General features: G+C 38.7%; 2 protein-coding genes across 2 annotated transcripts; one reads left to right on the top strand and one right to left on the bottom strand.

The window, feature by feature from the left end:
• Window positions 1–189,941: 189,941 nt before the first annotated feature.
• PIEZO2 (piezo type mechanosensitive ion channel component 2) lies at window positions 189,942–475,378 on the top strand. Its single transcript, XM_054285125.1, has 55 exons — window positions 189,942–190,005; window positions 239,773–239,868; window positions 292,346–292,471; window positions 324,592–324,634; window positions 345,859–346,021; window positions 359,034–359,244; window positions 361,881–362,094; window positions 377,799–377,967; window positions 383,120–383,251; window positions 384,335–384,373; window positions 385,705–385,843; window positions 386,179–386,315; window positions 388,344–388,580; window positions 392,403–392,526; window positions 394,108–394,355; window positions 395,014–395,162; window positions 395,912–396,085; window positions 399,352–399,393; window positions 404,783–404,815; window positions 405,161–405,402; window positions 408,322–408,482; window positions 409,421–409,597; window positions 409,774–409,899; window positions 411,178–411,378; window positions 412,424–412,628; window positions 412,769–412,870; window positions 413,329–413,494; window positions 422,865–423,108; window positions 424,299–424,395; window positions 426,153–426,312; window positions 428,089–428,178; window positions 430,135–430,256; window positions 431,081–431,152; window positions 435,177–435,280; window positions 437,278–437,376; window positions 439,623–439,731; window positions 441,381–441,449; window positions 444,681–444,847; window positions 446,487–446,662; window positions 455,128–455,517; window positions 456,847–457,105; window positions 457,623–457,805; window positions 458,227–458,479; window positions 459,213–459,345; window positions 459,762–459,909; window positions 460,018–460,232; window positions 461,965–462,123; window positions 463,420–463,567; window positions 466,044–466,232; window positions 466,659–466,751; window positions 467,879–468,051; window positions 469,423–469,539; window positions 471,481–471,560; window positions 472,859–473,027; window positions 473,949–475,378. Exons 1-55 carry the CDS (start codon window positions 189,942–189,944, stop codon window positions 474,199–474,201), a joined length of 8,391 nt encoding a protein of 2,796 aa, XP_054141100.1. The 3' UTR covers window positions 474,202–475,378.
• Window positions 475,379–500,073: 24,695 nt separating this feature from the next.
• On the bottom strand, window positions 500,074–512,681 carry NAPG (NSF attachment protein gamma). The gene is made up of 12 exons (XM_054285142.1): window positions 512,532–512,681; window positions 510,306–510,373; window positions 509,089–509,173; window positions 508,486–508,503; window positions 507,913–507,943; window positions 507,330–507,439; window positions 507,126–507,192; window positions 506,394–506,464; window positions 505,449–505,527; window positions 504,861–504,940; window positions 504,001–504,130; window positions 500,074–503,042 (listed from the first exon to the last, which is right to left on the bottom strand). Exons 1-12 carry the CDS (start codon window positions 512,585–512,587, stop codon window positions 502,893–502,895), a joined length of 945 nt encoding a protein of 314 aa, XP_054141117.1. The 5' UTR covers window positions 512,588–512,681; the 3' UTR covers window positions 500,074–502,892.
• Between the last annotated feature and the right edge of the window lie 22,234 nt (window positions 512,682–534,915).

Here is a 534,915-nt window from a genome sequence, read left to right as displayed (position 1 = left end):
GAGATCTTTTGCTTTCTTTCTCCATCATTTTGGGAGCCTGGTGATGCTTGTAGAAAGAAAGAAGCTGATACTGTTTCTGTGAGGTTCCAGATCTGTAAGGGAAACTCAATAGCATTGGAAAACTGTGTTTCCCTTCTCTTTTATGAAAGACAGACCTAGTCTTTTTCCAGTTGTTTTATAATATAGTTTCTCTGGGCTTCATTGAATTATCCATTTTCTTCATTCTGCGAAGAGTTGGGCCTTTGATGAAACAGAAATATATGCAAGTTCTCAGCACAGGGAACTGAGTACTGCTTGTTGGATTTTGGATACTAAATGAAGGAAGGTACTATCAGAGTCTTTGTCTCCAAACACAGGGCCAAAGGAAGAGGAAGAAAAATAGCACAGGGAAAGTAAAGGTGTTCTGGAAGGTTGTGTGGGTACACTGATTTGGGAGGCTGGAATAGATGTGAAGGCTTTGAAAGCCATAAAATTAGTGTAGATCTCAAGACTAAAGTTACATTCCTTACCAGAAACATGCAGTGCTTTCATACCTATGGATTGTTTCCATAGTGAGAATTAGGAGAGAGCTCAAAATCAGAACTTTAAATAAAATCCTGTGGGGTTATTTTCCCTTTGTATTGGCTGTTGTCAAGGTTGTTGGATATCATTTCCTGATTGTCAAAGCCAGAATCTTCCATGGCACTATATCATGTGAGTTTTTTTTTTGTTGGGAAAAAAACCCCAATCAAACAAACAAGGCAACAAACAAACAAACTCTCTAAAACTGCATCTCCCTAACTGACAGAGGCAACTTTCTATACTGTTAGTGGTGCATTCTTCTTCTAAATGATGCCAGTTTTGAGAGAGGCCTGTGTAGAATGAAGGACATAGAATTATACATGTGCATTTCTCTACAGTGGGGTGGTGACTATAGCTAGCCCAGTGCCAATCAATGCAAGCTGTGAATGGCAAGGAAAGTAATTTCTTTGGTGGTATGTTCCTACTTGAAATGCCTAGATAGACTGTACTCTTAACTGGAGATTATCCTTTGTCAGAGGCAATGAGTCCCTTTGCTTCTAAACTACCAAGCTGTCCTTATCTCTCGTTTCTTTTGATGCATAAAAAAAAATACATTATGGAGTGAAAGTGCCATCTGTGAGATAATTTTCAAAAACATGTGCAGAATGGCCCTTCATGTTCACACTTTTCTCTCATTTTGATCACATATTTTTTGCAGCGTGTTGCACAACACAAATACACAGCCTTTTCCAGAAATATGCCCATGCATACTATGTAAATGTAATATCATAATGCACTTTTCAGTCTTGCTAGTTAGAATTTAGTCTGTTTAGATGGATTAATGGGCTGCTTAATTTCTCAGCAAGTATCTCTTCTTGACAAGTGCATTTACAAGGTAAGTCTTGGGATAACAGCAGATTCTGCATAGGATGTTTTTTCTGAAGCATTATTGAGATATAAGTAAAGAGAAAGAGTTTCTTTGAATCTATCACGATATCTCTAAATAAGAGGGAAGAGGTCAGTTTTTCTAGAGCCTACTGTTGCTCTGAAATGACTGCTTGTTGTCAGAAATCTGATATATATTAATCCTATTCATATGTCTGTGTAAAGTAGCATTGTTGTACCGTGTCCTTTCAGCCTGTTTGTATGAAATGCAGGGAGTCCACAACAAAGTGTGAATATTTTTCAAGTTCAAGACTAAAAGCACCATGGCACTTGAGGACTTAATATTATTTCATACTGGTTAAATCCAGTACAAAAAATTAAGTTCCTGTTTGCTAAATGTCACTCCTGAACAAGGCCAAGTGAATTTTACCATCTTGAGAGCAGGAGCTGAATCTATGGGTTAGATTAAATGTAATACGGAGGGAGCTGAACCTGAATGACTGATGAAGGTTGATCTGGACCACAAAATCAAGAGGGGGCATTTGGTGCTGGCTTTCCTTTTATGAAGGCTAGCTAATGGTGTAGAAGGGACATGGGAAGCAGGGTCCAATAGCCAGGCAGATCCAGCCAGTGGCAGCTGAATTTGAAGGACAAGAGAAAGCTAACAGTGACAGGTGGAGGTGCAAGCATTGCTGGTCTTTTCTGTCAAACTCACTTATTGAAAACCTTCTGAACCACACCATTTACTTTGTATTGAAAAGTCTCCTCAGGGAAAGGGAGGTCTCTACTAAGCTTTGGGGGTCATTTTGTATTGGTGACATAAAAAACCACTGTATGATACCTCTGGAGGCACCTCATGTGGGCAGCAGAATGAGGAGTACAGATAAACATCCCAAGTACAGAGAAAGCTTCTGAGAGAACCTTGCTAGAGAAGACAAAAGCCATCACCCATGTCTCATTAGACACAATATGTTATTTTTAGGATGCAGCCTCTGATAAATAAAACTCTACCACCGAGCTCTACTGAGGCAGAGTACACAGGACAGTTTTTTCTTCTGTTCTTGTGGATTAAATTATTGTGGGGCACAAGGCTGCCACAGAGAGCTATAGAATGTATGTCTGTGCTCCTGTGCCACCAAGGTGGCTACTTGGCCTCTGATCACTGCCCAAGAACAAATCTTTTCTCTGGATGTTCATTGTGCAGCTGTGCCATGGGTGTGAGTGACCAGAGCCTCTGAGGTGCCAAATTCTGCTGCAATGATTAGAAACCTCTGCTTTGCAGCAGTGTCAGATTACAAACCTCTGCTCTGGAGAGGTGTTACAACAGTGATGGGATTGCTTTTGCCCTTCCTGTACTCAAATAAGACATAGGAAACATGCTCTGTATTCTCTGGGCTGTCTTTGATCAGCTTCGGAGAAAATTATTATAGCTTGTAATTTATGCAAAGCTTCTGGAGAAGATTCCAATAAAGAGTAGAAAACCTGCTAAAACAAATGTCATTTTGAATACAGCATATTTGTGATAAAAATATGCATATGGCACCTGGGGACACCATGAGAAATTTGGGCCCAATTCTCAATTTATCCTGTTTGGTGTACCACAAAAGGAAAATAGGGATAGTGCTATTTTGCTCTTTTTTCTTGGTTGCAGCAACTTAGCTCAGCTATTTACACATTGTCAGGGCACAGTACCATAACACTGTTTTTGTTATGGTGTGCAAGAAGCAACCATTAACCTGGGATTTAATTTCTTCAAATTCAAAGAAATCTGCAAGGACAAGGCACACCAACATATACTACAAAACGAACCAGAGTTGGATAGCTGCAAGTTTTCAAACCTTGTACATGCTGAAAGCTGGTGTCAGAAAACGTGTTTATTTTTATTTCAGAGAGGAAATTAAAAAAAAAAAAAGGCTCCCTGTTATGCTTTGGCACTTTGCCTGTCTCAGCTTTGATGGAGCGGCAAGCACCCTGCAGTCTTCCTGGAGCAGCAGCAGGGTTCCAAAGTCGGGGGTACAATCCTACATGGAAAAAAACTGCTGGAATTCTGCTGGGGATTGTTTTAGTCTTGCTCTCTTGCCTCTCTGTTCCACCCAGAATGGGAGGTTTGAGTCAGAGAGGCCAAAAAGTCTGGTTTGGGATGTGCTGTTTGGCCATCCCCCATGGCTGGCTGTGAGTGCTGTTCAGGACATTTCTCTATCCCAGCTTTCTTCCAGCTTGGATTATGTCATCTTTGTGGAATTGTCAACTTACTGGTGCAGGTCTGTCCACTTCAGCTATTGAGGTGCACTACTTAGTGCTGTCACAGGGCAAAACTAAGGGATTGTATTGTAACATAATATGCCATATCACAGCATCTTATCTTGGTAATCACTCTGCCACTGCAGTGAAAGAACAGGGTTAAGTGTGTACGTCATTACCCCTGTTGCTTCTTAATTGACTGAAAGAATCAATTTCCATTTTTCACATGGGTTTATTTTTTACAACTCATTGATTACATCATGCTCAGCATTTTGATCTGCTTCTGTTTTAAAATGGTGTCTTTTACTTGGTGCTTTGTAGCTCCAGTGATATGGTTATTTACAAGGAACATAGCTGATACTCTGACCTAACCCCAGGCCTAAGAATAGAATGTGCAAATTTACAAAACACTGGCCTTTGTTAACTTAGTGCTCTGTGCTGTGCTCAGGTAGGAAACATTCATCTCCATATATTGGTGTTCTCTCGCTCTCTGATAAGGTATGCTAAAAAATAGCAATCATGCTGGGACAGGCTATGTGAATGAGAATCAGCAGAACCTACTGGATACACGTGCAAAATTTGGAACCCACATTTAAAATTAGGTGAGTATTTAATGTGTTTCAGTTATGGAATACCCAGTTTAGCTTGAATTTCATGCTCGTGTAAATGTCTGGTTTGTGATGGCAGTCTTCTGTATGAACTAATTGCAAGATTTTCAGGGTTTATTGGTGATGTCCAAGTGATTTTAAAATTGCCTTTGAGATCCAACATCTGCCTTTAGAGGCTTCAATAATGTTATGGGGGGTCTAAACAGCAAAAGAGGAGAAGCTAAACAGGAACAATATTGGTAGAGTGGACTGGCAGCTGTTATTATTAAAGAACAAATGGGGAGAACTAATTATTTAGGTATACTTGTCTAGTCATATGGCTCAGGCAACAGGATTAAACCATACTCCCAAAAGTTATTGTATACTTATTCACTGGATCAACTTTATCCATCCAAATTGTCAATATTAATATGCTGTGAATGTTACATGTCTTTGACGAAGACCAAATATAGACAAGAAAAAGAAAATATCAGTACATTTGCAGCAAAAGCAAATTCAACCCTTCCTTTCCCTTTGTGGATTTAGGAAAAATATTTGCTATTGAACTCTAGGTGAGTTGCTAGTTTTTTTTATTTACAAAAGTGACTGCAAGTCAATTTTATCTTTGTACTCCTAGGAGAATGCCCCAGTTTTAAAATGTGTTATAAAGATTCAGATTTCTCCCAGGTATTATAATATAAAATTCTCCGTCTGGGTTTGGGCGGTGCAAAACATTTTGATCCTAGTTTTCCTCCTTATGCAGATGAAAATACACCAGTAATTACACCAGCTGAAAATATCTGAGGTGGAGAAGGTTTAAAACAATTATGACCAGATCTGGAGAAGCCTACTGTTGCTAGCTAAATTAAATCCACACAAGCAGGATGATCAAGTCTTATTAAAAACAAGTCAATAACATTGGGTTGATGACTCCATCAACTTCTTAGAAGAAAGCAAATGGCTTGCTATGGTTCATTGAATTTTCCCTCTATTAATTTGCCTTTGCAGTCTAGTTAATCTAGAGGAACCTTGGGCTTTTTGTGTTTTATTTCTAGTGTTAAAAGAAAAATAATTCCTTTTTCAGGAAGTTTATGGACAGATTTCCTGGCTTCTGTAAGAAGAAAGTAGAGAAAAGTGGTCAGGAAAGTTGACATTTAATAGCTACCATTATTAAGAATAGCTTCAGCTACTTTTTCTTATTATTTTGAAATATTTATTGACTTTTTCCAGTGGAGTGACACTTGATATTTGAGAGCTTGAGCCCAGTCAAATTTCTTAATTTCTTGAACTGAAAGAGCCACAGAATCAAGATTTTTTCTTTTAAGTGTTAGCATAGTTTTAGCTATTATTGTCCAGTATTAAAATATTGTTTCTAGAATATTGAGGCTTTTCTTTTTCAACTGTGAAATCTCAAAAAGTTTTATGAGTACTTTTCTTTTCACTTTCATATAAAATCTTTGTGAATTTCCACTGTTGGAAATTGGATACTGTTGGATACTGTTTCTTCAGTATCTTTACAATGACCATTTAATAGTGGACCTTAGAGATATATAGAAATGTGTAGGTGGAGAAAACTTTTTCTGTATAGGTAATCTCTGAAGACAGAGAATATATGTGATCTGGAAAGGGAATAGATGTTTATGAGAAGGAAATTTTGTTCTAAAATTTCTAAATGGAAAATTCAAAGAAGGCCAAAAAAATTTACTAAAATGAACTTCACCTTAGTGTGTGGGTAAGCCAAACCCTTTCCAAACTTCAGAATCAGAAAGTTACATGTCTTGGCTCCTTTATAGCACAAGGGGGCAATGCTGGCCTTAGAAAGAGAATTTTTGTCTTGCCTCCAGTCTAAATGCCATACCTGAGCTAGAAGTAACTATGATTTCATATAGAGCTGAGAACTGCTTTTTCACAGAGCTGTCTCACAGGATGGGTTACTTTCCATCAATTTACTTAATTAAAGATGTGAGATTATCAGGTGCTGTCTAATGGATTTTTGATCCTGCTTCCAGCCCAAGGAATGTCATAACTTTCACATCATATAGCTTGTATAAAATTCACAATTATATCAGGCTATATATGTAAGCTATAGCTTTTATAAAATTCACATTTATATCAGAAATATGAAGTCATCTAGGAAGAGATTTTTGAGATTTGTAGTAGTTATTAGGTCACAGTTTCTATGCCTTATAATTTCCAATTCACTCCAGGATTCGATGAGATATAAACATTTCCACTATGAAATGCTGCATTCCTTCTAAGAAACAGACAAAAAAACCCAAACAATCTTTATTTATTCCTTTTCTTTCACACTGTTATGCAGGTAAGGCAAACATTTGGATAAAGTCACTACCACTATTTAACAAAACCCCCCTTTTTTTGACTCTATTAAAAAACTGCCATGTCTGTTCTCAAGAAACATTTTGTTTCATCAAACTAAAATAATGCTACCAAGGTGGTAGAAAATAGCTGAGAAAATAAAATATAAATATAGATAATAAGCAAGTAGTAACAATAAAGGAATAACAATGAAAAAATAGCGTTTGTTATACTTGTTTTGTACTACAGAAATAACAAAAATAGGCAGGGCTAGCCAAAATTTCTTGAGATTAATAGAAATATTTTTCCTTATTGCTTTATGTGTGTTGAACTAAGGATACTATGCTGAAGAGCGGTACATCATTAAAACAAAGCTTTATTGGTTGAGAAAGTAATTTCATGGTGTAAGTATAATTTTTAAAATGGAAGTAGGTCTCTTACTGAATTTTTAGTCCGACAATATCCTGAATAATGTGTAAAAAATGTAGTGCTACGAAAACAAGGAGTCCTGTAGATGAATAGTTAATGAAATTATTTTCTCCATCAAAAGTATTATATCCTCCATACATAATGAAAAATACTTCTTTATTTATGGATTTGTGGATTAATTTGACATATTTATAGCTACTTTCGGAAAACAGAAAGAGATGGACTATTACTGCTCTATCACTGGGAATATTCAGTACTGTTTTCAAATAAAACTAATTGTTTTTCTTAAAGTTGCTTTGATTGAAAAAGCCTCATTGATTGACATTTTCTGATTTCAAGCCCTCAGTACTCCCTCAGCCAGTTTTACAGCTGCCTGCTCTGTGCTTCTGACTCACACAGAGCAAAGAAAAGGAAGGGGAAGGAGAAGCAATTGAGCCTTCCTCTAGCTCTTGGCCCTAGCTGAACATAAAAGCTGCTAGAATTTTGTTGTCTAAAAAGAGGAAATGATTCAAAAATTCAGGAAGGCAGTGCAGGAGTGTGAGGAAAGCAAACAGAGCTAATTCCAGGAGAAGCCCCCAGTGGTGTGAAGAGAAGGTGAAGGAGGTTGACACTTTATCTGCAGAGGAAAGGAAGCTCGGGGAGGAGGGAACACAGAGGGGTCAGCCTTAGGAAGGGCTCGTAGGGTAACGAGAAAAAAAAAAAAAAGAGAGAAGCAGAATAATGGGAAGTAGAAAACTGAGCTTATTTGATTGAATTTTTTATTGTTAAGCTGCGATATTGCCAGTGGGATCTGGATATGCTTTCAGTGGGGTGTCCTGTTGAGATCCTCATGTGGTATAATATTGTGAGGAAAGGGAATGAACCATTTGTGATTTTTGTCATTTACAGTGAGCAGCAAACAAAAACATTAGCCTGATAGGTTTCGAAGCTTCTGTTTTATGATATTGCTGTAAAAAACCCCGGAATATACCAATATTCAGACAAATCACCGTCTGATGATGGCATGATGCTAGGAGGGTGATCCGTGTGGGTTTGGGGGGCAGATTTCTTCCCTTGGAGCCCACCCAGCTCTGCAGTGAGCAGCATGCTGCCGTGGGAGGTGCTGTGTGTGTGTCAGGAGATGTGTTAAAACCAAGATCTCACAGCTTCAGCAGAATTCCATGGCTCTTTTCATGGCACTGGGTGTTAACTCTGTAAGCTGGCCAAATGTGTATTTGAATAATTATACCCTGCCTTCTGCAGAATATGCTCCAGGTAGTTTGAATTGGAAAATATTTTCCTGTTTTGTTTGATTGACTGGGGGGGTTTCTAAAAGAGCCTTGTAAAAATTGGTTATAAAAAATCTGTTCTAACTCAGTTCTACCCCTGTTTCATTGATAGGTAAATGACCAGCCTCAGCTTTCTTTTAAACCATTATTTGAAGTACTTTTGATGAAATGGTGTTAAAGTCTCATTTTTCTTGTCCTCCTCAAATGTGTAATATTGGAAATCCCCAAGCTATCGTTCAGGGGCTGTATAGAATTGGTCAAAATCAAAATTAGAAAATGCAGTTTCTAATTTTACATAATATTAAAGAAAGCTGGGAATAAGTGAATAAATGTTATAGAACTACTGTATCAAAGTACATAATGGAATCCAGGAGAACTTCCCTTGAGCAGAGACTTCAGGACTCAATCTCTTTTAGTTGCTTTCAACAGCACTGTCAACATGCCTTACAGTTTTCATACAAAAAATACACCTTTGTCCTTTGGAGCTAAGACAATTTCATTTCAACATGACTGCTATTATGTCTCAGGATATGCCTGAAATAAGTTACAGTAATTTTTGGAAACAAAATGCCTCCTACACCATAAGCCTCTCAGGATTTTCTAGATTTAGAACAATTTCCAAATTGTGTCCACATGTTCTTTGAATGGAGATAACATCTAAGAAAGATGCGTGTAGTAGAGTATGCTGAAGCCTGCAGTGTCTTTTAGTGTTTTTAGGACTGAGGACAAGGTTTATAACTAACTAACCTGCAGACTATCTGCACTGCTTATCTGTTGGTGTATCTCTCAGCAAACTGGTGCACTTTGGGGTAAAGCCTCCAGCACACCTGCAGTTTGCTCAAGCCAGATTATTTCCAGTCTGGTTGGGCTGTGGCTTTCCATGCCTGGTGAGCTGTTTTCTTGCATGCCTTTGTGCTGGTGTCTGACAGCAGCAGAAAACAGATGCCAGGCAGACAAAAACCCAGCAGCATTTCTTGAAAGGATGTGGTGTTGTCTTCAGGAAAGGAAAATAAACACCCAGCGAGCGCATCGATCCAGGCTGGCTGCAGGGCCAATAAGAACTTGGAAGCAGGGCTTTGGGAAAGATGTTTTTTTAGGTTGCTTCCCTGCAGCTACCAGATCAAGTACAGCATAGATGTAGACTGGGAAGTTATAATGCAGCTTTCACAAGAAATAGGATTTTTGCCCACATTTTGAAGTTTTTTCTCACTGTACCATAGAAGCCTCTTGAGAAGTAATGCAATGAATCCTGTTTTCTATTTTGCCTTGTTGTTCTTTTAAATATTGAAAAATGTGCAGCTCATTGATACAGTGATGGTTTGACTTTCAGATAAATAAAGAGTTACTGTGAACTCAGGTATTGTCAAGTCTGGCTTTTCACATGTAACAGCTCCTGGAAATTTAGTCATAGTTGCTTTTGCAATCTTCTCAAAAAAATGACCAGATCACTTTTCGGTCCCTTAAACTTGAACTTGTAGAAGATGAGGGAGCCTCAGAAAGTCTAAAAAATTGCTCTATGTTTCCCTTTAAAAATGTAATTTTAGCCATTGTATGGTCACACCTGTGACCATATCTGCTAATGAACTCCTGAACTACCTTTGGACATGAACATGTTCTCTACTAAAAGGCTTGGCTGCCTCAGCTGAAAGTAAGTAGTAAAATAGTAAAGCTGAAATGTTACTTAAAAAAAAATATTTTTGCATGGGACAAAATTACATAATGGCCTTAATGCTTAACAAAGAACAAAAGATTCAATTAGAAAGAATTTTATTGAATTATTTGAAGTCTAAATAATTCTCATCATTTTTCAGAAATGTGATCAATAGAAATATTTTCTACATTAAGGCCATTCTTTTGCATATTTTAATACAGGAATTCTCTTCAGCAGGAAGATTTCAAAGTGATACTCAGGTCTGCTCTCCTTAACTCTCAGGGACTGTTCTTTCATTATGTGCCACTGCACAAATGGCAACTGATCTGACGCTTCAGTTGCTCCTCAGGACAGTCTCCCTAACCACAGGGAGTGTATAAAAGTCATAACTTTCTGGTAGTGGTTGTGCTGTAGTGAAAAGAAATAGAGAGAGATGCTATAATAGAGAGAAAAATATGCTAACAGTTACGGAAGGTGAGATATTTAAGGAAGGTGTGTAAATGATTTAGCCAAGGAATATTTTGGAGTACAGCAGCCCCAGTTTTGGGGGTAGCAGTCCTCCCTGAGGAGGAGGAGGAGGGTGGCTTGGTCTCCTCACTGCCACCTCTGGGCAGCACCCGAGGCTCTGTTCCCCAGGAGCCACATGGGGCAGGACAGGCAGCATTGGCTTCTCTGCTCTCATTTCAGCCTGCAGAGGTGCCAGGGTGCAACTGCTGTTTGCAATTTAATTCCTAACCACAGGTACCTTGTGCTTATGAACTCGTCTTCAAAATCTTGTGAGCCTTCTTGTATTTTCCCCATGCTGTAACTTCACCTGTGTGACACACTTTGAAATGGCAGGTTTTTATGAAAAACAAAGGCCCTTCATTTGAGGAGTGTTAATGAGGCCTTAACTCTTTTTTTGCCCTCTGTCAGTACATTATACTATCCTCAGGAGAAGGTGTGTTATCACCTAAAGCTTCCCCCCCTTTCCCAGCACACTGAAAACATTTGCCAAGCATAATTTTGTGGCTATCAGCATCACAAGCATGGGTTAAATGGCTAAGAAATAAGCTTTCTGTGATTTCTTTTTAGCTCATTGTGTGTGCACAGCACAGGTGGCCTGCAGCTGTGGTAAATCTGATCCTGCAGTGACACGTAGCTCATGCTCAGGCAGCGGGAGCACAGCAGGTCCAGGGCTTCCAAGAGAGTACGTGGTGTGCAGCCTGAGATTTTCCTGAACAAATTGCATTTCTGGGGCCTGTGCACTATAACCCCAGGCATGCCAGAGTGTGGTAACAGGCAGGACTTACTGGGCTTGGCTACTGAGCCTGTGAAATGTAAGGAAACCCTAAGAACCCGCTGGACAGAATTTACAAGGTTCCATCCAGGAAAATAATACAAGACAAAGAATCCCCTGGACGCTACACTGGGGGATCATCATGGATCTCTTTGTACTTTCTGTTCCATGCTATTCTGCAATTAGCTGCACCTAAGATTTGATATGCTGATTGAAACAAATGTGTCCTAGTTACCTGTTCAGGAATCAGAAAACTAAAAGAAAGCAAACTTCCTTGTTATGTCTTGTGCTTTTGGAATGAGCTTTGCTCTGACTGTCAAAGGTGTAGGATGTGAGATGGAATAGAATCCAAGCTTACTTAGAAAATGGCTGAAATATTACCTTTATGCTTATATATGCGTCAATGAGGATGTAGTACAACCTTGAAAATGGCAATGGAAAACAGAGGGAGAGGACATGTAGAAAATCTTTTTGTTTTTGATGGATTCATACCTCTAGAGCTTGACTTTTTGGTTGTTCTAAATCCCTGCAAAGCCCATTAGTTTGCATATACTTAGTTCTAAGTTTCTTCCCAGCAGCTGAGTGAACAAAAAGGTCCTTTGCTTCAAATTCCATTTTAGGATGTATTTTTTTTTCCAACAGTACTGCTTATCAATGTCAATACTTCCTTCCTGCATTTACCTTGAAATAAGCTTTGAATTGACTCAGAATTTGAAAAGTACCAAAGAAAGTCCTTTGTTTACTACCAAGGCTTTTGTGAATCAGTGTGGTGGTGGTCTTTTCTGCAGCGACTCCAAAGGATGTCCCACAAGCAGACTTTGAACTTGACTCCCTCTTTCTTTGCCACTAATTGATATTTCACCTGTAAAAGGTCCAGGTTGTGATGATTTATGTGACACTCCTATAGCAGTTGTACCAGGGGCCATTGACAGAACCAAGGCTCTCTGGTGGAGTGCACAGACAAAAGGTAGGTGTGTCCTCAGGCATTTATGTGCACTGAAATAATCTCAAGGCGTTCCTGAAGAAGCATGGTAACCCTTTGTTTCAGCAAATTCACTCACAGTCTTGGAGCAGATGATTAACTTAATGTGGCTCTGTTGTGTGAGCACTTCTCCTCTCCCTGTACCCTGTGGGACAGTGCTGTGCAGCACTGTGTCACAATAGTCTCAAACACATCAGGGTCACTGGTCCTCTTTGAGCTTATTGTCTTTAAACCCGTGGCTGCCACCGGAGCAGTGGTAGCTGGCAGTGCTGGAGCAGGGAGAGCCGGGTGCAATCTGCCAGCACAAAGCAGCAGGATGACAAACCGGCTCAGCAAATGCTTGCATGTCAAAAGCCAATATGCTCTCTACACAAACCCATTAAGCTGCTTAGGAAATACTGTCAAACTAAATAGTTTCTGGGTTTGTTTTAACCCTGATTGCTTTAACACTGCCCATGGAATCTTTTGCAGTCTACTGGGGTTGTCTCAAACTAGTTGAAGAGGAAGTTTTAACCACATTGCTTTAATTTCTTTTACTTTGACTTTTTAGGCTAACATTTGCAAATGTGCTTTTGGAATCTTCACACATACACTTGGGAGATCATTTTTCCTAGGAAAATCTTTTGGGGGCAAATGAATTTTCCATGTGAGGATTCTAGTCCCTAGAATCATCCCAAGAAATAAGAACTGTCAAGCTAAAGAGACTGTACATTTAAAATATTTTTCTCACTTAAAAGGTGAACAAGTGACAGCACCTTGCATGTTGAAGATGTTGTGTTGTGTTTGCATGTTGAAGATGTTGTGCTGTGTTTTTTCTGAATTCTTCAAAATTAAATGAGCTGAGCCATTTCTGGTACAGAAAGGTTTGTCTCAAGCTTCTTAAAAGTCAGTGATAAAAATTTGCTATAAAAGTTATGATGAAGTCTTTGCTCCAGTGAAAAAGACATCGAGTCTGGAAATACAGCAAGAAAAACAAATTTGTGAGACTTGTAGAAACCAGCCTTCAGTCACTTGTTCAGATCTTTCTCTTGCACCCTGTCATAGAGGCAGCATAATGTACTTCCAAGTTCAATATAGCCTTAGTGGGTAAAATGACAAAAATATGTGTCCTTTTCCTGCTGTAAAAGCAGATACCTTGACAAAGACAGAAACAGATTCTATACAAGGAATTACTTTTTTCTCTCTTTATCTTCCAAAATTTTGTTGTGGTGCCCTGTAACTTGCTAGACAGTTCTTCCATTTCAGTCCGTAGATCCTTACAGTTGTTGCTGTGTATCCAATATACATTTCTATGCTCTAGACTATCTATTTACCCAGACTCTTTTCAGAGAAGAGAAAGGAATAATAATTTTGAGGAGCAAAGTTATCTCACACAAACACTCAAATTGACCAGATACATCTTATTGCTGGATTTTTTATTTCTCTTCATTAGTGATGAAAATAGACAACTAGCTGATAAGGAAACTTCTACTACAGAGGTTTAAAATTAGGTACAATACAGTCTTATTCTATGAATTTCCACAGGGTTATAGGAATTAATATGCTAACACTGATCTTTCCTGGTAAACATCTAAACATCAAGGTAGGGACAAAACCCCCATAATTTAGATATAAGTTTTGGTGGTGGCTCTAACAGAATTTGTGTTTTGCTTTTCCTCATTTCTCCTGCTGGAAGATTTAATTTTGATGAAAAGAATCTACTAGTCTCTATTTTTATGGATTGTTTATTATCTATTTTCTCTAAGACAAACTTGTTCTTTACATGATCTTCTTTACACGATCTCTCTTTAACATCTATGTTCTCTATTTAACATCCTTCAAACCACCTTTGTCATTTTGCACTTGCTGCCAGCCTTCATTTTTCTGGCCTAAGCAAACCAGGCTCTTTTTGTAGGTGTTATTCTGGTGTACCACAATCCCTGATTTCCACAACATATGGAAATGCCTTTCTATATTCCAAAAGCTATCCTGAGGCTGGATACTTAGTGGATCCAATGAGCACTTATCTTCTTTTACTGTGTTTGTTCCTGGTTATGAGATATTATTTCATAACATAAGTGTTTGCCATTGTTTACTAAATTTTATTGGATTTCTCTAGCTTAATACTCAAATCTGTATTTTAATGTAATTTTGCAGTCCTGCACTATGTTTGCACTAAAGGTTAGCTTTCTAATGAGTGCATTTAACTAGCTTTTAAAATTTTTTTTTGGCCAGAGTGATTACTGCAAATATGAAATAACCAGGTCCAGAAGGCTGTTCATAATGTCCTCACATTTTAATAGTTTTTACTTTCAGCACAGTTCATTACTCTTTTCCCTTTAATTAGCTTCAAATGCATTCCAAGAGCTATTAACTCTTCCATTTTCTATTGTTTTTAGCTCTCCATACAGACTGAATTTTGTCTGTCTTATGAAGTGCAGTTATCTCACTAGTTTTACAGTTGCAGATCACTCTATTTCTCTTTTTTCCATATTTTTATTGCACTTCTTTTCTGCCTACATATTATGTCCCACTAGCAGGTGTTCTGTTGAAATTATACCAGCTTTCCTTTCTTTTTCAGTACATTTACTTGAATATTTTAGCTCTTTCTAGAGTTAAGAGCATGATAGCTTGCAACATTGTTGTAAGATAACCAAACTGCAAAAATGGCAAATAGAGAGAGAGAAGGAAAAGATTACTTGAGAGACTGCCTGTTGTACAGGGTCAATGAATCAGCCACTTAAGAAACACCATTTGTATGAAACTGAGCTTTTGTTAGTGTGTTTGTATTTCAACTTTTTTCAATTATTTGTCAAAGAGCTCTCTGAGGCAGGTTCATATAATGAATATAAAAATGGATTTTTTTAATGCTCTGTATCTTTTTAATTTACTGTTTAGTTAAAGCTGTTCTTCATTCCTCATGCAGGCTGTGCCATTATCTAATGTGTAAAAATGTCTTTTTTACAATTGATGCAAGCACCTGGTGTGCCTTTAAAGTGGTGTCAGGCTTATGAATGCAGCTTTACAACACGAGGTTGTATTTATGAATAAGCCAAATTATTATCTACAGAATTTTAATGTAGGACAATTGTATTTATATGGTATAAAAATATGTATCACTGTAGCCTGGCTTCTGCTTTCAATTCTCAAAAATGAAATTGCACCAAATGTTGGAACGAGTTAGAATTTTTCTTTTTGCCTTCAGTCACTTTCTCCAATGAGTTGGATAAGTACTCTGTAACTGGACTCTTTTGGCTTCTTTTACTATTGAACTAAAGCCAGATCTATGAATTAGTTCAGCTTTTACCTCTTTTAAAATGGATGAAATCCCTATGAAAGTCCCTTAGCATAGAATTATTTCATAAATAGCAGATTTAGAGGCAATATAAATACAATTATTTGGATGATTACATCTCTTCTTGGTAAAAGAAAAGAAAATATTTTAAAGTGAATCACTGCCTGCCCTTTACAGTTCTCTGTGTAGAGAACATTGTTAATAGTCAATGACACTTGGAAAGACAGCAGAGTTGGATAAAAATCATAGCAATAAAATATAAAAGCTCTTTGAGTAGGCTTGTCATTCATCAGTTAAAACCAATTAGAAAAAGAAGAAACTACCTGCCAGTAATAATGCTTGACCTAATCATTAATGTGGTAGTCTTTGATTGACCTGACCCGTGCAATAAGATCATTCATGAAAATCACATATGTACTTAAAATATAATGGAATGAAGGAGACTGGAAGGGAATAAATGCTCAAATTGCTCTCAAGGACTGGCGCCCTCTCAATTAAAGCTTTTTGGAAGATGCACTAAACCAAAGGATATTGTGCTTATAACTCCTCCATTAACTTGTGTGCATATGGAAATACGAACAGAGGAATGAAGCAGTTCTACTGAAATCACTTTGAGACTTTGTGACATTTAGATAAAATTTGCTTGTGGTGTTACAACATTCATTCTGCTCTGGAGTGCTCTATCACCTATAATTTGTTCACTCGATATTTTGTTTTTAATGGAGGGGAACTAACTATGAAAACTTCCATGAAAACAAATTCACTGCAAGGGGACTTGCTATTGTGTTTGCTGGATGCCCCATGGCAGGAAGAAATTATGAATCTGACTCCATATTCTCAGAAGGCTAATTTATTATTTTATGATACTATATTATATTAAAGAATACTAAAGACTATACTAAACTATATTAAAGAATACAGAAAGGATACTTACAGAAGGCTAAAAAGATAATAATGAAAACTTGTGACTCTTTCCAGAGCCTCGACACAACTTGACCCTGATTGGCCATTGAGTGAAAACAATTCACATGAAACCAATGGAACAATCACCTGTTCGTAAACAATCTCCAAACACATCCCAAAGGAGCAAAACACAGGAGAAACAAATCAGATAAATATTGTTTTCCTTTTTCTCTGAGGCTTCTCAGCTTTCCAGGAGCAAAATCCTGAGTGAAGGGATTTTCCCAGAAAATATGAGTGCCACAACTTGCCAGTCAGGCTGTAATTGATTGTATACTAGTTCTGTAGTCATCACAGGCCTCTTGCTGAGCTGCTGTGATGAATTTTAGCTAACATTGTTTTAACTGCTATAAATTCATACTGAGTATTAGATTTTTATTTTGATATCACTGTTTAAATCAGGGTTAGTCATTCAAAAAACAATAAATGTGTATTTCAAGAAATGTGCTTTGCTTCAAGATAGCATTGGAAGTTATTTAAAACCCATTAGCCAAAGCCAAAATGGCTTACTCTAAAACTTCCAATAAGCATGTATCTGATAAAAAAACAGATGTAGAACCGATCCCTGTTCCCCTCTACTTAAAAATCTGCCTAAACAATAGGTTAAGCAAATGATGTTATGCTGCTGAAAATGTTAGCTGCAAGGTACTGCTTAACCATTGATTCACTCCCCAGGACAATGTTTTCAAAATCTTAATGAAAGATATATTTAATACAAATTTAAATTTCTGTCTAGACCAATGATAAGAATGTGCATGACCTAAACCAGAAGGGAAAGTCAATCCACAGTTCTTGGTCTAGTAAAGGGGATTCAGTCTTGCAGTGCTGGAATATCGGGCATGGAAGGCGTTAGATGTGCCTCATGAAGTTCTTCTTTCCAATGTGCACTGCCTTCTGCTGCCCTGGATATGGATTTCCTAGTCTGTGCACAGTCTTCCAGTGCTTGGACTACTGAGACAGGTTAATAAGTTGATATTTCAACCCTTTCCTTAGTAACCCCTTGGTTACTTTCCCCCTGAAACTGCAAGGCTCTTCTTTCCATTTCAATTGCTTTGTCCAAGGCAAATGCACAGGTTAATGGGTTGAGATGCCAGAGTTGCCTTGGAGAGGCTTTCATACCTTTGGGCAGCTTCTTGTCAAGAGCATTGCTCCCAGTTTTTCTCCATCCTGATTTCTAATTCTTCTTACTCACACTTCACTGAATAAATGGTTCTCCTCACAGACTGCCATAATCCTTTTAACATCCTGGTAATTTGCACTCAGTAAATCTAATTGTATCTGTATTTCTCTGCTATGTTCTTCTTTAGTCATATTCTATAAAACTTTCTACTTGATTTTGTTTTCAAATGTTAAAAAAATTCTTTCCTTCATATTTTAAAAATTCTTGTATTTCTGGGGTTTTAAATTTTTAATTTTTTTTATATTAAAGAGCCATTTAGTTCTGAAAATTATTTTCCAGAGTTAGAAAGAGAGCATTACAGAGAGAGGCAAAGATTAAATGTGTAGATCACAAGAATCCTTTATACAGAGAAGACTGAACTACTTTTCTCTTACCTTATTTCATTACAAATTCATGTCTAATTTACTGGTTTGTTGATTCCCCTAGAACTGCTTTGTAGATTTTTTAAATTTCTTTTTTTATTTATTACCTTTGTTTCAGGTAAGGTTATTTTCCCCTGATAATGTTACATTTTCTTCTGATTATATTGCATACATCTATTTGCATGTTTCCGTGTTAAAATTTTTCTTTGCTTGTTCTACCCTGTGCAAAATTTATATAGACTCCACTGTTCTCGTGCACTTTAAGGAAATACACCAAAAAGTTCTAACTAAAAGTTAATGCTAACTGCTTTAAAAACATATTAGAAGACAGAAAGACCTCTGATTCTGTTTAAAATGTGGCAGAGATGATTAGGATCTCAAACAGGAACCCAGTCTCCATTTGGAGGGTCATCAAAATGAGAGCCTGGTGACTGGCCAACCTAAACACGAAGGCGGATTTCATAAGACAAAAGCAGCACAAACAATTACTAATAGGAAATTTAAAAAATAATAAAAAGGAAGCTTAAGGCATTCTTCCATTGATTTTCATTTATACAGGATTAAGTTCTGTAATTATTGTGTCTCATTTCATCTCCTTTCCTTGCAGTCAGTGTTTTTGTGAGTTGGGAATCACTCAGAGGGTGCCATACTGGTGTTTCATAGGGTGTTTCCCTCACTGGCCCCATCTTGTGCTGTCCTAGATGAAATCACTCATGTTTTTTGCAGGAACAGCAAGTTTTCACTTCTCCTCAGAAGAGAGGCAATATTTTATAAAATAGTTGATCCATACAGGACAAAGATGCTTTTTTTTTTAATAATGTCATTTTAAGCTTCACTTATTCCTGCTGCAGTGAGAGGGCTCATTTTACAAGTACACTGGCTTTGAGAAATTGTGTAATTTGGATTTCATTAATTCTAAATATATATTTTTAACCTTTTGAAGAGGTTCAAGTTTGGGATTTAGAGTGAATTGTGCCTAAATTGGATGATATAACTTTAATAAAGGGAAATACAGCCAAGCTACATGACAGTGTCATTAACGCATCCATGACGTCCCTGAGAACTGAAAAAGAACCCTCAGGAGACTTCAGAAGTTAGGAACAGAGCTAACTTATTTAAAAGATCTGTGTCTGTATAACTATGCTTTTTTAACTATAGTCTTGAGTTCTGGACTGTGTCAAAAGAGTTTTTTATTCTTGTAAGTCTAAAAATAACACCAAGTATGAGTGAAAAGTTGGGTTTCTTTAAAACCTTTTATTTAGTCATCAAGAAATGTGTCTGATTCCCTTCTCTCCCTCTTCCAAGCTTTGAGCAATGAAGAAAGTTATTAACTCTTGGGCTTGCAAGATTTACATGGGGTAAGGGATGTTTTTTATGGTGCTGGGATCAATTTCACCTGCAAAAGATGTAAATGTTGGAAATGTTTGGCTTAAAGCCTATTTAGGAGGATAACTCCTACTATTTTATCTGGATGAGGGGCTGTTCTAGAGATCCTGCAAGACTCTTTATCAGGGAGTGCAGGGATCTGTCGAGGGGTAGGAGTTTTAAACTGAAAGGGGGCAGATTTAGCATGGCTGTTAGGAGGGGATTCTTTACTGTGAGGGTAGTGAGGCACTGGAAGAGGTTGCCCATGTGGATGCCCCATCCCTGGAAGTGTTCAAGGCCAGGTTGGATGGAGCTCTGAGCAACCTGGTCTAGTGGAAGGTGTCCCTGCCCACAGCAGAGTGGCTAGGATTACATTGTCTTTAGGGTCCCTTCCAACTCAAACCATTCCATGGTTCTGTGATTCTGTGACTCTATAAACTCACAGGATAACCCTCACATTCCCATTCAAACCCAATTTTCTGTAATTCTTAAATTTTATTATTGACTGGATCTTTTATCGAAAAATATTTGATAAAAATTGCCAGTTGTCCTTTACTCAGCTTATTTTATAAAATAGCTCTGCAGTTCCATCTAAGACTTGCTTAAAGATAACTCCAGACATTCCTCTTTCCTGTAACTAAATCTCTGGGTTTCAGAATGCATCTCTAAAAAGTCTTTAAACATGAATGGCTATAAGATAAATCATTGCCTCATCTTTCTTCCTGTGGATATTAATCTCTTCCCAAAAGATGTGATGTAAGTTAAACATTCATGGATAAAAGTTCCCCCATCAATTTTAGATTGATTTAAATATTCTTACAATGCAAAATTATTATGAAATAAACTTTTATAGTCCTGCACTTCTGTATTTCAACATTTGAAAGGAGGCATCAGCCATTTTAGTAATTTCTAGAATAAAAGTTATTAGGAAAGGCTCAGTACTGAATATGTTCTGAAATGTAAGAAAGCTGATCTAGAGTCTTTATGAATTAGGTTATTTTAAAAGGACAGCTTGAGAAAAAAATATGGGTTTTGAAATAAAAGTGTTTCCTTTGGAAAGGTGACAGAGATCGCTTATAACTTGGTGAATGCCCTGAAATCTTTGTGAATGGTAATATCCAAATGCCATAATGGGCCAGGTTCTATGCAATAATAGACCATATATGTTCATTTTATGCTACAGGCTTGGTTCACTGCTTTGAAAAAACTGAAGGTTGTCTTAAATCTCTCTCTTCTGGACAAAATAGACTGTAAAAACCATGCTGTGCTCTGTAAAGCTCTATAAAATCCATATATACTTATATATTTAATGTGTATATACTTTTAATATACTTTGGATAGTATTTTACCAGTGCATAATGTCACAGACATTATTTAGACAACCATGCTCCTTAATGATCTCTAAGAAATTTTGTAGACTCATAGAATGGTTTGGGTTGGAAGGGGCCCCAAAGATCATCTAGATCCAACCCCCTGCCATGGGCATCAACACCTTCCACAGGGACACCTCCCCTAGAGCAGGTTGGTCAAAGCCTCATCCAGCCTGGAATTGAACATTTCCAGGGACAGAGCATCCACAGCTTCTCTGGGCAAACTGTTCCTAAGCTTCAACACCCTCACAGTGAAAAAATTCTTTGGAATCTCTAATGTAAACCTGCCCTCTTTCAGTTTGAATCCATCCCCTCTTCTTTTGTCTCTACATGCCCTTGTAAGAATTCCCTCCATCTTTCTTGGAGGCTCCCTTCAGGTCCTGGAGGATTGCAATTAGGTCACCCTGAGGCCTTTTCTTCTCCAGGCTGAACACCCCCAGTTCTCTCAGCCTTTTCTCACAGGAGAGGTGCTCCAGCACTCTGATGATTTTGGTGGCCTCCTCTCCAACAGGTCAATGTCCTTTTAGTGCTGGGGACCCCAGAGCTGGGTGCAGCACTCCAGCTGGGATCCCACCAGAGCAACGTGGAGGGACAGAATCCCCTCCCTCAGCTGCTGCTGCTGATTATTTGGGTGCATCCCAGGACGCATTTGGCTTTCAGGGCTGCAAGTTCCCGTGGCTGGCTGATGTCCAGCATCATCCTCTCACCCACCAGCACCCTCAAGTCCTTCTCCCTCTCAGCAGGGCTGCTCTCGATCTGTTCATCCCCCAGCCTGTGTTGATACTGGAGGTTCCCCAGCCCAGGTAAAGCAGCTTGCACTGGGTCTTGTTGAACCTCATGAGATTCCCTTGGGCCAACTTCAGGAGGTTGTCCAGGTCCCTCTGCCCTTCAGGTGTGTCAACTGCACTGCTCAGCTTGGTGTCATCTGCAAACCTGCTGAGAGTGCCCTTGATCCCTTCCTCTGTCTTCCTTCCAAGGGGGATTAGCCAGTTGCCTGGAACTCTCCCTGTTGCTACTTAGCATCTGCTGTGAGGTTTGTAGCTCATGGGTCCTCCCAGAGCACCTTTGGGAAAACAGTGGGGCAAGAGGGTTTGCCAGTGTTAATGTCAAACATTTTCTTATTGAGCTCAAGAGAATAGAATTAATCTATGAACTTTCTGAGACCTTGATTTATTAGAGCCAGCACTGAAGATGTTTGTTATTTCTTAGTATTTCTTTACATTCATCTTCTAATGAAGGTTCTGTCAGCTATCAGAAAGTTTATTGTTTATTAACTATACTCATCACATTGGGAAACAAACCAAAAGATCTCTTTTTACTTCATGGCATAGTGGAGCACATTTTTCTATCATGCAATTCAAATATGAAGAAGTACCTCATAATAATTTACACTCATATTCTAAATGTGAAATCAATGTCTCTACTGTCTTTGGAGAGCAATGGAGCAAATGAAAACAGCGTCTCTACCATGAATCCTAATGTACTACCAGAAGTAAAATAGGTTCACAATTTGAATATTTTCACCAGCAATGACAGGGTCTCCTAAACAAATCTCAATCAATGTCTGCCAGGCAGCCTGGAGGCAAATACAGTGGTGCTGCTCACTCTCTACCTGTTCTAGCTACAAGGTGGCAATTCATTTCCCAAGTATATAATCTAGCACCACATTAAGTAGTCAAGAAATAGAGACAAAGATTGAACCAAACCCAATCTGTAGAAAGACTTCTGTTTTTAACATGTTCTGGGATGACTCAGGAAGAAGAATAAAAATCATTGCTTATTTGGTAAGGAGTGTATTACAAGAGATTCTCATCTAATTATTGCTTGATTTGGATTATTCTGTTTTTCTATATTTTGAGGTCTTGTGACTTCAAAATAAGTTTGGCATGTTCATGTATTTCTAAAACATATTTTATATACATATACCAGACTTTAGTGGGGAGATTACAGAGGACCTCAGAACAGAACTACCTAAAAACTGGCTTCTGCATATATTTCTTGGCTTAAAATAGGAAGTTAAGTATCTTTCATAATATGGAATCAGATTAAAAGAGTAGTAGTTTTCATAAACTCTCTCAGAAAAAGAAAAAGGTATGTTTTAAAGGCTAACCAAAGAAAACCTCCCTAACTGTAAATCTGCCTATTTTCCTGCTGATAGTATATTTTTCAAATATTTAAATATTAATGTCCTTTGGCAAGTGCATTAGGACTCAAGTGATAAATCTAAAACATACAGTTGCTTGTCTCAAACATTAAAGTTAGCCTGATGGTCTCCTGAGAATTGGGGATTGACCATGTATACATTATTCATCCAAGATGGTTACATGTCATTAAGTCCAGACTCGTTTTTATTTCACTTCCTCATATGCTGCAGGCAGCAAGACTAGGTATATATTGACATTTGCAAAGTATATTGCAGATCAATATGATACACTTTAAGGTAATTGTCCCTACAGAAGGTGCTCACAAACTTGTGAGAAAAAGCTGCCTTTTATGAAGAGGTTAGTTTTAGCATTTTGCCTGCACATATACTCTGAATTCTGCCCTTTCTGTGGTAAAATAAGTGACCCTCTTTTCACAGCTGTCTATTTTGAAAGAAGTGATTAAACAATGTTTCTTTATTCCTCTTGTGCATGGCAGCCCCTTTGGGCTTTCTGAAATCAGATTGCACTTCTTAGGTACAGCTCATCAGTTTGCTACTCCATCAATCTGTTGCATATTTCACCTCATGCAGCAAGTCATGGTGCTAGCATTTTATTTATAAAAGAAATATGTGACTTAGATCTGCTTTCAGAAAAGTAAGTAGGGGACTGAGGGGAGGAGGATTGCGTTGAAATTCCCACAACAGAAAATACATAACATCTCTTTTTTATTTCTCACAGTACTCTAAACATTCATTTTTGTTTCAATAAAGAATGCCTTTGTTTATAGGACAAGCAATGTCAAGAAAAATCCCCAAGAAAATGTACAGATATTATTATTTATGAATTGTAATATAAGTTCTACTGGAAGCCTCTGTAAAAATCTGGAACCATGAATACAGATTAACAGTCTCTGTTCCACAGAATTAAAAATCCAATGAAACAAAACAGATGGTGGATGTGGAGAATTGGAGGAGTGAGAGATGAAGGCATTTTTGTAATGCAACCTTCCAGTTGATTAATAATGGTGAGAATGGAGCTAAAAAGTCCAGTCCTGCCACTTCAAAGCAGCAGAACCCACCAAATCCTGCTGCTGGTACCTCTTGGAATCTTGATTCATTCAGTTCAAATGCCTGAATCCTACAGGCACCTTTTTTGTTTCTGATTAAAAGCACTTCAAGAGAAAGGCCATCGGTATTAATCATTTCTACAGAAAAAGTTTTGCCTCTCCCTACTGGGCAGTTCACCCATGCAGCAAAAGTTCCTCTATCTGTAACACATCTCCTAAGAACCACATGAGGGCAGAAGTGCAGGGGTTAGTGAAGAAATTATTTTAGAAAAAGTTATTAGAAAAAAACCCCAAACCCATTTATATATTTTTTCCAGTCGTAACTCATGCTGTGTTACTGGACAGCCACAGCTGAAAACTGTGTAGTAATTATATTGTTAGGGAAAGCTTCACAATTTTTGGCCATTTTAATTCAGAAAGAAATAACTTTAACAGGGCTTTTAGAATAGATCTGTGAAGGATCTATTCCTATGTCTTGTCTAGGAAGTCAGTTCATCCAGTCATCAAAGGGAAATGATGAATAAATAAGATTTCATAATTATAGGAAGATTAGGTGGGACACTCATGAACACTGATAAATGTGTAGGGAACAGAATTCAATGACCATCTGAGATTTCTAGGTTCTTCTGGTGACATGGAATTGGGCTCATGCATTACACTGTGGACCATTTTCCAGGGTAAAATGTTCATTGGCCTTGAACCCATAAACTGTGACCAATTTTCTAAGCCTCTACCATCCATTATGTCATGGGGCTCCTATCATGTGAATAATATTCTAGTTAAATATAATATAAATCATTTTTTAAAGTCCCTGGACACCAATTTACATGACATGTTGTAAAAGCTCCAAAAGAGCCTCTTTCTGAATCGTTACAGTCAATTGGAGTCTGAACTGGTCTAGCAGGGAGCTGAGAATCTGAGAATTAAACTGCTCCCAATTAGGCTGTAAAAAGTATTTTATAAATGAGAAACACACTAGTGATTTGAAGCCAATTTAGAAACAGAGCACTACTGTTTCATATACAGGGCTGAGATGGGAGGGTAAAGGGCAATTTCAAGAATACCAATTTTATATTTCATATACTTCTATGTTCAAATAAACACTTATGTTATTTAAAATCCACTATAATGATTGTATTTGAATTGGGTAAGAACATGACAACCCACTTTAGCCACAAACATCTAAATACACTCAGTACCTGGCTTATTTCTGAGAAAGTACATGCAGACTTTGCCTTTCTCAGGGCCACCCTCTCATTTCCAGTCTTGCTAACAACTCCCTGAACTCTAAACACATGTGGAAGATGCCTGAATTATTTCAGTAAGCATTGTGCCTTCCTGAGTATTTGTTCTCAGGGCTTATTGCTCACCTGTCAATCAAAAGCCAAAGCCAACAAAATTGGTTAGGAAAGTGCTCAGATCCCCAGGCTCAAAGGTCTTTGGGACAGCTAGAAGGTCTCTGAGCTCAGAGATGTACCCTGCTTAAGAGAGGTAGTGCTGAAGGCCAGGAGAAGTCTCCAGTGACGCAGATGTTCCTCTGGCTCAGAGCTGATGACTCCATGACAGCAAACAGGGCATGAAAAAGGCAGAGCTTAACTAAACTAAGGCTGTGGCCTTCAGTCTGCCCTTCACTTAGCAGCAGGGGTGCATTTTCTGTGCTCCTGAATGGATCTCACTGCATTGTTTTATCCTGAAAAAAACCCATTTTGTGTGCCTCTGGAGGGCTTTGTAACATGATCCAAAGGTTTGTCTTCTTTTGAAAACTTCTTTTCCCATCAAGCCCTGTCTTCACGAATCTTTTATTTGATAGATCCAGGAACCTGCTGACAAACATGTTTTGTAATTGGTCTCCTATTACTTAACACTACAGAGAAAGGGCCTTATTCAGAAAAATAAACAAAAAACAGCACAGCAAAAATGCACAAATTGTCCATCTCCATCAAAAAATAGCATCAAAAGAACTGCAATTTCCTCCACTACATATTAAAAAGCATAGATATTGGAAAACTTTCCTTCTGTCTTCTACTCCATTTTGTACTCTGTATTATCACTTAAATACTCATAACCTCATTCCACCAGCAGGTAGGCACATTACCAACTTATTTATGATGCTGTGCAGGTTGAACTGTTTCTTCTGCCCCTATGATACATTGAATTTCTCTGTGTTCCAGACCAAACTTATTTGGAATGACTGCCTCTTCAGCGGCTGCACCAAAAGGCATTAACTTGACCCTTTTCTTTGACTGAAGAAGGTTTGTATTTCGTGTTTGTATTTCCACAGTGCTTCAGGAGGACAAGAAGGTGTTGGCTCTGACAGCCTCAGCCCTGTACTGTAGTCCTTGTCCATGTGAACTCTCACAGGTACAATGGCCTGTGCTGCCAGTCTCGGGATGCTCTCAAACTGAGTCAGGAGGTCACTGAGGAAACAGGCATCCACTGGAACTGAAGGGCACATGAGGATGCTTCATTTGCCTTCATTGTGCATTTGGACAGTTTTATGACCCAGAGCAGAGAATCACACTGAGAAGTTCAGTTAACAAAATGGTCAATTAAATGTGGCTACAGCAGAAGAGTGTTAGAAATGATGAGCATTGGCATAGTAGCCTTGGCCCCTGTGATTTGGAAATTGCTGACCTCCATAACTGTGACAAAAGACTAATTTTCAGCATCACAGAGATGTGTTCCCTGAGTACACACTCTCTGTTCTTTAATGCTTGATGTGGTTTAACATCAGCTATGAACAAGTACTTCTCAAATCGCTGGAATGTAAAATGAAACAATCATTATTATCTGCTTTCAACATCTATAATTTCTTTTTCATTTATTAATGATAGTGAACAAAGATCATAAAACCACACCACCAGAAAACACAGATGTCTGTGGATCTGTGTTAAAAATATTCATATTCTTATCTGGAAAAAAATTCAGCTTTACATGTTGGTGAATGACATAATAGAATTTAATGGTTATCCATTTCAATACTTTTAAATATAGAGGCTATTTTAAATTTTTAAATTATTAAAGATTTATATACACAAAAGTTTTAATCAGGTGTCTGTGTCTGATTTCTTTCACTTTTGAAAACTGGGGGTGAAAAATATCTTTACGCAGCAGAGATTATTACAATTTATTAAAATATTCAAATATTATATTAATATTTTGTTTTCCCTATTGAGCTTGGGAATACGGATAAGTAGAATAGAAAGTAAAAATACCAAGCCTGAATTTTCATTGAAAAAAACAAGACGTTCTGAGTTTTGGAGTTGTGTAAAACAGAATTTCCCAAAAGGTTTATACTTTTTTGTTTTACAGTATAGTAGATATTGTGACTTGGCTGTAATGATTTAAGTGATTTAGATCATGAAGACAAATGCTTTGATGCCACTGAGAGAGGTGCATTAGTAATACCTCTTTATAACTCTGTTGGTTCAGTCTCTGGACTATTGACATCTTCTTGGCAAGAGCAGGGCTAATGCAATATATTACAAAAAACCCAAACCTTTTCCTGACTCGTCTGCATCAAAGGCAAGCTGAAAGCAGCACCTGCTCAGAGCAAAGGAAAAATGAGGACATGACATGACCTTGACGTCATTTTTCAAGTCTTCTTCTGGAAGCAGCCACTTTATGAAGGTTTGTCTAGAAGTTCTGTGTTCAAAACAGGCTCTGTGTGACAGGAAAGACCATGGAGACATTTATCCATTAGTGTGGCTGTCTACCTTAACAGCAACACCTTTTTCCTGGAGTCCAGCTAGGGCTGAATTAAGTGAACAGGAGAGACCACTCCACTCTCACCCTCTTAACTCAGCCATGACCTACAGAGGACAACAGCCTCATTTTTGTGCAGAGCCTTTCACAATCACAGCACAAACTGCAGCCAGTTCTGAAGGTTTACATCAAATACTTCTGAACATGTTTCACTTTCAGAGAATGTAAAAACCAGTTTGGGGTGTGATAGTCACTTGTGAAATATGGTGGCTCTTTAGGGACTTACACATGAAATGTTCAACTTGTAACAGAACCACTCAAAATAAATATAAATGTGTTTCAGCTGAGAGAAAAATAAACTCTCTTTGTAACGGGAGACACCACTGAATGTGAATCCATATTAATTCTGAAGTGGAAGGGTTAACCAAAATACATTCTCTTTCTTTTGTTTGTTGACCAGAGAATTCCAAAAATGAAAGTCTTACTTATGTGTCAGGGTGCACTACCTGGGATATTCTTGGATGTAAAATATTTACTCATGAACTTGGTTAAAAGTGATTGTCAGTCTGTATGAGCTTCCATTTAGAGAAAGATTCTGCTTCTGCTCAGTTTGTCTCTGGGTTACAGCCATGCAGTCATACACACCCCAAGAAGGAGGACTCAGATGTTTCTGTCAAAGAAAAAGATGAGGCAGAAGCTTCTGACCCTGCTGATTTCACTGGATTTTTTTCAACCTGTTCCAAGATTTGTCCCAGAAAGTGTGCAGGAAATTCTTCAGGGCATCTTTTTATATAGGCCTTACTACTATAGATTATGATCCATAACAGTATGTGTCACTTGGAGTAGAGGGAATTTGTGGAATATTATTCCTGTAGTTTTCTTCTACTAAGTTAACTGGAAGTAATAAAGCAGATGTAAAGTCCTTGTGGTAAAATATATTAGTGGAAATACTTAAAAATTTATTTATTAAAACAAAAATAAGAATATTAGAAACTTTTGCCATGTCTTTGTAATCGGATGTTATTGTTTCCATGTTAGATGTTGAATAGTTCCTTTCCTTTTGACCTTAAAATAAAAACACACTTTAAATAAAAGTGGTTTTAAATGGGCATATATTAGAAAGACATGTATTAAGTCTCATTTATTGATCCATTTCCTTCAAACCAGTTGTTCATCCGTGCAGCCAGTGGGTGTATGACAGCAGGAGACAGGGATGAGGGTCAGATAAATCCATTTAACACCTCTCGAGTTCTCCCTCCGGCGGGGCCCGCGCAGCGCCAGCAGAGGGAGCGAGTGCCCTGCCCCGGAGCTGCCGGGACACCGGCTGGGAATGGGAGAGGAGGGAGGGAGCGACTGAGAGCCCAGGGCCAGGGAAATGCCTCGGGCACGACGGGGGCAGCCTCAGCTCGTCGCCCGCTGTCCGTGAGGGGAGGGCGGTCCCCGCTGCCCGCTGCCCGCTGCCCGCTGCTCGTGAGGGGAGGGCGGTCAGCACCGCCGTGGGCCTGCAGGGAGCGCGTCCTCAGGGAAGAGCTGCTGCTCGTGGGGTTTGTATCCAGAGACCCTCTGTAAGGGGGGAGAGGCTTTTGACCCTGGAGCTTTAGGGGTAGATGAGGATAGGAAAAACCGGCTCGAACTGATCCCACTTCTAGGACTTTCTCCCGCTGGAGGCAGTGCCCAGCGGGTGGGTGATCCTGCTGGAAGGACACTGTGACCCGCAGCACTGAAGGAGAGCTGTCCTGCTGAGACAGCCAAAGCTAACACTGAGGGGAAAAGCGTTTCCTACTCGAGAGTCCTGCAGTTTCTCAGTTATTGCTCACCTTTTTTGGTTGTTTCACGAACGAGAAAGAACCAAGAGAAGCGATGTCCGAGCCGGGAGGCGCCTGGGCCCTCCAGGGGGGATCTTGGCCCTTCGGGAGCCGCGCTCGGCGGGACAGCGGCACCTGCCCCAGGGGGAGCACAGACCTGCTCCCTGGCCCTGAAGGAAACTAATACAGGCATCACTTTGCTATTGTCCCTATTTTTAAAGTATTTTGGACCCCCCCCCTTTTTTTTTTTTTTTTTTTTTTTTTTTTTTTTGAGTTGGAGCAGTTTTTCTGCTTTCCAAGCACTTCGCTGTCTCGAGCCACCCTGCCACCCTTCAGCTCTAATTTCTCTACAAAATAAATATCCAAGTTCACTCTTGCTGAGTTTAACGTTGATAAAGCCAGGAATAGATCAAGCTGGAAGTCTGAGGGTGAGGCAGGGATAAAACCACGAGCTAGGGAACAAACTCCAAGCTAGGCAATGGCTTTTGTGTGCCACGTTCTCAAACCCTGTCCTCTCTGACAGCAGAGCCAATATTCCTTCCCAGCCTTTAGCACATTCCATTTATTCACACATTTTTGCAGAGGAGTTGCTTCATCTCTGGTCTGTAGAAAGAGTTTTTCTCTATTCACTCTTTGACACCTCAGGACTATTTTTTTTTATTTTGGTGAAAGCTTCTGGAGTTTAGTAATCTAATGTTGGAATGTGTTTATAGAAATATAGATTTTCTGTAAGAATTGCATTTGAAGCAAAAGGATTAAAACAAATATAGCTACAGTAGTCCTTTGAAATACTGATAAATCAGTAAGAAATGTGGCTCTAATGAAATATTGTTAATTTGTGAATCTAAACCCCATACAAGTGCAAATCCTTTATATGGAATGCCTGGAAAGGACAAATTTTAATCCAGGCAGAAAATCAACTATTTAAGATCTTTGATTTTGGTGGAGTGATTAAAATGTTTCTTAAAGAAAACAATGGAAGAGCTCTGGGAAGTGTTTGAAGATGGTTGCAGCTGATATTTTATCAGATGAGAAATCCTGCTGCTTAGTTTACTCAATAAATACATGGAAGGAAGGGGTTTTCCTTGTCACTACAAGGAAAGGTCAGAAGAATGAAGGAACTGTGTACTGCAGATTCAGAGATGGCTAGTATTTCCTTTTTAACAAATGAAACAATTAATTTCATGATTGAAGTTTCTACATTAAACAAATATTGAATCCAACATAGACTTGATCATGGTCTCTTGAATAGCCACAAAAATAGAAACATTACAACTATACTGTTTCAAAATTCCATCCTGATTATCAAAATGCTGTTGCATACATTCTGTGAGCATTTTTAGGCATTTTTATGTGAATATTGTAAATTTCTTTCTTGGGGGGCACTTAGAAGATCCCACAAAAAACAAATGAGGTCAAGATCTGTGTGTAAATGGGTGAATAATGATTTCTCCAGAATTCAAAGGCTTTAAAAATAGCTGTAAACATAGATTTAATTATTACAGTAATCTTTTCTCCCTAATGTTGCATTTGCCTCACTTTTAGTCCATATCTACCAACACTTGCTGTTAATTTTGTTACCATACCTTGTTTGTATTTCTTTGATTGTGACTTTATTTTATTAATGGACCCTTTGTGATGCTCAGAACTTGCAAAGTGATGAGATTCTCTATACTGACACATACAGACCTCACTATATGCTTTTCACTAAATCATTCATAATCTCATGCATCTGGAAAATATTTACTGGTTGAAGAATTGTGGGCTAACACTACATGGACAACTGCCAAAAATGTTCCACCTTGCGTGTGGAAATTATGATGATGATGGTGGTGATACACTTCTTTTTTCAAAGATGTTTTAGGTATATGGGTGCAATTTTACTGCCCATTAAATAAGAAAACAAACAAAAAAATGACATATTGGCTGCTTATTCAGAAGTCTCTAAAGAAATAATTAGATTCACCACAGAGGTTTTACTTAGCTGAAGTCAGTCAGACCTCTCCCACGGTCCAGTCTTGGGTGACTGTGTGGCTGTGCACATGCAGCAAAGGTACTAAAAATGCATGAATCTGCTTCAGCTTGTCATCACACCACTGGGGTTATGCCCATTGGGGATTGCATTTGACAAAGTGAAGTACCAGTGCAGATGTGTAGACTGAGTAGACGTGTGATGTGTAGCTGTATGAATTTTCAATTCTTTTGCATCCTGGCTAAATGTGTACCCTAACATGAAACCACTCATCTGTACGTAGGTTTTTTAACACCTGTTGAAAGGTGGTAAGTTCATGCAGCTGTCTAGTTATGCTCCATTCACATTTACCTCAGGATGTAATCTCCTAACACATGCTCTTCCTTCTTATAATTCAACTTGTCTGTTACTTTGGGGTAATGTCTCCAATTGTTTTAAGACATAATTCAGTTATTTTTAACATTTTCCAGTGTTTTTCCTTCCTTCCTTCAGGTCACTCAATGCTTTTGTCTTATTTTGTTAGTGCTCTGCCAGCTCTCCCCTCCTATCATTTACAGCCTCAGTTTCCAAGTGTGCTTTTTTAAAAAGCCATTGAAGCAGTGGAAACCAAAAAACAGCCATCACTTTGTGAAAAGAAAGGGATATTATAAATATTTCTAGAAATCTGTTACTTTTCTGTTAAAGTATGCTTCAAAATGCACATGAAATGACATATTCCAGTATTACATACCAGGAATCCTGGTGGATTATTTTTTAAATTTTGGTGGGGATTTGTATATTGAGAGAAAATGCTTTGTCCACAAGGCATATGATTTCTTACTGATAAACTTGGAAAAAAATAACAGAAAGACTGAGAATGGAAGAGTGATCCATGTGATTTGAATCCCTGAATTTAGAGAAGTCAGACATCTGGAAATATGGAGCTTGGGCTTATGAACAGAAAGAAATGAAAGAATGTGGAAGTGGTGGTAAGAGTGGGACCAAAAATTGAGCTTGTGGTGAATCAGAAGTTCCTCGAGCACTGCAATGGAGAAAGCATTAATGTAATCTTTAGATGCATAGGCAGGTGGGTAATGCAGCATTTGGCATTTAGCACAGCATAACTGGCATTCTAGCTCTGGTTTTGATATCCACTTTCAAAGGAAGGCTATTAGTAGCTATAGGATTTATTAAAGAATTGGAAAACATGCTTTCTAACAGCAAGTTTAAGATGAGTCTCCTTATCAAGTTGTTCCTTCTCACTGAAAGAAAAAATGTTTAAAGAAGATATGTTCATAAAGGGAAGATTTTGGAAGGCATATGAGAAATAGAAATTTAACAATTTTCTCTTCTGGCTAGCAGGCAAAACTGCAACAGGATCCAGCAGTGGGAAAAAGGAAGCAGTCTAATTCTAACTAGAAATAAATATTATACACCTTCAGAAGAGTTAAAAACACTTGAAGTGGCCCAGACTTCGTTTGGTTGTACAAAATGAAATTTTACAGTTAGTACACCAGCACCATGTTCACCAGTACCACTATTTTTACAGGGTTTCCCCAGAGTTTGGAGGGGTGCTGGGGCATGCCCAGAATACTCTTTCGAAGCTCACTGCACTGCCCCTTGGTGGCTGCAGTTGGTCCTTTGGAGCAGCCTGTGCTTGGCAATCTTCCCTTGTTCCAACTTCATTTATACCAGTGAAGCTGACAGCTTCTCAGAGGTGGCCATTCTGAGATGACAGCTTGATAAAATTATGAAGAAAGACCTGCCTCCTGTTTTAAAATGAACATGTGCTCCATCTCTGCTTATTTGGATTTCATTTACTGGCTTTGTAATTTCTCATGCTTTTTGAAAAGTAAAAATACTTTACAGAAAAAAAAAATAGATTAATTTAGGAAAGGAAATAATCTCAAAGACATTTTCCATGTAATTCAGAACATTTTCTAAAATTTAATACTTGCTTTGAATGAAACAAGGACTTTCTACTAGCTCCTCAACAGTTATTTGGCACAGAGGTATGGCTCAGGAGACAGCTCATATATGTGTTACAATTGAGGGCAATAGCTTTTGGGAGTCTCAAGAGGCAGAAACAGTGGACAATTAAACAAGTGGAAATAGAACTCAGAAAAAAACCAAATAGAAATTGAAGAAATGTATAATGAAAAAGTTTTCCTTCCTGATTTCCTATTAAAAAAAATAAATTACCCTGCAGTCTGAAGTGCATGGGCATGACTTCACTCAGTATTCAAATGGCTATAGATGATAGCCCACATTTTACTAATTTTGCACAATTAAATGACAAAACCCACTAAGTTATGACAAAACTGTTGAAAACAGTGGCAGTGTCACAGAAGCAAGGTGAAAAATGTGGGTTCTAAAAAGTTTCAGGACTATGGATACAGGAATTCTTCCCAAAGCCTTCATTGGGGCATATAAGGACTTAGAGCATTCATCATTTTGTTGCAGGTTCTCAGCATTAGAGGAATCAGTACAGTGCTCTATGCAGCAAGAAATACTAAGGCTTTTTTTTTTTTTTTGTGAAATAAAACACCATCTTAAACATTTCAAAATGTTGACAGCCAACTGCAGAATGTAAAAATGTGTTACAATTCACTGTGAAATACTCTTATCATATCTTTAAGGAAGTACAGTAACAAAGCATGCAAAAAAGGCCTTTCTTATAAATATGTGGTGGTATTTCTTGCAGTTAATACATTTGAACATTCACTGGGGATATTCAGAATATTGAGGGTGCTTCCTTAGGAAACATCTTGTGCTAACTACAACTTGAAGCAGCTCTCTAGAGCAGATGGGCCAGTGGTGTACAATGATGTCTTTGTTCTCAGTGAGTAAATTTAGGCAGATGAAACAGAGTGAACACAGGGTGAGGTCAGGAAGCAGCACGTCCCAGAAAAGCGCCCACTTGCTGGACAGAAAGTTGCTGTTGCAAGACATGAATCAAAGAGAAATGAAAACATAGAGGAGAAGTTTTGTGCTAATGTATGTGTGAACAAAATGATTCCCATGCTGTTCTCATGGATCCCCATCATCTGCTTCTCAGGGAATGATGCAACTTTCTGTCGCTGGCTCTCTCCCCACCACATTATCTGTGATGGTGTTCACAGGGGTCCCAGGATGAGGGAAGAGATGGGAACGTTGACTCCATGTCTCAGAAAGCTTGATTTATTATTTTATGATATATATAATATTAAAACTATACTAAAAGAATAGAAGAAAGGATTTCATCAGAAGGCTAGCTAAGAACAGAAAAGGAATGATAACAAAGGCTTGTGACTGACTGAGACAGTCCGGACAGCTGGACTGTGATTGGCCATTAATTAGAAACAACCACATGAGACCAATCACAGATGCACCTGTTGCATTCCACAGCAGCAGATAATCACTGTTTACATTTTGTTCCTGAGGCCTCTCAGCTTCTCAGGAGAAAAAATCCTAAGGAAAGGATTTTTCATAAAACATGTCTGTGACAATTATCTAGTCCCATCTGTGACCACAAGTGCAGCTACATTTCCACCTGTTTGTGGAAAAGTTTTAGGCCCACCTCTGTGCTGTACCCTGCCATTGTCCATCAGTGGATTTCTCCACCATCCCCACTGGCAGTTTGGCTGTCAGTCTGAGATCAGTGTGACTAAATGGGGCTCTGCTTTAGAGAGCCCTAGGGCAGCTTGGACACATCTAATACACTCCTAGGGCCCTTTCCATCGTGGTTATGGGCACAGTTTCATCTCCAGGCTTTTCCTGTGGGACTGTGCAGCATTCTTACTCATTTTTGGTGTTGTAGCCCTAGGCAGGTCTTAAACTTTATGTTAACTTGGGCATGCCATCAGTCTGGGCCAACTTAAAGCTTATGGGGAGATGCAGAGAGGGCTCTTAAATTAGAGGCTCTAGGAGGGAGCATTTCAGCTTGTTATTAATACCCCTTAGTAGGAAACCCCTCTAGCTACTGTCTTCTCTCAGAGCATATACAAAATTGGCTGTAAAGCTGTTCAATTTGCTTTTTATAAAAATGTACGTAATTTTGGAAGAGTTTTGAAAGGTGTTGCAGGTTAAAAAGTTGTTGATTGAACTGCTGTAATGAGGGTTCAAAACACAAAGGGATTGTTTTCAGGTAGTGATGAGTGAAAAATCAAGATCTGAGCTTACAGCTATTACAGACCTTTATTATATTAATGTGCTGATCAAGCATCAGAGAGAAGAGCTTCTCCAGGAGAGAAGAGGCCTCTGTATTTAAGTGCATGGTCCACCCCAAGCATGTGTCCAGTGCATCTAAGATTTCCACTTTCAAAAGGCCAGTTGCTATTGCTTTATGTTATTTTTCTGAAAAAAATGCCACATTGTATATTCCTCAGTCAGCTTACTTCAACACTCGGATCTCAAAATCCTTTCAGGGTTTAATGTCTACTCTGTTCTCCTTGGTCTTTTCTTTCCTGGTCTCTAATCCATAGGTTCTCCTGTGGCATGCTTTTTTCCTGGTGTTTTTGGCAAACAAAAAGGACAGGTGTCTTTTTTATTCTTTTGTAGCTTTTGTGCCTCTGTACTAAATTGCCTTTGATTTAAGAAGCAAGGGAAAACTTTACTAGAAATAATATTTTTTGTTTGTGGTGTTTTGCAGTAATATAGATGTAGGTTCTATGAAAAACTTAACTTATTTTTTGCTTACAATATGCATTCTGTTTCTTACAAAAAGAGATTTAGGGAAAATTTTTCATACTTCTGTTTTTATAACCAGTGACCACACAGGCAAATTGTCTCATTCCAAATAATACACTAAGCATTTTGTGAAAAAAATACTGCAGTAACCAATGAAGAACTTGATTTTTTAGCTTTTTAATTGTTCATTCCACAGCTTAGCCCCAACTTGAGTTGCAAATTTAGCAACTGTCTTCTTTAATAATTCTGTTGCTGGTTAGTGATAATAATAATAATAATAATAATAATAATAATAATAATAGTCATCATCATCATCATCATCATCTGGTTGCATTTTCTCAGAATATTATGAAATTTATTTATCTCAGAAATTACAAATTTATGCTATGGTTTTACTGAAGATCTACGAGGAAGATTATCCTATAGCTTCCTCCGTTGGGCGTTTTTTTGGCTATAAAATATAAAATTATACATATTTATGGGTAAAAACAAAGCACACTCAGTGACATTTAAGGTGGGATTCAGTAATATTTTACTCTACATGTATAGTATCGAGACTATCTTCGTGATTTCCAAGGTGCACTGGAAGAAGCTGTCTTAATTTAAGTCACTATTAAAATATCTACTTCAAGTCAAGATATTATGTCTAGAAGTACCCATCTTTTGAGATGCCCACTTCTAAGCAGATTAATCTTACTGCATGTCTGACATTTTCAACGGCAAAAAAAAATTTGTGAGATGACTACATTCCTAAGTTTTGGGGGATGTTTTTTCATTACATTCAATTTGTGAAGAGGAACAATTTCTTTGCTATGTGCTGTCGTGGGTTGACCATGGCTGGATGTTCCTCCCTGCCACCAAAGCTGCTCTGCATTTCTCTCCTCATCTGGACAGGAGAGATTAAATATGAGAAAGGCTCATGGATTGACATAAGGATGGGGAAAGATCACTCCGCAACTACTTTCACATGCAAATCAGACAAATTATTTGGGGAAATTAATGAATTTAATTTATTAAAAGTCAAATTAGAGTAGGGTAATGGAAAATAAAACTATTGATGAATCTTGAGAATTTCCTGGGTAGGTGCCTCCACTATGTTTCCAACATCAGGTCTTTCTTCAACCATTGTTCACAAAAGTCCTGCAGATAATGTTCTGTTCTCACACTGAAATGTCATAAATATTTAAAGGAAAATTTTAATGCCATTGTGTGATGCTGTTCTTTGTTGGTGACAAGAAACTTTCAGCTTGTGTTTAGTCAATTTTTAGAATTCCCAGGTTCCAGGTGCTCTGTGAAACTCATTTTGCAGCAGTTGTTCCAAGTATTGCATTGCTAAAGACATTGTGTGTTGCAGTTTCCTATACAGTCATTCTATATTTTTAACTTAATATTTTCTCTTGTTATTTTTATGCATATTATTGGATTACCTGAGAAATAATGCACATTCCAATGGTAGTCCCAGAATCTCATGGCCTAAGTTTGAAGCCATAAAAATTGCTGTCTTGGTGATTCCATTAGGCACAGCAGCCATTAAGGGATGAAGGCTCATTATGCCAAAATTTATTTAAATGAAAATAATTGCTAGTGATAATAAAAAAGCATCTCCTGTCAGCAACTTTGTTCACCAGCCATGTTCCCTTCTTCACACAATAAAATGGAGTGGATCAGAGCACTTGATCTTTAATAATGCTGAGCTAGATGGAGCTACCATTACAGTGGTCAATGAGGTGGGAAATACTCAGTAACAAAATACTGTTATCACCTCTTTTGATCCATTATATTGCATACCTTCATTAGCTCATGTTGGCATTTTTAGCTGCCACGGTCTTATTGTTAGAGGTATGGGAATAGTGCTATGGATTGATGATCTTGCATTTTAGAAGGCTCTTTATTGCTATCAAAACAAGAAACGACTTATAGAGCTTTAGAAGGTACTTTATTGCTATCAAAATAAGAAACAGCTTAAACTTGAAGTATGGCAGTAGGAGGAAAGCTTAAAATCTGAGGTTGATTACCAATCCTACATATTCACCAATAATCTGCTGCTAAATTAGCTGTTACTATCAAGTCCTTTTCTGATTATGCTTTTAACTTGTGGGGTTTCCTCCATTCTCAGGTTGGCAGCTGACTTTTGCATGATTTCTGGAAGGCAGCTGTGAGTCTCTGCCTGTGCTGTGTCTGGCTAACCTGAGGATATTTCTTAGACTAAGAAAATTTACCACGATAGTCATAGATCTTGGGTTAAATCATTACTAAATTCAGGCTTCTTCCCTACGTACATAAAATGCAATTTAGTAACCATTTGGGATCTCAGAACCACTGCTTCTACCTAGACTGTATATTGCATATTGAAACATTGGAAAATGCCCAGCTGCACCTCTTTTACGTATATTTATCTACATTTTATGTTCTTGCTGTGCAACTTAACTCCTAGAGTTAACATTTGCATATGTAGTTCTCAGCTCCCAGTTTCATCAGATCCTAACAGTGCCAGAACTCTAGGCTGTGATTAACAGCATTAATAAGGGGTGACACCAGGGGTCTTTGAACAAGATGTAAGACTTTCAAATAGAGCTTAGATATTCCAAGGGCACGCTCAGCTAAACATGATTTTACATTATATTCAAAGCTAAAGCAAAGGAAATTGTCTACTAAAAATAACTCCAGGGTTAATATTGCAGCTGTATTAATGCTGTGCTGCCTGACCAAACCTGACCTACTATTTAAAAAAATTCCCTATGACTATTTTTATTATTCTTTTGTAGGCAAGAATAGGAAAAAAGAAATATATTCAGTGAAGTGGGAATTAATACATCGTATCTTTTCTTGCTTTATTTAGCAATAAATAAATAAAACATCTAGTTTTATTAGATGTTATATGTATTATTGAAAAAACTCAAGGGGTCACCTGAAGTGGAATTTTCTGTTCCTTAATATCCTGCTGCAGGGTCCCAGGGCTCTGGCAGGAAAAGGCTTGTCACAGAAGAGACACATTCATTAGAACTGCATATTTTATTGTCCCAAAGGAGCTAAAGGCTTTTCCCTTATAGCAAGATCCCTTCATCCCTTCATTGTTCCCATCCCGGTGCTGTTCAATGTCTAACAACACCGACAGTGGGACTGGGAGCACCCTCAGCAGGGTTGACACCAAGGGAGTGATGCAGTGAATTCACTGGAGGGAAGGGAGCCCACCCACTGGAACCCTGGTGGGAGGGAAAGGGGGTCCCATGGGGATCTCATGAGGGTCAGCAAGGCCAAGTGCAAGGTCCTGCACATGGGTCAGGGCAATCTGCAATATCAGTGCAGACAGGGGAATAAAGGGAGTGACTGCAGCCCTGTGGAGGAGGGCTTGGGGATTGTGGGGGGATAGAATCTAAGAAAATCAAGATAGTGCAGAAAGCAATCTCACCCCTGAGGAGTTGCAGCTGTACTAATCACTAAAGATTAGGAACAGGCCTGTCCTTAACAAGCCACAGCTGTGTCCAGTAAGGATGAGTGCTATAAAAGAGTGGCCTAGCTGCTTAAGAAGAGAATTGGTGTTTGTTGGTTGTGCTGTGAGGAAGAAGGAATCAGTGCTGCAAGGTGTTGCCTATGAGAAATCACTGAGAAGGTATGGGAGCTTTGCAATAAGATGAAAACAGGGGATGCTGGTGAATGATAAATTGAGCATGCGCTGTTAGTATGCACTTGTAGCCCAGAAACCCATCTGTGCCCTGGGCTGCATCCAAAGTAGCATGGCCAGCAGGACAAGGGAGGTGATGCTTTCTGTGTGGTAGGTTGTATAGCAGAGAAGTTCTTTTCCTTGAGTCTTGCTGCCAGTCTTGTGAGTATGAGACCCCTGAACTCAAATCCACATTGCACATGTTTCTTTTTAAAAACTTCTCTACAATTAAAAATAATGTTGATTTACAATTAGTAACTTTACTGCTCTCATGTAGCTTGAATTCCCATTCTCCATTTTAAAAAGTCAATTAAGCTGTCATTTACCACTTCTCAGACAAGATGGCATCAGTTCAATTTTTTCAGGTCTGGGGAATATGCAATAGCTGTAATTGCTGGCTGCAAGTGTTTACATCAGTTGAAGAGCTATTAGCCTCCTTGAATTGCTGGTAGCAACTTTGTTTCCCCATTGCAGACAATAAATACAGTCTGTTCTCACCCCACAGCAGTCTGTGACTCACTTTGAACTTTTTCATGGGCCATTAGGGGCTGTGTTTGTGAAACACAGAGGTTGATAGGAGTGAAAATGTTATTAAGGAAGAAAAAAAGAAAGGGTTGCAGAAGTTTGGTATGCAACTTTCCTTGCGTTCATGCAAGGAAAGTTGCATACCAAACTTCTGCAACCCTTGTCTCATTTTCACTAGCTAGAATTAGGACAGTCCAAGTAAAAGCTTTAAAATCTCCTCCCTTGGTGTGACTAGAGGACCCAGGACCACGTGTGATGTATCAGAAATTCTTTTCTCTCAGCTCTCGTGCTAACTCCACCAGTGATCATATTTGAGTGAAATGCTGTTGTGAATACACTGCTGCTTCTTTCTTTTTTTCTTTCTATTTCTCTTTTTTGTTCCTTTTTTTCCCCCCCTAGCTGTCTGGACTGAAACACTTTGCAAATTGTGAAGTAATTCCATAATGATAGGGTAGCCAGTGCTGACAGAACAATGCAGGAGTAAGTTCTGGTCCCACCAACATATGTTTGACTTGTGCAAATATACTGGAGGAGGGAGGGTGAAATCAAACTGGCTTTACTGTTTTATTCAGCTGCTGCCTGTCACTATGCTGTCCTCTGCAACACCTCCGCACCTTGCTAAGTGCCACCTTTGCTTCCCAGACCCTGACATGCTTTTGTTCAGACTCTATAGGTGACACTTTTATCTGCAGTAGGGCACAAAATAAATTTTTTTTCATTCATGCTCCATTTATTCTAAGAACTAGTAATGTACTGTGATTATTTCTTGCTCTTTGATGCTGGTTTGGGGGTAATGGGAATATATTGTGATGTTTTTTAACAGATTTCATGAATAGGTTCTAATTCACAGTTTCTTTTTGAATTATCTTTACTTTTCTGGGACCTATTTAGAAGTAATGGACATAAATGTAAAAAACCAATATCCATATTCTTCTGTATCTTATTCTGTCAGAGGCAGAAACAAATCTCTGCTCCTTAGCTCAAACATTTGATAATAATACAAGACATAAAAATGGCTTGATCTCTTACTGCTTTCCTGTCTCTGTCTAGCTTTCCATCTGGAAAAATATTTAATAATTTTCAAAGCAGTTGAAAGTCTCCCTTGATTCCCTTCTACAGGTGAGATGAACTTGTCAGACTGAAGTATCCTGGTGCTGCTATCAAAAAAAAATTCATCTGATGCAGCCAAGTGCCAAAGTCTTTTCCCTACACATGGGGAGAAGCTTTTGTATTTTTCTTGTGAGTGTATAAGGGATTACTGGCCCAGGTTTGAGAACCTGGCAGGGAGAATTTCTATATTCTGGATAAATGTCAGAATAGAAGCAAATCTCTATACAACATACTGTAGAATCCTAGTTACTGCTGCTGGCTTCTATTGAAGCTCATTTTATTGCACCATGACCTAGAAATATTCCAACAATAATCTAGTGCCTCCGTCCTGCTCCACATGTGCGCCCCGGAACTCAAAGGAAACCACTTTGCTTTGTATGACAGTAGACCATTTCCCATGCAAAGGCTTTTATCCAATGGCCCAAGATTCTGTGTGGGAAAAATATCCAGTGCAAATGACTTTAGAAATGGACATTTATATTCATGTTGAACATTCATTTATATTCCTGTTGAACATTTATGCATTGGATTTGCTGTATTGTGACTTAGCAGAAGAAATACACTTAAACTTCGGAGGAAAATCCCATGATATATCATTCAAAGTCTCCATCCTGGCCTAGAATCATGGAGTCAGGGAATGTCCTGAGCTGGAAGGGATCCACAAGGAGCACAGAGGCCGACTTCTGGGTCTATTGTGTTCTTGAATCAACTTACATGGACTTGCTTTGTGAATCAACACACAAAGTGTCTCCCACTATGATGTGGTGTTTAAATGTGTGGCATTTATAATGGTCTTGAAAATATGATCCAAGGATGGAAATGGGTCTCAAGACAATCAGTAACTCCCTGGTAGTCAAGTATTGCACACTGAGAGTGCTCTTAAGAGCTAGGAGGTAACAAGAGAAAAAATGCAGCAATGAAACCAGAAAATGTAACTGAGAGTAGGACAAGGCACCTGGTGCAGCTTGGCAAAATGGCATCTTCAAGCATCAGGCAGCACGTGGACAAGTGGATGGAAGTGTCCAGAAGCTGAAACACATTATGGAGAGACAAGACTTCAAAGGATGTGGGGAATTTTTCTCCCTGGAGGAGTGGGCTGCCTACTCTGGCTGGCTGCTCGTAGGATCCTCAGGCTCCTTCTGTCTGCCTGCCTACACCATGAACCCTGACTCTTTGAGGTCACTTTTGACCTGCCAGGTGATTATTTGGGGCTGTGTGCAGCAGCACTTGTGTTTTTTTCTACAGATTCTGTGATGGTCTAACTCCTCAATAGAGCATTGCTGCATTTGCTGGTGAGGCCTCACTTGGAGTATTGTATCCAGTTCTGGGCCCCTCACTTTAGGAGGGACGTTGAGTTGCTTGAGCGTGTCCAGAGGAGGGCAACGAGGCTGGTAAGGGACTTGGAGCACAAGCCATATGAAGAACGATTGAGGGAGCTGGGGTTGTTTAGCCTGGAGAAAAGGAGACTAAGGGGCGACCTCATCACTCTCTACAACTTCCTGAAGGGTGGCTGTGGTGAGTTGGAGGTCGGTCTCTTTCTCCGGGCAACAACAGATAGAACAAGAGGACACAGTCTCAAGCTGTGTCAAGGGAGATGCAAGTTAGAATTAAGAAGGAAGTATTTTACAGAAAGAGTGGTCAGATACTGGAATCATCTACCCAGTGAGGTGGTGGAGTCATCATCCCTCGAGGAGTTCAAAAAAAGACTGGATGTGGCACTTGCTGCCATGATCTAGTTGAATAGTTAGAACACGGGTTGGACTTGATGATCTTATAGGTCTCTTCCAGCCTTGAATTTCTGTGATTCTGTGATTTAAACTTAATTTTCTGAGTTGCTGTTAACCATGATTTGGGTCCACACAAGGGAAATAGCAGTAGTGGCAGTATGTGTATTGTGCTGCTCAAAGCACTACAGTTACTGTATGTTTTCTTCTTTTGTTTTAATCAACTCCAGAAGCTGTCTTTGCCGCTATGAAAGGGACTCTTAAGAGCTTGGTTCTAACTTGTTTATGCCACCAGCTCTATGCCTGAATGCTGATATGGTTGAGAGTCTGGAAAAGATCAGCCCTGAAAAGAAAGACAATATGACTAAACATATTTGCACAAACCTTCTCAATTTTCAGTAGGGATGCTAGAGCTGTGAAACATCATTTCTCATTTTTCAGTTGATTTTTTGCGTGTGTGTTTTGTCGTACTTATGTCACCACCCAGCAGGATCTAATTAAAACCAGTGCTCACACATGAAAAGTATCTCCGATTGCCCTAAAAGGAATTCTGTGCTCTGAGACACCAGACAGTTTTGCAACCACAGTTTTTAATGCAAAACAAGATTTGTAAATAAGTCATTTGAATAAATGAGCCAAAACATTCGAGTTTCAGAAATTAATTTCATAAGAAAGTGTTTTAAAATAAAATTTTAAAAATATATTCTTCTGAAACTTTCATAAGAGTGAAAACAGTTTGGATGGCTACAAGGCAAATTATTAAGATTAATATCTGACTACTTCAGTAGCTGTGAACAGTGGGCATTTTTCCAGGTAGACAATCTAGCAGATTTGGCATGTCTTTAATAAAAGGAAGTCATGAATAAATCTGAATAGCAGTTGTGGTAGAAATCTAAAGAGCAGGAAGGATAACTTTATTAATAGCTTCGGTTCACAGTTTAAAAACTTTGTCAATTGGACAAAGGATTTGCTTTCCAATAATGTCCTATGCACTAACAGTGACCATCTCTGTTCATATTTAAGAAAAAAATCCAGCAGGAAATTCAAATTTATAGAGCATCTTTTTGCCAGATTCTATTATTTCATTAGAAACAAAGACTTTACCTCCTCATGGCTCTGGTCTGGATAAAATTTGGATCAGACAGATGAGTAATCCTCATTTGTAGCAGTCTTGGTGTTATGATTATAAAAGCACATCCAGGTGCCCCACCATTCAAGATTAGGCAAAACAAACAAACAAAAAAAAATATCTACTTGTTCTATAATAGGTCAGTTCAAAATGGATTCTATTGTTCCAGTCATGCTGGAAAACCTTTATACAGGTGATAACACTACATAGAAATTTGGTTTAACTTACGGACTTAGTTTCTTGGCTGCTAATCAAAGGCATATGTATATAATGAAGATTACTTTTTGTTTTATGAAGCTGACATGACATTTGTGCCATATACAATATGCTTTGTACCAAATTGTTTTGAATTGCTATCAACCATTCCCATGCTATGTGGCTTGTTGGCAGAGAGCTTAAGCAATGTGGTAAAACAATCATGTTCAATACCTAGGTACCAAAACTGGAGAAGTGCAGTCCAAATTTCTTATGTTCAAGTATGGAAAAAGTGTGTGGCATTGTATATTCGGGTGTCTTCTAGCAAGATTGTGGTTTGGCTTTACTTTCTCCTATGGCTGGCTCAGCCTTCTGATTTTAAGATTGTATTTAAAAATAGTTTTTACTATATTTTAATTAGGTTGGTTAAAGATGTTTTTACTTTGTGCTCGAACTTTTAGGTGGGCTTTTTTTTCTAATAGCTTTACATTTGAGTTTCTCAGTATTTATTTTAGCTTGCGTACTGTCAAGAATGTTGGTTTCCAACAGCCAGGCCAAGTTTCCAAAAGTGTTTGATAGTTTCATGTGACACAATTTTTGGGTGACTTATCTGAGATATTTTGTTCTCAGAAGCATTTAGGACCCTTAGCTGCTCTTGAAACCAAGTATTAAGGAAATGTGTTAGACCCAAGTTTGTCAGCTCCCTCTGGATGTCAGAGGGGTTCCTTTAATTTGTTGCTGAACAGTAACCTACTCCAGATCCTGTTCCTTGACTGTGTTACAATGATTCCAAGATCCTGATAATACTTGACTACTTGTGAAGCTCCCAAAGATTCAGTTTTATGTCAACAGATCATCTCAGCAAATATAGAAGACTCCTTGTTTGATTTGCTTCTCATTCTTTAATTTTTCCTTTCATGTGTGCACATACTCCCACCTCTGTGCATATCTAGTAAAGATCAGTAGACACTAAACTATTAACTGTTACTTAGATTATGGAACAGACACTCACTTTTAAAATTCATTGCCAGCAAAAGTAAGGAATGTGCCAACACTGGGGACTTTTAAATCTAAATTTAGGAGCTACTTATTTCATTCACCATTTTTAAAATATTTGTTTTGGGTCTAGCCTGTGGCTTGGCAATTGCATGTGGCATGCTTCAGTGTAAGGAAATCGAATCTCAGAAAGACTAAAATTTACTGGATCCACAAAATTCAGTTTGAGAGCTGAACTTGGGTTCTAATTTAGGATCCCCATCTTGCTCCTTTCTTGGATTGTGGAGAGCTCATACAGACCTGAGGTCTGGGGGCCCTGGAGAAGCCCTGGAGAGCAGCTTCTCTCAGGGAAGCCATCCTTCTCCCCTGAAGCAAGAAATGCATTTCCAGAGTGTGTTAATCCTCACCTGTGGTCAGTTTTCTTGACAGCACATTGAATGTGCTTTTGAATTTTCTTTTAGGTAACTTGGACTGAATGTGAAAAAGAAAGGTGAGGGAGAAGAAAGGTGGAAAACTGCCTCCTGGATAACTCAGAAACAACCAAACCTTCCTGCAGGAACCAACCCACCTTCTCTATTGTGAGCAGCTGCTGTATTAGGACCAGTGATGTGTAAAAGGGACACTGTAAGTTTAAATACAAAGGCTATTTTCATAAGTTATTAGAGGACACCCTACAATGATCACAAAATGATGAGATATTTAATAGATAGTTTTGAGCACAGTAAAACAGCAACACTAAACCCATTTCTTCATATATACTTAATGCCACAAATAGTGATATGTATGAAATTAAACTTTAACATGCAACATGCAATGTATCTTAATTAATACTACTCCTAAGTATTGAAATTTTATTACAATTCTGACTGACATAAGTTCTGTTCTTCTGCTACTCACTTTCCTTTTAATCTTTTTCTCTCCTAAACTGTTGGAAGCCAGTTCAACATATTGGGTTATATGCCCTTCATGAGGCTTTGCTGAGCAGTTGGAATAAGGTGGTGTTATGGCTCTTTGAATCAGTCCTATCAGTCCCTCCCATATTGAGCTGCATGGTGAAGATATGTCAGTGATCACGGGTGGGTAGGACAATGGTGTCCATCTGTCCTGACGGAAGCTGAAATAGCCCGGGAAAGAGAAGCGATTTACAGAGTTTCAAAATGATGTAATGTTTTTGATATTTTGTACAATGTACAATGTGTAATTTGGTACAATGCTATTGTAATGTTCAGCCCATATTCTGTGATCACCAGCATTCACATCAGAGTGTGTCACTGGCTAGGAAGGAAGCACATGCTTGTTTTCATTAGGCTTTGAAATGGTTTATTCCCAGGGTGCTGTCAGGTTCTCATACAATGAAAAAGTAGTAGTCAGCTCTCCTGGGACACACTGATCTCTTAGGTGAAAACAGGCCATCTGCAAGGGGAACATCTGAACAAGGAGCAGGTGCTGTTTAGCTGATGCAGCAGGATTTTGCTGGTCAATAGAGGCCTTGACACACTTCCCTCCTGGGCTGCTGGGTTACGGCCTTGCTGCCGGATGCCACCAGATAATGTCACTCTTGGCTCCAGCTGGAGATAAGAGTAAGGCTTGTCTGACAAAGCCCATGAGGAACTGGTGCATGAGGGGCAGGGGAAGACCTGACCAACCAGGCTATGTTAAAAGCAGTCCTAAAGAAATCCAACCCAAACCAAAAACCTTCAGCAGGGAAAGCATGATTATCACTTTCTTAAATTTATGGTCTGTGAATCTATAGTATGGAATTAATTGCTTGATATTTTTCACCAAGGACATTTTCATGTACTCCTGGAATTATTATTTTTTTTAAAAAACCCACTCTTTAATAGCTGTGGTTTTCTAAAGAGAGTCATATTGAAAATTGAATTGACAGGTCTTGATTCTCTTCCTGAAGTCATCACCCATGTTCTAGAGGGAATTTCTACAGTTTGGCTAAACATTAGACATTAAATATTTAATACAGAAGAGAAGCAATTCAGAAATACTTGGAAACAGTCTTGTACCTTACAGCAATTATGATGTCCCTGAGCTACCCTTAAACAAAGAGCTTTGTTCTTTTAAAGCAATTACCAGAAATTTTTAAAGAAACCAAACCAAGAGAAAAAGACAATGCAGCACAAGAGCAAACCTAATGCCAGTAAAATTAGAAAGGGCACACTTTTCACCAGAATGTTTCTGGTTTAAGCAGTATATGAGTAACTGGTTATCTTACGTGTAAGATACATTACAAAAAGAATGGCAAGTTTTGAAGCAGTTTTCTTGAAGTTCTAAAAAATATTTTTCCTCTCACATACAAAATAACAAATGAAAAACAAAACTACATGTGAGCATAATTTGTTTGCTCTGATATAGAAGACATGTGTTTTTGTTTTGTAAATACACCTAAGGTGAAATCACTGACAGATTTTGATGCTCCAGAAAAGGAGTGTGTCAGTGGAGAGAAACAAAGGGAGAGATTAAATAGTTAAAGCTAAGTGGTCATTAAAACTGTTGTCTGAATTGCCATCAAAAGAGGTTTTTCATTTCGTGGAAAGAGAGCTGAAGAAGAGGTCTGGAAGTCAAGTACAGTTAAAACTCTACTTGAATTTGCAGATGTAAATATTTGCAAGATCAAGGCCTTAATGGTTTCTGTATTAAACAGATTGGTCGTTTTGCTTATGTTACACATCTGATCATTGAAGTTCCAATAGGAAATTAAAATTATTCCATTTGACTTGTTTTTAGATTCAGATATATACATATATACATTTATACAAGCCTTAATATTTCTGAAATTATATTCTAGCAGCAATTCATATTCATCCAAAATGATGTGCTATTGGGGACCAAAAAGATCAAATCTACTTTTCTCAGGGATGGGTAGGTTATTATTCAGGTTTACTAAATAGTCTTCTTCAGTCTGTTTCCATGATATAAAAGTTACCTGGTTTTGATTGTTTTGGTTCAGGCTTGTCTATGTAAATCAAGTGAAGTTAATTACGTAGAAACATTAATCAAGGAACATTACAGTGTTGACAGTACACTTCTGAATGCCCACCTCACATGCCAACATTATCACCATATTATTATAATTTCCTCATGTTTTCTAACCTGCTTAGCACTCCCTTTCATATATTTCCACATGAGGTAGATATCCATATATACAACTATACAATTAAAGTTAGATGTCAGGCATGCTGATAAGGAGTGTGCAGAATTATATAAAGAATAGAAGAAGAAAAAAATACAGTCAGCAGTGAGTAAAAGCCAGCCATAAAACAGTGAGACCACACAATTAATTGAAGGGGAAACCTATCTTCTCCTTCACCATTATAATCCCTTGGTCTGGATTTTTGAGAATGGCCCAGTGGATGAAACAGGAACTGATTTTCCTTCTTTGAGTGCAGGGAAGAAAATTTGACTAGAGCAGTGACCTTTACCTACAGCATAGACCCAACTACTTTCTGGGGATTTAGCAAAGGGAAACTGTATTGATTATGACATTTACAGACAGAATTCTCTGTAAGACATTTTGCACTGCTAGTTTACCTCTAAGTAGCTACCAAAGTATGATCTGCTTAAAACTGTTTCTATGAGAACAGCAATGTTATTATTGAGCACACTGTCCTGCATAAGGACCAAGGGCTCATTTTATCATTGCAAAATAAGCTGAAGATGGATAGAACTTCAAAAATAAGAGGCATTTCTGAGCTCCCTCTTTAGAGGAGCCCTCTGAAATATTACACTATTCATGCTCCAGAAAGTGTGGTAGCTTTATTGGAAAAGCTGAGCTGCAGCAGAATTGCTCTTGCACTATATAAATGTGGGACTCCACAAGTTGTGTTTGAAACCAAAAGGGAGACAGCCGACCCAAATTAAGAACTTAGCAGCAACTCAAGAGTTTTCCAAAAAGCATTTCAGAGATGTTCACAGAGAACTTTTCCCAGAAATGCTGGCTTATATATCACTGCTATGAAGGAGCAATAGTAACTTCCAACAGCATGTTGCTGGCACAACTTTAATATATTCTGATTTTGTTATGATACCTACAGTACATTACATCTTCATTTTGAAAACCCATTATGCCCACTAGAATGGAGAGTCAGGGCAAGTGAAGAATAAGGTATTAGTGATTTTCCATTATACCTTACGTATACTTTGAAACAAAGCTTGAAAATTTTCTCAATTTCTTACAATATAAATGAGAACATTTTTTACTTTAAAATTGCCAAAAAAAATGGGGGAGAGCAAGTGCTCTCATCAGTATCCAAACGTGGAGTGTCCACATTGTCCACATTTGCAATATATCTCAGTGCTCATGGCAAGAAATGTGGTACCAAGGCAATGACCTATCAAAGCCACATTTAAGTTTCTCAGGATTTCCTTGTTCCCCACTCTGTCCCTCAAGAGGAGGAGGTTATGGGTGGGAGAGAAGTTAGGAGGAGACACAGCTGGGACAGCTGATCCAAGCTGAGAGCTTATTTCATGCTAACACCACACTCAGTAATAAAAATTCAGGGCTTTGAGGGAAGTAGCCATTGATTTGGGGCTTGCTGAGCATTTGCTTCTGGGAGATGATGAGTGCCTTTGCATTTGTTTTCCCCTCCTTTTACCTTTCCTTCACTTGTTGAACTATCTTTATCTTATCCCATTAGTTTCTTTGCATCTGCTATTGCTTTTGGCCAGCTGGATGACCAAACTATTGCCTGAAAAGCAGGAGGAGTCTTACTGGAGCCAGCGGTAGCTCTCACTTTTTTGTCATTATGTAAAGGATGAAATTTGTCAGGAGCATCACTGAACTGTCAGTTGCTGAGGTGAATAAGACCTTCCAGGTGGCTGGCTGGGTAGGCTATATGTCTTCCTTTCAGAAATGAGTTTTAACATATAGTTTCTCTCCTGCCTTGATAGATCTCTCTTGTAAATTCAGGCTAATTCAACTGTACTCAAGACACATTCCATTTCCACAGTCTCTGGAAATATCTTTGCAACTGGAATATCAGCACAGATTCTCAGCATGGATTACTGCATGCCTATCATGATGTTTCTAGTGGTCTCGCTTCCCCACAGGCCAGAAGCAGGTGCAGCACAGTGCTTTGTTTTGATGCCTGTAAAATGCCAGCATATGTCAGGCAATGCCCAGCTCTGTACTTGTGTACTTGCTTCACATCCTGTTTGCAGAAGATAATCAGCTGGGGAAGGCAATGTTATACAAATGACTATAAAAATCATGTGCAATGTGCTAGGATTCTGTTCTGCTGGCTTATTTTCTAATCAAAGCAAATTAAATCTAAATTTTCTGATGTTGATTTACTGGACATGACATGACAATTTGGTTAGTATTTTATGGTTAAATTCTTAGCATTACATTTGATTTTTTTATGACTTTAACATCACATTGAATCACAGTTCTGTCATTTTTTTTTCACCATTGAGCCTGGGGCTTCTGGTCCTGTTCTACTGCTAACTGCAGAGGCAAACCTCATTACACCACTGTTTTTCAATAAAACATATTTTTAACAGAGTCATTAAAAAAGCTACTTTTATGGAAAAAGCCATCAAACCGTTTATATGTTGTAAAGAAACAGAAGTATTACATGGTGTCTGCATGTTCCATATGTAACTATCTGGCTCTTCAAAAGAAAACACACAGGCACCAAAGTTTTTATGTTCACATTACTGTGTCTTGTGAATACTAGAAATAATATGTTTTCTAATAACCTTTTTGCTATCACATTTCAACCCAGCCATGGTGAGCTCTGATACTTTCACTGTATCTTAAAATCAGACAAACCCCCTATGTAAATTGCATTTTGTCACCAGGTCCTGATTCTGGAAACTACATTAACTTCTATTCTGCTCCATGCCTCTCATTAGACAACTTAGCCTTTATCTGTTAGTCATAGGCTTTTTGTAGATTATTTTACCAATAAAAGAGTTTTCCAGATACTCTGTAACAGCCTTGTTTCTGGCTTTAAGAACATAATCCTTGAAAAAATTGCTCTGCTATGGAACTGAATGAATGGATTTTGTATGGAAAGAAGAACAAATGCCTTAAAAAACTGAATAATTTGTTGTCCAATGTTAGAAGAATTCTGGAAGCATAACTATTATTTTATGTTTGAAAAGTGCAAAAATAATTCAGCTTGCCAGCAGAGTGTGCAGGATGTCCAAGTCCTTCATTCACCCCTGGATACAATATGTAACAGCAGGAAAATTACAACCTCCAAACCGGAAGTGAACTTGGGTTTGAGCTTCAAATTCTAATTTGCCAGTTTTCAGCGTGCCTTTGGATAGAAAGCTATGTGCTGACTGACAGAACCTCATGCTCTGTGAGAAACAGGGGCTGATGTGCAGCTATGCCTCTTGCCATCACACCCTGCTGCTTCCAGTCATGACCGGCCCTGATCCACACATCCAACACTACCTTGTTACCAGCTAGAGAAGTATTTCCTGTAGCGCTTTCTCTTTGCACACTTTCCAGATTTTCAATCCTGTCCTGAAACAAATCTTATCATTTTAAATATCCTTCAGTGAGATTTTCTTTCCATGCACGTGTGAAGGTTATCAGGCAATGAAATGCTTTGCTTTCTTCTGTGTGATATTCAGGAATGGCCAATCGGTGTTTGGCTAAGAACTGTTCTAACTAGCTCATGTTCCACCAGTAAGTCTGAAACTTTTGCTCTTCAAATTTAATGTTCCACAATTTAACACAAAATAAAAGTTGTGTTTTATTAACATAGTCTTTATGAGGTCTGCCTCTGAAATGGCTGCCTTCTGTGGGAAAAGCTGAGTTGCTCAACATGTTGTCTCCATCCTTTCAGCTGCATGACTGAAATTGATTTTTCTACTCATGTAGAGAAACAAGATGATATTCTGGCAACATTCAGTTTCTTCTTGTGCCTCACTCTGTACTTTGTGGCAAAGGCCTGTTTATGCATTCTGAGTAGTTTGAAAACTTAAATATAAATACTTTTACTAAAAATAGAGATAATGATAGTCAAATATCAAATGCAAGGAAAATGGGAAGATAATTATAGTGAATGTCTGCTTGTAATAAAACATATGCCAACAATGTAAACCTCTCCTGAATTCATACAAAAAATTGCTACTATTATTTTAACATTAGCATTTGAGTCCTCTAATTTTTAGCAAAATTAATGTTCACTTGTTCTTTGAAAGAACTTTCATTAACACCCTTTATAACCATTCATTATTTAGCATTTGGAACCAAACTAACCTTTGCAAATGTGCTTGTTACTGTGCTAAAATATAGAACTCAAACAGGTAAAATTTCAAGAACTTGGCAATGAGGACAATGGTGGGAGTTAGAATGGAAAAATTAGCTCTCCTTGAAACTAGTGGTAAAACAAGAAATGCCAATGAAGACAATTGAGTTAACAATGGGACACAGAGTTTGGAAGGACATTCATTCCCTATCTGACTGAGACAGTATATATGGTTGTGTAAGTACACACTGGTGAGGAGAACTTGGACGTCTGTTCACCCTGTCGTATTTTATATCAGCTAATATTATGTTGGGACATGTCTTAGTCTCAGTTTAATGAAATAATTGTGCCTCATGAGCATACCATCCATTTCATGCTTCACAGCTTTGGAGAATCTGAAGGATTCAGCATTGTTCACTGATCACGGGATGGAAGCATTTTCTGGGACAGCAGAAATTTTACATACGTATTTAATATAATCCTTAGCTATCTGTTTTCAAGGCTGAAGAGACCTAATCTTATTTTGCTTAAAACTTGTCCAAATCATACATTCTTCACCAAACTTTCTATTTCTACTATCCATTATGTGCTTCTATATAGCAACTTTGACTGGTATTCAAGACATGGCTACGCTAGTCATAATACTAATTTTAAACCCATCATCTTTATTTAGAAACACTTCTTTCATGTGCAGCACATTGCATTTATCAACACTGCATTCCACTTGCCTTTTTATTTCCCAACCACTCAGTACAACTCTGCAACTCCTTGCAGCCAGTTTTTAACTATCCTGAACCAGTTTGCAGCAATCAACAGGAAACCATCACTTTTCTATTCATCTTCTTGTTCAGGGCATTCAGCAGAACTGAGCCCTCAATATAGGAAAATGCATTTGGTAATTGAACACCAAACTATTTTTGGTCAAGAGCATTTATTGTTGAATCTACAACTTATTGGAAGTCAGCCGTTTTTGGAATACAGAGATACAGTAAGCATCACAGGATATGCTCAGATCCTTTCCCTTCCTGGATCTTTTGGACTATGGGAGAAGAACTGTAACGGGGTATGTCTGCTGATCGGGAAATGCACTGAGATTTCTCTTACAGACTTAGATTCTAATTTCATTTCTAATTGGAATGGCTCCCAGTACTCTCCAAGGCCTGCCAAAATGACTACAAGGTAAGTCTTTAAAATAATAAACCAAATTAGGGATTTAATAGTGTAAGATGTTAACTTTGAAATGACAGCCATGATTTCTCCTTAGAGGCATTGCATGGGATATTGTCTGCATCACTGTGAGAAGGAAATTGCTAAGGTAACTCACTGCATTCCTGGAAGCATTAATGAATACTTAACCAATTTTGCCTTCAAATTTTGGACAAAAGCAATCCTTGATGCAGTCCCTCAACCAGATAATAATGATGTGTGTTTGTGGCTGGAATAGACTGAATATGTGTCATATCTGAGGAAGGCCACAGAGATTTTGGTTCTTAGTGGGATTTTTTTCTTTCTGCAGCATTCTGATTCCAGGCAAGTGTGGGATTTATTCTCTGGTAGGCAAGTCTCTTCCATCCCTAAGGGATAATTTGCATGCCAAGCTAACCAAGTCTGGTTGTGCATTCAAGCCAATTTGCATAATCATGAATGCTGTAGGTAAATGTCTTCCTACACTGAATCTGCTCCACAGAAAGTGAGGATCAGCGACACCTCAAAGACCAGATCTCCCAAATTCCCAGTTCTCAGCCATGTTATGGCATCAAATTGAACAAAAAGACAAGGAACTAAAGGTTTTGTATCTGACACAGTGCTGAATTTGCAATAGAGAAGGATGTTTAAATTAGTGTTCTTGTTGGTTATGTGTGCTAACAGCAGCACTGGCCCCTTTTCCATGTTAGGGTTTGCCTTGTGGAGTGATTGTAAAGCAACCAGCTGGGCTGCTCTTGAATGAAGCTGGACTGGAAGGTGTGGGTGTGATTCAGGAGTGAATATAACATGTTCCTGTGATCAGAGATTAAGTTGTTTAGAGCCAGTCTGATGTAAAATGCCTGCAATACATAAGGAGCAGATCCTGGCTCTGCAGCAGCTATTTCACCTCCCATATCTGCTTCTCTTACACTGTACTACTTGTTTATACAGACATCCTTCTGCTGCTCAAAGGCATAAAGGAGCTATTATGAAACTGGTCTATTGCACTAGTCCCTTTCTGGGTTTTGGACTAATTTTGTAGAGAACAGAGAGAAGTTAGGTCTGACTTTAACACAAAATAATCAATCTGCTTTCTCAACAAAAGAGACTACTTCTAGGTACTTACTACAGATGTGCACTAAACCTCCTCTTTCGAGTAGACAAGCACACTGTACTTATGATTCAAAATGTCAGTAAGTGTGAAATATAATGGAAGGTTAGTGAAAATCACACCTCTGTTCAGTAACACTCTGCATTGTCTCTCTTTCCTCCCTTTTCATTCCCTTTTGTATTATTTACTTTCTGAAATACATACAAAATGTATTTTCCAGTTTAGCTTTGAAGGAATGTGTGATATGAGTTTGGTAGTTGGCTCAGCCATGTGTTTCCTCTGTGGTTTGGTCCTTCATCAGTGAAACGAGAATATTCCTGTATAAAGGTGTCATGAAGATAAATTCTGTTAATTTATTGTGAAGCTCTAATTTGTAGAACCTCTGGTTAAATTGTTCCACTCATTTTCTGCCTCTCTAGATTTGCTTTTTCAATCAATTTCTCCTCTGTGAATATTAAATAGATGCCTTTTCTGTTTCTCATAGTGCAGCTTACCCCCAGTTCAAATAACGTAAAACATTGTTTATCTTGCTTATTCATTTGTCATATGGCCTTGTCTATCTTGTACTATTCCCATCCACGTGGACATTGTTCTAGTAAGTTTCTGTTGTTTCTGCTGTCTGCTTGAGTTTCTTTTGAGAAATGACATATCTGACACATCTGACGCATTGTCCTTGACTGATCAATGAGTTTGAGGACTAGAGATCATTATATAATGTGTTAAGAATTGGATTTTCAAGCTGAGGTCCTGTCTACATCCAAGACTTTTTTTTTTCCCTGAAGCTTCATGGCCTTTAAATTACACAGGTACAGACTTTTCCTGGTCCCACTTTTTACTGGGCTCATTGATCTGCTTAGAGTCTACTTTGCCGAGAGCTGAATCAGCAAAACTGGGAGTGCAGCAAACTGAATATATCTGGAGCTAGTTTTGCCACCAGAGAAATCACAAAGTGCTATTGTGTCTCCTGTCAGTTTGGCAGCTTTAAATCTGCATTCAGACTATTTTAGGGCTGACACCAATATGTTTGCTACCTTGCCTCCCTTCAAGGGTATGAAAGAAACTGCAGATTCTCTTTGTGGAAAACAAAAAGAAGAGAACACTAAAAGCCCTTTCTGTAGGAAGATTCTGTGCAACCAATAAGAAAGTAACAAGAGAAGGACAAGGTGGAGAGACAAGCAATCCCAAACAGAAAACGTAGTACTCTTACTGGAGTACCTTCCCTGATGTACCAGGACATTGTGTCAAAAGAGGGCTGGGGAGACTAAGGATGGAATAGAAACAACTTCTCTCTCATATGAGGAGCAGAAATAAAACCAGTACTTCCTGTATTTAATATTTAAGATCCCTCTCAATGTTTACTAGGTGACTTAATTTTACTTTTCACACCTATTTTTAAACACCTATTAAGTCCCACTTAGTCCCTTGGCATTAACAAGGTATGTTGCAAATAAGCAAGGCTAATAAGATGCAAAATTAATCCTTGTGTTTGTGCCTCATATTCTCATGTCTCAAGTTAAATGCTCCTAGGAAGAAATTTATTTTTTATTCTCTAGAAAAAAGAAATTTTTAAAAGAAAAATTAGAAACATTTAAAGAAAAAATGTCTTTCTTTAAAAAAAAATCTTAAATGGAAAAGTAAAAGACATTTACTTCATTGAAGATGAAGTATTTAATGTATTTGGAGCCATATATATATACAGAGTTCTAAAGCTATACTTATTTCATAGCTTTTTGGAACACTTTATGGTTGTGTATCTGCCTTTTATGGTAGATATTTTATGACTTCAGTTGTCCTGTAGAATAAGTTATGCAAGTATTTATGCAGCAGCTTCCCTTGATGTGCAGAGAGAGTACAACAGTGAATCACTCAACAGTGTATGCTTCAGCAATCCAAAGGCTCAACGCCATAAATCAGAGGGGATCTGATAGTTGACCCAGATTTTTAAAAATAAAGATTATACTGTACTTGTGGTTTTTTTAGTGACTTCTGTCTCTCAAATATTATGTTTCTGAGAGCAGAGCTCTACTCCTGGGATTGCCCTGTTGCGTACTGGGATTCCCATATTTGTTCCAACATCCTGAAAACTGAAAGCTTCATTTTCCAGATGTTCCTTCTGTCAGCCTGAGAGATCTTGCAGGGCATTGGTGACTTCTGTAAGTGACTCAGTTCTCCAAGGGGTGTCCACATTCTGGGCTGATAAAGTCAAGAACATACAGCAGAGAATGACAAGAGGGAGTCTTGCAATGAATGTCCCCCTCCTCACTGCTTTTGTCTTTTTTTATATGTCACTGGTAAAATTTGCCTTGTTTCTGTGTTTCTTTGTGCCTTGTTTATATCCTAGTTGCCTCAATAACTACTGTTCTCCTAAATTTATATTTTCTTTGTCAACCTTCTGGTTAGCCAGCCTGAACCTCTTATGTGAGCTCTCAGACCAACCCTCTGTCTAACTTCTTGTATTTTTGGAAGACATTCTATAAGGCTTTGGAGCAAAGAAGCAACCCTGTATGAAACCTCTTACTCTAGGCTGGGATGAACCAGTCCAGAAGCTCTTAGCTTAGAGGCAGGCTGCACATTAAAGGAAGAACTCAAGACCTACTTAATTCCTAAAATAAAAAGGAGTGGCAAAGAAGGGAGAAAAGCTTCTCCCAACTGCTTGTGTGCCTCATTTCCTGAAGAAATGTGGGCTCAGAAGTAAAGGTATGGGGGAGTTCTGATGACTTCTTCCAGTGGCCCTGGCTTCAAATTTGGTCATCATCCATCTCAGATGTTAATGAGTGTGACAGGCAGTTTGTGGGAGAAGAAAGGGGTGGATTTTGAAATAGGCTGTTGCAAAGCTGCCTCCAGATCTAACCAGCCTTGGATCACATTCCAGAAGAGATCTCAAGAGCTGGAAACACTCAACACATGTTAAGCCTTTGGCAGAGGTTTTCAGAAAACTGATTTCCTTGCCTGCTGCTGAGAAGCTAGACTGTATATTCTGATAAATATCACAAAACGTGAGCACCTGCAAACAGAGCAGGGTGTATGGTGTGTTATCCTTCATCTTCTAAAGGGAAACAAAGACTTATGGAAGAAAAAGCATTATTTTATCAATATTTTCTCACTACACAGCCATCATTTCCATTTGTGTGACCATACAGACAACTCTTGCACTTGTGTACCTCTCTCTTCCATATTTTAAGAGGTTCAGAAAATACTTGGGGGCTACTGGGACTGTGGAAAATCACAGTCTGAGGTAAAAATCTCTAAATGGGTTGGAATTGAAATAATGAGATGATAATTCTTCATTTGTGATGTCCTGCTACACAAAGCACATAACTTCTGTTGCATAAATTAACTAGGAAAGAACACCAATGGCATCATACCAAAAAGGATTACGTTGAAAACATATTTATGTTCTGTAACCTGATATGCAAACATAACAAAATGATAATTGCAAATTACTATTCAAAAACCTAATTAAGTTATCTTTTTCTTTGTTTCTTTTCTTTTGTTTTGTTTTGCCGTTGGTAGTGTTTTATTTTATTTCTATTAATCATGCTGTGAGAACAATAAGCTTTACTTCCAGAGGACTAGTAGACAGGGTCTCTGAAATGGAATATCCTTTGTGTAGTAGAATTGAAGTTTGTTACAACTCTCATGTAATTCTACTGATTGAGAACATGGCTATGGTAAGAGAACTCAGCTATAATAATTGATTTTGTATATTTTAAATTGGCTTGTGCTTTTCTAGTATTAAATCAGAAATGTCAAACAGATTTTTTAACTATATGAAGGCATAAAAATATTGTTCGGCTAGCCAGGAAGAAATTATATTCTCAGAGGATGCTTGCTTTCTATATAGGACAAATTTTTATATAACCTATCCTCTAGAGTGTGAAATATGACCAGTTTTCCTAAAGAGAAAGGTAGACATAAAAGAATGGAATAAAGAAAATAATATTGTGCATTGATTACTTGTGCTTACTTCTGTTTCCAGCCATGCTCAGACTGTAAAAGTCATAAACAGATGCTTGAAAAATCCCACTGTTACATATGAAAACAAAACAAAACAAAGAGCTCCTTCCCTTACAGTGTTTTCAAATACAGTTTAAAAGCAATAGGGCTTTTCTATATAGACATTATGAGCTTTGTTTTCAAAGCTGAGTCCCAAAAGAATTGTGAACCTCTCACAGTAGCTTACCTTCCATAAAGCTTTAAATGCTTTTTTTCCTCAGGCATATACTTTCTACTGGCAACTGCTTGTGGTTGAGCAGAGGCACAGTCGAGCATCTGTGAAGCGGTTTGGTTTTTCTTAGCCAAGCTTTTAAAGACATAAAGAATTAACTCTGTTCCACTGCTCATACATCTACTTTCTGGAAGAACCATGCCTCTGAAATGTCTACTGTTATCTCCTTCATCCCATTGTTTCGTAAGAGAAAGATGACTTCTATCAGTCTTAGTAAAGGATACCCCAAGTCCACAGAGATTCTGTGCCAAAACAATGTTACATGAAGCAGTAAAATGGGTGTAATCCCTACAGCAAAGATCAACATCCACATACAAAGATTAGGACAGTTTAAAAGGTTTTGTTTGTAAATAATACATTTAGTCATCAATATTTTCCTCTTTAGACACTGGATAATTTTCAATGTGCATCTTGTTTTTTTTTTTTTTTTTTTCTCATTGCTTTGCATTCCTAGTTTCTCCTGTGATGGACTAGTATATCAGGAGGACCAAAGAGACTTTACTTTACTTGTCCTTCTGCTGGGAAAATTTAGTGATGCACACATGCAAATAGTTTTATGCTTGAGACAAAGGACTTTGTTAAAGTCCTTTGTCTCAAGCTTTTTGTTTCCAGACCCTTTTGTCTTTGGAATAAGACCAAGCCTCATCCATTAATTTTTTTCTTAAAACCTGCTGGTTTTGGACAACAAAGGTAATGGCTCCTTCTGCTACAATTTCATGTGATTAACTGAGCTCCCTCATTATTCCCTGCACAGTATGTGTAGGCATTATTCTTGACTGCCACCTAAAAACCATGTACTGTTGCTGACATTCAACTCTGTTTTGTATACTCACATTATTTCCTATTGGATCAAATGGCACACACAGAAGTTGATGATTCCATTATGGATATCTGCTGTAAGCAAAATCTTTTTTTAGAATTGTAGCTGAGAGGATTTATCTTCTCTTTACTCACCAGTCACTCAGTTTCACATGTACATAAATTAGTAAGAAAATGTGTGTTAAAGCAGAAATCAAGAAATTTTGTCTGTGCTCAAGGAAGCATAACAAAAATATATATCTTTCTAGAGACAGCTAATTTTCTACAATGTTAAAGCCAAGGCTATACAGCAGGGTAGCCTTTCAGGTAAGACATGCTGCATCAATAAAATATCTAATGCAGAATAAACAATGCAGAAAGAAAGGAGCACATTTAATCATTCCTGATTGTGGATGACACAACAAATTCCATGTAGATAATTAGAGATTATTTGTTTATTTGTAATCATGTGGGTTACTGTGGAGAGATAACATTTAAAGTATATTTTCATAGCTAATTATTCTGTGCTTCTTTTTCAATATACTTGAACTCCTACTGGCATATGAATTTCTAGTATCATTATTTTTGTGGAGAGGGCTCAAGAAGTAGAATATAAAATTTATAGTAAAATTTGTTTAAAATTTGTGGTTTACAGATCAAAGAGCTTTGATAAACAGCTGAAGGTTCTTGCTGTTGTTTACTGAGGTTTAAATTCTGCAGCATAGCATTCATATTCCTATATCCTCAAAAACTTCCACAAAGGCCAATCATCCATAGAGCTATATCAAAATCATTGCTTTGAAACCAGTGTTGCTTTTGCACCATGGCTGTTAGATTAGGTATCTTCCCTCCTCCCTAGTTTCCATCAATTTCCCCTCTTGCAATTCTTGTGGGTGTTTTATTTACAAGGTGATATTATTTTTTGTTAACAGTTTCTGGTTTGGATACCTGAATAGGACTTTATTTCAAGTCTTATGGGGAAAATTAAAGAAATAAAATATTGTCTTCAGTTTTAAGGTATTAACTCATGAAAATTTTGCTTGGGAATATAGAATATGTTCAAAAGAAATTCTGGCACTTCCTGGATTGAACAGAAACACAATAGTTTATAAAAAAGGTTTCAAAACAGAACATGTTAACTTCTAAATGTTTCTGCAAATACTTAATCATCAATTTTCTTGGTCAAGTAGTCCCTGCATTCAATCTACACTTGTAAACAAAGCCACTCCAGCAAATTTGCCTTTTTAAGCACATGGAAAAATCAAGAAACAAAAAACCCTTTGCTCCTCATTTACCTTTACACAATTGTTGTCCTTTACCAGGAGCTTCCTTCAATTTCTGAAGTAAGTAACTCGTGGTGTGAAAGGCTATCGTCAAAGTGGTCTCTAATTTTAATGAAAGAAGAGTGGTTTGTAGAAGGAGGATTTAAAAAAAAAACCATTAAACACTTACAAGTCACCAGCTCTTCCACTATATGGCATCCATGTTTGTCTTTGGCGAATGTCACTGTCATTCCCACTAAACTTTTATTTGACATCTGTCAATGTGTCTGAAAACACCTGCCATCTTATCTGAATAGTCTGTTTTTCTCTTTTTCCCTAGGTTGGCTTAAATTTGAAAGGATACACTGTCCTAGGCTGGAAACTTGTAATGTTTTGTGTGTTCATTATTCTTAGGTGGGTAATTTTCTCCTAAATTCATTCAAATGTTTCTTGAGTTATCTTTTCTAAAATAATTGTCCTCCAAAATTACTCTTTAAGATCAGTTATGATATGAGCAGTACATCTTCAAGGTACTAGGACTGAAGAAGGCAAACCAAGCTCTAACTCCCTCTCCAAGCTGGATGCTGAGTTACAGCCCTCCAAGGAGCTTGCACACATTGTTATCACTCCCCATCCCAGATTTTTCAATATTGCACAGTGAAGGATTTTACATCACTTTTGCAGAGTGTCAGAGATGAGACAAAAGACATTAAGAAATCTTACATAGCAGGCTGCTGGACTGATGAGACTAGCTTGAGCTTTGTCATCCCAGATTTGTTTTGCACAGTTCATGGCCATACTTTATACTCTATTGATAAAACACGTTTGTTTGTTCATCATCATGCACTTAAATATTGAAACATTATTGAATGCTTTCAGGTCTGCCCTCAGTGGCCAGTCAAACTGAAAGTCTGATAGCGTAATGATTCAAAACATTAGTATAAGCCTCTTAATGCAGTTTAAAATGCCCGTGGTAAAACAGAGAGAAAGGAATTATACATTTAAATCCTGCTGGGCCCCTTTAGGGTGTAGGGCTGGGCTTTGCACGCCCGCTGGCAGCGGCAGCCATGGCAGCTCTGCACTTGGGGTCCTTCAGGGCGTCCCTCGCCCAGAGCCATCACCCACAGCTGACACTGGAGGTTTTTCAGCTCTTTTCCTCCTTTCTCATTTTCTGATTGCGCCATCAGGCGTGCACATGCAGGGTGTGGTGTGTAAAGCACCCACGGGCCTGTTCAGAGAGCCGTGAGGAGAGAGCAGCAAACGGAGCAGTGAGATAAATGAGAAGGGGGAGCTCGGTCCCTCCCGGCTGCAGAGGAGTCTCTGCTCCGGTGCCGGGAGCAGCTCCTCCCCCTCCTCCGCCTTCGGGGGCTGTTTCTGGCACCTTCCTCGCCCCGTTTTATCTCTCCCAGGCAGGGTTCTGCCCCGAGTTTAGGTGTGTTTGCCAGCGGTCTCCATCTGGGCTGTGGGGCTCGGCCGTGTCCTGCGAGTGTCCATTGGAGCCAGCTGTGGGGGCTGTGGGGCAGCCCTGGCTCCCCTCACAGAGGCGCCTGGGCACCTGTGCCCAGCACAAAAAAAGGACAATAAACTGGTGAACGAAGAGCCCATCACTGTGAACTGTAAGTTTGATCTGTTTCAGCTAACAGACCCTTGAGTCTTTCAGTGCTTTGTATTGTTCAGCACTGAGGTTAAAACCCCCCTGAAATCAAAGGACGTAGTTATGTGCAGGGGGATACAGTATGGACAAATGAAGGTGGTACAGAATATAATGTTATCCCCTAAAGAGTTGCAACTGAGCTAAATACTGAAGGTTAGGAGCAGGCCTGATGTTACCAGGCCACACCTGTAGCCAATAAGAAGTGTTATAAAGGAGTGGATTGGTGGGAACTGGAGTCAGCTGGCTTCTGTGAGCACAAGGAAGAGTCAGTGCCTAGAGGAGCTGCCTACAGAAAACGTTAAGGAGATAGGAAACTCCGGCAATATGGAACCCTTGCAATGTACTGACAATAGAACTCTTGCACTATAATGATAACAGTTATGGCCCTAAAAGCTCCATGGTAAATGTGCTTTGCAGTGATAAGGACCCTTTCAAGCACTGCAAGATCTCCCCTTCCCCTCTGTAGAGAAATGATTACTGTCTTTTTATAGCCGTGAATCCCATACACCCAAATCCAGGATCTTGCATAGAACTATTTGTTTCTCTTTGTCTCAAGTGAGGGCTGAACCACACATGGGATAATACCATGTTGTCTGCAGAAATACAGGGCTGGGTTTGTTTGTTTCTTTGTTTTATTTTGGTTTTGTTTTGGCTTTTTTTCACCCCTCAACATTGATACCTGACTACTTAGCAGATCCTATTTAGCTTGCTCCTCCAGCAGCTCTGGAGCAAGCACAGCAAATGGATAGCATATCCAGGCAATCTACAATGCTAAGCTTAGAAAGAGTTAGGAAAAGACAAAATCCTATTTCTATAACTATGCCCAAAGTACTCACATAGTGTGCTCATTGGTGCAGAACTGATTGCAAGACATGTGAAATGCACTTAACAGTGGCAGACACTGTTTTATCATTCCTGTATTTTTAAGTTATCATTCCTGATGCTGTAATATTTAGGGATGGGTGAGTCTGTTAAGACCACATAAACATCTAACCTAAACATTTGAGGTTTGAAATAGTTTGGTTAGCTTCCCAGCTCCATTCCCAGTTTTCATATGCTCCAGCACTTCCCTGTTGGGACAAATCCAGAAAGGGAAATATCAAAATACCATGAGAGGCTGTTCTCTGAAATTTGGTGGCTCCATGCCAGTGACCTGTTAACCCAGCAGCCAGATGAGCCATGGTCATAGGTAATGCTTCAGTACAATCCACAATGCACACCTTGTTCCATGGCTCTGCCTGATGTTTCTAGTATGTAACTGCTGGAGCTTAGAGATGAGGCTTAGAAAATATTCCTGAAATTGCAAATAGCAAAATGTGTATACTTCAAATCTAGGCATGATATTGATTATTATAGAAAAATCCAAAGTTTAAAATTAGAGAGAATGAAGGTTTTTACTCAGACTGCAAATATATCCATGTCAGAGAAAAACACTTGATGCACCAAGGCAAGTAGTATTTTTCAAAACAAAACTCTTTTTATTAAAGATGCCTGAGGGAAAATTGAAGCATTTTCTTGACTATTTAGGGGGCCTGGACCACTGATAGAACAAAACAAAAGATGACTTAAGAGACTGTTTTCCAATAATTCCCAATTAACCCCCCCATAAATTAGCATTGAAAAAAAGAGAATTCTCAGAATAATTTCTTATTTTATGGGTTAAAAAGCAGAACATGCCTGAAGTATCTTGCTTAGTCCTGGATTTAGAATGATTTAGTAAGATTAAACACTACTCCTAACTGAATACTTTATTATCAAACATCTGTCTCTTTGTATCTCTATCTCTGTATAAATATTAAATGAAAATTTGGAGAACATCAACTGCTCAAGAAAATTTTATAAAATTTTAAAGAACAAGTGATGAACTTCTCACAGTTTTGGTGCTTTTGAGACATTAGTTAGTGGTTTGTTTATGCTTTTGGTTTCCTTCTTTCTTTTCTGTTTGGTGGAAGTACTTTTGCACTGTGCTAGTAGAGGGTTGTATCAGTGAACTCCTGCTTTAGGACAGATGTGATCTAAAACAAAATGAATCCCTTTCTTTAGGACTTTGAAAGTTTTTAGGCTTTTGCTCCGCAGAAAATCTCTTGATCTCCTGGTGGAGTTGTGTCTTTTAACCCTGATTTTGTGTGTGATATTGCTGTTAATCAACTAGGTTGACTGTAACAAATATTCTGTGTAATATCTACAAGGCAGAGCCACCACTTGCAGCTTCCTAAGACAAAGGTGAAGGTGAGAACCTGTAGCATCTAATACCACTCTCATTAACTAAGAGCAAGACATGTTCCCAGTGCATTTAAGACAGGTGACTCACACTTGTCACTTGTGTGGGGTCCTTGTCTATAGACTTGTTCATTTACTTAGAAATTTGCTTTCATTTGTTCTAAAATATATATTTTGCTTTGTTAGAGAAGATACATGTTTGTAAAAAACACGCCTTGTGTGTGGACGAAAGGTTTGGGCTGGTCGTCAGTTCTGTAATTAAATTTAATCTGTTGCTACTCTGTAGCAGTGCAGGATGCTGAATTCTCACACCTCAGTTCTCCAGGGAACAAAGCAGGAACTGGGAGCGTGCCTTCAAGTGGAGTCATGAGTGGGAGAGGGAGAATGGAGAAGATGAGCAATGCACTGCAAACAAGCACCCTTGACTTCCATATACCTCAGAGTGTTTTTAAAAGTCTGAGGCTTAAAAACTGAAAAGCATTCTTTTGTTTCCATTGAGAATTCAAAGCAGAACAAAGAAATCCTGATGCTATTTTTAATATGGTCCAAGGCTGATATTTGCTAACCACACATGTCTAAAATTAGACATCTGAATGCATGAATAAGTAACAGATTTAAACTGAAGTGGGAAGTACTCATCACTTGCAAGAGTCAGTCCTTTTAGAAAGAACATAGATGGAAGATGTTGATACTCAGCATGTAGAAAAAATGTAATTCAGAACAGGTCTAACTTAGGTCCAAATTTCATCCTTGTTTTTTATCCCGTCTTCAGAAATCTTCTGTCCTAGAGGTGGACATGGCTATGATTACTTTCTGCTTATTTTAAATGAATCTACTTTCATAACTGAGAACTCATTATGCCTGGACACTTTGTTTATGCTTTCTAATCCTTCTGAAAATAAATATGCAGCTGGAGGTGAAAGCCAAAATGCAAACTGTCTTAATACTTGTTTATATTTTCTTTTCCTTTTATCTGTTCTTTCTACCTCCCTCTTCTTTACTGAGGTTTACAAATACTTATATGAATTTATCTGTCAAGGGTTATGCTTGTTCCTGCATGACAGGAACTCATTAGATCTGAACATATTTGATCTAAAGTCACTGCTCAGTTAATGAAAAAGCTTGTTGTTTGCTGTGAAAAAGAAATAAATATTGAGGCTGTGGTTATAGGATTTTCACTGCTTTCTGGGGGTACATATTGGGAACAGATGTGAATGGGCAGGCAGCCAGGTCTTGCCATCCGAGACACGGGCACATTTTGGTATAAACTCTTTTAAATGTCAAATCATTCTGGCAGTAAACCAGGTTGACTCATGCTACAAAATGACTTTTTAGAAGGACACTTCTCCATTACAAAACTATGCTGTTGTTGTGGGTTAATCCTGACAGGCAGCTAAGCACCACACAGCCACCTTCTCACTCCCCCCATCCCTGCAGGAGGGTGAGGGAAGAGGAAAGGAAGGACAAAAGCAGGAAGACTCATGGGTCAGGATAAAAATTGTTGTGTAAGAAAAGGAGAAGAGGAAGAAAAGAGAAAGAAAAGAAAACAGGTGATACAAATGTAATCATGTATCAACTCCTGTGTTTGGACTGTTTCCCAGTCAGTTCCCCAATGAGGTATGGCTCACCTACCAAAATTGCACTCCTCTCTATTTTATTGCTGAGCGTGATGTCATCAGTTGGGGTCGGCTGTCCTGGCTGTGTCCCCTCCCAGCCTCTTGGGCAGCCCCAGCCTGCTTGCAGGTGTGGTGGAGGTGTGAGAAACAGAGAAAGCCAAAACACTGGTTTGGATCACAAATTCAAAACACAGCACCATATTAGTAACTATGAAGAAATTACCTCCATCCCAGCAAGGCTCAGGATGGTTGTTTTGCACATTTCTGCAAACTATAAATGTTTCTTTTGCTATTTACTTGAGAAATGGCATATAGGGCCATTTCAGGCCTCAGGACTTTTAGTGTTATTTCTAACTTGCCTGATTCTAACTGGTGTTTTCACTTTTCTACCCTGGGGTAAAATTCTGGGAAGATTATAAATTTCTTGTTGATTTTCTGATACTTTTTTTTTGTGTTTTTCAGAAAAGTTGTCTAATGCTACTGAAATGAAATGATTCAACATATCATACTATCTAACATACATTGCTTCATTAATGAGGGTTCTGAGATGTCTCAGGCATCCAGTGGAGTGCAACCAAGGCTTAAAAATGGGTTCCCATAGTGGATTTGTCATTAGTCAAGACACCTGTGTACTAGTGGTTTAGGTGCCACAGGAAAGGTACATGACAGATAAAAAAAAAAGGTTCCCTGGTGTTTTCTATTAATATTCATAAAAATTGATTAACTAATTCATTACAGTTGATATGAGAGAATGTTGAAAAAATATTTTGCTGAATATTTTGATTATTAATTTCCAAAATGAATAATCAAAGTATTGGAAATGATACATTCACGGCCCACCCTCTAACTTTTTGTTGAAAAATCAGTTAAATATTCCACTTCTTTTGTTAAAAAACAGTATGTGATATCCCAAAATTCAATGTGGAAATACATTCTAAGACTGTTTTGGATTGATGAGTTCCTGTTTTTTGTAGTTCTATATGAATGTAGTATTCATTGATATATAATATTTCTTTCTGAAATTCTGGTAATAAAATTCACTTCACAAAAAACCCCAAAAAACAAAAAAAATTACTCTAAACAAATAAGGACATCTCTCAATCCCTGCTCTTTTGCTTTAAACATGATCTTGTTCTTGTTTTAAATGTTGCAAACATATTTTGGTTATGATACATAAAAACGTGTCAGAATTACCGCTTAATTTTGATATTGTTGTCTTTACCATTTAGTTTGTAGTACTCCACATTTTAACATATGTTCAATTCATTTTTGTGAGCACTTTCATTATCATTCTAAGTTGCTTTAACTGTTCTCTTTCATCAGCTAAATAGGTAGAACAGGAATTGTTTTGATGATTATGTGCATGATGTCAGCCCCTCTACAATTGCACTCAAAGTGTAAGGAAAATGAGTCCCAAGATCTTTAAGTTTGTTTAATTTCGAGTACTTTTAAGTAATACTTTGAATAATTTGATTTCCAATTAATCATTAAGCTAATGCCAGTTTTTCTGGCAGCTCATAAGCCTCCTCAAGCACATTTTCTGGAGTTTTGTCTGACCTAATTTTTCTCATCTGAAGGGAAGAAACTGACTTTTCACCTTATTTGTCCCCATTCAACCACTTTTTTATTTAAAAAAAAAAAAAAAAGCATTCTCATTGTTCGTTTGGGTCTGCTTAATAATTACCCAACTGTTTTCTTGATATTACATTGCTTTTTTTCTTAAATAAGTGATGAAAAGGGAAGTATTTTCAGTATGGTATTTGTTTTTGCCCATCAAAGTCACTGTGCATAGTTCATGATGTAATTGTCTGCCAGGCTTTAAGTTTTTATGTTTTTTTAGCCCTAAGATGTTTTTTCCTTCTACTGCCACTCTTCCTTGGGCATTTAAAGAGAGAGATGTCTCCCTCTCTTTTTCCTCACATTTGCATGGAACTCAGCCCATCTGCCCTCAGTTGCAGTGGGGTTTCTTGCCCCAAAGTGCTGTAGAAGTGCTGAGGTTATTGGCAGTCAGGCAATGAGAAGGTGCCTTTAGCCAAGCATGACATTATAAACATTCAGATTCTCCTTGTGTAGTGCTGTGAACAAGCACTAACACGTACCAAACTTGTTTAAATCAGTTTAGCAACTGGACAAACTTCACAGTTGGCAGATCAGCAGTGTTTGCTTCAGTGCTACGGTGCCAGGGTGCTTGCACAGCTGGGCCCCTCCTCTCTCACATTGCATGGAGCCTCCCATCTAAGCTCAAGAACCTCAAGACACTTCCTTCAGTGTGGTTCTCTTGGCACCAGGGATTCTTGGGAGTGGATATCTCCAGCTAGAAGTTCATCTAGAGCCCTCTGACTTTGCCCTTTGCTGGTTGTATTCTTTACTTTGCCTTTTTCATGGCAGTCTGCAGCCTTGATGCCAGCCAAACTTGTACTTCAGATAAAAAGTTGCCTTAAATGTGCTGCCTGCCATTGGGATTTGCTGGAAATGACAAAAATAATGCCAGGGCCTACTTCATTACCTAATCCACAGCTCCTATTTGCATGCAAATTTATATAGAAGAGCACAAATGCCACAGTAGGCATTTTGCCTTAAAATTAGGGAAGAAAGAGGCATAATCTTACTAGCTGCTTGAGTAGAAACACTTTATTTTAAAATAGGATTCATTAGTTAATAAAAATGAAATGCCATTGTGATGTAGGGTAGTACAGGCTTGTGGCTCAAACAAAACCTTGATGACTAACTGAGGAGATTTTACATGTCATACAGTGAAGTGATAGTTTGCTCTGTGTGTTGATAACAGTCTGATGATGCTGCCAGGCAGTACAAGTATATTAGAATATTTCTTTTTGTCATAGAAATTAAATAGGAAACAAAATGAGTGATGAAGTTTGGCAGTAGAAACACAGCATTTGTAGCAGAGCAAGGCCTTCATCCCAAGGACCAGAGGCAATGGACACACTGTGAAGAAGAAGAGGTTCCTTCCCTCTGAACCTCAGCAAATACTTTTTTTAATGTGAGGGTGACTGAGTGCTGGCACAGGTGGCCAGGGAGGTTGTGGAGTCTTTCAGACTCTAATCTTGGAGATATTAAAAAGCCATGTGGACGTGGCCCTGCTTGAGCAAGAGGGTTGGACAAGGTGACCTCCAGAGGTGCCATCCAACCCCAGCATTCCGTGGTCCTGTGTTAAAGGAATAAATAGAGTTTAGCAGCAGCACAGTCTGCTGCATGTGTAAGGTTCATACAGAGTTGGTGAGGTATTCTGATACATTGTTTTTTTTGAAAAACATAATTTTGTCTGATCAATAAAGGATTATTCAGTCACATAGAGCAAATGCTAATTTACTTCTCTAAAAGAGATGATACCCACACTGGTTTCACATATCTATTTCTGAGAATATTTTCTTGTTTGGAAGCCTTTTTGTGTATCTCAGTGGAGAGTAACTATATAATGGTTGAAAATAAGAAATGCTCTAGAGACTAAAATTTAGCACAGAAGGGCATGGAGATTCAGGTTGTTATGTTGCAGATTAGATGTAACACTGGGATTTGGATCCCTCTTGTCATAGTAACATAGACTTACTTTTACTGCTAACATTGTAGTACCTTGCAGCCCAGGACCCTCCACTTCTCTGGTGCTTGTTGCAGATTATTATCAGAGTGTCACAGGTTAAGGATATTTCATGTCTGAATTTGTATTTTTTGCTGGTGTAGTTTTTTTCTACCTTGAAACAGACATTGCAGGCACTGGCCAGGATATTGTAGAGAAATACTGAAAGAGTAAGCACAGCCTTATGAAGTCATTGATGTTGTCTGGCTTCTGTGCTTCCACGAATTGTTTTGTGCACAGATGGCTGAGTGCAAAAGATCACTTATCCTTTGTGGAAGGGGACAGTATGGATGACAAGCAGCAGACTTTCTTTGTAGTTGTTGGAGTATGAGCATTCATAGTTCTATTAATGAAAATTATCTTTTTCAGTTCTGTATGAATAGGGCATTAAAATGTACCTGGTGTGGATTTGGGGGCACAGATGAGACAGTTTGGAAAACAATCAGTAGGCTGCTAGAATTCAATAAAAAATAGGTTCAATGGGGACTAGGAAATGCTGTTTATAAATAGGAAAAAGAGAAAGCTTCCTATTCTTACAAGAGTGAACCCAGTATGGAGTCAGCCTGAGGGTTGTCTAAGGAGAGAAGCCCAATCTGGATGCTTTAAGTGAACCTTTGGAGGAGTTTCTCTTTTCCAGTGGCTTACAGGTGAAATCCAGAAAAAGCAGTGCCCTGTGCCACTACATTGGCTGTTGTAGTGTTAACACCCAGCACCCAAATGTTTTCTGTATTCAGTGTTTATATTTTCTGTAGGATGTGTCCTTAGTGTATTTGTCCCACTCTGTCAGTAAAGACCTGGACTTTGGACCAAAATATAATATTGTGTCATATTTCAGTCATTAGGAAAACTATTTTAGTATTTATCACATTTTCTAAGTCCCTTGTCTTATTCTGTGTGCTAGATGTTGTAGAGAAAATTAACTCTACACCAGTCAAAACCAGCACATAATATAGAGGGTGTTTAATTAACACAGTTTCAGTTTTGAATATTCATGTCCTTTTAATTCATCTTGTAGAAATGCTAAATCAGGATTCAATTATGCCTCACTTGGACAGCCAATAGTCCTGCCAGGGTATTTTGAGTCTGTATGTGGGGGAAATGGGCATAGGTGGATTAGTAGAGTAGACTATTAGGATTAGTATAAATTTAGACTATTTCAAATAATCTCATTGCTGACTTGTCAGTAATCTTTTAATTTGTACAATAGTGCTTTCTAACACAATCTAATCACTAAATTCCCTCTCGCTTTACTTTACTGACTCCTCCAGGGTGTGCAGGTTGCTTATGCCTGACTTCATTATCACCAACTCTTTGAACTCTTGTCAGCAATCCAGTCATGTGCTAGTAGAGGATCTGGAGTTTCAGTTGCAGCAAGCATAAGGTATTTTCATTTTTTAGGTGCTTGCAAATCCCATTACAGCTCAATGTGTACAGTGGATTCCCTTCAGTCTGTCTCTGGATGAAAAAATGCTCGAACTTGTGAGACCACCTAGAACAGAAACTGGCTGTTTCAGCTGCTCATCACCTGCAGTGTAAACACACACAGTGTGGCAGATTCCTTCATAAAATGTAAGAGTTATCAGGCTCTGTCCAGACACCAGCCAGACTAGACCAAAGTTTCAAGCAATTCTTCTTTTATCGTTCTTTAGGGTGAAGTATTTCAGCAGATTTGTGCCCCAAGCCAAAAAAGATTTTGTAGGGCAGTCCCACCTGCTATTCACTGGGAAAACTTATTTTTAAACTGTTTCCATGAAGTATGCCTGGTATGGGATTAGACTTTACAAGCTGAATGAGGGTTCTGCTGGATACATATGCAGCACAGTGCCTCAGTGTGTGTGCCGGAAAAGGTTCAATGCTGGGCTCTCTCCCTCCACACCTCATTTTTAAACTGTTAACTATAAGCTCTCATGGTAGCAATGCTGCATCTGTACCTCAGGGGCCACTTTCAGTCAATAAAGATAGATGGTTTTTATTTTTTAAAATTGATTTATTTTAAAAATCAATTGCAATACAGCATGTGATCATTTACAGAGGACAGGCTTTCTAAATTATGAACCGAATCAGAAAACTACTGTGAAATGCACTTACATTTTTATTCTTTGAAAAATACTTATATACAGGTTTCAGTGTGATTTGCACAAAGGTTTCACCAATGGTTTCAGAAAAATAAATGCCTCTAGTATCTAGTTGTTTGAAATCTTCACAGTAAGTTGATGGACTAAAAACCCAAAATGTCTAAAGTGATCTTCAGTTTTTGCCTCTGATAACAGTATTTTCACTATTTTTTCCTGCTGCAGTCCTTTTCTATTTGTTAAAAAAATAATCTTTTACTAATATAAGTAACTCATTTTGCACATTAGTAGAGAATCTTCCCTGTATTTCTGTTTATTTTACACTCTTTTGTGGCTTTGATTTTCAGGTTGTGCTCCATGACACTATTTACTATGTATATTGCCTTTGTACATTTCATATTGAGAATATAATCTGCTAAACAAACAATTATGTGAAATAATCTATAGAACTGTAATCTAAATTGTCTAGGTTTCTTGTTTGCACTTTACAGAACACAGCAGTTTGCATTGGCAGTACTAATTCTATAGTCTGTGTCTTAAATAGTGCAGTAACGCTGATGGTATCTAAAAAGCAGGCTGGGCAGTGAATGGTGTGGTTTACGTTTTCAAGCTTATTGCTTTGTGCTCTTAATACCTTTTGCATTTTTATTAATGAGAGCTGCTGCTTAATGCTGTGAGGCTCTGAAATCCATCCTAATGTAATTTGACTTAGAGAAGAAATTTTTTTTTTTGTTTAAAAATCAGCAGACATTTTCAGTCCAGTGCCTTCCTGTGTGTGTATCACTGTCAGCTTTTTTGGCATTTCTTCAATACTGTGGCTGCAAGCAGACATTGCCTGTTTGCAAAAATATGAATTTCTTCTGGAGTTGCTCTTTTTTTAGTATAGGTTGAAGTTATGTAAGGTCTAAGACTTCACAGTTGTACCACTTTGCTGAAAGAATGGTATTATTCAAGTGCTGAACCTGTACCTTATATTCTTACAGTCTGAAAGCCTCCTCTCAATTCCAGGCAAAACATGGATGTGGTATCACAGCCATTCAGACTTGGGTGGCCCTTAGGATTTCACGTTGTATTGTTTGGGCAACTGCTGAAAGTACTGGGGCATATTCCAGAGGGCTCTGTGGCATAAAATCCTAAGTGTTACAAAAATGTAATGGAAAATTGTAATGTAATAAGGTGCTCATATGTATATCTGGAGTTCTGTATGTACACATCTGGAACTCTGCTCTCTGGAATAAACACAGCTGCATTTATTTGAATGTGTGAAACAGATTTATATACACAGGAGAATAAATCTTGTGTTGCACACTCAAATACACTAGAGTACTTTCATTGGCTGTGTATCACTGTTGTGAAGTTTATATTTTTCTTTTTTTGGAAATTATGTAAGAATTACTTTAATATTTGTCCTCTGATTTCAAGTTCAGAGTTTATTAAATCAAAATCCAGGTAATTTAGTTAAATTCCTATCCAAGCAGTTGTTCTAGGCCACAGAGAATAGCATTGTCTTTATAAAATCCCAGAAACTATCTTCACTTACTCTTAGATTTCACTACTGCCACGCATGTGAGGGAAAATACTGCGGTGGCAAAGTTCTACTTGAGATCTAACCTTAAAAAACCAAAACTTTAACAATTCAGTGTGATATAAATTTTAATCTGTTATGATCAGAGCAGAGTTGCAGATGTTACATCTGCCTCTGTGCCCCTCTTACTCATCTTACAACAGTATTACAACAAATTTACTGTTGTTTTGGAAGAACAGTGCAGAGCAGGGGTTAGTTGTGTATTAGGAGTGAGTATTAGATCATGTGGGTGAGTTTTATCTGCACTTCCTTCTGCTCAGAGCTCTTTGTTCTGAGGTCAGGCAGGAAGGCCAAGGATGAGTGCCCCTCTTTCCTGCCAGACAGAAACATGGAGACAGGATGAGTGTCCCCACAGGGACAGAGTGCAGATGGGGGTCTGCTGCCACTGCATAGGAAGCAGCTGGTGACAATAGTTCTCTCAAGAACTACTTAACAAAAAGAAGCAGTACTCGTTAAACCTCTTCAGGATTTCACACATTAAGAGGGAATACAGAGAAAAGACACCAGAGAACCCAGTCTACACATTTATTTTCTAGGTGACAGCCTGAATCACGTTTCCTAAATGTGGCTGTGGAACCATGATGAAAGAAAAATAAATCAACTTTATCCTTTAAATAGATTAAAACTTCCTAAGCATAACCCAGTGCTATGTCCTGCCTGAAAACAGACACATGTATTAGAAGCCAATGTGTTGTGTAGTGGATATAAGGGAAGTATGCTTTTTTCCCAAAACCTCTTCCTTTCCTCTCTTGGAAAATGAATGTAACAGCCCATATGCAAGAAGGTGACTTTCTGCTCCACTGATGCTGTTTTCTCACAGCACTGGGACAGCAGAATGATGATGAGTGATTGGGACAGAATTGATATTTCGAGGCACTGACATAAATGGTTTGCTCAAAGGTAGCCTGTTTAATCTGAGGGAAGGGAGAGAACTGGGCAAAAAATACTTTGGTATCAAGTCTTCACTTTATTAAAAATATGTGTATTGGATTGGTACCTTGACACTCTTACTTTCTCACATTAAAAGAAATATGTGTATCTGTATGGCGTGAATATGAGAAGAGATAAAAAGGTCTGAAGAACTGAAAATTCTGAAGTAAGAAGAGAGACCATTCACAGAAATGTGTAAGGTGGAGCTTTTGGCTTGAAAGAACATAATGTTTTCTCTTGGACAGGATGTTCTTCCATAAAGCTTGTATTAGCTCTCTGGGACGTATTGGAAGCACTCAGGTGCCCTATGTGCCATTAGGTCTGAGTTAAGAGGGAGGAGATTCTGCAGCAGAGCATACATAGCAGTGAGTGATGTGTTTAGTGGACCATGACTAATAGGGGGGGAAAAAAAGGAATATATACCAAATCCATATTTGTTGCAATCATTGGATGACTAAACTGGTATTCCACTGTCCTCAGAGAAGGAAATTCCTCCATCCCTTAGGGACTGTCTGTAATTTATCCAGCCTCATTTTTTTTTTTTTGGTCCCCCAAACTTCTTTATGAGACTGGAATATGAACATTTCCTTGCTGCATTTGTCAGAGGAAAGCACTTTACCTTTTCAGACTTTTCTTTTAGAGAAATAGTTTGCAAGCTGTTCAGATAATGATCCCTATTTTTTTAGGCTAAGCCCAATTACAGATCAACTTACAAGTGTCTCTAACAAAATTCTGGGAGACTTTTCTACAGTTCATTTACCCATTATTGTCATGCTAAGGTAGAGACTTCCTTGAGAAGATCGTGATTGATTCTACTGCCTTTGAACTATCGTCTGTGTAGCTGTGATTTTAATTCTGAAGCTACTCAGTAATTAAAATCACATCTGCCAATCCACTTTTCCCTCTAGTTTTGGTACATATTATTATGGTATTTGAGAATATCTAAGTATAGATTTTGAGCAGAATGTCTAATATAAACCAGGTGAAAATATGTTTGTATTAAAATCTCTAGAAACCATTGTTGACTAGATCTGGAATTAATTATTAAGTACAATATTCTTTTTTTTAAAATCAGTGTTGTCCCTATCAGGGTCACATCAAGTATTAAAAATTGTTATGTATATGTTGGCTTAGAAACAAAGTTTACTTTTTTTCTCTACTTGCATTTGTCTTGGGCTTCCTACTTAAAGGAGAACTGGCAAAAAAGTAGTTGTCTGGAAAGCTGCCATCTAAGATTACCTTATTTTGCCCTGTTTCTGTTAATTGCAGTTGCGTCCTCAAAATACACTCTGGTGGTGTTAATAGCAAGAAAGAAAGCTATTAACTGTCCTTGTACTGGTCTCATTTATGTTGCAGTTATAAATTATGCCAATAGAGGCAAACTGCTTGCATTTAGAGTTGCATTTTACCTTGTACATACAGCAGAAAGAAAAAAAATAGTCTCTCTCCTCCCATTAGCAATTGGCTAACATATTTTTTGCTTTGGTTGGGTTCTTCTGTGTCCCACAATGTGCAAAAGAATAGCTTTTTCCTGCTCATTGGGTAAGATCTATGACTGATTTAAATCTGAGACATATACATTTAATTCCTGAATATCTAGCGCATTGTGTGATACTCAGGGAAAAATATTCTTGGAGGATTTAGGGCAACATTAGCTGGAAATACAGGAAATGTTTCAGAAAGATCACTCTTGTCAGCTTTTAAATAGCATAGAATGGTTTGGGTTGAAAGAAACCTTAAAGGCCATTGAGTTCCAAACTTCCCCTGCCATGGGCTGGGACACCTTCTACTAAACCAAGTTGCTCAGGGCCCCATACAACCTGGTCTTAAAACACTTGCTGGGATGGGGCATTGACAACTTCCCTGGGCAGCCTGTTCTCGTGCTTCACCACTCTCACAGGGAAGAATTTCTTCCTTGCATCTGATCTAAATTGACCCTTTTTGAGTTTAGAGCCATTACCCTTGCTTTCATCATTACCTGCCTGTGCAAAAGTTCTTTCTCTGCCTTTCTTGTAGGCTCCCTTTAGGCAATGGAAGGCTGCTTTATAGCAATCTCCCTGGAGTCTTCTCTTCTCCAGGATGAACACCCAGGTCTCTCAATGTGTTTGCATAGCAGAGGTGCTCCAGCCCTCTTATCAGCTTGGTGGCCTCCTCTGCACCTGCTCTAACAGGTACATGGCTGTGTTCTGCTGGGGACCCCAGAGCTGGATACAGCACTGCAGATGGGGTCACCCCAGAGCAGAGTAGAGGGGCAGAGTCCCATCCCTTTCCCTGCTGGCCACACTGGTTTGGATGCAGCCCAGGACACCTTTGGCTTTCTGAGCTGTGAGCACTCACTGCCAAGTCGTATTCAGTTTTTCATCCACCAGTACCTCCAAGCCTTTTTCCTCAGGGCTGTTCCCAACCCCTTCACATCTCAGCCTGAATCCATGTTTGGAATTGCCCTGACCCAGGTGCAGAATCTTGTACTCCATTCTGTTGACCTTCTTGATGTTCCCATGGGCCTCAGGCTTGTCTTAGGATCACCTGGATGACATCCCTTGCCAGTGCACCACTTCCCTGCACCACTCCTCTTGGTGCTGTCTTGCAAACTGGCCAAGGATGCGCTCAGTCCCTCTGTCCATGTTCCTGTCAATGATGTTAAATATGGACAGAGGGACTGTTTTTGTTACTGGTCCCAGTATGGACTCTTGAAGGATGCCACTTGTCCATTGGAATGGTGAATCATTGACTGCTCCTCTTTGAATGCAACCAATGCTTGTGGAAAAGCCACTTCAAATGGAGACATCTTGTATCCTTTCCTTGTATTGCTTGAACATGCAGGGTTCATCAGTATTTATCATTCTGTGATTCTCAAAGTGGTAAGAGAAAATGAGTTTCAGAATTATGGACAGACAGATGTAGTATAATTGTTGAGGTGATGTTCTCTTTTTTGTGTTCAGTAAGAGCAAGTGGAGATCTAACATGCTTGGCTCTTCTGCAGGCTGGAAAGGTTGAAAGGTCAGACCACTCTTTTCCCAGTGCTTTTTCAGTGATTTCAGCTGAGGAAGCAGGGGAATGTGCAGTGCTGTGAGTCCCAGGGTGTAAAGTACCTTGGCACTGGCTGAAGGCTGGATAGGTTGGCTGTGTGTATGGAAGCACACACTTAGCAACTCCTCAGGGGAGAGTGGAAAGCACCCCAGTCCCTCAGACAGCTTCACACAAGTGTGTGCAGTGTCCCCATAAGCTCTTTTTACAACTCCATATGGCAAATGAATACCACAGATTATAGTACCTGGGAGCCATCAAAGCATTTTAACTAGGCCCTCTTTTTGTAATAGACTAAATGGTTTCCTGATAAATTGCTTTGTCTGCTGGTAGCATCACATACCAGTGTATCTCTAAAATGTTATTTCCTAAATGCCAGAAGTAGCTTAATACAAGATTATTGTATATCATAAAGCTAACTCTGGCATTTGATCACACTTCACATTTAGTAGTAAAACATGATGGAAGACATGGAAAAAGCAATCTGTTGAATTTTTGTATTTACTTTGACAGACTTTTTTTGGTGTGAGAAGCTTTATAGGAAGGTCAAGGCAATGCTCTTTGCATATAAACAGTGAGTGGCTGATCCTCATGCACTCTGAGTACCTTTTTAGTTCTCCACAGTATTTAAGGGCAGCATGTCCTTTAGGTGCCTTAAAAGTAGAAATTAAAAAATTTGCATTTGACTTCTGTTACTGAACTTATATTGACAAACAGGGCAAATAATAGGATTTCATTTTACCGATGAATTAGGTGAAGTTAAAAATGTTTTGATTTGAATAATTTGCAACATACCTTGATTTTTGCTTGTATTAGAAAACAGAATTTGTTAGAATGGATGTCTTTAATGTCTAAATTGACATGGTAAATGTTTATTTTTCTGTTAATTATTAAACATCAAAAAACTGATTCTTTTTCATCAAAATAGGTTATAATCTTTTTCAGATCTCTTTGAGTTCTAGGGATACCAGGCAGTGGGAAATTCAGAGTGCTTCAGTCATGAACATGGCTCCAGATAAGTGGGAGAAAGGGAAGGAAGAAGGAGGAGAAAGGTTGCTGTGTCAGCTAAAAAAGCTCTGCACTTTAACTGACTTATCCAAAGGCATTCTAGAAATCAGCAGCAGATCTAGCAATAGAATGCAATTATATTGCTTCCCAGTCTCAGTACTGCCCTTTGCCCTTTCTTACTCCACTCACAGTAAAGCTTTCACTTGGAAATAAGTTAATGTTTGTGTTCAAACAGTGGATTAATTTTTCTTTCACAAATTATTCCTGTTCCATTTGGTACTTAATGTAAGCTATTTGGGTCCCATTTATTCATATCGTAATTGTTCATAGTGCGGTGTGATTTTGAATAGGACTAAAATAAACTATATTTTATCAGTGTATACGTTTTTGTAGCACAGTTTGGGAGACAAGCAGGCAACAATTACTCTGCCTTGGCCTGGCCTCTATTTAAAGAAAGAAAAATACCATCATTTTCTATCCCATTTCTTTTCCCTTTTTCTATCCCACTGAACTTGTTTCACTTATTAATGTTTGCAATATGCAGATATTTTGTGCATATAAAAGGAAAAGCTGTTATGCATTGACTAATGCCACAAAAAGACATTGAGAACAAAAGCTTAACAGGAATCTGTGAATCCACCAAGAAAAGGAACAATTAATGGAAGTTGGTAAACTCAATTAGCCAGTATAGTTGAATTTGGCTTAAAGCATCTAATTCAACATACTCACCTGCTGGAAGAGCTCATTTGAACTAGAAGCATGATCAGAAAAAACATGTGTAGGTCAGCAACCTAGCTGCAATAGGATTAAATATTAAATCCAGGATTTCTTTTTAGTCTCTCTCTTCTCATTTTGTAGATCTGATTTTTTTATTTTTAAGAAAGTCATGTCCACAAAAAGCTTGAGTTGATTATTTTTCTGACTCCGTGAAGAAGGCTCCTGTGGAGAAATCCTTGGTCATGGAACATTGAGTGAGAAATATCTTGGAAGAGAAGTTCAGATGTCACACTGTGAAACAATGCTTAGCATGGTAGTGTTTTAGACTGTGCGGTTTGGGCTCAGCATCTGATGAACAATTCTTGCTATAAAATGGAAAGTGCTAAATGAGTTGTGCTCAGGGCCCTGGGTTGAAGCTGGCAGCAGTACTTGCTCATGGCAACCTTCTGTTGGCCTGCTCTTAACCAAGGAGCTGCTCCACTGGAGCAGCTGTTCTGGACATGCTTTGTGTGGCATCTCCAGCTCCTGTGGACTAACAGTGTCTCTAACTATAGTGATAGGTTAAGGGTGTAAGCCAGGCTGCAGCTCACAGCACAGTCAGAAAGAAATTTGGTTTGGAGGAAAGTCTTACACTATTGTGTCCTGTGGAGTTGATTACTTCCTCTCAAATGTCTGGTCCTGGTCATAGCTGCAGGGCAGTACTGGAGCAGGCCATGGATATGATCCAGTTTAGTAGTTCTAGTCCTACTGAGAATAGGCTGATGCACTAGGAGCAACCTACTGTAATGTAGGTTTTATATTATTCCCAATTTCATAACACTATTCTTTGTACTTGAAACACTGATTTTTTTAGCACTATTCAAGCAAAGCCCAACTAAAATGCAGAGGGGCTCAACAGCATTATGAACAGAGGTTGCTGTACATTAGGGAGTTCTGTCAGATTCTTAAATTCTAAACCTGTATTGATTAACTTTATGGCATGTACTTGTGCTCTGAGCTCTTGAAAACTAACTCTCCAGAAAGGAAGTTCTTTGTAGTGATAGGAATTCTTCAATCCTTCAGCATAATCAAGACTGAATCTACAGTAATACTTCTCTTACTTCTCAAAGCAGATTTTTCTTTTCAAGTGATGCAACCTTCTCTTGATGTCTGTGCAGCCACCTCTCTTCTACTAATGACCTGTTTACCTGTTCCTGGGGCTGCCTTCACACTGGTTCTCATCTAACCTCACTAACCTCTATTCTGACTCCAAGTGTTTTTCAGGCTTAGCTGTTACATCAAAATCCAGAAATTATCATTGAAGTCTTGCGCAAATTGCAAAGTGGGGATTAAAAACTATATCCCATATCTGAAAAGGTGTTTAGAGTATATAGAGTGTCTGTCCCCCTTAGAAGCTGTAAATTCATGTGTACACTTGTTGGTTGGACCTACAGGCCTCCAAATCTGTTCTGCAGGGGCTTGGGAAGTTTAGGAGCATTGAGGTGAAAGAGAGACAGTGCAGGTTTCTTTCTGGATCTCATTAAGAAAGTCTCAACAACAAAAAAAGCCGTAATAACTCCTTTAATGACATAGAAGAACACGAATATAAATAACAAATAAATCTTGCATCCTTGCAGATACTGGGTGCTCCACATCTATGCAACATCAGCTGGAGTCCAGATGCCTTTTCCCCTGGTGCATTGCACAGAGCAGACCCAACCCTGGCTGTGAAGAGATCCTCTCTCTTTTGGTCCTTCAAGGTAAAATGTAATTTCTTTAAAAGAAAACAGCTGTATTCCCGAGGGAGGCTATCATGAGAAGTTCTTGCCACACTTTCAGATAAGGCAAGACCTCCCAGGCAGGATAATTGTTGATACCAAGTGGGAGCTACCTGCAGGCTCCTCTGTTACTGTCAGCTGAGTGAGTTTCTCCTGCCGCCAAGGAATCTGAGCAGCACTGCACAGACCCACACACATCAGGTTAACTGTTCTGTGGGTTGCTGACTCCACAGAACGTAGGCAGTTTCTCAGTCAGCACCAAAATAAAGACCTAGACTGAGAATCAAAAAAAGGAAATGTTACGTCGTGGGTTCCAGGGTTTTTTTTGATGGTCCAGTTGCTCAGTAGTAAACCCATGAATTCTCTGTGACAGCTCACAACTTTTCAGTGCCAGCTTGTGAGTTGAAAGTGGCAGGGGAGAGGACTGATACCCAGTCCTTGACAGACCTGCAACTACAACTGACTTTCCTGTCCCTGGGCTGCAGTGTTATCTGCAGGATTTATGATTATCCTGTCCTTCTGTCTTCTGATAATTGCAGGAGTATTTGTGTCTGCTGCTGCCCTTTTGGTTTCCCCTGTATTTCATTTCTTGATGCTTCATGAGACTCTAGGAGATTCTAACTCTTATCTCAATGTGAAAATTTCTGTAGACAACAATCTAAAATGGCAGGGAGAAAGATGGCTCAAAGTGCGAGTTCTCACTGTGTACCTGTAGGAGTAACCATGGAAGAGTAACACTACTTGTAAATGAATGCAGAACATGAAGTTATATCCTCTGAGAGAAACCTTTGAGACTGCTTATTCCTTAATTTATGAAAGTACAGCATGGCAGAAAGGGCTCCACTTTATTTGTATATGAAGAAAAGGGGATCTGAGACCGTTTTAGATAAGGTGAGGTCACTTATTTTCAGTAACTCAAATAAGTAGAGGAGTATCAAAGTACCATGCTGCCTGGCAAAGATTGCACATTCTTATATTATTGAGGAGATGGTTGCGACTCCATCTTGTCAGCCTTAGTTGAAAATGCCTTTAAAGAGCAAATATGTCTGTGTTTAATGTGGTTTTCCATTGTTAGACTTGACATACAAACAATGAAATGAGAGGGTTGTTAAATATAACTCCGTGCTTGGAATACCATGCTTATGCAAGAAACCACACCAAACTGAGGGAAACAAGGAGAAAAAAAAAAAAATCACAAGTATTAGTGGGAAACAAGTGTGCTTTGGGGTTGCCAGGCAAAGCATACAGGGGTAATAAAACAAAAGGGATTTTGGAAAAGGAAAAAAGGCAGAGTTGCAACTCAGAATCTATTCTCTTGTTTCCCTCACCTCTCATTTTAGGAGTAGAACAATGTAACATTCACATCTGAAATGCTTCACAGATGTTCTGCTGGTGAAATGGGATGGGCATGTGTCAAGAGTAAAATCCATGTTGTATTTATGCTCTGATTGCTGTTTGTTTTAAAGGCTTTCTGTGGGCTTTAAGAAAGCAACAAGGCTCACCTCCAATTTAAGCTATTTCAAAAATTTTGTATAAGCACAATGATGTCTAATTAGGAATGGAAGTGCCCTAAATGTGCTTGTTTTTCTACAGCACAGAAAACCCACCACAAGCACTTACCTAGCTGTTGGGGACTTTAGGAAGATCACTTTCCATCTCTTCTCTCTGCTGTGTACTTAGAAATTGTAATTTTCCCTTTTTATACAAGTGTGGTTTTGTCATCCTAATTTCACCTCTGCAACGAAGGTCCTTCTAAGCAGGTACAGCCCTGTGCTGTGGGAATAGTGCTTGTAGAACAGCTCTCAGTGAGTCTTTTCCCAGCTGTTCCCAAAGCTGTGGAGCTGTACAAGGCTTAGTGATGCACTGGGGGAAGGTTACCTAACCCCAGCTCTTCTGGATTTTATCCATGAGACAAGTGGTAACAATTTGCTGTACAGGTCTGTGTTTCAGGCTTCCATTTTGAAAAGAAGTTGAACCAAGGTGTTCTTGCAATACAGAGTCCTGACACATTTGTGAATGGGCACAGAAGTCCCCTTCAGTGAAGTGTCACAGGCTACATGCAAGTCGTCATGCAGCTTTAACTGTGCATGAGAAAGATGCAAGGCCGTTTATCTTGTTTCCCCCTACATAAAAAGCTGTTATTCTTACCTCATTAGTATTATCTTGACAATGAATAGTTGTACCATTCTGGCTTTTAAGGTGCTTTCCTCAAATTCCTCTTGTTATGTGTGCATAGAGGAACATGTCTACTGAGAAGTTTCTGAGAAGAAATTCACCAGCTGCAAAGCATTATACTGTTAACTGCTTTTAACTATTTATTTAGCAGCATTTAATTGGTAAAAAACAACTTCTCTGATTGCACTTAACAATAATGAAACACTTACTGGATTCCCTCTAATAACATTTTAAATAGGGAAGAAACCACTGCCCACACATATTCTAATCAGAAGCTTCCATCGAACTCAATTAAATCACATAAATGAGAGTCCTATTGTTCTTATCCTACTCAGCCTCCCATTTCTTAAGTACCAGAAGAGCTCAGTTTTGAACAATCTTTTGCAAGTTAATAAATCCAGGCTGTGATGAATAGAGTTGAGAGAAGTGTCAGAGATTTTTAGAGACACTGTCCTGGCAGTAAATTATTTTCCTTAGTGGCTGCATAAGATGATGTGTGGTGAATTCGTTTGTCTGCAGTCAATGAATGGTACCAAAACCCAGTTGTTCCATTCCATTTGTTTTACATTATGCCATGACTTCTGAGGAGGAGGGATGTTGTACCCCTTCTTTCCCCTGAAACAGATGGGGTATGGAGAAATTTGTGAAGGAAACAGCCATTGCACGTGGGTAGTGGGTCTCCATTTTATTTAGTTCTGTTCTGTGCTTCTGTAATGTTGTGAGAGAAATAATGAGGAATTTGTTTCCTTTGAGTGCTATGCATTAGAGAAAAGGTGAAATGACATGAGGTTTTAATGGTTTTTGAAAAGCAGCTGCCATGTGGAGAAGAATAAAAGGGTTAGAAACACTTCAAGGGTAGGAAGCTCTATTCCAGAGCTTCACTTTTGTGCCCTTGCAGACCTGGAATACCTTGTATTACAGAAAAAGGGGTACAGCTTGTTTCGTGAATCAGGTGTTCTGGTTAAGACCTGTACTTTCTAGCAAAATTTAGAGATTTTTCCCTCTGCAACCTTTCATCTGAGCTGAATGGGAGACATGGCCATGCACTAACGATATTAGGGAGAGAAATTTTGCCACTGGCTTTCCTATTTTTCCTTTTGCATGAGTTCTCCTGCTTTCTACTCATGACTTTATCTTTCTGAGCCAAGTAATAAACTGCACAGCTCTCTGTTACTAAACAAATGTGGAAAGCAGACCTCATGATGCAAGGTGTATAAAGAACACAGAGTTGACAGCTGTGCACACAACTTTAGTGCTTCATTACCACACCAGAAAAGGTACCTAGAAATAATGGAATATTAATTTTCTTCTAGCTTTGTCCTGGTAAAGAAGAATTATTGGGGATAGAAGAAAAACATCTAGTTCAACATTATTGCTGCAGTTTGAGTAGGTTGCTGGAAGTCTTCTCCTGTTTGGTTTTGATTATATTGAAGAATGGAGACTCCACAACCTCTCTAGGTAACCTGTTTCAGTCATCAACCACCTTTGCAGTAATAAAGGTTCTGCTGTATTTAAGCTTAATTACATGGATTTGCATTTTTGCCCATTGCCTCATGCCCTGTTACTGGAGCAGAGCCTGGCTCTGTCTTCTTTATTGTCTCACATCAGATATTTGTATGTATTGATGAGATTACCCCTGAGTCTTACCCCTTACCCCTGCTCTCCACGCTAAACAATCCTGGCTCTCTTCTTGTGTGTCAGATCCTCCCTGTCCTTTAACCACCTCCACAACACTTTTCTGGACTGACTCCCATCTCTGTCCAGGGAGCCCAGAACTGGACCCAGCCCTCCAGATGCAGGCTCACCAAGGGCTGAGTAGTCTCTAAATCCATGATGACTTGTCTCAATTTTCTTCTTGTTCATAGCATATTTCGAAATAGTTTATAGGATTACTTGCTCCATCACCTTTCTGGGCACTGAGGTGTGGCTGGCAGTTTATAGCTCCTCCCATCCTGCTGCTTGCCTTTCTTGAAGAGAACAGTGATGATTGCTTTCTGCCAGTCCTCAGGAACATTCCCCGAGATGCCATGACCTTTCAAAGATAATTGAGAATGACTTTGATAAATGGGTGGAAGTAGGAACACAAATCTAGCTGCTGTGGTTGTGAGCTGCCTATCTATCTACTTACCTCGAATTTAAATCAGCCATTTCAAACCTAACCACTTAGATTTTGGAAGAAATACAACTTTTATACTCACTTTTCAAGGTATGTTATTAATTTATGTCAAACCTTGAAGTGGTAGAGTTTGATTCTGCCTCTAAGATTGAATTCTTGCTGGTACTGATCAGTATTGCCTTCAGTGGCATTATGAAAATAAGAATATGTTGGATGGGACAGCTGTTTATTTGATTATAATTATTCACTGTAGAAGTTTCAGATTCTCTGGCAACGAGCAAAACCAACCATCTATTTCTCTCTGTGCAGTTGTATAAACACAGAATATGTTCATCCTCTGTGAAAAGAGTGATGTAATGAAAACCCCATCTGTGGTATTAATGCTTAGCAGCTGAGATCTTTTTGTGCATAAATAAAAGTTCATGTGCCCATCCACAATATCTGATATTTTTGATACCTGGTTCTTTCAACCAACTGCACCATGGGAATCCATTTAGGAAACACAGTTGTAGCCCAGTCAACAACACATTATGTTTGTAACTTTAAAAGGCTGATTTTCCCCCCTAAAAATGCCACCTTGCCCTGCCTAGGCAGGTATAGAACTAAACAAGAGTATAGGAGAGTTCTCTTTCTTCTCATACAAGATTTTAAGCCCATGATACGTATTTGCAAACTTATACATTGCATCTGGGAGTGTTAAGCATCTTCAGATAACACTTCTTGTGATTAAAATACCTTAGAACCAAACCTGAAGACCTCTGATTTGATAGGAAGCCAAAATATTTAAAATTAGTAGCACTTCAGCAGCTTTTTGTTTAAACTTTATTGTGTCTCATTTCCTAAGTTGTGGACTTTATCTAGAAATGCTTTATTCATTACAAAGCATGGCAGGTTGAACATGAATCAGCAGTGCCCTGGCAGCCAGGAGGGCCAGCCCTGTCCTGGGGGGCATCAGGCACAGCATTGCCAGCTGGGCAAGGGAGGGGATTGTCCCCCTCAGGTCTGCACTGGGGCAGCCTCACCTCAAGTGTTGTGTGCAGGTTTGGGCACTGCAGTGTAAGAAAGATAGCAAACTCTCAGGGAGTGTCCATAGGAGGGCCACAGGGATGGTGAAGGGCCTTGAGGAGAAGCCCATGAGGAGTGGCTGAGGTCACTTGGCCTGTTCAGCCTGGAGGAGATTGAGGGGACATTGCACTGTACAGCTTCCTCATGAGGGGAAGAGGAGGGGCAAACACTGGTCTCTGCTCTGTGGTGACCGGTGATAGGACCTGAGGGAATGGCCTGAAGTTGTGTCAGGGGAGGTTTAGGTTATACACCAGGTTCTTCACCCAGAGGGTGGTTGGGCACTGGAAGAGGCTCCCAGGGAAGTGGTCACAGCACCAAGCTTGATAGAATTCAAGAAATGTTTGGACAACCATGTCTCAGCTTCAGACCTCATGCTTTAGATGTCTGTGTTTTACAAAATTGCTTCTCTAGAATCAGAGTCATAGGATATCCAGAGTTGGAAGAGACTCACAACTCCCAGCTCTGCACAGGGCAACCCCAGGATCACACCATGTCCCTGTGAGAATTGCCCAGATGCTTCTTGAATTCTCTCTTGACTACCATTTAAATCTGAACATGCTGCACAATTTTCACTTACTTTGGCCAAAATACCTTTTTTCCTTGTACTTTTGTATGAAGAACAGCTATGGGGTGCATTTCTGTGTCTTAGATTTAACATAAACAATATTAGCATAATTTTACTGATTTCAGTTATCTCATATTCCTTAGAGTTAACTTTTGGATACTCCTGTGATTTTATTCAAATTTCCATTAAAAATGAGCAAAGAAAGATTTATTGGAATTTCTGATATCATCCAGCCTGAGACTCTTCAGAAAGTTCATCAAGTTATTTTCTGAGCCCAAACAGTGATATGAATATCTTAAAAATGGTTGAGACTGAAAACTCTAAATTCCTGTAGATGAGATTTTTCTCCCACAAGGGTTTTCTCTATCAGGCTGTGAAACTGCTCTAATTTCTGTTTTAAAGAAGCTGTAGTTTCAAATGTTTGAATTACCTTTTATCATAAACAAATATTCACAAAAAATTTCTATCAAGTGCAGCTTGTGTGCATAGTGGTCAGGCTGGGCAAGCTCTGCTGATAATCTACTTATTATCAAATGAAATAAATCTCCTGACATCTCATGTGCTAGTAATGTGCATTCAAGAACTGCTGAAATAAAGCAGTGAAGCATGGGGTGTACAAAAGTGAAGTTTAAGCCAAAGCAATAATGGATGATCTGGTTTTGCCTAATCTTCTGGGCTTGCTACTCCAAAGAATGGATGAATTTGAGGATAACAGGAAAGTAGGTATGTTACAGGGATGAAAACTATGAGGGGTAAGCTGCAAGAAAAAAAAAAGTACCTGTTTGAGTACAGTGGATATGAAGGTGCTGAAGTAATGATCCAGGTGGTGTGGGTTTGATGATCTGGGATGGAGTGTGTTGGGTAGGCAGACTGCCCCTTGCAGCCTGCAGTGAGGCAAGCCAGGGTGAGTGTTGCCACTGCACATCTCCCTTTGTTTTCAGACTGGTTAAAAAGCTGGTGAGTTGTAGAAAGGGGCTGGATTTTCATGTTTGGTATTCATATGCTTCTTGCTGAATACAAGTGAGTCAATTGGCCCTACTTGATCAGAGGGGGATGGACAAGACAACCCTAGAGGTACCTTCCAATCCAAACCATTTTGTGATTCTGAGAACAATAGATTTCGCAAGGTCAAAAAAAAAGATGTTACAATAAGAACTCTGCTGTGTATGAGTCTGCTGAAGAATTGCAGCCTTACCTGTAAATCTGAAATTTCATTTTCAGATGCTATGTGGAATGACTGTCTGTGGTGTCTCAAGAATCATATTCTGGGATGTCTCTGGGATGAGACCACAGTTAATCCCCACCAGCTAGTGGCAAGATGGTACCTTTTTTTCACAGTCAAAATAGATGTGATCTAGGCAGGAACTGATGGCATACAAGATAGCAACACTGTGCAGAAAGTACTGAGTGGTTAATGTGCTGTTGATAAACTATGTAGCCTAATGCCCAGGGCATCAGATTACATTATTAATGCTGCGCTGAAAGGAATATCTAAGGGCTTTTGTGGTTTATGAAGTAAACTGTTTTCACATGGTAGTAAATACAGGATGGTGATGCAGGCAAATAGTAATCATGAAATGGCAATAAAGAAGCTTTGAAAATGCCAATGCATTTTTAAATACAATTAGAAGTGAAATTCAGCTGAAATTTACTCATTTTGAGAGGCCTATGTTTTCTTTTTCATACAAAGTAAAGCTTTGATCAGAACTGTGCCTGGCTATGAGATAAGGAGACTATTGCCCCAGCTGATCAGTCCCCTGTGGCTTTCTGTATTGGAAGAACCAACCCTTTTAGAGTGATGTCACCTGCAGAAATGCATAGGTAGATTGCAGCTGTTAGTCTCTGCCCACATGGGACAAAGGGCATACTTTTCCCCAGGAAATGAGAGCTACCACTTATTCCTTTTGCCTACTAATCAAAACCCTTTTAAGCAAAAAAAAAGGAGGATAAAACACAGACATGAACATTTTCTGTCCTGTTTCTGTGGTCTAGGTAAGAATTTGATAATAGTCCAAATATTTTCTCTGAGAAGGATTTAATGATAGAAGCTCATCTACTTTGATTGTCTCTGCATTCTGAGCATTGTCTGAGCATTTCTGAGCACTGTCTGAATCTTCTGTTGGAAGATTCAGAGGAAAACTATTTTTACTGGTTCTGTAAAACTCCTTTTCTAGAAATAAAAAGGAATTATCTTTATAGTAGAGAGAGCTATTCTTTTATCCTTAAACTCTGGTGCTGGGGTTTCTGTGTATGAAGCCAAAGGATTTTTGGAACAAATTCAGACTTGCTCCTTTGAGTGTCTTTGGTGTCATTCACACAGATTTTTCCTTCTAAAGCATCAGAACTGTCTTGATTTGTGAAGGAACCATTTTAAAGATGACTGTGTCTTTATCACTCTGTTAATTTTTATTTTTTTGATCAAAGATAACAAACAATAAGTAAAATGAATTCCTTGACTTCACTTGGACTTGAAACTCAAAACTCCCCAAACGTGTCTGGAAAGAAAAGTATCATCAGTTTACGTACCTTGGAGGCCATTCCTGAAAGATACTTTTATTTGTAAGGGAAAGAACTTTATACTCTAGTGCTCTGGAAAAAATTCATATTTTGCTACTTAATGTTTAACCTCCCAGTGTTCTAAGATGTCTAAAAAGTTTGAAATGCATTTCAAGAAGGAATCTTGGAAAGTATTTTAAATATGCTAATTATTCAGCAGCTAGATTAATAGTAGAATTTTCAAGGAAAATTTCTTTCTAAGGTGCTATTCTTTTACATGTGCTTTATTCTTTTACTCGTGGACCCTTTATGCTACATACTTTCTCTACTTAGTAACAGCAATCTCTTATTTTCCTGCCTTATTTTTTTTCCCCAATGTTGACTCAAGATACCAATCTTTCTTACGACAGAAAGGATAGCCACTTCCTAGGTCTTGTTTTACTTGAAAGTATTCCAGAACAAGCTGTTAGAATGATATTCCTGTGGATACAAAAAAGGCAGCAGCTCACTGGCCTAGAGGGTTTACGTTTTCCCTGCCCCTCCATACAGCGCAACTCCTCCTTTGTATCAATCTGCCAACTTTCTTTGTGCACCTGTAAACTTGTTCAAAAGATCTCAGATCTTAGTGCCGGGAGCCCGACCATGAACCATTTTGTATCTCTCTTTGTATCATGTGGTAGAACAGGAAGAGAACTAGACTTCTGCTCTAGGTACTGAGAGGAAGTGACTGAACCTGTGCAAGAGGTGTTGCTGCTACCTGGTTCTGTCACAGAGATTTGAGCTGATGGGGACAGGACCTTGAATCCACTTAACTTGCCTTTCTGCGCCAGTATATGCTTTCAGACAAGGCACAGGTCTGCCAGACATCAGACTCTTGTCTGGCACATTACTCATGAAAGGAAAGATACAAAATCCAGGTAGAGATTACTGTGGAGCAGTCCTGCTGGAAAACACAAGAAACTGTAATAAAATCCAGTAGGTGCATTTAGTAAGGCAGTTTCAAACAATGGCCAAGCACTTCTATTTCTGTTGTGTTGGTCTATATGCCTCTTTAGAATCTTAGTTTCTTAACAATGCCAGATGCTTAATGTATGCTTGTTAAAACTAGAAAATCCACTGTGCAGCTGTACCAAGTACCCTGCTCATTCCTGTTCTTTCTGTTTGGCTGGCTGCTTTCCTCAAGGTAAAGGAAGCCATCAGTATTAAATGCAATGAATGGCATCACTGCTTGGTTTCTATAACTGCTTTTACAGCAGACAAGAAACCAAGAGAGGAAAAGTACTCTGGCACATGGTTTGATCAGCATATTGAGCTCTTATACTCTGTGCTTAATTCTGGCAGTTTGCCTTGAGATGGTGAATAAAACTCTCTGCATATTAAAAGGTAATATTAAGCAATAATTTTGTTTAATAAGGAAGAATCCTATGAAAGAAAAAGGTAAGGCAAGATGTTCACTACCTCTTGTCTGTTTCCCTTTATTTGCCTTCTCACTTTCCTATTGGGTGTGGTCAGACAGTGAGGGTAAAGAACAGCTGTTTCTTCCAGGGAACAGCTGGGTGACATTTCTTACTGAGCAAGTACTCCAAGCCTCATGATCCTTGGGCATGCTGTTGTAACAGCAAAACAGTAGATTTTTATGCATTTGGCAACTTTGTTCCATTGAAAGAATTGTGATTTTTTTTAGGCTAAAAGAATATAAGAGATCTTCCCTGATCCTGGTAATTGTATCCAGAGCAGAGTGGCCCCATGTGGTAACTCTTACACCAGGTACACCTTTCAGCAGTGGACTCATCTATGATAAAGGAAATATTTCCAGGTTTTCATTATGGTTCAAAATATCTCATATTTCCTGACAAGGGGCAGGAGAGGGAGTTGGGAGAAAGAAGACAAAAGGGAAAAGATGTCAAATAACAATTTCTTGTGAGATTAAACTTGTTCTCTCTTTAATTTATCAGCTCTCATTGACTGCTTAATTTTGTGATTAATCAAAAGAACAAACTTTTATTAGAGCATTTTGTCAGCATGTTCAGAAAACATAATGAGAGATACAATAAGTGCTCCTGGAAAAGGCAGGGAGCTATCAGGAGAATATTTACATTTAGGGATAGTGATTTTAACTGACATGGAATGTAACAAATTGTGAACCTTTAGACAGTTTCTGTGCCAGCTGTCCTCTTTTCCCCCCTCTCTTGTATGATTGGCTGATGGTGCTATAAAATGCCTGCTTTGGAAGAAGAAGAGCCTCCCAAGGTTTTCTCAATGCCTCCTTTGTGAACACAGTGACTTGGGTATGTCACTGTCATGTACTAAGTATATATGTGTACTCACCTTGTTTGACCTCCTCAGTTTCCTGTGTTTTAAATCCATCCTGTTGTGTTGGATCTCATTCCAAACCAACAATGACTAATAAATGTTTATACAAATACTGTTAATTTAATTCTTGGCAGAATACTTTGTTTTCTTATAGCCAGCATTTAAGGTGTGAGAACATCACCTCATCAGTTTTGGAGATTTTCAGATGCATGATTTTCCTGGGACTGGTATGTCTATAAATCTTCTTTCTTTCTTATATCCAGCTAATTGGATTGGAAGTACCCTGGCAAGAATTGTTTTTTTCAGAGAAGACAAAATTCTCGACATCTCCTTTGCTAGAGAACTTTTTCACTTCCTCAAAAAGAATTTGTGCAAAGTGGGAGCTATGCTTCAAGAAGCAGGAAGCAGGTATTTTTATTTCTAGTAGGACACCCATTATCCCTTTCCAACCCACAGGGTAGTTTTCAGCTAGTTTAGTTAGGTCTTGGATAAACTTCTCTCTTTTATCTGTCATCTGGAAAAATGCAGAGCATGCTAAATCTCATGCAATGACAGAAGTGCCTCCACCATCCTTAATGAACACTGTGGATGTGGGAGCAAAATGTTTTTCCATTGCCATCAAGCATTCCTGTCATTTTTCTTTACACATACTATTCAGGAACTATTGATTATGTTTGCTATTCAGGAAATTTCCACAGCTGTTAAATGGGCCTTAACCAGAAATGCCCTGTAGGATTTGTGCTTGGTGCAAGAGAAGGATTAGGGGCTGGATACATCAGTTATGTCATTTAAATGTAATTCAGATTTCAGAGATGAATTCCCTATACAGTTCACAGAGAGATTAAGTCTGAAAAAGAAAAAAGGAATTCTGAACTCCTTTACTGTATACCTTAGGCAGACAGTCTGAACAGCACTTCTAATGCAGTTTAGTATCTAAATGTTGCCTGCTCCTAGAAGATCTTGAAGATTGTTCTAGTGTACAAAACTGGCTAGCTGTCAATTAGTGGAAGCTGTGGTAGTGAACTTCTGAATTGTAATGGCCACTTTTTTTTCATCACACTAAAATCCTTGATGTTTGTCTTCAGGTTCTGTTGTTCAGAGTGAGCTTGCAGTGGTTTTTAGAAAAATGACTCTGTCATCACTCCATTCCATGCAGGTCATGCCAGATCTGCATTACAATTGTGTCCAAGCTGAAACCAGAAGTAGTGTTCAACTGAATAAAGTTGCTCTGAAAAAAAGTTTTGTGGGTTTTGCTTAGTCTTCTGCTATCTCTCTTTTGATGTCCCTCAACTCATCTGCCATCAGCTGGACTCATGGCTCCTAAGACCTATAGAACTGATGATGATAATGAATTTTAACATCCAATAGTATCTTCCACATGTTGCTTTACTGCTATCTAAAACCTGGAGTGCATTTTTGAAGCAGATGGTTAATGGGATACGGGAAGATTTGAGTGAGAGTATTGTTTCCTTTATCCCTTTTTAAAGTCCTAGAATCCAATTAGACATTGTGTGGCTGCAAAATAATTACAGAGTGAATGCTGTTAACTGGAATACTTCACATCATGCAATTTCTCTCCCCCCAAATGCTGTGCAGCTGTTCTAAAAGAGCACTGAGCTGTGTGGGAACATGGAGATTAGCTTGTGCCAAAATACAGTCAGACACAGCTGTAGTAGAGAAAGATGGGCTTAGAACTAAGATGCTTATAGACTTACCTTTTGCTGCTAGATTATATTCTGCTGTGCTTTCATTAATGAGATATTTCAACACATAAATAGCTGTTGAGGACTCTAGTCTAAGTTAATTGCAAATTAATTCATTAACTCCTACACATTTTGGGAAAAAAAACTCTCAAAATTGAACATGAAGAAACAAAACCCCTAAGTTTGAAGCTTAATACAATACTGCACATATATAGCAGCAGCTCCTGGGAAGCACAATGGAGCCAAAATATGGCCAGTGCTGTAAATGTTGAAACAGTCTCTTTGTCTTAAGGCACATAAACTGCAGACAGAACTTGGTATGTTTGTCCTGGCTTTTGGTCCAGGCAGTTGTTTGCAAACCATGCCTCTGCAGTCAGAGCAGATGTGGCAGTAAAGCTGTAATCCAGCAAATCTTGCTCTATTCTTCTTTCCACTCTTTGTAACAGAAAGGTAGAGGATTTGGCCCAGGAAGAAGTACTTCAGAGCTTAGACCATATGCTGAGAGAGGAAACACTGAAGGTGTTGAATGGACAGCGTTGGACTTTTGTTATTCTCGCTGCCTATTGTATTCTGTTTGAATCCTATTGTATTCCTTTTAAAGAAATTGGATTGGATGTACCACGGCAAGAATTTTTTTTTTCAGGAAAGAGAAAATTCTCAAGACTCCACAATGGGAGAGAAGTCTAGAGACTGCCCCTGGGAGGGGCAGAAAGTATTGGACAGCCACATCTTCAATGTCATAAAATTTCTTAATGGCAAAAGGAAACTGAGTGGAGGTTGTTGCAACCAGGATAATCACTGGTTCTAAGCCTGGAGAGAAGATAGGACTAAAAAGATAAAATTAAAGGGGAAAAGTAGTGTTTCAGTATTTTTTAGGTCTTGGTGTTTCTCATCCATGCCCTCCCCTCTCCTAATTATTTAGTTGTTTTTTACATTTAAAAGTCTATTATTTTTGGGGGGAAAGTTGCTGAGAGAGATCAAGGCAAAGCTAGCCCCCTGTTCTGGCTGCCTTGTAAACCCATCACAGATGTTTGGCAGGAACAGAGGCATTATACTTTCTGAGGATACTGTTTTTCATGCCAGGAATCAACTTCAAGCTGTTTTGCTTACATGAGATGTTTTTATTTCATAACCTTTTTCATCTTGTGCTGTTGTGAGTTGTTTGTTTTTGACATGTATAAAACCCAATGGTAGCTGCAATATTCTTAACCCTGCCTGGGATGATACCTAAATCCAATGTGAGGACATCTGGTGAACTTCAGGGTTCAGCTGGAATTTCATACAAAATGCTGATGAATGTTGCTGAGCTTTTGATGCCCCTGAAATAATGATGATAAGTTCTTCACACAGAGAATCATGTTGTGATTCAGATTCAGTTTCAAGTAAATAAACAAAAAATGGTTAAAATATATTTATACAGCAGAAACTATGTTAGATTTTTCTTGGTCTTGTATTTTGGTCTCTTTGCAGTAGCCTTGGTTAGGTTGTTTTAGGTCGAGAATCTTTTCAAACAATTATCTCATCTGAGTGGTGATTGCAAAGAATTTTAGTAGTCGTCCCAGATAAGCAAGAAGTACGTGAACGAAATGGGTACATTCATCTGAAAACACTTGAGTTTCACAGTCTGGTTTTTTAATGTGGTTTTTCTGGTACTTTCTGCTGTGGAGTATCCTCCGTGGGAAATATTTCTATACTCTCTGGAAAACATATTCCAGCTTCCTCTTTAAACCAGAGAACTATGTATGTGAAACCAGATCCTTATTACTTTTATTATTTTTTTATTTTTATTCAATTATGGTAATAATGCCTTCTGGGCGATATGTGCTATGTGAACTAGACATTTCCTGATACGGACTGAACATTACACTTGTATATGTCAAACGTGAAGTAACGTTATTCTGTGGTGTCCTATTTCTTCTGAAAAATAAATAACAGACAGAAAAGAATTCTAGTAAGTGAATCTGAATTGGCAAGTAATTCAAATCCATACAATTTGCTATTACTTTTTTCCTTTCCTCTCCTTTCCTTGTGAAAAGTCCTCAAGGATCTCTGTGAGAAAAGGCTGATTTGTAGAGCTATGCTGAAGGCTGCCTAAACTTACAGCAACCATAAGATTAGCATCACGGTCTGAAGGAGTTCACTTATTATGCTTCCCACTTGTGTCTCAATGATTAATATAATAATTCAATAATTTTGATATTGAATAATTTTGTCTCTGCATGACTATTGAATAATTATATGAATTATATCCAATGAAGGGGAATGACATACAGGTCACTCAATTTCCCTTTGTGTGTGCCCTTAGGAAACATTTATTTAAAGGGCTTGCACAGAAACTGATTTTCTGTAGAAAATTGCCATTAGATTTTTTTCCCTCAAAATGCCTGTAAACATCAAGAATGGAGCACGGCAAATTGGAAGAATGTGTTTTCTTTCCTCTCCACACAGACATTCTATAAGCAAAGTTCTTACCTGTTGGTGTGCCATCTGTGGACAATATTCTTGCTACATTCTGCTGAGATACAGTACTTGTAAATCTTTCATTTTAATTTATAGCTGATCTAATCCATCAGTTTGTTTTTAAGGATAATAAGTTATCAAGTGGACTGGAAATTTGATAATATCACTTTATTGTCTTCTTGTTTACCTATAATATGAAAATTGTATCATGTTCAAAGGTATAAACATATACACATTGAGAAAAGACAACTTTGAGCAGTCTGGCTTCATTTCAAGATGTTTGCAGCTGAATACATACTCTGTATGCATTGAGTATATATGAATACATTCATACTGTTCTCTTTCCCAATTATTTGTTTATTTGCAATGAATTGTCTTATTTTCAGAACTCTCCATAAAGAGGAGGACTGGGGTGTTGGTGCTGAATGGGAATGGTCCCTTTGCTTTCATTCATAAAATTCAATACCCCTACTGCAGTTTTAAGAAAAAAAAAATTCTTCCATTTTCTTTCCACTGTTCATTGTGTGACTGGGAAATCAGTGTTCCATAGGATAAGGATTTCTTAAAACTCTTCTTCTACAGAGGAAATAATGAGAGCTGTTGCCAGCTGTAGCATTATTAGCATGGTAGTGTGGTTGTTGCTTCCTACTGGGAAATCTCCCCTTTGGTTTCTGATGGATTCTGTTGGTGATCTGTAAAATCTCCCTTGCAGGCATGGTGTGAGACCTCCACAAGGTTTTTTGGAAGGTGAATAGAGGTCCATCAGGGTCTGAACCTGTTTGGAATGCTGCTTACAAATATGATGTAATAATGTCTTTTGTTTTTTACTTTGCAAGCCTGCTTAGCGGAGTTTCCTAATCCCACTTCTGCATTGGAGTATCCTATTTTTCCGCATTGATGAAACTAAATATTGTACCTTTATGGCCCTCAATCCTCATTTTGTATCATCCTGTTTACAGAAAGAAAGACCAAACCATGAACAAGAATATTGCATTTTCTCTTACAGACAAAAGCCATTTGAAGAGAACTCAGGAAAAATCTCCTGCATTTTGCTACTTACTCTTCTGTCATTCTCCATCCCTTCTTTCTTCCTGTGTCTTCTTGTACTCTGAAGATTCTGGTGGGGTGCATAATGATATTGCCTCTGGCAAATTATTTTACCCAACCTCAATGAAATGTTACAGCAACGTGCTTTAAATCTCTCAGTGCCTAGAGTGAACACGTTTGCCGATTTCTGCATGGTTATTGAAAAGGAAAATCTTTATGGGAATGATTGGTAGGGTCATTTTCCCAGGGATAACCCATAAGATTTTGAGATCCATCTACATATTATATAATTTTTTTTAGGACTGGCCACCAAACCAGAAAATGAAACTTGTGGAGAAGTTTTCAGGAACATTTTCAAACTATGAGAGAGACATTTGAATGCAAGTAGGCTGTTTGCAGGTCAAATTTCAAGTTCTTTATTCCTTTGAAAATGCTGCAATTATAACTGGAGGGATTGTTTGTACATGCATATTTGTAAACTTCATTCAAAGAGACTTGTAATGATAAAATTAAAAAGTTGATCAGAAGCAGAATTACATAGGTCCAAAGCTCATTACCAGGAGTTTTACTAAAACCAGCTGTGTGTAATATTGATATGAGACAGAACAGAATGGCTTGTTCATAGCAGGCAAAGTTTCACTGCTTAATAACGACTACTTTGGATTCAGTCCAGTGAATAGTTTAACTTTATAAATAATGCAATCTTACAACAATTTCCTTTCTCAAGATTTGGTCTCCTTGATGATTTGAAACCTGTCCTGCCCCATGGTATTATTACACTGCTTTAAATGACTGTGAATTGCTGACTTCTGGTAGCTATGTGGACATTTTTCTCCTATCTCTTTCAAACTGACCCTTCAGTTAAAAGTAAATTATCAAAAAAGAAAAGATAAAGAGGATTATATTGTCTCTGCATGAATCATTCTACTGGAGACAACCACAAAATGAGACTTCTTTTCAACTCTAGTGTCACTTTATTAATTTCTTTTGGGGACTACTTATTTATCTTTGGAGACTTATTTAATTTCAGTATCTTTCAATGCCAGGGGAATAGGCATTTCTATTTCATACAGTCAAGAGAGTGGAGAAGGTGTGGAGGTGACTGGCTGCACATCTACACTAGTTGAAGAAAGACAGGTTCTGGATGTGCATCTTCAAGTCAGGTATTGCCCATAAGAATGTCTCCCTACCTGTGAAGTTTTGGACATTCTGCTGTAAAAAGTGGAAGTCTTTTTGTCTGGTCATACTTGGCCTTCTCTGTCCAAAACTCTTCTCAGAGCATATGATTGCAAATCAGGAATCATAACCCTGCAATTCCTTAGGGTTTTAGAAAAGGGATGATCCTGCATTTTGGGTTTGAATCTGTGTGGTTTGTGTAGTATTAATTCAAATGTTTCTATGTGTGAAGGATGAAAGGTGAATTAATGCAGAGGAGAGCTGAAGTTTCACCAGGGGATGAGTAATCTCTGAGTGTGCATGCTTTTGTGTATGTTTGACTTTTGGTTTTGTTACTTTTATTTACTTACAGATGGCTAAAAAGGGATCAGGTGTCAGCTTCCTCTGACTCCTATACTCCTACAAGATCCATAAAAATAGATCTTGACTCATGTTTTCCATGTGTTTTGAATTCCTTCCGCATAATTTCTATTCACTTGTATAAATAAGGCTGCTAACAAATATTAAATTTCCAGGAGTAGTGAAAGGATAGAATAGAAATTTAATGACTGTGGCAGAATGCACCATCTGTCATTCACTGAACCTGGAGACAAGGTTTTGAAGACTTGAGGCAATAGAACTGCATTTCAAAAGTACTGGAAAGCTACTTGCTGTAGCAACCTCCATGTGGAATCAGTGGTGAGGTTTGGGACCTGCACTCTTCAGGAGGACAGGCAGTGGGCAGTGGATTTATCCTGTATCACTGCCAGCTGTGCGGAAATACAGTGGCAGTAGTGGCTGCGTCAGGTCTGCCAGCTTTCCTGATTTTATTGCAGGGCTTGCTGCTGCTTCCCTTTCTCCGTTTCAGCAAATGTAGTCCTATGAGTGCACAAGGATTTTGGCCTTTATATGGTAAGAAAGAACTTCTAAACCCCAGGTTAGGGAGGTAAACCATGGGAAAGCATGAGGAGGTGAGACTACAAATCACTGGTGTGAGATACTCAGAGTTAGAGAAGAATTTTTTTTTCTGTTAGTCACTAATTTTGGAAGCATCCTTAGGATTTACTCACTTGTGTAAAGCCAATTTTAAAATTACATTTTACCTTTGGATTCAGCCTATATTAATATATTCTTGTAACACAGATTTTATCATCTACCTTAAAAATTTAAATTAAAAGTCCCTAATCTGCTTCACTCTCTAGATAACACATCAGAAAATTAAAGCTTTGAGACTTTTTTCTCTCCCAACTATCCTAATTAAAATTACTCACCAAATACACTGTCTATCTTCTATCATACTCTGTCTTGCTGCTGAGATAGAATCAATTTTAATTACAGATGAACTCTTTGTATTTTATCCTGTCTGTAGAATCCACAATAGAGATGACAGGAAATAAGAATTTAACTGAAATAACAAAGTTAAACCAAGTAGTTTTACTGTTTGTTTGAGTCACAACAGTAGAAAGTGTGAGGGAAAAAACCCTCACAAATAATCATGGAAGAACACTTGATGCTTTTTATAACTTCATTGTTCTCTATGATTTACATTCTTCAGATGCTGAATTCAGAAAATATAAATTCTGAAGATTTTTATCTTGAATACCAACACAGTTTCACTGGCTTTTTAGAGTAAATCTTTCCTTTTAAAGACACATAGATATCCTCTTCACATCAAAGAAACAATCTCACATATAATTGGAATGATTTAATGCTTGTGATCCATTTACTGAAAAATGCACCATTTTTCTACAGGCAGTGCCTCTTTTTTTTGTACCATCTTTCCCATCTCAATCCATCCCCATCTGTCTCATCCCACCCTATCCCTAAATGAAACATGCTGGAATTTCAAAATCCGACAAAACATTCTAAAGCTGAAATCCAGCACATTAAATTTGCCAGTTCTGATAAGTACTGTATAAAATTTTTTGAAAATGCTCCTTAAATAATCTTTTACAAATTAATTCCATGAGCAATTTGTTTGCAGCTTCTAATCATTGTTTTTCCTGTGTTAACATTTATCTCATCTATTATTTCTCAGATGTGCACATGTGATTCTTGTAATGATTTATTCATTTGCAGAAAACTACAGAAGTATATAATCATTTTGTCCCAGACATTCCTAAAACAATTGTCGTAGGCATATCCTGAACACCCCGTATACAAAAACACACTCAGTCTGAAAGTGATTACTAGAGATGATTGCAAGCAATACAAAAGTTGTTTTCATATATCTTCATCTCTTATTTCTGTCTCTCTGAGACAGAGAATTACACCAGTAATTTTTTGAAGAGTGCAACAGGCTGATGGCACTTTTGGGAAAACCATCCCTGTGGTTTACTGTCAGGTGGATGCCCACCAGCTCTTGGTGTTGCAGAGCACAGAGAAATACAGTCTATGGAACAAGTACTACTAGAACATACTTTTAATCATATTTTCTACATTATCTAATACATTTCTTCTGTACCTCACAATAGATTCATAGATACTGGAAGAAGGTGGCAGGTAGAAAGCTGTGTGTCTGATTCTTAGAGTAGTGAATAGTTCAGGATAGAAATGTGCTGCAGAAAGTGTAGGTTAGTCATGATTTTAAGCTGATTCTTAGACAGGTATTGGTGTAGTTTATGATGAAAAATATGACCACCAGTAGATGTGAATTGCTTCTGTTGTTAATTCACACTATAGAAACACTATCCACAGAATCCACCTTTCTCTGAACCTCACAAGCAGACATTTTTTTGCTTGAAAACAGTCAAAACCAGTGTTGGAGATCTCACAAATCAAGTTCAAATCTATTCATGTGGATACTTCCAATTTCTTCTTGTATTTCTTCTTGTAGTGGGATCAGAAACTCTAAAGAGGTTCCTTCTGAAACATGTGTGGGTCAGCAAAACGCATGGAAATTCATTTTTTCCTGTTAACATTTGAAAGCTTGCTTGAAAGCCCATACAGTATTATTTACTGATGTATTCCAGGTACAGTTCTACTCTAAAATATAAATAAATTGACTGGCTTTCAAGCAGACAGATGTTACATATAATGAGCACAGCGGATTAAAGAAATCACACCTTCAAGTTCTTTTGTATAAGCACGAGGACAAGAAATGTATTCTTGTTATCATAATAAAGTGAAGTATCATTTATACTCACAGGAGTCTAGGCATTTGCTATTTAGGAAAGAAATGCTGAGCATCAGAATGTATCTTACCTTAACAGGCTTGCCCCACAATTTTTAAAATGGCACTTCCTCCAAGTAAGTATTACAGTCTTTACAAAGGCAACCCAAAGCCATATTGAAGTCTCATTGAGAGTGATATCGATCTAGGAGACATCCATTAATCAAATTCAACCTTTTCCATACTTTCTGTTGGAGTCATGAAAATGAATGGTTGGATTTTCCATAAAACCATGGAAGTACTCTTTGATTTTACGTTGGGGGGCTTGTATGCATTGTGCTGCAATGTCTTTTACAATCCAACACGTTATATCTCTTCCAGTATGAGTCTCAGTCACTCAATGAAAAGAATCTCAATTCTGTCAATTCAGATATGAGGTGCTTTCACACTATGGACAAGTGTAGATGAAATCTAAAAGCAGTTACAACAGTACTTATCAAAATAATTCCTACAAATTTATAGAGGTCTATTTTTAATTAGCCAGACATTTGCTCTTTCAGAGGTGATTAGTAAATGGTTAAAAAGAGAGATATGTTCAAGTTTGACCCAAAATTACAATTAATAAATAATGTAAACTTCTTGAGACTAAAAAATATTTGGCTAATGGAACAGAAGGTGTTTACAAATATTTGATGAGATTCATTTGAAATTTACAGGTCACTTTTTCACTTTTTCAGTATGAAGAGTTTGAATTCTACAAATAAGAAAGTGACAGTGGTGAAAGAAATTGCTGCTCGCTTCAGAAAATTGGCAGCTCTTACCCTTGTTATTTTAATGAAACTTCAGGAAGATAAAATCAACTTCACTTTATTAAAAAAAATTGTTTCACTTCCCTCCTTATTATGAGCTGCATCTATATAATTCAGACATGAAATAAGAATATTAAGTTATTCCTTAAAGGGCTGAGAAGACTTTGTAATATATTCTGACATAGGAATTATTTTAATAATATTCCAGTGTTTTCTTTTTCCTTCTTGCCCCTTGTTGCAGTAAATGTCTGGGTGTGTTTGCAAGGCACAAGGGCTGTTACCTGAATTTTAGCCCTTGCACAGTGTTGATAAGGGGGGATAACAACATCCACACCCAGGTGTGAGTCTTGGGTTGTACTGTGCTTAGGCAAAGCAAAACCATTTCTGAGCTGGGTCTGATGGAAGTGAAAGTTTGCTGCAGTTTACCCACCTGGATTAGTGTATTGCAAACCAGGAATGGCCAGAACTCATCCATCTCATAAGAAGAAAAAAATCGTATGAATACTGATATTTTCTTCAGGCTCCCACACCTCAGCAGTAGATACAATCTTTCACAGATGAAGGAATTGCCTGGGAAATTATCTTAAAGACCATTGAAACAAATAATTCTGGCTGTGTGTCCAGACACCCACAGACAAGTTCAGAAACAACTCAGGAAAATTGTGCCTTTGGAGGGGCTCTGCTGGACTGTGCTAATCTACTTGTAGGGATCCCAGAATGTGGTTAGCAGTTTGTTCAAAGGCAGAACCAGAGGAGGGTTTAGGGACATTGTAACAGAGGGTATAGGCACAGAGTTACTGCCTATACCATTAAAAGATGTGTGGTATCACAGGGGATGCTGCAGAAAAAGCTGTTTTCTTTAAACTTATCTCCTTGCAAATTAAAGTGAAATATGTCCAGAAAAATCATTATTAAAGTATTGAACTCCTGCCCTACAAGCTCTTTCACAGTAGCATAGTTTTGTAACTTGCTTACATTTTATTTTTCTCAGAAACTGATGGGAGACATGACAACCTGCATTAAAACTAAATAGCAACTCAAAAAACTAAAATGACTATTCAAGCTAATATAGAAATCCAGCAGTAATTCAGAAGATGTATAAAAGTGTTTTTGATAAATAGTTTGAATTAGATTACAAGTGACTGGAGAAAGTATTTTAAGGTTTTCCATCTATATTTGGGTGACTAAGGCCGGTGAGAGTCACCTATCAGCACTGTAGATATAGCTTTGGGATTTTAATGTGATTTTTCTGTGTTAACAGGGCAGTAGGGAAGACTTGGGTCTGCACTGATGCATAGCTGACAGGAAAGATATTTCTCCTGATGTTATCCAGGGTTGATCTAGTCTTAAAAGTTGTTATCATGTGAAGACTGGAATCATGCACCGAATGCTATGAGACTCTAATGCATCATATACTTCATCTCTTACTGCAGTGCTTTCAGCACCACTTAAGATTGCACTTAGAAACCAGACTGAATAGACTCCATAAAAATTAACTATTCCCATCAATGAATGTCCTCTTCCCAATATTTTTGAAGGCAGAGTTTTCTTCCTTTCAGTTGCCTTTTCCCAAGCAATAACTATCATCCTAATTGGCTGTAATTTATAACCTTATTATTAGGAAATCCATGGAATGAAAGCTGAGAGAGAACCACAAGATCTGCTGAATCTGAGTCCCACATGTAATGCTGGGTAAATGCTTGCACACATCTGCAGAGCTTTGCTTACACACTTTCCCTCCCTGATGTAGATATGAAGGATTTGGCTTTAAAAGAGCTAAGTTTGCGAGTAGTAGGTGCACCAGAGAAGAATTCAAAATGCCTACTTCTTGTCACCACAATAATACTTATGATGACGAAAATGCCCTTCAGATGAATTAGTTCTGCCTCCAACAAAAAGAAAACTTCATAAGAGCTGCCAAAATGCAACTCCCTTTCACGAAGAATGTTTCAAGGAGCTTTCCAGCAATATTAAGGAGTTTGAAGATAAGACTGTCACTGGAGAAGAGACAGCTACATAATTATTAAGAAGAAGGAATTGCCAGTCACTGCTGCTCCAAGAGCACTTGAATTATTCTGAAAGAAGCTAGTAAGAAAGGGTGCGGAAGATCTTTTAAAATATCAGAAAATGAGAGAATATATGTTAAGATGGTATGAGGACAAAGGAATCATGGAGGCAGATATAGGAAATGATTTCGTCAAAAGAATAACATTTTTAGTATTTCATGTGAAAAGTTCACAGCTACTGTATGGATTCTGCAGGTTGACAGTGGGCATTTGCATGTGTATGCATATAGAAAAATGATAAAATTTAGTCAAATGTGACACTTCACATTCACATACCAAAAAGTATTGTAGCCAAGAGCATTCTTGATTTCAAGGACAAGAGCTTAGTTAGACATGAACTGGAGTAGCCTGACTGTCTTCCAAGGAGATCCATGGTTGTGTACCCCTGATAATCAGTTGCACACATCATGGGGTCAAAAGTGGCCATCTGCATTTCTTTCTTCTGCTTCATATCTTGTTTACACTATTTAGAGCACTGATTTTTTTTTTTACTTTCTCTTTTATGCATTTCCACTTCATTATTGGCTTTCCTTTCCCATACCTAGCTGATATTTAAGCTATTAGCACAATATTTGAAACATAATTATAAGCCATTAACTTCCTATGATGAATGTGTATATATGAGAATGCTTTATCTTATTAGATAAAAGAATTATCAGGTACTGCACAAATTTCCCTTCAACCAGTTGATTGCACCTAGAGTGTTCCGAACTTCTGGCCCTGTCATGTTCCATCAGCAGGCAGCTCTTGGTTTGTTCAAACCATCATGCTGTTTCTGGAGGAGTTTGAAATCAGGAAGGCAGCCTGCAGAATTATTTGGAATTTACAATAAAGATCCATAATAATGATTCTTTTTAAAACACTGGTGCAGTTATAAGCCAGCGGTATAGTTGTTGATCTTGTCTGTCTTTCAGGCTGTTGTTGGCCACTGTGATTTTACAAGATTTTACAAGATGTGGGTGTAAGATTTTGCCTCTGGGCCAAAAGTAAGAGTCTGCATAACAAACTTGTATCCTTGAGCCTTACTGTAACTATGGAGACTGGGAAAGGAAAGAGCTATCTACAAGAACTTGTGAGCAGGAGAAGGGTCACGGCTGGAGAAAAAGGCCAAACAACTCTGCACTCAATAAACTGAAGCAGGAAACCGCAGCATGACTCATTTCTTATGCGTAATGTATCATCAGAGCTCTCCCGTTACAGTTCACTGGTGGAAATGAAGTTCATCTTTCTCTGGCTTTCAGGAAACTGCTGAGAGAAAACTCCTTTAGGCAAGCCACAACTCCAGTGCTGGGTGTTTTGCAAGCAGAAGAGCAGTGCTGATACCTGACTGCTGTTAGATCCAAACTGATACTTGGCATTATCTTACCCCTGACCGAAGTTTCAGGTTCTCTTCAAAACACCTTTGCTTGGTGAGAACTTTGGGATCCTCATATCCATAGCCTCAGTGTGGAAGACTAGTATTGGAACAACTCCTTTCTTATTCTCCACATAGTAATGTGAACAGCAAGCAAAAAAGCTCTCATAATGAAAATAAGCTAAAACAATGAAGTTTTTTACTGGGCTTTTTTGGACAACAATTGAACCAGACCTTGAAAGCAAACCAGCTTAGATTCCGTTCCGATTCTGATTTAATTACTGTTTTTGTGGGACTGTGATATGGGGACTCTTACTGAACTTCACAACAAAAATAATTGATTCTGTTCTCAAGTTTCCTGCAGGATTTTAGATTGGGGATAAAAGCACCGAGGATGTATTGAGAATGCCCAGTGATTTGGGGAGGTAAAACAGGGAGTAGAGACACACAGACATGGGTAGTGCTGACCTAGAGCCATCTTGCTTTTTGTTTTGAAACAAAATGTCCATGGAAGACTCCTGTCCTGAAATATTAAACCGTAGACCTACAGGCTGTATTTTAAAACTGTTTTTGTTTTCATAAAAAGCTACATTAATAATATCTTGGCATGGTACTCAGCACCATCAATTGTGTAAAATTCTGTTGCCTGTTGTTCTTTTCTAGCATTAATAATACATCCTAAGACGGGAGTGAGAACAGAGTCTTGCAATGCTAGCTGATAAGATAGCTGAAAATGCTTCTTTCATTCCAACTAAGATGATAAAAATAAGGAGGAATCTTTCAGACTGTAGGTGACAGATTCAAAGCTGAACTCGGAGCATCTAACTCTGCTCAAAGTTGTGGAACTTCACTGATTTGGAGGAAACAAAAGTGGAACTGAGATTTAAAAAAAAGGGAAAAAACTCCACCGTCGAGACAGTTATACTCCCCAGGCCCTAAGTTTAGCCTTGAAAATATCAGCATGATTTTCTCTATGCTTTAAGGATCAGTCAGTGTACTGTAAATTAATCCTGTGCAATTGAAAAAACCAAATTTTTTAGTCTACTTTTTTCTCCTGAGCTTCTGAAGGCTTTATCCTTCAAATGTCCTGAAAATATTGCCTTTATTCTGATCTGAAAGTTAAAAAAACAATGTTCCTAGAAATCCTATTGTTCTTCCAGGCATGTTTTTTTGAGAATAGTGCCTATAAAAGCAATGGTGATGTGCCCTTTCTTAGGTGGTGGGTCAAGAACTCCAAATTTGAGCACATGAACAAGATCATCGATTTCATGCTCTCCAAATCAATCATCTTGGAAATCTGTTTTTCATTCAAATTTATGTTGTTCAGGTGTAGCATTAGACTTTTGTCCTGTCTTTCTGCAGTGAAAATACATGTGGTTTTTGCTAATGAAGAAATTTGTTGCTTGCTTACTTTTATTCTGCTTGTCTCTTGCAGAGGGCAGTTCAGGTAGACCTGGGAGGACTGGAATGCTATTTTTAATGTTGTTGTAACAGAGAGGAGGCAGCTGACAATCTCAAATGAAGTTCTGTAGCTGTCTCTCTCCTGTCCCTTTATAGCTAGGGAGGCCAGCAAGCTACTTTGAAAGTAAATAAAGATATGTTGTTTCAACTCTTCAACCTGAAGAATAATTTGGCACAAGAAAAACATCTGGACTGGTCATGAGCAAAAGAATGCAAAAAACTTGGAAAGGGCTTCCAGTCACAGAAACACTGAGGTTCTGAAACAGCCTTCCTATCCAGCCAGTTAGATTTGCTGGGGGCTTCTTTGCATTATCTTGTTTTCAGATTATAGTTTGATAATTCTGAATGGGATTGTAGAGTGGGGTTGCGAGTTTCTGCAGACAAACAGGATTATTTACTTTGATACCTAACATACTTGGGATACTTTTATTCCTAACATATTTGGGAATCAGATTTCAAAAGAGAGGAGAACAGATTCCTTCTCTGATTCTGTTTTGTTTCTTTAGTCCAGAAAATTTCTTGTTGAAATGCTAATAGACATAAATTATATTTTCTTAGTAACCAAATACTTTTCATGAACATTTTGACACTAACAACTAATACTACGGAACCAAATATAATTTATTAAATACAGATTTGAAAAGGATTTTTGCAAAGTAGTTTGCTGCTATGCTTAGAAAATATTTTGGTTACATATTGCTGTCAAATAGATCTGCTTATATGGTAGAGGTTAAGCAGTTATTGAAACTTCTTGCAAAGTATACGGTAAAATAAAGAACTCCTTCTTCTGGGAAAGAAAAATAGTTAGGAAGAGTGAGACTGTGGGGTCACGAGCACTGTGAGTCAGTCTAAATGCAGGTTCCCACCCAAAGGGGCCTTCCTGTTCTGCCTGGGACTATTTTCCTACCCACCTTCTCCCTAGTGTTTGAGCTCCTAATATTTTTTAGGTTGAATTGGGAATTTAAAGAAAAACATGATATTGTATTGTAAGACAAGAAAAATCTTTGGAAAGATAGCAAGACCCTGGGACAGAGAGCACTTTTTTGTTTTCGGATGGATTATTAAGTGCCAATATTAGCTGTAAACTGAATGTGGTGGTAGCTGTGTGGTCTGTGGGTGCCACATGCAGCTCCAGCACTGCATAGGGAGACAGTGTGGTGGGAAGTATTCTTCCATGTCACACAACAAGGGGAGCACTGGCTGCAGTCACACTCCTATTTCCCTTTGATTTCCCAGCTGTACTTGGTCCTTTTGGGCAGAATGAACACTACTGACTGACAAATTGGCATGCTGTACCCTTTACACTCTAAATAGTGTTGTGTTCAGTTACAAAATGGACAGAATTCCCTTTTTCCTTCTTCATCTGCTGTGCCCTAATCCTACTGATTTGATTTTTCCAGGCAGGGAGAAAAAAGATGACATTAGAAAAGAGACCAGAATAGGGTCTTGTGTCATTTTCCAAGGTGACAGCTAGATCATCATATTATGAAATAAAATAGAGTGCTCTGCAACTCTAATCAAAGCTTCCATCCTGGTCTCTTCAGGCTGCCTTGTTTTTGGGACTTATCTGGTTTCTGGTGGCTGCTCTAACTGCTCTTCTTCTTGAGGCAGTTAGTTCCCTTAGTTCTTTCATTTTATTTCCTCTCAACTTTAAATGATCTTTTCTACTTTTCTTAAAAGCTAAACTCTAAGCCACTCATACCTGGTCTTTGAATTTATCTAGATGATTTCCTCAATAAATAAAAAAAAGCTCCTAGGGATCTAAGAAACATGTTTCTCAATGCCCATGACCATTCTTTGGATATTTATCATTGCCTCTACAGATTCTTACAGGCTTGAAAGATGAACACCTAAATTAATATTCTCACTGGTTATTAAATTCCACTCTCTATTTTTTTCTGATACTGCAGTCAGACTCTATTAAAGGCATTCTTAAAATGTTAGTCTCTTTTCCACTGTTACCTACATTCTGCTGCTTTTTAAAAAATGCTTTTGGTAGCCTTCAGACTCTTTGTGCTACACTAGAAGATGTTTTACGAAGGGATCATTTTCTGTGAGAAGTTCAAAATGCTCCATTCTTATATGCAATGTCTTGAGTGGTGGATGAATTTTCTGAGTCATGACATATTTATTCCACTGCTCTTCTAGGAGATTTGATACTTGACAAACCCATGCCTTTGGGCAGTTTGTTATAGATTAGATGATTGATTACACAGTAAGAAGTCAACAATGGAGCAAGGTCAGCAGGGAACCATCAAGGCAGTTATGGGATGGAGTACATGGCATTTAAGGAGAGGTGGAGAGTGTTGGTTTGTTGTGTGTGGAAAAGACTAAGAGAAGATCTTATGGCTCTCCTCAACATCAATTAAGTGGATGCTGAGAAAATGCAACTATGGTTCTAGTAGGCCACAATGACAGGACAAGGTACAACAGGTGAAAGTTTCAACTCAGGAATTTTGTAGTAGGTGTTAGGAAATAATTTTTTCACTCTGACTGTAGTCAGACGCAGAAAAATACTGCCTGAAGAGGCTGTGAAATCTCCATACTTCAAGATTATAAAAATTCAACTAAACAGGGGCCTGAGCAACCTGACATATCTTCAAAGGTGGATCTGATTCTGAAATAGCCTGTTTTGAATGGAGGATTGGACTGGATGAGCTCCAGATGTCCTTTCCTGTACAGTTCTCTGTTCCTATGATTACACATACTGTTATACATAGCCGACTACACACCAATAGATCACCTCTTCTATATCAATATTTTAATATGATATTTTAAAGTTTTAGAGAATTCTGGTTCAACAGAATCCAACAGGCAAGTGATTTACATGTCCTGCTGAAGATGGCCCTAAACCATTAAAGCTATTTAGCATTTTACTTTCTTCTTTCTTGTGCTTTCTCACTAGGGAAGCCTGAAAGCATTATTTTTATAGAAGTTGCAAAAGAAAAAAGAAAGCTATATAAATACTGAAAAATGTAATCAGTAGTTTCTAGTTGTTAGAAGATTTTATAGGAGACTTACTTTCAACTATTAGGTAGTTTCTCAGTCTACAGCTATTGTAGATCTTCAGCTTGCTAAGATAGTTCTGGAAGTATGGCTGGATGTGAGCTGGATTTTTTTATGCCATTATTTTCTAGCATGTTCCATGCTGATGATCTAGTAAGTTCCCTACCTGATGTTTCCCCAGCTTTTGTAAAATAAAAAAATTTAGAATTTTTGTCAGTAAAAATTTCATGTCTTTCAGTTTGTTGTGCTCAAAATCTTGCTTATGGGAAAAGACCAATCACACCTCATACACAGTAAAGCAAAAAAAATAGTCTTGAATTTATTGTTAGTCTTGGTAAAACCTAAAGAGTTGAATCCTTTAGATTTTTCTGGTCCTTTATTAGTGCATATCTAATTGTTACAAAAAAGAAGGAATAATAATGCAGTTTAAATTTGTATATTCAAACTTCATGGTTTTGCAGCTTCCTTCCAGTTCTTTAGCCCTCCCCTAGCTTAAAAGAAAAAACTTAAAAATCAATCTCTATTGATAGAATTCTTTAGCTGGCTTCAAAACATCCAGATTTGGTTTTGACACATACAATTTAAATAGAGGAGAGACGGGTGTCATCTACCAGATACTATATGTTCATTTTGTTTATAACATACCGCTCCAAAAATATTCCCCCTAAATCAAGACCCTGGTTTCCAGCTGATATTGTGAAGCTCCAGTGTGGCATGGGCAAACCTGGAAACCAGTATCTGTGGAAACACCTAAACTTTATAATTGGTGAGTTTATTAATGGGATGAGTGAACCATTTTGAGTCCAAGGGAAAAGGTAGATGACTCTCTAAAAGTGGGGTTTTTTAGTGGACTTCATAGTTAAGAGATTTCTCATGAAGCTAGACTGGGAAAGTGATAAAAATGATAAAGAATGACCCTGTGAGGAGAGAAAGTGGATTGTAGAAACAGCCACTGGTAAACCCTACAGAGATTTATGCAGGCACCCTCTTCCATTGCAGACTTGTTTTGCAAGGGTGTAATGTGAATCTGTATTTTGTTTTTTAATTGTACAAAGGCTCTAAAGTATCCAGTCCAAATAAGCAAATATTTAGGAGACTGAAGTTGAAATTTATTCTGGTCAAGTTTACAGAAATGAATGACCATGCAAGCCAATGCAGCTAAATAAAAGAAGCTTTCTCATGGGGAAGGAGCATTCAGAAGGGATAAATATTATTAAATTCAAAACATGAAAACCTAGATTCATAGACATAAAAGCAGGACTGAATATTTTGATAAAACCAGACAAATATTTCTTCACAGTAAGCTTCTTTATTCAGCAATTAGAGCCTCTTCTTCCACTTCCTAAATGAGAGAGTATTTCTTAATAGCATATTCTTATCTTGTATGAGTATGCATAATTAACTGTTAAATAATGGAATTTAAGAACGCTGTTTTCTTCCATGATTTACATTATGCTACAAAGGATTGTTATTGACTTAGAAATGTTAGTTTCAAGCTTTCAATTGATGATTTTATGATTTCATCTTATGTTTTCTAAGATAGACTCAATCCATTTGTTTGATTCAGCCTCATCAATTGTTTCTTTATTTTTTTCCTCTGGACTTTTATAAACCCATGTTATTTCATTCTTTCTGTAATTATGCTTGTTGAATACCTCCTTGATATGTTTTTCAGAGATTGTGTTATGTTTTACTTCTCAGTGAATTAGCAAGGGAACTAAGTTCATTAAAGTCTATCCAGAGCCTTTCATCTAGGACCAGCTAGTTGTTGATTTGAAATCACGTGTCCAGCATTTGCTCTTGTTTATGTTTGTTCAGCCTTGCTGAAGTTGATATGGTTGTGCCAGTATAATTAAGAAGCACATTGCCCAGGAAACATTTGCCCAAGGAACATTTCTTAAAACAGTGACCTTACTTGTAAAAGCAGCTTCTTGATGTTATCATGAATAAGTGACCTGTGGAGCTAAGTTCAATGTCAAAAATGGTTGAAGATAAACTGGTAACCCAGAGGAGTCTTGTATGGGAGTGGGTGTCCAGTATCTCTGGAGGATGGGACAATGGCTATTTTCAGTCTTGGATATAAATGGACACATGTGGGCTCCCAGCATACTTACTAATCAACAATGGAATGCTGCAGGAGTCTGTAATCTGGTGTGGCATCAGGAACCTTCTGACTTGATACTGTGCCATGGAAGTAATGTATGCTTAAAACTCACTGTTTTTCCCATTGCAGAGCTGGAATCTGTACAGCAGGGGTCAGGAAAATGATGCCCTTCATTATAGTAGGGACATAATGCCCAATGGCATCGTGCGCCGTGTTCTGGTTGGTTGACTGTTTCATGAGTCCTCACAGTTTTTATCTTGTGATCTTGAAATTACACAGCTCCTGGAAAAGAGAAGGGGCTCTCTTTCACTTCAAGGCAGGCATTCATGCCAATGAATGGTATTCATCTTGCCTGACATGCAGAAAGCAAATTGGTTTATAATTTGGCTCTGACTTAAGCTTTTAGCATTCAACAAAGTTCCCTTTTACAGAGGCTGGGGTTACCTTCTTGCACTCAACCCTGCCCTACTGTAGAGTTGGAATAGGCAATCTTTCTGCTGTTAATGTGGGTTTATAATGCTGCATTCAAATCTATGACAAATGCATCTTTAATTGAATATGCTGTTGCTCTTAATGGATTTACTACTGCTTAGAGCAGATCTGAATTTGGCTTCTCTGTAAGGAAGGACATTTCAAGCCCATGGATGCTGTTATTTCTACTTTTATTGTGCCATGTGTCAGTGACTTTTCCCCCTGTTTCACTGCAAGACCTGAAACTGATTTTTCACTTGTGGAAAACCAGCCTTACAGTTGTTGCTTCTTCAAATGATGCTCTTTCCCCTGAATAAAAAAAAAAAAAAATTAAAAATATAATTAAATGAGAATTCTCTTAATTTATCAAATTTTTCACATTGACTCTTTCAAGGTACTTACCTTGGTAACTACTAAAGTCTTTGATCGGAACTCAGTTCCTAATTTGCCAAGGAAAACCCTGGAGACACATTCTACTCTGTCCAAAGACGTTACTGAGTACTGTTCAAATATTAGGAATGGTTTAAAGTGTGCTTGCCAAGGCTACTTCTTGAGAATTGTGTTTAATAAGTTTTAATTTGTTTTAATTGTTCCATCCGATATAGACCCCCCCAGAATACATATGTTTTATTCCTACGTGCTTTGTAAAAACACCAAACCTGTTGAAAATTTTCAGGGAGAAGCTACAGTTCACACAAAATTTCATAAAGAAGGGGAATTAGGTAAGGGAAATAAACTGGAGGCTTTGAAAAGTGATGCATTCAATGAGAGATTGCTACAGCAACCCAGAAACAAAGCTGGAAAGGAAAATTATTGTTGAACTGATATGTCACATGATGTTGGAAAAAGCTATAGCATATATTGCTATCCCCTCCTTGACAGTACCTTTGCAAGGGTTAAATAGAGGAGTACTTGGCAGTACAATCAATCATTGGTCCCTCTGTTATTGCACGTAAGCTTCTTTAAGCTGTTCATGTTTGCTGATCAGAAGGTGGGTTTCATCTTGTTGACGCAGGAAGTGCCATTTCCAAATATACCTGTGCTCACTCCTGAAAGTCCTTGGTTCCCATTAACCAAAAAAGGAACTCCAGATGCAAGAATTTGCTAACAAAGCCTAAAATCTTGCAAAAAACATGCTGGAGCAAATTTTTGAAGGTTTGTGTAATATTTCATGTCTAGTAGCTTTTGTAGTTCAGCTTAGAAAGGGGATGGATGTGTAGGATTTCCCATGATCCTTTCAGTATTGTGCTTTTTTATTAATTAGAAAGAAAAAGAAAAGTCCTCTTGGATATCAAAAGGCTACTTAATAAATTGTCTGAGCTATAGTCACTGTAGCTGGGAGTTTTGCTTCTAGTGAACAACCCTATTGTTTGTGATTCCAAAAGCTTAGTGCAATTAAGCGTTTTGCAAAATGTCTCTTCCTTTTACATGTTCTTTATTTTTTTAATGACTTTTCCCCTTTCATTTAAACTGGAATGGCTCTGTTTATGAGTTGAGAGAAAGCTTTAATGGCAGCATAATGACAGCCCCCGGCGTGTTAGCAATAGTGGGCACTCCCTTCTCCCCTTAAATAGGAGCCATTTTATAAATGGAAACCCTTTTGCCTACTGCTTGAGCAGTGCCTCTGAAAGCATTTACTTCTAAGACATTTATATGGATCAAGTGTTCCTGAAATCATTGAAAATTTGTTCCTTTAAATGTTCTGATGATTTTTCTTTTGAAGTGGCATTTTCTCTTGTTCAGCTGGGAATAACATGGTATTTTAGTTCAAGAGAACAACATGCTTTTTGTTTTGCGCCATCAAGCGCATTTGAAAGAAATTCAATAAATTCTTCCAGTTTCTGATGTCAGGCTTTTTGATGAATGAATTTCTAAGAAATTTACGTAGTGAAAATGTGAAAGGGAAAACAAAAACTGTAGCGCCGCATAAGATGTGACAATACAAGCTGTACGAACACCAGAAGTTAAGGAAAATATCTGTTCATAAAAATGTTTTGTCATGAATCTTTTGAGGCGAAGATTTCATGGTGAAGTGACTGGACTGCAGTTTAAATTCTTAGTCGATTTCAGAGTTCTTGGAGGCCTGAACAGTGAACATGTGTTTTGTGTTAAATATTCACAGAAATATGTGCTCCAATAAAATGAAATTTTAAGCCACCTAGTGAAAAAATGAAAATCTGAATGAGGAAATTAGGAAAATAAAGTTAAATGGTTTGAATGCACGATATCAACTACTTTCAGCCACAAGAATTTTAATCACTGTAAAAACATAGAAAAGTTCTTAGCTGGAAAGCATGTGACAGAAGGCTTACTGACCTACGTTACCTGAGGTAGTCCCGTGATTTAAATTGCCATGTACAATAACAGGAACCTAGGAATTTTAAATCGATGGTTTTTATCCCAATGACTTTTGCCATCAGTTTGAAGCAGAAATAGTAGTTAATTTTTGTATTTCAGATACCTGCTTGTCTTTTATTGCTGTGGAATGGCTTAGTTAGGTATGGTCCTTGCATCTCCAACACTAAAATGCACCAGTACTTGAAATTTGAAAAAAATATTACATTTGACTGCTCTGTTCCTAACATTTTTCTTAGTGATTTTTATGTATACTTTATTGGGAGGATACAAAATTTTATTATATTTTTATGTATACTGTATTGGGAGGATACAAAATTTTTATGCCTATGAGACGAGAAGCGTTGTTGACAACAGGTGTAAATTACATTATGTTCTTGACCTTTAATCAGGAACTTAATTCTAGAGAAGCATAACAACTATCTTTTTTCCTTGAAAAAGCAAATAATTTACTTTTTAAAAATGAATCCTTTAATTTGCAGAATTTAATAATCCGCGTTTATTGTTTGGTCTTGCCTTTAATTTGTATAGTATGCTTTCTTCTTGGTCCTTTTCTCCAGAAGGCTTCATGGGAGAAAAAACCTTATTTCAGAAGGTTTCAAATTGTGGCTAATGTGCCACATGTGGCTCTGTCCACTGTTCATGTGTCTCTTTGTCCTGACCACAAGCAACCAAATTTCAGGGTTCATGACTTTCATAAGTCAGATCACATTATAAATTATGTCCTTATTTCTTGGATATTGAGGAAATTAAAGGTGAGTTTATATCTTGTATAATACTATTGTCTTTTATTGATATATGTGGGAATTTAGGTAGATGAGAACAATCTTCTGCATGGAAAGTGTACTAGGAGCAAAAAACTTCAATGTCTTTTTCAGCTTGGAAATGGTAGCAATAGTTCTTTTGTTCCTACAGCCCTGTTTAGTTACAAGTAACAAAAGTTCCGATGCTTCAGTCCAAAATATTATGTAAAATATCTTCCTATAGGCATGAATGGACAAACATTTTAACTATGGGATTCTGTATTTACCTAGATTTACACCGATTTGGGATTTTTTGATCTACAAGGAAACAAATTATTAATGAAAGTCTCTGAACTTCATAGGATCCTTGCAGCGTATTTGGAAAGTGAAAAATCTTGCCACTCACTGGGGAAAAAATATTCCTTTGTACAGTTCCATGATGGAGTTGTTTTAGTAATGGAAAATCATAACCTCCTCTGAACTCTGAATTGTTACTATGGAACAGAGGGATATAATTAAAATAAAAGTAATGCCTTTGACTAATTAAAACCTTATTCTCTAACTGGTTTAGATTACTTTAATTTTTTCTTCAAGTACTTTATTTTAAATTGAATTCTATAGAATATGGAAAATCAGTCTTCCTCTCTCACTGAACCTTTATTTTGCGTGATTTGAATGCTGTCACTGATTGAAGGAATTGGAAGCCAGCTAGTAGTTTAAAATCTAAGCATTCCAGTAAACCCCCTATTTTATCATGACAATTCTTTTTCCCATGACCATTCCAAATGAAATTCCATTCTTACATTCTTCTGAACAGGGTTTTTTAGGTGTTTAAAAAATGTGCATTCACTAAGGAATCTCTCATAAAATCTCTGTGGTATTTTCAGCATTTCTGATTCCTCTGCCACAACCCTTTCCAATTTGAATTTCATGTGTACACAAAATAAGCAAGGATCTCAGCTTATGAAAGATGCAGTAATAGAAAAACACTGTTGATATAAGAAGAAATGTTTCTTTAACAAATATCTACAAACTACAGAATGTAGTGCTTATAACTATCATTGATGGAAAAGTGGCCAATTCATCTTAGATAGCTTGACAAACAGCCACCATCAGATTTGCTTCTGTCAATATCTGTGACTTCTGCATAACAATTACTACAGTTGAAGATGAGAGAATGCATATTTTAAATATAATGCCTGTGTTTCCAAAGCGTGGGCAGAGTAGCCATTCTCTAGTAATTTTGGTACAGTGCTACATTTTGGAAATATGACTTGTATCATGAGTGTATTTTTTGTTCTTTCATCTTTACGCCCATTGTCACCAGAAGAATTAGTACATGAACATTTTAGAATGCTGTTACCAAAAGACTGGTAGATGATAAAACAGAGGTAAAAAGGCCTGATAAAGAAAATATACTCCTTAGAGGTCAGTGGGGAGATCCATGAGTCACCTGTAGCGTTAGAGAAAAGTAGACAAGGAAATCCAAGACTCAGCTGCCTGTGATATCTGTAAGAATTAAGGAAACAATAGCTTAGTTTTCCCTCACATTTCTAATATGAAGCTATTGCTGTCTGTCCTGTGAGCTGTGGTGGTGCTGGTACTGTTTGGCTGGTAAATAGAAAGGCTGAGCCACTCTTATATGGTTCTCTTCTCTTTTTGTGCAAGCTGTGACTTTTTTGGTTTTTATGGTTATTGCCAAACTGTTCAGATTAAGTTTCTTCAAACTTGTGTACTTATATGTATTTGGCATCTCTCATGCACTCTTCCTCCAAAACCTGGGGAGAATTGCAGTTGCTTTTAATTAAGAATTATTGAATACAGGGATTAAATTTTTTTCTGAAAAATGGATTTGCATATAAATCTAACAATAAGGAAATAAAAATTTGTTGACTCTTATTCCAAGTTGTCCCTCCCACATTCATCATGGGGCAATATTACTGTTGACATTAAAGGTCTAACTGTCAAACTGGTTCTGCATTATTTGTTAGTGTAGTACTTCTGGCTATTTATTAATGTCACAGTTGGTGACATCACTCTGGGTGGTTTTTTCCTCTCTATTTTTTTCAGCAGGTGTGGAAATGCAAATGAATTTATTTTTGATAATGAACAAAAATTCTCTTTACAAAAAGGGAGAAATGTCTTGTGGAGTAAATTACCGTAAGACATCCTCATGACATTGGAGGCACTGAGTACTCAAATAAATTATTTGTGGTCTTTTTCTACTTCTTTTATGTACTTCTTACATGCTTGGTAGAAGAATACATATAGACCTGAGTGTTGTTTACCTACTCAAGTCTGAAAGAGAAGCAGAATTCAAGCAATAACACAGATGCAGAACATTTCAATCAGGAGTTTTCTTTGTATTCTGAGATGAGATTACAAAAATTTTAACTGAAAAGATATTTTAATACTTTTAGTCTTAGCTTGGTTAGCTTTAGTCTTAGCTTAGCTTGTATTTACTAATTCTGTTTTGAATGACTTCACAAAGTTATTAAATAATGTTGATCAGTTAGGAGAAGTACTCAGTTGGTGACAAACTATGGTGAATGTTGAAGACATTAAAGCATATGTACTTTCCCAGTCTTCTTTCTTGAATGCTGTTAAATGAACGCTCAATTAAAAGTTACATAGTAAGTCTCAATTCCCTCTTTAAAAATTAGGAAAATGTCTTCCTCCAGAATTGTCAAAGGTCTGACACAGCACTCTGTACTGCCAGAGGAAATCTAAAAAAACCCCCAAGTTTATTTGAGAAGAATACTACTTAAGTATTGATTTTATAGTCCTTATTAAAAGTACACATAGGAATATAGGATGGCAGAATAATTATTTTAGAATCTTTTACCATACAGGGACTTAAAAGAGTAGGTGTCCACTAAATTGCTTTAAATACCAGAAAGTTATTAAAGTGCATTATGCAAAGCTTTATAACCTAGAAAACGGTTTGAATTTAAACGTAGTTTAAATATTGTCATTATGTGATTTCAAGTTATGGAATTATTCTCTACCACATTAGAATGTATAGTATATTCAGCTAAAATAGCATAATCCATTGTAATGTACTATCCATCATCCATGGTGAAATGTTTCTGCAAGAATGAAACAATTTAAGCAAATAATCCTTTGATTTCTCAATGAATACTATATTTCTGGATTTGTCTGTTTTGATTTTTGCCTTCTCAATATAAAGACTTCATATCTTTTGTGCTAGCCAAAAATGCCATCACCAACAAACAAACAATCCCATCAGATGAAGAGTTGTCTTTTCCAGAGCATTTGGCTCAGCTGATGAGGAGTGAATAGATCCAGTTTATAAGTCACAAAATAAAAACTGTTTTCTGAAAACTGTTACTTTTGTGGCAAATGCTGACTCCTAATAATATTGATAAGAATAGGGAAATCCATCAGGGCCATGCATGGCTCTGAGTTTGGTGTCACTTGGTCTGTTCAACCTGGGGAAGACTGAGGGAAGTCATTGCAGTTAACAACTTCCTCGTGAGGGGAAGAGGAGGGGCAGGCACTGATCTCTGCTCTGTGGTGACCAGTGACAGGACCAGAAAGAATGGCACAAAGCTGAGTCAGGGAGGTTTACACTGAATATTAGAAAAAGGTTCTTCACACAGTGGGTGGTTGTGTGTTGGAACAGGCTCTCCAGGGAAGTGGTCACAGCACCAGCCTGACAGAGTTCAGGAAGTGTTTGGACGATGCTCTCAGGCCCATGGTATGACTCTTGGCGATAGGCCTATGCAGGACAGGGAGCTGGACTCAATGAACTTTGTGAATACCTTCCAACTCAGCATATTCTCTGATTTTGTGACCCAGAAGCTCTATATAATGGAAGAATTTCCTCGTTATGGACTTAAAATCATAATCTCATTGGTATCAGTAGATAGATGACCTAAATGCATCTTATTCTCATTCCACAGGAAGAGTGGGAATAATAGCCACCTATTTGCTCTATTTTGGAGCAATTTATGACAGAGTAGCACCTTAACTGGTGCCTGATGCCAGTGGACAATCCTGTTAGAAAAACAGGAAATCAGCTGTTTGTATGGAGTGCAAAGAACAGACTTTACAATAAGAAACAGTGAGCGCCATGAATACCCTTTAAAATCTGTCTCTTTATGACCTATTGTAGGTAAACTTCCTGTGGCAGATATGGATTATCTCTTTCTGTATATAGGGAATAGCAGGAATACCTAGTAAAGGGTAAATACAACTTTTCAGTAAAAGTCCATTTCATGAGGATTTTTACATGTGGGCTTTCCACCAAATCTGTAGGAGTACTAATCTGAATATAGTGTCACACATACCTTAGCTATGGGAAAGCTTTAATTCATCCATAGAATGCCAAGTGGATTGCTGAAATATAGACAAGCCACAAACTGACATTTGTGCTCCTATTTTCCCACGGCAGCTTTCTTGTAAGAGCAAGATGATAGTCTGGAACATGTAAAACAGGAAAAAGGACCAAAAAATATTTTGAGTATATGAAAGAATGAATAAAAGGTGACTAATGAAATGGACTCAGGTAGTACAATATAATTAAGGAGCTTGTTACAAGAATTACGAGAGTAACACCTGTAAACTATTGACACAGTAATAAAGAGAAGACTGTTTTCCCAGTGCAAACTATTATTTCTTAAACCTCTTTTTCTGAATATTTTTCAGCTTGGCAAACATTTGAAAAGAAGTTGAAGTTTCCATTTTCTTGCTTTTACCCTGATTTTCAGGTTTAAATTATCATGGTAATTCTAAGCCATTTTGGAGGAGTGTGCATGAGTGGAGATTCTGCAGTAATTGGTGAACTTCGCTTACTACATTACTACATGTTTCTTTTTAAATTTAAAATTATTTACAGCAGTGCTTCCCTTTGACCCTGGACTTGATGCACTTTACAAAGTGTGATATCATTGATACTTACAGTTAAAACACAAGAATAGGGAGGACAAGTAATTAACAGCATGTTGAAACTGGAATCTTGGGAGGTATCAGGGTTGCTGTGGCTGTGTTTGGACACTCAACCTTTCTGAGTCTGCACAAACCCTATTGTTTATTGCTGGAAGGAGAAGAGCTTTTTGTCAGTATGCACACACTTCAGGATAGTCACAACTGCTTAATTCAGTTTTGATACGTGATCTCTGGATTGGACACATGTTCTTTAGGCTATTTATTAATTAGGCAGTCTTTTGCAGCATGCTGTGCACCCTGCTTTAGCCAGCTGAGCTACTGGCCTTTTTTACAAGGCAGCTTGTTACCTAGTACATGTTAGCCAGTGTTCTCTGTTGCACTTGCCTAAACCACACTGAATGGGAGATCTCAAATTATATGTTTAAATGCTGGGGTTCCTTCAGATCTCTGTGTGCTTTCTTGGTTGCTAGGACAATGTTGAGCTAACATCCGTATCAGTTGACAATGGATGGGTCAGCCAACTGTGAAACCTATAAAACTGGGTCAGGAATAGTTCTGCCCAGCCCAGCAAGAGTGAGGCCTGAGCCAAAGGAAATAACCTTTTCCCTTGGCTATTCATTTTCTTATAAATGCTGAGCTTATTGTACCAGATTCATGAAAGGTGAAATCAAAGCATGTATGAGCAAATATAATGATTATTAAAACAGGAAAATACTATTGATATTGGAACAGCCTTTGGTGCTTTTAGGGTAGAGTTGAACCCATCCTGAATTTATCTGGCAGTGTGTGAAAGCAGATCCACTTACTTGTAGAATCCAGCTCTAGATTCAATAATAAGAACATTTTTTGAGAAATACAATGGAAAATATTACAGCTATTTTGAAACTACATCAGTTCACATATGTTCTGAAATATTAACTTGGCATGTTCCCTGCTGATTGCTTTGTAAAACATTTTCCTCTTCTTATGACTGTCTCTACATTGGTTCATAAGGGCATTTCTGCTATTGAAATGCATTTTGTAATTTTGTATGCAAGCTCAGCAGGGCAGAACCTGATGTTGGCCTGTTTGTGCAGCATGCACCACAATGAGTCGCTGTTCTTGTTTTGTTCACAGGGACAGTGAAATAAAAAATTACTAATAAAAATGGGAGTGAGGTTGTAAATATGACTGAAGATGAATTCTTAGAGGATGGGTTTTTTGGTTCAAAAGAAATGGCCAGCACATGAAGAAGAGTGGTTTGGGTTGAACTGAGTGTCTGTAGTAGTACTGTTCACTAATGAATGGTGTAGATTTCCGTAACATGAAAAGTACTTTAAGTCCTTTTGAAAATTTTTTTTCCAATGCTGTTCTAATTCTGAATAAAAAGAGTACTCCTGCTTTGTGTTCATTTGTTGGGGAAGGATCTATCTTCGGCCCTGCTAATCAAGGTACTTTAAAAAACTTTATTCTTAGATATCAAGGTTCTTAAGAATTGTGTGTAAATACTTGGTTTGAGTTGACTTCATACAGTTTCCCATTTCATTATTGGGAAAGATGCCAGAGTAGAATTGCTTATAATCTTTTCTTTGCAAATTTAAATTTTTTACCTTGCAAACGTTAATAACTTCCAACATTAATTGTGTGGATATTGCCATAAAAACCATAGGCAACTATTCTCATTATTAAAAGTTTACAGGACTAGAGTTTCTCCACTTCTCTCCTGAGTTTCAGTCATGGTCCTCTTACAAATTCTATTGCAACACTTTTGGAAGTGTACAATTAATGCTGACTGAAAAAAAAATTACTCTTTAAAAGATTATTCTTCAGGAATTGTTGTATTCATTGAGCTGTCCTGACTGCCTGCACAGAAATACCTTTGTTTATTATATGTATTATTAAGTTTGTATTTTTGCTTGTATTTCACACTGTTAAAATTACCTACTTGGAATATGTGCAGTGTATTGGTTGTTAAATGCATAAGGGGTTTTTATGGCGTGTCTGTTGCAATGTGTTGGCTTGCTGATCTTTCTGCTGTTTCAATGAAGAATGATAATGGAACTTGTGAGCTGAATGATTGTTTTGGATTAAAGAAATATTCTGATTTTGTAATATGCTCTAAAGTTGCTTATGGGTGGAGGTCCAATTGTTTTATGGATTTGGGAACATAAAAGATCTGAAAATCTCCATTTGAAGATTTACATGTAAGAACTTCTTGCCTTCCCTCTCTCTTCAAAATGTAAGACAATAGACATCAATTTTTATATAAATACTGGATTTTATATAGAGAGAATGCTTTTATGTAGGGAATTTTCTACATTCTGGAAGGGAAAAAGTGGCACTGAAAAAAAAGCCAGATGTCCTTACTACAGCATGTGAATATACACATCAGGAGCTAGTCCCAGCTCTGCCGAGTTAACAAGACTCAAACACAGCAGAAAATAGATCTCAAACCCTTTTGATTGAATGTGAATCCAGTACACTTATAATTGCCAATAGGATGCCCTTTACATGAGAGGGTAACTTTTCTTTCTGAAGTTGTATATTTTCTGGTTCATTTGATTTTGGGGAAAAATTATTCTGCAGTCTGCCGTCATCTATCACTCATACCCCACAATTCCTTGCTTCATTTCACTTAGTCCACAAACCTTTCTTTAAGCTACATTTTCAGTATAAATCAGAGACTAACCCATTCTACAGCAAATTCTGAGGGCTTTTTTCACAAAATCTGGCAGAAAGAATACCTTGCAGCTTCTATAGCTGTGTCTAAGTAGAATGAGCTGTCACAGGTGGCTGCCTCAGGCAGTGATTACAGAACCACACACAGAATCACAAGGTTGGAAGAGACCTTCAAGATCATTGAGTCCAACCCATGCCCTAACACCTCAACTAAACCATGGCACCGAATGTCACATCCAATCTTTTTCTAAACACATCCAGGTATGGTGACTCCACCACCTCCCTGAGCAGACAATTCCACTACTTTTTCAGTCTTTCTGTAAAAAAAATTTTCCTGATATCCAGCCTGTATTTCCCTTGACACAGCTTGAGACTGTGTCCTCTGGTTCTGTCAGTTGCTGCCTGGAGAAAGAGACCAACCCCCACCTGGCTACATCCATCTTTCAGGGAGTTGTAGACAGTGATGAGGTCACCTCTGAGTCTCCTTTGCTCCAGGCTAAACACCCCCAGCTCCCTCAGTCGTTCCTCACAGGGTTTGTGTTCCCAGCCCCTCACCAGCCTCGTCGCTCTTCTCTGGATGCACTCAAGCATCGCAACGTCCTTCCCAAACTGAGGGCCCAGAACTGGGCACAGCACTCAAGGTGCAGCCTCACCGGTGCTGAGCATAGGGGAAGGATGAAAGGATGACCTCCCTGCTCCTGCTGGCCACACTATTCCTGATACAGGCCCCTTTCTGCCTGGGCACTGTCCAACTACGCTGTCCCCAATCTATAATGTTGCATTTTTGTGGCCAAAGTCCAGGACTTACTAAACTTCATCTTATTGGACTCTGCCCATCCATCCAGCCATTCCAGGTCCCTCTGCAGAGCCTTCCTGCCTTCCAACAGATCAACACATGCTCCCAGCTTAGTGTAATCTGCAAATTTACTAACAAAGGACTCAATACCCTCATCCATGTTGTCAATAAAAATATTGAACAGAACAGGCCCTAGCACAGACCCCTGAGGGACACCACTGGTGACTGGCCACCAGCTGGATGCAGCACCGTTCACCACCACTCTCTGGGCCCAGCCATCCATCCAGTTCTTAACCCAGTAAAGCGTGCTCCTGTCCAAGCTGTGGGCTGCCAGCTTTTCCAGGAGCATGCTGTGGGAGACAGTTTCAAAGGCCTTGCTGAAGTCCAAATAAAAACATCCACAGCCTTTCCTGCATCCACCAGGCAGGTCACCTGGCCAGAAAAGGAGATCAGGTTGGTCAAACATGACGTACCCCTTCTAGAACCATGCTGACTGGATCTGATACTCTGCTTGTCCTGTAGGTGCTGGCTGATGACACTCACTATAAACTGCTCCATTACCTTACTGGGTATGGAGGTCAGGCTAACTGGTCTATAATTACCAGGGCTCCTTCCCACCCTTTTTGGGAATGGGTATCACATTGGCCAGCTTCCAGTCATCTGGAACCTCACCAGTGAGGCAGGACTGTTGGTAAATGATGGAGAGAAGCTTCTCAAGCTCTTTGCCAGCTCCCTCATCAGCCTAGGATGGATCCCATCTGGTCCCATAGATTTGTGAACATCCAAGCGGCTCAACAGTTCTCTGACTACCTCCTCCTGGATAACAGGGGGACCATTCTGCTCCCTGGCACCATCTACCAACCCAGGAGGACAGCTGTCCTGAGGAAAAGCCATCTTCCCACTAAGGACTGAGGCAAAGAAGGCTTTAAGCACTTCTGTCTTCTCTTCATCTGCAGTTACTGAGTTCCCTCCCGCATCAGTAGAGAGCAAAGGTTCGTCTTACTCTTCCTTTTGCCATTATTATATTTGTAGAAACATTTTTATTATCCTTTACAAAAGTTGCCAAATTAGGTTCGAACTGAGCTTTGGCCTCCCTAATTTTTTCCTGCGTACCCTGGCAACCCCCTTAAATACTTCCTGAGAGACCTGACCCTTCAAAAGAGGGCTCCACTTGCACGATTGAGAATGGAGCATTGTGCAGACTTTCAGAGCTTGTAGCCAAGTACCACAAGTAGTTTTGTGGATCTGGCTGTGTCCCCAAACCAGGTGGTTACATTTCTCCAAGGGCAGGGTACACTGCTGGGCCTTTTAACAGGCCCCTGTGCCAGAGAGCTCCAGTCACTGAGAAGAGCAGGATGCAGTTGTTTACTTTCAGTTGTTCTTGGTACATCATTTGCTTAATTTTGCATCCAGAATATCTTTTTAAGTTTTGGCACTAGTAAATGTGAAATAGGGCTTTTATTGTTGAAGAAACATCATTTGTTTTGCTGTGAACAGTAAAGGACAAAAAACTTTTTAATTCTTTTTTCTCATTTCAGCATGTTTCTTAAAGCTCCTCTTACTTCCTACTGTGAGTTACTTATCTGATGTTGCTTGGTGAATGCTGGTTCCCAAGTCAATAAATGTGGTTTTGGAGGCATTTCCTCTCTGAAATAAGTGTATGCTTGTCTTGAAAAGAATGAATTATTCACACCATCGAGTAAGCAACAGTAAATCTTCATATGAACACCTCCAAAAATTGATATGTTTAAATAAACTGCCATTATAAATAACCTTTTACCCAAAGGTGGAATTATTTTACATCTGAATGACTGTAGGAACCTAAATATCATAAATAATATGAATAACCTTTCCTCTTTGGTCTCATGGGAACTTCTTCTCTTTCTCCAAAATAATAGAAGGTTTATAAAATGCTGATAGCAGTAGACTAATTAGGGTAGGATCTGTCTCTGTTTTGTAATCCACTTCATTTACTGTGCCTGGGCCAAACCTGCTCTGAGAACTTTTATGTGTCAGCAAACAATAGTGCAGCCTTTTCTTCTTTTGGAAAAAAAAAAAAAAAAAAAAAGCATTATTTCTAGGTCCAAGTAGTAGGTTGAATGTGCTGTCATGCACTTTGTTATTCAGGAAGCTTCATTTTCCCATGGTGCTCTCAACCACACATATTGTGGAAATGTCACAAAGAACACGTGTATTTTTAATACAGCTTTCTAACTTTCTAGTTCACATTTCTGGGGATAGAATATACCTGGCAAAGCTTCATTAAAGGGTTTGTCTAAAGCCATGACACCCTTTCAGAAGCAAGAATAAGGCTACAATATCAGAAGTTACATATTTATATATTTGTAATGTACATTTCACTTCAAAATTACTATAGTCCAATGAGACCCAGAAAGCAGTGTTGACTGAGCTGAAGTTGTGGCATAAAGGAGGAAATAATAGTCAGGATGTGAGAACACTGTAAAAGAGTTTTGATTGGTGCAGATACAAAACTGTAGTAAATCTTTTGATATCTATAGAGTTTGTGAAGAATAAGGAATGCACCACTGAGAAAATATCTTGGCATGGGAGTTGTTACTTTAATTGCAGAAAATGAATGAAGAACTTTCCCCTTTAGAGGGAAAGGAATCAGACTGGCATTTAATTGAAGGTATTGAAGGAACTTTCAGCCAGGAGCACAAGACAGAGATATGTGTTTTTCATTAGTCCCTAGTGCCTTCAGTTGCTCTTGTATACTAAGAAAGAAAATTTATGGTGGAAATTAACACACTGTGTTATCCTGTTTCTGTGAGTGCTTGTGTTTCATGCATATAAACCTATTTCTTGCCCAGCTGATATGTCAGGACAGTGGAGAGATATGGGCCTGATGGATGGTCAACAGCTCAATGTCTGGATGGAGATCAGTGATGAGTGCTCTCCCACACCAGTCCATATTGAGAAGAGGAAGGAGAAGAGAGAAGAGAGAGAAGAGAGAGAAGAGAGAAGAGAGAAGAGAGAAGAGAGAAGAGAGAAGATTAGGGGGATCTTCTCCTCTTCCCTGTGACAGTAGATGCAGTGAGGTGAGATGATATGCGTTCATGGAAAATGACTTGTCTATGGCTCATCTGCAGCAAAAGAGGATGGAGTTGGCTTTCTGGATATGAAACTCCACCAATATTAGACTGTGATGAAGGATATCTGTGGTGGTGTTTGCAGGGGTTCCAGGACAAGGGAAGAGATGAGAATCTTGACTCCATGTTTCAGAAGGCTGATTTATTATTTTATGATATATATTATATGAAAAGAAAATGATATATTAAAACTACACTAAAGAAAGAGAAAGGAGACATCAGAAAGCTTGCAAGGAAAAGAATGGATTGATAATAAAATCTTGTGACTTCTCACAGCCTCCACACAGGTGGCTGTCATTGGTCATCAAGTAAAATCAACTCACATGGACCAATCAAAGATGCACATGTTGCATTCCACAGCAGCAGATAATTATTGTTTACATTTCATTTCTGAGGCCTCTCAGCTTCTCAGGAGAAAAATCCTGTCAAAAGTATTTTTCATAAAATATGTCCATGACAGATATCACTCTTTACCGTCCTGCATCATCAGACTTCACAGGCTCGGAGCTGTTAAGTGCTACAAGGACTTTAAGTTACAGTATCTATAAGAATTTGCTGCAATATATTGAGTTGATTTGGAAACTGTCATCTTTATTAAGTCCACACACACAATTACTAGATGATTCAGAAGAGTGTAAAATGCATAAGAAAACATAGCTTGAAGTTTAGACTGAAGCCTGGAAAGAAAAAAAGCTGTGGATATAGCAATGTTCTGCTGTTACAAGTGCTGCTTAATCTGACATTGATGACTATTTTATTTAAATCTTTTTTTCACACAGGTTCGGCTAGTTATAGTGCATTTTTCTTAGCAGAATTGCAAAGAATTCACTTACACATTGTATTCCTACCTTGCTACTCTTTGTGCAATATTCCATCTAGCAGCTTCTTCCCTTCTGCAGCAAGCCAGATTATTTTGCTGAATCAGAATAAAAAGTTTATAGAAGCCTGTCATAAACAGTGTGCCAATACTTGAAAAAATGCAGTGTTCAGAGTCTAGTATCTGGAGAGCTCCTTTTTTGCATAGCTGGCTTCTAGACCTTTAAAAAGCTATGGTGGGTATATCAAATAATATTTAAGATGTAAAGCAGCCAGTAACACCATACACTTGGAGTTATATCAACATTTAAAAAGCCATCTTTTAAAACATAAGGAAAGGAATTGACTTCTGGCGCTCGCATGATTCAATGCTGCTAACATTTCAACTTTCTTCTGCTTTTGAGTTCCCCTGGCTTTAATTCTCTTTAAAATAAGGTTCCCAGATTTGGCACTGCCTGGTTTTGGTTGCATCTGAGAAGCCTTACACACAGATTGTCAAATAGGCAATAATATGTAATAATTTGAATGAACTGCTGTTTGAATGTACACTGAAAGAATAATAAAGTACTGGAATGCTCTTCCCAGGGAGGTGGTAGAATCACTATCTCTGGATGTATTTAAAAAAAGAGCAGACATGGCACTTGGTGCTATAGTCTAGTTAAGGTGTTAGGGCATAGGTTGGACTTGATGACCTTAGAGGTCTCTTCCAACCGCATTATTCTGTGATTCTCAGCTAACACATGACTCTTGAATACATTTGGAATACAGATTCTTGTCTGTATTTTGTTGATCTCATCACAGGTTTTGAAGCCACTAAAGAGGAAGTCAGGTAAATCTGAGCTTTCCATTTTTCTACAGTCCTGAACTTGACTGCGGTTTTCTTACAGACTTAAAACTTCTTACAAACTGAAAAACTGAAAAAGAAAAAGGGTTGTCTTGAACTTTAGATCCATGTTGTACCCACATTGGCAAGTGGGTGAAAACAGAGATCCATGTTGTTTTGTCTTCTTAAAAAGGATTTATGCTGCGACACAGCCCTAAGTATTCCCCTCTCAGAAGAGAATCAAAAGCTCTAACAAGGCTCAGAAAATTTGCAATCCTACTTCATGGGATGCACTGTCTAATTGCTCTAGAATATCTCCAGGTCCAAGGAATGCAGACAGCAACTTCTCACAGATGATACATAAAGGAAATCAAAGATGCTTGGATTAACTTTCTCTCCTCCCCGTTCTGTTTCCACAGCATAATGGTGGATCATTCCTCTGAAAACACCACACCCATGCCCTCATCACCCCCCAGATTTCAACCTCAAGTGCAGTAAGTGGAATCAAGGTCAAGAATAACATTTCATCTGTGTATATAGAGAGGTGCACACATAAGACAGTATATGTGTCTGTGCATGGCAGCTGGGTTTCTTTTTGTAAAAGCTGCCTGTTGGCTTCCTTTACCAATTGAAAACAATGGCATTTAGGCTTGTTAAGAGTCCACAAGTGTCTTCTAGTCTCAAGTAGGATTAACTTTCCTAGTGTCTGGCTTCTCTAGGACATCTAGAGAAGGTGTTCTATATGAAATCTAAAGTTCAAGTCCATATTTTAGTTCAGTTAAGGAATGAAAGAGACAGAGTCATTGAAAGAAAATGTAATGTTATGAGAGAATGGGCATTAAAAGTGGTTTAAAGAGAGATAAATTAATCAGACAGATTTTAGAGATAAATTTAGTGGTTAGTTATGCTCTTTTTGAATAAGACTGGCTTGAATTTGTGCTTCAAAAGTGATGTTTCTTAAAACCGGAAGGCCTAATTTTAACCAAGTATTGAACGCTTAGCACTCCCGTTTTCTGCCTGCCTCCATTCATATGCTGAACTAGCTACTCTACAACATAGCCCAGTTTCACTCTTGAGTCTCAGTTTATAGTTCAGTGTTTCCAGTGGGTTTTTTTCTGCTGGTCTGTATGCAAGCTTTTGACTTGGTCCTCATCTTCTTTAAATAGTAACAAACGAATGTGATGCATTTCAAGGTCATTTAGTTGAATCTTATAGATGTAATATGGATTTTTGTCAAAAATTAGATAGATACAGGGGAATGACAAAAGTGATAGAGGAGTTTAGTCTCTGAACTCTTGCATACTGAAGTTGTGATCTGCAGTCCAGAAAGTTAGTATGAATGCTCCGCTTGAGCTTTAGAAGTTTCATCAGGAGTTTAAGCAAGTCACCTATAAATAGATAGCAAAAGAAATGAAAGACATAAGCAGATTTCCCTGCCTTTTATATACAGGTTATGAAAAACTCATTTTGAATTTTTATCCAAGGACATTTAGGCTAGACATGTCTGTCAGTCATTGCAGCCTAAAAGATTAATTTAACACTGATGGCTTACAATCTGTTTTCCTCCCTCCATTTTTGAGAGATTTGATATTCCATTGACTGGCTTTTAGTAACCACTATAAGCCAATTAATCTCTTTATCTCCATTACTATAAATGGGTCTTTTCTACTAGACAAGCTTTTCTATCACATTAATACGTTCTCATTTTCTTTTGAAAGATACTCCCAAGCAGTCAGTTCTTAAATTGCTTAGGTACAGTGGATTTTTGCAACTGAGTAATTTTGGTTTTCTTTGAGAAATCCATAGCATACAAAAATAATGTTTCTTTAACAATGCAGCTGTACATGAATTACTGCTGTTCATTGTTTTACAGTATAATACAATATTTGTGCTGAAACAATGATGAAGACTGAAGTGTTAAACTCACAGAATGACAGACAGAAAAATGAGGACTAAAGTACTGATTTGTGTTTAAGAATAATTAGAACAAATTCATGTCTAGAGGCTTGAAAAGAATGTTGAATTTGGGAATATGCTATAACTGAATCTTTGATCAAAACTGGAAGCAAACATCTTATGAATTTCTACATGAGATAATTATATCCACAGTGCTGCTCACAATGTGTATAATTCTGTTCCTGTAATTGTATTTTATCTTTTGCAAGAAGGGAATGTTGTCTTACATAATTTGTAACTATTTCTATTATACTTGGACTTAACAGCCTTTACATTTTTGTTTGTTTGGTTTGGTTTTTGGAGTAGTCCGATGAATTACAGTGAATCAAATGCACACATCTAATTAACATTGCAGTATTTATATAATTTTACATATGGACATGCTTTCAAGAAACTTGAGTCAAGACCAGTAATGTTAATGCCTATTATTATGAGGTTCCAGTATTTGCACTGTAAGTTTGTGTTTGTTACTCCTACCTACTTCACAAAAGGTTCTGTAAACTCAAATAACAACGTCATGATTCATCTGATAGTATTTTGCTGCTGAGAATGTGCTATGATGCCTTTAGAAATGGTTTTGCTTTCTGGACATCTAGCAATATAATGGGAAGTTAACATTGTCCAGAAAACACTAGGATAGCTTTCCTTAAATAAAGTTATTGGAAGGCAGAATTAGCCAGCTGTGTTAAAAACATGGGTTGGGAAATAAACATGAATGTGTCTGTTGAGACAGCATAAGCCCAAGATGCCAAGTTCTGCTCTGAAATAACATTGGATTTAGCAGAAATTTACTGTTATAAACTTATCTCCCTTTTAAAATGACACAGGATCTGCCTGCATTCAGGACACACGCTCAAAGCAAAGTCTCTCTTTTATCTAGAGGCCACATGGGTTGAGAAAGTTCATTAAAATTATTCTGGCTGGCTTTCAAAATATACATTCATGTTTTATAGCTGGCATCACCTCCACAATCTTTAGTTGCTCTAGTGATTACTCAGTGGATTTTCTCTATTTCAAAAAGTTTGGAAATGTAGTTCTGATCCCATTCCTGTCAATGGTAATATTCTGCAAATGTAATTCTTTCTACTCAGGGAGAAAACAGGAAAAACTTGTCAGTATTTGTGGTTTATTTCCAGCTCCTACACTAAGATGGGCTGGAGCCACAGGTCCTCCTGTTCCTTTCCTCAAAACAAACTCTCCTCTATTGAGTTACTCAGCTGGTAGCTCTGGCAATTTCCCAGCCAGGCTGAATTCACACAGTGGAGAAAGAAAGTGTGTGATGGGGGAATTTGCACACAGAGACTTTTGTTCTGCACAGCAAGCTGTCTCAGGCACAGAGGCTGGATCTAGGTGTAGTCTTTTCACTGACCAAAGCACGCCCTTCCTCTGCCAGCTCCATTTACTAATGGCTTCCTCACCGGGTCTTTCACAAAATAGGCAATGCAAAAAAGGAGCAAATCCCATTGCTTCCACTGTCCTGCTGAGGGGAAGAGAAAGAGGAAATTTCTGTGCTCGGGTCCCTTGATAAATACAGGTTTTCAAGGCTGCAGAAATGCCCACTAGTAAACAAGTGTAGCCTCTGGCTATTTGACCACTCCAGAAATCCAGACATTAACTTATGGGAAATTATTGAATGAGGAATTTTAACTTGAAGAATGGCAACATTTCCCAGAGAAGCTTTCACATCCCCATTATGTGATGTTCACAGAGGAAATTCTTTCCTCATTCCATATGTTATCTGTAAAAATCCTGTATAGATATGCAAGAATGCATGAGTTTTCATGTGAAGTTTTTGCTCTGGCAAAACACTGTATTTGCAAAGTGGTAAATTTACATGCTTCATAGGAACATGTAGAGATAATGTAAGTATATATTTGCATTTAATATGCCCATGAATTTTTTGTTAACTGGAAATAAGTTCTCTTATTCAACTTAAATATTGCTGAATATGGCATTGAGGCTAAAGAAGTCAATAGAAGTATTTTCATGGACTAAAATAGGCTTTGAATTAGGCCTTGTGTTTTTATAATTAGATTTTTTCATAGAAAACTCTTTAATTGGTACAGTGTGTTCCTTTCATTGAGCGAGGAAAATTGAAATTTTATTTAGTAGCAGTTATTTAAATATCACAAGACATGATGTGTAATTCAAAAAGGAAGTGGGGAATATGGTATAACAGACAAACAATTATAAATGCAATGAATGACAAACTGAATAGGTAACTTTACTTTGGTATAAACAGAAAGAGATGTTCTTCATCCAGGGATGAGAAGTAGTGTAACTATCTTGGTGTTAATATATATCTAGGAGCTAAGGGGTAAGACTTTTTTTTTTAATTTTTAAAAATTATTTCTATATGCTTATAGGGGCCAAGGATGCAGTGGAAGTAATTCTCCCTAGGGTGAAAAAATTATCATCTACCAAGTAGTAGCAATCCAAACATTCAGAAACAGTGGCTGTAGTTAAAAAAATCATGTCAGAAAAACTCAATTTTATCTGTGTCTCCTCTAACACAACAAACCATTTTGAAGGTGGTATAAATTAATGAGTTTCTAAGAATTAATTGGCTTGCATTTCTTTAAGAGATCTTCTTATATATTGAGCCTTTATGGTACATGCTTACAAGCCTTTCTCTGTACACCTACATGCTAGAGTCTTAAGGAAATAAATAGCTTAAGATTCATATATCTATGTAACTATTGCCATAGAAATTGGGATTGAAAAAAAAAAAAATTGTGTGACTTGCAATAAAGTCATTTACATGTAAAGGAGATTTCCCAGTGCTCCCTAAAGATAGACAAAATCTGGAGTTGTCCTGTGGAAAATTTGTTATATAGCTGCCAATAATTCATTTTAGTTCAGAGGTTGTATTTCTCATTAGATTTGTTTGGATATCATAACAAGGCCATGGTTAAGTGGAGCTGAATTTATAGCTGAGTTGTGTAAACAAGATTCTATAAAATGATTTGTGAAATACTTTGGAAATCAAAGCCTAGAACTTAAGGTGGACTTGGGCAATGTGTCTGAGGCATTTAAAGGTTTCTTGCCCTACCTAGGTACTTAGGCCAGATGTACCAGCCCATCAGTGATGAGCACTGTTTCATTGAAACACAAGGGAAACAGGTATCAGCTATAACTTAGCTGACAATTTTGTTCCTGAATGGAAGAAACCTTGCTGACCCTGTGTTGTTACACTCATCCTGTTGCAGAGTTCTCTGAAGTTCCTAACACTGAAACACATTCTACTAAAGGGGATGCTGCTCTCCATGGATGATTAGGCTAATTCAGGATGGTAATTAATGTGTTTCTTAGAGAAAAGCATGATGTGAGCTGAGAACTAAAAAATTCTGTATTTTCCTGACAGGAGCTTCTCCTTTCAGTTAACTGCATGCCCAAGACCTTTGATAAGATTGTGCTACCAACTTCTTTGTGAATCTGCATGCCATAAGAGATGCTGTAATGGTGGGTAATAAGTACATCAAGCTGAGTCTGATATCATGTAGAGATAGGGTCACCCTTGGTTGCTACAGTTAGGTGATTACCCATCTGTTCACTGATTTGAAGAGGACTGAGGTTTTGTTATTGCTTCCTGTAGGAAAGAGAGAACCCAAGATCTGCAGCTGCCTAGGGCTGTTGAACAAATAGCTAAAAGTTTGTTCTGTGACTAATTACTAGAACCTGATCACCCTGCTCTAGATTCTAGAGCCAGTCAGCTCTGCTGGGACTTCTGGTATAAAAATACATGACGTTAATAAAATATGGCTCCTCTTACACAGCAGTTCACAACACACTGTGTGAAATGTACTAAATAAGAGCTGCTCATGCTGAATTTGTTTATGAAAGATTCCCACTGGGAAACGGCTTTCTGTGAATCTTCTTCCTGTGAGCTCTAGTTGCTGTGTGAAAATCCTGTGCATGGGAATATGAAGACTGTCGTCTGAACACAGGGGAGGAGGCAGTAAAGCTGAAGGAGTAAACTTGGTACTTATGGGTAAGAGGGAATATGTCTAGAGAAGTAATGGACAGAAAAGCTAGCAGCAAAGCCAAGCCATTTTTTGTTAGATACGAGTGAAGCCACCAAAAGAATAGGTTCTCATAAGCACACACTTTGAAGTAGTAGAATTAAAAGAATGATCAGGTTGTATGGCACTTCAATGTTGATGAGTTTCTCCCGTTTCGGTTTAAATTCACTGATAATCCTAATACTTTTGGTCTTGTTTAAAATGTAGAACAAGTGTGCAATACTAAACCCCCCTCTCCATCCTGTTTTAAAAAGGACCCAAGGGCAGTCACAGTGGAAAAGCAACAAGGCCTGGCAAAAGGCCCAGGCACTGCCTCCACATTGCTTAGCAGGTAGACTGGCTGGTATCTCTAAACTAGCCTGGCCAAAGTTGTCTGATATCAACTCAGGCATAGGCAACACTTTTAAATGCAATGCAAAAAAATTGTCTTTGAGACTGTAAAGTAGAAGAAAGAGAAATTAACAGCCAGACTGGCAAAGGGATAAATAAGATGCACCATATATTCTTGACATTACACAATAAACTAGAAAGTATGTTATAGTTACTGGCACAGACACTGAGCTATTCCATCCCGTGTGGGAAAAACTGCTTTAATCCATACAACTTCAACACTGTTATACCACCTCCCAACTGAGTGCTCTGACTGTGGGCCATAAAATAAAATTGCTCTCTGTTGCCGCCTCTATCTCCTCCAGATTAATACCTAAACATATATAAAACCCAGAGAAGGCCCAAAGGGGAACTACAGGAGAAGGTGCTCAATTCTGGCTGCTTTTTCTGTCAGGGAGGTGGGAGATGTCTGGTGGTATCCATACTCAAACTGGAGCAGAATAAGGCTGCATCAACAGCAATCAACAGCATTTGAGTACCTGCTTTGCCAGCTGCTCTACTGTGGGGCTGTGAATGCTGCTAAGGAAAGAGTTTCTGTGCCTGTGAAACTGTTTCAACAGAAGTGTAACTGGACCACAGCCAACTCCACAAAATATCTTCTCATGTTATGAAAAACAAATAAAAAGAGTCTCAGGCAACCCTTGTTGTACAACACCTAAAAGCCTGCTGGAAGGTGCTTGAAAAGTCAAAACTGAAACCCTTACTTTAGAGAAACTCAGGAACTGAACATTGAAAATGCATCCAGGCAGGAGGATGGGAGATCTGTAAAGTGAACAGATACAAATTTCTAACATTTCAGTCCACTCAGCAGAGTTCAGTGAGATAAAACTCCTATTAAGCAGAGAAAGCAAATTGTGGGAGTATTGGATATGAGAACTGGCATTAGAAATGCAGTGACTTGACTGGCAGATTTCCAACATCTCCCCACACCCCAGGCAAAGCCTCACAAGCAGTGCAATATCTGAGTCTAAATTTTAACTGAAACACTTGAGCTGCCTCTGATTTGGACATGACATTGTGAGCATCTGCAGTTAAACTGTGTGGCCTTTCCTATGCAACTCAAGCAGAAGCTCACCAGTGTAACCATTCATTATGCAAATAGAGCTGACCTTAATAAGTAGGTTGATGAGTGAGGAAGCAGGCAGGCTTTAATGACTTTTGAATTAGATTAGTAACCAACCATTAAACAAAAACTACCTGCCAAATATTTCAGAAGTGAAATAGTTGTCTGTACCAGTTTAATCCAGGAAAAGGATTTCTGATATACCTCGGAGAAAATTATGTTCTGTCTTTAGTATGTAACTTTTTTTGTTTGTGACATTCCTGAAATACCAGCAACTGTAATTACTGAGCTTGAAAGAATAATTTGTGGTTGTTTGGAAGACCTGCAATATAACCTGTAATGTCTAATATAAACTTAAAAGCTGCCTCTGAGCTATGTTTTCATGTCTTGTCTTCCAAATAAGTATTTTTTTTATTCCACTTTTTTATTGTAGACAAATGACCATACTCATCTACTTTAATGCCATGTGCCAGTTGTAATACAGGCTGCTGTCAAAGGTGATGCATCATATGAAGGTGTACCTGTGCAGAGCACTGCACCACTATACAGAAAACATATCGTGGTGAGAAGAGTGGTCCTAGACATTGGATACATTTTAAGGAATATCTCTTGAATGAATGTGAGAATTTTGCTCACTACAAAATTCAAAATTCTTTTATGATATAATTAAGAATGTTTAAGGACTATGTGCTGACTTTACCTGATGCTTTTCTATGGTATATGCTTATGATAAAAAAATATTACTTCATCTTATTTCCTGATCTTAATCCAAAACCTGTGTAGCCATCCAGTGTGTCATTTGATATCCTACTTCCCAAAAATGCTTCCACTTTTCACTTGGATTGATTTTAACTGTGTGCTTCTGTAGGACTTCCATCAGCATCTTATTCCATTAACTTAAATGGGTTTCTCTGAATTACCAATATGATGAACTCCTTCAATTTAACCTGCCACGACTTTGAGTGGCCAAGTATCTTGTGTATATAGTTGCGTTTAAGGTTCCGTCCTTACATGGTTTTCTTTTTCTAAATGGTGTATTCCAGGTCACACTGAGCTAAGCTCCTTCCTATTTATTTTTAGCTTGACCTGAAATCAACTGTTTGTGGCATGTTTCTGCATCAAGAGAACTAAGACTTGTCATGCCCAAGCAAACCTACAGCTCTTCTAGCCCAGTGTCCTGCCTCTGACAAGGACCACTACATCAGTGCTTAAGGTCTGGGGACTTCCTGAACTGGCGGTTGCACCTAGTGTGTTAATAGCCCCTGATGGACCTTATAGTTCTGGCAGTTACAGTGTCCTGTGGCAATGGATTCCACACCATAAATTTACATTATTTTGGGAAGTACTTTGCGGCTTCCATTTGCTTAAAATTTGACACCCAATGGTTCCACTAAATGTTCTCTTCTTGTGCAAAATACTCACCACTGTTCACTCTCCTGATGTTTTTTATGGTGCTGCCATTGTTTTTGTTTCCACTACATTTTAAGCACCTTGTGTTTTAAATGCTTTCTCACTGTGACTGGATTTGGTGTCAGAATTAAGGATATACTTTTTTTGCACAATAGGACACCAAAAATTAAAATTTTTATAATATTTATATTATAGGATAAAACTCCTCTGTATTTAATGGACTGAAACTTCACAGTCTATTGGTGGTTTGTTCTCCACAAATGACATGGATCTCCCTATTTAAATAATGATTATGACTTAGTAAGTTTATATATTCTTCAAAAGAAGTCAGTTTCATCTGCAGAAGTGTTTTTATTATCCATTCTTTTTATGGTACATTTTTCTTGTTCATTCTCTCAGAACACCAGCTGTAATATTTCAGCTTCCCTTCATTTCCTATGGATTCAATGGCCATTATAAAAAAACATGTAAGACACTGCTCCTGTTCGGTTCAAGCCCTTTAGACTGATAAAATAATATTAGAGGGGTAGACATCAGTTGGTATATGTCTTGTTTTTAACAATTTGGTAAATACATTTTAGTGGATTGCATGCTACACTGCATTTCTGTCACTGCAATTTTTCTGTCACAACTGAGAGCAGGCAATTTGGTAGCACTGGTTCAACTTCATTGATACTGCAGCTCTTGATGACTTTGAGACTAGTTTCAAATGTAAATAATATTTAAGAAATATTTATGATCTGTAGAGAAGAAGCAGCAGGATTAATATCAAAATATCAAAGCCAGCATCACCACATAACTCTAACTACCTAAAACCCCTCTTAGGATTTCATTTCCAAGTTCATAATTTAATTCCCTCATATGTCTCTGACATTCAGAAACTCTAAAAAATTACAGCAATGCTTTTCTACACAACAAAAAATCACCACTTTTTTATTATTCAGGATACACATCTAGAGACTCAGAATGCTGATTCCCTTTTGTAATAAATTTTAATATTTTTTTCCACTAGGTCTCAGAATAGGGTTAAGTTTTTTTTTATAATGATGGAACGTAACATCTACTAACACCAATACCTTCCTCAAAACTTCTTGAATTTGATAGCAATAGTTTGTTTCATATAAAGTGTCTGGAATAGTTTAAATTTTTTGAAAAAATGGAATACTTCTTGCATTCAGGGACTCTGGGAAGACAGTATTTTTAATATTTCTATTTCCATATTTACTCTTTCTTTTTAATTAGCCATAATGACTTGCTAATATCTCTTGCAAAAGTAGTAATTTACACATATTTTAATGCTGAAAATTGCCAACCATGTGAAAGATGAGAAGCTGGCATAAGGCACAGAGAAAATGTAGGCAAAATTACAGATTTCAAGCTGTGGGATTGTGAAAGGACTATTTTTTGAACAAGCAAAAGGTTTTTTAAATATGAGTAGTAGCTTTAAACTCTATAGATAAGCACAAATACAAAAATTTTGATAAACACATGATTAAAAAAGTATCCTAAACAGAGTGTTTCTCATTAAATGGATTTTCCTTCCTTTTTGTGTCATGTATGTGTTTAAGATGTAGGTGAGGTCTGCTTGGCAAATGTTTAAACAGAAACACATACACAGTCTGTTTTCCCCATTTCTCCAGTGCTCTCTTTTTTCTTTTGTTACCCATTTTTCTTTAATGACCTCTGACAGCTAACACAGACCAATTGTTTGTCTCATGCTCTAAATACAGATGTTATGGTACTAGAGGAAATCTCCTGTGTACATACCTATTTATTTGGCAGAAAAATTAAAAGAAAACATTGTTGATGATGGCAGCTTTCCTTTCAGGAATTCAAACAACAGCTAATCACTTGATCACCTGAAATAAACTCAGGCATACCCATGTCTGCTACATTGTTTATTTAGTGTGGAAATATTTTCTCTACTGTCTAGCCACGCACTGGCTGTGCAGCACAATCATTTTCCTGTTACGACAATTAATATTCAGGAAAAATATAAAGTATTCATATATCACATTGTATTAAATTTTTACTGTTACAGTAAGCAAAAATGTGAAAAAAAATCATTGCCCTTCAGAAGACAAACTGCTGGTTTCAGGCTGGTTGGAGATGCCAGAAACTCTAAAGAACTAAATGATGCTTTCTGGTCGTTTTAGCAGAAAGGTAAAAAAATGCTGTGTGAAGAGAGCTTTAACTTTCAAGCTTTATAGATGGTCCCTTCATAGTTGTTTTGAGTCATGTTGGCAAGGTGGCTTCAGAAAGCTTTTACTCCCTTTCTCACTCAATAGCTATTTCATCCTGTGGCACGAGCCCAGACTTTGAAGTGCTAGAAGCTAGTCAAAGAGTAGATTTTCTGCTTACAAGAACAATTTCCAGAGAGACCTGAATAAAAATACTCTGCTTCAAACTAACTCTGAACAGAGGGAGTGTTCTAGTCCAAAGTTTGCTTTCTGATTTTGCCTAGAGTTCTCCCAAGGTATTACCTTAACTATGCCCCTTATCCCAACAATATATGCTCCAGAATAGTACTTTTGTATGTAAAAAAGGGATTTTTTTAACTAACTGAATTTAATAATGGAAATATATATGTGTGTGAGATTGCTGCAGTGCAAAGATGATTAAAAACTCAGTGTTTTTTTGATACTTGAATATGTATTTGATTTTATAACATTGTTTCAGTTTATGGACTTGATGATATCTATTATTTAGTACAGTTAGGTATCAGGTATGTATTTACGAAATCCAATTAAAAAAGAAAGAATCTCAAACACAGAACAAGATGAAGCTGATGAAGACCATCTTCTGAAATGCTTATTGTCATGTCTGGGTATTAAAATCACTTCACATTTGGGGATCTTTTTAGCTTTGCAGAGATAATTGAGCATCATCCTGGTTGGAATCTCTTCCACATGTAATGTGGATATGAACAAATTTTATTTTATGAGCAAATGGAGACAATTTTGTTTGTTTTGGAATGTGAAAGACAAAAAGGGGTGATGAGCAAGGTGTATGTAAATGTAATGTGAAGCATCTGGGGCATGACTTTGCACTGCTCCAAGTATTAAAAAATCCTAGAAACTGGAGAAAAAAAAATTACTATTGCTGATCAGTTTTGCCCACTGTTTTCTTGATTCTGTTGTGGGAAGTACAAATACTCCTGCAGAGAATCTCCTTTGCTTTTGCTTTCTTGGAGCCTTAATCAATAAGCCAAAGGGCTGCATATACAAGGGGTGGTTGCAGCTATGCTCACTCTTCCTGGGTTTCTGCTCATTGCACACTGTGATGGTCTTTCTGCCTTGGAGTGCCAGGCTAATGAAGTTGTTTCACAGCTGAATTAGCCCAAAGGCATGAGGAAGGAATTAAAACATTGAGAACTAGAAATGCCAGCTCTTGGTACAGAGCACCACTACTACCATTGCATGATCAACAGTGCTTGCCACTGAACACATGAGGAATTCACTGAATTTGGCACAGGGCTCAATGAGCCACCTATAACTCTGGGCAATGTGGAAATCACATATAACTTCCACTGCCATTTTATTGGCATTAGACACAAACACACAGTCAAAAATTGATGTTTTGAAATTCGCTGTATAGGTTTTGAACAGTACTGTGGGGAGTATTTCAATAATTTTCTGGTTTTGTTTCATCAGGATATGTGCTCTGTTATTGGCTTTGCTTTCTGCCTCCTTCCCTTTTCCAGGGGTCAGTGCTTTAAAGGGACACAGTGGATACTTAAAACCGGAGGGGCAGAAGTAGGACAGATTTATTAATATTCTAAAAATACAGAGCTTTATTTATGAAGTGTGTGAAGTATTTTAAAAGACAGTCTCAACACTTTAATTTTTATTGCCACTTGTCTCCAGTTTCTGCAAAAAAATTTTGACACTATACAAAGGTGCCTTTGTGGCCTGATGCTGGCCAAACCTAAACTTCAGATTCTAGCTGTTAAATCCAGTTATACAAGACCTGTGTAAATTTTCATTTTATCCATTACAACTGATTTTGCACAAATGAGCATTTCAGATGAATAAAAAGGAAGGCCCAGAGAAAGCCTAACTATTAAAAAAAATTCTACTACACATTTCAAAAGAGTAAGTGTGTTACTTAGTGTCACTGGCTGTACTCCATCTTGTGTAATTAGATTTTGCCTACATGAAATTCCCCCTGTAGTTCTAACAGGATATATTTATTTTTTACTTCCTGCAGGAAAGCCCATGCTAATTTATATTAGCTGAGTTCTGGTGTAGAAATGGCAAAATTTCATGCTAGATAACAGTGTTCTATTCATAAAAACCATTTGAGCATGTCAAATGTTTCTTGCAGACTTTTGGGATTCCCTAAATGAAGGAAATTCCATCTGTCCTGCTTTAAATTCTGAGCCATGATACTATAACCATGACCACTGAGCTATGGACTCCACCTGATTGCTGTGTGACATGTATAAAATTCGAAAACTAACCGATTGTATCTAATACTTTTGAATTCAGTGTGAAGGTGTGATGGGTGCATGGCCTTCCTTGATCAGATTTGCATCCCATTTTGGCTGGTGTAATATTGCTGCCAGTACTTGCTTGTAGGTCAAGCTCTTTCCTCATCTCATTAGCTACCAGCTGATGATGTCCAGAAGTCTTGAAGGCTTGTGTCATTAATTGATTTCTCCTTTTCTTTTGACTAGGATGGTTTTGTGGCTATTTAAGCATGCATCTGCTCGGTGGTGTTAATCTCTGATTTACTTTGAATTAATTGAGGACAATATTAATCCAATTCAACAAAAAGAATTTGCATGGTGCTTTACATTGCCACACTGGTAAATTCTTTAGACACAAAGGCAAAGGCAGTAGAGTGGACTTTTTGAATTAGTTTTAAGGAGCAAATACTTCAGGATTGTGTCTTTCTTTTATGTCTCAGTCACCTGTGGTTGTATACCTGCCTAGTGGCATGCTCTGTTCTAATCTTCTGGTCTCATATAGAAGCAGTGGCCTAGTAGGTTTTAGTTTTGTTTATTTTTGAAATATATTATGGAAGTATATATTCTTTCTTCTTTCTTCTGGAGCCAGGTAATATTCTTCAAGATTATGTAGAGTGCAGTGCACAGACAAATGTATTGCCACAGCAGCTGGAGAAATTTTATCCCCTGCTGCAGTCTTTCAATGTGGTTTCCTCATCAATCCAAACTATGAGCATGTGGCACTGTACTAAGCAAATCCATGAAGAAATTTCACCCAATGCTTATTGCAAAAAAAACCCTCCACCACTTAAAAGCTCAAACATTTGCCCACACCTGCCCCATTTTGCAAAGTAAAACTTTCCAAAGAATTACTATACTGTCCTCAGCACTTTGCATTTTTTCCCTAATAATCTTATTTTTTATTTTAAAAATGTCTGTTTTGGAGTAAGAGCTCTCTCTGCAGAGACTTAATGTACTTTTATCCTGTAGGCTTTGCTCAGGGCACCCTGAGGTGTTCTCTGCCTACTGTTCTGCCTCAGCTGGCTGAAATCAGAAGAGTGTTAGCTTTGGTAATGAATAACCAGGAATTTATTCAGAGATGAAAATAAATAGAGGGTGCAACCATGTCTCTAAAAAATAAAGGTTGCATCTATTCAAAAGAGGAGATCTGTTTAAGGAATATGTATATTCCCAAATCAGCTCCCATATTTTTAGGAAAAATATTAATGAGGGCTGTGTAACATCACTTCCATTGTGGTAAATAGTGGCAAGAGAAAGATAAGATGTAGGACTGGAGCTTGTGACAACCAATTATTTCTTTAGATGTTTTCAAATGCATGAATAAGGGCTATGAATTTACCTACAGATACTTTCAAAACTTATTCAGAACTTTTATCTTTAATCCATCTGATTTTGGTCAACTACTTATTAGATATGCACTATCTTTATCCGTGCTTGGATAATAGAAATTGTACATATTAAAATCTGCCCAAACTCAACATAAGGTTGTTTGCTTTATTCCACTTAAGGTTGTTCTATCTTTTTCTTCCAGCATGGTAATGATGAGGAATTCTGTCTTTCACTGCAGGTTTAGTATCAGGATGTTTGCACTACTAGAAATGCTGCCAGTGGATTCTTTTAGGGGCATCTTCCATAATTTTGCTTAATAGAGCCATCATAGGCTCAGCAGGAATGTGATATAGTTTGAGTATTTCTCCAGAACACAGTTATTTTTATATGGTGTCCCCTACTCACCTAGGAAAAGTTCATGCTTTTATAAAGAAGGAAAAGCTAAATGGCAACTTGGACCACTACACTTTATGTTATTAATGTGCACAGCATAATTCACCTCTGAAAATGAAATTCTGACACAGACTTCCATGGGACCTTGAACAATTTACTTAAATTTTATTTGCCTCAGTTTCTAAATTTCAAAGGTAGACATCTACAAACAATGTATAACTTATTTAAAATGTGTTTTAAAAAATGGACTGGGGAAAATTTCAGGAAACGAAATTATTGTAATGTCTCTCCAAGCAGTCATTACTTGTACGAAGCAAGCACTGTAATACTAGACATTTCATGCCTGAATTCTAAAGAGATTTAACCAGTCCCAGGTTTTTCTGTCAGAATTTCTTGCATGGAGACTGGCTTTTAAAGTCCCTTGGTTCCAGTACCTTCCAAGAATTTCCTACAAGTAGCTGTTCACGTATTTTCATGCAGACTTTTTAAATTTCCACTTTGGGTATAGGGATGGGGGAATGTGTTAATTTTAAAAATTACTAAATCAAAAACTATCACCTTTGTTGGCAGTGGGAAAGTCTGGGGTGGTTTATTTGCATCCCAAAGATAGAAATAATCAAGACAAAATTGGATTAAAAAATAAGTAGGGCTGAGAGTATGGGGAATACCTTCACTAGTATTGGACTCTGCATTAGAGAAAAATTTTCTGATTTTCTTTGCTTGGATTGCAAAACATTCCCAGAGTACTTGACCAGACTCTGTTTAAAATAAAGTATCAAATGTGCCCTGCTCTGGGAGCAGAAACTGTGTGCTCCACCTGCTGAGGGCTCAGTCTGTGAGGCTGGAGCCGACAGTTTTTTCAGTAACACTCCTGGAGTTAGTGAAGGATGAAAATCATTTCCTCAGCACCAGCTGCTTGAGGCCACTGACCTGTTGCCATCAGGCCTCCCCCACTGGATGGGTTCTAGCGATCCTCCAGTATGGCCCAGGACCTCACTTAAGGCCCCCAGGGCCACCAGCTCTTGCCCCAGGAGTGCCCCAACCCTGTCTTGTCTCTTGTTGTCAATAACATGTTGTTAATATAATGTTTTTAATTCATTAAGGATGCCTTCTTCTGATTAAACTGAATCTCAGTTGTTGCTGGTATGCTCTTTTAGCTCAGTTCATTGAGCTGAAGTACTGTGAGGCTTGTGTGTGCCCAAAATTCCCTAATATTTGCTGTCTGAGTTGTGCATGATGACCATTATCAAGTATGTGAGGTTTGCACCTGAGGCTTGGGATGGGGCCAATGGCCTCATCCTGCCTGACAAGTTAGAGGAGAAGCTTTGTTGTATGGTGCAGTGATTTATAAGGTGAAAGAGGAAAGAAATGGGGTTCCATTGAAGCTAAATAATGTACACGTGGCAACTTTCATTTTGTCATGCTGCTTTTGTCAGAGGAATGTGCTGACCTTTATGACCCCTGCTTGTGTAGTGCTGGTTATGTATACTCTAGGTACCCTTTAAAAATCATTACCTGATTATTATTTTTATTAAACACTGGAGCTGCTGTGACACAGCAGCCTGGACAGCCTGCCCTGCTGGCACATGTATAACATGACATGAAGAGGGCATGAAATATCTGTAGGAATTATACACTCAGGAATGAGCACCTGGCATTTCTGTCCTTTGAGTCTTTCCATGCAGTTTTGGTTTCCTTACAGAAAGTGTGAGTTTTGAGAAACTGTCAGGGCAAAATAGTCTGATCTGCATTCCTCTGAAGAGGAAAGCATGGACTCACCCTGTCTCATCTCTGGCCATGACTTCTGGAGTGTTACTGCCCAGATTTTGGGGCAGGCAGGACAGAGGGAAATGGAAGGGATGAGACAGGGTGAGGGCAGTGCAGTCTGTAGCAGTGCTTCCATTTCTCATATATGATGAGTTTTCCTCAGAACAGCACAAACCCTCCTCTCTCTCTGGATAAGCTCAGACAGCTCCTGTAACATCTACTAAGATAAAATTATTTGTAGAGAGGTATTTGGAAACTCTCATCTGATGACACATGGCTCTCCCTATATGAGTGCTGCTTTTTCACCAGCTTTGTTTGGATGTTGTCACAGAAATGTGTGAATATTTTGGATCAGCAACACAGGGTGCTTTCTACACATTATGGGTGATTGTTTGTATACAGAATAACATGGGTGTAAAGACAAAAGACATAAGAAATGGATTGTTAGAAGTGGATTGCAGGGTGTGGCAGGGTGGTTACACACTGTGTTGTCCTTGAACCTTCACCATGGTACAAGACAACTCAGTGTGTTGGCTCCCTGACTGAATCACACACGGAGGACAAGCCCCTCATGTTCAATCACTGTGTTCAGAGGCTTGTTCTTCTTCTGTAAAGACTGAATCTTTTCATCTTTGCTTCTTCCCTAAAATTACTAAATTTTTAAATTTTCTGAATTATGGATAATATTTAAAGCCTCTAAATTTAAGTTTAAAGTAGCATTTTTTTCTATGATCTTAGACTGTAGATGCCCACAGAGTATTCATCTACTCATTTCACTGGGTATTGATTGATTTGATATAATAACCAATCTACTGCATTGTCAGTCATCCAAGGATTTGTTGCTAGAAGCAGGTGGAATATTTCTTAAGGATCATGACTAAATTTAGAGAAAAGCAAACTTCACTGCTTCAGGGATTTGCCTAGTATTGTGTTTGTATGAAATAGAATAAAGGCCCTTAAAAGTTTTATTTATTTCTCAGAAAAGATTTCAATGGTATACCTTCTAACTACAATTTCTGTTTGATTTCTTATTGAGATTCTATATATGCTTCTTTTTTTTAATTTCACCTTTTAATCTAAATTTCTGACAAGAACTGAATCATTCTGAAATAGACTTGTGTTATAATGATCCACTTTAACAATGAAAGTGGAGTTTCTGATTGTTGTGCTAGTTGGCAATACCTTTTCCGGCAATTTTTCCTCTAATCCATCATAATCAGCTGACCAATTTATAATATATTTGAAAGAATTGTCACATTTTTAAATATACAATTTATGATGATTTCCAAGATATTTCAGAGGGAAGAAAAGTTGATGCAGGCAGAACTTGAATTTGAACGGTCAGGTTTAGATGTGAACTTTCACAAAAATGGAAAATATTTAGTGAAGTAAATTTACTAGAAAGTAAAATAGTTCATTGCTAGGCAGGATTTGGCCTGCCCAGCAAGAAAGGAGATCACCTGAAAGGCTACCTTTTCTCATCTCATGTTCTGACAGTATCTCTACTAAGTTCAACTTTAGGACACCCTAGTCAGTTAAAAAAAAAATGAAGTATTTTGGACAAAAGGATAAAAAGGGAAGCTCATGGAGTGCTAGGTATATACAGACCTGTGAAAAAGAAAGAAGCAGGAGTTTGTGCTAAGCTTGCTTACTGTTGTTTGTCTGGTTTGCTGCAGCACTTCAGCTGCCTCATTCCAGCAGTTTGGCTGGAAGCCTGCTCTGAGAAAAGCCTTGTCATCAAGCCAGCAGTAAGAGGGTGGTGCTGTACTGCACCTCTCCAGCAAAACATGCGTGAGTTTCTCCTCAGACTGTGCAGAGTACTTCCATGTGCATGAATGGATCAAGCAATGCAATGATTTTAGCTGCTTGCTCTCAGCTGCTATCTGTGTTTGAATTCTTGTGGATTAATTCCTTTGGAACAGCATTGGCTAACAACCTTTGGCAGGAACATAAAAAGATTGGTGCACATCTGGCTGTCTTTCATGCTGTTAGTACTCTTCACTCAAAAAGTCAGAATAATATTCACCTACAGGAACAAATATTTACTTTTTTCAAAGAGAACTACTTATTTCTTTTGGTCTATAATATAAAGGCATATTCCTCTTATTTCTAAGTTATTTTCAGAAATGGCATTTAATCTTTGGGTCACAGCAAGGCAATGCCATGTAGCAGGCATGACATCAAAGCTCTTGTGCCTGATAGTGCCAGGATAGTGTCTTCAAAGCAAAATCACTTTTTCCAGTAGTGGTGCTGGGGGAAATTCTTGAAAGCTCAGAAGAAATGCAACTCCTGAGTGAGCACTAGCATTCTTGATTGAAATAAGACTGGATGGGGTTGTCCAGCACTGGAATGGGCTTCCCAGGGAAATGATGGAGTCACCATATCTGGAGGCACTTAAAATGCATGTATATGTGGTGCCTAGGGACATTTCAGTGATTGAGTTGGCAGTGTTGGATTTATGGTTGGACTTTCTGATCTTAAAGGTATTTCCCAACTTTATTGATTCTATGATTCTATGAATGGGTTAATTTGGATTAATACCTCAAAATGCATTCCAGAGACAGCTTTTTGGAATAAACTTGAGAAAAAAAAGGAAATAATATGATAAAAAATAAAATTTCACTAGAAGGAAGACTGCAATTTATGTTAGTGAGTACAAGATCATAGAAAATAGTTCAGTTGTGGGTGAGACACACAGTGTCTGTTTATAGAAGCTGTGTAGTAGCATAACACTGTCTTTTCCATTTCACCAGTAGCAAGCGGACCTAGTGAAGAAAAGGCCTCATGTGGTTAAGAAGCCTGGATAAAAAGCCCTCCCTAGCTTTTGTTGTTAGCACAAGCATATTTTAAGATAGATGTATGGAAGTTTATATTGCAGTCAACTTGTTCTGCGCTTTTAAAATATCTGTATGCTTTATAATGATGAATGACACAACATTAGAACGTGCTTAAGCACAAAATGAGGTGTTTATCTATGCATCTGTTTGGAATATGAGATTATTTTGAAAAGTCAGCATTTTTCTATAGAAACACATCCTTTTTGTTGAAACATTCATTAGGTAGGATTAGCATGGAGTATTTTCACGGATAGCAAGATGCCTTGCTCCGAAGACATTCTCCCCCAGGAACAGACAGGGCACTGTCTTGTATTCCTGACCTGAAACAGATGCTTTGGACTCTCGTATCACAGGACAGTATGTTCTCCACAAGGCTTTTAGGAGGCAGATGTCTCTCAGACTTTTTTTTTCTTTTTAAAAAAAGTTATTTATATTTATTAGAACAGAGACTTGACAGAATAAGAGTCAGGCTGAGAGGTACCTCTGGAGATCATTGTTACAATCCCCTGGTTCAAATTAGGGTCAGCTGTAGCAGGTTGCTCCAGGCTGCGCCAGTTGGGTTTTGGATATCTCCAAGGATGGAGACTCCACAACCTCCCAGCATAGAGAGGGAGGCATCAATCATCTTCACATATAAGTGGAATTTTTTGTACTTCTATCTGTGCCCATTGCCTTTTGTTCTGTCACTGGGCTCCACTGAGAAGAGTCAAACTCCATCTTCTTTATCCCCTCCATCAATGTGTTTTGGATATTTATAAATCCCCCTGAGTCTTTCCTTCTCCAAGAAGAGTCCTTGCTCTTTCAGCCTCTCCTCCTATGACAGGCTCCAAACCCTTAATCACCTTTGTGGCCTTTGCTGGACTTGCTCTGGAATACCCACATTGTTCATGTGCTGGGGAGCCCAGAACTCGACCCTGCACTCCAGCTGTGTCTCACCAGAGCTGAGGAAAGGGAAGGTTCACCTCACTGGACCTCCTGGCAGCTGTTGGTTTCCTTAGCTCCAAGGGAACATTGCTGGCTCATGGCCCCTGCTGTTCTCTGGGACACCCAGGTCCTTTCTGCAGAGCTGCTTTCCAGCCAGTAACTCCCAGCCTGTACTGGTGCATCCAGTGATTATTCCAGGGTGCAGGACTTCCCATCTGCCTTTGTTGAACTTCATGAGGCAAACTTCTTGTTTGTCTCTTTCTCCAGCCTGTCGAGGTCTCTTCTCAATGGCAGCTCCGCCACTCCTGCCTGCTTCTCTCTGCTGTGCCACACTGTTTGTTTCCCTGGAGCAGGCAGCCAAGCTCTCTTCTGAAAGCAGCTCCAGCTGGAGAGGCCATGAGACTTGCCCTGGTGTGGGTAAGGTCTAGACTGTTTTAACCTAGACTAGATTTTTTTTTGTTCCACAAAGTGTTTTATAATGTGTTTGATTATCTAAAAATGTTCTGGAGAGTTATTGTTAGCACAAGGAGTACTTCAATTAACATCAAATTCAAGAGCCCTAAATAGGTAGACAGAAAACTTTTGCTGTCTGGAGAGGTAAATGAAGAAGCAAAGGGGTCATCATGGCAACAGTCATAAAACAGAAAGGTAATTTTGACAGCAGCATTTTGAATGGATTTAGGGAAATGAGCTTAGTACTGGGAAACAAAGCTAACAGCTGGAAGACAGAACATGTGGGACATGAGATGGGCAGTGACTGGGTAAATCTCACCATGGAGAACAGACTGTCTTTGCAGTTATTTCAAAGGGAAACCAGAAAAAGCTGAAAACAGACCAGATGTGAGAGATATTGGAGCAAGTGAAACCCAGAAATCATCTCAGAAAAATCCCAGGTGTTTTTTTACTTGTCTGCCAAATATTTTATTTATAATATATAATATTTATATATATTTTATATTTTATTTTTATAGAAAAATATTTGCATTAATACTGTAAAAAAGGAAAAAAAGTGATTTTAAGATTTTCATTGGAATTGGCCTTATAACCTCAACATCAATAGTTAGGGGAAGGTTTTTAAGAGTTTTAAATTGGGCTTTTTTATTTTTTTTTAACTTTCAAACTCTTAATGTTGATATTTTACACTGAAGTTTTTGAATACAATTATATTGGGTCATAACTTACACAAAAAGATAAGGATGAGGCTGCTACTTCCAAAGAATGACTAAGTCATAACAGTTCCACCAGAGGTGTACAAGTGAAATGGATTTTGAAATTAAAATACACTACTAAATTAATAGCTCAGATCTTAACTGCTCCCAATCATTGTCATTCCATGACAGTCAATATATTTATGTGTTATTCTTGTGGAGAATTTTTCCTGTGTTTGAGTTGCTAAAATTTAATGTAGGGCCAAAATCTTCTTTTAGGCTCACTGGGGCTTACCGACATGCATCCTCCTGTCCAGTTTTGCCAGGTTCTGCCCGAGTCCTGAGGGAATGCCTGCTGGGAACCAGCTGGTATACAAAGACACAGCTGCGGGTGCTCTTACACAGGCTGTAATTTATTAGCTGGGTGGCTGTTGCTTAGGAAGGCTTGGACAAGTTTTCTTCTTTCTCTCCTTTCCCTTCACACACTCTCCTGGATGTGCATCCCCTAGGAGCACAGTTAATGAATATCAGAAGGTCTCTGTATAAAATAGACACATACATAACTCCAAATGTAGTTATATTATTGTATGTAACACACAAGGAAACTTAAGATGATTCCCAAGTTTTGTAAAACAAGTCATGATGTGTGGAAAAAAGAAACCAAACATCCTTTGAAGTGTACAGTTTTTTTCCAGATTGTGTAGATTATTGTTCATAGCTTGCTCTGGCATCAGCTTTTGAAAGAGTCATGAAGGAGAAAAGGGAATTTCTTATCCTTTCCTCTGTGTGATGACAAGAAAAATTTCATCTATAAGTCTCACAATGTCCTTATTCACGTAAAATTTCTGCTGGATTCAATTTGCTGTTGCTATTGAATTTTATGAGAAATTTTTCCTGAGCCAAAAAATTCTAGGATTAGACAGTGGTGAGATTAGGGTTGTATTTTGAAGGCAAGAGAGAAGTCATGGTATAACTAACTGTCTAGATTTATGTTACTAACAGATAATTTAGTTTACAAAATATGTTCATGTTAGAAAAACATTACTGATGCAATCCATTGTGAATTAGACTTTTCCAAATTCCTGAGTAAGCAAATAAACAGTGTAAGTGCAAAAATCAGCTAATATATTTTGTGCATTGATTTTGACAATTACAGACCTGTTTTAAATATTTATAATCCTTCATGTATTAATAAATGATCTGTGGTGTATTTTAAAAATAAAATGAAATCTCAGTATTATGTCAGCTCACCACAGACTCCTGTTTTAAATCTTTGCTGAAATGTAGAGAAAGACATTGAGTGTTTATACAGATTATACAGTACAGCCACTGTATTCCACAGTATTAATTTGCCCACTTTCAGTCTGAATTGATTTTTTTACTAAGTCTGGAGTATCTGGAGGTGCCACAGCCATTCTCTTGCCTGCATATTAAATGCACAACTTCATTTCCTCTTGAATTGGCAACACAAGAAGGTTTTTCTTCTCTAGGGTTTGACCCTTCAGAGAGATATTTCATTTAAGAGTGCTTTTGGCATAATTCTAATTGCTGGGGAGCAGTAAGGTCAGATTGTTCCACAGGGAAGGATGAGCTCATAGAAAAGGACAACCCAGATGCAGAGGATCTCACCAAGAAGGGGCAATCCCCTAGCACTGGTGACTGTGGTTAGTCCTGTGGACAGTCAGCAGACATGAGGAGATGAAGACCCTGGGATGCAGTCAATCCAGGAAGTGCAATAATTAGTGTTTTGTAGCAGAGCTGACACGCAGGTAAACCTTTCCCATAACACTCCACTGCCATGTAGGCCAAGTGCTTTTTGGAAGTCAGTGCAAGAGGTGCATTTGTCCTGCTATATTTGTGTGCAGCCCAAGCTCTGCTGCCCACATATCTGCTGTTGTCATTCTGCAATTCACATTACTGCATCCCTTGCAAGTCCCCAGCCTTGACTCCAGACAGACAAATGTCCAATTAATCTAACTGGTAGATGTTCTAAAAGTTAGATCCTATACCTGTCATTAGAGTAAGTTCAGCTTCTCTGGTCTTTCAAAGGAATCCTTTCTTCCCTTTTCCAGCTTAAATACATTTTGTTTCAACACTGCCTCTGTTATTATAAGACAAAGATTCTTAGAAATGTTTTTCACACTCTTAATTGATTACTGGGAGGCAGATGTTCATTTTTGAAGCATAATGTACGCTCAGAGTTAATGGAATATCAAAATGCTGTACACTTAGTATTAGATTTGCCCTTCAAATGAGTAACTTTATCTTAATAGTTCACACAGATTGATTTCACAGGTTGCATGTGTAGCTAGTGTAGGTATGCAATATCCATTGATGGCTGATTTAAAAAATCAATTTCATATTGCTCCACCTGTTCCAGCAATTCTGATATAAATGAATGGCTAAGGGATCTTGAGCTCCTCTGTAGATTTTGTGTTCTTTTTATCAGGGAAATGTTGTTTTCTTATTTTTCAGTTGTTATGATCTATTTTTCCAGCCCTCTATGAACTCTTAATGCTTCCATATTTTGAAATCTTTTGTTTATAAACAATTTTGTTTTCAATGGCCTAGAGGACTCATGTTTACCCAACATGGTATGGATTTTTAGTCTCCATGGTCAAACTCTAAAAGCATTCAGTGCTTTTAGCTAATTCACTTATTCAGTAGTGAACTAAATTATGAGATATGACCTTGCATGTTTCACATTGTAAAGGGCAGAGAATGCTTTTCCTCTGGTCATGGAACCTGTATCCACTGAACATAGTGCCAAGTTCTCAAGGTCTTAAATCAGAATGCAAGCACAAGGATCTTTTCTTTCTATGTTATCTCACGTGCTAACACATGCTTAAAAGCTCAGTCGGTTTTCCTTAATTAAATGAGTTTAGGAGCTTATTAAACCACCTAACTTTGTCATTATGTTTCTGTTCTTATGGTCATTGGGATGCCACAGAGGAAAACCTATGCTTTCCAGATGGATAAAACTAACAATGCTGCAATAAGAACATGTTTTCTTTTCTTTTTCTGTATTACAGAAAACTAGTGAGGATGAAAAGTCAAGACAATCTATTTTACAGAAAAAAAATCATGTCTCTGGGGAAGACTATATGAAAGTAGCATATGGAGTTAAAGAGCTTTAAGAAATATGAAGTTCCACTTTGTGACAGCATATTTCTTTGCCCCTTGTTTTTTTAATGTTGGTTTTGTTTGTTTGTTTTCCAAATACGTAATAGGAAAGGGAGTTTGTCCTATCTTTTGTGAAAATATATTCACTACAATCTAGAGGAGGGTGAAGATATTTATAATTACCTTTTTTGATACCTAATTGATCTGAATGTCTGTAAAAACATTGCCTTAATCCTTTCGAAACAGGGAGCAGTTGAACTCCTCCCTTTCCTTTCCTTCTGCCCTCCTGATTGCCTTTCCCACCCCTAGAATAGATACCTTGCATAAGGTACAACCTGTCTTAGTGGGAACTGACAAAAATTGATTATTACAAGTTGATGGAAAGACTGTTTCATTATGATTGCAAAGAGTTTTTATTGCGATCCTGTTAATTGTTTATCCTTTCCCAACACAAGATGTTTTCTTGAGGAGTTTTTCCCAGATACATTGTCCTAGGATCCCGTAAAATATGTCTTAATGTAAATGGTCTCATGAAATATATGACTAGTAAACATTTCACTGAAAAATTCAATTTTCACAAGCTATAAAGGTTTAGTATGATAATTTGGATGTTTCCTCTCATCAGTGTAATTTTAAATCAAACTGGCCTAAGCTGAAACATTTTAGTTCCTTGATATAACTAAATTTTTGTTTTGAAGTATTTCAACATTATCTATCCAGAGACAAAACAAAATAAAAATCTTTTGGAAAAATTGCCTGTAATCTTGGTACTGAAGCAGAGGGAATTTTCCCTTTCTTTCATCATCTTCCAAGCTGAATTCCAGGCAAGCTTCTGCAGTCTCATTATCTCTGTCGCAAACTCATAGAAATTATTGTAAAAGAAAATGCATTGCATGAAGACAGTTTCTTGAAGGGGAGAGATAGACAACATGAAGCAAATGTGACCCTTGCTCAGTAGGATTCAGACTAAGTATGGGTGAGTATCTGGCTTACAGAAGGTAACACAGGCTGCCAAAGGTAGGCAGGGAATCATAAAATCGTTGAATGTTTTCAGCTGGAAGGGACTTTTAAAGGTCATCTAGTCCAGCCCCTCTGCCATGGCCAAGGACACTTTCCACTAGACCAGGTTTGTCAGAGCCCCCTCCAACCTGACCTTGAACACTTCCAGGGATAGGGCACCCACAGCTTCTCTGTTCCAGTGCTTCACTACCATAATCATAAAAACTTTGTTCCTTGCATCTCCTCTGAACTGACCTTCCTTAATGGTTTTAAACAACCACTGCCCCCTGTCCTGTTGCAACAGACCCAGTTCAAGATTTTTCCTCATCTTTTTTATAAGCCCCCTTCAAATACTGGAAGGCTGCAATTAAATTCTCCCTGGAGCCTTTTCTTCTCTGGGCTGAACAATCCCAAAACTTTCAATCCTCTTCACTGGAGAGATGCTCCCTCCCTCTGACTGCTTCTGTGGTGCTCCTTTGGAGTCATTACAACAGATCCAAGTCTTTCCTGTTCTGGGGGTCCCTGAGCAGGACACAGCGCTCCAAGTGGGGCTCCCCAGAGTGGAGGGGCACAATTAGTTCCCTTGACCTTCAGGCATAACAAGCAAAGAGAGGGTTTATGTGCCTCTTAAAGGTGATGCAGAGCAGACTTGTGCTGAACACAGGGGCTGCTGGTCATTAAGCGTCTCCCTGGAGGTCAGACATCAGACTCAGGACTGCTCATTAGCTACTGCCACTTCCTTGGGATGCCAAACCCTGAAGAGCTGTGGCAACTTCTTGCAAAGAGGCCTCTTGACTGAGGAATTCAGCTGCTGTCTTCAGATAGTCAGCTCTCAAAGCCACAGCTAAAAATTGCCTTCCTGAGGTCTGATTAAAATCCTGAGATAAATCTATCACCACTGCTATGAAGTCAACAGTGGGTTTTTATTTATTTATTGACTTTAGTAAGTATGGTTGGTGTCTGTAATGTTTCTTGCAAAATCAGAAGCTACAACAAACTCTGCAGAATAGGATTTGGGTTGTGATTGAGGCCTTCAATTTTAAATGCCCTCCTGAATGTACCCATGTGTGGTCTTTGGTGTCTAGCCTGCCCTAACCAAAGGAAGGTATAGTCTTACAGTGTGGAAGCCTGGAAACAGAGATTTAGCATGTCCTACACCTGGTGGCTGGCTAAGTCAGTCACCCTTGAGCTCAGGGAATTTTAAATTTCACCGTTTCTTGTAAAGTTCACTGTTTCTAACTTGCAGCCTTACTCTGTTAAACTCCTCAGATATTAACAGCATCTGTAACCCCTCCCTACACAGAAGATCAGTACAACACAAAATTAACAATACAGTCTATGAGTTGTATTTAGCATGATTTTTCTGAAAGTGTAATAGCATAAGAGATGTGATTGTTCTACTACAAGAGAGCCTTACATTAAATTAGAAATTGCTGTACAGTTTGATGCAGGAAATGCTATTTTCTAAGAATGATATTGTACTGCCAGAAAGTTGCATGAAAGCCTCTTTTTTCCCTGCAGAATTGGTCCTTTGGATCTACTAGACAATAAAAAGTGAATAAACTGAATTCTAATACACACATGTGAATTTATTGAAAATGTAAATAGATAAACCACATTCTGAAAATCAAATAATGTTAAAACAAGTCTGCTTTTTTTGTAATGCTCATCAACTTTTTCTTTTTTTCCCTAGTTTTATGCATATAAATGTCTTTAGGATATCACACTCAATGTTATAAAATTATGAATTGTTTCTTTCAGTCAGCCATTGCTACATCTTGTTACCAAGGTGGGTTGATATTAATGAATACGACACTACAACTAAGTGAGATACACAAAGTTTTGTGCATTTATGCTTTTACTTTTGAAGCAATAAAATGATGTCACCTTCATTGGATCACTTAAATGTAATTGTGTATGATTTTGACACATGACTCAATCAACCACAACTGAGGCAAACATTTTTTGCACAAAACCTTCATCTAGATAAAATTTATTTGCACACTTAAAAAATCTGCAGCTCCTGTGGCATATTAGTTGCTTGCCACGACATGAGGTTTATTTCCTAACTACTAGGGGAAAACAAACCCTCTCCTACCTGATTTAAACTAATTACTCAGAGAGTAATTAATTACTACCTTTTCCCACCCATTCATTTTCACTCCATGATGTGCATTTATATTAACATGGCCTTTGAGATGGTAAAATGAAACAGAGAATATATTTTACTTACTGGGGAAAAAAAAAAAAGACTGGAAAAGGTTTTTGCTGTTTCTGCTAAAATTACTCCAAAGTAAATGATGCTAGGTTTTGATCACTGTAAATAAATGCATATTTTTTTCATTGATACTTGGAAGCTTTCCTGATGAAGAATAGTTTTTGAAGAAAGAATAATCTTTTTGAAAGAAGTTAACTTCTAAATTAATGTTAGCCTTGGGCAATGATTAAAGAAATTAGCAGTACTCCTAAAACTCCATCATTTCCTTTGAGACAAATTAGAAATATTTTAAAATTTATTTTCAGCTAATAATCATGCAGAGAACAGTAAAGTAAAACAGAAATTGCTTTCCATGTGAATTCTTTGGTGGTACTTCTGTCTGAAAAGCATTCCAAGCTCTTGCAGTACAGTTCAAAGAACATTCTGGTGTTTGAGAAAGTCAGAAAACATCAGGATGACATCACTTAACGTAGAGAATTTTGTTATGGTTTTACTAAAACTTCTTTTGGAAAGCTTCAAAATTTCAAAAGGAAGTTTTATTAATCAAAATATGTCTGAGTTCCTTTTAGTTTACTTTTCTTTCTATAGAGACAAACCAATATGGAGCAGGGACTTGCATAAAGAAATTTTCTATTTGAAAACATAGTTGTTTATGATACTCTGTAAATGCTGACATGATCTCTTACACTTACATGAACCCATTGGAATGGATATTAATTTTTCCTTAAAAATACTCATGCATACCCTTGGGATGCGCTCAGGAACTTCTAGGATTTTGGTTTCCTTTGCCAGGCCCAGAGTCTATGACTTTAACTATAACATGTTGCATTTGCTAGCAGACACTGAGATGCCAAAATTCGCTTTCATTTTTAGTCACTATTTGAGGCTGACCTGTAATTTTCAATTAAGAGCTAATTTCAATTAAATTTGCTTTTCACTTTACAGAAACATCAAATATCACTTAGCTTGACTACACTTTAATTCCATTATGTCACATTTCCAATTTTTATATTAGCTCCTCTGTATGGATGTAGACAATAAAATATTAAAAAAAAACCCTATACTCCAGAGTGCAGTTACATTTAATATCTTTGTATTTGCAGTAAAATATGCAAAATTTAGGAAATTCAAATCACTGGTTAAACTGTACTGAGTTTACAAAATTTCAAAGACTGTCTGGGAGATAACTATGTAATTTACTTGGAATAAAATGTTCAGCAAGAAGGCTTCATTTTGTGGGTGCACAAAAGCACAAGGGCATTATTTTGGAAAGAGTAAGGAAGTAGGTAATATGTTCTTCTGAAAAAGCTTGCATATATGCTTGAAAAGTTGGAAAATAATGAAATATTCAGTAGAGAACATTCATCATCCAGCATATCTCAAGACACTAGATCTGAAATGATGCCATACAGATAGTGAAATGCAATGACACTTAGATTCCAGAGGGCAGGATTGCAGTGCTCCTTAGGCCCAAGGACAACTCTTCACTATGCTTTTGATCACAGCTTTACAGTCACACTGGCAGACCATTTACATCTGACAGTGAGAAAGAGAAGATTTAGTACATGGAATGTCAGTAGTTGAGTGAAGCACCACCGCTAGCTTAAACATTCATGATAAATGCTTAAAGTTTCATGACTTTTAAAACAGACTGACATAAAATGTCTCTGTCTTTAAAAAAAAATTTCATAATGAAGGTCTTAATAAACTGCTGTCACAATTGCATCTTCCTGCAGGCTGGCTTAGACTGAGTCACAGTGTTATGTCATGTTGTAGCTATGTATTCTCATGTTCACTTTAGTATGAGGTCATAATTTAATCATAAAATTGAATAGCCCATTAGTAAATACCAGCAGGGAAGTTTCATGTTATAAATCATGAATAAATAAATTTTCTACATTTTGTCAACTTGTCTTTCTTAGAAGTTAGTCAAAAGCACTTACTGAGATTTGAGTCACAGAATCATAGAATGGTTTGGTCTGGAAAGGACCTGAAAGATCATCTAGTTTCAACCCTCCTGTCCCGGGCAGGGACATCACTTGCAAGATTAAGTTGCTCGATGCCCCATCCAGCTTGGCCTTGAACACTTCCAGGTGTGAAGGAAGCAGATTCATTACTGAAACCACTGTAATTAAAAAACCAAGATATATATTCCTGGCAGTTTCCCCAAAACATTATTTTTGAGCTAGATGAGATATTAGAAACAGTTTATAAGTAAAGTATTTGATGAATATTACTGTTACAGAGTAACAGAATCACCAAAATGCCCACAGATACTTCGGTAACCCAGGCCTTTTTTAAAAATGTTTTTATCAGGAAGTGGGTCATGTCTGGGACACATGCTGCAATAATATATATAGTGCAGAGAGAATAATTCATAATATTGCTAATTGGATTTTAAAATGCCTTTTTTGCCTTTAATCCAAAAATCCCCTTAACTCAATGTCTTAAGGCTTTGCTCTGACATGTTGCAAAAGTGGGCCAGGACCCAAATGTTGGATCCAAACATGTGGAAATTTTGGATTCAGAACTACTGCATAGTTAGGAATAGGCCCTTCTTTCCCTCATAAACGGAAGTGAAACAGCTGTGAAGAAACCCTGAACTTTGATGAATAAGATAGAGATGTCTGTGATTTAATTGAATTGGACCTTGTATCAGGCCTGTATTTAAATTCTAGTATTGATCCAAAATGAATACACATCCAAACTTAACCATTTTTTAACTCTTGAATTAATGCCACTGTAAAATGTTTATTGGCTTTTTCATTTGAAATTTAATAACTTGGCATTCAATGAAACTTAGCAGTATCACAGATACTTGATAGTGATGTCTAAATAAAGATGTAAAGGAAAAGTAGCACTGAATCTTCATTTTGGAAGTTGAGGTCTTTCAAGTTCTTTCTGCTTTGATGTTATTTTGATGTAATTATCAGTATTTATGATTGTTACCATATAGCAGTTAGTGAAACAGCTAGTAGTGCATGTGGTTTCATGAATATTTCCTTGGCATAGGACTATTAGTGTATATATTTTCATCTTATGTGAAGGATTTGTGATGTGACTGCAAAAAATTCTGCTAGTTTCAGTAAGAATTTTATGCACTCTATGCATAGCATAAAGCTCTCTTGTTCCAGTAATTAAAGCTTATTTATCTGTCTTGTTTTATTATTTGAAGTTTTGGCATTCAGGACTTTTACCACAATTCTTTGGGTTCTGTAAATTTTTTTAAAAGGTTTTAAGTTGGCAGAAAACACTATATTTCCAAAATAATTTTCAGTGTAAAATGAGGCAAATGGTCTATGTATTGCAGCTAGACCAGAGATAAACTAAGGAAGCTGGAGCTTGAAATGGAGATCTCTTTTAAGGTTTAAGTTTGAAGCAGAGAGAGATATGAATTCTCATGAAATGTGACTATCATATAACTGTTTATGAGTACAGCATTGTTTGGCTTAGATTATAACAGCAAAAAGAAACATATTTGTCTTTAATGTAAAGAATTCTCTCTAGAAGTCTAGGCTTGTAAATATTTGTTCTTTTATTGAGAAAGAAAAACAATTTTGAAAAAAAATCTGGAAAATATAAGAGAGTTGTCTCTGTAATTTTTCTTTTTGATTTTTGCATACTATATAAATGGCAGATTCAAGTGAGTGAGATTACCTTTCTGCCTTGCTGTTCTGTTTCAGATGCCAGCATTCAATCAAGACATGAAATTTATTTTCTGAGTCAGAGACCTGTGAAATTTGCATCAAATTCTTCAAAAGTGTTATTCTGGGTAAATATTCACGAAACACACCTGAAGAAACTATCATCACTCCTTCAGGAGTTTCACCATTAAGAGAAGGTAGATATCTGAAGTGTGCTCTTGGTCATACCATCTCTACATATTCCATGGAGTCCATTCCATTAAACTCTACTCTTCTCACTTTTAAATACATTGATTCTTTTTAAAAATAATGCAAATCATGAGGAAGGGAACTCCTCTTTTCCCGGAGATAGTTCTGTTTGTTGGAGAACCCTCAACGAATGTAAAAAAAGAAAAAAATGTCAGATCATTATTTTTTATGAAGTATGCAAGACCACATGTATTTCTTAATGAATACTTGTGAAAATGCAATTTAAATGGTACTCTAATTTTTGCCCTTCTAACCAATTTATAATGAAATCTATTTACAATTTATGAAGTGAATACAACATTCTCAAAGCGTAGTTTCCAGTCTGACATTTATCAAAAAAAAGCTTGAAGGAGTTGGGCTGGGTTTTTTACCCTTGTTTAAATTGCAAAAGTAATGGAGCCATGTCAGAGATGTAAGAAAAGTTCTGTGGTCATTTTATCCATTAAAATAAGTGCTTGCAAGTGGTGGCTGACATTCCAGCCCCAAGCTCACAGCCTGTACAGGAGCAGTGGTAAAGACACTGAGTCTGTGTACAGTCTGTCAGGTAACAGCACATCTGCAAAGGCTTTAGAGCATGAGCTTTTAACATCAGCAGTAATTTAAGAGAAATTTGTCCACAAAAGAGAGAAGAAAACTGATCTTCAATATCTTTCTGCACTTTGATGAAAATTCAGCCTTTTTTTAGAGTCTGGGATTTCTAATGAAGACAACATGACTTTCCTAGTTAGATAGAAATGAAAACAGCATAGATAGACTCAGTCTTTCACTAATAGAAAATATTGCAAAGCAGACTTAAAAAGTGAATGAAAAAAATTAGTGTAGTCCTTGGGGAAAACTTTGATCCACAGTTATGAGAAAATGAAAAATGCTTTTGTTTTTGTATGCTATCCCTTGGTTTGTGTTGGAGGTTCTTACACACAGGACAGGACTGTTGGGATAAGTTCTTTGAGCCTTTTTGTGGCATCAGTCTCATTACATGGTTGAGACAATTGAAAGATGGCAACAGCTCATGTCTTGCCAGTGGCAGCCAAAGATTTCTTTGTTACAGAGCAATTAAAAAACTTTCTATCTAATAACATATTGCTAAAGCTTATAGATAATTGTTATAGCCAATCACTAAAAGCATATGTACACCTCCTTCAAACAATGCTTGCTTGTATGTTTTCTATTAACAATACACAATATTCTATTATTAAGCTTAAAACATTCTACTATCTTGCTAGATATATTTTACTGCAGTCTTGAGGTCTATCTTGGCCAAGCCTAAAACTCAAACTATTGTTTCGTTCCCTTGTTTGCTGTACTACTGTAGCTTTTCTACTTTCAGAATTTGCAGCTCTAAGTTCTTTGCTTTTTCTGTTTCTGAGGCCTGCTTTCACAGCTTTCTGAAAGTCTTCTTACCTTTACTATGTCTCCCACAATTCCCCCTCTCAGTACAAATACAGACAAACTTTCTTAGTTATTTATTAACTAATTTGTGTTACATAGTTCTACTATAATGTGCTTTTTTATCTAGTAAAACAGTGTTATAAGTTTTTTACACAAAAGTACACTAGTAAAATTTAAAGTTTCTCACTATTAAATGTATTTTTTGTTTATTTAAGGAGCATGTGATTCCATTAAGTGATGGAATGTTCCTTAAACTTTATTATAACACCAGTATCATTACATAGTTGAGACAACTGCAAAAATAACAACTCACATCTTACCAACAACAGCCAAAGATTTCTTTGTTACAGAACATTTAAAAAACTGTCTAGCTAATAATATATTCTAAAACTTTTCAATAATTATTCTAACCAATCACTAAAACACACATCAATAATTATTCTAACCAATCACTAAAACACAAATACATTTACTTGAAACAATGTTTACTTATATAGTTTCTATTACATTACACAATACTCTATTATTAAACTTAAAACTTTCTACTATCTTACTAAGTATATTTTTCTACAGCCTTAAGGTCTATCTTAGCCAAACCAAAAACTCAAATTATTATTTAATGTCCTTGTGTACTGTACTATTATAACTTTTCTACTTCCAAACTTTACAACTCTAAATTCTCTACTCTTTCTATTTCTAAAACCTACTGTCACAGCTTTCTAAATGTCTTCTTACCTTTACTATGTTTCCCACATTGGTTACCTGCACCATTTGGCTCTGCTAGCTGGTCTCAAAGCTGCTAATAGACAGGAATTGCTTTCTCTTTAGTCACTGCTAGGCCATAGCTGGCAAAAGAGAACTGAACTGCAGTCACCTCAACACTGACCCATTGTTCAAATTATAATGCTTAACTATTGCCAGCCCACGTTAGAAAACTCTGTATGCTTTTTCTTAGCAGCACTGCATATGTTGTGTTATCTGAGGAATACAAATCACAGAATTTAGATGGGGTGTATTAACAGGCCATTCCCAAATCAGTGAAGAGCTGTTTCACATGCAATTTCAAATGAGTCTTTAATTTGGTCTTTAATGTTTTGGCAAATGTTACATACCTGGCAATCACAGGTCATCATTTGTGGAATCAAAATGCCTCTGTATTTCTCCCTGCAGTACCATCTCTAGCTTCTTACTTCCTGGGGTTTAGTTTTGCTGAATGACTTTTTCTCATTACAGCATCATATTTTTGGGGATACATGATGTAATGAGGGGCACCTGCTTGTTGAAATCCATAATTTAATAATAAAGTGATAATTTTACCTAGTCTTTAGGCAACAGAGCTTCTTACACACTAGCACGTTTTACATAACACATTGCCACAGAACTGGGCATGTGTCTGGTCTTCTCAAGGCACATGCTGGACTGGATGTGCTATGGTGTACTGGCACATGTAGGAAAGAAGGGAGCTGAGATTTTCTTTGCAAAACATCTATCTGCTACCATTTGGTGATCATTCATATGCTGTTAGTGTCAGAGTAACCCACACATGTGAAATTAGACTTCATCTCGTTAGATGAAGATAGTGTTTATGGAATGTACCAAGATACAGTAGGAATAGATGATGAAAAAAGTCATTAAGTCATTGGAATGAGTTCAGCAAAGGGCCACCAGGATGGCTGGGCTGGAGCATTTGATGTAGGAAATGCTGCTGAGAGAACTATTTTTTCTGTCTGAGAAAGGGAAGGCCAAGAGAGGATATTATTGCTGCCTTCAGTTACCTAATGTCTGGTTGTAAGGAAGTTGAGACCATATTCTGTTTGGAAGTGCACACCAAAAGGACAAGAGGCAATGGACAAAACAGAAATTCCAAATGGATGTTAGGATTTTTTTTTTTAATAATGAGAGTCTTCAAACACTGAAGCAAACTGCACTGAGATTGTGTAATTTCCATCCTTGGAGACTCTAAGAACTGGAAAAGCTGGTCTAACTTTGAGAATAGCCTTGTTTTGGACTGGGGGCTGGATCAGAGGTCCTACCCCACTTAAATTTTCTGTGATTCAATGAAAATCAATGTATGGGTTTAAGTAAGATTGAAAGCTGATTTTCCCTAACATTATTTTCTTGTTTTCCTTGCTGTGCTTGCAACAGAATAGACAAAATGAAGGTCATTCATTATACTTCCAATGCAAATTTTCAGTACTATGGGCTGGTATCCAAACTAAAAGGAAAAAATTATTCAGCAATGAGTCTGAACCTTTGGCAACTGCTCTATAATACATTTGTTGGCTGTTTGTTTTTCTGTAGACGTAGATTATTTTGCCTGAGCCAAAGATCATAGAAATTAATGTGTAAATATGTGTTTTAACCTGTTTGCCAATAAAAGAGACAAAGTAAAATGAAATCAATGCATCAGGGAGAGATTCATTGATGTGAGTGGCTTCACCTTCAAAACAGCCAGAAATATCAGAAATAGCCTTAATGTACTTTAATAGAGTGAAAAGGATTTAAATTGTGGGCTGTTTCTCTCTATTAGACCTGATTTTTCTGTGGCTGTTTTTCAGATATTTTACTCCAGAATTTTTCTTGTAAACAGAAAATAAATGGTCATGGAAAGTGACACACAGAATGGTACAGTCTACTTTCCTGAATGCTTTTACTAGTTTTCATCTACTTCCCTTTTCTGCTTCTGTGAGTAGAATCCGAATAGCAGGAAAATGTTGTTTTCCCAGGAAAATGCTTGATGTTGATGAAGAAAAATACCATCAGCTTCACCATCTGAATTCCTATTAATGGTATCTCTGCATGTTGTAAGTTATTTCAAGTGCTCAGGAGAATTGAGCCTGTCAGATACAGATGTGCGTGGAAGCAGTTTAGTGAGATGATTGTGGAGAGATATTAACAGCTGCAGAGTTTAGAAGTGCAAACAGATTTGGAACAGTGCACAAGACACCTGGTTCTTCCTGAAGTTAGTGGGTCAAGGTCTCTCCTGTTTTGCATTGATATCTGTTGTCCAACTGTTTGGAACAGAGGCGATCTGTTTGCATTAATCCTTACTAGATTTTTGAAAGAACAACAGATCATCACCTCCCTGTGCATGCAATTACTGAATACCACACATGAAGAAACTGGGCAATTAGTCAGTGTGAGATTGTTTTTCTCAGTGTAAAATACAATTGAATGGTTTCTAGTACTATGTAGTAAATATAGGATTTTGGAACTTCCACTATGTAAGTCTTTATGGATATGTGAGGATTCACAATGGTAGGAAAGATACAAGGGAAATTCACCCCTTTATTCAGACACATACTAATGTTAACTGAGCCACAGAGGGAGGGAATTTGATCTTGGAGCACAGCTGCAGCTGCGGAAGTGCATCCCTAGAGCATGGCAGTAAATGTTCTGTGCTCACAGGTCAGCTGGGGATGTGACAGTAGTATCCTAGAAGGAATTGAACCTTCTGAGGTGAGAACAGTGGAAGAAAGTCCTGCCTGCCACTGCCATGTGCATTTCAGTAGGATGGAGGATCCATCTCCTTTTCCTTTGTCTCTTGATGACTCAAACAAAAATAACAAAGGCTCCTGAGGTCTCTGTGTAATTTTCTTCCTCTCGTTTGGGGAGGGGCTGATCAGTGCAGAGATATGGCTGACAGTCTTTCTTCTGCTTCTCTGTGGTGGAATAATGCCTCAGGATTTGGATTTGGATGAAGGTTATGTCAAAGGTGCTCAGGAAAGAGTGGCTTTTGCTTGGACACTGTCAAAACACAGACCTTTCATGACCATGATAATTTTTTATGCAGCATAAACTGGGTCTATAGCCCTCAGAAAAATCCCTGGAAATACTTCCAGGCCTGGATGGAAAAGCTCAAGATTAAAGGGCCCCTCACATCTGTTCTCTGTCACCAGCCTTAATTTAACCCATGACAGTAATGAATGAAAGTCCACATGCTGTTTGGCCTGTGAAAGTCTCTGTAGTCATTTGTGTACATCACAAACAGCGTTAATTGGCAGCTGTGTCAACAGCCTCTGTGAAGGAATTGGGAGTTCATCAGGCACATGGGCAGAGCTGGTCTTTCCCTGGTAAAAAAATACCCCTTTCATATGAGGCACTTAAGAGAGAGTAGCATGGGGAAACAGCATGGGGAAACTTGCCAAGAGCCAGCCTGGTTTCTGGCCATGGCAGTAGTTGCATTGCTGAGGGCTGCTCTCGTTCAGCAGCAGTCATGCAGCTCCCCTGCCTCCAGAGCACCCATGGAGACAAGGGCTGTGCTCCCTCAGCAGACACTTGCAGAGCTGAGCTCTGCTTTCACCTATCTCCAGGCAAAAGCAGAACTACCTGCCTGAAAGTGAAAGGGAAAAAAACCTTTAAAACTGTTACTGTAAGGCATTTTCTCTTTCCCTGTCCTCGTTTCTGCTGGTTTTTAATTGTTGCACACTTATTTTGTAAAAGCAACCATGGTCCTTGAAAAAGCTCTCATGTGACACACTTGAACTAATTTCATTGGACAGTTCTGTAATTTAAGTTTATTTCTGTGAGGCATCCACCCATGGGCTTTTCATTAAGTGTTTGCGGGAAAAAAAGCACTGGTGAGAGATATTGCTTTATCTCTTTGTTTCTTTCCCCTTTCTAGATCCTTTACTTCACAATTGCATTGTTTTCAGTCATTCAACAAAAAAGTACCTACATTCCTTCTATGGTATCTAGAGAGCCCTTTACAGCACTGTACCTTACCAAAGAATGTGTTTATTGAAAGTTTTGGTGCACTGAAGCTGATTATGTCGGCCTTGTTTCCCATTCCCCCTCACTAATGACTATGTAACTTATTCTAGAAAATCACTCTGAGTGATACTCCTAAAAGATTTAATTCTTATGAAAATTTTGTCAGAATTTTGATTGGTGATTCTGCCTGTATTTGTGAATCACCACATTCCTAACTTTTTTGTCGAATTCCAAAATTATAGATTTTGCTAATTGAAAAGGAAGACACTGGCTGTACTGAAGACACAATACACAATTGATAGTACTAGAGCAGGAGGGTTCTGCATAAACTGAGGAATTTTTCCAACTCATTCCACTGAATTTCTATGAATTCTCAAGAAAATAGCTTTCATTTTATGCCTGCATTCTGGCCCATACATTTCCATCTTGGTTCAACTCCATCTGGAAACTAAGCCATACAGAGATGCTCACTCACTCTCCCCTGGTGGGATGGGGGAGAGAATCATAAGGGTCAAAGGGAGAAAACACATGGGTTGAGATCAAAAGACGTTAACAGGTGATGATCCATATCAGATCCAGTCCTGATCCTGTGAATTGGACTAGATGATCTCCACAAGTTCCTTTTGATTCTCAGATCTATGGACAGTAAGAAAGCTGCCATTGTGAGAAATAAAAATCCAGAAATTATTTGTCCCACCTACAAAGCATCTTTTAGAATAGTTCAAGTGTGTCTCTGTTGCCTCATAAAAAAATTACTTCATTGCAAAGTCATACAAGCAGGAGAGAAAACTATCAAACCACTGTTTTAGTGTGGGATCACTTTAGCAGTCTGATTTGCTGTAGATTGTACCTAAATTATATTTCAATAAAAGGATAGTTTGATTCATCTACCACATGAATGATTCCTTTAATCTTCTCCATTAAATACAAATGAAAAAACAAAACTCTGACATTGTGTAGTTCTCTGTCTGCTGGAATTTTCTTTGGTAAGTGGAAAATTCCACTGTAAAAATCAGACAAATTAGGTATTACCATTTTCGTTATGCTCGTGTGTTATTTTGATTTATATTCCCTTTAAGCAAACACTAATCTTGAGACTGACAGTTCTAGGAACACCAGTTGGACAGGATAGCACTGGTCACCATGTCTCAGCAACTGATCCAAAATCTGAGTTCCTGGAGGAAAACAGTAACTCTTTAATAAGAATTTACTGTTATCTGCTAGGAACAAAGTATCTTGGTTTCCTGGCATCTCACAAGGGAACAAGGGAAGAAGCTAGGTCTAAAGAAGTCCAAAGGTTACACAGTGGCCACAGAAATTAGTTCATAGCTTTTTATTTCTTCTCCCAACTAAAATTCCAGCCAAGAACTTTGAAAGTGATATGTGTGTCTTAATTTCCCAAAGTTCAGTTTCTTGTATCTTGAAGAAATTTGATTTTAGAAATGGAATCACCCATTTGCTAACAATGAAAATCCTTATGCCTAAATAGTGATGACCCAAATTAGGACATTTAGAGACACTAGTCATTTCAGAAAATCCTGAGAATATTGTTCTCTAATAACATTTTTCCCATGACCTAGTAAGGAAATTGTGCAGTTACTATCTCCTTATCTATTTTATTTTTAGTAAAGTCAATGCTCAGAGGAGATAATGTATAGGACTAATTATATGGGAACTATACGTTGGCATTTTATTATTTTATTTCATACTGGAACTGTAATGCCTTCCTATGATTATTAATGCAGACATGCTCTTTATGAAGAACCCAAAATGAAAAAACAGGGCTTAAACTTTCTTTCATGTCTCATGCCAAAGCTTGTGAAATCACAAAATATGGGGATACCATTATTTTGATTGCTTTAGAAACATAGTGGCTTGCATTTCTTTAATTTTCAGCAGAACTTAAACTTCTAAAGTATGTGATGTTTGTGGTCTTTGACATTGTGTCATTAGTCAGAGTCTGTGGACACTTGTGGTTATTTTCATGAAGTCCATTTGTTAGCCAGTATGAAGCACAGTACAGTTGGGTTATGTCAGCTAAATAAAAAAGCGCAAAATTTTATTCAAGTATTTTTTAATAAAAAACTGTCAGACTATTCCCTCTCCAGAGTTCATTCATGCAAAGAAAACAGCTAATATTTTAGACCCATACCTAATATGGAAAAAATAATAATTTCTAAATCTGGAGTAAGACAAATGTGAATACAATCCTTTGGGGCTTTGTTCCTGTTTCCTGCATAAAAGCTGTAATTTCTGTAGTATTCTTCCACCTCTTATTGCTTGTGTCTAGACATAAATTGACCATAAAACCATATTAATATTGTATATTGCCTTGGTTAAGAGTTTTTGTTTGGCATCAGGAAAGAACTTTGAACATTTTAATGGTACTTTCTGTAGCACAGTAGTCGTGAATGAGTTTATTTTAATGTAGGAGTAAATTGGTTACTGAAGGTATTTTTATTATGCATCTCCTTGTAATTTCTGCCAAATAAACAAAATATTCTTCAGATAATTGGCCTATTAGTCTGTCAATTTCTAACTATTTTTTTTCTATGCTGAATTAAAGGGCCCATAAATCCTAAATTCTTTATTAGCTTGCTGACTTGGCAGAGTTTGATGGTAAGTAAACTGGCATAGCATTAAAGCTCCGTATTGAAGGAAGACAATATATCTTTTTGTATCGACTTCTGCATGATTCAATTTTCACTAAGTATCACCATGACCTTTGTAACAGCACTGTGAACTTTAAAAGCCAGTTTTTGCATATGATGGTTAACTGGCGCTTGTATAAATTGGTTCCATGAATGATGGCCTAGCCTGTCTAGATTTGATAAATCTGCAGCTGATAGTCCAATAATGAATTTAAAAGGTCTTCAAAAATGCTGAAAGCAATAATTAAACATTTTCAGAAGGGGTAATTAATGGGATTAATTAGAGGTAGATGATTTTTCAGTTTGCTTTGCAAATTATTTCAGATTTTTAAAAATTATTGATGTTTTTTCTCTCTACATAAAAAACCTCTTTGAGCCTTGAAGTATAGCTTTAAAGATTTAAAATCTTGTAACTAAATCATAAGATACTTGTAACTAAACATAAGATATCTCTTTCTATCACCATAAATACTGCTTTTAACGCTAACATTTAACTCCTCTCTGTGGAATCTCAGTGCTCATCTTCTGCTTTTTCCTCATGTAGACAATACAGATACATCAGAATTCTGCAATGCCAAGGGGACTTTAGGACTGCAGACACTGAATGTTCAGGGCTGGTATTTGCACAAAAAGGTAAATCAGTATTGATTAGACCTGAATTTGTGGTCTAGATATTTAAAGATACAAGATGAAAATCTCTTTCCTGTAATGTTCATATGTCCTTGGGAACTATTGTGCAGTATAGACAAAAAATGGTATCATCATGAATGTACTAATTAGATGATGGCTCACAATCATGTACAGATCATTTCCACTTCAATTTCACTCTTAAATAGACAGTTTCAGCTATTTTTTTAAATCTCTCTTTTTAATTTTTTTTTTAATGCAGGATGTTTTGGTTTAGTTTTCATTTTACTTAAGTTATTACTAAGAAAAATGACTCAAATGTGTTGGAGCAGAAAACCTATAAATGGGATCCAAACTTCATGAGAGAGTGCTTCCCTCTCACATGCATTGTAAATCCAAACATACATGCAAAATACATGGAGATCTTATTTCTGGATATGTTAGGAAGAGGTTAAAGTGGTTGTGTAAGCAAAATAAATTTCCATCTGTACTCTTGTAAGTTCTCATTGTAAGTCTCACATAGTTTGTCAAGGTTTACCTCATGAAACAATTGCAGTGCCTGAGGTTTAGTGGTGATGTACAAAGTTTTCTTTACTACTGTGCTCATGATATGTACAGAGCATTTCTTAAATTTTCATTGAATTCAGAACAAATCTCTCTCCCTCAGAAGTAAACTTCTGAAATGTGATTTTCTTTTTGTTCTGCTACCCTCTTATTCCCCATGAATATACAGGATTAAAACCAGCTCTGTCTGTGAAATAATAAGGGTCTCTACAGTAGGACTGTGTGATTTATGCCAGGCAATTAAAATCAATTTCTAACCTACATGAAGCACTAAAAACTGAATTGCTCAACACACTGGGCTGTTGAGCACTGTGTGGTAGATTTTATTATACCACAAGTGCTTTACTATACTGTAAAAAGGAGAAGGTAATTGCTATATGCAACTAATATATTCAATTAGGTAAGGATAATGTTTAATAGAGCTTTTTGTTGGTTTCAGTTGCAACTTGTGAGTTCAAAAGAGAAGCTGGAGTCGGGGAATTTCAGGATGCAAAGTGCTCTAAGTATGATATAAGCTTCAACAACATGGCACCAAAGCTATCTTGCAAGGATGTGGTTAGTGTGTGCTTCTGCACTGGCTGAGTGGGATGGCAGGGCTTAATTCATATTGATTCACTCTGATAACTGGGATAACTGGGGTTTGTTACAATGTGTTCAAAAAGTGCATATTTTCCCCAGCATGCAGCTCTTAGACACAATCACATCAGGCTGTCTGCACCCTGAGAGTAGATCCAGGAAAGTTTCTAATTTTTAAGATAAGACATGAGAACAGCCAAATATGATCACAAATTGTTACAGCAACTGCATCATGCAGACCTTAAGTTATTTTGTTATACCCCTGTGCAGCTTTGTGAAGGCAGATTTCCCTACTTAGCAACTATTTGCACAGAGTCATGCAGTGCTGTAGGATCCCTGGATGGATGTACCCTGGGTGTTTCCATGCACATTAAGAAGACAGATTCCCCAAGGTAAGCATCTGCTGAATCTTTGCCTAGAGGTACTGCTGAGAACCAGGCACTGGAGTTCCCAGATCTGTTTTTGAGATTTATTCAGTACTGGCTAAAAACTGCACAGAACAACCCCAAGGAGAGATGAATGTCCTTTTTTTGTCTCTTTCTATTTCTTTCTGTTTTATCTCCTTTTTAGACACCAGTCTTGACAGGCCAGTCAGACTCTCCAGCTTCTTCCTTAATCCAGCATCTCTAAGGTGCAAGAACATATTTCATGTTAAATCTCACCACTGCAAAGAGCTAGCATTTTTTTGGGGAGCTGCCAGTCAAGGGTATTGCCTGGCAGCTTACACTCATTCAGTTTGGTACTTTAGGATTTCTTCCTCCTCTCACCATTCTCATTTCTGGCTTTCACCGTAATGCCTGAGGGTTTAACACTATTGTATTTGATAATAATGAAGAAAATAAATTAAGAGCGTATACATATACTCACAGAAAAGTAGTGCATGCAATAAACCCATTTATCTCTAGGCCACATGTTCCAGCGGTCACCGATAGGATGCTTATATAGTAACATGTGCAATTTATAGCATTTCCTCTGGAAAGATCCAGTTAAAATAAGACATGAGGCCAGCTTCCTTTCCTTTTTTTTTTTCCCTAAAAATTTACTGTTATTTGGGTTTTATTGTTCACTTGAGGATATAAAATAATTGCAAAAAGGAACAGCAACAGTTCCAAGTTGCTTTGCGGGTAGAAGTTTTTTACATGATAATGCAGCTTATGACAGCTAAGTCCCCAGTATGCCTGATTTACTTTTAAAATCAGCTTTCAGGTGATGGTTCAGCACGAAGGAGTTGATATTTAATTGAGTTGATATTTAATATTCCTCAAGTTAGGATCTTTTTGTGACCATGGAAATTCATGTGTGTCAGTGCAGCACGGTGTTAGTCTGTTTTATCACCCTGCCTATTGACAATCTAAAGGCGTCCTGGTGATGCTGATGGGGAGCAGTGCCTCTGTTCTAAAATTAGACTCAAGTAGCAGAAGGTCTCTTGCAGCCTTCTTACCCTGGAAATGCCAGACTCTGAGTTGGATGTCCCTCAGACGGCCTGACAGAGAAGGCATTTCATTCCTGAGCAGGCAGACTGTGCAGGCAAAGCGCTCAGTGGCGGGGGAGAAGCAAGCACTGAGCATGAGCTGCTCCCTGCCTCCCACAACGTTCTCCTTTTCTAGCCAGTTCATTTCCAAGATATTTTTATTCGATGCCATTCTCCTCCTCCACCAAAAGACTGGGTCTCAAGCCAAAATTCAGAGAGTACTCTACAGTCTGCTCCAATAGGCACAAGAATAACCTAGCTGATAATTTTCTCAATGACAACAGTGCCCATGATGGTAATGGCAAATACCTAATGCCTGGAGAAGTCATGGAGGCTTAAAGAAGAAGGGTGCAGTTTTCATCTTGAAAAGATTTCTTATGTGCCACTCTGTGAGATGTTTCAGGCTTGTCTCTGAACCAGGATGACTGCAGTTACCCATGTGATATTTGAGGCAATATCTAGGAATTAGTTATGTTTTGTTGGCAACTGTGGCCCTGCTTCTTGCTGCTACATCTGTGTTGGTTTCTGCTCTGTTATTGTCCATTCCAGAAAGCCCCCTTGCAGGTGAGTCCATAGCTGCTGTATAACAGCTCTTCTGGTAAAGGATGCCCTGAGTGCTCAGGCTCCCCATCACTCCTGTCTGGTCCCCTCCCACCACTTAACCAAGTCCTATGGGAGCACAGAAGACATTGTGATTAAGGATGGTAACACAAGCAGCAGTACAATAAAGGCCTCTACATCATGTCAGGGAAAACATTTCTGCTGTACATTTTGTTAAATCTCTGTCTAATTATGAATAAAGTGTCCTGATCTCACCAATCTTTTCCCTTGTCCAATGCAGGCTTTTGAACATCAGGGGAAACAGACTGTGATTGTCTGTCTCTTAGCTCCTTTCTGCAAGGGCTTTGAAAGGTGCAGCAGGGCTGAGGCTCAGGCTGAGAGGAGAGACCCACACCCCCACAGGGGTGGCACCATGCTTAGCTCCAGGCTGGAGTGGGACAGCAAGAGGGTCATGTAGCAACCACTTGCTCATAACAACAGGCAGAAATAGGATTCAAACTCATGGTGAGACAACTCCTCCAGGCATCTCTGGGCAGGGCAGTCTCAAAGCAGTCTCACAAGCTGTTAGTAAAAAACATTGCAGTCCCTAGACCTGCTTCTGTCTTCCCTCTCAGAGGTTTTGGGGAGCAGGGGCAGGCACGTAGAAGAAGGGGAGACTGTAGAGGGTGGCACTTTCAACCTCCATTTCTTCCTGCTTTTAGCCAACAGCAGCATTTGTTTGGATACAGGAAGGAAGGTAGGAGCAGGATCTGTCTAAGAGTGGGACTTTGAAAGTAAGCTCCTGGAGCAGGGAAGTGTCCTTGGCTCTGTACCTGAACTACCTCTTCTGGAGAAAGGGAGGGAGGGAAGGAGGGAGGAAGGGGCCATGAAATAGTCTGAATCTGAATGCAGTCATAATATAGTTGCCCTGCTCACTGCTGGCAGCAGTAAGCTCTCATTTCATACGGTGAATTAAAAAATCTCTGGAGAGGTTATCACTTTCTCAGACTATTACTATATTACTATATGTGTGTATACATACAGGAGAAATAGATGTTTCAATAGAATACAAATATTCTTAGAGTTTTAAAAGAAGATTGCAAATTCTTTTTGAAAGGAAAAAAATCTATTCTTGCTGAAAAGCATGTTACATTTCTCATTGTCCAAGACTTTGTTAGCACACAAAACATTATTCTTCTCTCAGTGTCCAGGTTGTCTGTGTGAGTTGATGACAGTAAACTGCTGGCTATCTCCATTTGGCAATTGTCTTTGCTACTTGCTCTGTTTTCATGGGAAAGGGTTCAGAATAGTGTATTTTCAAGTGCAGTAGCCCAGGATTTTCTTTGTATATGCCTGAAGAGGGAATCCACAGTCCTGGGTCTCCATGGGTGAGGGTGGAAGAGCTAGGGATGAGTGTCTGGCAGAACAGGGGCAATTAGTGTCAGGGAGTGGTAAGCAGAGTAAGTTGTGGTATGAATGAAAATATGCTTGCATGTAGATTTAGAAATGAGCTACTATTTGATCTTCCTTGTATCAGAACCACCATGCTTACAAGTAAGGAATCGTTTTCTTATTTAGCACAAAAATTATCTTTGTACTCCTTTATGTCAGTTGACTCCATGCCCTGTGTTTAAGATGTCTCAAGGCTAGAATAGTTTTCCTACAGGAGCACAGGTTTCAGCACCAATTCAAAAAGCCAAAGTAATGCTAATCTGGAAGCTAATATACCCAACTGTATTTTTCCTCTGTTGTCAGAGTTTGGTCTATGGAGTACCAACTCTTTAAATGTAGTTACATTTAAAATCCCCTTGGAAAGTAAGAAGTATATTCTTATATATCTGTGAAAGTCATCTGACAAGAAACCCAAAGCCCATTTGGTTCTCTGATGTGAAAACTGCATTATTTTGCACAGCTGGAAGGTAGTGGTAAGTATCTTTCCTTTTGGACCATTTCTCAGGTCTATAGAAGCATTAGTTTTTCTACACAAAGGGAAAAACTGATGTTGTCATAAAATGAGTTTTGCAACAACTGTTTTTGGGTTTCTGCAGGGAAAGGGTTGTGCTTTTTTCTATTGGTACATTCAGATACAAACTGAAAAAGGCTAAGTGTAAGGGAAGGGGGTTAAAAACAAATCTGAAGTAAAAAAAATTAATAGATTGGGTGAGTGTGGAAAAATTCTGACAGACTATGTAATTAAAAAGGTTTATTTACCTCCTTCTCTGTGACCAGAAGTATAGAAAGCCCAAAGGGAGGAGAAGCGGAATGAAAAACAATATTCTGTTAATAACCCAGCTGGTATAGACAAAGGAAGTGTCTGTGAGAGAGAGCAGAGGGGAAGTGGGAGAACACTGCCTGCTGTCTCCACATTTCCTAGTAAAAACCTAGCAGAATATTATGCCTATATTCCTTCTAACTCCACATTCTGGGGAGATGCTGTCAGCACCTCGCATTACCCAATGCACTTTGGGTCTCAGCCCCAGTAGGTCACCAGTCACAGTATGCTTTCGGTAGACATTTTGTCTCCTGGGAAAGGCACTGAACTTGAGCCTTTCATTCCTTTCTTTTCATGTCTTTGAGCCATAACCTGTTCCCTGAAGTCATTGTTGTCATGGGATTTCCGTTTAGTGACCACAAACTGCATTGCCAATTGCACGTGTTGCCACTAAGCAATTCTTACTGTTTTCTGCAGCCAGTGGAGAGTATGTTGCTCACAAGGACTGTGAGTGGGACAAATAATTTTGCTTTTGCAGCCTAGAAGATTTGAAAATGCTGAGGCAGCGTTCCTAGTGTCAGAAGCACATTTGTGATTGATTTATTTTGAGGATTAACTGTGCAGCATACTGACATAAGTTCCTTCAAGAAAAGCTAGATCTAGATCTAAATTCTGATACTGTGTGACTGCCTTCTGTTTACAACTGGACAGAGATTTATCCAGAAGATTTGAGGTAGAAGTGGAACTCTAGTAATGACTAGTAATAACTAAGAATGACCTAGTAATAGGAATCTATTATGTCATGCCAAGGTCTTCAGCCTCCTCCTTATATTACTTTTCATGGTAAATGCATGTGGTTGAACACCACCCATCTATATGAACCTAAGGGTGATCAGGATGTGGGGTGGCTATTAGGAGATCTAAAGAAAAGCAGCAAACTGAAAGACAGCATGGTTTCCCACATCATGTTGATTTAAACAAACATGGCTGTTGCACAGAGTTGCCCAGTGCTTTTGAAGGAGAAAATGCAGACATGGGCATCCCCTTCCTTTAATGTTCATTTTACAATCTTCTTTAAGTGGGTACTGAAGTTTGATGGCATTTTCAGCATTCATTCAAATAGATTGAAATGACTCTGAGCCACTACACTGTAAAATCTCCAGTTTGCAAAGGCATGGGGCAGTCCTGCTGAAAGCCATAAAAAAGCCCAGAGAACAAAGAACAGCTACAATAAATAATAATGTTCTGAAAATAAATTACCAGAAAGACTGAGAGCCTGCCACCCTAAACATTATTTTACAGGAAATGACAGTTCCTTGAAAATATTGAGCATAATTCTCTAAGGGAGAGAGAAAAACAACAAACCCTTTTCAATTTTAGAATTGCCAATGATGTCAAGGCTAAACCATTTCTGTCTTGTGATCTTGACTAGATGGTCTCTGAATACAAGTGCATCAAGACAAGAATATAAATGTAACTCTTCCTGTAACACTGGATCCAGCAGCTCTGGTCTGAGCATGGCCTTTACAGTGTGACTATTGATAATGTGCCATGGTTTAACCCCAGCTGGCAATGAAGTACCATCCTGATGCTCACTTATTCTCCCTTGGTGGGATGCATGAGAGAATTGGAAGGGTAAAAGTAAGAAAACCCACGCTTTGGGATAAAGACAGTTTAAAGGTAAAGCAAAAACTGTGCACACAAGCAAAGGAAAACAAGGAATTTATTCAGCACTATGGGCAGGCAGGTGTCCAGCCATCTCCAGGACAGGAGGTTCCATCACTCTTGACGATAACTTAGGGGGACAAACACCTCTTCCTTCTTCTTCCCTCAGCTCTACAGACTGAGCATGATGCCATATGGTGTGGAATGTCCCTGTGGCCTGTTGGGGTCAGTTGTCCTGGCTGTGTCCTCTCCCAGCTTCTCTCACACCCTCAGCCTTCTCACTGGTGGGGTGGTGTGCGAGGTAGTAAAGACTTTGACTCTATGCTGGCACTGTTCAGCAATAACTAAAACATCCCTGAATGACCAGCACTGTTTTCCTCACAAATCCAAAACATGGCCTCATACCAGCTATTATGAAGAAAATTAACCCAGACAAAGTCAGCACACCAAATTAGCAGCTTTTTAGCCTTATTCCTGCAACTCATCCAGGAGAGAGACAGTTGTATTGAACTCCTTGCTTAGGATTTGAACTTTGTTATAAAGACACTGCCCCTTCAAACGTGCTACCTGCATGTCTTAATGGCTGGCACGTGCATTTTGGGTTGGAGATCTGTGACTGGGTGCAGGAGACAATTAGGAAGGAGAGAAGGAGGAAAACTGGTGTAAACTCTGTCCTCTCCTTTTGAATAGGCTGTGTGACTGCAGAGGTCATGGATGGTGTGTATCCCTCCTAGCTATGAGATTTCTCCAAGGTGACACATATTTCACACAGACATTCAGAAGGAATATAACTATTTCTGCCCCTTTGTTCATTAGACAATGATTTGCTTCTAAAAATTGGTTCTGAGCCTTGAGGATGCTGCTTGTGCCTTTCTTATACTCAGGTAACAGTCAATGATGGCACCTAAAAGCTCTGAATTAACTTAAAAACTTATGTATTACTAAATACTCCAGCCTGTAAGCAGGGAAAGTATAAAACAATCATGGTTCATGGGGACTTGACTTCCTATTTTTAGACTACTTCACACATATATTTTTGAGTAAGAGAACTGTTGTTTCCACCACAGTAGTGGTTTAATAACTGTAAAAACCACTTTATTGCTGTCTTTGTACAAGCTTTTCTTTCAAGAAAGAATATTCAAAACAAAGCAAAGACAGGAGAGAATAAGGGAAAACATTCCTCTAATGAGAAACTGAAGGTCATTCCTCATATCTAGTCTATTTTCATCTGCAAAGACATGCATCATGTTTAATAAAATATTTGAGCCCAGCCAAAGAGTTCCTATCCTCCTCCATTGGTTTTAGTTCTGAGCTCTGTTTGCAAATAGGCAGAGGTCACTTTAATATGGGTTTGGGAAATAGTGAAATAAATACAGCCTAGAAGACAACCACTGCAAAATTTTTATTATTATTTATTACACTATGGGAATTTTACAAATAGATAGGAGACGTGGCAGAAGGGGAAAGATTTTCTCCTTCCCTGGTATTGTTGTAAACACAAGGGACCAGAGGAATCAAGGGAAGGGCAAAAAGGAGATCACCCTGTCATGTCCCTAGAATGAGAAAACTCAACTCTGCCTCCAACTTCCATGCCATTTGAAGCACCTCATTCTTGATCTATGCTCAGAGTGTTTGAGTCAGGTATTTCACTGTACATCCAGTCTTGTCTTAGATACCATACCTGGTTACCTGTGCTTTGACAAGGGGGGATTGTGACAGTGGTAGTCTAGGTTACTCTTTTGTGTCCCTTAACTACAAAGCAAACATGTTTTTATCACCTTGGATAAGGTGATAAAATATAAAGTTCAGCATTATGCTCAACTATGTTTCTCTGTATCAAAATAAAATACATCATATAATGACAGTAGAAAAAATTAATTTTTAAAATACATATTAAAAATATATTTTCTCCCCCTGACTTTTGTATTTTGTCTTTCTAGTCCTTGTTTTACAGTAAATGGGACTTTTATTTTTTAAATTGCTTTTGCCACTCTTCTGGAGGAAACTTGTACAGAAAAGACACAATGAGGCAACTGGTATTTAAAATGTCACTGTGCTTTTCATAATTGTTCAGGATTTTCCTGAACACGCAGAAGAAGTGAGAAGAGTGCAAGTCACATGATGAGGTTCAATAGTAGGATGTAATTTTAAGAAAGTCCCTGCAAAATTTTGCAAAGAAATATAGTCAACTTCATGGTTGCCCAGGTGAAATACACACTTGGATAATGTTATGCCACTTGATTTTTCATTATAAGCCAGCTTGCTCAAGATTCAAGAATTCCCTTAAATGTCCAAACTAAACTGTGTTTGTAGCTGTGGGCTGATCAAAACCTGTTGCCCTCTATGGTTTAATTTTTATCATACAATCAGAATGGCCTGGATTGGAAGGGTCCTTAAAGATGGTCTAGTCCCAATCTCCCCTACAACAAGCAGGGATAGCACTCGCTAGAACAGGTTTCTCAGGGCTGTATCCAACCTGGCCTTGATGACATCCACAACTTCTCTGAGCAACCTGTTCCACTGCCAATCACCCTCTGAGCAAAGCATTAATCTAATCTAAACCTACCCTCCTTTAATTTAAAGCCATTGTCCCTTGTCCTATCACCTATTTGCCTGTATAAAAAAATCCCTCTCCCTCCTTTTTGACAGGCCCCCTTTAGGTACTGGAAGGTCATAATAAAATCCTTCCAGAGCCTTTTCTTCTCCAGGCTGAACAACTCCAGTTCTTCCAGCTGGCCTGCATAGGAGGGGTGCTCCATCCTTCTGGTCCTCTTCATGTCCCTCCCCTGGATCTGTAACAAATCCATGCCATTCATGTGCTGGGGACCCTAGAGCTGGACACAACAGTTGAGGTGGGGTCTCACCAGAGGGGAGTACAGGCAGAATCATCTCCCTCAACCCTCTGCCCATGCTGCTTTTGAAGCAGCCCAGGAGTACACTCTGGGCTGTGAGTGCACATCACTGGGTGATGTCCAGCTTTCCATCCACAAGAATCCCCAAGTCCTTCTTGTCAGGGCTGCTCTCAATGAGTTCCTCTCCCAGTCTGTGATCATGTCTGGGATTTCCCTGATGCAGGACCTTGCACTTGGACTTGTTCAACTTTATGAGATTCTTGTGGGCCCATTTCACAAGCTTGGTCCCCCTGGATGTCATCCTGTCCTTCTGTTGTGCCAACTGCACCACTTTGCTTGGTGCCATCTGCAAACCTGCTGAGGGTGCACTTGATCCCACTGTCTGTGTCAAGGAAGATATTGAAGAGCATCAGTCCCAGGACAGAGCCCTGAGAGACACCACTTGTCACCTACCTCCACTGGGCATAGAGCCATTGACCATATCTCTCTTCCTGTGTCCATCCAGCCAATCCCTTACCCTGCTATTTCTCTTTCCAGCTGAGCTGAGTTGACCAAGGAGAGGTAAAGATGCAAAAGGCTTGTTTTCTCAGGTATCTTAGGTTGTAGACTCATTACCTCATGGTAAAGAATGCCACTGTGCACAGCAGCAAGGCAGCTCTGGCATCCTGCTGCCTTTTTGTCCTTACTGCCCATAAGGGCCTGTAACAGGCAGGTAAACCAGGAATGGACCCACTACCAACCCTCTAGTCTTGCTAAGGAGTTAGTGGAGGGAGAGATGAGTACCTTCAGAAAAAAATCCAGCACTCTCAAAACAGGAGCTCTGGATTGCCCTCTAAATGTGCCTGCAGCTCTCAACTTTATTGGAAGAGTGGGCTCCCAAGCTGAGTGGTGAAAATATGCATGCATGTAAAACATATCACAGACCTAATCTTTACATGTGCCCACTTCAGCTATCAAACGAGTCACCATGAGAGCAGAAGTCTGTGCAGCAGCAGAATCACTTGAGAAAGTGTAGTGGTGCAGATCCTTTGACCTTCCTACTGGTACTATGTGTGTGCTTGAGGGCTAGGAGCCGCCTACTTGAACCTTGCAGGAGTAGAACAGGTGCAACAACTTGTGCTTGCTTTGCCTGTTTTGTGCCACTTGCACAAGTGGATGCCTCATGGATCTGTCACACACAAATTACCTGAATCCCAGTACACCTCTCTGTAGAATAAAAAAAAAAAAGCAAAACCAAGAAATTGGTTTATGAATCCCACAATGTCAGATGGCTGCACATCAGCAGTTGAATCTGATCCTGTGGAGCTCCTTTTGCTTCTTTGGAGATTGACTTGACCCTGTTGTGAATTATAAACCTACTCAGAAATTTAATCCACTTGCCATATTAAAAGAGGCATTTTCTTTTTTTTTTTTTTTCTGGGTAGATTCAACACTGTGTTCAGTTACTATTGTCTTATTTTTCATATGGATTTTAGTAATTATAAGTGCAGAAATACAATTAGAAAAGAAAAATACAAAATTAATGGGAAAACATAATGGAACTACCAGGGTAGGTATAACTCAATAAGTAGCTGAGAGGATCTATTCCCAGAATGAATTCCAAAACTTTTTTTTATACTCTCTCTATAATGTAAATGGAAAATGTTATATCTCTGGATAACAATCTAAAAGACTCAGAAGCAGTGAAAGGAACCTCACTATCTACCAAAATGTAGATCTGCATCTATAATTAATTCTGTCTGGTGTTTTTGGTTTTAGGGTTTTTTTTCTGTTTGGTTGTTTTTGTTTATTTAATTTAATTTATTTAATGAAACAGATTTGGCAATGCTTATGTGGGATCTGAAATATTTTCCACGTTCACATGCCTGCATTGATTTAACGTTCAAATCTCAGTTTGTACCCCAGACCATAGGAAAATGCACGATCACACAATCACAGAATCATTTAAGTTGGAAAAGATCTTTGAATCATTGAGTCCAATGACTAAGCCAGCACTGCCAAGTCCTTAAGTGCCACATCTACACATTACTGAAATACCTCGAGGGATGGTGACTCCGTCACTTCCCTGGGTAGCTCGTTCCAGTGCTTGAAAACCCTTTCAGTGAAGAAATTTGTCCTAATATGCAATCCAAACCTCCCCTGGCATAACTTGAAGTGGTTCCCTCTCATCTTAGAGAGAAAATTATATTTAGATTATTTGAAGGGTTTTTAATTAATATTTTTTGGTCTATAATGCAATGCTGAATCAAACTGGTATCTGAATGAAGAGTTAAAATTGAGGGGTTTTTTAACAAAGGCATTAATTAGGATTCCATCCTATAACTCCAGTCATGTGCTCTGTAACTTTTGTATGCTTTTTCCAGTGGTGTTCTTCCTCTTAAGAATGAAGGCAGTGTTTTTCTAAGTCAAACTTGTCTCCTCTTGTGCCATGAAACCGAAGTGTTACAAGCAGTGGTATTCCAGGTTTTCTCACACTGGTCAATGTGCCTGTCCTTTGCCAGCTTTGACTCCATGGCTTAGAGGAGAGTTTACAGTCCATACCTGTTGTCCAGGTCACCAACGATGTGTGTAGGGTGTCTGATCCTTGGTGTCACATGATGTTTGAGATTTCAGCATGAAGCTGTCTCTTTAGTTCAGCAGTAATTATTTGGAGCTGCTGAATTTTCACTACTAAAGAAATGTCTGTCTGACTGCAGAAACAGTCCCTGTAAATGAATTTACAGGGACTTTTTTTTTTTTTAGCTGTCAGGCAGCATGCATGACTTTCCTGTTTCACCTCAAAGTGGACCAAATTTCTAGAATTATTATCTAATTATAGCACTGGTCATTGGAATGGAAAATTATTGTTGCTTGGTTTCCCGTTGTTTGTTGCTCTGGGGATAGATGTCTCTGTCCAAACCAGTTAGTTTTCAAAATTATTTTTAAATGTATACTGCTGTATGGAGCAACCCTGCCAGGTAATTCTCTTTTGCCTGGAGCCATTCATCAGCTGACTTCCTCTCCTACTTCTCAATTCCCTGTTTCCTACCCAAGACAGGGATGAAACACACGTGTGTGTGAACATAAAATGATTTCCTTCCCTTCTCTTCCTCATTTTGTCCATATCCTTCAAGCCAAGTTTGTCCTTTAGTTGCTAAGAGCTTCTCTCAATGAGTTTATCCTGGAGAGACAGGAAAAATGAGAAAAGGGGAGAGGTGAAGGGCTGTGTGTCTGCTCTCCCATCAGGTGACTGAGCTAAGGCATGCCAGCAGCTCTCTTAGCAGAGCCCTGCTGGAGCCACTTCCCTTTCCAACCTGAAATTCCCATTTGCTTCCTTACATTGCAGATCTGCCTGAGGCTGCCTAAGGTGTGGTAACAACACACACAGATTTTAAAAGGATTTTTTCAGTGTCTGTTTAAAGGGAAGCAAAAGGACAGGTTGAGCTTCTCCAGCCCTTGCAGAAGAGCAGATGTTGCAATGGTAGGCTCTGCAGAAAGGCAGGGAGGGATGAGGTGGCAGATGTGGGGAAACTGAAAAGAGACATTGGACTGAAAGCATTTCATTGTCTCACTAGAAGGGAGTGCTCCCTGCCCACGAATCCCACGTGAACGAAGAAGAGTGTTTTTAGGGCATGCCTGCCCACTGCCCAGCTTTCAGGAATGATGCATTTCAGTCACAGTCAGCCTAAACTGGATCTGAGCTCAGGACTTGCAGGAGTTAGTGGTTTCCTTGATTGCGTAGGCTCAGCTGGAGGAAGGAGTTCTGGCTGAAACACAGGTGTGTGAAGTGATGTCTGCTCTTACACTTGGGTAATAAATCTATTATTTTACTCTTATACTGCTCCACAGAGAATTCTGGTTTTGGTCCAGCCTGCTTTGGGATCTGCTGAGCCTCATTTCTCTTTGCTCTGCACTGATGCCGCCAGCAGAAGTGTAAATTGCGACGGTGCTTCTGTGATGCAAAGGCCCAGCTCTCTGCCAGCTACTAATGATATCTCCACCACAGCAAAGCATCGCTGACAGCCATTTCCAAAGGAGTCCAGATGAATGTTTCATGGTTTAATTCCAGCTAGCTCAGATCTCTTGCACAGCTTTGTGTTTACAGCAATCTGAGCAGGAGTGTCTTGGAACCACTTAATTTCATCACGCACTTTATAGTCATGTTGTAATTATCCATAGTCAAACCAATGATATTGATACAGAGCATGACCAGGAATAATTGTATTTCATGGCATTGTTCCATCTTGTCTAAAAATTTCTTTAAAATATGCCTGAAATGTAAAAGTATTAAACAGATAATCTTAATGGTTAATTCTTTTTCAGTGACGAGTAGGAAATTTATTACTTGTGGTTTTTTTCAGACTGAAAAATACTCTTGACAAGCTCTGCTCTTTTACTAGACAGTTTTAATTATGTGACATGCCTGTTTGTTATTTGACAGTCTGCTCATGTTTGGGCTCTGAACACGCAGGGGAAAATTCATGGTTCATTGTTTATTGAACAACCAGACTTTGCACAATCTTTTGAAAAAGTCTTCCAATGTATAATATGATTACATGCAGGCAGGTAACCTATGTATGCTGAATTAGAATTATTTTAATTTTTTTTATTTGATCACTACTGAGGTGTGGTGCTTAAAAATCCCTGGCATAATATGTCTCAGCAATCACAAAAATCTGATAATCTAATCAGAAAAATATTAAAATTACGAATAAGCCTGAACTGTTGAAGCTATCCTATGCTTCTTATTCTACCAAGAAAAGAAACTTGCAAGCAAACAAAGCAGTGTCTCACCTGCTGGTGATTACTTGATTTGGAAGGAGCAAATACAATTCATGTATAATTGCTAAAATTTACTCCTGATATGAGTTAATTCACAGGTATGTCATGTCACAGCTCTATGTGAAGATCTCACAAGCTTCCACCTTGACTAGCCTCTCCTGTTAATGGATATGGAAGAGCTTTCCCATGTTATTTATGCAGCCACAAAATAATGCTGGAGGAGCTTGGGGATGGTTTTGGTTTCCATCCATTCAGTGAGCGACTCTGTTTTGTTAGTCCTCTGCACTGACCGCTAGACAATGCCATTTCCCTTAACAGTCATAATGAATGTTGCTCCTAATGATTAACTTCTCATCTATGTGGAAGTGTTCAGTAGTCAAGAACAGATTTCCTTTATAATTGCATAGACAGTAAATGATGCTTTGAGACATCGTTTGGATTCTGCCAGGGTTGATGTCGTACAAAACGTGATGAAACTGGAACTGCTGGAGTACATGACAGTTCTCTCTTGTTGAGTTTTACATTATTCTCAGGTAAAGATGATAACATCTTGATACTTCCTAATTGATCACATTGTAAAACCCATCAAAACAAGACCAGCAATCAACAAGAGTTTCTATAAATAGGTATTTACTGAGCAAGATGAAAGTTCTAGACAGACTCTGTGACATGAATCTGTTAGTTGTGAACACTAAGACAGGCTGGGAGGCAAAAAAAATCAGACCTTTGGTAATGCATTTGATTTTAGAGAGCTTCTGCACACACCCTGTGCCCAGTTCTAATTAATCTGAAATGAGTGGTGAAATTGTGGATTAATGAATGGAAGATAAATCAAGCATGGAGGAAATTTGGATGCTTCTTAGAAACTTTCCTGCTCTGCTGGGGCAGCTGAATATTTCTAAGAATGCCTACTCAGCATACATTTGTGTGGAATGAATTTCCTTATTGTAAAGCAAGACAAGCTCATAATTTAGGAAGATAAAATAGTCACTGACTTCTGCTGGTACTGGGGAGTTAAACTCACTCTGAACCAAAAATCAGCTTGAACTCTTTTTTTTTTTAAACTTTTCTTGAACCAGAACTGAACTTGAATATTATTTTGAAGTTTAACTGAGCTTCATGCTAGAAGAGAACAATAATAGTTTCAGTCAGAGGTGAATGTGAACTAAACTTAAAAACTGAATTGCTTGACTCCTGGTGAGCCACTGCAGGCTGTTACCCCAGCTGCTGACAGGACTGAGCAGGAGGAGAATAGGTACGAGGAGCAGGATGTTTTCATGTATTCTTAGGGAGCATGGATCAAGAGACATAACACACTAGCTAATCATCACTGCAAATGTTAAAGCCATTTCCTTCCCCACAGGTCCCCAAAGCGGGACACTCATATTGTAAGAATAACAAATATAAACCAGCACTGTACAGCAGTGACTGCCCTGAAAGGGCTTCAGTAACTTCTCCTGCCTCTCAGTGGAACTTAATGCCTTGCTGCCTTTTTATATAGAGGAGTTTTATTTCTTCAGCTAGTTTAGCACTCATTTATGGAGCTTGCCAGCTGTATGGATTGTGATCATGTAATATATACATATATATACATGTATCCATAGCCAGGCCCTTGTTATATTATTCAGTCTCTGACAGAACAAAGGCATGAGTTCATCATTCAAACAGCCAAACAAACACAACAGCTCAGGCAATTAGAAGCTGTTTTTCTGAACAGCACTGTTTTGGACAGTCAGCTCAATGCAGTCAACTTCAACCACCAATTCTAAATTATTATATTCTACCTAGTGGAATTTGTGACTCAATACATTCTGGACTTTTTCCCTCCCAGTAGCTCTCTTGGCTTCTGACTCAATTCACTGCCACTGATTTTGCCTACTGGATGGAGCGGGAACAACATTTTTCAAAAAACTCCCCAAGTTATCACTACAGAAAAGGTGACAGGATGAGGTAGAGCAAATATTTTCATGGCTGAGGTTTGTTATTTTATAAAAGTAAGATCTTCCCATTCTTTATTAAGGCTTCATCAATCTCTCCAGTGCTAAATGTTTTTAACTAAGGTGGGTGTTACACATCTGGGGGGCTGAGATCCTGGTAGCTGAAAGCAAGGGAAAGAAATGCTGATAGGTGATGAGATAGCTACATCCACTGCTAGCACATTTACTGGATGCTAAAGGACTCACACAGACTGGCAGTTTCCTGTGGTTTGCAGAGGGAAAGAGGAAAACTCTGTGGCCCACAGTGTGATTTCAGTAAGTTGTATGTCTTTAGGGAAGAAGCAAACCTCTTGCTTTATATTCAAATTGCTTTTGCATCACTTTAAAAAACTGGCATTAGCTAAATAAGCTCCTGGCCGATTTCTAATAATTGTTCTCTATTAGGTACACTTAATCAACAGACACTTTGCCCATTAATTCAGTTTCTCTTTCTATATTTAAGTCAGTCCTGTGCTTTATTGCTTCATGCTGGCTAAAGTGCCTCTCCAATTTTCAAGTTAAGGCATTTATTGTTTCTGTCAACAGCTGAGCTACAGAAGGTGTACACGATTCTTGGTAAGGCTTCATGTATTTCTTTATACTTTTTACCACTCCAGAGGTGTGTGGTTGGACAATGGATGTTTCATTGTTCTCTCAAAATTCTGTGTATGCAAACACGTTGCAGGAAAGAGATGTTGTTGCTTACACGAAAGATGTTTTAGCCAAAAGGTGGCACTGCGGCTGCATAGATTTTGCAGTAGATGAACAGTCTGGTAAAATGTAAGGAGCCACGCAATGCATTTATTTAAACGCCTCTTTTCATACAGTGTGAATGGAAAGTATTGAAAAGTGGCTAATTAATTCCCAAACACTAGCATAAAACCAATGCTTTCTGAAGTAATGAATTTGGTAACTCTAAAGATAATAAATACTTTATCCTGGCTTTAGTTAATTTGAAAAACTCAAAATCAAAACAAAACCAACAAAACAAAACAAAAACCCCCAAACCCAATCAATATCTGAAAATGTGTTGCCAAAGCACACTGAATGTTTCTGCTGTGCATGTATCCTACACACAGACTATTATTAACTGCTGCTTTGTAGCCTCTAAGGCAAGGAGAGCTTCCTTGGAAACTCAGAATTTTTAAGATGGATCCTGTGGTCTTAAAACAATGTTGGGATTGACTTTACCACAGGCTGATCAGTTTAGCAGACTAAGTACTTGCTGATCCTAGTGTTCTGCCACCTGCAGATGTGTGGGTGTGCCACACTGGGCCTGAATGTGGGGAGGGAGCAACCTCCACAGGCTGTGCCCTGACACCAAAGTGTCACATTCATCCTGCTAGGATGGGGCTTGCTTACAATCTCTGTTAAGATGGATAGAGGTTACATTTTACTCCACACACTGCCTGTGAGCTGACTGTACCTCCTCAAAGGAGGCTTAGGCTCTGGTGATAGGGTTCCTTTTATCAGATTCATTAGGCACATGGAATTACTCTCTGTAGCTGCTTTTCCTGAGCATTTTCATATATGTAAGTCTAGAGTTCTTCACTTCTCAAATATACTTGTCTCAGATTCTGTTAACGCATTACATAATATTTGAATATCTGAATAATTGACATTATTCATAAAACAAGAGTCAGATGTCTACATGGCTCAACAATAGTCATTTGAACCCCCCAAATGCAGTTTTAATTATTTTCTTTAAAAGACCCCTTGTATTTTCCTGTGAGTCATGTTCACGTTTGCAATTATTTTTCTCTGCAAGAAGGATATGAAAATACTTTCTTTTAGAAAGCACAAGAAAGCAAAATATGCTTAAGTAATTATAAGAGGGGAAAAAAAAATCCCAAAACAAACATTCAAACAAGACTTCAAGAGCAAAATCGAGGACTCTTTACATTTGAAGCGAGACTGGATGAGGTCCTTCACCAGGAGGAAAGGCTGAGAACTTATGTCAAGGACCACAGGGTCACTGCTCCTGCTTTCTCTGACCCCAGAGTGAAGTTACCTAAAGGACCGCCCCCAGGAAGAGGCTTTTCAATCTAAACTTCCCTCATTTAAGTGTGAGGCATTGCAATACATTGCCAAAAGTGAAACACATTTTTACCTGTATTGATAACAACATTAATAACTTTATATTTTACAGCATCGCTATTCCAACCCCGCCTGTGAGGTTCATTCAGCACACGCACAGGGACACACCAGCTGGGCCTTGACGCGGTCCCTTTAAACCCACAGCATTTTCTAACCAGCACCGCATTTTAAAGGGTAAAAAGCTTTCCAGAAAAGTCAAATACATTCCAGCCACCGGAGATCTATTTTTTTTCCAGGCGACAATTTTCTTGTGGACCTAAATGTGCTGCTGAAAGGGGAGGGGGAAGGGGGGGAGAAGGAGGAGGGCCGGAAAGTGAACAGATTAGAGAAAACCGCTCCCCAGTCAAGAAAAAACCCTGTTAACAACAAAATTTTAAACGAATAAAAAAGTGAAGAAAGAAAAAATTGTTAGCACCCCTCTCCGAAACCGACACGGAAAGAAGCGTTAGGGAAAGCCGGCGAAGTTTTGAGCGCCGAGCGGGAGCCGGCGCGGTGGCAGGACGGTGCCGGCGGAGGGGCGCGCAGGCAGGGGCGGGGGCGGAGGAGGCGCGGAGCGGGGCGGGGCGGGCGCACCGCGGGCAATTCCCTGGCGCGGCGCGGGGCGCTCCCGGTGCCGCCGCTGGGCCCGCGCCGTCGGGCGAGCGGGGGAGGGCGGTGGGGGGAGCCCGGAGGGGCGGGCGTGTGTGTGCGTGCTCCGGGCCGGGGGTGCGGCGCGGCGCTGCTTGCATGGGCTGCCGCCGGGATGCGGCGGGAGGCGTGAGGCGGCGCGGCTGAGGCGAGGAGGGACGGGCGATGCTCCGCCGCCGCGGCGGCTCCGCTCACGGGCGGCCCTAGGAGCGGCGGTGGCGCGCAGACAGGGACGGCTCTCCGGCCGGCCGGCCGCGACCCCCGCCCGCCGCGATGGCCAGCGAGGTGGTGTGCGGGCTCACCTTCCGGCTGCTCCTGCCCGTGTGCCTGACTGCCGGTACGTCCCTCCGTCCCTCCCTCCCTCCGTGGGTCCCCGGGCGAGTGCGCGTCCCGGGGCCGTGGGAGCGCCGTCGCTGCCGGCCGGGGCCGGCGGCTTGGGGGATGCTCCGCTCTCCTTCCTCGTGGCATCTTCCCCGTTCCGCTGTTTCTCCAAGAAACTTTAAACTTCGTAACTCGCCCCTAATTTCTTATATGTTTGCCGTTGTAATTAATTTTTGTCGCCCTTGGTGTCCGCCCGGAGGTGCGGGGCTCCCACGTGTGGTGGGGTGCTCCCGGCCGGGGCACCGGCGTGCGGGGCTCCGCGGCTTCTCGCTCGGAGCAGCTGCCGCTGCTTTCCGAGTCCCGCCTCGTCCCGCATCCTCGGGCAAGGCGTGGGAGAGAGGAGGATTCAGGATTTGCCCTGCAGGCAGTGTTAGGGTTTCGGGGGTACTTTGTAAAGGGAAGAGTGAGCGTCTTTCAGAAGGAGCAGTTCCCAAATTTACAGAGGTTTTCAGGAGGTAGATTTTCCTTACTTTGAGAGAGAGAAATTTCAGTCTTTTAAAGCGCGTTACTTAGCAGGCGGCCATCCAAGAAACTAATTATTTTTGGATGGAGATCTGCGGTGTCCAGCCATGGGTGAATATGTTAATATTAATCCGTGCTCTCCGCACAATTAGAAAAAACTCTACAGAAGTCCCGATGCCAGTTAGATCGCAGGACCGCGGGGTGGCCTCGAAAGCCGCGGTTGCGGAGGGCAGCTCGGCGGGGGCTGGTGCCCGCCGGGGCGGTGGGGTCTGTGGGGCGGGAGACGGGGAAGGGGGGCCAGGAACGCTCGGCGCTGAGAGAAACCCGTCCATGGTCAGTCCGGCGCGGTGCATCCTCCGCGGGCGGCGGAGCGGTGCCGGCCGTACCTTGCGGGGCTCCCGGGCCGCTCCCGGGCCGCCGCTGGCCCCTTCCCGGCCGCACGGAGCGGGCTCCGAACCGGGGCTGCCGGGAGCGACTCCCACCCTCCGTGCGGCCTCGCCGTCCTTGCAGGACCGCGCTGCCCCGCGGCCCCCGAAACACGCGTCCTTCCCGCGGCTTTGCCCTTGACTAACCCCGGGGTGGCCCGGCCAGCGCCTCTCTATTTCCGCATCTCTCCCTCCACCCTGCCCGGGAGCTGCCCGACACTCTGTTCCAGGTGCCCTCTCCTGCCTCCCACTTCTCCTCCGAGAAGGAGGACGCGGATCCCACCTCAGCCCCGCTGGAGGCTTGCGGGACCCAGGGCGCTCCCTGGTGCCTCGCCGTGTGCAGCCCTCCGGCCTGGCATTGAAAATGCACTTTTCCCCCGCCGCTTTGCCTGAGGCCGTGTATGCGGTGGATGCTGTTAGTACGGCTGTATGAGGGACGAGAGGGAGGCAGCCTTCCAGACCAGCACCAGCATCTGCACCCGCCTTCTGCTCCTTCTAGAGCCCGTGGCCTCCCCGCAGGTGCAGCCCTAGGCTTGGATGGCCAGCACTGGTGCTGGGAAGGGCACAGTTCCGCTGATCCATGGCAGCAGATGAGGGGATTTAAGGCTGTCCCTGTGCACCCGGTGTCTGTGCCGTGGTGGCTGGTGTGCAGGAGCGCTGTGTGTGGAGGAGATGGGTGGTAATGCATGGGGCGGGTGGCGGGGTGCCCTCAAAGCCAAGGGCTGAGGATGTCAGGCAGGTCTTTCAAGGCCAGTGTTAGTCATAGAGCTAACTCCCTGTTTGGAATCAGCCAGACCCCGTGCTTTCTTTAAATTTATGAAGGATCTTTGAAGTATGAGGATGAATTAACTGGAAAGACCTGTGGGGCAAAGAAATGAGTTAGGTGAATTTTTTTTAGTATTATTCTCATTATATAATAGGTTGCTGTGCTATTAAAATAGGAGGGGCATTATTCTGTCAAATGCTCAGACTCCTTCTGTATCAAAACAAGTTCAGATAAAGTGGATTTGCTGTCCATATTCCCGATATTTAGTAATGCAGAAGTACTTTCGCATTGCAGTAATACTTCCACAGATGAGAACTGATGTTGTCATGAATTGCTTATGCTCATCAATCTTACTAATCGAAAGATAAAACCTGAAAGAGGCACTTCCCATTCTCAGTATGAAAAAGAACTCTCACTGTGGAACTTTTGGGTTTGGACCTAGCGATCTTGTTCAGTTGGATTTGAGAGAGGAATTAGTAAGTAGACAAACAGCTTTTCTCTTACCTTAGTTTACTGTGTCTGTAGGTGTTATTTTTTTCCCCCTTTACAAACTCTTAGCGGAGCCCTCACTAGGAGAAAAATCACAGCTCAGCTGTCTTCACTCTTGCACTTACCCTGTGTCTGCACCTGAGTTATCCCTGAGCCAGTGCTCTTTTCTTTTCCAAAGCATCAAGGAAGTGTTTCATGGGCTTGTGGAAAAGGCTTTTTAGGGGGATGGTTTTTTGTGTGACTTACGGTGAGGTTGCATCCGCAGCTGAAAAGCTGCTGCAAGGACTCACTGAGAGACTGATGCTCTTGTGTCTCCTGCCCCTGTCTGGGCAGTGAATGTGTCTGGCACTGCCAAAAGGGTGGAAATGCAGTGGTTCTTTTGGTTCAGAATCCATTGTATGTGATTTTAAAATGCTCGGTTACTACAGTTTCTATGGTATAATTTGGTTTTTTGTTTCTGAGACTAGAAAGTAATGAGGTTGGAGAGCCCTGACCAGGTGTGTGGAGGGCAGTGGCAGCTGTGGCAAACTCATTAAAAATAACACATCTGCTAAGCTGAAAATGGATTCTTTAAATACTGTTAAAATGGTTAATACTTTAAGTCTTAATACCTTAAATACCTTAAGTTTACATACTTTTAAAATAAATACTAATGCTAGTTTGCATTTATGAAAAAATATCAGTTTGCTGGGATGAAATACTTTGCAGGCACTGATCAGTACCACGTATCTGAGAAAAAACCACTATTGCTTGTAAGAATTTTTAAGATCAGATGTAGCACTGAAGTCTAATCTTGTGCAGGTAAGCCTCCATTAAAAGCTCGAGAATGATGGGTCTTGAGTGTCTGATAAAGACAGGAAACTTAACACACACAAAATAAAGGACTTTGGAGATTGAAAAGCTTATTGTGGGCTTATGACTTCAAGGTTGATCCTGTCATGTTATTTTCATGATAAAAATCTTATGTTCAGTCCAATGTGATCCTAGAGTTTGGATAGTAACTTAAAGTAATGTGAAACTTATTGCAAATAAAGTAGTGTGTTTGGTAATAAGACTGAGAGAGTCTTATTGGTACTTTATTGGATTTTTTTTCAGTGTGATTACTACAATGTGATATTTTTTTCTCTACTGTAGTAGTGCAATGCTGAAAAAACAAGTTACAAAATAGAGGAGAGGGAGCTTTTGGCACTGGTGCTGGAAAGTGGGCTTTGTGTATTTTGTCTTTTAAAGCTTGAGCCTTGGTGTGAATCTGTCTTCTTTGTTACTCATATGTACTTGAAAAATGCAAGAAGTGATTTTTTGTGTTGAAGTAAGGCATCAGAGCAATCTTTTGGTAATTGCTTTCTTTGGTTTATAGAGACTTGAACCACAAAGCTGGCTTACTTAATAACAGTTTTCAATTATACTGCTTCTAATTGTTTTTGTTCACACACAATTCATTAGTTTTCTCTTAAGCCAAATATGGTTATTTTCAAATGGGGTGCTGGGGAAAAAATGCTTAGGACATTTTTCCAGAGGATGGCTTTCTCTGCCTTTTGACTGATGCTGTTGGATTGTGTGTTATCAGCAAATGGGCTTCAGTGAGGTAGTTGCCTGGGCCAAGTGCTTCCCAGAAGTTACACTTGCTTTCTGAACTCTTGAATTTTGACCGAGATGAACTCTGAGTTTTAGAAGCTTCTAGAAAGTTTAGAGTTTTCTGAGGGGTTGAGTGCAGGTATCAGTGTTTTGAAAGCAATGGCAGATAAAAATAAAATACTTCAGAATTTTTTTGGTGACAGAGCTCAGATATTATTTGGAAATTTTCACAACTGTCTTTAAGCCAAATACTGAACTCCTGGTAAATAGCAGGAATTCTTTTTCTTCATTTTATTTCTTTTATTTCTCCTTTCAGCAACCAGTACTCATGAAAATGATGCTGAATGAATCAGAATTAGCATCTCTTCAAGATATGAACAATATGTTACAGAGAACATTTCCTAAATCATTACAGTATTTTCAAAAGTACATATATTCACCTGCTGGAAGTGCCTCAGTGGGAGTGAGGTCTGTGTTCTGCCTTGGAAAGAAAAGGTAGATTCCATGATGCTTGGGTGATCTTTTATCCCCAAATTAACAAATATTGATGAAAATTTTGAGGGGGAAATACCTGAATTACTACATTACCAGGTATTAAAATGCTTCTTAAATTGCATGTTTGAAGTGTATTTCAGAATCTGATACCTCCCTATGCGTTTTTCTGCTCTGAATTACTGCTGCTCTCTATTGCTATAGAGAGAATAAATTGGGCAGCTGTAATACTGAGGCAAGCCTGTGGAGGCAGTGAACCATGCTGTGCTTGGACTATTATTTATTTTGTGCTTTTCGTTGATTTCACTGAGGTGGCTCTTCAAGAAACGATCATAGAATACAATATTTTGTTGCAGTTTTCAGGTGACTGAATGTTTTTTATGGGCCTGTTTCTGCAGGTGATGTCACGGTGATGACATAGCAAGTTGTGGTGCAAGATTGTTCAGACTAGAGGGCGGTTTGTGTAGAGGCATTGCGTGTGACACTGTAAACATGCGTATCAAAAAACTTTGATATATTTTTAAAATTGAAATAAACTTCCTGTAGATGGGGAGAGTCATGCTTATTATGTTTTAAAATCGGTCAATTACTGAAAAAAAGGCAAAGATCAGACTGGTGGGTTTTTTTGTCATAATGGTGACATCGGGGAATATTTATTATGATGAACCAAGAGAATGCTAGGGACCAGCATGATAAAAATTCACATAGATTTCCCATTACGTTCTAAAACTCTGTGTTGTCCCAGAACACTCATAAAAGTATTAGTCACAGCAACAGAAAGTCTAGGAACCATTAGTGGGTAGCATGCTGAAAAAAAAGTTAACTTGGATGTCAGTTCACACAAGAGATTCTAAACCAGCTAAAATGGAAGCTTTCCTTTGTCATGAAAATGATTTAGTTTATTTTACCTGGCTTCTTTGATTACAGGAAGTTTTGCCTCGTTCAATGGGGGCAGGTGAAAGGTGTCAAGAGGGAGCAAAGTATCCACAGCCTTGCAAGAGCAACATTTTCCAGGCTTCTAGGCACAGGGTTAGATGTTCTTGTGCACAAAATGACATTGCAGTATCTGTGGCTTCCACCTAGGGTCAATTAAAATCCAGAGAAAAGAGTTTTTGGGAGAGTGGGGAAGCAGGAGTCTGCTGCAAGTGCAGTGCTCCCTCTCTCTTGTGTAACAGCCATCTCGGGTTGACTGCCTTTGCTTCTTCCCTAGAACTCAGGCTGAAATACCACTTAAGATGAATCCCACCATAAAATAGGAATAAAACTTGTCTCCATAGGTTCTTACCTTCTCTACTTATTTATCCTAACCATTCTGTTAAGTGATTTGAATCCACTTAATTACTAAGATGAGCGAAACCCAGAACCTGAAAGTGTGCAAGGGGTAGGGCTGACCTGGTGGATAGCTTGTTCCAGAGATAGTGCTGAACATGGAAATGGAAATCAGTGGGCGACAGCTGCTTGGTGAGAGTTGAAGAAAGTGGAAAGTTTGCCTGGTGACTGTCAGAACTGGAAAGCATCTGAATCCTTTATTTGTTGCGCTGGAGTTCATGGAAATCATGTCATGCATGAAATTCCCGGTCTTCTAAATAGCAGGTAAAACACTGAGCTGTATTTTGGTTTTTGGTTCTTTTTTCTTCTTTTTTTTTTCTTCTTTTTAATCAGAGCAGTCAATTCAAAACATGAAATGACAGACCTGTGTGTATTTGGTGATAACTCATTTTTTGGTGGATGTTTCTGATGGAGATCAGGGAAGAGAATGATACTATTATTGCACCTGTATGTGTGTAGCTATGGTGCTTTTTCATTTCAGGTATTTGCTAAAGTCCAAAACTGCAGGGAACAGCAACTGATATACAATAGGCAGGGGGACAGATTTCAACCATTTTAACCACTTAAACACAAAAATAATTTCATGTTACATCTTTACCAATATTTTTGTTGAAGTAGCAGAGTTGCAAATGCTGGCACAAGCTGAACAATTTCAGAGTGGCTGGTGTTGCTAAAAGAAAACTCTTGGAAGGAAGTATCATCCAAAAGATTGTATCTGAAAGGGACACCAAATTATGTCCTCCTTCAGAACAGTAATATCTTTTCTACAAGTGTGTAAAGCTGAGTGTTTCCATTCCACATTTTCTTCTCTACAGTCTTTTCACTTTGAAATGATAAGAATTGTGAAGCTGTGGTGTCTTTTTTTGAGGATAATGTTTGGTTTGAGGAACAACAGTAACTACTTTCATGTGTTAGACTGTAGCACTCTGAAAAACAGACTGTTTAGTTTCCATTGTGAAGAATGAAATTAGCAAGTTCTAATTAATGAAAAAGTCTGTGTAGTCAGCAGATTGTTTTAGCCTTTCCAGTATCTTCAGGTAGTTCTAAAGATACTCTAAGTATGATTTGCTAGTAAGAGGCTATATAATTTTTTTCCCTGTATTGCAGTGGATTGATCAATATTTGTAACTAAATCAGTCCAGATTTGTTTTTTAGGGTAAAAGTTTTCTGTAGCATTACTTTAGTGGTGATCACAGATCTTCATTCTGTCATTTTGACAGGTCTCTGAAGCAGGTCAGAATCTGGTAGTGTGTGGATAAGAAGTTTTCAGAATGAGTGAGGGAGCCTTCTCATTCTTTTAGAGAGTGAGAGAAACTGGTATACTGGGAGTTATTTTGTCAGATAAATCAGCTGTTCTGATGTGTTTGTTAGAAGTATATCCTTTGATGCATTATGTTCAGGATGTGGTTGTATTAATGCATTTCTCTTTTCCTGAGGGTCTTACCTGTCTATTTCCTATATTGAGTAGGCAGTTGTAAAACCTGAATGTCACATTAAGGTTGCTATTATGTATTTTAATTTCTTTTAGATCATTAATTCTGAGCTGCAGTGTTAGCTTTGATAATATCCTGTGGCAGTGAATTCCATGGGTGAATTCCACCATGAATAAAAAGAAGTTATTTAAAATTAATTTTGAGTTTGTTGCCTTAGTAAATAATCCTTTGGATGGGAGAAAGTATGTATAATCACTTAAATCAACAACACTGTAGTGTTCTATTTACTCTTAACACTTTAGAATAACATTTGCAAGCATAAAATCAACCATTAAGATTAACTGTAGAAATTAACAACTCTGAGTTTCCTATCAATTGACCAGTTCTGAAGAGAAAGGGATGAGGATTATGTAATTCTGCCTTCTCCATAAAAAAGGAGTTTCAGGACAGGATACCTTTACAGCTTGTATAGACAGCACAGTGTAGCTCTTTGAATTCATTCAGGCAGTCTTTAGTTTAGAAGGTGTTTTATAAAAGTAAAACTTAAAGTGACAGTGTGTTTGTGAGTGATACACTAATCATTCCCTTTTGGGCAAAATATTCTAAAGCCTGGGACTCCAGGCATTGCAGACTCTGTCTACTGTTTCCAAGGCACTAATTAGTTAATATAGCTTGACAGAACCAAACGTTAAAACTGAAGAACCAAGGGGTATTCAAGTGGGGATCAGTTCTGTCCCTTGATCAGAAGTTGCATAGATGACTGGAAAAGATTTCCTCAATGGTTAAGGTGGTGTGTTCTGGACTCCTGTTGTGCTGAAGCATGCCAAACACTGTGTGGGTAGAGATGCTAAAGAAGAACAAGTGCTGTCTTTTTCTAGTTGTGCTAATGCCACTCAATAAACAATATGTTGATTTTTTTTATAAAGATGTGCAATTAAAGAAATTAGCTCCTAGGTGATTTGAGGAACACTGAACTCCTTTTGCTAGCAGTCATGTATTCCACGTTGCGTGTATACATTATTTTTAGTTCAGCTTTTTTTATTTGCAGATGTATGTTGCAAAGGCTCAGAAAGGAATGATCAGTGAAACATGCTGGGTAGCCAGTGTAAACCCCCACATTTGCAGTTTGATAATAGGCCTTTATCCAAACTGATAAATCTCCATCTGTGAAAGGTGATGTTGGTTACAGCATTAGGCATCTCTGATGATGTTGATTTGCGTGTCAAGGAAATCTAGCAAACAAGTACAGTGACACTCTGAATTTCATTTTATTACATTCTCGTATATTGAGAAATGTCTGGAACATGCAAAATGATTGCATAGAGGCTACATCTCTTTTTGTTGTGCTTTTCTTCCCTAGTTATACTTGTGGCTTTTAGCAACACCTTTCAGAATCACAGTTTCCTGGTCACTGAGAATAGATTATTTCATAAGCCAAAGGAAAGTGAGGGAAATTTGTCTCCACAAATCCTGATGTATGTAGAAAACTTTTACAACCATAAATAAATATTAGATCATGTTGTCAGTTGTGACAATATTGTTTAAAGCAGTATTCAAAAACATGTTTCAATTTGTCGCTCCTTCACTCCATGCTTAGAATTAAAAAAACCTGCCCTATTACATTCCTTAATAACTCTGTTTATTTGACACCATTACATACTTAAATACACTTCTAGAAAACAGCAAGTTAAAAACTACATGTTTTAACCCTTCAGAACTTTGTCAGAGACCAGAATTTCTGCTGCATTTATTTTGAAGGGCTCTTTCAGTTGCAAACACAGAATTGCAATTATTTCCTTTGGTTTTGCATGAGTCATTGACACCATTAACCTTTTCTTTGACGGCAGGAGTTGTATATTTCTCTACAGAAAGTCATAGAAAAATATTTGTGTCTTTTCTCAATGTGAAATAATAAAATAGTTTTCTTCAGGTTGTAGTGTTGTTGGCCAAAGAAATTCCGTTGTGATAACTGTATCATCAGCTAGAAAAGCTGTGTACAGTCATCTTGATTGTTCTCCTTCGTAGTCCTCCTCCTTCTTTCTTGTCTAGACATTTGCCATGTCAAATAACTGTAATTTGGAAAGTAAAGATCTGTGAAGTATGACCCAAATCATCTTGTTTGTTAGCTAACTGTAGGGCATATGTATTTGCAGTATAGTGCTAAGTAAACAAACCCCACCACTTCCATAGCTTATTTTCTCAAAATTGAAAGGAAATCAATAACCAGCTTTTAAAAAATTTGTTTTAAACAAAGTTGCTTTGCTATGTTCCTAAAGCACCCAGTAAAGATAATCAAGTTTATGACTTTGTTCTGTCATTTCAGGGTATAATTGGGCAACACACCCCAACAAACCAGTGTGGCACCATGTCTATCTGTGAAAATATGTTTTATCTGGAATCTCTGTAGTTCATGATTTTCACTGCACTTATTAACCTGTATGTAGACTTTGTTGTCAAGTGTAGAGTTTTAGTTGTTAGCCATTTGTTTTTATTGAACTGAGGGAATGAACTCCACCGTGATGCTGTTGGTGTACATAAACATGGCCTGTTACTTGCAGCTTTTCATTGCCATCTGCATGTAAAGCTTCACAGTTGCTTGAAGATCTTGACAAATATTTTTCTTGCTAATTTGCTGAAAGCATAAGTAAGCATACTCATTATATGTGTGTTTAAAAAAAGATCCTTGCAGTTTATTGTACCACAGTGATTTTAGGCATAAATTGTTTAGAGATACAATAACTTCATGTGAAATAAGCCACTATCAAATTTGGGAGCCTCAATAAGCCTCTCCTGATGCCTACATTTTTATCATAGCATGATGCAGATAGATTGAGGGGTACAAGACAATCCCACTGTGCTGTTTGGAGGGTAGAAATCAGGGCTGACCTAATAATTTAAGTTCACCCCTCCCTTTATGGAAGTTCACATTAAAACACAGAAAAGATGCAATACAAAAAATCTTGTTTCCTACAACTTGGCTGGTGGGTGAGCCATACTGGCAGCAGTAAGGAAATGGCAGAAGGTCCAAGTGGTCATTAATGTGCCCCAGAGGATGAAGCAGTTGGAGTTGCTAGAATTGCAGAACAAGAGTATCAGGTTATTTCCTGCCTGTATTTACTGTTACTGTATTTGGGGGAGTTCCGTTTGCTTCTTCCCCCTGTGGAGTTTGCTGTTTCCTGTTGCTCTTGGAATGGAATAGCAGTAAGATTGTTCCAGTGCTACACAATATTACAAACTGGAAGGAACAAGGATGTCCCATTACCAGAGTATCCTGCCTGCATAATTAATGCATGTTAGTTGTCCTTGAAATACTCAGAAATGAGAATATAGTAGTTGTTTAAAAAAAGGACAACAGCATGAAGAATGAGCTAGCCAAGTCACTAGATTAAGCCTCTGTTTTGTGGAGAAAGAATAATGTTCTTCTGCAGGGGGAGTCATTCCATAATTGTTTGGTTTGGGTTTCTCATGCCTTCTTTCGAAGGAGTTGAGATGGGAGTTGAGATTCCTTCATCTCTTATAACACCTCCATTTTTAGCCATTGTATCTCAGTAGGCAACTTTATAAAGAGCCTGGTGCTGTCTTTTCTATAACCTCCCCTTAGGTCAGGAGGCTGCTGTGAAGTGACCAAAAAACTGCCTTGTCTTGGAGCTGAATGAGCCTGGGTCCCTCAGCCTCCACTGTCTTTGGGATCCTCCCCTGGATTTTTTGAAATTTATCAACATATCTCATTTCCTGAGAGGGGCCAAAATTGCATGTGGTTTAATGATAGCTGAAGAAAGGAAGTAATCCCTTCCCTTGGCTGTGCTGCACTTGATACAGCCCAGGGGCTTATGTTGAATGTTCCAAGGGACACTGGATTGGGAACTTTTTAACCTTGTTTGAGTGTAACAAACAGAAAGTAGACATTTACCATTTTTATTGTTCCTTAAAAGAGAAAAACCAAAAAAGCCACCCCAAAACACAACCCTGAACTTTCAAACTGTGATTAAAGGTTCACAAGTAAAAATAAATTGGTGTTTGGATATTATATCTGAACAGTCATCATTGCTACCCAGGCAGAACTTGTAGGAATTTTTCTTCCTCATTTTTCATTTAAGAACCTAAGCATTAAGTCTTTGTAATAAATCCTAAACTCTGTCTCCTCTCATGAAAGTATGTTCTTTAAGATGTTCTAGTTATGGCTTTTGAGTTTTGATCCTAAACTGTGTAGCAGCAGATCTTGGAATTCCTCCTGGGGGGAGTTGTTTCTTCAGTCTATGTAAACTCACTGGTACCTCAAATCTCACGAAAGTGCAGATTTCCATTCTTGGCTTTAAAATAGATTAATTGCAGCCTGTATCTGTAGGGCATGTTTGATTTGCTGTGTTTGAGCGCATACAAAATGCACCCAAAAGCTCAAAAAAGTCGAACTTGTGTTTCTCATCTGAATGTGCTGATTATTAATGAATGTTATTCCCTAACATTGGCACCAGCATCAGTCACTGACTTGCAATGAATGGAATGATGAATTAGTACAAGACCTACAAAGTTTATTCCCAACTTCAAGAACTGTCCAAAGCTGGCGGTTCTAAGGAGCTAACTAGCCAGTAAATTATTGGCATTATTTTCCCAGCAATCATGTTCACATACTTGAATATTTTTAATTAGTCAGTATTTCTTGTTATTCTGCATAACTTTGACAGCTAATTTGTTTTAAAACCACGGGAAAAAATCAGCTCTGCATGTTTCTTTATTGCATTCTTTTCTCCTACATGACCTCCATCTCATGTAGAACTGACAAATTACTTTTAGCAGTAGTTATTTTACTGTTGGGTTGCAATTTTGAAACAAGTATTTGAAAAAATGGCTTGTGTTTTGGCCATATGAAACACTTTGTGCTGATCATTCAAAGAATCTGTTGTGCTGGGTTCTATAAATCCAGCAGAATTGTCTTCATTTTTTCCCCAGAATACTGAAAGATTTATTATTTATTTCTTTGACTGTAGTGTTCAGTTAACTGTGCTGCTTTTAGAGGGTCAACCCACTGTGTATTGGAAATTCCCTTCCCTAGACTCTTTCATTCTGCAGGAAGCATGGGAGGAGTTACAGTTTAAGTATATGAAAAGTTGAACTGTTTGTGGCGTGTAGCATGTGATAAAAGGCAAGTTATTGATCCCAAAAGTTACATGCAGCTACTGTTTTCTTCTCTTCTTCTGCACAGGGGTGCCCTTGGGTTCCAGGTGATTAAAACATGGAAAACAATAATTGGTATAGTTGTAGCTGCCCAGATGACTTTTCTGAGGGCTCTTTATGCTGTTGTAGTTGTGGGCAATACACTCAAGTCTTCCTGTAGCTTTTCAGTCTTCTATCGAATTTGCATTTTGCATGTCATCTGTTGCTCAAACCGGTCTTTTATTGGGAGATTATCTTCTTTTCTAAATATAAGACATTGAAAAATTGTATATGCAGGGAAATATCAAAATAGTATGTATTTTAAAAATGTTTTAAAGATACTGGTAATTTTAGCTTTAGAGTTTCATAAAAATTGTGTAACCAAAATGTTCACATTATTCTAGTAAGGAGTAGGTGTATCTCTCCTGGTATGTGAAAAATGAAAAAAAACTAGGGAAGATGGGTCCGACTCAGAATTGTCAGACTCCATGTAACTTACTGAATCATGCTTGCTTGGAGGTACCCATCTTTTTTGCAAATCAGATTCCAGATGTTTCCTGTTTGCATCCCATGTCTGTGCATAAGGAGTGAATCAAACATTACAGTGGTGGGGAGGGTGAGCATGCTACAGAATAGCATTTTTAAAATTCATATTACTAAAAAAGGTAGCAAAGTAAGTCGAGGTAAACATACACTATTTATTTTTACCTTCAGGTAGTGAATATTAAGTAGGCTTGGTAATAAATGAATTTGTAACATTTTTTAGAAGAATTGATACGGTTGTATTTTTTGTCATGTTGATGTTGACAGCTAGGATTTGTTGCTTAATTGATTTAAAACCTCATATTTCAAGTCAGCTGCTTCTTTCAGGCATGATGCAGATATGTATTTTTAAATTTTTTTTCTTTTAAAACACCATAATGATTCCCAAGGAAGTTGTCCAAGAACAATGCTGCCAGTGCCAGAAGGTTATTTGAAAATGCCAGTGTCTGAATTCCATTAATTAGGTAACATATAATACATCATCTTCACAAAGCTGAGTAAATCAGAGGAAAATGTAACACCAAATTAGAAAGAAACTGCTGTTGGAACTTCGGATAACTAATAATCAGCTTGTCATTCTCTTCAATACTGAGATATGTTTGTATCTGATTAGATTGTTCCTTGCACTTAAAATAAGAAATAATCTGAGATTCATTCTCAAAGTCAGCAGAAGCCATCTGGTTAGTGTAAGAGCACAAATGATGTCAATAAATTAATGATGTTGTGGGTGCACACAAGCAGTGCAGAAGGAGACGTTAAGAAAGTTTGGGCACAAAGGAAGGAAAATATCTTTCCTGAAGTGGTTAATCAAAACTATAGGTGAAGATACTATTGCTGTTATTCACAGAACTGTTGTTAGCACGTTAAAGTTACTTGTTTCATGGTGGTTTTTATCAAAATCCTGGCAGAAAACATTGCTTTTCAAAGGCTCCTTCCACAAGCAGTAACATAATTGTCTATTCTCCTGAACACAGAAAAAAGATTCCTTAGACTGTCAAAGTAGCCTTTGCTGCTAGTGGTTTTTGCTTCTTTTTTTTTCTTTCTTTCTTTTTTTTAATTGCTGCTGTCTGAAAACCAGATTCACATCCCTTATGGATGTTGAGTGTTCTGAGGAAAAAACCACAAACAAATTGCCTCCTCATTTAATATTGTCCTTTGCAATTTTCTTGCAAAAGGAAGCTATGCAAAGATTGTGTACTTCATGGCAGTTCAGCCTGGCTTCCTGTCAGTTTTATGTTATAGTATAATTAAGCTCATTATATATTTAGATTGCTTCTAAGAGGGCATAACTAATATGGTAGAGGCAATATAGAGTAGGATAGAATAGAATGATTTAGGTTGGAATAGACTGTTATAAACCCTGCTGTTGACCTGGCACTGCCACCACTAAGCCATGTCCCTGGGCACCACATCTACATGCCTTTAAAATACCCCCAGGGATGGTGACTTGACCACTTTGCCAACATTTTCACTGAAGAAATTTTTCCCAAGAAATTTTTCCAAGTTAAACTTCCTTTTGTATGACTTGAGACCATTTCCTATTGTCCTGTGACTTGATAGCTGGGAAAGGAGACTGAGGCCCATTCTGCCACAATGTCCTTTGAGGTAGATGTAGAGAGCAGCAAGGTCTCCCCAGTGTCCTTTTCTCCAGGCTGAACAACCCCAACTCCCTCAGCTGCAACTTGTAAGACTTGTGCTCCAGACCCTTCACCAGCTCCATTATCCTTCTCTGGACGTGGTCCAGTGCCTCAATATCCTTCTTGTAGTGAGGGGCCCAAAACTGAACTCAGGATTCAAGGTGTGACCTCACCAGTGCCCAGTACAGGGGGACAATTGCTGGCCTCACTATTTCTGACACAAATGACCTTGTAGTATTTGAATCTTTGTACCTTGCATTGATTTCTTGTGAATTTTGAGTGGTCAGCATCCCACAGTCATCATCTGTCTTCTTATTTTGGAAATAATGTTAGTCAAATATAGAATGGGTAGAGCTACTTGAAATATCTTATATTTAAAAATAATTATAGCAAAGATGTGATAGTATGCTTTCTTTGAGTCAGAATTGCTGAAAGTAGTAATATTAAACAATTATATCCTAATAATTTAAATTAAGATCCTGTAAGAGAAATCTGAATTTTTTCCCAGTATTTAACAAGCAGGGGGAAAAAACAGACTTAGCCCCACATACATTTCTTAGATATATGATGAGGTTTGGTTAACTGAAATCTGAAATTGGGCTTATGACCAAAAGAAAAATAATCTGAAAAAAACTTAACTATATGAATTAGGTGTGAATATGAATCATGGTACAATGGAAACAGTTTGATTTCATTAGGTACCTGTGTAAGACACATGGACAAGACTGAACATCATGATCACAGTTCTTGCTGGCTTCCTAGGCAGTAGAAATGGAAGCATTTAGCATTCAAAAGGTCTCTGTGAAAGGATGTGCTAGAAAATCCAAAGATCTTGTGAAAGAACTATGAGATGAAACAAGCTAGTAAAAATCATAAAGAGAATAAAAATGTTCGGTGAGTGAGTTAAATTTACCATGGTCAAATGCAGAAAGCTGTGCAAATGGTTTGCATGGTTCAGAACACAACCAGCAGTGCTGAAAACATCTGCTGGGTTGTGGGTCAAAGACAGCAGAGCAGCAAATCTTTTGCCAGTGTTCAGTGCCATCAGGCATAGTATCTGCCCAGACTTCCAGTGTTTGCTGAAAAACATACGTGTGGCTTCATGTGTGTTTCTTTCTGAAGATCTCCCTTTTAGCAATATGTAAAGGATTTTGTCTGTTAAAAGATTGCAAAAGGTTTTTGGTTTCTTTGTTTGTTGGTTTAAATAGTGCCTGTGCAGACATCACCAGTTAAACTGCCTAGTTTATGGGCTGGGATGATGGTTCTTTTACAAAGCACAACATTTTGCAGAGGGAAATCTGGTTTTATCTTCTGTGCAGTAGTAATGGATTATCTTGCTGATTATGTTGTCGTCATGGCATTACTAAATTCCTTAATGTGCAGTGAAGTAAATCAGGAGACAAAAATATGAGAGTGTAGGTGTATTTAGTTTTACTACATGAAGTGATCTGATTTGTTTTTGTGGTAAATGCTACAAATCTTCAGCAGAAGTGTAAATTAATGATTGCACCAGAATTGGTAGATGGAGTTTTACCCTGAATTATGCTTCCAGATGAAAAAGTATGACAGTCCTATCCCTGGAACAAGACTGAGACAGCAGAATATTAAAAATTCAGTCATAGTGGTGGGAATGGAATTCTTTTTTATATAACTAGGAGGGTATGTGAACACACAAAGGAGGCATTTGAAAGTATATATGAAGTAGCTGGTAGGTGAATTTAAACTCTTCTAGCAAGAGATAAACAGATTTCCCTAGCCCACAGTAAAATACTGCCCATATTTTCCAGCAAAGATGACTGTAGTGGGTTGACACTGGCTGGATGCCAGACAGCCACAAAAAGCTGCTCTCTCACTCCCTTCCACAGCTGGACAGAGGAGAGAAAATTTAACGGAGGGTTCATGGGTTAAGACAAGGACTGGGAGAGATCACTCATCAAATACCATCAAGGGCAAAACAGACTCAACTTAGGGATATGAAATGAATTTATTTTTAACAAAATCAGAACAGGGCAAAAAGAAGTAAAATAAACCCCTAAAAACACCTTCTTCCCATCCCTGCTTTCTTCTGCATCCTGCCACCACTGGTGCAGGGAGGTGGGGAATAGGAGTTGCGGTCACTTTATCACCTGTGGCTTCTGCTGCTGCTCAGGGAGAGGAGTCATTGCTCTGCTGCACCAGGGAATCCTTCCCAGGGGAGACAGTTCTCCATGAACTTCTCTGGGCTGGCTCTATCTCATGAGCAACATCTCTCTGTGAACTGCTGCAATGTGAGTCCCTCCCACGGGCACCAGACCCCCTCAGACTGCTGCAGTGTGGGTCACTCTTCCATGGGCTGCAGTCCTCCAAGGACAGGCTACTCCAGCCTGGAAGCAGGGCTGCTCTCTCCACAGCTCTGCCACAGGGTCACAGCCTCTTCCCCCAGCATCCATGCATGGGTGCAGGCTCCTCCATGGGCTGTGGGTGGATCTCTCCACACCTGTGGGTCTCCGTGGGCTGCTGGTGGATCTCTGCATCCTTGTGGATATCAGTGGGCTGCAGGGGCGGAGCTGCTTCGCTGTGATCCTCACCACATGCTGCAGGGGAATCTCAGCTCTAGGGTCTGGAGCAGCCCCTCTCTGTCCTCCTTCACTGACCTTGGTACCTGCAGAGTTGTTCTCACATGTTCTCACTCTGCTCTTCTCTGGCCACAATTACAATAGCAAAACGTTTTTTTTTCCTTTCTTCTTAAATTTGTTATCATAGAAATGTTACCACTATTTATAATTGGCCCAGCCTTGGCCAGCAGCACGTCTGTCTTTGGAGCCACCAGGGATTGGCTCTGCTGGACATGATGGAAGCTTCTAGCAACTTCTCACAGGAGCAACCTGTAGCCCCCCTGCTACCAAAACCAGGCTATGCAAACCCAATATGCTTACCTTTTTAGAAACCACATGTCCTCATGTGGGAGCTGGTCTGCTTCTGAGCTTGTCATTTTTCTGGAAAAGCAAGTCATGGTTTATAGGGGTTGCATTGGTGTGATTCCAGAAGAACAGTTGCCTTTAATGGAAGCAAACTGAATTACAATTGAAGAAATGCAAATTGAGTGTAATTTATTCGCCTGCTGAATGTCACAGGAGAGAACAATTAATGGGGTAGATAATGATATAATAATGTAATTGTAGGGGAATTTGGTGTTTCAGGTCATTTTAAGCCCCAGTTTATGAAGTATTTGGAGGCAGGTAAATAAGGGCAGTTAAGCAAAGACCAGGAGAGCAGGCAAATGGAGTATGAGGGCTGAGAGCACAGAGAATAAGGGAGATGTTAGTAGAGTGGAGATGGGGTAGGAGGTTTCCATAGAAAAGGACAAAGAAATCACTGTCTCATTTGAGACATAGGGAAATGAGTAGATGAGTTCAAAGAGATTAATGATATTTGGAAGCAGGATAGGAAGCTGAAGAAGATAGCCAACTAGGCCAGCTGGCAGAGTCATAATAAAAACATCAAATAACTCTGTCAGTAGAAAATATGTTAGCTGTGGTGGCCAGCAAGAATGTGTGACTTCTAGAAATTACAGGGAAGGAGGTGACAGGACTTCTATAAATAACTGAATTAAGGGATATGGAAATAGAGAATTAAATATTACATCTAACAGGCAGTGAAAAGAGAAGTGGAAATTCAGAGGAGAGACAAAGATTATTTTGTCAATCTTTCAGTGCACCTTTGGGAAGGTGACTAGGCACACAAGAAGAGACATCAAAAGTGACAAATATGAGGTAGTGCTGAAAAGAGGGAGTGGCGAAAAATATGCATTCCAGAATGGTATTTGATATTTTGGGCTTGGGATTTCAAGGGGTGAAGGGTGTTACTGTGGAGATAGTGATCTAGTTTTGTGAATATCTGCCTTTAGTGTGATTTGATGTGCTTTTCCCAGAGATGAGTGAAATTTTGGAAGGGTCTGTGGTAAATACTACCTGCTGCAACTCAGCCAAGGTACAGACTTGCCTACTTTTGGAATCAACTGATTCTGGCTTGCATTAAAAAAAAAAAAAAGAACAAAAATCCCCACCCAAAGAAATGATTGTGCTAGTGCATTTTTTGTTTCCCCCTAGAAGTTATTGCTCGTCCTTGCTTTTCTCTCCATTGTGTGTCCTTCTTTGGGCTCTGTGGTGCACAGAGGTCTGTGAGATGCTCAGTTGTCTGCACTCCTGCTGCCATCCTTCTTCCTCACCCTTCCCTTGGCATGGGATTGTCTCCGTGGTGAATGGTAGACAATGAAGAAATGGCTGTGACAGTCTAGGACTGGCTTCTTGAAATTTGACCAAACGAGTGGTGTGAGTTGCTCTGGGAGGGCTGACTTTAAAAAGCAAAGGAGAGCAGCTTCCTGACTCAGACCAGCTTGTGCTTCCCACGTTGGGCTGCATGTGGTCCCTGGGACATGGACCCATCATTGCATGGAATGGGGTGGCTCTGGGGCTGTCACCAGCAAGAAAGGTGGTTCCTCACGTGACACAGGGACTCTGTGCCTGAGGCTGAGCACTTCTGGAGATGATGTGCATGGGTATCAGCTCAGCAGAGATGAGAGATTGCTGTCCTGGAGCAGAGAGCTTCCCCTGGCTCTGCAGCCCTGGGGTCCTTGGGGATGCTGCTGTGCAGCAGAGAGAAGCTGCCTTCCTGCCAGTCCTGGGTTGTGCTGGATACCAGGGGCACCACAACCCCTGCCACACTCTCAGCAAAGGGATCGTGGCTCCACCAGCTCCTGCTTCCTCTGTCACTGCTTGTGCATGGCTGCTGTTGAGTTATCATGGTTTGCTTCTTAGGGCAGTGGTTGCGTCCTGACCTTCCATCTTAACTGTGTTACACAGTGAGCCCAAGGATGCAGTGAGCTCTGAATTAGGCACTCAGCCAGAGTAAAATACATTCTCCTTTTATGAGTCAGCGGCTCTGATTCATTAAAACCATGGTCAGGCAGCCCCAGTCAGCCAGTAATGGTGTTCGATGGTTCATTTACCCAGGAAGAGTCTGCTCAGTTGTGCCTTGTGTTTCTGAATTTATTTTTTTTTTTACTTTTGGAGAAATATGCTCTTTCTTATGCTTTTTAACACCTTTAAAAGGACAAACAATGTCATAGCTGCATAGAGATACTTCTTGTAAATTAACTGCATTCTTGTTTTTTTCAGGAAATTTGATTTTTCTTGGGAATATTATTTTAGTAATTTTACGTCTCACTGGGCTGTGATCTTGTATGAGTGCAGCAATTAGGTCTTTAAGTTCCTTCTTTCAAGACATGTAAAAAAAATACGCAGTGTTGTCATACACCAATCTAAAGGATTCACACAAGTGTGTCTGTTCTGTGTTTTGTATTATATTACTGTATTAATTTATACTTAATAAAAAGCTGTACATGCCTGAAAGTTAATTTCTTTAAATTTTTTTTTTAAATTTGGAAACTAATATATTGACATTTACTTTTTGTTTGTTCAGAGGGAAAAGACTTGCTTGTTTCTGGGGCCTTCTGTTTCACTTAGTTTGTATACTGTATTATAAAGATTCTTTATTAATATTTCAAAATTGCAACTTCGCCTTCTTATTTCTAGTTTGTTTTTTTTATTTCAGTATGAACATTAAGGCAAAACTTAAAGGTGGATTTGTTTCAGTGATCTTAGGAAAGGAGAAAACCTGCAGAATTTTTAAACACTTATTTGCTCTGAGTCTGTTTTTGAAAAATGGAACGTGTTTATCTGGACAACTGTGAAATACTGGAATGAGATAAACTACTGCAGCTATGGCTGCAATACTCTTGGGACTCTTTAGCCTTGTCCCCACTGGGAAGCTGACTCTTTGCTAGAAATTGTTGTGGTTTTTTTCCTTATCTTTTCTTCTTTGTAGCTGTACTCATCTACGAATTTTGAATGCTAGCGTGGGCTGATTAGAGCAACTTTTTGTAAACATGTTGCTTTGATTTGGTATATGCAAAACCTTAAACTGAATTTACATATAAACCAAACATAGCTCAGCAGTGAAAAAAATCCCCCTAACTTTAGAAAATACTGAATCATGTATCTGATGCAATCTGAGTTGGTCCTGGGTAGCTGACAGTAGACTTGCTGGCTGTTACCCTTTTTCTGGTGTAGAAGGCTGCAGCCTGTGAAAGGAGGGAAGCATTTTGCCCTGCTGTGATGACATGGAAAGTGTATAGTCTGGGACCAGATGTATGTGGAGGAAAAAGGGACATTTATAGTGAAGTTTAGAGAGAGAACATGAAAGTGAGTGCACAAGAGCAGTCGCTAAGTGGAGCAGAGACCATTTATTGATTTGGCAGGAAGAAGGAACAAAGCTTTGATAGGGAAGGATTTATGTAAAGGGCGTAATGCACCCTCAGATCTGCTTGCTAAGACTGCCTCATGATAAACTGTCTACAGGGTCAGGGTGCCTCCTGTACTGCTGTATCCATTTTTTGGATTCTTGCTTCTGAAAATACCAGGTTTTTACATGCAAAATAATTAACATGTATGGAGGTGGTATCAGCATTTGCTTGTGTATTGTATCTGGTTTTGCTCTTGGAAACAGGGTTAATATGTATTAAAGGAAATGCACAGAACTGTTTGTGCTTTTGTGTGCACAAGTAAGGAAATCTGGTTTTGCAGAGCTTTGTCATTATCAGCAGCTCAATGACCAGGCTGAAAATTGCATTTGCATCTTCTTTTGTGATGCAGTTAAGTTGTCATGTTTCTTTCACCATGAATAAGTTTCAGTCCTGTAGGACTGTCAGAAGCTGCTGTTCTTGCTACTTGTTTTGTCAGTAAAATAGTGACAGAAGTCTGGTAACAACTGAGTGCCCTTTTTGTTGGCACTCCAAGGAATACAGCGTTTATTAACAAGAAACAGCTATGAAAAATGCATGAAGTGCCAGGAACTACTGCAAACAAAGGTACTATAAACAGAGCCATCATAACCTGCTACGCTTAGAGAGAGACTTTTTCTGTGGTGAAACATCAGTCCATCTTATTGCCAAAAAATAAAAAGAAAAAAAAGGAAATAAAAAATTCCTATTCTCCTATTGAGCTATTCCCACATGTGTTCCCTAAAGTCTGTCATCTGTTATATGTGAGCTTACACATCAGCACTGCACTTAACATGTAGCCAGTGACAGCCCACCTTTGTCCACTCTCAGGTATGTCTGAAAAAATTTGATCAGCTGGTTTCTTTCGAGACCCTCTGACTCATGAATGTGTTCTGCTTGCATGCTGAGGCAGTATATGGTCTCCACCCAAACACACCAAACTCCACTTAGAAATCAAACTTTTGTTTGCCTTTCTCTTGCCTTCCTTGAGAATATTTTTCCAGGCCTTGCATCACTCAAGGGTAAAACCCTGTTAAATTCCTATGAAAATTCCTTCATAGCAAATGTGTTCCTTTTTATTGCAGTGCAAAACCCCTATTTCTTTAGCATAAATAGCTTTTGTTCTCTATTCACTCCTGGCTCTACTCTCCTGCCTCCTACATGTTTACGAACACTTGGTATTTTCTCTGTCTTTTGTTTGAATAAGCAATTTGAAGTCTAGATCTTCTAGTAATTATCTGCCTTACTTTGGATTGAAGGAGGGTAATTGAATTGACAGGTCCACTCCAGTCTAGATGTGGTTTTACCAGTGATTGATATAATTCCTATGCCAGTTGTCTTTTATTGCACACTCTCTTCCAGTATAGCAATGTCATACTGGTTTTATTTGATCTGCTAATAGAGCAAACACTGTTATTTAGAGTCACTCAACCATGTTTACAGCAGCTTGTTTTGTTGGACTGAATCATTTTTGGTGTTACTAATTGTAATAAAATTTCTGTTCTTTCAGTCCTCAGAGTTGTGCAGTGCTGGGAGACTGATTTTTCACTCATATTAAGTGCAGCTCCCTGATCTGTGTTATTAGCAAGCTTCATTATCACTTGTGTTTTAATTGCCAAGTCAACTGTAAAGAACAGTAGTGCCCATGCCAAGACCTGTCTTTGCGGAACTCTGCTGGTGATCTTTCTGCAGCTGGAAAGTATTTCCAGCACTACTCACATCACTTCTGTAGCCACTTTCCTTTTATAATTTTAAGCCTTTTTAAAATTTGTTTCCCATGTAAAACATCAGTTACTTTAGTAAAGCTGAAATAGAAACAAAGACTTACTACAATTGTCTAGACTGGTTAAGAACCTTATTATACGGGTCTGGCTTTGGTAAACTGAAGTTTTTATACCTTTCTGTGTCTGTTTTTCTTGCCTTAGAAGCTTCTTGTAAGATTTTTTTTCAATATAAACACAAAAGGATCACAATTTTTTCTTTACCCTGTGTATTTGCTCTTCTCTTCTTAGGCTACCTTTACTGATTAATGAGCTGATCAGAAGCTGTTACCTACTAAATGAACTTTATTCGTGAATCCTCCCAGGATCAAGGATAGACTTTTGGTTTAAACAGGTTAAACGTGTTCTTAATTTCCCCCCAGACCCCACATACATTATTTTATTGTGCCTTTTTTTTTTTTTTCTTTGGTGCCCAATGAAGATTTTTTTCCTTAACGTTTACGTAGTTAATTCAACCTCGTGTCCACTTTTTTTTTTTTTTGCCAGAGGAGCTTTTTACTAGACTTAAATTATCATGCTGCCAGTAAAAATACCAGTGAAATATATTGCTGCAGAGTGGCTGAAAACTAGCAAAGCACCACCAAGCAGGGCTGTCAGGTGTGCATTACATAATTGCAAGCTATTTACCCGCTGTCACTGCTAACCTGCTGAATTGTGTGGCTGGCATGCTCCCATCTCCTCCAGGGGTAACCAAAACAAAGGTGGCACCAACATTGTGCACCTTGATGTGCTGAGAGCTTGCCCTGCCATTTAAAAGTAATAGAAGGTGCTGACAGATGGCATGAATGAATTACATTAGAAAACCACCTGAAAAGAAAACCTTTCTAGCCACATTAACAATTAAAGAAATGGATGAGAAAAAGTCATCAACCAGACTAATTATTTCTCTTTGTGCAGAGCAGTTGGGGTTTCCCTGCTGCAATAAAGGACCGAGGGGGTCCTTTATTCTTATGTATTTCTCTGTGGATGTTGTCTAATTGCTTCAAAGTCAACCACAAGGGTTGCTGGAGAGAACAAGTGAAAATATTTGCTCTCCCCTTCAATCTGCTTGGGTGGGCATGGTGCCTTTTCATAGCGTGCCCAGACCTCGACAGCCAGAGGTAACAGCTGACCACCAAACCTTGATTCTGCTTTGCATTAGCTTCAGTTTATTGATTATCACTCAGGAGCAAAACCAGAAATTGACTTGAAAAGCCCAATAGCTTTCTGAGTTCCCCTCTGTGCATATAGATAATGCAGAGGAGTTTCATTGGAGGGAGGAAGGCTCCATCCATTTTACTTTGATGAGAAGCATTAAAGTAGAAGAGATAATAATAAATGAAGCTAGTTATTCTAAAATATTTTCTTCCTAAGAATTTACAGTATTGATGATATTTTTCTTTTACTTGTTTTCTTTGGTGCACAGTGAAGAAATAGAAAAGTTTTTTTTTTCCCCTCCATCCATATTTTCAGTGTTATTTCAGTCCAATCTCTCTGATTATCTGAGATTAGGTACCTATGCAGAAAGTGAGTCCTTATGACATTAATATAATTTTTATATACCTCTTTCACAGAAGAAAGAAAGAAGAGAAGAGATTGAAGATGCATTTGAAAGAAAAGGTTAAAACAGCAGATTTATTTTTTCAAGACTTTACATTCTTAAACAAGAGTTGGTCTGTTCTATCACATTTACTGAGCAGAACTGTCACTAAATAAGGCTTTCTGAACTCCTCTTCCTTTAATTGAAAGCTCCCGAATGCAGACATTCTTAACTAGTGCATCACTAAACCAAAATTTATGTTAGTTTGGGCCCAATTTTCCACGGATATTTGCATCAAGACTAATGATTCTTAATAATTTAAAACCTTTTTTTGCTGTGCTTATTTTAAGACCACGTAAACTTGATGTTCATGAACACTTAAACATATTTTCCAGTCTTAGAGAAAATTTCCCATTATTTTCTGCTGTCTATTTAGAGATGCAGAATGAACATTCAGTGGACATGTTACCAGAGCACTTGGGGGTGGGTGTGGAGGAGGCAGCAGTGCAAAGCTGAATTGCCATCTGTTTCTTTTCAGAGCATAATTTGCAGGTGCAGGTAATCTAGTGACTTTTCTAAACTACTTCCCACCTGCTTACATAGTTCCCTTTGGGCCTGTGATGTAATCCTTATACTGCATGATGCAATGAAGGCAATTAAAAAGAAAGGGTAAAAAGAAAAGCAATGAAATTTACACTTTTCTTTAACTTGTAAAATTGGGGCATGTAAAGGTATTCCAACTTCATTGAATAATGCTTTTTTTTAGCCATCCTTCATTTGCAAAATACCTTTTTCATGGTTGCTAATGTATATAATCCTATTAGTGATAGCAGTTGGCTGTTATGTTCTATTTATTGCAATTCAGGAATAGGTTGAGCATACTGAGGATAATGTCCTTTGAGCTCTGGGTTTTGCTACTGTCCTAGTTTTTCAGAATCTTTTGCTTATTTTACAAAAATTTTTATTGATCCTGTGTTAGTACTTTGACAATTCTTGTTGTGGTGGATTCTGTTCTCTAAAAGGATTTGTGCATCACAGGCTGATTGCCTTAATTGTTGCGATTGTCTTTTCACATTTTACCTAGCTTCTAACCATCCTACCAAAAAGGCCCCAAAAATGCAAAATAGAAACAATTTTAGCCTTTAAACATACCAGCAAAGATCCTCTGGCAAACTTGTATTGTAGAAAGATGCTAAGGAGAGAACTCCTATTATCAGAAATGAAAATAAAATTTGTGAATATCCACACAGAACATTTCTTATCTCCTTCCAACTGCCCTGTTTGTGAAAATGTGCAAATGTGCAACGGAGTACCAACCCAATATATAATTCATTACAAATTTGAATTTCCCTGCTTTTTATGAGCCCTATAAGTCAGGAAATGTGGCTTGTGAAGACTAAATGAAGCATGCAATATTTCTGTTAGAAACAACAAACAAATCTTTATAAGTAAGGTAAACTTCTAATTTTGCATCATTTGTGAAACGGGAAAATGAGAATCCCAGGGCAAAAATTAATTTCCAAAGCACAGGGGTCTAAGGTTATAGTCAAGATTAGTCAACACTGACTTTCCTAGTGCCAAAGCACAGGTCAAAGAACATCCTTATGGATAAGAGATTAATGTAAAAATCTTGCATGTATTAGAAGTTGAGTAAGTGGATTAAGTATCAACAGATGTTAGTTTAATTACAAGCAGGCTCCACTTGTTGGGGCTGAAATGATGTGTTTGCTGCATTACAGAACAAGAAAATAGCCTGGGCTTCAGCTGTTTTACAGTATATCAATAACATATTCCTAATAGACAGTGATAATTTGCTAGCAAAGGCTATTGCAGTTCACAGGCTCCTTCTTCCCAAAGTGGTTCACCATCCCATCTTGAGAGAGCAAGAGGGTGTTGAAGCAAGGGGGATGCCCTTGCCTGCTACCTGCAGTAATTCCTAGGTCCCTGCCATCAGTACAGGGCAGTCAGAAGAAGCTTTGTGGTCTATCCGTAAAGTCTAAGCTCACAGGTGAACTTTGAAAAGTGAAAATGTTCACATCCTTCCCCCTCCTCCATTTATGTCTTCACTGAATCCCCAAATTAATTCTTCTGTACAACTTTCATTTGACATTAAATCTTTTCAGTGCAAGTCAATTAGAGAGGATCAGGTTTAATTTCTTCTAAAGGAGGATCTTCTACTCTTTCATATTGCAGTTAGTTATGGATGATTCATTATTCTGTGTCTTTGGGCAGATTACTGCCTAAAGTGAGGTAGGTAGGGTCATGAAATATTGACTAAAATTGCAATTATTTTATCTAACTGAATTTATTCCAGGCTTAAGCTATCAAAAAGAACACGAAAGGCAGTTTCAGGTAAAACATAAGTCTAGAAGTCAGGTATCCCCTGTTTAACTAGGGAACAGAGGGGCAAAGCATTTACAATACTTAGAATGCAGATAATATGTAATAATAAACTATAAACACTGTTTTGTGAACAGGTGAAAATAAGGTGCTTTCATCTTTAATCTTAAGTATCGGTTGGAATAAATCCATGTTACAGTGTTTCTTTGTGTCATGGCATTTAGAAAACTGAGGGAAACTATCCTTGGCATTTCTGAACAGAAGTTGGCTATGCCATATTTACAGAAGTACCCATATCTAAACCAGGACTTTTAGTAGTTGAAATTACATATTGATGACATTTGGGAAGGTCGATGGTTAATTATTTTTGCATTACTTTTTATTTATTACATTGTCTACCAGTAAGTCTCCTGTGTATATCAGTAATTACTGATGTCATAATTGTCAAACATTCTATAGATGGTATACTTAGAGCTTCTCTTCATTTGAGACACAAATATAATACTGTAGAGATTTTACAAATCCTTCCACTTTATGCAGATCTGTAGAATTAATCAGAATATATTCCTATTCACTAGAAAGAGACATTGAAATTGAAATAACATTAATTTTAAAAAACAGCTGTCCTGGAGGTGGCTGATGGTGAATATCTGTTACAGTATTTTATGTAAAAACTATTAAATACCTTTTTAAAAATATCCACTGAAGCAAAACACCACAATGAATTTTGTTAATGACTAATATTAAAAAGGTAGATTTTGGACAGAGAAAGACTTATATATTGGCATTTGCAAACCTTTTGAAGAGTCAGCATGGGAAATCAAATGAGATTTGAAATGTAGCTCTGATTCTTTTAAGATCCTTTTCAAAATCTGTTTTGCATCATAGTCATTTTAATACGTGGCTGTATTAATGCAGCTGAAGATTTTAAGTCATAATGGTGAGCCTTTTATTTTTAACTCAAGTTACAGATTAAGAAAAATACAATTAATCCTTGTCTCTAGATGTTTGTCTTTCAGCCATCTGACATAACTCAGAGTATAATTTATTAGTAATAATGGCTTGTTTTCATTAAAGTTCTACATTTCTGTTATATTACATTTTCAGATCTGGTTTCTCAGGGTTTATTTAAATATTCATTAAAAAATGCTAACGCAAAGTAATATTTGAATCCTTTTGATGGCAAGCTTCTAACTCTGAATGTGGTATTTGAAATATTGGAAGCCACAAATGAGCTGTGCAGATACTGATGATGAAGGCCATTAGCAGCATGTGCACCCACTTAAGTGTTGGTGTTGGTTAAGTAGCTTAGATTTTGGGGTTGGAGAGCTGAATTAAACTAATGCTTGTCATGGATCCTGTTATGGAAATTCAGATTTTTTTTCCCCTTTCCTTGTGTCTCAAGGAAGGGCCACAGGGATATGCTCCGCTTCTTCTGCCTTACTTGATAGAATTGGCAGGTTTTCTTGGTGGGTGCAAAAGAAGAGCATAAGCAGCTCTGGCATCCAGGGAAGGCAGGGACAAGATGGTGGCGTGGGGCAATGCAAGCAAAACTCAATTTCAGGAAAGTTTGCAAGCTTTCTGTTATATAAATTTAAAGGTAGACTCCCTAGATTTTTTTTTTTTTGAGCGCATTTACTGTTGTCTTTTCCAGCTCTCTGAAGTTTTAAAGCAGTCTTAGCTGTGACTATTTGTTGATTCTCAGGCCATGGATGCCTGTGTAATTCCAAAATACTGTAGGAAAAAAATAAAATCTTTTCTACTGGAAACATTGTTCTTAACACTACTACTGAGCATAAAGAATGTTGGAAGGCCTTTTTACCTTATATCTTTCCATCTGCTTGTATCCATGGGATGTTACCATTTTCAGGAAATTTGGGAGTTTCCTGAGCTCCCTAAAGGCTACAAGCTCTTCTGCACCTTGTATTTAATTTTAGTTTAGGAGACTTGGGTTCAGAAAGGTTTCTACACAGAAGGTAATCGTTATGATCTTTTCTTAAAGGTGTTTTTCTCCCAGTTACCATTTAACCTTCATGCACACACCTCCTTCTTTGCAAGAGAAGGAGATGTGTGGCAGGGAGAGCAGTCCTAGCTCTTCCAAGTGAGACATGAGGTGATGGATCTAATGTAACTTTCCGAGAGATAATGGCTTTAATGCTTACCAGAGCTGCAGCCATCTGTCCTTCTCATGGCCTCCTAGCTTGTTTCCTTTCCTGAGTGCCTGGAGGAGCTGGATGCCAGTACAGCTGCACTAGAGAATATTTGTGTCTGGGAAGGGGAGAGCAGGAGGGAGGAGGGAAGAGGACATTGTTGGAAGAGTGGGATTGGTTTAGGTTTTACATTAAATGTGCCAAGTGAGAAGGCAGTGCCGGACTTTTGTACAGTTCAGAAGTGTATCTTTGTAAAATACTGCAGTAAGGTCATCCAGGTTAACAGAGGCTATTCTTAACTCATGTGAGAAGTATTTTGTGATACAGTTTTGAGTGAAATACATCCCCTAAATCTTTTTGGCTCATGTATTACTTGTCAGTGTTTCAGCCTGTTTTCAGACCTTCTGCATGCAAGCACAAATGTCTAAAACTACAATATAAATATTTGCAGATGAATATAGCATTGAGACAGATGTTTTTAATGAGCATTTGAATACCCTCAAATTTCCTTTTGTCAGAGAAGAACACATGGATGCTTGGCTATTTCACATTTCACCCCTACACACTGTGGTGAAGGTTTAATTTTTCATTGTTCTCTGAGCTCTGGTTGAAGGACAAGAAAAATGTCTCTCTGGCACATAATCATTAGGCAAGGTCCCACTGTTGTCAGTGTGTTTGGTGATAAAGTGCATTGATGATTCATGAAGAGGTTCAGTGTAAGTTCAAAAAATTACAGGTACTTGTACTATGGGAGAGCTAGAGGTTTTCTGGATGGCCTTTTCATACTAGTTAGCAAAGACAATAAGTAATTTTTTCCTTTTTTTTTTCTAATATTATTTGTTTAAAATTTTTGCTAGACATTTTGTCACCTTCTAGCAGCTAAAAACTTTGGACTGAGTTCTTGCAGGGGAAATCAGTGAGGTCAGTAATTGAAGAATAGTTGGGCAAGTAGGAAGAAAAACTTTGTTAGACTCATGTCTCCTAATATCTTTCAGATACCTAGCTTGTTTGGCAAGCTGTGATAGAAACAGTTGTCTGTTTCACTGCAATTCTCGCTCAAAAATAGCTTCTAATACTTTGTCTTAGCTGATCATTGTATGAAATAAATTATTTTGCATGTGTGAGAGATTTTTGAGGTAAAGGCAAGTCATTTATCATCAATGTTAAGTGATGATATCAATGTTAAGAAGGTTTTCTTAACTTCTGCCAGTCAACATATGTGTTATTATCACAATATCTTATCACATCACCTGTGTGCTAGTGTTTTTTTAGGAGACAGGATGGTCCTGGAAAGTTTCCTGTTGAGATGGATGTGATAAGGAGATATGTGATACTGAGATGGATGTGATATGGGAATAGGTCTGAGATCTTTATATTCTTTCTCAGAGTATTAACTTGCTTTCACTTCCAAATACAGCTACACTTTGGTGCTACAGAGTTCAATTAGATTAATTTGTATGGCTTTCTGTATTCTTACAAATTCTGTTTCGCATTAGCATGCTTGTGGATGATGGTCAACATTCTTGGTATTTCCTGTCTTGCTTATGGCCATCCTTTTAAGCTCCTTGTGAAGCAAATTAGAAATCTCATAAATAAACACATAATGGGTAATATTTCATTTTTGTCATATGCTAATCGTGATTTTCACAATATTATTCTGGGCAGTAAGTCTGTACAAGTCTTTTTTTTAGCCATGTTGCAATTTGGACAAAGAAAAAAGACTACTGCTTTTCTTTTTTTTTTTTTTTAAATTCCAGAACAAGAGTCTCATTTCAGAACAACTTTAAAATTAATTAATACAGTAACAGGATATCTATGAACCTGTTAAGAATGAATCTTTGCTTTTTTTTAACCATATGTAAAGACAGTGAATGATTTAATGATTCTGCTGTAAAGGAGTATGCTGTCTAGAATAAATTTCAAGTTTTGTTTGCATATAAATGATTACAATTTATATAAATGAAGGAAATTAGTCATAATTTATTGGTATGTTGGATGTATTTGTTTTAAGTGTTAGAATGGTGGAGATTAGAATTATTTTATTTAAAGGCTTGAGTTGAATTGTTGTCAACTTCCAAGATGTGAACAAAGCCCCCTTGTATTTTTCTGTTAAAAATACATGTAAAAACTTCTTGCTTTTGTTTAGAGAGTGATTAAATGTTTTCTCCCTGTACAACATTTTATAATTTATTGTTTTCTTGTCATTAGGCAGTTGACATGTGACTTGTTACTGGAATTTTCATTTAGCTGAAAGCCAATAAAACCCATTTTTGAACAGTTATTGGAAAAGAGCCAGCCTGCACTAGTGAGCTCATGGAAGGTGTCAGTGGCTTCCCAGTGACAGGAAGCAACCAGGGTGGCATTGTGTGCCTGTGTCCCAAGGTCACTGAGCTGCTGCAGGTTCATTATTTTTTCCTCTTGGTTTTGTTGTGTAGCTCCAGCCCTGGAGCTGCCCTTAAATTACTCAGGAGCTGTGTGAGCTAATGAAGCCACAGGTTCATCATTACTAAACTTTTGTGAGGAAAAAGAGTAGTGGAGGAGGTTACAAGCAAAAGGTGAGAATATTTGTGCATGAAGTAGCTGAAATCATGGTGCATTTGAGGGTGGGTGGGTTTTTTTTTGTTTTGTTTTGTTTTTTTTTGTTGGTTTTTTTTTTTGTTTTTTTTTTTTTTGGTTTTTTTTTTTTTTAGTTGGTTTTGGTTTTGTTTTTATGAAATATCAGCCAAAACTTGAATTCAGTTATCATATCTGTGATTTGGATTTACATGGATGTATGGAAAGAACAGAGAGCTGTGATAGTAGAGGATGCTGATGAATCAGAATGGAAAGCTGAAAAGTTGCCTGTAAGAGAAATTGTCAAATTCATAGAGGGTGCCTCCACTAGATTTTGCAGGTGAAAATGGCTGAAGACCTGCAATCACTGGTTTAAAAGAATTAATGAAGAAAAACTTCACAGCAATAAGAGGAAGTAGAAAATGCGGAAAACTGTAAAAGAAAAATAATAGTAAAGAAAACTAATATGGAGGGATACGTCTGACAGTGTACTTAGGTCTTGTATTTTCATTTAAAAAGGTCTGGAGCAGTATGAATCATGGATTCATATGGCATCATTTTGATTCTACTTCTGCCAAAGACAGAATTTGATATTAAATTCTAATAAGTAGATACAGATTCTTATTTATGTTGATGTCCACAGATGGATCCAGATACTGATCTAAAGACAAACTCTTGCTAGGGTTTCTGTGAGCAGCATGTTTTTACCCAGTAAAACAAATCCCAGATGGGTATTGATGCACACATTCACTGCACTAATCATACAAATTACAGATGAGCCCAAACAGAAGCTGTGTCTGCGAGCTGTGTCTCTGTGCACAGGGATGTTTAGGCGTTAGAACTTGTGAGTTACTGTATCTTTTTAATTGCTTAAACAGAAAACCAGAATTTCAGAGGTTTCAATGTCCTTATGCTCGCTTTGAAGATTTAATTTGAATTCTAACCTAGAATACCAAATAAATAAACTTTTTCCTAAATACATATTTTCAATGGTAGTTCAAATGTGCAGCCTGTCAGGAGGCAGGATTGCTCTTTTCATGCAAGCCAAAGTGAGGAGGTGATGTTTTCCTTTAGGAGAGTATCACTAGATTATAAGGCAATAATAGCCATTCCTTGTTTTGAAAATAATTTTAAGTATTTTGGATGGAGTTAGATTTTTTTTGTGTGCACTTTTCTTTCCTTCCTCTTTGTTTTATTTTGAGACCGAACTAGAAGAAATAAGAGCTGATTGCTTAATATCTATGACTTCATGCTATTTGGTGTTCTGCCACTGAGTTTTCACACCCTGCAGGGATTAAACTATCTGTCATTGTGTGACAATTTACATTCCTCACTATGAATTAGGGTAACTTGCTATGGATTTGCTTTTTTAATTAAACACACAATCAGAAGTGAAAGACCTTTAAGATCACCCTAGTAAATAGAAAGCTCTCCTCAAATGAGCTAGTTGGGAAACCTTCCAATCCAAGTTTCTTCTTTTGGGTGAGATGTCAGTTAGTTAAAACAGATACAACTTCTCTGAGGTGACATTCACTTCTTCATGCTTCTAATGGTGTTCAGGGGCCTGAACTGGAAAATAAACCTGCTTTTCACTTAACAAGTCACCACTAATGTGAGTTCAGCATCTGTGCTTTGCAGACTGCTCTGTGTAAGGAAACTCTGGGTTCTTTACTCAGCTTTAGTTTCTCACTCCTCATTAGTCAACATTAATTTGGGTGCTATGGGTAAACCTAGTGCACAAGCTCTGCTCCAAAGCTTGATGCAGTGGTGAAGCTTTCTATAGCAATTGATTTTGCTTGACAGTAAAGCTTCTTCTTCACATTCCTGAGGGATTTTATAGAAAATGGGAACTCACACAGTGCCACAGAATATCTAGTAATCTGCTCAAATATAATTTCTATGTTCCTGAACAGTGCTAAGTCCATCAGTAGCACATCTGGCATTGGTTTTGGTGTGGGGTTACGATGAAGAGAAAAAAACCCCTGTTTTTTTCAATTTACATGAGGTCAGTTCACTCAGTAATCCAGTATGTAATGCACTCCTTCTTCCTGCATGGTGTGCTCTGCCCTTCAGGTGTCTTTTTATAGAATCTTCCACTTTGACTTAGTGAAACAATTAATCTCTCTTCATCTTGACAGAGACAATTAACTTCTTTCCCCAGTAATATGCTCTGTGAACTACCTCCAGTGTTTTGTTACTATTTTTGCAATCCAAAATTTCGTGGCTATATCCAGACTCAATGGCACAAGAGATATATACAGAGGGCTGTTGGAGTCTCTTTAACTCAATGCCAGTGTGCATAAAACATGATTTAAATGTAAATAATGTGATGGAAATAGATTACACACACCATGTCATAAGTTTGTATTATGTAGTACTGATGGATAAACAGTATAAATATTTCAGAAGAGTTCTTGTGAGGGTTCTTTTTTTTTGGATTTTGAAATGCTTGTAAAGTCTATATTGAGTACTCTGAGATCATGATGCTTGCTTGGTAGTTCTGTGAAGAGAAAAGCAGTGGTTTGAGCTCAGTGTTTCTCTGGAGAACAAACTGAGAGGAATAGTAACTGTGATTGCCTTGGAACTACAGTAGCTTGTGTAAGAATAAAGTGGAGTGAGATGACTAGCAATGGAGATGACTTTTTGCCACCCAAAACTTTTAGTGTTAATGGTAATTGTGTTGCAAAGATAAGAATTTTGGCAAGGTGTGGGAAGGAGACCAGCATGCTTGGTATCACAAGGTAGGCTTGGAAGAATAAACTTCACTTGTAACATGCTAAGTGACAACTTTTTATCTCCAGATACCAAGATAACTAATATCTCTGTACTTTAGGGATTAGATATGCTAGGTGTCCTGCTTCCAGCTGGGACAGAGTTAGTTTTCTTCTTAATGCCTGGCCCAGTGCTGTGTTTTGGATTTAGTGTGAGAGCAATGTTGATAACACACTGCTGTTTTAGTTGTAATGCTTACTCTAAGCCCAGGTATTTTCAGTGTCTCATGCTCTGCCAGTGACCAGGTGAACAAAGAGACTGGTGGGGAATGTGGTCAGGACAGATGTGCTGGAGCAGCCAGAGGGATATTCTGTGCCACAGAGGGTCATGTTCAATCTATAAACTGGGGAGAGAGCTGCTGAGAACCACCAGTCACTGCTTGGGGTTGGGTTGGGTATTGCTTAGTGGGTGGTGAGCAGCTGCATTGTGCTTCTTGGGTTTTATCTCTCTCTTTTCCTATTATTAGTGCTTCTACTGTATTTTACATATAAATTTTATTATTACTACTATATTTTACTTTATTTCAGTTAACAAATGTTTCTGGACTCAATCCCCAGTTTTTACGTTTTCTTCCAATTCTTCTCCCTATCTCACCAGGGTGGAGTGGAGGGGTGGGGACTGAGCATCTGTGTGGTGCTTAGCTTAGGTTAAACCATGACAAAGGGGGTGGCTGGTTTAGTCTGGGGTGTGTGTAAGCATATGTACATGTATCACTTTTACAAAAAAATGTATTTTTATTAGAAGGATATTCTTTGGGTTTTGCTTTTTTGGTGCTACTGCTGCTTGTGTTTCAGGAACAAATGGTGGGGGAAAAAAAAGAAGGTTCCAGGAATAGCTAAAGTGCAGCATTCAGAATTGATTTCTGCTTATTATACCCTTGATCCTCTGCATCTGTACATCATTCTCCCCCCTCAAAAAAAAAACAAAAAACAAAAAACAAACAAAAAAAAAACCACAAAAAACCAAAATTTTTGCTTTAGGTTCTTTGAAAAATAGTCATATGCATCTTCAAAACCCCATGGAAGAGCTCATAGTAGAAGCTCTGGTTTCCTTGATTATTTCTTCAGCTACATGGACACAGACTGTAAAATTACCTCCTCTTGCCTAGCTGAGTTTGCATGATGCTGTTCCTGGTGAGGTGTTTCATGTCCCCATGCCTGAGGGAAGAATCCTCTTTGGGCACGGAGAAGTGTCCACTTATCTTCTGTGTCCAAAAGAGTACAAATGGAACCAGAGAAGTTGCTGCTTTCTGGTGCCCAGGATTTTAACATGTACTGTTTTCAGGGTTTATAGATAAATGGATCATATGAAACATGTTAAGACCAATACTTTTTACATTTTAAAAAAAAATCTTGTCTTTCTTGGTATTCCAGAGGATTATCTTTGTCCTTTTTTTGTTCTCAAGAGGATTAATAGTAGGGACAAAGAGGTTAGTTCAAGATCATTGGAATAATGGCAGGATTGTAGTGCTATTTAAATGTATTGTTTTCCTGGTTTTGGTGCTATAATCTTAGCAGACCTGATGTTTCATATTGAAATAATCCTAGGCTAGAGTTTTGTTCTTTCTCCATTTTCACTAGAAGATTGTCTTAAGTTTCAGATGAATAGACCTGAATTCCAGAAATGTGGTTAAATCTATTTAAATCTGTGTAAACCTAACAAAAAGAGAAGAACTTGACTTTCGCTGTAGTTTGGGGAATGGAAGTTTGCCCAGGTTAAAGGCTTTAGGATTTGGCTCCATGTTTATTTTAAATCCTCATTTCCCAGACATGAAGTGTTCTAATAGAAGCATCCAGATATTTGAGAATATGCTGCAATGTATTTTTGCATGCTTTGGATGTGCTTTGACTGAGAAGAAATAGCAGATGTTGGAGCCATGAAGTATAGTTTCCTAAGGCAAACCTTTCCCATGTTGCAGGAACATGGCATACCTACCTGGTGGACAGGCTTGGTATTGTTTGAGGGGAATTTTGGTGTTCCCCTCCCACCTCATCCAAGTTTGAATACAGTGATCAAGCATTAGAGATACAGGCTCCATCTTTTTGCCCTGTTTTGAGGTTAAATTTATTAATCAAATGAAAAATATAGGATTGGAAGGGTCAAGAATAAATCTCAATACTGAAAAAACAGAGTTAAAACTGCAGATATATTTTTAATTATTGTATCTGAGATGGTCTGCCATTTTTATTACCAGGTGTAGCTTCTATAATCTTGCTTGTAGGGTTTTTTTCAGTAAAATAAGGAGTGCAGGTGGCTGAGGTGGAATGTTTGGGTACAATTAGTGCCCAGGTTTGACCATGATTAAGGATTTCTTTACATCCTGAAGTTCTGATCTTGAAAGAGGCATTGATTTAGAGCTCATATATTAATTTTTGGCCTATAAATCTTCTTTTTTTTAAAATAAGCATAAAAATGCGTAAAACTCGTAGATGTTGGATTTGGAGGGAAGTGATATTTCCTCACTCACAGCATCTGAAGCTAATTTCAAATCTACTGATTCTGCTGCCTGCAAATAAACTAAAAGTCTGATTCAACATCTGGGCAAGTATTATTTTTGGAAATCCTGTAGATGACTGAAAAAAAATGGAGTGGAGGACCCACTTTTCTTTACTCCTTTGCACAGGATTTCTGGATGAGAATGGAAGCTTTCTTCTGAAATGCTGAATTTATTATGCAGAGATCTCACAAAAAAGGGTGGGGGTCAGATTCAGATTGCCAACTTTTCCTAACCTCGAAACAGGATGTGCTCCCCTCTTTCCACTCCAGGACTCCATGTAATAATCAAACCATTCATGCTCGTTCCAATCTGCATTTTAATACTTGCCTTTTTTTTTTAAGCTCTTCAAATATTTCTCAGCTAAAAGTTGATAAATGGCTTTTGGCTTACCTGGTTGACATTCATCTGCTGGAAGGTGATTGCATTTTTGGCAGGAGAGATGAGCTAAATTAATAAAATGTAGAAATTGAATTAGTAGCCTGTCTCATACCTGATCACAAATATGTTTTGTGTGTTTTCTAAATTTGGAGTTAAAATTGCAACTCTTTATGGACAAGCACATTGGTTGCTTTGCTGTTTGTGCTTTGTGTCATCATCCACAAAAGCAGCCTTGTTGGGCTGTACAGTGCAGGGTGAAGTTCACAAAGCACTTCAGAGGTTAGAAATATTCTTATCAAGCTTGACTCAAATTGTCTCCAGACACAAAAATAACATTTCTTCTTCTTTGGGATACGTTGGACTACAGTTCCCATTTTCAGATGAGTCCATTCAGTATTTGGCCCCCTCTGGAATTGCTTTTTTTATTTCTTGCACTTTTGGCTGAAAGAGACCAATTTACCAGTGTCTTGTCTGCTGATTGAGAGAGTGAGAACATGGCATGCACACTGTTGTCTTGCTGTGCCAATAAATGGATTTAAACTAAAAATCTCTTTGCTTTTAAGAATTACACCTGCAAACAAAACAGTATTCTTGGATGTTTTGAGATGGTCGCTATTTTTTCATCTGGTATTGTTGGTTAAGGGTCACTTAGCAGAGTGCAAAAATATTTTTAAAGGACAGGTTTCTAGCTGGTTGTTCCTGTTTTCAGGAGTTTGGTATGAAGGATTTGAGTCACTGTGGTTGATCAGGTTACAGTGGTTTATGAGCAAGAAGTGTATTTTGTCTAAGGCACAAGCAAGTTCAGCTACAGATTGTGGATACTGGTGAAGTTTGTGAATTCATCTGCCCTTCCTGGAACAGTCCTGGGAAAGAGGACAAAAATGCTTGTGTAAGGAGTGCAGGATCAGGGTATTACTGTGCTGATTTGAATGAGGTCCCTGGGTTTCCTGTGTTTCTTTGTAGTTCAGGTAAACCAAGCATCAGATTCTGTATTATTAACCACTGAAGGCAATGATTAGATTGTTTTGAATTATTGTATAATGTTTGTTGAAATTTTATCTTTTAAATTTAAACTGGTTTTTTATTGGATTGCTGTGAATTTGAGGGAAGAAAGTAAGATGAAAGGAAAGAGTTCAATCACTGTTAGTTTAGAAGAAGAAGAACAAAACCACCCACTGGTTTGGAGTTGAGTATGACTTTACTGCATCTATTGATCTTTTCTTAAAGGTTAATATACAATTTTAGTGATACCAGCAGTTCAAATTTAAACCAGCATGTTGGCTTAGAACACAAGACCTACAGGAAAGCAAATGTGCCACTTTTTCAAATGCGTATAATGTTGTACTTCTTTTTTTTTTTGCATGCCAAACGTTGATGTGTTTAATCATAATGCAGAACTAAACATAGGTTTCATACAAGATGTGGTTGAAAATTCTGAGGGTCTGATATTAGATTTATGGTTTCCTGTAAATATATTCTCACAAATTTTTTCCATTTGAATGAAGGGATCTAAGGCTACAGGGCTGTTCCCCTTTAAGATCCCACATAAGGCAGCTAATGAATGCATTTGGAGGCAGGTAAGGAGCATTGAGACTGTCATCTTGAAGGATGGAAACAGTTTTGGCCTCCTGTGCTGGAGCTGCATCCTTGTCCCTTTACTACCTCCAATTTCTCAGAAGGTGTGATTGTATTTGGCACGTGTTCATTTTTTCCTCAAAGGTGTTCAGATGCTGCAGTGCAGCACAGCATATTGTGACAAATGGAGTTAGAGCTTGTGACTCGGTCTTTGATGTTTTCAAACAGAGAGTGACACACATATTATGGGGAAATTTACCAGAAAAACAATGTGAATATGATTAGGGGGTTAATTTTGGGTTTTTGTTTCTCATGAATAAAAAAATACTGATTTCAGAGTAAAGTCTTGTTATATGTACATGTAGCACCCTTAGGAAGAGAGACAATAATAAATGACAATAATAAATTTTTGTGGGATGGTTGTGTTCTTGGAACTGCAGGTTTAGGTTTGGGAATTTGGGTTCATATTGCTACACAGCTGTCATGTAAATGTGATAAAGTAAAGTATTTTTCTCTGGATTGGTTTCTTACCTGTATAAACTCGGTAAGGATCCTTCCCTTTTTTCTACTCGGAGTATTCTTGTGCACTGAAGTTGTCTGCTCTGTAATGTTCTTTGGTAGTCTGGGGACACTGAAGCCACACTCCATTATCTGTTGAGGATTGATGTTTTTACGAGTAGACCGTGATGCCCTAAGCAAAGGATAAATGTTTTCTGCTCATGCTCACAATCTGTTCCTTGTTATGTAGTCACACTTAACTCCAGCTTGCTTTACCATATTTTGGTAACAGGATCCTAGTTTATTTATGCTACGAGTTATGATGACGCTGGGAATTTTGCTGCTAATATGCATTTATTCTGATCAAAGAGCTGAGAAGGCAGTCTTGGTGATTCTTTATTTATTTATAAAGGGTGCATTTCTGATAGCTATAATTAAATAACTTGGAAGTTTTAGATTAAAAAAATTAGTTCTCAAAATTGTTTAGTAATGAAAAGCAAGAAAATTATGTGGGAGCATTGAATATTCAAAATTAACTATAATACCACATTGAACTACTTTGGAAGTGGATAGCTAATTATGACAGAGAAGGTTATCTTATATGAATGGATAAAGCAGGAAAAAAATTCACATTTTCAGCATTATTCTCACCTGATTTCAAACTGAAAAAATGTTTTCAAATTTCTTGGGTTAAAAAAATGAAAACAACAAACCAAACCACAACTAATTTATTTCAATAAATCCTTTTTATAATTGTTATTGTTATTACACCTACTTTTAGGTAAACTTTCTCCTCCTTCTATAGTAAATGAACTTTCCAATAACATGTTAACAGAACATTGTTACTGAGTTAGGTATCACTCAAGCTTTTTAGTAGGTGCTGTTTTTCTTTCTGCAGCTTTGTCTTCCCACTTCCATCACTTAAGACCATGCAGGAAGGGAAGAAGTTAGTTATTTTTCAAGCATGACAAACAAGAATACTCCTGAGACACACTCCTGACTGGCTCTTGTACATTGGTCTAACTGTTAATGAAGAGAATCCTTGTGTTTGAACAAACCCCAGTATTCTACTTATTCTGGCACTTTTCTGGAGCTATAAACTGCATCCAAGACTAATTTGGTCAGTTTGCACATAAAGACCACTTTGAAATCCATGTTTGTGTTCTCAGATGGTATAAATTTTTTGGTCAGTTTACTGACAAAAATACTTTGTTAACCAGATAAAAATTTATACTAATGGAAGTGCTCATAAATAAAGTCACAAGGATTATGTAAGTCTTTACTGCTGTTATCGTCACTGTATGTAGAACTCTTGTCTGTAAGGATCATTGACTGCCCTGCAGAGATGGTAAAGAAAAACTATTTTTTTTTAACTTGAAAGACAGCTTGGTGTTTATATATTTCTTATATTTTTGAGATATGTTTAAATCAAATTTAATTTGCTCTTCACTTAGTTTTAATCCTCCAGGATGTATACTTTGGCTCTTCGTCAAGAACAGATCTTCTGAGATTCTCAGTGGACTCATTTCTCCAAATTTGAGATCTTGCTCAATTAAAAACATGCTGTGTTTTTGGTTTGCTTTTTTTTGGTTTTATTTTGGTTTTCCGTAAATGAAATATGTACAGTATTGTTTTTTTTGAATGAAGATTTATATTGAGACCCTTAAATTTACTGTACCCATCTCCTTGTGTTCAGAACAGGCCTAATGATGACAAGTTTTCGTTTTCTGTCTTCCCTTGCAACAAAAAATCCTTTATTTTGCAATTAGTTAAGTTGAGAGCTCTAGAAGTTCTGTAGTGGTGAGCCCAGGACCCTGATTTTCTTGTTGGGATGACTGTTTTATTTTTTATTCTGGTGGGATGCTGCATGATACTATTTGGTGTCTTCAGGACAGTGGCTTGACTCCAAAGAAATACGTAGTTAGACTTTATATTGAGCCTAGATATAAACAGATTAGAATTACTAACTGCGTGGGAAGTTTTCTTCAAGTTAAACTTCTTCTTAACTTCCCACATTCAAATATTCTTGGACAAGGACACAATGGTTTGTTTTATAAACATGAAAGGGGTATTAAATCATTTTGAATTTCCAGTCTTGCTCTTAAAATTTGGCTGAGAGCTTATCAAAAGTCTGGGGGAGTTTCTTCAAAACATATCCAGAGGAAGAAAACATTGCTACAGATGCTGTACAAAAGAAAATCAATACATGGAAGAAGGCCTCCCAGAAATACAAGAGATTTGGCAACCTGAAGAGAGTTCCACAGATGGCAACTCCATGAATGTGGGCAGTTTCTTGAATGACGTGTGAAGAAACAGATGCAGATGTGCCCTGGACTTTTTGGGAAATTGACATTACTACTTGAAATAAATTCACAATTAAAACTTTTTTTTCCTTGAATTGCTATGTGGAGTAATTATAATAACTATTACTTTGCTGTGTGAAAAAGTAATAAGAGATAATAAAAGAAATGGACAAGACCATGGTTCTGTTCCAATAGTAGGATTTCTGAATGATGTTTTTCATTCAATGTTAGATAAGCGTTGCATTTGAAACCCACAGTAAAATGCATCTGTCCCAGTAGAACTCTCTTACAGAGACTGTGGTCATGTGCATGTGAAATGTCATTGGGAGTCAGATGGGTTTAAGTATTGCTTCTGCAGAAAAGGAAATCTTAAAGATCAGATTAGATTTGTGGATTACAAACCGCCTCCTAATGTGTCCATGAGTTCTGTGACTCTTTTAGTTTTTCAGGTTCCTTTCCTGGTTCTGAGTTATGAGAAATAGTTTGCAAGAAAATTCATGGCATTCCTAAGTAGATTCTTGTAGTAGCTCAAAACTTCTTTGCAATGAGAGAAAGTTATCTCATGTATTTGTAAGGAGAGAGAGAAATGCACAGTTCTTCAAATAAAAAGGGATTTATTATTTCTACAAGCCACATCAGTTTAGAAGAGATTGCAAGAATGAGAAGCTTGTATCTCCTTTATGCACTTGATGATATCCTGGAGTTACCTATTTTTAAAAATTCTGTTTCCTTTGGTAAACACTCTGGCTTTGTAGCACTGTCTGAAACGCTCCTTCATCCATTCAGATTTATAGCTTGCAGTTGCAATCCTCTGGGTCCTTTTTATTCAGTGATGGACCAAGAAAGGAAGTTTATCTATCCTTTCCTCTGCTGGAATAAATAATGGCAGAGTTTCAAACTCTGCATTCATATTTGTAACTTCACTAATGACACTCATATTTTTCAGTGTTAACACCTCTCTGATGTTTAATCATATTTATGTTCCTCAGAAGTGTTTATCTGGGTTTGTTTTTTAACACGTCCTTCATCTGACTCAGGGTTTTTTAGGACTGATGTCAGTAAGCAACAGATGGTGAAAAAAATTACTTGGTTCTTTCTGCACCTTATGTCAATTGGCTTATGGTGATTTATGTGTTTTAAAAGACTATGAGTGGGAATGGTGGTGGAGGAATGGTAATATATGCTGAAATTCACACTTCCAGTTGCTGGAAGCATCTGAGTGGATAGCTGTTCTGGGTGTCTGTAGCTTCTTAGCAGCTGTAAACGAAGGTCTCAGTCCCTTTCTGCTCATGGAAGTCTGTCTCTCTGTTACCCAGCTCTCTGCACATCTGTCCCTGGTTGATGTTATGTTTAGCAGTAGCACTGTGTGTGACATTTGATTGTCATCTGTGTTCTGAGTTTGCTGTTATTTTTAGTCTGAGTCTTGACAGGGTTATGCAACTGTAACAGCAGAACCAGACTACTGTCTCCAGATGTCCGGGGAAACAGGAACATGCTTTTCTCATTCCATGAAAATGAGTGAGGAGCGGAGTTATTTCTTTAGCTCCCAGTTACTTTCCTAGAGAGAGGAGCCTGGAGATAAAGAGCTGTTGGTGAAGCAAAGGTGAGAATGCAGACAGCGTCCCTTCTGCAGGCAGCCACCTCAGTGGAGGAATAAGAAGACATCTCTTTCCACTTCCCATACAAATAAATGAATTTACTTTCAGTTGGCACTGAAATGGAAATGAGTTACAATGTGAAGTGGATCTTTTGAATCGGAGAAATAACTGATGATGGTGTCCATCATGTTTTTTAATTTGGAAATATTTGTATACTTAGTCATGGCAGTAAAGTGTATGGACATGGATTTGCTTGTGAAAGTGGATACAGCTTTAAAACACATTATTCTAAGTAAGATGATGATTGTGGTATGGTTATACTTAAGATCCTTTGTTCATTTTCTTGCTGTCAAATACAGCTGGGAAACACAGCTCCTGTTCCTAAGCGCTGAAAGAAAGTGGTGAACAAGGTGTTTTGTCTTCTCCTCCTTTTGATTGATTCCCGTGGAATATTTGCCACAAAGTTAAAATCTGTTCCAGATGGTTTGTGATGGAGAGAGAGCTTACTAAAACTGCTGCTTGGAGAAATAGAGGAAAGGCAAGAAAAAGCAAAGGAGAAAAAAAATTCCCAAGCCATTGCAAAACTGTTCACTATCCAGCAGTTATCTCTCCTGATAAATGCTGACAGGTGAAAAAATGTGGTTGTAGAAGTGCTGACATGAACTGAAAGCATTCTATTCATCTGTTCATCAAAGTGTTCATGCTTTTGGTGGGTTTTTTTTTTTTTTTTTTTTTCTTTTTTGTTTAGTTTTTTTTCCCAAAGAAGAAAATTTTTCTCTCTGGGTGTGGCACACAGAGCAGCCCCGTGTTGAGATGCTGGCTCAGGAGCAGGGTGGGGAGTGGTGTGTGTTAGCACGGCCTTATCAGCAGAGCTGTTGGATGTGGAGGGAGTATGGGCTGGTGCAGGAGGGAACTTGTCCTGAGCAGACACAGTTCTGCACTGCACACCAGAGGCTATGACCATTATTTTTCTCTGAAGGGATGGTAAGATTATATGCACTTCACTTGTCTGTCTTGCATAGCAGTGTATCATTCCAATCTCATCTGTCACAAGTGTTATTTTAAGTGCAATTGCTCAGAAGTGAGACCAAAACTATGTCAGGAGTTAATCCATTCTTCTGAATTTCAATAAGTAAAATAAAGTAAATATCTGTGAGCTAAAGTTCCCTGGGCATTATGCCTATCAGATATATGTCATTACGAGAAGGTATAGTTTTTGAAGAGGAGCATTTTTGGTCACTATCACAGTTTTATTCTTTAAAATAGGTTGTTTACAGCATAAACTAATCTTGCAATGTGTGGTGTTTTTTATTGTTTTTGTAAAAAGTCTTGGAGGAAAAAGTTCTGAAACAAATTTTGTATTTCTGAAACAAATTTGAAATATGAAGTGTTAGAAGAGTTGAGAAATAGCAATTTTCAAAAGTGCAGTTTTCTTTTTCAGAAGTGGTAATACATATTTCTGATCAAGTGAACTTAATTTTTAGTCTTCTTAATCTTTTTACTTAGTCTTCTAAGTAAAAAGACGGAGTCTTTTTCTACTGCATTTGGTTATTAATGGTTATGTCATGTAAAAGTGAGAAATCCTCAGAAACAAGATTTTCACTTGTGACTCTGAGTTGAAAAGGGGAGGTGAGGTTGCCTCCCACTTTGTACCTTAGCAGTCATTGGCTCGTAAAATTATAATGGAGATGAGAGCAACTGGTTGATCATCTTTCTGGGAGATTCAGCTCTGCAGATAATTAATACTGGGTCATTTTGTTCTGCCAACACTGAATGAGTTCACTTTTTACTACATTAGTTTGTAAAGCAGTGCTCATAGACAACAGAGCAAGCTGTGTTCAGCCTTGTGGGTCTTTGTCTCAATGTGAGAGAAGGCGGGGTTCTTCTCAAGGACACCCCTGCCTCTGGGGGCAGAGGCATCAGGAACTGTAAGGAAATACTGGAGGGCAGTTTGCTGCTAGTTTTCTGTATTGCTACTATGCACGTGGGTGAGTTTTGGTTAAAGAATGCTGCATGCATTAATTTATTTCCAGCAGTTCTTATTCTATAGAATTTAAATCACCTTACCTCTTTTAACATTTACTTACTTTACCAAGCTCTTGTGTTGTTCATGTAGTCCATCAAGGAACAGTGTAGGGCTCCATTCAGGTTTTTGGTGGTTTTCCCTGCAGCTTTTGTGCAGTTTTGCTATAATAGGCAATGAAGATGTTTAAGCCATAAATTGTAACATTTCAGTCTCTGACAGAAGGCCAAGTCCGTATGGCCTAGTGCTGGACCTACTTGCCTTTGTAGGGCAGGTCCTGATGTCTAGTAAGGTGATTAGGGGTATAAAAACCTAACCAACCAACAAAAAGCTCCCCAAAATTCACCAGTTTAGAATATTCCAGAGAATGTGGGGACCAGCTGGTAAATGTCTTACTGGAGAGCAGTACAAGTGGAAAGGCCTGAATAATTGTGACCTTAGGACAGTGCCTTATTGGTAAGAGGGATCTTAACTGTATCTCCTCCTGGAAGAGTTGGCCACTCATGACACATTCATGGATTGTCATTTAGAACACCTTGGTTTGGAGGGGGAGATAGATTTGCTTCAGCATTTGACTTAGGCTGAGCTTTTGCCCCAGAATCTTTTCATCTGGGGTGTGTGCCAGTGTCTCATGCACGTTATACCTAGTAGCAAAGGCTGTTATCTGTAGCCTGTTTTAGTCATCTGAATTGCGTGGTAATCGAGGATCTTTTCAGAGCAATGTGAATGTAATAGGTATTAACCATGGGATAACTAAGAATAATTACAGCATTACAGGCAGGAATCCGATGCTGAGTTGTCCTAGCTTTGAGAGTTGGACACTTGGCCTCCTGGTGACTGAGAAGTTTCAAAGGTCATTCAGCTGCTGATTTCTTTTCCCTTTTGTGTTTTGGTCTCTTATTTCAGATCAGCTGGGTATAAGAATGAGTGAACAGCATCACCTCTGTCTTTTAGCCAACTACCCTTGCCTGCTCAGGGTTAGACATTTTTTTCAGCAGCACTTTTTCCAATTAATATTTTCACTGAATATACATTTTTTTTGTGTTACTGGAAAAATAAGCATGAAAGTTAGGCCAAATTTTAGTCTAAATGTACCATTTTTAAAGAATATAATTGCATAGCTTTCTTAATAATCTTGCAGCTGTAAAGTTGTTAAAACAGGATGCAAACAGCATGCAATATCCTGTTGAAGTAGAAGACACATTACTTCAGTGTGGTTGGCAGAATTAATTTCTTCTCATGCTAAAGCACACAAGATTCTGGATAGGATAACACTAAGAAGGATACATAATATTCTCAAACCTACAGCAGAAATATGTGAAATCTGTGGAAGAGATATTTTTACATATTTTTTGAACAGAAAAGGGTATAACAAGCAATACATTATTCTGTTAACAATAATGACAGTGCTTTTTTTAACTAAAGTAAATTCAGAAATAGTGAGTGGATGGCTAATGTTGTCTTTACCTTCTGTCTTGTTTTCTGCTGTTGTGGCTTTTGACAGAATTCTAGTTTTCAAATGAGGAGTCAGTAGCCCTTTGGTACTAGTCCTGCACTCTTGAAGCCAGTTTTTCTCAACACATAGTTTCCACTTCTGAATTAAGTACTCTTAAAATTTTTGTGGACTAAAACTAAACACATCGTTTATGAGGCTGGTTTTTTCCTCTTCTTTCCAAGTTCATGTTTATTGTGAATTTCTTTATTGCCCCTCACTTTGCTCTCCAGTATTTTTTCATATAACAGGTAAAACACCAATTCTATACAAGTTAATATCTTTAAATGGAGGAAAGAAAACTGTTGGTATAAATATGAAATAATAATATTTTTTTAGATATGAAAAATAATATTTTAGCTGTTAGAATTCTACATGTAGAAAGCTGATGTGTCTATGAAGCAGGATTAAATTTCTTCAAAGGCCTAGTCTGGATAACATAAAACAATGAAAAATAAATTCTAGAAGGACAAGGTTATCATGTGATACACGTGATATATGATTTTCTGTTTTTTTGGCTTTTTTTGAGATTCCTTTTAAATTTTGTATGGCACACACTGTACATACTGTTCTTAAAAATGGATTAAATATTTTAGCTATAAATCAACTTGTCCACTGCTGTGAAAGATGATAAAAATCTTTAAAGGTTTGTACAACACCTTTTATTTTCTATACATTAAGACTGAAATATTTTAAGTAGTCACTTATGAATGGAGAAGTCAGTCTTATATTTTATCAAGTGCTCTTCTCTTCCTAAGGGATGATGCTTTAAAGTACTTCAGGTGATACAAAATAAAACCTAATTTGCTACTAATTCTTTGTATTAATGGCTCTGCTTTTTATGTCTTTTCGCAATTGTGTATTATTGCTATTATTGGGCTGTGAACAACAGCAGAACTTCACAGTTGAAAATCACATTTCTGAAATTTTGTCAATAGAGACTGTTAGAAAACATGGTGAAGCATGGTTTAAAGGGAAGCCTGAAGAGCAGGAAATGTGTATGGACTGCACATATGGTCTAATTTCCAATTTAAGCTTTTTTGTTCAGTGTTTAGTGTAGACAAACCCATCTTTTGAAAGGGAAGGTTTGAATGGAAATGTAATCTCTGTTAACTGTCCTGTTTATGTAGCAATACAGGAAAAAAAAGCTTTTGAGTACACAGCTCTAGGAATAGAAAGCAGTAAATTTTGAGGTAAATATAGTTCAAGAAGAAGTCATCTGAAATTAATTTTGCAAATTGATTAGACAATTTTGAGAAGCAGTAACAAGCCTAAAATACTAAAATTACATTAATTTTGATACTTCAAACCAACCAGTGTATCCAAAATACCCAGAAATTTCTATCTCATCTGGTTTGTCAAGAAATTAATCTTTGTAGGTGCTTTTTCTGTTGATGGAATTCCATTGATCTTAAATGGGATTTTCCATAGTTTTGGACATCTGTGTACAGCTCCTTTTGCAGAAGGAGACCTCTGCGAATACCAGAGAGAGTGTAGAGGAGGGGTTCATTTGCTTTTTTGGGTCCTTTGTTGTTGCATCAGTGACAAACTAAAGCTGATTTTATGCTCTGAAACTTTTTCTAGATAGTTTTGAGTGTCAGAACTGAGGAATATGTATGTTTGACAAAATAATAATGTAGTGCAATGCCAACATGTGAAAACAGTGCAGCTGCTGTTTCCTAAACTTTTATCTTGCAAAAATTATATTCAGTCATTTACTCTTGCACCTTAGCTTGATAAGGCACTCATCTCTCCAAACACATACACTAGATGAGTGGAGATAAACACAAAATAAAAATATTGGAATAGTTGCAGTAGGGAATAGTAAAAACGTTGCAGCTAGGTTTTGGGGAGTTTAATTCATAATTCTGAGAAACATAATGCTAGAACTCTTGCAACTGCTTAAATAAATACACATTTTCCTGGCAGTGTCTAGCTGAGTTTGCTGGAGGAGGCTTTGATATAAATAGAGGTTCTAAATATTTGACACAGACTTGTTAGCAAGACATTCAGTGACTTCCAGCTAATGAAGGAAGACATTTAAAGCACACAGTTGCTGTTTTCTGTATTTGTGCTGGGAAACTGACTGCTAGGTGCTCTACAAGAAGTGCAGCAAGCTCAGTCCTTAAGAAAGAAGAAAATTAGTATATAATATTGCACTGAAAATAAGTAGGCTGTTTAACATGATTAAAATCTGGTTGACACAATCCCAAAATTAACTGGATAATAGTGTTACCTGCTAATGTTATTATTCTGCTTCCAGAATGAGTGAGCACAGTGGTCCTTCCCATTGAAATGGAAAAGCCTTCAGGCCATAAAAGGCCTTAAACCACTATCATACTGCTTCCTATGAATGCCACAGAACTTGTTCCCACCCTGAAATTAAACTTGAAAAAAACCCAAAAAACCAAAAAGTTGATTTATGATCAGGAGTGTCCTCTTTGCCATTCTTTCCAAGAAGGCCACTAATGGCCATTGTACATTCTGTGCTCCTCTGCAGAGGACCCTGAGAGTAGGTGCATAATAGCAGAGGTGCCTCCCTCTTCTCAAGTAGATTGACTTTAGAGCTCTGATAATTGCTTGCAGAATTCCCTGTGGGATAGGTCCTATTTACTCTATCTTGCAGGTTTTTTATAGTTACAAATGTAGGTGTAAGTCTTCAGTTGGTCTTTAAAGGCTGTGGCTATAGGGAAAGTTTAGTAAGTGACAAAAGCAATTCTTACAGGAAAATGAGAAGCTGCTCTTAGGGGTTCTGGATTTCACTCAGAAAACCCCTCTATCAAGCTTTGGTGGATTTTGTAGTCCTTGACAGATTTTTTTAAGGCTGATGGTGGAATCATATCAGTTCAGAAATAGAGAATAGGTGCTTCTTATTCTTCCTGCTTGCTAGGCACTCATGCATTTCACATGCTTCTTGGCCAGCCTGCAGATATGGAGTGTATACCTAGAGTTTTCTCTCAAGACTATTAAGGAAATCAAATCAGTTATTCAAAACATTGGTTAGTTTGGGAAACAAAAGTTGTAGCTATTGTATGGATTTGCCAATAGAGAGCATTTGCAGTTTTGTTTTATAATTAAAGTGGACAGATGTGATGATGATGAGGCCCAATTAATGCATAAATTGTTAACTCATTCCCATTATTGTTTCCATGATACTATTCTATGATATTCCACAATACACTGTTGTTTTCAGGAAGTTGTGTCTGGTGAAAATTAATTTCTTTTGGAATACGTGTTTCTGGCAGGGCTAAAGATATATATGTATTCCAAAACCAAGTTGTTTTGGATATAGCTGGTAAAACTTCATTGATACAAGTCTCCATCACTGGGGATACTCAAGAACCCTCTTGATGCAATCCTGTGCCGTGTGCTCTGGGATGACCCTGCTCCAGCAGGGAGTCTGGGCCAGATCACCCACTTCGGTTCCTTCCAACCTGACCTAATCTTTGATTCTAAGATTTATTTTAGGCATGAACTTGAATACTGTGAAAAAGTTGTTTAAATAAGTGGTCAAAAGTTGACAAGGTCAATTATAAACTCAAGTGGGAAATGCTTTGTGCCATTTAATTTGATTTTATCAGGCCAATTAAGCAATATGTTGTTTTTCTTTTCTCTCATTGCAGCCTGTGCTTTCCGTTACAATGGGCTCTCCTTTGTCTACCTCATCTACCTCCTGCTCATTCCTCTGTTTTCAGAACCCACAAAAGCAACCATGCAAGGTAAGAAGTTCATTGCTTCGTTCTTCACAGTCTGCGGTGCACAGAGTACATGCAAAAGCTTTGGTGGAGTAGAAGGTGAAGCCCTGAGTGTTTCCCCCTCATTAAGTGATCTGACTTGTAATACACTCTGTAAATTCCCTGATGTTGTAGTTTTACAATATGCTGGCTTTGGTGCCCAAGGACTTCCATCCATGTTTGCCCCAAATTGCATCAGGGCTGTCTGATAGCACTGCTTGGCATTCCTTTTTATGACATTATTTCCTCTGGAATACTGATGTAATCTGGGTGAAAAATGAGTTTTCAGAACCCTCCCAAAGCCATCTTATCTAGATTTGCTCTAGGTCTGAATTGATAGTTAATTATGAGAATTAAGTTTGATACAGATTTTTCGTTCAATTGTATTTTAGGTACTTATTTAAACAACTGTCATCCTGACATTATACTACTGCCTTAGCAAAAATAACTCGAAGGGCTTACTTTTAGAGATGACAAGTGACTGCATCAGGCATTCAAGCATTTATGTGTCACATACAGAGGTGTGCCACCCTTCCTTGTCTACAGCAAGAATGTAATAACTTGGGGTATTTACAATTCCCTGTAATGAGGGAGGAAAGAGGTTCTTTCTAGGCCTGTAAATGGTTTATGTATTTTAAATTACAAAGCTTTGATTGGTATAGAATCATAGAAGGCTTAGGGTTGGAAGGGACCTTAAAGATCATCTGGTTCCATGGGCAGGGATGTCACTCACTAGATTAGATTGCTCAGGGCCTATCCAACCTGGTCTTGAACACTTCCAGGAATGGGATATTCACAACTTCTCTGGACACCCTGTTCCAGTGTTTCACCACCTTCTGAGTAAAGAATTTCTTCCTAATATCTCATCCAAACCTGCCCTCTTTCAGTTTCAAACCGTTGCTGTTGTCCTGTCACTATCTACCTGCATAAAAAGCCCCTCTCTCCTTTTTATAAGACTTGTTTTAAGTACAGGAATGCTGCAATGAGTTCTCCCTGGAACCCTCTCTTCTCCATTCTGAGCAATCCCAGCTCTTCCAGCCTGTCTTTGTAGGTCAGGTGTTCCTGTCTTTTGGTGGGATCCATACCAATTGGGTGGGCTCAGTTTATGTTGTCTGTGTCAGTAGCCAGTGGAGCCAGGAAAAACAGGCCTGAAAAATAAATTAAGCAAGCATAAAAAGTGGGAAATCCCACTCTTGGTGAGGCTGCCAGTCATTTCTACAGGGGAATATTACAAGGACAATGTAGGCATGGAACATCAGTAAATGTGCAGCTGTGGGTTAGAGTTTCTCTTAAAGGTGCTGAAGGTATGAATTGAGAGGGAAAGACTCCTTGGGAATTTGGTTGCAGCAGCTCCAATATTATATTGCACATAATATGCAATTACCCCATTGGTTTTGTGTGTTTTACTTTCATTGCCCCTCTTGTGTGTGCCAGGAAAGTGTTTGACAGGATAAACAGAACCATTTTCTAGATGCCAAGAGTGGAGAAACATACAAATTCTCTTCTTTTAGAGTATAAAAAAAGTCTATTTGATTAGGACTAATTCTTGTGTGACTTAATGGAGTTTAGTTTGCATCACCGATGGTAGCAATCTCTCCTCAGAGGAAAATGCTTTCTTTGGACTTTGGATAGTTTCCCTGTATTGTGTATCACATTGCATTGCACTTCACCTGAATGTCATGCTATCATGTGTTTGAATTTTCTTATAAAAATTTAGTATTTTTGAGTGTACCCACTTTGCCCACTGTCCCTGTTACATTTCTAAACCATGTATATGTGTGTGTAGGTTTATATTTCTAGAAACTGTTGAGGGTTGTTGTTTTGGGTTTTTTTTTTCTCTTCAGAAGATGGAAAAGAAAGGGGAAATATTTAAATATATTAGCTAAAACCAGCCAAACCACCAGTAAATCAGAGTAAAAAAAATTAAATAAATTAAACTTTACTAAAAAAACCCAAAACCAAACCAAATCTATGTTTATGTACTTTACTTGTATTTTCCCCCTAATACTTCTGTCACTCAGATAATATTTTTTTCTTGAATTTCTGTTTGTTTTGATTAAGTTTTTAAAATTCTTTTACGCTTTCTAGCTTTCCACTAATTTTTTCTTTCCTCATCATCTCCTGATACACTCAGCTCTTCAATCAAATTTCTGACCAAATTTCCTTGAATTTCTGTTTGTTTTGAATAAGTTTGTAAAATTCTTTTACCCTTTTTAGCTTTCCACTAATTTTTTCTTTCCTCATCATCTCCCAATACACTCAGCTCTTCAATCAAAATTTCTGACCAACTTTCCTTTCTGTTGCACTTCCATCTGTTTTCCCAGTTTGTCACCTTGCACTTTACAGTTCCTAAACTTATGGAGCTTCTCTTCACCAAGCTTAAGGGTTTTACAGGATATAGAAATAGAAATTATTCTGAAATGGGTTATATCAGTCTAGGGTAATTTAAATTTTGACAGAAACTTAAAAGTTTAGAAACACTAGAGAAAAACGATTATACTCGCTCAAATAGTTCAGATGATGTTTAAAGATTAATGAGTGATTTCTTTCCTTCTTGCCTCCTTAAATATTTAATCTCATTAAAAAGGTTAATTACTAAGATAAATAATACTAATCCCTAAACATGAAGATATAATTCGCTGTCTGTCTCTGCCTATGTTCCATGTATTAGTTTCAATTCTAACTGAAGAATTTGCCTCCTATACTTCAAAAGAGGTTGGTATTTCACCTGTCAGCATCTTAAAACTAACCTATGGAACATAGGCTGAGACAACTGTGTAAGAAACATTTGTTGCAAATACATCTTCTTGTCTACAGCAGTAACTTGAAGCCTGACCAATTTTTCAAGGGTTGCAAATGAGACCAGTTTTTGAGGCATTTACCTCTTTGTATGTGTAGTGAAGCCCTGTGATTTCAGCAGTAATTCTTCTGTATGAATTATCTCTAAAATCAGTAACTGATTTGTTACCTATTTCTCTGGAGCTGACAAGTACACAGTAAATTGTGCAACAGTCAAGTTTCTAACTTCTTTGGTTGTGAGATTGTTTATATTAGTGACATGTTTTTTCCTTTGTGTCTGATGTCTACTGCAGTTATGTCTTCATCCTTAATAAAGGCTTGAACATGATGTTTTTATAGAAGTAATAAAACATGACAACATAGATTGGTCCCATCTTGGGCAAATGGCTCATTTAGCTGTACTAAATACCTGTTTTATGTGGCTTTTTTTTTCCAGTAAGAGATGTGAGTTTACATTTAAATAGGATTTATTTTACTTTGTTTAATTTCATATTTTTTGCTTAATAAGACTCTGTAGCCAGTCATGATGTAAATAGAAAAAAATGAGGGAGGGAATCAGTTAATTTCACACATGGACTAGGTTGTGCTAAGTCTGCTTATGTTAATGGCAAAAAGAATGGGTTTGCTTCTGAATTAATTTACTGCTCAGGATGACAAAACTTGTATCTCTGTTGGAAAAATGAACTTGCAACAGCACTCAGATCAGTAAAAATGATGTTTTAAAAATGCTTAGATTGATAAAATGATGAACTAAAATAAAAAAAATTGTTAATTCAGCATTATTCTGAGTGTGGCTGAAACGATGGTAAAGAAATGGAACAAGGGAATTTGTTTTGCAGATATTAGAGGGTTTGTGATTTGCAATAATTTGCACAGAATTGTAAGATACAAAAGGGTTGCAGCAACAAATTTGGATCACCAAATATAACTGAAGGATTTTCAGGAGAGAATTGATCCAAGTGAATATGGGAAAAAACTTTATGCTAACATTGTTTAAAGTTTCGTGTGAGAACAATGCCCCTATGTGCACTCATCAATTCTACAATACATCTGTTTTACTAGCAGTCTTTCTACACTCATCTGCACTCAGTTTTTTGAGTTTCACACTAACTTTAAGCACCTGACTTGAGTCATCTGATTCAGATGTTCAAGGCAGGAATTGGCTAAATCGATATATTTACTGAACAGAAAATGGGTTCTAATGGTAGTCCTCAGAACTGATCATTTAATCCTCCAGTGGGTCCAAATATCTTAAATTAGAAGCATAATTTTAGACCTCATCTATGCTTCAAGTTATTAAGACTTCTGGACAAAAGAGGTAGTTCAAGTGAAAATTTTTATGTGATACTCACGAAAGAGAAAAAAAAGATGGTTAACCCCTTAATTGTAAACTCTTGCACTGAAAAAAATCACAGTTGAATGGGTTTTAATAGATGAGAAAAGAGTACTTTCTATATTACTAAATCACCTGCTTTCACAGAGCTTCAGCTTTAGCTTTTCAGGATTTCCTGTGTGTTGATGAACTGTACACTGCATTTTCCTTCTTCAAGAGAGTTTTCAGTCATGTCTTCCAGAATGGACATTGGACACTGACACACCATAGACCCAGTAATATGCTGATCTCATTATAAATTAAAATGTATTAATTGGTTGCAAAGAGAAGGGATATGTTTTAAACCATGTTCAAAACATGTATTTCAATAAAAAGTCTTCATGGTTTTGGGGAGTATAACTTGAGTTTTGACCTATTCTTTGGTAGATTTACAATACTCTATGGTCAATCTAGATTTAGGTTTATGTGATTTGGAGAAGAGTTTCACCCACTTTTTACCTGCATAACCACAAAGATGATTTGTTCCTTACTTGGGAAATTATTTATCACCTGTTATCCTCAGATGATCAATAGAAAGTACTTCAGGCACTAATAGAAATGTTGATTAAATGGTGTGGGAGAACTCTTTGGAATGTCTTTGAAACCACTGAGTTTCTTTGTACTAGCCCAAAGCATTAGTATGAAGACATTTTTATAAGTTAGAAAATGCTGTTGAGCAATAGCAAGTAGGATTTCTATGGGATTGGGCACATGTTTTCTTATGGAGATGTGCCAGGCTGCTACATAAACATCATTTGATTTAAAACACTGCATCTCGGCTAGGTTTCTCCACTCTGAACATTATAAGGTATTCTCTTGGGAGTGAACAGTGTGTTATTTATAATTAGTGGGCCAAATCCAATAAGAAGTACCTGTTCTTTGAAATTTTAGCAATGTGAGAGTGAAAATGGAGCCATATCTTTACATTAACCACTTTCACAAATGCTCTTGCATCTTAAGAGCCTGTGAACATTTCTGTTATTGGTCCTAACTATTTAGGACCAAAGAATTTTCTTAAGAAATTAATTAGAACCCCCTTCAACTAAGTGAGAGTGAACTCACAAGAAGCATTGGACTGACAGTGTGTGGTACAATAATCTTGTATCTTTCTTAAGTGGTGTGTGGTAACAAATACTCACTCATGACTTTCTCACCGCCTCCCAATGCTGTTCCCAAATGGGAACACCACTCTAAGGATGGACACTCCAGTGCCTGAGCTGTTTCACTTTTTAGCTTTCACATACTAGACTGTAAGAAGGGATTCCCAGTGAGTGGCTGATTAGTGTATTACCCATTTATATTTCCATGTTTTATATGAGTGCTGGCAATGTTTTTGGATCCAGGTATGGCAGAAACTCAGCAGCATGTTGATTGAAGACTTGCAAGCAAAGCAGAACCATCAGAGCTGGGGCAAGACTACAGAAGTCAGGAGGAGAAAATAACTAGAAAATTTTTTAACTTGCAATTAAGTAATTGTTGTGGTCTTTTTCTTTTGTGTGGTTCTTAATGACATGAATCTTTGGAAAGATTCAGATGTAGAGAAGGGAAATGAGTCTTGGTAAAAAGGGCAAAAATTCTTCAGAGGCTTTTGAAATAAGGTGTTTGGAATTAGACTGGTGTGGGGGTTTTTTGGATAGAGCTGGAAATCCTAAATTATTAGGATTTCTCAAATTACAAGAAAAAGCTAATTTAAGGAAGGCTGACACTCTCACAAACTGTTTTCATTGTAGGAATGAGCACTTTTATAGCTGCATTGAATTTTGTATTATTTTATTTATTTTAAAGCAATATTTCTGCTGATGTATTAAATAGCATTCATTTTAGGGAAAGAAAAAAGTAAATTTCAGTTGATCTGAAAGTGATCTCTTTAGTTGTTTAATTCTTCAAGTTGTTTCTGAGCTCTGCCCTGATCACCCTGCCCTGGTGATAGTCAGCTTCAGACTAAACATGCCATGGTTTAATAAAACTCTTAAATTAAAATTAAATTAAATTTGTTTAATTTAACTCTAGCCATGACTAAAGAGCTAGAGCCAAACCCAAGCTTCCTTTTTACTCCAAACTATAAGTAAATCCAAATTTATTACATAGAGAAGTAATTTAGAGGTGCAAATAAGGAATTTTTGTTCTTGGAAATAAGTTGGAAAATATCCTTGTGTTTTTTCCCCTGATTCATTAAGCTACATGCAACACCTAATAATATCAATTTTACTTTATAGAGCTTCTGAAGGTGACTTTTCTAACTGTCCTTTCTGTTTTTCTTCTTTAAAATAATTGAAAATTAGTAAATTTTCTTCCTTTCCAGGAGGGATGTGCAAAATAAAACTTTTGTTATTGTTGTATTTGGAAGGTGAAAGAGCACAGAAATGGGAATGTAATCGAGAAACAGCATGTTAGATTAGGGGAGCTTGCTGTGAGCTAGCTGTCCTCCTATCTAATGCCATTAAAGCATAAGTAGAGATTTCTGCCCTGAGTTTGAATGAGACAAGCACAGAAAATGTTGCTTAGAGCCCAGCTGTGAAGCTGAGCACTGACAAAAGCACTTTCCTGAATGTGCTCATGTTCTCAAATTAGGGATCTGATGTAGGCTTGCTGTGGTTGTGAAAGGATTTTAAACTCAGAATGACCTTATGCCATGTTTTTAAATTGAGTTAAATAATGAACTTATGAAAATGTGTTTTACAAAATCATAAGAAAATAGCAGCACCTTAGAATGTAAAATAGGATTGGATGTCTGCCATGTAGTCCAGTAATCCTAGTTCTGATTAGTCAGGCCACAGATTATGATGGAAAGAGGGTGGTGCTGGGTGTGCCAGGACAACCAAACTTCAAGAATTTGTTCTCTCTTCTTTGTCCTGAAGCATGAATTTCCCCAACTTAAATTGCCTTTGTTCTTTTTAGTGTGCTTTGTGCATCAATTATTAGAGAAGTGTTACGCTTCTATATTTTTTGTTTTAATGAGCCTTTTTTTCCCCCTTTTTTGGGTTCATTGGCATAATTTGGTAATTTTATGTATGTTACACACAGCAGGAATCATAACCTTCTATCCAAGACAGGAACTTCCTCCTGCCCTGTTTTCCCCTCAGTGGGAATGGACTGGCCCTTGAGGCAGCAAAGTTTCCTTTGACGATTCTGAGACCTCTTGATCGAGCTCTGTCAAAGCTGTGTGATACAAAGTTAAAAGAGAATCAAAAATGTCTACAGTGCTGTAGCTTTTTAGCTCTGTCAATGACCAAGTAGATTGGAGAGAAATTGCAGGGATATTTTTGAATCTGCTTCTACGCTAGAGTAATTTAAAAGTCAAAATTGCATTTCAGGAAGAAGGTAGGAGGTTGATAAGATCTTGGCCAGATTCAGATAATACTAGAGGAGAAAATCAACATGCAATTGTTATGGTCTACTATAAATTAGAGGATGAATGATCCTAATAACCATACAGCCAAATATTTCCCTAGGGCATGCAACCTCTTAAACAATTACTGACTTGTGAAGAGTCAGTGTTATTTTAAAATTGGGTTTGGAGGGACTACAGACGTCAGAGAGAGTTAGTCATCACTATTCTTATGATCCAAAATTAACAGAAAATAATCTTTAAGGTTTTCTTAACCTGAAGTGCAACATAAGTTCAGGGAAACTAGATAGTGACTGAAGAGCTCAAACATCTGGTGTGGTGACATTTTCTAGTAAAAAATGCAACAATCTTTCTAGAACTCCCATCTGAAGCATGGGTGGCTTTTAGAGGTGAAGTCCAGACCTATGTTGCTGACTAAAAACTCCCACAAACAACATTAAGAATAAACAGAGTTTGGAAGGGATGAGTAAAAGGGGAATAATCTTAGAGGTCAGAAGTGGTCAGATGAAATAGAATTTGCCAGAAGTCAAGCTGAGTTAAACTTTTCCAAGGAAGCTGAAACAAAGAATAAAAATATAGATAGAAATATTTATCTATATGAATATAAAATAATTAAAATCATGGCTTGCAGTAAGGATGAAGTAGGAATCAAATATCATCCGGGTATGCCCCAAATTTTAGACAGGATTGTGTGCTTCAGTTTTGAATCAGGGCAATGCTATTAAACACAGAGACAAAGGCTAAAGCACCACCTGGGAAAGAGGCTGGAAAAAGAAAACTTACTGTATGTGAGGAAGAAGTAAGACCCAAAGAGTTTAAATATTAAAGTTTTAAAGACTGCATAGTCTCCCTCCTAAACCTGAGTGTGATACCCTAAATTGAAGAATGGATATATTAGCTCAAATACAAAAAATGAGAGGAAATGCTCTTGCATGTGAACTCCTGTGATATGAACTACTGTGAACTTGTATTTTTTCAAATTTTGGAGTATATTCATAAGAGAAGAATAAATATCTTGAGGCTACTGGAAAAAAAGAGATTAAATGAAAATGTCTTTTCTAAAAAGGAGTTGTGCTAAGCAAGCTAGATAATACTTTGGTAAGGTCAATTCAGATTGAGTCCCAAGAAGCTGATGCTAATGTATACAAATAAGATAAAAACAATGCATCTCATAGATTAAAATAGATATCCTACTTTTTCAGTCTTCAAATGGAAATCCTCATTTTGGATTTGGACTTAAGGAGAAGGAGGACTTTTTGGGTTAAATGGGGTTGCTGGCACACCATCTAGAAATTGTGTATGCATGGTGGACCAGTAATAGTTTTCTAGGTTTCAGACTTCTAATGAACAGAGTGAGCCTAAAGACCCATCTGACTTCAAAATGGAATATAATCCTTTTGTGAACCAGAATATATCCTGTGATGATGGGCAGTAGGATAACCCAGCCGATGCCTCTAAACCCACATTACCGAAATCACTTGCCCAATGCCTCCAGAAAACCTGTATATAAGTAGTAGGAGTCAGATGGTTTGTCAAGGTTTTCTATCCATGTTTTGAGTATTTTGGGGAGGATTATTTAGTTTATTTTACATTAGGCTGAATTAACAGTTACTGACTTCAAACTGTCTGGTGGTTTGGTTATGGAGATGGACAATGTTGGCAGATTTGGATCCTTACTGCGGTCATCAGAACTGTTTTCAAGAGTTCAACAGTCAGAAGAACTGTATATTTTCTTAGAGGATTATGATTTGGTTTGGAAAATGAAAGAGTAAGAAGAATATAAAACACATTTTGGGCTTCCCTATTCTCATTTCTCATACTCCTGTATGTTAAACAACCAAGTTTGATCGTGTTTTTTTACTGAAAGGGTACAAAAACCTAGTAAGCTAATAGGTAGGGTTTTTTATTATTATGGCTGACCTGTAGGCGAGAGCAATTCCAATAAAATCAGTGCAGTTTTTCAAAAGCAGTGCAGCTGTTCCCATTCACTCCAATTCTATTGCTTGGTTTGAAGGCAGTCACACTACACAGAGTCACATCCTGAATCTACCATACCAGATGGTGTTTGAAGAGCCATTAAGAAGTGAGCCTTGGACTGTATTAGACAGCAAGGCAGGTGATGGCATCAGCTTGACTTCTCATACTTCTCATTGCAATGCCTTGCCACCAGCTTTTTGCTATGAGTTACTCTCTGGTAGCACCAGAAATTTGTCCACGGAGGCAGACACTATTTCTTTAAAATTCATACTTAATTTGTTTTTCTTCTGTATTTTCCCTTCTCATTCGACCTTATTTCAAATAGGTTCTTGTCAGCAAGAGATTTGCTCCTCAAGTTAAGTGCTAAGCGTGGGTTTTATTTTCTTTTACTCTGAATTTCATCCTCACACATGGAAAAATATGTACTTTTGACAGGAGCTTATTATGACAGAAAATAATACTGTCTTTAGAGCACAGTAATTGGTAGATATTAGGCCTCTTTTATCAGATTTCATAGTTAAGTCTGACTTCCTGTGGATGCTCCTGTGTCTGTAATGGATTTGAATCCAGATTCTACATCCCCAGGAATCTGGGAAGCCTAAAGTAGAAATCTAGATTGGTATTAATTCTTTGCAGATCAGCACTGTACTTTCATGTCATAGTTAGCCTCAGAGACAATCTCCACTATGAGAATACAGCATCCTTGTATTTTTCTTTCCTTCTCTTGAAATCATCTACCTTCCTTTCCCCTTGTTAGTTGTATGACTTAACAGGTCTTTTTTGTTGTCACCTAGTAGAATGGTCTGATGGTTTGTGCTCCAACTGCTTTGTTCCTTTCATGAGCACAGAAAACTACCCTTGCTATGTGGCTGAACAAGGAACTAGGAGGGTGTGACACACAGACACTGTTTATGAACTACTTTTTTTTCAAAGGATTTAAGGGTTAAAGGAGAGCTAGGTAGCGAAGTCTTGGTTGTTCACGAGTTGTATTTCTGATTGTTCTGAGAAATCATGTGGTGGTGCAGCAATACAGACCCTGGCATCTTCAAGCACATCTAGACAAATGTCTGTGTAGTTTGAGTAGATGTGGTGCTTCACTCAGCCCGAGGACTTGTCATGCCTTTATGGGCGAAGATTGTTCTCAAATGCTCTTTTGGAACCCATTACTGAAACAGGAATATGGAGCTGCTGTAATCATGGAATCATTTAGGTTTGAACAAACATTTAATATCTTCTTGGATCTTAAGTAATCCTGGTTCTAGTGCCACTAGGGCACATCCATCCATCATCTGACTGGAAGGTCCTTCTCTTAATTTCCCTGGTTTTTGCAGCACTGGTCACCAACAGAGGCACAACTGGCAAAGAAAGGTTTTCAAATTGTTGGCAACTGGTAAGTGAAAGAAGAATGTCCCCTCCTCCTGCTATCTCCACTGTCTGAAACGTATGCAAGCTGTCTGGAGCTGCCATCACAGGGGCTGAATTGTCAGCAAGAAAACTGCTCATTTACAAACTCTTACAAAGCTTGGATTAAATTTTTCATGATAATGGCTTTTTTTCATTACTGTTTATATTTGAATGACAATAATGAGAGTTGGAGATTTTCATAAAATAAATAAATAGTGTTCAGCAGGCTGCTCAGGACTGGGAGGGGAACCATGTATGTGTGGAGCAGGAGGCAGGAACAAGATGCTGATTCATTTGTCTTTCCATGCCAAGAGCAGCCCCTAACTGACAGTAAGCAAGAGGTTGTCCATCAAATATTTATGATGTGGACATTTCAAAGGGCTATTAGAGGCCCCCACAAATATCACTAATCAGACAGAGGACAAAAGTTTTTAGAGTGATTTCTTTTTTCTTTCTAATCATGTATATGTGTGAGGGCTTATCCTGCTATTTCAATTGCAGCTCACTGACATTATGTTGAGTGTGAGATGCCACACATACTTTAAATTGAGTAGTCTTTTTTGTCAACACAGGCACATAAATTGCACCTTCATAGAAAGCACTTCTTTTTCAGTTCAAGAATATTTAGCTGGTCATATTTTGCTCACTGCTTTGATTTCTGCAACTTCCCTGGATCTGGTTTATTGCATCTGTCTTAACTAAAGAAATGTTTTCTGGGAAATAAATAGTTCCATTACAAAGATGTATTCTAGTGAGCAGCTGTTTCACTGTAATGGGAGCCTTAATTGAAAGGATTATTGCAGCAAAACGTTTCCTAGTTGTTTGTCTTGGATGATGATCCTTGGAGAAGGATATGATATAGTAGCAAATTCTAAAGACGAATGATATCTGGTTTGCTTTCTGCTAGATTTTTAGGGTAGCTAAGCCTGAAGATCAGTTCACTCCCCTGGGACCAAATCTGCTGACCTTATTTAGGGAAAACTCCCACTAGCAGTGGGAAATTTGCTTCCGTAAGCAGTGCAGGAAGTGCCCTGTAATATATTAAGAAACCAAGTAAGCCCATAAGAAACCAAACAAAAGGCATTTAAAAGCATTCCCATTACTCTTGGAGAGAAGGAAGCAGAAAATTAATATGCACATGCTCCCTAATTAGCATTTAAACCCTGGTCTTAATGTGATTTAGAGGGAGCTTGTGAACTCTTGAAAATGAAGCTGTTGGTGCAGATGCAGGGCTAGGTGTGCAGTTTCTCATTACTCCAATGTTTCTGTTCTGCCTCCGGATGAAGCGGGGAACTTTAAAACACATCCTCCTCCCCACCAGCAGATTTGTTAACATCCTGTTCTAATTCAGAGCAGAGACCTGAATCTAGTTCTCCTGTATCCCAAGTGCTCTTGGCTAACAACGCCTTTTTGTTATCCCTACTCTTCTTCAAATCCCTCTCCCTAAATTTTTGATTATTCTTGCAAAGAGGAGCTGCTACAGAGCTTGGTGCCCTCTGAGCATCCCCACAGTCAGTGCCTTCATCCAGGGGAGCTTGAGAATCTCGAGCTGCTCAAGGTTTTCTTTAGTTGTGTGACAGTGTTGTGTACTGGGCTTGTGAATCTTGTGAAATAGTAGCAGCAACTTCATAGATCCAGAGCTCTTCCCAACCCAGTGTCCAATGCTCTAGCTTTCCATCATTCCTCATCAAATGTTCATCATCATCATCACCACAGTCAGTACAAAGACTGTGTCAATTAAATAGAATCATTTTTCTTTGAAGAAGTTAAAAAAACTCAGGGTCAGAATACGAACTTTGAATGTTCTGTTTTTTAAGAGAAAATGTAAACCCACAAAACTTTTTTTATTATCTTGTGTTCAGATGTAACATGCATGACTCAGTTTGGAGCTGTTTGTTATTGTAAGAAAAAACAACATGCTACATTTAGTGGCTTTCTTATGATTATTTCAAATATTATTTAAATAACAGGGCTTAGTAGATTTTCAGAAATCCTCAATTTTTCAGACTGTTTCAGTATAATCTTGCTTCACATAACTTGGCCAGGAAAATAAGTTCAATCTCCTCTTCTGAAATCTCTCAGCAAAGAGGAGCTTTTTGCAGAACAAAACCCAGAAAGACAGGGAATGAAATTTTCGTCACAGCTGTGCAGTACTTGTCTGGTATATATTCTATAAATTTGCATAGAGGAACAAAATTAACAAGTAAAAAAAAAATAAATCAGATTCTGTAAGTTTGATAAGCAAAACCACTTAAAAACTGAGAAAACAATTTTTAACATTTTATTGCTATTTTCATTCAGTTTATGAAAAAAAATTGATGGTAGAAAGCAAGAGGTGGAAATAACATGGGTTTCATTGTGTTAAGCTGGGGGAATTAAAAAAAGCTTGAAAATGAGTGAAAGGATAAAGGAAATCATAGAATTTTGTGGCCAAAAATTTAATTTTTCTTTTTATTAAATGTTGTTAAAAGAATTTTTATAAGGGATTTGGGTTTTTTTAGGGGGGAATACTTGTGAAGAAGAATACTATCCATTCTGATAATGTAATATGATTCTTGTTCGAGAATCTAAAGAAATTTATACCTACTCTGATTTTTTCCCCCCTCTTTATTGAGGGAGACAAAAGAAGTTGCAGCAAAAAATAGTGGAGTAATTCAAGTCACACACAGAATGGTCTCATGTAAATGAAGCTGTAAAATAAACAGTAGCTACAACACACAATCCCTCCATTTTTACTTCATTTAAAAAACTCAGTCCTTTGTAAAAACAATGAATGAGTCTGCAAGGAAACACAAGATTAGTTAAACTTACCTTTTAAATCCTTTCTTTGTTAATTCATAAAATTCTGTGGCAAAGCTGCTGAGGTCATTGCCTTCCCCTGTCTCACACAGGGCTCTAACAAATTCTGAGCCTGTTCTTTAATTGATCTTTCTGGGTGCCCCGTGATTAAATTCTGGGAAATTACTGAACTATGAGTCACGTCATAAAAACTAATTAGTGGTTGGTTGACAGTTTGTCTCCCAGCTGAAGCCTCCAAGTTTCCCTTAATACCACATCAATATATAGGTTATTGCTGGCAAATGGTTTGAGTTTATTTTGTAGAAGAATGTTGTACAAAGTCACAAAGTTTATGTTGGATAGTGCTGCCACTAAAACAGCTTTGTTTGAATGGGGCATACTGTCCCTCTTGGCATCATTTCACTGGCCCTAATGCATTGAGGCATTGGGGTGAGTGGGGAAAACAAGCTTTTGAAAAGAAGACTTTTTAAAAAGAAATTATTTGCTATTGATGCAGCTTTGTCCTTCAGCAGCTGCCTTTTGCCAGGATCAGAAGCGTGGCAGAGGAGTTACTTCTGCAAGGTGGCACTGTTGTGTGCTCGTTCAGGGCAGTCCCTTTTTGTTCTCCTCTCCATGGGGACAAATGACAGGAGACACACTGCATGGATCCTTTGGGGTCAGGTTCTGGTACACAGCAAGGGGAACTTCAGGCTGGGGAAGGAGAACTCTTATCCTGGATGGGCCTTTGACTTTTAGGTTAATGATACTGTGGTCCAGTAGGTTTGAGCATTGCCCGGCCTGATACTGCAGGTGGTATCCAGGTATCAGCACTCTAGTGGGGTGACCTTGCTGTGTTAAGTGTGTATCTTTCAACAAAGAAACAGGACTGGAGAGTTTGCAGTGGGAAACAACTTCAATACTGAACAAATAGCAAATAAAAATTTTCAGGTGATAGGTGAGTTGTTGAAGACTTCTTTTCTTCCCCCCCTCCAGAAAGTGAGTGCTGTGCTTAATTGCTAGTAGCATATTCCTGAACACAGCACCTTTCTAGAGGAACATTTTTAAAAATTCCCTCTGGGAAAAAAAAAAAAGCAAAGAACTTCTGTGTTTGAGGATTAAGTTTTAAATATAGTAGGTTTTAAACTCATACTGTATGTAAACATAACAATATAATTTCTACATAAATTATTAATGTATAGATCAATATTTTTATGATAAAATTGCAGAATCCTCAGTTTACAGACGGTGTTATAAAAGCCAGTGTCCTGGCAGAGCTGGTCCATTATTGTTACTAGAGCAAGTCCAGTTCAGAAAGACAAGGGGCTATGATGACAATGAGTTGTATAAGCATAAAGCTGATCATATGTCACCTAATGCCTCCCATTATGTAAGTTTATAACACAGGAAAAAACCTTCTTTTAAAGTGATTTCCTTTCAAATAGATGTGCTGAATGTTATTTTTTCACATTAGCCATGAGAAAATGATGTGGCTGTCTCTGCAGCTTTTCTCTGAAATTTAGCTGTAAAAATTCTCTGTGATACAGAGAATATTTATATAAATAATAGAAATTTTAGCTACAATATTCTCTGCAATACAGACACTCCAAGGTGGAGAGGGATTGCCATTCCCCATTCACATTGCACGGGAACCAAGGACAAACCTCACACTGCAGGGCTTGGGAGAGCAGAGAATGTCTCCATCAATTGTTTAGCTGTGAATCCCCTGCGTGCTCACTAAACTAAATTACTTTGTACTTGTAGAAATGGTCTCATTATGATATGATCTCCAGCTCCTCATCTGAAGCAGGCCTTAATAGTGTTTTGTTTTGCTGTGGCTGTTCCACATGCTCCTGTCCAGCAGCTGGATATATTAGACTGTTCCAGAGAGTGTAGTGCACCCATCACTACCACTCTACTTGCACTTAGTCCCATGTTTTTGTTTGGATTGGTCATATATATTTTAGATTGGAAAAAACACTAAGCTATTATAATTCATTATTATTCATAACAGAGTTATTACAAAAATGTGTAAGGTGCTGTGTGGTCTCATAGGCCAATATACTTTCTGCTACAGTCAGTTTAGTAATGAGATATGGTTGAGAACATCGAATTCATCACTTAAAGGGGTGCTTTAAATCCATGACTTAGAAGGGGTGCTTTTTGTTGCTTCGATGCTTCCAAAAACTGGATGTTTATGGATGGTATGCATTTGGGCTTTCAGGTTGTTAGCATCGAGTGCCCTGGAGGAAAGGCACAAGACATCTTTATTGGCACACCTGCATGGTTGTGGGACATGCATAATGCCATATTATAGCCAGAAGTGATCATCACATAGATATAGGTACAGATGCTTTCCTGTAATTTCCAATTCCATATTCCTTGTATAAATATAGAGAACAATAAGCATATTATTACATGTGCTATCTGTGCAATAAAATTTGAAGAGCTTCTTACTGGAAGTAACTAGTTAGTAAACCAAGGAAAACCCGAACAGTTGCACAACAAATAAGATCCATGCGAGGAAGAACATTGCTGCATGCTTGGAAAATGCTGCTTGATCTAAAACAAAAACTGTCCTTGTCCTGACTGTGCCACAGGGCTGCTGAGCTAATTTAGGGAATCGAGGCTGGTTTTAGATGGTCCTTCTGAGGTGAAGCTACTAAGGCAGTGTTTCATTTTGTGCAGATGCTTTGCTGAACAAAGTATCAATCTTTGTGTCAAAGGGAGATTGCGTAGGTTTAAAGTTCTACCAGGAGAATTTCACTTATGTGTTTGTGTGACGGTTTTTCCTAATAAACTATTCCCCAAGAAAAATCCATATTCCTTTTATTTCCGAATTTCCTAGGATACATGGATTTTTCTGTAGTTATTCCACTCTGGAAAGTTCTTACACTTAAAATCACAAATGTGGAGCCACACGTGAGAGAAGGGACAATAGTAAGTGCTTTGAATTTTTCTTGCAGTGGCAGTTTTGCTCCTTGGGTTATTTGACTTTGTACATTTTACAGAGGGTCATCAAATTGGGAGGTTTGTGTTGGTTGATTTTAGTCTCTTATTCTAGATAAAAAATATAATAGAATCAAGCTGAAGTTCTGTGTAAATACTTTGAGACCAGTAGCAAAAGTTAGGGTTGCTTGCAGTCCGCTGATGTTTAGAATATGTGTTTTTGCTGGTCACAAACCAAGCCTCACATGTTTGTCTTGGTTCACAAGATGCTCCTGTTAAAAAAAAAAAAAAGAGAAAAGAAAATAAGACCAAGTCTCAGTAGGAGATTCAGATTTGTTTTTAATATTAGCAGCTTCTCTGCTTAGTAGAAAAGAAACAATTTGCCTCTGTTTGCAAGGTAAACATAAAGGAAGTGCTGCATAAAACAACAAATTCTCTGAGAGCCTCCTTCACAGCCCCATTCATTACAGAACTATTCCTTGTGACATGGGTTAGGCAAGTGGCATTGGGCACAGTACTCTGGGTTACCAAGAGCCTCTCAGTAGGGTAGGACAGGCCACGTCTGTCACTTGGTGTTCCTGTCTCCATGCAGGAGGGGTCCAAGGAGGTGTGTGTGCTGCACACTGGGGAGGGACAGGGCCTGTAGGGCTGCAGGGGAAGAAGGGCAGTGAGTTGGTAAGGAAATAGTTTTAGGATATTTAAATTTCTCTGATGCTCCCTGCTAGAAGCCAGCTTCACATGGGCACAGCTTTGCAGATTTGCCTTAGCCTCTGATGCCTCTGGTGCTGCAGTAATTACCACTGCAGTAATCATCAGAGCTAATGATAACTCATCTCACCCAGCTCAGTGGCCTCTTGTGTGCTTTGGGGCAGATCATCAGGTTACAGAAACCTTCCAGGGACACTTGGTGGTCTGTGGTGAAAGGCAGCAGGGTCACAGAGTTTTCTTCCTTTTCTGGTTTACTAATTACCACAAGCAAAATATCTGGTTTGAAGAGATTTTTATGTGAATACCTTTTTTTTTTTTAACAAAAATTTGATTATAAAAATTTCCTCAGGCTATAAAAGCAACGTGAAAGTATTTCATTATGTGTATTTAGTGCTGTGTCTTCTGTGGTGTATAATTTGTGACGGAGCCTGGTTTCAGTAAATTGTACTTATTTTGACATTTGGGTTGATGCAAATAAAGTAATATAAACACTGGAGCTGACCTCTATGAGTCAGATTTTTGTTGTGGACTACTCATAACAAGCAAGTGCAGCCTTTTTGTCAAAAACTGCAGCATAGTAACAATTTGCCTCACAAATAAACATAGCGATATATACCTGTCACCGTTCACTAATGTAAACGTGAGCCTGGGATTTCATCCAGACTCTTGTATTTGTAGCTGACTGGTCAGGAAACATCAGATTTATATGCATTCTTTATTATATCCCAGTCGTGTCCCCCATCCTGTATTTCAAAACTATCTCTAGTTTCATGTAGTCTTTCATGATGATGGGCTGTAGTATGATGGAGATCAAGATGGGGATGAAGGCTAGCTTGTTGGCATCACCTTGAATTTAGTCACTCTCCCAGTCCTAAAGCGTAAAGTAGGGAAGACTGACTGCATTAGAAGAGTCATGAGTTGGTTTCCATAGAAAAAATATTCCTGGCATTTTAAAGCTCTGTTCTGGATCTTCAGGTATTTTTAATTTTTTTTTTTTAATCATCTATAAATCAGTTTTACTAGCTGTTCTTCCTGACCTTAAAGAGCAATCAGAAGGATGTTGAAAAGATTCCTAGGAAGCACTCAGATGCTTGATATGAGGTTTTTGATTTCACTGAATGCATTTCCATGACATCCAGTTAGTACAGAATCCGGCACATGATGAATATCAAGTTGAATTAGAAATGCCTGGAAAAAAATGCAGTTTAAGATAACAAAATGGAGGAATTTTTTGTACAGCATTACAGTCCAAACAGTTTTTTGATTTATGCTTGTGGAGGCTCTGGCCCTATACCATGTAGTACAATCTCCTAGGTTCTTCACTTTGTTTGTCTGTGGAAGGTTTCAATGCTGATGATATATCTTTGTCATTTCAATTCACAAGAAATTATGTGTACTCTTGGGTTTGGGTCTAAATCAAGAAAACAGAAGTTGCTATAATTTCTCTTTAGACTTGTAGAAAGGCACAGAAACTTACAGTTTCTAAGGAAAGGGGCAGGATTAGCCTGTTTGCAGTTAACATAAATGCCACATTTTTTGTTCATGAGGCAATAGCAGGCATAAAACCAGAAGCAAGGAGCTTAAAATTCTGCTTACTTCTGAATAAAATCACTACTATTTGTATCTTCTTTAATGACATAGCCCCCAGTTCAGTGAAGCAGGTGACTTGAAAAAGGCATCCAAGGCTTGGAAACCATGGGATTTGCCTGCCAGCTCATGATTTCAAGTATTTCTTCAATACCCCAGAGTCAGATCTCTCGGTTAGAACTGTTTCACGTGCACACATTCACATGGAGCTATGGGCAGGGAGTTTGGTGCTTGGGGCAATTGGATCTCTGCTTTCTCCCTTACTCTCCATACCCCCTCATGTTTTTGTGCAGCTCCAGATAATGCAGAGGCAAAGTTATCTCTGTTCATATATCAGAAATGCACCTTTGGTTGTGCACTAGAGGAGCTGTTAGCAGAACTGCAGAGGAGGTGTTGCTGACGTACTGCGGAAGGAACTTGGGTAGACTCCCTAATGCAATGTTCAGGCTCTGTCTCTGTCTTTACCATAGTTTCTGTTGTTTGGAAAGCTGTGGTTTTCAGTCAGGGTATTCAAAACTGTTTTGCTGTTTAACTTTTGCTCCATGGATTGTTCACATGCTCATTCAGTTTCTTGATTTGAATATACCAAATATACTTATTTATTGATTGCTCTTAAATAAAATACTTAGGGGTAGTTTTAAGGCTATAATTAGGAATTTAATAACCTTTATGCTGAGTAGATTTTTACTCCAAAAACAACTGAGAAATGCTATTAAATGTAGCTATTAATTCTTGAGGACAGGAAGGATACTACACAATTTTGTGAGAGATCACTGAATCCATTCCATCTTCCTAACTGAGTAATTATGTGTTATTAGGGTAAGGGTTAGGGTTTGACTGTTTCTGAGATGACTTATTTTTCAAGTCAGTTCCTATCTCAATGTTCATCTGAGTAGATTTGCTGGCTTTTCTTCTGCAATCATTCCAATAGTGAATTTCTTTATAGTGAAATCAAATACAAATATTTAAATAGAATTTTTTAGTGAATTTCATAGTATGTATATTACATCTGTTTAGCACTTGCTTAAGTGCTTGACATAACCCAAATTTATCCTTGTCAACCAAAATGCATTCTGTTACCCTAAATATCCTGGAACCATGATAAGTTTGTTTTGGGTGTGTTGATGGTAAGGAATGAATTGTTGAGTGCAGGGCTAGAAGTTTCCCTTGGTCTTGGTCTATATTGTGCTCAGAGGAGAGATAATTTGTGCAGTGTGTCCAGCTTCTGTACCTGTGAACTTGGAATTCTTATCTACTTGATAAATGGTATTGGGAAACTTAATTTCGTACAGCCCTGTTCAGACCTGCTAATTTTGGTGCCTAAGTTTGGAGACTGGTCTCACACCACTAACCACTGTCTGGGTTTCATCTGGGCGTGAGCGTGGTCCTGACGTCAGAGAGCCAAAGAAGGATCAGAGCAGGTGAGCACAAAGTCAACTGGGTGTAAACAGGCAGCGTCTCTAAAATTATTTGATTATTTACTCTGGTTCTCCTCAGAAAAAATAATAAACACTGGGGAACAAAATTGTTCACTGAAGAAGTGAAGACTCTGGCATTACAGGAGAGTGATTTTAGTATTTTTATTTCCATAGTCTGAGGCTGCATGTGCTTGGAGGATAAGTCACAAGAAAAAATTTCAAATCTGGCAAATCTGGACATGAAAAATGGTGATTCTTTGTCAAGGGCTGTTAATTAACATGGATCTGTCTTATACAGGTCTAGATTCTTTTTTTATATATTCTCTGTAGAAAAATCTATCTGTTAAGTGGGGCAATTGGATTTTCCAGTATTTTATTCCGTGAAACGTGGATTTTCTCAGACAATATGCCAGGTGTGGGAGCTCAGAAAGGTGCTTTTGGATTAGGGGCTCTACAGTAAAAAGGGAGAGCCTGGTGCACAAGCACTACCCTTTTTATATAGCAGTATAACTTATGCTTGATATAAGAAGTGAGGTAGAGAATCTGCATGATTTTCTAGTCATGGACTTAAAAATTTGTTAGGCCAGATGTCTGTCAAATGGTTCCACGTGTGCTGAACATAGCATGCAGGGAACTGCTCTTAGGAGACCATTTACATGGCACAAAAAGTTTCACAGAAGTAACAAGAAGTGGTGAACAAATCTGATGATTCCTTCAGTGTTTGGTAAGTAATTATGTCCATGCAGACATCTCTTTTGTGGAGTGTTCCTAATATTACCCTGATCAGAATAATCTTTGTAGAAAAATCTGTAATTTTGTGGTAAACCCTTGTCAGGTTTTTCTTACCAGATTTTTTACTAAGGTTTTTATGTTTTTGGCCAAAAACGGAGGATTTGATATTCAGGGTGAAAACAGTAGGACTTTGGCTTTCCAGTGAAATGTGTCCTGAAGAAAGCAGACACTTACCATGAAAAGTTTTCATCCCAAGGCATCATCTGTATGAAAGTTTTATTAGAGAACAGGCATAGGCAGAAATACTTTAGGCAGCAGTTTTACTCTAGCAGAGCTCTGCACAGATGGATCAATGTTGGCATTATTTTATGTGTTGACTGTGGGGTACATTTCTTCTATATATTTTTAGTTCCTGTTCACGTGATTGATGGAAGAAAGCTTACTTTGTCTCGCAGGTGAAACCAAAGCTGATGTAATTGATGAGAAAAGCAGCATAAGCATGTGTGCTTGCTGAAGATCAATATCTAGGGGAACTGAAGTCTGTCCTGCATCAAGCTGGACACTGGTGGTGTCTGCACTGTGGGAAAATGGGTTTAGGGATGTAGTCCTTCAGCCTCACCCCCAGTCATACAGCCTGGGAAATCTCTTAGAGCCCATTGCAGCTCCTTCCTCCTCTCTCATCTTCACATGCTCTGGGGTTTTTTTCCAAAGGAAACCCATGGAATGTGGCAAGGATGGCACCTGCCTTGTGGTGTAGGCTCAGCTGCTGGAGCATGAGAGGGTGAAGGGCTGTTAGGAGGCTTAATCCGCCTCTACAGAGCAGTTTGCCATGGAAAAAGCTGCATAAATGGAAAAATCATACAAGAAAATCTAATCTGTCCTCCCCACAGGATCCACAAGTGATAGCGAATGCAGGAGTAGAGTAATTTGTAGTCATTTGTAGCTGATCTCCTGGTGCTTAATCTGGCTCCTCTGGGCCAGCTGGAGAGGGGTAAGTTAAGGCTGGCCAGTGAGTACAGGGTATATACACCCCCAGGGAATGCTCAGGCTGGTGAGTGAAATGACCATAATCCAATAATCCAGGTAAATTAACCTTCCATTGTTAAGCATGTGTGTTTTGTTAGCACTGGAAACTGCTATTTATAATCCTTAAATTGAGTTGTCTTTGTTCTTCTTCTGTGTAATTGATCCCACAAGTCTTGTTTGAAGAAAAGAGATGATATTTAAAATGATTACTGAGACTGTGGTACCCAATGCTCTTGGTGGAGCACTCTCCACCCTGGTATTTGGACCATATCTAAATCTTCTTGGTGGTTGTGGAGCAGATGGGGTGAGGGGTGACCATTTTTAAAAAGCTTCTACCTATATGATAATACTTTTTCATATTATTTATCTGAGGTTTTTTTTTATTTTTTTTTAATCATTATACTGTGTGATGATGAGTTTTGAGAAATATGTAAAACTATCTCATTTGTGTTACACTCCTTTTTTTTCAGAGTTTGCATATTCCACACCATTTTGTGGCTCTGTGATTCTGGGTGGAAAATACAATAAGCTTCACTGTTTTTTGGGTTTTTTTTTCTTAATTGGGCATTTTAATAGGCTGCATTGCTTGTGTACACTTGCATTTATCACTTGTGAGCCATGGCATGGAGGGGGATCCTCTGTGCTTTTTTTGCTTTTTCCCCCTTTTCTCCCCCCGACTCCTTTTTTTTTTTTTTTTTAATATCCTACCCCTTTAGCGACGGGGTGTCTGTGCCTATGATGCCTTTCTGTTTCTGTGTGACAGCCAGTTTGAAAGCTCTGGGCTGCATGGGGCAATGTCTCATGAAGAGCAGACTAGAGAAATAGACCTGATTTAGCTCTGTGCTGGGATGGCAGGGATGCCCCCTTCTTTACAGATGCAAACAGGAACCAACTTTGATCACAACTGTGGAAATGCTTCGTGCACCCTAATGTTTCTGGGCTAGAAACAGATACAGTAACCACAACAGAAAGGAATTGCTTTCTGGCTTTAATTTTGAGGAGTTTACTCCAAGTCTTGACCCGGTGCTTTGGACATAGACATATGCACTTTGTGAAGTCAAGCTGTGTGCAGTACATATTGCTGGCACCTTCAGGCATTTCGTATGCATGCGGTGCAGTGTTACAGGCCTTGGCCTATTTTTCAGAGCCAATTTCTATATACTCAGCTGGCAATGAACAAAAAAATGTGCTTTGGCAGATTGGATTTTGGCATAGGCGCTCTGAAGCCTCAGAATTTCAACTCTTGGAGTTGTAACAAAAAATCTTTAATTAAACTGGCATCTCAGACCAATAAATGTTTAAACTAATTTTAAAAGGAAAACTTAACTGCCATGTAGAAGAGGCATAGACCTGACATGTCTGTTCCTTACTGAAGGAGTAGAGTTGTTTTCACAGCAGTCTTTGCTTGGAAGCAGTGGTCTGGAGCTGGAGATCAAAGGGGCAGAAAAGCTGAGTGGTGGATAGGTCAGAGACAGTGTGATTCAGCTACTGCACATCTCACAATGTTATTTCAGAACCAGTTTTAAATAAGAGGGTTTTTGTGTGCGGGCAGGAAATAGAAGAGTGCAGTGAAAGTCAGAGAGAGACTTAGAGGCCAGTTAGATTTAAAGGCAAAGTTTGGGTTTATCGTGTGTCTTCCACAGTACCTGAATATTAACTTAGTAAGGGAGTGAATTTACAATAAAAAAATTACAGCAAGTTCCTGAACATTATTAAAAATCTGTGGGCAATTATTTTTAAGTATATCCATTAGTTCCCTTTTTCCCTAATTAAATGTATTGGCTAGATTTCAAGTTTGACAATTACAACGAAGATCTTGTGAATATCTGCAAGGAGGAAATGGTTAGGACTCAAGAACATGACCAATCTGTTGATACATAGCAATTTTTTCGAATGTTACTTACTGGCAACTTCTCAATTAGTGGAATATTTACATGTACTTAAAATTATCATTTAGGGGGCACTCTGGGTATGTTTATATTTACTTTATTGGCAGTAGAGTTTCCTCAGTGAGGTTCAGTTATCTGGCATTCTCTAGCTGTGGTGTAGACAGCTGTGTAGTGCTGTTTTGATTTGCAAGATAACTGTGGTATTCCATTCTGGAGGCAATCACATTTCAGCTGGAGGAAACTTAGCTCAGGATCTGGAGGCTTTAAGATCTTCATAAAAGTTTGAGATACTTGGGCAAGCTAGTAAGCGCAGCACTGGGATTTGTATTAATAAGATGATTTCACTTACTTTAAGAAATTATTGCCTCATTAATGCCTTTAATAATATATTAGTTTAGTTTGCAAGACTTAGTTTTACAAAAAACTCACAAGAGATGAGTCCAACCCTTTAGACTCTCAACTATGAAGTTACTGGCTGGGATCCCCACTTCAAACCCCTAACTATAGCTTGGCTCCAAAGCAACTCCAAAACAAAGATTTTGTTTTGTGATTTAAAACTGTAAATCCCCACGTGAGCACTCTGATTTCATATCTGAGGCTTGTTTTGGATTGCTTTGAGTGGATTGGGAACTTTGCTGCTAAGCTGCACAAGACATTTTCAAATTAGTTAACCATGCCTATAGAGAAGATTTAGGTGCCATACCTTTTGATTTTAGATTCTTGTTTTGGAGAAAGGGAGGTTCAACTTTTCTGGGTAGATAGAGGTGTGGTGAGGATGTGCTCATCTTTGGGCAGGACAGTGAAGGCTTTGCAGAGCAAGTAAAGTATTGACAGAATATTCCCTTACTACTCAAATGGACAGGCATTGAAAACATACCTAGGAATCTGTTTAAGAGGTCAGAGGAGACTGCGTAAAATGTACAAATGTGTTATTTTTGTGCACACTCTCTATTCTAAGTGATGTTTAAAGGTGAATGAGAGCAGCAAAAGCATTTTAATTTTGGCAGTTTCAGGAGTTTTCTTAAGAATCATTGGCCAATATGGATAACTTTGCATTCCTTTGTGCTTTCCCCTGGCCACTCCCTGCTTCCACCTCTGCAATGGGAAGACTGTACTCCACCAAAATCAGGATTTCAGTTCATCTGATTTGTCTGTAAAATGTGCAAATCAGCTGCTAATTTTGAGTGTTATATTGACTCAATGATAAGAAGTAATTATGCTAAAGGGCTAGATCAGGGTAAGCCAAATAAAAATGTTATTACTGGAAGTAGTTTTGGGAAGACTGTTGCATCAGCAAAAGAAGTGTAACCTGATAATGGCAGTCTATGTTTTAGACCATTAAATGTAGAACAGTTACAAGGTCAAGGCAAAGTATTGAAATCCACATTTAAAATATATCCAATATTACAAAAGACTGATTAGAATATAGGACAAGCCAAAGACTGACTGATTTATTAGCTGATTTATTAGCTTTGGCTTTTTGTTTGTTTGTTGGTTTGGAGTTTTTGTTTGGTTTTTGTTTTTTTTTTTTGTTTTGCTTACCAGATCCTGACATTAATGCAATAATAATCTTTTGAAAACAAGTATTTCCTGATGGAAACCTTACATTAAAAAAATGAGCCAGATGGTAAATAGCTGGAAGCATCAGTTGTAAATGTTTTATAATTTCTAAAACTCTATCCTCTTTCCTTACTATTTTCTATCTAGTTTTGTTGTAATGGTTTTTGTGGGTTTTGGTTTTTTTTCTGGGGGGGTGTTGATTTTCTTGGTTTTGGGTATTTTTTGTGGAGGGGGTGCTGATGTGCTCTGCTTAATGTCTGAAATAAAGCTCAATTAGACTGTTAAAAAATTTAGAATTACTGTAATTGAACAGTGGGCAGGTTCTCATTCCTGTGTTGCAGTGGTATAAGTCATGGTTGCTTGCAACTATCTAAAATACTCAGATTTTTTTCAGAAATTTCTTGGTACTGTTAATATCTTTATGAAAGTTTCCATCAATTTCTTTGCTCCTGTTTTCCTAAACACCTCTGCAGTTATATGACTTCTCACTTCAGTAGCAAGTAAGCACTTTGGGCAGATCTTGGATAGGAGGTTAATGGTAATCTCTCCTTGTACACTTGTATAAAAGTTAGGGGTCAAGGTTCTTCCTTTTCCTTTTATTGAGGGCATTAGAAGGTCTCATGAAATAAGATCTTTTATTGCACTGCCTGGAAAATACTTGGCTTGACTGTTCTTAAGCAAGCTATCTCTGCATTTAGGGATGTGACCAAGAGAATATATTCCTAAAGAAATGTATTTATGAAGACAAATCTCCATTTTGTAAAGATGGGATCAGTTTTGGCTGGACGTTTTCCTGTAGCAGGTCAGCCAAGTTGTAGTTGGCCTCCACTGATACTCAAAACCAGCAGCGGTCTGGACCTGAAACCAGGTGGAGTGCAACATGTTTTGGAATTATTGGCTTTCTCTAGAGACTGTGAAATCAGTCATTAACTTTACCAAATGTGCAACTTCTTCTTACAATTGAATTCCCCTAATGATTGGTCTAAATCTTGAGCCAAAACCATCAGCATCAGTGGGCACCAGGGAAGCCACTTCTCATTACATACACCCCTATGCTTGACTATTGCAGAAAAATGATGATTGGAAAGAATAGTTCCTAAAGCAGGGTCCAGTTTGTTACTACAGCTACTGGTGCTCATCAGCATCATAAGCACTTTGCAAGCCATATGAGGTAATTTATGGTGTTATGTGCTTAAATCAACAAAGTTCATTATGCAAAAAAAACTAGTTTGAACCTTTGTTGCCTCCTTTGCTTTTTCTGACAGACTGAGTTTCTGTACAGGAGAAATACTGTGTAGGCAGTACAAATATGCTTTATCTGCTATTAAGATGATCTATTGTGTCCTAAACTTGAAGTTTTCTTCTCTGAGCCTTTAGTTTCATTTCAGCACAAAAATATGACTGTTTAGAGAAAACCATTTTTAACCTCAACTTCTTTATTTGGTGATTTAACCTTTTCCACATCTGCAGAACACAAATGACCGATGTGTAGCTGGAGACAATGTTCTGATTATGAAATAAGGACTTGGGCGAGGTTTGGCAGCCAAGCCCAGGATGTGCACTCTTTTGTGACCTTTGGGGATTCTTTTTTTCTTGGGCATATGGGAAGGAATAAGTTACTGGAATATGACATAAAAATCATGCATTTTAATACAATATTGAAAAAACATTTTACATACAATTGTGTAAAAGCTTGTCATAATATTGCTGTTGTAGGATATTCAGATGGCTGGATGAGTACTTCCTTGTGCTGTTGTATATGTACACAAAAAAATGAGTAACAGAAATAAATAAGATAATCCTGGAAACTAGATATCATTATGAAAGATGAAGGAAAATCTAGAGATAAGCCAGGTACAGGATTTACCATGGGAAAAGAAACATTTTTTATTTAATACCTACAATTCAAATTTAAACTAAAACCCTCCTGTGCACTCCAGACTGTTTGAAAAGTGCTTCAGTGATTATTTGTGAGCTAAACATTAGGCCACTTTAGTAAAATGATCTAAATGTCTCTCACAGCCTTACAAAATAACAACGTTTAAAATTTTGCTGACTTCCTCCTCTACCCTGCAAAACACATTGCTTTTTATTAAGACATATCTTCAAAGAAGAGTATTAGATTTGGAAGCTGAAAAATGGATTTAGGCTGTGTCTTTGTCTGCTTGCTTTTAGATACTTAACTCCCACTTAAATGATATAACTAGATGTATGAGGGATCATAATAATTGAGATTCAGCAATAAAACTCATTATGGTGCTAGATAAAATCTTTTGTGAATGCTCTGCTGGATGTAATACTTCATGTAGGAATCAGGAAGATAGATGGGGATTTTCCCCTATGATATTTGTTAAAGATGCATATATGCATGTGGATTTTTCACGCTGAATTCTTGTGACTACTCTGATGGTTTGGAATAGGTACCACCACTTTTTGCTTTCAAAAATAGATGGTAGGTTTTGAAAAGCATTTTTCCACGTGCACATATATCCTGCCCTCTAAGTGTTGTGAGCAGATACTTTGTTTGACCTTCCAAATCTGGGGGAAAGTTGCACCTGGGAAATGGTAGCCTGTGAGGCTGATATTAACATGGCACTGGATATCACAAGGTTCATGAGTTGGTGCTCAGTGCAGATTTGGAGATTGTTTCTCATATATTGCTTCTCTGAATAATTTGCCTTTCTTGAATTCTGTGCTGGCTTAGACTCATTCTTAGCCCTTTGTCCTTGTGAAAAAAGCAAATTTCATGCTTCCTTCCATATTTAGAGAGGAGAAATCTGTGTGGCCTTAACTTAAAACTGCAGTGTCAAAAATTCATCTGAGTAGAGATGCATGGAGTGTTTCATTGTAGGCTCGTATTCTACTTTTAGCTTGAAAATTTGAAGCATTAAAAAAAAAAAAAAAAGAAAAGAAAGGGCTTGAAAAAATCTAAAATAATGGAAGCCAAATAATTTTCTTTATCTGTTGCAATCTTAAGTTATTTTTCTGGCAAAATAATGTTGTTTGTGTTCTGTACACATTCGACACATACCAATGACAGACATTTGCAAAAAAAGAAATTTAGAGGAAAGATTTGAGATGCAGTGCCATTTAAAAACAAGGATAAATTTTCAGTCCAGTGCTGTGCAGTAAAATTACAGTGTATGTGAGACTTCAGTAGCAGCTGAATTTTTAGAATTGTTTGGTCTTACTTTAAAATACAGATTGAGTTCCCTAAAATATTGTTAAGCTCATTTTTAAACATCAGTCCATTTTGACTATGGTGATTTTCAGATGATTCACATTTAAAACAGTTTTGCTTATACATGGGAGATAGTCTCTCTTTAGTTAAAATGTTGCCAGGATTCATTATAAACTCTACTGTAAGCCAAATAAAATTGAGTAAAAAAATTGGCCCGGCTCGAAAATTGCCGTGTTTGCTCAAGTTTACAGGAAGTGTGTGAACCATGAGTGTTTTTTGGATGATACCTATCTTCTCAACATTAATACACTCAAATCACCCAAACTAAAAAAGACTCCACCTACAACCTGTCACCAAAAGTAAGCACTTAAATAACCCTAATGTTCTTATTTTAAAATTTCACCTTGAAGTTAACACTGTCTGTTATTTCATGTTGGAGAGTAGACAGGTAGACTCACTAATGCCAGTTATATTCCTGGTGTCTTCAGTTCAAGCTACGCAATGTTTGAGGTCAGTTATTTGCTGTCTGCCACAGAGCAGTGCCAGGACATTTCTTGACTGGTGCTCAGCATTATGAATGCCACGTTGCTGGGAGCACTGCAGTCAGCAGGCCCTTGTCAGGTACTGGAAAACACAACCAGGCAGTAACAGTAGAGTATTAAACCAAGTCTACTTCTTTCCCCACTCCCTGAGACATTATTTTGTGATGACATGTGATTTTAGCTTATCATCTATCTCATGTAGCTGGTCATCTCTCTCCCCTTGGCCTTCACAGAAAATGACTGCAAAATTACTGCATTATTTTCTGCTTTGATAACCTAGTGCTGCATTTAAATGCAAGAAAGGCCTAAAAAGGTGGGATGGCAACATGGCTATATGTGTTGGCAATAAAGGAATTAATTTTTAATTTTTTAAATTTTTTGTTAATGGAGGGGAAAGTCCATCAAGTGTACATGCATGCAGATGAAGCCATCATTCCTGTTACAGTGACATTAATAAATTATAACCATATTGCCAGCAACCTCTTTGTGTGTATCTTTGTCCATCCTTTGCCAGAGAACCAAAAACTCTTTCACAAGACAGGTTTGTCTTGCCAGGGACCTTGCTACTGAGGTCTGTATCTTTTCTTGAAATCTATACCTTACCATATACCTTGCCCAAGATACTACTACCAATAAAACAAACAAACACCCCACTCCTCCCCACCCCATAAACATGTTAGACAAGGCAGTGAGAAACACGGTCACAAAGCAAGAATTATTTTTTAGAAATGGAGAGAGAATGAGAATACTTAACTCTGTGGAGACTCTGGTTCTCAGAGAATGAGTCACACTTCTACCAGGTTATAGCCAAGTCAAACAAATGATGTCCAACAGATGACAAAAACGAAAATGAGTTTCTCATCCAGAGACCAAACCCATGATTATTATTCATAAATTAGCCAGGTCAGACCAATTAATCTTCTAAGTGCTTTAAGATAGTTGTGTGTTTTAGTAGGACAGGAAATAACAGTAGTGTCTGAAAAAGTATTTCATTAATTTTAAGCAGAGGAAAATCCTCACAGCAAGTCCTATGAAGTGGTAGGTGCTTTAAGAAATATATAAAAGTGATTATGGAAGGTAGACACCAAACTGACTCCAAACAGTTCTAGTCTGAACCTGACAGGTGATAAGGCATCCTATAACTTGGATGGTTACTTCAGCCCTTTGGCAAACCATACGCCAGATAATTCCATGACAGTTTTCTTGACAGTTTTCTGACCTCCCTCTCACCCCGTAACTTTTTTTCCACTCTAGGTAAAAGTGGAAAAGTAGATCAAAATTAAACCAGCACTCCAAGTGATCAGGCTTGTCTGAAGACAATTCTGTGCCATATTTCTGTATTCATTTTAAGACCAATAACTCCTAAGTTTGATTGCTGACTGTGCAGTGACACCCATCCTAGGATATATATACCTAAAACAAAAGCCCACCTGGATTTCAGTGGTATATTCTGCCACAGCATTTGCTTTGTTTTTTGAGGTTGTTTTCATGTACTCCTAAGGGTGGAACAGCATTGTAGTTCAACCTAAAACCACACTACTGCTCTCTCACTGTAATGTATCACCCCCCCACTCCAGTAGGGAGGAGAATTGAGAAAAAAAAGGTAAACTTTGTGGATGGAGATGAGAAGAGTTTAATATCAGAAATGAAGTAAAGTTTAATAATCATTACTGTCATGTTAATAATAGTAATAATAACAACAGTAATGATAGTGGTAGTAGTACGAAAGGAATAAAACCCAAGAGAAACAAGTGATGCCCAAAACTATTGCTTGCCATCTTCTAATTGATTCCCAGTCTGTCCCCAAGCAGCAATCTGTGTCTTCTGGCCAATTCCCTCTACTTTATAAACTGAGCATGACAGTCTGTGGTATGGAACATCCTTTGGGTCAGTTTGAGTCAGCTGTCCTGGCTGTGCTTACCCTCTGAAATTTCTTGTGCACCTGCTCACTGGCACACTAAATCCAAAATGCTGCTTAGAAGAAAATTAACTGTTCCAGCCAAACCCAGGCAAAACAGCAGGGTGTGTTATTCACTGTTATTCACAGCAGAGTGCCTTGAAACCTCAGCTGAAACTGATGCTACTTCCTTAGGCAGGAAGCCTACTCACACAAAGGCATATTCAAAGCTCCAAGCTGCTTCCTTACAAATAGGGGAGACAGTGTGGGGTAGGAAGCAGGAGGTTGAACACTGTGTCAGAAGTCAGTGACCTGCTCACATGTGAGTGCTGTACCTAGCTGACTCTCAGCAAACCTAAGTTAGGGAAATCATTAAAACTGTTTTGGTTCACAAGGGAACCAAGGAATAAGAAAGAACCTGGTAGTTATTGTACTGTGATGAGCATTACAGGAAATATGAAAGGAAAGCTTATAAACACACACAGACAGCCAAGAATATAGGCACATCTAATGGAAGAGGGTTGCTAAGTATTTGGGAACAATACTACTTTAAAAATGTGCACCCAGTTTGGTTTTGTCCTGGCACTTAGCTACTCGCAAAGGATAGATTTTCAGAGATGCCATCCCTGAGCTCTTTGAAACAAGAGATTAATTGGGAGCAACTGCCTGCTCTCACCTGCAGCAAACACTTGAGTTTATTCTTCCTCCTCTCCTGCTGCCTTTTGAGGCTCTTGATTGTCCCTCAGTGCTCTCCTGTCTGTTGTGGTCATGATGTGGATCAGGGATTCAGAGTCCTGCTTTCTGCACCACTCGTCTGCTGCTTGTGTTTGAGGGACTCTGTACATTTTATTTAATTGCACAAGTTTTTACTGCCTGACAGGAAAATAGGATAATTATAGATTTTATATATTTTTTAAAATTACTAGAGTTGGTGAGAGAAGATAGGTCATTTGCAGACCTGGCCACATGAATTATTTTGCAAAGACTGGACCTGTGCAATTCAAAACCTGACCCTGGTTCCCAAGCTGTTCATGGTGGGAGCAGGAGATTTGCTATTCTTCTAAGCAGTGACAATATGAGCCTCTAGGACTCAGGGCACAGCTGTTAGGACTCTGAAAGGAAGGAGGCTGTTGAAGTTACAAATGTGGTATTTGTTTTAGAGGTATTTTGCTAGTCATTTTCTCCCTTATCTAAATGTCTTGAAGTTTAAAGGAAAGCTGAAGGAAGTGCTTCCCTGCTAAAACCTTAACAAACTCTTAAAACTAGTGGCTTTTTTAAGTGAAAGTGTTCCCCTTTTAAAAATCCTACTGAAGTCTGAGAAAAGGAGATACAGAATGGTAATGAGACAGACATAAAATAGGACATTCCATCTCCATTACAGAATTCATCCATCTTTCCTGAGTCCATCTGGTAGCTAAAGATAAATCAGTTTTTCAGTGGTTTTCCACTGAACAATATTTTTGAGCCCATGTTGGATGTTTGCAGAAGGATTCCTTCTGCCAAATTTTGTCTTCTTGTTACCAGCAGAGAGTTGTACAGAGCCATTTGATTTATGCTCTTGGATTGGAGGTGAGAAATGCTGTCTGACTGGGATGTAAAATTTCAGCAGAATATTGGGTGTGTTTGCTAATTCTTGTTTGTGTAAAACAGAGCAATGATTCTCATCCTCTTTAAACAGTGTAGTGCAGTTGACTTCAATGGAGCAATGCTGATTCAGCTCAAGCATCCACCCTTCACATTCAGCTTTACATTTCTGTTTTGGAAGAGCTGTGCCTGTTAAATCTTAAATTAATATATTGAGGTGCTTCAGTCTAGATTGGCTGGCTGATTTCCTAAGCCAGTGCATTATGTTTCATTTATAGTATTCAGATTTTACAGATTGTGGAGGTTTTCTCTTTCAGAAGATAATAGATTTCAGTAAGGGAAAGAGCATTTAAGTTCTAGAAAATAAGGTAGTGTTATGTCTCATTCTTTTTGTATGGTTAAGCAAGTGACATTGCATGATGACTCAAAGTTTCCCTTAATTGTATGTCATCTCTTCAAAGTAATTTTGGATGGCAGACAACACCTGTTCTGGGTTTTAGGCCCTTTAAGCATATTTCAAATTCCAGAATGTTTCCCTTCTGCGTTGAGTAGCCTGTAATTTCCAGGTAAAAAAAGGTCCTTTTAATTCACCATGCCATTTCTTCTGCATGACACAGATCTGTTTTTACCTTCCTTTTAAAAAATTATGTCTTTAAATACTGTGTTTTTATTCACATCTTGTTTCTAGTATTTAATTCACCTTTCCTAAAATGACTTACAATAAGCTACTGTTGGTTACTCCATCTTTCTCCTACATTATTTCTGCTGCTGGAATTTGGGGGAAGGAGGAGGAGGTAAGCACACATACATGTGCATGGAAGATTTTCCTCCTTGTCTTGCAATCTTTGAACCTGAAGTACACTTCTGCAGTGAATGGCTGCATTCCTGGAATCTTTTCACAGCCTGCTTCTGTACAGACTCTTTTTAAACTGTGAACATCACTGATTTTTAACAGCACCATGTCAGGTTACCCTCTTAACATGCCTGCTGGTACATTTGCACCAGACAGAATCTTTTCTAAGTCTCTTCTTCTGCATTTCCAGAGACTTTGAGACTTGGGATCCCTTCTGAATGCATAAAACCCTATTAGTTATGGTAATACTTCAATTAGCATGTTGTTTGTGATCAGACAATACATAAGGATATTCATGGTATCTGTAATGATCCATTTGAGAGGTACTGAGGTTATTAAAGGAAGAATTAGGATTTTTTTAAAAAAATCCAATAATGCAGGATCTAAATGCTTTAGAGAGTAATAATCTGGGACATTTTCTGATTTCCAGAGTTCTACGTATATTTATTCTAGATGCTTGTGAGGACCTAGACATGTTTTCTTAAACATACTTCTATTTGGAAAATGAACAGTGACACATCATTAAGTGTCTCTGACAGCTGCTGATTATTTTCAGAAGTCAGAATTTGGCTTTGTGACTTGTCAGTCATTATTAAATTTGAGGGTCTTTTGAATCATAGAATGGATTGAGTGAAACAGACCTTAAAGATCATTTAGTTCCAGCCCCCTGGGATGAATGATTATGCTGATCATATGGAGCTGCCTCTCTTCCCTGACTGGCCTTAGTAAGACTTCAGGAAATATTTAGGGGAAGGGGAGTAAGTGAGAGACAGATTGTAGATAATGATTGCTGAATATTTTTCAAAGTAGGAAATAATTTCTTTCTTATTCCTTTCCCTTCCTCTAGATTCCACCTCTAGAAATTTCTAAGCTAGTGCAGGGCTTATGGATTCAAAGAAGAGTTTGGGCATTAGAGATGTAGGCATAAATAAGAGTAGCTGTGAAAGGAACTATGTGTAGTGCTAAGACCTTTGCGAAGGAGTTTGTGGAGAGAAGGTAGAATTCCAAGAGCAATTAGATGCTTAGTATTGCTTACACTCCGTATTAGATGTCCAAATAAAAACACTGCTCCCTAAATGTGAGATCTCAGTCTCTCAGAACTGGGGTGCAGGGTGAACAAGACCCCCCCCTGGGGGGCTCGAGAGTCCTAGAATGCTGCCAGAGATGTCTAGTAGCTAGACTTTGATCCCACATGAGAGATGACATCAGTATGAGGACGGGAGGATTTCACTGGGGTGAATGGTGAAGGGACAAGTTAATTGGGGTGTGAGATACAAGGCTTAAGATTTCTGTACAGGGGGGTCTAGAGAAGTAAGATGGAAGAATTAGGGCGTGCCCTTCTCCTTCTTCTTCTTCCTCTAAGCCTCCATCTTCTGTGGTGATGTTGGCACTCCGAGATTAGACCTTACTAGGAGAACACTGGTTAATAAGAGTAGAGAGTATTGGAGAAAAATGATAAATATTGTATACGTAACTCCGAGTATAAAGATAAGTGACCGCCCCAAGGGCTTTCAGTGTGTGTGCCCATGGCTGACTGCTGAGCAGAACTCTGTCAAGCCAAGAGAAAATCTTTTAGATAAGCAATTAATAAACACCAAGACCAAGAACAACTCTGAAGCTTCCTCTCGTCCTTTCGAACCCGGGGGCCCAAAGCCATCTTTGGACTTTTCCCCAGACCATCTGAACAGCCCAGAAATCCCACACCTAAAATCTGTGACCAGCTGCCAGCTGACCTCAAGTATCTTAAATTCCCAATATGTGAGCTATCTCCATCAATGTTCCCAGTTTGGCTTGGCAAGGTCAAGTTGTCAGGGATCAGTGTCACAGCTGTTGAAAGACACGGATTTGTGCCCCTTGGGCTGAGCCCCCCAAGGACAGAAGGCAGTAGGCTCAAGGACAATGGCAGGGTGTGGTACTTGGCTTAGTGGTTACTGCACAGAAAGTGAGGACAGCTGCGATCCAGGACTGTGGCTCATCTGGCCATTGGAGGGTGCCTGCTGGAGCTGAGCAGGCCCCTGTATCTGGGCAGGCTCAGTCAGCAGCCTCTGATGGTGGCGCAGTGAGAAATGGGATCTTAATCCCTTTAAGCAAGGGAAGAAGGTGACGCTGAATTGCCATCAAACATGAACACAGAGCTGGATGCTCTGCTGTCCCAGAGAAGATTCCTGAGCACTGGCAATGGATGAAAGCCTTGCCTGAGAGCCCTTGACCAATTTGATCTGTCATCTACTTGTGGTGCCCCTCTCTATGAACTTATTTGTCTCCACAGTGATGTCCTCCCTTTTTGCACATGATTTAACACCATTGTCTTACTGTCAGCAGCAGTGGGAAAAAACTAAAAATTGCTTGTGAATATGATCACTGAAACACTTACAAATAAATATTATGGAGGATTGAAGTGACTAAATGAGGATGGTACTGTCAGTGCAATTGTTCCAGCCACCTGCGCTTTCATAAAGAAATCCACAGAGGATTGTTGGTTGAGGTGCATCACTGCTGAACTGTCTTGCAATACCTCTGCAATTATTACCAATATTCTCTGGAAAATCACCAAAATTCTCTGTAGAGATCCTTAGGTGTCTAAAAATGTCATCCTCAGAATTCTGCAAACAGGAACTTTTTACTGTGTTCCAGTCTACTATCCTTTGTGTTTTAGTAATTAGGTATTAAATCAGTCTAGGAAATTCATATTGGTTGAACTGATACTGTTTTGTACTAGATTTCTTTTCATTTTTCCTAGGCAAGAGATAATGGTAGTGTGAAAGTTAAGCCAGAGTTGTACTAATGATGTAAATCTCAAAAACATGAGTTCCAAATGAAAATTTAAAGGAGGCTCCTTTAGCTTAAAGACCAAGAAAAGTTTGGCCAAATGTTATTCATACCTAACGGAGATTGACTCAGCTGTAATTAAAATAACTAATGTACTTTCATCTAAGCCAAAGTTTGCTGTAATGACTTAAATATGTGGGATCATGTCTTGCTGATATGTTCACAATAATTTCATTACAAGATGGCTAGGATATGCTACCATGAGGTGGCTACATAGAAATGTGTTCACATATGAGCAGACAAGCCTGTAAATAAAAATGTTCATTCCTTCTGGGAATTACTATAAAATGCTTTAAAAAAAAAAAAATAAAATTTACTCCTTTTCTGAAGATTCATTACACTTGTCTGGAAAGAGTACAGTTTTCTGTAACTAAGGAACAGTTGACATACACAAGGAAACGTGGTATAATAATAAAGGAGAATACTGCTTCTCCCAGTGTCTGAGGAGAGCAGAAACCCAGAGAACTGTTCAACTACTGTCATGGCAGGCTGTCTCACTCCCAGTGTTTGTGTTGGGTGGCGGTGGAGGGTCAGGGAGTGAAATATCGCTATTACACCGCTGGAAACTCAGCTCCTGTTGAAAGTGAAGCAGAGCTGAGCTTCCAGGGGAGGGCATGCGTGTCCCTTGTGGGATGCTGAGGCGGAGCAGGCTGGTCTGGTCCATCCTCTCCAGTGCTGGGTAGGAGTTGTATGTCTTACTGCAGGGTGCCCAGTGCACTATTTCTGCTTTTAATACCAGAAACACTGTTTGGGTTTAGGTTGTTTAGGTTTTGATACCCCAACATTTGGGTGTTTAGGTTGTTTAGGTTTTAATACCTGAACATTTGGGTGTTTAGGTTGTTTAGGTTTTAATACCCCAACATCTGGGTGTGGTTCAGCACACACCTGAAGTGATGCTGATGCAACTGTGTGTGCCTGAGCATGCCCACATAGAGAGAGAGCTGTCCATTGCACAGAGGGATCAGATGTTGCCTTGGTGGTGTTTGAACACAAACATGGTTATTTTAGCACGTGCTTACAAGGTTGCATCACTTACATGTGGCAAAAAGCCCTGAATGTGCTCCAGGGGTTGTCCCCAGCAAATGGCCCTGGAACATTTGTAGCAGGATTTTCTGTCATCTATTGCACAAACCCCATGCTTGTATGAAACCAGTCAGCTTAGTCCTCCTTTGAAGTGTCACTAGCACTTCAGAGGATGCATGCTGATGCTGTGTTGACGTTGTTCTTTCCCAACATCCTTTCTCTTCCTGTTATTTGGTAACTTTCTATGAAAAATTCCTAGCAAATAGTTTTTAATTCAGAGGAATAGGTGCTGTAATAAAATCAGATGCTCTTTTTTCATGAGGAAATATTGATATTTGCAAATGTGGAAATTCTTCACTTTGCCATGTGGAAAAAAATATAAAGAAAATACCTAAACTTTGGCAAGCTCAAACTAAATAGTTTTATTTTTGATTTCTTGAGCTATACAGTGGCATTTCATCCTTCTTGCCAGGTGTTGTAAAAGCTCCTTTAGCAACTTGAATTTCAGCCTGAATTTTTTAACACTGGCAATCAAGACTAGAATCAGACTTCCACTTTCATGAGCTTTGTGAACGTTGCTTCATATTAAATATTTTTAGTGTGTTGTAGATTAAGAAAAGGTCTGAATTTGTCTGACTGGAAAATAGCTTAGGCTACCGACTGTACTGAATACAGATGTGTTTTATTACAGGAGTATATATCTGTAAGTTTGTAGGGCTGGGGTTTCTTTTTGTTTACACTATGAACTAGAGTTTTAGTTAGGATGCTGGAGTATGACACCAAATGCACATTTTCCTCTTCATTAATAGGTAAGTACTTTTTGAATTCTAATAATCCTACAACATTCACAGAAGTATGGTTGGTTTTTTTTGACACCTCACTTTATTATACACTAACACATCATGTTGGAATCTGAATTATTTCTTTGTAACAGAGTTAAACTTTAGTCTTACAGACCAGTAGCAAAGTATTATGTATGAGAAAATGGAAAACAGGAAAATATTTAAAAACAAGGCTAAATTTTAGAGTGAGACTAAAGACTAAATTTTAAAGACTAAATTTTAAAGTGTTTTCATTTTATATTAAGTATGTGAAACAGCTAAATGACATTTGCATTTGTTTCTGATTGTGATACAGAGATAATGCTGTATGAAGCTAAATCTTTCCTTTTCCAGTGTCCAAAATATGCCATGCTGGAACTGTAGAAGGAAAAGTGATTTCTTATAAGTCTAAACCTCGATGGCAAAATGAATTTGGTATAGTTTTCCCTCTCAGCATGCAAGTAAGACTATTAACTATATTGTAGGCTGAGAAAAGATCATCTGCTTTACCTGTGTTTATGTGACCAATATATGGTTTTTACTTCTGTGTGTACACAACTTTGTATATACATGTATGCTGCTAAACTGAAGCGTGCTCATTGTCTCCATGAAAATTTCAAAAGCAAGCTTTGTTTCCTATTTCACAACAGTATTTTTGAGGTTATCCAAAAATAAAACCAATCTGTATAAGTGAACCTGCTTCAATTTCTTTCATATTAAAAAAGTACTCGTTCTCCCCTTATCCTAAAAATACTTGTATTAAGAACTTTTAGAAATTTTTTTGTTGAGTGTTTCCAGTTTATTCATTACAAGAGTAGTGACAATGAGATTATGCTAATTGCAGATTAGACTTTACACTACTTCAGTGGTGTCAGTGACTTAGAGGACATTCAGAGGTCACATAGCCAAACAAAGGTTTTCTTCTTGCCTTTCCCACATGAATCTCCATGTATGACAGATAAAAAATAATACTTTGATTGTTTTTCTTTTTGGAGAGATAGACAGAGATAACTCAGGTTGGACCCAAGCTCAAGCCATCAGGGACTTTTGAAGACTGAAATTTCTGGTGCCCTTTAACATTCAACAAAAGGTACAAAGTGCAGGATCACAGGGATCTTTTTGCTCACACTCTATAGCAAAGACTTGAAACTACTTGTTGTAAAGTTGTAAGGAGAAAAGGAATATCTTCACCCTTTATATCTGGCATAGTCTCCACATTTTATGCCTCTTAATGATCTCTTTGTTCATTTGGGAGGTTTGGTTCTTTGTTGTTTGTTTTTGATGTTTTGTCTGCAAAGACAATATTGGTGACCTTTTAAAAATCATGAAACCATTTTAAAGCCATGCAAGCAGCAAGTTATTCTGCTCCATTTCCTTGCTTTGCAGAATGCTAAAACTTTACTCTGTAAAACATGGTACTACATACATTCCAATCAATCTTACATACCCTTTCCATATTGATACTCTCTCTATCTGTTGCCTTTCTCCTTCCATACCTAGGTTTCCTACCACAGGGAAAAGTATTTAAAAGTGGTCCAGTAGCAACCCTTTCTAAAAAGCAGCTACAAGAAGAGGTGTAAATGGTGCAGCCTTCTATTCTAGTCCACTGTGATTCTTGCAAGAGTTGTCTGAGCTTGTTGTCCCTCCTTCTGTCCAGGGGATGATTCCAAATCCTTCTACCAGAAAGGCAGATGTGTGAGAAATCCCAGCTGAATTGCAGTCATGTCTCATATACCACTGCAGAGGCCTCTTGGATCCTGAAATGCTGCTTGGACAACAATTGAGCTACATGTGTGCAGAGCATGGATGCCAAATTCAGCTTCAGTGTTGAAGCAGTTTTACTACATTTGGCTGCTGGGTTCCCATAATTTTTGCTGTACGTGAAAGAATGAAACTACTGATCCTTTTATGTCTACCCCAGTGGACAAAATGCCAGACATATAAGATCTAGTTGGACACAGCCATTACTTAGCCAAGGTCTTGCAGTGAATGCTTGGTGATTGGTTAGCCTTTGAAAAAACCTTGATAAAATCCCAGAGGACTGTAGAGAAGAACTCAGTTATTTATCTTAAAAGACTGCATGTACTTTCTTTTGGGTAGTTTTTAATGTGTGGATTAAATAAGTTAATCTATGACAAACTTGATTTGTTTTTAGGAAGTCATTCTTACTGTAAGTTCCAGGTACTAGAATAGATAAATTGTGTTTTGAGAGTATTTATTTATTCAGAAGCAAGCAGATAAAACTTACAGTCTTTGAAAGTATCTGATGTGACAAGAGAATTTTGAAGGATATTTCCTGTAGTGGAGATAGTTGGAATTTCTAGATAAATATCACATGTTTAAGAGGGCATGCATCTGGTAACTTTTCTACATTCAGTTGCATCTCTGAGGAAAAAAAAGTTATTATCCTTTTAGTCAGTGAATGCACTGGTTTCCTTTTACCTCACTAGTATTCTTGTGTGACAAATGTATATAAAAGTAAATTTTAAAAGAAAAATAATCCCACGTAGAAAAAACACTGGTCACTGAGCTGACATTGGCCCTTAGGGGTGCAATTGAGGGCTTGTGATATGTGGATCTGTGGAAACATTTCTTCAGAGCCTCAGCAGATATTGAGAAAATAGATGTGAAATAAAGGAATGAAATGGAGAGTGAATAGGTCTTTGTAGTGCTGTACAAAGCCATAAGCTGGCTGTGTTTTGTAGTAGTAGTGCTGCCCTATCCCAGAGGGACTGTAGCAAAACTGAAAAAGAGTTTAGAGGTGGTTGACAGGGACAACTGAAGTACATGCAGCAGTGTCTGAGAAACAGCTAAGCATGATGGGGCTCTAGCTGAGAAAAAATGCACATGGAAGACTGTATGAATGAGAGATTCAAATTGATAGCTGATGGGGAAAGGATGTATAGTGACCAGTTTCTCTTTTTCTCATAATGTGAGAACTAGGAAGCAAAAGGATGTTCTTCATAGAGTGAGCCATTGATCTGTGGCAATGCACACATTGTGTGTGCTGGAAATTCACATGATTGAGAAAGGCACTGGGGAAGTCCACAAGGGAGATGTTTACTGAAAAGATCTGCCTCAAGCAATCTGAAAAAGATTAGAGACTTGGAGGGAGTATTAATGTTCTTGTATGCTTACCCTGAACAACTGTTTACACTGCTGCTGATTACTTGGTGGTAATGGACTTCTGGTTTGTACGGGTATCAGTACAGAGGTTCTTAGCTTCTTTTGTGTTCACAGTTTCTACTGTTTTCACAGTGGGTTGCAGGATGATGGATATTTCAGATTATGAGTTAGTTCCACACCTGACTTGGTTTTTTCTCATTTTGACATGTCACACTTTTTAGTTTCCTTTTCATGAGTTTTAGTCTTCTCAGAAACTGAATTTATTCTACCTGCTTAAGAATAATTATGAAAATTTTAAGGTAAACATTCTCCCTTTTTTTCTAGGGTTTGTTAAATCCATATAATTAGAAAAGTCAATCAGTTTCTTCGTCCAAGATTTGTGCGTTAATGTGCACCACTATCTTTCCTCCCTTCATAGTATCAACCATCAACCATTCATTTTGTTCACAGAAGCAATTTAAGATTTCATAGTGTCATTGCCTGGTAAGGATTCTATCTTTTATCCTGTAAGTGTCTGGACAGTTGCCACCAAATGCCTGGCCCATGGTACTAGCCATCCTAAGAGGGAAGGGCATCACTGTTCATTCATTACATAACTATACAATTATCTGAAAGTCAGCTTGCAGGCATGGGCTCAACTTACTGTAATGTTGGCCACTTTTTTCCATTATGAGAAACAGAGTAGTAGGGTCAAAATGGACTGTTTGATTCCCTCTGCAGTCATTGTCCAAAGTCTACAACTGTTACTTTCATATGGAAATAGGATGGTTCATTTATGGTCCTGAGCAGTAGCCTTGTGAGGAAATTCATAGGCAATATTTTCAAGTTGAACGTGGTGGATTATTTCTGAAAAATTGCTTTGTCTGATCTACCTAGAACCCAGCAGACTATATTACAGCTATGTTTTTACACACAGAGATATGAAGAGAGGAGAACTGTTGTGTATGCATATATGGAATTGATATGATAGTGATAATACAGATCTTGTTGTTCTCTGCCTGGTTTGCAGGATGTTCTGATGAATGGCTTTTGCACACTCTTGAAAGAAAACACTAGTGCTGTCACTTAGGAGTTATTGAGCCTCACTCTTCCTTGGTATAAGCCTTTTGTGAAATGTTGAGCAATGCTGTGATTTCTTCTCATGAAGAAATCTAGGATTTCTGTAAGCACAGTTGAATTTCTTGTTGTCTGGATTACATATACATTTATAGACCACTCTCATGGTTTAACCCTGGCAGGCAGCTAAGTCCCATCCAGCCACTCACTCACTTCCCCACTGTGGCATGGGGCAGAAAAAAGAGTAAAAGTGAGAAAACTTGTGGATAGTTTCACAGTAAAGGAAAAGCAATATGCACAAGCAAAGCAAAACAAGGAAATCATTCAAATGGGCAGGCAGGTGTTCAGTCACCTTCTGGAAAACAGGGCTCCATCGCATGTAACTGTGACTTGGGCAGAAACACTTTAACTCCAAACCCTTCATCCCTCTTCCCCCAGCTCCATATGTTGAGCATGACACCATACAGTGTGGAGGCTGCTTTGGTCAGTTCAGGTCAGCTGCCATGGCTGTGCCCCCCTCCAGCTCCTGGTGTACCCCCAGACTTCTAGTAACTGGACTGAAAAATAAATCAAAAGTGATCATCAGCCAAAGCTGATATATCCCAAGATGATGATTCCTCTATTCCCATGACAGAACGTTTCCTGTAAACCTTTGGCAGAAGGTTGTTCCTCTGAACTACTCTACTTTAGTAGAACTTACTCTACTAAACTGAATTTAATGGAAAACTAGGTTTCCTGCATTGTCTAAAATTTCCTTCTAAACATTTTCTCTGGTTTCCATAAAAATTTCCAAGCTTTGGTAAGCCTTACCATTTTCTATGGTAACTACCTGGGCACTCTTGTGCATGTAGTTCCTTACCTGTCTAATTATCATTACCATTGGTGTTTTAGTTTTTACCAATTTGCCAAGCATGTGAGTCAGATTTATTGGTCTGTGGTTCTCTTATTTCCTGCAACCTCTTTCTCTACAGGATTTTACAGAATGTACAACATAGTTAGACTCTTAGGAAGCTTGTATTTTAATTTTCTTAGAAAAACTGAATTAATTATGGAAAGCTATCAAGTTCTCTTCCATTTGCCCACTGGAACAAGCACTTTGAAGGTAATTATATTTTTTTCAGACAGAAGAAAGTATCATGCCTTGGGTGGCATACAGGCATCACAGAATGTTCTCAAACACCAGGAAACTTTTAGAACCAAATCTCTTACAAAAGTTATTTACCTTTCCATCTTTCTTCTTCCCTGAAGCATTGGTGATAAAGGGAGGCGATGCTGTGCTCTTGGTGGGGGGATAGAATGGAAGAGAATAGAGATAGTGCAGAAGGCAATCTCACCCCTAAGGAGTTGCAGCTGTACTAATCACCAAAGATTAGCAACAGGCCTGTCCTTAATAGTCCACAAGTGTGTCCAATGAGGATGAGTGCCATAAAAGAGTGGGTTAGCTGGTCAAGAGGAGAGTTGGAGTTTCTTGGTTGTGCTGTGAGGAGATGTCCATGAGAAATCACCAAGATGGTGTGGAAGATTTATAATAAGATAGCAACACGCCCTTGCACAGGTTACTTCAGCTCTATGTTGACAAGAGGGCTTTGCATTTTTGAATGCAAAGTTGAAATGCCAATGCATTTTAGCTCAGGGCTCTACTGGGTCATGAGCTCCCTTATGTTGTGCTAGAGATACTGATGTTTAACTCTTTTCAAAACTTCTTTCTGAGCTGAAGCAGCCTCTAGAGCTTCTGGGAGAAGTTCTGCCAAAGGTAGAAATTTTTACCACAGCTTCCACTCCCTTGGGAAATTATCATAGTGTAGGGTTTGGTTTGCCATAGTTGTATCAGCCTTATTTACGTAATTTTCTAGCTTTCTTCTCTCACCCTGCCCTGCATCACATTTGTTTACTGCTCATGAACATATGTGGGTAGGTACTCAAGAGACAAAAGTATTCCTCTCTAATAAGTACAGATTTTTCGAAAATGTGGTTGACCTCTGTAGCACGTGCCCTGCTGCCATCTCCTGTTACTTGGTAGTTGTTTGGCCTCTCTGTTGTTGAAGGAATTTTCTACTGGATAATTACCTGCTCTTTATGACAGTGATAGAGGAATGAAGAAGCCAAGTTGCAAGCACTGCTTCTAACACATAATAATCAGTGAATGAATTTGAAATCAAAAGAAATATTATTTGGTAGTGATGAACATGGAGAGGCTAGTTCCTCAAGGGAAGGAACTGGAACTCTGTTTTAAAATTCTCAAGTCCTCTTGTGAAAGAATAGCTCTGACTTAAAACTTCTCAGTTCATATGCAATAGTATCTGAGATCATGTTTATTGCCTGTATTTAGCTTGGTCCAGCCACCTGTCAAGTTCTGAAGCAGACATCAAGTAGCTGTTATTTGCTTTGAAAGCTTATGAGTATCATCTGGAAAAAAAAATGAATGGTCAAGTTCTGAGTCTTGTCTGAAAAAATATTTTGTTAAGAAAATGGGTGAATTGCCTGTGTAAACTTGCAACTCAGAGATTATGAGTAGCTTGAACGATGGTATTGTCTATTGATGCAGAGGATACAGCTCAGTTCTAGTAGAATTCTGGGCATGAAAACTTCTAGGAAAAACAGGAAATCCTGCAAGAAGTTAGAGTAAGGAGACATTTATTATGCTATGCAGTACTTTTATGTTTTCATTTCTAAATAATTTTTTTTTAATTACACATAACATTTTTGACTGTGTTTACCCAAGTCTGGTTGGCATTCCTGCAAATTGTCTATCTCTAGAATAACTTTTTTTCCTTCTTAGAGCTCTGTAGTATTTTTAAAAGTGAGAGAAGCAAAAAGAGAAATGTGAGGAAACTGGTTGGTGTATGAATAGTACAACTGAGCCAGCATTTTGTGTGCAAATACACAGCCTGGAAAAATGTATCTTATTTTATTTTTAAAAGTAAAATTTTCAGTTAATTACATATCTTGTGATAAACTGTTGCAAATTCATGTGCTCTATCATCTATGCAATATTCCACTTTGAAATGCAAATGAATACACGATAGTACAAAGAGCTGTTTGAAATTAAGGAATCACGGATTTTTTTTTAAATTTATTAGAAAATTTTTCTCTTGGTCGCAGTTGTACATTGTGACATTTGTCTACACATGGGAATAATGGATATGTTCAGGAAAGTATGGACAAAACTGTTCAACCATTGCAAAGCTTTTGCTGAAAATTCTGAATCTAGAACTTATAATTATATGGTCAGGATTTCTGTGTGGCTGCTAGAACACACACATTTAAACCTAGCTAAAATAATTGCATGAAGTCTTGAGCTGTTGTTTGTGGATGCACATTTTGAGGTTTGGGTCTGGATAACTACAGAATAGACAATGGCATTAGTTGCTTGGTACTTTTGTCTTGCTGCTGGAAATCCAGTGAGTAAACCAAGTGGGTTTGTATTTTTGTAGTGCTGATGTCTGCACACTTTTAGGGCTTTGCTAAGTTGACATCCTCTGGATAGAAGATGATGTTGAAATATAAGATACTCTTTGTGGGGAAGGGAAATATTAATGCATTTTCTATTAAGCTAAATATAGATGTACTGCTAACTGTGCAGTGGAAGGATGGCAGCACTTTCAGTAGCAGTTTTTAAACCATTCAAATAATTCCTGGCAGCTTCAGGATGATTTAAGCATTATCTTTTTTGAGTCTACTTAAGTGTTCATGTAAGACTTTGTGAATAGGAGCTGGTATCCAGATACTTAGCTTGGTGGATCAATGACTTGACATTGCACAATATAATTGAACAGTGTGCAAGGCACACCATTATCAAATTTTATTCTTAGAATAGTCCTTCCAAAAAACTGCCTTCCTCTATCCATTGTTGATAGCTTTATCCCATTGCTTCAGCACTCAAGGGGCCAAACCTCTAAGCACAGCTGCCTTGTGCGTGCAGAAATACAATGGATATTTTACATCTGGAAAACATTGTTTAATAACAGGGGTAACTGCATCTGGCATTTAGCATCATTCTTACAGAACCTGAAACTGGAAAGCATTGTCTGTCTTCACATCCAAAAGTTCACGGGGAGTTGAAAACAATGAGATTATGCCTACCTGTAAGGAGAACTAGAGAAAATTAGCCATTAGAAGCATCTAAAAGGATTTGACTTCCACTGACTTGCAAGCCATGTGCTTTAAGGCTGGGTCACATCAAGTATTGATACCCTGAGAGTGAAGCACTCAGCCTTGTTTTCTGATCCTGTTATGCAACACTGTGAGCCCTTCAGTCCCTGTCTGCATGCTCAAAGATGTGAATGTGTTTAAGTGCTTTCTAGGACAGGGCTAAATTTCTTTGTGCCTTGCAAATGTAACTCTGTAGTCATCTGGCAATATCAGCCGAGTTTAGAACTCATAATTGAACTCATAATTGAACCATTTTTTTCATCTTGCATGGTCATTGGGAGGTGTCCTGCTGCGTTAAGTGTCGATTGGTGTGCAATAGAAGCAGTGAATTCAGGAATGGGAACTGGCCCACATTCTTTGGTGTTGCTGACTGCCCATCCTGAAATACAAAGTTTTCCTGTCCAATGGAGGATGGATATCTCAGGCTCGTTTCATTCTTGTATACTTTCCTTGGTGTGTAAATTTAAATATGGGAAGTTATGTTTGACACTTGTGGACAAAGTGGCTGATGTTCATGCTTAACTTACTGATTACATTTTCCTCATGATTGCCTGGAACTAACTGTATTTTTATTGCCTCTGGACCTTTGGCAGAATCCAGCTTCAAATCAGAACTCTTTTTCTTGCATTTATGTCAATAAGGTAGTTGTGGTATCTTGAGACACTTAAACCAGAGCTGGCCAAGGGTGGGATTTCTTTTATATGGGAAATTATCATGTTTTGATTTTTTTTTTCTTGCAGATCATATTACTCCAAAACTTCCAGATTTTTCCAAAAGGCATGTATTGTGAATTAAATGTTTTCCTAATTTCCCACCCTGAGCTGCCCCAGTCTACAGTTCAGATGGTGTTGACAGATTCCTATTTGGAACCATGGAGCAGGAGATTTTTCTCTGGACCCTGGTTCCAGCTGGTCTCTGAGGTGATGTTGGGTTTCCTGATGGAAAGTCAAGTTAGGATTTTTCAGTTTCTAGATGAAACAAATTCTTTGGGACTGCGTCTGTGTGTGCTGCAGAAGTTTGACCTCTTTAGTTTCAAGTTTGTCACTTACTGATGAAGAGGTTTATGGAAAAAAAAATCCTGAATGGCTGTAATAGAGTATTTTTATTAGGTGAAATGTCACTAATTCAGGAGATAAATGTACATTAATATTTATCACTCACTGTGTGCTATCAGAGATTGTTGTATGAAAAATTACTTTTGCTTTGGTATTTAATCTACTCTGATCTGAATAGAAAGTGCTGTGTAAAAAAATTCATGAACATAGTTATTCAAGAAGAATTGAGAGTGTTATACCAGTTTGGAGTACAATATATAGCTAAAGAGATGTTGGAAATATCCCAAATGAACAAAATTCAGAAAATGCAACACTAGGGTTACATTTAAAAAAAAAAACTAAAAACCTGTGCAAAGCAATAAAAAGTTCAAATAAGACACCCAAACACATCTGCTGTTCAGGTGAAGCTATGGAGCATATGTATGATTATGATGGTGGGATTACACTGCTGAAATAGTAAACAGTCTTAAATTAAGTTTTAAATTACATTTTTCTCCATTATGCCATTCAAATGGTTACAGACCCTTTGAACTTGCCAGCTTTGCATAGAGATGCATAGTACTCTTTATTAAAAAAATCAAGATAAGTTGTTAGCAGTATTATTCACTTTCTTAGAAACTCAACAAATTCTTTGTCATGCCCCATAAATAGATCAGAACCTAGCCATGTGGAATGAAAATGCACCTTCCAAACAGCTGCCATATGCTATGATACCATATCATAGCAATCATGTCATGTCCTTTGTAATAGCCTAAGGCTCATGGCCATAGAAGAGCTAATCAATGTGATTCTTAGGCAGGTCTCAGTGACAATTGGCCATTCAGTTACTCCATGTCTCATCCTTGTGGTAGAAGCTCTGAGGCTGTTCCAGGTGTGCAAAAAACTCTGACATACTCTTGCTGTTTTAGGGGAAAGGGTAGCAAAAAAGATCAGAAGGCTACCAAGTCTAGACATGAACGTACAAGGATTTTTCATTGTTGTTGGACACAATATGGATAGCATGCTCCAACCTTGTGTTTGTCAGTCATGGTGTCAAGGGGTGCATGTGTGTGTTGGAGGCAGCAGTCCAATTAGAACACATTCAAATAGTTGTACTGAGGTTACATGCCTGTGGCTGGGGGGGACATGCCATTACTAATCCAGCTCTTGGCTGGATTACCTTTGAAAAATAAGAAATTGATTCCTCTTCCACGTGTGAAAAGCTTTTGGCCCTCTTGAGTCCAGTTTAATGTTACATCTGGGCTGAAGAGAAAGAGGGTAATGAAGCCTTCACATCCTGTCTGGCTTCCTGCAGGCTTGATCAGAGGGGAGAAAGCCCTTTGCCAGGAGCTTTGAGACGTGCTGGGGTACATTTCTAGAGCTACATGCCAGGTTTTGGTCCCACTGGGTACCATTAGAAATGACACCTGCAGTGACACCTGAAAGCAAGCCCATTTTTCTTAGTCCTTCAGCCCAGTTCTGAGACAAATGTTCTCTCTCCTTTCTATCCTCCATAGTTTTCAGAAGTTGTTGGAGCGAAATTAGAACCCAGTGCTCAAGTTCCAAACCAAGGTGCTTTGCCATGAGCTTTTTCTTTTCTTTAGTCTTATTGGACATACAGAAGCCTATACATTTAGAAATGAAGGAATTGATATTGTGATGGTATCGGCTGGGGCAATGTTCTCTTGCACATCTGTTCCCTCCACACAGCTTTCTGAACAATATGTATCTCCTTCTCTGTGGGATGTTCAGCTTCCATTCATGTCCCCAAGGATTTTTACATTAGGGCAACTGAGAAGTTGAGGTATGTTTTAGCAAAGGAATTGTAAAATTGTGAGTGAATTAGATTTTTTTTCATCCTTGGATTTTTTTTTTAAATTCTTTCTTCTTCATTGGAAGAAGCTCTGTTTTATTTCAGCTGTCTCTTTTCTCACCATCTCAGTTCTGTAAGCATACAGTTAATTTTTCCTTTGTGCCATTTAGAACCAAGTTTCCAGTAGAAAGAGAAAAATGTAAGTAAAAACATAGTTAAGTGGGTTTACTCAAACCCCACTATGAATTGAAACTCATCCCTTTTCCAAATCTGTCACTTCTTCTTCCTTAACATAAATTACGTATTCAGTAATTCACTTAGTTTAGCACTCCCATTTCTCCCAAGTTGTTGATGTAGCTCCAAACTTTTGAAATCCGGGTCATAATATTTCTTACTTTTCTCCAAATACTTCTAGTTTCCAGTTTCTAGTTTCTGCTGGCACAGATGAATGTGGTGCAAGCAAAGTGCTCCTGCTCAGTAGAATCTCATGGTGGTCCTGTCCCACTGAAGGCCTTGAAGGCAGTAGCCCTTGAGGAATACTGTAACCTGGTCTGAACATACTTTCCTGATTTCCAGATGTGTGTTTATCCTGCCATGTTTACCAGTACACTGAGAGACTATTTATTATCCTGAGTGTTAATAGTACTTTACATTTTTTTCCTGGCTTTGTGCAGGAGGAGATCTTTTTTCAACATTTCAGCATTTGAAGAAATATATTTTTGGGTTTTCTACAATTCTTCAAAGAATGACAGCTCTAAAAGAGCTTTTTTAAAAGAAATGGTTTGCTTAATTTAAATTCAAAGATCTTTGTTTTCAAACTTGTAAGAAGTGAAGTCTAAAACTGAGATATATTTTGGAATGATACAAAAGTACTGAAAAATAGACCTGACAGTTTGGGAGTTGAATGTGCATTGACTAATTGTATTGCATTTTTTCACTTTTGGATGCTGACTCAGACCATTCTACCAAAAAATTTCAAATCCACTTCCACATGAAAAATCTCTTGCTTGATATCTATTAACTCCCAAGCACTGAGAAGAGTTTGTAACTTAGAGCTTCATAAATCACCAGACCGTCTTCGAATTCTGTACATTTGGACACACTTTTGAAGTCCACAAAATTTGTACTGTCAAACTGTCCTTCTCCAGCTTTGAGACAGGTTTTTTTTAGTTATATTTTGTTGTATTCTGAGGGTGCGATGCTTGTAATACCATGAGTGTGGGATCTGGTAATGAAGGAGTGAAGCATCAAATATTGAAGCTTGCAAAAGAATTGTAAAATACAGCAACCCTTGGACTACTTTACATATGACATCATATCGAAAAAATTATTTAATAATATGTAGCTTGTCGTATGTTTGTTCTTCTAAAGCTTTTGAAAATATTACCTATTTTATTGTTTCTGCTTTTATAGTGCTTAGAAGTTGTTGTCCTAAGATAGAACACCAGGCCAGCTTCTGCAGAAAGAGAACAAAAAGGGGCCCAAACATTTTAATATCCAGTCTTTTTGATGTAATGCTCTGGCACCCAGGTTGTCTCCTTTCTGTGTGAGCTCTGGTGACAAAATTGAATAGGTCATACAAAACACGTATCTAGCAAATGTATCTTCCTTTTTGGATTGCAGAAAATTCATACGTAGGCTCATTTGTACCATTTTAATTATTTTTGTAAAGATTATTTATTACATTTTAAAAAAAGAACAGGGAAGTTTATTACAGAGATTTGGTATTCAAAATCTGCATTCAAGATAGTGGTATGGCAAAAATTTGGAGTCTGATGGAGGGAGATAGTCCATTACTTTCTAAAATTGTTGAATCATGCTTATCTCATTCTTTGCTTTATCAACAACTGTTTAGGCCATTGATTACCTATGCTTGAACTAGAAAAAAATCTAAAATTAAAATCTGGTTTATTGGCTAGATGCAGAATGTGAATGATCATCTTCTTTCTAGTAATTGCTTGAAACAGTTGCTTGCAGAATAAGTATGAACAAAACAGGCTGCATGTAGAGTGACCATTTCCAAGGTATACTCTGCAAGTTCTGCCCTCTATAGCCTTGGCTTTATTTACAACCTTGGACAAGAAGGTCAGTAGTGCTGTTTCTTAATCAGTAAATTAAAAAAATTAACTTCAAATGAACGAAGAAGGTAGTATGAAATCTAGGTTTAATAAGCTTTGGAAGTAGAACTGTTACTGCAGATAGGTCTGGTAGGGTGATATTTAATGTTGTCTTTTATCAGCAATTCAATTTTCTCTTGGAGATGCATATTTCCTGAAATAGTGATGGTTTACTTTATTTATTCATACCTTGCAATTTTGGCTGCCTGTGATTAAGCCGAGTGTTTCCTAGAGGATTTATAAGGCATTTCTAAATCTTCATCAAACATTTTCTGTTGGCTTTTTAATAGACATCCAGTAAATCACAGAGGAACTATGACCGAATGTGTCTGGCACAGGGTTCTTCAGTGTATACTGAAAATTATGTTTAAAACTTCTGAAGGAAGAGGGCAGTTGGCACAAAGCAAAGCATTCATTGGAAATATGTCTGTACTCCTGTGCCAGACTGAGGTTTGTGTCTCGTTATGCCCTCTGCTGTGTAATAATTTTGTAAAGAGTAGTACGATTAACAGGCTTTTATGTTCCCAAAAGTAGAAGTATCATTCATGTTTTGTCTAAGTACCAGGTAATGTGTTGGTAAGCATTGTGATGCTATTATTTATGTAAAATTGCTCTCTGGAGACTTAAACTTGTTTCTTTAATTAAAAAAAATAAATGGAAAAATTTGGCAATAGCAATTCTTGTGGTTTGTGATTAAAGAGTACTCAAAGAAACTATAATTAAAGTGTGATTTTTGCTATAATTTTAACCATAGGGGACAATCATGATTAATGTGGAACTGACTAGTAGAAATATTCTTGGTCATGATATTTTTATGGTTTTATACTGAAAATCTTTAAGCAATGCTCAGAAATTCACCTATTAAATGCATGTATATTTTGTCTTTTAGGGCATACAGGACGATTATTGAAATCTCTGTGTTTCACCAGTCTATCATTTCTGCTGCTGCACATCATCTTTCAGATTACAATAAACAGTCTTGAAGCTGCAAAAACTATTGAACCTGGTTTTAACTGTGAGTAAAGCATTTTAGATTTTATTAGCATTTAAAATTTGTCCAAATGCTTCAGTGGTTTGAAAGGTGAAGGGTTGATAAGAAGGCACTTAGGTTTTTGCTCCTGTGGGTTTGCAACTTGCTTTTGTTTTCCAACTTTTTACCTTAAAAATTACTGTTAGTAAGGTAGGAAGACTAGAAGGACTTAAGAAGCAAAAGAAATTTTTATATAACTATAATATGTGTGTGTATATATATATATATATATAAACTATTTTTTCCCACCAGAGATGCATTTTCTTTGCGTTTACCACTGACTATTTTTATGACTTCATCTTTTAGGCTTTCTCAAAATCACCTCAGAACCTGAGGAAACTACTCATTTCTGTCATTAGATAGTAATTCAGTGAATTAGGAGTAAAATGAAATAAAGTAATAAACCTCCTTCTATCCATGTATTATATGCCCCTCTCTGGCATAACTCTCTTTTCATTTAATTTAACTTTAAATATTGATTCCAAAACTTATATTTCTAAACAGTATTTGTCTCTTTCTTGCCTATGTTGTATGGGAGGAAGGATTTTCAATTTTTCATTTAAGTGTAAGCTCTACTTAAAGTATATTGCATGACATTTTGTATCTTCCTCTCTCAGGAAATGTTGTTCAATACTTCAGAAAGCAAACATTCTTTACTGTGCAGAAGTTAATTAAAATATCTATCCTGTGATTTATATATGTAACCTCCAGGTAGAAACTATTTGTACTTGTCTTACCATGCTTACATTTAACATTTAAACCTGTCAACTTTACCCTTGATAAATGTCCATTTAATTTATCACAAGGTATGCTGCTGCCACTTGAGTAAACAGCTGTACTACAATTCAACACAAGAAACCTTATGTGATGCAAAGGATTTGACTTCAAGCTTTCTTAGGATTTTATTATTTAAGTAAGCATTACCATTTCACCTTTAGCTTAAACCATTTCCTAAAGTAAAAGGCATAATTGTGTTCATGAAATGCCAGTTTCACCTGGAATATCCTGGGCTCTGTTGGTTCGAATCAGGCCTTCAGAGTCTAAATACTTTTTTTTTTTCAAAATTGTATGTAATTCATGGAGTGAGCTGGAATAATTGTTTTCTGTATGTGTTTAATGTTCTTATGACTATAAAGCCATAATTTTTACTTAGATTGGAGGAATTGCATCATCTAGACACTGTTTGTACGAGTAAAGAATTCCAAGAGAGAGTTGCTTTTGAGAGTTGTGGAGAAACCATTGGCTTTTTCCTCCTTTTGTGGTGGTAACTGAGGTCTGCAGTGGGAATTAAAATAATTATTTCATCCTGAAGACTCCATTCTTTAAGATGAAATGTACCATTTTTTACTATTTATTCACATTTGTTGAGTGTAGCAGCTCCTCTTTCAGCTGCCACTAGTGCTGATCTCCTTACCCGGGGCCTCACAGGGCAGTGGGGTGTAGCTGTAGGAGTGCATTAAATGTTATCAGACTGCTCTCTGACACCAAGGCCACTTGACATGACATTCCCACACACTCACCATTAAGCTCTTTTTGTCTCCTGAGTGCAAAGGGTGTTTTGAAGTTTCCTGTTGGGAATGGTATTTGTTCCAGAGGAACACCCAAACTGTGCCCAAGTTGTTTGTGAAAGAAGCTGGTTGACCAAAGTTGTTCCAAGAGATTTTAAACTGTTTAGCAGGATGAAATATTCAGCTGTTGAATTTCAGTGCCTGAATACTGAGTAAACTGGCACCATTTTGTTTACTGGTATGGTTACAGTCAGTGAGATCCAGGTGAAGCCAATAAAAACAATAAAAAGGGCAATCTCATGCTGCCATTGCTGGACCCCCAAGGTGCTGAAGGGAAGGTTAAAGATTGTTGTAAATGTAGGGGCTAGAAAAGGCCAAAGCACTTGCTAGGTCAGGGAATAAGGTCAATTATTGTCATTTAATGACACCAGAACTTTGATGTTCCTGTGTGGGTGAGGAGAGGACAGAATTCCTGCTCCAGAAAGCACCTTGGTGGTACTTCTTGTAACACTTCAGTGACACAGCCCCACTGCTCCCCAGACATATGAGGAGGGCTGTACGAAGCTGACTGCAGATGTGGGCTAAGCCATAGCTGGAGAAATGACAGCGCTTCGCCCATGGCATCTTCACAGTGTTATGATCTCTGCATTTTAGGCTTGCTGTTAATGTTTATCCAACTCTTTTTGCTCAATAAGAAGTTCAGAAGTGTAGACTGGAAGACTGATGTGTTCTGTTTCTCCAGCCAGACCCAGATCCACTATTAATAAAACATTTTTTTACAGCTACAGTCTTTTCTGATGCTTATCATTAGGAAATTTTTCTTCCATTAGTCAAAATATCCTGTCTTCATCCTTCAGCCTGGTGTGGAAATGAAGAAAAACTTTCCATTAGTCTTTATGGTTACCCATTTTGTATTTGAAGGCTGCAGTCACATTTGTCATATGTACTCTTTTCTGTCATTCTCTTCTGTTTTCACAACCTCAGCCTGTTCAAACTTCATGCACTGCATTTTCTAGGAAGGAGATTGTTATTGTTGTTGGTCTACTTCTGTTTTCTCATAGTTTTTCAGATATTTCTTGAAGCTCAGTGTCCAAAGCTAGGCACTATTTCAGCTGAGAATTTAGTAGCATATACTGAAATATAACAATTACCCAAGTGTCTGCAAGTCATACTCCATATTTATGAATTACTGTATGGTGCTTTTTGCAGTGGTCTTGCACTTTTTATTTGTAATTCACTGAAACCCACAAATCCTTTTCTTGGAAGCAGACCATGCTTTTTTCAATCCCATGTTTATGTAGGTGAGTATTCTTATAGTATACTGGAAGTTGATGATTTCCCACTTTTTTTCTAGAAAATTTTATTTATTAAGACTGTTCTATCTCCTTGTTTGGTAGTGGCTTCTCTGATAGGGGCCTTCTGCAATAACACATTTAAGGGGTTCTGGATAAATAAATTTTTGGTTTTCCTTTAGTATTTGTTTTGTTTTTTCTAGAATTGTAGTATGTCCCCAAGTTTAGGTAAATCAAACCATAAAGGGAGCTAGTGGATGCTATGGCAGGTCTCCTCTTAATTATCTACCAAAGATCATGGGAGTCTGGGGAGGCCCTTGCTGACTGGGAGCCAGACAGTGTTATTCCAATTTACAAAAATGGCATGAAGGAAGGTCCAGGAATCTACAGACCAGTTATTCTAACCTCAGTTCCTGAAAAAAGTATAAAAAAGTTTATATTAGGTACTACTTAAAGGCATTTAAAGGACAATGCAGGTCAACACAGGTTCACTAAGGGAAACTCCTGTTTACCTAATTTTATATCCTTCCATGGTAAAGTTACCTGCCCAGTGGACGAAGGGAATGTGGTGGATGTGTTTTTCCTGTACTTTAGTAAGGCTTTTGATACTGTCCTCCAAGAAAAAAATTATTCAGTAGGTTCAAGATGTGCTTGTTTGAAGAACTGGCTGAAGGGCAGGCCTTGAAGGGTTGTGGTGAGTGGGGCCCAGGACCCTCAGGGCTCAGCTCTAGAGCCAGTCCTGTTCTCAGTGTATTTGTCACCGATCTGGATGCAGGAGTTGAATACACCATTAGGAAGTTTGATACCAACAATAATCAAAGTGGGAGGTGTTGTCTGGGACAAGATGCCTTGCAGAGGCCTTTGTGTGGTTAATCTAATTCCTGGCAATTTCAGAAAAAGGTGAGAGGGCAGAATAATACTGTCTGCAAATGCTGTAGGTTAGTTTGTCTCAATATTTTGATATGCCAATTTTCTGAATCAAAAGATCATTTTCTGGTTTTAGTTTTTCTTTTCACACTACTGCATAAAAACCTATGATAATATTTTCATTTTGGTAACAGAAACACTTGAAAAATATTTAAATTAGAGGTGTGATAAAGACTATTACCTCTTAAACCTTACACAGTTATAGTTTCATTTTGGAAATGAAGAACAACCATCCTTTTATCTTTTATGTCTAGAAGCAGTTTTAGTTGAGCCTATCTGCACACACAAACCAGACATATAGAATTTCAGGTTCATTTCAAAACATTCTGCTGTTATCCTGGACTTAAATAATTCAAAATCAGTTTAGGATAATTCCTGGAATGTTTAGCTTCTTTGGTTTGTTATCTTTTTTATCCCCTTCCTTTTTTGGAGTTCATATAGCTTTTCTTTCAGGATGGCTACAAAATGCTACAGTATTCTCTAAATGATGTTGGCATGTTGATTGAGGTGTTTAAAAATGTTTGGTCAACAGAAGGTTCTTGTTTCTCAAGAGCCTTGTGACTATTGCCTAGCACTAATAAAATTTTGCTGTTAGTAGTCTTTATTTAGCTTAATGAAAGATTTCTGGTTAGCCACAACTTCAGTGTGTGGAGCTAACATCGAATGCCTCCCAGATATAGAAAGGAAAAGAATTAATACAGAAAGAGTGAGCTGAGCTAATCCTAAGCCATCAAGAGCTTTGTAATTAAGCTTCACTGGTATCTCCATATAATAGACAGCATGATATTGAATATAGCAGTATTCATGCAGTAATAGAATTTCATTATTAAGTTTTTATTTCTGATGGAATAAAATTCTGGTTATTAGATCAGGTGAGATCTTTTGAGTATAGAACCCGTCAGGCAGGCAGTTGAAGATTAGACCACAAGGTAATAGTTGCATTCTCCAGTATGTACAGTATGGTTCTTTCCTAGGACTAGTTTTAAAAATCTTTAAAAATGGCAGTACCACTAGCAGGAATGTTTTCCACAATGTTAATTTTAAACTTTACTTCCAATAAATTAGTGCAATTATTCTTCATCATAATACTCTGTAAGTATACACACTATAAATGTATCTTCTTGGGTTTAGTCAGCCTTTAAAAGAAGTCTGCTTTCTTTTTCCCTGTAGTGATGTACTTCCATTTCTTATTTTGTGCTCCTCTGTAATCCCTTGATCTTGACTTCTGAGAGTGAATCTACTGAAATGCCTAATATTGTTCTCTGGAACAGTGTTTTTGTCCATGAGAAATGCAACTTACACTACTTTAGCCACTCACTTATTAAATTTGTAGTCAATATTTGTAAGAATACAAAAAAGAATATTTAAGATATTTCTGGATATTTTTCCCATACATCACATAAATGAACTGATGGAATTTAAATAGGTACCTTGAAATCCTTCTATAGACTTTCTATGAATCTTTGTTTATTGTGCCTACTTGGAGTGCTTTATTTACAAAATGGTTATATGTAGAAAAGGGTAGAATAGATTTAAAGCACCAAGTTGCCTAGATAGCTTCTCTGTTAGATCATGGGAACTAAAATCAGATAATTCTCTGTCTCTGGTATGCCATGGTGAATGTCAAACAAATGCATGCCACCATTGTGGAATCATAATAACTTTCTGCTTTGGATAAATTTTGAAATTATTTCTTGGCTTAAAAGACCATCCTATGTTTGCATTACTACCAGCATGTCCCTGTGGTATTTTGTTATATTAGGAAGCAGTAGTACCCAGTACAAATAAATTATGTCTCACCATTTATTGAAAGCTCAGGCTCAGGACTGAAGCTGACCTTTCATAGGATTGAATAATTACTCCTTCCTATGTACCTGGTGAGATTTCATGCCTTTTATATCTTCCTGAGTATACTTCTAAGGTTGTGCTGATTTTGTAAAGTATAGCTTTGGTAAAGGTTGTTGTTTATTGCTGGATTAATTAACTCACTGGAAATAAAGATGTTGCTTTTGTTTATAAAGGGAAAAAAAGTTTGAGATTTCATACAGGGTTTCATATTTCAATTTCAAAGGTAGATGAATGCCAGTCATTCAAATACCATTATTCTTGGCCCAACTCCTGTCTGAGTGTATCTCATGGCCCCTTGTTGGCTGTTTTGACACATCATTTCATGGGAGACTGCCTTGAAAACACATATTTTTAAAATATTGGAAATTTTAAATAGTATTTTATGAAAAATATTCTGGTATTTTCCTATTAGTTGTCTTGATAATTTTGGCAGTTTTACTTTCAAAACTATTGCTTCATATGAAATGAAATTAATCTAAATGGCATTAAGAAAACTAGTAAGTTTGGCATTTTCTTAGTGCCATTCTTACAATAGTAAGAAGCTTCTGAGCAGAAGTCATAGCAAAGTAAGCATCTTTATACTGAAAAAGTCATTATGTCCTCTCCAATGGTTCTGCTTACCAAAATAAAAGCTGACTTATTTTCATTAAAGAGTGCTCAAGCACTGCACCCCAGGCAAAACACCTCATTCTTCCCAAACCATCACATCCATATCTCAACCAGGCAAATTGCTTAAGGTGCTTTCCAAACAAATAGTTTAACTGCAAATTTGAGATCTCCAGTGACCTCAGTTGTATGTGCATCATACTCCTTTTTTTGCTCAGTGAAATTGATATTTCAATGTCTTTTCCAGTATAAGTGGCCCTTGTCTTGCAGAACATCTACATTTTAATCATATTTTTGTGTGTAATCTAAAAGATTATAATCTTGGCCAAAATCTGAGCAAAAAATAATGCCTTTAAACATCTAAGAAACAGCTTATTCTGTTATCACAGTCATCAGATTGTACTTGTGTGGTTTCTGTACAAGCAGAAAGAAGGTTCAGAAATGAACTCTTGTTTCAAGAACAACTGTGGAATGTGCAGTTTAGCAAAGCTATTATAGGGTGAAACAACCAGCTGTAGCACTGCAGAAGAATCAGAATAACCTTTCATTGAGAGTTTATATATTTTAAACTCAAAGTTGTCTGAGGCTGTGATGTCTATGACAGCCAATATAGTACAAATTTAGTCCATACTTTTAGCTAGATGAATTCCAGAGTGGTGAGTGGTGCCTCAGTGGGAAAAACAAATTTTAAACCAATACTTTAATAGAAGAGATTATACAGATTCTTCATGCTGCCAGCAAGACTGATAATACTAAATTCCATAATATAAAAGTCTATTTTTAATGGAACTTCGATGCCTACATATTTTTGAAGTCCTGAACTACAGTATTTATTAATGAAATCAGTACAGACAGCCAGTTGCCTGGAGAGTCTGTTTGTTCAGGTTTTATGAAAGATTTGTGCTGTGATTTAACCTCAGATGGCAAGTAAGTAGCACACAGCTGCTTGCTCCCCCTACCTCCCAGTGGGATGGGGAGGAGAAGTAGGAGAAAAAAGGTAAGGAAAAGCTCATGGGTTGAGGTAAGAACAGTTTAATAATTTAAAGAAAGTAAACTACTGCTGCTTCTACTAATTTTACTGAAATAAAAAAGAGAAAGAAAACTCAAGACACACAAGTGACACACAAAATAGAGTTGCTCATCACCCGCTGACCAATGCTGAGCCTGTCCCTGAGCAGGAAACAGTCCCTTCCAGCCAACTCCCCAGTTTATGTACTGGGCATGACAGTCTGGGGTATGGAATATCCCTTTGGCCAGTTTGGGTCAGCTGCTCTGGCTGTGCTCCCTCCCAGCTTCTTGTGGACCTGCTGCACTGGCAGAGCATGAGACACTGAAAGGTCCTTGATTTAGGGTAAGCACTACTTAGCAACTACCAAAACATCAGTGTGCTATCAACATTATTTTCAAAATAAACCCAAAACACTGCACTGTACCAACTACTAGGAATAAAATTAACTCTATCCCAGCAAAGCTAGGACAGTAAGTTACTTCTTCTGGTTTGACTTTGTGTTATGTTCTCAGCAAACTATGTGACTTTATTGCTTATATTACTGGCAGGTTGCTAAACGCTGAGCACACGAGAAGCTGCAAATCTTTGCAGAATGCAGGTTAATAGAATTTTATAAAGCTAACTGTGGAAACTTTATGAAAAGTCAATATATGGATATTGTCCTTCTTATCCAAAGCAGTTAAGGCTGTCTCTTGGTGACATCTGCCCAGTGCCATGTGGATTAAAAAATAAAAACCCTGCTTTGACTTGTAAATTCCTCTAAGAAGAAGCTTTTCCTCTTCTGTTGTTTGAACCCTACAGCCTGTGGCAGGATTCACTTGGGTGGCTGGGGGCATTGTGGAAATACCACAGTTTACAGAATAAGGAGACTAGATTTCTTCAGAGCTTCCCTCTTATCAGCTACTGAGCCTGCAGAATAATGAGCTAGAAAGCAGCAAATGGCCATTTGTCCAGCTCTCCACTGAGAGACAGAAAATCTCAGAATCTCTGCAGAGATTAGTAACAGTGATTCTTACAAGGACTGAAGTAGAGCTGAAGCTCCCGTTTTGCTATTTCACACGGCAAGTACCTCTGAAAACCTAGGAAATTACAGAAACGCAGGAGATTTGACTTTAAGGAAATAATATTTCCTATCACGCTCTGGTTTCATCATGTACTGTTTCTTGCATAGGTGATGTGCAGTGTTGGAGTCATAAGAATAAGAATAAGGAACTTCTCTATGGAGTCATGAAGAGCTTGAGACTAAAAAGAATGCTTAGCTGTAAAAAACTGCAGTGAGACCCAGATGTGGTGGCACCAATATGGTCATTATATTGGGTCCTAGAAAGGTGTGTGATTGTGCACTATTACCAGGGAGCACTTCTGACTGTCACTTCAATGATTCCAAGAGTCAAGAATGTTTAACATGTGGAACACACCCAATGAGAAACTTTTAATTAGTCAAAGGTGTTAGCATGCCTTTTTGTCTCAACAGAAACTTAGAACAATAGCTTATTCTGTATATGAAAGTAAATTTTACCTTCATTCAGTGCACATTGGATGTTAACATTTCCTCAGCACTTTCCATGCAGCTTTATGGAGCCAGGAAATTTATGACTGGGGAAACAGAAGCTTCTGTAATTGCTTCTTAGGCATGTATGATAAGTCCTGCCCAATTTCCTGCTGGGTGTTCTTACTTAGCAGTTTAGTTCATGGTACTTATGGAGTCTTTATTTCTGGACTCACAGGCTGCCATGTGAAAACTGAGCAATATTCTAGGGAGTCACTTTGGGGCATGGTATGTGACTCCATTGTATAGTGTGTGTTGTTCTGCTGCAGTGGTGTTGGCACACTCACTTGTATTCGACCATTCAAGAGAACCTGATGTAGGAGGTCACCCTTCTCACTGCCCCTCACAGTTTGTATTTTTGACAGTCAGAATTGCATTGGAGAGAAGACGTGGGAAACTGCTGGGTGTCCCATGGGGCTCTACAGCTTCTTTCTGAAGCTGGTGGACTTTGGAAGGTATTCCCAAGGAGCACCCAAGGAAGCCCCTAGTGTACCTGCTGATGCTGGGATGCAAACTGGGACAGTTCTCTTTTTAGTGTCCCAGTTGTAGCTAGGATGACTGCAGGGTGATAAAATAGAGTGTGACCATCACTGTCAGCTTGTTTTAGGGCTGTTTGTAGGAGAGATAGAGCAGCTGTTTTCTGTCTCCCTCTGTCCTCTTAAAGCAAGAAGCAGAAGTAGCAAACAGAAGGAAGAAATCAAGGCCAGCTGTGAAGAATTCAATAAAACTTGAATAGATGAGAGCAGAGTGTATGTGTGAAGGAAATAAAAGCAGAAAAGCGTAACTGTTTGTTGATTTATACTTGGGGTTAGTGCTGTTAGTAAATTAGGAACTAAATGTGCAGAGTAGGCTTCTACATTTTTGTAAGTAGCCACTCGCTTGCTTGTACCCTAGTTGTATGTTTAACCTTTGTATGAAAAGCTTATCAGCATACATTACCAACTGCTTTTAAGTTCCAAGCTACTACAAAACCTGTTCTCCATATTGTACAAAGTCCTTGAAGACCAGCAAAATCAGAAACTGGCTGTTCAGATGATTACAGTGAAAACACTTGTCTGCAGTGTCTGACCCAGGTTATCAAGGTTCATTTGGCAGGGTTTGGCTATAGCAGAATGAGGTATGTAAGGACAGCACTACAGTGCTTTAGCAACCAGCATCTCTGCGCTGGTGTAGGGACCATGCTGAAATGTTCCCTTGTTGATTATTCAAATCACTGTAATATAAATATTTTACTGGGGAGTCTTATTGTAGTATTACTATTCGGGAGTAGGAAACTATATATTTGTGTGTTGGACACTATTTAGACAAATACTTTCCACTGAGAATAAATATTTCACTTTATTTCTGGGGATCTGTTTCTTCTGTTTGGCTGTTTACATGGTTAAGGATTGCTCTTCATCATGTAATCGTGTTGAGTATTTTTAGAAAACTCGATTCGTTAGTGTGATGCTGTGAACCTGTGCATGAACTTGTGTCCGCATTGCAAGTTTGAGAGGGGTTGGTCCCTGGGCCAGAGCCCTTAGGCTTCATCCTTCTGCACCTCTTGGTGATTTACGTCAGCACCTGCAAAGCAAACAGCAAATCCGAGTGGCGATGATGACAGCTGCTCACCGCAGCCATTCTGCACGGCTGGGCCACCAGCTGGGCACCTCAGCTGCAAGGACAGGTCAGGTGTTGTGTCTGGGGGTGGCAGCTCTGATGGGCCATCCCTGGCAGTGCACACCCCAGTGGGTGGGCTTCCCTGGCCAGTGTGGGCTAGGGGCTGCTCTGGACAAAAATGAGGTCTTGAGTTGAGGTTAACCTCTGATTGAAAGGGCTGAGTTTACTGAGCCCTTCATGGAAGCTGTGATGTAAAACAAATCACCCTGTAAAACAAAGCAAAAAGTGTTGCTCACATAAATAGGCTTGGAGCCATTAGGAAAAAAGTGTTTTCTTAACGGAGTTGGACTTGAAATGCTTTGGTGGGCTCTCCTGCATCAGTGTGTCAGAATATAGTCCTAAATGTGGGTCAAATACAATTGGAATTTGCATGCTTTGAGTTTACTTCCAAAAGGAAAGTTTGTCTCAAAATTCCCTCCAAGTTCTGCCAGATATACAAGTCTAAATCAGTAGCCACACAGGATGCCAGAAAGTGCTGTACCTTACACCTTTTGCATAAACGATGTGCAGCACATCTATCAATGCTTACTCTTAACAAAGAACAAAATAACTAAGAACAATTCCGTAACACTCACAAAGGGTGAAAAAGTACCCTTTACATCTCTGGAAGGAGGAGAACTCTGAATTTTGAAGGTTAGACTTGGTTTCCAAAGTCATAAACATCCCCCTTTTATTTCATTTCAACTCCTGCATTTTTCCTGATATCAAGTTCTTTAACATATACGTATATGAATGCATATATACTGTGTTTACTGCTGAATTTAATCATAGTACATTTCTTTAGGGGTTTGTTTAAAGCAATCAAGAAACTGGATTTCAGAGATGTTATAGTCATCATCTAGACTAAAACCAGGAAGATTTTCAATAGCATCAGTGAAGGGTGTAGTAAATGAAAAATATTTCATTAAATATTTAGTCCTATTTTTATGTGTCTAGAAATAGGGAAAATAAAACACAGTATATATCAAATGATTAAGAGAATAAAGTTGATTTTCATCTGTCATCAGATATCATTGAATGCAGATTTTAAAACTGTAAACAAGTTAAACACAATTTTCACATTGAAGTAGTGTAAAACACTTAAAAGCCTGCACTCCAGCCAGTGGCTGTCAAAAGCTTTACCAAGCTTCTGGGGTGTAGAACAGTGAATGGACATAGTTCCTGAAGGAAATCAAGAGTAATGTAGTTCAGAGTACATTAATTAGTCATTGATACCTGTAAAACTGTATATTTAAGTGTATACTCCTGCATTTTAGAAGAAGATAGCCAGCTCCCAGTAGAGAGTGGTAAGTGTCCAGTGACAAGAACTGATAGCGTTTTAAGTTCTTTTGTTCATATATCACCTTACCTACTGTCACTATGGTCGAAAAATAAATACCAAATTGTTTTTCATGGTGGCACAAAAATTCTTTTTGGCACACAAATTTAGAATGTTGAAACACAAAGGATTATTTTAATTCATCCTTTAGAGCTAGCAGACTTTGACCTCGTCATGGGATTGTGTCCATGTGGTTTGTTGGTGATGCCATAGTTGGCTACATAGCAGGCTAAAGGAAATTCCTGCTTTTTCTAGACCCCACAACTTTGTCTGCAAATATTTTGTGAGAGAACTCATGTTCTTACCTTCACTGTAGACATGACGAAAGACTCAAATTACATCCAGAATAGGTCCCATTGTAGAGTCTAGCAAATTACCATCATTCTTTAAAATGCAGGCCTTAATTTAGGTGCCAAACTGGATTTTAGTCCTAAAAAATCTTACATACACCTGGAGGGTGTGGTGGTCTAGTGGTAATTAAACACAGCTGCAGTGTGAAACCTGTGGAATTAAAAGACTGGTGAAAGTCCTATAAGCACCATCCCTGGAGGAGTTTAAAAAAACATGTGATATAGCTCTTGAGATATTTGGTGGTAAACAAGCTGGTAGTGTGCTGATGGTTGGACTTGGTAATCTTAGAGGTCTTTTTGACCTTATTGATTCTATGAATCTGTGATTCTATAATATCCCAGGCAAACATGGCAAGAATAAAAAATAATTGGAGCTGATGCTGTTGTGCTGGCAACAATTCCAGCTTCGTAAAAGTTATTGGTCTCCCAGTTCTCATTATTTCAGAGAGGAATATTTACATAGTTTTCCTTATTCTTGACTATCTGATGTTTTATGTTTGACTAAGAATAAAGTACAAGACTGGCAGAAACACAGTGCTGTGTGAAGGGGACAAGAGATGCCTTTATCAGATTGTGCTCAGTTTCTCTCTGTTTATATAAACACACATGCACATTTTCATCTTGAGGGGCCTCATTCATTACAGCAGGAACTTTTTGTGATTATTAAGTTTTAGTACTGCACAGCAACCTGTGCAATTTCAGGAGTCAGGCTGATTGAATTATGCAATTAGACAGCCTTGCTAAGTGGGGAAGAGGACATTTCAGCACCATTTTTTCAATAATAAAATTCCATGAAATTGTCCAAGGTTTAGAAAGTTGTAAGTACCAATGAGGAAGGAAAATGTCCTCTAGTGTCAATAGAAAAGAAGCTCAACTCCTTTGACTCCAAGTAGGGGGCTTCCAAAAATATGCACAGACTAGCCAAGATTAGAGGGGATGTAATACTTTTAGATCTAGCAGGAAAAAAAAAAAAAAGAAGAAAAGCCAGGGGTCTTATTATCAAAATGGAAATAATGTTAGTATTGTTATCCACAATACATGGATTGGTCACACAGTAAATGATTGTTTTCTGCAGAATGGAGATAGTGAGCAAGAATGGTTTGTTGAACTTGCACTTCATGGTCAGATGCTTAGAAAATTCTCAGGAGGAGAAGGGAAGGTCAGCAGATGGACATGGGCATTCAGAGTCCATGACTTGGACCTGCATTTCTGAAGTCCCTGAGACTGCTACTCATGCAGATTTTGCCTCATCAAGATTTTAGGGGAGGGAATAAATAATTTTTAGCTAATGCACTGAATTAAGTAAAATTTTCAATTTCCAGTAGTACTTGTAAGTGCCATTAAAATTTTTTATGCAGCTTTTAAATGAAAGCTTCTAGGAATTGGTAGAGATCAGGTTTGTCTTGCTGATATGTAGATGGTTCTGCCTGGTGTAGCAATTCTACAGCCATGCTGAACTGGACCCATCTTCTGCTACTGTACTCTCATCAGATCACAATTTTATGAAGGCTTATGACCAAAATAAATTTCAGCTCATGAAACTGTATTGTCTTGAGAGTGAAATACCACCTGTTCACTGCAATCCTGTTCTCTCAACAGCCTTTCCACAAGTTAGATTACACAACACCTATGACACATGAATTTTGAGATTGTTTTTATGACTTTTCATATCCCCACTGAAACATTGTCAGAATTGTCTCATATATATATGATAAAAAGGAAAATCCTGAGCAAGGAAGTTCACAGAATTTATATCCACATAAAACAAAGGCTGGAATGCTGATAGAGTTCCATGAACATCTGGAAAAAGTCAAAGATGGGTTTCCATATCTATTCTATGTCTTTCTGGATAACAATAAAAAATGGTATTGCATTTCCCTTCATAGTTCACAGTTCATGTTTTTTGGGGTTGTTTTGGTTTTTTTTTTTTTTAGCTGTAGTAAAGAGTGAAATGTTCTATAACAGCAGCTGCAGGAATTGACAATAAATATCGCATTTTATTGGTGGCTGATGTATTAAGTCTGAAGGCAAAAATCAGTTTCTGTTTTGCTATGTAGTTTTCTCAGAGAAAAGCAGAAGATTTTACATTTTAGGTAGTGGTAGCTCTTGATTTAAGAGATTTCTCAAAACTTGTATGAAATATCAGGATATTTTTATTTTGTAGATACTGTGCTGTGTGCCAGCAATGTAAAATTCACTTTTTTTTTTTTGCAAGAGTTAAATTTTGTTGTACAGTAATATATATATTGTAAACAGCATTAAATGCTTATACTTTACTAGGCTATTAATTGAAGTAAAGAATATTTAATTTTAAATAAACATTTAATTAGCAGGGATTGATGTGTCCCTGGAAGCCATAAAAGTGATGCTGTGTATATCATTGCTGGTGCTACAGCACCACACTGCAATGATGTACCACCAGTGCTCGGTTGGTGAGAGAGAACTGCATACAGGGTAACTCCATGTTTCCTAAATGCATTAAACTTTCCCTTTTTTCCCCCCTCTCTAGATCTTTTACATATGTAACAGCAGTTCTCTTTCACATGAGCAGGTAGAAGGTGCATTGTCAGGCTGTTCTGTGGAGAGGGATGCAAGGCTTAGCTGGGTGCCTGCCCATGTGCTAGTGCAAGGAGAATTTAGCAAAAGCAGTCGCAAAACCTTGTGTTCTGTCCTCACTTGAGAAAAGGTGTAAGATCTAGTTCTGAGAATAAAGAAAGGTTGAATGTGTGGCTAGGATTTTTCAATAGAATTTTGGTATTTAAAATAAAATAAAAACCTACCAGATTATGGAAAACGGGATAAATATTTCTCACTTGCTCCACTTCCCTCTCTGTCTTCTGCACGTCACACAGTGACTGCATTTATTTAAAACTTTCACTGTCGTGTTCCCTTTTCTGAGTTAGGATCATTGCCAGAGTGATCTCATGTTTATAGAGGGTTTTTTTGGTTTATGTTACTGTTTGTGGTACAAATAGCTACTTTCACCTTGGAGTTGTACCTTTTTTGGCTGTGTTTGATTCTGAGGTAGTATCCTCTATATTTGGGTCAATGATTGCAAAATTTGGCTGCTGTAATTTTCCACTAATATTAATAAAACCTCCCATCCCCCTAGCATATGGGATGCAGAAGATACTGCTCAGCAAACTGTTATAAATTTCAAAAAGGTTTATGAGCTGAAAAAATTGTGTTTGGAGAGGGGAATGTAGACTTTGCAATTTCCAAATGCTGATGCTAAATCCATTCAGATGTAAATCAAACCCATCAGGAGCACTCTGCTCTTTAGATACTTTATCCTAACATGTGTTTGCTCATTATTCCTTCCTCAGCTGGAGGTTCTATATGAAAGCTGTTTAAATGAAATAAATAATGTATTACTATGAAGAAGATTAGTGTATTTTGGAACACAGAAATGGGAAAAAAGTTAGGTAATATTTCAGCATAAATAACAATGTGATTATTTTTTTGGGGGGGGTGGTGGGTGGGCTGAAATTCTTAGTCCAGGATGTGGATAGTTAGGTCATAATCTCTCTGGATATTTCCCAGTGTTTGGCTAGGCTTTGAATGATCTCTCTAACTAGAAATCTTGTTCTTCTTTGTGTAGAGTCAAATAATCTCGGCTTTGAAATGAACAGTGTTCACATATGTTTTCATATGTTCACCTACCTTTCACCTGGAGATTTGTTTTTATTGATGTGACAGCATCCCAGCAGATGCCTCTTTTTAAAACTTCATTGCATTTGTTGCACACTGAAAGTACCTTATGTTAGAAGAATTTCTGTGGCTCCATCTACGCTTTGTTTTGGAAGATCTCTGTGACTGTCTCTGCTGTTGCTGTGTCTTGGGAATTTAAGGTTGCTTTTCTGTGATATCATTGGCATCAAGTCAAGATATACCCATTTGTAATTCTGGTTCTTGGGCTTTGTGACAATTCAACTTCCTTGCTGTCGGGTTTTTGTTGGTATCTACAGTGTCTGTATGGAAGTTCTAAAACACTGTAGCCTCTGTGGAATGCTGAAGATGAGTTGGAAATCTCTCATAAAACAATTTACTAAAATCATTATTAGAAGATTTCTTTTAAGAGAGTAATAGTTAAACTCTGTTTGAATGCCGAAGTCTAATATCATCTTACAAAAATGACATAAAGAAGGAGCAGGATCAGGTCTTATGCTGTTGTCCCAGCTCTTGAGAAGTTAGACTGGATTTTGTCAGCAAATGTCATCATAGCTGTGCAGATACATCCCAGTGATGGAAGAGCAGGTTCATTTCAAGGTTGATGTGCTTTGAGCATGGAGAGTTAAAACTTCTTGGTACACAAGAACTTGAGTAGTTGCTGGGATGAAAAGAAGATTTTCAAGCTTTCTTGCATAGACAGGTTTTTCATATTGTGGTTCAGCAACGACCTACCCTGAGCATACCTTGCCAGCCAGCCCTTGATAGGAAACTTTTCTGCATGTGAGTGTTTATTCCTTACTAAGACAAATTTTTTGTGATGGCAATCTACTTTCTAACCTGTTTTCTTACCTTGATGTTTCTATTGGGCCCTGCAGGAGCAGATTTCATAGAGCTATCTCAGGGGCCTTCTTGGAGATTTCCTCTTCAATTTATCATGTCCTGATTCTCTGTCTTTCTCAGGGGTTGTTTTCTAGTAGAAAGTACAGCATTTCACCAGTGCAAAAGTCTAATAGGAAGTAAGACTCCAAAAGACATATGGTAATACATTAAAAAATCAGGCAGTAGGGTACCAATTATGTAAACATTTAATGACTTGAATAAAAATTATAAAATTTTATTTGAAATATGTGTCTATCTGCAGATGTTCTCAGCTGTGGATATGCTTCTGATGTAGATTCTGCTTGTTCCTAAACAGGAGCTTCCTCTTTCACCAGGGTCACTTTCCAGCTCCTCAGTAAAGGCAGTGAATTGGCCTCTCTCAGCTTATTCAGTTTTTATTGGGTACAAACCTTGACAGAGGATTGTTTTCCACATCAATGTTCATTCACTGTAGGCAGTGCAGTGGCAGATGTAAGAAGATGTACAGAGTACATTAGGATCCATTTCCTTTTCTATATGTAAAATAATTTCTTTTTGTGTAATCTTGTACCATTATCACTACTTTTCATTTAATGCAATTTTCTAAACTGCTTTATTTGTGTGCCAAATAAGGCAGCCTCCATGGAGTGGCATTCAATGACTGTGTCTATGTTCAGTTAGACCAACATATCTTCACATTTGTATTTGGGTTTCTAATGAACTGCATTTCCTCTTACAGTGACAAATGTGTGCTGTGTACACCCTTCATCCTTTGGCTTGTTGCAGAAATGGGATACCTTATTTTTCTCTCTGCTTGCATTTCTACCTATGATTCCTGATTCTGCTTCCTGAGAGCAGCAGGAGGCCTCCCAACATAAACACTTCTCTCAGAAATTCAAACACTATTGCTGGCTTGTTAGTGACATAAACATCTGACCTGAGTGTTGTTGTGGTCCCTTTCTGTTGACACTGAAAGAATCTCTTGAGAATGAAGCAAATAAAATGATGTTTAGTCTCATAAACTTATAGTCCTGATACCACTACTTGGCAAATCCATTCTTCTCCCAGTGGCTCATTCCAAAGGCTCTCAGAACACTTCCAATGTTTTAGGTGTACACAGAGATTCTAAATGTCAGGTTTCAAGGCATTTGGAAACAGCAATAAAAAAATTTCCTTTTTTTCAGTGATTTCCAGTACTAATGGGGAGAGGGAGAGAGGTATGCAGTAAATCAAGAAGTCATTATTTGTTAATTTTCTCACTTTAAACAAGATTTAAGCTCCTGGAGGATCTTCTCTATGACACAGCCATCATCCACAGCTATTCTGTTGGGCCAGCTTCAAAGAGGAAGGAATGAGAGAAAAGATTTGAGAAATGTGTGTGTTTGTTGGGCCTGATACAAGAGGAAATGCACAGTGTCTCTGTCCCTCATGGGCTACCTAAGGAGAAACTCCTTCCATCCGAGGAAAGATGAGAAGCTGCAGTAGCACATTACTGAGCCTCATGATTCAGTGTTGTGCCTCATCTCTGTATAGCCTAGACCCTCCTCTTGTCCTAGCCCTTCATAAAATACTGAATTTTAGCATTTCCTCCAGCTTTTGTATCCTGTCTGGATTGCATTTCAAGGTAATCACTGTGTACTTCAGTGTTTTTTCACAGCCCTCAGCTCAGCTGGATCCCACCATTTCCTGGCCCTTAGACAGTGCTGGTGCCAGCAAATCCCCCAGGAAAGATATTTTCCTTGAATTTAGAAAGAAAATTGAGAGAATTGAATTATTGGCATAGGAATGCACAAAATGTGAGATATCTTAAGAGCAATGGTTTAGATCTCTGATGAGCTTGTTCATAAATCAAAGTGCGGAATTTGTTTCTTGGCTTCCGTCTGACATGTGAGACGGCAACACATTAAATTGACTCTTTATTTTCCTTTTTATACTTTTAATTTTTCATTGTCTCCTGTGAAATTTGGTATTTGTATTGGTTTAATGCATGCTTTCCAGCATACAATGTAATAGGAAGTTACATGCAGCTCTCAGAGCTAAGAGATAATTTTGCTCACAGCTCCCACATCACTCCACGGAAACTGCTAAGAGCAGCTGTGCAGGAGATGAAGCCCTGAATTATTTAACAGGGTTTAAAAAAAAACCTAATCTCCAATGTCAGCCTGTCTCTGCTTCACTCTCAAAAGAGAGCCAGTAGAAGGTTGGGCTTTCTAAGATCTTTCAGGGTCCATAGTTCATGTGCAAAAACCTGTCAAAACAAAGTCACTTGTTTGTGCCAGGTTTTTCTGTATGGAGCATGGGCCATTATTTTTGACATAGTGTATGTATTTATTTCTTCACTGTGGTGTAGAAAAGAAGCCATTAGTTATCCCTGGTTGAAGTTTGACCCCCTCAGAGGAATCACTTGGGCTGGCTTGTTGCATTTGTTCTGAACTGGGAGCTCCCACCCTTGCCCTTTGACTTTTGGTTTCTGCAGGCTGGCTGCTGCACCCAGACAAGTCCTGCTGGATACTCTGCTTTTGGGACTGGTGCCATGATGCAGAGAAGCTGGATTCAGTAGGGTCACATTGGGAGTTAAGATACAATTTGTCCCACTGTTTTTGGCATGACTCACGTTAAGTAGATAATTGGAACCTCATGCCAAACTTTTGCTTTTCACATGCTGAAATGGAGCAGTAATTTGTTTTATATGTATTAACTGTAATTGCTTACTAGGTTTGACAAATGTATTACTAATTCAACAATTGCTGCGTTATGAGGCACTAACGGGAAAAAAAATCTACCCAAAGTTTATAATCTTTCTTGTGAACTAATCCTTAATTCTGTACATAATTTTTAATGAAGCAGTATTTATTTAAAGCTGGAAATTGCTTTAAAATCTCAAGTAATGTGAAACTAATGCCCAATGAGAAAGTAAGTCGGATTAATAACCTGTAAGGTTGCTTCTTTTCTTTTCTTTTTTTTTTTTTTTCCATAAGTAATTTTAAGGGGCTTATTTGTTTGTTTTCTGTTTGGATTTTTTACCCTTACACCAGAGTGTGGCCAGTTTTTACCCACTTGAGAGAGAACTAAGTTCTTAAGTGGTTTGAATACAGTTTTTCTTCCACAACTGCAGTGACTTCTTGGTGGTGGGACTGACCTAGTGCACGGACTTTGATATGGTGATCTTTGTTCTTGGAAAGGGGTGGGGAACTGGGTTGTATCAAATAAATATCTCCTCTGTCTCTCCATCTGCACATCCAACCTCAGTGGTGTGAGGGATTTCCTTTGACATTTGTGGACTTGTGGACTCATGGGATTTCATGTGTTATTCCTCTGAAAGGCTGGTGTTGCGTTCCTCAGAAATGTTGACTTTTCAGAGTTCTTGACATGACTCGTTCTTCAATTCAGAGTCATGAAGAATCCAAATTTGCCCTCCTGCTATAGAGGTGAAATATTAGGGTGGGCTGAGGAGCACAGGAAGAGAAAAAGAGGGAGTGCAGTTCATTCTTCTGTGGATTGAAGATGTGGCCACTAACACATAATGTTTCTGCAAAGCATAAGTAACAGTAGCTATAAAGACTTACTAGCCATGTGTCTCATTCAAATTCCAGAAGATATAAGGTGAATTTGAGTAAATTTTAAATAGTGAATAAGTTTTCCCCTTGTAAAAATCTGAAATGTTTGGATGATAAAATTGGTTGTGTTAAGTTGGGCAATTACATTTACTACCTCTTTGAGGTGTCTTTTTTAGTGTACACAGTTGATAGTAAAAATAAAATTTAACAAAATTTGACAGCAGTCAGAAAATGTTTCACAGAGACCTCCAAAATCTGTTAAGTAGCATTTGCTTTTGCTCACAACTCTTCTAGCCTGACCAGTAGCTTGGAAGCTTTGCTGTATTTGATATTTGCCAAGCCATCCACTGAACCTATTTTTGTTTGTTGCTCTTTTGTTAAGAATGAATAACATTACTATCAAGTTGATGCTCAAGAAACCAAAACATATGCAGGTTTTGGAAAGTTGGTCCTTGTGAGGTTACAGATGTCTGAATTGTCTGAAGGGATTACATGTCCCAGAACTAGTTTGTTTCTTTGCTTTAAATTTTCTAAGTGTTTGACCTGGTCATACAATTTTAATCACCAAAGCTCCACTGATGTGCCAGTGGGTGCCTATCTAGGTATGGATAGATGTGCCTAACGTTGGAGCTTTTCAGGTTTTCTCTGAGATGGCCTGAGGTGTGAGATCTTGCCTGTATTTCAGTATCATCTTGCTTTGCAGCCTGATTTCAGAGACCAGAGGTTATAAGGCAAGCAGCTGTCAGCACCGACAATTGCAGAATCCTTGTGAAGTGAGGCCCACTTGCATCTCTGTGTGCTTTGTTAATAGTTCCTTTTTCTCAGGAGCTCTCTTCCCCCATAAGCAGAACCAGTTAGGCATCATTTTGTCCTTCTGTCCTATGCAGATATGGTGATGACATCAAAAGTGTAAAAGCTTGAGGAAATTTATCCTGAAAATATAATTCTTAAAGCTGGATGAAATATTACTGAGACTCCTGTGCAAGTCTTAATGCTTTACATCCACTGGCTGTACAAAACAAATGCACTGAAGTGTTGACATAGAATTTATTATTAGTAGTAGTATTAATATTATTAGTAGTATTAGTAGTATTATTATTTCCACCACTTAATTTCCTTTCCAAATTAGTAGTTAGATAGGGTGGTATGAGGGTTTTAGACTGTGAATTTTTTTTCTCATGCAAAGTGTCTTTAAAGAAATCACTGCAGATAAAAAGTGCATGACTGAAGCTTAGATTCATTTAGATCTAAATTAAGTTTAGATTTAATGCAAACATTTACATTCGCATCTCTTTTCAATAGAAGTCAACATTTTTATGTATGACTTGTTCTCTGTTAGAAATCTCTCTTTTACACTTTCCAGCCCATTTTCCTATCAAACATACTTTTTTCTCTCCTTTGTGTCTTTGCTTTCATTTCAGAATGTAACAGGTTCATTGTCCTCCAGTGCTGTGAATAGCTAACATTTGCAACTGCATAAAAAATACTCAATGCACTTCAGATGGGAAAGACAAGAAATTTTAATAGCCTTTATGCTTTGTGGAAAATGTTGCCAAGATGCCCAGATTTGTATATTCAGGGTATTCATTTTGTAAAATTGATGCAGAGAAAAGTTTGGTGTGAGACAGTTTTAGGAAGTGGGCCAATGTCTTTCAGACAAGTTCTCTTGAACTGTAGCATTTTTGTTGTGTATTATTTTGAGCAGAACAAGAATGTTTCCAATAAGTTTTTTAATACACACTTGGAGGTGCTTTATAAACTGCTCATTCTCTAATTCTGCACCTGTGTTCCATCACTTGACATACTAATCCCACTGTGGGACCTTCCAGTTCTTCAGACCTGCTTGGACTGGGAAAACTTGCCAACTGGCAGCAGCTTTGAAGTGTTGCTGTTGTTGGCTGTGCATCTTTGAAAAGAAGCAAACAATAAAGTGTTTGTCCTTTTTCCATTGGGCCTGATGTAATATCACTTCTAATGAAGCAGCACGTGAATAAATAAAGCACATGATTTAAGAATGCATTTGAGAGTCACACATCTAAACAGCCCCTGATTTCTGTAAAATGCAAATCCCTGCTGAGTAGAAAATTATTACTGCTCATCATTCTCTTCAGTATTCACTCAAAAGGTATGACTCTCTTAATAGCCTAATGAAGCACTCAAACACATTCCAGTGAGGACAAAATAACCACACTTGAAGTAAGTGTGAGAATACTCTTATCATCTAATAGCATGTGAGAATGGCAAAGGTTTCAGTGCTTTTATTGAGTTTTTTTGACTAAGACTTAGCCAAGCAAACTAAATGGGGAGAAATTACTCTTAATACTTGTAATTAAGGCTGTGTAACTGTAGAAAGAGCAAACTATTTGTAAACTGTTTAAAGCACGCAGGAAAAAAAGCCATGGAGTGCTTTTAAAAATGGAAATTATTAGGCAACCCAGGGATTTCTTTAATTTGTTGATAGTGCTCATACTATTTGTGGCAGACTAATTAAGTGCTGGGAAATGATCTCCTAGTACACTGAATGTAATCCTGCAGTCTGTTATAGATGAAACTAAAAGCAATCACACAGAGCTGGATTGCTATGAAACCTGGCTGGGTACTTCTAGTACAGGCTTCACCTGTTCCACAGGTCATGATCAAAGTACAGATCAGCAATACTCACCTGTGCCTCTTGTCCCCAGCCAGGGGCACTGAAATCCAGCAGACGTTCCAGGGTCCAGGGGAGCAGATTGCAGGTGGCAAAGTGCATGGCTTGTGCTCTCCTGGCTTGGCAGGGGGTGCTGAGAGCTGTGTGCTTGTGAGCTGGAAAAGAGAGGTGTGGGAGGGTGAGAGGTCTCTCTGGTGTTGGTGTGTCCCACCAGTTTGAGTTGCCCAAACTCCTCCTCACCACCCCCTTGTCTGTATGCACTCCTCTCCAGTGAGTGGCAGCAGTGTTTTTAAAACACCGATGTCTGGAGGCGAGGGATTGGGCTGAGCCTGTGACTGGCACCTCATTGCCTTCTGTTTTCCCAGGTTATTTTGTCAGTTTTGCTTTCTCTGGACACCCTTATAGCTACACAGTCAACTCTATCTTGAATGGGAGCCCAAGATCTTTGCTCTTTCTGATCTCACAGACTAGAGCTTTGTGAAAATTTGAATGAAATTGCAGAATTGTAAGCTCTGCAAGAGAAAGAAAATTAAATCAAAAGAAACCCTTTGTTCAGTGCTTACATATATATTCTTTTCAGCTGAACTAGATAAAGTATCTTCATATTTTCTAGGGAGGAAAAATAACATCTATAGCTATCGTTGCCCTATCCTGGTTGTTTGAGTCTGTGTGCCTGCTCCACACCACTGCCCAGAGGAGCACATCCTTCTGCATCCAGATTTCTTCTCTGAAGGGATCTCTGGGAGTGAGCCAGCTTCCGTGCCCTGAATGTCTGGCTGCTGGATGCAGTCACTGCTGCCTTCTCTTAATGGCATGCAGACAGAGGGAGGGTTTGAAAAAGCTGCTTTCTGCTTCTGTGGAAGGTGGTGTGATAAATTTGTACACATCGCAAGCCTATTTTCTGGAGTTTATTCTGGATATTGTCCTTCCCACAGCACTTGTGACATTCTAGTCGCTGAAAAAAAAATTTTAAGTGGGTTTTTTTTAAATTTTGTTTTGTTTTTTGAAAGCTGAGAATGTGGGCAGAACCTTATGCCTAACAACAACAAATTGCTGTCTTCATTGTACTGTGCAAAAATTTCCTTAATCTCTGAGGGCAATAATGTGAATTGAAATGGTTCTTTAGTAACTTTAGGAAAAATATAAAATGTTAAAAAAGCCAGAAAGCAATTTCAGAGAAAAAGCATGGTTTACCGAGTGTGAAGTATGTTAGTGGACTCAAAGATGCCACCGCTGGAATGCTGGGGTTTGTTGTCATAATGTCCCTCCTGTTTCTGTGCAAGATTTCCTAGTTTCCTGTTTTTATTTATGACATCCATAATTTCTTGTATATGGATGTGCTATTCAGACACATTTCCTGCTTATTTCCCCCTTCCCGTGTGTCTGTGCTGAAAAATCCATGAAGAATCGTGTGCCCACTTCCCCTGCTTCAGATGAAACAAAAAGAGAAAAAGAGACAATGAAAAGCAAATTCCTTGTGCTGGCATGCTGCACACATTGAATGCTACAGGAAACTAGGTTGATGTTATTATTCATTGCAGTATATTGTGTTACAATAAAAGTAAGCAGAGGGTAGCTCTAGAGGCTGGTAGGATGCCTGTCACACTCTGAAGTTAAAACCTTGCCTCTGAGATACTCCTTAGCAGACAGAGCAGTGTTGCTTGGGATAGGAGACAAGAGAATTTTTCTGCCAATGAAAATGGACAAAACCCTTTTTTTCTTTAGGCTTATGAAAAATAAAACTTACTACAAGTTTTCTTTTACTTTGCAAACTAAAGCAAAGCCAGTCTACCATATTTGAAGAAGGACTCATTAAATTATTATTTGTCCAGTTCAGAAGGTCTGGAGAAAACTTTGATCCTCTCAAACTCTGGCTTAAGGTTGGCAATCCCCCATGGCAGCAGCAGGAAAAGTAGCCTTCTTTTGAGGCTGTTTCCTTGAGCCTTGACGCTGTTTTCTGCTGTAGAGAAGAATAAGAGCTATCTAAGGACCATTGTACTTGTTACCCTTTATTCCCTTAGTGCTGGTAACCTGCGGTGTTCTGCTCTGCACATTGTTTCCTTTTCCTCATCTATTTTTGAAGTGTTCTACAGTGATGGGGGAAGAGGGGTGGTTCTGCTTCAAAAGGAAGAATAAAAGATGGCAGAATGAATTCAAACATGAAATATCCTTGGAAACTTGGGTTAAAACCCACTAACCAACCATTATAGCAAACAAATAGATAAATAAAATATTAAACAAAAGCAAAAAAGCCCTTTCCATTAGCTAGCTGTCTTGGGTTTCATCTGGAATACATTCCCCAAGGATATTCTAGTGCTTTGGGTTTTGCTGTTTTGCTGCCTCATTGAGAAAATAAATTTGAAATTAAATGAGGTTAAAATAAGAGTGGTTTTAAGCCTGTGTGTGTTGCAGAGGAAGATTGCCTGTAAGTGCTTCTGATATATCTAAGCAGATTAAAGAAGTCATGATTTTTACAAAAATTAGGAGACCTGTCATCCTTGTGAAAAAGATGGTAAAAAAATACATGAAGCAATTCAGCCAATTTAAATTTGTTTTGTTACCTGTGTATCATTTTAAATGAACCTTTCATGGGACAAAAAATGCAGAAATTTCCCACATTTTCTCTCTCCAAGTAATTATTTTTTCCCACACATCTCTTAACTTGCTTTTCAATAATCAGGTCATCTTCACATATAGAGACTGATTTTTTAACTTTTATTGTTCCTCATTGCTATTAATTTCAGCAAACTATCAAAGCCCATTAACTCAATGCAAGGCTTTCCAGTTATTTGTATAGACTTTGCATCAGGCTCAGAGACACAAGTTTTACCATCAAGCAAAGCGAGCTGGGATCTGGCCCTGCCTCCAGCAAGATGCTGGATCAGTTATATCCCAGGTGCACCAAGGGGTGTTTCCCATGATGTTTTCTATCTTAAGTTACATGATTAATTAAAAAAAAAAAACAAAACAGTGCTCCCCCAGGCCCCCAGTTCTAAGTGCTAATCAAGATACTGAGGAAAAAAAAAAAAAAAGAAGGAATATGGATTAGGCCTGTGAAGCAGCTGCTTTTAGGATCCTCAGTTCTCTGTGAGAGCCCTTCTGACACATATCTGGAGCCCCAGTGCTCCCAGGGAAGCCACAGGCTGGAAGAGGTGACTGTTCACATACAGCTGCTAATCACTTTACCATAGCCATTGTCTTCTTAATGCTCACCTTAAAGCAATGTGCATATGTGTGCACACACAAATGTAGTGTCTGTACTATTGCACTTTGCTCTATATTCCTCCTCTGCTCATTTTATTAGTAAAAGTTCCCACTCATAACATCTCCTCAGAGGAGAATTAGCATTTTTGATGATGATTATTTTTCCGGTTAACATGGAATGAGTCAAGTTTTCTTTTTATTGGAAAGCCATTTTTGTATCTCACGATAGTAATTTATTATTTTCCTCGGAGGAGAAAATACACAGTAAATCTTTCCCATGACATTATTGTGAGGGGATCAAATTTGTGCTCTTTATTCAGTAAAAGCATCTGTTGAAAGCTGGTATGAGTGGAAGGCAAGTAAAGGCTTGCAGCATCTGATCTTTCTTCTTGATATGACTCTTTCCTGGTATGTAGTCAACAATCACTTTCTTCATCTAGACAGAACCCTGGACCACTGGCCCTAAGCTTCTATTTTACTGGTGATTTTAGTCTCTTCAGCATGCACAGCAAAGTGTAGCAGCCCAGATTTTCCCTTACTTCTTCTCCTTGAGGAGTTGCTTTAAAAATTAAATAATCTGCTGTCTTGCCTTACACATTTGGCTCCCTGGGGTTTTGCAGGGATTGTGACAGTGCTGAGCTTTGTTTGTACATCAGAGCAGAAGAAAGGCTCCTGCTCACTGCAGTGGATGGGATACAGCCCAGAAAACAATCCTAAGGGTGAGCACCCTGACCTGCCCCTTCATCCCTCAGGGTGGCTGTAACTGGTGAGCTTTTCTGGGAGCACTCGCAGACAGGCAGTGTGGAGTGAGCTGCATCTGTCTCAGCAAGCAGCACAGTGTGATAGGGGTGAAGCATTTGGTGCAGAGTCCTTGCCTGCCATGTTTTGATGTGTTTTGAGTGTGGATTAGCTCTGCTCTGATCATGCAGACAGAAAAAGAGCTGGTGGCTGAAACACAGCAGTTGGATCTTGGGCTGTGCTTTAGTTTCATGTGAAAGGAATCCAGTCTGTGCACTCAAAGATTGCTCGGTGGTGCAAACCAAAGCATGGTAAAAAATTGCCCAATAAATACTCTCCAGTTCTGAATTAAAACATCAGCATGAACACAGCAGAGTAGTAATATGCCGTACTAGGAGATCTCATGCTAAAATAAAATGTTGTTATTATCCCAGATGATAGACTGGAGATAAAATTACCAAGTGATGAGTGCAGGGTGCAGGCTAAGTACTTTGAGTCAAGGGAAGAGGAAGTGTAAGAGAGCTTTATTTCTCAAAATAGATGGATGCTAAATGCCAAGGTAGCATTGTCTGATGTCCTTCACATGAGAGAAATGATTATTTCTGTAAGTCACATTGCATGTAACTAACTATTGGATAGCCAAGAGTAAGTAAATTTTAACAGTATCTCTATGGTACTGTGCAGCAAGTAAGAGAATGTTCTTCCCTATGCCACCTACATTTCTCCAGTCAAAACTACTGTTTGGTTTCACAAAACCTGTGGTTTTATGTTTGTTAAACAACAAAAAAAGTAGGATTTCTTTAAAAAACCATGGTTGTTTTAGTTTTTGTTTGGAAGAAGATAGAAGCTTGCTACTAGGAAAAAGCAACTGTAAAGGCTGTTAGTAATATATGAAGCTGCTGAAACAAATATGTTCCCGATATGGCAGTTTTTATCAGGTGTGAACATTTCAGCTCATTAGTAATGGTAACACTTGTTAGTCACTTGTTAGTAAGTACTGAGGTGATAAAGGAGAATTCACAGCAGAGCAATGTTTCCCAATCCATTGAAAATAGGCTGCAGACCCTCAAGTGGTTTATATAGTGTGTGTGTCTCTACTGAAAAAGAATCTGTAGCAGGACAAGCTAATGTATTCATTCAATTTTTTGGAAGCTGTAAGGTGTCCATTCAAGAAACTCAGGTACCCCAACTAGTCTGGCTGGGCTGGACTCTGCAAACTTCTGCCCTGTTCTCTGTTGCTTGAGAAGCAGAGCTAAGAGAAGTGGCACTTGCAATGGAAATGTTTAGCAAAGTGTTTCTTTCCATTTCTGGAGTATTCTGTACCTCTGTTTTGTATCTCTTGAATATGTGAAAGGGTTTTTTCCTTTTTTTTTTTATTCTCCATGGTTTGAAGAATACTAGTAAGTGTCTCAGGCTTAAGATCAGTTTTGAAATTGATAGGAATGTTTTAATCACTACAAATTCAGCTGTTCTTCTGAAATTCTTTTCCTTCACAATGTTAGGATAAAGATCATTGAAGTTACTATTGCAAGAATATCTGCCTGTTTCTGAAGTATCATAACAGGTTTATATATGTCACACCTGCATGTTACTCATGAGCTAAGTGTGATGGGGTATGTCTGGTACCTTGCTCATTCCTTCAGAGAGTCTGAGTCACTCTCTGTGACACCCCACGGACAGAAAACTCAGAAAAAACCTTTTTTAACTTCGGATTGATGGAATTAAGAGATATTTTTTCCTATTCCAGTCTTTGGAGACCTCCATATAGTTCTGATTGTATACTTGAATTTTGACAGGCTCACCTAATGCTTACTGAAAATTGTCAAACATTGTCTTTTGGTTCAGTTAAGCCCCATTTTCCCTGTCTGGTCCTTATGTCAGATCACAATGAGGAAAGAATGCAAGAATTATTATTCTTCCTGTTAGAAAGCCTCAAGAACAGAGTCAGGCACAGGTATGTAGTTCTTAAAGTAGCCACTAACTCTGGAGAAATGAGAGAGCAGCAAGCTGTTGGTTATCACTGCACATAGTCCTGGGGACCACAGGATCCACAGGGACCTTCATGCACCTGTGCATGGGAATGGCAAAGGAGGTTTGAGTTTCAATTACAATGCATGTCAGACTTCTCCCTCAACAGCTACATATCTCTGCAGCAGTGGCAGATAGGGCATGATATAGCTCAAGGCGAATAGTTGTGCAACCTCCATAAAAGGATGAAAATCACTTACTCAGTATTCTTCCCCAGTATTGGTCACTTTTAACACCCAGCTAGAGAGGGTGCTAGGGCATCTTGTCTAGTCTGTGCTTTCATCCAAGGTTGGATCAGATGATCCTTGATGTCCTTTCTGACATGGTGTTCCATGATTCTGTGATCCTGTGAATATGTCATTGTGTGTTTTCCCTGTGCTCACCAGTGCACTTCAGCAGCAAGGCACCCACATATTTTGTAAAGGTGAACAACCTAGCAGTGGTGTGTGAGTCCTCTCATCCTTACTAAGTTCACAGTAAGCAGAGAGTTGTAACCAAGCCAAACTAAATATGACAACTGCCTTGTGAATGAAAGCCTACCTGTCAAAGAAGGCAACTTTTGACTTAAGGAAGATGTCCTGGATTTTATCTTATTGAATCTCCTATTCCTATACTCTCATTCCTATGCTAGGACTTCATTGAGTGCATATGTGAGCATGGTGTGCATGTTACTATTGCTCCTATTAAATGTGAGCAGAAATTCTGGAAGTGCATTATGCTTCATCTCTTTGAAGAATATTGAAGCTAGAGCTGTTAATGTGAAACAGAATTTTTGGAATAAATGAGGATGGTTGGGCACTCTGGAGAAAATATTTGGAAAAAAACTTAATTACATGGGTACCAGATTAAGGCATTCTTATAAACAGTTACGGTACTTTTGTTGTGGTGCTAAAAAAAAAGGAAAGGGAAGCCACCTTAACTTAGTAACTCAAGTGTAGTAGTTGATTGATTCTGAAAGTCAAGGGGTGAATATTTTCCCCTGTCGTAGCAGAGAGAAAGACTGAATTGAATAGCCAAATTTCTATTGATTTCCTTGGGAGCAGGATCAAGTCTTTAATTCTTGATTGACTCCGTTTTTTATTTTAATGAGAATTATGTGACTTAAACCCTGTTTTATGTTTTGGAAGCAACGGATAAGATTTAAATCAAATAGTAGGTTTCCTAGACTTTTAATAGTGCTATTCTTTTTAGTGCTTCTGCTACCTCAGGGTATTTACTTTTGGCTCTTAGTGTGGTGTAGAAGTTGATACTATTGTGAATGGAATTGGCAAGTCTTAAAACCCAATGTTTAGATCATAAACATTTTAAAATAAGACTCCATAAAAAAGATTTGTTTTTTTAATATGAAATGTTAGTTGTGTTCTTGGCAGGCTTTGCTTCAGAGGAGTCAGATGCATTTCAAAGAGTATTCTGGTGGCCAGCTGCAGCCAAAAGATTATTTCAAACCAATGGAGACACAATTCCCTTTCCTCTAAAGCTTTTTTCCTTTCCCTCTCTCTCCACCCTCTCTCTCCAGTAGGACTTTATCTATATATTACAAATGAGGTGTAGCCAATCATGGGGTGAACAATTCATACACATGTGAATACATATATATATATTCATATACATAACAGTGGAAGGCACAGAAACTCAGACTAAAGATGTCAGTACTGATCTTTGCTTTAGGAAGTGCTGTTGAGATTTCTTTTTTTCAACACTCTTCAAATCTTCAGAGTTGGCTACTCTTCCAGAGTCAGCAGGATTGCACAAAATATATGGAGAATTGCTTGTCTGCCCTGCCACCTGTGGAGTGGCACAGTTACCTTTTTAACAATGGCTTGATTCATAGGTGCTGTTTGAATCCAGTTACACTCCAAAGATGAGCAGAATACAATGGGTTTGGGGAATGCATTAATGGAGCAGGTCTTTATTTATCTCAATCATTTATGGTTCATTGTGCTAGACATTATTTTTGTTTTTCATGTTTATTGAAATAAATGTGTGAGAGTATTTCTTGTCCTGCTTTAGAGGTGTCTTTAGAGGACTTCTTTTCATAAATATTAACTCAGTGTGATGAGTGTAGTGTCTTATGTAGTTGCACAAGCAGAAGTTTTGCCCCACCTCAGGCAAATAGAGATGTCACAGTAGAAGATCTCGCTACTCATCAAACAATCAACATTGCTCAGTTATTCCAAAACAGAATTTAACTTTTTTTTTTTTTTCCCATATAGAGGTAGAGATTTCTGCACCTTGCTTTTGAAGTCTCTTTCTGCTTTGTGTTTTGCTGGATATGGGCCTGAAATCTCTGCTGCTTTGCACTGAATGGGGACAATTAAAAGTGCTGCTTAATGTCACTCACAGGGAATCTTTTTGTTCCTAATTTATATTTCCCTTTAGGTGATGGAATGCATTAGCAACACAAATTTTTATCACTTCTCTGATTTCGAGAATTCAATGAATGATTGAGATGAATCATTCAAAAAGAGCTATAGTTGCTTACATGGCATACAGTCCTGTTGCATTTCCCACAGCAGCACAAAAGGACAGAGAGCAAATTATGATGCAGTCCTCCTACACATTTACTGAGCAGACCTGCATTACTTGAAATATTTGCGCTCTTAGTAGCCTGTGTTGATAATGATCTCATAGTAGTTTAAAAAAAAAGACTGGCAAAAAGCTAAAAATCTACCAGGAGCTGAATACTAAAGGCCTAGTGCTTGAAGTGTGTGGGGGGGGTTATTTTGGAGAAACTCTAGGTAAAATTTGAAGTGCATTTAAGTGCATCAGAAATACTGAGGGCAATTCTTTGAATGAGTCTGCACATTTGAGTAGTTTGTGGGGCTGAGTCCTTGATAGTTTTGAGAAAGAGTCCTTTGCAGCTGTTGGTATGAAGGGTTAAACAATAAAGAAGGAATACATGTTCATGCTTTTGCTTAAAAATAAAAGGGCTGGATTTCAGAGGGAGCTGTAAAGCTTTCAGCAAGAATCAGACGAACACTACAGTAAAGGGAAAAGCTGAAATGTGAGGAGTGCATGATGTGAGATGCCAGCTCAGTGCTTCCAGATCACATTGCTCTAGCAGAGGAGACCACCCTTGGAATTTCAGTGAACTGTAGCTGCTCTGCAATGTCAGGTTGTGTAGGCTGATACCCCTCTCACTGTTTTGTCACCTGGTGGTAACCTCTGTCAACATTCTCCACTCTGGAGAAAACTTGTGTTATTTACAGGTACTTCTCTAGGGGTGGAAAAATCTCCTCAATATACAAATCCCAGCTGCACAAGGAAAGGAAAAGAGTGTCCATACAAAAAAGGTTCTTTACTGAGGGTGTTTGTTTTTTCTCCTCTTTGTGCAGGTTCGACATGGGAGAAAACATTACGGCAGATTGGTTTTGAAAGGTAAGCCATAAATTTATTTCCTTACTAGTGCAAAAAAGTAAGGAAGAAAAACTGCAGAGACAAATGTGCGCACTTATTTATTTTAGTTGATTGAATATATCAATGACCTCAAATTCAGAGTGTAAGTCATGCAGTGTCATGCACATATGTGTTCAGTTCTTCTGTTTGTGTCCTCTTCTCTTTCCTGAGTCAATCTGAAGCAATTTATTCATTATATGAACTTGGATGATCATGTGGTTTGCTGGTGGCTATACAGCATGCTGGTATTAAAAAAGAGACATACCTTTTGGCCACAAGTCTTACTTATGAATGAAAATATTGCTCTCACTCATATTTTTTTCCATGAGACTTCTAATCTCTGACATACGAGTTGACAAAAGTAAATGAAGTTGAAAGAGGAGCAAAGCTGGCAGAGACCTTTTCAGTGCCAGAGGAAAATTCAATATGCAGCATTCCTCAAATGCAAGAACTTCTTGCAGACAAGCTTAGCCACAAGGTCATCATACCAGAAACACAAGTCTGTCTTGTAAATTAAACAAGGCCAAGTCCAGTAAAGAATGATGTAAAGTAAAGAAGGATTCAGGTGCTCAGTGTCATCTTCATTCTTCTACAAATGGTAAGCAGAAGAATCTCCTCTCCTTGAAGTTCTGGATATTGTTGAAAATTAAACACTCAGTTGCTAAATTTGATGTCCTCAAAAGTTTTGGTTTTTTTTAACAGGCTGTTTTGTTTGGTTTTTTTTTCCCAAGTTACATCCACTTTGGTTCCTGATGAGCATTTCATTCAGCATGATACCACAGGACACTACAATAAACCTTTCATCACCCAATTTGTGAATTAGCATCTCTTGGTGCATCTGTTGGTGCTGCTTCTCTCCATCAAAAAAAAAAAGAATTATTTTGAGGAGTTCTAGAATGAATTGATACTCTGTGTCTGTGTTTTGAAAGAGAGAATGGATAAGGGTCAGCATCTTTTTAGCTGAGTTCATTAGAAGTTCTGTGGTTGTAATTTCCAACTTCTGAGATTTTCAAAACAAGAAGAAGAATTCATGGTAGCTGTGCCTATGCAAGGTATATACCACAAGAAAGGTGGAGAATTACTGGTAGACTAAATTACAGCAGAGAAGCCTTCCTGAGAGGAGGCAAGTATGTAGAAGGGATTTCTGTGCAGATGCCATTATTGCCACTCTAGTTTGAAAAGCAGAAAGGCTTTTGAACGGCACTTCTGCACCTTGAAAGATTGATTGTCACTCTGGGGTTACTTTATTTGAAGCAGCACATTAGTTAGCACAGATGAGGTGAAATTTGAATGTACTTTGCTTGCCATAGTCATAGAATCAAATGTGTTCTCTTATCAGCTTTTCCAGAGAACCAGAAAGGAGAAAAAAGAAAGGAAGATAAAGCCTTTCATACAGATACAACAATTAAGATTGGGGTTTTAAAAATAGTAATATCCATTATCCTACCTGCATTTTTAACACAATATTTTTTATGACAGGAATATATCATAGAATCATTGAATCATAGAATGGCTTGGGTTGGAAGGTACCTTAAAGGTCATCCAGTTTCTAGCCCCCTGCCATGGGTTGTTTAGAGCCCCATCCAGCCTGGCCTATAACACAAGGTGTGGGGCATCCACAACTTCTCAAATTAGTTGAGTAAAAGGTTAATGAGAAACATGTATGTGAAGTTCAGTGTTAAGTCCTTTATAGCAATATTTTCTTAATATCATATGTCACTGCTTAAGATCAGTACTTTTTGTATCTTGAAGAATAGCTTCCAAAGCAAACACATTCCTATATGTAGTACCTAGATGCTGGAATCACACTTAAATTGCAGTCACAGAAGCAGTAATCTCAGGTCTGCAAATCTCTTAAAGCAGAGAGCTTATACTGGGGATGTATTGCTACATCCTTTCCCTAATCTTACTCTCTTCAGTAGGAATCCCTTTTTGGCCACAAATAGAGACAGGTTAGTGGGCTATATCTATGTTAGCTCTGATCCAATACAGCTGTTCTTGTGTTTATTTATATAAACTCTAGGGAAAGAACCAGCAGAAGCATGTCTGTCTATTTAAAATTTTATTCTCTGCAAGCTTTTGACTTAGGCACACCTGAGTCAGCTTTGAAATATCAGTAGCATTTAAATGTGTTGTTTGAGCAAGAACATTCTCATTCAGGAGGGAGGAAGCAAGATTCTTAGATACACAAAAGGTGAAACATGAAGTAATGCCCTAAGGAGGAGTTATCTTTGCTTTAAACCCGGAAGATATTAATTGTTCTCAACAAACAGTTTTAGAGTGCATTGAGGAACAGGAGACATAGACAGTCAGTTTACATTGCAGAAAATTAATCCCATATAATTTACAGGTGATGTCATCACTGCTTTGTGGCTACATGGTGTTTATTCTGCAGTAGCAGAGTGTTTACATTACTGTTGTCTTCATATCCTGAAAAACAATGTGGCACCAAGAGATCTGACTGCGAGGCTTTTATGTAAGCATTACTTGTGAGCTGAGGATGCTGCTTTTCAATGCAAGGGAAATTAAAAATGCTGTAGCTCGAGTAAGGTAGCTTTATATCCAGGAAATGACTGGAGTTAAGAGCTTTCCAATTAAAAGGACTATATGTGGGTTTGATAGATATAAATTAAGGTCTTTATGTTATTGATTGTCTTTTGAGACATTACAAATAAGCTAATTGTAACATACTATGTTAGTCATCACCTTTGTCCAGCATGATCTAGACTGCAGTTCCTGACTGCAAGAAGAACACTAAAGAGCAATTTTGAGATTTAGGAAAAATATTGTATTGCATTGTGCTGTCCTATTAGAAACATGGTTTAAAAGGCTGAGCATGTGTGATGCAAGCTGTCACCTTAATGGTTTTTTAAAAAAAAGTCTTCAGTAAGCCAAAGCAAGTAGATGTATGGATAAGTAAGATGACTTTTTTGCAACTGTTAATGTGGGGATTATTGTCCATTATTGGTGCATGTCCATGACACCCACATGTGCATAAAAATGTCTGGAAAGCAGTCAACTCCCTTGTTCTTTGTTCCAAACATGACTAAAAACTTGGTTTAGAAAGCATTGTTCATCTCAATGACTTAAGACTTTTTGGTCATATTCAGGACCCAGTGAAAATCATAGGATCATGGAATCAGTAAGGTTGGCAAAGACCTCCTAGATATAGAGTCCATCCTTTAAGCAAACACAACCTTCTCAACTAAGTCATGGCATTAATTGCCACATCCAGATGTTTGTTGAACACTTCCAGGGATGGAAACTCCACTGCTTCCCTGGGCAGCTGTTCCAATTCATAACCACCCTTTCCGTGAAGAAATTCTTCCTGATGTCCAACTTGAACTTCCCCTGGCACAGCTTGAGGCCATTTCCTTGTGTCCTGTTGCTGGGAGGCTCACTTGAATTCCCAAGTGGAATAGTTATGAACAATTAACCACAACTGTGGTTGTTTCCTGGATGCTCTGGCAATTAAAGAGAGCTTAATGCACAAAGCCTGTTAAAATTCAAAAAGAAAGAAGATCAGTTCAGTCAGGGAGCTGGTCTTCTCCTGTAGTGCAGTCAGTAGTGTCTTTCCAGCTCATGGCTGGGGTGAGGCTTGCAGTGCAGAGCCTGCAAAGTGCCACCACCAGCCCTGGGGAAATGCTCCTGCGGAAATGTTACCACACTGTGGAAAGTTAAAACCAAAAGAAGACTTCTTTAAACACCTAAATTTCTTCAATTTGAGCTACCAGATGAAGTTTATGTCCTTGTCTCATAGATTCAAGTAGTGATTACAGGAATGTCTTCTGTTTTTACATATTTGTTGATCTATAAATTATCTAACAATTTTAAAACTTTAAATGAATTATGTTGGACACCTCTTAAAACTCATTTCCTGCAGGGTTTCCACACTTCCAGTATTCCTCTTACTATGCTTCTCTGGGTTATAGTTTGTAATGTGACTAGTAAGTTACTCAGCTACTAACAACACTTCTACTCCCTTTTTGCATTTGTTCCCATGGTGCTTCTCCTGTGCGTGTAATGCTTTACATTATGGTTCCACAAAGCAGACTTAAGGAAGATTTAATAACTGCTATTACATGTGAAGTAAATATCAAATGTTTTAGAAAATATATATTTGAAGAATAACAGATGTGTGGTTATTACACTTTTGGCAACCTTCAATAAGTATGTTTTTCATAGTAAATAGTTGTTTCAAGGATAGAGAAAGGAACTTTTGAGCACCAATTTCACAGTAAAGGAAATTATCTTTATAAAAATGAAAAGGTTTTCCATATCAAAGATACAAGTTTTATTTTGGACATAGCTTTAATCTGATTCTAAAATTGTTGTTATTTTCACGGTATGCAAAAACTTACTTAATTAGAAGTTGCATATATATATATATGCAAAATTAGGTTAATTCTACCCTGTGTAATGCTAATAAGAGCTCTCTGCACCATACTTAGTACAGCAGCAACATCTATGTAGAAAGTGCACCAGCAGCATCCCAGACTCTCTCTGAAGTGATGCTGAGGGTGATCAGCAGTGAAAGCTGCCTCTGTTCATAAAATTCTGTGTATTGAGTTGTGAGCTTGTTTTGCTTTTTGTAATCCTTTTACTGTTTCTGAAAAATGAAAGGGTAGTTGGAGATTGCTTGTTCTCACACTGAAAGGGTAAGCAGATAAGAGCAGGGAAGGGAATAAGACTCCCAAGGAAAAAGACCTGAAGATTTCTATATCAAAGCTAGACCTTGGATATGAAGATTGGGTCCTATTAAGATAGATTTCAGATCTCCTATGTACCTCAGTAACTCCTCCAACTGCTTTCCAAGCACAGGGTGATAAGGAGGACACTCTGCATTGTTTTTATTTGAGGCAAAGTAAATGCAGCAGCCCTGTTTGCCACAGGTGGGGAGACACAGCTAACCCAGGAGCAGATTAGCTGTCATCGTTGAGATGCATTTTTGTTCTTACACTGATCTCTGAGAGCAGAGGGATGTCTGCTTTTGCAGCTGCTCCACATACGCCCCTGCTCAGTCTAGCCAGAAACGCTGTGTATGTCTTTGCTACCCCTTGCAGAGACTGAGAACTCAATTTCCAAAACCACTCGTGACATGCGGTGAGCGCTGGAATCCAAATGCATAAGAGGCACTTCCCAAGCGCCTCCTTCCAGGTTTAGGCTGCTAATGATGAGTCTACTGTGTGAGCTGTTTTCTCTCTTTCCCCCTGCTTGCTTGGATATTTGATTGGTGCTTGGCCAGAGTTTCTCTGGGTGACAGGAATAAACAGAAAGGAGAGAATATCACTAGATTCTATAAACATTCAGTATGCACAGTTCTGGCTTGGAAATGAAAGCACCATATGGTTTTCCAAAGTGACATCCCCCTCTTCTCCCCACACTCTTTGGTGATTTAATGTAAAGAATAAATATATACTTGAAATATAAAGTCTTATCCTGATACCATGCTCCATTATTTCAAGACTTTCTCCACATACATCTGAATCCTTATAGTCCTTTCTTGGGCAAGGCTCCCATTGACATCATTTTGGGAGCATTGCCTCAGCCAGGGGCTGCATGAGGCTGTACAGTCTAATCCTTGAAAGGTTATTTTAATGGAAACAGTGCAGTTCGAATGCATTTCACAAATGTTGAATAATTTGAGAAGACAAGGAAAAAATTGATGCAGTAGTGCAATCAAAGGGATTTGGAAAACCCCTGCGAGGCACATCTTTCACCATTTTGGAAAAAAATAGCTGTATTAGTAAAGTTGTTTTGGTCTCCTGTCCCTCGAAGCACTTAAGCAAGTGCTTAATTTTTCAATGCCCAGGCATTTACTTTGACAGGGTTCTCTTCCACTCCATACCATCCTTGATGTGCTTCAAATCGGAGAGATTAGATTAATTAATGGCTTGCTTATACTTTCTATTCTTAAATATACAATGGCCATCACACTTTTGTAGGAGTTAATCAATGTGAATTTATTCTGCAGTTTTGAATATTCCATGGTTACATGTTCTATTTGAATAATATGGCAGATAAATGCAACATAAGGAGTTGAGAGCCAGAGCCAGTTCCACACATTCCCTCGGGAGGCTGTGAACAAAAGATCAGTTTATTGCTCGTAATACAAGTGTTGTCTTCTGGGTGATATCTCTATTTGATCATTTCTCTGCCCGGTAAAACATGTCACTGAGGGCCTCATCCTCAACCCCCAACTGCTTTTAGGGTTTTTAGGGTTGAGGTTCAGAGATCCCCAAAGGCTACAGCTCCAGCAACGCTGGTGATGCAGAAGGCATGACAAGAGGTGCTGCACCAACTCTGAGCCCTCCCCACCTTTCTCATCTGGGCCAGACATGGTACTGGCTACCTCAGCCTCAGCCCCAGGCTGCCAAACCTGAGTAATAGGTAGGGATCTGGAGGCAGAGGACTACATCAGAAAATCTTATTCATGTCCTTCCAGCCGTAACACTGCAGTTCTTTTCTCAGGGTGTGATGAACAGCACATGATTTGGCTTCCCACATGCATGCACTTGTGTCCAGGCAAAGGGCAGCACAGGGTGCTGAGTCCTGGGAAGACAGGGGGACTGAGGTTGCTTTAATTTAATTCTCAAAGCTTCTCTCTTTTTGTTACTTCGTGGTGGCCAGGGCTGTGGAATTTGTGCATGTGTGTGCTGAAGTATTTGTCTTGTTTATAGCGTAGGAAATGGGGAAGAAATGTGTTTTCAGTTTTATTTGATATATTCTGCATGCCTGAGGTTCTATCTTAAATTGAGTTTTCTTCGCTGGTCTGACAAAAAGCAAGACTTTGAAATAAAAGTCTGAGTTACAGAGAAAGCCAAAATAAAAATTGAATTATATTTACAAAGAAAAAAAATGTTTAAGAAGATATGAGGAAAATTTAAGTAGCTTTTTTTTCACCACCAATGTGTCAACTGAAATCTTTCAGTCTATATTAAATAGTGAAATAGAAACAATTTAAACCTTGTTTTAAACCAGTCTAACTTACCTTGGATTTTATTCCAATGTTGACCTTTTTTTCCAGTGTTGTTGTGTGTAGTCAGTTCAGTGTGCTCCCTCTGATTCCCTCTTCAAACAATACTTTGTATCAGGCATGCTGTAGTAGCCCATGAAAAGATTCTGGGAATAGTTGAAAGCTGCATCCATCAAGGGGGATTTGGACTGGACATTAGGAAGCATTTCTTTACCAAGAGGGTGGTCAAACTCTGGAACAGGCTTCCTAGAGAGGAGTTGATGCCCCATGTTTGCAGTGACTGTGAGCCTGCCCGAGTCGTTTGGACAATGCCCTTAATTAACATGCTTTAAATTTTGGTGGTAGAGCAGTTGGATGAGATGATCATTGTAGCTCCCTTCCAATTCAAATCTCTCCTCTCCTCTCCTCTCCTCTCCTCTCCTCTCCTCTCCTCTCCCTCTCCCTCTCCCTCTCCCTCTCCCTCTCCCTCTCCCTCTCCCCTCGCTAGAAGAAAAGCTGATTTTTGACAGATGTCATTTTTGTACGTTTTGCAATATACTACCCTAGCTTTTGCATAATAAACACATTTCTTCCTAGCAACCATGTCACAGAATATTTTTTTAATATATTGCTAGTGATGGTTTTGTAGCCTTTGTGTAGCATACCTGTGAGACTGTAAAAAATAATTCACCAAGGGAGACTTTTTTAATAGAAGCTTTTTAGATGGTCACCACATGGCTAAAAACACTTAGACCAGTAATTGCTTCCTTACTTGTGGGATTTTCTCAAAGCTGTTCTTATTAAGAAAAGTGATAAAACTATCACAAAACAGGTAAACATTCACTAAAGTAACTTCATTTGTTTTGAGCAGTTTAAGAGATTTTTTTGGGTTTTAACCTCCAATCTTTATGTTTAAGTGGCTGTCTTAATGGTAATATAAACAATCTCTACCGAAAATAATTACAGTATTCATGGCTATTCTCTGGTGTACATCACTGTAATATGCCAAGAGAGAGGAGTTTCTCTGGGTTGATTGCAGCTACTTTGACATCTTGTTTTTAAACAACTTAGAAAGCAGCAATGTGAATTTTCTAAATGTCTGAACACACAGTCCTTCATTATATAAGCAACTCAGTAGATTTCAAAGATATGTCTCATGAGAGTAAACATTATGGAACCAAGGCAAAAATTCATTGTTAGTAGTATAAATAAATAAACTGGTTTTTAGGGGATATAGTCAATTCTGTACAATTTAGAGAATTCTAGACTCTCTAACTTAGACAGAATTCAAGCATTAAAAACCCAAGGTGCACATCACACTGGGTAGTCCAGAGGAAAATCATGTAAAAAAATGTAACAAATACAAGTATATCATGTAAAAAATACAAGCAAAGCACGTTCGTGTGATTACTGGGTTTTAATCCTCTGCCCAGACAGGCTGAAGTTCAAGAAGCCACTCACTTGTGGGAAGCTGGACAGTCCTGCTTCCTGTTCAGCCTCCTGTGCACCTCCTGTGCAGTGAGAGAGCTGGTGTACAAACATCCTGGAGGCAAATAAATCTCTTAATTGTGATAAATCTAAAATTCAGCTGTGTGTAGATGAGAAGATGAGAAGCACAGTAGTGTTACTACTAATTGCAAGATGATTTATGAATACGAAGGCTCCTCACTTTATTCCTTTACTCCTTTTCTTTTTTTAAATTTTTTTTATCTTGGAGAAGTCCATCAAACAAACCTGAGACTTTAAACTCATTTATTTATCAGCAAGGCTGAAGTTTCCTAACATAGACCATAGTGTTTCTCTAACAGTAGAGCAGAGGTGTGTTTAGAAACCAAGACAAATACTTTTATAAAACCACTTTCCAATGCTTCCAACACTGGGGATAGCTTTTGGGAAAAGGAATAATTTGATAGGCCAGGAAAAAAGAGCAATTAATATGGGTTTGTCACATCCTTCCAGTTTTAGAATTGCTCTCTGCTAGAACAATTTGGACCAAAACAGAAATTAAAGTTTTACACTGCCTGTAAGAAGGTGTTTGGTACTAGATACACTCTACTGAAGATACCAAAGATATGTACATTTCAGCATGTAATGTTGTTTAGTAAGAAACAAAAATTTTTTTTTTTGTTTTCCTTGTGACATTGGTTTCTTCTTTTGCACATATAAAGACACATTCCCTGAAGTATTTTTATTGTTTTTCTGCTGTTTTCTAACTTGAAGTAAAAACAAGTAAAGATTCGATGCCAAGAATAATCATGAATAGCTTCAAATTGGAATGATTTAAAATCATTGTTATTCTTCTCCTGACTTCAAACATTTAAGAGTGAAGTTGCTTCACATTTTATCTTCTCTTCATAGCTGTAAGGGCTGTAAATGGGTGTGTGTATCTTTGTAAGGAAATGTTGGTGACTGTCACAGTCACATGGCTACAGAGGGAGAACATTTAGAAGAATTTTGCATCCCCAGTAAAGCTTTTGAAACTATCAAAGTGATATTTGAGCTTTGCAGGACTCTTCTGCAACACTCATAGTGTAACTCCATCTCAGTCTAGAAGGTGAAGGGCTTTAAGCTACCTTTTCTCCAGCATGCCAGCCTGATTTCTGCACTGTGAGAGAGGATCAAGAGATGGTCAGAGATCTGATCCTGTACAATGCAGTCAGCCAAGCTGCCAGGGTAGGAGCAGCAGTGCAGATTTTATATTTCTTCCACATTGCTCTGCACACAGCAGCATATCTGTCATCTTCTGCATCTGGCATAACTCCTTCCCTTCCCTCCCACTGTCACTGCAGTGTCATAACATTTCTTTCCTTTTGATTCAGCATGTGAAAAACTACTTTGGTTACTTTTCATTTATTTACAGTCTTCCTGTGGCTTTAGTGTATGTGTGTGTTTGCCATCCGACTGCACCCCACTGCTATGTGGTGACATTGGCAAGTGATTGCACAACCAAAGATTAATTGCTGCAGCAGATGCCATTTTGAAAGAGCAATCAAATCAGCTATAACTCTTAAATTAAATACTCGTCAGTGAAGGGGATAAAGCACACAAATGCAAAAAATGAGGATAAAAAGTCATATAAAGATATAATGATAAAGCCTGATGTAATTAAAAGGTAAAAGAGTACATTTGTGGGTTCTGTCACAGTGGTTTTGCACATTCATTTCATAGTTTTCTTTTGGCTAACAAAGTGGGGGTTTTAAAGTAAAAATCTGATTTTTAAAAGTAAAATACCTATTAGTTGTGCATTAAGTGACACTCACTGTGGTACACTAGTTACAGCAACCCCACTGTGCACAAGTCCTAAAATGTATTTAAAGAGTGCCCAAATGCTCCTCTTTTTGAGAACTCTGGAGCTGTTCAGAGTGATTAGAAAACTTAGAGAAACAGCATCAAGTATATGAACAGCTTTTCTATGTGTCCAGAGAAAGTAGCTGAGTGAACAGAAAATTCTAGCAGACTTTATATTTCATGGGAAGATTAGTTTTAGATGTTCTGGGCAAATGGTGAGCTAATGTGAAATAGTAGTGTAAAGTGGTGAATAGCTAATCAGAAAAAAATAGAGGTTTCTTTAGTGAGGTTTCTTTCTTTCTTTCAGAAAATGACATTTGTGTTGAAAAACTAATCTAGCCCTGGAAGACAGCTCCACAGGATCAGGTTTTTCCCATTTTTTTGACATGAGTAAATGTTCTGTATTGACTCTTCCAAGCAGCTAGTAAATATTCATTACCATGTGCATATGATGAGAAAAGTGGAATGGAGGTGAACACCCCGAGTTCACTTGGGACTTTTGTGGTCTCTGCACACTGTCAGAACACAAAGGAATACATGCTGTTATTGTGGAACCTAGATGAATTACAGGAACTTACTGAGAAGCCAAGTTTTCCCTTCATGGGCTGCCATTCAGAGAGAAAAAGACATGTGGGAGGAAAGCATTGCAGGGCTCGATGCTCACATCTGCTCCAGTTCAGTGCTGCTAGAAATTGGATCAGTCGGCCCCCATATTTCATTTCCTTTGGTAATCTTGACCTATAATTTATAATTGGTATCAGCTGATCATCTGGCTCTCTCTTTCCATAACAAAATGAGTAAGCAAAGAACTTTATCCTTCTCTTTACTGTCTGAGAGATGATAAAACTTTGAAAGACAAAAATCTCTATTAAATTCTAATTAAGTCTCTGAAGCATCCTCTTAGTCAATCTTATTTTGTTATTTCTGTTATGCCTTGGTTTGTTTTTTTTTTTAAACTGCTGTAGGAATCCATGTGAGTCAAGACACAACTTTGTCAATCACAATATCATTATGACTTTTTTATGTGTTGTATTAGCTTTGTTCAAGGCTGAATTCCAGGTAAAGGTGCTTGGTGAGAAATAACACAAGTGCTGCTACATTCCTTTGCAAACTCATGCACATAGACCAGGCCTTCAACTGCAGATGCTGCCTCAGTCCTGTCTCTGCTCTAAGATTTCCTCTGGTAATGTTGGTCATCTGCAGAAGTACAGTTTCAACAGAACAAGTCAGGGAGGCTTTTTATGCCATTCTCATTCTTCAGTCACTGGGAATGGTACAGGCTTTAACATAGCAGCTTCAGTTTTGTGCACATTTTTGGTATATTGATGCCTCTTTCAGTTTCTTTGAGCAGAAGGAGGGTGATTCGTCTTGTTAGTGTGATCAGCCAGAGGTCTTAAACCAAATAAATAAATAGATTATTTTAAGGTAGAGCTCATTGTAGCCTGTGTCAGGAAGAGGGCAATAATTAAAATTAGCAGTTTCAGAAAAAAAGTAAGAGATGTGGTGCACTCAATATTTCCCCCTGTATGCAGTGTCAGTGCAGCCTCATTTTGAGCACTATGTGCAGTTGTCGGCCCCATATTTTAAGAAGGATGCTAAAGTCCTTTTTGGGAAGAGGGCAACAAAGCTGGTGGATGGGCTGGAAGGCATGTCCTGTGAGGAGTATCTGAGGACTTTGTCCTTGTCAGCCAGTCAGAGGCATCCTGAAAATTCATTTAATAAAATGCTTTAACTTTTGGTCAGCCCTAAAGTGGTCAGGAAGCTGGACTAGAAGATTGCTATAAGACCCCTTCAACTGAGCTATTTTGTTCTATTATTTTCTGATTTACTTGGAGACATAGATTTTCAAGAGAGAGAACTGTGGAAGGAGGTCAATCAATCTAGGAAATATTAGCAGTGCACAGCATGCCTCTTTTCATTCTGATACTTCTCTGCCAGCCTCTGCCACAGGGGTGTTATATTGGCTGCACATTTATGACAGGAGAATTCCCAAATCACATGATGGCAGCTTGTAATCTTTTTTATGTGACACTAGTGGTTAAACAAACAAAAGGGCTTAATAAGGTGCCCAGGTGAGCCTTAGATAAAACTAGGGAGACAAATAAGAGCTCATGAGTCTCAGGGACGTAAATCAAATAGGTAAATTTACTTTCTGCTAACTGCAGCATATGTGCAGTCAGCAGCACAATGAGATTAAAGGGAAATGAAGCCTGAAGTAGAACAGGATTATTTTTAATAATTTAACAAGAAAATTATTAATTTCTACCACGCTGAAAGCAAAAGCTAAAAACTGTGTGATTACTACTCTGCCATTTCTTACAGCATGCTACAGTAGTCTAGGTACTTTGCAAAAAGAAGAGTAACCTCATGTCACTACAGAGTAAGAGATGCTGACAAGTAAAGAAGTATGGAATAGAAGGAAGGAAATGATGACAGAGCAGTCTTTGCCTGAGGTTTCATCATTACTGTTAAATTGGGTACCCCAGATATGTCCTCACTGCTAACTGAAGGAGAAGAATTCTCTCTGCTCGGACAATTTCCGTGTAGAATCCTTGTGCCTCTGAAACCTGTCATTGTGTCCTGTTGGTCTGATGGTCTGGGCTGCCTCAGCACTGGCAAAAGGCCTTCTTAGAAGTTGTGTCCATTCAGGATGAATCTTATTTATCCAACTGTTTGTGTTCAGTTTTCAGGTTGCTCGTTTCCTACCACCTCTTGTGCTTATTTTCTTTTCAGCTAACTTTTCCCATGCCATTCAACCTAGGGATTCAAGGAAAAGGAACATCTGATAGAAGATATTTTATGGCCTGTGCTGTTTGAGCACTTGAGTTGTGAGACTGTTGTCAGTGTTGTTCTTGGCACAGCCCAGCCTCCTGCAGTACAGTGGTAGCTGGGAGCAGTGCACTGGTAAACCCACCAGCAGCACAATGTGAGCCAGTCTTTGTTTTAATCTGGAGAGCAATCAGCATCCAAAAAACTCTCTAGGATGCATGCTTAACAGTTTGGCTTTGTGTTTTATTTTGTTTTTGTTGGGTTTTGTTCATGAGTAAATCATGTGAGATCTCAAATAGTGACTGGCACATGAAACAGAAGGGAGTCTGTGGCTGGTGGAGCAGGAACACACTGAGTGCTGGGTCTGACCAGCCTGCTGCAGGGTGCTCACTCCTGGCACCCAGCCAGCCTGGAGCCCTTCACTTCAGCTCCTTTTTGCCCAGTTTGGATCTGAGCAATCCTGGTTTGTCCAATGCTAAGACAAGGTAAGAGCCTCCCACACTGGCAAAATGCTACCTCAGTTGTCTCCTGTACCTGAGAAAGGCCTTTTGAGCAGCCATTGAGCAGATGGCATCAAGCCATGAGCAATCCAGCCATTGAGCAGATGGCATCAAGCAGTGCAGGGGACTAGTCCTCTCCCCTCCCACATGGATGTGGGGTGTTTGCCACCCAGAGCTTTTGTTATAGGCTCCTTTTACAGAAAAACTAGAAGCAACATCTAATGGCATTGGGAGATTTAGTTTGCCACTGATTTCTACTCCACTTCTGTTTTGATTGACACTGTAGAAATCAACAAAGTGCACCAGTGGGATGAATCAGGATGTTTCATTTGGCCAGTTTTAATGGAATTCAGCAGAGGAGTGAGGAGAGATATTGTACATATGCCTCTGATGGCTGGAGCCTGCTTCCAGCAATGTCCATGTGCTCTTGCTTCTAAACCACTGGGATTTTCAGGCAGGTGGTGATGAGGAAGGTGAGATGTTGCTTTCTGTCCTGTCATGCTTGATGCTGTGAAGAGAAAGATGGGCATGTCCAGAGCAGGCAGGAGAGACTGGGAGCTGTTTCATATGGAGGAATTGAGGGTGAATGGTCCCATCCCAGCAAAGAGTCACTTGGATGATTTTAAATTAGGAATGCGTCTTGTGGGACAGAAGGGTCTCCTATGCAAACACTAAAGTGCAGTGGGCACTCCAGATTGAACCACTCGTAGTTGTGTGCTTTTTTTTTCTGTATTGGAGATAATTTGGCTTTGTAAAATGACAGTAATTTACAATGTTGGTTGCTGTAATTGAGGGAAATATTATTCCCTCCTCATCTGCAGCTGACTGGAAAATCTAGATGTGTCTTTTGCTTTCTGTGAGAATGTTATATGCTGGCAACAGAATGAAATGAAATGTAGTTTGAAGTGATGATCTGTTCATGCTCCAACTAGAGTATGAAAACTGCGGAGAGAGGGAGAAAATATGTTTTGAAATAATCACAGAATGTCAGCCTGCCTCAGATTGTCAGCACTTTCTTTTACTCAGGACTATTGTGGAACATATGGATATCTGTATGCCTTTATGCAAACACTTTGCTGCCAGTTACCAAATATTTATGAGCATTATGGACAAATTTAACTGGGAATGTTTTGCAGAGATCAGTGAATACTGAATTAGTGCTTAAGCTAAATCCTTACACAATGAGTGCATAAGCAAGAAGTCTGTGTGAGGAGCATTCAAAGTGGAAACAGAGAGTTTCTTTGAAGATTTAAGATCAAAATTCACTTATAGCTGAGGTGTCCTCAGGTCTCTTCTGCTCACTTTGACTCTGCCTCCATCTAGGATCACATTCCCGTTTTGACCTGAAATAATTTGTGTAGTGGATGGACTTGTCATTTCCACCACTGTGCTGTGGGGCTGGCACGCACAGCGCCATGGGTGTGGAGGGGATTTTGTTCCCTTCCTCTTGGCTGTGCAGCCTGAGTCCTGCTCCACATTTGGAGCTGTGGGACACGGGCAAAGCGAGCTGAGTGTTGTGCTGTCACGAGTCTGGCAGTGGTGCAGCTGAGTGCTTTGCGTGATAGCTGAAAATCCCTGCTGAAGTTTAAATCTTCTGTGTGCTGCCCTGAGCAAGCTGGAGCTTGCCCTTTGTTAGAAGATCAATGAACAAAAAGAAACAATAGGTGCTTTAGAAAGAGAAGAATTGCCACAAACCAATATTTTACTTGTTGCACATATCCATAATTTCTTAATGTGGAATGTTTTATGCAAGCAACGAGGCACCAAAATCTTGGCGGTGTACATTTAGGTTCAAATAGCTGCTCACTCTCTCTGCATAGCGGTGTTTGGAAAGCAAATGTTTGGTTAATACGTGGTTAAGCACTTCTGCAATACAGAGTGTGTTCTTCATTGCAAGGTATCTTTCCTGAAAAAGCAAAGTGTACTTTTGGGTTTTGAATCCGTGCAGACATAGTTTGTAAGCAGTGATTTAGATTTTGCAAATACTTCAGGAGCCCTTTGAACTTGTATGTTGGGTAGGTCAGTGCATGCTAAATATTTTTATAAGTAGTTTTCTATGCATTTTTGCTTCCCTCTTCCTCCCACATGTTTACTTTGCGCGACCAATATTCTCTGAAAATGCAACTTCAGGTATTTTGGGTAAAACACATGCCATGCTCTGCATGAACTGAAAGGACCATCATATTTAGGCAGTGCAGGAGAGAGAGAGAGCATACACAGCACTGCGGATGTTAATATTTCAAAGTTTGTATTTTGTTTTTGTGATATAATTTATTTTCAATTTGTTGATGAGCAAGGAGACGACTAAGGGCAGATCTACCAGGGCTCAGCAGCTTGTAAACCTTACCCACGGTGCAGGTTTGCCCTGAACGTGGTGGCAAGGTTGCCATGTGAACCAACATCATAGAAAACTTGTATTTTGAGCTAGCAGGGACAAGTATGGCACCATGAATATAAACTCTGTGCATCCTGTGTTCACTGAAGTGCTGTGGCTCAGACAGGGTCTGCAATCCTTAGATTCAGATAAGGAAAGTGGGAGTTTCCCAGTAGAGTAAATATCAGATCAGACATTTCATCCTTATTTTAAACTGAGAGAGGATAAGGAGCCTCTTTAACTAGCTTCTAGCTGCAGCCATTCCCAACGCCCTCTTCCAGCAGCAAGGATCAGCAGGCACATCTCTAAGGCCATCTGGTTAGTAGCCTTTGGTACCCTTGAAGTTTCCACTATTTTTGAATCAGAGAGGATACTGATGATAAAGAAATGAATCATTCACAGTACTGCATAGCACCTGTGAAATACTGCCAGTCCATGTTTCCAGGGGGCCATGCTTATGGTTCTTGGGCCTGTTTTACTTCCAAACTTAATGACTACTGTTGCAGATGAAGCCCATGGGAATTCAGCTGTAAGCATTTACAGAGGTGCATTAATTACCCTGAAACATTAGATCCAATTAGAAATATCAGATGTTTCACAGTCACCAAACAGATGAATGGAAATTATTAGCATCTATGCGTCTTTCTTAGTTTATCACTTGCCAACTGTTAGTACAGTATTGCCTCTTTTGTTGTATTAAATTAAATAGGAAGTAAAGAGATGCTGTAGAAAACCCCTGAAGGGACAAGAGGAAAGATGTGTGCATGTATGGAAAGATGTAGTATGCATGAATAAGACTTTTGATAATGTTTTTAAGCTGCAATAAAAAATAACCTTTAAAATACTTTGTTCACCTAGTATCCAATATAAAATCAAGCTTTTTTACAGTTCTTTAATCTAGAAGCATTATCTTATTTATTGTCTAACACAAGCTTAACATTGTGATACATTGCTGATGCTGAATTAATTTTAATTCTGTTTAAGAAAGACTGGTTGTTCTCTCCCATTTTTGTTTATTTGTAACAAAATAGTAAATATTTAAATTTAAAGACTGTTGGTATTCATTTTATATGTGGACTATTTTGTACATTATGCAGGGTGTCTCACATGTGTGTTACTATATATTTTACTTTTTTTTAATTGAAAACTTTGGAGTTCTAAATCTAATATAATATAATAGTTCTGCTGCCTTTCTGGTTTTATACTGTAAATCTGAAATAAAGAGGAAGTTAGAGTGTCTGCCATTCTAAAGAAATGAAATCAGGCCAGGTTTGGCAGTATTAACATTTCACTGTTCACCAAAGCTTTGTACATTCAATAGGAGTTGAATGATTTTAATTTGTGAATAGCAGTTTTTCTAGAAAGGCAAAAAGTGAAAAATTTTATTTTCAGAAAACAGAAATGCTGATTTCTACAGCTTCAAACAAGAATGTAATATTTCATTATGATGACATTTGTTTGACTACCAGTAAGTGTACATGAAGTAAGGCAATGGTTCTAACGTGTGTGTCCACAGCTATCTCTATTCTCAATGCAAATAAAGTAGGAAATTTTGCTCAGTTTCTTGAGCAGCAGAGAAATACAGGAATAGACCAGAGTCGCACTGTCGTAGGAAAATTCTGTAAATGCACAGAAAATAGATGAACCCTTTGTAAAGTAGTAAGTTTAAAGTATTCAGCTGAAATCAGCAGGGGAACACACTGTCTGATGAGGAAACTGCCATATTAGGAGTATGTTGATATGATAAAACACTTTCACATATTGACAGAAAAGTAGATTAAGTCCCTTTTGTCCTACAGAAGTTATTTTTGTTACAGAGGAACTCTTGCAACCCTAACTGTAGCAGTCCCTTCTCGAAAAAATTGTGTGCAATTTGATTTCTTTGGTCCAGGGAAAGTAATAAACCATTTCAAAGCCCTAATCCGTTGTGTGTCTGTGTGTCTGTATGTATGTGTCTGTGTGTGTGTCCATGCTGTTTTCTTCTGCATCCTGTAAGAAAGAAGGAAAAACTAAAGCTGTCATTTACTGTAATTATACTGCAGAATATGTTTCTGGCTGAATTATAAGCTTCAGTCACTGGTATCTATTACAACTAGAGCTGCCCTGTAGGTAAATGATTTCATTTAAGTGAATAAATTATGCTTTACCAGCTGTAGATCAAAGGCTATGACCAATTCATTGAACACCATGAGATTCTTGCAGGGATTTAAAAAAAAAAGCTGTTGTTGTAGGAGATCTGAATAGGTTTCCTGTTCTTCTGTTTAACTTGGTAGTTTAAAAGCCTCTTTTGGGGGAAAGAGAACAATGTATAGACTGTTATCAAATGCAAAATATGACCATGTGTGAATGCGCAAATAAAGTGAGAAATGTTTGTGGAATGATGGCAGTATTTGCCATTCTTTTTTGTATTGCCAGAGATAACAAGCGGGAATAACTGATTTTTGTTTTAGCTTTTGCTGTGAAAAAGTGGGGAGCAAATTACTTGGGGTTGAATGAAGCAGTTTATTATTCTGCTTTACAGGAGAATATACATTTCTCTACTTTCAAGCGATCTTTTGTTTCCTTTTTAATTATCACACCGAGGTCAATTTGTTTTCTTTTTCATGGGGAAGTGGGGACAGCATACATTTGCAACTGGTTTTGCTGAATAAACTATTCATGTGCAGAATTTTTCCCCACCCCGTGGTTAGGTATCACTGTTCAGTCTCTCTGTTGCTAGCCTGAGCTGTGCGTTACATCTCTCACAACAGCACACTAAATTATTTATTTTGAGAGATCAGAAGCACTTGGTTTGGAAAGAAATGTGAGCTGCACCAGGGGCAGGGCTCCCGCAGGGGTCTCCCTTCGGTCTGGGGAGCGGGATATGCAAAGGAATACCCAGCATGGCTCCATGGGAGTACAATGTGAGGAAGGAGAGCCTGGTGCAACTAAGAAGCACTGGTACTTGAAGGCTGCCGCTTTTTAATTTGTACACATGTGAGTGGTTGAATCTGAAGGACTTCAGAAGTGAAGCAAAATTAATTTTTGATTTTCAATTAGTTAAGAATCCAGATCTGTATAAAGAAAAAAAATCCCTTACAGATGTGATGCCTTAAATTTTAGCTTTCATATATTTTAGATTCTGTACTGCATTAGTGTGTGACTCTGAACTTCATATAAAGTGCTAGCAAGTTCTCTTCACAGGGTAGTTAGACAAAACAATCCTTTTCCAGCCTGAGAACCAAGGACACCACTGCAGCTTTAGGCTCAAGACGTACAAACAACAGTGAATTGAAGAGAGCAATCTGGGACAAAGGGACTTCATAATCTAAAGCTGTAATTGGATAATTGACCCCAATATGTAAATGGACTAAAATGTATAAAAGTGTCTAAATTAGTGACTGGTCATGCATATTGCATCCATCTTGAGTCTGTCTTGGGCAGAACCACAGCTGGGCTCTTGAACTGCCCAAGGTGTCTCCTTTGAAGGCCTTTTAATAAATACCTGCTTTATTCCTTTAACTCTGCCTAGCCTCTGTTCCAGGTCAGCCTCTTTAGGCATCGCAATGGTTGGGATTATTGAAAAAAGTTCATTAACATTATTATGAAACGCATATACACTGTTGTTGGGAAAAAGATCCATTAAACATGTACTTTTTACCTCTTTCTGCCAAGGTGCAGCCTGGGCTTGTCTTCAGTGACATTAGGGGTCACCATACTGCAAAAAGAATGGGGGGCTCATGTCAAGCCTGAACTTTCTGTAATGTTAACCAGAGTGGCCATGCTCTCATAGGCCAGTTGACTCTACAGCATGCTGTCCTGGGACCAGTGACACAAGAAACAAGCAAGCAGTCCAGCAAGGATTTTGCCATCTAACACTTTTGCAAATCTTTCAATTACTTTTTTTTTTCTCTGTTTCAGGACAACTGAAAGCCATTAGAAAAATATTTTCAAGCTACTTAGGTGCCATACAGTGCATGACCATTCAGGGTTAAGCTGTTGAAACAAACATTAAAGCCAGCTTTCTGATCACTTACCTTATTCCCACTTTGAGCATATGTTATTTTGCAAGATACACATCAGTGGAAAAGCTGGGTCAGCAGAGCAGCAGTGATGGAAATGTTGGATTTGATTGTGGGTGTATGAGCAGACCCACACAGTTCTTGACAGTGGTTGTATTGTAATCACACTGGAGACTTTTTTGATACTCCAGGCCTGCATTTAATCACAACAGTTGCAGGTAACTCCTTCCCAAAGTTTATTTTAGGCTTCAAAGCTGCAATGAAGAAATGCTAGAGGTGAACTCTTTCTTTGCATCTGTAAAACAACCTGTTAGCTTTTCTACCAGTTCAGGCTGTGAAGACCTAGTGCACTCAGCCATGCCCAAGGCACTATACAGATGGTTCACCTGTCCTCAGAACTGATTACAGATTTAAAGCCCTGTAAAAAAATTAAATTGGAGCTGCATATTTAACACCCCTTAACTTCACGCTTTCAATTATGATTATATCCTCTCATTAATAATTGTGAGTTTAATATGTGCATTCAGCAGCTTAATAAAAACTTTGTTGTGCCACTAAACCTAAATCCAGGCTCTCCTTTTTAACAGTGAACCAAATTCAGACACCACATCCAAATCCAAAAAGTTGTATTTCCTAGTATAAGCAATTAAATCTGCACAATGAAACAGTGCAATCTTTTTCCTGCATAAAAATCATGCCTTACAAACCTTTCAGAGCAGAAGCAAGGCTTCTTTGGCAGGGATTGAACACATTAATTAGCATTTAAATATTTGTATTTAAATACCCCAAAAGATATCAGTAAACATAATAACACATGTTAAAATATTTAAGACTTTTTGGTTATTCCTCTGTGTGCCAGGAAGAAGGATTAGGGCTTACTTAAGAGTGGACATCCTCATCTTTGGTGGACCTGGATATTGTTGTCTTTGCAAGGAATGCTGGTAAAAGGATTGTGCTTCATACAGATGGATTTTCTAGGTATTCTAGCTGAAATCTTGCTTGTTGAATTTGGAGGTTGCTCCTGTATTGCTCTCAAAAAATTGATTCAGAATTATGTTAATCAAAATGCTAAGTATCACTAAAGTTAGAGTGTGCAAGCTCCCAGCAAATAATCACTTATTCTTTACTTCTGGAGAGCAAAAATATCTGTCTGTCTGGAGTTCCTCAATCATCTTTATATTTCCCATACTGCAAAGATTTGTTGTTACTGATGGTTTGGGGTTTTTTCCTTGCATTGAGCTTACTTTCTGTTCCAGTTGAAAATGCCATTAAAAATAACAAATGTTTCTCTTTTTTTGTTATTTTTTTGTCCCGTACAGTGTGAAAGGAGCAGATGCTGGGAACGTGATCAGACTATTTGTACCAGATATTGGGATGTTCATTGCTAGCCTGACAATATGGCTCATCTGCCGCAACGTGTTCCAGAAGCCAGTAACCGAGGACGCAGCACAGTGCAACATGCAGTTTGAAAATGAGGAGATGGTATCAAATACACATTTCTATCTGCATGGCTTTTAGTGAGCTTTGTTCCTGTGTTCTGAAATGGTTTCATGAGCGCTGGCTATGTTAAGTAGTAAACTTTCTTTCAGGAAATGAAATGATTGGTTTTAAAGTGGAAAAATCTAAAGTTATTATGTTGAGAAAACAAAGCAGAATATGAAAAGTAGATATGCTACAGGATTTTTCAAATAATGTTGAGTTAAAAAACAATCATGACAGTCCATCACAAGTTGTTCTTCACCAGAGCTGCTGGTTAAATCTGACGAGGTTGTTCTGCTACATACAGTTCTCAGTTTCTTAGATAGCATTCCTATTTCCAAATTTCTTATCCAAGTACAACAGCAGCATCTGAGTGATTATCAGAAATTACTCTTAAAGAATAGAAGAGATACTGTTTGTTAAGTTCATGGAAGGAGTTATCTAAAACTTTGGTTATACTGAGTGAGATTGAGAATGATTTGGCTTAGCTGGAAGTGTTGATGTGTTTTCTATGTCTTTTACTAGTGCAGAGATACTGAATGCAGAAAAATTCACAGAAAGAGGAAAACAATTTTGTAATATAAAAAGCCACAGTGGGAATTTGGGCCAGGGTGCAGAGAAATTCCTACTACTAATCTTAACATGTTTTTTATCAGACTGTCTAGCATGGCTTGGGGCTCATTTTCTGTCTTCTTTTACATATGGGTGGAATGTTTTTTCTTTACTCTCAAAGCACCATTTTTAGGGGAGACAATTTCAACTTGCTCATTTCAAATAGAAACTGAACTTTGAAGTGAGTGAGCTATTTCGAGGGATCAGTTGCCCATTTTGGTGCCACTATATAGAGTAAAAAGAGGCCTCCCTGCATGTTGCCAGGTTGTCTGGATTGTGGCAGTGCCAGAAGCTGGTCAAGTTTCTAGCACATGAGAGATCAATATCAGGGCTGTACTTTATACTCAGTTGCAGTTGGAATTCTTATGGGCTCTCCTGGCAGCTGTGGATTGCCTGAAGGTTGCAGCTTTTTAACAGCACATTGGAGGATATGTAGGGTTTGGTTTGATGTGCCTTTGCAAAGCTTTGTGTCTCCTGGAACATGGTTTTATCAGCTTTAAATCTGCTTTATCGCTGAAGCTGTGCAAAATGGATTTTGCAGCAGGCTAGAACCCTGGGCTATACCCAGAAAAGGAAAGAAGTGTGGCTTATTAGCATGATTTGCGTTCAGCTCTCCTCTTAAACAAGTTTTATTTTACCAAAGCAAGCTCCAACAGACTTCTTTGGTGCTCTTGATCTTCTGAAGAGAAACTATTCACAAAACAGGAGTAATCTGGGTGGCATAAACTCAGAAGAAAGATAGACATAGTTTGGTTCCTCTGAAACCAGATGATGATGTTTAGATATTCACTTTTTCTTTGATTTAGATGTAAGCCTAAGCCTGGGGTCTGGGTCAAAGGGAGGTCAGTGTCCTGGGGAGGATGGGTGCTGGCTTCCAGGCTGGATTCAATAGCCATTTCCCTCCAGTGCAAGAGAAAAACTGAGCTAACAAACCCTAACTGCATAGCACAGAGTGTAGCTTTATATCAGGCTGGTCCTGGACTGGCTACTTCCAATGCCAAGGCAAGAGTATTCCTTAAGGGAAGAAGGAGGGAGAGAAGAAAACTCTGACTGCAGAGAAACATGAATACTGGGCAAATAGAAATATGTGTAAATTTCTTCACATCAAAACCCCGTGAATATTATTTATGTTCTGTAAACTGCATATATTGCAGAATATTTAGTGAACACAGCAGCTGTGTTTAGATTTAATGACACCAAAGCTCTGTCACAGGCATTTTTTTAAAAAAGGGACTAACATTTTCTGTTATGTGAGGGGATCCCAAATACTTTAAAGAATTCTGCCCTTCACAGGCAAAATGATGAATTTGCATCAGAGTAATCTGGTAGCTTTTTAAAGGTTGAGTTAAATGGAGATTGGAAGATCAAATACCTATTAAAAATGTTTTTCCAAACTTCAGTTTTCTCTTTCTAGGTGTCTGCACATAACATCCTGGAATCATTTCTGCTAGTTAGGAGGAGGAGGCAGAAGCAGCTGAATCTGCAAGGAATATGTATTTGGCAGGACTGACTGAAAGGAACCTAATGCATATGGAGATCAGGCCACTGAATGTCTGAATTTGGGAGAATGTTGGCATAGTCTAAAATGAGTCCAAACTGTGTAGGTTTCACGTAATTTTCAATTCTTTCTTGGTAGAGTACACTGGAAAAGGGAAGACTTAGTAAGTGACCATTTCTTTGAATTCTGCCTGAGCTGACTGATGCCTGTAGTTCTGTGTTGGTGCAGCTCATTACTGAGGCTGTAACTCCACTGAATTAGAAAACACAAACTGAATTGCAGCAGCAATTGTCCTACAAAAAGACACTTCAGAAGAAATGCTGAACTTGGTATTGTACCTCCAAGGGAAATAGTCCTGGGTTTGTTAGACCAGTCCTGTAGGTAATTCTAGAGTTGAAGAGCTGCTGCTGAGAATTCCTGCCACCAGCCCTCAGAAATTTGTGGTAGGAGATTTTTTTAACATTCCATCAGCTGATTTAAATAGCCTTAGCAGAGCCTTTAGAGAGGTAGCTTTTGAGGTTGATAGATGCCTAGCCACAGATGGTTCTATAAATCAAGTATTTCCAAGCCAAAGCAGTGTCTTGCAGCTTTACCTTCTTGCATTAAATTATTTACATTGAATGATTCCCAGGCCTCTTTGCTTTGTAGGGCAGTGAAATACTATCAAAGTAGGCTTAATTAAAAAAGAAAGGTTAATCTATTTGCTCCTTTCAGCATTTCTGTATAGGAAAGCCTGTTAAATAATTGGTTTACTACTGCTATAATTAACCTTTTCAAAGGACTGTGTGAGCCCATCACATTTCTGTTGATATAGGGGCATGTTGTAAAAATGCCTCCAGTTGAGCAGTTGTATTTTGGCATGGCAGTAGCCTTGAGAAACCAGCCATGATGGATCAGATTGCTTTTGGATTGAGATGCAATTCAAAACAAGAAAAAGTATCAGAATCCCAATAAAGAACAACAAGGATTTGCTGAAAAATGGATGTCTTTCTCCATTACACTGCATCCAACTTTAAGGGAAACAGATCTCCATCAGAAAGGTTTATTCTACAGAATAGAACTGAGGGAGGAGGCTCTAAGGCAGTGAGACTCTCAATTATTTGTAAGTAACACTATCCCAGGAATAAGCAGAGTGTGGTTTTAATTAACAGTGAGTCATGGAGTAGGAAGGTCTGCCAGATACCAGGCTGCAGTCCAACTCATTACCACCCCTAAATGGTTGCACACTTGGAGCAAACGTGTCTGCAAGCCCTTTTTATTAGGGTCCAGAAAATTTAAAGCAGGTGAATTCAGCTGGAGACAGGCCCAGGTTGCAAATGCTGAAAAGCACAATGCCAGTCACAAGGTGTGAAAGGTGGAAGAAAATAAGAGACAACAGTTAACTTCCAGCTGCAGCTGAAAGCACGACATTTTTGATTTGGAGCAGATGGCGGTTTATGTGCCAAAATGCAAATACAGTATGTACAGTCTGATAGGTATGAGAAAGGAAGGAGCCTTTTCTTGAGACTGTGGATGAATTGCTTGATGTTTCAAGTGACAGTGGCAGGAAGGAAAACCCTTCTGCAATTGCACAACTGAAACTTTATAAGAGGTGTTGATCTTAGTTGAAAAAAACCCTATTGTAGTCTTCAATGCAGCTTGCTCATAAAGCACTTGCTGTCTTGCCCATTGAAGCTCGTTTCTCATGCATGATGTCCTAGAAAGCAAACAGGACCATTAGGTCCTGACTTTGTCTCATAAGCAGGGTTGATCCCAAAGCTACCACCCACCCTCCTTTCTGCAGCAGTCAGAGATTTGTTTGGGATCTCAAAAGAGAAAAAAAAAGAAAAAAAAAGGTAAGTAGAGTATTTTTTTTTAAAGAACTAAAGTTTGAGAAGGATGTGAGGAGAGCTTGGCCTGGAGTCAAAATACTGGGCTGGAATCAGGAGGACCATCATGGTTCTCACTTTGCCATGAACTTGGTTTGTGTCCTCAAGTCTATTACTTCATCTGTCTCTCAGCTCCTGTGTCCCTGGGCACATAGAAACTCTAAAAATGTTCCCCAGCTTTGTCCATCTAAACAGTGACAGGCTATTTGTCTTCCACATGCATTGAAAATGTAGTGCATTGAGAGCTCTCACTTGCTCCAGGTCCCCAAGTGTAATTGCAGTACATTCCAGACAGGACAGAACAGACAGGCTCTGAGAACTGCCCGTGTCCCATGCCTTGTCCAAGGACTTTCTAGCATAGGAATGACACTTTAAGACCAGTATCCTTATCCTGAAAGTAGCTGGTACCTGCTGGATAAGGACAACAGCAAATAAGAAAATATCTTTCTGCAATGTTACAGTTTATCCTGGTCTCTCCTCATGTGAGAATGACTTTAATCCTAAAGCATGTGGTTTCAAATCCCTTCCAAAAAAGGTTGTTTATAATTATAGCTACTCTGAATAATCTTGTTAAACATATATTTACCCAGACTCTTATAAAATCTCATTAATTTCTGGGCTTCAGTGGTATCATGAAGCAAGGGCTTTCACAATTTAATAAGTGCTCTTTGATTTTATTTTGAGTTTAACACTATTTAATTTTATGGAAGATCCCTTGTATTACATGTAATAAATTAGAGTGAGATGGTGTAAGGGAAATCAAATGTATTTATTATCTTCTATATTTGACCTTTAAAGGCTAAGCAATCTCTGGGTTTTTTTTAAATTTCTTCTGTCATTTTAATTACTTTTTTTTTTCTGAACAAACTATAGTTCTGCAATATTCTTTTGAGATGCAGGGATTATCAGTTCCTCAGCATTTCAGGCAAGGTCTTACTGTTGATTTAAATGATAATATTATGACATTGATTACTAGGTTCAGAGATTTTAGGATTAAGCAATTCTACCAGCATATCACCTACCTGAATGTCCTGCATGAGTGAAGTTAACAGCCCTGAGAAAGGTCTGATGTCCCAGTCTTTGCAGTTGCATTTTTCTTGCCCTCAGATGTAACCTGCCTTAAGCAGTTTACAGTGGTGCCCATGACCCTGTCTACAGGACCACCCCATTTTTCTTGAAGTCTATGAGGGATATATTTCTCCTTAGATGATTTATTGTTTTGTGTTTGTGCCTTAATTTAATTAGATTTTACCAGTATCAAACATTCACCTGACTTGACTAGTGGTCATTGACATGGGATGTTTTGGCCCTGATTTCTCTAAACATCTTCTTTCAATGTGCAACGCCTCTTTCAATATTTGCTTCTCTTCTGAGATAGAAAATTATTGCTATTGTGGGAAATATTATGGAAAAAGAACTTCTTAGAGAGGGTTGGAATGTTTTGACTTCTTTGAGCTTCCTGATGATGCCTCTATTATTTTTCATATTTTATCTTCTTGTTGCCCATATTAAGCATAGCACTAGCTTACTATTTCCAATTGGTTATTAATGTTTCTCTGATTCTGACCTCTGGGGAACTGGTCAAACCCACTTGGTCTTTGTGTGCTTTGAACATGGTATAAACAGGATCTGAAACTTTTTTTTCCCTGCTGTTTTAAGAGTAGATGAGGTTCCCTTATCTCTTTGCTTGTGATGTTTGTAGTGGTGAAGTTTGCCAGACCTTACACAGCTGCCTCCCTCAGTAACAATTCTAATGCATCTCATCTTAACAAGGGTCAAAAGTTTACAAGTTACATTAGCTCTTTGGTTTGATGCACATGTCTTTGGATAAGTCTTAACACAAATATGTAATTACACTACAGCAGGCTGCAGCTACATGATGTTACATAGTGCAGTGTGTTACTGAAGGCTGTCAGCCTGCTGGACAGGAAACTTCGGTGCGCACCTGTCCTGTTCTGGGCAGAAACACGACAGGATGCAATTCTTCTTGTGGCAGCTCTTCACTCACAGTTACTCACAGTTCTCCCTTCCAATTTTGAGACACAGATTTATTAACAAAGAGATTAAAATCCTGGAATACTACTGCGTTTGGACAGCCTAAGTGATGAGCCTAAGTGATGAATAACACATCAGGAGAAGGAATCTCTTGACTCGTGGAATTCAGTCTGCTGTTACTGCAGGCAGATAGATCACACAATTCCCTCTGGAAGGTAGAAAGCACCATCTTGAAAACAGGGCAGTTTTCCTTCATCCCATTGTTTCAGAAATGACCCTGTTCGGTAATTTTGCTTTTCTGGTGGTTAGAAAACATCTGATTTATATTGCACATATATAGCTGCATGATAACCTTTTTAGTTCTTCTGCTCTTTCACTTCAGTATAATGTTTCCTTCTCTAGAATTAATTCCTCTGATTGGGAGCAAAAACTCACATCTTTCTCTAAAGGTTGCTCTGCAAGACAGAAGACAAGTGACTTTGGATCCTCTTGAAGTTTAGACATCACATTCTTCTATTCATCCCAGTAGTCTGAGGTTCTTCAGGGTGGTACTGGAGTCACTCTGGTTTGCAAATAACCACAGCACTACAGTTGGGTATTTATTCTTCTTCTTAGCAAGATGCATACTGGTACAGTAGGTGTATTTCTTGGGCCAGAATATTCCAATTTCCATGTAGGTGCTGTGCATACCTGCTCTTGCGCAGTTAACTGCATTGTGCCTTGTAGTCATAACCCAACCCTTCCTATTTCCTTTTCACTAAAAAAGAAGTGTTTAATTGTCTCAGGCCTAACCACTAATCTCTGCCTGTGAGTTTTCCTCTCTTTTGCATTTGGCTTCTGTGCCTGACAACCTTCAGAAGTTGAGATGTGAAACTGTATTTCAATATTGGCTCAGTGAGTTGTGTGCTGAAATCACTCAGTGTTTGCTCAGGTGCAATGGGTACTTTGGGAAGTGAAATAATCTCTGGTTCTCTCAGTACAATATCTATTGTATACAGGATTTAATGAGTTGCCTTCCTGTTGTCCTGATTCTGAACAGTGCTTGTCTTTATTAATTTATTTTGAATTTCCTTTGACTCGCTAAATGCTTCTGTCCTTATGTGCATCCAGTAAATATCTGATCTTTTTTTTTTGCAATGAGTTACTCTTTCCCACAGTAGATTTTACTGTGGAGATGTATGTATGGCATTTATTACTGCAAACACACTGAAAGTTATTTCTGATCTACATCTATCTTTCTGCTTGGGCCTTGAACCCAAGCTTTAGCATCCTTAAGATGTACCAGTGATAAACTTTTTCAGTAAGATCTATACGACTTAAAGTTAATTTATTATTTTCTTTTCTGTGATTCAGCTGAGTAATGTAAATTATTAAAATAAAGTCTTTAAATTCCAAGATGCATCTATCTCAATAATGTCATACCTTCCAAAATGTCCCACACTTGATTAGTTCAGCTCATTTAGCAGGGCCTTCCCCTGAAGTTACAGTTTCCGTTTTCTATCCCAGCTTGCAGCCCACAGCCTCCCCTCCATGCCCAGCCCATGTTTAGATGACCTTAACCCATGTTAAGATGACCTTAAAGAAGATACTCTTGCTAAGCAGCCCCATCTCTGTAGGAATCAAGTTCAATGACATGTGGGAATAATTTATGTGGAAATGTTTGAATCCATTCTGTGGCAGGAAAAGCAAGGACATCCGTTCTCACATGCTGATGCTTTCAGAACAGTGGAGTTCTACACTTTCTTGCAAAATTGAAAATTCAATAAATGATTGTGTTAACGTGGTTTAGTATTGACCACAGGTTGAAACTACAGTCATTTATATCACATTAAGGGCTTGCAGCTCCTTTGATGGTAAAAGAAGTAGCAGTTCAGTTTCTTTTCCAGTTTTTTTGTTCACAGCTGGGTCTGTCTAAGGAATATTGTGTTAGTTTGGTTATTTTTTCTATATTCACTTACATCAGTGCTGCTTCTAATAGCAAGTAAGTGGTTAATTTAATTATTCCTACTGCTACAACTATCTTATATTTGAAGATAAAGGTTGAAGATCTTTATTAAGGGGGAAAGAGGGCTTTTAGAGCAAACTTATTAATAGGAATTCAGTCATGTTATGATAGGTTGAATGCAGTAGCTAAGTGACTACAGAGGCAATTGATCTAAGTGTGAGAGGAGAGAGCCTATTTCTATTGTTCTGCTGGTAAAATTGAATCAAATAGCTTTTCTCAGATAATTCCTAAACCAAGCTGTTCATTACAGGAGTTTTTTGAAATGGGAAGTTCAGAAACCTGGGCCTCGTGCTTTTAACAGACTTAGATGTGTAACAAATAGTATCTGTGTTACTCTATCACAGGTATGGAATAAAAATCTCTGATTAGAGGTAAAGAAGTAGTTGTAGGTGGTGATATCTTGAGAGAATCACACTTTAACAGTGGCAATGTCAGCAGGATAGTGTGACTGTGAGTCCCAGGGCACACAAACTGTGAGACAGCATGAAGACAATCCAGCCCCCTTGAGAGAATCTGGTGTGGCTATCAGCAGCAGGGGTTAGAAGTCTGTGCTGAGGTCTGGAATGCTACAGCTAGAAAAGTGTAACGTTCCCGCTTTTCTCTATTTCCTGATACTGGCTGGGAGTGTCAAAATACTGAAAAGAGGCTATTTGTACAGCATTTATGAGCCAAGTACAATGAAGAAGCACCTGAACACCCACAGGAACTTACTCTTGTGAGCTTAGCAGTGCATGCTTGAGAGGTCCCAGTAATTATTGCAATGTATTCAGCAGGATGGAAGTTAGGAGGCTTGCATCCCCTTAGGTGTAATCATTCTGGCTAATTAAATTTTCTTGCTGTCAGTATTTGAGTTTTTTAAGGGTTTCATTTGTGTCCCCTCTAGAATTGAAAGTCAATAAATGACCAAATTTGTGTTTACAGACACAATGCTAGACTCCTTCAGAGCAAGGAGTGCTCTGAAGCAAAAATGGGGTTTAGGTTAGAGTTAAGGCTTCCTGTTAGTAAATACATCTCTGGGACTAGAGGATATCTCTGTGCAGTAGTGTTTATACTGTACCAGATGAAACATTTAAAAGTTGGATGTTGAAAAAGCAGCCCCCAAAGTAGCTAATGGACATTCTGGCCTGGCCACAAGAGCAGCTGCCATAGCTGCCACAGGAGCTGTACTGTTTCCTTGCCTGTTCTCTATCTCAGTTTGGCAGTTTGAAAAAGTGTTGTACAATAAATACTCCAGGGACTTCCACATGATTGCTAAAAAACCTAAACTGCATTTAGTTTGTTTATAAAAAGTCCTGAGGCCCTGCTCTACAGAGCAAGGGTCATGGAAACACATGTTTATGGCTTCACAAATGCTCTATACTCCTTGAATGGAGAAGTTTATTTGATTTAATCAGCATCCAGAGGGATCCTGTAATTGCATAATAAGTAATTTATTATGGAAGTAAAAGTATTTTTCTAACTGTAGCCTATGTAGCATGGGTTTGTAGCTTTAGACTAATCCACATAGTAAAAAAGAGCTTTGCAAAGCAGTCTGACTGAAGTAATGGTGTTCTGTGATGAGCGCACACTTGTATGGCTTTTTAATCATCAGAAAGTGTTAAAAAAACAAGCACATTATCACCATGTTGGATGTGAAAACTGTTCACTGTTTGCTTGCCTTCTGCAATTGGAAGTGCTCAATGTGAGAAAATGGAAAGCCAGCCCAGATGATCCAGTTAGAGGGCAGCGAATACGAGAGTAGGGAATCCAAAGTTTGTCTTTTTGACATACTCTGGAACATGGCCTTTGATCCTGGATACTGAATTAAAAACAGATATGTTTGGGTTTTTCTTAAAAAGACAGTAAAATCAAACCTAGAGCTGTTTAACTGTCATCATTTTTGCTGTCATAGCCATCAACTGTGTCATGAAATGAGGCAATTCTTGCACAGCCATATCGTTGATAATCTGGCTGGCCTGACAAGCTGCAAACCAGCATGTATCTGTTGCGTAGAAGCTTCTGGGGCTCCATGTGATGGTTGTTGTCTATCATCCCATTTGTCAGCTTGTCTTAAATTGAGGAGAGCGGTTGAAGAACTCCAACTCCCAGCAGACTTTTGCAGTTTTAGAGGGCAAACTTGGGAAATCAGTTTGGTATTTCCTGAGGTTCAGAATGCTGAAGTTTTCTTTCCAACATCTGATGACCTCAGGAACACCAGAAGTAGGTTGTTCTGCATTTCCTGCAAATGTTTGTGATGTCTTAATTTTCTTGCTGAACTTGGAATTCATATTTTCCTATCTAAATAAAAGCTAAAAACCAAGGAACTTCTTTGGTAACTCATGGACACTGAAGCTTTTAGCTGTGCTTAAAGTGTAGAAGCCTGAGTCCATGGAAACTTCAGACCATCTCCTTCTCAACTTCAGTCATATCCTGGTCCATTGAAATATCCTCTTCCCTACTGCTTCTCCCTGGGTGTGCTGTGTCATACATGTCAGGACTAGATTATTAATGCTTAACTCTCAAAGAAAAATGTAGCCCAAATGTTCTGTAGATTAATGAAGCAAGATTAAATGGCCTGGTAAAGCTAAAAATTTATGCTCCTAGTTATGACATAAAATCCAAAGATCTCTTTTGAGGAGATTTTGAGGTGTGAATTTGGGCATTTGGCACCTGACGTTAGGTATGCAGGTAGGGATGAGAGACAGAAAAGTATATCAAGTTCCACCTTTCATTGGGATGTTTTGTCTGGTTTCCTTACTTCTGTGTCCTCCTTTTTATTTTATTATTTGAAGGTATTTTGTGTTTTCCTCCAATTTATATTTTAAAATATTTTGATTATTTTCATATTCCCCACAAAAGCATTTTCTGCTTGTTTGCAGAATGTTTTATTATTGTCTTTTGTGACTCTTCAGGCTTTTATTTCCTGTTCCTGCCTATGTATATTTCGTAGCAATCAGCAATTTTAAGCTGTAATAAATATAGGAATCCTGTCATTATGTTTAACATAATGTTCAAAGACAGATGAATACTGATGGCCTTCCATGAAATAATTTATTTATTTGGATTCCTATATATTTTTAAAGTGAATGTATGTCTTAATGTGTATTGTCTTCAGCAAGCTGAAGGCACAAGCTGAAGAAACAAAAGTCTCCTTCACACAAATCTATGTTTAGGAAGTGTGCCACTTCAAAACCTTTAAATGTTCGTCAGTCTCACTCATTCTCTTTCTTTGGGATATGGATGCTATTGAAGGTTTCACTGTTCACTGGTTATATTAAGCTCAAGGCACAGAGCACGAGAAGCAGGATTGGACCCAAAAGGACTAGATGAAGAACATGTTAATCTAGTATTTATGACACAATCAAAGAGAATTGTAACATTTGCCCTTTGTTTAACTTCCTCACTGAAACAACTCTGGTGGACGTTAGGGCAGAAAGTATTGCTGCACCTACTGTCAGCATTCTTTCTGAATATTTAATGTTTCCTGTCCTTGGGATAGGAGCTCAGATATGAGCAGCAGTGATGAACACACAGAAAGCCTCTTTGTGCTGCATGGCTTGAAATGGAAATGTAGGTTTCCCAGATCAGCCCTCTATATTTATTACATATTTCGTTGTCTGTGAAATAGATTCTTTAAAACAAGCAGGTTTGTTTAGAGGTTGGTTTGTTTGTTTGCTTGTTTGTTTTCTTGAACATTCACAACAGCTCTGAATTAAGAGGAGAAAGCTGGCAACAATCTTAGAGGTGAAATGAAGGAGTGAAGCCATCTACAGGGAATTTTGTTCTTTTGGGAATCCACGTAATGGTACAGAAGAATTTGGTTAAGTAGGCTGAGAGTTCATCTGTTCCTACTGCAGTCTTATCTGTCAGTGTGGAATTTTTTCTGCCAAAGGTCACCAATACATATAAACTCGCTATTCTGATGAAAAATACTAATAATCTCACTTTTTAAATCTCTCTAAATTTCACACACAGAGATATGGTTTGGCTAGAACTAGTGTTAGCTAATACAAGTCTAAATTACTGCCAAAAAAGCTATTCTATATTACACCAAATGAGAACCTGGCTCAAAACTCTTACTTTTCTTTTTTTAATATGCCCCTACGTTTCCATGAATGACTAATTTTTCCATAAATTGTATCTTTGTGTGGGCCTCTTGCTAATCCTGCAGGTTCTCACCGTGGGTTGATGATTTAGTCTGCATCACTCAATAGTTGTATATGTCTTCTGGTCTCCAAGATACGATGGAGACTTGATGGTGAAGGCCACTGCCAAATCCTAACAAACTGCTCAAGTATGATGGGCCTTTCCATGTTTCCTTCTTTTCTGTTTTCCATTGTGTAGTTCAAGGTCACTGGTCTCATTACCCTTGTTAAATTGTTGTAGTTCACTTAAGATTTCACTATGTCTCTCTTGCTCACATTTTTACCTTTTCTTTCACCATCAGTTAATCTCCACATTTCTCATTTTCTCCCCAAGCCTCTGCTTAGTCTGTTATTTCTCTCCCAAGCTACCCTTTTTTCACCAATGAGTTATCTGTCCATTCATTTCAACCCTTGTTGCCCTGTTCCAGATCACTCCTACTTGCTCCATTCTAGGTTTTGCCTTTAGAGAAAGGGTTGATGAAAAATGGGTTTGGAAAGGGTTTGGTATTGAGCAATATCAACCCAGGGATTACAGTTTTTGGAGCTTATAACTGAAACCTTTCAGGCAAAGAGGAGTTTAAAAGATATTAGATAGCAAGATGCTTATCTTTCTAAGAATGCTGAAGTAATCAAACCAAATTTCATGTGTAAATGAGCAAGCAGCCTGTTGTGCAGCCTTTCCCAGAGACCACCTTTAATAACCTTTTAGTTTGAGACAGCTCTGAAGTGGGAGCCATCGATGTACATCTCTAGCTTTAGTATGTCTTTCTTAGGTCTCACTACTTGGCATAGTCGAAGATTGTAAAAAGACTTAATTGTTAAATATTTTTTGCGTGGGTTTTAATTTCAGATTCCTTTGTCTCTCTCTCTGTGTTTTTGCATTCTATTTTTTCTTTTCTTCCTTCTCCTTTAGGCTGTAAGAGAAAAATTAGAGCCAGATGATGCTTTGATGTATGAAGAAGATCTGGATGACGATGACTGTGGAGAAGCAGAATTTGAGGAGACCATGAAATTAAAACTGCTGCGTAGAATTGCCTTCCTAGCATCCAAACTGAGGGAGTTTATTGGCAATATGATAATCACCACTGGAAAAGTTGTTGTTACAATTTTACTTGGTTCAGCAGGTTGGTGCGTTTGAAATATTTCCTCAGGAGCCCATTAGATTCTGCATTTAACAAATGAGTTTTCAGCACCTTGGCACCTGCAGGAGTAACAATGGAAATTTTTAAGGGAAAAGAAATTGCTGCTGATTTTATTAAATTAACTCTTTGGCAAGTATTGGAATATGCTGAGTTGCTTAATTTCTTTTTGTGCTGATACTATGTGGCCCTGCCATTCCATTTATGATTTTCACAGTTGCTGTTATAACCAAATGGTGAATGGGAGTCATATTATAGATGAATATATATATTGTGTGTGTATAATGTAAATACATACGTGTGTATATATATATATATATATATATACATGTATGTATTTACTTTGAAGTGAATTCATAGGTTTGATTTCATCCCTTCTAAGAGTAAAAAGGAACTGTATTAACTTAGCCTTTAAAAAAAATTGTTTGTTTGACCATGTTGTGTGTAAAAAGAGTGATAAGCAGATTTCCTTTTGGTTTTTTTTTTTTTTATTTAGTTGGTAAGAGTAGTTGTTTTGATGTTATATAGCCTACCTTTTTGATTTAATACCACATTTGGCATTTGATTTAATACCACATAATCAGCTACACCCAGAAAAGAAGTGTACAGAATTACTATAGGTTGTAACTAAATTCAAAATTAAATCATGGAATTGTAGATTAGCGTTTACCTGCCAACTCACATGTTTGAATGGAGTGATTACATATAAAGGTTACAACTTAACATATGAGTTGTCAGTATATGAAGTATAAAACAACTGTACAAAAAAGTTTGATATTGAATGGTGAGATTGGAAGTGTGGCTGTTTTAGTAAGGCAGGTTCTTTCTTTAAGCAAGAGTGCTAAACAGCCTCACATGTAGCCAAATGGAAAGTAATACATCTAAAAAGAGAAAAAATATATGGGCTACCATAGAGCCTGACACCAGGGATGAGAGATGTCATAAAAAAAACCCAAATAAATTCAAAAAGCCTGATGCCACTCTACATAGGTGAGCATCATCCATGTTCAATGGGAAGCAGAAGGATTGTGCAGCGGTGGCACGGGGCAGTTTCTTCTGAATGGTGATGGGCATCTTGCCCGTGGAGCTCCAACACAAGACAAGAAGTGGGAGGTGTTCAGAGTAGAGTTACAAAAAGTACTTGAGGTCTGAGAAGCCTGTACTCCAGAGAGAGACCTTGAGCTTTATAATTTAAATACTTCCCTACTTACCGTGCCAAAAAAATGAAGGGTGACTTGACTGCAGCCTGAAAGAACTGACAAAGATACAAAGTGCTTCCATTTTTTAAGGTATCTCATCTAGTAGAATTGATAATAGGAGCCAACAGTTAAATGGTAAATCTAGACAGTTTCAGGCCAGAAATAAATTTTGTATTTTTCGCAGCCAGAGTAACTAGCCATAATAAATAACTTATTTTAGGATATCATGTATTCTTATTCTCCAGAAGTGTTGGAATAAAGACAAAGTGTCTCTTTGTAAGAAGAAAAGGAATAGTTACAGGCTGGAGGCAGAAATTTCTGGGTAAAGTTTTACAGCACAATAGGTGAAAGCTTAAAATATGATGAGAAAGGTGTGATGGTGAACCTCAGGTATATAACTATGGATATCAGTCCTTACAATGCCTGGACTCAGCTCAGCTCAGGACCATCCCTGGGAGTGCTGCTCCCAAAAGACACATCAAACCAAGTGAGGGGAAGGGCCAGCAGGCATACTGGAGCTAAGGGGCACCAGGAGCCTGCAGGTCTGTCCTGAGGAAGGTGGCTCCTAGACATTTACTAGTTAAAAAGCCTAAAAATAAATTTAGGCAGGGGCCCCTGCTAGTTAGGCACTGTTGCTTCCAAGAATCCACTGGGCTGCTGTGTTGTCTGCAAGCTCTTACATCATTTTCTCATAGTTGCCACTCTTAGACATGAATATCTTTCCTGCTTCCTAACTTATTTTTGCAGGCTCCCAGGAGAGCACTGAGTCTCCTTCACCAGTTGGACGTTTTCTGAATTGGCATACTCAGCTACCTGTGCAAAAGCAAAAACAGGATACATGTGTGTGACAGCATAGTCTTTGTCTTGTGTAAATTATACATTTCTAGGAGTTAAAAATTTTTTTAAAAATCAAACATTTACTGATTATTTGTAGATTTTATGTAAAGCTCTTCATTTTGATACATGAATCAGGGTCTGTTTTGTTTTACTACGTCAAGGTATTGCAATAACTGTATGAGGAGGCTTTTCACTATTCATCCATGATGCCACTTTAGCACCTTGTACTCAAAAGTTATAAACTGGTAGTCTTAGGAAGTATTAGCTGCCCTTGCAGCCACTCCACAGTTTTTCTCCATGCTTTATGAAACACCTTTACATAGAGAAAAATTCCATCTCAGAGGAAAGCCTGGAGAGTGATTGTGTTCTAAGTGCTGAGATATTGCACTAGTGAATTGAACAAATAAAAAAGAAGATCCTTCTCTTCTAGTCTCAAAGTTAATAGCAGTCTTTAAAGATAATTGTAATAATTACTAGAAAACTAATTGGATCAAAATTTTTAATACATACCTTGTCAAATTTAATTTTTAACAAATGCTGATATTGTCTGTACTTCTCCAACACTCCATGTTTTTATTTTTACAGGTATGATGGTGCCATCTTTGACCTCAGCTGTGTATTTCTTTGTGTTTTTGGGCCTGTGCACATGGTGGTCCTGTTGCCAAGCATTTGATCCGCTGATATTCAGCTGTCTGTGTGTATTAATGGCTATATTCAGTGCAGGACACTTGATTGGACTTTATCTGTACCAGCTGCAGTTCTTTCAGGAGGTTGTTCCACCAAAAGATTTCTATGCCAGGTGAGAAAAATTTCTTTTCTGTTTAATTATGGGCACATGATGGAATGCTCTGTTTGTCACATGTTGATGCAAATGATCTTCCACATAATGCTTTAACAAATTTTACACATACCTTCTTCTTCAGTGGTGGAAGAGTGAAATCTTTTCAGATGGAGTGGTTTTGAATGATAGTGTGGAAAGTCCAGACTGGGTAATTGCAGACAGAGAGCTGGAGCAGGTTAGGAGGGGAGGGTTACTTTTGTTTGTTTTTTTTTTTTCTCAGAGTGTTCCTCAGATGTGAGTGTGAATGATTGGGCTAATGCAGGAATTAAGGAAATTGATGGCAACATTGATACAAGGGCAAATATACAAATGCACGTTTGGTTTTTTGTAGAAGAAAATTAATTCTCTGGTGTCTAATGTCACAGTGCCTTAACTGGAGCAAAATGCTTTTGTGGTGCCACTCTTGTGTGCAGAGGCTGAGGGCTGCTGGGGTCCTTCATATACTGTGCATATTAGACTGATGATGTAAAATTTCTCTCTGGTCACATAGATTCATATAGAACATGCTGATCTTCATACCAACAGCTCCTTACCTTAAGTAAAAAAGCAGCATTTCTAGTTACTTCTGCAGTAAATATTGACTGGCTGTGATTTCACTGACTCTTGTATTTTCTACACACTGTAATCTAAAATAAGATTAAGTATTTTGCTCATTACTATTTTTTTTTCTGGTGGAGCGTGATGACAAATTTGCTTTTATGGTATGTTTTTTGAATGCTGTAGTAATCCTTATATTAAGCTAAATGTGAACATTAACTTTGTTTCTAGTAAGCCTATTGTACCTTTTATTATAAACTGAAGATAAAAGGAAATTAGAGCTACTGTGGAGAATCAATTAATTATTTATCTCTCAATGCACTATTAAAAGCAGTAAAATTGAGCTATCTAGCTACCGTAGCTGTACTTTAGTACTTATTTTGACATTTTATTTAATACAGGTTAATAGATATGTGTGTTTTGTGGTACTGTAACTGGTGACTTGCGGAGTCTGATTGGGAGGGCATAACGTTACCTGAAAAATCAGGAAAGCCTGCTTAGTTTACGTTCTTTTGTGCCACCTAGAGGTCGAGGTAGGAGAACGGATGATTTCTAATGCCAAGAAGCTGAAATGCTCTCAACTTCTCTAAACCTTTTCTATTACTTCCTCCATGTATTAAGAAAATAAAAAGAGAATGGCTTCAAAATTCTCAAGCATTTGGCTTTGAGGATATCTACTCACAGTTTTTAGCAACAGACAGCAATGACATTTTCTCAAGAAGATATGCAATTTAGCTGCAATATGTGAGACTTTCTTCCTATGCATAATTTGTGAAGTCCCCTTTTTCTCTTTAGTATTTTTCTATTAATTTTAAATTAATTTTTTCAATTAATTTACTTTAAGATAATTGTTTTGAGACAATTATCAAGACATTGGTAATGTAGTGATTTCTTTCGTAATTTCTTTTAGTAACTTCTTTGATTGTAAATAATGTGATTCTTTGTTTAATGGCAAAATTTTGTCAGTACAAATATGGCACTTTAACTTAGTCATTAATTTTTGAAATGAAAAAATCAAGCTACAAGAAAGTTGTGTCTGCCTTGGTGTAGAAAAGAAAAGCACCTTCGGAGTTTAGGTTAAAAAATGTCCCAGCATTGGATTTCAGAGTACATGCTGACATTTTTGTAAACAAAAAAAAATGATGTTACCTTCCTGCAGACTTTCTCTTGAATTGGTACTGTTGAATACTCTGCCTTTTACACAGGAAATCATGTGAGGGACTGATGTTCAAAATTATGTGTGAAATTATGTTTGAATATACACAACAACCTACACTCAACTTACGCACAATGGCAGCAGAAGGAGCAGTAGCAGTATTCCTTGTTTCTTTATTTGCAGCTCTTTCTATTGTGAATCTACTTTGATCGGCTTTCAGGGAGGTGTCTTTGAAGAGCATCAAGGCAGGTGTTATCAGAGCTTGGAAGTGAAAATCTTAGTGTGAGCAAAGGCCACTGATGATTTTTAATGATTGACTTGGGCTGATATATAAGCAGTGGCTAGAGGAGGAAAAATGAGAGACATGTATCAGAACGCTGCAGAAAAAATATTTTAGCATTTTGCATCCTAAAAGAAAATCAATACCTTGCTATTTTGTGTATAATCTTGGTTTGAAGATGTGCTAAATATGCAGAGTTTTCATTAATATGAGTACATGACTTCCATAGGCAAACTATATGCCAAGAAAATAATTTGATTCCCCAAATTCTTTCTACAAGAAGGACATTGAGGTGCTGGAGAATGCCCAGGGAAGGGCAACAAAACTGGTGAAAGGTCTGGAGCTAAGTCTTATGAGGAATATCTAAGGGAACTGGAATTGTTCTGCAGAAGACACAGGGAGAAGCCTGGAGAAGGCTCAGAGGTGACCTTGTTGCTGTCTAAAAGCAAGTTGTAGCGAGGTGGGGGTTGGTGTCCTCCTGAGTAAAAAGCATCAGGAAAAGAGGAAATAGCCTCAAGTGGCACCAGGGGAGGTTTAGATTGGATATTAGAAGAACTTCCTGCGCTAGAAGAATTGTCTGCCATTGGAAGAGTCTTCTCAGGAAAGGGGTTGAGTCACCATCCCTGGAGATACTTAGAAGATCTGTAAGCCTGGGCATTTAGGGACATGGTTGAGAGATGGATTTGGCAGTGTTTGTTTAATGGTTGGACTTGATGATCTTAGAGGTCTTTTCCAACCTAAATTATTCTGTGATTCCACATGAAAGAAGGACTTTTATTTCTCTGTAAATTTTTGAGGGCCCAATCCCCAGAAAAAGCTCCCCTGAATTTCAAGGACATATGTGAAAACTGCTCTGGTTGGGCTGCTGGTGAACATTTTTTTTCTCAGCAGAATGTAAGTCTGTGTTTTAAAAAGCTCCTTTCTGGATTTGAGCTCTCAAGTTTACAAGAAATGTACAAGTGGTTTCTCTGATCAATAAAAAATGTGGGTTTTTTTCTGAATAGTAATGCATTCAGCTTGTCAGATTATCGATCGATTTCAGACTATATAAAGTTAAACTACACCCAAACAAACCAGAAAATTCTCAAGTTAACAGTATTATTCAGCTGAGACTTGCATCATCCTTGAGCTGTTCCTTCCTTTCAAGAACGATTCAACTCAAAATTCACCATTTTGTGATTGTAAGAAGTGACTGAATGTCACCAGAGGAAAGCAGTTTTTTTGGAAGGGATAACCTGACATCTGGTGAATTTACATGTTTTACCCTGAAATCTCATGGGATTGTGCAAACAAAGTACTTCACCCCTGAAAATGGGATATTGTGATAACATAGCCCTGAGTACTTGCCAGAGTGATATTACTGGACATGGAGGTATTGCTGTCCTGGAAGTTTCACATCTGCTGCTGTGGCTGTCTGGATCTGTGATGTGCAGGTAGAAGTGGCATAAACACAAACATGCTGAAATGCCATGGAGTGAGCACTGGGATCTGCAGATTGAAAAATGACCAGTGTACTGAAAAGTCTGAATATAGCTGGTATATCAGGGGTAGGCATGCTGCCAGCAAATCAATATTGCAAATTGATGCAATATCTCAAATATTGCAATATGCAAATATTGCAAAGATGGGGGAAAATAGCAAGAAGTATCAATTTAAAGCAAAATTCAGAAAGTATCGTGTTTCTTCCATAACATTTTTTTCACCCAAGTTAGTAAAAACAAATCAATGAGCTAAAATGACTTTAGAAATTAGGTACACTGTGTCACAGCCTGAAAAAATACACAGTAATATGTTCACCATTTTTCAGATTGCTGCCTCCTTTCTTCCTGATATTGTTTGTTTTGGCAAAAGAATGTAATTGGGGAAATGATAAGGCCTTGCCAACATGAAGAAATAGGATCAGTGCAGTGGTATGAGGTTTGCCCAAGTCAGTAGAGTTATTCCTGTCCAAAACTATGCTTATAAGCATATTAATTTAAACATCCAGCAACCCAATGTAAATTAAAATCTGTGTGCTTTCCTGTAGTTTAGGTCTGTCTTGCTTGTAGTTTTCAGTCAAGTAATGTTCCAAATAGTTTAAATACAGCTGGTTTCATCTATAGAAGGCACCTCCCTTACAAAATGAAGCAAACCTCGGAGTCCAGGTAGTGGCATCCACTTCACAGTGATACCTTATTTCACACCTACTTAAGTGAATGGGAATTTGGAATTACACAGCTGATTGCTTTGCTGCAGTGTGAGTTGGAAAGTCTAGTCTAAGGAGTTTTGTTCAAGAGGAAATTTTCATCTGAAAGATGTCTATAAATCTATTTAAGCAGGACTTTTAAAATAGGTTTTACAGTGACTAATAATAATCCTACTTAAATTACTCTTTTACTTTTGGAGAAAAGATATCTGCTACAGATGGTAGATTTAGAATATTCAGTTTGTTTTCAGATTAATCTGAGAAGAGTCTAGTCCAAAATTCTTCCTTTGGACTTCCCTGGAAGCTTTGACACAGATTTGGATTTTGTAGTCCAAATACTCTGTTCAACCGGGGTTATAAATGCTTAAGCACTGTCTCAAAAATGTTCCTGGAGTTGTCAGATCAGGGTCAGATCAGATCCAGCTGTTTTTTCCTAAGTTAGACACTAACCTTGCAAATAAAATCCCATTAGGAGAGCAGATATTGCCAAAGTAGTGAGATGTAGCTGATTGATTACCTCTGCAGGGCAAGGCACTGATCTCCTGCTCTGCTGCTGCTTTTGCAGCTCCACTGGAGCCAAGAGCTGGGCAACATGTTTCACCTGAGCTGCAGCCACTGCTAGTCCTTGCTGCAGACCCTCTTTGGCACCTGTCTCAAAGGTGGCTCACATCTGAGAGGCAGAATTTTCTTAACCTTGTAGGAGAGTGAGGGTTTTGGGGTTGCCTTTTGACTTGGTCACAAGCCAGTGTTTGAAAAGATGGAGCTCATTTATGTGTGCTATACTGAGCTGCCCTTTGGCTGCAGTAGCTTTCATGCCTTCTGCCTGGTATTTTTAGGTGCTTCTCACTGTGGTACTGCAGTACCACTGCCAGGACAGAGGCCAGACCCTTGGATATTTGCCATGTAAAGACACTGCACTGCACTTGTCTGTTTCCATCATCCTCTATCAGCAAAAGGACACTTTGCAGTTGCAGAACATGCTCCAAAACATACCAGGCCAGCCACCATGTTGATTACCATGACCAGATTTGATTAGAGAGCCACAATTTTGTCTCAGAGGAAGAGACATTAGGTATTTGTCCTTATTCTTACAGAAATTTGCAGCTGAGTTTCATACTAGCTCTATAATGTACCACATTTTAGGGTTTAATTCTACTTAGAATGTTTTAGCTTTCTCAGAACTTCAGCTTCTTTGTATTTGTTAAAATATATTTTGGAAAAGAAGTGAATGATTCTGTTAACAGCTTAGAAATGCAAGTTTGCTCTCCTGTTGACAAAAGACAATAATCATCCTTGCTATTATCATCTCTTTTGAAAATATGAGGTGGACTTATTTGGGCTCCCTTTATAATGAAAGGTTGGATGAGGAAAAGGCAAGAGAGGAAATAGTAAGTAGCAATTTGCCTGGAGAGCAGTCCTTCCCATCCCCATGGTATAGCCGCCAGCACTCACCATCACCACCCTGCTGCATCAAGTGCCAAATGTAGCCTTGGAATAAGCAGGCACAACTTAATTTATGTTACTGACATTGCACCCCAGGTGATTTACACATCTCTGTCTTCCACTGGGCTTGAAAGAGGTGTAAACTGAGACAAGTGCTAAGACCTTTTCAAAACAATGGTTTTCTGCATGTGGGACAGACTGGTTTCCCAGTTGTGTTCTGCTACAGTGGTGAGCCTGCCACTGGTGAGACCCCTGGCAGCCTGGTGGGGCTGGCCCTGGTCATGGAAGATTTCTATTAGTGGAAAGTGGGGAGCCTTAACACTCCCAACAATGACCACACTGCATCTGAAAATTGAGTGTAAGCTGCAAACATAGAAATCAGCCATTGTCGTGTGATATAATGTTTCCTGCATCCAGATAGGTGTGTGTTGCACAGAGGCTCCTCTTCCTTGCATGCACTGAACTACTGAGGTCAGAGGGAAGTGATGAAAATCTTAGAATTGCTGATATTCTGTGATAAACTTGCCTGCTGATTCCGATTCACCTGAATTGGGCATGCAGTTGGTCTGGTGATGTAGCCATCCCGCTTTTGCACACTCTCATGCAGCTTTGACTCTTCTGTGGTCAGCACACCTCCCTGCTAGCAGAAGCTCTGCTCATGGGTAGGGTGAGACAGAGACAGATCACTCCACTCCCCCATACACACCATGGCCTTGCAAGTGGCCAGTCTCAACAATGACACTTGAACAGACTCCCTGCCCCTCACAGCCTGTCCTGGGTGGACATGAAAAGGGTGACTGCAAAGTGACCCCTTAATTTTATCTTTGTATTTTCTGGAAAATACATATCTGCATTCTATGATCATTGTTCAAGTGCCTGAAAATAAGGACAGAAAAGAGACAAAACCCCTCTCCTCCTACCAGGTTTGTATTCGTATTATTCTGTGGTGTTAGGAGACATGGATTGTAATTAGCAAACTTCTCTTGGATTTACAAACTTGTTTTTTGAGGTCTGCTCAAGAACAATGATGTTTGTACTCTGGCATCACCAGAAATTGTGATGAAGAATATTTAACACTCTGTGTTTTCACCTCAGTGTATCAACATTAACAAATGAATCATCCCACATTCCTTGGAGGTAAAAAAGGTAGTCCTGAGTAACCTCAGTCAAGCACACACTGGGGAGTTAGTCCTTGTCCATGCAGGGGCAGTCTACACCAGTTTCTGTAAACACTCATGGAGTGGAAGTGCTTAATCTCTTGTTTATGCTCATTTAGCTGAAGTTTGGAACTTGCTGATAAAAGCTGAGCCAATCATGTTCAATTTATAACCAATTTAAAATCAGCTGTTATACCACTTTCGTTTTGAAACTGGGTAATTTCCAAACATTTCCTGGGCATTATTGTTCATTATCCCATTATCTTCTTTTCCATATCCTGCTATTTTACTTTCTTTTTATGTTTAAAGCCAAATGGGAATCATAGCTTATATTTCTGCCTTAGTACACTTGCTGCTAAAAAGGAATATTTTCTTTGCTCATACTTTCTACTGCAGAACCTCTTGATGAAGGTATCCATCACTCTTGTGGTTTTTTTCAACCTGTTTCACTGCCAGCTGAGTAAGTGGAAAATCTCTTTATCCTCTGCATGCATCACTGAACCTAGCAGGTTGCCCCAATGTGACTGAAAAGTATCATCACTCCTTTTTCAGAGGTGGAAAAATTCCCTAACAGAGAAGTTAGATGGATCACATAACCCTCCCAAGATAGCCAGAACTTGGAATAAAGCACAAAGCTTTGGCTGCAGTCTGAATCCTAGATCACAGACCAAGTTGCCTCAAAGTTAAAATAGTATGAAGCTACACTTTAAAACAATTTCTGTTCTTCTGTACATGTTGCTCTAAGGTCTAAGGGGTAGCAGTAAAGCTCTTAGGCAGTTGCATGGTTAATTGTTGTACCAGGTCACTTGCATACTCTGGTCAGCACCACCCTGCTGAATGCTGATGCTCGCTGGGGTTACCTGAGCACTGTCTCCTCCTCCTCCTATGTGACTTCTGCTGAAGATTTACCTGAGCTCTTCTGTTCTTCTCCCAGCACCTGAGCTTAGGACAACAAGGCTGTCTGTGGTCTGCACTACTGGTTGAGTTTTAGGAGCAGACTCTCCCCCCTTCTGCCTGTGAGAGACTTTCTGAGATGAGGCTGTTGGTTCCTTTCCTTTCAGCAGCTCAGCTAACTCACTTTGAAAAACCAATAGCCTCAGTCACTAATTGGCACAGAAAGCCTTTGTTAACCATGTCATTGCTAAGCTGTGCCATTTTTGAGCTGTGCCTTCTCTTCTGTGCTCGAGTGTCCAAGTTCACCCTCTCACAGGGGGAAGCCTTTGTGTCCATGGATGTTTCTGAACATGCCTTTGGCTTTCCCCTGCTTTCCACATGAGTCCTTAGAAGCCTGGGCCTGTTTTCTCATTACTTTCACCTCTGAGTAGAAGGTCCAACTGAACATTAAATATTTTTAATTTTTTCCACATAGCTTGGGTGTTGTCCATACTCAGGTGGTGCTGTATAGTATTAGGTGCTTTTCATGCCCCTTTATGGTCACAGGGAATATGTGTGCATGAGGAAGGTGACCAACTGGAAAATCACTGGTGCCAATCAGCCTTCTCTGCTAGGGTGACTGTTCTCTCTCCATCCTCTCATCCCAGCAAGGCTGCCTCACTCCTGCAGCCTGCATCCTTCAGCTACAAACCCTGAGTTGCCTCTAGTTTGTAGCTGAAACTATTTGGGAAGAAAAAAAAAAAAACTCCTAAACCCTGCTGCATTTAAAATATTTTTATTTTAGTGACAGAAAAAGCCAACTATTTGCCTAATTATATTTGAAAGCAAACTCTATTTGCCTAACCTAAATGTGAGCCAGGCTGCTGCTGCTATCAAAGCAGAGACAATGCTGGCCCTGGTGAGGAATAATCATGTTGATGGAGTCACTCTAGCTAAGTTATCAGGCAGGAGTCCTAAACCAATTTCTCCTGCATGTTTATTCCCACTTCACCACCTTCTTGCTATCCTATCTGGCAGTTCTCCCTGTGCCAGATGCTCAAATGTATGATGGGAATGAAAAGATATTGGAATCTCTGCTTCAGTACATTTCTTCATCAGATGAGAGCCTTTGGAAGTCCCAGCAGAAGCCCCCAAAGGCTACAGCAACTTGCTGCTTTTCTGGCTCACTGATGTGCTGAAAGGAGCAAGGTCAATGTTGATGCTCACTAGAAACTCAGAGCAAAGTTGAGCTGTGTCATGGATAATGGAAAGATTTGGGAATGCAGAGAAGAAACCCATTCAGAGGATAAATCTTCATTTAAGGCTTTTGAAGATGGCTTTTGTCTGTCTCAGTAAACAAGGGATTAATAGACCCACACCTATTTTTGGTGATAACAGTGGTCATTGACCTAACTATTGCTTCTAAAGCAATGAAAGCTTTTTGTAATAGGGAGTCAGTACAAAGCTAAATTATTGGAGGAAATGTGATATAGACCTCACAAGTCTTCATGTTCAGACTTAAATTCCCCTTAGGGAAACTGTTTTATTTCAGACATGTGAAGTATTTTAATGTCTGAAGTTTGGTCATTTTCAGCAGATGCCCATTTCTTAACAGCTTCCAGTCACATAGTCTTAGAGAAAATTTGATTATCTGGTTACTTCAAAACAAAAAACAGCTTATAGAGTAGATACTATTTATCATCTTAGTTTAAAGTTGTTAATGAACTTGAAAGCAAAGTGATTCTATTGCAACTGCTCATATGGTCCTTTTTTTCTCCTTGAATTAAGATTTGTGTTGTATTTACAGGTTTTGCAAGCTTTTATGTAACTCACCATCCTTACAGATATCTTTTCTCTACAGCTTCCTGATTAATGGCTCATAATTTCTCTCTGTCTTCATTATATGGATAATATTAGCACACAAGTTTTAAACTACTCACTTTTTCATGATGTTTCTCATGCAGTAGATGTGCATTTGAAGTTAATTTTCCTTTAAAAGAAAAGTCACTGATGTTCAGAAGAGGGTGGGAGATATACAAGGGCTGGTTTTGTCATTGCCAGAAAAGCTTTGATCCAATAGAAGCTATGGAAACCAAAAACCAAAACTTGGTAGGAAAAAAAATGGACATATGACATCTGCTAAAGAGCTATAGAAATCTGATGACATTAAAACAAAAGTTAGAACGATCTACTTACCTACCAAGTCTACATTCACTATGTGTATGCCTGTATTACAGCGTTGGGATAGCAACATGCTGAATAAAAACAATTCCAGTCTCAGTGTACATTTACAGATATTTCAAAAAAACATTTTGAACTGTTAAGCTGAAATTTATCATAATGCTCCTCAACCCAAAAAGTCAACTTTTTGTATGGTCATTAATATGGCACAGTTCCATCTAGCCAGTTCGGAATTATCCAAGTCTGAACCAAAGCAGAGTCTAGGGCTTTTTAGAGCTAAAAATACTTGCAATGCTCTTTGAATCTCGTATCACTCCAATATGAACACATTTAATGACTTTAGTCCAACTGTGTACTGAGGTTTGTATCTCCCTGCACAGTTGTCCTGCTGAGGTGAAGGGGAGGTGTGAAGGATCGACTCCTTCTCTGTGGAATTTTATAACATGATTTGGAAAGACAAATGCCAGTTTTTCCATTCATTCTTTTTTTTTTCCTTTAAAAATCCACGTGAAACCAAATGCCTTCTGCTCTCTTTAACCCTAATTCTTTGGGATGCCTTCTGCATTTCAGCCAACTTTTCCACCTCTTTCCTCCCAATGTTCTGCTATTTCTGTAAAAATGTGGTGTCAGTTCAGTGTACCCTGGAGCAGTGGCCCCAGTATGGTCTGAATTCCCAGCCAATAGCCTGGGGGGTAATGGCTTTCTGGAAGGCCAGGATGGGTCTGAAGGTACCACAGAGCTGGCTGAGTGCTTTCCAACAGCGTGTGTTGCTTTGGGCACATAGCCCAAAGAGGAGGAGTGGAGTAGCTTGTAGCATTCTCTTGGAAGAGGCATTATGGATATGAGTTTATGGATCTTAACTTCTGTGTAGCTCGTCATCGAAGTACAGAAAACTCAGCAGGATGGCTAATGTATGAAAAGGGAACTCCTGGCTTTTAGGAGGATTGTGTAGGAATTATGTTTTATCTATGCTAATTTATTTTCCAGTTCATTCCACTGCATTCTCTCTCTTACCTACAGAACACTTTCAAGCCTGACAACAGTATGCACCTCTTTTAAGTCAATGTTTGATAAAAGGTTCACTCTTCAAGCAGTGTTTAGAGTTTGGGACACAGCCGTTTCAGTATTTAAAATATTCTTCATGAGATAGTATTCAGCGCTTGTACTGTGAAATATGAAATTTTGACTTTTCTGCCTGTCTTTCAGTCATTTTTGCCCCAGAAAAATAATATTTCTACCACAACCACCACCACTTTCTCCAAATATACTATTTCTTGCCTATTTTTATGGAATTTGTTGCTCTCTTTCCTCCCTTATTCTCCTCTCCCTTATTCTCCTCTTCTTTGCTTACTCTACTCTTCTTTCCTTTTCTTCTCTCATTTGGTCATTTTTAGCATCTCAGTTTTAGGGCTCAGTTATTCAAATGTCAGCCTCAATATTTCATTCTCCTACCCTAGACTTGCAGACACCACTCTCATCTCCTTTCATGTGAGGAGATTGAAATAAATATGCAATAGAAGATATCCAGATGAAATAAAGATTCAGACAGTTCCTAAAATCCAACACAAATTCAGAAGTTCTACAAGGATGGATTGTGCAAATCCAGCACAGCACACTAAAATGTTCTGATGCCATTGCTGGGAATAGCCATGCAATAGGTACTGGCCTAAAAGAAGAAAAAAAATATAAAAAGCATCTTATAATATTAAATGCTAAATCAGAAAATGCAGCTCCTAGAGGGGTTTGATGCAGACATTTTCTTCAAGCTGTAATCTTCATGCAAACTCATAAATTATATGGAAAAATTGCCCCCTCCTCTGTTGTGTTGTGAAAAGTACTGTGTGCATGAGGACACAGAGTTGTAGGAAGATTCAGCAGCTGAACTGGAAATCTCATCTAGACAAAACTATTACAGAAGCTAAAACTCATGAAAAAGAATAAGAGACAGTAAAAGATTTTCTATCAATTGAAGTCAAGATTGGATGCCATTCTGGACTATAAACTCCTATTCAACCACAAGATCGTTGTTCAATAGAGGAATTATTGGGTGTCCTATATTGTGCAGGAAGTCAGAATTATTACTTCCTTTCCTGGCCTTGAAAGTTACAAGGCAAATACTTGCCTGAAGTCAACTCTTGAAACATGAGCACATGCAGGATCTGAACTTAAAAATATGTTTTTAAAAAAAGAAAAAATTCCCAATAATTTTAGTGAATGTAAAATTCACAGATCTAACAGATATGTAATGACTGCTTTGGTAATTCTGTATATGAAGCATATTTTTGTTTGCATAGGTATTTTTTCTTCATATGTAGTACTGTGAGTAATTATGCCATTTCTTATAATACATTAATGAAATAATTAAGTAATTCAATGCAATAGAAGTTTTAGCAATATAGATTTTTAGTAACTTTGATGGTTCCTTAGGGGAAATTACTGTAGATGCAACAGGAATTTGTTTTTCTAAGTGAAATTGAAATTTGTCTTCTGAATTTTAATGTTAGACTAATATAGAAAGTGAGAATTTTGTATGGTCACAGTTTACAGCTTCGTCGGGAAATCATGAAAGATGAAGGTGCATCTGCTAAAAGGATGATTTACAGATTCAATACGAATCTTTTCCAAGAAAACAAGCTTATAGAATATTAACTGGACAAAAAGATGCCACCTTTATTTTAAGAACACTTTTTCACTGTTATCTCACAGCATTTCTCAGTCAGACGTTTAAGTTCCTCTTGGCCTTTTATAATTTCTATAACTTTTTCCAAATTATTTCTGCTATGCCTTTTTCAGGATACCAGTGAGGATTTTTAAAAACGCATCTTTAATTCTTTGCAAGAGTAGAAATACTAATCTATTCACAACTTGCAAACCTCCATTTTATGTGACATCGCATGCAGTCTTCTGGAAACCCCAACATATCCATTAATAAATAAGTCTCGCATTGTTTGCTTTGTTTATATTCTGTATCCAGGCACACAAGTACTTGACTTGTTTGGTAGTGGGTTTCTCCCACTTAGGACTCATTCTGAGCTTACTGATGGCATACATGTATGTTGGGTAAGATGAAGTCACAGCAACATCAGACAGAGTTGGACTCAAACACAGCTGGTTGGGATCAATACTGAATGTAAAGAGATCTTTGCAGAATGAAGTATGCAGAACTGAATAATGACTGAATTTGTACTGCTTATACATTTTATGGTAGCCATCCCTGAGTAATTAGAAGCTTTGTGTAAGGGAAGATGGTTCTGTTCCTCTGAAAAATGTTCCGCACCAGCAGAACATTTTTGGAAATGTTCATCATTGAGGAAAACGATGAAGTATAACTGTTGAGTGAGTAGCAACTTGTAGCATTATTGGAGGCCAGAACAGACAGAACGAGCATTCCCAAGACAACAGAGAATTTTGAATGTGATAAACAGAGAAAGTTATGTTGAGTACATTGTGACTAACAGGTCTCAAAGCCCAAGGAGAACTCAGAAATGAGGAGCAGTTCCTCTACATCCATGCTTTATGAGACAAAGTAAAATACATTGACTAAATTGAAGTTAAAGACATTAAACTAAATTTCTGGCCATGTGGCAACTTAGAGGGAAAAGATGTGCTGTAACTTATTAATATTTGCTGAATGCAGGACCAGAAGGGAGCAGAATTAAGTCCAGTATTATAATGTACAAATAATTTGGAGCCAACAAATGAAACTAAGAGAATGAGAATATAACTGAAGCATAATAAAATTTCCTAGCCATTAGGATTATGTGGAATGTTTTCTTTTCAGTGGAGATAAAAGTGAAACATTAGTTGATCTGGCTTTCTAGCTATAGTATATTATAAAACATACTACAGGAATGGAATATGTGATATGAAGGTCATGTCTGCTTGGCAGAAGGTTCTGAGAGCCATCAGGAACTTTCCCTCATTTCTGTAAGAAATACTCATCACTAACTGTCAATGGAAAGACTTTGCATTTCAGTAGGAATTGGATTTCACTCTGATTCTGATGCTTATGAAACAGAAATAGGGTGAATCATACTGTGCTTGCATAGAAAAGCTTGAAACAAACCAAAGATGGAGAACTGTGTTGTGAAACAGAGGTAAAAGATGAAACTAACAGGAGCTCAGCAACTAATAGGAGCTCAACAACCCTGATCATTGATGAGCAAAAATGACAAGTCAGTAGGAGAGAGGAAAGCAGACAAACAAGATGTTCCTATTTGCTGATAGAAATATGAACAGAATACATTCCAGCATGCATTTCACCCAGATGGAGCCAAGCTGTAACATCAACTCCAAATGTTCTTGGATGCTATGGAAGTTTGAGTCTGAGTCAGCTCCAAACACAGCTCATTCAGCTCCTTTAAATTACAGCAATCTACTCTGTATACAGGATTTTTTAAATGTTTTTTTCCCCAACTTTGTATCTACCCAACAGCTCTGAAAGGTCCTAAAGTTTATATCTTTGGCCTCTGTTGACAATCAGAATGAGAAGTGAGTGCTGATAGATTGGTTAATAAAATGCTATGGAGCTCTCCTTCTGTGAGTTAATGCTATTATGCCCATGCAGCAAATCCCGTTAAGAACAAAAATAATATTTGCACTTTGCGGCATCCAAAGGCAAATTTCAGGCAGCACACCTCTGTTGAATATTGTGCTTACTCTTTGTATTCATTCAGCTTTTCGTGTTGGATCTTACTAGGTTAAGGAAGAACTAAGCTTTTAGACACTCTTGAAAATTAAATCCCCCTGCAGAAATTCTTTCATGTTTTGGGTTTGCTTTTTTTATTTAATGTGTTTGGTTTACCCTTTCAAAGGAACAATAGTTTGGGATTTATCATTCTACCAATAAGAAGATCTTCTTAATTGTCTCTTACACCTTGTTTTGGTAAAACATGAAAACTCTCACAGACATTATGGTGGAAAAAGCTTTTGTCAATAGACCAAATATTTGTAATGAATACTGACGCATGCTACTGGTAGCTCATGCCCTAACTTTTGAACTCTATGAGCTATTTTATAATAAAACAGATAAATTATTGTTTCCTATTAGGTTTTTTTTCAGTATTTAACACATCTACTAGGCATCTAACATCTTGTATTAAACTGAAAATGTTGGGAATTTTTTTTAATACTAAGTGGGCTTTTTTGCATTATTGTGTAATCCCAGTTTTTCCAGAAACATCAAATATCTCATGTCATTGATAATACTTCTAATTAATTTTTCTTCTTTTTCTTTCCTCAGTTATTTGATTATCTGAAACAATACCCTTTCTGAATATTTTCATTTTTGTTCACAAAAGCTATGAGTTCAGTAGAGCCCTGTATGTTTCTAAACATTGGCATTACTAGATAACAATTTTTTAATAGTATTAGCTTTTTAAAAGAAAAGACCAGTAAACTGTTCAGTGTGCCAAGATATACTTTACAGCTGTGTCCTGGCAGGGTGACTGAAAGTAAACTTACACGTCAGTTTACTAAATCTCTCTGAAATGTCATGTTGCTGTGATTTGCCAAATGGACTTACAGCCAGGTTTTCTCTTCCCACTCTCTGTAGCTCTGGATCTACAGGGAGCAGATCATTGCAAGTTTTCTCATTGGACATAGTAGATGTAATGTTATTATACTCCCATTTTTCATGTTGAAAAGCAATTGTAAAACCCCACTTCTTTTGACTAAATATGTGGAATGAAAATACTCACTGCATTTTAGATGTGATGGCAGGTGCTATTTTTGAGCAGAACAACTGGTATTAAGCATAAGCAAAAGTTGCCCTCTGAAATATTTTTAAACATTTTTAAGATTTGGTCTTTATTATCTAATGTGGCTGCTTTGGTTTTTTTATATTCACAGGTTGTTTGGTGTCACTTCTCTTACTCAGACAAACTGCTCAAGCACTTGGATGATCATCAAAAACCAGAAGTTACATTGGTATCACCATGCCAACCCAATCTTACTGCTGGTGATGTACTACACCCTCGCGACTCTCATCCGTCTCTGGCTGCAGGAGCCCATTGAAAGGGTAACGTCCTCCTCTCTTCCAATGACTGATGACTGGGAGCCTGCCCAGGGCAAATGCTTACTAACAGAGGTGCAAAACTTTAGGAAAATTACGGGAAATAGACAGCAAGTGCAAGGTGGTACTTTGAATTTGGTATTTTCACTAAGTTTCTCCAAGAGTCTGATTTAAAATCATCGGGACAATTATGCAAGGAATGCAATGGCAGAGCATTAATGCTTTGATTTGGAAAGCAGGTGTTGATATGCTGTAATGGCTGGACTTGATTCACTCAATGATCTGAAAGGTCTTTTCCAACCTAAATGATTCTGAGTCTGGGATTCAAGTTTAGGTGCTATCAAGTGAAATGCCAGCACCTAAGGCTTGTCTGCCAGAACAGAGCTAGGATTTTTGGCATAGGATGCAGTAAGACAAAGCATATATTTGTAATTTTATCAAAGATATAGAAAAATTTTCTTAAAACCTTTCCTCCTGTGTGCGTGAGCAAAAATCCCAGCTTTCATTTAAGAGCAAGAGAACAAGGAGAAAAAAAAAAGTAAACCTTTACTTCTTCCAATTTCAGAGGAAAATGGGTATATGGGAACCCAGAGGTATCTTAAAAGCTTAGAAACTGAAAGTATAAAAAGGATGATCCTAGGCATTACTTATATTAATTTCCTGATCCTCAGAGGCCTGATGGGAGTTTTCAAGTTGAGGTTTAGTAGTGCTGTAAACCACAATGAAAATACTCATGACTCTGCTGTGAATTAGTGGAGTTTGTAGAGGCAAGTAAAAATGTTGAAGGTTTTCTTATTTTAAGGGTATTTCTTTATATAATGGATAATGTAACCATTTAACATTTTAAAAGGCAATCAAAATACATCACCTCTGAATTGAGATGTCTGCTATTTGGGGGTTACATATCCCCAAATATGTAATTTGGCTTCAAAAGGTGACAGATGCCTGAGCCATCACCTTGAGCTATTAAAAAATCGTATCTTAAGTTCCCAAAAATCTTAATACTCTCTTTTCTAAAGTCATATCATTGTGATCCAGTACCCTCTGGCATTGGGTGTTTTTAGGGTCTTTTTCCTTTTATTTTTTCTGCAGCTGCAGCTTCTGGAAATTAGATTTTTCTTTTCTCTTTTTAAATGAAACGTTAGATTTCCAGATAATAATATGATTTTAGCACTGGGACTGTAGCTAGAACTTCACATCTCACAAACTGCTTAGTAAAACCATGAGAACTACCCACAGAGGAGTAGCCACATGTGAAATGCAGTTAGTGTGAGCTGTGTGATCTCAGCAAGTCTGGGAATTGATTACCAGTACCTGGGTTGTTTTCATCCAACAGCCACCATCTAAAAGTTTGGTGTTGGACCTAAGTTAGTTGCTGTGCTTTTTTAGTGGAGAGAAGTGGGTCTTTCTGTCTAGGAGAGAGGGAATGCTGCAATTCCTACAGGGACTTGAGAGGAACTATAGTGGTCTTGCCTGCAGTTCTTTTTTTTAGAGTGCTTGTGGTGTCTGAGATAGATATTCCCATAAAACACTAAAACCAGTCTCTGAGAACTGCCAGCAAGTGAAATTAGAGATGCTTTCCAGGCAGTTGAGCTAGAGTAAGTATTAAAAGACATTAATTTAAGAAACATTGATGTCATGTTCATGGCTACATGAAAGGCAATACCAAGTCTTGGCACTCCCAAGGGAACTTCAGATGCCAGGGAAATGATGCTTCCCTGCAAAGATAAAAGATACTTTGAAAAAAGAACACTGTAAAGAAATGGGTATCCATGCATTAATGCTTATTTTTGATGCACAGGATGTTAGTGATGCAAGTGTTTGTCATTAGAAAGAGATGCTGAGATTTGCAAAATTTACTGTATTTTCTTTATTTTGCACACATCCTCCTTATGGTTTTGGGTTTTTTTTTTTGTCTATATGCATTTAGGTTTTGTTTAGTGGTGTCATAGATCAGGATTTAAAATTTCTTTTACTAGGTTTTCTCTGTAGACTGCATTCTCAGTTTTTAAAATCCAGAATAATTCTAGGTTTCATTGAAATGTTTTTAAACTTGTGTAATTGTGGTGCATTTAATTAATTATGGAGCTAAGTAACCTGCCTTTTCAGTCCCCAGTGATTTTGAAGTTACTCTGTATTTAGGATCTCACTACTAACCTACCTGGTGTTTAATAAATGGCAAAGACAAAATGATATGAGGTGTTTGGTGTAAAGAAGTTGTTCTCTATATGCTGCTGTCCTGTACAGTAAGAAGTGGCTCACCTTAGGAATTTTGTTCAAAAGTTCTTGGACAAAAACTGTTTTGAACAAAACAAGAAAGAAATACTTTTTCAGTCTAAAAAGATTGCATAAGCTAAATATAATACTGATGTAGCTGATGCTAAAAGCAGAGTAAAACATGTAGACCTGATGGGTTTTTTTTTTCCTTGTGTGAATTACATCTTGGGGTCCTCTTGTGGATAAAATTCCACCTGGATGGCAGCAAAAATTGTCTTTGAGACAGATACTCTTGAGACTGTCTCTGAATGCTGCAGGTGATGGAACAATTTTACAGAAACACACCCCCACTTCAAATCTCCAGTTCCAGGGTTCAGTTTTTTGTGTGTGCACCACAGTACCAAAGTATGGCATGCATAAAATTTCAGTGTATGCTCTCCATATGGGATTCTGAATGGATCTTACTCATGCAAAGTGGCTCTGGCAGTCAGTGGAAGATTTGCTTTTCTTTTGCTTGCTGTTTTGGATCCTGACTTGTTCTAACATTGAGTCTTGTGAAATTCTACCTCTGCAAATAAGAAAAAGCAATCTGTCTCTGGAGATTTCAGCTCACAGTTGTAACTGCTGGTCCTGAATAGATGAATAGAGCCCATTCATTCTGTGCTGTGAGTGGTAAGTAATAGCACAGGAGCCAGCAGAGCTACAGCAGTTGAATGTAGAGTCCTCTTAAAAAAATTATAACTGTTTTAATTAAAAGGTATTTAAGAGTTGCTGAGAAAGACCTGAAAAAATTAGGCAAGTCAAAGGACTCTCACAAGCTGTGCTTCTGTGACTAGTATTGTCTTTTCTGACTTTTCTTCCTCTTCTGAGAAAGAAAAAACAAAATTTCCCACCCTTCCCTGTTGTGTCTAAGGCTAAAAATATCTTAACTAAAATGATTGTATGTGTCTTAGGTCTTTTGTATTGTTTTTGTCACCCTGGTGCCAAACTGAATGCCTTTGATAAGCAGTTCTTTATGGTTCATATTTATATTAAAGTGTCAAATGGCAGTGGCAAGTATTTTAAGCACATAATCAGTTTATTTCATCTTACAGTTTTGCTAGGAATGCCCTTTTACTATCAAATATAAATATACAATCATATGTGAAATGTGCTACCATTTCCTCTGAGAAGTGAAACTAAATTAATAATCATTGCTTATCTAAGTCAAGTAAAAAATAGGACCTTGCTGCTAGGATTGGAATGAGGAGAGTTTCAAAATGAGCTGGGATGTTTGGATGTCCTGTTCTCACGAGGAGCTTTGCAGACCTCTGCCCAGCACCCTGATTTATTTTTGTATTACATCAGAGGATTTTGCCTAAGCAATGAAAACAGTGGCCACCAGCAGGCTGCTGCTCAGGAGGAACAGTGCAGGAAGGGGTCTGGTAGGGCTCAAAGAGAAGCTGTAACCTACTGTGGTTTGCACTACTCCTCAGCTTAGTGATAACATTTGCCATCTCAGATGGAGAAATAAACCACGTGGATTAGAGAAAATCACAGAGTCATAGGACAGTCCAGGTTGGAAGGAACTTGGGAAGGTCACGTGAAGCCACGTCTGAGGGCAGGGCCTCAGATTTTCCAGGGCCAAATCTTTGCATGGTTCATTGTTCTCATGGTGCAGGGGGAATAAATAAATAAATAAATGTCAAATTTTAAATTTTTTTTAATACTCAGAAGGCGTTTCCCCGAAGCAAATTATGTCCTTAGCATGCTCTCCTATAACTATGCCTCCCTGTGAAAAGACTACCCTTCTCTTCTCTAAAACTGTAATTTTATTGCTGTAAATTGGAAAAAAAACACCCAAACCCTGATTCCTGCATCCTTCAGCTTTTCCAAGCCTCTAATCATCTTGACAATTCTCTGTGGGATCTTGTCCAGATTTTCTGTGTTTCTCTTGAACTGGGGATGCCAGAATTGCATGGCAGGTAGGGCCTGACACTTGCCAGGCACTGTGGAATAATCAGATCCCTTGATCTGCTGGCAGCACTCTGGTTGATGCAGTCCAGGACGTGTCTGCCTTCCTTGCTGCTGGAGTGCAATCCACCGCTGGCTCTTTTTCAGCTTGCTGTGCACCAGAGCCTGTTCCATAGAGCTGCTTCCCACACAGTCTGTCCCCAGCCTTTACTGTTATGTGCATTTATTCCAGCTGCAGGACTTTATCTTTGTTAAACCTCATGCAGTTTTTGGTGTCCCATCTCTGGATGGTGAGTCTTTCTTCTGGCCCGTTCACAAGTTTTATTTTATGTTATCTTCCTCCCAGTTCTCAAATTTTATCATTCACAAATTTTGTGTGAGTGCAATTCCATCTAGGTAGTTTTGAATAGGACTAGACCTAGTGCCAGCCTCTGAGAAGCTCCACTCATGGCAATCTGCCTTTTTGTTTTTGAGCCTTTACCCTACTTGGACAAGGGCACTTTAGCTAATTCTCCACCCGTCTTGTGCTCCATTTGTCAAGTCCTTATCTTATTGGCTTGTCAGCAAAGATATTATGGAACAGTGGTCAAAGATGCTGAAATAGCATACACTGCCTTGAAAATTAGACATTGCACCTTGTGGGTTTTATATTTTATGTATTTGTATATGCTTATAGTATGATTATATGGTAAGCTAAAGGTAGTACCTGGAGGTCTGTGTAGTTCTGGTGTCATGTAACCAGCAGTTATAGAAAAGCTGTCATTATTTCTGAAAATGTAATCTCAGAGTCATCAATCATAAACCAAGTGTATTTGCCACTAATGGTGGCTAATTATGGTTAATATGGCTAGAAATGGTTAATTAGCCATTAAAAGGTGCTTCAGACATGCTTTGGAGAGGGAACACCAGCTGGGGGGGGAATTTCAGTTCCTCTGCTAAGATTGTATTTACAGAGCTGCAGCTAGTGCTGTCATTTGTTGTCATTTAGCAGACACCTGATGAAGAGAAATCTGTCAGCAGGGAGGATGACAAAGAAATTCCCTGCAGCCCCATTCCAATGACAGCAGAGAGGAGACGAAGTCTGTGGTATGCAAGCCACTACACAACTGATGAGAGAAAAGTAAGACTGGAGGGGGAAGGGTCTCTGCATTACACAATTACTTTGAATTAAGGGAAGCGGTGTTACGTAGCTTGCAAGATCTCCATGTGTGATTATATAAAACAGATAAAATATCTGATTAATATAAAAATCAAATCTGCATGGCAGAATAGGATAGGAATGTATTTTGTAAAAATGAATGAAACAAAACCAGGAGCTAGTGTAAAGATGTAAATGAAAAGCATGCTCTGTGTTTTTGGTTTCCACATTTAAGAAGCGTAGGACTGGGCTTTTGGCTTGGGGCCATTATCTTTGAGCAGACCAGCTAGAAAGTCTGTCAGGGAGCTAAACCTGGTGTAAAGATCTGATCTGCCTTGTAGCTACTAATTAGCACTGTCACTGGTGACTGGGGACTGCCAGCTTATCTTCTCCTAAGCACACTGGTGTCCTTCTTGAAGATACAAAGCAAGGCAGTTTAGGCAGCTATGTTAAATATCCTGGAAGGATCCAGCTTTCTACCACCTGTCTGCACCAGCTGCACAGCAAAATTTCATTTGTTGAGTTTTTGTCAAATTTGGGACATATGAGCATTCATATATACTCAATCCACATATACTCAAGCCCCAAGAAATCCACTATAATAATTATAATGGGAAAGGAGCTGGCAAATGGATAAAGGAATGTATTTTATATTTGTATCACCATTTTATTGGAACTATTTTTATAATTGTAGTAATTCTAATGATTGTTTAAAAACTTAGTTTTTAAGCACTGGATCATTAGAAAGACATTAGAAAGCAGTTAATCAGTATAATGCAATACTGATTAATTCTTTGACTTAGTATCCAAAATTTCAATACAACATTCTCAGTTCTGGTTTAAAATTTACAGGAGCATACAGTAAAATTATGTCAATGCTATGGCACACTGAATACAATTTTATGGTATTGTACAATTCTGCTGACTTTTTAAGAATTCTTTCTGAATTTCTTGGTGCAAATCTGCAAAAGTCAGCGCATATACATGCATGTATTCAAGAAGTCATACTTACTAATGCTTGAGCTGTGCTTCTGTAATAATTTGTTCTTGCATTGCTTTTTGCAGCTTCTGTCAATGACCCAAGATGAATACAAGCCATCGGATGTTAGTATACTACTAGTTTTTGTAATTTTGCAATTCTTCTCTATCTGTGTAAATACAAACAATGATAATACAGATAAAACCTTAGATGACATTTCTAAAACTTCTAGATTTATGGTTAGCCTGCCATTTACCCTATAATCATGATTATCCTAAATGTAATTGTCTTCTGCTTCCTTAATAATTTCCCTTAGAAACCATTGATTGATCACTTGAAATTAAACTGCTTGTAGTAGTACCAACTGGCAAACGATCTTTGCTATTTCATTGGGTTTGAATAAGATATGAAAATATGCTTTCTAATGCAAGCCACCTTTAAATTTGATTTAGTTTCTTTGCTATATTTTTTTATTTCAATCATGTTGGAATGCTGAGGCCGTTAAAGCATGACCGACGGCACATATGAGTTCAATTTATAGATTACAGAAAATCCAAATCTTTATTTGAGCAGACAGCAAATGATCCATTTATCTTGACTGCTACAGACCTTAGCAGACTCTGAAAGCAGAAAAGTCCCCTCTGTTTAGCACACACAGGAGAATGGAGATGGAGATGAATTTTAGGAGCATCTGTAGCCTAATCTAAACGTGCTCCACAGCCTCTACTTGGTGCAGCTGGATATGACTGAACATAACCCAGATACTATTCTGAAACAGTTCACAGGCTGTTGCACATGCCTGTGAATAGTTATGACAAGCAAGATATGCTCCCATCTTACAGCCTGAGCAGAAGTCGGTCTTGAGCACGTATTGCCATCACTAACCCACAGCATGTGAATTTCTGCCAATAGGAAAGATATTGATGGTTGTGATTGCTGGAGCCCTCTTTCAAACAAGCACAAGGGCTGAAATTGAAGTCATAAAAATAAAACAATGAAAGAGTGTTGAATTAGCACTACCAAGTGACAAAAATGTGCCATCAATAACAATGATTACCACAAGTGGTTTTATTAACAGCTGCAAATATAGATCTCACCACTAATAATTCCAATTGGAAAGCCATTTATAGCCATTATTTTAATAACTACTGGAAATAACTAGATGTGAACTGAAGTCTGAAAATCCTGATGTAGTAGTTTGTCTAAGAAGAAGGATAGATTTTTAGTTACTTCTATTGGTATGACATAAAAATCTAGCAACAATAAATTTTGGAAGCTGTTCTGTGTTACTTTTGCACGCAACATGACTATAACATATCAGTTTCTTGGAAGTAACTGCAGCTGCTTGTTAAACTCTTTTAACATTGGCACTCAAGAGTAGCAAAACACAGAAGTAGGCGTCCCACTCCTCTAAGAGCCATGGTAAATGCATTGCCTCTCTCTGGTGTGCTGGCAGGTGCTGCTGGTGACAGTGAACGGGAACCCTGCAGACTATCACACCATCCACCCTGCACTGCCACTAGAGAATGGCCCAGCCAAAGCAGACGTGTACTCCACACCACAGTACAAGTGGGAGCCCTCGGATGGCGTGTCAGGTAGCAAATTGCCTAGGAATTGTCATTTTTTCCATGTGTTTTTCTTATTCTGTATTTCCAGTCCCTGCCTCTAGCATTTCTTGCCATTTTGGTAAGCTCCTTGGGCCTGTTAAAGTTAAATAATGCTGTCACCTTGCAATGATGGTCACCCATACAACAGTTTTGTAACCTGGGCTCTAGGTGTATACCATCCAAAATACTTTGTCCACCAACACAGTGATTTGGAGTAGCCATCAGAGTGATTGCAAGCAAAGTACTTTCAGGAGAGAATGCATGTACTTTCTATACATGCATCCTCTCCTGGATTGCAAATAAGAATTTCTTTTTCTACTTAGAAAAGGAAGAGGAGGAGGAGGAAGAAGAAGAGGAAGTTACTCAGGAGGAAAAGGAAAATGTTAAATTACATGCCCTGGTCTCTGTGTTTCAATTTATCATGAAACAAAGCTACATTTGTGCTCTGATAGCTATGATGGTAAGTACTAGCAATAAAAACAATGCTGCTGATTTTATGAGTGTCCTCCCCATGTTTTTCTGAAAATAGACTCATTGGTTGGTTTTCAGCAAGTCTTTGTATCAGGTTTAAAAAATATCAAGATGGTGTCCACATAATTTTGAGCCTATTTTAGGTTATTAATGTATAATTCCTAGGCCTATTGCACACCTTTAAATAGGACATTTCCAGGACTGAGAGCTCCAGGCTTTGTTGAATACCAAAAAATCTCTGTGTCTCAGTTTTCTATTGATTCCCAAGCTCTTACACAAGCAGGTTTGTCATGTGTTTGCACCGCTCAAAAATTTACCTGTAAAATTAATGTATGTCATACTGATATAGAAAACTGTAAAAATATGGTTCCTAATTCAGGCAATGCATGCATCCAATGACTCTGTGAGAAGAAAGATCTCAAGGAAAATACAACTTTGTGCCAAGGCAGACTTTCATCTTGTTTTATTACCCTTCTTTCTCTTTTTCACGCTGTTGCTTGTTTTTAAGCCTACTTGTTGCAAACACTTTGAGCTGCATTATACCAAGGTTTCCACATAATGATTAGGTGTCTTTCTATATTCCCAATGCAAGCTTTGCTTTTACTGTTTTGGAGAAGTTTCAACTATGATGAAATTAACCATAAAGCTTCTTGGCCCAATTTTGCTTTAAAAACAGTAAAACAAATTACCTTGGCTGCCTCTCGTTTGCATAAAGCTTCAAACTTTATTGGCTGTCTTTTAACAGAAAAAGTTTCCTCTATAAATAAGGCAGGCTCCTTGTGCAAAATATGGACCTGGATTGATGCATTCTGAGATATCAACAAGTAATTAGTTATTTTCATATTGACACAGTAACTTTTTTCCTATTTTTTAAACTCATGTACTTCTATGATCTAAGGATCATAGAATGGTTTGGGCTGGAAGGGATCTTAAAAGTTATCTAGTTCCAACCCCCTGCCTTGGGCAGAGACACCTACCAGACCAGGTCTGTATTTCCCTTTTAATTAATTCCCAGGGATATATCCCTCATTATAAAAGGAGACCATATATTTGAAGAACTTACTTGTAGTTTAATGCTAGCTTTTGTCTTCATGACATATTCTGATTTTATGTGATCCAAATTAATTTATGAATTTACTTGTGGTATGCTCTGATGGAAATTCCATTTATACTACAGCCAAAGACAGCTCAGTATAAGCTATTTTCTCATACCAGGATGGAGAAGTAGCATATCAGTGTTTTTCACATACGCTTAAAAGATACAATTTCCTGGAAGGCTAAGCTAACCTGTCAAAAATATTCTTAATGTTTAATAATTTTTTTAATGCTTTATTGACAGTTGCTCCACAGTTATAGCAGCAGATATACAGCTAAATTTAGTCCTAAATCAATAGCACAATGTAGATAAAAAAACACTTAAAACCCCTAAATCCTTTTCTTCAGTGTTTAATAGAGAAGTTTTCGAAAACAGAATTCTGAAAGCTGTAGAAAATGTTCTATAGTTGTGAGTATTCAGGTAATCTACCACAGTTACTATAGACTAAATGTTCTTCAGGTTGGGTGGGTGCACACCATAGCTTTCCATTTTAAACTGATTCCACAAAAACGAGAGCAGTATTGAGTTAATGCTGTTTTGTAATGCTGTCAAAGGCCTTCAATGCAGTACCCATTGACTCGGTTTTGCCGTTTCTACTCTGAATTCTTTGCTGCTGTTTTGCAAGAAAAAATTCTGTGCTCAAACTTTAATTTATATTTTCCATCTCTTTTACTTTGGTGTAATGAGAAGCAATGAGTCTGCTTACAAAGTGCAGCTAATGCATCAAGGGTTTGCCCTCAGAATCTACTTTCTGCATGTTCTCCAAGGGGTTAATTTTAGCTGGTCCAGTAGGTGATTAATATGGGTGAGAGTCTGATGAAAATGAAAATATGTGAATGAAGTGTAACTGGAAATCTGCATCTGTGCTGTTCCTGAATCCATCTGTGGACGTGTTTTTCTTCTCTTTCCTCCTTCCATCAGGCATGGAGTATCACATATCACAGCTGGTTGACTTTTGTGTTACTGATCTGGTCTTGCACATTGTGGATGATTCGGGACCGAAGGAAATACGCCATGATCAGTTCACCATTCATGGTTTTTTATGGAAATTTACTGCTAATATTACAGTATATATGGAGTATTGAGCTCGAGAATGAAGAACTTCCTCAAGTATCTGGTTTTTTAAAAAGAAAGGAACCTGGGGAGCTGGCATCAAAGGTAAGTGTAACAAACAGCTGAGATTTATTTATGAAACCACAAAGTATATTGTAATAAAAATTTGAATCTCTTGACATTTCTTTAAGAGTGCATCCACAGTATTCAGTAGCAATTCTAAAGCAAAGGGTAAATCATTAGAAAGAGTGTTCAGAAAACTGCTAATTGCATATTAAGCTAATACTAGATAGTTCAGACACCGTTTAGGTTTTCATGATAATTCTGTAAAAAATACTTGGTGGATTGAAATTGCTCCCTTGTTTGTTTTTATAAACTGGATTCAAAACCAGATGTTATTTGATTCTCTTGATTAATACCCATGGGATGTCAGATCTGTCTGTGACTGTGATGGCAACTGGAACTGTTTTGTCATTGCAATTACCAATACCACTCACTCCCTAATGGTTTCACACAAGCAGCAGCACATAGCAGTGGGTGGCTGAGGTTTAATTCTTTATCCTTACACCTGAATCAGCATGAGTTGAAATCCATTTTAGGTTAGAACCAAGAGAATTTGCTGACCCCAGTGCATGATAGACTTTTTCTTTAATGTCTTGAAAAAGCATTTCATTATGCAATTTTTCTCCTGGAGAAGGGACTGAGCAAAAATAGGATTTTTTTTTCCTAGAGCACCCAAGAGGGGCATCTCAGGGAGTGCATCTAGTTGGCACTGCTCCCCTTGTGCTAAGTGGATCACTTCCCTTGTGACCCCTAATTACAATTTAAGTTGATTCTGTACAACATCTTCCTTGTTGGCAATACCTTTTGGACAACCATTTCTGGGTCTTTAATGCATTTGAAAGCTAGTGAGTGCTGTATTATTTGTCTTGTAACAGTAGGGCTGGTTTGGTAAGAGGGATAAAGCTCAAGGGGTTCTGCAAGAGAAGTTTTACTTTTTTTTTTCAATGACTTCATAAATCCCTAAGGAATTTTAACTGTCTTAATACTTCATTCCCTTTGGTATTATTTCTCATTGGCTATATCATCAAATATCTTGTCTAAAACAGATACTGTCAAGAAAGGAAGCTGGTGTGTGTATATGGTGATTTGGCCACATCCATAAAGCCATTAGGTGTTTAATGGGGTTTTTTAAGCTGAATTAAATGTACTCCATAACTTTCACAGAATCACACAATAGTTGAAGCCAAAAAAGGCTTCTGGAGGTCATTGGTCCAACTCTCAAGCAGAGCCATCTTGATTGCCCAGGACGATGCTTAGATGGTTTTCGAATATCCCTATGAGTGGAAACTCTTGTTACATCCTGGGGCAACCTGTGCCAGTGCTCAATTACCCTCACAGGAAAAAAGTTTCCTGATGTTCAGAGGGAACATCCCATGTTTCAATTTGTGCCTATTGCCTCTGGTCCCATCACTGGGTACCACTGAAAAGAGCCTGACTCCAACCTCTTCATGCCTCCCTTTGGATTTATATAGACATTGAATGAGATTCCTTCTGAGCTTTGTCTTTTACATAGGAGAGATGTTCCAGAGTGACATTTGCTTTCCTCCAGCAATTCTCCCATCACCACATTTGATCAAAGGTCATTGAGAGTAACCTCTAATAGTGACACCAGCCAGCTCCTGGGCACATCCCGTCAGGACCCATGCACTTATGTATGCTCATTTTCTTTAAATATTCCCTGATCCAAGCCTGTTCCACCAAAGGAAGACTCATCCTTGCTTCAGACTTTTCCATGGTCTCCAGGAACTGTGTTTCCTAAGGGCAGTCTTGCTAGCAAAGGCTGAGGCAGAGAAGGCATTTGCTACCTCAGTTTCTTCCAAGCCCTGTGTCACCCGGGCCTTCACCCCAGTCATCAGGGCCTAGATTTTCCCTAGCCTCCCTTTTTCTGCTGAGGCATGTACAGAAGCAAATCTTGTTGCTTGACATGCCTTGCCAAACTCAGTTTCAGGCCTTGACTTTTCTAACCATGTCTGTGCATGCATGGCCAGGCAGATTCTATGCATGCAGGCAGAGTCTCTGCATTCTAGCTGTGTTGCTGTGCAAATCCCAACCTCACCTCTGCATTTTTCTGGCCTGTGCTTCCTAAGGAGCCTGAGGCTCTGTATTGCAAATATTCAAGGCATCACACCCTGTCTCTCTCATCCCAACAAGACCACAGCCCTGCTCAGAGATCTCTGATTGCTTGGGTTTGTTCACCATGCTGCAGGGCTCAAGTTTACAGGCACTTGAGAGGGGCACCTGACATGCTGTTTTCCCAGAAGGAATCTGGCAGGTTTCCCTGTAAGGCGGTGTTGAAGTAATTGCCTTGATTATATATACAAATGCTTCCAGTGACCCTGAATAAGCCCTGTTTTGCTGATTATGCATTTCCTTTTGTTCACATCACCCCAGGCACCCTTTGCTTGTTAGCCTTGCCTATCAATCTCTCTTTAGTAGTTTATCTGCTAGTAACTCTGTACCCCTCTTTATTCCTAATTGAAAGTCCTTTGAATAATGGTTGAATTTAAATGGAGACTGGATACTGTATTCTGCAGAAAGAAGTGTACTGTAATTCTTTCTGCATAAGTGTCTGCATGCTATATGTGTTTCCTGGTCTGAAAATGAGATAAAATCTATACTGTAAAAGGTGGCTAAAAGAATTTCTTTCATCTGCAACCCTTCAAGACTTTTCTTAGAGCCAGCTCTGGCTGTGAAAATGCTGAGTAGAACAAGGAGGCATATGTGGCAGGAAGTCAGAGCTAATCACTGCAGAAGAAAGTCTGTGTTTTGCAATATCAAAGGTTTGTGTTGGAAAAGCTAGAGCTCCAGGAGGTATCTGGGGACCTGTGACAAGTCACACAGACTGACAATCTGCTGCTATGGCTCAGTGTTAGCAGCAATGTCAATAAAAAGCCATCTTCTGGGAGCAATACTTTTCCCCATTAAAGTCTTGTGCATTAGGAAAAAAAAAAATACACTGTATCACTGGTCTTGCCATTCTATTGTGTGCAAATATTTGGCTCTTACGTGCTTCTTTGAGTTTTTCTGTTCTTCTAGCTATGTAGTGAAATAAGTCTCCTTCTGTAAAGGGAAATTATCAAAAAACTTTATAGAAAGCAAACATAAAATCAAGTGTGTGACAACAGAGATCATGTTGTTTTCTAAATTTTGTCCATCTCTTGGTATTGCAAGCTGTTGAATGTAGCTTTTTGTAACACACAGAATTGCACTCTTCATTAAAGAGATCTGTTTATTTCTAAGGTATCGTGCTGTTGCTGAATTAACATCTCTTGAAGCTCTTAAAAGAATAAAGGGCTATCTCAGCTCTTGTAACTGTTGTAAATGCAAAGCAAATCCCATTGACTGGGTCTTCTGTAACTGCAACACATAAAAAAAATGGATTTTTTAATTAACTGTGTTTAAGCACCTGAAGTAACAAACCTCCTAAATCAAAATATTTATGATGTACAAAATCATGATAATGACAGCACACTCTTACATATGCTTCTTTCCTGAAAAAAAGGTAAAAAATGAACAAAAACCCAGCAAATTGAAATTATATGAATCAAGGCATAATAAGAAGATTCCTAAACTTATAGGACAGTAATTAAAAACTGGATAAAACAGGGCAGGAATAGATGCATATAAGTGAATACCTTTAAGAAATGAAAATGTGCAAATGAAGCAAAGTTGTCTGTAATGCAGAATGTTTCCTAAATAACATAACTTGCCATGAGATGCACTTTGACACCACTGACATTGCTTCCATTTTCTGAGAGACAGAGGAAACAAAGGCATGCAAAATTTGTGAAAACCTATGCTTGTATCAGTAGGACATAGGATATACAATTAGTCTGTTGGTTTTGTTTTGATTTTTGTTTGCAGATTCTTTTCACAATTACTTTCTGGCTACTGCTTAGGCAACACCTCACTGAACAGAAAGCACTTCGGCTAAAAGAAGCTACTTTATCTGAGGTCAAAGTTGGAAGTGAAGAAAATGAAGAAAAAGGTAAAGCCAGATCCAATTTAGTCCTTCAGTCATGATAGAAGTTCCAGTTACTGCATTTCTCTGATGCTGAAAGCAATTAGCAAGGTATCTGTTATTAGCTAAGAAAGATATTACAAAATCTGTGCGCAGCTATCTCTGACCTATAGAAGTAAAACACTTTTAAACTTTAGAACTTCATATAAAATGTTCTTTACTGGAAGGTAATAAAATGACTCATTTCAGAAAGATCATGGAACTTTCAAATGATCAGTCTACTGCTGTGTTCCCAACTCAAACCAGGGGATTAATTGCCTTGAAGTTTAACCACAGGAGATGAGTTTACCTAGGAAAAGTTGCTAAATTCCTTGAAAGTTGTGTTGGTGCATAAACTCTTTTACAGACACAGAAGTTAAACTACAAATTTCAGTGGGAAAAGAAGGATATGTTTTTTCAGTGCAGGGGAGCAAAGTTTACTTTGCTCCTGAGAGCAAAGTTTACTTTCATAGATTCAGCTTGCCTAATAACTCAGCGACCTGTTCTTTCTTTTGCTATGGACACATGTTCCTTCAAACATTCCTTGCCCTCTCTCTCTGGATGTTAAACTGAAAATGTTAAGTGCACTGAAATGGTAGAAAGTGAGCCCTGGAAGCAGTGGTGTGGTTCTGTCTCTGATTAATTACAATCCTTGTCTCAGTAAAACATCTGATCAATGTACTACAAGGATTTGCAAGGCAAGAGCCTGAGGAGGGGAATGGTGAGTGGGACAAAAGGAGTGGGCAAGCCTTTTGATGGTGAAGTTTCAATATTGCTCTCAGTGGAAGGAAAAACAGCTGTACTATGGTTCTGGCAAGCCCTGTTATCAAGCCCTGTTATCTAGGTACTTGCACATGTACTTGCTGCTGGGAGTCACTTACCCTGCTTTCCACATACTTCATGAGGTTAATAACTGGGGAATCTTGACCTCTTCATAGGGCCAAAGCAGCTTTTCTTTTCTGGCCCAGGTGCAGCACAAAAACCTGGATAAATGGTAGCTTTTTTGAAAAACTGCAGTGTTAGTGCAGCACTTCTATTTTTTAAGCTTCTTTGGGTTTATGTTAATGTTTTCCCTTGGTTGTGGTTTTTGAGGATAAACACAATATTATCTAAAGGATGAAGCTCAAGACAAGAGGCTGGAACTCAAGATGAGAGTTTAAACTCAAGAGGTTTCTGGTGGTGCTGGTGGTCTCTTTGTTTTCCAATTCAAAAGGTTGCTTACTGGAGAATATAAGAGTATATGGAAAGTGTTTTGGCTCTTATCCATTTATGCAACCCTTAAGCTCTAATTTTCCACTAATGCTGCTGACATTTCAGACAAAGAGAAGGTGGGTGTCTGGTAAGGATGTATAGCCATGTGCCCTATGGCTCCAGCAGCAGGCTTAAGCTCACACAAAGTTAAAACCCTTTTCCTTGCTCTGGAGGCATGCATGATTAGGAATTACAGTCTCTTGTGAATATTGAGTTTTAAGTTTCTGTGTTGTGTGCAGAGATTTTACTTTCCACCCATTTAAATTCTTACTAAAATTCCCCAGAAGAGACAGGCCAAATGTGACTCTGTGTTTGCAGAAGAGGAGTCGCAGGAGGGAGAAGTGTCAGAAGAACAGGAAGAGGAGAAGGAAGAGGAGGAGGAGGGAGAGGAGGATGATGAACAGGATATTATGAAAGTCTTGGGGAAGCTGGTGATGGCTATGTTAATCAAGTACTGGATTTACGTCTGTGGGGGCATGTTCTTCTTTGTCAGCTTTGAGGGTACAATTGTCATGTACAAAATCATCTACATGGTACTGTTCCTCTTCTGTGTGGCCCTCTACCAGGTAAGGGAGAACTGTGTTAACTGAATTTTATCCTTGAATAGAACTGTTTGTACTTTTAGCTTGGTAATAAAGTGGCTCCAAATAGAATTCATGAGCAGCGAACTTGTTGTTTAGTTAGACACAACAGAATCAGACCATTTGAATGGATTAAGACTAATTTTCCTCTGGCTTTTGGTTATAGTGACAGGAAAAGTGCATGTAAATTAGATACAATGCACACCTCTGCCATGCCACTTCACCATAAGCTCTGGAACCTTTGTGGAAAATTCTGAGTCTGTGCACATTCTACATAGCCACCAGTTTTTCTGACAGCTGGTCCACACTGCTTCCACACCCCAACAAGCATGGGAGTCCCTCTCCTGGATTTTCATCACCTAATAGTGATGAAATTAGCTGGCTGAAGCAGTCCTTGACTTTGTGTCTATGGCCCATGTCTCATCAGACATTTTTGCACAAACATCTTTACTTCAATGCATTTGCATCAGGAGTGAAAACTAACTCAAAAATCTGTGCCTGGCACTGGGTAATCATTGTTCACTTCAGACCAGCTGGGAAAAATAGTGTTCTTCATCCATGTTCAACAGTACAATGTTGTCAATATTTCTGTCAGTGTCTTTGCCTTCAGCTTGTGTAAGCATTTTTGGTGTGTGATTTTCAGGTACACTATGAATGGTGGAGAAAGATTTTAAAGTACTTCTGGATGTCAGTGGTTGTTTACACAATGTTGGTACTTATCTTCATCTACACATACCAGTTTGAGTCATTCCCTGGGTTGTGGAAGAACATGACAGGCCTGGATGAAAGGAAGTAAGTGGTTTTGATTCATTTTTTATTTGTATCTTTTATCTGAGTTCAGTGTGATGGAAGGATCTAAGAGAAGTCTTCCTTCTTATAGGAGAAAAATCTCATGCAGCCATTCTCAGGCATAGCTGATTTTAGGCATTCAGTTATGAAGCCATAGATTTATTGGTGTAACCATAGAAGTGAGCAAAACCAAGAGAGGAGCTCAGAGTTGTATTTTCTCCAATTGGCTGTTAGGCCTTTGGATTGCTTATGTTCTCAATACAATGCCAATACTTCTCTTCACCACTTTGACCATAGGAACCAGATCCAGGGAAAGATTAAGGGTAGATCTGCAAGATGTTTAGAACTGATGAAAGTGAACCTGCTTTCCAGCTAATAAAGAGGACTGGGATTCTTCATCCTTGGGATGAGTTGGGCATTTCTAAAGTAGAGCTTACTCTGGAAAGTATAAGCAATGTGAGCAGATCTCCAGTGCAGGACTTTCAGTAAGAGAAAACTCATCTGATTCAAGAGATCTGTGGCAGGGTTTGTTCATTTGACTGTACTTTTGCAGTTCCTCTCTACATTACTGAGTCTGAACACAGGATACTTGCATTGTAAAACTTGCTAGTTTGGGGGAATTTTAGAAACCAAAACCACACAAAAAGTACCATCCCCTTATTTTCTATTGCAAATAATTTGTAGAAATGTCTCATGGAAAGACTATTTTGTGTGAAAAGATGCCTTAGTGGAATGCTTTTTTTTTTTTTCAGACTAGAGGACCTTGGCTTAAAACAGTTTTCTGTGGCTGATCTATTCACACGCATCTTTATCCCCACCTCCTTCCTACTGGTGTGTATCTTGCACCTTCACTATTTCCATGATCGGTTTCTGCAGATCACTGATTTAAAAGCTGTAACCAGCAAACAGGACAACACTATTTACAGGTAAAGAAGCAAAGTAAATTCAGCTATTGATTATCTGTATGGAAATGCTGTTTCTGACTATCTTGTAATGCTCACTTTTCAGTAGATATTATTTGCCTTCGCTATTACTACCTGGCTTAAAAAGAAAGTGCACAGTATCCAGCACCCCACTACAGCCAAAGCATCTGTCTCTCCTCATTTTCCCCTACACACTGAACTTTTTCATTTTAAGATACATTTTCAAAGGTACTAATGGCATTTATCTATTTACTTAATTGGCTTTGACCTTTACTGAAAGTCAGATGCTTAATTACTTTGTGTGCCCTTTTGTATGTGTGTTCCTGTCAGTAATAAGAAATACAGCTTTTATTTGGTGTCACTTCTTTTTTTTCAACATCCATTTTGAGGTCCACATGAAGATTTGGAAATCTGTGGAAAACACCACATTTGCATTGAACAGTTAGGCCTTTTTGTAAAGTTGATCTTCAGAAATAGAATTCCGAATTTGTGGTTACTTTTCATAGTACTGACCCTTGGCTATGCTAGACGTTTGGTGATTTCATCCAGACGTTCATTAGTGTTTTTTCATGAATCTGGGACATCACTTTTCCAGTGTTCAATTCTTACATATTTTCCTGTGTAAAAACCAGTCTGGCCTAGGATCCTCAGCCAGGAGTATAAAGGAGAGAAATGGTTTTGTAGTACTTAATGTTATATTATGCAATGACAATTACGTTCATTCTTTGAAGAGAGCAATTAATTTAGACTCCACTTTTAGAATGTTCACCTGTCTAGTGATAGGTGTATCTCAGCTGCAGTTTTATGAACGTGGGCTAGCTGCATAACACCCCATAGACCACAGGGAATAATGACACAGGGAATAATGCCAATTACTTAACAGAGAATTATGTTCTGGGTTATGCAAGATTTAAAAAGCATTTCAATTATTTTTCATACATTCAAGTCGACATGAAGTTACTTCACAGTGTATGGTACAAGTTTGTGCCGTGAGAATATGCTCCAGTTTTATGGAATACTTCCAGTTTCTATATTTAAATAATTGCTAGGACCAGAACTGATCAAACTTGATAAAATTTCCTAATAGAGATGGGGGGGATTTAAACTTTAATTTTAAATATCTGTCTGTGTAACAACTCTCCTGTTGCTCTTCTTGAATTACTAAATGTGACGGTAGATTCAAGGGTGCTTTTGTAATGGCTTGTGAGCAAACTTCCCTTGCCCATAGTGGACTTGTGTGCAGCAGTAGGTACGTGTTAAGAACTTGGAATTGGCCAAGTCCTGGAAACAGAGCCCAGATACATGTCTGAGCTGAAATGAGGCTGTTCCTGGGATGAGGCATTTGGGGGAATGCTTTACAGTTTGCAGTAACTCTGCAAGCTCTCTGGCAGCCCAAAGTTTGCACTCAGTTTGTGCTGAGTAACAAAGGAAGTTTCCACCTCCCTTCTAGTGTGCTCCAATAGACACAGACTAAAAAGAAAAAGACCTTGAGGCACTTGTAGGACTTTGATGGGTTCACTTTGCCTGTGCAACTGCTACTTGAAAATCTTTCCATTACACATGAAAGATACAAGAATATTATACAGCTTTCCAAATGGTGGCATGAAGAGGATCACTGTGACTAAAGTCACTTTATTCCTGAAGGATGGAATTGCTGATTGTGAAGACAAAATGTTTTAATGCATTGTGAGCAAACTTTTTTGCCAGGAATAAATAGCCTTGAGATATCATGCTGAAAGTGGACATTCATTGTAGTACCAGGCTTTTTATTAAAGTCACAGATTAAGAGAATTATGTGATTTCATCAGCTTTTTTATTTTTGCATTAGAATGCTGGTTTTTTTGAGTCTAAATGTGTACTAGATTGAATTAAGCAGTCACAATAAGTAGCTAATATTTTTAACTGTTAGATATGTCATATGTGCTACATTTGCCATTTTGCAGTATTTTCAAAATCACAAATATCACATATCTCCTTTGTTCCTCCAGAGAAGCTTTAACTGTTATGACCATTACCCAAATCAGAGCAGTTGTCTTGGTTTGTACTCCTACTAACACTGCCTGGCATATGAAAATCCAACTCTTTTTTTCCCTTGATGCAATAAATCACTATTGAGCCTCAGCTGACTTTATAGTTCAAAGCTTCACGATAAGAGCACAGCTGATGTTTGTATTGGTGATGCATAAAGCTGGATAAGAACTAACACAGCAACCATCTTCAGCTTAACAGTAATGCTAGCAATAAGTTGCAGGGGCAATTAAAACAGATTCAAGATTCATATATATGTGCAGTTTTCTCTCAAAGCTACTAAAAATTAATTTTCCTTTTTTGCTTTGGAGACACTAGCATTCACTTAACAAACGCTTTGCCTTTTAAACTGCTGTTATGCTGCACCTTCGGCAACAAAAAATTTAAATAAAGAAACAGAACCTTCATTTTGAGTAACAGAATTCACTCCTGTTAATAGCAAACTCCTTAAAATAATCACAGCAGCTGAGAGCTGCTCATGAAATCAATAAAGAAAGCACGTCCAGTTTCTCCATCTGCGTTTGAACTGCCAGGTGTGATTACAGTACTACAGTTGTGTGTAACTGAAGAGTCCTGTTGAAATTGCTAATGTTCATTTATTAAAATGCAGCTTCTCATGAGCAAAATTTGCAGAGTGAGTTGAAGAGTAAGGATCTGCCAGCTGCAAAGAGAGGACACAGAAACTGGCACATTGGAACTGGCAGAGTGAGGCACTTCTCACTGTTTATAAAGGCGTCAGAACTGAGTGTCACAGTTTTACATCTGCAAGTGAAAGAAAAATTCTCTGATTAGACTTTCCAAACCCATTTCCTTGCTGTACCATGAATTATGGGATGGCAGAGATAAAGGTGTTGAGGTAGATAATTTCTCTGATATGATGCTCTGCCATAATTACCTTTACATATATATTTTTTTAAATAAAAAAATATTTTAAAAACTGGTGGTATTCTAAGGCTTACTTAAAGCAGTAAAGGCTGTTCTCACATTTTGAGGACTATGAAAAGTATCTGTAGTTCTGACTCAAGTTGCATAGGATCTAAATGTCTGAGTTACATTTATAAGCTTCCTAGACTTTTCACTGCATGGTGTATGTTAAAATTTCAGAGTGTGCATTATTATGACAATGTGTCATAACACATTGGTAGACAGGAAAGTGCATTCAGTTCCTATTTAACGGCTTTCTTTTCTCTCTCTAATTCATTTCCCATTTTCATCCTGTGCTTTCATCTCCCACCTCATAGCCATGCCAAAGTCAATGGCCGTGTATATCTAATAATTAATAGGTGGGTACTTAATTCTTCCTTTCCTTTAAAAGCAATATACCTTATTTTTTTGGTTACTTCTTAGCTGCCTTAAAGCAAAGTATGTTCTTGCTGCGCAGTACTGTGAAGTAAGCAGGGAGATAATGTTGTTCAGGTGTTGCAGTTCCCTAAAGCTGATGAAGCAGTTAATACACCTCTTCTGCATATTTATACATTGTGAGTTTCTTCTCCCAGCTGAGAATTCTCCTAAACTTTGCCCATGCCTCAATGCAGGAATAATTGGTGCTATTTGTAATTGGCTGCAGACAATAGATTTGGTTGAGGAGGCTCGTTTGTCTACCCTTTGTTTGTGCATGGAAAGATGCATGCCTGCATGCGCCTGTGTACACCCAGACACAAACACAGAGACACACATCCCTATCTTTCTCAAGCATGTAAGAATGGGAATTTGAGGGCCCATTCAGTTAAATATATGGTATTTACATGAGTTTCTACAGACTGAGATTTCAGAGTTGGAAAGGGAACACTGAACCCACTGCATGCTAAGGCTGTTAATTCACAAGGCTGAGTTGGGTGCTACAGGATCCAAAATTGAAAAATTGCCATCATGATCATCCCTTTATAAATGGCATCTTGAAAACTCTGTAAATTAGATTCCTTTCAAAATACTTGACTGGAATAAATGTGAGCTATTTTTAAGTCATCTCTGAGAATAGGACTTCTGAGTTGTTGTCATTACTGAATATAAACAGAAAAACCAAGGAGATGCATTGATTAGATATTTTAGATATTTGTGACTACCTGCTCTAACAAGAAGTCAATTTATGAGTCATGTTCATGCTCCTTCTTCAAATGTCATCACACAGTTTGAGTCACCGTTCCTAAAAGTTCACCAGAGCTGGAATTCTGGTCTACAGAAGCCTGTGTTTAAGGGAGTGGTGCGGGCAAGCACCATGGCTAAGGCAGGCAAGCTGGTTGCCAAGGGGCATGGCCAGGAGGCAAGGCTGGGCTCTCGCCCATGGGTAGTCATGAACCAACAATTGAGGGTGAGGATCAGATCTGGAATTGGTAAGAGGGTCAGCCACAGCCTGGTGAGGCCCCAGAGAGTCCATGGAGATAAGCCAGGTGTGCAGTGAAGGCAGGGTGTCAGTCTGCATGTCAGGCTCAGGGTCAGGGAGGTGTGGGAGCAGGCATAGACAGCGCTGCGATGCAGCCACAACACAGCGGTGGAGGCCTCAGCATGGACACACACCCAATGAAAGGAGAGGCATCCTCTGCACCAAGGATTCCTGGCCTGTCCAAATACCCCAACAGGGCTTGGATTCAAGCAGCATTTCCCCTTAAAGCCCTGGAAAGGCACTCAGTGTCCTGCCAGTGGAGGTATGGCTCTGTGTGCTCAGTTTGAGTCTTGGAGACCAAATATTTGGGACATGGGTCACTAGTGTTCTGCAGAGCAGAAAGCTTTCTGTTCTTAAAGCTTTGCATGAAAGATACTTGAGAACTTATTTTAGCCAGAAAGTTTCAAGCAATTTACAAACAGCAAAAAATTATCAAAGATAAAAGATACTTAATAATGCATCCAATTAATTAATCTTCTGCTGTAGTAAATTGCAAATAGGTGAAAGTACTAAGAATCCAGCAAGAACCTGTGGCACATGCCTAATTTTAGTGTCACTGAAATTGCTTTGTTGCCAAAAACTAGATCTATTGGTACACTTCTAATTGTTGATACCCTATTTAATGAACCTGAGAGTGAGAAATGCTCTCAGCTAAAAGCAGTAGTGGCTGTACCTTCAAGGCTTGTTGCCTTCATTATTATTTAGTTATTTCTTTCCCTTAGTATCAGTCATAATGCCTTTATGTTATTTGGGGTAATTTCCCACGGGTATGTGGCTTCCAACAATGAAATCATATCTCACTAGCTGTGAAGATGTATGGGTAGCATGTCTTAAAAGTTTTAAACTCATGAATTTTTTATATCTTAATACCTCAGTGTTGTTGGTTACAATATAATGTGATCTTGTAGTGAAAAAAAAAAATTGGAAAAGCAATCCTGGCAACACATAAGGAAGTTTTGGAAGAAAGATTCCAAATAGACAAACTTTCCAAACAGTGGGCAGGGCATTTTATATATCCTTGGATCTCCTAAGCACATGATCCAATGCTCCAGCCTACTGATGCCAATAAAAATAAGCCTACTGGAAACCAAACTCATACTGAGGGTTTATCAGGCATATATATTATATGTACTGATCTTTATTATCCTGTTTGCCTCCTGGATATCCAGAACATGAATGAGAATTATGAATAAGAGAAAGATGAGTCCACTCATACCAAATCCTATAGAGTTACTATGTTTCTGTCCAATTTACACTGAGGTAAGTCATTAAGTCCTTGATTTACATCAGTGTGAGTAGATTTTTTTCATTATAAAAGTCACTTGGGAAGATACCTCATAAAAATCAATGCAATTGCATATATACAAAACCTGTCTGATTATATGGTTACTTTAATTTCATGGTGCACTGCCTTTTAAATGAGCACTGATGTTTTATAGTAACCAGGGATGTCTATAACATTTGAACTGAACTGAAAATTCATTCTCTCTTCTTTATACATGACCCTCGTATTGGTATTTTATTAGAGTTTTAGGTAAATATAAGTTAGTAATGTCATTTTAGGGAACCTTGATGTTTAGTAACTTTATAGAGATTTGAATATCCTTCTAGTGAATATGCTAGCTGATCTGTGATTTAGATATGAAAATAATTGAAGAGTCCCAAAAGAGATGATTGGTAACAGCCAACATGGCTTTACTAATGGCAAATCATACCTAACAAATTTGGTGACCTTCTATGATAAGAGTACAATGTTGATAAATAGGGGCAGAGCAACTGACATTGTCTGCCTGAACTTATGCAAAGGGTTTGACACTATCCCATATGATATCCTTGTCTCCAAGTTGGAGAGATGTGGTTTTCATGGATGGACCACTTGGTGGATAAAGAACTGGCTGGATGGCCATGTGCAGAGTTGGTCAGTGGCTCACTGTTCATGACACCAGCGACAAGTTTTGTCTCTCAACACCAGTACTGGGGCTGAGACTGTTCAACATTTTTGTTGGTGACATGGACTGTGGGATTGAGGGCACCCTCAGCAAGTTTGCTAGGGACACCAGGCTGTGTGCTGTGTCACACTGGAGGGAAGGAATGGCATCCAGAGGGACCTTGTCACACTCAGGAGGTGAGCTCATGCAAACCTCATGAGGTTCAGCAAAGCAAAGTGGAGGATCCTACACCTGGGTCATGGCAATCCTAGACACACCTAGTGGTTGGGCAGAGAGGGACAGAGAGTAGCCCTGAGAAGGACCTGGGTGTGATGGTTGATGGACAACTCACCATGAGCCTGTAGCATGCACTCACAGCCCAGAAAGCCAATGGATTCCTGGGCTGCATCCAAAGGAGCATTGTGAGCAGGTCAAAGGAAGTGATTCTGCCCCTCTACTCTGCTCTGGAGACCTCACCTGGAGTGGTGCATCCAGCTCTGGGGTCTCCAACATAAGATGGCCTGGAACTGTTGGAGCAAGTCTCTCTGGACTCGCTTGTCTAGAGACTTGTGCATCTACTCTAGAGGCACAAAGTTGATAAGAGGACTGGGGCACCTCCCTTGTAAAGACAGGCTGAGAAAGGTGGGGCTGTTCAGCCTAGTGAAGGAGAAATTGCTTGGAGACCTCACAGCCGCTTTCCAGTATCTGAAGAGGGCCTACAGGGAATTTGGAGAGAGACTTTTCATCAGGAATTGTAGTGTCAGGAGAAGGAGTAATGGATAAAAATAGAAAGAGGAGAAATTTAAGTTAGATATTAGGAATAAATTCTTTACTGTAGAGTGGTGAGGCACTGGAACAGGTTATCCAGGGAGGTTGTGGATGCCCCAGTCCTGGCAGTGTTCAAGGCCAGGTTGGATGGGACTCTGAGCAACCTGGTCTGCTGGGAGGTATCACTGCCCATGGTAGTGGATACTTTAAGGTCCCTTCCTACCTAAACTATTTTATGATTCTGTTTTCAGTAGCCAAAGCTACTGAATAAATTCTTGAGTATAAGATTTTTTCAGGTTATTAGACACTCAGGTTCCCTGCCCAACCAATGATGAGCAATTTTAGACATGAATGTGGCTAAAATTTGATTAAACTTTATTACTTGATATTTGTTGGTGTTTGAATGTCTTGTTAAACTTCTAATTTTAAACCACCTTTTCTGCTTTTTGACAATTGACATGGTGTTTCTACTTCAAGATTGTTTAGTCAGATTTCTGTAGTTTTTCCTGCATTTGAGACTCCAAAGATTCCTTCTTGAAGGAACTGCAGCTCCCAAATGATTGAAAAATAATTCTGCTTGTTTGAATTTCTCATTAACTGCCTAGCCTATTCTCTTAATTTTTAATGATCAGGAAAAAAAAATATATGTATTTAGTTTCTTGAACTGTAAAAGTCCTTAAATTGGCAGAATTTCCTGTCTAAATGTTTCCTGTTATAGGCCAACATTTCACATCAAGAAAAGTAAATCCCTGAGATGATACTATGGCATTTTAGAGCAGCCTTACCTGTGCTTGAAAGTATGCTGAGTGTAGTAATTTCAATAGCATAACCAAATATTTAATGACCTAATCATACACTTGCCAAAGGGAAACTTCGTTACAAGGAGTCATGTTCAAAGGAAAACTGGGTTTTCTGCAGCTGTGGGAGTTGAGTCCCCAACAGCACAGTTCTGGGAGAAAAAAGAAAACCATAAGAAAATACTTATCTTCTCTAGTAAAAGAAATATGTATACTGAATAATCTCAGGGGGGAAAAAGGCATCATGACACTAAAGAAATATAGTTTCTGTGTTAAATCGGTCATATCCCAGTTTTGGTAGTGTGAAGATGTGGCAAAGAGAGAGAGAATCAATGGCACTACCAAAGACAGATATTATAAAAATCTTCTGAAGTTGCAGCCATGGAATTCATGCTTTTGTTTATTCACAAACCAATAGCTGGAAGAAAAATTGCAAATTTCTTGGCTTTCCAGGTGCATCTTTTAGTTGGAGGACGGTGGAAATGCATTTACAGTGATAGGTCAGATACTTGTGATCGTTCAGCTGCATTGCTCAGAGCATGGTACAGTGCTGACCACATTTAGCACTGGTGTGAATAGGTTGCCCCCTTTCCATCTGTGCTGCAAATCCACGTTTCTTTATAGAAGCACCCCGTGAATGTCATGATGGCATGCTCTTGGCATCAGAAGGCTTCTGCAGATGGAGTAGGAGAATGCTTTATGACTTGTGATGTAGCATGACGTATTTGTCAATGACCTTCTTCTGTAACCCCTCTGTTCTCATCTCCCTTTTTCTTTCTGTTCCAATTACTTTGAGCAGCCTCAAGAAAAAAATACCAAACCACCAAAATGAGTAAGTCCCCAGTGAAGTCATGAAATGTTTCCTCTTAATGTCATTTCATGCTTCTACATCTTAAACTCTGACCATTTTCTCCAGTGGGGAAAATGTCAAGTTTAAGTGTCAATACCACTCATTACTAACTAACCATTAGTATCTGAGTGAGAAGTAGTTACTAATACATTCCAACGACCCAATTTTCAGTGTGTGTTTGGAGAGAGTACCAGAATCATTAACTGTTCTACTTCTAAGGCATTTTCCATGAACAGTTAATTCTTTTCTAATCAAAGAGTTTGAAAAAGAAAAAGACTGCAATGTCATTACTACTCAGTTTGCTGACATGCAACTCTTTACCTACAGACTGGTGCACCAAGATGGAAGCCTGCCTGACATAACTATGATGAATCTAACAGCCAGCAGAGAAAAGGAAGAGGATAAAATGCTGGAAGAGGGTGGTGAGAAAAGAATGGAAGTGCCAGAGGGGGAGGGAGGGAAAGGGAGGGTCAGAAAAGGAAAAGAAGAAGAGAAGGACGATGAGGATAAAGAAGATGATGATGATGATGACAATGAAGACAATGAATCAGAGGAAGAAGAAACTACAGGTAAGCTCTACAGCTGCAAATTTTTCTTTCCTCAGTCTTGATTAATAATGTCAATAGGTGATTTGTTATTGGTCTTCCCTGTTAACTTCAATCACCAGGTTTTCCTTCTAGTTTCACATGCAGCCTCTGTTAAAGAGCCTGAACTGTGCAGATGGCTACTTGTCAATTATTCAACAGGCTACAGGCTCTTCTTGGGAAAAAGTGTACTGTAGGATGCTGAGAAGAAGAAACCAACAGAAATCTAGTGCCCATTTCTTCTGGGTGGTCTGGGTTAGATTATTTGAAGGCTACCCCAAATCCCAAATACTTCTTTAGAGTGAAATCTCCTTACAACACAGAAAATAATACACATACATATTTAATACCTGATACTGCATGCTTTCAAGGCACCTCTTCCCAGGAGTCCCAATGGCTTTGCTTCATTATTCATGTGCACATTAGTGTCATATTTTTCACTTCTGAATATGGAATATGTAATTGATGCCAGATGAACATGAAAAAAGCTTAAGGGCAGACATGGGTATGGATTATACTATCATCCTTGATATTGTTATTATGACCTTCTAAAATGAATTATTGCCATAAATCAGTTTATAATATGAGCCAAAAGTAAAACTAGGAAAGAGCACTTAACACTCAAGGAAGATGTATTCTTTGGAAAGGGCCTTACTACAAATTTAGTTACTCATAATAATCACAGGACGGTGACACCTAAATAGGGAGAGGATCTTTGTCAAGGCAAAATGGCAGCACATCAGGCTTAGCAGCCCTAGGGAACCAGGGAATCATTCTTAAGATCATTGAGTCCAATCATTAACCCAGCACTGCCATATCTACCACTAAACCATGTCCCTAAATGCCACACCTATACATCTTTTAAATGCCTCCAGGGATGGTGACTCCACCACTTCCCTGGACACCCTGTTCCAGTGCCTGAACCTCAGCTGAAACAACTTACCTTTCTTGGCTGGAACAGCTGTCATCACAGAGGTGGTCATGGGCCGTGGAAACCTTTATTAGCCAGCCTTCATACTGTCTGTGAGGGGTGAGGGGATCTGCTGCACTCCAGCCATCCCAGCTTGTTGGAAGGGCTTTGGGAAAGAGGCCAGCTGGTGGACATTGCTCTGTGCAGTGAGTCATGCAAGCAGGGAACTGGGGAGCTGCAGCTGGTGTTGCTTAGAATAGCACAAGGGGATCCATCTTAAAGCTGCACATGGCATTTATTTCTACTGGGGTTATACAGTTTTTACACAGCCATGTGGCCAGAGCTTTGACATTAAACACGTTCATGTGTGCTTCAGACTTCACTACAGAGTGTTGTACAATCTTTCAGTGGATGCAGTCAGGCCTGTATTTTATTCCCTGTGTGTGTGTTGCCTGGCCATGCTAGACAGAGCTCCTTATCTGCCTGCTCCACTTAACTGGCACTGTCTGGATACATCTTGCATGGTGCAAGACTGCAAATGAAAACAAATGCAATGAAAGAATGAGTGAGAACGTCTAACTGTGTAAAGACTTCCCTTAAATACTCTCATTGTGCTTATAAAAACACATGTAGGATTAGAGTTCTGTAGCTTAATTAATTTCTCAACTTTAATTACGTGCTTACAGAATTCACATCACTCAGCATTTTTATTAGGATTTTCTAAGTTGTGTTTGGAGAAAAAACACAAAGGGAAAAATTGGAATTTAGTTGTGAGGTATTCCAGAAGTCTGCTTTTTCACACAAAAGCGCATGTGTTCTTCACACAAATATGCGTGAGTAACCATCTTGGTGTGCTTTACATATAAAATAAAGTGATAATTTGAAATAATTTCATAAAGAAGGTGGTAACTCCTTTGCATTTTTACCAGCTTAGACAATTATGTGCTTTGGTATCACTTGCAAATGTTTCCATCTCTGATATAAAGAATGTTCTCACAGCATGCAAAATCCCTCCTAATCTCCAAAATGCTTTGAAACCCTGAATACAGTGTGAAAACTCTATACTAATATGTACCAGCCAGGTGAAAGTTTTACAGCCAGCCCACAAGCACTGTTAGAGAGCACTGTTCAGCAAATGTATTCTCATGTACACTCACATGTAACAGGTGATGCCACAAGGTTGCTCCCTGGAGTACTATCTGGGAGGCTGGCTTTTTTAGCCAAACACCCCTGTGAAGGGATGCTTTCACCCAACTTCATGATCTCCACTTGATAAAGCTTTTTTGACAGAGGGAAATATTTGACTGGGCTACAGTTTGCCTTTCTTGATTTAGATGTCCTGTGAAGGCACAGGTCACACTCTAAAAGGCTGTGCTGTTTTCAAGGCAGTTTAGATAATTCTGAAATCTAAAACTGTCCACATTAAATTGTCTCAACTCTTGTGACAGGAATCCAAGTCCTAGAGTGCATGGATTTCTTCCAGTCTGGCTGAAAAGCTTTCTGAGTAGTAGTAGTAGTAGTCGTAGTCGTAGTAGTCATAGTAGTAGTCTGTGCTTTCTGAAAATAGGCTGGATCCATAGCTTCCAACATCAAAAAAAATTTTATTTTTCTGAGCTGGAAAAGGACCAGGGCTGGAATTAGTTCTTGAGTGAGATCTCTAAACTTAGGTCCAAAAATACTGGAGGACAAGAGTCCAAAAAGAGCTCTGATGAGAGGAATAAAAGCAAAATTGGCAAGGGAGGCCACCACTGCTGCTTTTGAAGTGCAGAATCTTTCCAGAGAATGTGGATCAGAAGGGAAAGCACCCCAGCTAAGTGGGCTTCAACCCCACTTTTAGTTAGTTCACCACGAATCTGTGCCTTTATCCTCTATCTTATCTTACTCTAAGGCTTAGAAGAGAAGCAGAAAGATCATTGTTGTCTAGCGGAGTATTCCATTTCACAGAGCCCTTCTGGTTTTGTCCTTACAATGGTTCTGCTTGAACATCCCTGCAGACTTGAGGAACAAGTGGCATCTGGTGATCGACCGCCTTACAGTGCTGTTTTTGAAATTCCTGGAGTATTTTCACAAGATGCAAGTCTTTGTGTGGTGGCTGTTGGAGCTTCACATCATCAAAATTGTTTCCTCTTACATCATCTGGGTCACAGTGAAAGAGGCAAGTAAACATCCACTGTAAACTCTTACACATCATGTCAGCATCTGCCATGGGGTTGCACACCCAGGTGTAGGGAGAGGACTTCCTCCTGTCAGACCTAACTGAAATTGTGGGATCCAGATGGGTTTGTTCACCTACTGGGAACCTGCCTTGACATCTTCCACATTCTCTCTGTTTCAAGAGTCTCAGCCCCCTTTTCTCCAGGTAATACCTTTTCTCCAGGTATTAAAATTCTTTGGATTTAAGAGACGTACCCTCTCTCCTGCTCAAACTGTCTGTGGGTACCATCCAAAGATGGAAGGCACAGAAAAGGACTGGGAAGGTAAAGGTAGAAAAATTGCTTAAACTTGATCTGGTGCATAAGAAACAAGAATGTGGAACTATGCCTGAAGAGAAAGGGAGCCACACTTTCAGCTGTGCTTTTAGTGTGGGCAGCATGAGTTCTGTATGTGACATAGCCATTTCATAAACAGGACAGTAAGACAGGATTCACTAAAAACAAAAAGATATCACTTTTCTGGGTGTTTTTTTTTTTTTTTTGTGGGGGAAAAGTCAAGAGGATGAAGGTCTCTCATCACATGGATCTGTGTCTTCTTTGTTTCATGAGTACTAAAGCAGCAGAAGCCTTCTGCATGTGGTTCATTATATTTCACATCTGTTGATAAGGAAGATTGAGTTTTGTGGCTATAATAGTATTAATATTATGTAGGTGGTAAATATCTTCCTAAACCAATTGTAAAGTTCTTCCTTCTTCACTGTGCTACTTTGTGTCTGTGTTACTGTGGGTATTGTTGTAATTTATTTTTTCAGTATTTTCCTCAAAGTTTCTGCATGACCCTTTCTTTTGAATATTTTCTTTTACCTACTGTGGAAAAGGTAAAACTTTCTCAGTTCTTTTGTTACTCTATGTAATTTCTGTACTGTTTTTGTGCTTTCAGGTGTCTCTGCTTAACTTTGTGTTTTTAATTGCCTGGGCTCTTGCTTTGCCATATGCTCAGTTTCGCCCACTGGCATCAAGTATCTGCACTGTTTGGACATGTGTAATTATTGTCTGCAAAATGTTGTATCAGCTCACATCTATTGATCCCAAGGACTTTTCCAGAAACTGTACATTGGTGAGTACAAATGCATATTAAAAAGGTTTGACTGCTGTCTACTTCAGTGAAGGAGAGCAAAAGGAAGCATATCAACTACAAAAATAACAGTTCACCTGATGTATTATTGTTGATTATCATACCCTTCCCAAGCACTCTTAAAGTAATGTTTTATAACTGTTGCATTTTCTTTTTAGCCAGGAGAGAATGAAACTAAAGTCAATTTAGAAGAACTGAAAACGTCAGTGCTCTACAGTGGGCCAGTGGATCCTTCGGAGTGGGTTGGATTGAGAAAGTCTAGTCCCCTTCTTGTATACTTAAGGGTAACTTCTTTTTTGTCTGTATTCAGATACCTTCTTATTTGTGATGAAAATATCATGTCTTTGAAATAAATAATTTGTCACACACACAAAAAAATGTAATGCAAACCATTGATAATAGGGAAGTACACAGGGAAAGAGGCAACAGAAAACCACATCTGTTACACAGAACATTTCCAGAAGGGATGCAGTACCAATTAAGTTTTTCTTTCATGTTGAATTATCACTTTTGGACTCTACCATCTGTTAAAAGCTTTTTAAGAAATGTGATATTTAAGAACTCTAAGTAATGAAGAGATCCATGGCTTTCAGGTGCCAAAGGACTGATGGTTCTAATTGGAGTAATTGTCCTGAATGACAGTGTGTGCTAGAAGTTAATTTTTCTAAGTGCTTATTCCTTACCCACAGTTTAGAAAATATAATGAGTTAAGAGACTTCAAACACTAGTAAATGGATGTCTTTTGTTTTTCTTCTTGATTTTGGTTGATGCCTGTGAGCAATGTTTTATTATTCCTGTCTTGATTAAAAAAACTTTACTTACAGTGAAGTAAAGTATTTCTCAAAGAACAGAGATCTAGAGTTTTCCACTTCTACTTCAGTTATGACTTCCTTGAGGAACTTTCTCTGAGCTGGTCTTTTTACCAGATTTTGCACTTTTTTAGTACCTCTCTTCTGTTGAGCATAGGACAGATCTCCCTCCTGAGATAAATAAAAAATCAATTCATAGCCACCCTTGACTGTGTCCTAGTCAATCTGGCTTTGGGACGGAAGGAGCTGTGCCTGAGAGAAGACTGACAGATAGACTGTTCGTGTGAAAGAGTGCCTAGGTTAAATTTGCTCTACCCAATGTCCTTGTTTTGGAAAGTTAGTGCTTAACAGCTAAACCTCTGCAGATTATTTTTGTGTATGTTTGTGTCTTCTATCTCCTGCAAAACAAAACCTGATACCTTAAGAGAATCTATGAAATATGAGAGGGCACATTGATGACATTTTCCTTCCCTTCATTTCCACAACTATTTTTTACTATAGTATTTTTTAATTAATGTCGTTATATGTGTCTTCTGGATGTCTGTATGATTCTTCAAAATCCAAGAATTGGTGTGAACCTTAATTTGTTTCAATCATAGTAGCTGGGAATAGGTGCCAGTGCATTTTGGAGTGCAGAAGTCCTCAGTGATAGCATCAATTTGAGTATTAATGGGTTTATACTTATCACAAAATTTTATAGCTTCTTGTGGCTTTGACTTTTATTTAAAATTCTCCTGATTGTGTCTCCCATAGAATAATTTACTGATGTTGGCTATTCTGGCCTTTGAAGTTACTATCTACCGTCACCAAGAATACTACAGATGTCGAAATAACCTCACCGCACCTGTGACTAAAACCATTTTCCATGATATTACAAGAGCACATCTGGACGATGGACTTGTAAACTGTGTCAAGTATTTCATAAACTACTTCTTCTATAAGTTTGGTTTGGAGGTAAATAAGCATTGCTTTTCTTTCGATTAACATTCCAAACCTTTTGAATGTGTTATTCTTGATTAGTAGCTTGGGTTGTTTTGACATCTAGAGGCTTATTAGTCATCATTCATGTTAGTCATCTCTGTTCCCTTACCTTGTCTGTTTGTTCATGTGCACATAAAATGTACTTTCAAAGAATCTTTCCATAAATAGTGATTGTTCACAATTTTCTATGCCTATCTGAAGGAGGCAACTCCCAGAGTAATGCATTCTAAATTTAATTATAATGATACTCTTGACCTATCTTTTAAACATTACTGCCACTATGATCAATGGAGTAAACTGTTCACAGCCATCTGAGGATTAAGAATGAATAAAAATTTTAAAAGCCCAGCAAGTTATTTCCTTTGGGAAATAATTTTAAATCGTTCTAATCTGGGGAGAGAGAAAGCCAAAATAGCATAGTGCGCTGAATAAATGAAGTTTTCAGAAAGTTTCAAAACATGTTTCATGTAACTGAGTGAAGGGACTGCTTTCAGTGAAGCCAGAGAACAGAAATGCTGAAATGCAGAGCTTTTAGAATAATGTCTAAAGCTGTCTTGCAGGAATTGACTGGATTTGTCTATCACTATCTATAGAAGCTGCATGGTCCAAAGGCCTTGTCCATTTCCTACATGAGGACATGTTTTAGTTATACCAATCTTAATAGTTCCTCTTTTCCACATCTGTACATTCTATCAAAATATGTGGCTGTGCAATGTGTTCTTTGCTTGGCAGCAATTAAACATTTCACACACTAGGTATTGTGACAAGGCTCTTTCCTTCTGGTATCTTCAGATATCACATAATGGAAACCTGCTCTAGACACAAGAGTATCAAAACTTTGAGTCTTTGGGTGGAGTGGTGGAAATTGCTATTGGAGCATGTTGGTTTGCACAGGGTTCCTGCAGTCAGATGCAGACACATCCAGGTATTTTGTCAGGATCCACAATAATTTATTATTGCTGTATTGACTAGTCATGAGAGTGTGAAAGTTGTTTATGTTTCTTTACTTTGTTTCCAGACCTGTTTTCTTCTATCAGTGAATGTAATTGGTCAAAGGATGGATTTTTATGCAATGATTCACGCTTTCTGGCTGATTGCTGTGTTGTATCGACGTAGGAGAAAAGCTATTGCAGAGATCTGGCCAAAATATTGCTGTTTTCTAACATGCATCATTACATTCCAGTACTTCCTTTGCATTGGCATCCCACCTGCTCCTTGTAAAGGTAAGGACACCCTTTATGTAAAATTACTGCTTGTTGCTTTTATAGAAAAAATGCTGGAAAGTTGGGAAGTGTTCTGAAGAAAAGGATTAAGTAATTGTTATGAAGTACTGATTGAGTTTTTGCATGCTCCTGCCACACAGACTATCCATGGAGAAGTGGCAATGCCAACTTCAACTCCAACATCATAAAGTGGTTATACTTTCCAGACTTCATTGTGAGACCAAACCCTGTCTTCCTTGTGTGTAAGTATTTTAGCACATTGTTATAAAGTGTTTATATATCCTTTGCTTAAATCATCTCTACAGTGGAATTTGAAGCCAGCCTTTCATTTACACTTAAGCAGCAAGACGACAGATTTTTTGGGTGATTGAATACTAAGCATGGCTTTGAATGTAGTAGAAAAATTCACAGAGTTAGTAATTTTTGCATCTACTTTTCCTGTATCCCTTTTTAAATAATTCAGTGTAAAAATATATGAATATTTCCCCTTTTTCCATAAAAGTCATAGACAATGACAGGTAAAAAAACCCTAAAGTCATTAATACATTTCAATTTAGAGTTGATTGCATTGAAAACCACTCAGTCTTGGAGGTTCAAAGTGTGGGAAAACAGTCTGGTAACTACATTAGGATACATCACAACTCTCCTTACACCTATGCTGATGACTGAATTTTTCCTTGCAATCACTACTTTCTCCTAGATGACTTCATGCTGCTTCTGTGTGCATCCTTGCAAAGGCAGACATTTGAGGATGAAAATAAAGCTGCAGTACGAATCATGGCTGGAGACAATGTGGAAATTTGCATGAACCTTGATGCAGCATCTTTTAGCCAGCATAATCCTGTTCCTGACTTCATCCACTGCCGGTAAAAACTGGATCTTAAAAACTTGGAAAATACAGTGCTTCTTTTTCACAAAGTTCACTAGGCTAAAAGTCATTCTCATAGCTTCCAATTTTACTTGGAATTTGTATCCATGTATGTTCCCATCTAATATACTGCTGTATCAGAGAGCAGATAGTTAATTTCTGGGTATTCAGGATCTGGTTTAGAACAGGGTGGATGCAAGCACATCTTCCTGAAACTGATGATTACTTTAAGTACTCTCCAGAGAAGTTCAGTGATAAATTTGCCTGAAAGCCTGCATTTGCAGAATCATAGACTAGTTTAGTTTGGAAAAGACCTTTAAGATCATCGTGTCCCACCACTGTCTTGGACAACCAACACATTGCAAAACATTCACCTTTAGGTCACAAGTTCCTGCATACTATCTGTGCACATGTGGATTTAGAAAGTTTGAGAAAAAAGAGTCGTTTGACTGTTAGATTAATCTAACCTTGTCTATTTCCAACTCCAGGAAAAATCTTGGTACTCAAATCTGAGTTTCCCTCCATGAATGCCCAGTAGGGCAGCATTTATGGTGGACTTAACTGCTCTGCTGTTTTTCCCCCAAACACAGACATGTTAGCAAGAATCCATCATAGTCTGCAGTTTCCCATGCATGTGTTGAATGCCAAAAAGTCATCAGTTGTGTCCTGTGCAGTTGTTGTCTGAGCACAATCAAAATTATACTCTAAGAGACTGTCCTTTGTGCTATTTCATCCAGGCATAAGAACCATAAAAGTGCCTTGGAAGGACAACTGACATGTCCTGTTCCTCAGCATTGCATACAAGGCAGTTTAAGAAGGTGAATAACACATAATGGGGCAGAGCTTGAGGCAGTCTATTCTAAACAACCTTTAAACAATGTAACTGTTCCATTGTGTGATCATTTCAGAAAACATAGATTAGCTCAGCTCTTCTGAATTTTGCTGGACATGCTTTTATTTGAAGTTATCTCTGAAAGTTAGTGCAGTATCACAACAGTAAATGGGAAGAGTAAGATTTCTTAGCTATGATGATTCACAGACTTGATCTGTGAATGCATGTTACCAACAGGTGTCTGAGTATGACAGGATTTCAAAAATGTCTAGAACTAAAGTCCTTAAGAATCCTTCTTTTGATGACAGACTTTTATTTCTTTTACCAATCAAGTGGTATCACTGGAAGTCCTACCCAAGATCTTTAGGACGATCCTGCTATTTCTGTTACATTGAAACATTCAATTGACTCATTTGTCCAGAGATTTATAGTTGCTACTGGGCAAAGGTTGAGCAGTTCTCCCCCTTGAGAATTTCCAGTCTACTCAGTGTACCCAGTGCTCTAGATTCAGTAACATAAGTAGGAAGGGAGAAATATTATTCTTTTGTCAAAAGGCTTCATCAAATGAGAATGCTTTCTAAAAGATAGCTAACAAATAGGTCTTGGTTGAGGAAATGTAGTGGAGATTGCCTGGGTTTTTCTCTTGCATTGAAGTTGTGTCCATCTTAGCAAAGGCTGATGCAGCAGTTGTATTGGGCACAGTGGTGTGTTTAGTCACTGGTAAAAACCATCACTGGTTTCTGACAGAAAGATCAAATTTTCCTCCCTAAGTCCAGAAAAAAAATAATTCTGAAGAAAACTCATTGCTGATGGCCATGTGTTTTAAAGCTGTCTTTAAAAGAGAAAAAGACAAGAAAATCACTGTTTTTCAAGCAGCCTCTTTTTGGGATCTTTTCACTGTTCTCTGGAATCTGATTGGTAATTCTGATCATCTGTATAAGATATACCCATATGGACAAACATGAAACTTTGAAACACAGAGGATATTTGAAGATTTTGGATGGTAATCAGAGTTAGGAAAGCAAAGTTCAAGCTGAACTGGCCTTCTGCCCCTCCACAATCCTTTGGGTTGATTTCTGTAGTTTGGATTATGTGCATGGGATGCATCAACTTGAAGCCATTGGTGACAGGACATCCACTCAGACACACTGCTGGGTGTGTGCTGACCAAGGAGACCCGTGGAGAGGTGATAAACAATATGCAACCATTTAATTGAGAGTTTGCTGCACGTATTAGGAAGTAGGTCATGTTAGTGATTGACAGTACAAAAAAACCCAGAAAATCAAAGAACCCATTAGTGGAGGTGAGCTGAACAAATGAACTGCAGTCACTTTATATTTGTTCCTCCTAAATGTCAAAAATCTGTGAAACCATTTCATGTGACACTTTTATGCTTTGTGAATAAGGAGAAGAAGGAAAACAAGGCAGAGAAAGAGAAAGGAACGGGGATATTTTTGTCTGAAAAATGAATCATGAATTACTAGAAAACCCATGAGTTAACACATTCAGGAACAAAAGATATTCCTTATTATAACATCTTTTCTTGTAGATATTTGGGCAGGGAATCATGGAATCATAGACTGATTTACATTGAAATAGAAGGGACCTTCCATTTCAAAGGAAGATCATCTAATTCCAGCCTTGCTAGCAAGAGTAGTGCCATCTTCCACTAGATCAGGTTGGGCATCCAAAACTCCAGGTGACCTGTTCCAGTGCCTCATTACACTCTGAGTAAAGAACTTCTCCCTAATATCTAATCTAAATCTCTCCTCTTCTAACTTAAACCCCTTCCCCTTGTCTTATCCCTGTGTCCCTGTGTAAACACTTCTCTCCTTTTTTTATAGGACATCTTTAATTACTAGAAGAACGTAATGTGGTCTCACCAGAGATTTCTCTTCTCCAGGCTGAACAACCCCAACTCTCTCAGCCTTTCCTTATAGGAGAGGTGCTCTGACCATGTTCTTGGACCTCCTCTGGGCTCACTCTAACAGACTGAGGACCCTAGACCTTTACACAGTACTCCAGATGGTATCTCACAAGGGTGAAGTAGAGTGGGAGAATCACCTCCCTTGACCTCTTTTGAGGTAACCCAGGATGCAGCTGGCTTTCTGAGATGTGAATGCAAATTGTCAGCTCATGTCCAGCTTTTCATCCATGAGAACCTCCAAGTCCTTCTCATCAGGGCTGCTGTCAATAAATTCCTCTCCCAGTCCGTGCTTATGTCTGGGATTTCCTTGACTCAGATGCAGGACATTGCAGTTGGACTTGTTCAACTTTATGGTTCATATGGGCCCACTTCTCAAGATTTTCCAGATGGCATCCCATGCTTCTGTTGTGCCAGCTGAATCATTCAGCTTGGTGCCATCTGCAAACCTGCTGAGGGTGCACTTATTCCCACTCTGTGTCACTGATGAAGATATTGAGGAGCACCTGTCCCAGGACAGAGCCCTGAGAGACACCACTTGTTACCTGCCTCCACCTGGACGTAGAGCCATTGTCCCCAACTCTTGCTGCATCCATTCAGCCAGTTCTCTATCCATTGAATAGTCCATTTGTCAAATCCATGTCACTGCATTCTAGAAAGTCAAGGATGTTGTGTAGGACCATCTTGAAGGTTTAACAAAAGTCCAGGTAGATTACATTTCTCTGTCTGTTGACCTTATAGAGTGTTGCAGTCATTCCATGATAAAAAAGCCGCCAGAGTGGACAGGTACAATTTTCCTTTAGTGAAGCCATGCTAGGATCACCTTCTTGTCTTGCATATGCCTTAACATTGCTTCCATGAAGACCTGCTCTGTGATCTTCCCAAACACAGAGGGAAGGCTCACTCATCTGTAGTTTTACAGGTCGTCCTTCCACCCCATTTTAAGCGATAACTTCTCTTTTTTTTTTTGTTTTTGTGGGGTTTTTTATGTAGTGTTAGCTGCATGAATGTGTAGTGAGAACATGTAGGATGATGTCCCTAAGTATAAATAGACCTTCTTTTAGTAGGAACTGCATAATAGTTCTTATGTTCTTCAAGGTATCTTACCTTTCTTTGAGCTCTTAAGTGTCTCTTTCAGTGCTTTCACTACAATATAGATTATCCCAGACTTTCAATTACATTATTTTTGAGAGATTACACTGCACACATGCAATCCTAAATGCCTAATTTGCTTCAAAGAAGAACCAGTAGATAGACCAATAGATGACAGTACCTTAAGGTGACTGAATATTTTATTAGGAGTTATGAATCTTGAAAAGAAGGACTCTCAAGCTCTGGGTAATCCACTGAAGATCTACCTCAGAAATAAATGTGTGTATCTGGCCTCCATCCAAGACAATTTGGAACTGAAAGGGCTTTGTCTAAAAACATTTCTTATACTTTTCAAGAGAAGTTTGAGAATGGTCTAAACATCTAGTAGTATGGACAAGAACTTGGTTCAAACCTTATCCAAGCAGGTGAAATTAATAATGGCATTTCTCCAAAAGTCAGTCAGAAGGAGCCAAACAGTAAGGGAAGACAACCCGGTTATGAATAAATTATGAAGCAGAAGAAAAAAAAAAATTTTAAAGTTATGCTTGGTATTCTTGTGTTTTCTGAGAAGCCTGATGTGTATTTACTGCTATTTAAAAGAATGGCACCTGCAGACCAAAGCACCCTTTCTGAAGTGTCATTTTGCTTGAGAAGATACTACTTGGTCACTGTGCTAGTAGACATGGATAAAAAACTTTTAACTGCTACATAAACAATGGCAGAAGACAAGCATATTTCCAAAATGCTTCATTTTCTTCTCTCTGGAGAAATACTTGAGTTCAACATTGATAAATAGTCTAAGTAAGAGATTTCCTGAAATTTTCTTGTCTTTCCACCCCCAGATTTCCCAGGGGACATGTGCTTGACCCCAAAGGAGTGCACATCCAAAGGACTTTGAAACAGAAATAAGAACAAAGAATAGAAATAGGAGCTTTTAGAATGACACAGGATTTAAAGCAACCTCACTGAGGATAATCCTTTCCCACAGTCTCTAATGCTGGAAAATTCTCATTTCAGTTCCCAAGCAGTTTTCAGACATTCTCTTAGACATTTTCAGGGGGAAAAAAGCTTGGGATTGTAATCTGCTTTTTTCCACTTAGAAACAGAAACAGTCACTGAACTGTCTTCTTTAATACCTGTACTCTGGGAAACATCATGAGGGGAGTCAGGTAAAGTGTCTGAAAGGCAGCTGTAATGCCAGTTTTGGAACTGTGCTCCAACTTAGGTTAGTGAGATAGGACCTGCAAATGAACATTACAGGCTTCCTGTCATATTTAAAGCAGATAAACATTCTGTTGCTAAAAAAAATTAGCCTCAACAAATAACAGAGTTGTGAGTTTGGGTATTTTTAAGGTGGATACAAGCATGAAGGAAGGACTTCACTGGTAAGAAAGTAATCATAAAAGAATATCAGTTCCTTGAGAGGGTTTAACAAAAGTAATAGGAACTAAGACCTATGGGATCCATGACACTGGATTTGAAGAAGTCCATTGAAATAAGGGAGGTAGTTCTCAGAAGATTAGATGTTGCTATTGGCAGCGGGAAAATCAACAAAACTCCCTTCTGAAAGCTAACGTAGAACTCCAGGGGGAGGGTTTGAAGATAGAAGCTGGGTGGGGAACACTAGCAATGTTGAGAATAGAATGGGAAACAAGCTCTGATGCAGGGTCACATAGGCTGCCAAGAGTGTGAGGAACAGGAGATATGGAAGAAAGAAGAAATTTGGGAGTAGGTGAAGCTTACTGAACACATATGTATAGGGACAGTATGTCATCAGAGGAAGGCTAGAGGAGGAGCCTTGGGGTTATATGAAGGTGAGCATCATGCTCAAAGCTGGGGGCTGCTAGGGAGAAACAGTGAAACTGCACAACAGCAGCTCCTCCAGCATGAGGAACCCTTCAGCTGAATCCATCACCAAAAAAAGGCTTTCACCAGGGTGTAAGCAGAAGTGTGTTCTTTCCCTAAATTTCAAGGCAGAACATTTGGCTGAGGACAAATAGCTTTCCTGAAAGGGATTATTGGCTGCAGCATCGGCACCTCTTGGTGCCTGCAGGCAGAGGTCCAGACACTAGGCTGGTCATAGCCAAACACATTGTGTAGCATGCCAAGAAAACAACTGCACCTAGAGCAATCTCTCTGCAACAGGCTGCATTGTATTACAGTTAAAAATTAATTCCTGTGGAAATAAAATATTGAAACAATCATGGTAAGACCAGTAAAACTTTAGAAAATAAAAGCAGACAATTTGATATAGAGAGCCATCTGAAGTTAAAATAGCTTTGATGGATGTGTGGAATGAACTTCAGACTTTGTCTTCCTTGGTTTTGAGCAAATTGATACGGTAATTTTTTCCAAAATGTTATCCAGAGTATTAGTGGGTTCTACTAATGACATGGTTGGAAAATCAGTGGGTTTTATTTCTCATTAATCTTTCAGGTTTCTTCGGTGTAATTTCTCATTCAGAGGCTGTCATGCTCTAGTCAAAGCCATAGTTGGATGCTTTTGGTGCACTGGTGTAGTGGCTAATCTTACTCAGATGTGTGTCTGTGTTCTTAGCCTCCCACTGCACCTTCCCACCTTTCTGCATTCATCACACCAGCACTGAGTGGGTTTGGAGGCTAATTGGGCAGAAAAGTATCCATTCCTTCTGTCCTCCCTCAAAGTAAATAAGCTTTTGCAAATTTTCTTCTTGAAACCATTTTGAAGAGCCAAAGCCAAAAAAGAGGCTGAAATGTAGAGCTGCAGGGATGACCAGGGGTGGTCATCCCTTGGGATGTCCACTTGTCCCCTTGGGAACCAGCTGTGCAGATTTCTAAGGTGTATTACTAAATATCACATCCTGAGGGTGGCCTTTTGCTCCTGGTGAATGAAGGGAGATTTAAAGAACACTTAGAAAATGAGAGTTTGGAAGATTTACATGACGTTGAACTATTGATTATGTGGTCTGCAGTGAAAGCATAAAATCACAGTATATGCTGTCCAAGATTCAGCATTTTCTCCTGTCTGTGTAGAAGCTTGTAAACAGAGGGTGAGCACCTCAAGTGTCCTCATGGGTTTGTGTAGGGTCTTTTGTTGGGGTGTCTTTGTCCTTCAGCCTCCCACTGTTGCGTTATGATCCCAGGGCAAAGAACAGAAACTCCTTGCTTCCTAATGTTCTGGGCTTTGAGGCAGAATTTAAAGATTTATCTGTGAGAATGTGTCAAATTATTTGAGAGGTGACATGTAGAGAACTCCCCACCAAGACATGTCTTTGTTCTTGCTATTACAGCACTTGACCTTTCCATATCAATTAGTGAAAATAAGGGGCATGCATGGCTCTATGCTGTAACAGACAAGATTTTGTATATTGTAACTGAAAGAAACATGATTTCAGGAAAATTTTTATCTCCCTGAAACAACTTGAGTGGTTCTCTCCATTGTGTTCGATGTGGCCACCTTCTTGGGATAGCACAGAAGTACCTTGGATGGTTGGTGGTCTTCATTGTTTAGGTGTGCTTTGGCTGACTTGTTCGAACACTGTTTGTGAGACGTCCACTCCAAGATGAATTCTTGGGAGCCATTTTTATTGTTGGATTTGCTTGCAACTGCACAGCTATAAAAGTCAGAATGCTTTCCATCTTTAAGGACTGTATCATTTGTCACTTGACAGCATTCTAGTACCTCCTCCCTTCTAAGAATTCTTCCATTACATGCGGTCTTGTTGTTTGGTTGGTTTAGAGATGCCCAAGGCTATTATATTTAATGCATATTTTGGATATAAGAAGAAAAGCTGTACTTAATATTTTAGATGACTGCTAAATTGTAGCAAATGGCTACCATTATAGTGAAAAAGTAGTTAGATTATTGTCTTCCTTTTCATATTCTCTCTAATTTCCAGAAGTTTTAATTATGACTGATTATGACTCAAGCAAATGCCACATGTATATGTTGGGAAGTTTGGATTGAAACAGTCTCAAAGAGTCAGAGTTCATTTTTATTGACGAGTATTAAGACATTGCTGTGTTTTGGATCAATTTGATTCCATTTTGGGCTTTTCTCAAAACATGCTGATGCATTTTGTTGGTAGCGAAGGACAAGCCTTTTGAAATAGAGCAGTGTCAGGAAAGTGATCTCTTCCTAGCCATCCCACACACCAATAATTATTATTAAAGGAATATCAAACAGAATATTATTTTCTGGAGAAACAATGAGAGCACCATTTCTAATGCACATCAAGTTAATGAAGACTTCTTCGACTGATGTCTTCTTTATTGTCCCAGCACATATTGATTTTTTGTTAATGTTTTATCACCCAGAACCCAGTAACATCTCCAAAGTCATGATATTTTTAGATTTCACAGGCAGTAGATGACAAATTTCTTAAATATTTGCGGGAAATAAACATAAAGGAGCTTTCTTTTTACCTTTCATTAAATGCCTCTCTGGTAAAATGTGTAATATGGGCCTATAAATGTAAGACTATAAATACGTACTCCTAGAAAGTTCTGAGCCTGAGAACATCAAGCAGCAGGGGCCTTTTTATGTGGTTTCATACAGTGCATTTAGTTCATTTGCTCCTTACATGGTTTGGCTCAGGTATATGTGCACTCCTGTAGCTCTGTCTCCCTGCCTGGTTTCCTGACAAATGTAGTTATGCAGCCTGGGTGAACAGACTCTGAAAACACAGTTAGATTTGGAATCAAAACATTATAAATGGGAGGAAACTAAGAATTAGTTGGTTTTGCAGTGTTTAGCTATATGTAGTATTTGGTATTGCCTTTGGCAGACATTCTTGTTTGAAAGCTCACCGAGTCAAAATTAAGTCAACATTTTAAGGAATCTGAAAACACCAAATTGTTTCTCTCTCTTTCCCACTGTGGGCCAGGCTGATTTCAGATAGCTCTCTCTCAGACCTTCCTGGTAAATGTTTCAGTAAATTCTATCACATTTCTGTTCTGTAGAAACCTTTTCCCCCCTCAAAACTTTTACAGTTGATCTCCATTAGAGAGAGATATTTTTAGCAGCTGTTTATGAAAACTAGTCTTTTGACCAGGCTGAATTCCCTAGAAGTCATCAATAAATATGGAATTGTTTGCAGGGATGTACTGTAGTTGGCTTTTTAAAATAGATTTGCTATACTATTTCTCAGACTTCTTGAAAGGTGATCTCAGACAGCCTTTAGAGCTCCTATATGGCATTGCAGATAATATCCCTCTCCCCTGAATTTTGGTGAGAACGGGATGTCCTCCCTTCCATGGTGCAAGGCTTGATCCTGCAGCAAGCACAGCACAGCACCCTGACCAGGTGTAGCAAGGTGCTTATGCACAGGGAGGAGCTGGAGTGAAATGTGTGACCCAGCAGACCTGTGCATGAACCAAACCCCCTGACTGTGGTGTTAGTGGTCAGTGCCTGCACGAATATTGAAGTGTGAGAATGCCCAGAAGACCTTGGGCACAAGTGTCAGCCAGTGGTACAGAAAGAGGAAAAATAGCATTCCCCTCAGAAAAAAATGGTAACTTTTTCTCCTTATTTTACTTCTAGGTCCTACTTAGACATGTATAAGGTGATAATATTTAGTTACCTCTTCTGGTTTGTGCTTACCATAATCTTCATCACGGGAACCACAAGGATCAGCATATTCTGTATGGGCTACTTGGTGGCCTGCTTCTATTTCCTTCTCTTTGGTGGAGACCTGTTGCTGAAGCCCATCAGGAGCATTCTGCGTTACTGGGACTGGCTGATTGCCTACAACGTCTTCGTGATCACCATGAAGAACATCCTGTCGGTAGGGAGCTGATGCCTTTCCTCTGCCCTCAGCACTTCAGTTTCATTGGAAGTGTGCACAGTGCATTGAGCAGTCATTAAAAATTCTTTTTCAGGCCCACACCCTTCTGCAAGCACAAAGCAGTCTCCATTTCAGTTCAGCATTGCTAGGGAATGGCAGTGCATATCCATCATAGGGAAATGTACACCCATGAACTTGGTCAAGCTTTGTAAAAGCTCACCAGCTACTTTCAAAGGGCCAGGTTCTGGTTTCTTTGCCTAATGAAGTCTCTCCTTAGAAGTCTCATGAAAAGTGGAGGGAAAAATGAGTAAGAAGTGCAAAATTAGTCCTACTATTGATAAGTAGTGCACATTTAATTGGACAATTTATTTAAATAAAAAATTTTCAAACTAGTATGAGATGCAGTTGTGTGATGTAATTTAATTAGTGAAGTTGACTACAAAGTTACAAACTCCATTCCTGTTTCCTTTAGAACTAGTGTGAAATTCAGGTGGAAACAGATGTATTTGGTAATTAAATGTCAAATTCTTTTGCAAAATATGAAAGATTTTTCTTGGATTAATTAACTCCTTTATATGTATTCTTGCAGTGGTACTGACAGGTGATTAACACAAGCCAGTAATTTCAATCTTTTTGAAAGATAAATTTAGGTTTATTCCTGGCAGTTGCTTTTTAGCTTTGAACAGTTTTAGTGCTGGACTGCAAAGAAGAGACATTTTTCTTTTTACATTTATTTAAGTCACTACACTGAAATAAAATTGATTTATGGGTGGTTTGAATTTGCAAATGTTCTAAATGCTTACATATGTGCTTCATTTTATGCTTGGGAATTCAGTGGAGCTACATGTGTCTTAAACTTGTCCATGTATGTTTGCAGGATTAAGTCAGTGATTTATAAAAGTTGCTTAGTTGTCACATTGCATCGTATGCCAGATGTGTCCCTTTCTGTGCAAAAACTCAAACAAGCCCCACATACCTCCTGTCTCACTAATAATCAAAAAATCAAATTCTGTCTAAGACTAGTTTGTGTGTCACTGATAAAGCCACTCTTTCTTCCAAGCTCTTTTAGTAATGAGAATAATTCGACTGCCCTTGGCTGTATTATTTCTCATGTAATGTAAAAACATGTAATTTTTCTTATCCTTATTACTGCTATGTCTTGTTATATAAAACTGCCCTTTTACTTGCAGATAGGAGCATGTGGCTACATTGAATCATTAATTCAGAAGAGCTGCTGGGTGATTCAGGCATTTAGCTTGGCTTGTACAGTTAAAGGCTACCATATTCGTAAGTACAGCTTATTTTTCTTCATAATTTTCTATAAATAAAGAATCACCTTAAAATCTTCTACCATATTTAAGTTGTGCCATCCCTTGATATATTACCTTTTGAAAAATCTTGGATTTATATTGATTAACAACACAGAATATTGAAAACATTTCACAGAAACAAGGGGGAGACATATACAGAGAAAACTGCCACCATGCCCATACATCCACCCACAGCCAGCGTTTGCTGTAAATGAACAATTCACAGATATTGGCACATATGAGCTAAAAGGTCAGCTCACCATCACTGCATGGACAGGGCACCTTCTCCCAGCTGCACTCCCCGTGTGCAGTGTGGGCTCCCAGCCCTCCCTGTGTACCAGGGTTCAGTGGTTCAAAAGGGAAACCACTTCAGCTCACTGAAATGGCATGAAAGTGTAATTTTTCTGCATGCAGACATAGTTTTGGCAATTTTTTTCCTTGTGATTATTCTCATGTGGTGATAAAAAGAATGGAGTGGATAATGTCTGTTGATGGAGGTGAGAGAAAGGACGAATGAAGTGTGGAGAGCAAAACCCTTCATATCTCAGTGAGCTATTAATTTGTCTCCACTTTATCCTGACACCCTAGATTAACAGTTTGAAAACACCTGCAGAAGTTTTCTTTGGTGTGTTTTTGGGTTTGGTTTGTTTTTTTTCTGAATTTAAAGAGCTGTTTCAGCCTAGTGATGCTGCAGCAAAATTCTGAATTCCTGTCATCATGATTGATCCTAATAGATAAGTGTGGGATAGGGGAAAATGAAGTATATAGGAAGACACAAATTCACAGGATGAAAGGTGCCCAGGAATTCTTGTGTTAGCCAAAACATTTTGGGCAGCAACAGACACTCAGGCACAGGTTTTCAAACTCCCACCCCAGGGTTTGGGCACAGCAGGCTTTGAAGCTCTTGGAGTTTGAGCTTTCAGAGTTATTAGATTGGCTTGCTTGCTTGAAAAGCCAGCTTCAAGCCAGAGCCTGTCCCTGGAGTCCTTCTACTGCCTTCTATAGGGCAGCACAGGCCATGGAGTTTATAGTCCAGTTCCACAAAACCCAGTTTAATTTTTTAATATCCCCCAGAGAACTGTCTTACAGAGAATAAAGGAAGAAAGAAATAGCCCAGGCCAAAATCTAGGGGTAGGAGGAATGGGATTTCCTCCCTGCCTGTCTCCTCCTACCCCAAAGGAAGCAGTTTTGTGGTTTCAAATATTTCTTCTCTTATGCAATGGAAATGAGCATTAAACTGAGTTGTGGAGAAGAAAAATAGAAATAATCAGTGGTGACAGTCAAAAAGTAATTTTGACAAAAATAAACCACTTATTTCTCCTGTTGATAGTGTTCTTAATTAAAAAAATGAGAGAAAAAGTCACTTTGAAGAGAATAGGACAAAAAATTTATATATGCCATTTTAGGAAACACTGAAATCAAATAATTCAGTGTAACAAAAAATATGCCTTTTCCATTCTTTGTTTTCAAGTACTTACTAAAGTAGGGTGAATTTATATGCAAATGATTCACTTCTGTTATATCCTTACTTGTGGGACAGTGGCACATGGGACATCACATTGTTGGAAGCTTTTCAATTTGCTGTGAAAGAAATTATGGCACACCTCAAATGGAAATGCATGACAACTTTCTTTAGGAAAATCTAAAATAATTCAAATAATTTTAAAGGCTAGGATTATTTAATTAAATAAACATTATGAAAGAATTCTTAACACTGATGGTGTCTTTTTCCAGCAACGAGCAATCCAGATTGTAAACTGCCCAGTGGTGAAGCAGGAATCATTTGGGACAGTATATGTTTTGCTTTCCTGTTGCTGCAAAGAAGAGTCTTCATGAGTTACTACTTCCTTCATGTGGTTGCAGATATAAAAGCTTCTCAGATATTAGCATCAAGGTAACAGAAAATTTAAAAGAAATTAAATTCAACAGCTCAAATCTCTCATGGTGGCAGTACTTAGTTTTTACTACAGGTAGTACCAAAACAGTACCAATCCTTCAACATTGATTTAAACAATCCATGCTAAATTCATAACTGCAAAGACAGCTTTGACACAAGAAAACAAATTCATTGAGAATCTAATAGGAATTAAACAATTCTTTCTACCAAATGCTATCTGCTGCTCCTGTTAAAAGCTCTGAAAATGTGTTGCAGCATTCTCTCAACATTGATGTGCATGAGAGAGAATGCCAGAGTTTCTAAGTCTTGGAAAGAAAACATTCTGCTGTTAGAGCTTGAGACAATTGTCCTTAGAAATCCCATCTCAAGAAGGAGAGAGGAGGAGGAAGACAGCAAAGTTGTTACGTCTGGCTTGGGAGGAAAAGGGAGCACTTTTGGGAAGTGCCACATCACTGAACACTGGCCAGGTTTGGCAAGGAAGTGTTAACCTCATTGGCCTGTTACACCACAAGCATTAACTCATAGTCATCACTAGCACAAACATTCTTCTGGTTTATGATATGAAGGCAGATGAGGAATGAAATACTGGTTTTAATTTCCATAGGGTTTCCAATAAATTTTTTGTTAATATTGGAATAAATGTATTGTGGCTTTTTTTCCTCAAAAGACATACAGACATTGATTTCTGACTGTATTTCAGGAAAAATTTGGCTTGTATGTAATGAAATGAAGTAGTTTTTATCTTCCTCTTCCAGGGATCATTTTAAGAAGGCGACATGTTTAGCTCCCTATAATAAACAAAATTCAGCCCTGTAAAGAGAGCTACAAGAAGACCTACACCTCCACCCCACATTGCATTAGGCTTTTGTTCTGAAGTGAATTTCAGTTCTGATACCCAATTATGCTGAATATAATAGCATTTTTGTACTCTTTTTGTACCTCTTTTGGCGTGCTGAGTTCACAGTGAAAACAGCATAAAGCAAAATCATGAGTATCAAAATACGTCCTATATAGGAAAATGTGCATCCAGAATTAAAGAGTAGACTTCTAAAATTATAGCTTTTCTTACTGAATTCCTGACAAAAGAAAGACTTTAGATCTAGGTTACTTCTTTGAGAGGGACTTTAGGACTCTTTTAAGAGCCTTAAAAGTTCATGTGTGACTTAGGAAGAATGGTCATAACATTGAAATCAATGAACCGATTAAATTTCAAATGTAATGGGGTGGAAAGCCAGATTCTCTTGGCACATCAGAAACTTGCTCAGGGGTTTTTATCATCAGATTGAAAGCACCATAGTTTTCAGAGGGTAAAAGTGAAGCTGAATATATTCTTACCATGGTCCTAGATAAAGCTGGACCTTGCTCACAACTTCCAGGAGGACTGAGGCAGGGAATCGAGGTGATTATAAAGCTGAAATAACCATAAAAAAATCCCGAGGATGTGCAAGAAATCCTTTCTCATCCTTGAACCTACTTGCGTTCTGTGTTTTGAGGACTGGTAACTGAATTTCTTGAGCAGCTGCTAGAGGAACGTACAGGCTGAGTTGGGTTCACAACATATGGCCCCAGATCTTGAAATGATTGTATGTAGAGATGCTACTGTTTTAGAGCAATTGATTGTTTCTTTCACACCCTGGATTAGTTTTGTTTGATGCAGATAAGGTCATGTATAGAAGAAACATAGAATTCTCTGTGATTAGTTGCCATAAGGAAGACTTAGAAACATTTAACATGTCCTCTCCTTTTTCTTTTTCTGTCCCATTTCTGATGTAGGGGTGCTGAGCTTTTTCAGGCTACAATTGTCAAGGCTGTAAAGGCAAGAATTGAAGAGGAAAAAAAATCAATGGATCAACTGAAAAGACAGTATGTATTTAATGCATTTATATTTATATTTATATATATATATATGCATATTTCTATGCATATGTATATACATATTTAACTGATTGCTGGTATTTATCTTGCACTTTCTTTGATAGAAATACTAGCTTCTGGTATTTATCCTCCACTTTCTTTTATAGAAATGCCTTACCATTACTAGAATTTTGTTCTGTATATCTGTTATCTGTATTCCTGGAAAAAATTGTTGCATGACTGCTCTTTCTGTTTTATTTGTGGCTCCTCCTGTGGTGTTTAAGTGCAAAATATATGTTTATCTTCACTGAAAATATTTGCATTCGATTCAAGTGGCTTGGAGATCCTTTCTCTTTATACAGCCCATAAGTCACTTTGGTTTCTCTTGCATACAGCCAACAATTTCTTTGGTAACTGCAGAAAGTTCCAAAAAAAAAAGTTTCAAAGCTCCTTCAACACAATGCATGGAAAGCCCTAATTGATTCCTAACCAAGTGTCAAAGCCCACTCATGACAGCTTCTTCCACGCTGCATAATGGAAGAATCATCGGAAGATTGCAGGGACTGTATTTTCTACCTATATAGAATCACATAATTATAGAATTGTTTGAGTTGGAGGGGAAAATCTAAAGGTCACCTAGTCCAACCCCCCTGTAATGAGCAGGGACATCTTCAAAGAGATCAGTTTGCTCGGAGCCCCATCCAGCCTGACCTTGAATGTGTCTGGGGATGTATGTATTTAATGCATTTATATATATGCATCCACCATGTCTCTGGGAAACCAGGGACCAGGTTTTACCACCCTCATTGAAAAACCTTTTTCCTTATAGCCAATCTAAAGCAATCCTCCTTCAGTTTAAAACCATTGCCCCTTGTCCTCACAACAGACCCTGCAAAAAAGTTTGGCCCCATCTTTCCTATAAGCTCTCTCCAAGTACTGAATGGCTGCAATAAGATCTCTCCAGAGCCTTTTTTTCAGGCTGAAGAACCCTAATTTGCCTCAACCTTTCCTTGTAGGAGAGGTTCTTCATCTTCTAATCGCCTTTCTGGGCCTCCTCTGGACTCTGTCCAGCAGGTCCATGTCTTTCCTGTGCTGGGCACCCCAGAGCAGCACTGTGGGTGGGGTCTCATGAGACCAGAGGGGCAGAATCCCCTTCCTCACCCTCCTGCCTACTTTGGTTTGGATTCAGCCTGGGACACAGCTGGGTTCCTGGGCTGGGAGTGCCCACTGCAGCTCATGTCCAGCCTCTCATCCATCAGCAGCCCCAAGTAATCCTTGGCAGGGCTGCTCTCTCAACCAGTTCATCCCCCAGCCTGTGTTGACATCAGGAGCTGCCCTGGCCCACATGCAGCACCTTGAATTTGGTCTTACTCAACTTCATGAGATTCCTGTACACCAGCTTCTTGAGCTTGTCCAGATTTCTCTGAAATGCATCCCACCCTTCAGCCAACAGCACCACACAGCTGGGTGTCATCTGCAAACTTGCTGAGGGTACGCTTGATCCCACTTCATCCCCAGACAGTAAAAATAGCACTGGACCCTCAAGGGACACCACTGGACCACAATTTGTCACTGATGTCCATTGAGACAAATGATCCTAAAGGATGAAGATGTAGTACAAACAGTGCAGGGACAACCAAATCCCTATTTCAGAGTGGCAAGTTTTGGGAAAAGCAATTTTAAATGATAATAAGATAGCTGAGTGGGAGAAAGTAAAGCAGTCATGATAGCAGGAAACCCAGGTCTCTCTGACCAACAGAGTGAACATCTATGCTTGGTCTTCCCAGCCAGCCCCTTCAGAGCAATGTAACTCCTTCTGTTTAAGGGCAGGACTAAGGAGAGTGTGGAATAATTCCCTTAGAAGTGTTGCAGAGGGTGTGTGTGTGTGTGTGTGTGTGTGTGTTTAATGCTTGTTTTCCAGGGTGGTTGAAGGTGTAAATCTAATAAGATTCTTCCTTTTGCTAGAATGGATCGCATCAAAGCCCGGCAGCAAAAATACAAGAAGGGAAAAGAGAGGATGCTGAGCATGAACCAGGAGTCCTCAGAGGGGCCGGAGATTCGGAAGGTTTCTGAAGAAGATGATGAAGGTACCATTAGCTACTCCTGTGCCATATTTCCATAAGGACCTGATAGAACTGCTAGTTGGACAAGTGATAATTTTTTCTTGAAACTGCCAAACTGCCAGCGCATAACAACATTGTTAGCTGAGTATCAGTTTCAGGCTCGATTCAGGAAAAAAACAAAAAAAATCTGTGTTATGTACTGTAACAAGGTTTAGAGAAACTGGTTCGCTTTGAGGATACTTTTCGTTAACTTCAGGCTGTTGGCAAAGGGCTGGAAAGAGTAAGAGGTTTGTTTTGGTAGAAATCATTATCTATAAACCACAGTTTTACAAATAGATAGCACCAACATTTTTCCAGCAATGTTTTCTGGATGCTGTTCTGGATTTTTTTCAGTCATTGAAATTTTTGTGTGCTTTTAAATGTTATTTAAAATCATGGGCACAGATAAAATCATACCTATCTAGTGCCACATTTTCAGCATTGACCTGGGATCAGCAATTAGTGGATTTAAAAAATTTTGGAGCCTGAAATACAAGGGGATTTGAGTGGAGGGAAATTTTTTTCCTCTTTAAATTACAGTCAACTGTGACAGTATGTTTTAAAACATAAAACCCAACTTTTTAGCTGTTTTAGAGTGGAATGCTGTTTTAACTACTGCATAAATCAGAGTACTTCTGCTTAGTGGTCACAGTTTTGAATTATTTTAATATTAAATGTATTCAGTAAACCTGACATCTGATGTTCTCATGAAATTTTAGCTCTTTTGAGAGAAAATAAAAATTATTAATCAGTGTAAGAAATATGTTTCTCATTTTGTAAAATTAATATTTGAACATATTTTATTTTAGGAGATGCAGACAAAGAGAAAGCCAAGGGCAAAAAAAAGCTGTGGTGGCGGCCTTGGGTTGATCATGCTTCCAGTAGGTTTTCTCAATCCTCTTACAAATATGTGGATTTAACCCTTATATCCTTGACCAGAATGAAGGCATTCCCATAGCCTGTTTGTTTTATGCCTGATTTTGTGATTGTGACTTGATAGAAGGCTTGGGGTTTTTTTCAAAAAGTGATTTCTACTTTCCAATCTGCAAAGAATTTAACAACATTTTGAACTTCTGTGTGTTGGAAGCAAAGTCAGCTCATGATACTTTGAGCATTCTTAGAAAAATATCAAATCAGATAAACATGTGCTGAAAAGAATCTGTCTTGACCTCAAAGGTCTCAACTCCCCAATACTGCAAAGCTCAATATATTTAACAATGTGACTGTGAAAGTTTGCCAATGCATTCTAAGATTAGTCATCATTTCCTTTTCATATACCCATATTATACATCTTTCTTTATGGTTCATCAGTCATTTTAGTATCAGCTGTAGAAATCTGAGCACCACAGTAAGGCAGGAAGACAGAGAATAGGCTGTGTAGAGCTCAGCTCCATCTCTCTTATGCCACTTCAATGTGTGGTTGATGCCAGTTGTTTTGCTATTTCCATTTTTTTTGTGTTTACCTGAGAGCAAAAATATGTCTAGCCTTGTGCACAAGAAATTATTAGCATGTGTCACACATATAATTGGGGCATTATGATGCAATTTGTTTGTAGCCCAGCCCATATGATAGAGTTCTTTGCTACATTATGGATTTGGTAGAAGAGGAAAACTGAGTAGGCTGCAATCTCAAGTCAAATGTCCTTCAATTGGATGTTTGTTGAATGAAATCAGACATGAACTGTTTAGTAGCCTCTGAAGATGTGAAAGAAATTCTTAAATGTAGGGCACTGATCAGAGTTATACCATAGAAACACAGGATCACAGAATGTGCTGAGTTGGAAGGGACCCATCAGGATCATCCAGTCCAGCTCCTGGCCCTGCACAGGCCCATCCCCAAGAGTCACACCATGTGCTGAGAGCACAGAGTGCTTCTTGAGCTCTGTCAGGCTGGTGCTGGGGCCACTTCCTGGGGAGCCTGTTCAGTGGCCAACCACTCTCTGGGTGAAAAATTTCTTCCTGATATCCAACCTAACCCCCCCCCCCCCAGTTCAGCTTCATGCCATTAAAATTATGAATGTCTATATTGTGCTTGGTTGTTTAGTTTAAGAGCTACTCCAAGTCATAATTTTACACATTTACATACTGCTTCATTTACCTATTTGTATTTATTTATAAATTCAGCAGACATATATTTGCCAGCAATGTTTACCAAACATGGGATCTTTATTTCTATCAAGTCACAAGTAAACTGTGCCTCTATTTTTGTTTTTCTAAAGGGCACACTGCCACTTTAGAGAGACCTATCCTTTTCAAAAGCCTTATGAAAATAAAATTCTTTTCCCATAATTTCATTAGAACAACAATGAAAAAACAAATAAAAACTATGATTTGTGAGTTTTTTCTGTAGAATTTCAAGCTATCATGACTTTGAAGGAATGGGATATGGTCTCTTGTTTATTCATCACTGATTTTGTAGTCAGAAGAATTGCACAGAGAGATATTGACTTTGGCTTTTACTTATTTTGTTCTCATTATTTAATGTTCTTAGGTGGCAAGTTGCATTTTGGTGTTTAAATATTGAGCATTCTTGAAATTATTTACTGCAATAATGCAAAACCTTGTGGGAAACATCACAGACCCTGACCCTACAGCCAGCAGTTTCCTGCCACATCCCCACTCAGTGAAACATGGCACTGACAGTGGGTGTTTACAGGCAGGCAGACTGGGAATAGACTGATATTCCCCACTCATTCATTTTGGAACACCACTGTAACTGCAGCATTCTGCACCATTCTTCATCTCAGTGAATGGGTTTGTGGGTGTATATATGCATACATTGAAATCACTCAAGCTTGAAGTTTTTAATTTAGATTTTTATTGTTATTTTTATATCACTTGCTATAATTTTATTGTGCAGAAAGAGACCTCATTTTGTATAACGTAGCAATTAAAACAGTAATGAATTTGGGTCTGAGTAGAGCAGATAAAAATATCAGTGAGGGTTTCCTCATTGACAGTCACTCACAATCTCCCTTCTAGGGAGGTGTGATTCCTCCTATGCTTGTGGATTATTTTTGAAGTCCCACAAAGACAAGCAGGAGTTAGAACCACATGCTCAGATTCCCCTGGGTCACACAGTTGTGTCTGATGTAGTGCAGAAGATGGTGACTGCAGCTGCCCTAGGGAGCTCTTTACCCCCGGGCACAAGCAGATGATGGGATCATGTTTTCTTCTGCATCCTCCATCTCATCCCATGAAAAGCCTGTACATTCCTTTTCTCAGTAGGAGGAAGCCACATTTTGCAGTACAAGAGGGGTCTCCCAAGCCCAGTCTGGCCATGAATTGTGTTACCTGTAGAATTGGGTCTCTTCAGGAAGCCTTGTAGGTGACTGACACGCCGCTTGCTCCATTTTGATGTGTGCAAGAATGCATTATTGCTATTCAATCATACCTCTCTCTTGAGCTGTAAAAGGGATGGAACTGCTAATTGAAGTGTCCCCTCAGATATGCTTTAACCTAAAAAATTTTGTAGGGAGATCAATGTAGTTTTATTTGTTTCCAGATCAGGCATTCCAAGTCTGACTGAGTGCTACTCTGAGCCTTTACAAAGCTGTACTGCCATAGAGGTTTTCCCTAATGTCAAACCTTGCCCAGCATTGACAATTTCTGTTGCTGACTACAAGATACCATTTTATGAAAGAGAACTGCAGGCTACTGGCTCTTAAAATGCTTTCATCTCTTCAACGCATTTTAAATGGACCTTTTTGGAAGGCTCAGCACCAAAAATCCATTTGCTTCATCCAGGAAATTTCCAAAATTTCTTTTCACCTCAGTGCAACAATTAGAATGGCTGGAGTGGACTTTCTGTCCCTCTGCAGGGCATTCATTGATGCTAAAAGTCATAAGTGCACACATGAGGCACAAAATGCCCTCTGTGAGGGAGTTTCAGATGGCAAAGTTATGATCCGAAGACCAGTTCTGGCAAATTTCACCCTGAGGTTTGTGACTAGTTACATGTGATCATCTGTGCACACAGGATCTGTGTAGAATTCAAGGTATGATTGAATTACAACTATAACTTTTCCAGAGACCTGTAATGATGGATAGATATAATTTTATATAAATACATATATGAAGATTTTGTAAATTTTCATCTAAATAAGTGTTCCTTCAAATATTTCAGCTTAAATGTGGCAATTAATTACCATTTTTCACTGCTGAGTATAATGCTGTGATTTTAATTTTTCTCTTGCTCATTACCTTATTTTTATTTTTGTTTTCCATGTTTATTCATGTTGGCCTGTTGCCATCTGTGAAATAAAAACATTGCTTCTGTTCAAGGATATAAGGCCTAGCTTAATCACCGTGTACCTATGTTGTATCAAGGTTTCAGAATCTTTCTGAATCCATGGGCAAAAAATTGAAACTCATTTGCAATCATGTTAATAGAATCCAAGGGATTTGTTTTAAACAAGCCAAGGTTTTCCATTACCTCATCAAACTAATACTATCCCATTGCCTAGTTTAAAGGATTCCCTCAGTGTTTGAAAGAGAAATTCTGTATTTTTTGTCCAGTGGTTCTGTTCATGTAAATTCATTTATTTAGCTGCTGGGCTTTTTTTTACTCCCTCAAATAATTATAAGTCCCCAATAAATTTAGACTTTATTTTCATTTTTCTCTAAAAACGTAACTTTGTATAACTTGATAAACTTCAATCCTTTTCTTTACATTTTGTTTTATAGGGATGCTTTCCTTAGTTCTTGTCTAGTTCTTATTCATGCCCAAAGCATTGCAGACTAACATCAAATAAATTGCCTGAGACCTTTTCATCTCTTGCTTCTTCTCTGTTTTCACCTCTCCTGGTTATGAATTTTTAAATGACTGCCTACCTGTTCATAGGTCTTGGGGGAGTTGAGAATAGAACTTTTCAGAAAAGTAAAAAAATATTTTGTTTCACTTAGTGGTCAGAAGTGGAAATTATTATTTGTTTGAGACGGATAGTGAAGAGGAAGAGGAAGAGGAAAAAAAAGAAGAGGAAGAGCCTCGAAAAAAATCTGCTTTTCAGGTACTTTATGGTAATTTACTATCTTGTTGACGTCTGGAAAAAAAATGTAGATTTCTCGTAACACCGGCGCATATGTTAAAGCTGCCAGTTCCTCCTCCTGAAATGTATTGGAAATTAAATTTCTTGCTGATTTAAAATGTAAGTTGGCCTTATGCTTTAAGCATTATCAAATTCTTACTGAAACTATACTAGAGTCATATCTTCATTCACATATGCCTGAAAATAACAAAAATGCAAAAAACAAAGGTTAAAGAACCCAAGCTTTATTTTTTTCTGCATTGCAATAATGACAGTTGAGGTAGCTGACTTGCCTCTGATGCTACTGTGGAATGCCTCTAGTGGTTTTGAGGGAATGTTATCATTCCATGAAGAAATAATCCCCAAAATAAGCATATTTTCATGAAAAAGAAAACACACTTAATTTAAAAAAAATTATTGAACCTAGTGGGCCAGAGAAATATGTCCTTGGATTAGAAAATTACAAAAGGAGACTACATCCATTTATTTTCTTTAATTTTCAGGGCAGTGTTAATTAACATATATGCATTTTTAGTGCCAGACTGTGCTGATGCAGGACAATTTTGTAATGTTAAAAAGATATCTGAGGTTTCCTATCTGATTTCCTCCATGTGGACTGGCTGGTGTTAGACAATACCAGATACACTGGATGGCTTAAATGAAAAACGTGGGTGAAGAAGTTAGTGAAATACTCCTTCATCTAGACTTGCTTTTGCTTTTATAAGATTAAAGTTTCACTGGTTGAAGAGCTTTTTTGAAATGCTGCAGAAGTGTTTCAGGTCTGTAGCTTCAAAAGCTTAATCAAAGAAGCAGCTTTTTCCAGCTGAGTATTCCCATCCAGATGCAACCTCACATCACTGCGGAATCGGCGCATTGCGGAACATTCAACCCAAGCAAGAGCAAGAAACTCCCTCCATGCTTTTCCATTCCCTAAGCCAAAATCTTTCAAAGAAGCTTCCGAGACAACATTACTGAATTAGAAAAAGAAAAGTTTTATTTATTCATTAACAAAATGTGCCTTTGGTTTATATATTAACATTGCCAGTAGGCTACATTGGTTAAACTGTCTGCATGGCAATGGCATGAATAAAAAAATCTGGTCTTAATAAAGGCCAAAAAAATCTAGATCAAAATAATGTGATAAGTAAGTTTTGTTTTTTAGTATTGCACTATTTTTTGAATATATTTTGCATTTAACTTACCTTGAACCACAGAAATGGTTCATGAGTTTCTAGGTCATTTTTCTTTCTGGTTTTCATGCCGGTGTAGAGGAAAGTTTGCATTCTTGTTCCTTCTCATTTATAAAAAAAATTGGTGACAGCATTTTGTACAGATGCGCTGGTGCCAAGCACTGAGCTAAAGAGGTCTAAACTTGAGGTCAGAAGTTAACAAGATTGTTTCATTTATGCTGGGATTTGGGTTTCTTGTTCATTTCAGTCCTGAAACTATTAGTTTGGGGATGGAGGATCTGTTCATAATTTCAAAATTTGGTCAGATGTTCTGGATAGGTGGCCTGTTCTGCAGTATGTGCAATATAAACATGCTGGACGGCTTTATATAAGCAGAGAATTGTAAAAAAAAGAAAATTTATTTTCTTCATGGAAAGTTTGTTCATCCTATGGTCATCATACTTTGCCTTCCATCATCATGCACAAGGTCTTAGTAAAAATACTAGCCAAGTGATCTTTGTTGTAGATTCTGTTAAAAATTATTTGAATGTAGGATCTTTCTTTCAGTGTAAATTGTGTGCAGTAACTCTTTCAATGGTTAACTTGGAGATTTTAAATATTAGAGAATGCATGCAGTTAAGAGTCATATCATTGAAATTTTAATGTGAACAACATAAATGATCTTTTTCTCATATTGAAGTTTATGAATGGAAATTTGTTCTTAGTATTCTAGATACAGTAATTAGAGATCCAATTTATTAATATTTTCTGCTTTTCTACTAACTACTCTTGCTTTGTCCTTCTTTATAGAGAGCTATTGGAAAATTTGCTTCAGCCATTTTAGCCTTGCCAAAGTCTATCATTAAACTACCCAAAACTATTCTTCAGTATTTAATCAAAGCAGCAAAGGTACTTGACATTTTGCAAATGCTCAGTATGTGCCCCACCCCACAGTTCCTGACGTAGTGTATATATATACCCCTGTCCTCGTCTGCATTTTTCCTCTTATATGAATTAATAAGAAAAATGATGACAGCTGAAGTCTCATTCCTGGTAAATGCAATGCATTCCATAACTTTGGTGAGGTCAAATCACAAGAAAGTGGTTTATCCTTTTTTTACACACAACCCCAGAGAAAAAATGCAGACCCAAATTCTCATTTTCTTCTGATACTGATTTACAAGATGGTCACATCAAGTTGCATGTATCTTATGGACACAGTGGTAATTGATCTCAGAAAGCTGGTGAAAGGTTTGTTAAACACACATTCTGCTGCAAACCCCTTTTCAGCTCTCTACTCTTCTGGCCTTTATCATCACAAAAAACATTTATGCATCTTCTTTCTTGCCCAGCTGCAATACATTTAGCATTTCCTAACTGTGGCTCTGTGTATTATTTTTCACTACATAGGTAACATGACTTTTGTAAGGAGTTGATGTTACAGATTGAGAGTACCAGCTCCAAAGTCTAAAAGATATGAAATTGGAATTTTTTGCAGTGGTAGAAATCTAGACTAGTATGCAACCAGTATGCTCTTAAAATATCCCCTGCTTAGCATAGGTAGTTACATTAAACTTATAAATCAAATTCCCTTTCTTAATCCTAATTTTCTACCCCCTTCCAAGTCTACCTTTTAGCTCTAATTTCTTTATTCACACTATAATTGTGGCTAGTGTACACTTTCACAGTTAAATGACAATAGAAGGTGTTGGCAGTTTCTGACTTCAGTAAAGTAATGTGGTGTTAGCTCATGTTAAGTATCAACATTTCCCCAGATCACCTTCATTAGAAAGCACTTGTTACAAAGCAAAGGGAAATCAGAGCCTCTGATTCCACACATTTTCTCATGTGATGCTTGTTTGGAACAACTCAGACATACAAAATTAAAAGTACAGACTTTGAGAGATTTGGAAGAGGATCTTCTTCTGAACAGTATCAAAATAATTTCCTCTCCATGGCGGTATACATTCACAAAACAAAACAAAGTATTTTAAATTAACATCAGTTTAACAGTTTTAAAATAATACTTTAAATGTTCCAAAGTGATTTGCATAGGAAAATTCTAAAATTATAAGGAAAATTAAGTAGAAATTTTACCATTCTGTCCTATGAGAGGCAATTCCAGCTTCACTGAGATATATGTGTGTTGTTGCCATCATCTGCATGTTTGTGCTGTGAATTAGATAGAGCTGTTTTGTTACTGTGATTTTTCAACCTCTTGCCTGCATCTGTGTGCTTCCCTGCTCTGTCTCTGCTAGTGGCCTGTGTTGCTTAGAAATAGAAGACAATCGAAGATAATTACCATTTTTCAATGAAAACCATTAAATGAGCAAAAGAACACCTTTTTCCCTACTTTTGGGGATTTTTTTACACACATTGCTGTATAATTTATAAATATTTTGGCCCAATTCCAATGCTTCATGCAGTTATACAGGTCAACAGACTGTTGATCTGAGTGAGTGCTGTGAGCAGGATTTTGTCCCATAAAATACCTTGGATAGATAGGTAAGTATTACTGTCCTAATTTTACAACTGGAAAAACAGTAGCAGAAGGATCTATAAGTGACTTATATGAAACACCATTGTTAAAATCAGGAAGCAATCTGAGGAATTCCTGAGAGCCAGTTTTGGGACCGTGTATGGATAATAAATCCATGAACATTCCAATGGGATGTACAGAGGAGGAAAAATACCTAAGCTGTGAAAAATACAGTTACCTGTACATCTGCACAAGGATATCTCTCTATCTTTTGATGTTTTAATTAGTGGATTGCAGCACTTTATCTAAAAGTTTTCTTTGCTCTGCATCTTTTCTGTAATGTGATAGAGATACAGAATTGAGAGATTCAGACAAGGTAGCCCATATGCACAAAAAGGTATTAATTCCCAAAGTTCAGAGCATACATTTTTGTGGGTTCTAATGCAGCTTGGGTCACCCACAAGTATTTCCACATTTGGCTTTACACTTACAAAAATAGCACATGAAAACTCAGCACATTTGCAGGGAAGGTGTTTGATTTGGGATTAAAAATATTTCCTTGCCCCCACAGATCTGAATGCATTTACTCAAACTATATAGTCTTGCTTGTAGCTTATTCTATGGCTTGCTCTCAGAACATGAGGAACCTTGATATAAATGAGTTTTTTCCTTCCAGTTTGTTTATCAAGCCTGGATAACTGACCCTAAAACAGCTCTACGACAGAGGCGCAAAGAGAAGAAAAGTTTTGGGAAAGAGAAGAGAAGGCGAAAAGGATCTGGGGATGGTAGGTAACCTTTCCCATTTAAAAAAAATACAATATTGACTGTTGCCTGTTGTTCCTGGTGGTGAAAGGCAGATGAGGTTTAGAGAAGTGCTCTCAGTGCTGGCTAAGAACTCAAAAAATTAGTTGACTTTGGCTGGTGTTATTTTCCTTTACCAGCCCATGACAAGGTCAGGCATAGCCATGTCCTTCTGTTCTGCATGGCACACTTTGAGGGAGGTACAAGGGAAGGTGGGATAAATGTAATTTCCATGGAGTTGCAAGAAATGCCCAGATCTTTTGATGAATAGGAAGATTCAACACATTGCAGAAAACATCAGCTATGTGAAAGCATTTGTGGAAGTACTTGCAATAGTGAATTGTAAAGACATAACTTTATAAAGCACATAACCTGGAACTTAATAGCATATCTCCAAAATATAGGCGTACAAACAAAGTGTTTGGCAGAGTGAGGACATTAGCCTTTCACTTCCTCATATAATAAAAAAGTTTATCTTTCTGTACAGGCTAGAGTTCACCAAAATCACTCTTTTCAATGGTCAAGTCATGTGCATTCCCAGGGAAAGATGCTGAAGAACTATTTCATTAAGGAGTTCCCAAATACCTGTAGTTCAAGTGGAGCTGTAAAAAAAAATTCCATTAAATAGACACATATTATTTATATTTTGGCCACATTTCCTATATTGTTCCCTAAAGAAGCTTGAGTTGATACAGGAAGAAGAATATAAAGAAATGTTTTTCACTTTCCATGTTGCAGTCACTGAGGAACCCAAATATCCACAAACCCGTAAATTCAGTACATAGCGAAGGAAAACATACAAATGTTGATTTGGTTTTAGCAGCAGTGTAAAATCATTCATGCCCCTGAAGAAAACATCAGTTTATAAATGGTTTATATATATTTTTCTCCATTTTTAAGCTAGGAAATAGAAATTCAAAAGCTTTTCTGGTCAGTATGGGTGGGGAAAAGAAGGACCCATACAGGCTTAATCAGCTGGACATTTCCTCTGTTTGGCATCTTTACCTGTCAAAAAGAAGGAATTTATAATTGGGCTTCTGCCACTGAAACTGTAGCTGCAATTATTGGGCATTAGACAAGAGGATCTTCTAAAGTTTGACCTTCATTTTTGCCTGTGATTCTGCAATACTCTTCAGCTACAGGCCTCAATAAATGCATGTGGTGTTGTCAAAACAACTCTGCTGCTTCAGGTCAGCCTGAAGGTCCCACTCAATTCCCTCAGGTTTGGTGGGCCAGAGGCAGAAAAAGATCAGAGCAGTGCTCAGGTTGCCCTTTGCAGATGAAGAAATAAGCTCAAGTGTGAGTCAGCAGAAGGTGAGACTGCTGACTGTGCCTGAGGAGTGATTGAGAAAGTATTTGGGTTTCCACCACCAGATGATCTCACTCAGCAGCCTATCTAGTAAGAAAACACCACTGCAAATTACAAGAGAGGGATGGTGATCCTTGAACACCTTCACTGACAGGGTTGTCCCTTCCCTTGAGTGCTTTGGAAATGGAAATGTGCTTTCTGTTGTGGTGGTAGGTGAGGAACCAGTCTCTCTTGCTTAGTAACTGTGGCATTCTCTAGCTGGAATGGCATTTACACCAGCACTTCTGCAGGTGTAATACTCACTGGTTTGCTCCTTGCTTGCAGGAGGTGGCAATGATGCAGACTGTGAGGACAGCGAGGAGGAACCTGTCAAGAAGAAATCTGATGGACCAGGTATAAAGGCAAAATGAGGGTTTCTGTGCTCTTCCAGTGCAGTTGTGACCAGTGGTCTGTCACAGAGACAGCATTGCAGTGATCCACTCTGACTGATACAGGAAGAGCTTCCTAACTACTATCACATTTTCTATTGCAAGATCTACAAGCCTTGAGCATAGGAACTTCTAATCCTGGACCAAAAATATTGCATCCTCTCTAAAGCAAATACACCTGCCAGCTCAGACTTGATCACTGCTGTGTATTTTACTTACAGAGTAAATTAAGCTAAGGTTCTAGACCTGACTGCACACAGCCCTATGTTAAAATGTCCATTGATTTTGAGTGTGTTTTAGCAAGGTTAGTACAATGCTTTTTTTGGTACTTATCCATTCAGCAAGGCACAGTAATCACCTCTAAAAACATTACATGTTCCTGATCTTACACATTCTCATTCAAAATCAGACTTTGGGTAGTTCTATCCAGCAGAAGAAATGCCAGCAGTTTTCAGGATCTTGCCCACATTCAGATTTTTCCTACAAAGAAATTTAATAGATCATAAATCCAAGCTTGGCTCTTTGTTTCTAACTAGAGTAAAAGAAGAAAACAGACTCTCCTCTTAAGTAAATCTTCACCATGGCTTACCTTCAGTGAGACTTTATCATCAAGAGCTACTTTTCTTCTCTATATAAAATTGTTTCCCACAGTTCCAGTTAGAATTGTGTCCCTGACTTACAGAGGGAAGAGGCCAAGAGGATGTGGGAGATATAATTTTTATCTCACAAGAGCACTGGTCTCAAATAAATGAGCTGCACTGCTATGAGAATGGGGAGGGGAGAGGGAGGATGGTGGGTTTTTATTTGTTACTTACTGGCAATGCAGTTATCTGTCTGGAAACACTGAAGTAAATCACACAAATGCTTCTCTAGGGATGTGGTGTTGGTGCTACACAGGAGTTAGGGGAAAAAGATGGAGGTTTATAATTAATTTATATTGGAAATAACAAATTTTAAGTGCTTTATATTTTTGTTGAAATATTTTGGCTGTTCCTAGGTAAAATTTGTTAAAGAAAATGACCAGAAAAATTATCCAGTAATTGGTAATAAATCATTATTTAATCATTAGTATCATTAGTAACCTTAGATTGAATCCTATCTCACACTCTCAGGCAGAGAGAAGCTTCCTCTGCACAAAGTAAGTAATCATTTCCCTTTTTGAAGATGTTTAGATGCAATTGATCCCCAAAATATTATTTTTTAAAAAACTTTGAAGAACAGCTAAGGTGCCAGAACAGCTACACTGTCAATAAAAATGTATGCTAAGTCACCTCCATCCCAGGGAGAAAAACAACCTTTCAGATTGGACTGGAAGTACTTGGCACCATGGTGAGACTATGTCAGGCCAGTGGTGATCAATTAAAAAAAAAATACCTGAGAGCAGTGACTTCTCCTGAAATCAATAGCAGAAGTTCCATATTGGAGAGGAAGAGTGTGGGTTAAAAAATAATGTATGCTATAGATTTTTGTGTATGTATGCTGTTCTGTTTCCAGCTACTCATAATATTGTCTGGAATTCAAAGGTAATGGATGGTCCTTGAAGTAGAAGCAGCTTTACATTCAGTTTTTAATGGCAGGATTTCCTCAACTTCAGGACCTGCACATTGAATGAATAAAATTTAGGTGGATAGCTCTTAAAAAAATATCTCCAATTCTGAATGACATAGAAAAGGCCTGAAAAAAGGGCATAATATTATTGAAATAATTATATGACCAAGTGGAAGGTGTTAAATGCTCTTTTGCTTGGTGCTAGCAGACAGCTCCATGGCAGTGCTCAGGTAAATGGGACACACTGCTACTTCAGCACCTACTTTGAAGGAAAGTACCACTAATGAATTTTTCCCATAGTTTCTCTCCGCATAAATGTGCATGCAACAACTCTGCCTGTCCAGGGAAATATTTTACTTTATTATAGCTTTCCTTTTGCAGGCTTTGTAAGGAGCTGTGCACTCATTCTGCAGAGTTTTGCATGCCATCTTGTGGTACAGCTAAGAAGTGATGTTGTTGAGAGCATCATGCATGGCAGATTATTGACAGTTTTCTACTATTTCTGAGGCTGCTTAATCTAAATTTTGTCTTTACACCCAGTGTTCTGGGCTTTAGAACCTAGCAGGGACAGCTAGCTCTGGAACTGGCTATTGAAAAGAATTTTTTCAATGTTTCATAGATTTATGGAATCATATAATGGCTTATGTTGAAAGGGATCTTAAATCCAACCCTCCTGCCATGGGCAGGGGCACCTTCTGCTAGACCTGATTGTTCAGAGCCCCATCCAGCCTGGCCTTGAACACTTGCAATATTATATGAGAACTCTACTGTGGTGTTTATGTTTGTGAGTGGATAAAAAATAAGGTGGAAGTGCTGCTTTTTGGCTGAGAAATACCATTATTAATGCCAAATGAACTACCGAAATGAGAAATTAACTTGAGACACATGTGCTGAGCAAAATAAAGCTACTATTGTTGGTATATATCCATAAGCCTTATTCTTATTGTTGGTATATATCCATAAGCCTGTACTGTTTTGCCAAAATGGTGCAAGAATAAAGTTTTATAAATTATTAGTTGTCCTATTTATGCTTGTTGATCTGAGATCATTGATAGCACAGTGCAGCGTACTTAGATAAACAGAGACTTTGAAAACAGTAAATACAGAGAAGTATGATTCAAAGTGATGTGAGGTCAGATTCAAAGACTGTTTAGGCAGTTTAGACTTTAAAATTCAGTTTAGAATGGTTCAAGCACAAAAGGTAAAGTTTGTGCAGAGAGAAACACAAGTAATTAGACCCTGAAGAGGTTCAGCTCAACACACTGATCGAGCACTTGTTCAGATCACAGGACATGGTGATGTTTAACACTCTCGGGAGATGTCCAAATCCTTGTGTTTCATTTCACTGACCTGTGCATACAGTGTCCCTCTAAAATCAGGAACTGTTTATTTGACTAACTGTTGCAGGACCAAGGACTTAGAGGGTGGAATAGGGATTCCAGATGATAAGCCTAGGCATACAGTCAGGAAAATGGTCCAGACAGCCAAAAGGCCTCCAGCCATCTTCAGCGATTCCTTAGTGTGACAGGGTTTCACAGCCTGGATTACCATTATTAGACAATAAAAGAAAAATTAATCTAACTCCAGGCAAAAGTACAATAAAAATACTTGTGTTCATTAATTCCCTGTTGCTTTTGCTCTCCCTTAGATAACATCATCAAGAGGATATTTAATATCTTGAAGTTTACTTGGGTCCTTTTCCTGGCAACGCTGGACAGTTTCACAGCTTGGCTTAACTCCATCTCCAGAGAACACATCGATATCTCCACCGTGCTCAGGATCGAGCGCTGCATGCTCACCAGGGAGATTAAGAAGGTAATGCCTTCAGCCTTTCTGCTCTGCTAATACCATTTCCAGCTCGGTGAAAAATGAAAGGCTGTCTCTTCAGATCACAGCAGTGAGGAGGAAAATTATGAAAATCTCACATACACGTGCATTTTAAAAATAAGTCTGTACTTTTTTTACAGCCTGGTGGCTTATAAATCCTTAAAGAATAAATTATTTGATTTATTACCTGGACACATAACAAATTAAGGGAAAAATAATTCTTTGACAGGTTGATGTATGGTTTTGGCTGACACACTTCTGTAGTGTAGTGTGGTGTGGTTCTGAAGGGACAGAATAGATTCAAGAAGGGTAGGGAAAGGCTGGCATTTTTAACAGCCCAAAAACTATCTCAGTCTGCGGATTTCACTCTTCTTGTAGATCAACTTTCTCTGGAAATGACTGGCAACTACAGGCATACATTTCTTCAGGGAGAATGGAGCTATGTGATCCTCCACAAGCTAGTTGTATATTAGCAAAACCTGTTGTTAGCAGGGATTATTGTTGTTAATGTAACCAGAAATGTATTTAGATCTCCTAAATGGAAGTACATGATAAAACTCTTATCCTTTATGCCAAGCCTGCAGTGGAGCTAGAATGTAACTTGTGCCATCATTTCAGACTCAAGATGTCATAATGGCACCAACATTTACCACTGAAGAAGCAACACAGCTTGTACACAAACATACCTAATTAAAAACCTGAGAGTCAAATTTTGTTCTTAAGATTTTTGAATTTTTTTTTTTCACAAAATATCAGATTTTTAGTATTTTGAGTCTTGTAGTTTTGGACACTGTAGAGGGTCAAGTTGAAGTACTAGAAACTATTGAAATTAGTAAAGGAAATACAGACAATATTTTAGACTACTTTTATTATGTGAGGTAGAAAAGGTCCTTGCATAAGCCTTCATTATAAGTTAGAAAAAGTATTGTGGAATCACTAGTGGAATGAGTTGGATATATTTCTGCCTAGGAACAGAAAATTCTCAGTTTTATTCTTATAATACACCTTTAGAATTCTAATTACAATATCACAGCCAGAAAGACTTGAGTGTGTGCCCAGATCTGGTCTGACAGTTAATAAAACTGTCCTTCCATGTACTTGCTTCAGAGAAAGAGTAAAGGTCTTCAGTGTTTTTTTCATGGATTTCCATCTGTGTCCATAATTCATGAATAAATTTTGATTTTGAGACACTAATTAAAATCTAGATCTGGGCTTTTTTTCTGTTTAAAATTTCTGCTGCTGGCCACCAATACTTGTTCCTAGAGTCAGCAAAGCTATCTAAAAGAGATCCATCAAAAGTTGCTGGAGTGCACATTGAGTCATGGACACAGTCCACTCCTCATTCTCATGCTGAAGGATCTGCAGTTCACCCAGCAGAGTTGTGGTGACTAAATATTGTCTGAAACCATATGGGTTGCTCCAGTTTTGCTTGAAAACTGAACACTTTGATCCGTGATAGGTTAAGTCAAAATCTGACTTGCTCTAGGAAAAGGTTGTAGTTTGCTATTTACTAGGAAAGTGTTTGCACAGTCCTTAATCTGTTACTTTCCAAATGACAGAAGAAACTGCTTCCTCAAAGAATACACCTCCCCTGGCCATGTGTGTCTACCTCTGCTCTTTTCCACAGGGAAATGTTCCAACACGGGAGAGCATCCATTTGTATTACCAGAACCATATGATGAAACTTTCTGAGGAGTCAGGACTAGATGAAATTGATAAAAATCCCAGTCAAGCTTCTGGTTTGCAAGCATCTGAAAGAATGGATAGTTTAGATTCAGCAGCATCTCATGACAGCATCTCCAGGTATTGATTTAATTTTATTCTGTAAAAGACAGAGGGATCATGCAGTAGGTGTAATATTAGATATTGTCTAAATACTGATGAACTTTCTAATCAATGTTGAATTCTTTTGGATTTGTCCATGCCATCCTAATAGTGGAAATTACTATATGTTACTTTTCCTTTATAGTGATGGACTGACTCATTTGCTTAACTTCTTTTCCACTGCAAGACTACCCCACTGCTTTTAGTTTCCCCTAGAGTTAGGAGTCAATGGCATTGACATTCTGTTCCTTGTGAAAAGAAATGGAACTTAAGAGGTGCTGAGGATGCTTCTGTGATAATGGTTTAGGATTTCAGGCATATAATTTGGGAAGGGATCATTCATGGTGAATATTTTGTCTTTGTAGATTGTTGTCTGTTGTCCACAAATTAGAAAAGGCTTTGCATTGAAAGAGATTCTGCATTTAAAAGAACAAAATCCCCTCTCATACCCACAGGGCAGAAACCATCTGAAGAGCCTGGTTTCCCAGCTGCCATGATTACAGTCCAGCAGAGCTACATGTTTGTTAATCAAATACTCAAGCTAGTTCAGGAAAACCACCTTCCTCATTCTTTTCTGAAAACGGATGCTGTCAAGTCCTTTGCCAAAATTACTGCCTGCTCCTGCTGCTCCATGCACACAGAGGCACACACATTCACTTCCCTCTCTTACAGAGGCAGTCTGTTCCCACTGTGTCCCTGGAGTTCTTGACTTCTATCGTACTGCAGAATTTGTATAACATGAGGGGGAGAAGGGAAGGCTTTGGAAATCCAGCTGTTTCATAATCCCTGGCCTTCTGTGTCCTGCCCCTCTGTGAGCTGTGGCAGTATTATTTTGTGTTTGATACTCCCAGCAAACTCAGAAACTTCTGTGTACACTAAATTATGCATAGCTTTTACTAATGACATATGGGTAGATGTCAGCAGACTGAAAATAAGGAGGGGTTGTCTTCCTTTCTAATAGCATTGAAAAGCAGAGTTAAGAGACTGCCTGTGAGTATTAAGCTTTAAAAAAAAAATCCACAAATTGCTCTTCAGTGAGCACTGGCCTTTGAGAGGTTCACTCCAGTAAAAACACCAAACTTGAGCAAATCTTTCTCAGTGGCTTGTTGCCCAACTGAGCAACACCTTTGTGTTTTGTCTCAAAGTTTTACAGGAGTCAGATGATGTGAGAAAAATTTAAAGTCAAATTCTGTTGCCAGCTCACTTGGATCCACTTGGAACCTGCTTTCATTAAATAGTTTTTGGTCACCCTGATTACTATAGATAGAAGTTATAATTACTATGCAATCATCAGCAGGAACTTTAACCATAAACAAAAGGAAGCCAATTCCAAAATTATTTATAAAAAAAGAAAAACAAATCTTTTAATTTTATTGTATAGATTCTGCCTCTTCAATGAGTTGGTATCCAATGTTGAGCTCAACTTGTGCTTTGTTTTGTTTTTTTTTAGAATAAGCCTCCATTATTCACCCTGCTTTAAGCACATTTGCACATTTAAAATCTCTTTTCAAAACTCAGAGAATTCAGTGATTCTGAAGTGATGCTTTTCAACAGAAAAAGTTAAATCTTTGACATGGGTTTCTGTCATCTCCATTTCCTTTGAAGATGTCACAGGGTTTATAAACAAAGGAATAGCAAAGGCAGACTTATGACTGATTTCTCTAATCTCAAATTGTCTTTCTGGTAATGAGCAATCAAATATTCTTGCACTGAGTATTACAAATTGTGGACATCTGCTATAATAATAGAGGAAGTAACAGTGAGTCTGCTGACTGAATGATAATGCCATCTGTCTGTTGGGGCACTCTTGCATATCTCTTCAAGCGATTACAGAGGTGCCTATGTTGTTTTTCAGAAAGGTGAAATATTTTAAACTTCTTATGAGTTTATTGATTGATTTTTTTTAATTACCCAAACAAGAGCATGTGGCAATTTGTATAACTAAGTAATTGTTTCTAGTAAATGTAGAAGTGACTGGTTAAATCTAAAGCATCCCTGTGATTGTGTATCTCAGGTTGCAATGGAGAACTTCTGAGAAGGGACAGAAGGGTTCTGTTCTGGTTATCCTTTGGTTGCACTGCTAAAAATTCTGTAGTGATAAAATTCTGTAGTGGACATTTGGTCCCTGAGTAAAGTGAACAAGTCTGTAAGCACACAGGAATGCTGAAGCACAGAAGCTATTCCATTTTAATAAGACGTAATCCTCAGTGCTCAGGATAGGAATTACTACATGTAAACACTGGATAGCCAAAGAGAAAAACCCTCCTGATCAGCTGCAGGAGCTGTAAATTTCTTGTAAAGTTCAGGGCTGACCCTCATAAGTCTAATTGAGGGATGTTGTTCTTAGCCTGGATAAAGCTCTGAAAGGACTTACGTAGAGCGTCCTTTGTGGGCTTTCTTTTTCTTTTAGTAGGGCTGTCATTTATTCTCAGTCATTTCTCTACTCAGTAGAAACTATGATGTATTCATAGCATATTTCGTTTCTCTTTATGTATAAATGCTCTCATGTATCCTACAGACAAAGCACAAAGTTCATATGGGCCAGGAGAAGGGACTGACTCTGTTCCTTTACCAAGCTCTTTGAGGAACACCATGAGAAGGGATTGGGATCTAGCATGGCAGAGCATTTACTGCAGTTTGTTTCCACTTGACTGAGGACCTGTTTATTAGTTAAAAAAACCTGTGAATTTCAGTAAGATGATAGGGAACTTACTAAAACTAGTTGGCTGCCTTTCTGAGGCCTTGCCTACAATTATGTAACAGTAGCTACACACAGGCCCTGAGTCAGATTTCAGGTTATCTAAGCAGTTTGTGTTCATTTTTGCCAATGACAAATAACAATTTCAGTTCCTCACTCTACCTTTGTGTAGACTTTTATAGGAGCTGAAGGAGGCAATCCCTGTCAGGGTGTTTAAGAGCACCACCTTTTATCTGGGCTTCCCTCACTAGAAGGGAGAATGGGGCTTGAGGCAGGGGGTACTGGAGAAGTAATTTTGCCTAGAGGCAGAAGGAAGGATGAAAGGAGAACCTCTGTTTGAGCTGGATCAAAATCCAACTTAGGCCTGTGATTGTTAGGGATTGACTGGGATTTTTTGGAGTCATGAAGAATGTAGTAATACAGATAACAAACAGATAATACCAGTCAGTAATTTGCCCATGAACAGAGAAAAAAACAGAAAAAAATGTAATTCACCCACTCACTAAGCTAAAAAACTCTTTGTGAAGGGCAAATTTGTTTAGCAAAAAGGAACTCATAAGCTTAAAAATTTCCTACCCACTGAGGATAAAAACTTCTCTGCCATATATATATCCCTATTTAAAACGGATATCTGATCAACTTCATATAAAATGTTTGAACTTGGAACTTCTAATGAGCATTCAATTCAAAATAAGTAGTCATTGAATGATTTTAAGGAGCTAATACTCTCAAAGTCTCCAACATAAATTCGAAAAATCACTTAGAAAGATATGCTAGGATCAAATTTATGTCATAGGCAATGACTTGTGTCAACATCAGTGTTGCTCAGTGTGAATCTCTTCACTTTGTTGGTGTTCTCATTTCTTCCATGTCTGTGAGCATGCTCCTAAAGCAAATAAAGAATACACAGAGTGTGCTATAGGTGACAACTCACATACATCTCCTGATATTTGAGGATACAGTGCAGCTGCTCAGTCAGTAATTACTCTGATGATTCATTCTTCATTTAAAACAGCTTTAAACCAAATGTTGCAGGTCCTCATCTTGACAAATGTTTTCATCTATTGGGATTAATAGATGCTTTTCCTTTGATTTTTCTGGGAGCGAGGTCAGAGCTGGCATGCTTGGGAGGGCAGCTGGCATATGTTTCTTCCATTGAAAATATATGAGTGGGCATGTGAACATAAACAGCTGCTCTCCTTGAGTCCCTTGGACAGTTCCCCTTGAACTATGCATTTAAAATCCTTCAACACCTTATTATTAGGTGTGCCCTTCAAAAGAATAAACTCAGCCCCTGAGATCTAAAATGACACGTGCGTAAAACATCCTAGCGCATAGACAGAAAGGTCACCTGCAAAACTGTACTGTCTGCTTGCTGCCATTTTCCCATATTTTAGCACCAAAGCCTCCCAGATAGAACAGCCTGGCTATATCCCATGTTTGTAGGGGCAGAGGGAAGCCTCCTCCCTCAAGAGCCCCTCAGGTTAGTAACACCAAGCTGCAGCTGAACTCCTAAGGTGCTGGATCCCCCCTCCAGGGCAGGCCCCCTGGTCCCCCCTGGCCATAAACCATACACCATGCAGACAGCCCTCCAGGCTTTGTCTGGAGGGCCTTGTGTGCCTTTGTGCACACACAGAAATAATGAAGTGGCAAACCCCTTGGAAGGGATTTTGGCCACATGAACTGGCGGGACAGAGGTGCCCCAGCCATTGAGGCTGTTGTTAAGGAAAATATTTCACAATACCTTTGGTATCTTGGTGATTCTTTTCTTCTGTTCACAGGCCAAGGTATGCTTTTAGCCTCAGTCAAAAAAGCCATTCTGTCAAAAAAGATCATCAGTGAGGGTAGGCCTAAGAATAACTACTTCTTCTCTTCACATATTTTTGCTTTTTCCTTCCCATTTTTCTAAAGTCAGTAGTTGCAGACTGTAACTTCATGCCAGCAGATTTTTTTTCTCACTTCAAGCTTGCAAGACCAAAGGAACCTGGAAAATGCCATTGTCCTTCCTTTCTGACCTCTTTCCCAATTCTCTGTGCCCCTGGACAAACATCATGCGTGCCAAGGAAGCAAATCCCCTGCTGCCACAGCTCAGGTGTAATACAAATGGAGTCAAAAGAAGAAAAGTAGAGTGTAAATCCTGAATTTTGGGGTCTTTTCTTCTTCCATTGTATCTGAGAGACTCAGGCAGGTCACTGCATGTGGTAAAACATCAGACCACTCAACTCTTTTCATCCACATCTGTGTTTGTCAAAGATTTTTACAGGAGAAATAATCTTTTTACCTACCATATGTCATTAATGTATTTGCTTCTTTACTGTTGCTCTGTTAAATGCTTGTATTTAATTATATACTTTCTTTCTCATAACTCATCCAGTTCTTCTTTTCTCCAGTTACACATGAATGCTCAATGTATTGTGTATGTTTCTGGTGTCCTGTTGTATTTGATAAGGAGATAAGGGTTTATTATATCTGCTCTTTATTTCAAGATGCACATGTTATCCATTTTGAAATACTTTTAAGCTGTGATTGAAATAAATTAAATCTTTTGGAAAGAATCATCAGGGCTTCTTAGTAAATATCAAAATAAAAGCCATCCATGCAGAGCAGGTTATATTTGACTGCATTTACTGGCTAAGTAACATATCCGATTTGGCTCTTTGGTTTGGAAAGAGGATTAGCCAATGTCTGACAGCTATTTTCCTATTTGTGGAGTGTGAGCCTACTCAGTTTTAAGGGCTCTTTTAGGAAATTGGCTTATACCTGTGTAAAAAGGTTCAGCACAGGATATCAATAATAAAACAAAATTTGTACAGAGGAGGTTCCTTCCCAAAACACCCTTGTGGAATCTGAAAATTTCAGGGGTAAACAAACAAAATAAAACCTCCTCACATATATAAGCCTGTTCCCCTGGAAAGTATGTAGAGCACTATACTGGTTCCATATCTGCTTGAATAGTGAATAGTTTGCCTTCTATAGCCCCCATACGAAATTGACCATGACTAACCTGTGCACAGAAATGTGTTTCCCTGGTGACTCTAAACAAATCCTTATCTTCTCTCTGGATCTTTTTTCTCTGTGTCAGTGTTTAGCTGCATGGCGAGCATATTTGTTGACTGAACCATGTGTACCATAACACCATTTGTATTTAACACTGTCTCTATAACTGTTTGCGCTGCTGTAGCTGCTACACTGAAGCAACCATGCTGTTCTCAAGGCAGTCAACCCTTGATGATTTAGATGGACCAGACTCTGTTCCTAAAACAAGTGAGCGCGCTCGACCTAGGCTTCGTAAAATGCAGAGCATGGATATGTCCTCCTCATCTGCTGACAGTGGCAGTATAGTGTCAAGGTGCTTAACTCATGCATGCTTTGTTCACTCCTTTGTTCATTCTTTGTTCTTTGTTCATACCATTGTTGTGACTGCAATGTACACAGGCCTGTGTGTGCAGACAGGTGGTGTGCAGAGAGGTTTGCATGGTTACAGGAAGCTTTACTCCCTCAGGTGTCATGGCACAGTCTGAGATTCAAAGTCAGGGTCATAGTCTAGGATTCATTTGCTGTTTCACCTCTTGTTCTGGTTTTTGGGGGTTTTTCATTCTCAATTCATGTATTTTTAACATTGTTCCACAACGTTACGCTGAGTGTAAAAAAACAGGCTGTATTTATTCAGCTAAAAAAGTGTCTTATTTTCAGTTACTGAGTCAGTGCTTGTTCTTAAATTGGAATCTGGAAGTTTAGTTTCTCAGCTAATCAGTTACCCTAAATATGGACTGAGATGTGTAATTTTAGAAACTAAGGCACCATTGTGCCAGTTTTTCAAATTTTTTTTTTCCATTCAGGAAAGATTTTGAAATATGTTGTGATTACTTTACCATTGATTTACAGTAAGGTATTGGAATTAGGAAAGGAAAAATAGCTATAACAAAAAAGCAAATAATATTAGTATCCAGTGCAAGAGAATGAACTGTTCAGAACTGTTAATTCACTTTTTAGCAGGTAAAACCCAGGGATTTACATGACATTGGGAAGCAGTGTTTCAATAATTTAATAAATATTATAAATCTGAAATTTTATGTAATTTTGCATCATTGTTTTTCAGTTTTGAAAGTGTTTGACAAATTTTTTGAGGCAATCAGATTCAAATTGGGGATTCTCTGAATTTGTACATTTTAACCAGTATGAGTGCTACTGTGAATCATCCAAACACACATCATCCTAAGTGTTACATGGTCTAATTAAAACTCTGCTATAAATAACATGACCTAACACAGCCACAATAAGTTTGGAAGCAGCATAAAAGAAAAAAAAATAAAAGGAAACCTAATTTTTAATTTTGGCAGAAGATGGTAGTGCCAGATGGCTTTGCTAATGCCAGTTTTCTCTAAAAGATTATAGTTTATGTGAAACTATGGCCCCATTAATGTCATAGGAGCTATGTGAAATCTTGTTCTCTATCTTGTTGAGATACAGGAATATACAGCCAACAAAGACACTGAATTGGTGCCTGTTGTCTAACATGTGGAGAAGGAGTGGAATGAGACTAAAAAGAGAGAGAGAGGGAAGAGGTAAAAAAATACTTTAGAGGAATGGCCACAAATGCAATCAGAGGGCTGGAGTGCCCCTCCCATGGAGACAGGCTGAGAGAGTTGTTCATGCTGGAGAAGAAAAGGTTCTGGGGAAACCACAGAGTGAACTTCTAGTATTTAAAGGATGGCTACAAGAGAGCAGGAGAGGGACTTTTTACAGGATATGGAGTCATAGGGCAAGGGGAAATGACTTTGCATTAAAAGAGGGCAAGTTTAGATTAGATATTAGGAAGAAATTATTTATTCAGAGGGTGGTGAGACACTAGAACAGGTTGCTCAGAGAAATTATGGATGTTGCATCCCTGTTCAAGTTCAGGTTGGATGGGGTTCTGAGCAAGTGTGGGAGGTGGGAGGTGTCCCACCCATGGGAGGTGTCCCTGCCCATGACAGGGGAGCTGGAACTAGATGATTTCTAAGGTACTTTCATACCCAAACCATTCTGCGAGTCTATGCCAAGCCAAGAGTAAGGAAGGTGAATCAAGCAAAGAACTGATCAGAGTCCACCAGAGAGCTGAATCCAGAAATTGGTACATACAGAAGTAAAGCAGGCAGGTAAAGTAAAAGGGAAGACTGTATTGAAGAACATAGGGCAATCTAAAGGTAAGCAAGATACCCTGTTACTGCAACAGTTTTGCAATTTGGTTTGTATTTCTTCATGCTAGCAAGTTACATCTTCTTTTATTTGAATCAGAGTTGATATGTGTGTGTTCAGTTCACGTTCCAGTTGTGTACAACACTCATACAGTGGTTGTTAAAAGCACTGTGTTTAGGAATCCCATGGCTGCCTATCCTTCACCATGGAGCGTATCTTAAATAGATGTAATAGCAAGTGTTGACTCTCTTTAGAAAGTTCAAACTACTTTCAAAAAGGTAGTGTAGTTTCTCTTGTTGATAATATTCATTTGCCCCTTGCTGGTGCTGAAAGATGGTGAATCACTTTGAGTTCAGTGGGATGTCATTTAGGGAACAGATGGAGCCAGATGTTCCATCTGTGTAAAAGGAGATCAGGGTGATGTCTTTTCTAACAGATCATATGAACTTTGAAGGCCTGGGAATGCAATGAGGTTGCTCAGCGGTGTGCATAAAGGTACAATTAACAAACTTTTCTTGATCATGAGTCTTGTAAAACTGGGCTGACTCTCTTCATCCATCTCCAACAGTGAACCCACACAGGTCACCATGCTCTATTCCCGTCAGGGGACCACAGAAACCATTGAGGAAGTAGAAGGGGAGCATGAAGAAGAAGGAGCTCATTCTGCATCAAGGTTGGAGGAAGAGGAGGTGGAAGATTACAGCCTGGATTCAGAAGGAGCTGCATATACTCCTGACACCGATGTGCCGTTGTACTCCACAGTGGACAGCAATGCAGAAGCTCCACCTTCCTACAGCAAAGCTGTCAGCTTTGAACACCTTCCCTTTGGCTCCCCAGATGACTCAGCTGGGAAGAGCCTCATGATGGTGAGCCCGGACGACAGCCGGACAGACAAACTCGACAGGATTCTGCCCCCACTGACACACGAGCTCACAGCTAGTGAGCTGCTCCTGAACAAGTAAGAATCCTCGACCAGGAAAAATTGTTGATCACAGCGTGTAAAATTTTGTTATTACTTTGGGGTTTTGTTTCAGAACTAGCCTAAAAGTTCTGATACAGACCTTGTGCTAAGTTTGGTTTAAGGGAAGAAGCTCATTTCCTGTGCAGTTGTTCTAATTAGAGATTTCTAAAGTGACTCAAATTCATCTTGGAAGGAATTTCTGCTTTCTTCCTATATACCATATTTAATCATTCTGATTAGCATTGAATTTCTGTGCTGCAATTGTCTTAGGGTCAAGGGCTTTTCTAAATATTCTTTGTGGAGAGGTCTTCTCTTCTCCAGACAGCTGTGATTTCAAATGAGTTTCCTCCAGGGCTATCTGGGAAAATATTTCTCCTTTAATTATTTTGGATTACTGAAAGGGAAACTCTGACCTTTGGCAGTTTTTGTTCAAGCCAGTGGGAGCTGAGGGTTATGGAGGGACACCACCTTGCTCGGTGCTTTCATAAGGGAGAGGAGTTCCCTTCTTTGCCCCTTGGACACTGTGCTCACTAGCACAACCAGCACTGAGGTGGGGATGGTGCCACTGCACATCTTCAGCTGTTCCCTGGCCTGACTTAGTTGGAGAGGGCTTCTCCAAAAGCAGGGGCAAGATATTAAAGCACAGAACTGCCTTTCAGCCTGCCTGCACCTGGAGAGAGAGCCTGTATAGATCTGACTTTGCCAGATGCAGTGTCTTGTCTTCTGGCTTTCCATAGCAATTTTTGCTTTTCAGTAAGATCCCTTCTCAGGCCAAAAAACTTTATGAAAAGCAAAGAGGATTATGAATGTATATGAAGGTCTCTGCCATTTATATTTATTTGAGTCATATAAATAGAAGACTGGACACAAGTAATGTTCATGGGTATTTTCATGGTTCTAATCTTGTGCCCCTGGACAATTCAAAACATAGGTCTGGTGATGTACCTCTGGTTTTTCTGTAAATTCCTATCTGTGCTGATAAATGGGATGTGAATCCAAACCAGTATTGGATGATTTGCATGAGATGTGTTGGTTGGGCAGCTGTAGGAAAGCCATGTTTGTAAAAGTGCTTAGGCCAGGCTGAATCTCTTTCTGAATAAATTAAAAATGAGAAGAACAGTGCTTCTAGTTATTTTTTCTGAAATTCTTGTTTTCTGAGCTTAGAATCAGGCTATTTGATTATAATATCGAATTCCCCCTTTTTTTTCTTCCATTGGACTGAGCAGCAGATTTTATTACTTTTCAAAAGGAAAAATAGTAGCAATTTGAAAAGCACCTCTTGTGAAGTTCATGTTCAGTTCATTTGTGGTACTCTGCTCCTCACAGGATGTTTCATGATGACGAGTTGGAGGAGTCAGAGAAGTTCTATGTTGGTCAGCCTCGAGTCTTGCTCCTTATTTATGCCCTGTACAATACACTGGTGGCCCGGTCAGAAATGGTTTGCTATTTTGTGATCATCCTCAACCACATGATCTCTGCCTCCATGATAACCCTGGTGCTTCCCATCCTTATATTCCTGTGGGCCATGCTGTCTGTTCCTCGGCCAAGCAAACGCTTCTGGATGACAGCCATTGTCTACACTGAGGTATGCTGCTGGTTTTGCAAGCCCGTGTCAAACACAGAAATCTGAAGTTGGAATCTTTGCATGGCCTCCTTGCTGGTTTTGATCCCTGGGATCTGGGCTGGGCCTTTGGCCCTTCATAATAGTACAAGTGTTTGCTAAAGTCCTCAGAAATTTTTGTGGTATGGAAAGATCATGTTAGTTATCTCCTTCATTGCAATGAGGAATATCCTTCCTCACATGTAAAGCAGTTCTCACAAGAACAGATAATTTGCAAACTGTTGCTTTGTAATGGTTAATCAAGAAACAGAATTCACTGCTTGTGATATCTCAAGTACCACTGAGTATCATCTGCTGCTGAATTTTGATTGACTTTATTACTGGAGAAATGTGAAGTGTTATGCCTCTGTAGTAATGAGTATGCTTGTTTATGTTCTCATAAAACTGACAAAGTAGATATATTTTATCCCTCTTACTGTCATGAGGCTGTTATATCTGACATGCTTATAAAACACCCCAAGTGTGTTGTGTTTCTGAACAGGTGGCCATTGTCATCAAATACTTTTTCCAGTTTGGTTTCTTTCCTTGGAATAAACATGTGGATTACACAAAGGATAAACCTTACCATCCACCCAATATTATTGGCATTGAGAAGAAAGAGGGTTACGTGCACTATGATCTTGTTCAGCTTCTTGCTCTATTCTTCCACAGATCCATTTTAAAGGTAATCTGGGTTCAGGTAGTTTCTTATTTATATTTAATTTTTAATTTTAATTTTTAAATCAGTCTTGTGATATAAAGAAGTCATTCATTTGGTTATCAGGATTTTTTTTTCCATGAAAGGGTTATTGAGCATTTGTAGTGGCTGCCCAGGGAAGTGGTTGAGTCACCATCCCTGGAAATGTTTACAAGATATTTAGATGTGGCACTGAGGGACATGGTTTAGTGGTGGATTTGGCAGTGCTGGGTTAACAGCTGAATTGATGATCTCAAAGAAATTCTGCAACCTAAATGTTTCTATGAAATCCCAGCACACTGAATTTGTCTTCTCCCTTGTGAACACGTGACTGAGCTGAGCAATGCCTGTGATAAATACTGTGACAGAAATACAGGCTTGATACGTTCTCTTCTTGTTTTTCTACTAGTGCCATGGATTGTGGGATGAAGATGAGAAAGGAGACAGCTCCAGCAATAAAGAGGATACTGATGATGAGCTCTCTCTGACAGGAGGCAGGAGAGGCTCTTCTGCCTCTTTGAAATCTGTCAATCTGGCCGCATCTGTGGAGTCCATCCATGTCCACTTTCCCGAGCAGCAGACTGCCATCAGGAGAAAGAGTTCTAGCAGCATATCCCAGATTTCTCACAGGTCCAGCTTCTCCTCACACAGATCTAAGAGAGGTAAATGTCATGGCGTTTCTGGAATTGGAAGGACAAATATTCATTTCCCATTGGATCATTCTACTGAAACCTTGGGTTGGTTGCTGAGGAGCTCCTGAATGCTGCTGCTTCTCAGTGATGAAATAGGATATGAACCAATGTATCTTCATGTTTGAACACACTCCAAGCCTTCCTAAAGTTCAAATGGAGAGCCATACTTTGTGATTCATTGTGTTTTCTAAATGACATTATCCAAAAGCTGGGAAAGGAATGCTCAGTGTGGCCCAGATCCAGAAATTCTGGTCCAGCATAATCTCCAGCTAGAGGGAATGCAAAGCACATGTATTTTTCATATCTACTTTTGTAGACACTTGAATTGAGAAAATGTTTCTATTAGTTAAATTGAAACAGATTACATGTCCCATCTTGTAAAAAGGGCAGGAATACTTTAGCCTAAATATATATAATACCAATTGAGATGACTGAGTCAGATCAATCAAAAACTTGCTGTTATCACTAGTCTGCTTTCTCTTTTTATAGCTATTAATCAAGTTTTGATCTGCCAGTGATTAAACCTTTACTGGATGCTCTCAAGATTTTATCATACTGGGGGAAAAAAAGAAAAATTCGTTTCAAAGCTTCTTTCAAATGTGGGAGTCATATGAAATGGAAGTCTCAAGATTTATTACTTTCTAGCTTTAGTATTTAAACTTTTCTTTTGAATTGACTTCTCTTTTGCTCCCTTTTTTTCCAGGAAGTACCAGTACACGGAACAGCAGTCAGAAGGGAAGCAGTGTGTTAAGCATCAAGCAAAAATCTAGAAAAGAGCTTCTCATGGAAAAGTTTCGAGAACAGATGATCAAAGCCAAGGCTTTTACAATTAAAAAGTGAGCAATATGAGGAGTTGTGTGGGTTTGGGGGAGGTTCCAAACAGTAAAGCAGTAAGCCAGCATTTTAAAGGGAGCAGGCTACTACTGATGTTAATTCAAGTGTTTGTTGTACACAGATGTCCCACCAGCTGAACATCAGACAAATCAGCAGTTGTTAAAATAGCATCTGCCTGATAAAAAAGTTAAATGTCCCTTGTGACCTTGGTTGGCTGTGTATTTTTCTACTGAACAAATCCTAATACAGTGGTTTAGAAGTAATCAGAACAAAGGACTGGTGTCCCTGCAGTCCTGTGAAGGCTGTGAGAGTAGATCTTAGATATCTTTAAAAATATTAATAACACCACACTCAACCTTTACTTTCTTCAGTGCAAGTTATGTGTTATTAAATGACATTGCGGTCTATGTTGTTTTAGGACTCTCCAGGTGTACATGCCCATCAGACAGTTTTTCTACAATCTTATTCATCCAGACTACAGCGCAGTGACTGATGTGTACGTGCTGATGTTCCTTGCAGATACAGTGGACTTTATCATCATTGTGTTTGGATTTTGGGCTTTTGGGGTACGTCACAAAGGCATCTGTAAATCCTCAGCAGGATTTACGTCTTGTAGATCTAAATATTGTGCAAGTGTCCTTTTTCCTTGACCACTCTTATATTTTGCTTTTCAGAAACATTCTGCTGCAGCAGATATCACCTCTTCATTATCAGAGGATCAGGTCCCAGAGGCATTTTTGGTGATGGTGCTCATTCAGTTTGGAACCATGGTGGTAGATCGAGCACTGTACCTCAAAAAGACTGTCATGGGAAAAGTCATCTTCCAGGTCATCCTTGTTTTCGGAATACATTTCTGGATGTTCTTTATCTTGCCTGGAGTGACAGAAAGGTATAAGCCTTATAAAGAAACAATATGGGTGGAATACTGATGCTCTATCAAGTTCTTTGTATTTAAATTGGAGATGTTTGTAGCTAGGCTTTGGAATCACGATCAAGTTCCTTTTTTGCCTCATTTCTAAGCAGAAAGTTGGAATGCATTTCCACAGCAGTAACTGTGGCCAATGTAAGTTTGAGGAAGAATTAGTTATATAGGTACAGAAATATTCTCAGTTTAGGCCAAAATGCAAGCAGGTGAAAGAGAAATTGCCTGTAATTGAGTGATTAGAGCCTTCAGCTGAGACAATGTTGGCCTCTGATCCAATTCCCTGCTCTCAAGACTGCCGCATGCTGCTTTACAAGAGTGAGTAGAAAATGTCTCCCTCAGAGTAACTTATAACTTAGCACTTTCCTGAAATGTGTGAACTGTGGATTTAAATCTCCTTAAACTGAGGAATGTCTAAAATATGTGTCTGTTCTGAAGAGCTAAGTTCTCCCCCAGTGTTCCTGCCACTTGGCTCTGGAGGTGATGTGGAGACAGTCACCCCGCTGCATGAAAATTTTTGTGGCATACCTGGTCAGGCTCACTCCCAAATCTAACATTTTTTATTTACCATTTCATTTTTCATTTACCATTTCATGGCTCAAGGCACTGACCACTGCAGTCTGCAGTGCAGTGGTGTTAAGGTTCCATCCATAGTGTTTGGCTAATTCCCCTTTTCCTACTTCAAGTTGCCTTGAAGAATTTCCCTCACTCCATTTGCCGTCCATGGAAATTGAGTGTATCACCTGGGCACCTTACTCTTCATTAACAGTCAAGTTATTTTACTGGGAAAAAAGAAATAGGTTTATAGTGTAAAAGAAACTGAAAAGTCTGACTTCGTCTAAAAAGAAAGTGAAGTAGCAATTGTGCACAAGTTTGGAAAAAAAAAAATTTCAAATGGATCTCTTATCTACTGCACATTGAGAATTGTTAGGAAATAAAATAATTTTGACTTTGTGCTTTTGAGAAATCTATATCAAGTTGTTAATATCAAATCTGCATCCGAAACATCCTGTATTCCTTCTAAGTGAGATTAGAGCCCCCTGCAAATTTCTTAATTAAAATGCTTCTGTGGGATTTAATTGAAAATATTGGGTTATGGCTGGCAAATGCTGTCCATCATGAGGCATCTGCTGCAGATCCACTGTGCTATTGAATAACAACCAGAATGGCACATGTAAGGAGAGGCTGAGGGTTAGTTCAGTCCAGAGAAGAGAAAGTGAAGAGCTACCTGAACTATTTGTTGCAATAAGACTTGAGTCAAGCAGAAAATATTTTCAGAGGTCACTCCATCTTAAATTCCTGTACGAATACCTGTACGAGGTGCTGCCATGAGCACAAGTAGGCACTAAAGCTGCCTTGATTGAGCCCCTGCCCAGGACTCACAGAGGGCTGAGCCATCATGGGGGCTGAGGAGGGCTGGTCTGTGTTGGGCAGCAAGGGACCTTCAGCATGGAGGGAGAGGGCACTGCCCAAAGCCTTCCCTGTTTAGGGAGCCTGAGGTGGCAGTGGATGCTGGTTTTAGACTTTTTCACTCAGTTTCTTTCCAATACTCTTTTAACCCTGCCATGGGATCAGCAACCAAGGCCGTTTCACAGGACCTCAGGAAGGGGAAACTGCCAGGAGCAAAAAACCATTTCAAGCTAATTTGGTCATGCACAGATACAAAGCTCATAATTTTCCTTTATCTTTTCCTTTACAGGAAATTTAGCCAGAACACAGTTGCCCAGCTCTGGTATTTTGTGAAATGTGTTTATTTTGGCTTATCAGCTTATCAGATACGCTGCGGATATCCAACTCGTGTTCTTGGCAACTTCCTCACAAAAAGTTATAACTATGTCAACCTGTTCTTATTTCAAGGGTAAGCACAGACTAACTGCCTTTCTTCTTACTTTTGTGTAATAAGGATCTGCTGTAGTGAAATGCTGGGGTTATTAATGACTTTTCTTCACAGACTGCTGGAAATAAGACAGTAAATTTTGCACAGCACTCTTGTATATGCCATATGTCCCCTGTAGTCCACATGAAAAAGAAAAATCTATTTCTGGAAGGCAAACTTCATAAAATTCCATCTCTTGGTCTGAAACCAGAAGCCTGATATACCAGTCAGCCATTCAATCCCCTATGAAATAAATAGACATTTTTAACACTTCTAAGAAATCACCTTTGTGAACAGAAATAGAGGCTACATATTGTGCAAGAAAACAGGTAATATTATTAGTTCTGCAGTCCTAAAAAGTAATAAGGTGTCAAATCCCAAAGAGACCTTTGGAGCAGGTCTACCTGCTATACCTCAGCAGGTGAAAGGAATGTAGTGAAAGACAACACACCTGAGAAATTGGAACTTAAAAATAAGCACAAAAGAAAATATGTTTGCTTTGAAAAGTGTTGCACATTTGAAACTCCTCAGGAGTTAGGGCAAGGAACAGGTGCAGCATTACCTCTGAGTGAAAGGTGGTTTTACCCAAGCAGACCACATCCTCCATTTACACTGTTACAGCGGCCTTGTGATTAAGTCAGTTTGAAGCATATTTGTAATTCACAGGAAAAAATTGAATCATTTCAGCCTTTTCACAGTATTTGCAGTATGGGCTTCTTGCATTCCAAGGAAAAGTTACAGAAGAAAGCTTTCCTCACATGAAATACTCTTTAAAGTGTGGGACTGGGAAAGGGAACGATGCCCTTTGAACAGCTGCTCATTGCGCATTGATTTCCTGTTGATTCCCACCTTCTTCTGCTGTTTAATCCTGAGGCACAAAGCCCAGTTCCATATGCAGCAGAGGGCTGCCCACATACTGCAAAGATGCCATGCAACATTTGGTGCAAGAAGGTGTAAAATTAATCCCACCATCCTGTAGAAAACAGGTGCTCCTCTCCCAGGTCAGAGGAATCTAGGAAATCTTGTACTATTCCATCAGGGGCTCAATCACAATTATGGACATCATGATGCATAAGCATATTTATGGCCTGGCAAGAAGATCTAGAGTAAAACAAGCTATGGCAATTTCAGGATGTGATTGCATTTGTGTTTACAGAATCCCCAATTAAGCTCTTTTCACGTTGTCTTAATTCTCCTCTTGTCATATATACACTTGCTGTGCTTGTTTGATGTGATGCCTCTGTTTCTGACAAGTTACCTGCTGTGGTCTCCCTTCAGGTTCCGCCTGGTTCCATTTTTGACTGAGCTGAGAGCAGTAATGGACTGGGTTTGGACTGACACCACTCTCAGTCTTTCCAGCTGGATCTGTGTTGAAGATATCTATGCTCATATATTCATCCTGAAGTGTTGGAGAGAGTCAGAAAAAGTAAGGAAACCCCATATGAGTGATTTAGACTTTCTCTTCCCCCATGCAGGAGGGAGAGAAATAATCATGAGTCCCTAAATAATTGAGGAATCTACCACAAAAGTTTGTTGGAAGATATGCCTGGCACTTGTGTTCAGAAATATCCAGACTGTTGGGTACTTCATGTTAGTTGGCAGCTGCTGTGAATGAAACTTCAAACAGTTTCTCTTTTGTGCCCAGCTGATTTTTCCACCATTAACATGGACTCCAGAAGCATGTGCCTGCTGGCTTAATTGCATGCCCGGGTTTCAAGGCTGGGGTTGGAAGTCCTGGTATTCCCACAGTCACACACAACTAAATGAGTAACCTGGAGTATCAGGGAAGCTGCAGCTGAGGAGAAAGCTCAGTAGAAGGAAGAGCTCATGCCCTGCAGTGTAGGGACACAGGGTTCATGTAACTGCAGAGGGAATTCAGCTGGCTCCTTTATTCCAGGAGAGTCCCTGCACATCCAGAACTAAACTGCAGGCCAGATAAACCCACCATTTGTCTCACTGAAATTTCAGTCTCTTTAAATCATTTAAGCTTCAGTTCAAATTAAACTTGCAAATTCTGGATTCTTTGTAACTGCTATAAAGATTGCAACCATATGCTTGCTCATTTTGCCAATTTTAAAAATATATTAAACATTATTTTAAGAGTGACCAAACCAGTCAGAAATTCTACATCTGTATTGAAGTGGATTTACTTTTTAGTGTTACTGACGTATTTCTACTTTTATTATAATCCTGTCTCTTAATGGCTTTCTAAGTATATCACATAGATTAACTCAGAGCTACAGTGCACACAAATCATGCATATAGGCTTTTTCTCTGTGACTCCCACTTCTGCCATGAATGGAAGGGGTTCTGAAGAACTTCAGGAGTTGGGGAAGTAATAACCCAGCTCTACTTTGACTCTCTCTCTCATCGCATATTTTTATGCTACAATTCACATGATGTGTAGCAGAGATCTGACATGGGAGGATTCCCATGTCTAAGCTGGCATGTATGTTCTAATGCCATACAGAAAACTAACTGTGTTACAAGTTTGCAAGTATTGTTGAAGGTACTTTTGTTCTCTCTCTCTCACTGAGGGGAATGCCTAAGTATTTGGACTGCTAGAGTCCCACTGAGATGTTCTATAACATCATTAGAAATGCCTGAATTAATATCCTCCAGACAAATAACAATAATAATAATAATAATAATAATAATAATAATAATAATAATAGTACCCCTGCTGATCTTGATAGGATATTTTAATGAAAATACTATTCTGTAGCGTGAGAAAAATGACTTGATACACTACTTCTGAAAAGTAAATAATTGGTTTTAAATAAAGCATTGTATTACAAATGTAATATTCTCATAGGGCTTTATAGATTCATGTTGCAAAGCAAGAACAATTTCCTGAAAGCCAGATTCCTGGGGTGTTTGAGGTGCAGTGCAGTACAGTGCATATTTATTTTGCACATATGGTATGCAATTCATGGAGGATATGCTACTAAACACTGTGGAGTTGAACAACAGTAAGAGAATTCCACCAAAATAAATTACAGTGAAAGTAAGACATTTTACAGGATGGCGAGAGTATTAAGAGTATTCAATCATGAGGCAAATAGTGGAGGACAGGAATTATGGGCAAGGCAGAACAGACATGCCATGGGATCTGCTTTGAAGGGAGAAGAAAAGCGGTCACTTTTATCCTCAGAAGCTAAGAAAGAGAAGGATGTTACATCAGCAGTATCCAGACTTTAGGAAGAGCAACAACATTTTTAACATTAGTTAATTGGAGTCGGTGTAGAAACATATTGGATCAAGCCTGTGAGCTATTAGAAATACTGTAAGTGAGGTGTGAAATGATTGTGGAGGTAGTGCAATATCAGAAATTTTACTGATTGTTTATGTCAGTTGCTGGCAAACAGTTTTCCTGCTCCCCCCATCCGCCACAATATACAGTTTGCAGCATTTCAAGACCTGCGAGAGGAAGTCTGCCTTAAGGAGTTCTGTGATAAAACTTTTCAGAAGTGCAAATACAAGAAAGTGGGTCCCTCATTACATCAGTTTCTGGAATAAATTGTTGTATCACTGTTTCTGCTTTTATTTTATATTTTGTTGTTGTGAGTTCACGCTAGCACTTAAACAAAAAAAAATCAAATTATCCTACCTAAATTCTTCTTTTTTTATGATTGTGAAGAATCAAAATCACAGAGGTTTACAATATTTTTCACACTGGATGCACATTTTGGGTTCACTTGTAATTTCTCTCTGTTGCCATCAGAAATTGGGTGCCTGTGCAGGTTTGGCTAAAAAAATTTCAAAATAGCTGTTGTGATACGGGGTAGCAAATTACCACAAGAGATGCGAAGCCTTAAGATCATTATATATTCACCCATCAAATCTTACCAAGTTTACCTTTGATAGAAGAGACGTTACCATACTGCTGTTTGCTTTTGCAGAGATATCCCCAACCAAGAGGCCAGAAGAAAAAGAAAGTTGTGAAGTATGGAATGGGTGGCATGATTATCGTCTTGCTGATTTGTATTGTCTGGTTCCCACTGCTCTTCATGTCTTTAATCAAATCTGTTGCAGGCATCACCAACAAGCCTCTAGATGTATCAATCACAATAACTCTAGGAGGTTATCAGGTAAAAAAGAAGAAACACTAAAAGCAAATTCTGTTTTTTGCATTATATTTCCTTGTGCCATTTCTTCTTCCTTCCATTCAATTGAACCCTCCTTCTTTATGCAAGGTACCTGGCAAGCTTCCATAAATGACCCCTTCTGGGTTTAAAGATATGTTAGTTTATCACTGATGTAAAATATTATCCTCATTTTCAAGTCAAAACCAACCTCTACTGCCAGTGGAAACTGAATAAATTATCCTACAGGTCCACATGGTGGATATAAGGTAATTGTAGGCAGCTTGCATCTCAGAGGAAGGAGATTATAACATTGTCTTGTTGAATTGAGTGCCATAATTGTCTTGGACTGTGATGCACAGGATACTGGACTGTGTATGTAGCAGCCAATGTGAAGTAAATGTGATAAGCATGTGTTCTTTTTTTTCCCAGCCTATTTTTACCATGAGTGCTCAGCAGAATCAGCTCAAAAGTTTGGATCCGAGTGAATTCAATGACTTTATGAGAAGCTATAGGGGTAACACTGTAAGTGAAAAGTAGAATACCTCATTTCTTAAAAATGTGTGCATGTTTCCATGGAGGCCTTTTGTGAGTTTTGTTTGTGTAGTTGTAAGTGGTCATCAGTACTGTCATCAATTGGAAGGTTTTTCTATAAAGAGTATTTGCATGAAAAAAAGTGCAGACACATAATTTGTCAGGACAGTGCTGGGTTATGGTGAGACAAGCTACATTAAGGCAGCCATCGTTGCACAAAATCCTGGAAGGCAGAAACCCTAATTGTCCTGTTGTCTGAATGAAATCCTCTCCTCTAAATGACCCAAAGCTACAGGAGATGTGATGCTCTTTGTGTACTGCCAAAGAAAATGTGTTGGGGACAAAGCAATACCTTATGCACTTTTAAGCCCCATGCTCCTTTCTAGAGCACACATCTTTCACCTTCCAGTGGGGAATGGTGGTGGTGTCAAAAGAAAGTGTGCATAGCCTAGAAATTTTTTGACATAAAAATGTCCAAAAAAAGCATTTAAGCATAGTCTTAGTGTTTAATGGAGCAACATGCCCAGTTTCCACAAGTTTCTACAGGAAAAAGACTATTAGTTAGTAGGAGCTGTTGTATTGCTAATATAACTAACATTTGATCAGATATAACTTTAAAAGAAGTGCTTGCTACAAGCTCATTAAAGAATTTGATATTAGAATTTGATCTTAGATCCTACCACATAGCCCATGTACAGTAGCACTAATATTGTAACCTAGATGGATTTGGAGTTGCAAAATGCAAATCAATCTAGTTGGTTCATCCTTTGCAGACACTTTTCTTTGCAGGAAGATACTTAACAAAAGACAGAGTAAAATTTTAACTCGAGTTTAAATAGCCTCTACAGAGTTTGTTTCATGAACCCTTAGACTCACTTTAGCCAACATGGCCATCAAACAATGAGGCCATTTTTGTTTTGCCTTTTTAGCTTGGCTATATTTTGTTGATTCCCCTTCCTATCTCAAGCCCCAGTTGGTACCTGAGGAAAATTATCAGTGCACACCACTGTACTTACAATTAATCAAACATTTAAAAATCTGTCTGACTGGGAAATGTGGTTCTGTGTCTTGTGAATATCACTGCACTGAAATTTTCTTTTCCTCTTCTGCACCTACAGGCTGCCTTGCAGTTTCTAGAGGGCTATGCAAGAGAAGATATAACTCGAGCAGACCTGGAGGGAAATTCAAACTCTTTGTGGACCATCAGCCCTCCCAGCAGAAATAAAATGATACAGGGACTTAAAGACTTAAATGCTGATTTCACTTTAGTTATTTCATGGACCATTCAGAGGTAATTAAACACAGTTATTATGAGGTGGATGGATCATTTGCCAAGGATTAGCTCAGTAGAACAGGTCCACATTGCATTTTTGGTTTAGTTCTTTAGCAAATTCTATTGTATGGCAGAGCAAAAAAACTGAGAGTAGGAGGGAGAGAGCCAGAGAGAAGTCAGTTTTGTTACCTATGAAAACATTTGTTGCCTGCAGGTCTCAAAAAATAAAGTGGAACCACTAGCAAATAGATTATTTAAAATGTCCAGGTGGAATTTTCAATGGGATTTGACAGTAAGGAAGAAAAAGTAAGAATTTTTTTATCCAGTTTTAGGTGGGGATGTTCCAATTAACTGCCCTTAACAACAACCTTGCTAGCATTTATGGAAAGTGTATTCACTTAGACCTAGTTAAGGCAGAAAACCTATGAGGAAATACAAACAGAAGTTCTTCATCCTCTTATTAAGGGAGTCTGGAAGTGACACCAACAATTTTTATGTGCAAATACCATAACAATGGCACAGATCCATTTTGTTAAGACCTTTGCTCATGTAAGCTTTCTTTGGCCCCAGTGAACTGACTTTACAATGAAGTTCTTGAAAGAGACAGCCTGGAGTATAAAGTTTTTGCACTCAGGCTAGAGCACACCCAGTCACCAAGGTCATTTGCTGGCTACTGTCTGCCAGATGGGGTTCCTGTAGATTACTGGGTTAAATTGGAGTTAAGTCATCACTCCATGGAATCCAAGTTCCTTTGCACCCTCCTTATTTACATGTTTCCTTGGAAGTAGAAGCTGGATTGTTGAAAGACTATGCACAAGAAACAGGTCAGTCTATTTGCTGTGGGAGCTCTGGACATGCTGACTCCATTCTTCCACAGTCAGAAATAGGCTTGTAATGAATTTAATGCAACTTTATTTGACATCCCCCACCCCGCGCCCCCTTATTTTCCTAGAATCAGTGGCTATTAACTAGTGAATTACATCACTCTATCATTTCTGAGCCTTACATTAATTTTTAGTACTGCTACTGAGTTTGTCCATATGCTTTCATGGCTACAAGCATTCATACACTAGTGCAAGGCGACATTTTTCACCCTCAAATTGTATCTTGTGGGATACGCTGTGAATGTGAATGACTGAAAATGTTGTGGGCTTACCACAGTGACCTTCTGCTTGACTGCTCCCTTTCTTCTAGGCCAGGAGGCCACGAGCAGCAGTAAGGTGGTCCTGTTGTGTCACAGAGGCAGCATACATTTTTACAAAGGCTTTCTGCCTTTGCACGTCATCTGCCACGGGTGTTTCTCTGCAGCCCCCAGCAGCTGCCTCACCCAGCTTAGGTTATGCTCTCATTGTAGGTTCTCAATGTGTTTTTCCCTTTTACTTACAACAGGAATCTCTCCCTTGGTGCCAAGGCTGAAATAGCATCAGATAAACTTACCTTCCCACTAAAAACACATACCAGAATAGATATTGCTAACATGATGGCTGAAAATCAACCGGAACAGGTGTAAGTTATTTTCTTTTTCTATTTATATGCAAACTTTCCCATTTGAAGCCTGATGTCCCAAGGTGGCCAAGCTTGTGCAAATGTTTCATTTGTCTGCCCATCTATCCCCCTCTAATAACAGATGCCAACAGCACTGAAACCAAGTAATAGTAATATTAAAGGTGAAAACTTGTTTCCTATTATAAATATAGGCTGAGAGGACCCAGAACACAGGATCATCAACAACAAGCATGGTGAAGCTGTTAGTAACTTTTCTTTGATTTTTTGGATAAGCACAAGTTCAGTATATTCTTAGTTCAACTCATCTTTGAGTTACATCAGTCCAACTTGATCTGAGGATGTTGTATTGAAGATTTTTTTTTCTAAATAAATATCCAGGCTGTATCTCACATTGTTACTCCTGAATAGTACTAGATTGGCAAGGAAGTGTTAAATCACTGCGGTTCAAAGGGTAACATCTGCAGTCATTTCTGACATCAGATCTTTTCCTGTGATGGAAATTCACAAGGCATGCACTTCATATGAATATCAAACATTATTCTACAGATATATCCTTATAGCATTAACCATAGTGGTGACTTCTTTTAGATCTGAAAAGAGTCTGGCTCTTCCTCTTCTCCCTGGGAATTACGTTACAGCAGTAGTTTCTAAGTACTGCTAAGCCAACACATCATCCCTGAAGGCCACTTAATCTGATTTGTGGCCAAAGGAGTTGAAAAGTTTAAGCTGAGACCAGCTGAGACTGTGAAAACTCTGAGGGGTTCTTATCTGTTAGTAGGTAGAAATTAGATTTGCCTTTCCTGTGCACAGCTGTTTTTCTGCATCTAAACACACTCATACATACAGACTGCTATTGCACATGTGATCATTGCAATTAAAAATACTGGATGCCTCTTTTCTGCTGTGTGAAGATACAGCAATATTTCCTGAGGTGATGCAGGGCCACAGAGTGTAGATTTTTCTCACTTGTGGGAAGAATAAATTAATTCATAATTCTCTCTTTGCAAAAGGCAAGCAGTAACATAGACAATATTGCTGCATTTGCCTGTCTTGCAGTAGTTTTGTAGATTTAAGGTTTTTTTACTTGGTCATAAAGGAGAAATGGTTGTGATAGCTGTTAGCCATTCAGATGCTTCTGCAGGAGGCTTTCTGCCACCTCTGCTGGGACAATTCAGCTGCTGACCTTTTCTTGGGCCTGTTGGAGTGATCAGAAGGGATTTTCAATTGCCACCCTTTTCTTCCTCAGCCTGGTATATGCAATGTAGCCAAGTGTCACAGGATTTATCTGAGAGCTCCTCTTCCCTGGAATTTTTCAGTCATTTGAGGAAAATGTCAGGACAGTGTCTCTGCTTTTAATGAAATGTGTCTCCCTCTAGATACTGGTAATTTATTCCCATTCAAGATTATTTGATTTTGAGTCCAGTGGAAGAACTTTTACAAACATCTTTCTTTAGATGTTTGAAATCCGCCTAAAAGCTGTGAAAATATTTCCCAATGAAAAATTCTGGCAAAAATTCTCATTCTTTTCAGGTGTTATTATTGAAACACTACCTTGCAATTCTGAAGTAATAGCTGTGCTCACAACATATTTTTCTAGCTTGTTTACTACTGGCAATGTGCTGCCTTTATTATATACTTTATTGCTGACTATAAAAGCAGCTTTTTTTAAACAAAATATAAAGTCTGCATTCCATGCAAACACACGTGCCCCAGCCATGTGGAATTCATGGTGTGTGAATGGTGGCATTATGGACAAAACTCTCTGCTGAAGTTCTGAAAAAACATAGCTGAAAAATCCAGTTAATTTTCAGATATGACATCTGAACACTATAAAGTCATAACTTAGGAATTACTGGGAACTGTGTATAGCACTGTTAGATATTTCTAAATTATTTTAGAAGTATAAAAATATGAAATATTTGATTTCTCATTTTTTTCCAGAACATTAGAGGAAGTGTATCCATACTACATCAAGGCTCCGAGTGATTCTCTGGCAAAACCCATAAAGCAGCTGTTGAAAGGTATGCCTCCAGACCATGGAAAACAGAGTATGGTTTAAAGAAGTGCAAGGCAGCACTCACACTTGTATATTCACAGCTACTATGGGGCACCTCAGTGTTAAATGCACTTAAAATGGTTTTTACTTGGTGTCTGCAAGCTTGAGGAGAGATAAGGTAATAATACAGTATAAGGCAGATAATGCATCTCCACATATTCTAGCTTGAATTTAACAGTAAGGACTCTAAGGATGAAGTCCATCTTCTTCAAGTCTATTTTAGGAACTCTTTTCCTTTGTTTTATGTGTAAGTGATTACAAGTTCACTTCTCCACATCTCCCTGCTACCTTACTGTGAACAGTCAGTAGTTTTGTATGTCTGCAAATGCAGCTCCTCAGCTTAAATAATAACACTGCATTATTTTTATGGTTTTCCAAGCTATTCCTTCCTTATTGGCTACAAAGAATCCACTTTAAATAACTCATTGAAGTTCAGAATTCATCCAGGTACTCACAGACATACAGAATACATGCATCCACGCACATACAAACGTGTGAAAAACCTGTTGGGTTGGAATAGTAGGAACAAGTCTTTATCCAAGAGCAATTTTCTAAACAGAGCCTACATTTGGAGTTTGGATGTAATAGTAGTAGTGCTCTGTAGTATGTTCTTGTCAAGGTTCACCAAGAAAAATAATTCTGAACTCAGCTCTGTGAGTAGAAATAAGTTATTTCTTCTAGAGTGCTTCACTGTCATTGTTCAGGTCCCTAATCAGAGTTTCTTTGAAAAGGCTTTAATGTATGCACTGCCAATGCACTCTCAGGAGGACCAGAGTTCATCTCCTGTCTGTGTGATCAGTATGCATAAAACAGGATAGCACCCTTTTGTTGGCACAAGAGAATAATATCTTTTATATCAGACACAAATGGTTTATGGTGATAGCTTCCCTTTGAGATACAAAAGCTGACTGCCACCCTTCCGGGTTCAATGTGTTTCTATAAGCCTGAAATGCAGAAGTGATGAGTGCTATTGATATTTTGGCCTGAAAATACCAAAATTATTTGACAGTTGTACAGAAGAGTATGTAGGTGATATGAAATATTTTAAATATTTAATGCAGATTCAGATGAGATTTGCAAAAGAAAAAACACAGAAGTCTGGGTTTTATAATTTTGTATACAGAAATAATGTAAAATGGAGTTAGAAGAATTTTGCTTCTGCAATGTTCAGTCATTTTATAATGCAGATGTTTGAAGTATCTGTCTCAAAATGTTTGATTTTTTCAATTTTTTGTGTATATATTAACACTTTTTTTTCAATAGACTGCAAGTGGGAAAATATTACAGTTTCTCTTGTCAAAAATGCATCTGAAGAATGGTGGGTTTTGAATCAGCTTGGAAAAAGACATAAAACGCCTCATGAGAGTCTTGAACTCTTCATATTCAGTGATAAAGTCAGTCCACCAAGCCTTGGATTCTTGGCTGGTTATGGGTAAGAGGAAATCTTTACATAAAATTAAATAAAGCACGTAAGATAGAAGTAGAAGTGACTATTTGCTGATTTGGGGGTATATTTTTTGTCCTTGTTGGAGTGTTTGAATATTACAACATTTTGAAAAGAGGTTTTGTGAGATTTTCAAATCCATGTCTATTAATATTATCTGTAGAAGGATTAATATTTGCAAGGTTAGTATTGCCCGTCATAACTGCTCTCCAGTGGGAATAAAAACAGAAGCACCCTTCACACCAATTTCCTACTGAAGAGAAATAACTCAAAATATGTTAGTTCAGCTGCAGGTCAAGTTCTGCCTGAGCTCTGCCTGGTTTTGGTGCCTTCCCAGTCTTGTAGCCAGGACCCTGGGTGTGAAAGAGTTATGAAATACATCTCCACAGACAGAGGAAGGCAGGAGACTAAGGATTCCCAGGAGATACACTCTTCTGGTAGGATCTTGGAGAAGTCCCCATAGAAAGATTATCAGGGTAAACGCTAGTTTGTCACCAGTTACATATACCTTAATAAAAAATATTTGAATCAGCTTGGAAAAAGACAAAAACACATTTAATAAAAAATACTAAATATTAAACCTGACAGATTATTTGCTTTTAGCTGCTGTCAGATTTCCAATTGTGACTTCCAAGCTGTAGCAGGCAGGACATGCGACCATCAGCAACTGAGGTCAAAGAATTTTAGTCAGCCGCTAAACAGCAGTCAGCTGTTTATGATTCCAGATTTGTGAGGTGTTTGAAGAGATCTTATTTTCCTTCATCCTGTGGCACAGCAGAAACATGACCCTAATTAGAAATTGACTTTCAGCCCACTGACAGACTACAGTTAGCCACGTGGATGAGCTTCCTCACACCTGGCTGCCCTTTCATGAGGCACGATTTGAACTCTTCCTTTCTTTCTTTTCAGCATTATGGGATTGTATGCCTCAGTTGTCCTGGTGATAGGGAAGTTTGTCCGTGAATTCTTCAGTGGGATCTCTCACTCCATCATGTTTGAGGAGCTGCCCAATGTAGACCGAATCCTGAAGCTGTGCACTGACATTTTCCTGGTGCGAGAGACTGGAGAACTGGAACTAGAGGAAGACCTGTACGCCAAGCTAATATTCCTGTACCGCTCACCAGAGACTATGATCAAGTGGACTAGGGAAAAAACTAATTGATCTCTTTGGCATCACACTGCAAATCAAGTTGGTTAAATCTGAATTTTAAAGGAAAAAGAAAAAAAAGCACAATATTCTCTTAAGAGCTAAGCCTTTTATAGATGGGTAGCAACGATTTTTCACTGAAGGAATCCTGGAAGCTACGGCCTTAGGAATCCATGCTGCCTTTCAAATTAGGATTAACAGTGAAGAAGGTTGAATGATTTGTTGTTTTTAATGTGCCACTCCTCTACAATCTGGGGACTGCTTTGTAATTTAATCAGCAAAAAGTTTGCATCTTTGTCTGGCTAATTTAATTTTCCAGACAACCCTTACACCTTAGAGAGAAACGAAAGGAGTGAACCCACAGATGACTCCAGTGTACCTTCTTAATCCTCTCTGGAGCCACACAGTTTGGATTGTGCAATATGCTGTTGTACATCACTGACTTTCAAGCTACAGTAATGGGACACTGACAAGCCTTCAGGACACCCAGCACCCAGGGCCACACTGGGAACTGAAGACATTCTAGCCATACCCATTTGTAGAAAAGTAGAGGTTTTGATGTACAAAGGACACTGTGGACAAGCCTCTGTCAGCAAAAAAGTAAAAACAAGTCAGAAAACAAGTAACAGTCTCTTAAAATGCCTTATTTTATTTGTACAGTCATAGGAGACATTTCCACCAAACATCAATGACTTTTCTCAGGAAAAAGCAACTGAAACTTGACACTTTGTCAAGATTAACTAATGGCTAGAATAATTATTGAATTCTGGGGTGTTCTGCTGTGCCATTCTCTTCAGCATTACTGCTTTCCATTGGATGAGAAAAGAAAGTGAAATCAATGACCTAATGTGCTACTTCATTTCTTATAACCCTTTAAAGACTGAGTAGTGTGTGCTTCTCTCTGCTCCCCATGACATGCTTTTTCCCATTTCGATGATTTAAGGCAAGTCTTGTTTTGCTGTTAGCTGATATTCTTCTTCCAGTGTTTCAGGTATACAAAAATGTTTACATATTCCAAGTCACATTTTTACATCTGAGACGGGGTTTTTTTTTGAAGTTCCCAAATACAGACATACATATGAGCTTGAGAAATACTTTTTTTTTAAAAATTGCTATTATTAGTGAAGCAAATGGCTCATTGCAGCATGAAAATTTAAAATTGCAATGTAGGTTTCTTTCCATGTCAAAAAAAAAAAAAAAAACTGAGAAAAAAAGTAATTGAGTGGGTAGGGTATGTTAAAAGGATATACTTGTAGTTTTGATTCAGTAATGACTTAAATTAAGCACATGTTGCAAAGTCATTTTAGAAGTATTTTTTCCTCTGCCTTTTTACATGAAATGGGAAAAGTTTGACATTCTTCTTAATCTGTGACAAATAAATCTCTTTCTTGTAGTTAGCTGCTATTTATTATATGAATGATTAGTTAATCACCAGAAAGAAACTAACATAATTTGCTGGCACATTTTACTGCAGAACTTCATAAAACAGCACAACTAAATGAAGTTGAAACATACTCTGCTGAGTGCTTCCATGACAAATGCTGTCACATCCATTCTATACTGTGAAAACTAACACTTTGAGCACCTTGACGTGCACAAAATAAAATCTGCTTCATGATATTGTAACAATAAAATAATTTGATGACTGGAACTCACTGGAAGACAACCTGATTTCCTCTGAAGTGAAAAGGTGGCTGCTCATGTACCCAGGCAACGTTTCCCCCTGCAAAGTTTTGCTCCATTTCTTCCATAGTCCTGTGATTTGAAATATACAGGGCAGCCCTGACATAGCACTCGGGGATGCTAAAATGTCTTTTATAGTTGGATGGATCCTCACCTGGGTGTTCAGTGATTTTAAGGAGATGAACACTGGAAGGAGAAGTGTGAAGGATGCAGTGTGTTTCTAAGGTACCAGCCAGCCAGAACCATGCTGACCACAGTTGGTCCCAGCTCCCTTCCTGGTTCCTTCTCTTCAACAGGCACTTCCTTTTTGTTGGGAAAAATCTGTCTTCAGAACGAGCTGTACAGTTATTTGGGCTTTGCAAAAAATGTGCTGCTCTTTCTTTCATGGATTGATCAAACTTTGAAAATAAAAGGATTCTTCTGTTGTTTTTTTTTTTTAATTTATTTCTTTTTAAAACAGCCTATAGTCAAATCACTGATCTGGACTGGGTAGCTACCTGCAATGGGTGAGGAGTGTACCAGACCATCCTTTGAGCCCAGCTGTCCAGATAAAGTTGAACTGGCAACCAATTTCCAGGGACATTCTAGGTGGTCAGTACTGGGACCAGTACCATCTAACATCTTTATTAACATCCTGGAGGACACAGCAGAGTGCCCTTTCAGCAGTGGGGACTTCACTGAACCTCGGTCTGGGAAGGTTTGCAATGACATGAGTGTGCAGCTCTCTCCTGGGGCGTGGGCTGGGCAGCTGCAACAGCAGGGGCAGGACTTCCTTCAAAGGCAGATCTCAGGATGCTGCAGAAATTATCTGCCAGGTACTTCATGAACTCAGGCAAATGCAGAAAAATCCTGCCTCTGAGGCAGACTGACCCTTACAGCAATGCAGACTAGGTAGATGGGTTGGGAACAGCTTTAGAATAAAAAGAGACAAGACCAGGGGTGGGAATTGCAGCGTGCTCTTGAGGCAAAGGAAGCCAACAGCATGCTGGGCTTTACTTACAGGATCACAGCTGAAAGTCAAGGAAATTTATTAGTCCCCTCTATTTCACACTTGTGAGACCACACCTGGAGAAGTGCACGGAGCTTTGGGGGCTCCAGTGCAAGAAAGATATCGACATACAGGACTGAGCAGGCAGCTGAGATAACAACAGGCAAGGAGAGGCTGCAGGAGCTGGGCTTGCTCAGCCTTCAACAGAGAAGTCCCATGAAAAGCTTATTGGTGCCTACAGCTGCCTGATGGTGAGATACAGAAAAGCCAATCTCTGCAGAGCTGCATGATAGATCTGATTAAATAAAAGGAAAATTATTTTTACCATGAAGCAATCAAACACTGGAGCAAGTGCCCAGAGAAGCTGTGAGATCCTCAGCCTTGGCTGATCAAGCCCCAAGCATCCTGTTGTAAGTGGCCCTGCTTTGGATTGTAGGTTTGATCTCAAATCTCCTGATGTCCCTTGCAATCTAAATTATGTCACAATTTAAAGATCCTGTCAGAGATGCAAAGTAACCTGCTGGTGTGCTTTCCTAGTCTGTGGATGCATTAGCTCCCTTGTTCTGCCCATCAATAGTCCAAACATAACTCCTTAAAGCAGGAGGAGAAGCAAATTTCAGCTGCAGTTCTGTTTTCCTTGGCTCTATTTAGAAACCTGCATGTGCTTACGCAGGCAGTGGTGAGTTTGTAAGTCAGAGCAAGGACAAGTGCTTTGACAACACACCCAGCTGCACCACCAGGCATCCCAGAACTCTCACATGCCTGTGTGACAGGGCAAAATCTTCAGCTTGCACTGCTTGTGTAATTAAAGATTTCACAGTTTTCCCTGATTTGGTAAACTGGTTAATCCCTGGGTAGTTGAGATAGATAGATAGATAGATAGATAGATAGATAGATAGATAGATAGATAGATAAAGACTGTGGCTGCTCTGCCTGGCATTATGTGATATTTAAACAGAATTTCTACTCTGGGTGCATATGGGCTATTTTAGATCAGATTTTGTTGCTTCCTTCTTGAGGAAGGAAACCAGAGGAAATCCAATGCTTTATTAAAAGCTTGGGGAGAACAAGAGAAAGGCAACCTGTGAGCATGCAATAGGAAAGGCAAATTCCTGTTCAGCAGCCAAGGGAGCAGGACCTGCAAGTGCAGTACAACCCTGACCCACTGTACTGAGGGGCTACAGGTGTTTTTAAGTTATATTAAGAGTTAAGGTGGCCACTTAAGACAGCAGAAAAAGAGCTGGAGAAGAAACAAGTATTCAGAATCATTCAGTGAGAATGATTCATCCTTCAGTCTTGTGTTTCAAGTTGATAAAGTTCATGGTATGAGAAATCATTCACATCTTAGCTTCAAGATTTGTCTCAGGAATGTGCTGCACAAGTAGCAAACCATGGAAGGGACCAGCAAACATCTGTCCTTGCCTCTCCTGGCCTGACAGGTACTTCCCAAGGCCAGTTCCACTGACTGCCATTTAGAGCTCTTATTAAAACAGAAATCTAATGAAAAATATCTTCTGCTATGAAGAAAACTAGTTGGACACTGGCTGATGATCAGGGAGACTGAAGACTTTCCTTTCCTTTTAAGAGGAAAGGACTTTCCTCTTAAGAGTAACTGGAGGATAGTCATGTTTGAAGGAAACTATCCCTCTTCAATGTGCAGAAGTTACTGATTTGCTTAACAAAATGCACAAAATGAAAACACTAACCCTGTATTAGTCCCAGGCTCTGGACTCAGCAGATCATAAGCTCAAACCAGGATTGTTTATCTAGAGGGATACACATCACACACAGAGCTCAGATGCACTGTGACCATCTCTTCCTGCCTCTCCTCACCAGCAAGATCACACACAATCACTTCCCTGGCGTGGGGGGCCACAAATGCACCCACGAGGATCCCCTGTGGCATAAAGCTCTCAGTGCTGGGGTTCCAACCCAAACCTCCTTCAAAGGCTTTCATGAGGTCATATAATTTTTCAGAGGCAATCTGGTCTTGGTGTGAGGAATCTGACACCTCCACAGGGCCTGAGGGAGCCCAGCTGTGCTGGATGTGCTGCATTCATTGCTGGACACCAGCTAATGCCTGCTCTGCAACTTAGCACCTTGCCTTGCACGTTCAAATACATCAAACACACACATACACATGGACAGTGTGCATCTGGGCATGTGTGTGTCTCTCTCTCTCTGCTTTTTGAGAGCACAATTTTGCTGTATTAGCACTCATTAATATTTCAAGCTATTGTCTCCTGCAGCTCGTGCTGGGGCAGAAGAGGGAGTTGCCAGCAGACACAGACGTGACCGTCAGACTCCTGCAGCAAACATTCAGGGAAAGCACATTTCTAATGTTATGGCAGCAAGAATGAGGTAATGCAGTTAAAATATTTATGAAGCCTTTCAGCTGACATCTCCAAATACCTTGTAGAGCCCAAACTTTGGAGGTCAAGGCAGTGTATTAACTAGATATTCATCCAGCTATAAAAAAATTTCCCTGTTTTAAACAATGCTGGGGACAGGAGGGAGGGAGAGAGGGGTGGATCACAGGGAGAAAAGAGAAAAGAGTTGTAAAGTTCATTGCGTATCAAAAGGAAACACATGGAACTTTTGGACAAAAATTGCACTGTACTTTTCTCCTTTTCACAGAAAGCCTTCTAAAATTATCTTTTAAAGTTTCAAAATATTCTTCCTCAAAAAGGGTCACAAAATAAGGATGAACTCCAGGCTTGATACAACACCATATTACCTGGCCTGCAAAAAGGCAAGTGGGATCTGCAAAAGATGCCAATTTTTAATATTCTTATTCCATAACTCACCATCAGTTGAGCAGAACCATGGTGCTCACAGCTGATAGCTTGAGAGATGATCAGCTGCTTATGGTCTTGTTATTCAAAGGGGAAGGGAAAAAAAAAGAAAACAGATAAAGGAACAAATAGTTGGATGAGAAAAAAACTCAGGAAATGCTTCTATCTACCAATTTCTCTGATGGACACACAAGCAAAGTAAATCTCTTCAGATTGTTTCAATGGGGCCCCTAGAGGTCAAAACTCATTCATTTTTGCATGGTTGAACTCTGCTTGCTCTCTTCCTCCTGCCTACTGTGACCGAGGTGGCTTTTTCTGCTGGGCTCCATCCCTTGCCATCAGGTCTCACGTGTGCCACATCACAGATCCCCTTCCCTGTCCCCTAAAAATCTGCACAAGTTCAGAACTGCCAGGGCTCTGACACAGAGATCCCAGTGCCAGCCAGCCCTGCCTCTTCCCCAGGCTCCAGCTCAAGTCCAGCTCAAGCTCTCTCTTGCACAGCCAGGCTCCCATTCCTGCACTAGCACAAGGCACTGGGAGACACCAAAGTTTGGCCTTTGGAATGGCACAGTTGGACTCCCACCACAAAAAAAAAACACAATGAAAGAACGAAGGAAATCTAGCAGAGCTGAAAGTACCGCATTGCAAAACAAAATGACTGAAGGTTATTTGTGAGCAAGGAGACAAAATGCATTTTCAGATGGCTTTTTGAATCATCCTATCTATCAGATGTTCATCTATCTGAGCTGTTTCTTTTACAGTACTCAGCCAGCCCATCTGGTGCTTAGCTCATGATGTATGGATTCAAAACATATTCTGAGCACTTTGTTGATGAAGTAATATTTCTCCTGCTTGTTTTGCTTAGACAAGACTCCACAACCATTCCATCAGGTCTGTGGGATTTATGTAGCTACTTCAACTGCTTTCAGCTAAAAAAAAAAAAAAAAAAAAAAAAAAGAAAAAATTTGTGGTGGTCTTTTCTGAGGTCCAAAGGAGAGGAAGGGCACTGGTCTCCATCAGGGTTTCTGACAGATTCTGAGTCTGCTGTGCTGGAGCAAAAGGTGGATGCATTTCTCATTTTCCCTGCTCCAGCCGTCCCTTTCCTTCTCAGCTGATCAAGCAGAGATTTAAAGGGCCCCTGGTCTCCTTCCAAATACATCCAGGGAGGTGCTCCCTATGCTGAACACTTCCCCACATGTCCTGGGCAGAGCTAGAGTCACCAACCAAAGTGGCCAGCCCCAAACAGAGTGTGCCACCTTCCACTGAACTCTGTAGGGAACACCTCTGAGCCAAATGTCCCGGCTGCAGCCTGGGGAAGCCAATTCCAACATCTGCAGTCTAAAGCAGAGTGCCTTTTTCCTTTGGCCAGGCTTTTTGACACCCATGCACTGAGCTCAAGCTCCTTGACATCAAATAAAGAGCAGAGCATGCAGAGCAGTGAAAAGGGCATTTTCCCAGCCAGCAGCCTCTGAGGGATACACTGGAGCATTTCCCTGCAGCCCAGCACAGCTCACTGAGGTGTCCTCCACTTCCAGCTACAAGAATGTGAACTACAGGAATAAGGATTAAAGGATTTGGGGAAGCATGCTGTCTACACAACCAACTGAAAAGGGACAAACCTATCCTAGGGCTCAATGACTCAGGAAAGAGCTTCTCTACCTTTCAGGTCAGGAGCTGAATAAGTGCAATGAAACAAACAGAGGAATTAACTTCTCTAAAAGGGATCTGTAGAGGATGTACCCATTTGATGTTTTTCCTTATTAGTCATGCACTGGCTCCCACCAGAACTATTCAACATGCAAATAGTTTTAAGCCTTCTTTACTACAACTTTTCATCTTGCAGTAGTGATATGGATCACACATGCAAGAGAAGACAATAATTCTCCTTGCATTTGGGGCTGCAGTTCAACATGATATCTGGAAGAAAAACACACACATACACATATAAATTTTGATGGTCACTTGTTGAAGAGAAGCTTTTGTCATTTGGCAGCAGCAAAGAACAATTTAATATTCATTTTCATGCTTCCTATATGGTTGAGGGCAAAGAAGAACATGCATAAAGAAGATCATGCATACCCTGAACTGGGGCATCTCTTTCCACTGGACTGTGCAAGGGGCCAAAGCTTTAAACAAGGGAGCTAAAGGATAGATCTAAACCTGTGCACGTGAATATATTCACCCAAATACAGTTCCCAGTCCTACTAGTTTTAGACATCTGGTGAAGTTTTCCATTATATTCTCATTGTCCAACTTAAAGATAAACACAGAGCCATGTGCGATTTCACTCATCTCAAATCACATTGGCACAATTTCTGGAATACTATGGCAACAGGTAATATGGAAAAATGATGCAAGGGTGACCAGACATGAGGGATTGTTAAAGAAAAACCACCAGGTTTAAGTCTGAGAAATAAAATCAAATGCAACCAGTGGTGTTTACAGAAATGTGTTTTCAGTTTCACCTGGCAACACCTACTTCCAAAACCATTCCTCCTTCACTATTACAAATTCATCTGGAAGGCCCACAAAGCAGAGAGGTTAGCCAGCTCTCAGTGCACTGCATCTTGCTGCTGACTAGGAGCTGAACCTTTTACTTTCCTTCATCAGTTTTCCCAGCCGGTACTTCTGAAACCTATCAGGATGGATCAAAATAGATCAAGGACTGCTGTAGCTAATCAACAGCACGATCCGGCTGCATTTTACCAAGATTCAGACACTGTGACTCAGCCTGAGCCAACACTCTGGTTTATGACTTTGAAAAACCTGCTTCCCATGGTTGAGTTTAACCTGCAGATGAAACCCACCCTTTTTTGCCTGTGTAACTCTAACTCACATAAGCCCCACAAAAACAAGGCAGCAGTAAAGAGGAGATCAGAGTGGGACAGTTTCAGAGAGGGTGAGTTAGGGATGACTATTAGAGGTGACAAATGCAGCTGCACCTACAGGTAGTTGACAAAGGCTCTACACTGCACCTGTTCCTTTTTAACCCTACACATGCTGTGGATGGAAGGGTGGTGTATACCTTTGCTGTGGCAGCAGATCACTGCCACAAAGGCTCCAAGACTGAGGGAAGGCACACCTCTGTCCAAGTGCACCTGAATTTCACAAAGGCAGACACTACCAGACTCAGTCCTTTATGCCATTTAAAAAGCCATCCATACATGCTTATGCTGTTGATATAACAATTAAAACATTTGCTTGCAGGTGTTTATAGCCTCTTTCAATTTATAAATATAACGGAATAGATTGAGAAATTAGATTAACAGAAGTCAAAATGTCCAAAGTATGGATTCCCAAAGCAATGGTAAATTATATCTTTTTTTCATATGAAATCAAGGAGAATTGGTTTGGATGTCAAGAGCAGTACCACTCAAGTTTTCATCCTCTTGAACTAGACTATTTCAGCCAGTGGAATAGGAGCTGATCTCTGAACCCTGGTGCAAGCATCTGATTATTTCTGTTTCTGGAAATTATTCCTTTATCTTCACCCTCTCTCACAAACAGTTACAAGCCATCAAAAAAGAGGGGCAAATTTCCCAGTGTCTGCTGCAACAGCCCATGCCCTCTGCACAGGACCACCTCCTGCAGCTGCAGACAAACAGTTAAAAGGGATCAGAAACCACACTGAGCCATTGTCGGTGAGCAAACCATTTCTGCTGGTACACTATCATACAGCTGGCCCTCCATCATGCACACTTTCTGAAAAACATCCACACCAGGGAAAAAAAAGAAACTCTCTACAGAAAGGATGGCTGTGAGACATGACTGTACTGCACTTACTAAGAATGTTTTATAAAGCATAAAATCTGACTCCTTCCGGCAGTGATCTCTAGCACAAGTTTCCAGACTTTTACTATCAAGATTAAGTGCCATTCAATTCCAAACCATAGGAAATGTTTATACTGATCTATCCAGAGGCCTAAAACAGGAGTCACCACACATTCCCTATGACATCCTTCCTCCCACAAGCTCTCCTTCCACTTCTGGCATTCTCTGTGCTCCTCCGTGGGATACAGCTTGTGGGGCAAACCTACACTTAATGCTGTTTCCTAACCCCAGATCTGGTCTCTGGAAGCAATATAAAACATTAAACAGTGTTAGGAAACAAGTAAGAATAGGCAGAAAGACTTGGGGTGATTAAAGGGAGTTCCCATCTTCAACTGCCTTATATATGGAGCTTTAGAGAGGATGGAACCAGACTCTTCTCCAAGGTGCACTGTGATGGAACAAGAGGCTGCATTCACAAGTCCCAACACAGATTCCCATTAGATATGAGAAATATTTTTTTTTAAACTACAAGGGATAAAGAAACTTGTGGGGGTCTCTGTCCTTAGACACATTAAAGTCCAGCACCTTGCTGTGGAACTCTTCTACCTCCCTCTCCTTAACCACATCAGACTCTGTTCTTAAAGATGTCTGCAACACACATGATCACCATCTCCTGGGGAAAGGTTATTTCTTCAGCCTTTGCTCTGTGGAGAGTGCTGGTGGCATTTAGGATGTAGCTATTACTTCTTCAATCCATCTGTGTGCTTATTACAGCTGATAAAATGTCCGAGGGTGGTTTTGAAATGGAGTTCCAGTCCTGTCAAAAACAACTCTGGGGTGAAACTTTATTACTGACTGAATGCTTCAGGGCTCAGCAACCAAAGCAGATGATGCAGCCCACCCCAAAAGTTTTACAGGCACTGCTCTTTCTGACAGTCTTGTCATGCCTCTCCCTTCCTTTCCCCACCCTTTGTGAATATTGGCTTGGAAGGTGGGATGTGAAAAGAGGGAGTGGGGAAAAGTTATTTTTGGCTGTCAACTTTTTATGGCATGCCTGTCCCATAAAACTCTCCAGAGCTATGCGTCTCACCCTGGGTCAGAAGAAAACCAGGTCTGAAATGGCAGGGAAATTTCTTTGTGAGACACAAGCTGTCCAGCTGCCAGCCAGTAGCAATAATGTCCCCAAGCACTGACCTGCTTGGGGCCTTGAGCCAGCAAAACGCAGGCACGGAGAGCCCAGGGATATAAAGTGCTTGTAAACCCACCGGATGCTTAAGCCCACGTTCGTCTCTGAGGCGAAATTCCCTCAACAGGAGCTTTCCTTGACTTGAAAGGGCTGAGCTCAGCGCCTGCCCCGTGCAGGGCAGCAGTCTAGACACTGTGGCTGGGCGGTGGGGAGGGGGCTGGCAGGGGACAGGAGAACTCAGAGCTGACACGGGAGGGTGAATGAGGTATAATTAACAGGGTCACATGATTGCATAGCACATCAGGAATTGTCTCTCTCTTCACATCTTCAGTGCCTGTCAAAGGCAAGATCAAGACTCCTAAAAAACTCTTTGGAGGCGCTGTTATGGCGCTGATTCTCAACACATTGTTTAAAAGCTTGCTTACATAAAGTATCTAACACAGGTGGAAGACCTTGAACAGAAATAGATTTTAGGGAGCAGGTCTATGATGTAATTCCTCCTTTTTTAGTTATTTTTTTCTCTTTTTTCAAACAGAGCCATTCAAGTTAACTGAATTAGCACATATGCCTCTCCAGACACCATTCAGCACCTAATCAAGTGGTAGGATTACAAATACCATGTGCTGCAGCAGTGTCTGAACCTCAGTTGCTGAAGGTTAGATTGTCTTTACAGCTTTGCACCACTGGGACAAAAAAATTGCATCAGGTAAGCAGTGATTTCATTGCATCAGGCAAATGCCACACAGAAAATAAAGTTTACAGAAAATGTGGAACATGTGAGTCATGCAAAACAACCTTTCTGCTCTGCTACTTCAGTAACATAAGGCAGCAGTTACCTCTGATCTGCTGAATTACAAGTGAAATGAAGAGGTGTCATTTCAAGGTAGGCAGATCCCTGCCTAGGTAAAGCTGTCTGTCTCTTGCTGGAGGCAGATGCAGCCTCTCCAAACCACAGATCAACTTTGCCAATTGAATGAGTAGGAGATGTTAGAGGGAGGCAGAGGGAAAGGTGGATATGGATTTTACCTGTGATGGCTGCATGCTCTTGAAATAACCTTGACAGAATAAGTAAATGTAATTTAGAGAGGGAAATTATTATTTATGGATGTATTGCAATTACTAGGGAAAATGCCTGACAACCCCAATTTTTCCTAATGCCCAATTCAAGCTTCCCCTGGCACAACTTGAGAGACTGTTTGCTCTTGTCCAGTCACTTGTTACCCAGGAGAAGAGACTGACCCTCAGCTCACCACAACCTTTTTTCAGGTAATTGAAAGCACAAGCACCTCTGAAGAAGTTGCACTGTACAGTCTGGTAATTGATATTTCAGTGAGTTTTAGCCCATGAACTTCTGTATTTTGGATCTCTCTCCACTGTCATGTACTGCTTTGACTGCACATTTGCACATTCCAGCAGCTGTTATATTTTCTTTAGCATTCAGTCGTCTTCAGCTTTCATCACAAGGATCTGTACTCTGTTTTAGAGCTGATCTGGCAAAGAAATCCACAATGAAAAACTTTGTGCAAGAGCGCCCTAAGATCTCCAGGTCTTATGAGTCTGGAAGACTTCCAGTCCTCTCCCAGGGAATTCCCAGTTCACACTCCAAGAATTTTCAGACAATTGGACTAACATTAAATAAAATTTAACTCCCTAAATCCCCAGGGGCTGGAATAAAAAGGGAAAAATACTTATAGGTTTAGACAGATGAATAATTATACAACAAAGAGTGAAGAGCACGGGAGGAGTAGTGGAATTTGCTGCTGTCACAGCAGGATGGCTGAGCCCAGCTCAGCTGTGGCCATAAGCAGCTTGCTGGGCCTCAAGGTGCTTACAGGAGAAACCACAACACTTGCTGTAGGAACCTTGAGCTCTCAGATAATTTGGAGGGGTGGTGGGGAAGTGTAACTTCAGATTTAAATCTCTCTTCTGAGGGAAGAAGTGTTAACAGCAGTCTTAATTAGGAAAAAAGGCAACAATATGGGAGCCTACAGCAGTGAGATCCCCCTCCAAAGAATTGCCTGTGTAGCAGAGTCTGTGCAATCTCCCCCATTAAATACTGTATGTAGCCACGAGGAAACAAGATTCACAGCCATGTAGCACAGCTGGAAAAAAACACATTTAAAACTTACTCATATGCATCATCCCATGGCATATGGGAGTGATCCTGCATTAAGCAATTGTTTTATCAGCTAATGCAATGCATATATTATTATATTTTACATATAACCAAATACATTGAATAGATAACTGTGCATAGATTCATTACATTAGCAGGTTATCAGTATGGGATTTTTTTCAGCAAAAGCAGGCCTTTAAGTAACTTGTGAGTAAAAGAAAGCAAACTCAGATGTTCCCCCAAGGTAGATTGCTTAGGACATACTTAAGAATATTGTGGATGGGCTGAGTCTACTTGGTAGCTGGCACCTTTTGTTGGGAGAATCCCAAACAGGAGAGTTTTAGAGCAGTCCCCACTCCAGTGACCTATGTCAGCAGCAGTCAGCAAAGAGCTGGTTCTACCCAGACCAGCAAAGCAAGATCCAGGTAATGCACTGGAAGATTGCAAGCTTGCAGAGTCCCACATCTGCTACTTTTCCAAAAGATGCAGATAGCACAGAGACACAGAGATCACTCATTAATACAGACAAAAGATTCAATCTCCAAGGTCAACTCCACAAGCCTGTGTGGAGTCATCTCTGCCTGGAGTGCCCAGCCCCACAGCTTCTGGTGGCCACAAAGCAGTAACAAGGACTCTGCACAAAGGCAAAACTCCAAAACCTCCCATCAGACCTGCTCCCCTTCCTCCCTGTCAGTCAGTGCACAGAAACAGATCCCTATGGATCTGTGCCATGCAAGGAAGGCATCGTGGCCTCACCTCCAGCCTGGTTCAGCCCTGCCACAATCCAGCTGCAGAGAGCTGTGACATCTCTACAACCAAGCACAGAGCAGAGCAGGTCAGCACAGCTTGGACCCAGCAAGCACAGCAGCCAACTTTCCAGATGGCCCCAGGTTTAACAGGAGGCACTGCAGCTGCTAGGAAGGGCTTGCCTGCTGAGTAAAAGAATATGATGCTTGGCTTGAAAGGAGTCAGCTGAAGCAGGGTGATGAAGGCAGCCTGTGCAATAGTGAGAGGCTGCAGCACAGCTCAGAACTGATGGATTGCAGGTCTGTTTTCATCAGCCTCGTGGCTCTGCACAATATAGGATAAAAGAATACTTGGTTGCAAACATCACTGCAAATGGGAATTTCACTGGAGAGTGCTGCCATGTTCTTGGTCACATCATAACCAAGACTGCTGTTAACACATTTTCCCTCAGAGGAAAACAGGGAAAAAAGAAAAAAGAAAAAAAAGAAAAAAAAAAAAAAAAAAAAAAAGAAAAAAAAAAAGCAAATCTTAAATAATTCCAGTGTTATTACTTTAATTTAATGCAGAACTAGAAACCACATCCAGACAGTAATAGCACAAAAATTGAAATGATATTGAAATGCAGGAGCTTGTCAACAAACAGCAATTCATACAGAAGCTTTAGCTTTTAGTTTTTACAATAATAGGGTGTAGTGACTAACATCTCCGGATTTAAAAGCCTAAATGATGATAAATGATTCATCTCAAGTAAAATAAGCCTGTTAATGTGGAGAATGAAGTACATCAATTCAGTTTCCTACATGAAACTACAATCTAGTTGCACTGTAGCCCTCCAGTAGAAATGACTGCATAGTCATGCCCCTAAATGAGTGGAAAGGGCCTCTTACATTACAAAATACATTCATGATATCAGCATACACTCTCTATTAAGTGGCTAGTGCAGGGATGTTTTGCTAAAACAATTTCAATAAAAACTTTCAGTAGGTAAAAACTTAATCTCCACCTTTACCATATAATTGACTACTCCAAAGGCTCATTTAACTTTGATAAGGACTTCATCAGCTTGGAAATTAGAACCCTAGGCTCTAAAAATAATAATAAAAGAGCTTTAACTACCCACAAAAAAAAAAGATGCTCAAGACCCTGTATGAGAAAGCAGGCATTGAAAGAGTATAAGGCTGCTGACAGAAGTCTGCACAAAGTCAGCTCCACATGCTTCATGTAATCAGCAAGATTTGAAGATCAGAAATGTAACTAAGATTGAAGATGATCAGCGAACATCCAAAGCAATGCTGAACTACAGACTGTACTCTTGATTACATGACTAAATTCTTTAAAATGCTTTAAAGAATTCCTTCCCACCTCAAAACAATTCTCAGGATATTACATGGCTATGAGAAACTTTTAGAAGAAAATCTTGTTAAGTGTTGCTTACTGCAGGGTATCACAGAGCTCTCTGGAGCCTCCTCTTTGCCGTGAAATGCAAATGTCTGTTTTCCTGTTAGTGGTGTGCCCACAGCAGAACCACTGTAGTTCACATCTGTAGTGCAGATCCCTCTCACCAAATTGTAACTTGTGTTATGAAGTCGTTTTGTAGCACAGTGTTTGAATCCTTTCCATTTGAATCTAACACAGAGGGTGCTCTGCAGGTGTATATTAAATGTGCTATAACCTCTTACAGGCAATTCAGCCCATGGGACAAGATTCCTTTTGTCTTCAGCCCTTTCCTGCTGGGGAGATGTGATGGGGTAGTAATGGAGAAGTACTGGAGATGATGCACAGGACCAGGCTGGAGCTAGATCACTGTAAAATTCCCAAATCACACATTACATCAGTGTTAGAACCCTGGTACTGACTGTTTATCCCACTGATGTGTCCTTTCTGTCCCATCCTGTTCACAGGTGTGGACAGGAGGCAATAGGAGTTTTCATTATTATTTAAGAACCTTGTCTCCTCAAAACAAAAGGTTGAAATTATGATCCTGCTCCAGCCTTTGGCCTCTGCACATTTTCACTTCTCTGGTTCTTATTCACTTCATCCCCACTGCCTCTATTTCCTCTCCCAGATCCAGCACAGGGTCTTACAGATCACCAACACAGTGATGGGTCAGTGTGACTAAAAATGGGGAGATCCACTGTCCTTTCCTTGGAGGAGAGTCCCAGAGTGCCCCTTCCTAGTGCTGTAACACATCTGAGGGAAGGCAAAGCCCAGCTTCCCCTGAAGCCAAGGCTTGTTTTATTTTGGTGCTATAAGGAAGTTCAAGCACAGGACTTGAAGCTGTCCAATTAAGCCCTAGGGAGCAGTGATACATGGGCATTAAAACATGTGCTTTCATCAGAAGCTTTTTTTAACCCCTCAGACTACTAAGCTGTCCTCAGGACCAAATCCATTTGCTTGTCCAACAATCAGCAACATCACTCTATGGGTCAAAACACATCAGTAAATCACAGAGGCCTTAGACCAAGTCAGATTCCCTAAGAAACATCTAGAAAAGGGAAAAAAAATAGTTTCAAGCTCTCGTGGCTGGAATACCTCACGGCAGTGTTATAGCTACAGCAAATTCCTCTCTAGGAGGAGAAATTTCAAGCAAAAATTAAAGAGAGGATTTGATTTATAATGGAAAAAAAAAATTACAACTAACAGGCCAAGTTTTGCTTACACTGAATAATACTGAGCACCTACACAGGAAAATTCCCCCTGACTGTAGTCAGAGCAGATCTGAAGCTTTAAACATGCAGCTTCCCCTTCGGTTGCAGAATAGCAGTGCTAAAAATTAGGTGTCAGACTGGGACATGTCCTTCTGATGAGAAAGAGGGAAGAAATGGCATGCAGAGAGCCCCAGCTTTCTCCTGGGAATAACAATACCAGGGCTTTAGCCCTCAAAAGGAAACCTGACTGGGCAGGTCCGTTGAACACCTCTGGGAAAAGGGTGAGCACTTGTGACAGTGCTCAAGTGGGAACAAGCTTAGGGAAAGCCATCAGGGACCAGTTAAGCCAGAGTGCTCCATGGCTGTTGGGCTTAAGCCAGAAGAGAAAGGGGAAAAGTCTGCATTTTGCTGCAGGCAGAGAGGGCAGGTGTGACAGTGGTCACAAGGGTTCTTGGGTGAGGGAAGAGACAAGAATGTTGACTTCATGTTCAGAAGGCTTGATTTATTATTTTATTATATATATATATATATATATATATATATATTACATTATAACTAATTAAAAAAAAAAGATGCAAAGGTTTCCTTAGAAGGCTAGCTAAGAATAGAATAGAAAAGAATGAATAACAAAGGTCTGTGGCTCGGACAGAGAGTCCAAGCTATCTGGTCTGTGGTTGGCCATTAATTGTAAATGTTCAAGATGGCCCAATCACAGACACACCTGATGCATTCCACAGCAGCAGATAATCATTGTTTACATTTTGTTTCTGAGGCCTCAGCTCCTCAGAAGGGAAAAAATCCTAATAAAGGATTTTTAGTGAAAAGATGTCTGCGACAGGCAGGTGACTGCCAGCCTTCTGCTGTCAGCCATGTCACAGGGGCAGCTGGCATTCCCTCCCTCCCAGGCCAGGAAGGGGAAAGAGGCTGGGCCTGTGTCACTATAGGACACGAAACAACATAAGCACACACCGCTGCTCTCAAGGTGAAGAAAAGGGGAGTTTATTATCTGACTCTAACATTTATAGTTTTCCAAAAGGGACAGTGGATTGGAGGGTGAAAGTGCCACCTCTCCAATGACACTGGACAAACTAACAGTCTATCAAATTTTTCCTCCCCCATAAAAGAATGCAAAACAATGACTTATTTACAGAAAGTGTGTGAGAAAGTTCGTTACAAGAATGTAAACATCAGAAGGCTTAGAAAATCTTAAAAAATCAGGGTGACAGGCCTGTGGTCCCAGGTCACAGTCCTGCCCAGGGTGAACAAGGCCTAAAGGGAGTGAAAGTGTTTGAGCAGGCCCCAGCTCAGCTTGCCTGCCTGAAGCTGTGTCTGTTCTGCAGTGCACCGAGCAATGTCAGTGTCACGTGCGCTCCGAGAGCAAAGCTGCCATTTACGGCCTCGGCGGCCAAGAACGCAGACAAACCTGAGCATCTGTGTTTGCAATCTCCACTGCTCCATGAAAGACAGGGTCAGACAGAAAACATGTGTTTCATATTTGAAAATCTGAGTGATTTATTTTTGGGGAGAAGCACTGGACTGCATGCAAACTCTAGGTTGTTAAAATTTAATTTACTAACCAATTACTATCAGATGCTTGACTTCTTCAGCTGCCCCATATGAAGAGTTCAGTTTCTCACAATATTCTGCCTTGATTTCATTACTCTATCTCCTTACAGGGGCTGAAGAGAAATGAAATTAGGTGGGTGAGCAAAGGAAAAGGATCAGTCAGTCCCATGAGTTCATATTGTATATCCAGAGAAACCACCATAGCATTATCTCCCAAATACTGTGGGTCATCCATTTTCCATTATTTGCAGCTTTACCTGAAGTAGATGGATTAAACTGAATGTTACACCTCTCATCTCAAGAGAGAAAGCCTGGAGGAAACAGTGTCCCTAGCTGCCGGTCCTCATTCTGGCTGGATTGCTTCCCAACCATCACTTCCAGTTTAAAGCACCTTAAACATTATAAAGGCATGTCTCAGAAGAAGCTAAATGAATTAGGATAAAAAGTAAAGGTAGAAGCAAGATTATTGCTGATAAGCATTCTTCCTGTTTTGTGGGTTATGAGGTACAAGTTGTGCTGCACAACTTTGGGCTGCAAGTTCACAGAAATTTCTGACCTTGGGGCAGCAATGCATGTGTGGCTTTGCAGCTCTTCTTAACACACTGAAGACACAACATCAACACTAGCATTGGCTGAACAGTTTTTCTAATGTTCTCTGTTAAAATTAACTCCATTCCAGGTTAGTAAGTCACTCATGAAATGAACCTGGCTTCCATTTATTGTGGTGATCAGAGACCAATAACGTTTTGAAATCATGGGCGAATTGCCAGCTCTTCTCTCCAATTATGTTATCTCTCCAAAGCACTTTGAGTGGCAAGTTCCCTGGGATTAGCTTAATGTTACTACTCTTGGAATAAAAGAGGAAAATATTTCAAACTGGGGAATAATCAATCCAGTCCAAACTTTAGGATGGAGAATCATTCATATTAAGACATGAAACTCTTAGAATTTTTTTTCCCCCGACAAATACCCAGCAGGTCACAGGCAGCTGGAAAACTAACTCCACCATGGTAATTTATGAGATTGTCATATAGACAACTAGTGTGCTTTTTTTACCTTTTTCTTTTTTTTTTTTTGAGGAGGAGGACAAAAGAAGGAGGCAGGGAGGGGAGGAAGCCAACAAATGTCAGATTCCAGGTCTTATGAGTATTTAAATGCCAGCAATTAACTAAGGAATGACTGTAATAGACAGTATATCAGACTTGTGCTAAAGCTTTCAATGCATAATGTTCAGAGGTTTTTTCATATTTCTGAATGCCAGTACTTCAGGTATGTTTATACCTTTCCAGAACTCTTCATTCAGCCCTGGTTTCACTGAAGGCAGAATACAAATGCTGTTGACCTGAGGTTACCCACTCACTATAAGTGGAGAGTTACAGCAACGTTATTGTCTGGCAGATTTATTCCTACCTGGCATTACTGCTTAGGAACTGTCTAATTAACAGTCTGTTAGACCAACAGAATGAAATATGGTAATTTCTAAGTACCAAATAGAAGGAGAGTAAGCTGGTACAGGATCACTGGGTGTAACAGGGCCATGACCACAATATGAGTCAATAAATTCTCATGACAGAAGAGAAAAGCTGAACCAAGGCATATAGCAGAACCAGAAGTGATGATGGAAGGCTAACCAGTCTAGCATTTAGTCTAAACAGCATCAAATTCCTATTTTAAATCCATACTGTAGTAGTATTTAGAGACAATTATTTTTCATATTATTGCACTGTGAGGTTTCTGCATACTATTATGCTGTGGATCCTTCAGCTCTGGAAACTGCTGCATTTCAGTAATAACTCAAACAGCCCCATGGAGCTTAAAGACAATCTGCCTGGAAATTAGTGACCTTGACAAATGGTAGATGTTGTTTCAACCTCCAACTCATCCGTGGCCTCAATCTCTCTATCCACCTGTCTCTTCCACTCAGGGACTTGGCAAGCACGATCCAGCATTTAGAAGTCCTGACAGAAGAAGAAAGTGAGTATCATTCCCCTAAAAAAGGGTTTACCTATGCCTGGTAAACACATACAGGAGTCTCAGTCCAACCTTTGCCTGCTATGGAGACCTGTCTGAGAGAAAGGGTAGAAAGCCAAAAGTTTGCAATTCTTCAAATGCAGGAATTTTGGCTGGTGGGTACAGTTGGCTGCCTCGAGGCAGTGCACCTTGCACAGCTGAGGATCTGCTCTATTCTGTCTGTAGGCAAATACATTAACAGGAGTGAGAAAGATTGAGGGAGAGAGAGGAGGAGAGTTTACTGCTTAACATGCACTTGGAGAACACTGGACTCCAACTTATCTCCCACACTGAGGTCCAGGGACATTCAATTGATGATCCAGATCTGAAACTAGAGCTCAGAATTTGCTTCTAGCTCTGTGATTGCAATATTGGCTATAAAAGCATCCATAATAATGTTTTAAAAAATCTGCATCACTGAAGGAATAAAAAATAAATGCCATTTCCTTACCCTAGTTACTTCTTGTCCTTTCATGAAAGTGATTTTTTTAAGGCATATGCACTCATGGGTGCAGATGGATCTGTGCACAGACAATCACAGTGTTTCATCCTCTTGAAGCAAAGTCAAAATTTTCCAGGATAGAAATCCATTTTAATTTAGGTGAAATGTACATTTTTGAGTTGAGTCTGTGGTTAGAAATCGTAGTTATTTAGCCAGACTGCAAGGCCTAAGCTCAGCGAAGTTACTTCAGCGAAGGACAGAGATAAAGGGGAGGAGACAGAAGATGATAGAGAGAGACAGGGACTGCTGTAAGGGCAAGTCAGCCTGACCTCAGAATTCTTTCTGATAAAAAGGAACTAGTGGTAAAAGTCACACGAAACCCATAAAAATGAATATGTATGAACCTATTGTGAAACTGTATGCATATGTATTTGAGAGGGGGATAAAAGGAGACCTGAAGTTCTCAGAGGTACGCATGCCTTTTAAGGAGAGCATTCTCCGCATGTGTCCAGCACTGTAATAAACATACCGAGCTTTACAACTTTTATAAAGCTGTCAGGTTTCTTCTTTTCTCCGCAAAACACTCTCCTGCTGGTTACAAAAGTTTCACCCTTTGATTCTTTTAACTTCAGCACAGGTGGGATGTGCAGCTTCCAGGCTCTTCATGGAACCTCTCCTTCCTACCACTGAGAGATTTTTATTAAAGAGCTCAACAAGCAGAAACAAGATCAAGAATTGTCCTAGACTTCTGCTCCAAACAATTTGATTACGGCCTGACTATAAGAGTTTGCCAAAGGTCCACAAGCTGCCAGTCATCCACCCCAAAAAAACCCAGAACACTTTGAAAGTCATGAAGTAAGACTCATGGTTGATTTGTAATGTGGCATCCCTTAAACAAAGTGAACCATAGGGACAAATATAATATAGAGATTGACAAGGTGAACAAAAATATACCACAGCTGTCTAGGAATAACTCAAATCTTCATTTGAAGAGAAAATCACTGCCAGATACTTCCTACCATTCATACAGAAATCAGGAATATCAAAGACTTTAAAAACTACTTAGAAATGAAGTTTAGGAAAATCAGGAAGAGAGCCAAAGACAAATAACTACACAAAAATAACTTAGAAGACTGACAAAGACCATACCATTCCTATTTTAAGCAATTACTTCACATTTAGCCCAGCTGTCTCAAAATTCTATAATTCTGTATCATACAGCATGTGATATATTAGTGGGCCACACCACTAACTTAACTTCTTTAAGTTAACTTGAAAAAGTATGAATTCCACACTCAAAAGAAAAAGAGTTTGGTGACAAATGACAGCCCCTAAAAATCTGCTCCAGGGTGGAAAAATAATTTGTACATTGGAAATTCAAGACTTCATTTTATCTTCCACAACTCTCAACATGGGCATGGCCTAAATCTAATGATTTTTGTGTCATATTCACCCATTATTTACATTTGGTCAAAGATATAATGGAAAACAGTGACAAAATGCCAGCCTTTCTGCCACTAACACAGCACATCCTGGATTCCTGACAAAGACTATGAGTTTTTCCATCTGCTCCAGATCCATGGTAGTACATTACCTCTACTGAGAAACTACTTTCTTATCAGTGGATGCAAACCAAGTTCAGCACTTTTAAATTAAAAAGTAAGGATTTTAATAAGATGCTGAGAATCCAACAAAAAAATGGTCAAAAGGGTGAAAATGTACTGGAATATCCACCTAAAGCAAAGGTTTGGTTTCTCTTCAGTCCAAACAAAACAAAAACAGAACAAAAACCAAAACAAAAAAACCCCAACAAATAAAAAAAACCCCAAAACAAAACAACCCACCCTGCAAAAGATATACAGCAAAGCCTTCAAGGAAGACTCCTTCTCCTGCAGCAAAGACAAAATGTACACAACTAAAAAAGGAAAGGAAACAATGCAGCAAACAGGATACCCATACCCTTTATTGCACTCTCTGTTCAGTTGCTGTGCATCTGGAAACTCTACTGAATAAATGCATTAGAACAGAATAATATAAATTTGATATTAATTGAAGGGACATCATACAAAATGCTTTCCCCTGCTGCCTTGCATCAGACCTATGCTCAAACTACCTTCAAGTGTCTGATAAAAATGGTGATTTCTGTGATTTACACAAGCTATCAGATGTGTGATTCGTGCTGTTCTGTTATTTGTCAAACAGTGCATTATGTCTCCAGCTGTTCCTTCACCCTTCTTCTATGATCAGGAAATGATAAAAGGGCACAAGTACTCAGCACTGGACTGCAATCCTCCTTGGTTTCCTCTCTCTAAGTTCACTCCTTTCCATCACACATTGCCTCCTAGCCTCTTTCTACACTTCAGTCATAGTGAATGAATCAATTAATATCTCCCATATTCTGGTTCACAAATATCAAAGTTCTAGTAGCAGCAGTATCTATACTTAAAAGTGGTCAAATTTTTTTATTATAGCAATACAATACTACACATAGTCATCAGTGGAATTACTCACAATACAAACTCAGAAAGGGAAAACCCAACAGGCATTATTCCTGAAATACCCTGAAAAAAGCTACTCTGAATTCCCCTCTCCTACATTTTTACCAAACTATTTCAAAGTCCAATGAAGTGATCATAGGTGTGGAGTGTTTTCCCATACCTGTTTCCCATACCTGCAAAACAGATACATAGAAATTTATCCTGGAAACAGAAACATCCCTGAAAGTGTTGAAGTAATTAATGCATAGCCCAAATTACAGTAAATTTCAAGTCATCCCATTACTGCACTTCAGTCATGTGAAGAAACACTACTTCTGAAGTAGGATTTCTGATTTAGATATCCATGACCTTCTAAAACAAAAATGATCATGCTATAAATGCCAGTAGGGATATGCATAAAGCATGTGTGTGCATTCAGGCTGCTACTTGCACTTACTACCTTGGTTGCATGTCATTAATACCAGATTTTGTTTGGCCACGAGGTATTCACACCTGTTCCAAGGTGTGAACTTTTCCAATCATGGCATCTCCAGGGAAAAGAGGTAGCAAAACCACATAGATGTGAACCCATAAGACAGCCTCTCCATGAAGAGATCACAAGTAGTTCTGTGTTAGCACACCCAGAACCAAAAAGTGAGTAGTGTGTGCAGTCACATGCATACTTTCACTCTTGATTTCTCCCTGTCCCCATCTCAGTCACAAGAAATCTGCTCCCTGTTGGCTGCAGGATGACAAATACAGAAAAACAACTATTTGAGTCTCAGACTGCATACTAACATGCATGAGCTACAAAGGGAAAAAAATCCTCATCTTAGAGAATATTAAGATCTGAAGGGAAAAAAATAAACCCTGAATCAACAGAAAACAAGGGTGTTTTCTTTCACTGTCCAATGTTTCTCAGCAGCATGGCCTTTCACCAGAGTGCATCAGGATTAGACTGAAGTATTTCAAAGAGGTGAGAAATAACTCTTTGATGTTGTTTCAAAGAAAATGGTTTCTCAGGAATTCCCACAAGGTGCAGAATCTGGTACGTTTGGGAAGATAAACATTAAGGCAGTAGCAGAAGTTACCAGATCATGTCTTACTCAAAGGAGAATTTTAAAATACACTACTCTTTCTGCAGCTCTGTTACTAAAGCTTTGCAATGCTATGCTCAGTCTGTGCTGCTACACAGCTGCCTTAGCCCCCAGTTCCACCCAGCTTTAACCACTCACTCCTTACACACCCAACCTGTGCTCTGGGTTCCAGTGCAGCTGAGAGGATCCTCATTCTTCCTCCAGTCACTCAGCCTGGAAAATCATACATTGACACAAAAGAGGAGCCGGAAAATGACTGGATGGTGGCCAATTAAATAAAATAGTTGGCACCCATAAAACACATGGGGTACCATAGGTCTTTACACCTCATGAATTCTCTGCTCTATTATTACCAAGACAATTACTCTGGGACATTTGTTGAGCAGTCCAGCACAGCAAGCATTGGCTAGAAAGCTGTCAGCTACACACACAAAGAAGTCCCTGTCTGCAGCTATAAAGTTTTACCTTTCATTCCTGAATTCCAGTCAGTTAGTGACAGGCAAAGGATGTAATGTGTCTGTGTTCAGACTGCCTCACATGGCACACAGCAGCAGAACCTCTCCCCAGCATGCAGAGAGCAGTCATGCCAGTCCTCATCCTTCCCTCCCTGCCTCTGTGGATGAATCAGGAAGTGGCATATTTTTCTTAAGCAAACTCATTTCAACAAATTACAGTAGGAGCTCTCTGTTCCACCCATCAACATACCGTTGCCTGATGACCAGCTTCCTCACTCCTTCCATTTTGTTAATTTCCCTGCCCGCTATACTTGTTCATGTCTGTGCACGAGGCATTTCATAAAATTTTGTGGCTGCACTAAAAATTTCTTTTAACAGGTTATAGTGCACACTGGCTACTGCTTTCCTTGCTCACCCACCCACTATCCATAACCTGGCTCTTAATCACTCAATTTCCCAGGCCTATTCTGACAAGTGAAAACACAACAACCTAAGCTGCCTTCCTAAGCTGACTTCTAGGACTTCAGGCAGGTGTTTCAAGCCACGACAAGCAGCAGCAAGGGCAGGTCCCCGTGTGGATATTTCTAACCAAACCAACGCTCCAGCTTGCTGGGATTCATAATATTAGAGGGTTTTGAGAAAGTGGTTAAAAAGGCTGTATATAGCTGCCGCGGCACAGCTGAGCACATTTAAAGGCAGAAGCTGTTCCGGACAGAGAGCAAAGGCTCCCGGCAGCGGAGGAAAGGCCGGTGCCAGCTCTGCGGCACCATCTAGTGCTGAGAGGGAACAACGCTCTTGGGATAACACACATGCTGGGTTACGCAGAGCTCAGAAACAACGCAAAATAAAGACACGTGAATACAAATGGAAAACATGCAAGACAACTTCTGGTAACCCATTTTCACTGTGCACATGCTGGGCCCCCTTCTGTCACTCTAGGGCTGGAACACTTCTGTGGCACAGTCCACACTGGTCGCACACCAGTGGAGATGCTGGCAGTGTGCACTGCGCAGTCCAGACACGCTCCTTACCCCGATTCCCACGGGACTCACAATGAATCACAACAGCCACATGTTCTGGAAACGTACGTGCAGCCTTGCAGCTGCCTCCCGCTCCTGTTCCAGGCTGACAGCCACTCTGGAAATCGCGGCAGAAGGGCAGCGGCTCTGGAACAAAGAGCGGCCAGCCCCGCAGAAGGCAGTCTCTGCACATCCTCTCCTCCAGGCCGAGCAGAGGAGAGCCCAGCTCCTGGGCACGCTGGCACCTACACACCATTAACTCGGAGATTCATGGCCCTGCTCAGACTCAAACCGCAGATCCCAAGTGGTTCCCTCCTGCTCTCTAAAGTTACATCTACTTCCTCCAATTTTATTACCACTATAGTCATAGAGGTTGGGGTCGCTTCTTTTTTCCATTTCCTGCATCCAAAAAAGTTCACTACTTATTATAAATCTAGATGACATGGCTTTTTTTTTTGTTCTCCTGAGAGCAGCCTGGTTCTTATAATTTTATACAGCTGCATATTTGCAGCATCTAAGGAACAATTCCTGCTACACTGGAAGAACTTCAGTGCCAGATTCTTCAAGCTTCAAATATTCCAGCAAGTTTCAGTTTAAAAAGGTAGAAAAGGTGATTTTTCTACTATTATGAAGTCTCCAAAGGGTTCCAGAATTCACATCCTTAAGCTGTGTGAAATCTAGCTGTTTTTCAAACTCCCATTGATATCAACTCTCCATTGATTCCAATCGTTTATTCTCATGCCAAAAAAACACTTTGAAATTCTACCCTACTGGGGTAGATTTTAATTAAATAAATTTTATTTAAATTAATTAAATATAATTAACATTAATTTTCAAATGGTGGCCCTCAGCAGGACCTGATCAACAACAGAGAAAGCTACCACATATGCATTAATTTCAAGTTTTATTCTTCATGTTGGTGAAACACACAGCCTCAAGAGGCAGCATCTGTAGAGCTGTTGCAAACACATTTTGTACTCTATTACACCACAGATTTGGGAAAAAAAAACAAATAAAGCACAGGTTTAACACTGCACTTGATCATCTGACTATTAAGTTACAGATAATTTAGAAATCTTCTGATTTTACATAAACATTGCATCAGCCATTGCTCAGCCTCCATGCACAATTTATTTTTTTATTACAGTCAACACTGGTTTTGGAAACTCTCTTGCTGTAAATGTTATATTTTCCATTTTAGATCACTTAAATGGTATTTACATAAGTGTGCAAATTGCTTGGAAAGATAGAAACAAACACTAACACATAATATACAGACAGTTTCTTCTATAGTTAAACATTTACTAAAAGGCAGTTAACATTCCTAACACACTTTCACTGTCTAAAATAGGAGAATAAGTTATATAAAATAGACCATCTTATTTTCAGATGCTTCCATTTCTGCAGATTTGGTCTTTGCAGCAACATTGCAATTAAAGATTAAGATTCTACTACTAAGAATCAGAAATGTCAATTAATGGCAGCTTAACGTGTTTAGTACCAGTCACTTTTGTCCCAGATTTTCCACACTTGGCACAGAACAAAGAAACAACTTGAGGAGGGAGGAAGACAGCTTTGCACTTCTTTTTGTCATGTGGAAAGTATGTCTTTAAGATGCAACAGAAATTTTAAATTTTCTTTTAAGGGCCTGTTAGTGTTACAAGCACAGTTTAAATAAATCTGAAAATTCTTCCACAGAAGCACACACAGTTCCCAGTTTTCTTATGCACCTCATCATTTCAGATACATGCAACTGTTCACACACACAAAAAACAGACTCCTTGGGCTCACACAATAAAATTTCAGAACTAGAAGGAGCAGGAAATGCTTGAAGAAAACAACTTAGTGTCCCCTGAGTCCCTACATGTGCATTTTTTTCTACCTGTGATGAAGACTCACCATAGTAAGTGTTATGTTCCACTTGATTTGAATCCAGAAGGCAGAAGTTAAACTCCAGTTAAACTGCAGCGAGTTCCCCCAACAGCAAAAAATCTAGAAGAGTTCTAGAATTCTAGGAAAGTCTTCAAAACCATCTTTCATGTACAATTGCAAGCATTCTCAGAGAAAAGCAACTCAATTCCTAAAATTTTACAGAGCCAAAACTTTTACATACATCATCAGTAACAAAGGGAGATTACCTATCAGATAGTGAAGGCCAACAGGTGCATCTTAAATAGCTTTAAAACTCATGGTTATTATTACACAAGACAAGGACACAAAACTGGTTTTTGAACACCCATTAAATTGAATAATGTGACCTTCTAATGTGACAGCAAGTTATGCTGCAGTTTGTGCTCCTATCTCAATGTTACTGAGTGCTATTCACCCCAAGCAAAGTGAGCATTAGTGCTCTAAAATGTGAACCTCCATCACAATTAGACCTGACACAATTTTGTCACACACGTGGTTGATATTTTTGATGACCTCCAATTCTTTAATATGGCAGAAACTATCCCAACACTTTATACTGTGCTTTTGGTCTCTTGTTTACAGAGCTTGGAGCATCACATACAAATCCCTGCTGGATTCCAAATGACATCACCCTAGTGCAGACCTTGTTTAGGTCCTGCTGAAAAAACAAGCCACAGGTTCAACTTCTAGACTCAACAACTTTTAAGCATAAAATGGTGAAACAAATTCAGGACACTAAAGAAGCTTGCAAAACATATGATGACTTGAAACCAAATATAAATAGGATGCATTAAAATTTGGTTACCTTGGATTCTAAGCAAGTTTGAAAAATGTTACTTATAGGAAACACCTGTTCAATGTTTTGAAAATATGAAAGAATCAAATGTCTTCATACATGCTAATGTATGAAGACATTTGATTCTTTCATATTTTCACCATACTGATTAGCAAATAAACACCTAGGACACTTATGAACTCAAACATATCATTGAAACATTCCATGTAAGTTTTTGTTAAACATTTGTCTTCAGAAGTTTATATTCAGTGCACGTTACCTGCTAACTTCAGTTTCCTTTTTGGTTATGGCACGCTTCAAAAACACTGCTAAGAATGGTTGTTCACTTCTTCCTTTTCTAAGGTGCACATTACAAACACTATGGACACATTTATTTCCAAGTACTTTTAAGCTTGCAAGATAACTTCAAACTAGTTGACTTAGTGTTTTTTCACACTCATGTGGATACTGTAAAAATAAGGTATCAAAATAACATTCCCCCGTGCAGTAAAAACATGTTGAAAACAAACTGAATGCTCCCCCTAGTGCTTACACAAGTAAAAATTCTGCCTGGCACAGTCTGCCTCAAATGGCCTTAAACAGGAGATAAACAGCCAGATGAATGATGATAATTTAACTCTGAAGACAACTGCAAACATCTTACTGGGACCACAAGTGTCAGCTGTTGAAATCCAGCATTTAAAATTTTGTACTACTCCCTCTCCAGTGCTTCTGAAGTTTTGGTTTCTTTTAAACTGTGCTTTTAGTAAAACTCTCCTCAATTTTTCCCATCAGCTGAAAGCAGGGCCCTAAGGAAGCTCCTGCCAAGTAAGAGATGAAGTCCCAAGATGTTTCAGGAGGATGGGTACAATCATGCTTTTTCTCCTGCATTGCACCCAGAAGCTGCCAAGTTAATATTAGGATTCCCATATCACAATTGCAATGAAGCTCTGGTAAATCTGATACCTTTGGATATGCTCAGCATCACATGTCAGTCATATAGGACAACCTAGTCTGTAGCTAGCACAGTCCACCAGAATATTCATCCTCTTCCTCATCAGCATGGGAGCCCGCTGCAGCTGGTCCCCTGGCTTTGTCTTGGGCAGCGTTTGGTGATTTCTTCTTCATTCCACCTCCTGGGACCACCAAGGTAAGACCAAGCTTGGCATACTGACAATAAAAGGCAAGTTTAATTTCTGTACTACCACAGAATTGACTGATGCTCACAATAAGCAAGCAGGCAACATGCAGTACAAAAACAGGGTGATGATGCTCTCAGCTTGGAATAGACATAACATTGGTCCAATTTTCTCTTTCTCAAATGCTCTGAGAATGGGATATAAGATCTGTATTGATGCTGCTTATTATCAAATAAATTTGCCACATTTTGAACCTCCTTTAACCTCCTCTGGTTCAAGCTTTATGTAGAAAAGAAATAATTCCAGTATGTAGCTTTTCATACATTATCTACTATTAGATCATGTAAACAGTTTTATAAGTGTTTTAGTAATTCAATTTTTACTATTCAATGAAGTGAAATTAGCCAATACTGCTACAGGGTTTGGTAGGGATGGATGTTTCCATTACTTCACACCTTTCTTATCTTATACTTCCTACAATTTACAAATTCAATTAAATAAAAAATGGTGGGGAGAGAGACACAACTACTGGTTCCAAATTCAAAATGAGTTCCTGAATGAGTACATTACTAAGAATAAGCAATGGAAAAAATCATTCAATTATGCCATCCTGTATGCATCCTGCTCTGTTCATATTTATGCACATTGATCTGCTGCAAGGTATTTCTAAGAAAAAGCAGAAGCAGCAGACTGTTCTTGCTCTTATGGAAGCAAAAAGAAGAGGCCTGAATTTTGGTCTACTCATTAAACAAATTAAGCAAATCCTTAACAAGCTGTTCTTTCACATAACTCTTTGCACCATCTGAAAGGTAGGCAGCACCATCACTGGCAGGCAAAGTAAAAGAATGCAGGAAGCTCACAACCAAAGGGCAGCATGACAGGAAGTCACAATAAATGCGCAGACTGTGCTCTTATTTTTCTCTACTAAGAAAAAATCCCCACCCTCTTAACTCAAAAAAATCCCTCAATCACAGGATCTGTCTACTTACATCATTATCCATGTATTTGAAGAGTGGAGAATTACAGACTTCAGAAACTTGATCCTGATCTTGTTGATCATACCCTTCTAAAAGTTGCTCCAGTGCTGCACAGTCTTCACTTCCATTAAATCCTGGTATACTGAAGGAAATTAAGAGTTGATTTCTTTAGGTACATGAATCATATTCATAAAAATTAAACTTTAAGTAATATTAGTTTGCATACTGCAAATAAGACCACAATCATAGTTAAGACGAAACAAGAATATTTGATTTTTTTTCCTGATAAGTCAATAAACTCTTTCTCCACTTCACATACAGAAATAATTCTGTCATGAGTTTCTGTATATAAAATTGGAGATTTGGAAAACATAAGCAAGATGTTTAAAGACTGACCTTGAAAGATTATTTCTAAAGGTAAAGTACTACAATTTAACTTATACATATCTTCATTTCACTAAAAACACAGTTTAAGTAAAAACATGTTGTTTTGAGATTTTGCTACTGAAGTTCCAATGAAAGTAGAAATGAAGAACTGCCAGGGTTAAACACTAATCCATATTTTGACACCAAAATTTTCTCCTGTAACGTGGCAAGAACTTTTGATTTCCATCTCATTTCCTCTGTCACACATAAGTAGTTCTTTATGACTCTGTATTTTAGGTTTGTTAAGAAGAATCACTGTAGCCACTATAGCTAAATTGTTATGTGTGAAAAAGATTCCTGATAGCCATACACAAGGGGACATTATTATTGTATTGTAAGTCAAAAGAAGTGCAGGTTAAAAATTTATGAAAGAAAAATGTCAAGCAAGATAGATCTACACTAGTGAAACAATCAGTTTAAAATCATAGCACACGAAGTAGACTTACCTGTAGCTTTCCCTCACACATCTTTCTGCAGCAACATAATCATTTCTATGAAGATGAACTAAGACTTGAGCAATAGTTTTCTAAACAAAAAAAAAAGTAAGCCTTATGATTCTTTAGAAATTACCAATAAAATATGAGAAAAATAGTAGACTGTTAATATCGAGTATGAGAAAGGTCATTACAATCCACAACCATCCTAAGATACTGACACAACAACTGACACAACAACTGAGTTAGAACAATCTAGTGAAAAAGCAGAAAGCCATCATCTCAGCTGGTATGAAATAGGTTATGTCCTATAACATTTTAATGTATTGCTGTCCCAAGTAACAGTTTTGTAGTTTGTTTTATTGATAACATCTTTATTTTTTATGTGTTGTTTAGTTTTGACAGCTCCTGTAGATAATAGCATCTTAAAACTTACAAAAGCACAGCTGAAGTTTGGGGAAACACCACTACCACAAATTCTCATCATTCAGCAAGAAACTTATCGCTGAATCAGGAGGTGCCCATCATCTGTCAGATGTCAGTAACAACAAAAATTAAAAAATTGAAATGTATTATCCAAAGTTCTCTCTTAGACTTTACCTTATAGCAAGTGGGGTAGTTTTCAATTTCCTTATAAATACTTTTTTCCTTTTGAAGAGACAGTGCAGCCTCATCTAATCTAAAAACCAAAAAACCAGGAGTATCAGTGCCAGGAATACAACACAGTGAACCCAAGGCTAATTACAAAGTGTTTAACTAATACAGTGGCAAGTCTACTCAAATAAATAGCAACACAACTAAAAATCAGCAGTAGATTTTACTAACAGATAAGGTAAATATATAGTCAGCAATTCCTTTTGTCTACGTGCTAGAAACACCTCTGGTATTTATTCAGAGAAACCTTGGTTTTTGTAACACCGTACAAGATGAATGCTTTGTTATATACACTAACACATTTCTATATGTCCTGAGGTTACTATAAGCCACCAGTAAGTCAGATATCCATGAACTAGCAATATAGTTCTTAAATGACCTAAGTGTTTCAGTGAAGGAAGTCTAAGATGAATGGAAGGTCAAGTTTGGTACAAGAAATTTACAACTAAACTTGTCTCACTGAGACTCCAAGATTCATTCTTCTTTAAGAAGTCCAGAACCAGACCGCTGCAGATTTCATTCTTCAGGTCAGTCCTAATTCCTCTGTTTTATATCCCACAGCTATAGAAGATTTTCAAGTACTTTCTACATATTAATGGTGGAAAAAAACCCTCAAAAAATCCTTAAGTATTTTAAGAATTAATGAAAACTGGTGTTTTCACAGAGCAAAAGTCTTTCAGCTCACATTCTCCCAGCCCAGAACAGAAAATCAGGTGGTTCCTGGGTGAATATGGCATATCCCACAGAAACTGGACCTTAGTTTGAAGTGAGTCTCAAATAAGAATAAATAGTACATAAAAAACCAAACAACACCAAGACAAAAAAACCACAATCAAAATCACATTTTAAGATTCAAAAACATTAGAAGAACAAAAAGGGATAAAGCTATACCTGCGTCCTCTGACCAGAAGTCTTGATGCCTTCCCTAGCATTTCTAATGCCTGCCGTAAACGTTCTTCATTCTAGAGAAGAAAAAAAAGAATTCAGACATTCTTATTTCATTTGCACAGAATTAAGACCACTAGACCTTAATCTAAGTGTGTCACCTGTAACTTAGAATAACTGTTAGCTATTAGATCAGCAATTCATACACTCAAGGGACACATAAAGTGTATTGGTGCTCCACAGCCAGCTACTGTATGGATCTGCTCAGCAGAAGCATGTCAACGCAAATTTGCTAATCTGAAAAACCCACAATGACTGACAATAGAAAATTACATAAAAGCCACTTGTAAAAAGGCAAATCACTGTCCCATGTAATGGGTGGAGCATCAAGCAAAATCTATCCTTCTGTGCCTTCAGGGATTTCAAATTATTTTGGGTTCCAGTACTCATCAGCAGATATGTACTCTACCCTCTGTTCTGCCCAAGAGGCAGAACACTTGAACTACAAAATTCAGATTCTGTCAAGTCCTAAACTGAGAAAAAGGCAAAGCAAACTGACTTCTAACTTTTGTCATCTCCTTCTCTAAAGCATGAGAAGCCTTCAGCTTCATTACTCAGCCACTGATATAAAGTGAAGGAAACGTAATTTAGAACCTAATCTTAGGCTTCCTCCTTACTTTATAGCTGAAAGAAAATAACTCAGCAAACTAAAAACACAAATAAAAATCCCCCACTTACTTCAAACACCGATGCTGCTTGCTGATAGAGCTGCACAGCCTTCTCTGGACTGACATTTTCTATTAACCTGTAATAAACATCAATACTTTCTCTTCAGATGAAAGTAAAATATTTTTTACCTGAAAGCATCAAAAAGACACAAAAGAAAAGCACAGACATACCCATGCCCTGCACAGACTCTAGCCACCAATAAGTCAGACTCACTTTCCAGCCCGTTCCAGGGCAATGGCTGCTGTGTCTGGTGTCCCATTCTCCAGGTACATCATACTGGCTTTTTCAATCAGCTGAACTGCTTCAGGGAGCCTCTGCATCTCCTACAAGGCAACAGCCACAGGAACACTGCTGTCAGGAAAGGAGTTCACATGCAAGGACACAAATCAAAGCAAATTGCAATAACTTCTTTATTAAGATTCTAATTTTTATTTACAAACTTGTAGGGCTAGTGAAAGTTAACCACCAACTCTATGAAATTCACTTTTAAGTACTAAACTTTTCTGTAAGTTATGAATTTGTGGTAGTTTAGAGAAAAAGCAGCACCACTCTTCTGCTACCCTCTGACATGAGGAACTCTTCTTTTCTTTTACAAAAGAAAAACTATTTTTTACCCCAAATACAAATGTTGCTTTTCTAATCTACTGAAGGCAGAGATGGGGACTATGAGTCCCCCCAACAAAAAAATTTCACTTTAATATGCAATTTGTTTACATGTATTTGTAAAATAGCATAGTGCACAATATTTGTCATTATAAAATAGAACATAAAAATAAAAACTAGTAAATGAGAATACCTTTAGCATCATGCCAGCTTGTTCATAAGCTCTGCAGAGAAAAAAAAATGTACAATTTGGTCAGAGATGGTGTATTACAACGACCTGTAGTTATGAAGAAAAAGTTAACATGCACTGACTATCTAACATCTTCACTGTTAATATTTAATGCTTTGAAGACGTTTCAAGTGTTTTATTTAATGACACAGCACACGTGTAACCTTATCTTCAAAATTCAACCACACTTCCCAGTAAAAATCTATTCTAACCCAATCCCCAGGCAATATTTGGATTATTGACATCTCTGAAATACTCTTTAATAAAAAAATTCTTAATTAGCTCAGCAGTGTAGAACTCCAGAATTACAAGAAGTTCATCTAAGAAAAAATATTTGCTATCAAAAGGTGCTAAAGAATGCCAAAATCATAATTTCTTCAGGTGGCCATTACATGTTTTCAAACTTTCCTAGCTCACACTTCCATTGAACTAATTATGAAGCAGCAAAATTACTTGAATCAAAACACTTACTCTGAGATCAAAATGTACTGTATGTTAAAAAACCTGTCTCAGATTACTTAGCATGTCTGTACTTACTTGGCAGCATGAAAGAGACTAGACATGAAATTGTTGAAGTCAAGGACAAACCCACAAAAACATAATGCAGCAAAAATATTAATGTATAAAATCTTATGCAACTACTAATTTTAAAGCAAGGAACCCCATAAGGGCAAATCAAACCTACTACAACTACAGGTAAGTTGTCAAAAATAAATAACTCTAAGGACAGAATAAATGCAATATACCAATGTATAGCTACATAAAAAAGTTGTAAAAAGTGCACTTACTTAAAATATGTTCCTGCTTATTAAACAGCACTACAAGTACTGTAATAATATCAGAGCCTCATTTACTTTATACTATGCATTAATAGATAATTAAAAACCAATTAAATTTCTGAAGCAGTACCTTGGTATCTCAGGCACCTGTCAGCTGTTATTTGGGACAACACTAACTTTCTCACCAACAGCTCTTCAGTTTTCTCACCCAGAGCACACAGGAACAGACTTTTAAAAAGCAATTCTGTTACACTGCCAAATGTGCAAATGTATTAAATAACCTGCTACCAACCCCCATTACTCCAATCTAAGTAGCAACTAGTCAGCTTCTGGGAAAGAATCTCAGTCAATGAAAAGATACGCTTTATTGTTTTCATGTGCCTCAGCTTCCCGTAAACAGGCTTCCCTGGCCTGGTCAAACTGCTTGGCATTCTTAAAAGCAACAGCTGCAAAAAAGCAAATAAAGATTTTATTTACAACTTGACATTGTCTTCATTTTTACCACTGCTGCTCAAAAGTTTAGCTACCTAAAGATGCAAACAGGCTCTTTAATTGCATGGTTACAATTTACCAACCTCTTCCCAAAAATCCCAGACAGTTCTCCTTGTTTCCTTAGTTACTAGTTACCATTAAAGACATTTATTATCACACGACTTCCATAGCACCACAGTATCATACACAACTCTCAATGTGTTTAACTGGACTTTGAGAGTCACTCATGCTGGATTTTAATTACAGACATGGAGGAATGCATATTTATATAATTTTAATCATTAGAAGTTATACAAGGTCAGAAATGTGCCACCAACAAAGGTGGCACATACCTTCATCAGCACAATAATTTCAGGGTGCATATATACATTTCTATCTTGTTTAACTAATAAAATATAAAGTATGATTTAAAATAAATTTCAATTTATAAATTCTCCAGTTGTTCTTCCAAGTTCATATTTTTGTATTCAGTCTTAGGTGAATAAGCAAGAATGCCTAGAGTAAAAAGCCAAAAGACCACAACAAATTACTACCATGAGAAAGAAGAAAATGCTTAAGAACAAAAATAAATCAACAAGTAAGGATTTTATACTCAATGTGTCACTTGGCAGTGGAAAAAGGGAGGGACAAGACCTTAGAGTGCCTGAAAAAAAACCCCAAGCTGGCAGCATCTCACCTTACTGAGACAGTCTTTGACAGGACATATTTCATAAGATGATGATAAAGCAAAATTTTAAAACCAGCTTGAACGTCTGTTGTTTTGTAGATAAAGTCACAGGATTTGGGGGTGGACAAGTGAAAGAAGGAAAGAAAGCTTTATTTTTGTCACATATAGCAATACAAAAAATAGAAGTTGTAAGCTTGAAAAAAAATTGGTTTTGGAGACTGTTCTAGATCTCCAAGAACAACCTGAAATTTATTTTACAGTGCTACCAAGAGGATCGATCTCTTGTTGCTTCATCTTACATTTAGTCTTCACAACAGTTTTACTTACACAGTAATGCAGTAAAAATACATAAAACGTTATAGGGGACTAAGCTTGATGAATACTTTGAAATATATATGGCCATATTTACTGCCACATACCTGCCTTCCCATATTCAGTAGCTGCACTGTCATAATCTGGTTTCCACTTTAAGAATCCAGTTTTCAGGCTAAAACACAAGAAACAATTAGTAAAGATATTATGTTTTACTATCCAGGCATTCCAGACACATTTGAAACTTTAGAATAGCCGTGGAAATAAGCAATTACCTATGTGCCAATACTATGGTGGCATCACTACTGTAAAAACAAATGCCAGCACTGTTAAGAACTGCACAAAGCATTGCAATTATCTGCCATAGTTACAACCCTCACCCTAACATGCTCCTACTGTTCCCAGAGAGTCTTCCCAAGTCCATCTTCTCAGCAGAAGGAAAACACTTCCTCCTACACCAACATGATATCTCCAGATTTCTCATACCACAACACCTGACAATATTTTTTTCACACATCAGGAAGTTTCCAGCATTCCTTTACAGGATTGTTTTTTTTGCTTCTGAGAATTATCAATGATTCTCCAATGCATACACAAATAAAAGAATTTATTTACCAACACAAAGACTCACATGTCATTTATATGTCTAAAATAGATCACAACACTAAAAGGTGCCACACATGGGCATAAATACATAGGGAAAAATGAACATTGGAAAATTAGGTGAGTCATTAGGCAATTTGGAATTCAATATGCTGACTTTCTCATTTTTAAAAGAAATTAAAATATTACCGTAACTTTACAGTCTGCTTACATATTTGTCATAGGCCAACACATCATATGCAATACATTCTTTACTTGGCAAAACAGTTCTATCCATATACAACTGTTGGTTATCCATACATCTTATCCACTGTAATATCTGTAGTATCCATACACCTTAGTATATGGATACTAAGGTGATCTTGTTGTCTTACTTGGATGACGACCAGTGTGTGTAACTCTAACACAAGCCTTTATATTTTGTTATTTTTATTACAGTCAAAAGCCCGAAACACATCAAACTGAAATACACAATGCACTCAATCTACATACAATTTGAGGTCTTAGTGCCTTTTATTTTAAGTGCTCTCCAGATAAGCTTAAAATTAATTCTGCAGGAGGGCACTTTCAATCAAGTAACTTGAGTAAGATATGCTGGGTTTTTTCGATTTCAAAGTTTTCTCTCTATGCCAATTTATACATTTGATCTATGATTTCCAGAGGGCCTCTCACTACTCTTACTAAAAGTATGGCATCCTTGGATTAGTCAGCTCTGTTACATGTATACCATACTCTGCAATTCAGCAAAATGGCTCTACTCAGTGTTAAAATGCACAGTTACAGACTATCATAGATGTTAAGCTCTCCAAGACAAACGCAAGTACAGGTCTTTGAAGCCACCTGAGAAGCACCAATCACACATTTCTCACGGACAGGAAATAAACACAAACCACCTCAGCAAAGTCAAGCCCTTTTATCTAACATAGTCTCCATATCTCTTTTCTCCCACTTGTCTCTGGCCTTAAGATGTGCCAGGGGAGATTTAGCATGGACATTTGGGAGAAAGAAGATGATTTAGGATGGACATTTGGAAGAAATTCTTCACAGAAAGGGTCATTAGATATTGGAATGGGCTGCCGAGGAGGTGATAGAGTCACCATCCCCAGAGGTGTTTAAGGAAAGACTGGATGTGGCACTCAGTGCCCTGGTATAGTTGACAGTGGTGTTGTGTCACAGGTTGGATTCGATCATCTCAGACACCTTTTCCAACTTAACTGATTCTGTGACTTGTCTTCCTCCTACTGACTTTAGCGGAAGGACACAAGTGACAGACAGCCCTCGCTTTGCCATCAGGGTCGGAGCAACAGAGGCCACAAGGCCCTAAAGGAAACTGCTCGGGCTCCAGGCCTCTGAGCCGCTCGGCCTCACCGACCGCACTGTTTGGTCTTAGGGCCGCTGTACCGTCCCTGCTCGGGGCGGCAGGCCCTCCAGAGCCCCCAGCCCCGTAGGGAGGCTCCGCTCAGGCAGAGGAGGGGCGGAGCAGCCATGCCCCCCCTCCCTCCGCGCCGGCCCTCGCGGCCCCGCCACCTCCCTCCCCTTCTCCCGAAGTGCGGCCGCCTGCCACACGGAGTCTCCTGAGCCCCCCTGCCAGGCCAGGAGGGGATAGTCCGCCTCCATGGGGCAGGAGCGCCGGGCGGCCCGGACAGCGCGGGTGCCGAGCTGGCAGCTACTTGGCAGCGGCTCACCAGCTCCCCCCAGCCTGCACCCTCGCCCCGCTGCCCTCCGCTCACTATTTCTCCGCTTTCGCGATGTGCTCCAGCGCCTCGTTAATCTTCTGCGCCGCCATCTCGCCAGCGCGGCGGGCCGGGCTCGGCCACGCTCCTCCGCCTCCCTGCGCTGCGGCTACGGAACGGCGCAGGGATCACGGGCACCGGGAGGAGCGGCCCGGGCCCCGCCTGCTCCCCGCGCCTGCGCCCGGGCCGCGGCCGGAGCGCCCCGAGTGCCCCGCAGTGCACTGAGTGCCCGGAGCGCCCCGAGTGCCCCGAGTGCCTCGCAGTGCCCGGAGTTCTCCGAGTGCCTCGCAGTGCACTGAGTGCCCGGAGCGCCCCGAGTGCCGAGAGTGCTGCGGGCCGGCCCCGGGCACAGAGCCGCCGGCGTGGCCTGTGCGGGCAGGGGTGCCCAGCGCTGGGCTGTGCCGCGCTCTGGGGGCGGCGAGCACCTCCCGTGCACAGCCTTGTCCTGTGCTAGGCCGACGGAAAGTTTTTAGAAAACAGCATCACACAGAATCCCAGAATCGTTAGGCTTGGAAGGGGCCTCTGGAGATCATCTGCTCCACCCCTCCTGCCAAGCAGGGTCACCTACAGCAGGTGACACAGGAACGCGTCCACATGGGGTTTGAATGTCTCCAGAGAGGGAGACTCTACGACCACCCTGGGTAGCTTGTTCCAGCGCTCTGCCACCCTCAGTGTGAAGTTCTTCTCATGTTGAGGTGAAAATTCCTGCATTTTATTTTACTGCTCCTCGTCCTGTCACTAAGCACCACAAAAAAGAGCCTGGCACCATCCTCTTAACACCCTCCTTTGACACATTTGTATGTATTCATGGGATCCCCTCTCAGTTTTCAGACTGAGCAGGCCCAGCTCCCAGCCTCTCCTTATAAGAGAGATGCTCGGTCTTTGTGGCCTCTGCTGGACCCTCTGCAGTAGCTCCTTATCTTTCCTGTACTGAGGAGCCCAGAACTTGACACAGCCCAGAACAGCAATGAGCAAGACCTGCGTTCCCAGGGTTTTTAAAAGGAGGCCAGTTTTTTTATCAGTGCACAACTCGGAAGCCAAAATCTGAGCAGCACTGTGTGCCCTGCCTTCAGGAAGCCTCCAGAGGCAGGATCTTCTGACTCAGCGTTGGTGAAAACAAGAGGGTGTCTCCAGCCGGGCACAGAGATCTCATGCAGAAGGTATGAGTGGTGGCTGAGCATACCAGAGTTGCTGACACAGGCCACACAATCATTCAGGGTACCCAAATTATGCACTCAGTAATTAAGTCAAAAATGCTAAAGTCTCTGTTATTGCTCATATGTCCAGCTTCCTTGATGACTTAGTTTGTTTTGTTAACGTGAAACAAACCTGAGAAAAAGAAGATCAGTCATGGAGCCCAGGAAGGTATTTTTTTCTCCAATCTTGGACATCATTATTTTATTCCAATCTGAATAAATGAAGTATTTATGAACACCAGAAAGAGAGAGCAAAGCAAGAACCTGGTTGAATTTGCAGAACTTCCCAGAGCCTAGAAGTCATTGAGAAGAACCTTATGGGTCCCTTCCAACTCAATATTCTGTGATTCTCTGAAAGTCCATACACTTTACAGGAATCAGAGCTTTACAAGTTTCTACATCAAACTGGGAAAAGAAGTAATATTTACGTGATTTCTTTTACTCTAGGTAGTCATAAAACTCACCAGTCTGAATTGCTTTCCCTTCCTTTTCCTTTTCCCACATTCCCTTGATGACATGGACACTTAATTTTCTGACTTTGGTTCTTGCATTGCACTTGAGAGGTTATCATCTATTGCAGATGGTGGAAAATACCTACTAAATCTTAAATACTTTTATTCTGTGTCTTAGATCAAAGTAGGGAAAAAGGTTGTAGAGTGGTTTTCTGCTTTGAAAAGCAGATGAGTTGTCTCGGGAGTACTGGGAGAAAATAGCTAGTCTTGCATAATACATCCACAAAAAAGGTTTTTGGCAAGTGCTCGGTGGTAGCAGGTATAAAGCAGAGGAAGCTATGATCAGAAAGATTCCTGTGTCATCACATCTGTCTTTTTTTTCCCTTATAATGTCAGCCAGGATAGATCTGGCCAGCTAACTATGAGCTTGCTGCAGTGCCTTTCAAATAAATTTGTGTTAACCAGGAAAATTAAATCCTAGACAGCAGCACTGAATGACAGAATAATCTGACTGTTGTTGTAAAGCACCAAACTTATGACTCCTAGTTTGTGTCTTTGTTTTTGCTAGGGTTTCTGGCCTGCTCTGTTCCCTGGGTTGTAAATATCTGTTCACTTTCTAGTGAAACTGCACATGTGCACTGTCTGGTTACACTTTATACTGGAATGACCAGACTAAAGATTTCCAAGACTAGTATTAAATGAAATAGGATATTCTTGGGTAGCTTTTATTTCGTAGACATGGATCCTCTGGAGATTTTACATCTGGGAAGGATCATATCACAGCATCTGGTGCTTGGCTGTGAATTAGAATTTGGTGCTGAAAAATGACCAGGTAAAATGTGGAAAAAAAAAAATGCAGGGATAATAGTTGGAGTGACAAAGATGTGAACTCTGTAAATAGCTGTATTAGTAGAAGTCATTGATCATTAGCCAGTCCTCATCTGCCCATCACTACACCTTGCAGAGAGTTTCTGTCCTCTATCTAAGCTTTTCTTCATTTGCACCGTTGCAACCAAAGGAATCAAGCTGTGAGAAACAAGGTGCATAAGCTTTACAATTAATTTTTCTTAAATAGGTTAAAAAGCACCTGTGTGAGACTTCATGGGGATAACCTCTGGCTAAAGGCTGTAGGCAAGCAGCTGGAGACAGCACCTTCCACCACTATGGCTGGATCCCCCCACAGCCCTGACATCAGAACAGCCTGGATGTCCTTCAGAGTTGTTAGTTATATGAAACTGTTAGTACAACCATAGCTAAAATTTGTTTCTTAATGAACTGTAACTTTTCTATAAATCTGTTGTGTTCTTTCAGAAAGTCAGGACTGACTGCAGCAAAATGTACTTTAAGTCAGCTGCTGAATCCTATCTGCTACTCCAGTGGATCTGGAAGGTGAATTTAAGTTTTCCTAGATCTGGATTTCTCACCTCTGTCTGGTACCCTTCTATGGCAGCAGAACATGGAAAGTTCTGCCTTGTAATTTATTAGTGTCTGAAATTGGAGTCATAACTACAATATTCCACCACCTTGCTGAGGAAATTACCTGGGAGGAAGGGGGAGGGATCTGCATATTTCTTCTCCCAGAAAGACTGGGCCATCACTAATGGTCTAATGTACGTTTGGGTCAGACAAATTTTGGGCCCATAATATACACAGAAATGTGCTCTGTGATCAACCCAGTGCCAACACCTCAGTGCTCCGGTATCTTTCCTTTTCCTGTCTTCAGCATTAAATCCATGTAAGTTTTTTGTAATTTCAGACATTACTGTCTTTGTGGATATGGCAGAAAGCAATGAATAACTCTGAGGGCAGGAAAGTTAATAAAGACAGGTTTTCTGTAGATTGATACTGATTGTCTTTAATTAAATAGCAGAGGACTGCAGTGTGAGCATGCTTTTTATTAGATGTCGGAGAATAAAGAGAGAGGTGTTATAAATATCGCAGCTGGTGCAAGGTGGTAATGTCTACTTGGATTTCCAGATTCACTGGACATGAAAGAGGAGGATGATGTTCTGGTAGGATGAGCCAATGTGAATCATTCATAATGCTTTCCACACTATTTGTTGAACATACATAATTTACATGCTCTTATTGAAGGTTAAGTAAGGTGGCCTGTCCACATAGGTAAGGCAGGTTGATTTTGTCAGAAAGCAGTAAGATAGATGATGCATCATGACTATCAAGACCCTTTGAGTCACTCCCTACCATTCCCCTGGTCTCCCTTGCTTCCAAAAATAATCCATTTCCCTCCGTCATGACAACCCTCAAATTGTAATTTATTTAAAGTCAAATTAATTTTGTACAATGCTTAATGTATGACTCACAAATAAATGTACAGTATTTACAGATGTGAAAAAGAGCTCTTCTGGAGGAAAGTTGAGTCCCCTATTTCTGCTGGGTTTTTGAGAGTCCAGGGTTGGATAATTGGCACCACACCACTTCCCACATGCTCCAATGGGAATCTGACCAACTCAGTACCTTTGGCATTTATCACCCCCTATTCTTACTCCTTGACACTTCCTCATCTTCTCAGCCACTGCATCCACAAGTGATGATAATTTGTTTTCATGCCTGATGGGTGTATGCACCACCAGTGCCTGACCCACCCTTAACAAATGCTTAGAGAGCTTGTTTTGGTGGTCTCAGAGAAGTTGCTATTTTCTGTTTTCCACTGGTGGCAATTCCACAGCCCTGACAACCTGTTCCAATTAAAAATGTCTTCATTCTGCGGGTTACTTGATCTTGGAAAGATGACCTTTGGAGCAAAAATTTCCCGTTCTGAGACTGAGATCTCACTGCAAAACCACTTCTGGAATCACCTTGACTCCTTCAGGGTGCCAGTTAGTTACTGGGCTAGGCTCCCGGTTTGTTGGCTGGGCTCTTCCTGGCTCTGTTCCCTCTGGCAATTTACCAAGCAGTCACACCTGCACGAAGAGGGGGCAGGAATATAAGTTGCAGGCATGAATTGCCTAAGTCAATTGAAGTACCAGATTATAAATGTGTAATCATAGCTTTATTTTAGCTTCTCTTTCTCTTGATGAGGTAACTTGCTCAAGATAGAGCACATACATAATTTAAAAACGTGACACCTTTTCTGCTCTGGCTTGGCAATTCCAGAACCTCTGGACACCTCTCCTGTTTTTCTTCAGTCTCCCTTCTTTCTGAATTGTTCTCTATAGAAAACTCTCACATCAGATTCTCCTGGTGTTAAGCCAGCTATTCCTCCCACAGAATCCAGACAGTATTAATGGCTTTTGATGGATCTTCCATTGCTCTGCAGCAGTTTAACAACAAGATGCTCAGTGACTCATGGAATGACGTGTAGCATTGCTCCTCAAATCAAGAGGCATTCATAACTTGACATGAACATATATCCTTCAATTTTTCACTGAAGTACTATTTGAAACAGATCCCAAAACAGAGGCAGGAAAGCATAACTGTTTTCATCAGCTTTGAAAGCATAATTAGATTTTTCCACTTTTCTATAGGATTGCCAAATTTGATAATGACTGATTCTTTCAGGTGCCACCTTCTACTCTGCACCCAGGAGCAGGGAAGTGAGATCACTAATACCCCATAAAATCAATAAGGCTGTCCTTATTCAAGGATATCAATAAGCTTTTCTTCACTTTTATTGACAGCATAGTTTTGCACACCTGAAGCAAAATTTACAGAGAAGGGATAACTTTTTTGTTTGTTTTTAATTGGCTTAACCTTCTTCTACATTGTTTTCCTTAGTCTGCTTCAGAAGAGCATTGTGGAGATCTTCTAGCCTCCTAGGCAAAACCAGGAATGCAAGCCTGGACAGAAGCTGCTACACAGTGCTCTCCTCATTAGGACTATGGATGAGACACCATACAGAGTCACAGTTGCTAGGTTTTGTTTCACATGGCAGCATGGAGTTTATGAAAGCATCTGCTGCATTCCCCCAGTGTTTTACTCCTCAGCATAAAATGTTTTCTGAGACTAATTGCTTTGGTCATGTATCTGAACATCCTACCTCATGACACCATTGATTAGGTAATATCAAAGTCTATTTCCCCCTGTAGAGGAGTCAGTTCTGCCACTCTGAATTGTCATTTACTTCCTCTATTATGCTGCAGCAGTACATGTCTGCAGCAGCCCAAACTATGCACTTTTGTAAGTCTTTTCCAATGACCTGATTATCCAAGCTGGTGAGGCAGCCATGTGGGGGTGAAGCTGAAGGCCTCCCAAGGTACGGAACTCAGTTCCATGGGCAGCTCAGTGACTGAGAAGTGAAGCTCTATTGTTCTCCATGTAAACATCAGAAGTAAAGAAAATAAATCTTCTAGTTCATTTAGCACTGTTAAAGCTGGTGATTCTTACTCTCAAACATAACAGTGAGCTACTTTCTAAATGTTAAAGGAGAATTTGATAGTAGGATTCCATTTGATTCAGTGGCCTAAAGACTCGTTACCCCTACAGGGACTACATCTGTACATTAGGTCTTGGTCTTTAGATAAAGGTAGCAAAAATCTCCTTTAGAATTTCATCTGTGACTGGAGTCACTCTAGTGAGTGAAATTTCTATTCTCTAATAAAAAAATCAAACATCCCTAGCACCTCTGTGTGCTATTCAAAGTTCTAAGAGTTCAGTGGGCTGCTTCATACAGATATACTCTGATGTCCAATTTGGGTTCACTGGTCATTATGAACTTTTGAAAATCTATTTGGAAGTGTTAAACAAGACATTCAAAAAATGCATTCCTACTAGTCTTAACTGTAGCCTGGTTTCTGCATTTAAAGATTTTCATTCATTTCCTTCCAGAACAAAAAAAAAAATGAAGTCCATAAAAGCCTAGAGAAACATTAGGCATTTCATGTCATTCTCCCACCAGAGCTTAGATTTCTCTTCCAGGAGGCCATATTAGTTAAACATTGTTGTATTGTAAACAGCCCTTTTGAGTTAATGAAAAACATTTAGAAGAGAGTGAATGTCTTGGTTCATTCAGAATAGTTAGCTATGGCCCATTCATGATTTTCCCTTGAAATATAGAAATAAATCTTGAAATAAACTTAGTAAACATGATTTCCTTTTCTATAGTCCTTTTTAAGTGACATTTTCCCATAATTAATTAAACCTTTGTATTTCACCCTAATGCTGTAGACCAGAATAAATTAATTTTTTTTAAATAATCCACCATTTCTTTTATCTGACTTATTTTGATAAAAACTCTAACTTAATTTTCTGATCCACAATAGACCATTTATGGCTGTAGTGTGTGTAGGACAAAACTCAGAGGTGTTTTTCTCATGAAAAGAAAATGTTTGGTATTTTGTGAAAGAAATTTTTAATATCCTATCCTTGGGCTGTCGAAAGATACATAATTAAACTGTTTCTCGTATGCTAAAATCATGTGAGCATAATGAATTCTCTTAAATGTTACTACCATTAATGCCATATCCTCTGAAAACACTAGTGAGAAAATTTCAATACAGATTAATCAAAACCTCCTTCTAAAATTCGTATTCTTTATGTTTGCTTGTAGTGTGAGAAATTAATCTATGAAAATGGGGGTACTTCTTCACTTGTATTTTGAAGAACTATAGGGTAAACCAACTACAAAATCTTTCTTTTAACCTGCAAAATGTATCTTCATGTCTTTAAACTTGCTTCACAAAGAGCAATTACTGAACTTACAGATCTGCTTCCCCTGCACTGATAATCAATGATGACTACAGACTGACCTGCAGAGAAGGAAAGGTAACTCAAGGTAGCATTTTCCTTCAGTTCTGCATGCCCAGTCTTCCTTGCAATGGATGTGCTTCTTACATGCTGTTCTGTCTTTCAGTGTTGCAGAGCACACCGTCATGCCCAGCTTCTGTGTGTTTGCTTTCTATCTCCTACATTTTTTACACTGTTCTCTCTTTCTTTTCCCACCTGTCCTCTGCTCCTCTGCTCAGCTCTGGTGAGACCCCACATGCAGTGCTGCATCCAGCTCTGGGGTCCCCAGCATAGGAAAGACAACAACCCATTGGAGCAAGGGCACAAAGATCACAAGAGGGATGGAGCACCTCACCCATGAGGAAAGGTTGAGAGAATTGAGATTGTTCAGCCTGGAGAAGAAAAAGCTTTAGAGTGACTTAATTGTGGCTTTCCAGTACCTGAAGAAAGCCTACAGGAAAGATGGAGAGGGACTTTTTAGTCACAAGGGTGTGTACTGACAGGACTAGGGGGAATGGATCCAAACTGAAAAATATTAGGTTTAGATGAGAGATTAAGAAGAATATTTTCCCTTTGAGGGTGGTGAGGCACTGGAACAGGTTGCCCAGAGAAGTTGTGGCTACCCCATCCCTGGAAGAGTTCAAAGCCAGGTTGGGTGGGGATCTAAGCATCCTGGTCTGGTGAAAAGTGTCTCTCCCCCATGGCCAGGGGGCTGTAATTAGATGATCTGGAATCTCTTCCAGCCATTCTATGATTATGTGATAAAAATCATAAGCCATACTTATAACAACAAATAAATTACTGATATTTATGATACCTATCACTGAAAAATGGTGTAACTAAGAGCTAGTGACAGATTCTCACTTGTCACCTTTTGGAGCTTGATAGAGTATTTGGCAAGTGGAATTCAACAGTCCATGCTGTGTAAATGTGAGAGGACAGGAGCTTGGCATTCCCTTCTGGAGCTCAGTCATGTTGATGTAAGTCAATAAATTGTCTGTCAGATGTAATGGCTGTTGTAATGAAACCTAGCAAACACAGGAGGGCTCTACGTGAACACATATTAAGAACTGTTTAGGTTGGTGCCAGACAGGAGTGGCATGTTCTGGTGTTACATAACCTTAAGTTAATTTGCAATGTCATTTAAAGTAGTAAAAGATTTTGCTATGAAATTGTAATCTTGTTTTGGATATGTATGGGTTTATACCTAAGCATTGTCTCTGTGCTGGAGCATAAAAATAGAAAAATAAATCCTATAATCTCCGGCTGAAGGAGACTATTATGAAACAAAATAAAATTCCCGATTTTGACATTTCTGCTAAATATATCTGTTCTTTATGAAACAGATTTAGGTTTAGCTGTCATAGATATATTTCAATATATCACAAGTTGGCTTCTGACAGGAAAAAATGGTCTCTCTCCTTGATTTTACATTACAAATCCTAATTTTGCCATACTGCTACCATGGAAACAAATGGGGAGTAAAGACAGTAAACGGAACAAAAAGCCACTATTGCATAATGGGGTTTGATCATTCCTCCACAGAGACAAACAGGCTTTCACAACAGGGCTCTGCTGCAGCACAGCCCTGTCACTGCAAGTCCCTCGGGGCAGGGACTGGGCCTGCCTGTGCCAGTGTGCAGCTCATGGCAAACTGCTTTTGGCGAGGCCTCTGGCTCTTTTTGAGTAGTGGGGCTGTGCAATGATTCAGAATCAGCTGTGTCATATGAGCCAAAAGAATGGGTCTCATGTCAGGCAGTGCCCTGAGAAAGGGTGGGTATCTCCTCTCTGTCCGGCATCCCTTGCCTACCACCCCCTTCACAGAACAATTCTGGGAAAACAAACAGAGAGTAAATAAAATCTGCCAATAAAGTGGCAGCCCCTGCATGAAGAAGGACCTCTCCAATTCCCATGAGAGCAGTGTGGGTGATGATCACCAATGACAGTAATAACAAGGAAAAGGAAGCCACAGATTTCTTATCTTTCTGCAGATGCTCACCTGTGAAGGAATGTTGCTTTCCTGGGGCCAGGGTGCTGCTCTGGACTTTACACAGGAGGCTTGTTCCCTCATAGGCTTGTTCCTTCCCCTTATCCATGACTGTCTACATAAGGTAAGGAGTTTTGTTCCAACATTTATTATTGTCAAAAGAAAAACACTGTATGTGAAGCATATAGGCACTAAGTTGGATTTTTCCTACTCAAATTTGAACATCTTGCTGGACATCCCATGGTAGGAGTTCCTGAACCCTGAGTTGTAGCTCAGCTACCTTACAAGTGCACCATCTCATCTGTTGTTCAACAGAGACTTCTAGTAATGTAGATGTTAAAAATCAGATTATGTAGATCCAAGCTGCTTATAATGAAGGTGGTCTATTGACAGAAACCTCAAGATCAAACTGTCTGGAAGAATCCATGAAGAGGACAAGTTCATTATTAAATCAGAAATCAAAGGTAAAGTTACTCCAGTAGGATGAAAAATTGTACAAGACTCTTGGATTAATCCTTTAGGACTTAATTAGCTCGGTTCAGCTGTACACTAAAATTGCACGTGAGTGCCTCCGGCAAGCAATACCAGTTGTCAAGCCCATCACATTCCCATTGTAATGCTAGTTGACTTTAATGTTTAAATCTGTCATGTTAAGACCACCTCCAGCAGGCTGGTGATTAAGGTTAGATTTTATTATAACTGGGAGTTTTGCTGTTTTGTTTTCCAAGACTTTTCTTTTGCCAACAAGTACGAACCTACACAGACACAGCAAATTATGTATTAATTTACAAACCCTTTGGGAAGGAAAGTACATTACAAAGGATTTCTGGAATGTAATTTTTAACTGAGATAACCAAGTTTTCCTTCTGAAAAAATTACTTTTATTTAGTAGATATTGTTAATTGCCACTAGTAATCTTAAGTATTTTCTTTTTCTTCTCCCTTCAGTGATAAAAATATTAAATAAATATATTTCTAAAGGGACATGTAACAGTTCTTCTAGGGATCAGTGGAACAAAGTACAGTTAATCAGCATGAAGAGATTAATTTCTTGTGTTATAGACTTGCTGTTCTTGACAAGCAAGTTATCACTTCTTTACAGCAAGCAGTGTTATAAAAATAATTCAAGGCACACTTACACATGTACAAACAGAGTACCCAGGCAATGATGGATCTTCAATCACTGACCCAAGCTTTGAAAGTGGAATTTATGAAAAGATTGTTGCTCACTGAATGTGTGAATTTGTCTTATTACAAAAACAGGTCACAACCTGCAAACTTCTGACCTAAATTTAGATGAAAATATCCTCCTACTTCAGCAAAGTTTGGATCAGAGTTCTGGGTTAAGTCTTAATTCAGATCACCATATGTTCTTTCATTAGGATTACCAGGAAAAATGTTGGCTCGATACCAGGTTTTCCCTCTCAGATATTTGTTGCAAGGTCTGCTGAAGTATTCCAGATTGACTGCTGTACCTACATAATGGAAAAGACCATATATTCACTTCATGTGACTACCCACGAGGACAGGAAGAAAATGAGTGTTACTGCAGTACAGCTGTGGGTTTGCTAAGAAAATCTGGCCCACAGACGCGTTTATGTAGCAGATCCTCCAATCGCTGCTTCCATTTAGATCAACCACAAATATCTTGGCATTTTAATCTCTCCACATCATATTAATCTCAGTTTGGGGGTAAAAAAAGGAGAGAAACAGGGAAAATAGTGTACAAATGATTGCCTTCTTCCATTCCATCATTTGATGCTTGCTCTGTTCCTCCAGAGAGGAAGATGAAGGGAAGTAGTAACACATTTGTGGTGTAACACAGACAGAAAATCTCTTTAACTAAATGTTTTCAAAGGCTAGTCACCCTATATCATGAATTTTCTGCCACGATTAGATTCTGCTCACTTCAGCTATCCTGTGGGGATGGGAATCAGAAAAGAATCTTTTATCAGGTAGTGAGAAAAATAATGCAGGTTTATCAGAGGAAAGTCTAGGCAGGCAGCAGAAGCCATTACAAATGACAGAAATATATTTGAGAAGGAACATTCTTAAAGAGAAAAATAGAAGAAAGACTATACCAGTAAAGGCTTGATCAGACGATATACAGGCGCCAGAGGTACTGTCCAACATATTAAAGACTTTTCTGCCTCTAGCAGATCAAGCAGCCACATTTATACTGGTTCTACAACCTTCTATTAGTTTACTGTTCTTCTCTGCCTTCACAGACAGAAATCACACATCCATCTGAAAATGTTACATCTGCCATTATTATACATGCCTATTTCTTTCACATAAAACAGTCATTCAGTTACTCTCTCATTTTCCTTTTTTGGTGGGAGAAATTGACACTACAGTTTGTTAAATCAGTTGCACTTGAGACCCAGTTAGTGAGGGTCTTTTATTTTATTTTTAGCTGAAACCTCTTCCTTTATATGCTTTATAATAAAGCAAGCAGGAAAAATCTCACAGCTTTTGCATTATAATTTCTCTTTGAGGCCTTTATATTTTTAATGATTCTTTAATGTTACACTGTAACTCAAAGACTGATTAATTTTTTCTCTACAAAATAAAATAAGGGATTGTTTGCTTTGAAGTCTTTCATGCTTGACAAATCTGAGGCTCAGGATTGTCAGAAGCTAAGAGGAGTCACACCTGATTGGACAATAGAACCATCTCTTACAGTCTTCTACTTTTGAAGAGTAGCCAAAATGGCTAGAAAATTATGTAGGAAGGCAATAATATAGGATGCTTCCACTTGTATTCTCCTATCTTCCAAATACTTTCATTTTGTGAACTAAGTGGAATTTACTTTTTATATTTCATAAGCCATGGTTGGTTTTTCTTACTTGAGTTTGTCCAGTGTTCCTTCACACCCATTTAAGATTTCCTCTTCTATCAGAAGAGGTGTTCCACAGCTTATCTACCTGGTGTAATAACAATCAACTTCTTTGATTTATTTTGAACCTGGAATTTTAGCAGCTTTATTTGATTCTCTTGGAAGAGACATTGAACAGCATCCCCCTTTCTTCTCTGACTGTGACAGCTGGGATTTTATGGACCTACTAGTTTCCTGTAAAAAGCCCCAAGAGTAGGTGTGACATGCTTATACTTGGCACTGCTTGAATGTATTATCATGGCAGTACCTGGTGGAATCAGTATACATGTTCGAAGCCAAATTCTAGCTGAAATAATTGATAGATATGTTTCTCAGGAAAGATTCTGATACAGAGATACTTAGCATAGATAATAAAAAGAGTTCACTCTTAGCAGCCTTTCAATCTTCAAAGAGAACCTTCAGTTTATCCCTTGTAGCTGTGAACAGATTGAATCACATATTCTGATCTCTCCAGATGTGAAATTACTTTTAAGCCAAAATGGGGTCTATACATTCCTTAAATCTTCTTATACAAGCCTGAAGTACACATATATTTTAAGGACTTGGTTTAAGTGATGTGCTCACATTTTGGTCACCTATTGCACAACTTTGAAATTTGGCCACTGTAGGTAGGTTTAAGTCATATTAAGGCTTCATACTGAGATTGCAGCTCATTCAGGTTTTTTACATGAATATCACTCCTGTACACATTAGAAGCAGACATCAAGATCCTGTTTGTTCCTCCGATGTGCCTGGCTGTATGCATGCATACAACTGATGTGCCCTTCTGTGAGGAACTAGGTGCAAGTGTGTTCGATCTCAGTGAAGTGTTTCCCTTACAAGCATCTGCCCAGTGCTAATCTGGTACATTTCAAAGACTTTTAGAAGTCTTTTTGAGGACATTAACAGCTTTACCATCTTTCTGAAGAACAGTACAATAAGATAAGAAAAATGAAAAGGCAACAGACTTTTAAACCTGTCTTTTATATGAAGGAAGTCACTTAAGGGCAAGCCTGCTTCTCTGCTGTCTCACTACAGTTTCTCTTTTTGGCTCATGTCACTTCTAGTCTATCACCACAGTAAGCCCAGATCTCTGCCTGTGTGCTGGTGCTCTGTCCTGTACAGCTGCAGCTTGGCTGGACTCTTCTTTCAGCACTACTTTGAATGGCAGCTGACTGCCCTTACAATGCTGTGTTTGACAGCAAATGCTGACCAGTGAAGAAGAAAATGCAAGCAACAAGAAAGACACTTTTCACAGAGCTATGCCACTAAGATCTGGAATTCTTCCAGAGGCCACGGGCAAAGAAACTTGCTTTCTGTCTATTAAAAATTGCTTTCAGCAACCTTCTTTGAAAAGGAAGTCTGCCTAGTAAGCAAAAGGGGAAATGAGATCTAGGATCAGAATATGACAGACTGCCACAGATATTCTTCTCTGGCCTTCAACATGCATCTGGAAGGATAATGTCAGAATTATTTGTTGTAAATAACAACTGGGAATTCAGTTGGTGGAAATGAGATCAGCCTTCCTTTTTAAACTAAGTAAACTTGATAGAAGGTTAAATCTGGATGTTAAAAAGATAAAACTTGAAGGCTTATTAAGCTGATTAAAAGACCACTGCTATCATCGTGCTAGAAAAAGCCCATTCCCCTTGATTTACCAGGGTCTGTTCTTTGGGGCTTATGTGAACAAGTAGAACAAGGTTCTGCCCCTCTTATTTGCCTTAAAAAACTTGTAATTTCAATATACAAACTGTACTTGTGCCTAGCCAAACAAAACCATTCAGCTGTATCCCCTGCCCAGTTCATGCACTGGTCTGTATTTAGGAGGGCAGGTTTCTAATGTTTTATTTTTGTGTAGATTCTGAGTCATCCTTCCAAAGTCTTTGTTGGAACATCTCTCTGTTTTCCATTAATCTCAGAGTTGCTTACAAACTTATGTCAGATTAATAAGACTGATCAAAGACTTCAACCAAGGCAACAGTCCCTAGGTGACTTTAGACCAAAGTGGTAAAGATCAAGCTGTTTCAGCTTGCAGGATTATTTGTGACCAGTGTGAAGCTCATAGCTTGTCTTACAGTTATTCATCCTAAGAAACATTTTCCATCAAAAGAAAAAAAGAAATAAAAAAAGGACATGGGCTCCTAGACACTGCTGCTATATGGGGGTCAATAATTTAATGGGTCTGGGGACTATCCTCTCATTTCTGAATGTTTTCTTGTAATCCATACTAATGAGGCACATTGGTGGGACAGTAGTAAGACACTGTCTCTTATTATAGTCTACTCACTTTTTCCCAGCCTCCAGATTTTTAGCTTTCTCTGAATTTATGTGGTTTCAATCCCAGGATACCTAGGAGCAGTTGTTGGTTGATTTATTCTCACTATAGCCTTCTCACTCACTAAATTTTACTGATAGTGAAGGGAAATGTTTATAAGGTTTGCCAGATTTCTCCTGGGAAGTCCACAGTAGGGAAAGAACTTGGCTTTGGTGTCTTAACCGAACAAGTTTCTTACTCTGGAGTACCTTTCAAACACTTTGTTCAATTAAAGCTGGTGGGAGGAAGGAGAAAATGTGTGTACAAGTTACTAATTTGAAAATTAATTGCCTTCCTCGAGAAGCAAGTTCTCAGATCTGCAGAGCTTCTGCTGATAACTACACAGAAGCACAGCAGTTCTCCAGTGCTGTTAAACTGGAATTGTGCATCCTAATTAGACTGCAAATTACCAGAATAGTATCATATGAACCAGGCTGGGATGGATGGCTGCTGGACTCAAGAGACAAAAGGTTAAAAAGGGAAAGGTGGAGCTGGTTGTAGAGATGAGTCTTCTGATGTCTTTGTAAGGGACAACTGTGTGGTAATGCTGTTGAAAACATGCAGGTATAGGCACAAAATACAGAATTGCAGGCTACAGGTAAAAGATATTAATGTTAAGAAAAAAATTATGTTAATGTGACTTGTACTAAGTTGCAGATACTAAATACAAGATGCATTGGGGCTTAGTCTAGAATTGGAATTAACAGTTGAGAAGGCTGGAAGAGGGAAAGAACTAAATAAATGTTGCTTTTATTGCCAAATAAGATCACAAATACAGGATGGCCCCGGTTTATTTTAGGGTTTTGAAAACATTTGACCTTGAGCATAGGACAACTCTTATCTGTACTTTTGTTCTCTCTGGCATCCTCACCCCTTCCAAAAAAAAAACCACACATACGCATTGTCAAAACAGGGCTGTGAGGAGCCTTTCTGCAGAAGCTCATTACTCCAAGCCTCTGCTACTTGCAGCTTCAGTCATCAGTGTCTTGTTCTCAGCTGCACATCTTTGAAACAGGAGCAGAGGCCTTGATGATGGATGAATTTCAGCACAGAACAGGTGAAGGTTGGTGAATGTTGGGGAGATATGGCACAAGCTTCCACAGTTCCAGTTTTGGGTTTTGGTTTGTGTAACACTCTCCCTGTGGCTCCTGTAGGAGAGGAGGCCCTTGTTGGTAAACTGACCTGTGTTTTCTTCACTCTATGGAAAACACAGTCCTCTGTTGATGGAAAATAAAAGCTCCCTTTTCTAGAACTTTTGTCCAGCAAGTGAGCTTTGACAGCGTTCCTGTATTTTATTAACACTGTAGATGGTGTTCACTGAACAGGATATATATTTGCTGAAATATTTTCTCCTGAAAGGTTTATTGTTCTCTGATATTTTCTTTCTGTTGGGTCACCAGAAGTTTATTCCTATATACTTTTTCATTAGGGTACTAGGGTTTTGTAAAATTTTATTTAGGTTTTTAGGGTTAAGGGCTTTCTAAGGTCTCCTAGTTTAACTGGAAGCTGTCAGGACAATGCTATAGTTCTTGTAAATTGAAGGATAATGCTTTGAAATGCAAAAGGTGACCAGAATATACAAAGAGAGTAATTAGGTTACTGAAGTGGCTATCAGTGTCAACATTTCAACTGACTGAGGAAAGACACTGTCAAAGAAATACATTAAGAAAACCACACACCCAAGACAGGATTTTCACAGGGGAGAACTACCATCTTTTTCACTGCAGATCTTAGCCATTATTTTATATTAGTTGTGCATTTTATTTTTTTAGTTTGTGGAAGATATTTTGTCACTTCCACTGCATTCCCAGTTGAAAACATCGGTGTCATGGTTTAAGCCCATCTAGTGGGGAGAAGAATCAGAAAAAAAAAAGATAAATCTTGTGGATTGAGATAAAAACAGTTTAATAATTGAAAGAAAATAATAATAATTGTAAGAGGAGAGAGAGAGAAAGTAGTATAAAATCCAAGCAAAACAAATGGTGCACAATACAGCTGCTCACCACCTGCTGACTGATACCCAGTCTGTCCCTGAGCAGCAATCAGCAGCCCCTAATCAACTTCCCCCAGTTTATACACTAAACAGGACATTCTGTGGTATAGAATATTCCTTTGGCCAGTTTGGTTCTCCCCCCTAGCTTCTTGTGCACCTGCTTCACTGCAGAGCATGAGACACTGAAAAGACCTTGATTTAGGGTAAGCACTTCTTAAAAGCAACCAGAACATCAATGTGTTATCAACATTTTTCTCATACTAAATCCAAATCACAGCACTGTACCAACTAATAGGAAGCAAATTAACATTATCCCAGCTGAAACCAGTGTAGTCAGTAATTTAAAGTGTCATGCTATCATACAACCATGTGGTTCAAAAGCATTTCAAGAAGTTTTATCCCTTGGATGTGTTGATTCAATTTTTTACCCCAATGAGTTCAGTAGCTTGGACTCCATATGTAGTACAGTTTGAACATATCCCTGCAGTGTGTAGTGTTGAATGCAAAACCAGACCTGTGACCAGTGGATTGACATGTTCAAACAGTTGTTTTTCCAGCACAGGGTCAGTAGAAAGAAACAGAAAAACCAATCGGAAACCCACAGTTGGGTCATACAGACATCCTGGTCAAACAGGAGTTCCCAGTTTGACTGACTGTTAGAAAGACCAAAGCACAGGAAGACTCTATCACCAGGCTGCAGGTGTTTCCAGGGCAAAGACTGTAGTTTTATGGGTCTGCTGTAGAAATGTCTGCTACACTGATTTTTCTATGTGTTACCATAACACAGATAATAACATTTAACACCAATGGTAAAGGCAGAGGCAGGAGCTGGACTTGAATCACCTGATTTGCAGTCCCAGAAATTCTTAGCTAGTTTATTATGCCTTATCTAATAAGAGATATCTTATTATCTCTTCAGATCAACTGAAAGTGATGGTATTTTTCTTGGAGGATAGAGAATGACAAGAAATAGCTAACAAGGAGAGCCAGGAGGTAATGTTCTAATATCTTATTTGTTGGCCAAACTCCCTTTAGACTATTTCATTTTATTAATGCTCTTTATTCTTTTTATTGTCTTTTTCAGTAGAGCATTATAAATTCTGGCCATTTTTCTTTGAAACTATTCCTAATCCACGTTTCTTGTTTAGGAAAATCTAGTGTATTTGAAGGTAAAGTTAGCGTTTTCCTAATATTTCCGTTGCTTTGTTGTTGTTACTGCTCTGATGTGGGAAGATCTGTTGGCCACAGACATAACTCCCTCTTTACACACAGCTGGCAAATGAAAACAATATCAGAACATCTCCATGACACACAAGGCTTTTATACAGTGATGTTTCAGACTTTACTGCAGTTTCCTTTGGAAATGCTTAAAACAACTACATCTGTTTCCTTTCATTGGGATTTTGTGTTCTTTAAGCCAAAAGGAGGGGATAAAACTCATTAATTCTGAACAATAATTGCAATGTCCTATGTAAATATTTTTTAGACTGCAGGGTTGTTGTTTTTTTCTTTCCACTAAAAATATAAAATAGCTTGTCTGTTCAATGTAATGAGAGTTCCTGGATACTTCTGCACTGCTGTGTTATGCACAAATACTTGAACTAGATTTAAACAATCTGGCTTGGTTGTTGGTATCAAGCTAGCAGTGACTACACAAAAAGCAGTGCAGAGCCATTCTCCTAACAGCAGGAGAGGGCACGGCATGGGTTTAATTTACCGTGTTTCTGAAGTGCATTTGGCATCCTACAGTGCCTGCCAGCCTGTTATAGCTAGACTGTTACCAGTCTGAGCACATCCTTCCTGAAAATGCAGTAGAGACCTACCTCCTACAGCAGATGTCTCAAGCTAGGCTCAGAGAGTGCCTGGCAATCTCCTGTGGCACCACACAGAAAAGATTCTGAATGTGGGCATAAGCCAAGTACAGCTTTTTGAAGGAGACCTACATTTTCCTAATAGTAGAGAGGGGTAATAATTATTAGTGCAAGCTACAACATATAACCCAAACAAAAACATCAGTGTCATCTCTCCCCTAATCTGGGGACCAGCTCTATCTCTGAACCCATTTGTGCTTCTCAGATTAGTGCTCTTCTAACAGATACATACAGCTGTAGTCTAATGCTCCCTGCTTAAGAAATCATTTATTATTCATCTCTCTCTAAATACCAATTAATCCAGGCCAAGATAAAGTGAAAATCAAAGGGTTTATAACATTTTGAGTGGATGATAAATTAAAAAGTATTTACAAATAAAAGCTTAAGAGAAAAGAAAACAAACCCATGCAGATGAGGCAGCCTCTTAGACATCAAGTCTGCTCACCAAGCTTGTCACCTGCTTTAATGTCTGCCTGCTTGCTCTTGGTTCCAGAAAGGCAACCTTTTCTCTCCTGACCAGAATGACACTAGTGATAAAGTGCTATCTTGTCTGTGACATTTCTGCTGTGCTGGGTTGCTCTCTGCTATTCTCTGTTACTGGAAATACTGCAGATATTTCTGGTTAATTCTTTCTTGGGTTCACACTTCTGAAGTCCACTTCTTTCTCTGAGCCACCTGGAAAATTCCCATAAGAAAATGTGAGCCTGTATCTTCACATTTTCCCTCTGCAACTTCCCATTGTAGCTGTTTTCTAATTTACAGCATGCATGCTTTGGGATGGCTCCCACTAGATGAACTCCAGTGTGTTCTGTAGTGTGCTGGAAGAAAAGGCGTGGGATCGTGGTCACAAGAGGAGTACAACAGTGTCCTCTGGACTTCAGCTCTCTCAGCATTTCCTTGCCTTAATTCCTGTTAGAGCTTAAGAAGGCAGGAAAGTCTCCGCTTCCACAGGATAAACCTCTGAGTACACACAGAAGAGGAAACAGTATTGGAGAGAGTAAAACAGCTTTGTACTCAGCCCTCAATAGTCACGATACCTGGAGACTTAGCTCCTGTTCCAGCTAACAATCCCAAATCATCCACTGTGTTATGTGATAGCTGCTTCCTCCAGTCTTGATGGGGACTAGATTTCTTGGCAAAGGTACAAGGAAGAAATATTTGCATTCAAGTTCTGCAGCTCAGTCACCTCAAGGCACATGGAGCCATCAACCTCACCCCAAGCTCATCACAGCTACCAAAGGCAACAGAATTTGGTGCCTTTATGTCCTGTTTAATCTATCACTCAGCTTCACCTATGGCAAGAAGAGCTGTTACTTGAAAAGTACTGTCCCAAAGCACTCATTTGGTTTTGGAGTACAAATTGAGGGACTTTTAATATGGACATAAAAGACAAAATTCACAGGGTAATTAAAACACAGGCAAGGAGTGGACTTTGTTCACAGGAAAAAATAAAGGTTTTTCTGAGACATCAGGATTGGGAATAGCATAACACTGTCATATGTGAAGGAGGAACAATCTGTGCTAGAAATACTGCTGCAGATAACAGAGAAGACATGACATTATAAAGATTTCCCAAAGCAATGAAACCCGGAATGAGCTTCAGAGTAATTCCAATCTGTGATATTAGGCCTGGGACTAAGTTATGTTACTGGAAATGAACAGAAGTAAAGAAAAAATTTAAAAATCATTTATTGGTCAACTAGTCAGTTTTTTCATCTTTGCATACTCATCCTTTATCATTTTATGTCTCTCCCTCTTTAACAATTTAGCACTGTGCACATCCCCTTTTTCACTGCCGTCTGTGCAGATGCACTAACCACAGAAATAGCCACAGAAAACACATGTGCAATCATTGCTCTGTACCTGAAATGAAAACTTAACTTATTGGGAATGAATGACATCAATAGAAGTAGGCTATTTGGCATTTACTTCTTTCTGGTATTAAACAAGATTAAAAAGTGAAGAGCTAGATATGGCTTACTATATGCAGAAAGTGGAGAAGGAAGAATATAACATTACAGCTGGTACCATATGGTAAAAATAATTCCTTAAGATGGTCCATTTGCTTTCAATTTAACAGTTAATAAAATACTTTTGTTTGATTTTTCCCATTTAGATCTGTAGTAGTTTAGATTCACATATGTGAGGAAACTTCCATTCTATTATCTTTCAGAAATAGTGTCTTTAAATACTTCTCTTCCCACTTTCCTAAATTTTTATTTTTAGATATTTTGAATTTTCTCCCTTCATTTCTAGCTATGACACTGAGACAGGGAGCTGTACTGTGCCAAGAAGTAAATGAGTCATTGCTGTTCACACAAAGTTATTAAAGGTGTGAGATATCTATGATTGATAATCTTTTCAAAGGATGTGCCCTCTTTTTATAAATCTAACATGAAGTCTTACTATAACTTCAAGGTTCAGGTGCAAAAAGAAACAATAATTTAAGACTTGTGGGTTACTATTTTTAAGCTTAAATGTCTCTTGCCAAGACTCTTATATTCAAAGAAGACCTTCTTTAAGATTACTATAATCTGCTTTGGAATGTTTCTTGGGTATATTAATAAAAGCTGTTCTAGCACAAAGACATTGAAAAATTCACCAGTTTCAGTGCTGATGTAGAAATCTCCAATAATTTGTCTCTGATCATGTTGCAGCAGATCTGTAAGAAGATTTCTTTCATCCAAAGTACTGCACATGGCCTCTCCTTAGTCTGATATCCTGAACTGCTCATTGTTAAAGGCAGGGTGCCAGAATCCATGGAACAAGGTTGCTACTGTCTTTGGAGACAGAGCTGAAGAGCTTCTTTTCCTCAAACTTTGATGAGTATAATAAACATGAAAATACACTAGACAGGAGTAGACAGCTTATACTCTGTAGCACCTGGAGAGAACTGAGGTTGTAGGGAAAAAACACGTTCAGAATCCTCGAAACTACAACTGACTCTTGAAGATATGAGAAGCTGTCAGGGTGAAAATGCTATAGTAACTGGGAATTTCAGTCACCCTATTGCAGATGAGGTAAATATCCCACAAGAGGAGGCTGATCTAAATTATAAATAATGAAAATAGTAACAATTTCAAAAAAATAAAATGAAAGATCCAAAGAGCTCTTGGATTAGGCCTGATGAGCGAGCAGGAGCTGATTCACAATGTGTTAATTCAGAAAGATTTTGAAATGCAGACCCTTGGCATTGAATCTCAGAAAAGCCATGAAAGATAAGACAAAGTTAATGAGGTTGAGTAACTAACAGAGTAAGTTAACACTTGAGAGAATGAGAGCAAGAAGAAGGTTTAGGGTCACTATGCAGACGGACAAAATATTTTCTACTAGTTAAAAATTTTGGTCAGTAAACAAAGAAACCAATGCAGCTAAAACAACAACAACAACAAAAGCTAACAGCTGTGATATTTCATTCTTCAGAATGGGGGGTTATTTTTAAGAGGAAAATAGAAGAAATCATAAACATTGGCAAGATAAACATAAAGGAAGGCCAATACGAAGCACGCAATTTACCAAAGGTATTAAAAAACTAATAATAGAAACTTTTCAAACATCAAAAGCAGGACACATGCCAGAGAATCAGTGAGCCTGAAAAATGATCTATGCGTAAAAGCTAATGTTGATGCCAAGGCTTCACTCTTCATTGCAGAGAAGTTTATGGAGTTTCCCATACCAGGACTGTCCTTTACAGAGGAAGAGTCCAAAGATTTATCTCAAACTGAAGTGTTGATACAAGGACTTGTGTGCCTAGACAAAAATGCAAACCACACAATAATTGTTAATCAGGAGCATGTGGTGTTTACCTAAATGGTCCAGAGGAGCTTGCTGTGAAGGCTACGAGCTGTGGTGCATGATATATTGCTTAAATCAGCCCATGCACAAGAGAAATACAAGGTGATAAATACAATGGAAAATCTAAAAAAAAAAAACAGAGTTAGTGCACACATGGATAATCACAACATATCTAGGAAAGACTTGAAGAGGAGAGTAAAGTCTTTTAGAGGAA

The sequence above is a fragment of the Melozone crissalis genome, unplaced genomic scaffold (assembly GCF_028551555.1).
Source record: "Melozone crissalis strain CALT ecotype California unplaced genomic scaffold, PUWL_Pcris_2 ptg000042l_1, whole genome shotgun sequence".
Lineage (NCBI taxonomy): Eukaryota > Metazoa > Chordata > Aves > Passeriformes > Passerellidae > Melozone > Melozone crissalis.
The sequence above is the reverse complement of the archived record's forward strand: the minus strand, read 5'-3'. Positions and strand labels throughout refer to the sequence as shown.

Coding starts and splice junctions, on each gene's coding strand:
- PIEZO2 (XM_054285125.1), top strand. CDS start 189,942: ATGGCCAGCGAGGTGGTGTGCGGGCTCACCTTCCGGCTGCTCCTGCCC. Junction 324,635..345,858: donor CGGCAGATTGGTTTTGAAAG/GTAAGCCATAAA, acceptor TGTCCCGTACAG/TGTGAAAGGAGCAGATGCTG. Junction 459,910..460,017: donor TTGGATTTTGGGCTTTTGGG/GTACGTCACAAA, acceptor TTTGCTTTTCAG/AAACATTCTGCTGCAGCAGA.
- NAPG (XM_054285142.1), bottom strand. CDS start 512,587: ATGGCGGCGCAGAAGATTAACGAGGCGCTGGAGCACATCGCGAAAGCG. Junction 509,174..510,305: donor TACTGAATATGGGAAGGCAG/GTATGTGGCAGT, acceptor GCTTTTTTGCAG/CTGTTGCTTTTAAGAATGCC. Junction 504,941..505,448: donor ACTACCCCACTTGCTATAAG/GTAAAGTCTAAG, acceptor TTTTTTGTTTAG/AAAACTATTGCTCAAGTCTT.